This window comes from Channa argus, chromosome 13 (assembly GCF_033026475.1).
Source record: "Channa argus isolate prfri chromosome 13, Channa argus male v1.0, whole genome shotgun sequence".
In the NCBI taxonomy this organism is placed as follows: Eukaryota; Metazoa; Chordata; class Actinopteri; order Anabantiformes; family Channidae; genus Channa; species Channa argus.
The window spans coordinates 6,659,366-7,236,081 of NC_090209.1; the positions used below are offsets into that span (position 1 = coordinate 6,659,366).

Genomic DNA, 576,716 nt, shown 5'->3' on the forward strand with positions numbered 1-576,716 from the left:
GCTCAACACATGAACAGCAATGCACACATTTTAACCAGAGATAACCAGTAGTTTGAAAAGGGTGGGGTTGGGGAGCATAGATCGAGCTGGAACGACCAGTTGAAGTTGTGTATGACAACAATTATTCAAGCGCTTCAATCCTGACATCCCTCCCCAGGCATGTGAAAGCAGGAAACACGTGAAAGCCAGGTGGACTAACCACCCAGGCTTCTTCAGGAACCCTGAAGGCGTTAACGAATTCACAGAGGTTAGTAACCTCGGGCTTAACAACTGAAAAAATGTTTGGGATGACGTTTAAAGAGACCCAGATAAGTCTGATTACAATCAAATAGTAATAGGGAATAGGTTTAACCCAAAACCATGACAGGGCTACCTGCTCCGAGTATTTATCAGTATGTAAATAGTGTTCGACTGACTGGAGCAGTTTTGCATTCAGATAAAGATACTGATTACAACAGTGATGAAATTAAGAGGTTAGGAAACGGAAGCTTTCAGATAATGTTTGGTTATCACCACCATGAGGATAATCGTTACACTAGAAGTTTAAAGCATTGTGTCAGCAAGAAATGACAGACTAGTGTTCTAATTATCACGTCTGTCTAGATTAAACTGTGATTTGTATTTGTATTTCCAGATGCAGCCGGAAAGAAGAGGGGAAGTGTATCTCACATGTTTACATTTGAGGAGGGAGGGGTCACTTCATCTTTTCTACTTGCCCCGGGGTCTCCAGGGTCCTGCAGATATACAGCCCGTGACGTGTGTGAGTTTCTCAGATTACAGCCTCAGTCGTCGCTTGGCTAAACCTGTATTTTCCCTCCTTAACCACGTCCTTGCTGCCGCTTCTTTGTCCAACATATTTGTTTGCAAGTTACTCACTTATAACTCACCCTGATACGTGTTTGTCGGCAACAGTCCTCCCAGGAATTATCCAGACTGCTGGCAGCCGTCCTGAAAACGCTTTTTTAGCCCAGCCCGAGCACTGATGTCCTTCGCAAAACCTTTACATTTTATGCAGTTTTATATTCCCAGCCTTAACAAATTGACAAATCAAGATATTTTTAAGAGCAGCAAACATGCAACCGTAAATTTAAGCAGATTCAATTATCTCAAAGATGACAAAAATAACATTTACTTAATGGGCTACACATCATTGTAAGAGTGTAGATAAAGATTTTAAAATATACAGGCATAACACTCAAATACCAACTTTTCATACTTCAGCTACAGGATTTCTTACACCGTAACGCTCATAACATTATTAAGGACTTTTATTTGGACATTTTTTACAGTGTAGTGTTTCCTGTAATGACTTTATCTCCAATAAATGCCATCATTTAATAATAATGGCAGATAAACAAGTTTTAAAAACAATATGTGTTGGAATAACATCACTCCCTGCATAAACAAAGGTTGAGAATACTGATATTGTTCTAGTAAACAGAACATACAGTACTTTTGTAGCGTGTGTTCCGATCGCACATTCAGTCCGGCCTTTTGATTGGCTGCGCGGACTGCGGACCTCCCCTTTAAATGAGTAGGGCGGAGTTTCCACAGGCGTCGAATATATTAGAGGCGAGAAATGTGTTTTCATCTGTTGCTGCTAGTTCCAGCGTGCAACAGCAGGGGATTTCACACAGGTTGTTTACTGTGAAAAAAAAATGTCTTTTAAAACAGTGGGAGCAGCTCTGACACGTACACTATGGACCAGGGGAAGCAGTACTCCTCCTCTTGCTAGGCCGTCTAATGCTAACGGACTTTCTAGCACATGCAGTGGCTCAGGAGGAGAGCAGCCGCAGGGCCGCGAAAAAACAGAACAAAGTTGGGGCTCGGACAGGCCCAATGGCGACGTGCCATCGGCCAGCGAGTCTCCCCACAGATGTACGAACAGGGAGAAGAAGCGAACCAAGGAGCCCGTGGGTGCTCCTGGTGTTACTGGTGTGAGAAGACGCTCATACACGTCCACCGCAGCCCCTGAGGACCAGAGGTCCTATCTGTGGGCTCGTTACAGTGACACAAAACGGCTGGTTCACGGTAAGCAGAGGGCCCCCCTTTGTCTCCAGGTCCCCCCAATGTACGGTAGCAACCAGAGCTCCTGCTTTCAGCGAACTTAAACGTTAGCCACGTACCGAAGACATTTTGTGCATTTGAGCAGAGATTGCTGTCATCCTCTTTCCAAACAGCCATGTCGGGCGGATGCCACATTTATGCTGTTACAAGTGACGACTTGTGCAACACTTTACCAGGGTAAAGAACCGTGAGCTGGTTTAAACGAAGCCCCAAGTCAGTAACAAGTAACAGCCGACTGAACAGTCAGAAGTCAGGGTGCATTTGTCTCCCCAAATTTTCCCGACCACTGGCCAACCAACTTTAGCTAACGTCAACGGAAAGCAGCTTTTTAGGGTCGACTTTTCCACTGTAACGTTTGCAGTCCACGGTTATTTTTAGCAAACTTTGAAAAAGGTGTAGGGCGCAGCTCTAATTTAGCTTGATGTCATTGCGTTTCATGTCGTCCACGTTTGACAGAACGTCAAGGAGCGTTTGCTGTTTGGACACACAAGCTACTTGCTGTTTAAATTAGCATGACAATCACCAGTTTCCAGCAGGGTGAAGCATGGCAGGCATTGGAATGAAATCAGAAGCTTTGTGAAAAGTCTAAATCATACAATGCAGTAAAGTTAAATCAGTTTGCGTTTTTGTATTTTATTGTTTTACATATAATGTTGCAAAGTCAGTTATTGTTATACTGGCCGCATGGCCCAGCCCTACTTTTGGTGTGTTTACTATGGTGGAAGAAGCTTTGGGATCCATGCTAGTGAAGTTAACAATTGTAAAAAGTGACTAAGATGCAACCTAATGCAAACATCTTTCCCGAATAAAAGTACTTGAGCAAAATGAAGTTGAAGTATAAAAAAGTGCCTACCTACTTAGAAGCTACCTATTCTGCAGCACAGCAGCTGGCTTTATTGTTGTTATGATTATATGATTGCTAGTATTAAAAACATGTAAACTACAATTTCATTTTTTAGCTAATTGAGTAACTAATTGGACTATTTATATATTTTTTATTTTTATGCTTGGAAACATTGTGGAGTAACAGGCCCAAATGTTTACTACAAAATGTTGTGTAGTAAAAAACAAACTGCATATTAATTTAAATATTTATATAGTCTTAACACAATTTGCAAGGCTTGAACTCCTTTCTTAATTGGGTATAATTAAAGCTGGTCATGGATTCTTAGTTAGACTTGGGAGTTGGATTTAATCTTTTGAAATGTGACTCCCACGTGAAGAAGCATTCCAGCAGTAGCATGGCGGGAGGGAAAGGGGCCTCAGGGCTGATAAATGCATGTAGCCCTGTTTGAATTGACCAAGGACAGAAAGCCATGGCCCACTTTCTCCTCTAGACAGAGTCCTGTGTTCATACTGCAGTCAGGGCATTGGCAGACTGTTTGTTTAATCTGTGTCCATGTGGTAGCTGCATGATCACAGTAAATGATGTTAAACAAAACTAACTATTACAAGAAATGCTGAAAATTGCTGTAAATTAAATTCAAGTCTTCTTTTTAAAAAAAAAAAAAAAAGATTTGTACCAAATGGCCCTATTGAATTGACTTAGTCCAGTTGACATCATAGAAGCAGACATTATGCAACCTCTGGGAAGCTTGCCAGCTTCGCCCGATTAAAAACAAAGGTAAAATAAGCAGATTAAGCAGAGTTTACAATAGGGAAAGTTGAATGGCCTAAACCCGCCCTCTCTCTTAAATGTAAACAGTGCATTGTGTTTTCTTCTTTTATCTTTCTCAGCCTTTTAAGTTGGGCTGATTTATTTATTTTTTAAACTTGTCTGACTTGAATGAGGGTTTCCCATGTGTTCTTCCTGCATCAGACCTGATCCCACCAGGCGCGTGTAACCTCCTCAATGCCTCCACCATCTATGCCAACAATGAGGTCAACCTTTCTGAAGTGGACATCTATGGCTTTGACTATGACTACACACTGGCTCAGTACTCGAATGCACTCAATACACTGATCTACAACACAGCAAGAAGCTTCCTCATTGAACAATTTAAGGTATGTTTAACAGTATTGATAACAATTACATGGCCATTATCTCTGCATTTACACTCAGATGAAATCTTTCTTCTTCTTGTTTTTGTCAGTACCCTGAGGGCATCCGCAAATATGATTACATTCCCAACTTTGCTGTACGGGGACTTCACTATGACATTCAGAAGGTAAATTGTTTTTATTACACATGTCCCAATGCAGCAAGAGAAGTATTTACATTTTACTGCATGACTAATTGCAAGTAAAACAATTTTTTTTTCCCCCTACATAGGGTCTGTTGATGAAGATAGATGCCTTCCATTACATTCAACCAGGAACAGTGTATCGGTATGGTGTTAATGCTGATCTGTGCATCTAGATTGTCAAAATTTTAATAGGCAGTGTTGCTAACAGTCATAACCTTTACATTGCCAGTTTTAATCCATATGTTATGTTCATTATATTCAGTTTCTCTATCCACATCTCTGCTGCTGCATTGTCTGACAATGTTATGTGTGTCATTAAGATTTTGCGCATTCATCCATGTTTGATGTTCCCAGGGGCCTGAGCCCTGTCCCAGATGAAGAAGTCCTTCAGCTCTTTGGAGGTACCTACCATATCCCCTTGCAGCAGGACAGTGGATTCTATGGAAAGGTGAAATAGATTTTCATTATTTTTTTGTCTTTTTTTTTTTAAACAGAAGAACTGATTATATTATTGTATAATAAAATTGATACAAGTAGATAATTTATGTCCGGCTCAATTTTAGCATATGGATTTGAGTGTTTCCGCTAACTTTAAATTAAAAATTGGGTGAGGAGAGTTACCTGACATTTATTGGAGCTATTCTTCTTGGCTTGCAGGTATTTGCATCAAAAAGTGCTTCTTAAAATTGTGGGGACATCTGTTATAACTCCATCTAGGACACTTGTGCTAGGGTGTAATTCAGGACTTACTATTGCATAAATCCCAGTGGTGAAAATTGTAATCTCATTTGATCTATTGTCGTCATGAATCAGCTGAAAGGCATTGCCCTCGTCCCTAAAAAGCTGACCATCTGTCCAACACAATAATTTTTTGGGGGGTTTGTTTTTTAAATATCCATCATTTAATCTTGAATAAAAATTAGAAATCTCTATTTAATCTGCCAGTCAAAAAGTTTAAGATGACTGTTTTCCTAATTATCTAACCATCTCGTTTGGACACTTGGGTCTGTTTTTAAAAGTTCAGTTGAAGAAACTTGCACAGCTGGGGAGGGGAATGGGCTGTTAGGGGTTAAGAGTCTTGCCCAGAGGCACTTCGACAGCTGGGACCGGGGATCGAACCCCTGACCCTGTGGTCCGTGGACAACTGAGATACAGCCACAAACTGATGCAAAACTTAATACTTTACAGTAAAAGTATATATGAAATCTGGACAATGTCTGAAGAATCGGGTGCGGACATTGGCCAGAATTGTTGTTTTACACAAGTAACACATTGGAATTGTCTGAATTGGAAAAAATATCACATGGAGAAAAACTTCACTAGATATCAGTGAGAGGTTGTGCCTGGACAAAACATGCAGAAGACAGAACATGAAAGAAAAAGTGTGCTGCAGGTAACACAGGTTTTTGTTTACAGCATATCCAAGCCATGCCAGTCTAACAAAGTATGAAGAGTATGGCAGCGGCCTTGTGGAAACATCATCAGCAAACCCGTCCACACGCTTTAAGTCCCCCTGACAATTTGGGATTGAGCAGTGTGCTCAGTCTACACACAGGCTCACTCACATTACCCAGACTTTGTACTGGGGAGCTTGGAGGATAAAGTCCGGGTAATGTCAGGGCTGTCTGACTCAGACATTTGCAGACATTTACTGTGTCCTTCACAAACACAATTATTGAGCAGTGTTTGAATGTTTTTTTTTTGTTTGTTTTAACACAGGGACCAAAGGTGAAGCAGTTTATGGACATCTTCTCCATTCCTGAGATGACTCTCTTGGCTGTGGCAAATGATTTCTTCATTACCAATGACATTGAATATGATCCAGTTCACCTCTTTAAGGACGTCTCAGTAAGCATCTACCCCTCCCTGTCACAGTATTAAACATAACACAAACTGTTTTTAAGCTGTGGCCTCACCCTTTAGCTCACGCAGAGAAACACAAAGATCCAGTCGCATTTCACTGTTTTCACAGACTGTGATTCTCAGTTGGAGGCTGTAGAATCTGCTGAGCTCAGCTAAAATGTTGTCTCAGGGGAAGAGCGTAACTGCTTTTCCTCTAGCTGTAGCTGTTTCCAGTTACAGGCCACTGCAGCGTGTCAGCTACTTTATCATAAACTCGGCTCTGAAAACAAAAAGAAAAGAAACATTAAAAGTATTAGATTGAAGCAGTGTTTAAGCAGGAAGTAGTCATACTAGATCAGAAAACAATCCACAAAATAAACAGCACAGATCTGTTAACTTCAAGTCTGTTAACATTATAACACTCATTAAATCTTCAGGAAGCAATTGGCATGGTTCACCTTAAAGGCTACATGTACAAATGGATCATGCAAGACCTGGGTAAGAATTTCTCATTATTGTGCCATTTGTATTTGCACTGACATTCTCATTACACAAGATTTCCTTCCTTCTCTTCACAGATAAATTCATTCTTAGAGGCGAAGAGACCGATGCTGTGTTGCATCGATTAGTCAGCAAGGGAAAGAAACTTTTCCTCATTACCAACAGTCCCTTCAGCTTTGTGTAAGTGCAAGTCCACTCTGACTTCTAATGAGTAAGCAGTTCACTTGGAATTTGTTATACTAATGCTCTTTTTCTGCCTGCAGGGATAAAGGAATGAAACACATGGTAGGGAAGGACTGGAGAGACTTCTTTGATGTTGTCATTGTACAGGCAGACAAACCTCACTTCTTCACTGATTGTATCAAGTGAGTACATGTTTCGGAGAACATTGCAAACATCTTAACAGATTGGGAAATGTTTGTGTGAGAGCTCCAAAAACACATCAAATTTGATTTATTAACTTCTGCTTTTTTTGAGGGGGGGGGAGGAGAAGTGCTACTCTTACACTGGTGTTTTTTGACCCCTATTCTCACAGGCCTTTCAGACGCTTGGATGGCAATGGAGACCTACGTTGGGAAAAGATAAAAAGTTTGGAAAAAGGACAGATCTACAAACAGGTCAGTAAGACTACTATCTCACAACTCTGAAATTTGTTTGATCCAGATCTGTGTTTTTACATGTTGTATGTGTTGCACGTTTTTGCTTGTTGCATTCTGTTTGTCTTAATAAGCAAAAGAGGTCTGTGCTGCTCTTTTGTGTTGCAGGGAAACCTGTTTGACTTTCTCACACTGACAGGCTGGAGAGGATCTAAGGTTCTTTACTTTGGAGATCATCTTTACAGTGACTTGGCTGTAAGTGGCACAAATTTGGGAACCACTATCACTTATGAGTCTCAGCATTCAGGATCTGCATAATGACTAACTTTAAGTTTTGCTTAGAATGAATTTGTATTGTGCATTTTACATTAGTTCTGCACTGCTCACGGAATTTGTTGTAAATGGAAATGTTAAATGTATTAGAGTAATTTCCAGTCAGCAATACTGTCTAGACACACCTTCTGAAAAAGTCCTATGTGGCATTAGGGTGGGGCTGGATGGGGCCTACAAAATCCAAATGTTCAACACCAGATGGCAGTACATGGTGCAAATACTGTTGAGTGAAAGACATAGCTATATAAATGATTATATTTAACATAGTTACTGAAGTTTATAAAGTCACACAAGGTTGGGTTTGACAAAATAATATGACATTTTGCTGCAGGACCTGATGTTGCGACATGGCTGGCGCACAGCAGCTATTGTACCCGAGCTGGTGCAGGAAACCAGAGTGGTGAGCACAAGCCGTTATTCACTAAACCTCACCTGGCTACAAGCTCTAACTGGTCTGATGGAACGCCTACAGGTAAGAAGTTAATCCCAGAATTGTTCTGAGCTTTTACTCCATTTTCACTCATGGGTACACCAAGTACCAGATCTGACTAACGAAAACATGTTTTAGTCAAAACCAACTCCATTCCAAAAGTCTTATTGGTTAAAGGTGACCTCAGCAAGCAGTTACTCGTACTCGGTAAACCTCAGATTGCTCAATGAGCTGAGGGAAAACCACAATCTGCATTGTCATTCAGTTCTAGCTACATTATGTGTCATTAGGTTTTCAACTAATATGATGACATGTTGACAAATCTGGAAGACTTAAATTGTCGAGTCATGATTCTGAACAAGGCACAGAAATGGTGTTAGAAATGTTTATTACAAAAACTACAAGCTATAGGGATTTTTGTTTTGTTTTTGTCTTTTTACTGTTTGAACTCAAGATCAGTTTTCTTTACTTGTACCGAACTATATGTGCTTGTATTAAATATGTCCTCACTGTAGCTTTCCAGCTGCATCTGCATGTAATGTAGTAGATCTTGATTTGTTAACAGTGTTTATCATTTGTTTATCATTATTTATCCCAGACACATCAGGAACCAGAATGTAAACTAATTCTTCAGGAATGGCAGAAGGAAAGAGAGGAACTGAGGTGAGGGTCATTATCTTAACTATTCTGTCAGTCTTGAGCACCGCCCAGTGAACCCAACAACCCTGCGTTTATCATATGTCTGTTCAGTGCTGCATATATTAAAACACTAGCATTCAGTGCAGTACTGAGGGGCTTGTACTTCACAGAAGCATTACTTGCTTTGGACTCCATACTTGAGCATATAAAATATGAAAGTTGAATGTATAAGAAATACACTTAATTCCACCTCAAGCAGCTGCATCATTAATATCTTGATGCATCCATAAAAATCCAGACAACATTATGTTGGAATGAGAACTTCACTTTTAATTGAGTCTTCTTACATTTTTTTTTTTAATTGCTGTTGTTAATAGGCTAATTGCTCTGAAGGAATCTTCCATTTCTAATTATAAGTGCACACTTACTTGAAGTGTACATTTTACTTTAATGTTTTATTAACTTTTTTTTTTTTATCCCAGGGTGATGACAAAAAACATGTTCAACCCTCAGTTCGGCAGCATTTTCAGGACCTGTCACAACCCCACCTACTTCTCCAGGCGTCTGTGTCGATTCTCAGACATCTATATGGCCTCCCTAAGCTGTCTGTTGAACTATGACCTCACTTACATTTTCTACCCCCGTCGCACTCCTCTGCAGCATGAGGCTCCTCTGTGGATGGATCAGCTGTGCACAGGCTGCAGGAAGACGCCCTTTCTGGAAGAGATGTCTCACATACGATGAGAGCTGTGCTCTCCTCAGTGACTAATAGAATTTCATATTTTAGGCCTGGTGAAAACTTGAGAAACTGAGAACTTTTCGTTTAACAGGGTTTCGTTTTAGCCAAGAAGGTGCTACACAACTCCCTCCACAGGGCAGGTCTGTGCTCCATGCAGTGACCCACTTACCCGGTGAATTCACTAGAGGGTGCCGTAGTCTTACCGGCTGCTCAGAGACCATGCCATTCAGTGAAACATGCTGTGGTACAAGATTAATGCACTTTCTGCTTTGTGTCTGAATCAAAGTGGAATGAAAATGCTGAGCAATATTGAGCTACTTTCGCACAATTGCAACAAATAAAGAATTTTAAATCTATTTTTGTTCAAGTCTGTTCTGTCTCCTGTGACAACACAGAATGGACCGTCCAAGCGCTCCCCTTGCTTGCTGAGTCATTAAATATAAACATAATTTACATCCCTTCTGAGCATTATGCATCATAGTTCCTGTATCATGCCCACTACCCACTCTGTTACAATATAAAGGATCCTTCTCGTGCTGTAGGTATCTCATCCAGTAATGCTAGTAATAACTTAGCATTACTGAATTATCTACTATATTATTGCAATCCAGTATTGCCTTTACACAAATACATCTAGTGATTTGTGCCGGTTGAATATATTTTCACTGTCACTTTCCCATTTATTTTAATTGGTTGTTTAGTTGCTAGGCAGCGCAGCATCCATTCATCACGACCGTACTCTGCTTCACAAACTCATTCACTTCCAGCCGCCTTTCTGAAGACCGCAGCAAAGGTACTGTTCTCTGTCCGCATGATTTGCTTCATCATTTGACCGGAAAAACGCTAAACGATTGTTAACATGTAGCCGACGTGTGCAGTGGTGCAAGTTTAACACAAACACTTATTTGGTTTTGGTTAAGTTTAGTCGTACTCTCCATGTAGCGCCTTCTCCGTTTGTGTGCATATATTCATCGTTGTGTGGTAGTGATCTGTGTCGTTTATTCTAAGCATTACTTTTGCCCCACACCTGACTAGAACATCCCAAAGTTTAGTTCCTCGATATAAGATTGTTTCTAAATATGTCTTTATATGTATGTAAATATTAAATCATTACAACTATGCCAGGGGTGCTGTGTTTTTACTTTAAGTGACCTAAAAGCTAAATTCCCTTCTGGACCGCGAGTTGTCCTGTTTCAAGTCGCCATTTCCACCTCGCTTTGTAAATAATAAATATATTGGAATGCACCCTTGGGTCCCCCACACAGCGGGGCGGGGTAAGAAAATAAACTGTTGTGCTTTATTTCTGTCACGATTATTCATATCGTGATAAAAGCTATTAGTTCAGTAGTGATGAGAAAGTAAATACCATGAGTATGTTTTATTTTGAAAATTCCGATTTCTTTCACTTAAGATACAGCCCTAAAATATGAATAAACTAATAAGAAAGACAGGAAAAAATATAAAGGATTAAATGACATACCTAAAGGGGGTTAAATATCAAGAGATGTTATTTGTTATCCTCATTTCAAGATTTCAACCAGTGACATTTTATTTCATAATTTCCTTCATGACTGTTCCTGTGCCTCCAGTTTGAGATGCATTATATTTTTTCATCAACTTATAAACCCCCTAGATTTGCCTGACCTTTGATGACAGATTATTATCTCACAGTCCACAGGTGAGAGTTATTGTTTCTTTTAGTGATTAGCAGGATTCCTGTTTCCTCAAAGCAACACGCTGCGTGTGCGTAGTTTGACCCCCCAGCATGACTAATGGACTGCTCATCTGGCATGCTGCTTGCCAACTGCAGATGGCACCTAATGTTAAATTCGCTCTGAGTATGTTGTTGTTTTTGTCATGAAACAAAATCGTCACTGTATGTTTAAACTTTGTCCCTCTGTAGATTTGAGAATCCTAATAAATGATTAAGTCCCTGTACTTCCTATTTACTTTTTCCTTTCAGTGTAAACTTGTATGATTAAAAATGAAGGACAAAGTGATTCATTTAAAAGGCACTGGAGCACAATATCAGAATCACATTAGCATCAAGTGGCCTGACATTTGGTGTTTTATTTTTGCAAAATTAGCCTATATAAGAAAAAGGTTTTAGGGATTACAAGGTTTCTTTTTGAAACTCTGCCCCTACAATGCAGTGGAAACTGAGCCATATCATTTGCTGACGGTACAGGCTTTCTGTTTGGAGTTATTCAGAGAGATGATTCACTTCCTCTATTAGTGTGTTTTTTTTTTGTTCTGAGGTCATGTGAGCTGGTCTTAGTTGTGTTACAGATACAGTATCTCATGCAGTTCGATTTTAGCATTATATGAGTCTCCCTTGACACCAGCACGCTATTTTAAACTCCATCATACCCAGTAATGGTTCCAAGTGGCTGATAATCCTTGACCATAGTATTGAACTGAATCGTGATGCTGGGTACTTGGAAATGTGTTTTGCCTATTTGAAAATGCTGCAGCGTTTGTTTGTTAAAAACCTCATTTGATCTTTAGTGGTGCATCTGTATTTCTGCAGGGCTGACTGGTGTTTCAGTGCATTTCATGGCGCTGTGCCTTCCGTGAAAAAAAGTTGCACCTGAGCAGCAGAAACTGACAGGATTATTTTTTTTGTCATATCAGCTGAAATGTGTTAATGTATTTGCCAAGAAAGCTTTAAGCCTCAATGTACTAAAACCTAATTTGCAGGGCAGAATCCATTTCACATGTTTTATTAGATTTTATCATTTAGATTTGCTTACACTAATGGAGAAACCATCCCTAAAATAAAACTCTTGCATAGATTTTAGCATCTAAAGTCAGTCATATCATCCTTTCATTCAGTGGCTCCCTGCCTCCATCCTGGATTTCTCCAGCTGTACACCACTCCATTTGCAGTTTCCTTCCTTTTCCTCTTTACTGTACCTCCACTTTTCTATCCACACCTCTAAACCTCTCCATTCCTTTCTTTGTACAACCCTACCTTCCTTCATTTCTTTGCTTCCAGTTGAGTGCCTCTCTGTGTCTGTCACAGTGCTGGCAGTGGGAGGCTGTGCACTTAGAGGTTTGTGTGTGCTCTGACAGCAAGTCCCTCCACACAGCAGCCTCTTCTATTATTAAATGTAACAGGGCTTTCACTTTTACAGCGGAGCAACATTAGGATTTCTGCTCCGGGCAGGAAGATTTCCCTGTTGTGGATAACATCCCTTCCTCTGCCTTGAAAAACTGCAAAACAGCAAGAGAAAACCCCACAGATAAAACACAGACCTGTGTAGTTTTTACGGTATCATATTTTTATTCTCTGCAGAAGTATTGTCAAACTGCAGCATATTTGATAAATCATGAGATTTGTATTCCCTTTTCAAACCAATAGTGAAAAAGTACATGGACTATAGTCTTGCTGGGTTTGGAATAATAAGTTTTGGCTTTTAACATACAAAGTCAGGCAGGATGAGCAGTGGAGAGAGGCCTCTGGGCAGCGACTAATTGGCCACTGCCAATCTCCTGGAGTGGGACAGTTTGAGTAATCATTTTTCAGATCTCCCATGATGAGAGTAATTAGTCTGTATGAATAAGGCTAAGTCATCAATGGTCCAAATTGTTTTGTAGCAATTTTGTCTTCCGAGTTATATTAAATCAATGTCACACTTATAAAGATAAAGGTTTTCTTGAGTGACAGTGAATTCTGCCAATGTGAATTAATACACATTTAGTTTTTTCCCCAGCTTGACTACAGCTTGTTGACCTTGTTATTAATGCTGATTCTGCTGGTGAAGTGCTACAGTGAGCCTGTAAACAAAGCTAACAGAGAAAACAACAAGAAAACTCTTGATCCTGCTATTTTAGCAGGATGTTTCTGACTGAATCCCGGGTAGTTGCAAGTCTGACTCTTGTTATTGAAGCTGTCCTGTCGGGAATAAATGCAATCATTTAAAGCCTTTTTTCTGTTTTATTCTGTTATTCAGGTTGATAGCCGAAGGTATAGAGGACTTTTTAGTCTCATTAGTCGTGAGTCTCTATTGCATCGTTAGAAACACCAGAAAAGGCAAAGATTTTCACCCAGTCAGATTCTGAACAAGCTTCACCAGATTTCACATGGATTATTCAGAAACTGGTTTATGTGAGGTCACTAGCTGCTTGTGAGACACTCTGCTCTTTCATCGTCATACATGTAATACGCCTCCTTTGGCACTGCTAAACATGCACGTCTGTGAAGCATGCCCCTTAGGCCCTGCAGTGTACTTGTTCTTCTGCTCATTTATGCTATAGTTTGACGTCTTGTCTTGTTATTGAATCTTTTTGTAAATTGCAGCCCTGTCTGTGATGTCTGAAGTACAAGCCTGTGCTGCAATTAACGTAGTCAGTGGGCAAAGGATGAGAAGCAGCAGTAAATGAGGGCATATTGTGTCATTGTGAGGCTGTCTGACTGATGGGAACAGGAACAGATGTCATGTGATTGGACAGCAGTAATATTTCATTAGCAGCTGGATTTTGCTTGTTATTATTTTTTTAATGAAACATTTCCTCCATAAAACAATCACTGTGTTGTAACCTTTTTTGTAATATTGTAATTTTTGAGCCTTGTGCCTTGATAGGTACAACAAAACAATAATTAAATCCTCATGTTGATACTTAAAGGCCATTTTTAAAGATCGGGTGCATCATTTTGGTCCCTCTTGTATTATTTATTTGAAGACAGCATTTATGAGTATTCTCTCCTGAGGGGAGCATGTCAGCTGGATGACTGCAAAGCAGAAGTGTACTTGATGGGCTTTGAATGAGTCACCCACTCCCTTTCTCTTATCTGAGACTTTAATAATAATAAGTTGCCTTTTTGCTGTTACCCACCAGCATGTTTAGTCATAATCACCGAGTTTTATTGGACTTGGTTTGCTCTGTACCTCACATCCATGCTCTTTGATGTCATTCTTATAAATATTCAGCAAAGTGTGTGTCATCATGTGTATGTGTACTAAGTTGCATTTCAGCTCCTGTGGTGTGGATGTTTGTTTAGTTCTGTCTGGAATCAAATCTTGTATGAAAAGTTTTAAATTGGTTCATTAAGGTGATTGGAGAAATACTGGTTCTGAAAAAGAACCATCGCTGAAAAGTTGTGCCACAGCTTCTGAGCACATGAACACCAGACCAACAACAAAAAATTCTTGAAGTAAAAGGGTTTAAATTAGATGTGTCAATGTAGTTCTATTTTATGGTGTGTTTCCGTTAAACGTTAAAAGGGAAGTACATAGATAAAACTAAGAAGGACAGTTTAATATTTCATAGGCAGATCATGTACAGTACATGGGATAGAGTGAAAAGTTGGTCCCATGCTGCCTGTAGTCACTGTACAACCAGTACTGTACTGGATGTACAGTGACTTGTTCTTCATCTTTCATCTTAAAACATATAGGGAAAAAAATCAGGGATTAGAGAAAAATTTGATTTCCATTAGCACTCAGCATCCTTAACAAATGCCCCACCTTCTTCAGACAGTATGAACATTCATAAATCTTCTGAATCTGATATTATCACTTGAGCCTAAAGTTAAAATAAAAGATGAACATTATCTACATTATCTACCATGACATTTAAGATCAGATACAGGCAAATCGACCACACAATCTAGTGTATTTGTGATGATTCTTCCGCAGAAACATGGCTGTGAAACTGCCATTATGACAGAATTGGAAGGTAACTATATTAAACTGTATTGCAGATATGTATTAGCTTGGTGTGACTCTCAGTTTGCATACTGCAGGACACTAAGCACACATTTCCTGACTCATCAACACTCTTGCCCTCTATAACACCACAGTGTACTTTTTTTTTCAGTGTGCCTCATGCAGAACTTGGTCTCTATTTGTGAAGACATCTGCAGTTTTCCATACACGCAAAAAAGCAGACATGAACACAATGCCAGAGTTCAGTTAGTTGCGTTTAAGTCAGTTCATCTAAAATTGAAATGGTCTTTTAAATCAGACTTTAGATTTTTAATGCAAATGCATAAAGATGACCTGCAATCTTCCCCTCTTTTTTAAAAACTTAAACGGGTCCAACCACAATATAATCATAATTAGAAAGAACAAGATCATTTAAATGAGCATGTTTGATACATTTCTTACATGTCTTTTAAACTTAAAGTTGACCATCACCTGCTTAATTTGTTAAAAAGTAAATTACAAGGTAGTAGTTTTTCTGGAGGGCAGCAACGACGTTGGGTGGTTATCTATGCTGCTCCAAAGCTAGAAGGTCCTCGGTTTTAATCCCAGATCGGCTGTGGCCTTTCTGTGTGCAGTTTGCGTGTTCTCCCCGTGCTTGCGTGGGCTTCTTATTGGGGCTCCGGTTTCCTCCCTCAGTCCAAAGACATGCATGTTATGTTAAGTGGTGAATTACCTGTAGCTGTGAATGAGTGTGAATGGTTGTCTGTCTGTGTATGTCTCTTTGTTAGCGACCTGTCCAATGTGTACCCCCCCCTCTCCAGCTCCAGGCTCCGGCCCCCCTGCAAACCTAAACAGGATAAGCACTCTCAGATAATGCATGGACGGATGTTTTGGAGCTGACGGTGTAATACTATTGACACCAGGAGAGGGCACTGTTACTCTGTCCTCTCAATGAGGATCACTTAAAATCTAGTAGTAAATGCACACTCATGGACATATACATGGCAAAACATCTCCCTCATAACATGTAAATGGCAATTTTTTTTAAAAACAACCGCAATCACCGCAGTGGTGATTAGCTGAAATAAAAACTATTGAATTTGCTCTTCATACCATGATTCGAAAGCACAGGTTTTGAATCTTGCCCTTTAGCTTTTTGGCATTTCTCCACTGAATGAGGGATTTAAAGTTGAGTGGTGTTGGGCCAAGTATGTCTCTGCAGTGGCGAGTCATCTATTGATCACCTGGCATGAAGACAAAATCCTTCTCAGTCCCAGAGAATCATCTATCACAGATCTGTCCAGGACACAGTGGAGAAATGCATGGTACTGAGGATCCATTATAACGGAAAAAGATTTTTCTTTGCAACAAAAATCAAACAGCAACATCTCCCTATCACAGTTACCCACCATCCTGCATCAGATCATAATTGAAGAAGAAATAATACCATCATTAATTGATTTTGTAGCTAATACTTCAAGCAAGCCATCCCCATTAATAAGTTCTGGTTAACCTTTTAGATAATATAACTTATAAATCATAAATGAGATGGCTCAATCAATAAACACAAAAATGTAAATAATCTATCTTCTTTCACCCACTACAGGCTGAAGAACAATGCAGAGAAGTGGTAATTGCATTTAAAGTAAAAAGCATAAAAGGGACAGCGATGATTCGATTCAAGCACATTGCAACAACACCTCTTTTCTTCTGCTGTGTCCACTATAATATCCTGCACATCTAGTGAGAGGCTATGAAAGGCCACAGTGTGTGTGTAAGACTGTTTGTAGTGGCTCCCAGGGGCCTTAGGGCCACGTGACCTCATTGGGAGGAGGATGGTTCCACTCCTCCCAGTAAGATTGTCAACAACAACCCTAACTGTAACTTTTTTCAACTGGGTCAACAGGCCATTTTCTGGAGGGATCTTCATGTTTGTCCACATATCAAGCAGGGTATGTGAAACTGAAATAAACTCAACATAAACAGAAGAAAGGACAATAAGCGACTTATTACAAAGCTTCAATTCTCTCGAAGTGACGACAAAGTGAAGTAAAGTGAAGTGACATGAAGTACTAAAAGACCTTCCTCTGTCGAGTGCGAGTCAACGATCAGTTTGAATTCAGCCAGGAGCAACAAATGGTTTTAAATAATAATGTCTGTCATGGCTTTAGTCATGAACTTAGTGCCCAGTCAGCTGCTGAAGTTGGAAAAGTGTGATGAAAACGAAATTTTGGCAGAGATAATGCTTGGCTTATTTCCTCATACTTCAAAGCACAATTTCCCTTTGAATATTCACTTCCCTCAAATATTTGCGTGGCACCCCCTCCTCAGCAAACTCACCTTCTCCAAACATCCAAGCACATGGGTCCTCCTTGTTCGGTCAAGTAACTGGAAAATATTTACAATCTATACATTTTGTGGAATGATTAACCTTGTTGCTTATGGGGATGTTCACGAGCTCTGCTCCTACCCTTCCAAAGTTGAGGTCCTCTCATAGCCCAAATAAATACAATGGTAATACTTTTACTACTCATTTAAACTATAAATATCATAATTGTATATTGAAGGTTGGAACCAAATTAATCCTAGTGAGTTTATGAGTGAACCTCTACCAGCTGAACATGTTCTGTTTACCTCCCCTTGCAATACAGTATGTTGGCCATCTGGCTAAATACCATATTCAATAAAAAATATATTAAAAATGGAAACATGAATCTTCTCTGAGCTAACTGGCAACAGTCAGTTCACAAAGTAACATTGTTAACTCATGCAGAGGGCTGCAATGCAGTGGACATTGATTTCTTGCCCCCGACATTGGGTTTGTTACCCCGATTGTCAGTCTGTGTTAGTCTACATGAAAATTAGAATTCAATAATGTCTGTTAATTGTTGTCGTCATTCCGACAGAACTAGCTCACATTGTGCTATGAAGGAACATTTTTAGCTATTGCTTATGAATAGTCAGTCAAACACTAATCTGCTTCATCAGTACCGTGAGGGTGTGGTTTGCAAACAAGCCTCTAACTGTCATCCAGTGATCAAAACACAAACAATGGAATCTGTCTTGAGAAATAGCTCAAACTGTTCCAGGTGGAAAACAATGTGCCAGTGTAGGACCCCATCCTCTCTCATATGCATACCCTCAGTGGCCAGTTTATTAGGTACACCTGTACAACCTAATGCAGTCCAATACAGCAGCTCTGCCATGAACTGTACTTTTACAAGGTTATAATTGGCCCACCCTATTTAAAATGAATGAGGAGGCCAAAATTTTAGGACCACCTCATCTTATTATGCACTCCTGTACCACTCCACTACCCGCTCTGATCTCGAGAGTAGAATTATCACCTTTCTGACAGCTATGTTACATTAGATCATACAGGTACCTAAGGTACAGGTACCTAATAAAGTGACCAGTGAGTGTATGTTTTTCTTGTCATTAAAGGAACTATTCCAGCTATGTGACAAATTTGCTCCCTTTGATCCTTTTGACCACAAATGAAAATCTTTTGCTATGAATTATTATTATTTCTTGGATATATGTATTTGTGCTGTTTCCTTAGCTACCTTATTTTCCTTCCTCCTAAAGAGATGGCTTTGCACTTTATTAAGTGGCTTATGAATATGGAGCCCTGGTTTGAAACCAGAGAAATGTTGAGAGAATAAACCAAACCAAACTTTAAATACAGATTAAAGTGTTGCCGAAAAACAAATAACAAAAATAAAACAAACAAAAAAGCCCTATTTTTAATAAAATCTCAATTTGGTTTGTAGAAGACTTGATTTATCATTTGGCCCAGGCTCAAACACATACAACACAACAATTCGATTTCTTTAAAAAGAAAACAACTGACCTGATAAATTACGATGCACCACTCTAACAAAGGCTTTTTTGCACATTTTGCCTCTTTAATCACCATCTGCTTGACAGGCACAACACTGATTTATTTCTCAGAAGCAAATTTCCTGCTCTATGAAAGCACATCGGAGGATGAATGAATTCTGTCCACTTCTCACTCCTCATTTATCACACATACCAACTTTTCCTTCACATTGGCCAAACTACTGCTGCTCCCCTTTCACACATGCAAGTCAGAGAAGACATCCGACATCTGTTTAATAACAGCATACATCAGTATTTGTTTATGAAATAGTGGTTATTAGAATTTAAGATTATGATCATGATTAATGTGGTTGGTTTAGCCCTATATAAAAAAAGGTGGCACGAACAATGTGCTTCTCACATGGGGAGATGCAGAGGGTCTTTTCTCTACAAGCATATTGTCAACTGTGAGGTGTGTTTTGCTTTTGGCTGGGTGAGCGTTTTTTGGGTGTTGCAGTATCCGTACTTTTTGCAGCTCTGATAAAATGGACATCAGGGAGGGATCTCTATTTCTTTTGTCCTCCCAAGATTCATCCTGCCCATCCACATCGTTAAAGACAAAAGAAGAAAGCTGCTTGGAGGGCCGGGCATTGAGGTGACGTATTTATTATAGGCTTCATGTCATGGCTGCACCCATTTGAATGCCTTACACACACCACAGTTGTTTTAGCTAATTGAATTGTCAGAAAAGGAGACGGCAGTAAAGGTAGAACCAAGACTGATGCACTGAATCAATAGAGTGGCATTTGTGCCAAGGATCTGAGATTGTTAAGATTAAACGAGTAGTGAGAACTGATGACTGAGAACTGACAACTGATGACTTTAGTTAGTTGCTTAAAGTGAATAAGATACACTCATAGTATTTAACAGTCTACATCTACAACAACGAAAAAACTTTTAACGTGACAGTTTTAAATACCGTTAAAATTCTTTGTCAGTTTTCTACTTTTCCTTTTGTTAAGCTTGTCTTCTTATGTATTATACCCCATTATTATCATAATAATTTCATGAGAAGATGTAAAAAATATTTTATTCCAACTTTATGCACAACAGCGTATATAATATAAACCATAATCATCTGCTACATTGCTAGATATGTCGTTTGAAGACGCCCCACACACTAGGGTTGTATCTGGCTGTTGCATTCATCCAAGTATTTAAAATCGTAATGTGAGGGTTAGCAGGCCTATAGAGGGGAGGGGAGTGGGTGATGGAATGTGAGACACAATGACAGAATGATTTAGGTAACTTTAGATTTCTAGAAAAATGAATCATTGGTTATTTAAAAATAAATCTACCAAAAATACACTATGCTGACGAGTACTGTCATCACCACATGTAATAGTCTCTGAAATCAGGCGCCAAAGGTTTTGGTTTAACAAAACCTATATTTGACCGAGAGTGTGTCTCTTCAATGGGCCCTATATAATGTTTTTGGTAATTTTATAATGTACCTTATTATTAACATGCTCAAAGTGACAATGCTAACATGGTTGTCTTCCCTTAGCTTGTTGGCATGGTTACCTTAATTGGCTATGTATCACTTAATACAATGTTCAGCTGCAGATGAACAAATTAGAGAAATGAAAATGTTAACGTAACAATAGTTAAGTCAACCTTATGGTGAAAACAGTAGGGATAAAATCATGTAAATTGGCTTCAGCCTCTGAAGACAAAAAACAAAACAAAAAAAAAAAACATTGATCAAATCAGCACTTTAATCAATAAAGTCTCTATCAGGCTGAAATCTGTCCAGTGAGATAAACACACCAAATGGCCAGGAGACAAAGTGAGGTCCATGACCAACAAAGTCACTCAAGGACTCTGGTGAAATGTTTTTAGAAAATTGCAGGCTCGGTGGGGGTGGGGGTGGGGGGGGTGGTTTGTAATGTATAGTTTGTTACATTCATTCATTAATTAAGCGCACATCTGCTCAGTCAGTGCTTTGCAGTTAATTGGATGAAGACTTGACTTGACGCTTGGGGACCTTGCTGGGTACGATTTTTATTATTTTTTTCATATACATTTTAAGTAAATTTAACTGACTACAAACCTCAAACACAGCTGATTCTGCCCTGCCTAACAATGACCCTGAAAGCAGGACTCTACTTCATCCAATGTGAATGTCTTATCAGTTAGCTGGCTGGTATAAGAGACTGCAGTCCTTCCTTATTCAATAGTCCTTCACACCATTAATGCATTGTTGACACTGCTGCCAGTTCATCAGACTCAACAGACTGCTAGAGGAGAGACTCTGCGTCCAGACATTTACTCAGTTTAATCAATGCGGCTAATAGCACTGCAGTGTAACTCTGTGTTACATTAATCTTTCTTTTGTGTGGACGCCACAGGTGATGTGTTTTCAAAAAAAAAGAATTACGAGGGAGATGAACAGGTTAGAAACTGATTTCAAGGTCCTCACCTACACTGTGCAGGAGTGGAGTTGCTAATTCAAGGCAAGGCTGAGTGATTGGGATATCTGTGAGGGCTGATGAACTGTTGTGTGACGTCGAAAGCTTGTTTAACCAGCTGTGTTCCAGAGGTAGAACAAGTGCTGCAAGACTGGGTTTAAGACAACCATCACACTCCCCAGAACTCCTCTGTATTTGGGCTCTAGCCATTTTCTATGTTGCTTGTGTCAGTGCTGGTTTCAGGGATTACGATTGAAACACCTGCCAGTGTTGTCTCCGTGAGGCTGTCACCGCAATCCTGGTTCCCTGGGAGACTGGCATGTTCAGCAGCCCTCACTTTAGCCCCCTCCCCCTTTCCTCCCTCGTCTTCCTTCATCCTCTTGCTGATTCTTCTCCTGTTTGAGAAGGAGGTGTGTGATTTAGGAAGAGGCAGGGCACGTGAGCCAAAGCCGGTGGGAGTGGAATTTATACGGCAGGCAAAGCATACACACACACTCACACACACTCACACACACACCCACATGCTCAGTCAGCGTAAGTGACACAAGTCCTGGCTCCATTCAGCACTGAGTTGACTGACTCACTGCTGTCCATTAGCCGGCATGCCGCAGAGAAAGAGGAGTTTCACTTTTGGAGCCTATGGAGGGTAAGAATGAAATTTCATAATAAAGCACGATCTCCAGTTTACATTTAAAAGACTGTGGATCGGTTTATTTCTACCCTTTTGAGGACTGTGGAGATTCTCAGTCTGTATTCCTTTCTGCATGATTCTGCTTTTTGCACTGAAATGCCGTTAGGTCTGTCACAACAGCTTTTCTCGTAAATGTCTTTGTTGACATTTTTGTGCCGTTCTCTTGTAAATTGGACCTTTTACTGCTGTTGATGCTTCTTGATAAGGATTGAATAAAGGTTACATTGTGCACAGTACTGTTAAGATATCAGATGTAAAAGCATTAACAAGATAAGGTAACACATTTAACAGAGAGAAAAGTAACACAAGGTTCAGGTTGCAGCAAAGTAGTAATAGGCATGAAGGGCTGCTACTGAAGCTTGGACAGAGGTGATGATGTGTGATAGATGTGAAAGTTATTAGCTACTGTAAAAGAATGAATTCTATCATGCACTATAAGAAACAACCCAATTATGCCCCCGTGTTGTTTGTTTATGTCTGTGCTGCTGTACAGTATGTATACATGTGTAGTCTGTGTGTGATTCACTTTTGATGCTTTGCAGTTGTGGAGCATTTATTATTTTCCATATGAAATGGAAAAAATACTTGTATGCTGCATATTTCTGTGGCCCGCGTCAGACTCTGCAGAAACAGTAGACAGTCAGTCAACAACTTTTTCATGGTCAGAAGGTGAACAGGTGCCCCAGTGCAACAGCATGCCTGACTGACTTTATCAAGGATAAGTGTTGGAAGGGAGCCTCATGAGAGTCTGAAAATATACTGTCGGCTGTGGAGACAGTAGTCATGGCTGGACTGGGCTGTGCAGTAAACTTCACTGTATTAAGCACGGCAGCAATTGATATGAGTGTGTTGGAGCTGTGGGCCATGTCGAGCCAGAGACGCCAAAGCAAGCAATGTGGGTGGGATATCCGTGCAGGAGGAGGAGAACTTTGGTAATAATTTATTTTATGAGTCCATACTTTTCTAGTAATTCCTTAGAAAGTTTACCCGGAAATAAACACGTTATTTAGTACTAATGAATGATCGAATTGTCTTTAACTACCTGAGTTCAATGCGCTACCAGGGTGTCTGTCTGCTGTCTTAAGCGATGCAACTGCAACCTTCATCACTTTCTTCCGAATTTTTCAGATGACTGCACATTGCATTGGGCATTAGCTCTTTCTGTGTTAATGGTTAAGCTTACAGTAGCTTCTTAGCATTGCCCTTGAACACCGTTGCACTTGGCATTTCGATAGGTCAATCTGATTGTTCACATCAGCAGGTGACCTCTAATACACTCTGCCCTCCTCATCCCATTCAGAAGGCATTCACTGAAGGGTGTGCAGCCCCTCTGTTCTCTGTGGGGTTAGTCATCTTTGCCACATCATGTTCTAAACTGCAAGTTGGCCATCAAATACTAATGGAACTGCCACTGAATTGCAGTTGTTTTGTGTTAGGTTTCTTTATTGGTCCTTTCTTTCACTATTACACGCAGACAGCCTTTTACTGGCCGTGTCGGATGCTATTGAGGAAATGTTCCTTAGCTAAATTTGACCATAATATTGCAACACTGAGCCTTCCTTTCCCTTTGTCTCTGGTTTTTAGGGGAAACTTGCCTTACATGACATACTGTGGCTTCATGAAGTGTTGTATCATGAAATAAACAGAGCTATGACCTGCATCTTAGATGGACCGAATGTTCACCCAGTAACCTCAGTGACAGGACCTTCAGGCAACCAGCACAATACTGCTGCTTGTATCTCATAGAAAGTTTGAAAGAATGCTTGTCAAACCTGCTCAATACCAAGCAACTGGAAAGACCCACATTGTTTTCGTGTCTGAGTAGGACTGGATTACATGTGACGTTTGTTGGTCAGCTGTTTTGAAAATGTAATTTCCCCAAGTAAACAGAAATGGTGGTTCCCAATGCAAAACAGTGTATTTGGATCATAAAAGCAATGATTGTGTATGTTGAAGATTTTTAGTCATTTTTAAATAACACAGAATATAAACTGCTCCTTCACTTTAAAGAATGGCAGGCTGTATGTTGATCAAAACCTAATTAAAAGTACCCAGTGTTGTTGTTTTATAATGGAAGGCATTTCTCTCTTATTGATTTTTGATGATGTTGCGTCTAGTGTTTATTGTCTCGGATATTGTGCAAAAAGTCTTTTTGTTTGACAAAAGCAAATCTTTGCATGACAAAAGATGATTAGACTGCAAAGGCAGAGCCACTTGAGAACAGGAGGCCATTTGAGTACCTTTCCAGGGCCAGCAGCAAAACAAACAGGAGATGAAGGCCAATCAGAGGGCTCTTCATTGCCTACTCAGTCAGTCCACCATGCATATTTACCCTGACATTCACATTCATATTCCCAGTGCCAGTGGCAGGCAATCTATGAACAGGCAGAGGAGGCACTAGGTGAGCTGCAATTAATTATCTAATTTCCGTGGCTCTACCAATCGTTGACACATTTTATTCATATATAAAATAAACGTGTAATCCCACCTTAGCCTGCTCCAACAGGTGTGTTGCTGCACTCATGTGGGACAGTGGCACTGAGATGTTATGGTTCATAACACGGTAACTAATCAGCAAATGAGGTAGAAAATATCACCAGAAAGAGAGAAACAAATGGGTCACAATAACGTTTACTGTATTTGTTATAGAGACATCATCTGTGTCTCTAGTTGGTTGGTGTGATATTGTAATTACATTTTCAAAAACATTTCTCTACCCATATACATAATAACATAAATGATATTGAACTAATTAAATAAAACGTTACAAGGTTAAATGTCTACATAAACTAAATAGTAATCAAGACACTGACAACAACAGATCTGATTTTGTTGCTGCATATGATAGATATCGTAGGGCTTCCTAGCAGTCAGCATAGCTGTGGTACCAATGTGTGTGTGTGTGTGTGTGTGTGTGAGTGTGTTTTCAAACTGTATACACTGTACCCCACTGTACCGCAGCTAAATGAGGACATTCAGCCACTTTATGCTCATTTCTCCCTCAATGGGCTCATTCACACTCACTGGGTGTACACTCTAGATCTAGTCATGTGCAGTATTGTTTGACAGAGATACTCATTACTGCCCCGGGTGTTGTTTATCAAGAACTTGTTCAGTATTCCTCAAGGCCTTATGTGTCGGTCTGTGTTGTGAGAATATGTGTTGTTGTAGGTGTCAATGTGATTAAGACCTTATTCAGGCTCACATACTGTATTCATTCAGCAAATTGCATTTGTTATTTTATAATAAAACTGTTGGCGACAAATATTGGAGGGATCCTATTACATTTAGTCATTCATTCATGTTCCCATCAGGATGAATTGATTTACCTTGTTGATTCCTGTTCGTCACTAATCCTGGGCACTGAGGAAGGACTGAAGTCTGAAACTGAAGTTTATTGTAGGCTCTGGAAGAGCAATCATTTCTGTATAAGCTGGGTTCACTTGGAAAATGTTCTTTAAACTATTAAAGAGCTTTTTAAATAATAAAGGATAAAAAAATATTTTTGTATTATAATTTTATTCCTAATGAAAACAGTTTAAAATGCTTATACTGGCAGGGCGTGTTAAAGGGCTGCTCTAAATGTTCTTTCAGGTGCAGTCCAGGGCATTTTTAAATATTTTTGGTCGTGTCGGTGTCGGTCTCTGTGTGGATTATGCTAAATTTAGAATTTCCTTGTATTTCTGATATAGAGTTAGTCCTGCAAGAGCATGTTACGCCAGCAGATTTGTGGCTGAACAGCAAACTAGCTTTAAGCTGGATTTCTTCTTGTCATGAGCAGTGTTGCTGACTTGAAATCCACCACAGACCTTAGCTAATTGCTGAGCGAGAAGAATGTTTAAAAGTTTGTAGAAGGAGGAAATTATAAGCTTTACTTAAAGTCAGATAAACTTAAATGGACTAATTGTCAAAGGTCATGCCTGACACAATTATAGCCCCGGGTGCTTGAGAGTAGCTTTAAGTCTTTTTGTCCCTTGCTGATGTTTGTTTCCATGGCAACCAGCTTGTGGTTAGTACCTAGTGAAGGGGAAGCATGAAGAATTGTTTGGCTACCACCTGCTGAGCTGCAGGTCCTCTCTGTGCCACGTTGCATTCCTAAATGTTAAAAAAAAAGCAGGTACTACACACGCCATCTTCACTGGGAGACTTGAATGTGCAAGTGTGATTGTTGGCCCACAAAAGCATTAGCCCCGGCAAATTTGCCTGTCCAACCGTTGTTCTCTCAGAGAAGGACAGAAGATTCTTTGTTTTACTGTTACGGAGAGTTTTTCCCATTTAACTGCCGTCAGCTCTTCTGCTTCTACTCTATCAGTGTTGATTTCCTACTTGTATGCCTGTCACAGATGAGTTTAGTTTCTTTAATGGGAAAAGTGACAATTGATGGATGATGACGTGATTCTTTTCATAAACCAATCGTGTGTAATGATATTAGATATTCTGCACTTCTAAAATAATGAACACCAGCAGACAGACTTGACATGCTCGCATTTTTATAGATTTGCCTTTGCTGAGATGTGAGATTCTTGTTTTAGTATAAATAGTATATTCTATCACACTATTTTACCTTGTGGCTTTCTTTGATTTTATATTTAACCTGATTTTATTTATTTCATTATATTTATTTTCCTTTTTAATGTACAGCACTTTGTACTCTGTTTGATAAGTGCTTTATAAATAAAAGTATTATTATTAGTATTATGATGTTCAGATAAAATGTGGACTGTAAAATACGTGAGGTAGGTTATCAGCTTTTCCTGCAGCTTTTCTATTCAGTTGTCTAGCCCCCATGTATAAACACAGCTCTTCTTTAGCTTGAGCAAGGTGGCAGAGTAAAATACGTTACTGTCAGTAGCCATGTTTTAGCAGCTTAGCCCAAAGCTAATGCACCTTTCATAATCTTACCTTTTTTTTAAAAAGAAAAAGTCCCTTATGAAAGAGTATTTTTTATTGCAAATTTCCTGTTATTATTTTTGGTGTTTCATTTCGAGTTGTTATCCAATAATCTCAGCACACCCTTGTTGATTTCACTTCACGGGAATTTTATGAAACCTGAGCATGGGGCAACAGGGTTAGAAAATGTTATTCTTAATGATGCAGCACATTCAGCTTCACAAGACCATAGCCGACAGCCTCTCTCCCAAAAACCTGTCTGCACTCCACTTAAGGTTTAGTGCTGATTAGGTCTGTCCTGCACAGAAAAATCAACACTGACCATAGATTTGAGATAAAGCAACGACACCAAATCGGTCCCAGTGTCATTACATATCACTTGGCGTCCTGGGGTTGAAAATGATGAATGATCTACTTCGCTGAGGGAAATCAAGCGACGACCGACTGTAACAACAAGAGGCTGCTGATTCGTGACTCCACGGTACAGAGAACAAACAAAACCCCCTTAAGGCCTGTTTCCTGTCACTGACACACTTTTCTCAGAAGGAGGAACTCTAGGTTTTCAATTGGAAAATTTCACACAACAAAAGAAGAAGTACATTTTTTTTTTTTTTTTGCTTTTGGGCCTAACATTACTTCATGTTCAGTGAAACTTTGATGCTTTGTTTTTGGATAAATGAAAACAGAAGCATCTTCTGTAGCTGACAACTTCTGTAAATCCATCATGTTAGTAAATGTCTGTAAAGTTGATTGCCCTGAAATTATGTACAGACAATTATGACACCGAGAGGATGAATTAAATCTAGTTAATATTTAATGTTACTACTCAGTTGTAGTTTTTAGTTAAGTGGTTCACTAATTAGTAAATGTTAGCAAGACCATAAGCTGTGATTTTGAGTATTGTGGGCATGTTCGCATCTTTTTAACCTATATTCCGAAATAAGAGGAATCACCTCTCCTCCAAATGTGTTTGTCTAATCCTTTTTGGTGTTGCTGTGTCATGCAAGCTAATCATGAAAGATGAGTAAGAGGTCTGGGCTATGGCAGTGCGACAGTGAGACACAGGGTGGACGACAGCTGGGGACTCAAATGTGGCATGAAGGATGAATAGAGTCACAGCAGACAGAATCTGCAGAAAGAGGAAAATGATAGTGAAAAATCATCCTAACAGCTCAGGTCCTTTTTGTATTACGTATCTTATTTCTGCTACTTTCTGTCGGATCATCCTGAGCATTTCTAAGGGGTCACTATACAGTCTTGAGGCAGCTGCATGAGCCCTGACAGACATACTAAACATTCCCTTCCCCCTGTGTCACCACCACCCGCCATCACAAGAGACAGGCCAGCAGCCATGAGTCAGTCACTGGACAACCGTTGTCAAATACCCACTTTGTTGGCAGCATGCTGAGGTAAAGAGCTGCATCAATTGTAAAGTTGTGATTTGTCTTTATGTTTGTTATATTTTCAGACCAGTGGGGTATTTGGTTCCTTTTTGTCAGGGTGTCAGATTCTTGCCTTATAAAGTTAAACATCCTTCTCAGTGGTTTTGAGGTTAATGAGCAGAAAGTCTACTTTTCTCAGACATGTGGTCTGTATTATTTTGCACACACAGTGCCATCTATTGGCCAAAACCGAACTCTGCTTGTTCATCTGAGGATGTCTCAAAGCTGCATCTTCTGGTTATTGTTTTCCGAGATCGCCACTCAAATCTGTTTATCCAAAGTGACTTGAGGACAGATGATGCCTCAGAGTGTCGATTAAAACCAGGACAAGATTCATTTGGGTTCAGTAAACACCAGTCTGGGATCATCCTTTCATCCTTGTAAATGCTACTTCAGCAGATGGCAGGAGTTATTTCAGGCCAACGTAGGCCACTGCGTAACCCCTCCCGGTTCTGTGAACTTTTTGCAATTGGAAAGGAAAACCCACTATTCCTCTGCACTTTGAACACTAATATTAGTCTTATTAAACTTAATAGCACAAAGGCAAAGGCAAGAAAAGGAAGATTCAGTTATACAATATCAGGTGGTGATACATTCTGATTTTTAAAGTTTGATTTTTCTGAGAGTTATAAGTAGAATCAAAATCTTTTTTCTGAGAGTTTATGTTGCATCCAAGCAACAACATGATTATCAACATGGAACAAGTGCTGTAAAATGACTATATCTTATCAGTATGGTTTTTAATAGCTGTATTTCATGTGTTTTCTTTCAGAGTGGACAAGACATTTGCCAAGGCCAGAAGCAAATGGTGAGCTTTTCTTTTTTACTTTCCCCAATAAATTGAATAATTAATAATAACATCTCAAGTAGGGTTTGTAGGGTTTCATTTGTAGGAATGAATCAGTCCACTGAGTAGAAAGTAAGTAAGATGAATGAGCCAGTGAAAGGTAGAGCAGACGGGGAGCAGTGGGGAAACAGATATCCACTCCTTCCTGCCATCTCTGCAGTGCTGGCAGGGTTGAAGTACTGCTGTGTGTGGCACGTGGAGACAGGCAGGGAGCTGAGCATGCACACCTCTTGGCACTGCAGATACGCCACTTAGACTGTGAATGCTTAGGTGTGGTGGAACGAGTGTCTGGCCCTCAACCCCCTTTGTCTGACTGCAGCAGGTTAAACAGTGACTCGCCGCAGTATCATCGCTCTTTCCCACTGGAATACAGATAACAGGAGGATCCCTTTCACCAACAAGGCCTGCATTACTCAACAGTGACTGGGCTTGTTTGCAGGGACTGCAATTAGGCTGTCAGGCTACTACTGCAGCAGACTGCACGGTAGAGAAGAAGCCGAGAGACAGAAGCAAAATAAAGAGGAAGAGGAGAATCTAAGAATGGATACTAAGAAGCAAAGGAGATCAAATAAATATTGTCATGACAAAGAGGAAGAAGGATAAAGGAAGTGAGTAGATGACGTGATGTGACAGGAAGAAAAGAAGAGAATAACAAAACGTATTTAATTCATTTAGGTGAATTGTGTTAAATTATTGCCAGTGTTAATACTCAGTGGGACACATCAGTAACTTCACACAACAACACCTGTGGTGCTAGGAGAAACAACAGTGAGAGTGGCATAAAATCATTGCTGTTAGAGAAGGACGAGCAATTGCCAAAAAACGGAAAAACAAGAACAACAAGGACAACAGCTAAAGTTAAAGTCATCCTTCAGCTATTATCTGATAAATAGGATTGAAGAATAAATTAGACACAGTAGGCAACCCTGCAAAATGCCATGCTCTCCTTTTCGAATTGGAAGGCCAAAGAAATTCTGGTAAGTTTTGTTTTAACTTACTTTAAGCATTTGTTGACAACTGCATGATTCCGCCAGTGATTAGTACGTTCAATATCAACCTGCCAGCCTGCATTGGACTAAAGTTGTCCCAACATTCAAGAAATGTGTGTCCCTTTCAAAAAACAGCCATGTACTAAGGATCATCTCGTAGTTTGGATATTTTACACTGGCAATGATGTTTTCCTTGATCCCATATCTCTGATCTGTTTCATTAATTTAATATCAGGAATTACTCAGTTTTGATCTTCTAACTGGTGTAAATTAAATGTTTAACAACCATATTCCATCTGGTTATTGTGGGCCATACACAATAAACAGATGATCCTCAGGCCCTGTCTCCACTCTCTCCAGGGGAGGCATGTAAGTGATTGTAATCCTGTCTTGCTCAGCTTCCCTAGTGGGAGAAAATGGAAGAGGAGTGTTGGTGTGGATAATGGCTATACTGAACTGTTATAAGAGCCTCTGTCTTTTTCTCTGTCCTACACACATACAATCATTCATCCAGACACAAAGTGCATTCGGCCTCTCTATCCATGGAAAAAGATAGAATATTGTGGCTGGCTGTTTGCTGTATAACTTCCTTCCCATTAAAAAAAAATTGAGCTCTGATCCTACTGTCTGTACCGTATTGGAGCTTCAGCTCACTCGGCCTTCATGTGGAACAGGTCTTCAATTCAGGTGTTCACTTTTTCTAGTGAGGGGTGATTCAGGTTAGAAATTGAATAAAAACAGAAAAAACACATGATAGGATCAGTTAAGGTTTTTGCTTAGTTCTCTAACCCACCACATACGTTTTCTTTCTTGCAGCTGGATATACTTTATTTGAGCTGAACTTTAGAGTTGTGTTGCATCGTTCACTCTCACTCTGCCCTCTAGTGGTAATAAGAGAACATGCATGGTGCATTTTGGCAAAGCTTTTGTTTGTGTGGGGCAGCGTGGGGGTGGAGTGGGGTAGCACTGCTGCCTCAGGTCTCCATTCGCAGCCTTTCTATGTGGAGTTTGCATGTTCTCCCTGTGCTTGTCTCGGGTTCCTCTGTGCACTCCAGTTTCCTCCCACAGTCCAAAGACTTGCATGTTAGATTAATTGGTGACTCTAAATTGCCCATATGTTTGAATACAAGTTTGAATAGTTTTCTGTCTGTGTATATATATCCCCAATGACAGCAGGGTTAAACTCCAGCCACTCCCCCCAACCCTTAAAAGAATAAATGCTTGATATCTGATAGATGGTTCAAGTTTGTGTTTTTTTTTCTTGTATTTTAGCCATCAAATATCATTAGTTTTGCCTAACAAGTTTACAGGTTATTTTTTGTTGCTTAATGAAAAACCTTACTATTTATTTTATACTGTAGGATTTGATTCCTCGTTCTATTTTTATTATACTAATATTTATATTATCAAAATTCTAGGGCTCTGTCAACCTTTATGTCGACCTTCTGCATTTAAGCACTTGAGACATGTCACTGTAAACACTCCTCTGTTTGTGTTCACTGATTTCCCATGAGATGTCACTCTGCATCATCCTCTGCACATGCGCTCACCACTAACCGGGACTGGGTGTCGTTTTGCTTGTGCATGCTCATCTGTGTGTGTCAGGCTGAGTTGGTCTGGAAGAGCAGACATAGTTGGAGAGCAATCTGTCAAGCCAGATCAGGCTAGACTGCCTCTCTGTGACTCTCCTGCTGTCCGACCAGATATAGAACAGAACTGACATGCTCGCCCCTGGTTCTACCCATCTCAGTAATCCAAATCCTAACATGTCATCCACCATCCAGCACCGGATAAAGATGTCTTTAAACAAAAAAAACAAAAGAAAAAAAACAAAGTTCAAGTAACAGCCGGCTGTTGAAGACTGAAGGAAGACAACTTTGACAGGACATTTCCCTTTTAATTTCATCTGATTCTTTCTGCATTTCTTTGACATCTCTGAGTTGTTCCACTATTATATTAAGAGTTTACTTCTTTGCTTTCAGACTGTCTGTTGGAGTATCTTCTTCTTTGGAAGATAGGGCTTCAGGTATTGGAGTGGCACACAAGGTCTTATATTTGCAGATGTGTAAATCAGATGTGTTAAGTCTGTTTATTGACACTTGTCATGCATAGGATAGAAATGCTGCTTTCCTGCTGTACTTTCTCTCTCATGGACAAAGAAGTTGGGCAATTGAATGAAAGTTATTGTCATTAAATACTCTAGGATCTCTCCCAAAACCAATTAAAAAAAAACTATTCTATTTTCAACAAGATACATATTTTATCAATGAACAGAAAACAACAAGACACATCTGCATGGCTGTGATTTCTTGACAGTGACATGGTGAGGGCTAAGTAAGCTGGGCCTAATGGTAGAGTGAACATGCTTCATTGAAAAACATCTGCTGTACCTGGCCTTTTTAATGCATACTGAATATGACCAGCTGTCAGGGGAGGGGGCTCAGGAGAACCCAAAGAGGATCTTTTTCATGCATTACATCCAACAGATGTTTAATTTATAAATCCTAGCATGTCAAATTTGATTGTATAGTATATTTCCTATTCTTGCAATGAACACAGCAGCATAGAATAAAAACGTGCACTTGGTATGTTCATGTTTCTCGAAACTCCTAAACAAGATTTCTACATCTGTCTGGATATAATAACTTATGGTCCAGTTCCCCCGGGGAACTAACAGCCGCTCAGACGTATCTCTATTTGCATTATTTGCTTTCATTAGATTGTAGCTGTGGCTAGTTTTATTGCTAAAGGACAAAAATGTGCACGTGACTTAGTATTTCCCACACACACTTGAGTTGTCGAAGTAACAAAACTTCCTTGTTGCACACAGACACCTGAATAAAGCTGACCCGAAGATTATATAAAATATTATGTTACATATTACACCTTATTTCCAGAAAAGTTGGGATGCTGCATAAGAAAAAAAGAATGAAACTTTTGAAAAGTTTTCTTAATTGTAAATAGTACTTTTGCTGTTTGTTTTTTTGTTTATATGTGTGTTTATATCCAATCATAGTATTAACCCCTTACGACTAACTCATTACTTGTAAGATGTTCCAAGAGGTGCTTGCTTTATTATTTATTTACACACTTTTCTGGAAACAGGGTAACTACATATATTTATGTACCTGACCTCCCAGCAAGAGCAAACATTATTTCTTTCGTCATTTTGAGGGCAGTCAGAATTTTGCAACTGCCTTTGGGACCATACACATCTCCAAAAAAAATGGTTTCACACCAGAGACAATCATTCTTCCATTTGTGTTAGCTCTTCAAATCCGTCTCAGGGGTTTGATAACAATAGCTTGGAGAACAGAACAATTCCAGGATCTATTATGTGGTAATTTGTAACATGTGGCTATGGGAGAACTGATGGCGGGCAAGGCAGCAGATGCTGAAGAATTTGGAAATATTGAACAGGGACAACTGTTCCTAATATCGTTTTTCTTCAATGTCTTCACTGTAATACAAGTTGTTTGAGCAGCACAGCTGAACATTTCACACACGTTATAAGCATTGCACAGTAAGTGTGCACTTGGGGATAGTTATCAAACCTCTGGTTCAGTAGGGGGGTGTTGACAAAATAGATAGGTTCACAGGTCATATTAGTCAGAAACCATGAGGAATATCCATTGCATTTACTCTAATACAGAGTTTAATCTATAAAAAAACTAAATTACAGCCATGGATCTGGGGATATCACTTTACCACCTTAGTTTAATCTACTGGGTAGATTGGCCTGACATTTTATGAAGACAAAGGATGAATTATTCTGTCTTACTGTTTTAAATTTTTAGTAAAACACTATTAGATGGATTTCTATAAGATCCTGTACAGGTGTCAACAGTGCTCAGAGACAATGCGTGTTTGGTTACTATTATTCTTGCATCATCAGTAGATTGAGAGTTTTATTTTTGGTAAATTGTCTTTACCAGTAATTGCATAGATTGAGATTGCACCCTGATTACGTTTTATCTACTTCCCACACCAAGACCAAATGTTATATTTATTTAGTTTACTGGTATGTTTTTAACTTGCTGCAGAATTTTTGACATTTAGGTGCCGAAGCTCTACAGCTAGAATGTTGGGGGTTTGTACCCAGGCCGACCGTGTCATTTCTGTGTGGAATTTGCATGTTCTCCCTGTGCTTGCGTGGGTTTCCTCTGGGTACTCCTGTTCCCTACTACAGTCCAAACATATGCGTGTTAGGTTAATTGGTGAATCTAAAAAAAAGTACCCGGGTGTGAATGGTTATTTGTGTATGAGCCAACCGGGGTTTCCTCTGTTTTTGTTCATGTTGTGTATTGTACGGTTAGTTAGATTGAGAAGTGTATTTATAAGTGTACTGATGATGTCATCAATGACATCACATGTCTGCCTTTGAAGTATGCCTTTTAAGTTTATTTAATCATTTAAGAAAAACTATTTAAAAGTAAGGTTGGTTAGGAAGAACACACACAGCTATTGAATTTACAGATGCAGCTGTTGGAGCTAACAAGGAAGGAGCTGATGGAAAGTTAAGTGGGTAGCTGTGGAGCTACATGGTTTCTTACCTTGTTCGGTGGAATTGAGTTGTGAACTGTGGAATCACTACGAGAAATGTGCTCGTGTAATTGAATATGTGTTCAGTGTCTCTGGAGTGGATAATCTTTGGACCTGCCTCTACAGTGTGTCTGTGTTGGCCCACAGATAGACTGGCAACCCATCCAGGGTTTACCATGCCTCTCGCCCTATGGCAACTGGGATAGGCTCCAGCCCCCCTGTGACCCTACACAGAATAAGTGGTTAGAGATAATGGATGGATATATGTTTGGCATTCACATCAGCCTGTGTTTAGAATCGTGTTAGGATGCTAACATGCTAGGCTAAGATATTGAACCTGATAACCATTCTACAGGCAACCACTAGAATTAGTAATTCATGTTGAAAAAAGAGGTCATGTCATGATGAACATGCTCACACGTCATATCTGCTTTCAGGGACCCCCTAATGTAGCCCCATTACCCGGTTCAAAACAAGGCATTTTGAAAATGCTGGATGATCATCACAAACAGTCACAATCACAATCACAGTCTCAGTAGGGTTCAGGTGTGCTGCAGGGAAAGCATGGTGGGGATGTGAAGTTTCTTCAAAACTTTGGAAGCAGTCAGCACTCCTACTTTGAATTGCAAACAAAGTGTGGGCTTGATTAAACAGCCACTTTGTTTAGGAGTGACTGAGGGGCGGGTTTAACAAATTTAAAAACAGCAGGAGAGCCTTCCAATCTCCTGCATCCAACAATGACTAAACAAAAGCCATCCACAGTCTGTGAGATTTGCTGAAAATGCCCTCATTAGTAAGAAGTGACAGAAGAAAGGTGACTTTGAAAGTACACTGATTGTAGTTGCTCATATGAGGATTGACCCTACACAAAACTAACATATTTCTGTAATGATTATTTGTTTCTGGTGTGTGTAAGGGAATGCAGATAAAAGTTTGACTATTGAATGCATCTGTTGGAATGATGTGTTTATGTTCAATAATTAGCTGACATTTATGCTTCAGTGCTGGCAGTTCATCCCCCACGTCTGAGGTCAACCAACACTAATTACATCTGAGCCTGTTGTAGACACACAGTGACTATAACCGTTCATTCATATTTAAGAACAGCATAGACCTCTGTCATATTTGCTGATATATAATGTGTCAGGGATTGGAGCCCTAAATCACAGGCTTATTTTACTCAGCATAACAACAGAAGGATGAATGGGAAGGAGCCTTTTTTCATTGTATAAATTTGAATATGTCACTAAAGCTTGGTGAACAATGAACGCACTTGTTGACTCTTGATTTTTCAAATTTTAATTATTTGGGAATTTTGGGATCATGTTCTTCACCCACGGTGTGAGACTGTGTCCAGAAGGAAATTGAGTGTTAGTATCTAGGATGTCTTGGTTGAGAAATTGCTGCTAAAAAGCTGAAAGTGACAGCCAGACTGAGGATTGGAGAAGGTGAAATTTAAGGACAGCAGCAATTCTCAGAAGATATAGTGTCGGGGCATTGGGGAGTGGGGAGTGGGGGCTGTTCACAGGCTGTTTCAGCAGACTGGTGGGATGGGAATCCCTGGCAGTGGGGCTGCTGTGGAATCTGTAGATGACACTGGAACAGGAGGGATATTGTACTATCAGTTTAAAACCAACTGTCTTATTCCACACAAGTGAAAATATTTGGTTTTGCATTTTCTGGTTCTTGTGCTTTTATTTATTACACAAATATTGATCCCTCAGTGAGATCCCAATTTGATTTGACAGGAACCAGCTGTGATGGTCTGGGTTAAAACGGTACTAATCAGATTTTAAGCAAAAGACAAAGTCTCCTGCGCACAAAATGTTGACTTTTAACCCAAACCCCCCCTTGTCCTGAGCTCTTCCAAAAAACATGGCCAAAAGCAGAAGAAAAATTGTGGGATTATTGTCCCACTAGTGTAGAATGTCTCAGCAAGTTAGTTAATCTGCACATTGTCAGTTTTGTTAAATTATTCTTTTTTCTTTCATGCACATCAGCGAAAGGATTATTTATTTTGTTACAACGTGAGGCTTTTTATGATGCACAGTAGGATAGTGCAGTAATCCTTTCGTATCTCTTCTGTCCGACACACACACCCACCCACCCACACACACACATGCACATATACACTTACTTAACTGTATAGGTGCTTGTTCACTGTATTTACTGAGAAGCTGCCTCGGCAATAAACAATGTGTTGACACTGTACTGCATTAGAGTTTTTTCCAGGGATTTAGCAGGAAAGGCTTCCACTGGTGATATTAGCCGCAGGTCTGCTGGGAACCATAGATAGTTGCCTGGTGGAGGAAATGCACATGCTTAATCTGGGGATTGAAAGAGACATTACAGTAATTAAAAACCATCCCACACATACTTTGTCATCTGACACAATGGGCATTAGAAAGCTGCAATGGCTGTTCACCTTTTGGAGCTTAATGTTGCACATAATTGCTGTGTTTAAGTCCAAACTGTAGGACTTAACAGCACGGTAATATTGGGGTAACAACTAGGTAATAGCATGGTAACAGCAGGTGCAATATCATAGTAATAATGAGGTATTAGGGGGTATACTAAGGAGTAATATTTCTTTATTAATGATGTAAACAGGGTTGTGTTAAAAATAAAATATTAGAAAGTAACATCACAGAAATTACTTGGTATTACTTGGTATTAGTTGGTACAAGTAAGTATCTAGAATACCAAAAATATATGGTTAATAATGTGGAAACTAAATACCAAGAGCTACAGTAATTTCTCCTCAATTTTATGCTAATATCAGTAGTAGTAAAGATGGATGACATGACTGATCTCAAGAAGTGAAGCCATTTTAAACCAGCATGTCATAAACCCTGTCTACTCTCCTCCTATTAGATGTATCCAACGCTTATAGCAACCTAATATTCAGTCATTACGTTACTAAATATGTGAATCTATTTTATTATTAACACATTACCCTGTTACATTGTTATTACACAATTAATACCCCAATATAACCTCACTATTACCCTGCTATTGCTGAGCTATAAAGTGCTAATATCATGCCATCCTGAACACGAACATTTTTTCATATGGTTGCTACAGCAACGGCCCTAGCTGGCTCGTGAGGCACCATAGGGATCTCTGCTTTTCTTTCTCTTTCTGACCGGCAGACTTCAGTCTTTCATTAAATGGATGATGGGAGGTGAAGGGGATAAGAGTGGTTATGGTGGTGTTCAGCCAAGTACCAGATCATGTGTGTGTGCATGTGAGAGTGGAGATGGGGGAAGCACAAAATAGTGTGTGTGAGAGAGTGGGAGGAGAGAGAGAGTGAGGGAGGAGAATTAGCAGTGGAGAGGATGCTTGCTGGGACTGTGCGACAGTCTTAAGAGCTGAGAGTGAAGCCAGCAGGTGAATGACTGATGGGAAGCAGTGAGTGAGCTGACTGGAGCTGGAGAGAGAGAGAAGAGTAAACTAGGAGAGAAACGCAAAGCGAGAGAGGAGATAATTGTAAAGACAGAGAGGGAGAGGGTGTGAGGTGCTTAACTAGAGGAGATGTGTAGACAGTGAGTCATTTGCCTGAGTGTTGGTCACTGTTCACACTTCCCAGGGAGCAGCCAGCGTACAGCTACCACTGTGTGAGTAAGTTTGCCACTCTGCTCCACTCAGGACATGGGCTCATCCAGATGACATGCTGTGACTTGTTCACACAACTGATTTCTGTGCTGCATCACTAACCAGCTGGAGTCTGTTATGTAATTTGTTGTGGCTTTAGGATGAAGCTATGGCTTAGTGCTTACAAGCTGATCTGGAGGAGAGCTTATGTGGTGAAGCTGCACAGAGCAGGCAGGTGTTTGCTAATAGCAGTAGGGTTATGTGTTCTGCACCATAAGATGATGATGAGATTAAGTTTCTAATTTCCTCTTCCACCTTTACTGTGCTGCATGATGTTGTACAACTTACACTTTGGCATTGTGGGATATAATTTTATCCCACTCTAATTTTATTTTCTGTGTGTGCAGCAGACCAAGACCTACTGTAGGAAGCACAAACATCTCTGATACGTATTATTTCTACTTGTATATTTCCAAATGCAATCCATCTTTTAACTGTTGAATTTCCTTTGTGTGTCTGTGTGTGTCCTGGATCCATCTGTTGTGCATGAGTTCTAATGAAGGGTTCAGGGCAGCTGATGCCCTATCTTATCCTGCTCTCCCATGAGAGACCTGCTGGGGCTCCCTGCCTCGCCTCGTTCACTTTTATTGAACCTGCTGAGATTCAAAATAGTTCCCGTTTTTTTCTGGGTGAAGCAGGACTTTCCTTGACTAAAAATTCACCCGTTGTGTAATAGCATGTTTTCTTTCTTCTTCACCTACATTTGAGTACACTCAGTGAATGTGAGACTAGATTTCCGTCTCGGTCACTGTCCATCTTGAGCACCTGTTTGTATTTATTATCTGAACTATTGATCGTCCCAGATGGCTCTATATGTTTTTCACTTTGCATTGTTGCTGTTTTATAACCATTTCAGATCCACTAGTCAATCATATTGTGTGTTTCAAATTGTTAATGAGAGCCTGCAGTTCAAACTGTTCAGTTGTCGGTGTCAGTAGGGCACCTTACTCAGCAGGGATAGTGATCAGTTATCCTGTGGAGAATCCTGCGGAGTATAAAACATTGGCTGCAGGGTTTTAGTGTTGCCATTATCCTTTGCATGATTCTCCTGGGTTAAAGCGGGTGTTTGAATATATGTGAAACCCATCAGTGTGTCTGAACTGCACTAGAAATAAGGACTGTGGTTTAATATGGTTTAATAACTTTTGGGAGTTTTTTGTTTGAACTTACAGCATATAGCAAGAACTTATACATTTACTTATTACACATATGAGGTATAACTTGTATATTACTGCTTAAATATGATCGGTGCTCAAGTATAAGTAACAAAATGCTTTACGTTTTATAGAAAAAAAGAAATAAAAGAAGCTTGTTAAGTGATCAACATTTCCTGAGGCATTATATTTTATTGTACTCTTGCTTGATCTTAAACTGAGTGACCTTTTCTGACTGAATGTTCTCTTGCATCTGTCTGATTGTAGGAAACAAGATGGGAGTGACCCCCGAATTTCTGCAACACTAGAGCCCCAGCTGTTCCAGTCTACACAGCCATACACCACCTCACCATTCCACAGGGTAGGGGGAGAACAACAGGGGGGCTGAGTTTGCACTTTGACCTTTGACCCTTTTCCTATCTTTGTTTCTTTGGTGTCACTGTTCATTTTGGCTCTACACCTGCTTCTGCGTGGATGCATTCACTTGGTGTTCTGTCTGTATTTAATCTCTGGTGACTGCATTAGAGCCAGATTGTCTTCTTGCGGTGTTATTTTAGGTTTTATTCTTGTCTTCTTTTGTTTAACTTGTGTAATTAGAACACACAGAGCATTGCGTCTTTGCCTGAATCAATTAATAGAAATCTATTTTAAGCAGGAAATTGTCAGCTTGGTGCAGGCAATTTCACAATTGAAGCCTAACACGTCTGACTCCATCAAAGCAAACAAAACGAAGCCTGTCTGAGCAGTTGCCATTTTTACATTTAAAAGACAAACTTTGCCTCCAGGATGTGTCACAAAATTGAGAAGACAGTTTAACTTCTGTCTCAGTTAAAAAAAAAAAAAAATCCATAACTGTTTTCAATGATTGTCGGCATTTAGGAATTAGTTTAATTTGATGTATTAATCTTCCTAATAAGGTGAAGTCATAAACAGTAAGTCAGACATGAAGACAGGATTTTGGGACTTCTGTGGGTCTAAAACATTGCATATAATGTGAGCCACATACAGCCGTTATTATGCAGCATTTTTCACTTAGTGTTTTACTATTTTTCCACATATCCTGGAGGCGAAGGTACCTATTTTTAATTAGATACAGTTACATCTAATTTTAGACCTCTGAAAACAAATTGTTTCAACCCCTATTGATATGAAATTATCAATGGCAACATGTCTCATGAGAATATTAAGAGACGCCATGATAATATGATGTACTGTAGTAGAATAGGGGCTTAGTAGGGCAAGACTCGGAGGAGAGTATCACATTAATCAGAGCCCTGTAAAAACTAGGTCAATCTGCAATTAACCCCACCTGGTGTTATGGTCACTGCCTGATTTAAACTACAATGCTTAATCACTGCCATGTCATTTTAATAATACTTCTGAGATAAATAACACAAAAACACAAAGCTGTCATTTTCTTAGACACAACAACATGTATTTTAAGACAAAACAGGTCTTAGATGCGGTGTCTAAACAAGTAGGTGCAATACCAGACTTAAAGTAACAGTTTCAAAACACACACACACACAAATTCCATAGAACCATATGAATTTAAGTTGCAAGTGAGATGCTAAACACCCTCGTTTTAGAAAATAAAATAGAAAATTAGAAGCAGACAGACGATGCATAAAAGAAAAATGACGAAGAATGAGCCCCAGAATTCAATTGATTTCCTCACAGAGCTGGCCAAAGTTTTAATGAGCTCTGTCAGGATTCACATAGTTGCAGCTATTGAGTCTGGAGTACAGAGGAGGTCTTGCACATTTAATTTGCCTCTTGTCATGATGACAATCCTATTAGCTCTCATAATGAAAGGGCTCAGCTCTAACACTGAATGCTAGCCCCGTTCCCCACTGATTCCCACAGCTCCTCTTTTCTGAACGCGTCTGTTGTTCTGCTCAAATGAAATGACTTGTTCCTGTTCCAAAGTTTGTCTTCACTTTGTTTTCAAGATCCCATTGAAGACCTTTGAGCTCTTTTCTCTCACCCAACATTTTTGTATCACACAGCTGGCGATTGTACGGTGTCATTTGTCATTAACCGATATTTTAATACTGCCCATAAAGCTGTGTGCGAACGGGAGATTGCTGAGAATAGACCAGTCAGACTCCACCTCTGATTACCTGTTAGCCTTAGTCAAGACAGAGTTAGTGATAAAGACAGAAAGGGCTGATATGTCATTGGGATATCCTCCTCTACTTTCAGTCACTGGATTACTTATCTTACCTTCAAGCAATACTTTGCATGCAACCTGAGACACTTGTTCATAATCCTGTATGTTTAAAGTACACACTGGGAGATCTGACACTTGGTGACAGTCATGGTGGCAGTTAGCAGAGATGCAGCTTTGCCTTGGATGTCAGAGTGGGACACGGTCATCTTTTGATTATTTGATGAAGACACCACAAGCAGGGAGAGAGCTTAATCCAAACCTGCTGAAGTCAGTCAAGTTAAAACCCATTTTGAAGCTGCAGAACGCCAGTTTTAGGACATTTAAAAATGGCAAAAAATACTGACAACTTTTTCCACGCTCCGATGGTGACAAAGGCACACTGGAGGAAACCCAGCCATGTAAGTAGCTTTACTTTAGAAACATGCTAGAGAGGAAATTTGACAGCATTTATAGGAAAAGCATGGGCAGCTGCTGCACCAAATTAAGGTTAGAGCTGCAAATGCCAAGTCTGACAGGTGAAATTTGTTTGAATATATGTGAAATTATCGCTTTATTGAACTGATGAGCTAATGAAATGTATATTTGTAAAGGAACATTTCTAGTTCTAATGTCAGATGTTACACTGCAGTTCCTTTTATTCTAATCTCTGGTTGATGTCGAAGCCGAGCGTATTTACTTACAGGGTTTGTGGCAGGCTATTGTTTGCACATGGTGGAGGACTTTAGGACTTTAGGTGGAGGACATAAGCACACTGAAAGCCAAGACACGATTGCTCTGTACACAAACTGTTTGACTACGTCAGACTTTAATTGTCGAGCCTGCCAATCTTCACTTGACTACTACAGTGTTTTTACCGACTGTTGCAATGCAGCATTTTCTGCATTACGGTCAACTGCTGTGTGTACGTTTCGCATGTGAAAATTTGAAAGGACAGTATCACAACAGCTGTGTTTTGGCTCGGAAGCAGTAGATGGGTGTTTGACTTGGAAAAGCAGCTTGGTCACACATGACGCTGTACCAAACCAAAAGGGAGAGGTGAGATATCACATGATTCACTCAGGTCAAATGTTGGCCCTCTGCAAAGGCTGTTTTATTACCTGTATATGTCATGAATGTTCCTACTCATATGTACATTGATGACAAACATGGATAGACATAGGGAAAATGTTATATCTCTGTTAAATGAGCCATCATAGCTCCTTTGAACATTGAACACTGATCCTTATGAATGGAGGGATTTATTGCAGGGCTGCTGTGGTACTGCATTAGAATACAATGGGGTGTGTGGGACCATGGAAATGTAACACAACACAAAACACGAGGCATGTTGTCCTGTCAATAGATGACATATGTCTGACAGGGCTCCAAACAATGAGTATTGAACAAAGGTGAACCAATCGTAATCTGACTCACCCCGGTAGAAAAGCATTTACCTCTGCACACAGCACAGGGACTCAAAACATTTCATCTCATTCTCCTTTCTCCAGAACCCCGATTTATTTGAAATGATTGAAAAGATGCAGGTAAGATGACCCACTGAATTTTATTTTTTGTTTGTTTGTTGTCTCTGCTCTGAAAGCTGTGCTCACCAGTCAACTAACCACTCAGTTTCTTCCTAATTCTGCAGCTCTTTGGCCCTCACCTGAGCCACACTTTATCTTTCTGTACAGGAGATGGAGTCTGGTGGTTTCAGAAGAGCATTAAATGTGGTTGTAGCACTGCCTGGTTTCTGAAGCCTTTAGAAGGGCTTTTGTTTCAATCACGCTAAGAGTTTGATGACTGAGTTTATCAAAGCCCATAATGTTTTTGCACACCCATGTTTGCAATCAATGCATCCAGGATGGAGCAGATATTGCTTATTGTTTCCACAAATAATTACAATACAATGATTACTTTAATTACAGCAGTTTTAGTGTTTACTAGTCTCATTATCTTTCACAGCTGCCTGTGTATTTTGGTGTTACTGAGTATGTTTGTTAGCACTGGATGTGATGTTGAACTGTGTTTTATCTACAGTCAGACAATACATGGATATGATGTGTCGAGCCCTGATTTTGTATCACTGCATCTCTTTCACACATAAACACATATCCACCTCATTTCCAATGGATGTTTTAGTGGAGGATTGTCGCTTAGCTCAGAGTTTTTTAATCCCTCAGGTCTTTTAACCTCACTTCTTCTGTGTCATAATTTATTTACTTTATTTTAGTGGCTCCTGGTCCGTAGCACCTCTAAACTCTCTCCTCCCATCCTCTGTGTGTGTGTGTAATACATTACACACACACACAGAGGATTACTTTCTGTATCGTTCCATCTGTCCCTGTCTAACTTTGCTTTTTTGCCTGCTGTACATCACTTGGGAAAACTGTCTTCTTATGTAATGATGCTGATTGTCTCCTGATTACATTGCTTTGGGAAACTATAGTGTTTGAACTGGGGTATTTGTGGGGACATTGTGTATTGCAGCTGCTGAGCATGACCCTTGTGTCTCTTTCTCTCTCGGTCCCTCATCTCATGGTGTCCACTTGCAGGGCAACAGGATGAATGAGCAGAGATGCACCTTTCCTCCCCCACTCAAGGTACAACTCTCTACATAGAGACATAGAGAGTGTTATTTACATAATGTGGTCATTGGCTCACCCCATCACCATATTCTGCTCAGCCACACAGGTTCAGTACAGCACAGAATACATAATGCAGTGAAATAACGAGTTATGATTCAAATTGATATATGCTCTGATTTAACATTTTGGGCATTTCTGCCTTTATTAGTTATACTAGTAGAGAGCAGACAGAAAGTATAGGTGAGAGAAACAGAGAGTTAGGGAAGGGGGGGGGGGTAACTCCTGCAATCTTAGTATTAAAAAACAATTGTAATATTAGTAATGCAGGATTTAGAAATGTCTGCCAAATATTGGTAATGCTTTGAGATATATTTATAACTGATGTACCTGATGTATTTGCTAAAATAATTTGCATTGCATAAGAGTTACGCAATTACTCTTAAAGTGTATCCTTTGGGATTATGGAGTTGGACATTGTGGTTATTTTTTATTCTTTGATGAGGAAGCAAAACAAAGTTGTTGTTTTTTTTTTGTTTTTTTTTCCCTCCTAGACTGAAGAGGACTATATTCCATATCCAAGTGTTCATGAGGTAGGATGAAACTTATTCAACAACTTCTTTTGTTCTGTACTTGTAAACTTTACTCAATTTTGTTGTTATTTTGCATTTGGCAGGTGTTGGGCAGAAAAAGTCCCTTTCCTCTCATCCTTTTGCCACAGTTTGGGGGCTACTGGATTGAGGGGACCAACCATGAGCTCAGTGACACAGACCAGCCGCAGCCTCTTTCACCAAACACCTGCACCAAGCTGGAATGTAACACCACAGCCACACTCTACCGCAAACACTTCCTGGGAAAGGTCAGTTACTTTTCGTACCGCAGAAAAAGATCTGAAACATCATTTCTGTTGAACTTTTAAAGAGGAGATAATATCATATAAAACTCTGTCCATTACATTCAGTTCCAGTTTTGTTGAACTATAGTTGAATTAGTTGCATGGGGTGCTGTCATTAAATTCATTAAGTCCAATTCTCTCTCACTTCTCCTCATCTTAGCTACCTTTTATATCTCTACCTTTGCCATGTGCATTTTTCCTGGTTGTAGCTGAGGAGTGAAATATAATTATAGGAACATTAAATAATCATGATTATTAGCAGTAATGAAGTCACATGTGCAAAATGTTAAAAGGTCTGTTTGAATACTGCTTTAAAAGTGATATGAAGTCATACACATAAATTTCCTAATTACAGCTTCTTACTTCCTCCTCAAATGAACCACATTAATCTCAAAAACATATTTCACAATCACAATCAGTTTCCCTTCCTGCTCATTATAGTAATGAAATGAGTAAGCAATGAGAAAATCCCAGCAGAGTAAACCACCAACAGCGGCCAACCTCACTGTTTGCCACATTATACACCACTGCTAATGAAGATGCATTAGCCTTTGCCACCTGTTCTTAAACACATATAATATAAACACATTTGCTCTGACTGGTTTAGAAGTGCAGCGGAGAAAAGATAAAGGTCATAACTTTAGCACATAAATATGTTCGTGCATATGTCTATCTGTTTACTAATATCTAAATGTTGCACTTCTTGCAAATTCTTGTCCTCAGGAACACTTCAATTACTATTCAATGGACGGTGCACTTGGCCATTTGGTGTTCTCAATAAAGTATGATGTGATTGGTGATCAGGAACACCTTCGTTTAATGCTCAGGTAACATTAACATGGTGGCCATTTACCATTAACATGTTATTGTGCTTTAGTTCATTGTTGCAGAGTTTGAAGTGAGAATTCTTACATTTGAATTGTGGACATCAGCAGCTAAAGTGATGACTTATTTGTGTATTTTATTTTATTTTGGCTAAAGTGATGAATATCTAGGCTTAAACAAGAGGTCACATCTGTCACGGTCAGGAAATAGATGCAGAGTAATCAACTTTTTTGTAGCTGAAATAGTCAATAATAACTAGACAAATATTCCTCCAGCACAAATCTTATCATGAGAGTCATAAAGAGAGACTGTCATTTCAACAGCAGAGTAACAGATGGACTATTTAGGCCAGCAAGTGGGTGGAGATGGAGCGAGAAGGTAAAGAGAGGCAAGGGTGGGGAAGTTTATGATGGTCCAAACCGGATCATTACTTTCCCATCTGATAGCTTCTGAGAAATGTTGCATTATATTGGATGGCTTACAGATCACACTGATTGTTTTATTACTTCACCAGGACCAAACTGAAAACCTTCCAAGATGTTATACCCATTTCCTGTCTGACTGAGTTTCCAAATGTGGTCCAAATGTCCAAGGTAGGAAGAGATGTTCTCATCATGCAGGGACTTTCATGTTATGTCTGTGACTAAGCACATTTTACATTTCATCTCTATTTGTTTCTGTTTTTTTCACCCAAGCTTGTCTGTGAAGAAGTCAACGTGGACCGTTTTTTCCCCGTCCTTTATCCAAAAGTAAGCTCCAGTTTGGTTTGTATAATTGCACCTGCTGTTGGCGATTACAGCTGACGATTTAAAGGGCAACTTCACCGAATTTCAACTTGCTTCCAATGGTTCTAGTTGGGGGAGTACATGTATGTGATTGGTATTAAACTTTTAACAGCCTTCAATGTATTAAAATATACATCTGCTTCTTGATTAAAACCTCCTCCCCCTGACATCACCTAGAGAAATGTTTTGGTTTTGGTGGTGTCAGTACAAATGACATCATCTATACTGACAAACTTTTCAAGATGATGTCATCCAGAGGTATTTATCAGCCAGACATTGAACTGCATTTTACACAGGGAAGCCAGAGGGAGTTAGGAAGCAAGGATAAGAAGTATAGGAAGCAACGTGAAAATCGGTGAAGTCACCAATTTTAGTCTAATATTAGCTGCATGTAAACCATTATATAATGTACCTTTAAAAAAATGAACAAATGTTTTGGCCATGAACTTTTACATTTTGTCCAACACACTTTAATTTGAAAACATGTTCACTAGCAATATCGTAATTACACCAAGTCAAATATATGTCCGTTTTTATAGGGGCACCAGACTTGAAAGGCTATGAAAATGTCCTTATATGTTTTAATATTATTTTTTTTATATTGTATTATATCAACTTTAATTTGTTGTTATTTTCAGGCTTCAAGACTTATTGTCACCTTTGATGAACATGTGATAAGCAACAATTTCAAGTTCGGGGTCATCTATCATAAGTTTGGACAGGTAAGCTAAAAGACCTGGATGTAAAGTGAGGGAAATGCATGGCCTCTTTTATATTCATTGCATTCGGTTCAGGGACCATGATCATATGCTAATATTTGTAATGTCTGACATCCTCATGCTCACTGTCCTGATTCACCCCCTATCTAAATTATGCCTTTCAGTCCAGCCGAGTCACAGTGGCTGTCTCCAACCCTCCCCCTCAATTTCTGAGGCAATCGCGGCCCTCTTGTCAACTGTGTGTGCAAGGCCTTGTAAGCGCTGCTGCTAGGACAAGAAAGGCATAGTGGTTAAGTGGGCATATTGTACACAGGAAACAAAACAGAATTACTCAATGGGAAAACGATGCATTGTTGTCTCGGGCTCTGTTTCCATGTTTGTGTTGAAGCAGTTTTCTGTGTTCGCGGCACTACTCCTTTTACTGACAATAGTTAATCAACTCTAAATCCGAGCCAATCATTAGTGCACAAGCCTATCTCTAAACTATGTGTTACACCCACTGCTGTAATTGATAAAAACCACCTCTCTGTCTCAAGTGCGAGGCAGTGATGTTGAATAGTACCAAGCACACACTGGGTACAAATGCATTTGTTGACTCTAATAATCTGTTGCAGTACCTAAAATAGTCATTGTGCCATAGCTTTGGTATCCAAATCTTAACCACTGTTTTTTTTTTTACTGTGTTCTCACACATTGCCCTTAACACTTAATGCACTTGTAAGACAGACATAAGTGGCAAAATTATTTGACTCTGACATACAGTATATGGTCTCCAGGATAAACCACCCTCTGAGTTTTTTTTACTTGTGCCGCATAAATAATTTTCAATCATCCTTAAAGTATTAACGTTTGTGTGTTGTTGTTTTTTTTTTTCACTGGACACAGACGTCAGAGGAAGAGCTGTTTAACAACAATGAGGAGAGTCCTGCCTTTGTAGAATTCCTGGAGTTTCTAGGGGAGAAAATTGAGTTGCACAATTTTAAAGGGTATGAATTATACAATTTATAACAGGAGACAAATTGCAATTTGCATGTTATTATGCTAGCTACAGGAGTGATGGTAATTCCACTGCAGTGATGGTGGAGAATGACCTGTTTAATATGGCTCTGTGTGCTCACAGTTTCCGTGGAGGGTTAGATGTGACTCACGGGCAGACTGGCACAGAATCTGTATATTGCAACTACCGCAACAAAGAGGTCATGTTCCACGTGTCCACAAAGCTGCCTTATACAGAGGGGGACACCCAGCAGGTACTGTGTAATACAATACCAGGCTAACACACCTTTCATGATTCACAGCAAGCTGTCAGACAGGTTCCCATGGCACCGCATTTTGCATGTTCCCCCCTGTTATGCCAAACAACTGCGGCATATATTCAAAAACTCTAGTAGTAAACACAAATCAATTTAAATTCAAGCCTTTGTGTCTGCATGTGTGGAGAAGCAGTCTTCATAGTAAGTAAATGCTGCGATGCAAACCCTGCATTGCTCTCAAGCCTCCTCGTCTTCTCTTCTCCAAATCATTTTCACACAAACACTGATACATTAGCACAAGCTGACACCATGTGCGATCATGGTTTATACAAACGCAGACGAGTCAATGTCCGTATATTCATTTTGTGAAGCAGAGTCAGCTCAGGCGGACAAAGGAAACAGCGCACCCTGGTGGTCTTTCACAAATTCATATGCTTACATTTGTGACACTTGTGTGTATTTATCTATATGATGTAACAAATCGGGACTTTTGTACAATATGCAAAGCTATTTTATTTTATTCAACATAAACATGCTTTCAAATGATTTACAAGCTGTGTAAAACAACTGCTCACCAACACGTTTTTGCCAGCATTGTGTTGTCACTGGTGCAAAAGCATTTTTTTGAAACAGGCTATGCTTTATCAAGACTTAGTGGGTCAATCATCCAGTCATTAGTTAAGTTTTTTAAGTTATGGCTGTTGTGTTGCAGTTGCAGAGAAAGAGGCACATAGGGAACGACATTGTGGCCATTGTATTCCAAGAGGAAAACACTCCCTTTGTACCAGACATGATTGCCTCCAACTTTCTCCATGCCTACGTCGTGGTCCAAGTGGTCAACCCCTGCTCTGATAATGTTCTCTACAAGGTGACCTGTTTCCCCCATTCCTCTCCATCACTTTGCTTTTTTTGGTAAATAGTAATTAATGTAATCTTATTATTCTTAGGTGTCAGTGACAGCCAGGGACGATGTACCTTTCTTTGGCCCGGCCCTCCCCAACCCTGCTGTTTTCAAAAAAGTAAGAGAAAGAACAACTTGTGTCCTCTAGCCAGTTCAAACTCCACGTCTCGCTTAGCTTATAGTTACCACATGATGCCTTGTGTCTCTTCTCTGGTCTTTTCGCAGGGTCCTGATTTCCGTGAATTCCTTTTTACTAAGCTCATTAATGCCGAGCAAGCCTGCTACAAAGCTGATAAATTTGCCAAATTAGAGGTGAGATGTAAAAAGAAACAACATTTTTACTTTTACAGCTTTTTACTAAAAAGTCTTTGAATCATTCTACTTCATGTCTCACTTTGTATATGTGTGGATATGTTTTAAGGAACGAACGCGGTCAGCTTTATTGGAGACCCTGTATGAGGAGCTCCATGTTCACAGCCAGGCCATAATGGGCATTGGAGGAGAGGATGACAGATTGGAAAATGGGAGTGCAGGAGGAGGGGGCTTCTTTGAGTCCTTCAAGGTAACTGGAGAGGCAGCAGGATGGGCTGGGCTTTAAACTGATTGCTTAATTTCCTGCAATTTTCTGCTTCAGTGGAAAAGAAGCTAAAGTCTTTTTGCATACGAAGTATTATGTGTCTCAATTAAAGGAATGGTCAGACTCTTGGAAATTTGCTGGATGTACCTAAAGCATAATGACCTGAAACAGCTGGGCAATTTCCTATGACCTACGTATTTATTTTTTTACACTTTGGCTTTTGTATCGTTTAAACAAAAAAGAAAACTTTTCCCACTTTGAAATCCAGTGGACAGAGCTGGGCTACCTGTTTCCCCCTGTTTCCAGTCTTTATGTGAAGCTAAGCAAACCCACTACTAACTGTTGCTTCATATACTGTAGCAGACACATTTTGGAAGGACCTGTTTTTAATCTTTCAGCATGAAAGAAAATGTCTTTCCCCAAATGTTGAAATATTTGGTAAACTATCATATAAAGGTGAGTGTTACAGCATAGAAACAGTTCAGAGCTATCTGTTTGTACCAGCTGTCAGATACTGTACCTCTTTTATCTGACAGTCCTTCAGGATCGTTCTTGGCTACATGTAAACTGTAAGAACTATATCAGCCTCTCTTGACCTCAATTAATCTAAATAAAGTAAAGCTCTGCTGCTCTTTCCCCCTGTGTACACCACTCTTGGCTTCCAGCTGTTTTGTGCTGCTGTGCTCTCTGCATGTCCCAATGTTCAGTCACTGATCACTTATTAATGGGATGCTCTTATGTGCTGTCATGTGTTATGTAAAAGGGACTCGATATATCTCCTCTACCACTGGACACTTCTTCCTCTTTACTCTGTTCCATGCCTGCAAAGAGGTGCACTGGGCTTTAAACGTCTCCTGGCTGTGTTTAAACTCAGCATGGCCAGACATCTGTGAGCCACTTGGTCCTTCTTCTTCCCCTCTCTTCTCTTACTACCTACCTCGACTTAATGACTCATCTAAACCCCCCTCCGGCCACTAAAGCTTAGTAGTGTTCTCTGTTGCTTCCTTGTCTGTCAGGATTAGCATCAGGCCAGCTCTGTGCCTGTAGTGGTCAGTGTTCAGGGACAGCCCCGAGGCTTCTCTCCCTTTACTGCTGTACAGCGATGCTGGGGGGTCACGGAGGTCAGCCCCATCTGAATGAATGTCCTCCTCCTCGTCTCTCCCTGTAGCGAGTGATCCGCAGCAGGAGCCAGTCTATGGATGCCATGGGTGCTACTTTGAAGAAGCAGCACACAATCTCCACTAGCCTGAGTGGCAGCTTTAACCACAACCCTGCAGAGAGCCCCAAATTCCCAGGGATAGTAAGTACAGTCCCACAACTCCTGGTCTTGAGTGAGGCGAGCCTTGCTCCCCCAGTAGTTCTACTAGAGTTCCTTTCCCCTCTTCCCTCACTTGCCTGCTGCACTAATGTCTCACAGAGAAGGGCTGCACTCCTTAGAGTGGAGCATTTAGGCCCGGGTTTTAAACTTGGCTCTCACATTGCAATGATTGGTCATTGTCTGCTGCCCCAAGATGGAGTTACTGAACACTCACAGACTTGATTACCTTGATTACCTATAGAATATTGGGTTGGTTTTTTCCTCTGGGTTAAAGCTGCATCCCACATCTACAATTTGTATTTGTGTTCTCATTATTAAAATCCCCCCTGGCATCAGCATTTTTCATTTGTGCTCACTTAATTTTAATGAATATGGCCTGTTTATTTGTGTGTGCGTGTGTGTGTGTGTGTGTACTTGTGCATGCCAGTCTAGACTAGTTGTTTGGTGATCACAAAATGTTTTTAATTGTTATTATGGACAAATGAATAGTTCTGTCATAAGGTAAAAATATGTGCATCTCTACGTATGAAAATTAGTAGTTACAAGGTCGTCACCTGACAGTGTTACTGTTGCCTTTCTCCTAATATTATGTTAGTTTTGTCCAGTATATGCAACCAAGCGGACCCGTCAGCAACTTCATATATTCTAGATCACATTTAGAAGCCACCTTCAAGAATTATTAAGCATTATTAGTAATATTAACTACCATGTTATGCTATATTAATAAATATAACTGAAGCTTGCTTCTTGCCCATACCCCAGTCTTGTGAAACCTAATGTGTAACATGCTGTATGTCCTCCTCTGCTGTTTTTATCTCTTCTTCATCCCCTCTCTCACAGGCACATGGTTCTCATTCCTGGCTCATCATTTCTCTCTCCCATTCAGCTGCCTGCTTTGCACCCATGGAGCCAAAATGTCTCTTCTTGTACTCTCCAGTTAACAAGTGCTGTGTATTTTGTTTGAACAACATGACTTACTGCATGGAGTCTCACATATATTTACATGTATATATCTCATGTTCTCTCTTCCTCCCCTTTACCCTCTTCTCTTCTTTTGTTATCTGTCATCACCACTCTGTCTACCTCTCTATCTCTTTTCTGCTCTCTCCATATCTGCCTGTCTTTCTCCTTTCTCTTTTTCTGTCTCTCCTTTTCCTCTGTGGTTCAGTCATTGCTTGTCCCAGGCAAAAGTCCCAGTAAATATGGACGTCGAGGCAGTGCCATAGGGATAGGAACAGTAGAAGAGGTTCATGTCTTATTCTCTCTAACTATGCACTTCTCCCTTTTGCTCCTTACTTTTCTGCATGGCTCCACTGCATCATAGCCAAACCCATTCTTTACACATTTCAGCACCCTATTTGTATCTAACATACTGTAGTATGTATTGCATGTTATAGACCTGTGATAAAATATCTTTCATTAAACATATGCAAAGATGGTCTGCTGCATTTTCACACTAATACATTTGATAAATCGTGTATTAGAAGATAAGCTTTGCAAAATGAGTGGACAATAGAAGTCACAGTTGAAGGCACCATCCTTCTGTATAATTTTGAAAATTTCTTTTCCTCTTTCAACCAACCATCCTTGTTACTGCTGTGTCTATTAACCTTCTGTTTTCTGCATATTTTAACCCCAGTTTAATTCTCTATTTGATTTAAGTTGATGAATATTAATGATTTAGTGAACCCTACCCATTTACAGAGAAATTATCAAAAGGAATACTTCTCTTGCTCTTTGAAGGCACATTGAATGAAAAGCTGTTTCAAGTTCTGATTTTGAAAGCTTTAAAAGTGAGATTGAATGAACAAAGCATTCGCTGAGAAACCGTATTTAGCAGTAGGCCGTGGAGCCTTTAAATCCACCTTTCATCTCTTGCTTCAGTGTGCTCCGCTCTAGCTAAAAGGGTGGCACCGAGTCTTGACCTTAAGTCATAAAGTGCATATTTTAACACTAGACTACCAAAACCATTTTTTCAACATGATTACAACTAAATATTTGAATAGTTAAGTCTAAATTTGTTATATCAATTAGCTGTTTCTCAGAGATATTCAAGGTGAAGGTATTTTATGTCTGACACTGATTGTCACTGACTGTCCTCTGTCCCTCTGCCAGTCTTTGATCATCCCGGGGAAAAGTCCAACCAGAAAAAAGTCTGGTCCTTTCAGCTCCAGGCGAAGCAGTGCAATTGGTATTGAAAATATTCAAGAAGTCCAGGAGAAGAGGTGAGAGAAGACAATGCTTGGTATATTTATTTTGTGTGTACAAAACACCATTTGTATTTTGTATGTCTGATATTTTACATCTAAATCTTCATAACTTAGGTTCATTTACTATCTTTTCTTGATTTTAACTGATTTGTTTTATCTCTATATTTCTCATGTTGCAGTAGAGAAAGCTCTCCAAATACACAGAAGACCCCTGATAGCGGTCACGTCTCTCAAGACCCCAAATCTGACAACTCATCCAATCAGAGTTCTCCTGAGGTTCTCACGACTGCTAAGAACAGGTGTGTATGATGTGTATGATAGACAAGTTACAGCCATATCATACGGGTATCTCGATCCTGGAATACACACTACATGTTAACACACTCGTGTTTGTGGAACCGCTGGTTTATCATCAGTTGCTGCATTAAAGCTGCAGCGTTAAATGACTATGTCTCATACGTAAGATACAGTCAAATTTGGCTGTGCTGGAGTGAGTAATCCAGGGTGTAGTTCTTATCTCAGTGGCAGGGCCCCATCCATCCCTGAGGGTCATGACCTTTCCCGCTCATCCTCCAACGCTAGCAGCTTCACCAGTGTGGTGGAGGAGAACGAGACAGAGGCAACAGAGGACTATGACACAGGCCTGGTGAATGTTCTATTCCTATTTCCCTGTGAGACAACATGATCACTTTTCTTTAGGTCATCTGTTTTTCTTTTAGTCTAAACGGCTTATGTGTGGTTTTGCTGTGTCCTCCCACTTCACACTCCCTAGGAGAGTCTGTCATCTGCTGGGACACCGCACAAACGAGACTCCTTCAACTACAGCAACTGGCTGGAGGACTGTATCAACAACACCAGTCCCACCAATCGTGGTAACTCTTTAGGTGAGAGGTTAGGAGTGCTTGGAGAAGCAGGTTCATTCAGTTGTCATGAACTAACACAGTGACGAGGGTTTAAATGAAGGCAGTGAGCTTTAAAAGATTAAAGAAGATGGTAGTAGTTTGTAGTGAACATTTTATTTATATACATAGTGTATATGACTGACTTAAAACACAGGTTTACCTGTCCATCAGGGCCCGGGAAGCCTGAACGAGGAAAGGGGACAGACATCCGTATCAAATTGGAAAAACCACACAATCATCAATCCTCATCTGTGAGTCAGCTCCTTCCATGAATCTACAGAACATTAAAACATTTTGTAGTCTTCTTACACAATTTACACAGGTGTTTCCTGTTTGTGCATCTCTGTGTGCAGAACTGTTAGCTTCACCCACCAGATTGCAACCGGGATCTCCATCTTCAGGTTAGATTTTTCCCAGAATCCTTTCATAGTCTTTCAAGGACTCAAACTATGATCAGATAAACCAAAAACACTGCGTATACAGTACATTGATACCAACTATATTCATGTATTATTCAGGTGTTTTCTGTGGGGGGTGTTTTGACTAAAATGCTTGGCAATTTTTTAATCATCAATATCATATGACTTATCATATGAATGAAGTGCATCATGACACCTGAATCTGTGTCATGAGTTTTGAGAATGCTCGTCTTTCTTATTCCCAAAGCATTCCCATAAGTCACAATCCCTCTGAGAGATGAGAGAAGTGCAGGGGTTTACCATGACCAGGGATGAGAAGGAAAGCGATGAAAAGGACAAGAAAAAGCCAATGGAGCCTGTCCAGTCTGCTGCTTGGTGATGGCCAGGGTGCAGAAATGAACAAACCTAGGCGACATCAGAGAGGATGCCGCACAAAGGGGGGGTGCAGCTTTTGCTCAGTGTTTTCCTCCACTTTTGTCTTTGCCTTTTCGCACATCTATTGCCTGGTAACTATTTTTTTTTTTTTTATTCCACCCTTATTTAAAAGGCACACATGTCATCTACAAATACATTAGCGTTATTTGTAAAAGGATGTAGTTTATCTTGTTAAAGCCTAGATGTGCTGGCTACACAGGGTAAAGTTGATGCCATTGAGATATTTGTCGAGATTTGGAGAAGGACTTTTGCTGCAACACAGAGGAGATAATTGCTTAGATGAATCTGCCAAATCAACAAATGTTCTGGCTCAGTAAAATTCTTAATTTTATACATAATACCAAATATTTTAAATCAGAGATGGGTATTTTCTAACAAAACCTCCTGTATAATATGGAATTTTTCTGATGGATGCAGGTAAATTTGATTACTTTCTAGGTGAAATCCAAATCGGACCGTATCTGAATCTTCGAAGATCAGATTTGAAAATTAACAGCACAGCTCACAGTAAAGACATCAATGTACTGCAAATAAAATGAAATGGCCTTAAAGTGTAAACACTTAGTGTTTGTCCATCAGAGTCATTTTACTTCACTGCTTTGACTAACATGTTCTGGAGCCAACAATTAGACAACAGTATTAGATTTAGAATAAAATTAAAATATTCACATCACTTTTTTAAAACACTAGTTTCTTAGAAATGGTGGTCTTATGCAGGCACTGTATACTGCAGCACTGTCTGCTTTGTCTCATAATGTATCGAAAGCACTGTATCCATCAATAACTAATTTAACCAATATCTATGTTCCGAGTTGCTTTTTTTCCTTACAAATACATGTTTTTATTTATTGGTTTGATTCCTGTTGAAGTTGAAGTTTTGGTGTACCTCTGTTATATTGTACTTCTATGATGACATTTAGTATCCTGTCATTTGCTTATACTGTATGTGTTGTTTTGAATGATAAATAATATTGTTGTCATCTATAAAGCTTTATCTATTTCAACAGTCAGATCTCTTTCAGTGCAGTAAATTTGCAATGCAGTTATAAGAAAACAGTGAATACTTATATTGTCATTAAGAACATAACTACAAATACAACTACTGATTTTGTAGATACATATTTAGTTAGAGTACATAGTGTATAATGTATAGGCCATTGTTTTAAGATGGAATTGACCAACACTTCAATATTACTGCCAAGTTAGCAATTTATTGTTGTTTTTTTCTTGTATCATTAAATTTTAATATTATTTTGGAAAGGTTTTGTAGAATAAAATTATTTTAAAATCTATTCAGACTTTTCTGTAAAAGGGAAATTTCACAGTTCAGTTGCCTTATCATCACAAACTGATGGCTAATGTATAAACAATAAAGCAAATAGTTAATAACCAGCAAAATTTACAACGATGAATGTTTTGTTGTTGTTTTATTGAAAATAAATTCCCTGAGAACTTTACAGTCTGTTGTATAAATCTTGTCTTCCTCTGCATCACATCACTCAATAGACATAATCATTTATTTTTGCACAAATATAAAATAATGCCCCATAATGAAAATCCCGAGATGTCTCTGCACTGTAGCTGTTTCATTTCCCAACATCTAAATAAAAGCTAAGACAGAAAGCTCCCATGAAAGAATAATTTGATGTGGCTACCCACAAATATGTAGAACTAGAGCAATCAAAAATTGGTGGCTTCCCTCCTTTCTGCCAGTATAAACTGTGCCACAAGGACGAAATAAATGCATTTAATTTTAATGAGCCTTAGGGGGAAATGAATAAGTGAATTACAGTAGGTATCTTTTAAAATGCAAACGCAAAGGACATTCCAGGATTTAGTACAGAAAAAGAAACAGAAATTGAAACACTTTTTTTCTGGGTTCAAGAGGTTATATTTTGAAATAAGAATCTAACCCTGAAAGTAACACATCTTAAAATAAGTAGTAGTAGAACCGAAGTAAAAGAAGAACAGGTCCCTTTGAATTGTATTGGAGTAAAGGTAATGTAAAATGTAAATACTTCCGTAAAGTACAAATACCTCAAGATTAAACTTAAGTATTTGAGTAAATGTAGGCTACCTGCTTTCCACCCCTATAATAAATAGAGGATTCGTTACCCATCTCCCAGACCCACTCTATCATGTCCAAGAACAGTAAAAATGTCGGACACCTTAAGTTGCTGAAATCGATTTGTACTGAGCATGATGATCCCTGAAGAAACCCACCAGCTCTCAATTCGCTGGTTGTGGTTGATGGATCGTGAGATGTAGCATCATCCGGCAAAATCGTCATCTGGCCCTGGCGTAAGAATAGTTGAATTTGGTTCATCATGCTATTTTCTATATCTGCTCGGATTCTTACTGTGGTCCCCTTCCTCAGTTCATCCTCTGAAAGAAAGAATCCTGCAATTACCTATCTGCTCACTGTTGGTGGAGTATGCGTGAAGCCATATGATCATCCTGGAGTATCTGTCCACTGCCTCATTAACGCAAATTCCATATGGTTTTGGTTTATAATAGGAGTCAACATGCCACGTGAAGTTTGGACCAGGACTTTTTAAAATCCGACGTCTGAGAAAAATATCTCGTTATAACGAGATACTTTTCTTGTTATGAAGAGATACGGATTATGGCTTCAATTCAATTCAAACTGAAATTTTATAAAGTTATCAACAAATGTTGTTGTTGTTGTCCTTCTTCTTCTTCTTCTTCTTCTTCTTCTTCTTCTTCTTCTTCTTATTATTATTATTATTATTATTATTATTATTATTATTAGCAGTAGTAGTAGTATTATTGGTAATATATTGATATTTCTTGTCTGTACTGTTGCAGCGGAACCTTTGTTGTCTTGGCGAAACAGGAAACGTGTTGAATTCGGAGCGCACAGCTCGGAAGTGAGCTTCTGAAGTCACATTGAAGACAAAAATCCCTATTACAGTAATATCAGGTAATTCGTATTTTAAAATAGCAAATCATTTGTATACGTGATGTTAGATAGTTGGTTGCGGACGTAGTATGTTGCTTATTTTTTTATGATAGTATCGTGACTTTCGTAGCAGAGCTGAGCAATATTGCTAACGTTAGCTAATTTAGCATCAACCGGGAGCGCTAAGGTTAGAGTGTAAATGCTCAGGAGCAACGTTAGATTATGGGGGAAGTGAAGTCTGTTTTCCGTTGGTATCGGTCTCCACTTATTTTAATCTGAAATCTAATGTCTCATAATGATGTTTAACCTGACCCCATCCTTACCCTAACTCCTAAAGTGTGTCACACTCTCCACTCTGAAGCCTTATGGCTAAGGGCATTGTGATGCCCATAGTGATGGATTTTTCTAAAGTTTATAATAAAAGCAAATAACTAATTGATTGACAATAACTTATTTTAATATTTTAATAAACAAGTTAAAAAAATTATTGAAATAAATCATAACAGTAATTGATAATAAAAACAATCCTTTAATTCTATCAAGACTTTTTTTTTTTGACAATTCATGTACATTCAAGTATATAATAAGGGTAAGTTACTCGGTTTGAAATGTATTTTGTTGTGTTAGGTAAAAACTAGTTGGAAAGCTTTGTACAAGACTAACACACTACTTTGCCCTCAGAACCAGTGACCAGTGAAGCCATTCCTGATGACTTTATTTGGATGATCACTGACAATGTTTACTTCAAGGGTTGTCCCTCATCTCAGTCTATTACGTAGAGCTACGTGTAAGTCTACATCTATCTATGAGGCTGTTTAAACACCAATTTTGTTTGCAATGTTACTCATTGTAATTTAATTTCTTTTTCTTTTCTGATAAATGTATGTAGTTCAGTCCCATGGAGATTTTTTGAATAGATGTCTACAACCACTTCTTCGTGCGTCCTGCACTTTAACGAAACAGAAACCGCGAAACTATTCAACAGCAGCAGATAACACACCTCCTCCTCGATGGGTGCAGTTTGAGCCTGAATTGGACGAGGCTCTTGTGCCACGGAAACTGTCAGTAAGTCCTCTGGAGAGCTGGCTCTCCCTGCGCTACTCCCTCCCTCCCTTGCTGGAGTCCGCTCAGCCACAGGAAGACGTAGAGCTGCTCGAAGAGAAGGTGCTGCCACCTATCTCTGTCCCTGTTTTGGAGGGCGGTGAGGGTTTGGCAACACCTCTTAGTTGTAAGAATGTTCTAGAGATCCGACGTCGGAAAATAAACCGGCATAAATACAAGAAGCTGCAGAAACGGACAAAATTCTTGAAGAGAAGAGTATTGGAAGGTCGGAGGAAGAAGAAACAGGTGGGAATTTCTTCTTTTCGAAAGTAAAAAATATTATTTTGTGAAATAGAGATCCTGTCAACCAGAGTATGAGGTGAATTTGTTTGATAAGAAAATGAAAACATGAGATAAGTAGATTACTGTTACCAGGCTCTGAAGAAAATAAATGTTTATTTTATGTGTAATTAAGTGTAAAAGTCCCTTTTACCCTGTAAGCTCCAATCAAAACGCAGTTTTCCAGCAGTTTTCTAGCTCTACAGTGATTTGTGTTTCTCCTACACAGAAACGATTTGAGAGGGATCTGAAAAGAATCTGGAGACGAGCTGGACTGAAGAAGGCACCAGAGGGATGGACTACACCTAAAATCTTCATTAAACAGCACGGAAATAAAAGGGACTGAGAAACACTGACGCTTATTCGAGTTTATGTCACCTCTTTTAGACTGGACACTGCAGGGAAACACTTGACACGCTCCATTTCAAACAATCAGCCATGTTTCAGTGATGGGAGCAGTAATAGTGCAGCAGTGTTTAACAAAGTGTACATAGTCTAATAAAGACATTTCTGTGTCAAGCTCCAAGCCTGGTGTACTGTACTTCTTTGTTGGTTCTATTGTAGGCTGATTGGGTAGCCTGCATTTTCCTGTCTTTGCTGTGGGTGGAGGTGTTGTGCATTGTCGTAAGTGGAGTTACCACAGGCAACAGTAGTTTGAAGCAATCTCTCTCTCTCTCTCTCTCTCTCTCTCTCTCTCTCTCTCTCTCCCTCTCCCTCTCCCTCTCCCTCTCTCTCTCTCTCTCTCTCTCTCTCTCTCTCTATCTCTATAAAGGTGAAACGACTTATTTTGAGAACTTGAAAGCAGAAACAAGCCTAAGATCAAAAACACGAAATGCAGAAGAACCTTAATCCTTCAACTATAACAGTTTCTCACTATTGATTCTGCTATGTGGGTGTGTCTTTGTGTTTCCTTAGTGTGATTATTACATATTTATCTTGAAGAGTGCAGGAGTGTTGGATTTCATTGGCTGATGGAGGCGGAGCGTGTGCAGGCTCCAGACTGCAGAAATACAACAAAGTACAGCTGAAGTGCAGCTTGGTGAACTTGAAGTGTCTTTGTGTTTGATTTACTGATACCCACAGCTCCTCTGACAGTTTGTTTTTTACCTTCGCTAACCAAAGAACATGCATCTCGGTATGATTCATCTTCAGAGTAAGTTCTTCAATTGTTTTGCTTTTAAGAGATTGCGGGGGAAACAACTCGGGGAAACTTTATTTATGCAATAATTGGATCGAGGTTACAATGACCAATCGGGGACAAAAGCCGAAAGCTTTTTACTGCTCAGGTTGGCTTGGTTGTTCTGAAAATGTCTTTGTTTAAATTATTCCTCAGTTAATTTACTTTTCTTTGGTTTTAGTTGTGTTTCAGTTGTTAATTGGCAAAACTAAAATTACATGTCCTTTTCTGTTTGCATAGGCCTATGAGTATTTATTTGCTTATTTATTATTGACACTACAATACCTATGATGTATTTGCTAAACTAGTTGTAGTGGGATTAAGGTCTTTATTTTTTTTAAACCTAGAATGCGTCTCATTTTCTGGGTGTGTATTTAATATGTTGCCTGCACTTTTTAAAACCCACCTGCCTCCAACAATATTAATGGTTTTACTAATGTTCCTCAACACTGGCTTTTTTCCCCCTGTAAACAACCTCTTGTTAAACAATCTGAGTTCTGAAAACGAATCAGCGCAGCATTGCATACAGTTTAGAACAAGGCAGCGTGGATCCCGGGCTTTAGATATGTGGTGTTTATGTGGGATTTTTTTTATGGTTTCAGGCCAATGTGTTTCTAGTTAACTGCGGTCTGAGTAGAGGAGTCAGCACAATCCAGCAGCCAGACATTAAATGTGTCAGTATGGGAGGTGGGGGGATTACCACTTAAACCATGTTTATTATGATGGGCCCAGTCTTAATGAAGGGGCGCCAGCAACAAGGCATGGAAAAATTAGTACTGCTGTTTTGAGCGCAATAAGCTTATAAACATGTAGCTACTCATTCAGGGGACAAAATTATAAGATCACAATAAGAAGGCAATCGCTTGACTCTGCTGAACTGCTGTGTTCAACGGATCTGCTGCCGAATATTTGAGCCTCGTAATAAAGAGGTTCAGAAGAAGGTATGACAGGTATGAGGTTTGTAGGCACAAATGTCAGCTTTATCCAATACATTTTATTCAGTAAAGTCTTCAAAAAGCAAAGGGGTGTAAACACTTTATAAAAACCAATGTATGTGCAGCTCTATACTATAGTTAGTCCAGGGGTCTCTAATCTATTTAGTGGAGGTTTGGCCACTCAAGTGCATATCAAGATAAACCCGAGGGGGTTGTGAGATAATTAGTGGGGAGGGCAGGCAGGCCAAAAAAACAAAACAAATTCCTGCCACCCAGGTTCATTATTCGGACCTTGCTCAACCTTTTGCCTTTTATGTCTAATATTAGAGAAGTAAAATTGTGTAGTCAATATTAATTTGCTTAGAAATGTAGTGACCGGAGGTATAAAGTAACATAATAAGTGACAAAGCTGTGAGTAAAATTCACACACACAGCAGCAGCCATGAATCACAGAATTTACGCTGTGTAAATTCATTTTTTATGTTTGAGTCATATGAGTAAACCCTGTTTTAATTTTAAGTTCGGGTCGACAGTGTGTTAAGTGATACTCCATGCGAATCCTGGGGTAACAAATGACAGCAATGATTTGGCAGGTCATTTGGTGAATGTCTGTTATTATCACTGGTGATTCAGCAGCACGTTGTTAAGTCTTTAGTGTTACACCAGCCTTGTGAATCGCCAGCCTGTGTGTGTGTGGAGGAGAGATGAGAGAAAATTACAGGGGCTGAGATACTTTGTTTTACCTTCTCCAGAAAAGTGTATACCCTTCAATAGAAAACCCACTAAAGTTTTCCAGCATGAGGTCTCCTCTCAGAGGCCAGTGTGTTTCCTGAAATCATTTTGTTCAGCCTGAAGCATTATCATATACTGGTGCATATTATTGAAATCAGGGCATGTACTGCTGTGGCTCAAATCGCTGCATGATTGCACAGTAGCAGTGCTCCAGTGAAGTATTGTTTAGAAAAACACGGTTTTCTTTACTCACATCAAGTGACTCAACCATGTGTTGCCATGATGAGAGAAATGTACTGTATGTATAAAATATACTTGGTGCAGCTTGATCTTGGTAGGTTGATAAAGCCTTTTCTTATTTACTGTTTTAACAGTGGAGAGTGAAGTGGTCAGATCTTTAATCCAAATAAAAGTGGCAATACAACAATACTCCCTAATTATTATTTGTAATTATAGCAGTAGTATGGCCAATGTGCTGAAGGGTCATGTATTATTACTTTTATTATGCCATTAATTCATTAATGACACTGATGATTTTGCTGGTGAAGTTGGTTGAGATGCAGGTTAATATGTATACTGTTCCTTTTTCTTTTGTTTATTTATTTTTTGTCCTTTCGGCTTATCCCTTGAGTTCAGTGTCGCCACAGTGGATCATTTGTCTGCATGTTGATTTGGTACAGCTTTTATGCCGGATGCCCTTCCTGACACAGCCCTCTCCGGCACTGCATGGTTGGGGATGGGGATGGGCTGTTGGGATTTCAGTGTCTTGCCCAGAGACACTTCGACATGTGGTCAGGAAGAACGGGGCGTGAACCTCCGACCCTATGGTCGGTAGGCGGCCACTGCCCACCCCACCGTTCCTTTTTCTTTATATTTGGCAAAAAATTGTACTTGAGCAGAGTACCTGAGTAAATGTACATTCCACCGCTGCTTTTGAAATATAAATATCTTTACTGCAGTTGTCATTGATTACTTGTCACGAAGTTCAACTAAAAACCTCCTATAATTTACAGATTTAAACATTTCAACTGTAAGATTTTATATTTCTTAACTAAAGATGTAAAGACCGAAGTAACCAAGAGCCACATCCACATCACACCTTAGCTTACTACTGGTTCCTACTGCGTTTAGTTTACTGTAAAGATCTTTATGCCCTTAGGTCTTGTTATATTTTGAACTCTTAGTACCATACAAGCATGTGCATAGTTTAAGATAGCAGGGCTGCTGAAATCCCCTCTAGCAGGGGCCTGTACTGTACATGTTTGGTCAGGCCCCGGTGCTCTGGAATGGCCTGATGTAGCAAATTAAATTGGCTAGCTCAGTAACTTGTTGTAACTTGTTTTCCATCTCTTCTTGGAACACACTTTTATCCTGTTTTTCCTTTTTTTTCCTTTTTTTTATTTGGGCCTTTATCCATGTCACCTTGTTACTAGAATCATTTTTATTAGTATTTGTCATTAAATATAATGACCCTAAACTATATGGATATATGGAGGCCTTTTGTGAACCATAGCAGGTGCTTATTAATCATGGCCTTTTCAAGGCTGTATAACTATAAATTGGAATGTTTATGTTTTTTCTGATCTTCAATTTATCCAGACATTGATTGAAAAATGGCACCACACTGAAAGGTTCTGCACCTATAGCTTTACTAGGATCGTCAAAACACACAGGTGTTTGAGCATGTTCTGGGACTTTCAACACCACGGTGTGTGAGTGAAGCGAGCTTTAACAGCAGCCTGGTTTTTTATCCCTTCAGGATCATGGCCTTGCAACAACCCAGCCGCAGCAGCAGCCAGGATGAATAGAGGGTCTGTGTGTTTTGGCTGCATGTGTCTCCTCTCAGCCTTCTGTAAACATACAACGAAATAGAACTGTGGGAAAAACGCGTTAGAAGAACCAAAATCTCTGTAGGAAAACTTCTATCCCAGGAAAACACAAATAGTCAATATATGTCCAGAATATTGTTGACATCTGTTTTTTTCTACAGTCGTTTTTAAAGTCTTGTTTTTTTAACACCGGGCATTTATGTCCCTCCCACCGTAATAAATGTTTCTCTCTAACTATCCCAAAACTGTATGCAGAAATCTTTCCAATTTAGTATTCCCTCATGTTCACACCTCAACCCAGCTACCGCAACAGAAACATGTCTCATTTGGCCTGATGAATGTTAGATCAATGCCCCATGAATCCTTTGTTTTAAATTTCTGACTTTATTTGCATTTGCTTTTATCCAAAGCAGCTTGTGAACAAAGTACAAGCAAAAGATCTAAGTCAAGGAGAAACATTAAAGTCCAGTGTTCAGTGGAAAAAGTGCAAGACATGACAGACAGATAGTAATTTCTTTTAAGGAGGTTGCAAAAGAGTTGTGGGAGCACTAAGCTAAAGAGCCCTTCTTGTGATCTTTAGAGACCACCAGATGAGACCACATGATACCGTTTAGTAGTAAGGTGCTGTCGAGCTGACCACTTTTTAGGAAAGAGTCAGAGCCTTGATCCTGATGTGGGTGGCTACTGGAAGCCACAGCACAGATCTAATGAGTGGTGCAACATGTGCCTTTTTTTTTTTAACACAAATGGGGCTCATTTCATCTCTGACCGTAAGCATGTTACTTTCCATGGTCCTCATTGGCTTAGCTGCTTTTATAAACTCAGACTGCTTTAAACACCTCAGTTCCCCTAAAGGAGACTCATTTTCGGTTTCAGATGTTAATCCTGGATCAGTCATGACATTTTCTTCATGAAAAGACAATGCAGGCAGGTTAAACACAGGTGGAAACCACAAAGCGTCAGGTTTACCTCATTAACATGAAGGAGCTAATGATGTCTGTAAACGTAAAGATCAAAGAGGCCCGAAACACCAAATTTAATAATCTTACAGCCGTTAATAAAAGTAACCCAAGTCTTTTTACAGCTAATAATTCTATTCTAAATGATAAAGATCCTGCACATTCCTCAACTGTGTTTGTCAATGAAATTTGCAAAACCAGAGTTTTAATCACTCAAACCAGTTATTTGATTGAGACATATTGTTTTTCACCTGCTATGCCCAGTTTCACTCCTCTTTCATCACAGGAACTAAATGACTTATCGCGTTCCTACTCCTCTCTTGATATTCTATCACCAAGTGCATAGCACTGATAGCCCTCATGTACTTAACATCCTAAATAATGTTATTTTCTTCAGCTCTCTTCAGGGATTTTAAAGTGGTTTCAATACAAACACTTCACAAACTCATGGGTTTTGTAAGTCTGTCCCCTTTTATCTTAATAGCAGCTAGAACAAATCCTCCACGGCTTCATATCGTCATGTTTAGTTTATGTTAATACCCTTTTTTCCTGTTTAACCTGAGTTTCCAAAACAGATCTACAATTTCTGCTAAACTCTGCTGCACGGGGTGAGGACACCGAATCTTTGTTACTAGACAGTAACAAAGATTCGGTGTCCTCACATCACCCCGGTGTAGGATTTATTACACTGGCCGTCATACATTAGTTGCTGATCCCTGATAGGTCCTTCAGGCCTCTCAGGTCGACAGAACAAGGCCTCTAAATTATGGAGCAGCCGTCCTCTAGAGAGCAGATAAGCAAACACTGTTTGTTTAAATCTTTTCTTTTTTTTCTTTTAGTTTTTTTTCAAATGCCTTTTAATAATATTCCTCCCATTTTTTGTATATTTATGGATTGTATATCCATACAAATGTTTTAGAACATTATCTCACATCTGTAAAGTACAACATTGTAAACTTTTTTATTTTATTTTTTACTTTACTTACTTTTAAAAATCAATAATATAACATATAATATAACAATCTATAACAATTATTTATTTGATTCGGTGAAGCAATTAATATGTGAAAAAGGTTTGTAAGCTTTGTAATAGCACTAGACAGGATGAATTCAAAGTCCCAGTAGGCTACAACTCTTATCATTCATGCTTTTCTCTGTTTCAGTTCTTGCTGTGCTCCTCCTGCCAGGAGGTAAGATATCTTTTATTTATCTTTGCACTGCTATCATAAAGACTGAATGTATGCTTGTGTGTTTAAATTGTTTAACTTTCCTTGTTATCGTGTCATTGTGAATCATCCTTGTTATTGTTACTGTGTGAGCCAATGGCAACTAAAGACAACATCCTTGTATGCACAAACAAACTAGGCCAACAAAATCCGGTCCTGATTGTAATAAATTAATAAAAAAATAATAATCTGTTTCAAGGATTTCTGTACTGATCTTCTTAAATCATGTGTTTATATGTTGTGTTAGTATGGGGTCAGAGCAGCAGCACCAGTCTTGGTGTGGTGGTGGAGGCCAAGAACATTACCCTCCCTGCAGGATCTGAGGCTGTGTTGCCCTGCCACAGCCCCCGCATGGTGTGGACCCAAGACAGACTGAAGGATCGTCAGAGGGTGGTGCACTGGGACGTATTACACAGTAGCCCAGAGTATTCTGTAGAACGGATTTTGGACATGTCTCCCGGAGCCCGACAGAGGGTTTACAACAGCTTCAACAAGGGACGTATTTCCCTCCCAGACTCTGCCTTCAATGATGGCAACTTCTCCCTCATCATCAACAGTGAGATGTCTTTATTTTTCAGTACCATCATGAACGTGAAATTCTCTTATTGAAACTGTAATGTTTGGATATTTTTCTTTTTCAGATGTGGTCGCAACTGACAAAGGGGTTTATACTTGTAATCTGCACCATCATTACTGCAAGATTCACCAGTCCATTCAAATCCTCCTTAATGTCACAAAGTCAGGTGAGATCTCCTAATCATAGAGCCTAATGTTATTTCATGAGTCATGATCAAAGACCATACGTAGGAATGATTTTCACACTCATATGTTTCCAGCCAGGAAACAGAAACGTTACTGGGATGGAGACAAGACTATATTCATCGTCTTGTTGGGAAGCTCAGTGGTATTGCCATGTGTAAACCGTCGACCCTTGTGGAGAGAAGGTCTTCAGGAGGACCAGCAGCAGGTGGCACACTGGGACTTCCAGCCCCCTGGAGTGCGCCCTGATAGGGCTGACCGGCTGGTTGACCTGTATGCCTCTGGAGAGCGTCGCGATTATGGACCACTCTTTGCCCAGAACAAGATGAGTGTGGCTGAGGATGCTTTTACATTAGGGGACTTCTCACTGACCATTGCTGACTTGAAGCCTGTTGACAGAGGCCTTTACTCCTGCCATCTGCATCACCACTACTGCGGTCTGCATGAGAGACGTATCTTCAGGCTCACTGTTGGACCACCACTTCCACCCGCCTCCACCACAGCACCCAGGATTTTCCAGAATGACGAGCTAGAACGAAGTAAGCCACTCAAAATACTAAACAACAAGACACATACCACTAGAACTTTGATTTCCAGATGTTAGTAGTTGTAAATGTTTTTCCCCATTTGGCCATTTGGCAGTATTGAGCATTGAATAAGAGCAGTGCTCCTGAGGTTTTTTTGTTACATTTATAGGCATAGTTGGTCAGTTAAATCAGTTCTTCTTCTTGCCAATTTCGCCTCCAACCTTTGTGTTTTTCTCTGAGCTGAAGAGGGAGGGAGGAGATAGAAGGAATGTGAAAGCAAGCTAAGTAAGGAAGGAAGAATGGAGTAAAGAAATGAAGGATAAAGGCAGAAAAAAGAAAGAACAAAATACAGTTGTTGACTGTGAATTGAGAATAGCTAAATAAAAAGTGGGGCTCTTTTAAAAATGTCCATTTGCAGTTATGGCTCAGGAAGCTGTCTAGAGCAAATAGCCTTAAATTGGCAGCAAAGGAAGTGGTCTAATTTTACTTGCCGTTTTTTTTTCTTTTACAGCTTATTTGTTTACTGCTGGAGACGTTTAACTAAACCGAGCAGAGGAGTAGGCTCCAATACTTTAGCCAGTTATTTAGGGAGTGGATGGTCTTATCTTTTCTTTTTTCCCTTAATTTGACCCCGTTTTCCAAAAGTCGCAACCACAAATTTAGACTCGCCACATTATTATATTGAGGTTTGTTTATTCATCTTTTCTCCCATTTTCTGCTCTGTGTTCCTGCCAGTGTGTTTCACCCTCTGCTTAAGCCGTGTTTATCAGCACCCAAAGGAAGTCTGATACATCTGTTTAACATCTGGGGCAGCTGTGACATGAAATAGCAAAGTAAGGGGATTGCTGAAGGAATGTTTTCGGCCCAATCTTCCCTTTAAGATATGACAGCCTGTTTAATAACCCCGTAAAGTACATTGTAAAAAGTACACGTGTGGATTGATGGTCCTCTGAGTAAACCTCAGCTAGCCATTCAATCTTCCTTTATCCTCTGATGAGTTAGTGTGTTGGATTACAACCTGCTTTCTTGTTCTTACAGGGGTGCCAGCAATTTTCTTAATATACAAATGTCATGAGAACATTTTACTCTCGCTGTAATTATTTATGACAGTAATGAATATAATATTTTTCTTTCTACTCATGGAGGAAGTGTTTTGTGAGCTGTCATCAATTCAACTGAAATCTTTATTTTTGAAAATGAAGATGCTTTCCTTCAGTTATTGACTGAAAATGATGCATATCCCAGATGAGAAAAAAAAACCTCGGCTAAGCTCTGTGCACCACATTTGAAATATCCATTAACACAAAAAACGGGAATGGACACTGCTGGGACATGACTGCAGCTCTTGCTGTGACAGCCGAGCTTTACAGTAAATGTCCTTGGACATGTCTTTGCACTTTATTGCACATTAGGTACATTACATAGTGACAGGTGATAATTACCAACCATGTGGGTGGGTGATTAATCCAGTCCTTTTTCCCCTTATTGACTGGCGTGTTTGAAATCATGATCAGAGGTGATCATAATTTAAAAATCCTGATCACCGATCGTGACTTATCTGGTTTAGTGAGAGATCAAAGAATAAAGCTATATTTTTAGTTGAATGAATGAATGGCTTCAATGAGTTCAATGAACTTGTTAATTAATAAAAGAATCAACTTATTAAACATAGATCGACATATTTGAAAGAAAACTTTTATGGTGAAAGGAGTGTGTGCCTTTAATAATATTTTCTTTTTCTTTTAATATAAAAAAATGTCACTAGCCATGATAAAGTTTCAATTCAGTCTCTGCCTGCAGACACTAGGAATTTAACATAATTGAGGGAGCAGCAGTAACTTGTGCCAAATGAAGAGCTGGCCATGTAAACTGAGAAATTTAAAAGGAAAGAAAATGTGCTTTTAATGACTGTCAAGTTGAGTCAACTTGAAACTGACCTTGTTTTCTCAGGTTCAGTTAGTTCATTTGGTTTTTCATTTGCAAAACTTAAAATGAAAGTGAATTAGCTATTCAACATAAGTTCAGTGACATGTTCTGTGCTTGTCACTTTTAACTAACTGTTTAGAAAGTGTATATAAACAGTTCAGGTCACTGTGAAAGTGAGTGCTGCCTGCAGAGCAGACTTTGTTTATACTGTATTATTAGACTAGTCAGTCAGACTGTAGAGTTCATTGATGAAGGTGTGACAGATTTATTTTCCATACATTCTGCGACTAGACTTCTGTGTCTGTGCAAAAAAGTCCTAAATGGAAAACCTGTACAGACATGCAGACAAACCACATTATAGAATGTGTTGGTCTGTCCTCACACTTCTCGTCTTTTCAGGCCAGACTGTGTTTTTCTTTGGAGAAAAAAAAAATAGCTCCATGACATCAAGTCTGGAAGTCATTACTGCTGAACTGCATTTTGACATTTAAGTCTGATTCTCCCTCCTTTTGCCTTCAGACACAAATGACAAAAAGGAAAGATTGAGGGGAATAAAATTGTTTAGTTGAAGTCAAATGTATTACTATTTAAACCTTGTTTATTGCTATTGTGTTAATCCACATTATGTCACTGCTTCAACATGCCCATGAAACATATAATAATACAGTATATTCTCAATGAGTTTCACTTAATATTTACAAGATAGAATATTTATTATGGGTTTTATTATTTTGTGCCTCTAGGGACCAGTAACATGGACGCTCCACATGTGGTCAACGTCATTCTCCCAGAGCATCGATCTTACTTTGTGCAGCATTTGGGATACTTCCTGGCAACTTTGTTACTGCTGGTGTTCATTGTTGTTGCTGTGATCGTTCTGACAAGGCGACGCAAAAAAAGAGGTATTGGGTATGTGTGTGTTTGTGTGGGTTGTGTTTGTTGTATGTGCTAGATGAGTGTTCATCTGGAAAAAACAATCTTCGCTCGCTCTCTGCTTATATCTGACAGCTTGTGAAGTGTGAAAGGCATATTAATTACAGTTGCCATGTTGAGAGCAGTATGTAATGGTCATATTTAATGTTTGTTTTTATTTTCTTCCAGGGTTAAAATATGAGCTGCGTAGATCTGCTCGGTAAGACATTACTCTGTGATACATATATGTTGGATACACCACTTTGCCTTTGATTAAAGCCAGGTTCATACAGAATGTCATTGATTTTGTGCAGCAGAAACCTGATCAGTGGAGGTGAAATGTCATTAGACTGCACAGAGCTGAAGGCCTGTAACCAAGAACATCTGAATTCAGGTACATTGAGACACATCCACACACATCACCTACCTTGACAACAAAAAAAATACATGCTTTCTTAGCCTGTGTCTGCTACAATCCACAGACTACAAAAACAACCTACTGAAAGTGAAAAATATGACCACAGGCTCCAATAAGGGTGAGTCGACAGAGTGTACACAAAGAGATGCATGTCAGTAATCACCCAACAGTAATCACCTCACGAGCTGAGTTAAGAAACATTATATTATAATGACTTGTCCTGCTTTCCCACCTCACTTCAGACTCTGATGGGCGGCTGTGGAAGTGAGTGTGCTCTTTCTGAGATGCTGCTGGCCGGTCCAGAGCAAAATACCAAAGAGTGACGAAGAAAAAGAGGAAAAACGTTAGGAAATCCAGGAGAGGACAGGAGGAATGCTCCCTCTGCTGTAACTCCAGCATACTAGACTTGTTTTAAAAGGCTTCCTTTTTTATTCAAGTTTTTTTATATAACTTGCATTTTCACCAGCTTTTATATATATATATATATATATATATATATATATATATATATATATTTGACCCCTACTTTTAGTCTGCATTCAGCCATTAATTCATGTTAAATATCAGGCATTTTTATCATGCTTTAAAAAACGTTAATTAAAATGCATGCTGATCAATAAAGTGTGTTTTATGTGTACTTTGCATGCTTACAGAGCTGCCAGCTCACACTTCTCCTTGTTAGTTGATTTTCAGGCAGTTTTCCTTTTTGCAAACTTTTTTCCTTATTTTTTAATTTTTTACTTCTTTTTGCAAAATGTTTCAAAAATTTTTACTGTATGTAAATGTTGTTTGAAACCAGTGCCACACTCAAGGCCACATACGTGACAAAGTGATAATATTGTTAAGAAATTTCTCGACTTCACATATTTTAGATATACAGAATTTGAGACTTACATTTTTCTTCAAATATTTTCCCCTGAATGGAAATATCTACTGTTGCAATAAATGTGTTCTTCAAGAAGTTGAGAAGCTCAGGAAAAGCCTTTAAAAATCTTAAAAACCATCTAATTGTTTTAATGGGCTGTGCAGTGCTTGTTTGCATCAAACATGTACAATGTATCTTGGATTAGAAAACACTGAATTTTAATTCTGAATCTGCTGGTTAATGATACAGGTTCTTACAAATCTTCACAGTCCTGTGAAGTTTACTGCACAAAGAAGTGTATCTACTGTCTCACAAACTGCAGTACTAACCCATTTTCTCTCTGTGTGTCTCTTGCTCACTTGGGTAATGTTTTCTAATAAAGTAATTGTTCCATTAAAGATTAACCACCGTGACTGCAGACTCATAAGTCACGTTTTTGTCCCAGTTGTTGTTGGGGGTTCCAGTGAAAAGAACCGATGGAGAGTTTGATACAAGAACATGAACAACAATGACAAAATAAACTCAAGACTAAAACCATTCTCATGCCTGGGGGTGATCAAATAAGTCATTTCAATCTATTACTCAAAGGATACACATAGTCTGTCAGTTTTTTGTCTTTTTCTCTAAAGAATTATTGTATTTTATATAGAGAGTATGTGGGGATATAGCAGCTTATCTCACAAGGTTCAAAAATATCCATATCCCTAAATCGAGGTCAGAATGTATTTAGTTTGCCAGTTCTGTGAGCATGCAAAGAATATTTGGACTGAACTGAAATGAGTGGAATTACCAGCGCTTGACATCCACAGTTCTTATCAGCAATTGAAAAATAATATATATATGTGTGTGTGTGTGTGTGTGTGTGTGTGTTATATATCATATTATAAATAATATATTATTATTGTTTTTGCTATTGTTATTATTACTATACAATTTACTACAGAATATTCCCACTTAGCCACGCCACTTTGCCAGTGTCTTGTGTAACAGGCTTCCAGGCCCCTGCGCACAGCCCGGACACACCACTAGATGACAGCACTCTCTAACCTATAAGGTTGTGAAAAATAGCAATATATTCCCAACTCCATATCGCAAGGATGTGGACTGTCCCTTCCTGTTTTAGTGCCGAGAGAGCCACCGTACCGACTCACATTGGAGCAGGAATAGAGACACTCACAACACGACTATGTCTGGATTTTCGCTGCGTTTGTCAAAGACACGGAGCTTTGTTTTCCACCGTGGGTTATACGGGTGTGTGTATTAGGAATGCTGTTATGTTATTCCACGGGTATCTGGTAACATAGCAGGCCTGGTTATTGCGCTGCCAATCCTTGTTCCTTTCCTGTGTCAATGATTGTCCTCCCCTCACTCTCATGGCGGAGACTAAAATAATATATCACATAGACGAGGAGGAGACACCGTATCTGGTTAAACTGTCCGTTTCTCCAGAGAAAGTCACCTTAGCGGATTTTAAAAATGTCCTCAACAATCGACCGGTCAATAGCTACAAATTCTTCTTCAAATCGATGGACCAGGATTTTGGGTAAGTGGCCGCCGCCGGTGATGATTATTATTATTATTAGCCCCTGCGTCTGGCTCACTTTCTATTTATGCTGTTGTGGTGTATGTAAACAGCTTATTACAGGCCGTAGCAAACGATGCCAGCTGCAACACTGTTACGTGTGTGTGTGTGTGTGTGTGTGCGCAAACTACAGTGTCATGTCGGTTTCCCTGCTCCTGGCACCTGCTCATTATGACAGGCTCCCCTGTGCGCAGTGGTGTTTGAAGTGATACCAGATCTGTCCAGAGCCCTAATGACGCAGCCCCACATGTTTTTTTTTGTTTTTTTTTACACAGGGCCAGACCCCTGCCCCTCATATTACTGTCAGTGCATTAATCCACATTAATGTCAGTATATATACATGTCAAAGCAGTGATCAATAAGCACCCACATGTTCAGGTTCTCAGGTTTCATATTGTTTTGGTTTGGTTTCCCATGTGCCTGGTTATCACATCTTCAAATGGGCCATTTCCAAAATTTTTGATTTTACTTTCATACCCATGTTACAGCCTAGGAGGCTGTTCTTCTTTACACACACACACACACACACACACACACACACACACACACACACACACACACACACTCAAAATGGACTGCATGTCTCCAGGTGAATCGGCAGCAGCTATAAGACAGTTATTGTGACTATTAGTCGTGTAATCAAATAATCAATGTTTGCATTTACACTAGGAGGTCTGTCAAACAGCATTAAGTCATCTTGTTTTTCAAGGTTTTCATATGATTTGTGGTTTAAATACAGTGTTAAAATTCTGAATGGGCAGTTATTTGACTTGTTATAACATGAAGTAATTTGGTAGAATTATTTTACTTCAATTTATAAATTTACATTGTTGGAATTTTATTCCTCAAAGTCAGGTACTTCCCGTACAATTCCCCTAAATTTGGATATTGCAGTATAATCATTTAATGGAATCATTTCTTCCTTTTTTCAGTTTCAGAAGGTCTAGAAAGCTCTTCGGCTCTCTTAGTCGGCCACATTTGCTTACATCAGGCCTCTGATGAGGATGACATATTTGCGTCACTGCCTGTGCCTCACTCGAGTCTAAACAGTCATACATGGGCTCACCACTCATAATGTTGTGTAGGTTATGTAACAAATGCGGTTGGAGGAAATGCAGAAGCAGAACGTTTCTATAGTAGCAAGCATACATTTCCACTGCAGCCTGACCTTGTGAGGGAAACTGACTCTTCCTGGCTGCAGGCGAGGCTTCGTGCAACCACTTCGTCCCCCAGCCCCAACTTCCTGCCTCTCTCGTACTGCGGGCTTGGCTGTTCGCTGGGCCTCAGGTGATTGACAAGCAGATTATGGAAACAAACAAAGTGGTGTTTGCTCTCACCACATGGAGACGTGGCTCCATGTTGCTTAAAACACTGCTGTACCTGTAGTCGGCTGACCTGCTCCTGCATGTGCAACAAAGCAAATTAAATTCAAAAGTGGACATTGTGAAGTGACTGCTTTCACCTACGCCTCTTACACAGTTTAGAAAGGCATCTCCATGAGCATTCTCGCCTTTGAGTTAAGGTTGAATATTCAGACTCTGTTGAGTGCCGTATGGTACTGGCACGGTATGGAAGCAAAGCCAGTCAAAGCCACAGAGGATGGCAGCGCTTTGTGGTAGTAATGCTGGCTGTGCTGCATACACACAGACACTATGGCTGCTGGAGAATCAGCTAGGGAGGAATAAGACTGCTGAGCGGGGAGGGAAAACATCAAATCCCTTGCAGTTATAGACAGTGTTTGAAATGTAAATGAGTAGTCAGCACAAGGTCCTCTGTAGTAGACCCCCTGCTATGAAGGAAAAACCAGTCATTTTCTTATGGCATTGCTGAAATACATTTGTGCTCTGTATATCAGCTCTTTAAGAACAGGCCAAACAAATTTCTTAAACGGTTTAAGCCCAAATGTCTCATCCTGCTCATCATGAACCATAAGTAAACAAAAATGAGACTGGTTGTGGCATTTTCTCTTTACTGTCACCCAAACAAGAGCCAAGCAAATAACACCAAGGATGTTTCTTTGTGCACATTTCACACCTCAGTTGTTGTTTTTGTTTTTGTTTTTTTCACAGTAAAATTCATTCATTCATCAATATTCATAGGACAGGAAGCTAATTGAGACTGGGTTGTTTTGACGCAGCCCACTTGGCTTTTCGGAAACTTCAAGGTGATGATACGGCGTTTTGTCTTTGCCACTGGTGGTGTGTGGGTTTGAGACCTCACTATAATGCAAGTCACAGAGGCACTGTGGAGCTGAGGGAAGCAGCCAAGCTGAAGGTCTGTGAAAGAAGCAGTCTTGTTTGTGCCTCAAAAAAATAGGGGGCTGGGGGGGGGGGGGGGGGGGATCTTTCTTCTGCTGAGAAAGTGATGCTAAGCCCCTGTAGTTAGAGGACAAAAATCTGCAGTTTTTTGCAAAAATACACTCCTGCCTCACCAGGCTTGTTTCTGCTGCTTGAGGACTGTGACAGATTTGAAGGTTATACTGCAAGTGGGTGTCCTAGCATTAACAATACTCCTATTACGATAGTGAGTGTTCACCGTTAAACTAAAACCTCCAAGCCTCGTGTTTTCTACATGTTTAAATTTGAAATCAAGCCACTTATGGACTCTAATGGATTCGGTCTCCGATTGAAGTCTGTTTTTTCACAATATTATTTAACTGCAAATATTTTGCTTCCCTGTTTAGAGTATCTTTAGGATCAGCCCACCAAAGACCTTGGAATGCTGGCAAGTGTTGGCCGGCTTCTCCAGACCATGGTTCCTAGTTTAACCTATAACCACCAAGCCCTACCCTGTTTCTTGTGGTATAAACAAACATGTATAATCTTCCCCAGCTAGACAAATGTCCTCAGTAGTGGAATATTCAGTGATCACCAGGGTAAATCTTCTTATAGAAGACTTAAAAAGGACTTAACAGGTCTCACAGGATATGATACCAGATTCTGTACGTATGCTGTATGTGGCTCACGGCAGGTTCCCTCTCATCTTAAAATATGCAAGATGACTGGTATGTTTGAGGGGCTTGGTGGCTTGGTGGTGGTAGAGCATTGGGCTGGGATACAGAAGGGTCGATTCCCACCCCACTAGGTGACAGCCCCACCCAGCAACCACGGGCCACCTTGGTGCCTGTCTTGAACCCAGATGAAATGGGAGAGTTGCGGCAGGAAGGACATTCAGTGTAGAAACTCATTGCAAATCGACGTGTGGAACACGTTCCACTGTGGCGAATCCTGGAGGGACAATTGAATAGTTGCTCTTCTCTAAGAAGTCAGATCTGTGACAGCAGGCCACACTACACATATGCTACTCTTAACATGTGTGTCCCTGCCTACTAACAGTTCAGGGGTGGACCTAACACTAGTGAGCCTAATATCAGATGGGAATTGAAAGGAATGCAGCCCATAGATATTTTATCAAATGGTAAAGATCTCATCTGAAATGATTGGAATTGTTGCCTTCCGTTGTTTTCGGTTCTTAAAATGGACAGTGATATGTTTATTTTTCCTGCCAGTTCTTCCAGTAACTGCTGCAGCGGTGAACTGTGTGAGTGGACCAGCCAACATTATTTCTGTCCAACATCAGCATTGCTGATATTGCATTTGCTCGGGCCACTCCCACATCCTCGTAAGTCATCTTACATCTGGTCATGCAGCTTGAGAGAGAGGATGCAAACACTTCCTACCTAACAAGCAGCCGGCAGACTCAGCCCTCGCCTTCTTCCCTTTTCCTCCCCAAGGTGCAGCAGGCCACAGCAGCTGACTCTGTGGCCGCCAGCTCCAGCCGCAAGGCTACGTTATCTACGTCCACCACTCCCAGGAATACAGCTCCTACTTTGGCAGCACTCGCAAAAACACAGCTAGCTTTGCTAATCATTTTAGTAACAGGGACGTTTTGGCAAACATGAAGTGGAAAGAAAGCTGTTACAGACACCGCTGCATAAAATCTTCTTTAGCATTTTTTGTGCTCACAAAACATACACCTCTCTTGCTTGTGCTGCACTCAAAGCCAACAAGTTAGTGTGAGTCTCACCAAATACTTAGAAAATCCTCTGCATAAAAACAAACAACATACATCCGAAGAGTTGTAATAGAAGGTTATAGGTTATATATCAGAAGGGGTGTTCTAGTGAAAAGTGTTAGCCAGCTTTCCATGCTTGATCTACATGACACGAGCCTAGCAAGGGTGGGGACTGCTTGCCGTTGAATGGTGTCCCAGCAGGTCAAAGGGTAACTGGGAGGTATTTTTGTAGGGGATTTACAGCCAAACATGAACACACTGTGGCAGGCTCGAAGATGACTTTATTAATATACACTCCTGTGCCTGTTGTCACAACTATGAGGGTCTCTCTGTCTTCATTGGACGACCATCAAACATTAACACCTGCACAGATTTACTGTATACTCTATTCATTACTGTTAAATTCCCCTGCATTGCCCGGGTGAGTGGCCGTCATCTCACCGTTGTGTTTGGTGTAACTGAGTGGGCAGTTACACACGCTGATAAAGACACTGAGAGTGAAATTGCTGCTGCTCACTGAGCTTACACAACTCTTAGCACGGGTGCAAAGCTGGTTAAAAGCCATGTGGAAAATGTGACTTGCAAAGTGCGAATCTTTCTTAGTATGTGTCAACAAGGCAGGGAAGGAAAGTGTCTGCAAGCTGCACCGTTTTGTGTTGTTGAGCTGACTCTGTCCTTCTCCAGGGCCAACTAGCCTGACTTTATCTGTCTGCCTTTTCCCCAGGGTTGTCAAAGAAGAGATTTCCGATGACAACGCCAAGCTGCCCTGCTTCAACGGGAGAGTAGTGTCTTGGGTAAGTGAGATGGATGGTGCACAACGGTGTCCCTTTCTCCTGGCTGCTTGCCTGGTTGTGCAGCCTCAGCTCTACTGTAACCAAAGATATGTGGAACCGTCATGGATCATGTAAATGTAGCAATGTAACGCCTCCACAGAGTTTTTATACACTCCACCTTGAGCTCACTGTATTGTATAGATGTGGGTGATTTCATTTTGAAATCAAACTGAGCCACTTTCACAGAATGCAATCGGAGGTGGTTTAGTTTGATCCTAAAGCAAGAAATCATTCTAGTGTAACCTGTGCATGACCTGTATTGGATGGTAGGTTACTTTATTGACTTCTGGAGGTTTATGGTGTTGTGTGTAATTGTGGGAGATAAATAGCGCCGTGACGACACGTTTCCCTACGGGGACAATAAGTGCGTTAAATTGAATCAGTCTGTCATGTTAGAGGAGGATTTACATCTTAATCATTGCTCTGTCATATAGGACAGAAGTCACAGACTGAAGCACTGGCTTTGTACTAAATATGGCTTGAAGACTAAGAGCAAGGATGAATGAATTCATTTGAAACACTGCTTCATTTAATCGACTTAGTGGCCCTTTGTTCGTTTTCTTTATTACACAGTATATTATTTTATAGTTTATTGATTTCATCAGGATAATTCATTATTGCGCATGGCTCCCATCACTGGAAGGTCACAGGTCAAAATCACCCACAGGATGGGGGCTAAGAGGGACTGTTTTTCTCCATAACACATAAGCAGTGTCAGTTCTGCCTGACAGCAGGGCTTGAAGGCAGCATTTGTATTTACATGTGGTCTTAGTATCCCAGTCGGAAGGTAACCCACATGTATGCATCTTTATTCACATTAAATTTAGCAGCATTGCTTTATGAATTTCTCCAGTGGTTCCCCTATATTTACACAAAGAGATTGTTTTTTCCTGCTATCACTCTGTCACTGTTAGTAATTCACAACGATGGTAATACATATAAATTGATTAAACTGACATAAAGTATAGGCGACTGCATGCATTTTATTGTTATTTTAAACCATTGTTGTTAATGCAGATAAGATAAGATAGGATGAGTACGAATTTTACATAATGTGGAAATAAAGGACATAACAACACATTGTTCAAAAAATCTGGATTACTGAAACTTATATCTGATATCTGATTGAGGTTTAGACATTCTTAGTTATGCATATGACAAGAAATAGACTGTTGTCAGATCCTGTACAGAAGCTGGTTATTTTTATTTCCGTAATAAGAATCTTTAAAGCAGATTTCTATGTCCTGTTTAACTGCGGAATTCATGGGGCAGGTAATGTAAGATGTTTTCTCCTTCCTGCTTCTGTTCAGTCGTGGGATATGTACAAGTACCTCAAATGGGTTTTGTTAGGATTTATATTGTCATTAGCGGAACAAATAAATGAAATTAAAATCAAAGTTTGTGCATAAAGTGTCCAGCATGTAACATTGTTTAATAAGCTTTATATTAGCTATCTATAATATCTATCTTGTGGCCAAAATTTAATGTACCTTGCTATTCTGTTAGCTGACATAGTCATAAAAATCAGGCCACGGACTTACTGTGCTTGTTAAGTTAATGTTTATTTAAGCCTGGGCTAGATAAACGGAAGACATATTTGTTTGTGTAACTGATTTAACTTATGCCTTTCACATGTACACTGAATAAAGTACACAGGGAGACGACCATCCACTCAGCCATAGTGATCCACATCCCACACTACTGACTACAAGACTGTAGTTGGATCTTTTCCTTTTAATTAAGTATTTCCACTGTCAGGTAAAATCATTAAGTCACAGCAGACATATGTTACTTACATAAAATAATCAAACGAGCTCCACAGATTGTGTTGTAGGAATTTCAATTAGAGGAAAAGAGTGTGCTGGCATCAGTTCTGCAAGAAGTATCATGTGATGAAAAGTATGTGCAAAGTTGATATAAGAGTGTAAAACTAATTTTTCCTTATAATAATACTGTCAAGCGCAGAAAGAAACCATCATATAAAGCACCTTTTCCATAAATCTGAAGAACCAATGGCCACAGGGGAAAACTCCTCATTCCTAGCATGTGTCAGACCGAAAAGCATCCACGTACATTGGACACATAAGGTCGTAGGAAGTGCAAAAATACTTTGAGTCTTTGAAAAGAAGCGAAAATAAATAAACAAATGCACCATACTGGTTCCACTAGGTTCTTTTAAGGATCTAGTGACACTGCAATGGCACCTGTGCATCTCAAACCATGCATTAGAATAATCATAGCCCATCCATTTATTAGATGTTTCGTGGCTGCCTGCTTTAACTTGCATTATTCTGGCTCAGATGAAAGGAGAAAAGGCTTATGTGTGGGTCAGTGTACATCATCCTTCATACTGACGCTCAGCTAAGTAACAGCAGTGTGATCTTTTAAGTTTCTGTCGCTCGCTGTGTCTTTTGTTGTTTATGCAGAGCCAACAGTCATTTCCAAGGCCTCTTTGGAGCATCTCATTTCATAGTCATTCCTCATGAGTACTTGTACACAATATGTGTCCCGCTGTGTGATGCCAACATCACCGTGTGTTTACCTCTGCATAGTCTGCCGAGGTTGTTTTTGATCCTCTCTCTACACACTAGGGGCTATATCATATCATTCAACTAAATATTTATCATTGTTTGGCTTTCTCTCAAAGCTGAATACGTGCTTGGTAATATTTCCCTTTTCTCAAATTGTCTATTTTAGTTGGTCCTGGCAGAGAGTGCCCACTCTGATGGTGGATCTCAGTGCACAGAGAGCCATCCAGAGCTGCCCCCTCCTCTTGAGAGAACAGGGGGCATTGGAGACTCACGACCCCCCTCTTTCCAGTAAGTTGACTGATTATATCCACATATGTATGTATGTATGCTAGCAAACACACACGCAGACACACACACACACACACATACATGCATGAGTGTCGGCTGATGTAATCAAACGCAGTCCAGTGCACTGGGTAACCTTTTTATTCAAGCGTGCCATATGTGCTTATCAGAATGGTTGGTAGATCATCATCTATGCCTGTAAAGAAGGTGTAGGTGGTGTTATATTCCTGTGCATGAATATGGCACGCTGAAGCTTGAGTGTAGGAACATGGATGGGTGTATATTTCTCACTTCTGTGTACGTCCCCTCCCGCCCACTCGCCCATGAAGTAAGTTGTTAGTCGGCTCATCGATGTAAACATGATGCGTATGCCGCCAGCGCTGCTGCTTCTTGAAATAGCCTTCACGGCATAAACATCTTTGGGCAAATACTGGCACTCAGTGAGGCCCATTGTATTCAGTCACTGAGAGCATTCATCCATACTCCTTTAATAAAGGCATGTGTTGGCAAAAAAAAACATAGGTGCCTAAAAGCTTAGAAATGGAGATTTTCTCCACAGCTTAATTACAGTATCCTGAGCCCACATTTGAAACTAGCACATTAGAGAATATATCCCTGCACTTTGCTGAGGAGAAGTTAAATATAGTCAGGGAAGGACTGGGGTCTACGGGGGCAAGGGTTGTTGCCATTACAGTGCAACAGTAATATGGCTGAGGCTCTATATTGAGAGCAAGCTATCTGTCAAGGCTCAGTGTCTTTATCCAGCGTTTGACATCTCAGCTCGCTTTTGCCCTCTATGGGCTGTTCCCTGCTGTTTGGCTGTCAGCTATCCTGATGGTTTCATTGTCCCCAGCCAGCTTTCCCTGGGAGTGCCGCCACCTTGTGGACCAAACCGCATTATTACATGCCCCCTACCCTCATAACACTCTCCCTCCCCCTCCCCCTGCTTAGTTGGGTCTTGTTCCTTCTTTGAGTCAAGCAGGGCTTTCTCCCAAAGAAACAGCACGGTCAGTTCCATATAGTGAAGCTCATCTTTTTCTGAAATCAATCCAGTCTTCCACCATTTACGGTTCTCTGTAAACAGCGGGAATATTATTAACACTTCATTTCTCTTTGTGCTTTATTCATGCATTTTGTGTGTTTGTCAGCGTGAATGCCTCTGTTTGATGTGCACACAGAGTAGGTGTTTTGGGCTAAGAATGGACACAACTGATGTGCTTCTGCCTGGTAATCCGGATTAACAGACATAAAAAGCACCCATCTCTATTTCTACAAAGTGAAAAGGGGGGGGCGATTGGCAGGACAGACGAGGAGGTGGGGGGCATGGCATTTGTTCAAAGCTGCAGTCTAACGCCTTGGATACCCAGGCACAGGCAGTGACCAGTACATCAATCATCACACTGCTTTTCCGGTCAATACCAGTAGAGATGCATACAAACTATGCATTGTTAAAGACATTTGCATACATGCAGTGACCTGTGCTGGTTGAAAACCCGGCCCAGGTGCACCCATTAGCACTCTGTAGCAGAAGCATGTAAGCATGCCTCATTGAGCACTTTATCCTGCCGAGTGAACACAGCAGACGCAGCATCCTGTCTGCTCTTGTGTTTTTAATTTGCATTGATCATCCTCTCATTACCACTGAGGTGTTTGAGGACATTATTTATAAGCAGAATGAACAGCAGAATAATGTTTGGGTTTCATGCCTTTTTTGTTGTTTGTACATTGTATATGAGCACTACCATTTCGGCATGAGCGTCTTCAATGCATGAATGCAACTGCTATTATTTATGCAGGTGTAAAGGTGCATGTTACACACATGCCTAAGTGTGTGTGACATATTGACAAGGGTTGAGTAGAGTTCTCACCAGTTTTAGGTTTCCCAGATGCCCGGTGGCTGTGTGAGTCCCTTAACCATGGTGCCTGAGGCCACAGCATCTCCAACCCTCTGACAGAATAACAATCTGCCTTTCAGCCCCTCAAGAACCCCTCACCTACTCCCAGACCCCAAGTACATGAGCTTATTGCTCAGCCCACACCTGATCTGCCACTCCTTGTTTTTTTTGATGCGATCTGTCATTCTCTCCTGTCTGCCTCTCTCCCAATCATGCTCCAGGCACCATCTGGGCTTTCAATAGGTCTCATTAATGCCAGTATTGTCCAAAATGGCCCCCTCTCAGGATATCTGGTCATTAATGACACTTAGTGAAAAACACATCACATACTGCACAACAATGAAACTGCTATTTTGGCCAGGGGGAATGAATTTGAAACAGTCATGACATGAGTTGCATATTCCCCTAAGGCTGAATGGCAGGCAAATAGATATTATAACAGACAGAGGTATATTGTATCTGGGGATTATGTTCAGGAGTGTTGGTCACAGGCTGCCTAGAGAATTCATTGGAAAGACTTTCTATGAGACAGTGTATGTTTTGTGCATCAATCTGAAGTTTCCCAACGTGTGTGTGTGTGTGTGTGTGTGTGTGTGTGTGTGTGTGTGTGTGTGTGTGTGTGTGTGTGTGTTGCAGTGCCAATGCGGTGAGCAGTCGAGACGGCCTGGACACCGAGACTGGCACAGAGTCTCTCCTCAGCCACCGCAGAGAGCGAGAGAGGGAGCGTGCACGAAGGAGAGCTCGAGAAACTGAGCGTGAGTGTTATCACTGAGGAACAGATGGATCCTAAAAAATGCAATTATCTTGTCATTTCAAAGTTATTAGGTTTCAGTTCCTCTTCCTCATCAGTCCGCTGAAAAAAGTGGACAGACAGTAGACATGTATGAACAAAAGGGATCACATGGTACGTCCCCAACTTTAACTAGACCAAGAAACACACGTATACCCAAATTCTCAGAAGAGTGATGGAAACAAAGAGTGAGTTAGTTCACTGTGTCATAGTTTCTGGTATTCACTGTCTTGCCCAATAATTGCCCCTCTTGTGTTTCCTGTTATTGGCTCAGGGTTGTGGTCAGGGGCTGTTTTACACTTGAATCTTGTGTTATAAATGTACCCTGTCAGTATTCACTAATGCTTTGTAAAATATCATAAATTTGGAAGTTGTAAGTTTCAGTTTTTGTTGATTTATAAAAGCAATCGTCTGCAGCTTAACTGGTAAGGTTATTGCTAGGATATCGATTTAAAACAAATTAAAATCGAATTTCTGGCAAATTAGCAAATTCCTATTGAAATCATTTTGGTTGAAGGGGAATGTTGTTCTTGCTGCTCCCTCGCACGGACTGCTCTTCTTTACCGACTTGATGTTTTTACTGTGAGAGCTTGCCAAGCAACACTGCCAACAACAGAAAACAGGGTATACTGGTGCTGCAGGAAGAGGTGTGTTTGTTATCAGCATAATCATACCTGCAATATTTTGAGAGATCCGCTTCATTCTATTCTCGTGTTTGCTATCTGCCTATTTTGGCAAAATTAGTCATTTTTTTATGGCATAAACAAGCAGCTTCTGATGTTCACAGTCTGTTGTTGGTTTCCCTCACAGCAGAGCCAGTTGTCTGTCTGTCTGTTTCTGTCTCTCCTCCCCTTGTCCTCTCTTCACAGCAAGCCTGGCTCTTTGCATCCTGCGCTCAAGGCTCATTAACCAAATACTCATTAATTTATGTGGTGCAATTAGCAGCACAGGGCACAGCATCAGGAAGATGCTGTAAATGTCTCACATACTGGAAACAGATTAACTGTATCCTAATAAATTCATCATCACATCCATTGATTTTTGCTATTGTTACGCTCCTCTGGATCATATGATGGGGCTCTTGACACAATATATTGTTGGGGTTTACTGCATAGGATCTACTGCTGCTAACTGCCAAGTGCACATCTGCTGTTTTGTGGGTAATACGGAAATACCTTGAGCCTAATGAACTTTGCATCTGTCCTCCATTCGTTTTTGCGTATACTGTCCTCAATACAATTTCTGATGTCATTCAGGTGACACAATATACCGAGTTTCTTGCATTCAAGTACTCATTTATTTGTAACACAGACAAACACGCACACACACAAACACAGTGACAGTCTCTCTTTCTTTGCTTCCTAGCCTTACATCTCCTCGCCTGCTAGTCTGTTAGCTAATTAAGTGAAACCACTGGGGCAATTGGGTGTGTCCCTCATGGTCCACCAGTGCTTTTGTAGCTCATAAATCTAGCAAACCAGACCCAGTGAAATGTTTTTCAGTTTGGCTCTTTGTGACACTCACGTGGCCTGGATGTAAAGATGTACAGAATAAGGAGAAAGCCCCGCCTCTTCACCTCGCTGCCTGCAGCACGAGCAGCAGCAGGAATTCCCCTGTCACCTTATACACACGCTCCAAGTGATCCTATGATCCCATCTCAATTGCTTTTTTACAGTGATTGGCTAAAATGCTGAGTCCTGGTAAACAGATCCCTTCAGTGTTTTTGTCTTTGCTGAAGTATTTTAGACTGAATGGATGAAAAATGTAGCAGCTGAAAATTTTTGAAGGCGTGTACAGGTGTAGGACCTTGAGGGCAGCACGGAGTGGTGGGATACAATCTGTTTCAATGCCACCAGGTGGTCTCCATCTTAACCTATTGTAATAAAAAAAACTCTAATGTTCAGTTAAAACATGGTGGGAGAGACGATGTAATGCCTGAAAAAGAAAAAAAAAGCATTGCTGTTGTATTAAGTAGTATGCTTGTAAGCGCTGCCAGGATTTCAAAGTTGAGGTTAAAGAAGACATTACTAAGCCAGAGCACTTATGCTATATTAAAGTATTAGCACAATGCACAAAAATAGCTGGTGAACGTAAAGTGTTCTCTGTACTTAAAAGTCTCCCAAAGTCAGTGTTGTGATGTGATGCTGCTAAATGAATTCAGATTTGAAAAAAAGCCTGATGGTGTTTTCCACTGAGGTTGAGATGGAAGAGGACAGCACATAATCTTAAATCCTATATTACTGTTTGTTTTGGTGAGTTCGTTCATCTGATTGGTTCAACACAGATTACTGCAGTAGCTGTTCTATAGTTGGATGCCATGGGAGGGAAGGGAGGAGGGATAACTTGCCCCTGACTCTCACTTCAGTTTCTCTGTGCATTGGGTGAATGCAAACTGTCGACTGAGGTGAGAGGGATTTGTTGTTGTCTTAGGTACATTATTTGGTTTTTGATATTTAATTATGTTGCATGATACAGGTGATAATTTTCTGGATCATTTTCTGGTTGGTTTAATGGAGCTACTGTTTTTTCATTCCAAAGTGATTATGGGAAAATGGTTCTCAGCGATTTTATAGTCAATGGCGTTTATGTAATGTACAGCAATGGCTTTAATCTGATTTGTCATTTGCTATTTATTTATGGTTCATAGCTAATAGAAATGTGGTTTGCATGCAACCTTATGCTTTAAGATGTTATAGCTTATACCGTGATACAAATTACAGTTTAAAAGTTTCACATCTACTCAAAAAGTGAAAATGTTGTTGAGTCATAGCCCCCACCTCTTTCCTATCTTACTTCCTAACTTACTATGCTTATTCACTATTTTTTGTTACTGCTTCTGTTGTAGACAAGCTGTGAAGCCTGTCAACAGTCAGCTGGTGGTTGAGGCCGTGGGGCCGGCTCTTAGTGAGCGGCTAGCACAGACGGACAAAGATACAGATTTCAGTCTGGCCTGGTGAACCTGCACATTTGTTGTTTTTTTGTTTTCTCTGGTGTGGCAGTCATCTGAGCGTGGGAGGAAATATGTTTGAGTGAATCCTCACACTGGATGTCATGTCCCTTTGCTGATTTGTGTGCTGATTATGTGCAGTTGCTCCGCTTTCATAAGAAAAACCTTCCAGGCAGAGGAAGCAGTGAGAACTACCAAAGTGATGGAATGTTTTGCTTTCTCTTGGCGGGTACGCTGGCCGCCACACCCTCTTCACCTTAGGAGACCTTTCCAACCCATCCGCTGTTACCCTGAGACAGCACCCTCTCACTGGCAGTGTATGTACAGAGATGGCCAGGGAAGTCACACGCCTGGGAATTTTCTTTTTCTTGCCAAGCTGCGCACAGTAAAGTCACAAGTAGCCGAATTCATTGTGATATTATTTGTAATTTTTTAAAGTTACATTACATCAAATCTAAGATCAGATGGAAATCCTTCGTCTTTTTTCAATAATGTATAAATCTTTCTTAGGTGTGAGAGATGAAAGCGCCTGTTGTTTTTTACCATTGTTGCTCAGATAACTATGATCTTTTTCCAGTTGTGCTACTCTCACTGACTCTGACCTTCTTCCCTTCCTGATTGCTCCCTCTCATTCTGATCTGACCTCACGACGAGCAACGTGACCTCCCGCCTGACTCACTGCTACCCTGCTCTTTCTCTCTACAGTCCCTCGTATCAATGGTCACTCCAAATCAGAGCGCACTGCTAGGGACTCAGCCATGGGCTATGACAGCGCCTCAGTAATGAGCAGCGAGCTGGAGTCGAGCTCATTTGTTGACAGTGATGAAGATGAAGATGCAAGCAGGTAACATACTACCTCAAGTCAAAATATATTTCTGCTACATCCAGATGCTTAAATCAGTAGCTTTTATATGTCTCTAAGAAAACACGAGACACAAAAACACCCAACATGATTAGGACAACAGAATATGTAAATTTTTCTTTTTTCATGACAATAAAAAGATGCTAAACATGTTGTAGATGCAACATGCACTGGATATAAACAGAGCTGGAAACCTCAGGATTGGATTAAATACTACTATACTGTATATACATCTACACAGATATTTACATTAAAAAAGTTGTGCTTCACATATCATGTCATTTCTGCACACTCCCCACAGAAGATGTACTTAAAAAATATAATATAAATAAATCAAATATTTCATAGAAAATATATTAAGCATTTCTTACACAATGCATGTACTCAGATTTTTTTCTCTTAATCTAATATCCTGTCTCTGGGGGGCCTGGTGGCTAAGTGGTAGTGCATTGGGTTGGGATGCAGAGGGCAGCGGGTTTGAATCCCACCCTACCAGGTGTGGCCCCGCCCAGCCACCAAGGGCAACATTGATGCCGGTCATGAGCCCAGACAAAAAAGGGGAGGGTTGCAGCAGGAAGGGCATAAAAACTGGCGTAAAAACACCTGCCAAATCAACGTGCGGAACATGTTCCGCTGTGGCGACCCCTGGGGGGACAAGCCGAAAGTCGTTGATCTAATATCCTGTCTCTCTCTCCTCTGTCTTTCAGGCTCAGCAGCTCCACAGAGCAGAGCTCTTCTTCGCAACTGATGCGCAGACACAAACGGCGAAGACGGAGACACAAAGTGGCTAAGATAGACCGGGTGAGCACTTCTGAGACACATCAGAGTCTCTGCTGTAACTGATATTGACTCTAAGTGCGAGATACAGATGAGAAAGCTAATCGATATAGACTTTATGCCACTTTGACTATACATTGCTTTACTAATTGTTAAATCTTCCTGTCTTTTCAGTCTTCGTCTTTTAGCAGTATCACAGACTCCACTATGAGCCTTAACATCATCACAGTCACGCTCAACATGGGTAAATCTTATATATCAATATATCATTCATTATGTGATTATATCAAAGTCTGACACATTACTTTTAGTATAGATGTGAGAAAATAATCATTTTGGTGTTATACTCCTTTCACGTTTTCTCCCTGACAGAAAAGTACAACTTTTTGGGTATTAGTATTGTTGGCCAGAGTAATGACCGGGGAGATGGCGGCATCTACATTGGCTCTATAATGAAGGGAGGAGCTGTAGCTGCTGATGGCAGAATAGAACCTGGAGATATGCTCCTCCAGGTACGGTAGTTGATGCTAAGTCTTAACTAATTTATTTCAACCTCTTTCGATCGTGATACATTTTATGGTAAATATCAGTGACACCTCTGCTGCTTTATAATGTAAAAATACACATCACATATATAATTCGCCAGCGTTTCTATATTAGAGTCTGTGTTTTTTATTTTGTATTAATAACCACAGCAATGTATTCACTTTGGTTTCCTGCCTCTCTAAAAGTTGTTAATGCTGCCTTCCTGGCATTACCTCTTTTAATCTCTGTGCTCCAAAGTGCAATGTTCCACTCACTTTAACAATGTAACAGTACAGTTAGTTGCCCCAACGGTCACAATGTAAGTTTCTTTCTGACTGTGTGTGCTACGGAAAGCAGCTACAGATTTGCAGATCTGAAGGCCTAAAAGCACTGCAGCCATTAAAGTCTGCATAGTATGTAGAAGTGCATGAACACATTTAAGTCCACTGAATAGCTTTAAAATCATTTGTCAGTTTTGAAAACACAATGTACAAATAATGTGATGTTGTTTGTTGTAATGACTTAATCATATATTGTGTTGTCTGCCAACCAGGTGAATGATGTAAACTTTGAGAACATGAGCAATGATGACGCTGTCAGGATCCTAAGAGAGATTGTTTCCAAAACTGGGTGAGAACACAGAATTTACTGAGATCAGCTCTAATAGGAGCATTAGTGATACATCTGTGCTACACAGCACACTGAGAGTGTGTAAGGAATAGAGAAGTCGATGTCATGCAGTATTGGATTTGTATCAATTCAAAAGTCTATGTTTAGACTTTCTGTCACGATTCTCAGAAGTGTTGCTACGATAGATCAGTGCTGCTGCCCTAGTGGGTCAGTAGATGAGCACTACCCCATGTTTGGCCCATTTCCTTTGAAATATTTAAGGTTTTTAGCCAATCAAAACAAAAGGCGTGCAGGGAGCCCTTTGAAACCACAATAGCAGGCCTATGTATATATATATACCTTCAAGAGGTTTCACATTCTCTATACTACAAAACATTTAACAAGCCTGTTAATACAAATTATGTGTTTTTTCTTCTGAGATCTCTCTTTGTGACTTTGAGTAAAACAGGCTCAGTGACTTTCTGATCAGCTATTTGCTTGGTTACATCAGATTATAGAGCGATTACAGAGTGTAAAAAATAGCGCATGCTTCCCCTCTTTATGTAAGTATGAATATGCAAATACATCTTGTGTAGTAATTTTGTAACTTGTGGTAATTTGCTGTAATTTCCTCTGGAAACCACACCACATCTTTAAACAGTTGAATGAACCAGTAGAACTACAACTGGCTGTGTCAGTCAGCTATTTTAAACATCTGACAGTTGTGTAGCACAAAGTAAAGTAGTTAGTCAGGTATGTTAGAGAGTAATGTGCTCTCTCCAGTCTGTTGCATTGTTTGGCTTGATTAAACTTTCTACACATACACATATACTGGGGTGACTGTGTCGCAGGAATTTATAGCGGTCGTCCACTAATCCCACGGTTGTTGGTTCGATCCCCGGCTCCTCCGGTCGCATGTCGACGTTTCCTTGAACACGTATAGCAGCTCCCCCATCAGTTTGTGAGTGTGAATGGGTGAATGAGAAGCAGTGTAAAGCGCTTTGAGTGCCAATAGGTAGAAAAACACTATATAGCTGCAGACCATTTACCATGTAAACAGTCCGTATTTAATTGACTATGTATTTCCTTCTTCTCCAGTCCCATTAGTCTTACTGTTGCCAAATGTTGGGACCCTTCCCCACGAAGCTACTTTACCATCCCCCGTGGTAAGATGAACAATAATACTTTATTGCATTAATGTGGGTACATATCAAATGCTACAAATACCAGATTAAACCTATTACATTTGGAGCAGTGTACCTTATGCTTGTTGCAACTATTTCAAAGTTGCTTTAATGTTCATTTGTCCAGCTGAACCAGTCAGACCCATTGACCCTGCAGCTTGGATTTCACACACGACGGCGCTGACAGGACCTTACCCACACTACGGTAACAACTACAGACTATCAACTCTATCAAATTCCATGAAACATCCCTATTGTAATATTTCTAACAACCCTACAACAATTCGAAAGTTCTGCTTGTCTTGTTTCTCATGAACTCTATTTTTATTTTATTTTTCCAGAGTTTGATGACTTGCCTCTCTCTGCAAGTAAAACAGACATGGCAACCATTGTCAAGGTGATGCAGCTACCTGACTCTGGCCTAGAGATACGAGACAGGATGTGGTTGAAGATCACAATTGCCAACGCTGTCATTGGTGAGCGAAGCAGAACTGTGTGGGAACGTTTGAAGCTATAATCTAAACGTTTTTCTTGTAGGGTTTTTCTGGTAACAATTTACTGTAAAAATATGAAAGTACAGACAAACTTGAAAAACTTGTCTTCTCCTACGTATCTGAACTTTTGTAGAGGATGAGCATTTACTGTATGCCACAGTGGGTCTTTTGAGTAAACACCCACAAGAGAAAAATAGAAAGGATCACTCTTTAATTTTTGCTACAAAAGTAAAGTCTTTACTCTGAAACGTATACTACACAGTTTCCACTTACTTTATTCAGAGGACTTGCAGCATTGTGCTGCAAGTCTATATAGCTACTGTGGTCAGTGTGGTTGTTGTGCATATCACCAGTATTGGTAGTTAACACATAGAGCAGCAGCCATCATGTCTGTGTGTGTGTGTGTGTGTATGTTGCTGTGTCAGGTGCTGACGTGGTGGACTGGCTTTACTCCAGAGTAGAAGGATTCAAGGACCGGCGAGATGCAAGGAAGTATGCGAGCAGTCTGCTGAAACATGGCTACCTGAGACACACCGTCAACAAGATCACTTTCTCCGAACAGTGCTACTATACCTTTGGGGACCTCTGCCAAAGTAAACCCACTTCTTTCAGTGTGTCCATAATTCAACACGTGTATGGTTGTTTTATGAATAGAAAGATTGTGCTAAATATTTCCCTCTGTTTTCTGCCCAATAAGACATGGCATCACTCAATTTAAATGAGGGATCCAGTGGTGGAGGCTCTGAGCAGGACACTTTAGCACCGCTCCCCCCAACCAGCAACCCATGGCCTCTGGGTGGGCAGCCGTTTCCCTACCCTACCTTTCCCTCTGCACCCCCCAGCTTCCCACCAGGATATTCAGACCCATGCCACAGTTTCCACAGCGGGAGTGCAGGCAGCCAACACAGTGAGGGTGAGCAGTGAGAATGAGCAGCAAGACGAGGCTTTGAGTTTTCCATCAGACTTTAATTTCTTAATGTGATAATTTGACTCAGTAAGGCTTTATCCTTAATCTAAGTCACTATGAACACGTTTCTGTCTCATGGTAATGTTAGCTTTTCTGGCTCACTGGGCAAGGAGTTGACAGTGGATTGTATTGTATTGAATGTATGTATTCTAAAATGCGTCCTGTATTGTCAAGGTCAATCATGAGCATCTTGAGTCATACAGCGGACAGCTCTGCAGTACTGGGTGTGTACACACACTAAAAAAAACTGATCAACCATATGATTACAAATCGCCAGCTTGAAATGACACCTCTCCATCATTTCTGGAATGATTTTATGTTTTCGTTTTGAATCAAAACGTGATAGTGCTTTGTGTTGCTGCTGCATGCGTTTCAATATCTGTATTGAGGGAGAGCAGAGAAACAGGGCACATGTGTCACTGTCATATTGTAATTGAACTGTACATATGTCATAAACAAGGCCGTCCAGACACATAATGGTAAGTTTTATGTCGCCATCAATCAGTCTTTAATTTTTCATTGTTTGGAATAATTCATCCAGACATCATCATGTTTTGCTTTTAGCCACTTGTCATTCCTATAGTAGGTTTATCTGTGGAAGGACAGAGAAGATAACATCAATCAACTTAATAGTTAAGTTTTTTTGGGCAGTTCCAAAATGGTGATTGCTTGTGTGCATGCATCTAAGCATTTTCTGAGGATCAGTTTCTGCATACAGTGAAATTTTCTTTGAGTTCCATCGCATGAAAAGGAGCAGCCAACAGCCACTGGAGTAACACATGTTATGGGCCCTGATAAAGATGACTACATTAGGTAGTGTGGGCAAGGGCTGGGTTGGGAGGTGTGTGTAATTCTATTGTTCCCTCTGTTTCTGCTGGGCAACGGTAGACTGAAGGAGGAGGTAGTCCCAGGACACTGGGGGAACCGGTAAGCCTGCTAACCCCCTCTCCCTCTCCTGCTGCTCTCTATCTCACTATTCATCCTTTTTCTACCCCTCCTCTCTTTCTCTTTTGCTCCACATTCTATACCTATCATACCGTAGCTGTAAGGCCTTTTTTTTTTCCTTTGCCCATCCCATGTGTCTTCGTTCGTCCGTCCTTTTGTCTGACTCTCCTGACAGTCCATTCTCCCTCTCTGCACCTCTGGGCATGCATTCGTACTGTGCTGGGAGGTGCATGATGCAGGACGATCACTCCGAGGCTTGTGCTATCATTACCCACTGATAGAGGGCGATCATGCACCACTTTACCCAGTACTGTCAGGCTCATTGCGGAAGAGGGGGGTGGCCAGCGTGGAATGTTTGATTTTGCAGCAGTGTGGTACACCTTTATCAGTATGACATCACCAGCACTGAGACATTACACTGGCTTACTTTGAAAGCTGACAATGTGAATAAAATACCTGGCGTTATTATCCACAAAGTGCTGCGAAGTGGCAGGTTTCTGATGCAGGTGTATCATGTTCACCTTTATAATCTGTGAATGTTTCAGTGTTTGTCTGAACATCAGAGGAAGTTCATGGGATTAGCTGCTTCAGGTGGAATTGGGGGAAAAAACCTTTGAGATAATCATGTTTGCCCTTGACTCTCGCTAGATTGCATAAGGAAATATTTAGTCACACCTTAAACAAAGTGCGCTAATGCATTTAATAATATTAAAACTTCTTACTGTTTACAACAGAAGATCACTCATCTAATAACCTGAAATGGTGCCTGTGTAGAAGTATATTTGTTTAAAGTGTGACTTCTTGGCTCCTAGTTAATTTGTAGCAAATCAGCTGTGGCTGATGAGTTGGAGCTGCTGCATTTATTTACCATACTACCGTACCGACTGCCAAGCTCAACATGACTGTTTTCCCTTTCTCAACAGGAAGCCGAAGCAGTGGATCCAACCCCAGCGCAGGCAAAGGTAGACGCTCCTCCCCACAGGAGAAGGGTCAAAGGTCAACATGCAGTGAATCAGAGCCCGGCATTCGTGGAGGGAGGCGCGGTGACAGGTCTGCCAGCCAAATGAGCCATCACAGCCACGCCGTCTCCAGTCACAGTCACACTCGATCAAGTCTCGGTCACAGTCAGTCACACAGGAGCCACTCTCTCTCACAGAACTGCCACCCTGCTTTCACCTACAGTCACGCCCCGTTCACTCAGCCAGGTCCAGGCTCCTGTGCCCTGAGCGAGCGAAGCCATGCCTCCTCCTACGGCCCCCCAGGCTTACCTCCTCCCTATTGTTTGGCCCGTCTGGCCCCTAAGACGTCCGTCAGCAGCAGCACGCCCCCCGGAGCCCCTCCTGGGAGAGAGTTAGCAACTGTTCCACCTGAGCTCACCGCCAGTCGCCAGTCCTTTCAGCATGCTATGGGCAATCCCTGTGAGTTTTTTGTCGACATTATGTGACAGGACAGTGCCTTTAAATCTTTCGGAGCACAAAACAATTCTCCCCACACCCTCTCGGCCAACCCTTTCATCCCAGTCTTTTTGCCTCTGACCGTCAGAGCTTCAGAATGTAGACACTGACTGGCGCTCTACCGTCCCACCTGCTACCTGTCCGTTCCTCTCATGTCTAAGCAAAGGACTACAGGCTAACAAGAGCAGAACAGGAGGTCCTGTCACACGTACAAGCACAGGTCTTCTCTGGCTGCAACCCTCCTTTGTATTGACATGACGTGTACAGTTTGTGAAATGTGAGTGGTATTCAGTGTGGTGAGTCCTTAAAGCTGCCACAAAGACATTCTCGGGAATGTTTGCTCTACCTAGGATCATTTCTGTTCTGCAAGACCTTTAAGCTAACTGCGCCTTGATCTCAATCCCCGTGACCCAGACCAACACCTACGGCCCGCACTTAGAAACTTCTATTCTGGGCCGAGAACTGAACTGGTTCTCCCGATTCATATCTGTGCATACTAATACAATTTAGCACATTACATCAGACATCTGGCCCTATTCCTTTTATGCCGTGGCCTCGCCACTGGCTTATTTAAGCTCTTACCGGCCGGCTACTAAACACTAACCTTCATAAGTCCACGAATCGTGGATTTCTTCGACTTCCGAAGGGAGGTCCTGTAGCAGGCCAACAGTTTAACAAGACTGCACATTGCATGACTGTCTCAACTCAAATTTTATTACCGCATTTCTTTGAAAGTATTACCATTATTGGGGGGAGCGGTAACCTCTTGCCAATGTTTTAACAGAAGAATCCTTACACTGGATGATTTTTTTGTGATGTTATTTATGTGATCATGTTGCGTTGATGGTGTTGTACTTTGTCTACTACAGCTGACTAACAGACAATCAGATATCACCTTTTGTGAATCAGTGGCCTGTTTCCACTGTCCTAGCTGTGCTTTGTTGAATGTATCATTATTCCTGTCAGCGATTAAACCCTGACACTCAACACACTTTGTGTTAAACACTTTTAAGTAAAACAAATCAACTTACAAACAGGATTGCAAACAGTGGACATCTACTACATCACTGAAAGCGAACCTTTGAAGGGCTGAGGTGAGATAAACCTATTTGCTTCAGCAGTGGGGTTGTCTCCTTTGAAGTGAAGCTTCAGTAAAAGTCAGTGTGATAAAAGCCAAAGCCTCACATTGTGTGGTAGATATTTTACGATAATGTAGAAGCTGTCTCTGACATAGATGTCTTTATAATTTTCGTCAGGCACTTCTCATTTTTACAAATATAAGGTGACTTCAAGGGGAATTCTGGTTGTCAGATTCTGATCTCCTTGCAAAACAATGGCAAATCCCTGAATAAAAAGGAAAAGACAAACTCTACACACTAGTTTTATTAGCACTTTTTCATTTTGTCCCCCCTTCCTTTAGTATGAAACACTGTTTGCAATCTAAGCGTTCACTTTAATTTTGTCTTACAAAATAATAATTTGTACAGAGAAATTTGTTTTATATATACATATATATACATATATGTATATATACGAATAAAAGTATATATGGTAAATTTTTGTCTGCATTTTCCACAATAATTACCTATTTTCTTAAATAAATACTGTGTACTTTTATTTTAAGGCCACTAGGTGGAGACATTCAAACTCTAATCAACTTGTACAATTAATTATAATTCTAGATTTGATACATAAAATGTATTTCATACAATAATTGCCTGTTAATAAGGCACAAGTATTTACAAGGTCTGACAGATCCAAGCAGGCGGTCATTTCTCAAAAATGAGCAGCAGTAGGTGGTCATGTAGGTGGTCATGTATCAAAACATAGGCTGTTATAAGAATTACTGATAAGCTACCCAGCAGGTATAATGCTTATTACAAAACCAAATCTATTAACTGTACTGTATTGGCTTTGAGATCTGACAGTTACCACCCCTGAGTGGAACTTCCGTACACCCGCGCCCATACGCGTACTTTCCCAGTGGGCTGACGTGGCTTGTAAAAGGCTTCTTTGCTTACCATACCCAGACAGACCCCCTGTCTGCTTGACCCACCAACCACAGATGTCAAATCACTTTGTTTGCGTCCCTCTATGTGACGCTACACTCCCCCACAACAGAGAGCATCAAGACGTTTGTCAGGAAGGAAGTGATGTCACGCTCTAATGACACCCCCGTCTGTGGAGGCAGATTAAAAAGTACCCGAGTCAAGAAACAGAGGCACAGAGGTATATGATCACTTACACAATATTAACAATGGTATTACACGAAGTGAAAACGTACTCACGGATTTACATTGCTTTCTGTCACAACTGACATAGTTGCAGTTTGACTCTGAGGCTGATTTCAGCCTTCATGCAAATCAACACACACACACACACACTTACCAGCAGAATGAATATCACTATTTCCCAAGCAAGTATGTTAATTGAACTTTTGGGGTTTACTGTGCTTCATAGCTGAATTTTTAGGGGGAGGTTGAAGGGTAAGTGTGGGAGGTGTTTCTTAGCCAATGCTGTGTAGGCAGATGAGGTGCTGACTTATGACATCAGCCTCATGTAACATGCATTTGATCTTAAAGTAGGCGACCAAAGTGCATCAGAATGTCAAAGGCGAAATCGGACAAATGTCATTCAAGTCCTACTGTCGTAGTACATGATGAACATGATGCTGCAGAAACACCTTATACATTTTTGCGGTGTGTCTGTTTCCTTGTTAAAGCATGACATGAGTCTGAGTCAAAAGTATGTGCAAATGACTTAAATCATGTGGACTGTGAAACGCTGTCACACTGCACATGGTTGTCATAGTCCACATCGTAGTATTAGTCAGCACATTTCCTAGTGTTTTAAAGAAGTCAGAACACTTACTGTAAGGAAGCACTTCTCTTTTCAAAGGAAAAAAAAAAAAGCCATGAACTTTGGGAATACCATGAAAGATTTAACTGAACCCTAAAGGCGTTCATGCGTCGAGCTCTCTTTTGGTTTCACATCTGATTGAAAGCACATAAAGTTGTGTGCTTGATTGTATGCAAGTAGAAAAAAAAGGGAATTTTCAAAACTTTTCAGTGCCCTCCAACTAAACTCGTGACTGTTTGCATGAGTAAGTTGTGTAAGATGACTCATTGGAATTAGTAATTTGTGGAATGGCTTTGTGGATAGAGTTTATTGACACTTCCTCAATTTCATATTGTTTGGATACCACTGTGTAGCAACCTTCTAAACAGTTAAATCCAATTTAACAACAGTGAATTTCACATTATCATGGCTGGTTGATCAACACATACAAGTGCAGTAAACATTTATTTAGGAACAGCAACTGGGAAATAAGCTCTTCTTATTCAAAAGTTCAAAAACTATACTTAGTCACACATGGTCATTGAAGAAGTCATCTGTGACAGTGAGTGCATCAGCGTAAGAAGAGGTGACTACTTCTTGAAGCATAAACAAAAATGACTCGTATTCATTTTAAAATCATACATAACAGCCAGTTCATCTCAGTTGCAAACTGTGGAATACTCATCCAGGAGAAATCTGTCTGAAGATTACTCCCAAATAACAAGCTCATACAAAGGCTACTGTAAAAATAATGATACTTTTAGTGGCTAAGGTCACACATATAATGACTAATTTGCCCTGGCACAGGCGTTAATTATGGCTGGAGCTGTAAATGTAAGGTGAGAAGGTAGATAAGTACATTCCTGCAAGTTGGAACAAGTAGAGTAGTGTGTCAGCCTTCACAAATAAAACAATGTTGGCATTTAGGGCTATTACCAAACCTTTGGGAATTGCTTGATATGACACTCTAGGGGGAGAATGGCAGTGTGTCAGCGGGATTTTATGGTCCAGTTGCACAGGCTTCTTTTGAGAAGGAAAGCAAAATACGAGCCAAACTCCAGGAGACTTCCCACTTATGTGTGTGCTCATTGTTAAAAAGAAACGAAGTCAAACATTGAATGAAGAAAAGCATCATCCAAACACAAAGGATATCAGGAATTCAGGCTCTACTGGCACATTTCTGTAGAAGCACCAAAGAAAAAGGTAGGAGGTAAATAACTAGCCATAGCATAATGCTTAGGTTTTTCTTAGATTTATTATTGTTTTTTAATTTTGAATGTTATAATATTATATATTATATTAGCACAATATCTCATGTTATTTTAGTTTTGTGATGTGATCTGATGTTTACACTGTAATATGCTTAAAATGAAAGGCAGTGTTTGTCATTTAATGTTGGAGTAAAGTTTTGCAGACTATGACATGACAATTGACATGCTTGTCACTTATTTACCGGCTCATTCTCATATCTGATGTGTGTTTCCAGGACCCACCCCCTTTGAAAACTTATGAAAACCACACTCAGCTGGTTGTGGTGTGAGTTGTTCACTGAGCCTACAGCAGAGACACAGTCTCTCTGATGACAATACACCTCTGATTATTACTGCCTGAGTATTTTTCGACTAATTGTACAGATTTGGACACAGAAAGGAATTTCTCTGTGAAGACAGAAAGATACCTGGGATATTCTTGGATATTTCTTTGACTAGATTACCTCCCGTTTGTTTTTCCCTGTGGAGTCTTATCTAGTCACAAGGCTGGAGAGCTGACAGCAGTATGTCTGTGACCCTGTTTGCGACGGTTCTGTATTTGCTGATGCGCTGCTCCTTGGGCAGTATTGGACAAATCGACACAGGCTGCATGAGATGGACCATAAGTGACGGTGAAGCTTGCTGTGAAGCCTGTTATCCAGGTAAGTACTGTGATAGAAAGAGAACTATCTTTACATGTCTCACTTTGAATGAATTGATGAAATGTTCCATCAGAAGGTTCCACTGACCGGTTTATGTGTCATAGTTGAGGTTGCTGATGTTGTACACTTTGCAGTTACAGTACAATTTCACAAAGAAAAGGTGAATGCTGCTCACTTTCCAACTAAAAACAGTTGTCAGACATTCTACATTCACCCGATAGATTGTTAGCCACCCCTAGTGATAAACGAGTACACTCTGATACAGCAGCCATAAATTCTTACTTCATTTAATTGATGATATATTATTTTCAGTTCAGACATCATGATTTGGAGACTGCAGTACTGTTCCACAACATTTCAATAATATCTGAGAAGTATTATCTTCACGAAGACAGGATTTCATAGAGATATATTAGACTGCATTAGTTCTAATTAGCTGTACTTCATAAGATGCCCAGTGACTGTGCTTTACATAATGTCTAAATACGTTGTTATTCTTTGTAGTATCTAATAAGAGGAACAAGCCCACAGCGTTCTATGTGGACGTACAAAGAAAACTCTTATTCCTGTCTTTTAGCAGTTCCTTCCTAGTGGTTGAAACTAACCAAATATAGTTTCAGTGGTTTTTCAGCTAATACCACAACAAAGTAAAAAAAGGCGTGGATGAGGCAACTGATCAGTGAAATAATTTGGAGCTGCGAAATACACTCGTACATGTCATTGAAATTCCAAAACAGTCAAGTTTTAATAAGTGCAGACTGCTGGAGGTGTTTTCCCCAAACCGCTGTGTGTCGTTCAGCTGTTCGGCACTGTGACCTTTTTTACACACAGTGGCAGATCTAGAATTTTTTGCATGGGGAGGGCATTACACTGGGTTACACTTTGTGTTTAAGTGATTTATGAACATTTGTATTTTATTTTATTCTACAATTACAGCTTTAGGGACTGAACAGTTGGGGTGGGACTGGTTTAGAGGGATGAAGCAGCTGAGGGACAAAGCCTACAATAAATGTTCATTCAGTGTGATGTCAGCTGATGTGGCGGAGCTTACACTATAGCTCTTTGTATTCCTTTTGTGTGTTTGTTGAATGTGTGTTTATAGGAAACCGGCTGGTAAAGCAAAAAGGTCCAAACCCCCAAAAACTCTGCACTCCCTGTGAGAATGGGACATACACAGTGAAGGACATGAGCCCAGTGTGTGACCGGTGTACACAGTGTGTAGGTGCGTTAGAGATTCCAAACAAAGCCATGTAACCCATTATTAAAATCTTTCAAATTTCAAGAGTGCTAGAACTCACTTTACATCTCTTTTCATTTGTAGGTGCATTAAAGCAGTTGGAAGCATGTACAGCCACAAAGGACACAAAGTGTGGCTGTATAGAGGGACTTACCTGTGGTGATAACCAATGCTCCCACTGTGTTAAGACGTGTGGCAAAGGCGAAGAACCTACAGACAATCGTTAGTAAAATGACAAACAGCACATGACTTTGACACAAACCCTGTGCAGGTTACATCGTGTTGTCTAGTGTTGACTGTATTACTCTTTCTGCAGGTTCTTGCAGTCCATGTCCAGAAGGAAGCTTCAATGACCAAATCCATAAGAAGTGTAAAAAACATAGTGCCAAGTGAGATGTAGCCTGGGTTATGTTTTGTTGAACGAACAGATTTGATGAAAACCCAGGAAAAACATCATTTTAATTCTTATTGTTTTTATTTGTTCTTTAAGGTGTCCCAATCCAGATGAATATATTGTGACCGAGGGCACTGCCTTTAGTGACATAATGTGCACGGCAATTTCAGTGGAACCTACCCACAAGAAACCATCTGGTAATACAAACTTCTGTACTTCACATTCTGCTGTTATTTCTTACCTTTATTTATTTAAAAGCAGCTCTAATTTCTTGTTGTTTTGTATCAGAAGAACCTTTGAAGAGATGGTCGCTGTTCTTGACCATAATCATCATCGTGACTCTGGTGGGCTTGGTCATCATCATCATGACGACCATTGTGGCTGTAAAAACGCTCCAGACAAAAAAGAAGACAAAAAAGACCCCAAAAGTCCTAAAAACACCAATAATCAGAACCCCCACAGGTAAATATACTTCATGATGGATTCAGATGAAATCCTTCGCTAGACTATGTTTCCTGAATGTCACTATAAAGGATGTTTACTGAGCCAATCACAAATACAGTTAAAATATTTGACATGTTCACCTCATTCTGTCTTCTTTAGATGATCCAAGGACATTAATAGCAATAGAGTGCAGTTTTCATGAGGCCCAGCAAGAGCAAGGCAGCAGCACAGAATCACTGGATTCCAAGGATTCCACCATTCGGCTCATTGCATGAATGGAGAGGGATTTGGCAGGACTGCCTGATGAAATTCCAACCAAGGTTTTGTAAGAGTCAGCTACAGTAAACATGGCATTCTGAATAAGTGGGATCCTTCTTTGTAATGCTGGGTCAAACATTTGGAAGTCATCTTTGTTTGCTGTGCCAATTTGCTTAGCTCTTATTGAAAAATGTAGCTACTATGTTGTGATAACCTCTAAGGTGACCTATGAAGATTCGACACATCACTTAGACTTTCCAGCACAACTTATGACGACAGAACAAATACAGAGGAAGGAAGGTACAGAACAAATACAGAGGAAAGAAGGGGAATTCTGTGTGGGAAAAAAGTGAACTTTGAAATCCTATTCATCATGTAAATTATCTTAATAGGCAGCCTGTTTTTTCCTTTTCAGTTAGGTTTGGATGATAAAGTAGGCCTGAAAAACCCCTCTTCCCCCCCCCCCCCCCCCCCCCCCCCCCCTCCCCCCCCTCTCAAAAAAAGAGATAACTGGATTATTTACAGGACCAAGTCTGGCATCAGATAATGTTACATAGAAGAGTTTGACTGACAGTAATCCTTCCTAATCTATTTGCATAAGAAGTACAACTACTGAGTATTACTACTGTTTAAATCCATAATCCAAGTTGGTGTTCATCTTGGTGTAAATACATTTTTTTTAAAAAGCAGACAGGTTTGGCCCCCTGTCATAATGTTCAACCTAGTTACAATACTGTATGTAATGTTTACAGCTGAATCTGTAGCACTGAAGCACCTGTTAGTTTACAGCAAAAACTGTGATGAATTCAATGTTGAAATGTGATTAATGAGGGGACAGTCATGTTATTTGTCCGTAGATGGGGTTTTTGAATATGCTAAATTGTAAAAATAACAACTACTGTAAACAATGGTATCACATTGAACAAAACATAGTACAAACAACCTCTTTCACCATACTACACATTACCAGGAACTATATGGACTTTCCTAGTATTGCTTCATTGGTGTATAAAAAGTCCAGTGAAGGTGGATTCCCTTCTTGTCAACAAATATACATGCTAAAGCCATGGAGAGTACACAGTTTGCATATCTAAAAAAGTACCTTGGTTTATTTTTTCACAAGAGGTGTTTGGTTCAAGTTTTAGTCCAAACACACACTGGGGAAGAGCAGTAATATTCCTGGAGGAATATGTAACATACACAGTACTACACATACAATTTTAAGCTTAGTGCTGAGTGAATCATATGGGAAATCAAGTCAAATGTTATATGACACAAGTTAGACCTGTACTGTAGTTAATTTTTTTCAGAACAGAGTGGGCAGTAAGACCAAGTAGTATTTTTCTAAAATCTCTTCTGAACTGTAGCAGGTATACAGTTCCTCTGAAATGGAACATTTGAGAAATACACCGTGTGGGCCTACAGTAAAGCTGTTAGCCCACTTCTTTATCAGGCTATGTGAGTCACACATTGACTCAACTAGTCTGTTCAAAGACCGCAAAGTTCACACGTGCTACTCACACACACACACATGCCCCTAACATCTGCTGCACTTTAATTTACCCGTCAACTGTAATCTAATCGTTGTCCACTCCTGGTTTTTTATTTTTCTGCCTTGCATTTTTTTTAAGACTATTTATAATATGCCTGTTTTGAACAACAAATTCCACTATGCCAATTAATTTGAAAACAGATGATAAAAATGTTTTTTATTTTTTTTACTTTTTGCACATTTGTATAGAACAGATGCATTTATACTGGTCCACATAAGCGGTGATATGTCATTTGAAAAAAAAAAGTGTTTTAAATGTAATCGGAAAATAAATACATTTTTTTTTAAAACAGAATGCTTGTGTATGCTTAAACTTCAGTGACACAGAGAGTTAGTTCTGTTTCTCTGAGAAGAAAATCGAGCTCCAAATGATAGGGCTTGAATATATTTATCTATTTATATAATATCATAAAGCACTTATAGACATGGGTTTTTTTCATTGGCATTTCCATTTACTAAAGGTTAAACAAGTTCACAAGATTATCATTGCAATACTGTAAAGTTGGCTGGAGTGCTGCCAAACTGCTGTGACACACACACACACACACACACAGAAAATGAGGATGCCTTCAAATAGCTTGACCAAAAAAAGGCATTGCTCAGGCTCAGGTTAGGTTTTCACAGAAACTTCTTATTTATGTTCTTGGTAAAGTGAAACATTTGCCTTTACAGAAGTGTAGGTAAAAAGCAACAGAACTGAAGCCGTTGTCACATTATTAGGCCTTGGTTATTATCTCTCTGAATATTTTTTGAGGAAATAAAGTTTATTTATACAATTTGTAAACACAAAAAACAGAACTGGGATGCTTACAGCACATACTAGCTAAATGATAACAAAAGAAAAAAAATAATGACAAAAGTATAAAAAGTACACTTTAAATTAAACACAAATTGCTGAAGATTAACAATAAACCTCAATTCTTTGCTCTGAAGAACATAAAGGCATCCCATTTGTCAAAGGAGTCCCATGTGCTGTAAGTCGATTATTCCAGAAAATGGTTCTCCTTGTTCCACTGGACTAAAGTGCTAATATCAATAATATTTTAACCTCAACATAATAAGTTATGAGAAGTCTGTAAGTGAAAAAACATTTAGTGTTATTTTGTTTTCCAACTGGACACTGCTGGAGATTACTGTTGCTTGCAATTGTCCTTCTTCTCTTTTGGTTTTGTGCGTCCCGATTTGTCCAATTGCCGCTTTGTGGGTGGGATGAAAGTAGGCTCCTCAAGGAAGTCATCTAAGCCAGAGGGGGACATGGGAAGTGACTGACAACTTGGGCCTATGATAGAAAAAAAGGACATTAGTGTCTAGCTATAGTTTTAAACAATTTCATTTTGAGTGTCATTGTTACAGTATTTACAGTACCTGTTGGTCCAACCTGGAGAGTCTGTGTGGCTTGTCTCCTAGCCTGGAAGGTTGGGTCCAACTCCTCTGCGATGTTTCTTATTTGTGGGGCTTGTCTGTAAAGCAGCACTTGTATATTAGCATCTACACCCACTGGCTAATTCAGTAGGAACAGCTGTTCAATCTAATGCAGTCAAATACAGCAGCTCTGCCATAATTTCTGCTTTTACAAGGTTATAATTTCTTAGTTAAAATTGGAAATGTAAAAACAATTACGGTCTATAAAAAACAGGGCTGGATGGCTGGTTCTCTGGGGAGCAGTCCTCAGTGGGGGAAGGATGGCCCTCAGAGTCGAGTCTCTCTCGTTGCACCTGCAGCAGTGGGCAAACGGGTGACTGTCATAAAAAATTGGAGCTGATGGAATAAGCAATACTAACCAAGATAAGATCAAGGCCGGTGCAACAAGAGCAGTTAAATAATTCATGACAATAAAATGTATAAAAACGAACAGTTACCTGTCTCTCTCTTGCAGCTTGACTGATCATTGCTCTGTGTTCATGCCAAGATGCTGGTCCTTCTAGCTCACAAGATCTACGCTTTGACTTAATTTCCCGCTTCTGAATAAAACGTGCAATTTCCTAGCACAAAAACATAACAAGGTATTACTCCACAAGCAGATGTCAAGTGTGTGAGACATAGATGCTGATGACACATCAGTTAATTATCGTTGCACCTCATCCTGTGCCACCTGTGCTGCTCTGAAGTCTCCCTCAGGGTAAGAACTACATGACGATGGCCGGAAGTTCTGTGGGAACAAGACAGTAAATGAAACCAAAAGAAAGACAGAGAGACAGATCTTCTGTCCTTCCTCATTGGCTCCAGAATCACTGAGCGTCATGATAAACGTCTGGATTCCTTACCCCCCTAAACACTTTCTCCTCCTCCTCCTGAAGCTTGCGTGCAAGCTCTTCATCTTGAAGAACCTGTTGCAGCTCCCCCATGTCTAGGCTTGCCTCACCCAGCTCTGGTTGGAGCGATACTCCTGGGGGTGAGGTTTCACTCTGTTATTGTCATATCCAACAGTATTTTACGCTATTATTATTTAACACTACAACAACTATGCATAAGACCAAATGGATAATAAAAGCAAAAGTAGAAGGTGAAAGACAGAAAGGGTGATGACCTTTGAATAACATTGATAAGAGGATGCAGTACGTAAAAGCTTGTTGAAAGACGTCAACAGGACGTCACAGTTTTGATTCACCGACATCAATATTGAAAGGCTCATATTGCAGATGTGAAATGAAAGCACACACCCAAGACTATCTTAGACTACTGAAATTGAAGATTCTAAATAGGAAAATGCCCCATTTCAGTAAGAGATCCCAGATTCCTGATTAGACTGGGGGAAAGTGAGAGGAGAAGATGCACACACATAGGGAGCATAGCTTTGGAAGCTCTTCCTCTGCAGACTGGAGTTGGTTGCAGTTCTAGGTGTTACCTGCTGCCATGTGTCTTGACCTATCCCTGGTCGAAGCCCTGCTGCTGTTGAGGCTTTGACTAGGCCGCGGAGCTCTTCGACGGGGATGCTGTACTCTCGTTTCCACTTCCTGCTCCTCCTCTGAGCTCAACTTTTCGTCTATGGTTTTGTGCCAATGCCTGTGTTCGCTTGTTGTCCTCTTGACCCTGTAATCAGTTGCATTCCTCTGACTCACAGAGTCAGAGTATACGTAGGTCTCCCTACACCTTCTACTGCCTCGCCTTTCTCTGTGGGCAAAGTATGAGCCTCTTCTCCTAATCTCATCTCCATCATGCTCCACATCATTATGGTGCCTGTCTCGGGCTTCTCTGTGATCTCGCCCACTGTGCTCCCTGCATGACGATCTCCTCCTCTCCCTTATATCTCCATGGAAACTGTGCCTGGTTGTGGCAGCTCTCTGAAAGACTCTTTGATGTGGTTGGAAGTCGCTGCAGGAGACCTCACTCCCATGAAGCACCTGACTGTCTCTCCTTTGAGGTAGTGTTTGCAGTGGCACCCCATTGCTTCCAAACCTCACAGGCACACCCCTCTCTCTGAGAACCTGGCCTAGCATCTCCCAGACTTGGCTACTTTCATCCGGCTGCGTATTAGAGCACCTAGAATCATCCTGAAAACGGACATGTTTGTCAGGGTTGTCCTTATAGCTCAAGGTCCTTGTCAAGTCTCTGTTGCCGTTTCTACTTCTATCGTGTAACCTGACAGATTCGCTCCGACTACATCGTGTTTCTCCTACCAAGCCCAACCTACAATCTGTGTTTTGATCTGTGCTCCTGTTCCAGCACTCATACCCCTCTCTATTGTCTCTTTGCTGATCCTGATTCCTAGGCCTTCTTTTCTCTAACTGACCATTTTCATAATAGTCCTCATCTCGCTCTCCTCTTTCCTCTTCCCAACCCCTGAGTTCATCTGTGATGCTGCTGCGAGAGCTTCTGTGACTTCTCTCTTGCAGATAATGTAAAGACGCCCGCTGTTGAGAAGATGCTTTGTTAAGTCTTTCATTTATTCCCCGATAATAGACAGGAAGTTGTTCAGAGAAAACTGTGTCCGAGTTATCTGAATCCTCACTCAAAGCCTCTTGCAATTCACCTCTGATATGCACAGTGGAATCTCTGTGTCCTTGATTTGACCATGAAGTTGTGTTTCTTTGAGCTGCTAGCCGCCTGGGAGAGACAGCCCTAGACCCAGTTATGTCTGAATTGTTTTGAGAGGTATAATATTTCCACCTGGTGGTTACAGGTGAGTACTGCTCCTCTCCGTCATGAAGGCTGAGTGTGTGCTGATGTGAGGATGGCAGCGCAGGTTCGCCAGCGCTGCCTTTAGTTATGTCAAACATGTAAACACAAAAAGCAGGAAGGTTGGGTAAGGTCGGTAGCAGGTACTATGACACAAGTGCAGTTAGTGGTCAGTCAACACATAGAATTAAATATAGCCTGCATGTTACTTAAAGAGTATTTGTTACAAAATTGATATAAATGTTTGACACAGCAAAGGCATCTATGGGTTTTAATGTACACACAGCATGTCTGATGCATACAGCTGATGAAAAACATAACATATTATGAAGACGAATAACAATAGCATGTTTTGTTCATGTTTTTTTCATCTGTGGAGAATGAACTAAATAAAAAAAAAGAGGAAGCAAGGTCCTGTCAGACCTTAAGTGTTACAAATAATTGTGCATTTCTCTACTCCCATGCACAATTAAAAGAAATATGAATTTCTTTTCAGTGACTTTTAGAGTGTTGAGATTACTGACTAGTGTTCCCATGTATGCAGGGAACAAAACACTACAGCACATTAAAAATAAACTGTACCTTCACTGTGGCCCTCCTGCCCTCTGCTCCTCCTCCTGATTCTTTGGTCTTCCTCTTCTTGCATGCGCTTAGCTAATTCCTGGAAGACATAACAATAGTTATGATTTTTGATTGCATCCCAAACCATAACAAATCATTTGGCAGAAATTTCCGATAAATTAACAAAAATGGATTAGTTCCTGAAGTGAAGTGAATTACTGCCCTCTTCAGGCCCCGAGAGGACTTCATTTGAACTGCATCTCTGAACTACCTTGTATCATTTGCAATGATAAAGTAAAATCTTTCAGTCACTTCACGCAACGTATTTGTCATTACCATCATGATGTTTACAAAAAGGCAAAACAAATGCACCTTTACTGTGAACTGTAAGGTTACTACACTACTCCATACTGATATAAAACTGAGTTAATTGTGACTGTAAGAAAAAAACCTCATGCCCACTAGGCTGTTCCCAACCAGCAGATGGCAGCAAAACACACCATATAAAACGAAAGCAAAGCTGAAGTTAAACCTCTTACCTTTGTTGGCCTCAAATGTACTCAGTTTCTTTAATTTGATCGTAGTATTAATTTTCTAATAATGTAAAGTTGAGAATAGAGAATATAATCTCCCGATAGTGTGACCTACTTCTGGCATGTCTACAGAGGAGGCCACACCAAATGCAGAGCCATGTTGGGTGATTGACCTGATGCCACTGTGAGATGATGTGACATCTTAATAGTGGCTATTCAACACAAAGCTTCATGGTGGCCAAACTGACTTTGTGGAAAGTAGTTTAAAAGAATTGTAATCTTCTACAGCCTGAGCTGTAGAGAAATGCCTCCAGAAGCAACTCTACAGAACCAATTCTCTTGAAAAAACACCTTGTCACTGGGAATTGTCTGCTCATACCAAAGCTACTATAGTTTTTCTGCTATTTGAAGGAAAGCCCCCTGCCCCCACAACCACCACTGGGTTGTCTACACGTTCCCTTTCTTGGAAAAGCTAAAACTAATAACGTTCCCTAGAAGTCAGCATAATTATAAAATTGCTCTCTGTAGGCTGCAATTGTAGCACAGATCATAAGTAAAAGCAAACACAGCTCCTTTTGCTTTGCAATCAGGTGCATGTGTGTCAGCCACTTTGCCAGCATCAGCAGTGTGCCATGGCAGGTTAGGTGTAGAGTGCCACAGGGATCTGGCATTTAAAACTGCACATCCTAATGCCTTATGTTCCTTAATTAAAGACACATTAAAGACACTACAGGGGGGGAATATTAAACACCTCTGATCAGTCCACTATTAACGACAGCTGGTAGCATTAATCATTTGATTCTAATATCGAAATTCATAAAAATAATTTATATCTAGATAGCAGATCTATTCATGTCTGTTCATGTTTAACCCAGAGAAGGTAACTAAGGCTGTACAATTTAACAACAAGTGGAGACACTTCATGTTGGTTCCAACAACATTCAAACCCAACCCCTTTAATAATGAAGAATTAACCCGCAGTCTCCCTGTGCTGCGTTTCCAAACAACGAACTCTTATAAGTCTGTCTAGGGCAGCCTCCTCTAAAAAGGAAACTGCAGGGTGAAGGAAAATATTATGCTGGAGCAGCCTTGTGACGCAGCCTGCTCCACTACATCAGTTGTGGAGTTTTGTGGCTGTGCTGGCTCCCATCCCACCCCCTGCATTGCTCCTTTTTATTACGCAGCTGAACATGTCCATTGGTGGGCTGTCAAATTATTTTTATTTTTTATAAAACAACTGATGTTCAGTAATGCACATGTGTGCTGTAAAAATGCACAGCAGGAAAATAGTTTAGATGGGTTGGGCTTCTGTGTGAACACTGGAACAACCAGAGAGATGTGATTGATGGGAAACATCTGGTTGCCCATTTGTGTTTGAGTAAAAAAAAAAATCATTTTTCTAAATTCAGATATTTTTTGGAGACTTCTTGTTCCACAGTACGCTGCATATGAAAAGTAGTTACAACTTCTATTGCAGCAGTATCTTTTATAGTTTTATTAAGAAACAAATGGGAAAAAGCTCAATTAAGTGTGTACACCTCTAAGGCAAGACTGTAAATGAACTTGCAGCTCTGTGGGGATGTACACCGAGCTATTATTAACACCAGCAATGTTGAAGTTTAGCATATTTACTATGTTCAACATCCTGTTAGGCTAATAACACTGGTAATTGGGACAAAACAAATGGTACAGCTACAGCTGACATTAGTTGTGCGGATATCTGGTTGTAAACCAAAGTATTTTACAAAGTGTTTCACATGATAGTGACATTAGATTGGAAGAGAACATCTGTACCCAATTTCATGGCAATTCATCTAATAGTTATTGAGACATTTCCCTCAAAACCACAGATGACAACCTGATGATTGTGCCAGAGGAAAATTAAGCATCAACACAAGTCAGCAAAATTCCTCCTGTAGATACCGTGAAGTACAATCTTTCATGAGAATTTATATCGTAGTTGTTGAGATATTCAACTTTCAACTGCTTGCTTGAGCTAAGTGTTAAATACGATGTTAAAAAAATACTACAATGTTGCAAAAGCTATGTGGAACCACAGTAACAGCGTTGACCAGTTTAATAAAAAGAATCACTAAATAACCAAAAGGATATAAGAGTCACACTCCTGATTAAAAACTGTTCATATTTGATCAAACTACATAGTGAAAAGCTTTACATGTGTCCAGTGTGCACATACAGACAGGGAACTTGACTGCATTTTGCATGGATAGCTTGTGTGTCTGTATAACAGCTGACTGTACGCTTTCAGAAGACACAGACACGCAGAGGGGCACTTTGTTGCATTCATTATGGCCTCAGTTAGCAGAGACTGTGCAAAGCAAACCATATGATACTCCCTCACCTGTTGGCAACAGGTAGATAATTAAATGCTATACAAGCACGTCCCTAGTGCCAAATAAGTCCTTAAATCCCTGTGATGAATATGCTTTCCCTAACTGTAAGAATAAAGGTGGTGGTTTGAACCAGCTGCCATGGTTGCCCCTCTGGGTTATGTCCTGTTCCAATCTTCATTTACCAGCAGCTAATCTCTCATTTGTGCCCTACACGAACTAAGCTTCACACTTTAGTATTTACCAGTTCAGACAGTCTATCGTAGTGGGTACTAACACCAACTACTGTGTCTCAGTGGTTTGAGAAGTTTTTAACTGGTATTTGGATAGGACCTGTCAATACTGTAATCTATTGTTCCTGACATGAGTTCAAGCTGAAGAGCCAATTTGTCTGAAGAAGGAAACTGCCTTCCATTATCAAGCAAGTGTCGGGCCTACAGGGGAATAAATGTTTTATCATTTAAAGATATATTTGATCACTTTAAGTCTTACTTTAGTTTTGTCCAGGTTTTTGTTTTATCACCCTTTTGTGCCAAATTTAAACTTTGCTCATAAAATGTCTTGCACTGTTCTGGTTACTGACAGAAACTCGACACCCACAGAAAAAGATTTGTTCCTCTTTTAAGAGCAAATCCCTCTAAGAATTTCTTTCTTTGCTTTCACATGAGAGTCTTCGTATTACCTGTTACTTGTAAAGCTATTCTGATTTTCAAACTTGTTTCCATATGTCAGTCATCCTTGGGGAATATGTATATTTTCCACAATGTTTTCCATACTGATGTGGCAAGCTACAGCATAAAACAACAAATACATTTAAAATAAAGATTTGTTTTCTTCTCTCAAATAAATTCACTGGAATAATCAATGTATTGTAGTGCACGAATCATTGAATATCATATCCTGCAATGTGGCTCATTGCAAGTTTCCTCTTGTCTTAAAATATGCAAGATAATTGGTATGTTAGCTATGGTAATGGTTTAACTGTTAAATGTGACTAGCATAGATGCTAATAGCAGGAACTATACATCTATATCTATATCTCTCTCTCAGAAATAAATACAAGTTTACTACAAATTAGCTAATGAAAAATCAGACATGCTTTTGTATTATGGTTCAACAAAAGCATAAACAAAACAAACAAACAAACAAAAAAAAAACTGACTTAGGTGAAGTCAAAACTGACCTTTGCACTTTTGGACACAAATACAGTTAAAGTGCAGGAATGGAAGATGACCATATTATGATTCCAAATAAATTATGACAATGTATTTGGAAAGCATTACTACATCTTCAATGCAATGACTGAATGTGCGTTAATTAGAAACTAACACATTCAGATGTATGAGAATTAATATTCCACACATCTGAGCTCACCTCATCGTCCTGCTCCCTCTTCTGAGCCTCCTCAGCACATCTCTCCAGCTCCTCCTGAATGACACGGGCGTACTCAAAGTCCTGCTCCTCTCTACAGGAAAGTCGTGGAATGGATATATATTTACTGAAATGAATCACTAAGCATATAAAGGTACAAAGTAAATTGGCATGTGCAGGACCAACACAGTATATTCAGAGAAACACATTGAAACACAGTCTACACCGCCGGTGTGTTTGATTCCGGACAGGCATGTGCTGATGTTTAACTAGTGCTGCAGTGTAATCTGTGTTACAGAAAGTTTTGTGGGAGCAGGAGTCACTTACAGATGTCTGGAAGCCTGTCTGTGTAGGGTGCTTTGCTGGGCCAACTGCTGCTCCTCCTCATCCTGCAGCCTCTTGGCTATACGGATATCATTCTGCACTAGCTGGTTCTTTTGGATGTTGGTGGTATAGTATTGCTCGACTAAGAGGGAAAGGCAGAGAAAGAGGCAGAAGGCCAGACAGTAAGGACCACGTGTCATCTAAATTATAGTAATTTATATTTACTATATTACTTCTAGTCTAAATCTAGTCATTTGTTTTTAGCATTTACAAGTTCTGTGTTGTATCTTCAAAACATTATTTGTGCATTGCCAGACCTTAAAACACACACACCAAATTATATGTCACTTTATTTACTGCACAAAGTTGCTAAGACATACAAAAGCAATGACTATTACAGAAAAAACCCAAAACATGTTCAACTTCGACAGTATTGTCCAGTCTGATTTGGTAAGCCTGCCTTTTACAGCCAATTTGTATTTATTCATTTAACAGAATACTTAAAGGAACTGGTCAAGCTGGCCTTATTAGAAACTTGAGTAATAATTATGCCTCTGACCGAGCATCTTAATGGCAAAAAGTTTTCCTACTTTCTACAAACTCCCTGAATGTTTTTTTTTTACCAGAACATGACTCCACTGTAATAAATAAGGGTCATGTGTTTACAGCCCTCATTCTGTTTAAAAAATGCATTTCAAAGTCAACCTAAGAATTATGTGAAACTTCAGCGCTCACACTGGTCTACACTGAATTTGAAGTTATGAGTTACAGCAGCCTCAAGACAAATTTCCCCATTGTCTGTTCCCCTGAGTTACAAAGAAAAGATATGATCTACAGATATTTTACCCATGGTTACTGACATATGCTAACAATTGTTTCTCCAAATCTGAGGGGAAAAATACAGAGACCATATATTTCTCTCCACTTACCCCTCATCATCTGTTAGACCTTTTTTTGTTATACATGTAACAGTTTGCAAATAGTGTATTATATATTATGACCATTAGCCACAACCTGCTCTTTTCAGGACCTCTCAGGGGTCTGTGAGAAACTTACACCCATCTGTGGATCTCTTTCAACAACAAAGATAAAAACAAACATGATCCATGTTGGAAGACACCAGGGGGGCTGGTGGCTCAGTGGTAAAGCATTCGGTTGGGATATAGAAGGCCATGGGTTTGACTCCCACTTCACCTTGTGAAGCCCTGCCTAGCCACTAAAGGCCACCTTGGTGCCGGTCCTGAGCTCGCATTAAAAAAATAAAAACTTTTAGCGACCAAAAGTCAGATGCATAAATAGCACTTAGGTTTCTTACAAAACCAGCTTCAAAACCCTGAACTGTTCCTTTAAGTCAAAGCCCCACAACACAGAAAGTGGTGACTCAATAAGAAAGACTGGAGAGCAGTCCCTACTTTACTTACTCTCCTGCTCCTGCAGGTTGTGTGCCAACACTCCATCCTCCAGAACAGCAAAACACTGGCACACTGAAACATGGGATAGCAACATTTCAGCATCATACAGGCTACAAAGACAATAGAAGAGGAACATAAGTAATCAAAGTAAGATCATCTCTCAGCCTGGTGATTACTGAAAAACAGAAAATATTGTTTGGGAAACAATAGGATAACAGTGCAACATGTTACTATACCTGTTTAAATTACACAGACAACAGCTGTGGAAACTTTAGAAAAAGGAAATGCAATTCACTACTTTGCCATGAAGTCACGGTTAGATATATGAGAAGTCTCGCATAACTTTTCCACTTTACCAGGGTATCAGTGTCCGGAGCAACATATGAGAAGCCACAGTGATTACGGTGCTTGAAAAGCGGCTGAAGTTAGTATCAGTATCAGTAAGTGTTGTTGGCATTACTTAGATTTATACAGACAGTTTTCCTTTGCTAATGTGCTCATTATGACTACCAAATGAAGATGCAAAGTCTAGAAACTACCACCTGGAACTGTTCTTACTAGAAAGCCAGTGCAGACGGTACAAATGTATTCAGAGAGAAATGAGTAAAGCTGACATAAATCCAAAGGCTCTGACTAAGAGCTGCAGATATGTCAACACTGATACTCAATATCAAGCCAGTCTATGGCAAACTGAGTTTCTTTATCCCATGATCCCATAGTCTTCCCACCTGCTGTGAGCTGTGGTAATAAAAAACACCAGTTTCATATCATTGTTGCTCTCTGAGCTTTGTCTTGCTTTGTTATTTTAAAAATGTTCCCAAACGTGAAGTCAAATTGAGAGAGACAGAATAAGACTCTAACTGTACACTGGTAAATACCCGTCGTTTTGCAGTATTCTTATCTGTACATTGGTTTTAATAGCTTTACCATTTGTGGACCGTCATTCCCATTTGTATACATGCTATGAGTTTGAGGCAGTTTTTTTATTACCCACCACTGTTTAAAGTCAGTCAAACAAACTGAAAATGTACTCAAGAGAAAATAAACACAGACCAACAGCAGCACTGTGGCCCAGCTGTTTTTCCCACTTCCTCCAACTCTGCAGACACACAGGCCAGACAAAACGGTTTTACTCTCCTGCTGATTTTCATCAGGGAACGTAGAAAGTCTGTCTGTTCCTGCTGCAATGCTATTTTCAAATGCCGAGAGAAGGACAGAAAGCAGGGTTTGGGATTTACTGTCGCTGACTGCAGGGCCAATTAAAAACACCTGTCTTACTAGTAATCCCTGCACTGTGCTGATCAGGGAAGCCTCTGGCTACATATGTGGAAACACCGGTTACATTTAAATCCATGCACTTAAGGCTAGGGATACACAAGTATTCAGTTTATGAGCGGAACTTGCACATAAATGCCACATGTTGTCTTCATTAGCTGTTGAATTGCTTAATCTAGCTAAAGAAAACCCGGATACACTTTCTACTGCTGTATTTTTAATACCTAAAAGTTAAATGTCAAACAGAGGGCGTGTCCATTTTATCAGACCACTGCCTAGGAAAGCAGTAAATCATAGTATCATACACCCTGAACCAATACAACTGTTTGGCCATAAAGTCTGGTTTTATGATGACTACAACACTCAGTTTTTTACACTGTTGCAGAAGTGTTAACTCCGTCATATCTTTGAGACCATTGTAAGTGCATTTCAGGGCCACTTACTGTGCTTAACCAAATACAATTTGTTAATATATGATCCATTATCTGGAATCCTGTGCATGTAACCATGGATGTCACTAAAAGCAATGTGAGATGTCAAACCTAAGAAATCATTCTTAGCTTGTTTGCTTAAAGCTTTAGTGGTGCAGTTTTATCTCTATGCCAGAACAAGTACAACTCTAAAACATGGGAATGTAAGAAGAGATAACAAGCAAAGATCCTGGATATTTACTTACTCTCTGGAGAGGAAATGGATGTTGTCATGGATGATGGTAACAAATGGGAGGCCTCAGGATTCATAGTAAGTTATAAAGTGAGCTTAGTCTAAATGAAAACAGACAAAACATCAAGGATTTGATTCATCCCAGAGTTTAAGTGTATGTGTCTGTTACTGCTCACCAGTCGCACACAGCACATACCAGCCTGGCATTCCTTAGACCATATCTTGCCACTGTTTACACATTCATGCTCTAAATGCTCAACACCCTCTTCCCTTTCCTCACAGCTGCACCTTACCTGAACTACTACAGTTTACTCCAACATTTCAAAATTATGTTTCAACATTTACATAACTGCTTCTGAGTTGTTATAAGCAGTCAAACTGAGGATATCTCCTCTTTGTTTCTGTGTGTAAATAGGGAAGAGGGAAAAACAACAATGTTGTGGTAAAATTCACTTAAATTCTATTGTTAATTACTAAATATTAAAATAACAAATTCTGCTGAAAGTAATCTCTAATTATGTCTAAATCCGCTAGGCTCAACAGGAATATTTCATGAAAATCACCAAGACAGCACTAAGCCATCTACAGGGTCTGTTTACACCAGAAATGAGCCCATACGTCTACAACGAGTTAATCCATACCAAGACAGACATGCATTACCACTTACACCTGTCGTGGAGCTCAACAGACTATCCGCCAAACGGATGTCCAATCTGCCCTCATGCGTCCAGTCTGTCAGTGAGAAGGGATTAAGTCAAATGCTTGGTTTCAGTCTTACAGGACAACTGAGAGCGCAAAACATGGTTTTACTCTTAACCCCGAAGCCGAAAGAATAAAGAAGGCAAAGTCAGAGGAAAGTGACTTGTCTTGACTGCGTGTGGGTGTGTCAACATTGTGGGTTAACTTGTTTTTCCAAACTCTGAAGCTACAGCCAAATTACTTGTTAGGGGAGGGGCAAAAGGCCTGGATTATCACAACAGCTAAACAAGTTTTAAGGGACAGGTAGTGAGTCATTTAGGTTACAGTAAAAACATATGTTCAGTGCAAGTCAACTTACAGAGAGACTCCCATTTAAAGGTTCTTACTAAAGACAATGACTGGACACTGTTTCAAAAACCCAGCAGACAACAGAAATTGACTGTAAATGGTAAATGGTCTGCATTTGTATAACACTTTTCTACCTATTGGCACTCAAAGCGCTTTACATTGCTTCTTATTCACCAATTTGTACACACACACACACACACACACACGGGAGTTCAGCGTCTTTGACATGTGACTGGAGGAGCCGGGGATGGAACCAACAACTGCGAGATTGGTGGACGGCCTTCTACCTTCCTGCGTCACAGAACTGTGGCATTTGAACACCAAAGGGGTAACGCTGTCTGAGAACTAGTCCAAGGAACAAGCAGATTACTAAATATTAGGAGTCTCCTGCACCATAGCACAAGCTTTAAACATTGTGTGTAGACTGTCTCTGCAGTGAGACAGCAGAAGGGGGATATTACAAAGCAGGAAACCACGACCTCTACGATGATAAAATCTACACAATGAAAACAAGCAGATTCATTTACTACAGTTTTTATTCTTCATCTCGCCTACAAATACTCTGCATTTCTGGTAGTAAAAAAACAAGACTCAGGTGCACACGTGAATATATGCACTCCTTTTTTGTAGAAGAGTTGAAAACTCCCATCACCAGTAGAGAACCGACAACAATCATCTAAAACAAAACTTTGCAGATTATCTCAGGCATCCAGCGCGAGGGAGCAGCCGCTCAAGTGCTGACAGGGATACTTCTCTTTCATCTTTGCAGACACTTGCATAGCACCAGCGGCAAGAAGTGCATGTCAAACAGAGAAACTGGCAAAAGGAGAAAATGACAAAGAGTTCTATTTCCAGCCAAAATCCCCCACCGACCGCCCACACACTCACGCTCACTGTCTCCCTCTCTCTCTCCCCTCCTCCCTGGTCTTGTCTGTTCTCCTGCTTGGTGCTTTTTGCACACAATTTCATCCTACAGCTCTCTATGTGTTTGGTGTAAAATGCACTGGACTGAGGCAGCCAGCTCATGAACTGGACAAGGCTGTCATTGGAAACAATGAGAGGTGAGGGGGTAACGGGACTCCGTATCAGTTGGTGAGAGTGAAATTAGGAATGAAGGGGGAGGAGGGGGAATTCCTGTGGGAGCTGCATTCCCTCGGCACATCAGGCTATATCGGGAGCAGCCAGAGGAGAGGAAGGACAAAACAGGAACTGATAAGGGGGCAGTAAAAACAAAAGACATTTGACTTGGCTGAGATTCTTGGATGAGAACGAAAATAAGGAGAAGTGAGACACGGGGAAGTACAGATATTACGGAAATTGAAACACAAACCCTCACAGTGGGACATTAAGTAAACAATCCCAGTGCCACGGAGAGGGACAACTGCTCAGTTTTACGAACCCGTCAAGTGAAATTACCATAAATGATGAGCAAGATAATGTTCACAGACCAGACATTTTATTTATGCACTGAAATAGTCTCAATGAGCGGTTTATAACTTCAGTTGATGGCTTCTTGTTTGTGTTGGGTGCAGTTCAATAAAGCATGGAAATGCAAAGCTCCACACTGTGCCCTTTGTCTGTGGAAACAAGAGTAGAGGGCTGAATTATCTCCCTTGATAAAAGACAGGCAGACCTATTTCTATTCCTTTCACTAGTGTGAACATGTCAGGGACTAAATGTACTTACACGGCTTCTCACCTGTCAATGTCTTGAAAGGTAGAATTTTTGTAACTATGAGATGATATTGTACTTTTTCTAAAAACAAAACAAAAAAACAATTCCACCTTAAGTGTCACTCCAGCTCACTCCCTCTGTATTTCAACGTCTGCACCAGTTCATTCATATTGGTAGTCTAGAACTGAGGAGCCATAAATGCTCTAAAACTGCTCTGGTCAGGTTTATAAAATAAACGACTTTGATAACACATTTGAAATTCATATTCAATCAGTTTTTAATGGTACATTTCTTTGACCTAAAAGGCAGAAATTTTCTGCTTTCATATTTTAACTTTACTAGTGTTGTGATAGGGAAGTGTTAATCACAATTGAAGCGACTTTTGTCCAACACAAAACATAAAACCGAGAGCTGCCCTTAATTTTATCTGCACCCCAAACACCAGGCCTGTCTACGATTAGATCCATCTGTGCACAGACGTATGTATGAATCTGTCTGATGCACAGAGTCCAAACATACAGTATAGTGCAGCAAACAACTTCTCATCTGAGCTGATGTTACAGAAACAAATCACAGTCACACAAAGACTGAAAAAAGGCCTGTTATCTACACAAGTCTGTCTTTAGTATCTCCTGTGCTTAAGTGTTCATGAATAAAGCACTTACAGTAATCCCTACTGGCTCCATGTCTGTAGTCCAGCAGCTGACCCTGACTCCTGTAAAGGGACAAATCAAAAAACTTTTCCCCCAGCAGGACGGAGCCTGAAGCGTGGCACACGCTGCACATATTGCTTTCATAGCCTGTGTAGATGTAGGGTTGCCCTGTCTGTGTTGGAGGTCAGGGCTGACTCAGTTAAGAAGTGTGTGTCCGCTTACCTTCTTGGACACGTGGAAGGTTGGACTGGTCAATCTCCAGCTCTGCCATCACTGTCCCTGTGCTGTCACTGCCTCATGGGGATACAGAAGAACCTGGCACCAAAAATGGGAAATCAGATGGGATCTAGCACAGTAAGACGGATCGATCTCATGTGTTTATGTCACATTCACGCACCAACGTGAACTACTCTCCAACATGTCCCCTTATTGTTTGGCTAGTTACCTAAATACACCGCAGGGCTGCTGTGAACATCCACTAAAGTAAACAGTATTTATTACAGGAGGCCGCTTGTGTTCTTCGCGCAAAGGAAACCAACTACCAGCAAAACACAATCAGTCTTTAAAACCTACCTGTTCCCGGCCGCTGCCCACACTGGCTCCAGTGTTGTGTCCAAGCTGCCTATTCAACAAGTACCCAACATGACAACACGAGTGTCGGCTTTACCGTCCTCCTCTCCCTCCTCTCCCTCCTCCTTCCTCTTCCCTGCCCTGCGCCTCTGCAAATTATCACAAATGTCACGGACGTGCTTGGCCCTTTTGTAGCGTCTGTACTTTTTTTGTGAATTTTAATCGACGCCGAGCGGGTTTTTTTTCCTCTTTTTGGTTCTTCAATGAAACAAAAGCCCCGTCGACTGGTGACAGGAAGCCCAGGAGGACAAACTTAGCCCAGAGTCTACCGCCGCTCTCCGGCTGCTGCTATCACGGCTCCTGTCCGCGAGGGGGGCGGTGAACGACTGCTGCTGCCTTCAGGTGCGCGTTCAACTTCAGGATCATCTCTCCAAAGTTTAATCACGAGTTACCAAGCCCGCTAATAAAACATGTCTGCGTTTTTTACATGTAATTGTATTCGTCAAATGAAAAAGCAGTAGCTTTTTGCGTTTACCATTATTAAAAACGTTACAGTTTGTCTATGAATTAGGCAGCATAAACAAATTACTAGCCCTTCATATTGTGCAGTCCTGTGCGTTCTCATCCTTGCCTGCTTCCTGAGTTGGTATATTTCCAGCAGTTGTCGAAGGCAGCACCAGCCACAATTTGCAGGCCCTCACAGGTACTGAAAGTACAATTTCCTATCTAACAGTGTCATACCCTGCATTCTATTAATCTAATTGAAATAACTGAACAAAGATTGGAAATAGTGAAACATTAAACGTGCCTGGTAGGAGAAAACACTTTAAAAGTCTCTCTGATCAGAATCCTACCACTTAATGGGATTTAAAAAAAAAAAAAGAAGCCATTAGCTGCTGTTCCAAATTACCTGATTTTGAAAAATAGCCATTATCAAGATCCCTGCAGCACGGAGCGGGGAATTATTGATTGATAAGCATGGACAGCAACTTCCCTGCGCATATGTCAAAATAGCAATAGGTCATCAAAAGTCTAATTTCTGGGCAGGATAATACGCTGTTTTTATAACGTGTTCAAGAAATGTCATTGAGAATTTATAGTCTGTCTTTTGGTTTTGAAGGATACAGATTTTGTGACAGATGTAATTTGTACTCTGTCACTCTGAGAGTCTTTGAATATGAGATGAGGGAGGAACAAAGAAGTCTGTGTCTGAGAATGTTTCCCCTTGGGCCACACTGCAGAATCCCAGGCCAATTTCCTAAAAATATGTTTAAAAAAATTTGAACCAACAACTGTTTACTGTTAAATGTTAACTGTGATTTACTAAATGTTATGTTGCCCTCTGCTGGTTGTACTTATGTCAAAATATGGTTAACAAATCACAAAAACCTGCCAGCTCACATAGCTGGAAATGATGAGTGAGTGAAACCTCAGTTACAATTGTTCAGTGTGATCTTTGAGATGCCCGAATGTCAGGAGGCTCAGACCATCTGTATGTCACCATAGCATTGTTACAGCAATGTACAAATTCTGTAATACTATCAGGATTTGACGAGTTGCAAAAGTGGTATCTTTTAGTACACATCAAAACAATATCTTCAAACCTGTGTGTCCACTGAAGTTCAGCTGAAGCTAATATGAGGGTTTAACAATTGTAGGAAGGCAAACCTGATGGAATCAAATAGTTCAGACTGCTAAAGTCTTGCAATAGTCTTTATGAGCATTGTTTTAGGACATACCTGACAAAATGTAAGCCTTTTTGAACCTTTTAGTACATCATATTTTTCATGTTTGATATTTACACATACAGACTTTTACGAGTAATTAAATAATTATTGTTACATTCGATATTTTTCTTTTTCCTTGAGTATATTTGTGCAGTTGTTCATGTAGAGATTTTCTTTTCACAAAAGAAATGACTTGATCACAGAAGACAATGTACTGTTGTGCTTTACACCACATGTCACCTTGGTTGTTTTAGTCAAAGCAAGCACCACCGTGGCCAGATACATACAACAATAAAATGCAGCAGTGCACGGTTCACTAAAACTGATCATTTGTTCATGCTGTTAATAACTGCTCACATTTAATAGACTTTATATGAAACTACTTAATTGTTTTTATCAGAAGAATTACTATAAATCAGTGTATTAATTTATTCATTAGTTTGGGAAAAGCTTTTTTAAACGAATTTTCAGAATTGTGTTAGTACATTTTGTCGTCTATGTGGAGAATCACTCAACTTCACACGTGTCACTTTAAGTTTTCTTCAATTGTTGCAGGTGTTCTCAAACGACACTTATGCATATTATGCTGTACGTGTCCGTGTTTGTTAGAAACACACACGCCTTGAAGAAATTCTGGTTTCCTCATGAATTGGAAAGAGGATCCTATAAATAGCAGCATAAACTTCAAGTACATGGAAGACAACTATTATTTTAGAGGCTAGAATAACCCGGGACTGGCAGTGCAGCTTTGCCTAATATAAATCTTAATAGCTTTTTGTGATAAACAGCAACACCTAATGGAGTGCTCTGCCTTCTGACCATGAAATTAAATGTCAGTGCCGCTTAGTCGACCCTTATCATCATACGAGAGAGTGAGCACCGACGTCACGCTTCTCATAAACATACAAATTAAATGCAGAGGTGTAAAATGTGACTTTGTCAATAGCTGTTTGCATCAGTCCTCTGGACTCACAGCCAATAGGAGCCCATTTCTTACTCTGTCTACTGATGCTGGTTGTACTCATAAAGTTGAGTTTATTGCATGACTAAGAAGAAGCGAAAGCACCAATATAACATCGTAACAGAACAAGGCCTCTAAATAATGTGCATGAATCAACCTGATTCAATGACCCATTGAAAATTCTCTGCTGCCTGTACTTAAAATGTCAGATAGCTTATAAAGCACAAGGCCTTGAACAGTTCAGCATTTCCACTGAACCTTTGTGCAAGTCATTACGCAGTTTCACCAGAAATTCTCACTCCTTTTATGCAACTCTAATTATAGAGTTTTTCTCTGGGGTCTGAGACAAGAGGATTCAAACCAGCTTAAGGGACTGGCAGCATAAAAACCCTAGTCATTTGGCTGCCCATTTTCTCCACCTGCTCCCTATAGGATGTTGTTCAGAGTGACATCTGAAACAGCTGCGTTGATCCCATTTAAAAAGTCAGTAAAAACAGTCAATCAAGCTGAAGAGCTGGTAAAACATGACCGTACTCCTGGGGCTCAAGCCGGAGCAATTGGCTTTTTATTGAGTCTATAATTCACCTGTGACTGCCTGTTGATTTATCACAGTTAGATGGGATGAAATTGTAGAAGTTGCTGATGGCTGTTGTGGCCAGGAAAAGTGAGTGTGTCTGGCGTGTGTCATGCGGGAGGGGGGGATAGTCTACAGCTGGAAGTATATAACCCACTTGGGACCAAAAGAACACGTAAGTCTTCTTTCCACTGGAGGACCTCGGTAAGAATCAGAAGCACGTCTATCAACAACATCCTGCAATGATGAAGTGTAATCATCTCCTGCCTTGGGCCTTACTCCTCATGGTCTCTGGCCCAGTGCTGGCCCACCCCATCACAGAATCTGAGATGCCCTATCCGGGACCCGGTAAGTGCAACCTAACATCTTCATTATAGCTGTTTTTCACACTAATTAGTACCTTGATTAGCATTTTTAGTAGTAAAACTTAATTTATGAAGATTAATGGCAGGAAAGTCATGTCCCGAGGCCTCAAAGTAATTACTTTACAGTCTCTCGTTCAATCAGCATTGAACATGCTGCCAAATTTCAGGCAGAATGTTGATTGTTCTGCCAAAGCTCAGACATTTAGACCATTAATAGATTTTTCTGTCATCAAATAACACAATTATTCACTGATCAAAAAATCCAAATACCACCAGAGGTGTCAGAAGTACACAAACTCAACAGTGAAGGAGAAATAGCACTTCAGTACATAATCGAAAGTTGAAAAACAAAATTACACGTTCTCTGGGAATCAGTCTGACAGAGTGAGTGATAAATACAAAGTATTTTAAACCCTATTGACTATGGTGGTTTTAATAACATTAATGTGCAAGTCCAAATATGTGTAACATGTACCTCATAAATAGGATTACTACAGAAATGTAAAAATGTGTGTCCAAATTCAAACAGACAACGACTTCTTCTGAGAATTTGAGAATTCTGCAGAGTAAAAACTGTCAAATAAATGTAGTGCAGTAGCATGATATTGATTTCTTAATTGTATTGGAGTTGAAGTGAAAGTAATAATAATTAAAAATACTGTGGCTCACAATAAGTGGCTCACAACTGTGCTGGAGTGAATATATTTGTTACTTTCTACTACTGAAAACAACACAAATGATTACTGATTACCAACTGTGTGTCGCTGTGTGGTTGTCCTCAGTGTCTGTGGAGGACGGAGGAGTTGGCTCCTTAGATGATTTGTTGCTCTCTGAGCAAACATTCCCTCCTCAGGATGGTGCTGGTCTTAGATATTCTACTCTGATATCTGGGGATATCAACAGAGATGGTAACACAGACACACACACACACACATACACAATTTCCCTCACAACACATTAGTACCATCACATACTGAAAGATTTATACATAGCCTTTTGTCCAGGAAAAATCATTTGCATTGACTTGCTCTTATGCAACAGCAGTGCACTATAGAGTTTAAGTGATACACACACTGTAAACGTACCGGTTTACCATTAAGCTCACAATTTTGAGACATAAATGTTCGTAGGTACAGATAAAGAGAAGGAAGTGTGCAGTTGCTGACATCTACAAACACCCCTTTATTCCCCTACTCTTTTACCTACTAGTATATTACACGACTGCCTGACATGTACACAAACATGGCTGAAAGTCTGATTTATTTTCTCAAAGGTGTCAGAACAACAGGCCTTCTCCCCAGGGGGATGAAAAGAGAGGTGGGTTTTCTACAATACCTAGACCACTATAGATAAGTTAACAACTTACTGTAAGTAAGTCATCACTGTTACTTTATGCTTTTTTTCAGGTCCTACTGGAAAAACAAAGTCTCCTAAATCCATTCAGCCGCATGCTTGGTATCCGGAAAGAGTTTAAGAAGAGAACAGGGAATACCGAGTGTTTTTGGAAATATTGTGTCTAAAACTGAACTACACACAGGAGCCAGGGCTTGCACTAAAAAACATGCACTCATTCATGCAGACAATATAAGAAACATGGACCATGCATATACTGTATGTGCACATATGCCTGCACTCACACATACAGTCACATACATACAGTTAGTGCTGTCAGTATTTGTTTAGAAAATGAACAATGCCACAGGTACGATTGAGACATGTTGCTTGAGGACTTGAAGATTATTTATTTTATGTTGTGTTAAATTATATTTATCGGTAAAAGTCCTTAATCGACTAATGCATCACCAAATGTCTACAGCACTGTATGTTAATAGAAATACATAGAAATAAAAATCTTATTGTAAATACTTGGCTATTTTTTTTTTCAAATGTATTCTTAAAAGTATGAGAGGAAACAATAAGACATTGAAAACCGGGTTCTCGAGTTTTCTTAATTTTTTCCTTTTTTTATTATTTTACAGCAGAAAGAATATAAAGCATTCAGAAAACATCTTCCATATTTTAAGGGCAATTCAAAACATTTTGCATGGCTTCAGCAGCTGAAATCTCTTTTTTTTTAAACATATCCATCGAGTCAGTGACGCTTGTACATGCACAATTACAAAAATAAAACTTACAAACAAGAGAAGGGAAGAAAAAGGAGGAAAGCAAAAACACATTAGGAGAACCAAGTGGAGATGAAACTTTTAAGGGCAGGGGTTGGGAGTGGAGAAAAATTGGGGCACATAACAGGGAAAGACAGAGAGAAAGACAGCTATAGAGGAGAGGAAAATAGATCTATCACTAGTTCACATGCAAAGTGTCGAGGACCCATGACTTTCTATCAAAGCAGGGCCTTTTTTTTTCTTCTTGGTTTGGAATCGATGAAAACGTGCAGTTCGGTAAAGGGTGCCATATAATTGCTGTCCATAAACTACTGAATGCTTGTCTTGCAATACTGGCATTTGCATAAGAGTAAGTCGACTACATGTGTCCAATCATTTTACACTTCACTAGGTCTATAGGTCTCCACAAAATAGTTCTTTATTGCTTTGTGTCCACGAGTGGAATATGTTGTAAAACTGCTTTTGTTCTGTTGTCCTGATGTGCCTACCTTTCTCTGGTTTGGGTGCATAGGGAAAAAGAAGAGGAGGAAAGGCAGATTCCCAGGTCACTTCACAGAATATCTTGAAAATGATAATACTCTGTAGCAAAGAAGAGAGCCTGTCAGCTAACCTGTCATCTCGTTCATAAATGGCAGTAAAAGAAGATTTGCAGGTGCACTTTTCATATAGTTATACACTTATCTTAAATACTCTCTACACTTTTTCTCTTTCATAAATTAAAGGCCTAAAGAACTGGCCAGAATTATACTAGGATCTGACAGGCTTCTATAAAAGAATGTCAAATCATTTATCTCAATGAGCTATATTTAACAGGATTTTATTCCAGGACTCCACTGATGTGTGTAACGTTTAATGTTACGGAGAGGAAAATTGATTATATTTCATATTCTATTATATTAAAGACTTCAGTATTGCAGTGGTGGACCTGCCTGTCCTGGATACTGCTGAAAGGTTTTTCTATTCGTTTTAATCTTCTTCTGCTGTGAAACTCCCGTCCTGCTCTGTTTCCTCCTCCCCATTTTGGCACCCTGAGTAAAATACAGAAGGGAGATGATCCAGTCCCTCGGCCTGGTGGAGAGCAATGCTGCCTTCACTGCTCAGTGTACAAGTGAAACTGACACCTTGACATGTCTGCATGTGTGCTGTGCGGTGTCTTGTGCGTGTGTTTGTGTGTACCATGTAATACTTGGTATATACAGTATACTGTCACTATGGTCACCAACCTTGTCCATTTGTCCTACTTGAATTTGGGAGCACACTGATTAAATTGAAATGAATAAAAGGAAAGAAAGAACGAAAGAAACTGTCTAAAAAGTTAGAGCTTGCCCTAAAACAATCCTGTCCTCATGCACTGCCATGAAAACATCAGTGTTGATCATCAGCTCAATTTGTAGGTCTGGGCTCAAGTCACACACCTACCATCTCTGAGTTCTGTGACACATCAAACCAATGTTCCTCATTTTACAGAACAGTATGTCTTTTAAAAAGTCTATCTGACTACCGATTCTAGGAAAATAAGCATGCTTTAGGTGCAGTTCTGTCACCCAGTTAACTATTTTACCCATGCAAGCATAATAAATCCGTCTCCCTATGGCCACAATGTTGCATTGGCTATGCATTCTAACCGCAGACTAGAGGATGAATGCAAGGCAACAAAATCCAGTAGTGGCATTTTAAATGTGATCCTAACACGCTGAAAAAGAAAAAAAACAAAAACAAAAAAAACACTTAGCATGTTTACAGACTGGAGTGCTGTGCTTATAGTGGTGTGAACAGAGACAATGGTGAGTGTAAGGTGATGGTGATGGTTCATGTAGTGGATACAGCACTGAATGTAGGTGATAATGTTCTTTTTTCTCAACCTCAGGTACACTGTAGGGATGCTGACACTGGATTGGTGTGACCAAGATATTAGTAGGCACTTTCTACATAAACACTCAGGAAGTAAAGTTTACATATCATGTGACTGAAAAAACAAAAGCGAAACAAAACTGTCAGTCAAAAACCAAACAAACAAACAAACAAAACAGAGAAATACTTATTTAGCTTAATAATTATTCAACGAACATGACAGTACTTGAATAACCATAACACAAGATTTTCAGTGGCACTTGGCTGTACAGTATATTAACGTCAAGTGTTTGGTTGGACAAAAAACATTATAAAAGTGGACAAAATACACTTCCTGGTAGTTGTGTTAGGAATATGTGTTAGGAAATACGCAGCAGCCGACAGGCACCTCTAAATCAGCAGCTCACGTGTGTTCTGCTCTCACAGTCCAATCAAAACTATTGTTTTATATTAATCATAAACATCATATGCCTCATAACTATAAATTGCATCGGTGCACTACAGTCAATTACGCCTACTGACCCTGCAGGTGAATGGCAACTTTTTACGAACCTTTGACTGAAGAGTCCAGTTCGGAAATGTGTCTTCAGCTGCCTGACAGAGATACCCAGTCACATGCAGGATGCTACACATTTGTTGCCTTGTTAGACATCTTTGTTCTTTTTGCATACAAGGTCTACATACTAAGACCCTGGCAGCCTCAATGGGGGAGTTTTTTTTATTATTAAAACAAACCAACAAAAACCAACTGGGACCAGTTTAGAATGGATGACGATTGCTGCAACATTTAAGAAGGTGAATTCAATCTTGTTTCAGTTACAGTAATAAAATGGATTGCTTTCTAGGGACACTGTGGGCAAGGCTGCCATTTACAATCTTTAAGATCACACAACATACCTCATTAACCACATGACATTCTGTTTGCAATGACAACAACAACAAAAACTCATACTTTGAGTAGTCAGTGATGTTCAAATGATCGAGTTATCTATGGGAATGTTGGAGTTATGACAGACTTAAATGCTTTCTGCTTCAAATATGACTCCCTTATGCAAACTGTGTGCCTTGTTGTTCTACTTATCCTTGGCCAGGTGTGATCTTGTGTCTTCAGTGCTAGTGTGTGTTTCACTGTATGATTATCTGTTCTGCAAAAAGTAAATTAATTCTCTTCTTAAGCTAAATAGCATTCACAAACCTTGGCACCATTGGCAAAAAATTCTAGGTAGCCTAAAACAAATCAAAGAACAAAAGTTATGTAAACAGAACTGTAGTTGTTTAAGATAATTTTGCAGACTTTTCCTAACTCTAAATACAGTATTTTTTTACTTTTTCATATTGCAATAATTTCATGCTTTAGCAAAATGTTCTTCTCAAGAACAATCAAAATAAAATAAAATACTCTTAATAGTGAAATAGTTTTCATTTTACAGAGCATAGCCACTACTGCTTTTGTTGTTTTTTTCCCTTTTGACTCTGTTCATACTTTTCATGCACATAACTCATTTTTATCCCAGGTATTTACACTATATACAAACAATACAACCGCACTTCTTAGGCATTCAAACAAAACTATACAAATATTCTGTTTTTGTCTCATACCTGTTTTTGACCCATTTTTAATGAATAAAATAATATATTTCTAAAATACAATCCCGTTTGGGTAAATGTTTTTTTTTTTCCCCCTACGTACTTTCAGCCTTCTTTATATACAGAAATCGCTCAATTGTCAAAAATATGGATTTGTCAAACCCCTATTTTGGGACAAGCTTAGGGACCCCTCAAAGAATCTCTAAGACGTCAAGGCAATGTATGTGATCTTCCCCTCAAAAGCCTTCACAGGCTCTGAAGTTTAAAAACAACAGTAACAACCTGCATGATAATCATTTCAACACAAAATGGGCAAGTTCTTCTCTCTTGGTGGGTTTCAGAGGAGCAACCAACTGAACGAGGCAAACACAATCAAAACAAAACGCAACAAAACAAGGACAGCTTCATTACTGAAAAGGTATAGTAAAACTTACAAGTTGGAATAGAAGATGGACTTGTGTTCCATTTCAGTGGAAAGAGAAAGAAAATCAGAGGATAGGCTGAAAGGCTTGACCAAAAGCACACAAGCAAAGACTTATCTTCCCAAGAAGTCATGCATGTTTTTCTTGGTAGGATTCAACAACATAGAGACTGAAGATACAGATCACCACATCAGACATGATGGAACAAATACATCGGACAGTATGAAACAAATTCAAGTAATAAAGTGACAATATACACAATAAAGCATAGGGGTTTTTTTAAGAAATGGCAAAATGGAAATATTTTATCCCACATCTGCATCTGAATGGTTGAACCCCCGACTACATTCATTTGTAGCTCCACCTGTGTGGACAGACTAGTGGGGTAGAGCAAAGTGGCACATGAGGACTCCTTGAGCTAAACTGAATATTATATCATCTAAAGCAGTGGATAGAAGTGGATGTGTGGGTTGCCAATATATTTGGTTAAAAAATTATTCTTCAAATGAATTGATTGGTCACTTAAAAAATTATGAAATGCAATAAGAGCCCAGAGTGTTTCTGCATGGTCTTCCTATCCTCTGAGATCTTCTGCAGCAGCCTTAACATATGTCTCTTCGGGTCCTTTAGTGTGAGAGACGTCCTCAAACATGTCCTGCGTTCGCTTCCTTCTCGGTCTAGAATCTCTTCATATCCAAAAACACAAAGAAATCCATGAAAAAGTGCAAAAAATGCCACGAAGCCAATGTTCTGCACCCCCACCCACCCTGACCCTTTTAGTTTATAATCCCATAAAAGTTGCCACTCTCTGAACAAAATCAAGTCAGTGGAAAGAATAGATATGTGAAAAAAATGCTGTTGTACATGTAATAGTAGTTGAACCAGTAACACTGCAGTACTAGTAATAATTGCAGTGCTTGCATTGATGTTTTGTTTCCCGGTTGTCTTGAAAAATGTTTGGTTACAAACAAAAAAGCAAAGAGGAGTCAGGAGAGTGACGTCACATAGCGAGTGGACTCTTCTTGGGGGTCTCATGTTCCCTGGCCCTTTTCAATTCTTTCACCCTGGAACACAGAGAGAGACAAGCATCCATAAGTGCAACATCCCTGACTCGAGAAACAACTTTTAAGATACACACACACTGTTCATCCAGGCAATATTAATCCAGATCATCAGGAACTACTGCGGGTCTGTGAAAGAAAATGTTGGTCAGGATGAAACTAAACTATTTCACACAAAATAAACCCATAAGATGCACTTTATTTATAAGTCTCAAAACAATGTGGTAATTTTATTATATTTTCAGGTATCATATAGTACTAATTTCAAAGTGAGACTGAAGCACCTTTTTGGCTTAAAATGCAGCATGTGACACTGGAGTGATTTAACTACATAATATCTACATTTTGAAAATCTATTTAGTGAGTAATGATATAAATCATTTGACTAGATACTCAGAGTACAGCTGATATCCTCGTATAAGAGACTAAAAGAACAACAAAGTCTTTCCAAACACTTGGGTCAAGATAGAAACTCACTTTGGAGTGTAAAAAAACTGACCTGGTATAGGTTAAGAGAAGTATCTGAGCAAAACACAGACAGTCAACAGCACACTTTACCAAGTAACAGATTTTAACAAACACTATGTAATGAATGTATTCCTGTTTATTCTTATTAGAAGTAAGTTAATACTGCAACACATGTGCACGGAAGAGAGGCACACTGAGTAGATGAATGGATAGATGAATCTAACCACATGTGAGTGCTGCATCCTCTCATTTGGAGCTGGTGAAGTCCCTGGAGATATGAATCCATTAAAGCTTTCAGTTGTATTCCCAATAAGTGAAGAAGCTATTGTTTGTTTATTTGATCCGTCCTCTATGCCACAGCTTCCTGACCTTTATCATGCAGTAGACAGGTTTGCTATAAGAGGGAGTTACACCAACAATCTCACCTCCACCAAAATCATATTTAGTAGAATCCACAACTGCTAGAGAATACAAACATTTAACATGAGGGTCAACAGCCAGATTTATAGAAGTACCCAAATGCTCTAACTTCTTGCTGAACCTTTTCTGACCTTGGCGTATCTTTTTGAGCCGACGTTAATGTTTTGGCTGATGAACCTATGGGCATATTAAACACAACAGCTTGACACAGTTTTAGTAAATGGAAGTTAAATGGTTTAAGTTCCCCTCTTAGTCTGTCGAGTGGCTAGAAACAGGAAACACAGCCAGTCAGACAGACAGACATCTAGTTGAGAAACAGCAGGCCCTTAGCATGCCTAAAGGTAGAAGAGCAAGGCCCATAATTGTCACCACTTGACATGCAGCAGAATAAAACACGACTGAGAAAAAGGTCTCCTGTTCTTGCAAATTGGCTAACCGCATAACCACACAAAAATGAAATAAACAAATTAAAGACTCATGAACGAAAAGTAATTTCCAAGAAGAGAAAGACAGAGATACAGAGAGAAGTGCCTGTTAAGTGTTGCAATATTTTCATTCATAAGCATTTTGTTAGTTTGAGATAGGGCTTTCTCTAAATCTGAGCTTCAGTCCACCTGTGGCTCCAGTTGGCAGCCTTCATGCAAGCAGGCATCAAGCAACAGTGATGGAGAAGGAGGCAGGGTGGGTGGAGGGGTGGGAGAAAGACAGCCAAAGAGAAAATGAGAGTGAAAGAAGGAGGGAGAGAATGCAAAGTCCGAGACTGCAGGAGAGATAATTGTATTATTTAAGAGTAAGAGACAGGGAGGGAGATAAGAGGGAGAGAGAGGGGTACAGAATAAAAAGGGAGGAAAAGAGAGAGGGGGAGAGAGGGAGAGAGAGAGAGGGAGGGAGAGAGAGAGAGATGCACGAACTGAGTTGCTGAGGCTGCACTCACCCGCTTGAACAGTCTATGGTCCATCAAGGGGCTTGGCATAAACAGCAAAACAATACCAGACAGCTATTAGCACAGAATAGGCACTGTGAAGGAGGGGGCGAGGACAAGTGGGTACCAAATACAGTGAGGGGGAGGGGGTTGGAGCTTAGGTGTTGGGGAACAATTCTAACCACCCATTCTAACAAAAGTATATCAAAAACATTACAAACTACTTCCTATTGTGTCTTTTTGATTAGTTCAGTGGAATGTTTGTCTTTTTGATCAGGAACAAACCCTTGCAGTAAATCTAAAAGTTTCATCTAGCATATATAAAGCTGTGTGTGTGTGTGTGTACGGTGTGTGTGTGTGTGTGTGTGAGCGTGTGTGTGTGTGTGAGTCAGTGAGAGAGAAAAAGTAAGGCAGTACTGTTTAGTATGTAAATATGTTAGTGAGTCAGTGTTTGGTTTTACCTGTGGCGGCAGCGACGTAGGAACCTCATGATCTTTCTGGCAGCCTGATCCTGCCTCTTTGTGAGCATAGAGCTACCTCTATAACACACCAGACAGAAACTAATGTCACACAGTCTGTAGAACGACACACTATGAGCACTGGCAAACATACAATCGGAAGAAATGTAACAGTTCTGGTGATGTGATCTGGTGGCTTGTACTACGGAGGTTGTAGTCTTGGTCAACCCACTTCCCTAGAAACCCTCCAGATTATGTTATTTGGAGGACTTTTCAGCTAGAAACAGAGGAATTTTTAAGATAGGGAAGGCAGAGGAAAGTTAAATAACATCTATGTTTGTAGTGCCCAAACTAAAGTCATAAGATGAAAAGCATGAAAATATATATGGAAAACCAGATATAATATAGTATTTCCAAACTTAAAAAAGACTTAATAGCAAGTAGTGTGAGGAAGCGGTGTCCTCATTAGCCTACTGTCTCTAGCAGGATGTACAGTATTAGAGTATGTACCTCAGTTTGTGCTGCACCAGGGCAGCAGCTGCCCCGTGGTGATGGGGCTTCAGCCTACCAAACTCCTTGTAGCTGCGGTAGTATTGCTGGATGAGCACAGCCGCCCTCCTGCTCTGCTGGAACTTCTTCTGTTCGTGGTAGCTGCGGAATTTACTCTGGATAAGGATGGCGGCCTGCGTCATCTTCTTATAAAGTGCATACTGTCAACAAGAACAACACAAAATGTCACGCTTCCAGCATGTGCATACTGCAACATAGCTCTGGGTTTATGTTGTAGTAGTCCAATCTGAAGTTTGGAAATAAATGTAGCTGCGGGTAGTGAAAAAGTTTTACCTTCAAGGCTATCCATGTTAGCTTGCAAACAGAAGAAGGGACAGACTGTAAACAATGCATTAACATGCTGAAATGTTAACCACAGCTCTGAAGGTTCATTGCTATATTTAAGCATATTGAGAAAGTACATTGTTGTCCTGTATAGTACTGTGCAGCTTGCTCTTTTAGGACCGTACAAGATGATGGCTAATTTAAACCTGGAAGAACACTTCAATGCTTCGTGGTGCCTACCTGTTTGTATTTCTTGTAACAACGTTGAATAACAGCAGCAGCTACTTCCTGTTGCTCTCGGAGCGGTCGTCCCTGTTGGAGAGAAGAGTGGGAGAGGTCAGAGGTCACAAAACAACCCCGCATCCTGCCACAAAGGAAATTAGATTCTCTGTCAACTTTTTCTGAAGTCTCTTGGTCCACGTTAGAATCAGCAGGCACAACAGACAACTGCAAACAACAGTGATGAGTTCATCATGTGGAGTGAATTGAGGTATGAATCGGGCAGAGGAAAAGGTCTGGTGTGCAGAGAGCTAATTGAAAACAGGCAGTAGCAGGCTCCATACACCTTATTGAAAGACTGATACTAAAACAGAGACGGAGACATAGCATAAGCTTAATTATACCAAATTGGAGCAAGTATATATATATAAGGGACAGTGCATCGTTCCTCTAAGCAAGGCCATGCTTTGCTCAAGCCACCTTCCCATGCTGAAACCACAGGGACATATTTGTACTTTTCATAGTTTATGATGTCATGTGTATACGAGCAGAGTAGAGAAATGAGACAAAGTTAGAGATAGAAAGATGTGAATCATATTAACTATCAATAAAAAACAGTATATTCTCAGACAAAAGATGCTAATATACCATATCACCACCATAAACATTAATGCAAAAATCCAAACTCCATTGCTTGAAGCCAAATAAAAGTGAACCAGTTCAACTTTTTCCCAAAGATCCCACCAAAACCATTGAATTATTCAATTTCTAACAGTACAGGCCTGTCACTGCAGGCTGCAGTACACACACAGCATATAGCACCTGAGAGCCGGGCCTGTACCTTGTACTTGCGGAAGGCAGTTTGGACTAGGCGGGCTGCCTCATACAGCTCTCTCTGCTCTGGATCTGACAGAGTCAGCTGGGCCAGATCTCGCTCCACCTTGCTGTTGGAGGCATTGATAAACTCACTCCAGTCCGCTGGGGATGGAAGTGTGGACCTCTCCAGGGGCCCCTCTCTCAGTGGAGACCCCCCAGGACTGAGGCTGGGGTTGGATGACGGGATCAGGGGCTCATTATAAAGAGATCTGACAAAAGAAAATGACTCTTATGTTACGTGTAGGAATATATGTGTTGTGTAGAAATAAGTAAGTCCTATTACACCTGTCTGCTTAACTTATTCCTTGCCTGACACTGCTCTTTACCGTAAGTGTATGATGCTTGGCAGTTGTTCCACATCTCCCAGGTAGTTGGCCAGCCAGTTCATGGTGTTGCTGACCCCTGATGGGTCTAAGGGCACCGAGTCTGCGGCGTTGAAGTTCTCCCTTTTTATTCTCTCAGGCGTGGCTTCAATGATGTGCTCTGCTAGAGTCATCATATTTACCTGGTTTGGTAATACAAAAGAGATTAACTTACTCACTTATCACTTTACATTGGGAGACTGCAGTACCTTGTTTAGTAACTAATGTTTGTCTCTGTTTGAATTGTCTACTTGGTCCCACGATCGACTATTTCATTTTTGTCAGTGGAAAGAAAAAAATAACGATTAAATGTTGTTGGATGCTAAAACTTCATGTCCGGCACTTCTGTTCTGGATCTGTTGTAATTAAACTGAGATGGATAGCTTGAAGAAATCCTTGGCTATGGAAGTGGATCACAGAGTGCTAGGTTGGCCCTGTGTACACCGCCTACTCAATGCAGAGGGTGGACACTAAACTGGTGCCACAGTATGGTTATGTTCAATTTCAGTCTGCCATGCTTTTTTCATTGGTCACTCTGCAGCATTTATAGATGCTTCTTCAAAAAGTGCCATACCACATACTCCCTCTGACCATACAAATGAATTACATGCAAGTGTTATTGTACTATACATACATGTGTGGGTTATTTTTATTAACAGCACCTTTGGTGGTTCTTGTGTCACGTTATTCAAATTTCATTGTACACGGCTGCTTTGTTCTCACCTGTAGGTCATCCATCTGTGTGAGACAGTCCTGGTTCTCTAGGTCCTCCCGATATGATAGCAGCTCTGCATCTGCCATTTCTCTGTCTGCCATCATTAGCATGCCTAGCTGTTCCCGCTGACGTATCCGGTTGATCAGTTTCTCCTTCCCCAGGCTACTGCCTCCGCTGACCCCCAACGCCTTCCTTCCCAAACCACTTCCGGAGAAACTCTCTCTGGAGCTCCATCTGGTTGTCCCGGTGCTGCCTCCTGTAGCCAGACCCTTGTCTGAGTTCAGGACCTCAGAGGACAGGCTCTTGGGGCTAGAGGACAACTTGTGAAGCTGTTGTTGTTCCAGGCTCAGAGGAACAGACATGGCCTTGTCAGGCCGAGTCTGAAACAGTTCTGGGTTGGGCTTATGCTTTTTAGCCAACGGGAGGTCTCGCTGGCCTTCACTGCTGTAGTAGTTGGAGGGCTCTGACCTGGGCCTTCTCAAGTCTGCAAAGCATAATATATAAAAATTAGCTGTAATGTACAGTAGCAAGGCTTTGTTTGTCTTCCAGTCAGTGACTTTTCATCCAAGTGTAGGAGAACTCTACTGACCTGGATTGAGACCAGTAGTGCTGGATGTGGCTGTTGTGGTTCCAGGGCCTCCTTTCTTGCCACTGGGTGCTACCACACTGTCATTTGCCCAGTTGACCATCCAGCTGTCTGTGGTGGGAGCATCGGATGCTGGGGAGAAAGACATGTGTGTGGTGGGAGGCAGGGGGGCTGGTGGCTGTTGCTCTTCTCTCTGTAGTTGCTCCAGACACTCAGCCAGTTTGGTGTGGCCACGAGAGCGAGCAATTGACAGGGGTAAGCGGCCCAGAGAATCTGGGATGGCCAGGGCACGTCTGTCCCATTTATACAGGACCACTGCAGCCTCCAAGTGACCCAGTGCACACGCCCACATCTAAGAAGAAAAGCCAGCGATGGAATTGGGAAACTATAGGGTTCACTCATTACCGATCACACAAACTTGAAGTTTGCACAAAACTATTTTAAAGATCTTAACTAACTCTCTTACCAGAGGCGTGCAGGAGAAGTGATCCACATTGAGAGGGTCAACTTCTAATTCCAAATCAATACTATCAGCATGTTTAGTGCTAGAGGGAAGAAAGACAACAATTAGCATTTCCCTACTAGTCAGTGTGGTCCACACCAATGAAAAAAGTATCATCATACAGAATATTTTGTTCTCACCGCCACTTGATGAGTGTCTGAATGAGGGTGGCGTAGCCCTGGCCTGCAGCCAGGTGAAGGAGTGTCATGCCTCTAAAGGTCTTTGAGTGGATTAAATGTTTGGACTTGGCCCAGCAAGCTCTGCTCATCATCTTCTCGCAGACCACCACCACACGGCTCTCAAAGGAGCTGCTCGCTGGGGTCTGGCCAGAAACACACTCACATACCCAAAAGAGCAAGTCGTTACTGGTTGTTCTAAATTTTTCCTTAACAGCAGCAAAAAATTCAGTCAACCTCATTCAGTCAATAACAACACAGTGGTGTAGCTTTTTACCTGTGACTGGCTGTTGTTGCCTCCACCCCCCCCTCCTCCTCCTCCTCCGCCTCCTCCTCCTCCCCCACCCCCTCCCCCTCCTCCCCCTGTTCCCAACGTTCCTCCCCCAGATCCGCCACTCCCCGAACTGCTCTGCTGCTGGTGGCTGGCCATCTCTGCCATCCTCCTCTCCATCTGCTCCAAGCGCTCAAGGATAGACATTCTGAACTGGTTATCTGGGTAAACAGTGGGACACAGAAGAAGAATACGTCAGCACACAAGTACCATCCAGTGTGCAAAAAAAAAAAGTTTGTCTTTGCTATTGCCAGCACAAACAACCCTGTGTTCTGACAAGACAAATGATCACACACAATGCACCATAAGCTGCACCAAATATGTTGCTCTGAGCAGCATTAAAGCTGTTGCAGCAACTGGGGCTTCACATCATGAGGAATACAAGTTACAACTGCATAACTGCACAAATTTATTTCTGAGACTTTTCAAAGCTGATGCCAAATTACTTTCATTCTTTCAGTTGTTAATCATCATAAGTCTCCCACAAATGTGCATGAAAGAACAGCATCAATCATTAACTTCATGAAAACAACTGGCTTTACTAAAATAACATTTAAAGCCCATCAATCATCTACTAATGGCTAAACTCCTGCCACCATCTCTCCTGCACCACTCAAATGTAGCTCTAGCATTCTAATACAGGATGAATAGCTGTCCCCTGAGTAGAAGTGTGTCCACCACATCATTTGGACTCTCACTGGGAGAGTGTGCAACTAGAAGCCCTCTTCGGTATTAAATACAGTCTATTAAGGCCAAGGAGTCCCAGTCAACCCTTGATCATTGGGCATGTATCATAGGAGGAAACCCCAAAGCAAACAGTAATGAATTATCCCAACTTTTACCTATCCTTGAAAACCCAGACTTTCCATACATCAAGATGGATGAAAGTGCTTAAGTGTATACATGATGCCTAGTAGGCCACTGTTGCTTTGTACTTTGTGTCAATCAGAGTAGCCATGGGTTAGCTCTGCTCAGGTTTTCAGGTTTTCAACAAGAAAAGCAATTTTCTACATTTGAAGGATAGAACATGCTGCGTAATTCAACATTTAAGGGAGGAAAGGGCAGAGCTAAGACAAACAAACAAACAAATACACATGGAACATTTACCAAATTCCCCCAATAAACACTCACTTACACACAAACACTTGTAGGCATGAGTGTGCATGCACACGATTACACATACAAAGTCAGCTGTGTACAGACAGTGGAATGGGATGGGCACAGAGAGTCCACTGCAGCAGGGAGTAAAGAAGACTGCATTAGCATTCCCCATTTAGGCACTATGAGGCCGTTTCTGTGGCAACCTGCTGCCGAGCGGTAACTAGGCGACAGGAACATGGCTGTGTGTGTATGGTCTGCCTGCCTGCTATTGGCTTATTGATGAAGAGGAGGAGAAGGACTCTGTACACCGGCAGAAAATGGCAAGAGAAAGGCAAACAATGAAAAAAATAGGGTCTATAAATCTTCTTTGCTGTGCTTTTGCGTAATTGGCCTACTCTGTTTTTTCAATGTTGACACTGTAGATAGGGATCTAATCACTAAGTGGGGAGCCTTAACAGCATGACCTCGTGACATTTGTGCTATAGTGTATCTTGGCAGTCATGGTTCAAGGCTCAGTAGAGAGCAAATGTCACAGTCAGACCTCCTGTAAACTACCATAAATGAGGCCAAATAACTACTGTCACTGAACAGAAAAACTAGCTTGTAAATTAATGCTCTCAGTGACACATGCTACACTGTGAATAATGGACTCTGAGTAAAACATTGAGGCCTCTGCTTTTGAGCTCTGCGTATCCTGTAGAATGTAGCAGCAGATCACACTCCTCTTGAAGAGGAAAGATGCTTGGAGAAAACAAGCAATGCTTATTCCTTTGTCGGATTTATCTCCACCTGTCCACTATATGACTGGTGGAGACAGGTGAAGCTAAGAGTTGAGGCCCGGTTTTAACCTGAGTGCGCAATGAAAGAGGGGTTCAGAGGGTTGAGATAGGTCAAAGCATAACAACGTGCCTTGATATAAGGCTCCTGCTGGCATGTAAAAAGAGACATAGACATAATGATGGAGAGAGCAAGAGAGAAAACGAGAGAAGGGATAGTTAGCAGTAGCCTGACATGTCTTTGTTCAGACCCAGTGCTGCAGTGTGCTGCAGTGCAGATGATGTCATCTCCACCTGCTGCCTGCTGCTCCAAATGCGATGCACGTCCACTGCAGAGGGAGGATGGGGGTAGAGTTGAGTGGGTGGGGAAAAGGAGGAGACAGGGAAGGTGAGCAGCCAACAGAACTGTAACCACACCGTGACGACGTTAACACACTCCCACTCTCTGGTTTACTCCCTTGTGACGGTGTGTGGCAGCAGACGTGGGGACTCTCACACATTGAGGGCAAACTGTGACATGCTATTTTAAAAAAAAACAGCTGTGTGCTAAAATGAGGCAGACCACCACTCATTATATTTAGAATATTTAAATAAAAGATGATTAATCAACCAAAGTGCCAAACTAGGTTTTCTGTGAGTGAGTCCAGTTCCCCAGCTTGTGAAGATGTCATAAACCTTATGTGTCCCTTGTTTTTGCTTCTGTAATGCCCACATGGACCCATGGTAACTTTTCCAATATCAATTGGACATGACAATAGAAAAGGCAAGAAAATGCTTTTTGATGCTCCATCAATTCTCTTACATCTCTGTCTACATGAACTCGTATCTGGTGTGTTTTATTCTGTAGTGTTGAGAGTAAAAGTTTATTTAGGAAGAACACATAACAGAGTTAAGACTGGAAGTTTGAAATTCTTGTTGGTATGTTGATAAGTAATTTGCTTCCCCATAGAAGTAAGGGGAATAATAGAAACCCACCCTTCAGGTGTTTTCATGACAGTTTCATTGGCTAAAAAGGGAACGCCGTACACTGTGACAACAGGTCCTGAACTGTCACGACCGATAACCCGAATGAGCAATTTAGTCGCTTGCCATGAGACAGACTCTTATTAAAATTATTAATGTTGTCAGTGGGAGACATACTGTACCAGACACCAGCCTGTGACCTGGTCCTGTAACACAAATTAAGAAGCTCGGCTCCAAAGGTGAAGACACAACTCGACTGTGAAATTTTATCAGCCTTTGCAGGTGCACTACAGCTTAGTTTCTGCGTGGTCAAACTAGGGTATGATCTCTGCAGAGTCAGTAGTGTGTATTAGCATGTAGTGTCTGTCATGTGTCACTATGAATGAGCTATTGTTTCTTATTAGCTTCTCTCTAAGGACATGGGTGTCCTCTGAGAGAACCTAAGCACAGTGGACCTGCGAGGGTTTGTGTAGATTGGGTTTCAATCCACACACTCCTGCCCCGTGTGATATGTGTCCTCTCTGGGACATGGCAGCAGCTCCTCATGAGACAGATGGATATATGGATGGACAAGGGAAGAAAGGACAGGACTGTTTATTGACACACAGCGAAGCACAGCGGGAGTGAGAACAGACTGAAGGGAGGAATGATGAAGACAGCAGGAGAGATTGCAGGTAAACATGGGACAAGAGTGAAGTACGAAGAGAGGAGAAGAAGGGAGTAAAGAGAAAGGGCAGGAAGAAGAAGGGCAAGAGAAGACACACCGAGGCCAGCACTGAAGGGCAACTTGTCTGTCCCTACTCAGAAATGTCAAGCTGAGGACTATTATTAGAGCCCCATTATCTTGAAAACATGGGTACTTGGACACACACTCAAGCACCTTTTATTTTAACCCCAGGAACAGTAAAATGGTTCAAGGGTTTTGGGAACAATATCACTACAGCAAGCAAGTCTTGGATAAACAACATGAACTGAACGTTCCAGATGTGTCCTCTATCATCAATCATCACGCATTGTACAGAATATCTTATTATTATTCATCTCTAAATGTTTATAAGCTTATTCATATAGTCACCTGATAAAGTGCGGGAGGACATCTTTAATCCCCACTTCTGAAACTCTAGTTGTGTTCATGCCAATCAAGTTTACTGTTGGACCTCATTATCTCTCTGCAGCCCGTCAGCTTCTCACATGTAACTCCATAGAAAGACCGTAGGTAGCCTCCCTCTGGGTCTCTGTGAGATGACTGACAGGGGCTGGTATTTGTGACCATGCAGAGGAAGAGGCCAGGCCATCTGGCAGCAGCCCTCACAGCTAGAACACATGGTTTTCTGTTGATCAAAGGCTGATTTTACTGTCTTTTTATTCTTGTGATAACATATTAATAACAGAAGACTGCAATTAATTTAAGAATAGTACTGTTTATGATATAAACACCTTTCTTTTGTAGAAACTGTTGTTGTGGCATCAAATCTATACAAAGATACCATCTATTCATCTGCTGTACTGCTTATCTTGTATAATGTTGCAGTAGTTGTGTCGAGGAGCAGGGTACATTCAAGACAGGCTGTCAATCCATGGCAAGGCTGACACACAAACTGACAGATGCATTTACATTTACATTTAAGGGTCACTTAAAGATTTCAGTTTACGATATAGTTAGGACTGAATCAGAAATGAAGGTCTTTACTGTTGTTGCTTACAGCAATTTGCAATAACCAAACCCTTGACACACAAGGCAATCAGCTTTGTGAATATGAACATTTTATCAAGGCTAAAAAAAAAGGCTATGCCTGCCAGATGTCTGTGTCACTAGTATATTTCTTATGCAGTAGTACATGAAAACAAACAAACAACCAACACATCAGGAACAGGTGTGGAAATTTCAAAATTAGGAAGCCTTATATTTTGCATCCTTACTCTTTTCTGACAGAAATTATTTATTGTTCCCCATATGAAGCAGGGTAATAACTATAAATAAAGGTACTTGAAGGATGCTCTTCTGTTCTGCCACAAAGGTGAAGCTTCCCTTAGCCTACTGGCATTTTTCCAGCTTCATAGGTCAATTTGAGTACAGTCTGAACACTAAATACAGTAGCTGGACTGTATCACACTGAGGCAAATGTGCACACCACAGGGATTTACTGCCATCTGCTATAACACTAATAGATTGATACAGTATTGGCTTTTTGTCTTGTGTAGTTGAGTAGTTTGATGTTTTTTTAATCAGTGTTCAACTGATACAGTAACAAGCACAGTGCATGTCATTAGCTTTCTATTTGCATAAACAATTATATACTGTCTAACACATCAGCTGCAGGCGTAAGTGCAAATGAGAGATGAGTAAAGAAATAATTTAAATGATTAATCAAACTGATACAAAACACTGCAGGTCAAGGCACAGGATGGCTCCAAAGTTCTCCATTCATAGTAAGACAGCACAGTAAGACTAAAAGCATTGACAGTATTCTCAGACTGAAAAATGATTTCACATTTCAAAAAGATTACATTTCAGCCTTTAGACATCTGATCTTGAATGTGAGACAATGTATGCTTGGTTTTACCTATGTATATTACCTACTCTATTTCAATTTATCATCTTAAGATAGCTGAGAAGGATATAACTGCACAGCTGGACATATCTGAGCAGCAACCAAACCTGTCTTTGCTAAGCACATTAGCAGACTGACTTACAAATGTGAAGCAAAGCTTGCAACATTACATGAAGTAAGCATTTCCCCTGCATTATAGCTATTAGTATACAGTACAGTGCAATTAGCTGAGGATACATAAACATACATACATAGCATTATGTAACCTAATACAACCCACAGACTACAGCTTCAAACCTGACCAAAAACTTTACTCAACACATCCTTTTTATGAAAGTAAAATCACTTACATATTGAGTGGTAATAGATAGACAAGGTGTTATTATGTCTGCCAGCTACTGCACACTGTATCTTGGACCTAATTTGACTGTTAAGCGATGAATTATACAATTGCCATCACTGTGAGAAAAAACCTATTAACAAGCCAAAAACAGTCTGTGGGTCTTGATAAAATAAAAGCACAAACTGTAAACACGTACTATAAAAACCTTAAATCTATGTGTTGTCTCCAAATGACCATTTCTCTTTGGCCCTATCTCTTTAAACTCTCTGGGCTGATCTATCATCTCCGGGTGTACAGTAAGTATTGTAGGCCAATATGACTGCTGCTAGAACTACTATTTATAATATTGCTGTTAAATATACTGGGTTCTACTGTTGTACCTGTTCCAGTGACAACGTTTCAAAAATTACAATAACTAAAAATATGATTTTGTTTAATATTATTAGTACAGAAAATATGTTATAGTTTAAGATATTAAAGTTCACTTTTATTGTCATTCAAAACCGTTAAGCCTTTGCTAAAAGACTATAGTCAACAGACATAAATTAGTAGATGAGAAGGTGAAAAGGATTAGCAATTATAGTGCAAATCACATATGGCAGCAGGAATTATTGCACAAAAGAAGGATATGCTTTGACACTCATACAGTAACTCACAGATAAAAGACAGAGGTAGACAGTCAGACAGACTGTAGACGGTAGATGAACTTAAATATACAAATCCACACAGCCACCTATGGCCCATCTGCACATTGTTCTTAGGGGTATTTTATTTAAGGCTGTGGTAGCAAAGGGGATAAAACTATTGGTAAAGTGGATTTAAAAATATTATTATGATACTTATGTTGCTTATGCAGCAAGTATATAACAATGTTGCTAACACTGTAACTACTCAAACTAATACACAGGTTTGTGCAGGTGCAAAGTTCAAAGTTGTCATACTTCTGTCAAGTATATTAAAGTGGCCAGACAATGGTTGATTTATAGAAATTTACCAGACTTGGAAACTTTGGTCTTTTGTAAATATCTTTTGTGTTTTAGGAGGCAGCAATGTACAGTATGCATCGCTTCTTTTACTTCACACATGAGCAACAGGTATATAAATGTATATTTGCAACCATCTTACTTTAAATATTCTGGAAAGCTCCTGAACCAAAATAAAGCAAAATATGAGCATTAAATGGGGTTAAACAGTCACCATTGACAAATCATTGGTGCTGAAATGCTCAGAGGCAGTGTTAACTATGGACCGTTGCAGCAATGTGTACTTTTTATTTGGGACAATTGTGTTATTTAATTAGTTCATGCTGTTCATAGAATAGTTCTGAATGCAACGTGAACCAAAAAACAACAGCTTAAGTAGATTTCACCGAGGACATGCTGGCCCCGATAACCTGAGCAGCACTCAGGGATGCGACAGTCCTCTAATATGTAAGACTGGAGCAAATGCCGTACTTTCAACCACATGTGAAACAGAACTTGCAGCTCTGAATATAAAGACACCAACCTGACTACAAACAGTCACGATCACACAGTTAAACAGACCAAACTGTCGAGAAAGACATGTTAATCCTTTAAATGAGGGAGCTGAGTTTTCCCAAAACTACAAAGACTTGGAAAACATATGCAGGAGAGCTATAAGTTTATTTTCTGTTCAAATGTCAGGAATTAAGATCATATTTTGGTCTCTGAATGTGCCTTAAGGAGTCTAATACACTCAAGCACGAGTCAGGAGTTGGCTATTACCAACGTCAACTCTCCGGTGCTCTGCAATGAGGCAGAGTGAAACCAAAGAGAAGCATGTGGATAAAACTGAGTATTTCTTTAATACTCCACCACAGCACAAACACACAGCAACTTGGCATGCGAGGTGTTTGAAGAAACTTCAACTTCTTGTGTCATACACCAATATTCCACAGAATATTCAAGAATAAAATGTAAAAAAAACAAAACAGCTCCAACACAACACAAACACAACACAACACATCACTACAGCCATAGGTTGAACTTAACACTTCTAACCTTCTATTTTATTTTCCATTGGTAGAAAGAGAGTGAGAAAGAGTCCACCTCAAAGCCAAAAATACCCCCTCTTGTCTTTTAGGAAATGCAGGTGTCATTCATTGGCATCCTGACCCAAAGAAGTCCAACCAAAGCTGCATTTCACTTAAACTGCAGTTTTGCCCCCATAGTCTGACGGTGGGGCTACTGCATGGTCTTATACGGCGAAAAAATTACAAAAAAATTATATATATATCCTTGATGCAGAGTGCATCTCAATCTCAACGGAGCACTCGTCAACAATAGAACAAAGTGAGGGAAGAGAGCGACGTGGGGAGAGAGAGAGAGAGAGAGAGAGAGAGAGAGAGAGAGAAAGACCGCTCACTACTCTTCTTCCTCTAATAGCCCCCTCCTCCTCTTCACTTGTTTCACCTCACACACACACACACACACACACACTTTTCTGGTGTTTCTAGTAGTCGCTACTAATCCAGCCTGCAGTAAAATGACAAATACCGCTGCTAGTAGTCGTTGTGCGCACGTGCCACCGGTAAACAGACGCCCCGATTCCCGCTCGCCGCCGTAGTCGTGCTCATGAGAGCTCGCTCCTTTATTGTTATTGTTGCCTTATAACATTATTAACAACAAGCATTGCCCAAATAGATCTACTCTGCTCGACGCGTGTGTCTGTTTATGCGCCTGCAAGTGGTCTCTCCCACAGAGGGTCGGCACATCGGCCGGATTCGCCTTCTCCAGCCGAGCTCCCGTCTGAAACTAAACCTCGCTCTGTTTGCGGTAGTTTAGCATGTTTACCCAAACACGCCCACTCCTCCGCTCCTGCATTGTGTGTACACGGTCTGCCGTTTGTCACGCCGGTGTATTCGGGCTCTGCCGCTACTCTCAACACGCTCCCCTCAACACTCACAGTCTGTATTGCTGCTATGCGGGGCTGCAATTTGGCAGTGCCCAGCGAACCTCTCCGGGCTCGGGTCGCGGGATCTGAGCTCAGGGACTTATTGGGGCAGACGATGAGCTCTCTGCAGCTCCGACAGCTTCTCTGTCCTGCCCATGGCTCCGTACCTGCAGTGCTGCAGAGAAAAGCGCCCCTTCCCCCACTCTGCATTATGACAAATCAAGGCAGGCAGGCAGCTGTGCCATTAGCACATCTTACAGTAGCACAGTGAGTCTTCCATGAGAGAACAGCCTCTCAGAGCGGCGCAGAACACCGCTGCGGACTCACTGGTGCGCTTATGCAGCGAAATGTCAGCACCCCATAGTTAATCAGGAGACTGACCTCAGGGGTTAAATAGCGGAAGCACAAACACGTAGCAGGACAGAATCTTGTCACACTGGTGCTCTGGAATTGGGCTAACAAATGGCTCGTGGACATTATCGATAACCACATGTTCCAGTGATTACACCCTGTTCTACTTTTGAAAGTTAAACGATCCAGATATTACAGTGGAACTTCTCGCTTTCAAAAGCCCGGGTAGGGTTCAATGCTAAACAGATCCAAACATTTAGTTTCCCGTGAAATCAAATATTCTGTAATAAGCCTCGTGCGTTTCAAAGTGCTCCGTGCTTCAGAGTCGCTGTCCACGGTGCCGTGGTGCTGAAGCTGCTAGTCACGTTACGGTGTGCCGGATATTAGAGAGCCACTAATCTGGTGTAGTAATGTGTGTGAACACCAAACATCCACAATCCAAAGGAACAATCCTATATATATATTTCTAGTCTTTTGCAAAAGCTCGTTTTTACATTACGTGTCAAATTTGTCACTCTTACAATTGTTCAAAAGGGATTTATTACTAACAAAGGTAAATTGAGCTGAACTCTACAAGCATTTCCCATTTGAAAAGTCCGATGCACTCAGTAACCTCTGTGAATTAGCATGAAGAGGGATGGCAGAGAAAGAGTTAATGTAAGTAAGGTAATAGGGTGGGCTGTTTTCTCTGTAACAGCCAGCACCTCCTAAAATGGTTCTGTGAATGGGCCAGTGTAGGGTATGAATGGCGGAGGGATCCACTGTTACTGCCGCGTATGGGAGCCGCCAGTTCTCTATTGCTCACTCCCACTCCCTCAAGGGCCGTCTGCAATGCAGCTGTCCTGTGAGCCCGTGCTTTACCATGCCCTACTTTATCCTGTCAACACTCAAGCAGTGCAGCAATGCTTCCCCAACCACACACACACACACACACTGAGTTCCATCCTCATTACATCCTGTTAAACATGTCTACAGTAGATCTCCTGAGTCAGTGAGTCAGTCTTCCCTTGAATTTAAAGACAATGGTAACTTGCCAGCCCTGCAGAATCTATTGTAATATTTGAAGACCTACTGTAAATGCTTTTTTTCATACAACGTGGGAAGCATGGTCCAAATTTGTCATTGCACTAGCAACAATAAGGTTTTGTCACATTACACTGAAACCGTTTGAGGAAGGGCAGCATGAGCTCAATATGTGATCAATATACTATTAAGAATATTTTCGGTAGAATACCAAAGTCATTTTTGCCATTGTCTTGAAATAATAAACCAAACACAACTCTTCAGTTTTTACTGTAAGTTAATCACCCTGTCTATAGCATACAATTCCAGTAGATGTTGACTGATTGTTGAAAGATTCTCACTCACACAAATTCTATAAACACAGGCAAGTAAATGATTTGACTGTGACATTTCCCTTTAAGGATCAATGAACCAGGATTTTAGACACACAATTATAGAACAGTTTATCCTTTGGTCAGAATTCTCAACATAGAGTCTTGCAACTGTGATATATAACACACAATAACTTGAACACTCTCATGCAAATGTCAATCAAAAGTGCAGCCGAAATATTACCCTACATACAACGTGCAGTAAATTTACTCATTCCATTGCATAAATTATAACATGATGCCCCTGCATTAGTTGATACATAAGTGTATAACAATGTAAGATAGATAGAATAATTCCTAAGACTTTTCTACGGTTATGCTATCATGTGGCATCCAGAAGTCTTAATGCATATGAAAAAGTAGGAGTTCATAGTAAAGAATTTGAGTCAAAACGAACAAAGTTAATAAGGTAACAGGAGATTTGCAGAACAAATGTAGAGAAATCAAGAATTATAGCGACTGAATAATGAGCAGACAGAACCAAGATACAATAAACAACAAAAGCTTTTGCAAATCTGAGGTGAGACATACCATCTAGTGAGAGCCAGTCATGCTGAGATGATGGCAGTGAAGGAAGAGCACGGGCCTTGTACTCAAACACCACTGAGTTGGAGATGATCTGGTTACTGACAGCCACCTGTAGCGTCACCAGACCTGTGTCATGAGCTGGAGAGGAAAAGCAGATTTCAGGGCACATACAGCTTGATCCATGTCATTGTTGGCTGGTCAGAATTGTTCATGAGTACTAACAGGCTCTACTTTGTATGTTTAACTACTCTGTGTAAACAAAAAGTTCAGGACTTATGTCGCTAGATCGGAGTAAGTACAATAAATGGTCTGTAAAGCAATTAACTTCCAAAAAAGATTATTCCAAAACTCTCCAGTAAAGTTGAATACGCTAGCAGCTCCTCTGACAATTTATGATTCACATAAAAGTGTGTGTGACAGTGAAATGTCCCCTCTCTTCTTTTCGTGTGTGAGCTTTTACCAGGGCAGTAACAGCGCAGCACCCCAGGTTGAATGAGAGAGGCTGGGACTGAGATCTGGTCAAACAAGCAACTGTAGTTTGAGCTGGCCTCTTGCCAGGGCCCAGTGATCAGCACCTTAACTCCACCCTGCAAAACCGAACAAAGGTACAAAGTAAACTCAACACACCTGCCATGCCAGTTTTATGCATACATGATGACCGTGTTTGATGTTAGCCTGCCATCTAGTGTGCCAAAATAAGAATAACACGTAAGAAAAGCAAACGCTTCTATGCTGATCTCTGCTGCCATCATGTGGATGACCCTCATCATTTTGCTGTACCATTTTCTGTAGAAAACCCTAAACATTCAATTAAACCTTGCATCTAAATATTATGCTGCTCCCCGGTGGTGGGTTTAAGGTATTACTGTTGATATTATGCTGTAATATGGACAAAACTGTGGAAGTACATAATTAAGGACTGGTGAAAAAACTTGAGGTCTTTATTTTTTGTAAACTACTTCAGTAGAACTGCTTTAACAATTCTATCTACTCTTTCTTGCACTTGTATCTCATGAAATGTCAACACTTTTCTAAAATGACTTTGCTTTGATGTTTTCTCCTTGACTCCTTGATTTTTGCTGCCTTGTACCTCACTTGTAAGTAGCTTTGGATAAAAGCGTCTGCTAAATGACTAAGTGTAAATGTAAATTATGTTACATTCATATCGCTAACGTTTAACTAATGTTGTTATCCAGATTGATTTGCTAAAAGTCCCATCATGTTATCACCTGTATACATCTACTCTACTAGCTCCAAGTGACTCTGAAACATTTTTTACATTTAAAACCCTGGCTACTACATGATTTGCAGACAAGTACTCCGCTAAGTTCTCTCAAGACTAATGCTGTAATTGGTGATAATACCACTCAGCTGCAATTAGGACAGCCTCTTATCAGAATCACAACTTCAACAGCTTTTGCAATTTAAACCTGAAAAAGAATCTCCCTAGGGAACTTTTCATATTTCCATGCTCTTGTCATCCATGTCCTTAATAATTATTTACTTTATACTTACTCTTGCTAAATTACTTGCCTTGTACCTCATTGTAAGTCACTTTGGATAAAAGCGTCTGCTAAATGACTAAATGTACATGTTAATGTAATTATTGCTCATCATTATTTTGTTTGGATGGGGAAGGCAGTGGTTCAGTTGGTAGAGTGGCCACCCACTGACCAAAGGGTCAGAAGGTCGTGCCCCACTCCTCCCAACCACATGTCGAAGTGTCCCTGGGCAAGACACTGAACCCCCAACAGCCCACCCAGAGCATTTGGGAGGGTTGTGTCAGGAAGGGCATCTGGCATAAAAACTGTGCCAAATCAACAGACTAATAATCTGCTGTGAGTACCCTGAACTTACGCGATAAGCCGAAAGGACAAAAAAATAAATAAATAAATTTGGATATTATTGATATACTCCTTAGTCTTCACTGGGATTCCAGTTGAACACGCATTTAGAGTGGTAAATTGAAGTCTCAAACCCGTCTTTTGACTATAAAACCCCACTTAGACTTAAAGATTTGCTCTATATATAACAATTATTTTCTATATAACACATTTTTTGTTTGCCTTTGAAAAAAAAACTAGAGCTAATTAACTTTCCATTAATTTTAAAATATGTTAGTTTTCATACCAGAAAAAGGTCACTTTAGAATGTATTTTGTTTTTTTGCTCATTTTACTGCGCTGTAGAATTATTTAAAATCAATAAACCTTTTGATATTCACGCATCAATCTGACAAAATACAAATACATATTTTATCCAGAAATTTATACAGAACTCCATTAAAGTAAATAATCTAATAAATATCTATATAAAAAAATATATTCATGTCATTTATTTGGTACTGTGTAGGAGCCATGCTTCGTGGTTGGAATGGTACTAGCCAGGTGATGGGCAGTGCACTGTGTTTACCACACACAAAGCATGGGATGGAATATGCCTTTAATTTAAAGTGGTTTCTTCCTAGTGACACTCCTATAAGGTCCTGATTGATAAAAGTCCTGCTGAGATTCATTCATTCATTATTTCAATGACAGAAACAGACCAAAATTTGGAATGCCACATTAAAGGGTCTGTATACGTCAGTAAAAGAGAGATTTATGTATTTTAAGCAAAAACAGCGCCAAAATCGTGTTTTCATTTTGTCATTATGAGTTACTGACTATAGATTGAAAGGCCAAAAAACACAAAAGTGCAAACAGAGAAGGGCTCTGAATACAACTGAAACGCACTGTGTCAAGTTAATCTATTGAGCAGCTACTGGTGTACTTTTGACGTTTCAATAGAGATCATCAAAAGATTATCATTCACTACGAATTAGCAAATCAGTTTAAGAGGCTTAAATGCATTTTTTCATTATTTTTGGTGTGAAAACCTGCAATCGGAATCCAAACACAAGTGTGCCATTACAATAAGGGCATTATAAAATCATAAGTAAAAGAGATTACCAGAATTTTATGTACGTTCCCAAAATGGTTGCTTCTTTTCAACATGTATAGTCTAAGAAGGCTAACTGGTGTATTACCACTGCAATAACCCCAAATCACATTTGGATTCATTCATGAAGACACTTTGTTACACAAACTGCAAATTCTGAAACAATAAATAAATACATTCGTTTTACTTGGCATTTAACACCCTGCCCAGGGACTTGTTGCAAAACCAGGAACAGTTGCAAATTAGCTAAACAGCAAACACTGGCATATTTACAGAAATGTTGATTAATGTGCATTGTCCCTGTTCAAAGAAAAAAATAAACTAAAGTAAAGTAATGATGTGCAGTGTAATTTGAAGAAATGACGACTAAAGAAACCCAGACATAAAACACTACTTGTGACACACACTCACCTCAGGGTAGGACCACTCAGGAGAATAGTCAGTGACCATGAAGAGCCGCCCTGTGGCCTGAAGCATCCCCAGAGCCCCCTGGGCCACAGCTGCAGAGACCACCTCTGCAACATTCATGTAGGACAATGAGCCTGCCTCTCCTGCATTGGCCCCTGCTCCAGCCCCTCCACTAAGAGACTGGGGACTGCAACAAGGTTGAAGGCAGAGCTCTGAGGGGCTATAGCCAGAGCCCCTTGCCCCCCCATCTTCTTGTCCTTGCTGTGCGGGCCCACCAGCTGTGTTCTGATTATCAGAGCTGTGGGATGTGACTAGCTGATGAGCATAGAGGGCCCCTCCAGCTGCCATTGCGGTTCCACTGCCATCCACTGAAATGAAGTCATTAATGAGGTCAGAGAACTGGTTTCCAAAAGAGATGTCAAAGTGATCCAGACTGATCTCCATGCCTGCCCCCCCTGCTCCTCCGTTATTGGCTGCTCCACCTAGGCCTTGGTGGGCTGTAACAGCATTGTAAAGTCCCTGGACCATGCCTGTGCCTTGGAGTAGAGGCTGCAGCTGCTGTTGCTGCTGGGAATGGTTGCTGCCATCACTGTTATTATTTCCATTATGAATTGCAACACCTTCTGCTGCACCTCCAGTCCCTCCTCCAGCACCTTCGGAGGCTTGTTGTAGGTAGTGCTCTGTGGCTCCACCCTCTCCATTTCCTGCTCCACAGGTCTGAATGTGGTCCCCTGGCTTGATTAGATTGTCAGCTCCATTCTCAGTAGCTCCACCCTGACCTGAACTCCCACTGCCAGGTTGCTCCAGTCCCACCACCTCCTCATGCTCAGTGCCAATCCCAGGGAAGGTCCCTTGGTACTGCAGTAGCTGGAGAGAGGCAGCCTGGCCAGGTCCCTCTGTGGGTGAGCCCCCATTACAGTTGACCCTGTGCTGTGTCTGATGGGCCTGGTGGTGGTGGTGGAGGTGTCCGTTGCTGCCAGGAGAATCTGTTTTTACCACCTGCAGGCCTATGTAAGCTCCAGAATCATGGGAGTTGTGCTCCATCAAATGTGTTTTCTGACCCATACCTGGCCTTCCCTGCTGTGCCTGGCCAGTCTGAGAGGCATCTTGGAGGAAGAAGCTGGGTGAACGATTCTGGTGTTGCATGTGAGGACTGGACATGGCTTGACCATAGCTTACTGTGGTAGCACTGGAAGTATAGTCCTGCTTGGCATCAATCGCACTGAAATCCATTTGCTCCAGGGTTGTGCTGGGACTCAGACCCCCACCAGAAGGAAGCAGGGAGCCAGCTGGAGTCAGAGTAAGGCTACCCTGCCCTGAACCAGCACCAGATGACACAGACACCCCGCTGCCACAATTCACTACTGTCCCAACCTGGTAGCCACCCTCCTTAGCCAGCTGTTGCTCAAAGGATGTGTCTTCTGTCTTGATATTCTTTACCAAAGTTGAGCTGAAGGTGTAGCCATTGTCTGACATGGTGGGGGAGCGCTGCAGACTGCCGTTGGAGCTACTGCTGCCACCAGAGGAAGATGATGTTGAGGAAGAGTTTCCCTCTGTCTTTAGTGCACTGCCTCCATAGGTCTGTCCCTGTTTGGGGTTGTTAAGGAAGCAGTCAGGATCAAAGTTCATGTTGGTCTCTGGGATCTTGATGGTTCCAGCATCCAGACTGCTGGAGAGCACCAGTTCCTCAGACACCCCAGCTGTTGACAACATGGACAGACCATCTCCTGCAGCAGTTGACCCAGGTTCCCCTACTCCACCACTCGGGAAGGCAAATTTGTGACGGTCAGAAGTCACAGACAGCACCAAGCCCTGTGAGGTGGCATCGGCACCCATCAGGTGAGTGTTGGGACCCCCAGTAGGAGACATGCTGTATACAGGGTCTCCAGTGACCTCAGACATGAAGACACTCTGGGACAGGCCAGACATGACAGACGCCACATGGCTCATCCCTGTTACCACGGGGCTGTCAGCCATATCAGGATCACTGTTGAGGCCACTGCTGATGGAGACAGGGGAGTTCTGAGTGGTGTCAGGGACCTCAACCTGGTTGGTGGAGGACACCTCTGTGCTGTTCTGGTGCAGCAGGACTGGTTTGTGGACTTTGCCATTGCGTTTCTCCCTGGCACTGCTCCCCACACCTCCACCCCCAGATCCTTTGCCTCCACCATGGGTGCTGTGTTCGTTCTTCCCCTCTGAGACATCGTTGTTCTGTACCTCAGAGTGAGCACTGCTGTAGCCCCCAGAGCGAGGGTCAACCTTAGGGGAGATGATGCGGTGTTTGGCACTGTTGCATTTGTGGTGCACACTGCTCCCTGCACCTATGTGAGGACAAAAAGAGCAACAATGAATACATGCTATTTATTTATCTACTGTTCAAAAAGTACACAAAAATATGGATGGTGTTGTTGTTTTTGTGTTAATCAATTTGTGAAAGAAACATTTTTTTCATAGTGATAAAACCATGATAAAACCAGTTTCTAGTAATTATACAGTGAGTGAATAAGAAGATTTGTATGGCAGCATGGCAACAGCCAGACAAATACAACGGAGGGATATTATATACTATTCAACTTGTGTTCCTAATTTTGTCATGGAGGATAAGGGTCAGCATGGCCAAATTCAGCAGTCTATACCTACACAGCCTTAAATGGAGCAAGAAATTGTGTTTGCAGAGCTGAAAAGAGTACACAAACTCAATCCTCAAGTAAAAGTGCAGGCATTGGCTTAAATAAATATGCACTACAAGCACCAATTCCAATCTTTTACTTTAACTAGTAAAAATACTAGGTTATAAGAAAATAATGTATTTCAAACAGCTCTGACTATGGTAATTGTGGCAAAACATATAGCATTAATAATAAAAAACAAAGGTCAAAGATCATTGTGGTGGAGCTGATTTAAAGCCCTTTGTGTGCTGACAGGTGGTTCACCCAAAATGAACATCAGCATTTATTAATTCATAATATTTTTATTTGAAAAAACATGTCATATCAAATGCACATCTATAACAAAAACACTAGGTGACTTTAACGTTGTAGTTGATTGGTTGATTTACTGATTTACTACAATGACATCAAAGAATAGTTTGTCTATTTCAGAATGAGCCATGACCAGGGCTGCAGCTATTGATCAATTGAGTAATTGGATAACAAATACTAGTAAGGAAATAATAGAAGAAGTGAAAGAACAGAAATGATTAAATTAAACAATTAATTATTTTAGAAATATCAATATTATTGATATCAATTAAACTGCAGATAATGGTGTTACTTGGCAAAACTACACACATATGCATTCAACTTCTTTCTGTACTAAATGTTGGTTAATCCATAAGAATATATCTTTTATAAGTAGATTAAATTGCATTTTTTTGGGGGGGGGTATTGTTTTGTATTGTTAGTGAATTTTGAGGGGAGTAAAATTGGCTTAATAATGACAATAAAGTATCTTGAAATTATATTTTACTACAGTTCAAATTAATTTGACAGTTCTAGTCTACAATCTCAAATTCCATAAGGGTTGAGTATCTTACAATCAGGGGTGGGGTGGCCGGATAGAGTTTGTAATGGCCACTTGTTCACGTTGGCAGGTAAAATAAAGATCACCCAAACTATGAAGATCCTTTTTTTTCTTTATCGAATGAATATTTTTCCAGTGAAATGTTAGTCTGCCATACACCAATGATGGCACTGACCACCTGAAGCCACTCCCTATAATCATCCCTAAGAATTTAGGCTATTTGCTAGTAGTATCATAGTAGTAATAGTATAAACACTCAACATTACAGAACATCTCCAGAGGTAACAACATGGTGAAAATAAAAATATAGCAACTAAGCTGGATATATCACGAAAACTGTTGGCCTTGACGTAAAGGGTTGAGAGCCACTGCTTTAAATAACTGTTGATCAATCCACAGTTTCCGTGGAGATTCTTCAAGTCCCCCATGTTAAAGGACATTCCAAACCCTCGTATTTGCTCTAAGTATTGAGCGATGTTTGAGAGATGATTTAAAATTTTTGAGCGCGTCCTTCACGAAAGTCTTTTACCTGACTGACATACGGTTTCCTTTGTTGGAAACTTGTTGGTGACTGGATGCTGCAGATGATTGGATTATTATTAAAGTGTAGCACAGCACCAGCAAAGCACTTTATACTAAAATACACAAAAATGTAAGGAAACAGAAGCAATGTAATGTATTTAACTTGTTCTCAGATGCACCATCTGGTTAAATAAACTGATCGGTGTATATTTCAATGACAAGAACCACAAGAACCAACGACTTTTTGCAAGGGAAGATGTTTCTCCTCAAGACCTGTTATTTCGTACTATGAATAACATTATTGAGAATCTGATGTTTTTCAGCAATCAACAATTTTAGTTGTTTATCATAATTTCCATGAGGCTGAACATGTGTAAATGTAGAGCTGCAATATATTCAGATAATTTACATTTATTTTAAAGTAACTATTTGAGATAGTGATGCATTTCTGTAAATCAATAATCATATGGAATCCAGAATAATTCATTTAAAAACTGTAATAAATGAACATGCAAATAATTAATTACTGAATAAATAAATGTACTTGTGTTGTTAAGCACAGTAAACATAGAGAAGGTAGGTTTAATAAATGAGCAGATGTTCAATCTTAAAGACTGAAAAGAAAAAAAAAAGCTGAGCAGACAGTTTGAATGCTGCACCTTAATTATAATTTGGAAAGTGTGTTTTTGGACAAATACAAACTACAGGACCTCTAAAGTCCAACTGAGCTGCTGTCATTAAAAAAAAACATGCAATCCAGGTTTCACGTCTCTACGACTTTTCTCTAATATCCTTCATGCAACTTTAGTTGGACAGACTAAGACAAAAGTAAAAATAATAAGTGAGGGAGAAGTGGATGCAGTTGAGGGAACTGGCATGTACCCTTCTTCTACATTTAGCAAGCCACACAATCACTCAAACATTTAGTGCGTTGTGCAGCAGTGATAATTATCAGTTCAAGGCACAGTGAACTGCAGTTACTGTACACAGATTAAACAAAGCCATGATGATAATTCTATTTAGTAATCAAGTTTCACGAGGAATCATTTCAGGCAAAGCCCTGTAAGCAAAAAATAATAAGCCAATAACCCTGAAACTCCTTTGAGTATAACACACCGACCGAAGAACTCAACCACCTTGTCCGATCTACCAAAAATACCTACCAAACAAATCTACCATACGGTATCATTATGACCGTTTTGGTTCTTTTGCTGAATTCTCAATTTCTCATTTTCTTTAAGAACCAACTCCATCCCACCCTCTAGCCCTTACCCAGGGTGCCCGTGCAGAGGCAGTTGTGAGTCCGGGGAGGTGGCTTAGTTTGGTGGCTGTCCAGAATCTGTTGCACTAGCTGCTCCACTGAGAAGCCAGAGCTGCTGTTCCCATTGCTGCAAGTCCACTTGATGCCATGAACTGCCGGGAGAGAGGAGGAGACAGAGACGTCAGCCAGCCCAACAGACCACCAGCCACGCCAACCCCCCGCCCCACCCACTGCCCTCTCCGTCCACCTGACAGTATTCCTCATATTGCTCACTGGACATGTGTCTAAAATATCCAAATTACCATGGCACAATAGAGAAATGCATGTTTTAGGGAAAAACATTATTATTGTCATATCGATAGAATTAAGTGGCATTACCTTTTTGTGTTACACGGATCCGATTATTATTTATTGCATGCTTTCTCTTATTTCTTCCTCTTCCATATTAACTCTACACTATACGTTTCTCCTTTTCTCCTCCTGCCTTGCTTTCCAAGAACAGGAATAGTTTTTCTGTAGTCAAACCTCCTGTACCACAAGGCTCATTCTCATCTCTCATGCCTCTTTCCCTCACATGTTTCAGTGTTTATTGCTATTTTTTGGCCGCCCCTCTGTGAGTGGTGATAAAGGTGACAGCAAGCGCAGTCCTTCCACCCTCCACCTTCACCCTGACCCGTGACTCTGTTCTTACAGGGAAATCCTCTGGGGAGGAACATCACCAAGCTGCTACTGCTGCTGAATCTGTTGCTGCACCAAGGCAAAGAAAAGGGTTTCTCCTGTAAAGCTCCACTCTCTGCCTCAGTCACACCTTGCTAGCACCTCTTAATACTTTCCATTGCTCTACCTGCCATCCAGCCACTACTCCTGATGAGACAGATAGTGGTTTTAGTGGCTGTAAGGTGGTGGGAGACATCATTGAGTGCTGCGGTGCTTAGGCTCTCAACCGGGAAAAGGGTAATATTTCAGAAGGGAAGCATATTTAGACTATCAAACAAAATCATGTCAGCATTATTTCAGGTTGCCTACACTTCAGTACCACCTTTGTTTAAATATTCAACAGAGTTATATATACAGAGTTTGAGCACGTGTGAGAATTTGTTGAGTGCATGTCTGTTTGCCTATGAGACAACAGAAGATGGAAACATCACAGGTGCAATGCAGATGAAAGACAGAGCTACTGTACGCCAAGAGAAAAAAGCTTGGAAACATGATTGGATTACAGTGATAACATCTAACTTGAAAGCTTTACAGATTCACTTGCAGATTACTGGCTGGTCACCAGCAGATGTCAGCAGAGCTGCTAAGATCAAACTATATTTATAGGCTGCACAGACAACTCGCTGTGGCAGGTAATAGAAACATAATTTTGCTCTATTAGAAAGTCAGATTCATTAATCTACAGTGAATGAGTAGAAAAAAAAAAGACTGGACACCAAATGCAATGGAAACATTTCATCTAATGTCACTGTAACTACTGCAGAAATAATTGTGTCTGTCTGGGGATCCCATTAGACATTTACCTCCTGACAGCGTGTAATGCAAACAGCAGAAATTAGATGATGCTAGCATTACTAACACAGAGACGACGGGGCCATCGGCATACTTAAAACGCTGTCATGAATACCCTTCTGTGAGACAGCCAACAGCGAGGCTGCAGGACAGAAGGACATTCGTTCTGCTGCTTTGATTCAGAGAAGGTGACAGAGCAAGAGTGAGAGCCTAATGTACCAGCTTACATCCACCATGAACAGTAATGGTGTCTCTATTTGTCCAACCAGTCTTGTCTCCCTGTTGCTTGGATCTCTCATGGCAGAATTGCTACGGCCCTCTTCATCTAGACTGGTGTCCCCCACCCCCAGAGGCTGGGGGTTGTTGACATACAGTCACCACAATGTCTGCCTGTCTGGTCTTCATACTGAGAGTTATGTTCCAAAGCAGATATGACAGGGGCACTGCCAGTAGGCTTAATCCTGATGGCAGCAACAGAGGAGGCACCAAACAGCACCCCAGTCACATCATCATCTTGATGACTGCATCCTGTCATAAGCAGTATCACATGGCTGTAATGACAAACACAGTTGATCTGTAGGGCAGATGTCTCCGCACCACTGGACACTATATAGGACAGTGGAGAACAATAGTTTACAAGAGGCCCAGCCCTGTCTATCATGCCCGGGTGTGTTCTTCTCTGGTCCTGTCTATCTAGCCCAGAGACAGGCCTTCTGTCTATATGAGTGTTTGTTAAAGCTGCTCATGCGCTATCTGTCAGCAGTCCAGGGGCATAGCTTGGGAGAGCACTGCGTGTTTATAGCATTAGACCAAAAGAGTGAATCAAGCTGGCTGCCTCATCTATGCAACTCTAGCGTGACTAAGATGCACTCTCTTCCCCCTTCTATTCACCCCCTTGCTTCCAGTCTTTCTCATCAAACACCGCAGGGCGTTATGGAGGGTGAGGTCGGACAAGGCCATGTTTCACAGGGCTTATATTTGAACTCCTGTGTATGAGCATTCGTGCATGTGAAAGTTTCTGTGACTGAGAGCTGGAGAGAGAGTGTGTCTGAGTGTGTTGTTGAGGAGAGACAGAATAAGCTCAACTGATCCATGAAATCCACAGTTTTCCTTTGTTGTTTTTTTGAATCATTAGAGGTGTCAAATGGTTTGCGCACTGAAATATCGTGAGGAGAATAACAAAAAGGAACAGCGAGATGGAAGAGGGCAATTATATTGCAAAAAGATGACAATGTTCTGGAAAAAGTATTTCTTTGACATTAAATTAAGGGTCTGTGTGCTGACACAAACGAGCTTGTGAAAGGGAAACCAAAAGCATTATATGGGAAGAAAATCCTAACATACAGCCAAACTTGCCATATATAATCCAGTGTCAAGCAAACTGTGCTGCACACACTTTCAGTCAAACTACAGTGTTTGGTGGTTTTGCACAGGCCTAAAATAGGAGAAGGGAAACCTGTCCTACTGCTTTACTTATACAATAGCCAAGGAAACCAGGAAGGTTTGCTCTATACAAAAAATTATTCAAAGACCCATCTTACTGACATTTAAACTTGTGCTTTCTATGATATAGGGTAGCCCTGGATTAAATAATGCATTGATTATTTATAGGAAATCTAATTGCAAGTCCTCACCCTTCACATTGTGATGGCGTTGCGAGTGTTGCGAGCACCACTAGATGGCAATTTTGCTCCATCAGTGAGCTTTTGTTGACATTCTGACTTTTTCAAGAGAAAGAAAGAGGGATAGAAAAGAAGTGAACGATAGAAAGCAAAGACAGAAAGCAGGAGAGGGATTTTTTTTGCTCTTTATGTAGCCCCCTCATGTAGCCTGGCAGCTAGAAGGCATCTCATACTCACCCTCACCCGTCCCAACAACTCCCAAAGTTAATGACTTTACGCATTACTGCAAATGGTGCTTGGTTTTTACATTAGGCCACAGACATAATGAATACAGTAAGCTGTTGCTCATTGGCTGTCCTGAGGTAAGGCTTTATGTTAAAATCTGTCTTAAAATTGATAGCAAGCAGAGCAGTGAGGAGGATAACAATATAGCCAAGACCTCAGTCATCATGGGCCAGACGGCCTCATCAGTATGCGGCCAGCAAGCCTGTGTGCTTGTAAAGCTGCTGACACGTTCCTCTTTACCTGGTCACATCACCAATAATTGGCCAATGGAAGATCAGTCACAGCCCTGCTGGCTTCTGCCAGACACACCTGAGTCTCATTCTGGCTGGGAAAGTTATCTTTACAGCTCTCTGAAAGATTTTTGGTGCCCACAGATTTCCCATTTGGGAGTTATCATCAGACAAAAACTAACTTTTTTAAAACAATGCTTCAATCTTTGGCAGCTACAGTGACTCATGTGTATCTCGCAGAGCATGAGTACAGATTATAATAACAGGGAGGAATCTATTGAGAGGGGAAAAGGGGCAATAAGCGCCAGGGGAAGGGTGGAGGGGGATTTCTGGTGAGTCAGACATTTTTGCTTGCACGCATTAACATGAATCAATAACCAGCTTGCTGCCCTCTCCTGCCTTGCCTTACTTCACGGGCCAAAGAGGATGTGCACTCGCAGCCTGGCCAGACTGGTGCCAGAGGTCCAGGTAAAGAGCTGAGCTTTGACCCGTGACTAGCAGACGGCTCCAGGAAGAGCGTGCACTCACTGGCCGAAGATGCCCTCTGACTGAGGTGCTGGGGCAGCACCAGCTCATCATCCTCAGACAAAAACAGCAGCCACCGGAGTGTTGCAATGCATGTAAACTTGTAAAGAGTGGTAAATCCTTTTAAGTGCAAACTATTTTATTAAATGCTATAAATAAAAGTTGAGACTGAGGGTGACAAGAAGTGATGAATGCACATTTCTGAATGGAATTACAACTTATACTCACACATAGGCTTGAGCTGGCCGATAAGTTCCTCCTTTGTCCACTTGGCCCACTCCTTCTTGTCTGTATTGATGGAGCAAAGGATTGGACCGCATGGTTTCCCACAATCCTCAATGGCCGGAACATTCAAATAGTGGACGAGCACAATATCAGGGTTCTACGAAGAAAACAGAGACGAGGAATAGGGTTTTAGATGAGGTGGGACAGCAGTCTCAGACGAAGAGCATCATTTCTTGAATATGAAATACCAAAAAGTAGTGACACATATTGTAGACGCTGTACCTCAGCTGTGAAGGCTTTTATGTGGAACACGCCAGCTGGATGGTGAGAAATGTTACTGCATGGTAACCCCAACACAGACCATAGAGCCCAAGCACAGAAGAGGAAATGCAAAACCCAAAACACAACCAGGGAGCAGAACAAATCCAGGATGAGAAATCTGCAGTAATCTCCCTCATTATGTGACTATCTGCACTATATCTCCGTATCTCAAACAGTGTGGCTGCTTGAATGTGTACGATAGTGCCTGCACTCATTTATGCGACTATGTGTGATAATTACAATGTGTGTTCATGTAACACTCTTATGGCATTTTGTCAAGTCCTCCCACATGGTGAGTTGATGCCCTCAATTAACTCTGCCTGTATTTACCAAGTCAAAACTCAACAATTTGCTGCCTGCAAATTGTTACTGGGTTACCTCTGCAAATTCCCTAAATTGACAGCTTATGAATAATAGGTACAGTTTAACGGGAATTTTTGCCAGTCTGAACAACATCAATTTGCTTCTGTAACCATGAAAACCTTTGATTATCAAGTATGGCAAAGAAATGTTTCTGTTTCAGTGCTTATTACTTTCAATTTATTATGTCCAATTTGACTAAACAATACAGTACATAACAGGAAATCCGATACAATATCTCCATAGCGACACATAGAAAAAAAACCAAAGCTACACAGATTATAACTGTCAAAACATCGATGCAATCTGTAGGCAGCCATATATTTAAGCAATTATGCAGTGCAATGAAGAAATCCCGATGAGGTGTTTGAAAAAGGTTAAATCACGCACACAAAGCCACACTTACACATGTGCCTACACTCACAGCTAAACAAGACGCAAGAATCGACAAATCAACAAAGACTTCGATAGAGAAAAATGCCGTGACTACATGTGTGCGTGGCTGCACTTTGAAGCGTCATCAGTGCTAAGTGGCAAATAAATCAAGCCACTGCTACCGTAGGTCTGTGCTCCCTCTCAGTGTGTACCATTAATCTGTGAGAACACTCCGCCCTCTCCTTCTCTCCCGCTCCCCTTTCATCAGACAGGGGTGTGGTTGGGGGCACACAGATCCACAGAAACAATTATCTCTGTGAAAAAAAAGGAACAGAAAACATCCCAAACATCTCAAGAATTACCATCATCCCTGTTGTATCTTGGCAGTCACAGCTCCAGTCGTGAAACAGAAACAAGGCGTATGTACAGCAGTATCAGGAGGACTAATGACCTCCCTCCACCACTTCTACCAGCAGCTGGGACTGGCGGCAGTGTGTAATTTCACTGTTTTCCTTGTCCCCTGTCATTGGTATGGACACTAGGTTACGACTGACGCGCTACTTGGATGGAGATTGGCACAGGACTGTGTGTGATACCCCCAGATGGCATCACCAGCTGTGTCAATAGCTTAGAGATGCCCTCAATCTTTACTTGGAATGAGAGTGTAGAATGTAGATAGCTTCATTCAATTATAGGCGTACATAAATGTATGTGGATGTATTGGTACAGGCGGGAGTGATTATGCATAGACACACAGCTTAAGTGTGTGCAAAAACCCAAGCACAGACACAAAGAAAACAGACTCATTAGCATACTGTAACAGACAAATATATATTCAAATGACACACAAGAGTTGGCTATGCACAGTCATAGATGTGGACTCGCACAATCTCCTTCTTCTAACACTCACACTGCCAGCTGTTTTCACACATGCCATGTAAGTAACCGTGTGGCAGCTGTACAGCTCAGCTATGACGTCTAAAACTTTCACTCCCTTTCCATGTGTGTTTTGCCATTTAGTCTTACTTTACATCTTTAACCGTTCTATTCTAACCCAGATCCACCTCCAGAGGAAAACAACACAATGAAAATGTAAAGCGTCACATAAATCTATCAGGATGGTAATTTAATTTAATTTCCTGCTGGCTGCTTTCTTTTTCCTCAGTGTAATATCAGGAGTTGGTTCTCCAGCAGTAGATGAAAAAGGCTGAGGGGGAACTTTTTTTCCTGGATACTATTTTCCAGACAAAATGAGATCTCATTAACTTATTGATTAATTGTGTAATGTAGTCTTTTGGTTGTTTTTTCACTGGTTTCCCATGCGGGTCTCAGGGCAGCTTTCCAGCCTCACTTCCGCAGTGGAAGGGAAGACTGGGATATAGTTGCAGCAGCCTGTGGTGTGCATGTGGGCGAGGATGTGAACGTGTTTGTATTTACTCTCTCTCTCTCTCTCTTTCTTTATATATATATATATATATATATATATATATATATATATATATATTACACACAAGAATGCATCTAAAGGTTTGTATGATAGCGCATGAGCTTGAGGCTACAAATACTTAAATGCACATGTGAGTATGTTGGCTATTTCTGCTACCATGTGTGCCAACTGATAAATCATGGATGTTTCATGTATGCATAAAATGTGTCTCCAGTTAGCGTTTTGATGTTGCTGTGTTGTGTTAATGTTTACTGCACCTCCCTAGAACAGATGGATAGATGTTGAGCTAATTACTAGCAGAGTCTTGGGGAGTCAGCCATGGGGGCGGAAGGCCTGCTGAGTGGGTGGTGGAGCGCCTTCCTGCCTCTCCTTTCACGACTCTCTCTCTCGCAATCACACACACATACATCAGTGTGCAAAGACATGCATGCACATCTAAAATAACACACACATTCTCTGTCTACAGGTACCCATGAATAGCTGCTGTGCCAAAACTCAGACTCACATCCACATATACACATGCATATGCGATATGCAAGACATCGCTATCGCAACCGGGGGATAAAGGTGTTGTTGTAGCCAGGCAACAGGTTTCTCTGGCACCCACGCACTTAGAGACAGCTAGTGCTCCTACGATCTCTCAGTGACTGCCTACCTCGTCCTGAAGTTATACACCCTGTTCTACTCCAAAAGACAAAGAGAGAGAAAAATGAGAGAAAGGCTCACTAATGGAGCCAAAGACACAGACAGAGTTAGATGTCGGTGGAGACAGATTCAATGACCTTCTATATTCTGCTGAATGTGAAGCTGCAGCTTAAATATAACTAACTCGGACTTAAGTACAAAGCACATCTATTGATGAAATCTGGTATGAGTGGTCAAGTAATATGTTCGCTGTCTCGTTAAGTCTCTGTAACCTTGCACCAAATGTGCCAGTCCTTTGGAACACCTCCATGTAGCTGCTATTCTAACAGCCCACCATCGCTCATTACGACAGGGATCGACATAGAGATGCATGGGGAGAGAGAGGGACAGAGATAGAAAGAAGAATGGAAATAACAGATAACTGATAGTGTCCGGCAGGCAGCTCTGCTCCATGGTTTTGCTCTACCATAGTCGGAAACCATACACAGGGGCGATAAGAACGCCATTAACATGAAAGGATCTTAATTGAGAGGGAATGCTTCGTGGAATGTGTATCAGCCAGTGAAACCTTGTTCCTCTCAGATAAAATATCTCCCACCGATGAATGGGGGCTTCAAAGTCTGTCATACAGTAGAAAAAAAGCAGACAGGTGCTCAAGTATGGGAACCCCCCACCTCCCATCTCCCTTTTGCTCTTAGGAAGGAATAGGGAAGCAAAGGAGGAAAGGAACGAGGCAGTTCTTGGAGGAAAGAATTGAACTAGCAGGCTACAGGGATATAAATTTCAATACAAAATATCATGAAAGCAGGAGAAAGCAATTGTTTTGTCACAAACAATCAAGTCATAAATAAAGAGGGGAGGTGCATGTGCTGGTGTGTTTGTGGATGTATCTGTGCCTTTATGTATTGGCGTCTACCTACACTGAATTATAAATAGAGTGTGAATGAGTGTCTAGAGGCAGATTTCTGTATGTTGGTTGGCATATCAGTATGCATCCAGAATGAGTGCAATGAGCTGTGAGTGTGAGTGCATCTGCTATTATTACTGCATATTCATGGTGTCTGTGCGTGCACTGTTTATTAGAACTGGTGTGAATCTTTACATATGTCTGAGCAGTTTTATGTGCATATGTGTTACATGTCATGTGTTGTGGTCCACTCAATGGGTACAAGGGGTGATTAAGGCCACGCTCTCTTGGCTGTGCGGGGGCAGTTGCCCTGGCAGTGGCATGGTGATGGATGGCATGGCTTGCCAGTCATTAGGCAGCCTTCTGGCCTCTGGCACTGAGGTTGCACTCTTGAACACTGCCCTCCCCTGCCTGTCCCCAAACACCACTGCTCATTTCAAGGTCAACTGCCTCTGTGGTGCTGTAAGTTCACCTCCACGAGGCACAAGACTTCTTCCTTTTGTTTGAAACTTTTATCTCTCACTGCCAACGGGTGTGTTTTGGTATGTGGGGGTGGTTGGCTGGTGCCTTGCCTCGTGCGACACACAGAAGCACAGACACACACGTGTAGCACATGAACATGAACACAAACAAGCACACACACAGAGGTAAACAAAAACCCACACCATACCCTCCCCTAAAAAGCCAGCAAAGAGCCTGAAGCTCCTTTCTAGGTAGCAGAGCAGTCCCCTATTTGAACCTGCTTCCTCCCCTCTTTCTGCGTCCTCTGTGACAACTTCTTTGTTCAAATGTTCCCAGTTTAGAATATAGACCCCTTAATTGGGGTGTCTTGAGTCAACGCTTAACTTAACTGCTACAGTTCACCCTTTACTGCACCCAGCTCTCAAACAACTATGACACTGCCTGAGTGCCAATATACAGTACAATAATTCCCAGGGTGCATACGAATCTAGGGGCAGGATCCAGTTTACGGAGGCTGTCTAAACGTGAACTGCCTCAACTGCCTCTGTCCAAAGTCTGTGAGAGGGACGGCAAAGCAAGAGGCGCAGCAGGGGATCCTGATTTAGTGAAGATTTATACTCCACCTCTTTACCTCCACTACCTAGTGTACAGGCTGGGAGATATAAAAGGCAGGACTTGGACTTTTGAGGAACAGGAAGAGGCCAGCATGTTTGAGTGTGTTTCAGAGGAAGCCAGGGGCTGAGGCCTGTGATGTTTAATTCAGTAGCACATAATCACTCCGATGGAGTTGAGAGCGGGGCTTTAAATAACTCAGCTTAGAGGGGCAGAACTGCTTCACTCTGGGCAGGGAAATGCAAGTCTGTAAATGTGTGTGTGTGTGTGCACGTGTATGCGAACTTGTGCGTGTAATCTTGCAGATGTGAGTGCAACCCGCATTTCTACATGTCCGTGAGTGAGTATGAAAGAGCGTGCTCGTCTATTTCAGTGTGTGGCTCCTCCCTGCTTTGAAATATTTTATTTGTGCAGAGCACTACAGTAAATGGTGGAGTGTGGAGTGTTTGTTACTGTGCCAAGCGTCTGCATGCAGTAGAATAAAAGTGCAAAAGGCCAGTATTCAGAGACTGAATATAGAGGAGAACGCTGGATGCCAAGCAAAAGCGCAGTAAGTCAGGCGGTAAGCTGGCCAGTAAGGCACTGAAGCCCGTTTAACTGCCACAACTCAACTCACAGTTTACAACCTACTTATTCTTCCTAAGGCCCTTACAGAGCACACTACCCTCTCCATTAGTAGTGGTGCTCCCAAAGTGCCTAGGGGCCTCAGAGAGGCCATCAGGAGCACATCCGGCTACCATGATGGCCCTGGCTAAGCCCATGGCACTGATCCTAATTTTCAGCAGCCATTCAGGTGACACTAGTCACACAGGAATAAAAGGAGGGAAATGAAGTTACTGAGACCTCTAAGACACTGGAAGGATTTTACTGTGTGCACTCTCTACCAGGTTTTTTTCTTTTCGCCTCAGAATAACCTCTTAACCTCTGGTTTTCTCTGACTCTTTTCCACTGGCCTGCCCTCTGATTTTCATCTCTTCCTTTTAGGCTACAGTGCAATCTCTTTTCCTCTCGTGTCTGCTCTAGCTCCCTTTCATTTCAGTGCCGAGTCTGATTTGTTTTTGTGCGTCGTCTTTCTCCCCATGCCAGTCGACAAGGCATGCTATTTATGTGCCACAACCCATGTCTCTGCGTGAATCAGGACTTCACAGGAGCAGCCAGGGGAGAGAATGTGCTGGTGCATTTCAAAACAGGGAGTCACAGGGAGGAGTGATGTGTGTCCAACAGCAAGCCAGTCCAACCTGGCAACAATCTGCCTCTGCATTGGCCCGCTGAATGACAATAGATTACAATAACAGCAACTGTTGATGTTATAACAGAGAAGAAAGCAAGTCAAGCCCAAGTTCAAAGAACACATATATATAAATACGTACACACACATATATACATGCACCACACATGCATTAGGAGAATTACACTGTGGCAACTGCTATGGCCACAGGATCGCAGAGCCTGTATCCTCTCTCAAACATGGTGAGGGGCTCATTATTATTACTGGGCTTGATACTGGAGTATCCTCAGAGCTCAGCTTGGCAAGACCTCTCTCTGGAAGCACAAAAACTAGCCTTACACACACACAGACACACACACACACACACACACACACACACACACAAACACACAGACATCAACACGCACTACAAATGGGTAGTCAAATGTCTGCCCCTGGGGGAAAAAATGCTCAAATGGTTCCTTAGCAACCAATGGTGTGTATTATGTTCACATGAAAAATGAACAATAAAGACGTGTGAATGTGGCGTTGTGTGAGAGACAGAATGAAAGAATTAGGTTGAGATAGAAAAGTGCATATTAGGGAGAGATAGAGGGGTTTGTGGGGTGAAGTATGGAGTGGTCAGAGATAAGAAGTCGTGAATGGGATATGAAAAGGTAATGAAGAGTGAAAGAGAAGAGGTGCTATCGTAAGTCTGCCAAGGTAGATCGACAAACACAAGCACTGCACCAAACCCTCTACAGGGGCAGTGTAGACTGCGAGTTGAGCAGGTCTATAGACAGTTAAGGTCATGGGAATGTGTTGCTGAAGATCAGAAAGAGATCATCATGGGAATAAATCAGTATCTTACACATTGTTACAAATATGTAGCACCACTGCAGGAGAGGGGATTATGCAAGAACCAAAGCATAGGCTTCAAAAAACAGCCTAAATCGCAGTGCTGCGCATCACACTAGGTTCAAATGCAAAACACAGGGGGTTATACTATACCAAAGTCACACAATCAGGTGAGAGTAGTGGTTTGTAAAATTGCTGCAGAGCACTGTACAAAGAGGCGTAGCTAAATCTCTGGGGCTCTAAAGAGTTTTTTGATCATTTCTGAACATTGTGAACTAAAACACAGCAAGTCCCCTTTAAAAATGATTCAATAAAGAGACAGAGTTACATTTTATTTGTTTATCTGTGTGCAAGTGGGTGAAATGCAAGGAGCATGGCAGCGTGTAATAGTGTGCATGTGTGTTTTTGTAAGATAGTTTAATGTGTGATTGTGAGTGTGCATGTTTTGTACATCTGTCTGGGAAAATGTGTGTTTGAGGTAGTGAGAAGCATACTATCTCCATCCAGCAGCTGGCACAAAGAGGCTCCCCAAAACAAGTGCAGGGCTGTGACAGAGACAGAGCGACTGCAGCCTTATGGTAGTGTAATAGGAAATTAATTGAGACCATCAATATGGTATTAATCATTAAAGCACAGGTGCTGAGGTGGCACTTTGCTGACTGCTCTACTATTGGCAGCACTCACATGCACACAGTAAAGGTTTGACCTGCTGTTTCACAATAATGTAAGTTGGGAAGAAAAAAAGGGAAGTAGAGATATAGGAAAATTAGAAAAAGCAAAGTTTTGATCCTCCATTTAAACACATAGTGACAATAGGGCACTTTTTATACACAGCAGTCCAAGGTAATTCTATCTTTGCCTACAAAATGCTATGTGTTCACCTGAGCTTGCTCTGATAGCAACAAAACAGTGAGAGAGAAACAGAATGGGAGTGGGTATTCTGAAAGACGTTTCAATCAGAAAATGTCAGGTAAATTTGGGGAAATATTCATCAACTCCCTTGGAAGCCATGTTTCTTATAACACCTAATCCTCCGTGAGGCAAAGCAAAGTGAAGACTGGAGTGCCGGTGTTAATCAGCCAGAGGAGAGCCAAATTGCAGCAACTACATTAAGCCGTTAAGCACACCGCGTCTCCAAATTGTTGAAGGTGTCTCACTGAGATGAATGTTTCGACTTATGAATAATACATTACTGACATACACGCAGATGCACTTTTTATATGTGTGTGCATGTGCCTGTACATGCACACAGACGCGCAGTCAAACGCATGCAACCCGGCCAAGACAAGTGCAACAGCTGCGCAGGAAGGGGTTTGTTGTGTGTGGCACAGTTCGACAGAGCGATGTCACCAGAACTGTGTTTGGACTGAAGAGTCCAGCATCAACCCGCTTCCAAAGACATTTCACACCAGACCCTCACCGCCCTGTGTCTGTCAGTGTCTAGGTGGAGCCTGTGAAATGTTTATGATTCAGGAGCTGTAGCTAAGATGGAGATTGATCTGGATCGAAAGGCAAATAAGATTGCCAAAGCCCAGAGTCAGCTGAAAAGCAGGCAGAGGGAACAGAGGGAGCAGGAGACACGGGGGTGGGGTAAGAGGAGAAAATGTATTAACACAGGTCTGGCCCTGAGAGAGAGCAGAGTAATGAGTACTTCCTCTACACACACTGAATACTAGGCAGAGAATATGGGAACACAACATCATAGCCAGCTGATTGATGTGTGACGTATGTGTGTGTTCCTGTGTTTGATCTGATTGCTGCAAGTGCTTAAAATATCTCGTGACTACTACTACTGTCTGTGTACTGTGATGTGTTTGAAAAGTTGGGCATAATGAATGATGCCCAAAAACAGCTGGCTGAAATCCTCTGTCAAGTCCGCCTGCTTCTTGGGCACCACAATCACCCAAGAGCTCAAGTGGGAGCAGAATATCAGCTCCCTCACCAAGAAGGCTCAGCAGGCTGTACTTCTTGCGGCAGCTGAAGGAAGTTTTGCCTCCCTATGAAGATGTTGGTAAACTTCTACACTGCCATCATCAAATCCATTCTCACATCCTCCATCACAGTCTGGTTCGCTGCAGCCACAGCCAGGGACAAGGCCAAGCTGCATCTCATCATCCACTCAGCTGAGAAGGTTATTGGCTAGTGGAAGGGCAGCCAGGATTGCAGCTGTGCCCTCTCATCCTGGACACAAACTGTTTCAGACCCTCCCCTCTGGCAAGAGGGTCCAGTCCTCCAAGACCAGGACCTCATGTCACAAGAACAGTTTCTTCCCCGCTGCAGTCAGTCTGCTGCACAGCCCCCAAATCTACCCCAGATAACCCCCCTGCTCACGAACAGTCACTTGCATTTTTTCAAGTTGTACTACCTCCCATTACACACTCACTGTCTGTACATGGCTTGTTGGTTTATTTTTATTGTATTTTATTCTGTCTCTGTGTACATTCTTCATAATTGTTGTTTGTGACACGTTTGCATTCTAACTTTAGATTCTAGATTATGTATAGGCACCTGACACCAACAAATTCCTAGTACTGCCTGGCAATAAACAGTTTTCTGATTGTGAAATTGGACAGGTCTGTGTGAGGGGACAAATGACAGTGCTATATATTAACTTTTTACATGAAAACATAGCAAACTTTCTAGCCAGTTGAATTGTGCAGACTATCAATGTAGGATGTCATGGGAGAATAGGAGGTCTTGGCTCTCTTTAAAACTCATCAGCTGGTGATAATTCATCAGCTTTGATTTATGATGTCAAAGTGTGGAACAAAAGGGGAAATTATGTGAAACTGAGCACTTCTCCCTGAGGAAAGTGTGTCTATGCATTTACTTTTATACAGATTGTGTATGTGTGTATGGGACGGATGGAAAGATAGGACCCTTTGATGTTTCTCCTGACGGCCCTTGCCAGCTTACAGAAAAGGAACAGAGCAGGGGCCACAAGAGAGTTTAGGCCCAAGCCCTGGGGCCTGTTCTTTCCCTCCCTCTCCCAGCCTGTCTTTCCCTCGTTTGCTCTCATCAATATTGGGGCCTAATCACTAAAGATAGTAGTCATCTTGTTCTCTTATCTTCTCTCACACTTTTTACTTGCATGGTTTTACAACCTAGACTTCTACGATACTGTTGCCAACAAGCACAATTTATACGCTCTTGCTTTTTCTGTGTGTGTGTGTGTGTGTGTGTGTGTGTCCGCACCTTTGTTAGCCACACACATTCTGTCAGTGTTTCTATGCAGATTTGTAAAAGGAGTCAGTCTGAGTCTCTGTAAATATGTGAGCAGGGTTATATGGGGCTGTTAAAATGTGTGCATGTGTTTGTGAACAACAAGATAAGGCAATATCCATGAAACAGCAGCAACATAAACCCCAGTGAATTATGAGCCGCATGCATAAACTTGAATAATAACACATTCCCTTATTTTAGTGGCTTTATCCCAGTTATCTAATTGCCCAAGTTGTTTTTTTTTCTTTAATAAACTAATAAATGTGGCAGGGTTAAGGCCTGGAATCTTATAGGCAGCAATAAGTAGCACTGTTTTAAACCCCAAACTGCATCAGAACATCTGAATAATTTGTAAGAGAAATAATTATGGGGCAGAAGAGCAGGCATCAATCCTGGAACATAGACAGTGCCCTCGCTAGAAACTACCTCACCCATAAGCCAAGGCTCCATTAGATATTGTCTGGGGCCTACAGGCTAATTTGTTTGCATCAATAATACATTCAAAGGATTTATCTAACTTGCAAATGAGTGTTCATTTACTGGTCCAAGAGGCAGGGAGGAGAGCAGGCAGCAGGAGAAAAGGTATGAAAGGCTAAAACAGCTGCTTGCAGCTATGTGGGACACAGTTAACCATTTACCATTAAGGGAGCGGGATGGTGGTCCATTTTTAGTTTGTCAAAAGGATTCGGATACCTATGACATGCTTGGATATTATTATTATTATTAATGTAGGAAAGAGACAGGCCAAGGTGCTGGTGACTAACCATTGAAAAGGCATTAAAAATGACCAAGAGTCCCTCCCTCAAGCCACAACATATCAGCTGCTGCACTGAAACTTCTCTGATCTTATGCCAGACAAAATGACAAAGAGGAGTGCACGCGCATGTCTTTGTTAGAATACAGGGACATGGCAGCGGTGAGACATGCTAAGCAATTGAGATCTTCAGTGCACTTTGATCTACAAATCATGTTTTCTTCCACAGGTGATACCAGGATGCCCAAATACAAAATAAAATGAAATAAAACAGGGGTTGAGGAAAGGATGAGGGCTATCAGAAGTGAGCCACAGAGAGCAAGAGAGAGAGAGAGTGGATATGAAAGAGAGAGACAGAGAAAGAAACCGTAAAAGAGAAATGGAAGAGGAGGAAGGAAGCTGGCCATGAACATATGCTGCTGCTCTGTGCCAAGCCCCACTGGCTCAGGAAACCCACGCATACGCTGCACTGCTGCTGCTGTTGCCACTCTAGCACTCTCCAACGCCAACACCATGGCACTACTTAGTCAAACAAAGCTGGAGAGATGAATCTGGAAAGAGACGGGGTATCCCAAGTCTCAGCACTGCCAGGTTAGGGCTGCTTGGCTTGGATAATACAGTCCGATTACACGCCTATACACATACATATACAAAGCAGAGGCTTTCAACTGTTTGATTAGCCTCCCCCTAAATGTGTGACACACCAAATTTGCACATTTGCACGCTACTGTACATTAGGATGCATAACATTGGTATCAACTCACTTATGGGACAGAATTGAAATCTTTGGTGAGCTTTAGTGTTAGTCATTACAAACTTTGTAAAACCCCGTGATATTTGAGGGGCAAAAGGGACGTAGGGTTCTGCAAATGGATTCAATTCATATTGCTTACAATGCACTATACCTTTCAACTGAAGGTTAATGGTTGTGTGAGTGTGTGTGTGACAAGGACAAGTGCTGTGATAACTCGAACTGTGATGTTTGATGTACTGTACACCTAAAGGTATCATTAACATCGAAAGTCTAGAAAGTTCAATTCAGTTTTCATTGCTTAAACATTTTTAAGCTCCAGAGTTAAATTTCATAAAGGTCACACATCAATATTTTTATAACAGTAGGCAAGATTTTTAAGTTATATAATTTATGTGTGAAATATTTTGTGTAATGAGGTTCTTACATTATGTGAACCACTACAGTTTGGCTAGGGGGTTCCACAAAAAATGTTTCACATAATAACTGACCATGTATTTGATTTTACCCTGTTGTTAGAGGAAAAAAAGAGAAGGAGGGCAGGGAGCAGAGGGAGAGTAGTGAATGGTCTGAATGAGTTTGGAACTGTGCTGAACATGGCTTCCCACTGGGATTAAAACCAAGGGCAAAAGACAAAAAGAAAATAGAAAAAAAAAGTAGACAAACATCAACTACACAGATTCAAGGTGCTTATTAATACACATGTAGACATAAACTTATACCCTTGTAGACTCATAAATCCACACAAACCAACACATGTGTTACACCCATATAATAATGCAGACACAAAACACCCTTAGACGCCCAGATATATAATAACAAATGCTTGTATAACACAGAAATCAAATTTATAGTTCATCTTGCAATCTGAGCTTTGCAAACTCAATTCCCCTCCTGGTGTCTGGCCGCCTCATGTTCCACACCTTTTCCATGTGAACGAATGGGGTCAGTATCGTCACATAAACATCGTCCTCTGCACTCTTCCCTCTCTCCCCTTTCTCAGTGAATGGATGCTGAGCATTGGTGCATATCTACGCAGGGATGGCAAGGGCACCGAGGAGAGAAAATCAATACTATATCTCACCACTAAGCACAATCCCAACCAAAAGCAGCTGGAGTTTGCAAGTTGCTCCATAAACTGGACGGCTTCATCTGGCTAGCCGCTGTGTCGGTGGATTGCTACAGTAATGCACTACAGCACAATGGCCTAGGCCAGAGCCTGCCAGACACAAAGGTGTACACACACACACACACACACACACACACCCATGCACACACACACACAGTCACGTAAACATGTACACACAGGTATGCATACACATGGCCCTTAAAATATCTGTTCTAAAAATAACAGGCGGGAAGCAGGAAGCAGGACTGAGGCTATTATTATTGCACACACGTCCTGCCTGGTCCCACCAAGGAAAGGGAAGAGACTAATGATTTTCCTGGTGCAAGCAATTAAAAAACTATTTGTCACCTGCCAGGCTGCATATGACGTTAGGGGCCTTGGCAGGGGGACCACATATACACACTGTACACACACAAAGTGGGTTGCACCGTAGCAAGTGGTCCAGAGGCAGAAATGGCGCAGGAGAAACAGGTGAAGCTGGAGGATCACAGACGAGAGGAACAGCGAGAAAATGAGGTACGAAGGGAAGAAACGGCACTTTGAATAGAGGAACTGAGTTTGGTAAACGGCTGATTTATCCGGACAGGTTAATACCAGGCCAGACAGCGCCTTAGACAGCATACTGCCATCAGGAAGTCATGCAATATTTAGTATCCAGCCAATGAAAGTCCTTCTCCTGCTGCTGGGCTCCTGGCTAAAATAGAAATGTATATTTCCCCCTCTATTCTACCCTTCCCCATGCCCCAAGAGTACAAAAAAGAGAGAGTGCTCTCTACCACACATATCCCTGACTCTGCCTATCTCTCACTCTTGCTTGTGCTGCCTCCTCTGGAGAGCTGTCTGAAACATACAGGTTTATACACAGGTTCATTGCAACTGAATTACTGCAATCCCTGCTGGATTTGTCTAAATGGTTTAAGGAATTTTAGCACACCAAGAAAAATAAGTGAAACCACATTTCATTGAAAATCAACATTTTAATATTGTTTATTAACTCCCTATTCCTGCTTTGGTGTGATTTCTGCATTAGGAGGTAAACACTGTACACCACAGGGAGAAACAGCCTGTCCAAGTTATCTGAGAGGGTCACTGGGCAAGTCTTATTTTTGTATTTGAGCAAACCTCTGTAGGGGTAGAGGGGGAGGAAAGTGTATAATTTGCAGACTATATTAGAATTAGGGTGCCACAAAGGGCCTATCAGGCTGACTAAAACTTCGCACTATTAATAAGGAAACATCATCAAATGCTGCCACAGAGGACCAACACTAGGCTCTGGGGCAACAGGAGACAACCTATATAAACGGGAGGGGGCAGTAAATAATATTAAGACAAGCGTTATGCTTCCTTTACACTACGCAGCCCTATCCAGATCCAGATCCAGCACACACTTGGCTGCAGAAATTTACGAGGCAGCTCGTTAACGTCTGGTGATTTGCACTGCTCGTTTGCTCTCGCTCATCTCTACCAATGATATCATCTTCTACCTCTAATCTTCAAACTCTAATCCCCTATTCTCCAAGCACCTCCACCCCTCCCACCAACTGTTTCCTCCCCTTCTGCCATTCCTCCTCGTCTACCCTTCTGCATTTTGCTTCCTCTCTTCTCTGTCCTCCTCCACTCCATCTCTGTGTCTGCTCAGGTTTGCGTGGGTGAGTTTTGAGATAGGAGAGCAGACAGACATAGGAGCAGAGCCATCTCACTGAAGGGTGTGTGCATGTGTGTATTCAACATGACATCTTTCCAGATCAAAAAAGACTAAAGGCAGTCTGGTTTGACTCTGACGGCTTTATGTGCCCTTGTAGTTACTTTTCCACTGCCCCCTACTGAGAGAGACTGCGAGTCAAAAGAAAAAGAGAAAAACTGGGGAGAGGGGAGACTCAGCAATCCTGGGGAGACACAGTGGCATATTGAAAAAATGACAGGTAGGGGTGTAGGGTGGAGGGTGGGGGTCATTACAGAAGAGATGCCAGCAGTGAAAAGCAAAAACAAAACCCACATAGCAGAATATACAGATGAAAGCAATGTTCATAACAGAGATAGTAATTGATAATTAGGGATACATTGCTTTTACACATAATAACACCTTTGAGGCAATAGGAACTTCATTATTTACTTCAGGTACTAAACTGATTCAACAACACCGGCCCCATACTTTATCTTATCATTTTCTACAAACAGTCCTTTGTCTCTTCATATCTAATCCACAGAGAAATCAGCCTGTCTTAGACCAGATGCAGCTCACACCCACAGACAGATTTTTACAATGAAAATTGGCAATTAGAGAAATTGCAATGAGAGCTGTTGTTTTGTATGTTGATGAGTGGTAGCTGGTTAAAGGGGGATTCAGATCGATATCTCACTGAATGCAAAATGAATGACTCTACTTCTATATCACTAGAACATATACACTCAGTCTTGGTTACTCTTCTGACTTGGACACTTGGACGCAATTTCACCGTCTTCTCCCTTACCTATTTCCTTTCCTTCCCCGTCCTATCTTCCCCTCTATGACACGTCCAAGTGATCATGTCGGGATGTCAGCCCTCATCCACGGCTAATTGGGGCTCAGAGGAGTAATCAGGGCAGGACAAATCGGACAGCTCTGGTCATTAGCTGTGACCAGTGTTCTTTGGGAAGCTGGGAGATGTGTGCATGCTTCTGCCATCATGCCTGAGCCTGCATAGTGACATGAGCAAACCTGTGGCCTGACATGACTCGGGACATGCAGAAACTGGCACAGCACACAGACCAAGTGGGGAACCGCTGATCTCTTCTGCTTTCTAAGACACACACTCAGGCAACACAAGCCGTGCCAGTGACACTATGCACAGGGGGAGACAACACAAAGCTGCGAACGAGAAAGCTCATAAAGTACAACACAAAGGGCAATATCAAATCAGGACTATGGTGTGTGGCAATCACCTTCAGCAAGCTTACACTGTTAGAGCAGCAAAGACCCCTGACATTTGTTTCCCACTGTGATTGGTGAGACAGCTCTCTGTGCTCCTTTGGTCTGGTCAGTGGAAAGACCAAAAATATAGCATGTAAAATATTGGTGTCAATAACAATCTTGGAAATCACAAAATGTAAACACGTCGATGATCGCTCCTTTTGAAAATGGGGCGCATGACTCTGGAGCAAGATGAATGTCAATGTGCCTTACCGGCAGAGCCTTAACCTTTCGGAGTAACTGAATTATTTAAGCACCACATACCTGTTGTGGGCCTCTGTTTCTCCGTCTGGGCTGAGGCTGGTTAGAAGGCTGCATGAGTCTATGGCCACGCACGCCTTATTGGCCGCAGAGTGAAAATGGCAAGACAAATGCAGTGGGGGATTTGTGATAATTGGCCGTGCTGGTGGGCTAGGCGACGGGCCTAGAGAAAAGGTCGCAGGCACCGAGGAACAGATCAGTCTGGGAGGGGGAGAGGAAGCTATGTGTGCCGCTGGGGTTTAGCTCAACTTCTCTCACTTTCTTCATATAGGGAGAGAACACTCCAGCAGGGGCCATTAATTAAGCGCTAGAGTAACCTTCAATTAGTTTAGAGGTCAGAAGCCCCTGTGTCCCTGTTTTGGGCAGAGAGCAACTCAGAATAAACTCCATACTTTGTCTCTGTGGGGAAAACTGAGAAGAGCAGACATGCATAGAGGACTGGTAGTGGGGAGAGAAACATATTTGAATGTTTATGACTTGAGAGGATAGAGAGGGTTAATGTCAGATGCACTGTTTGTGCACACAAGAGCGAGGAGGAGAAGTGAAGGAGATGTGGGGGGCCACAGGGACATGGCTCATACCCCGACATGCTCATAAAGCAGCTGTTCTCCTCATGGCAGAGAGTGGGGGCCTGCCAGCAGCAGCATGCTGCCGAGAGCACCATGGTCTCCCGTCATAGCACAGAAACCGAACGGCAGAGGGTCTGATACACACACTCACACATGAAGACAAGCGTGCACACAAGCTGACAGATATGCGGATACACTCACACTGCACATACCGCCACTTGTTCTCCTGCCAGTCCAGTGTTGAGGGTTTGCGTTGAACAGTAATGTCAGTGGTGGAGTCATATTCATATGCTATAAATCTGATCTCATACTCTGCAGAGGTGCATTTCCATTTGATACAAACAACAGCCTGCATAGCTAAAGGCAATTATATTTCTACTGCCTCCGTTTGCCCTGAGGTTGTAGACAGCCAGTCAAACCCTCGCCAGGTTTTCCTGCCTCTCCACCCTCTCAGTGAAATCAACAGAACGGTGCCCAGGCTCATCCATGATTTATCTCAGTGAAATATTCATTATGTAGCCTTGCATAGCCTGGACGTATCTGATGTGAATCTGGACCTGACAGCTCTGCTCTGTCATCACACATCACCTGAGCCACTCTGAATCTGGCACCTGTCTCCCAGTGCTCAACACAGAAGCAACTAAACTGATCTGAATGAATAGAAGGCTCTAGTAGATATAAAGAATCCATCTGCCTGTCTTTAGCCTGCAGGCATGTCCGCTCTGGGTCTGTAGTTACTGTATCCTGCTAGCACACATACCTATGATGGAACACTACAGCCAAAGAGCTACTCAACTTTTGGATTCAATTAGTTAGAGAAAAAGAGAGAGTGCGAGAGAGAGCAAGGCCTTTGGCCTGACTGGGCCTAAGGAGCAAGGCATGATGAGTACATTATTGACCCAACACATGGTCTTCTGACAGCATTGACCAGGTTTGCTGATGTTTAAAGATTGAGCTTGTTATGGGAAGTGAACAGCATGGGATATAAAAGACACTGGTTTTTAATAAATTAACACTGCAACAAAGAGTTGAGGGACAAAAATAAGGCTCTGTTGTAGTGAACAGAAAGGTTGGAGAAGAGTAGATTTCAGAACTATGGATAGCACTGCGGAGTCCACATTGCTCGGCCTTATCTTTAATCACAGAGTTATCAGTCTGCCTGTCCAATAAAGTAACCTTTAAATTATTCCATAAATTAAAATTGCTGAAACACTGTCTAATAGTGCTGGAATGATCACAGGGACAATAGTGACAACTCATTTTCCTACATAACACTAATTCAAGTGGTTCCAAAGTCATTATACTCTGAAGGACCAATGTAATAAGAAAAATGTAACTGCAGTGAATGGTGATATTAATAATGTATTCATGTGAGACAGAGAGTAGAGAACAGTGGCCTAAGCTGAGGAAGGTAAGAGGGAGAAAGTGATAGCTGTGAAAAAACAAGGTCGTCAGCATTCCCTGCTGCCTTAGTAGTCATTTCATTATGTCATCCTTCTCTCCTCCTCTTTAAAGTCGGAAAAGCGGGAGAGGCTATTGACCCCTTTCTGTGTTCATGGCAGCCGGCAGGACAAATGAAGTTTCCCCTCAGACCCCCTCCGTATTAATATCATAATTATCCCCACCTCTGTGCCCCTGTCGGCCAGCGCAAACTTCACTGTCTGATTTGATGGAGAGGTGCAAGCGGGGAATTACATTCGATTAGCACTAAACAAGAGAAGGGGACAGGAAGCGATAGAATCAATCAGTGCCGGTCTTTTCATGTCACTGACTGTGTGTGTGTGAGTGTGTGTGATGTCAAAAGACTGTGTGGTAGAAAAATGTATACAGATATGCTTTTAAGTATCTGGTGATGCACACATTAACTGACTGGTTTAAACAGGGGATACATAGTGTTAGGATGTTTATTATGACTTGGGGACGTCATGTGTTGGTTTTTGTTGGCAGAATTGAAAACAAACTTTGACAGGGCTTTTTTTTTTTTTTTTTTAACCAAAATCTGCTCAAATGGGATTTCTTTTTGAGTGACAAACCACACAGTCTGCTCTGGGCAGCTCTTTGTCTCAGCAGCAATTTGGATTCATTGTTTGCAAGCCCAGATAACTGCTGTGGTACTTTTCTTCAGTCTCAGCAATTTGCGGGGATGGGCAAGACATTTTAAAGTGGTCTAATGCCATAGAGAGGTGGAGGTAGTGTGGTGGAGATGAGCAGATTGAGAGTGAGAGGTGAAAAGAACAAAATAAAAAGAACAGAGTGAAAGAAGACCTCACTTGCAGGTCTTCATTCCTGTCCCCCGTCTCATTACCCAGGCTTTGACTCAATAAAGAGTGGATAAAGACTGGATAAAGAGGCACACACCCACAGGCTAACCTCCCCAAAACACCTTTCACCAACCTCACTCTGTCTGTCTTTTTCTCTTCTCACTTTCTGGCTTTCTTGCACTGTTACACTCATACTCATAGTACTCATACTGCACAAAAACACACATATACACACTGCCATCTTACTCCCTATTCTGCTATTTTTTTTCTTCAAATCTTTCAATCTATTTTCTCTCCAGCTTTTCCTTCAGATTGTTTTTTTTTTAGTCAAACTTTTTAAAAGTTATGTCCATCTCACTCTCTCTCATTCACAGTCTCTACCCTCTATGTCCTCTGTGTTCCCTCCCTGTTGGTACTATGTAATAGGAGTTATTTTCATCCCTGTCTCTTCGTGACTGTGGCTGCTGGATGGCTGAATATTTACATTTTTCACTCACTGGTGACCTTTTCTTGTTGCCGCTTTGGGAGCTCCAGTCTCCTTGCTGCTCTGCTGTTGACAGACTACTGCCTGCAAATCTCATATGGACACAACACACTGTACACAGGGAGTCATGTACAGAGGGTTGAGACTGGACAAAGGAGGAAAGAGAGAGAGAGAGAGAGAGAATGAAAAAGAGAGAGAGAGTGTAGTAAGTATGTCTGGTGCTTTGTTGTTTGAATTTAAGTGGTTTTAAAAGATGAAGGCACTGGAGGTCTATCTACATCCAGAGAGATATGGCCTTAAGTGGTGTAACCTTTTACCCCTTGGTGTCAATGTGATTGTGATTTCCTTTCAGCACAGATGTCTGCACTAAACTGCCTAAACACAGATATCAACCTGGAGTCCCAGAGATGGTCAGAGAAAGACAATAGTTGTTGTAAATAAATGTTTTTGTTTGGCAGCAGAAGATGCTTTTTTGAAGGACTGGGTGTGTTAGCTGCACATTGGAGCTTTGTGAATCATGTAAGGGGATCTGCTGAGCAGTGTAACAGAAGGAGAGGTGAGAGCCACAGATTCACTAACAGAGTTGTTCGAAACTGATGTTCTGCAGTAACAGGAAAGAAAAGTTGAGTCAGTAAACTCCTCAAAGTTTGATATGTGTTTATGTGCACGTATCCTAAAACTGGCAGAGAGAAAGGGTAAAAATAGGGGATAGATTTGTCACCGTTTGTGACCAAAGCTTTCTGTGGTATTACTCTGTGCAGTATGCACATGTTCCTGAATTTCCACACGTGTCTCCATGTGTTATTGTGTCAATGTGAGCTCTGCTCTCCGTCTTTTTGGAACTGTGGTTTCTTTATGTTTGAATTTGTCTTAAAGCGTAACTCAAATATTATCTGTGAAGATTCTCAGTCATCCAGGTCACGGGTGTCCCAGGAATTGCTGTTCAATGGGAACCGGACTTGCTTTTGTTTTGAGAAAATGTTTCACCTCCCATCTGGAGAGCATCCTTCTGTGAGTCAAACTTACTGACTTGAAAAAAATTGTTTTTCTTCTTATTTGTGGTGGCCCTGAAAAGATCTCTTACATTCACACTTTCATTTTAGTAATGGGAGATAAAATCCACAGTCCTTTTGTTTTGTCCTATGCTGGAACGCATTTTGAAGTTCAGTTGAAGCTAATTTGAGCAATGCGTTATCTGAATTCAGTGTAAAATTCCCTCTTTGTGTTACTACCTCTACATACAGCCCAGCAAAAAAAAAAAAAAAAAACACAGTCTCTAGACAGACAATGAGGGGATCTTTTCTCAGTCAATATGTATTGGAGGAATAATGAGAACAGCCAGGAACTTTTTCAGTGTACATAGAGGATTGTGAGTTTTGTATTAGAATAGACTTAAGAAAAATGTGAATCCATCCTTTAAAGTATCACTTAATACCACTACACAATGAGTTAAGTAAATCAACACAAGATTTCCCTGAGAGTTTGCAAAGGGAAGCAGATTAATGATAATATGCACCCTTACCAAACCGAACATGTGCATACAGCAATATATCTTTTGTTAATTCCTGAATTAGAATAATATATTCCTTCTACTATTACTTCTTGCTTGCATTGCTTAGCCATTTTAGTAATATAGTGTTCCTCTAATCATTGGAAACATGTTTAAGTGAAAATAACCTGAATGGCTTTGTTGATTGAATGGAGAAATGAATGGAGGAGATGCTTTTGTCTGCTAGTGTTGTTATTACTGCCTGTGACAAACACACACACTGTGCCAACAGAGAGTGAGAAAAATAAATAGTTGTTTGAAAGCTTTGTTTGCTGTGGGAGCACTAATTATTTTGATTAGTATTTAAGCATTGTTGAGGCCAGTTTTTCTCTTTTGTCTGTTCCCTACTGATCTGCTCTTCTCTTTTGCTAACACACAGTGCTAAAGGTGGTTGGTTAGACTACAGATGGATTTGTCTTCTGGGTCTATTCAGCACAGTAGAGACGTTGTAAGTGAACAATTCTTGTCTTCAGAAAATACATACTTTGAGAAATTGAACTAGCGGCACAGTAGGCAAAGTGTATTCATTCCAAGGATGTTTTTTCTTCATATGTTTTATACAAGAATACGCTGCACAGATATAAAACTACACACATTGACAGATAGATAGATAGATGGAAAGACAAAAATAGCAGCAGCTCCATACACTTCTTTTCTCTGTGTGTATGCTTTACTCTCTCTTAAAATTGTGTGGCTGAGTGGTTGTACGTATCAAGCACCTTCCAACAATAATGGCTGTCATGCTAAACGAGAATGATGAGATGTATTGGGGAGGTGATCAAAGGACTACTATTTACAACCACTCTCAGCCTGCGGACTTGACGACCCACTGTAAGCACACTATACTGAACAGGGAACCTCTTCCATCATGCTTTTACTGCCCATCACTGCAGCTGTTAGACAGTGGAGATGGCAAAGCTTTTAGCAGACTGAGATACTGTCCTCGTGCTGGACGGTGTGTATGGGCAATGCCATCAGAAAAGTGAATGACTGGGAAAGATAAGGGAAATGGAGGCTGGGTAGAGAAAAGAGAAGAGAGAGAGGGAGGTGGCGGGCGGGGGGTAGGTCTGCCTGCTGGCTGTCAGAGGAAAATGCTTTGGCTAAATGGAAACTGATATGCAACTCATTCAACTCCTTGTGGATACGCTGGGAGAGTTTGAGAGTGAAATGAAAATTTGGTGAACTGAAGAGCGGGAGAAGTAGGAGTTCTTACCTGGAGCAGCCAGTAGCACCTACGGTGGAAGGTGGGGATGATGGAGGAGTGGACATAGCAGCCATACAGACACTGAAAAGAAACACAGTAGAAAAGGAGAGAGGGGGACAGAAAGAGAGGACGTTATGCTACAGTAAAGTACAGACAAAAGACTAAGTTCTCTACTGACGATGACAGCTGTGACCTCTGAACTCTACCCATTTTACTCCCACAGTTGGCTGCTGGCAGATGGTCAAGCTATTGTTCTTTGAAACAGAAACAGTGACCTGGAGGGAGAAGGTGGATGGATTTAAGCAGTTGGCATCTCAGCACTATCCCAGCATCACCTTCCTTACCTTCTTTCCTTCCCCCTCTTCCTCTTTTTTCTTGTCCTGCTTGGAGAGAACCCCTGACAGAATGATTCAGGTGCTCCTTACTCTAACCCCCCCCCCCCGCCCTCCATCAACCCACAGGCCACCCCACCACATAACTAAAGCACAGTGTTATTAATATCCTTATCGTAAACAGATAATACTGTGCCTGGGGGCTCGTTACCGTGGAGAGAGCCAGGCAGGGCTGATAACGCCTCCTGATATCTGGCAGAGGTTCTAGGAGACATTTTTCACCAGTCGGCAGTAGAGGCAAACACAGCGAAGCGGCAAGAAACAGGAGCAAGCCAGCACTTATCCACCTTCCTTCCTCTCTCCTCTCCTCAATCCTTCTCTGGGAAAGCCATGTCTCCAGTTCCAGGTGACCCAGAGGGTTGGCAAGCCTTGCTTTTGCTTGTTTACAGGAGCAACAAAATTCTCCAGCACTCTTATCCCCCATTCACCACCCCCACAACAACCCCCACCGACACACACACACACAAACACAGTGTCACCAGCTAGGAAATAGGCTGTGATGTTGTGTGGTACAACATTTGTGAAAGGGAAGGGGAAGGTAGATAGCACGTATGTATGTATCACTATATTAAGGCAGGTTTCCTGGAGCACTGTAGATGGGAATAGAAAGGTGGAGGGAAATGGGGCAGGAGTGGGTGAAGGGGATTAGAGGAAGGAGAGAGGAAGGAGAGAGGAAGGGAGAGTGGCAGGCCATGGGAAGACTGGGCTACATTGCTCGGAGGACCATGTGATAAATAGGTGCCTTGTACTGTATTGTGTGCTCATCTTGTTAAACCAAAACCTACTTAAAAAAGAGCAGGACCTGCAGAGGTATTCAGTCTGTGTAAACACTAATTTGCCAACATTAAACCGTCTTATTAATTATACAAATAGCCGCACTGCACAGCCACACAGACTGACTGGGGAGATACACATTACATAGCTTAAAAAAAAAATCTAACAAATGCAAGCATCCACACGCGGCTGTGCATGTCCAAACACATTTGCATCACGTTATACCTATGACCGATTCACAAACAAACAAATCTGCATAATCCTAAACAGTTTTTCCTGCTGTTCCCTTGTACCACTCACATCGATTGTGAAATAATTTCAGCAATACCAAACTCTGCATGTGAGAGTTAGAGACAGTGAAGGCATGCAGACTTCCTCCTGTTCTTATTTTTTGCTGTACTCTCATCCATTACAGCTGTCTGAAATAGGATGTGTGCCTCCTCCCACTCTCATAGCTCCGCCATCCATTATTCCACGCTGGCAACGGACAGGCACTTCCTTCCACTCCCACAGCGCATCGAACATCACATTACTGCAGTCACCTACAGCTTCTACAAGCTCACACACTTCTATTGCGCAGTTTTTATAGAGCATATTTATGTCATAAACTGTACACTTTTCAGAGCTTAGGCAGTTGTGATGCAATACGGTACACTCGTTTACGAGGCATTACTCTGTTTACGCATTTCACTACAGTCGTGTGCTGGAATACTTTTGTGAAAGATGCCTACGAACAGAAAGGCTAATATTCTGTGTCTTCAATGTACGATGTTGAATTTTAGCACCAACGCTGAGACACCTGTAACAATGCATTCATTTTGACTGCACACAGAAAACAGCAGACTTCTCAGTGCTGCTTATGCTGTCTTGTTAATTCTGATTACCGAGACTTTATTGATATATCTTGGGTAATACAGTTCTAGCCTAAAGCTCTTGGCCTACTGAGAACGGGTTGTGGTGGGGCTGTGTGCAGTTGGATGAGGCTACGGCATGCTTCTCGGGATTGACAGGTGGGCTGGTGCAACAGGCCTCTGTGACTAGGGTGACTGGGGAGGGAATAAATTAGCCCCCAGGCAGCTTTTCTCTCCTTCTGTTTTCTCCATTTTTCAACCACACAAAGTAGCTTAACAGACAAACAGGCAGCATTAAAGCATAACACAACTGTTGCACCTGTCAGTGCCGATACACAGTAGGCATCAGACACATTTGGGCACACACATGTGAGCTTGTGCACTGTCACAGTCCCATAACACTCACCAAGCCACTCACACACAACCGCATAGGAACTATAAAACTACGTTTACTAATAAACCTGAAATATTCCCACAAACACAAGTGTGTACTGTTACACTCATGCGCACATCCTTATGCACACGTATAAAGACAATCCCAATGAACCAAGATCGAAATTCCGACCAAGATAGTTTTGGGAGCACAAGCACACCCACATACACCAAGCTCATCATACTTGAGTGCTTATCAGTAATTCAAGACGCATATCAGTTACTGGTGTTTCTGCTGCTCTCTGCATGCTGAGCGTCTGGGTGACAAAGTGACAGCAGCAGAACCATTATTTGCTGTCTTTGGGCTGTGACAGATGACAGCACATCACAGGGCAAGCAATTAAACCATAATTATACACACATATCCTCTCATAAAAAATTGCAGTTTCCCAGTGTGTAATTTTGAATAGCTTTTACACACTGACACAAACTAAGTGAAATAAATTCATAAATGTGCGTGTGCATACACGTGTATGTGCGCACATTCGCACATACATGTAAATGTATTTTTGTGCACTCATGTGTTAGGGTGCAAACAAGACACAAACAAAAATGATACACAGTTTACAGAGGCATTCACATGCAGTGTGCCCATAATGTATTCATGTGCTGTCACTGCAGACAGCAGGGAAACAAGAGTTACAGCGACGTGTGTCCTCCAAAGTCAGACACTGATGCAGCAAATTCATTTGGTGTTGTCACTCAAGCAAGCGGCCAAGGCAATGAAATGCTGGCATGGCCCAATGAGAGGGTATTATTGCCTGGCCTGAACACACACCCCTTTGGGGTGTTAAAGCAGTCATGAGTGGAGCAGGATCACAGTTCACACAGGGCAAGCAAGCCAGACAGCCCAGTGATAAACAGTTTGGCCTAAATAAAGCCTTCAGATATACGGGCATGGCCACCACCGGTTACCCGTCCTGCCTCTTGAGGCCACCGCTGCCCCTGGCCTGCCTGTTGCCCTGGCGACACCTTAGTTACTTTCATCCATCATGGCTGACAGGTGGCAGAGACAGCAAGAGATGGGTTAGCAAAATGCAAAGTCTGTGATGGCGAGGCTGGCAAGCACACACCCACTTATACAGAGACTGAGAGAGGGGAAACTCTCTCATTAGACCATAATGATGTGTGAAGACAGTCCTAATCAGAGCGTGGCACCTTATTTATGTTGGCAATTTGCTGTTTTCCTGCCGTGATGCAAACATCTTACTGTCAGACACCGTCACACATTTGCCTGTCAGTTAGATTGTCAGTCCAACTGTAAAGACAACACAAACACACACTCGCTCGCACACAGAAAAATGCACATGTGTAGACAACATGCCTCGAATTTGTAAGGAACTGCTTCTTCCTGACTTTTAGTATTATGCTAAACAGCTTCTCATCATATCCAGTCAGCTCCTTCTGGGACAGTTTTACTATGGACTCATGTATGACGCCTGTGTCTTCTCATACTTTCTTAGCTAACATTTGTTCACACATACCACTCTGGATGTGAATAATCTACAGATGAATGTCATCATTTATCAGCTTTTGCTGTATTTTAGTGGCTACACACAGTTGTTAACATGGACATCCACCTGCTAAAGTACTTCTGGCTTACTGCTTCATTAGGGGGAATGTATCATTTTATGTGTGTGTACTTGTGCTTGTGTGCAGGTTTGCATATGTCTGTTCACATGGGTGCCTGGGGCAGGTGATTCAGCCTGGGGCGTAGCAGCATAAATAAAGCTCACGCAGCAGCCAATCAGGCAGTACTATCAAACCCCATCCGTGGAGGGAATGCAAAATCTATACTCAATACAGATTCATGGACCATGCATGATTCAAGGTTCTTGGGCCATTGACAGCATCCATAATGACTATTGATGAACCAACGATTCCTGGCTCTATACAGACGCGATTAGATGACTTACGACTGAAAAGTGACACTTCCAGTTTGGAAGATGAGCTCATTTTCAACTGATACTATAATGTTCGGGTTTTTACCCGCTGCCTTTACAGCTAGCTTTGCCTTCTACCAAACATTCTGAGGGAATCAGATTATCTGTAGTGTCTGGTAGAATGGCACTATGCCCACAATGCACACAACATACCGTATCTCTTGTGCATTTTAGATTCATAGAAATGCACAGCTTATGTACAGTATGTTACCGTGGCTGTATCTCAGACACTGCTTCCCCTATAAAACGCTCCTATAAAATTTGTTCTTCTTTAAACAAGCCACTATTAAATAGTAAAGTTGTAAAAGCATAATTCTTTAGTGCATCTGAAGACTCAAGCAATTGTTGATGAGACATAATACATAATGAATCAAAAGAGGCTTAGATTTATCTTTTCCGATCCTCTCAGTTGGACCAGCTGAAGACTCTAAATCAGTCAAAACCGAACAGGCTACAGAATGAATTGGCAGGCTGTAACCGAGCTGCAGGAAAAAATGGGGGAAACAACTAAATTCCAAAACAAAGCAAAACAAATGATGCTCTGGAAAAAATTCATGTGTTATGGAAATGACTGAGTCTAAAAATAGCGTACTCATTGTAAAAAGAGCACAAACAAATGATAAACAGGCCCTGAAGAGGAGAATTAATTAGCCACACTGGACACGTAAACATGGCTATACATCAAGTTCAAGAGGAAAACAATAACAGGGCTGAGGCACTTGGAGAGAAACCCTTGACCACTTGCCACACCAAAACCCCAGACTCCCTCTGGCATAGGATTTGATGTGAAGGAACAGCAGACAAAATTCCAGACAAACGAGAGAAAAGACATTGTAGAAAAGAAAACAGAAATGATACCATCAGGCACCGGAGTTGCAGTATATATTGGGCAGGTGGCAAAAAGAGAGTGAGATAGACCGACGGCAGAGTAAAGGCATAGGCTGGTAGATAGACAGGGCTTGTGAGGTGTACAGCTGCACTTCTGCACGTGCCAGAGGAAGCTCATGCACACCTGTCTCCCTGACTGACGACACGGTGTCGGTTAATGCTAATGCTAGCCAGCTGGGCTCATGGCCAAAGGCATTAAGTGGAATCGAATTCCACCAAACTAGCTTTAATCAGCAGGTTTTTAAGGTTAGAATTACTCTCCCTCTCCTCCAGCCCGCTGGCCAAGGTTAAAGCAGACACAGGCAGGGGCTGGGCTCGGTTATGGGATGGAAGGGTGGCATGGAGCCTACGGCGTGTCACCATACACCACAAACACACTAACAAAAAAGTCCAAGCACAGCTACCCACAATTGGTGTCTCTCAGGTCACACCTGATAACAGACATACAGCTACAGAAACATACATCAGGCCTTGTCACTGAATGTGTACAAGTCATGCAAAAAAGAAATTACATGAAAGTACAGTTTTGCCTTCAGCTTATGCTTATTCTTGACATCTCAAACTATAAAGAGCCAGCCAGCTAAAGAGTGAAAAGATGGATGCAGAACATAAATGTATGGCAAATCATGCATTCTATAATACTTCAGTTACCACAATCCTTTTGACAAATGTACTCTACATACAAAAAAAAATACATGAAATAAATAAACCTTGACCAGTTTTGTTCCTGTGCCTACATCTGTTCTGAAAGTAGTGCTTTTTGAAGGCATATTCACATAAAGTAAATGCAACAGGAATGTCTTAGCACAAAAAGAAAGGTGAAATGGCTGAATGAGTGAATATATCAGGCTGTCTTTTATGCTTCACAAAGAGACAGCAGAGGCCTTGCCTTGACCTCAGCCTACGACAGCAGTCAACACATTGATGTCTGTCAACAAAGGGAAGCTCAGTAAACCTTGCAGCTCTTCTGCTTGCTTCTCAAAAGTCAAACAACATTTCTATAGTATCCACACTATTAGGCAGGGGACAACAGAAATGGTAGCAAACCATCTTTTTCCACTTTGGATCACTTTAAATGTTATTTGTCATATCTTTCTCCTTTCCTCAACTAACAGCACATATATGAAAGTGGCCGTCTTTGGGGATGAACCACAGATTAAATTAGCTGGAGACAAGTCTTTGTTTTTGAAAGGCTAATAGGCTGTCTTGAACATTTCAGTTTGAACTGCATCTTGATAAAACAAAATTAAGAGTCTGTGTGAGGAGATCAGCAAATTATACTAATGTGAGCGATGATGGGTTACAAATAGATGTTAAGTATATGTATAAGAGGTAAAATGGCAAATGGAAACTGGTCATTATCTCAAGACACAACTTCCTTATCACCTAACCTTTGAGCTGACCTCAAGATTGCCTGTTTAGAATAGACATGTAAAAATGTCTTGCAGAAAAAGAGTAATGAGCAACTGTTTGCATTACAAGCCCGGGGCTAACAACCCCAACAGGTACTTCATTCTATTAAAAATAGAGTAATGGATCCGGCAATTAGGTTATCGGGCCAAAGTTTAAAGAGACAAGGTAAAAGGTCAGATTTTAGTGGGTGGGAAACAACTCTAAGTCCAAGAAGACAGTCCAGTACCAGGTGTCTCCACTGCACTTAGTCAAACCGAAGTGCGTAGGCTGGAAAATGGCTACAGGGATATCAACACAGAACACGGACATGTATTCATTTGTACCCTGGATGGACAAAGTGAGAAGACAGCCACAGGCACACATTAGCTTCAGCGTGTACTAGATGGGCAGTAAAAGAATCCCTGATGTTGTCCTCAAAATCTTGGCGCCTATCTGGCCCTCCAGGCATGTCCCGCATTTAAACTAAAATAATTAATTAATCACATGGTGAGACTGCCGCTGCTTAATAAACATAGATGGCATTATTTGAGTCTGTATGACCGCCCATTAACCTTCCCTTGTGTTAGCTGAGGTAAGGATAAAAGTACCACTGTGTGGAGAAGGGGAGCACGTCCTTTGCATTAATGAGCACAAGCCAACCAACCCTCTGTTTGCTCCTAAAACACACACCCACAGGAGAGACCTGCTGAAGATGACATCACAGGCTCAGCCTCCCTGCCGTGGGTTATGCCAGGCAGACATGCTGCCTAATTGCAAGAGAGAGCTCAGATTTGTAATGCTGTACAATTCTGTTAGGGCTGATTAGCAGAGGCTCACGCCTTCTCCCCCCGCCATGATCTATAGGCACTCCAAATTTCCAATATCTCCGGTGTGAGCAAGGAAGAGCTGAAAGTGACAGTAAATCATGACAAGTCCTATTGCACAGAGGGGAGGAAAAAGGATAGATGGATGGAGAGGAGCAGAGAGAAAGAGGGAGTGAGAGACAGAAAAAAATATTCAGCTTCTAAGGAAACATGAAGGGGAAGAGGAATGAAGAAAATTATTGAGGGAACAAGATGAAGGGAGAGAGACTAGTGCACATATAGAGGAGAGAGGAGCACACATCAGGGAGACATGAGAGAGTTAGGGAGGAAAGAAGAGGGGAAAGAAGAGGAGATATGATTACCAAGGAAACAGCAAGAAAAAAAATCCTGCCGGAGAGAACGAGACAGAGAGAGTGGTGCAGACAAAGAGGAGAAAGAGCATGGGGGAAGAAAGGGAGTGGGAGGACAGAGAGACACAGGGAGAGAGACAGAGAGGAGAGGAGAGGATAGAATGAATGCTAACAGGGAGCCCAAACCCAGTACTGAGGCTTTATCCTTCACAGGCGGAGGAGCAACAATCGCAAACACATTTTCTCTCGCCCTGGCCCTAAGAGAGATAAAAAAGCAATTTGTATTCTATTCCTATTCAGCGTCGCTTGGCCTGTTTCTCTGCCTGCATATTTGTAAACACAGCTTTGTCAGAGCAGCTTAATCTTCCCAACACAAACACAGACTACAGGAAGGAGGAGGGAGAAAGGGTGAGGAGAGGTGAGGAGGGGACAACAGCAATGAGGGCAGAGGAGGGTAAAGGACGAGTAAGAAAGAGAAAAGAGGGGTGAGGGCAAGAGAGGAGGCTACGCATGGGTCACACGAGAAGCTGGGGCAGGGCACCAAGGATCAGAACTTGTTTCCATCTCTTATGCCACGTGATGCCCTCATGTCAAACTCCAAAAGCCCCACTGTGTGATGTACAAACATCCAGACATACAAACCAGCGGCTGACCCATTCCCCTTTTTCCGTCATCTCTACCCACTGGCCTAAAGTCTAACAGGCTTTCTTACTGACAGAAGCAAAAGAACCAGCATCAAATCATAATGTGGCCTGAATTTGACAGGTGGGAGAGGTGGGCCCCTGTGCTTCCTTAACTGTCACAATGCTTCTGCTTAGTGCTTATGCTGCACATTTCACCTGTCCTAGAGTTTACAGACTTGCATTTTCAGATTTCAGGGAAACCAAAGTCCATGTTGTTAGCCGGCCTAATCACAAAGTCACGTGGGAAGGACAAACACATCACTGTGACCGACTATACATTAAAGCAGAGAAACTAAAAAAGAGAGAAGGAGAGGGAGGAAGAGAGGAGACTTGGAAGTGGCGATTGTCTGGGTGCACATTCGCTCACAGAGCCGTGAAATTAGGCAGAGCGACACCTGCCAATTCGCACTGCATTAAGTGCTCTAGGTTCACCCCACTCATTTGCTTTCAATTTCACTCACTATCTCTCCCTCATTCTACTTTTCCATATTCCGAGATCTCTTTATTATGGCCCACAGTGCCCAATTAAAGACTGATAGCTGCCCAATCCCTTTGCAAGACGGCAGGGGAGATGGTCCTCTACTTTAGAGGATGGCAACAACCTTCAACAGCCTCTGTGTAGTTCTTTTTCTATGCCGGCTCTCCTCAGCACTCCTTAGCACCTCAACACCCTGCTTAGCTAATTTGGATGGTCAGGCACAGCACAAGGGATTATTAGGATTGAGAACACTGACAGTAATGTAAATGATCATGGAGGAACAATAGAAACACCAACAACCTCACATAGAATGTAGGGTATGTGATTCCTGCTATTTCATGTCCCCATGCAGAGCTGCAGCTTTATCAACATACCAAATAAACTGACTGAATTTAAAATAATAAGCTTGGCCGTGGAGTTGTCTCTCTGCTAACACACTTCATTGCATCTGGGCTTATCAAGGATTATAGGTCAACAGCATCACATGGAAACAGTGTTTTCCTGAGCTGTCAGATACGATAGATAGAAACAAGACTGACCTGCTGAAGTACGCACAGTACAGACAAAATGTTGCTGGAGTGCCGAGCAAACTTTAGTGCTTGTTCGCTGCTGCCACGGCTCTATCGATTGTCAAACCAAGATATAATTTCCATTGTGAAGTTTTAATCTGTCTTTATTCCACTGCGGATGATCACATAGCCAAAAAAACGTACATTTTACCAACGCCCACAATTCTGACTGTACATTGTGAAGAGATGAGAGTCTCGCAAATAGATGCAAAACCAAACATACAAGACATGTTTGGAGAGATGGGGATTGCCACAAACAGACAGATAGACAAGTAAAGAAAGACCGAGAGAGACACAGACACACAGCAGGCAGATGGAAGAGCCTGAGAGCCCCCAGGCAGCCCTGTGATGAAGACAGTGGGGAACACAGCTGAAAGAGCCCATGTTATGTTCAGATTGTGATGAGGAGGGAGGGCGGTTATAGGGGTGTTGTAGGCAGAGAAGAAAGAGGGAATGAGAAAAAAGAGAGAAGGGAAAATATCAGCCAGTGAGCCAAAAAGAGGGAAAGGAAAGCAAATGAAAAGTGACACTTTAATTCAGAGGGCTTCTTCTGCCTGAGTTATTATGAGATGTTTGTAAGCTGGCTTGTTCATGCATCTCTCCTGGCCTCGTGCCTGGCTCCCTCTCACTGAGGAGACCTGTGGCGCTAACCTGTCTTTATCTGAGCTGCACAGCAGGGGACAGCACTCTGCCACCATCCTTTGCTTTGATCATCCCACTTCCACTATGGCAGCCTCACTGACACCCTCCCCCCATCCCTTTCATATTGCCTCCTCTACTATTACTCATCTGAAAAATGTCTCTCTGTGTCCTGTTGCTCCTTTGATATGACCAAAGTCCTCCATGCTCTCTCTACTCTTAATTAATTGCAATTACTCTAATCTGGAAGGCGAAGGTTAGCTTTGGCTTCAGAGGAACACTTCTGGACACAGCGGTGCGCTAGTGCTACATGAAAGGATAACCACTGAGAGGGGAGAGGATCTGAGAAAATATGTTAAATATTTTTAAACATAAATAGTGAACATGCGTTGAAGAAAGACAAAGGGTAGAGAAGTAAAGAAGTAGCAAAGGAGAGACAGGGTCCGCATGCATAGAAACTCAAGGAAAAGAACAATGGGAGTGGGACTGCAATGATTTGACATTCAGTCTGGGCAAAGCTTAGTGTTTGAAGATGGGAGCCTGACCAGTGTATGTTATTTCAGCTGTAGAAGAAGGAAGGCCACGAGGGCTGCTTTGCGCCGGAGCAGCAGCTAGGGAGCAGACAGATAAAGGAGACAGACAGATAAAGTAGGTAGACAAATGGACTATGTGAATTTTAGGCACACACAGACACATGGGCTAAAATGTACCTGATATAAAAGACAGGTACAACCTGGCAGCAAGGCAGGCAAGAATAGAGGAGGGGGAGGGTGCCTCAGTGCAGCAAATAGAATCGGGCAGAGATACGTGCATGGACACACGCACGCACGCACCCACACAAATACACAAATACAAGCCAGACATACGAGAAAATAGATAGATACACTACATGAATATACAAAAGGGATATGAGAAGAAATTTAACAGTAAAGCTCAGAGAGGAAAAGGACCGAGAGCACAGTCAAAGTCAGTGACTGCGTTTACATTCACTTAAGTAACCTGGTTACAGGAAATGCGTATACATGCTGCGTATACATGCAGCAGATGAGTAACTTCATTTCTCCTCTTCCTCTGACTTATTTTTGAAGCCTGCCGCACAGATTTCAACTGTATAATGACGGAAAACGCTTCTTTTTGACTTTTCTGTGTGTGTGTGTGTGTGCGTGTGTGTTCGTGTCGCAGCGGAGTGACTGCGCAGGGGGAGAGAAAGAAAAGACACATGAGGCTGATCCACAACAGTCTGAATTTTAAAAATCCACAGAGGAAAGTTATTTAGACTGCTAGAAGACATTTTGTGTAAATTCCATTTTCTGTGGGACCTTACGCACACTTTGTTTTAAAAATGAGGGGGCATCGCTCTGGTCACTCGTTGATGATCTCTACTTTCTTTTATTCATTCACTCACTCACTGTCTGCGGCCTTTAGTTACGCACATGCGCAGTTGGAGAAAGCCAATTAAAAACCTAGTCAGCCCTATACGTGGCAGAGTAATCGGCGTTCTCCCACAGAAAGCTACCTGGGGAAACTAGGTTTTACTAATCTCCTATACCGATTTTGGAACCAGCTTTCCTGTATACATGACATTCAAGAAATCAGCTAACCCGGTCTCTTAAGTCCATGTGAACGGGGTCAGTGCGAGAAATAGAGAGAGAGACAGAGACAGACACAGAGGTGGTGACGGGGGCGGGGGCAGTAAGTTAAAGTGCCGGCGTGTCTCCAGGGGTTGTAATATATAGCATCGTTTCAATCTCTCAACAGCAACTACAGCCCTCCTTTTTCACATCCGTCCACAGTCTGAGGACAGTGAGATACTTCTGTCCTTCCGAGCCAAATCGGCATTTAAGATGATATAACATGCTCATTTTTTGACATTATATTCCCAAATCTGGATGGTTATTTGTGGCTGGATGTTCTACCTGTCCCCATTCTCTCTTGAAATCTCAAGGTTACTAATGGTAAAGAATGAATATAAAATACCAACGTCAAACACGTTTCTATGTTTGTCTTGTACTGTTTCCTCTCTCCCACAGAGGTTCCAGTCCAGTGGCTGATTTATCTGCTGCATGCACCATTAATCCTGTGACCATGCATGTCTCAGCTGAATAATTGATCTCTGTGCTACTGTAACTACATCCGTCAAAACAATGACACCCCACCTCCTTCACTATCCCTATACTTTTACCTCTTTTTACTGCCACCTTCTCATACCTCCTTAATGCAATCAGCTTTTTCTCAAAGAAATTAATCTAGTGCACTCTTCTGATTCTGCTCCCTAGAATTAGGAATGGGTTTGGGTTAGTTGGAGAGCTCTTTCATCACCACAGTTAACCGCATGACCACCAGAAGGAGTTCCCCTCTTGCTGATATATATATATATATCTTGCTGGATATAAGAATCCAGAGAAGAAGCCGGCCACTTGCCCAAACACACAAAACAAAAACAGAGATGTTGTCGACAGGTTACTCTGAGAAAAGCCAACACTTTTACTCTAAAGTCCTGGCAGCCAAGTGAGTTTGGGGCTGAGAGCAGCAGTGACCTCCAAAGGTGATCAACTCTTAGCTCTCTGTCTAGACCTCGACAAACAGCTGCTCGGTCTGCAGCAGAAGGGAAACAATGACCAGTAATTTATGTCCGCACCCCTCCCTTTTTCTGCCTGTCTCTTTGACTTGTTTTTGCATACTGCATTTAAAGTAATAAGTACAGTATCTCCTTGAATGCCACAGTGCTATAAATCAGAGAAAAATAGACCTGTCATCTTAGCAAACAATGCATGGGACCAGTTATCATTAAAAACAAAACAAAACAAACAAAAAAAAAATAGTGGAGGAGGCCAGGCTGTGCAAGCGGATGGGGACGACGCCAACCTACCAATACCCTTGGCTCACGCTAAGCTTCTGGCCTGCACTGGACATGCACGAACAGGCATCAGCAAAGAGGAGGGTAAAAAACCTGCTTCAAATTTTTAGTTTAAGATGTCTAATGTTGTCTTTGTTCCCTATTTACAGATACAGGTACTTTGGAATTTTTAGTACAAACCTGAATGCAGAACTATTTACACTTATGTGTGTCAAAACGGGTATTGAAAGATTTTGCAAAAGAGCTGTTAAAGTACACAAGCTACATGACAGAACACATTTACTTTTAAAAGGCAAAAAGAACAGTGTGATTTTTTTAGAGTGCATCACAATGTGCAGAAATAAAGGAAGATGAACCGACCCCCTTGGATGTTTTCACCTTTTATTTATGTTTATAACATGACTGAATCACAGTCAATTTAATATGGCTTAAAAAAGAAACGTATTCATTGCAGTGTAGGTAAATCCATCATTAGGAAATGCAAGAAATACCACACGTGTAAGTCTGCCTAGAGTGGGCTGTTCCTAAAAACTGGAAAGAATTAACCATCTGAGTTAGTTTTAGCTCAGTGCACATAAACATTTCTAAGCCAGTAAGGCTGTTATATCAAAGATCAGTAAATTTCTGGTCCTGTATATTGTTATGATGGTCTTAGAATGACTTGATAGCTGTCAATGATAAATAGGTCTGGTCCCTGCAGCAGCGGGTGTGGATGAATGAATGACTGGTATCTACATTTTGTTTAGTCTGACTTGTAGTTTTCCAAATAAGAATTGTCTTATTTTGCCATCAGTCCTACCTGGTGCAAGTTTGACATTATATTCAAATGTGCACATTATTTTTGCTGGAAAACACTAGTGGTTGTTATTTATTGCAGTGTGCTTCTCTTCTTTGATGTGATTGCCAATCATTTGGGCACAAGCCAAAGTAGTCATGTGAATATAAACATTACTAATGACAAATTTCTTAACTTGTGATCTCAACTTTTGGCCCCACTGCACACATATTGCATACTGGGAACCTTCCAGCTGTGAGGCGTCACTGCCAACCACTCCACCACTGTGCTGCCCATATTCCTTTCATTTCTTAATAATGGATTTAACTCTAATGAAACAGATATTTAATAACTAGGAAATGTTCTCGTTTCCATCTCCTGATGTCAGCTTTTTTAAATATTTTTGTGAGAAAAAAAGCCAAATGAAATCAACCATGAGTTAATGGTTTAAAATAAAGGTTGAAACTTTTAGGAAAGGTGATTTTTTTTCTGTATCCAATGCAGGCAGGAGAACTGGATCCTACAGATCCCTGAAACACGTCGCTACCCTCTGAACTCAATGCATGTTAATAGCTTCACAAATAAAAGTTTCATTTAGATATTTATGTTGTACAATGACTTCTTATGACAAATAGCGTACAATCATTGAGTCATTCAATCATAACATGTTGAAGTGACATTACTGAGATTTAGGTCAGTGCTTGGAAAATGAGCCCTGGATTCGACAGCAGAGATGACATTGTTCAATGTCACAACAGTACCATGAAAATTTTGCGTCATTTGTTATGTAGTGTCATCAATGTTTATGACAAGCAATCCATTGTCAAGTAAGCTGTATGTCAACCTTTATTTTAGCTTCATGACACACATGAAATGTCATGGAATGTCCTCCCTATGTTCTAAGGCACCAGAGCATGTGTGATGGGTAAAAAGAAATCACAGACTTTTACCATGTTTGCAGAGCAGGGTGGACCCACTTCCTGTTGCTCATGTGCCAGTGTTTCTGTACTCCTGCGAAAGGTGGCAGCCCAGTGGCTTAAAGTAACGATTTGCATGCAAAGCTGTGTATCCTCTTTCCATGGCAGGGGCCCCTCAGGTGTAACTGAATTCCTGGTGGTTCCTGGTGGTACTAAAATTTACAGTGCTGGTGATTTGACAATCCATGATGAACACTGACTTTTTGGATGATTCCTACTCTAGTTGGTGATGCCGGTAATATAGACATTTTCCTCCTAGAGGTAGAATCTAAAGACTTGTGTTACTCTAACGACGCTATATTCTGTAAGAAATGGATATAATCCTTTAGTTCCCTGGAAACAAGGTGTATGTCTAAGTGATAGTTGATGAGAATTAAAATGGCTATGCATACGTGTATTGTGCACCTAAAAACACAGCTCCAGCAGTAGTTGTGCTGTACAGTAATAGGTTTTGGTGAAGCCTGTGAAATGCTGCGACTGCACTTTTACATCGGGTAGAACTGCAGTTATACACAGTTCGTAACGGAGAATGTTGGAGGAGATATAAAAAAAATATCTGGGCAAAGTATAGCCTCTGTCTCAAGTCTTCTTTAAGTCTAACGCAGGTTGTTATCTGTCAGGGAGAGCTTAGAGATACAGACTACAGGCACACACAGACTTAATTAAAGTCCCTTTTCCATCTGATGAACACGGCTGAGCTGTGTTGTCTGTCTCTGCCTACTGATAAATTCATTCTGCCTGCCAGTTATGAGCCAGTTGAGCTGTGTATGTCAGCCTCTGTCTGCAGCTGCCATCCTTCAGATTTGGTTGGTGACAGAGGGGTCCAGCATGACCTCTGTGGAACACATGGGGACTGACATGTTCTAAAAGCTCCTCCTACTACCAAAGTCTCTGATACTCAGAAGGCGTTAGTGTTCCTGCCCAGTCTCATCATGTGGGCGAGATGTTAGGGGGTTTCTCTGTGCTATCTTGTTGCAATGGTAGCGAGCATAATGCTTCTCAGTGGGCACCCAGCTATTTCAGCATACAGTTTGTTCCTGTTTGTGTGTCTGTCAGTGTGTGTGCATGGTCTCTTCATCACAGAATTCCTTTTATCTCAGGCTGAATTCTTTTTGCAAAATTAAAAATCAAGGGAAGGAATGGGGTGGCTTTTACGTCAACACTAAAGTACAACTCGAATGTAAGTCAATGTTTAAGTGACTGGTGTATATAATAATGTGAAAATAATAATGTGTATGGGTCTTTTCAATTGTTGCTTATTGCTGACGGTAAAATTTAATTTAATAAGGAGATATACAACCAGATGACAGTGGGGCACTGGGGAATGCTAGTGAGCATTTCCATCCCATCCACCCTGAAGATTAATAAAACACATGTGCAAAGATCTGCAGGATGACAAACAGCAGGAACCAGACAGCACAAAACAAAAGCAAAACAATCAACTTCTTGAAAAGGCTTAAATGACATTTAATATATTTACTGGCAAACATAAACATAAATTGACACCGGGAGGCTGAGGGGAGTGAATACAATATCTCTGATTGCTATTACTGGCATAAGCAATGACAGCGTGCACAAGATTGGAGTGGTATATTGAATTTCATGTTCTTTGAAATGGAGTCTGAAATGTGAGATTTGTCTTTTGCCTCTGAATGGCTCCCACCACCACCCCCCATTCTCTCTCATTTGCAGACTGGCACATTCAGTTAACTAATGTGCAGTACATGGCAATACTACACTATTACCCCATTCTCTCAACTGCCTGTCGAAAAAAGGATGGAACATCAGATGTGATTTGGAGATGCTTTCTTCTTGTTTCCGTTTCACATCAGAAACATACCTGCTGGGAAGATTTTCTCTCTATAAATTTCCCCTATCTGCTGCTGAAATGCTATTCATCTCATTATGGTTGATTGGGATGCTCATTACATTAGAGAGTGCACACAAGCATGTGTGTGTGTGTGTACATGTGTGTTTTCATGCATGTAAATAAAGACAAGAGATAATGAGCATAGAGAAAGGGAGCTAGAGAGAGTGGGAAAGAAAATGAGGGAGGGAGGAGTGTGTTAATGAGTGTGAGATGTGCTGTGGTTGCTGTGTTTGTTCTGTAATAGTGTGTTGCTGCATAGCACGGCCACCTCAGGTGGGTGATTAGCAGTAATTATATAATTACACAAAATGTGATAATAAACAGCAAAGAGGGAATCAGCTCCATCATCTACTTTGCTTCACCCCATATATACACATATACTCATTTTCTCACGTACAAACAAGTAAATATAAAAATACTGTTCTGACTATTTAACAAATACACACAGTCTATTCATGCATAGCCCTGCACCAGATCAAAGGCAGAAAAACTCATTCGTACCCAGATAATTCTGACCTGATACAAAAAGTAATGGAACACTCACACTTGTCCTCAGCTTGCACCTGTGAGTAAAAACCGATTTGCTCCCTAACACACAGTAACGGCCAATAAAACAAGTGCTGACTCGCTCCCAAGGCAGTCGAGGGGAGCGGGGGGACAAATGAACACAAACTGGGAGTAAAAAGCTGCTCCCAGGAGAATTTTGCCTTTTCTGTAGTCCTCATGCTCCTTCCTGCTTGAGTGAGAAACACTATCTGAAAGAGTCCACAATTGTCCAACGTATCTCTAGGCCCAGTGTGAAAAGAAAAAAGTGTGTAAAAAAATAAATAAAATAAAATAAAAAACGGGAGCACATGTCTGATGCGTCCCTCACCACCAAAGCAGAGCAACTGAATTTTCCATTTCATCTTAGGTTCCCAAGAACAGAAGCAAAATGCGCGTATGCATGAAGTGAATGTGGATGCTTGTAACTGTCGGCAGTGTGACCTTGAGCAAGAATACATGAGTCTACACACTGAAAGTGGCCAAAAAGAGAGTGACCCGAGACAGAACAAATGAATGAGCCATCCGGTCCATTTAAGTGCAGGAATGATTGTCATGTTGAGGTGTGCAGGTGAACAAGAACAAGCCAACGTGGCGTAAGAGTGACGAGGACAATGTCAGGATCCAAAAGAAAATAGAGGATTGTGAGCAAGAGAACAGCATGGGGTGGAAGCAGGGGATAATTACTGCTAATAAAGCCTAATGGAATTCAGGCCTCACGTCAGGTGTAAGATGATCTGATTACTGCTGGGCGGCTGGGGGAAATTGGGAACTGATCCGTTAATCCCACCATCCCCTTTTGTCTCTTATTCGGTGTGTGAATGTGCGTATCTATATGCGTGTGTGTGTTCATAGCGGCGAAGTATGCAAAGTTCGTTTAACTCAGTCTTGTAAAACTGATGCACACAGCAAGCATAATAAGAAATATTTCACATTCATAGTTTCAGTGTATATATTTCAATGCAGAACTAAAGAACTCTACTCACATTAGATTTCATATTAGATTTTGTATTATTATTAGTGTGTGCTGCTCACCTAACAGGAGTGAGTCACGGGGTGTTTCTTTGACACTCATTCGCTGTGACTTGTGGTGCCCCCTTCTCAGCGCACAGGCCATTATGCTCACTGCCATTTTTTGTTTGTGCATGTAGTGTACATCTGTGTGTGTCCATGTGCATGTTAGTTGAACTTTTCAACTGCTTCTCCCTCCCCAGGCCTCCTGCTGATGAGTGCTGACCTTGGCTGAATATCACAGACTGGTGACACAGAGGTCAATGTAAAATGCTGCCTTTCCACATTACAGTGTGGCACCGTGTGTATGTTGTATGTCCATTAGAATCTATGAATAAAAGTGAGAAAGACAATGAGAAACGAATAGGAAATACTCTTCTTCATTTTGAGAGATACTGTCCGTGGTATATTATAATTGTGCCTTATATGCATAGCACTCCTGCAGGGCCATGGAGTGACAGGAGAACAGTCTGCTTTGGCATCTCTGGATTTTGATGAGTTGGGGGATATGACTCTTTTGAGAGAGCCCATACAAATATACACATCAAGATCAGTGCGTGTATACGTATGCAGATGTGAGTGAGAGCATCTTGTTATGCGAGTGCATGCGCTCGAATCAATCTCTTCCTCATCTGCAGGAGACCATCTCCAATCTGCCTCGACTGCTGTGATGTTTCCTGCGCTCATCTGGCTTCAGCCTGCCTGCTGCAGAGAACTGTTTCAGCATAGGGAGCCAAAAAAGAAGCAGGCATCATTAGCCTGGGTGAAGATGCCTTTCTCAACCTTCTTCTATCTCTCTATAGCACCTGCTCCATCTCCAGATGAGATCAGGAAGGTGGGGCAGTGGAGGGCAAAGGAAGGGTGCAGCACAGGCACGCTCCAAGCGGAAAAGAGAGGCAGACGAGGGCATAGAAGGGAAGGGAGAAGGGAGAAGGAGGAGGGCTGTGCATGGAAGATATCAGCCCGTGCCTTAAACCTGGCTCCCAGCACTCGTTATCATGGTCGGATTTTTTGCTATGCTGTTCCACATACTCAGCTCATTGTAATGGCTGTTGGGTGTGAACATGGATGTTGCAGCTGCAAATCAAAGGGATTAGCCATTTAAAGAAGGGAAGATGTTTATTTTCAAGTGCTGGGCTTTTAGCATATTTATCAAAATGGACATCCAAGGCAAGATGAAAATAACATGAAGCTAATCCCTGAGGGGAAATTTGCTTCACAAATAAAAAAAAAAGGTGGTGTAGTCAAGATGAAAGAAACATCAACACGGCACATGTAAAGTTGTGGCTCCTTATGTGAAATGCCATCATCGGTAAATCACGACACTCTGAAAAGCATGGCAATAACAGAAGATATACAATAAGCCTTTTCCTGAATCAGATATAGTTGCCTTTAGCATTTAAAGAACCAACAGTATTTTTTAGCCCTACTATGAAGATAAATATGGCTAGTGTGCATAGGACTGGGCGATATGACCTATAAATATTATTGCACATTTTTAGAATATATTGCGATACACAATATACATCTCAATAATTAAAAATCTTTGTCTACCTGGTGGTTTTGATATAAAAATATGATAAAGTTTCTTAATCAAAACTTTTAATACTAATACATGCTGATATATCATATATCACCTGTCAGCACATAAAGTGGTTAAAATAAGTTCCATCTTTACCAACACTGATCAATTACTGTACATGTTTTGCTATAATTAGCATAATCAATATTGTTTAAAGTAATTTGATTTGTCAGTACTGAATTTGTACTTAAATACTCACATTATGCTGCATTTTGGGCTGTGTAGGTACAGACGGCTCAAAGTGGCCACGCTGACCGTTGTCTTCTATAGAGTAACATTAGTAAGACCACCAGTGTTAATGTTGTGACTGATGAGTGTATGTGTGCATTAAAACAATGTTTATATTCATTGGTGGTTTGCAACAACGTTAAATTTACCAAAACAGTACTTATTCAAACCAGCTCTTGAATGTAAAAAGACAGTTGAGTCTACAAACACTTACTATTACATTTTCAGATTATACCTTCAAAAACGTAGATCATTGTAAAATGTAGGTAATTCTTTAATGTTTCCTCTTTTTCTGCTGCTACTTTTTTCGATATAGCACCCTGACTTTCTCTCTATCGTCTTTCTTCTCCCCCTGTCATTTACTTTGAAAGATGAACCACCACCTTCGTTTAAAAAAATCTGACAGTGTATCAAACGGTAAAGTCAGTCAAACGTACAGTGTGGATACAGGTTAGGAGCTATGGCATTACTGTCAATTTTAAACTCTAAAGCAGCAGCAGCATGACAACATTTAAATCAATGCTATGTAAAATAACTTTAGACTCACATAGAGGCTTATAACTAACTACTTAAATTCTAATGTTTAATTTGACATTTTGTTCAATTAAGGTGTCATATCTTTTCTCTAGACTCTCCACTTCATGACAGCAGCCCTTTTAGCATTTACAATTTGTTTGCATGTGCTGAAGCATGCATTTGTATTAAATCTCCTGTAATGTAACAAGCGGCAGGCGGATTGATAGTGGCATTGTTTTAACACGATAGGTCCTGCAGTGGGAATGTAACGTTCCAAAAACAAGCACTCCCTGAATTTGCAGAGCAGACTGAGAGCAGGACTCTGGCAGTTCAAAAATTACATGGCATTTGTACTCGGTGTTCATGCTATAGTAATTTACAAGATCCTGCAGAGAACAAGTTACGATAAATATATTGTATCGAGTATATTGAATTATCTCCAACCCCTACTGTGCATCTATCCTGATGTTGAAGATAATATCATATATTGACCTCGTGTTGAAGGAGAGAAATTACACTGAAAATACACTACACGAATAGTGTACTTGAGAACAGCCTTTTAAACTGCTTTCTTCTTTATTTTACTCTGCTCGCAAAGAATATGTTGCCTCTTCACATGACCTATGGTATATTATAAGATGGGTAATAATATCATTTAGCAGCACAGCAGTAATGTTTACTTAAATAGGTTTTGAATTGTGTCACAGACGCTGACCTTTCTGAGAGATTTTGTAATTTCTCTCACAGCAGTCTATCCACCCAGTACCATATGAACCCCCTATACAACTCATCAGGGTCTGTTTTTCTGTGCAATGTAAGGTCTTTACAGGTTCTTACAGTGTGTAAAAATGTTTTATTGTAGGCCAATGTGAGGGCTTGCTGTGTTTTTACACAGTATCATCTCTGCTTGTTGTTTTGGGTGGGATAACATGTTGGAGGTTTATTAGACCTGGAGTCAATGCCCAGGCCAGAGAACAGCTATAAAGTGGCCCTCTATAGCTGCCCAGTAGAGGCAGTCAACTGGGCTGCTAGGCTGCTCAGGCCAGATGCCACTGGGCTGCAAGGGGCACTTCTGTCCCCTAATTCCTATTGTGACCAGGTCATCCTGGAAAGGTCTAAGAGTCATGCACACGAAGAAGATGTTTGTTTTGTTCACTGCATTTTGTGAAATCTTTAGTTAATCTTTAATTAGTATGTTAGTAGGATACCCAAATGTCAATGACTGCTTAAAACACCTACTACGGTATATAAACATATACTGTACTGTAGTTAATATATTTATGCATAGCCACAGTACCTCACGAAAGAATATAGGCTGGAACACCCTACTGCAACAGTCCCCATGTCAAGCACAGTTGGCAGCAATGGAATCCTTTCCGTTATTTATTTTGGGCTTCTTCAATTTTTAATGGGGAACCAAAGCATTGGCCAGAAGCACTTTAGAGACCCCTGCAGCAACATGAGATATGGGCCTGGCTGAAACACTCACAAAAACACAATTGTGCACACACATCACGCGGAGACCTGGGCAGTGAGGTGAAATGCTTAGGTGCTTAGGATCTGATGGACGAAGCCAGTCCCCTTCTCATCGATCTCTTCTTCAGACCATTTAGCACCTCTGCAACTCTGGGGGCTATGGCCACAGCTGTGTCTGTGTGGTCCTACAGTTCCAGCTTTACCCTGGCATGCCTGGCAAGAGGATTATGAAAGAAAAAAATATCAGTCCTCATTTGGGCAGTGTCTGAGACACGTTCAGGGAGTCGTGGCAGTGTTATGGAGCTGAGGGGAACCAGCCCCATCTTTATTGCTCTTTAATCAAAGCAGTGCAGGGTGGGTAAAGATCAATGATCTCTGAGTGTTAGCATTGACTGGGGCCTACAGCTCCCAATCAAGGGCCCCTCTCCCACCTAATGTTACATTTAATGAGCCAATTAGTCTACAGTGGCGTGGCCGGCATCTTAAACTGTTGTTTACTCTGCATTCATTATTAATATCTCATAGTTAGGTATGAATAAAATTAAAAGGAGCGACGAGACCATTAGCTCCCCATGGTGGATGCTTATTAAGATAGGATGCTTTGTTATCTGAGCAAGGAGTGGGGTGGTAATTGTTCGTGGTGGGCTGGATATGCTGGTTCAGTAGCAAGAGTGGTGTGATTTATACAACCTTGGAGATGTTGCAGCATGTGTGTATGAGAGATAGAGTGGTGTGTTTTGCTCTAATGCCTGTGAGAGATGCAGTCTGTATCCATGGGCATCAGAGGCTGCTTTGGTTCACTCATAAATACTTTTTCTCTTCTTGCCCTCCGCCCCTTACCCTCTTTTCTCACTTGTTCCCTCAATCACTTAAACACCTCTGGATGGGGATATGCAAATTAGTTTTATCTTCCCTTTCTGTCATTCCATATTTCTTTTTTATCATATTGTTTCTTTGTGTTGGGTTTTTCAGCATTTATTCTACTACTTTTTTTTGGTTTCATGCTGAATGTAGTTATCCTACAGCTAACAGTGGTCAGGGGAGTCCAAATCAAACACCTCCAACTATTATTGCTAGCACATGCACAACGCTGCATGTGATACAAGGGGGATCACAAGGGGGATCTTTTTTTTTGTTGTTGTTGTTGCTTGTTTTGCCTGTTTGGCTGGTCCTTATGACGGAGATAGAGTGAGAGTGTGTAAATGGAGGCTGGGGAAGAAAAAAATCAATAAAAAAATCAATAAAACATTAAAATCGCTTCAGTCAACAGAGCAAGACGAAGCTGCATCCAGCAGCTCTCTTGCCCAGAAAGAGTCTTTGCTGCCTCTGTTGATGGGACTGACTCCAAATATTCAAACCTCAGAGGATTTCATCTGGTGGAAAGAGACAATATTCGATAAGAACAGAAAGAAACGTATTAGAGGCAATTTTTGGAAATTACATAGAGGTTACTGGCCTGAGGCATGATACTTATGACCAATCAGTGCAACTCTTTGTAAGAATTCAGGAAATTAAATGATCTGTGAGCCAATTTTGACTGCCTTTTGGTGTCCCCAAGGTAGGTAAATTGACAGATACTGGCTTAAAGGAAAACTCATTAAAATATAACAGAAATCAGCTAAAGGCTACATCACAGAGACTAATAAATGGCACGATTTGTGTTAAAGCCTTTTTTACCCACCCTCCAAACTCTCTTGCCGTATTCATCCGTGGGCTCCAAAAAGCAACAGGGTAAGCCTTTTTCGTTCCACTGCTCCTCGCCACTGAAGCAGTGCATTATAACTCATAGCCAACATCGTGCTGGAAATCGGCAGCAATTGCTTTCAAGATCCCACTTAAAATAGTCCTGGTGACAAGCCTGCTGCTTTAAATAAGCGCTTCAGCCTGTCTGGAGAGGCTCCTTAATCCCAGTGGTGAGAGACACTCCAACAGGAAGACACTGGGGTGAAAAAACACTCCTGCACCAGAGAGACTGGAACAATTTACAGCAGGTGACTGTGGGAAGCAGGATTCACCGGCAGGGCAAGGTAGAAGGAACATACAGAGTGTGTAGAGAAGTGGAAAGGGAATATACATGGAATGGAAATGAGACCGCTTACCTACAAATACTCCAGTGCACACACTCACATCACCTAAAATAAATCCTTTAGGGGCACTTCAGCACAAAATTTACATTTTAAAAATAGAGCCGCTCAAAACAGAACAAGTCTGCAAATACCAACACATGTCCATGTTCAGGAGGCAGCCTGAAGGCCCAAAAATGTACAGTCGGCGCATTCTACATTCACTGTTTAGTTTCCGTTTCGGGACATTACTTGCAGTTGGGCTCTGTGGTAAGAGCACTCCCAGTAAAACTCAGGTAACATAATCTTAGGCCAGAGAGGAAGACAAGGGGGCTATGACGTCACTCAGCACCTCCTAGGTACGTTCATAACATCTCCATCACCACACACACACACAAACAGACACACACACAGAAGCCCTCCTCTAGGAACAGTGTGCCCAGATCACAGAGGGAATGTTTTGGCTTGACTTTTTTCCATCTCTCTCTCTGGGGTCTATGTCCCACCCTGTTATTCCTTTCACTCCCAGCCTTCATCTCCTTTCTCCCCCACTATTTTCCCTCTCTCTTTGCCACCCTATCATTTCTGTCCTCCTTCCCTTCCATCCTCACGCTCCTACCCTCACTCTCTCTATACCTGAGGCTCTTGTTCTTTTATAGCAAATTGAACCTTTCACTCTGAAAGAAATAATTACTCTCTGGAGAGAAAGGGGACTGCCGTGGAATGCTGATATGACACACAATGTCACCTTGCCACTCAGGGGCTGCCTGCACACCCAGCTCAGAGAAAGGGAGGGTAGGGGATGCAAGTGAATGGGTCAGGGAATGGGAAGAGTAAGGAGGGTTATGGAATAAAAGCAACAACACCAACAGAAAGTGAAAGCATAAGTAAAGTTGAGGGACACTGAAAGTTCGCAGTAGTAAAAGAAATCAGGAGACAGAGTAAATGAAACCACCCAGAAGTTATAGCAGGTAATGACCCACAGGAAATTAGAAAAGGAGTGACCAAAAATATAATGGGGATGAAATGAGAGGGATCGGGAGGACTGAGACGGGTATGTGAAACTGTAAAGGAAAAATGAAAGAAGAGGACAAGAGATGATTCACAGTAAAAGGAGATAAGTAAGGTTACAGGGCAAAAATAGGAGGCAGAGCAAGGCTCCGATTTGAGGCTGGAATAAGAAAGAAGGAGTGAGGGATAAAAAGAGGGACAGCCAGGGTATGACAGAAAGATCCCTTACTGGGGTCAAACCACGGATGGATCCATCTTCATTCACTGGCATTTGTGAGCTGGGGGAGCAATAGCATGAGCCGGATCACTGCCATTTCCGCTTATTACCCATCGTGCCTTTCAGCAGAGTAGCCATGCGGTCATGCTCTGGCCCCTGGAAAGCTAAACAGCTCTCTGTGGGCTGAAGGACAGAGGGGACAGTGTGAGAGGATGCAAAGAAAGAATAGGGGTGAGTACATAGGGTTTAAACCCTGTAATACTGTCAGAGGCTTTCTGACTAAACCAACACCTGGATGCAGACTTACAGTGTGGTGGGTAAGTCCAAGCTGGATCACCTGTCGCAAGTTGGTGCCATTGGTAAATTTATGGGAGCGATGATAAAAATTAAACAGATTGAATTTTAATTCCCAATTCAGCCTTATTTATATAGGGCCTATTCACAACATAGGCATCTCAAGGCACTGTACATGATACAGTTAGGACTGTAAAGATATGCAGAGGAAGCCCCACATATATCCCTTGAGCAAGCCCTAGGTAACAATGGAGAGGAAAAACTCCTAACTAAACGATAAAATGACAAACTAAAAAAGATGGGACCTTAGTTGATCTCTTGACTGATGAGAACATGCAACTACAGTGCCAAAACAATTTAGAAATTATTTAAAATTCAAAGATTAGACGTACAATTGTCCATTACACTGGAATGACACACTACTGAGAGATTTCTCTTTCAGTTCTCATTTTTGTGTCTAACATCTATAGGGGTGGATAAATAAATCCACCGTGTTTACCAGCTAGTCACTAATTTTGTCTTTTTGCTGTTCATTGCTGAAAATATACGATACAGTGGGTTTCTGCAGCTTTTTCACTGACAGCAGCTGTCTGAAATGCCAATGAGAGATGCAGGAAATGGTGACAATTCTCTGTGGATTTATTACTATGAGGGACCCCTTTCCCATTGTCACTGTTTTGATATTTGATGCATTGTTATTAATAAAATTAAATTTCCACTGTTTTGACTCTTCATGTACCCTTGAATGATTCAATGTTCGTGGAAATCACAGTATTAAATAAATTTTCTGTTACAATTTGTCCCTTGTTGGGATTTCATCATACAAAATGTTGAACCACACTTGTACAGACAGAGTTTGAATGAAATGGTATTGTAGAGATTGTTCTAGGAGAAATTTTCAGTCTAACTGTAGTTATGTGGAACACTGCAGTACTCTTATAATGTATTCCTCTGTGTCAACTGTCACATAAATGTACACGTAAATGATATCATAAGCTTTCCGTATGTAAGATTAGGCTTAAGACTTAAGTAAGTACAGCAGTAAATAGTTGCCATATCCTGTAATGAAAGATGTTTGTTTTGAAAACACTAGTACTGGCCAACAGCAACACCAAGCTGTACACAAATAATACAGTAGTTTATACTGCTATTGTATTTACTGTGAAATACCCATGAACCACGAAAAAGTTCCTTATAGCACAATAAAATAATCCTTTATATCATTGTATTTTGGAGTCAAAGTCACAGAAAATGTACAAGCTACAGTGGATGTCTTAGAAAAAAAAAGAATGAACAACAACATATCTATATGCATACTGTACCTCTAATAACAGCCCACCTCCACCACCTCTTTCCCCATAGCTTGTGAAATGAGGGCTATTTTTAATATCTGCTCGGGTGCCTTCTGAATAATAGCCAAATATTACTCAAGGTCACAACTCATTTGTCAGGCTGTGAGTTGAAGGAATGGCCCAGTGCACTAAGGCTAACATTCAGCTTTTATCCCACCGATAAAACCCACAGTGGCTTTACGAGTATAAGCAGTTAAAAATGGAAGAAAAACAGGCACTGGTAGGACAGAGGTACATACAGTATGCGGCAGAGTGGAGTGGACAGCATAGTATGGAAGAGAGTCATTTGCATGGAAAGTACAGTAGACAGAGGAACATGACTTATGCTTGGATGGAATTTGAGAAAATCCATCAGCTTATTACCTAGTGGTGTTATAACAGAATGCCAAAGGTCACAGGAAGGAGTAGCTTTGGGGATATATCATGTTGCCTCTGCCTCCATGACAGCTTTAGTCACAGTGACGTTCAGAAAGGGGCTTCTGTGATCAAACAGGAGCAGTGAGGACTTCATCCAAATGTCAAAGACACAGCACTACAAACAGCATGTGTCTCTCTGGGCAAGCATTATTTGATCCTGGGAGACAGGCTTATGACAGGCCATAACATGATAACCAGTCATACATCTAACAGGGTGAACGACAAGACAGCTTGCAAAGTCTATGCATAATACACCGAATAGCAAAACTGATACAAACAACACCGCTACCATGCCATGTCCCACGGCTATGTTATTAATCATAGGGGTTTGCAGTTTACTGTCATACAACTGTAAACTATTACTGTGCTCTGCCACTGTGTGCTTGCAGCCCCACAACCCCTGGTCTTAGGTTATTAAATCCTACAGCCCCCAGCAAGCATCTCTAGCTAAGATGCTTCCAACCCTGGCCAAAGACTTTTATCTTCCTTCCCAGCACAGGCATGGCACCTTCGTGATGCTTTCAATTTTCTGCTCTGTGCTTCTGTGTTTTATGGGCCTGTGCAAAGGTTCCAGACTGACTGGCTGGGCTGACCTGGACCCCCTGCCTGTTGGTGCATGTGCCTTGGTTGAGGTGACACCAAGGCCACTGGCCAAACAAGGGACAGGGCTGCATGGCATCATCAGCCAACCATAGAACACGCTGACACCCCATTCACAAATAGACAGGAAGGCATCATGTTTCACACATGCTGGTAGAACATAAAGCGCTCTCGCATACTAACAGTAATCATAACAGAAAACTAGGGTGATAGATGCTTAAGCTCAGAATATTATAGCTGTAGTCTTTGAGCTACTCTTTGCTTTCGTTTCCAGTTCTTTAAAAAATGTGTTTCGCTTAGGAAAAAACAGGTTAATAAACCATAACAAATAGATGGATGGAATGTGCAATCACAACTCCTGCACAGTCAGAGCACCTGGGCCCAAGGAGGAACATGGGTCTCTGCCTGTGTGAAATGCAAAATGAAGGACACTAGATAAAAGCCACATCTTTCTTTCTTATAGTCTTGTCTTCCTCCATTTGTGTATTAATTAAATTTCATCTTACAGTAGCATTAGCCCTAAATGTCTATTTACTGCATCAGTGACTTATTGGTGCATACAATAGTGGTCAGCCCATTCCGAATGGCTACTGAAGAGATCTTATTCAATAAAAACCCTGTCTGACAAATAATGCATACCATATTGTAGTAAATTATGGACAGTAGCTGCAGTTTTTATAATATACCTCAGATAAGATTTATTATATCATCTGAGCACATGCAGCCTGCAACGAAAATGTGTTAAATGTAGTTATTTTTATTGGAGGTATGGAAAAGGGATAGACTGACCAAATAAATAAGAGGCATTCCCTCCTGTGAGCATCCATCATCCAATGAACACACATTTCCCACAACCCTCTATCTCCCCTGACTGTCTGAGTTGTTTTTGCTGCCTCTTGGCACTCCATGGATCCAAATCAAATCTTTACTTGGACAGAAACTCTCAAAACATGGCTTTTTCAGGTGTAAATACGAGGTTGATTGGGAGGTAACTCGATAAGGAAGATTTAAAGCAACTGTTAGATTATGGCCTCGTGGCATGATGGCCCAGTCCCATACTGAGGGAGCAGTTGTCCTCTAGGTGTCTCTCTACCTGGTGTGTGATTTGGCTGAGGACATCTTCATGCATTTGTATCTGGTCAGAGCAGGCTAAAGGGGGCAGGGTTCAGGACTCTGTCAAATCCCTCCTCAAACCCAGGGCTTCTCACACTATTAAATCTAAATCCTATGTGGGGTGTGAAGCAAAGATGGAAGACCCTAGCTCTCCTGAAAAGGGCTAAATAGTGAGCACAGGTTTTTCCTGTGTAGGGGAATATGGTGTGATGCATTACATCTCTCTTCCCAGCACCCATAGTCTACTGCTTAGCTGATCTTTGAAAGATATTGCTTATAAAAGAAATGACTCCAGGCGACGGCCAAGTTCTGTAGTTTTATTACACCTTGGGGCTACAGCGGCCTGTCTTTGGAGAGATAAGGTTGTACCCTTTTCATTTTGTATCCTCCGGCCGATATTTTAAGCTGGCTTGTTAAGGGCAGGCGAGTTGAGCGCTGGAACAGAGTTTGATGCATGGCTTTACAACAGGAGCCGGGCCCATAACGCTCAAAGGCCGATCATTACTGACCTTAATAGCCCAGTCTGCATCTGGGCTTGATTGATCGTGCCTAGCAGGTTGTGAAATGCGCCATCTGGAAGGAAGGAAGGTGAGATGGGCAAGCGGAGACGAGGGAGCAGGCAGGCAACACCAGCCGAGCACGGAAGAAGGGAGGAGAAGAAAAAAGCGAGAGGAGAGAGGGGAGAAAAAAAAAACACAAACCTAGACGATCTGGTGATGAAATTGATGGCCATAGTGGGATGCTGTAGAAACTTAACTGCAATAAGAGGCCCACCAAGCACCATAAACACTGTCCCTGACATAAACAACAACACTTTGCCAGACTAGGTGTATACAATATTCATCGGAGGAGCTGCTGCTTGGTAACTCTTGTTAACTTGCTATGTGTGCTAGATAAAATCAGCAGTGCTTTGGTAGGAATGAAGAGGCAACAGGATGGAAGAGAAGAAGTAACTTTTTTGATTTGATCTCTTTTGATTTTTTTTTTTTTACTTGCATGTATGTGTCCTGAGGGATGTGTGAGATAGAGACAGTGTTTGTCCATTATATATAAAAGTCTGCACACCACTGTATTTTAGTGCTATAAACGATCATGAGCTGAATATCTGGCTCCATCAATGAATAAGTCATTAGGTCAGCATTTTGAATAAATCCACCTCATGACCAGCAGTGGGGGGATAATATGTTAACAATGCATTACATATTATTAGGTGTTATTTTTCATAGCAACACAGTAATACAACACATTACCTCACAAGTTTAGTTTTACTAATCACTTTATGCAGTAATGTGTTATCACATGCAGAAACTGTCATACTGTTTTAAACATAGAATTATGATAATTAAATTACTCTGGACTGAACTGAATCTCAAACATATGGTGATAGGAGTGGACCAGAAGACATCCTAAGGTATAACACTCACTGAGTCACACTCTGCAGAAACAGTAATGTCTTCCTGCATCGGGAAGATGCAAAGCAGTAAAAGCTGAAGCTAAACCTCCGTTGATGGTGTAAAAACAGTGTCTTTCAAGGAGATAAAGCAGTTGTAGGGAGCATGCAGTAGAGGACGATTGGACATTATCTACAGTGTTTCTAAAAGGATCACTAGCTAAATTAATACCACTAATAGCTCAGGTGTAGCTAATTTAAAAAAAAAAAAAAACTGGTTTACCTTCAGACTCCTTAAATGTATTGCTAGTCTATGTGAAAGCACTGAAGTGGACCGTGTAAAAAGTATGAGAAACACAGCGGTAAATCTACAAGAGCCTGTCATGTGTGAAGTGACACATGATGTCTCTGTACTCCATACAAAGTTTATGCATTGTAAGTGTATCACTCAAACCATTAAGGCGCAATGTAATTCCACCGCTATAAATATTTAAGTCGGCAGAACACCATGGAGCTGCCCTTTCGTGTCAGCTGAAGCTCCCAAGAGCCCATCCAGCTCATGTTCTCCATTACCATACTCTTCTCTCAGTCAGTCAGTAACGGTAGCTACGGCGGTGTGAACTAATGTGTATCTGGTAAAGAAAAAGGACTCTGACAGACTCCTTTTTGCAGTTCATTAGACAAATTATTTGGCTTGCTGAGTCATTTGACCCAGCCAAATCATGTGAGTTATGATAAATGCACGACACATTACACTGCACTGTGCAATATCAATATGTCCATATTTCTGCATTCAGCAGGGATATGGTACATAACATAGCTTGTAACACCGTATAACTTGGGTGTATAAAAAGTGTTTAACAGCAAATTTATGTATGCTATAATCAGCACCACAAAATGTCTTTGGGGCCAACTTTACGCAAGGGAAGATGAAACATCTGGCATCAGGTAGGTTAGAATAAGGAAGCGGGAGAGAAAAGGGTTGGGTTAGATAATATACAGTATATGCGAGTGTTGTGCATACAGTAACAGCACACGTTTGCACAGTGTATGTCTGTTTGTACACACAGGGATATGGTGCATGTGTGTTTAAGAGTTTGAGAGAGCGAGAACTTGTGTGTTCGTCTGTAGGTGTGAAAGGGGAAAGGGATGACAGAGGGCCAGGTGGAACGGAGACTTCTGTCGCTGACTCAACACCTTTCTCATTTTATTACCAAATCATCCATGACAAACAGCTCTGGTGTTTGCCAAAGGTGAGGCTGGCAGGAGAAGAGCTGGGATGAAAGCACTGGAGGTCACCTCGATGCTGAAAAGATTATTTTGATAATGTAACATGTCCGCGTCACTTCAAATGTCACCTTTACATGATGCAGTCATCCATGTGCCGTTTTTAGATATACCGGGGTGAGAACGATGGCACTTACTTCCCATAGACTCGCACCATCAGAGCACAATAGGCTGGTGATGGAGAATCATTCAAAATCAAGTCAACCATAAGGATGAAAAAGTAGTGTTAACTATGCTAACATGGAAGAGCTATGTTTAAAATCTAATTTATTCAACAATGATAACAGTACATGAGTTACTGTTTACACCAATGCAAACAATAAAACAAAACTCAAATTATAGATACATATTCCTTCTCTTGATACAACAGAAAGAGGGTTTCTGGCCCTTATTTGGGACCGGATTACATTGTTTAGAAAGCTCAGTGATGGAGAGTACGGATGGTAGGCAGGCCCTGCCATTCTTTGATGTCAATGAGAAAAGTCAAAGCCTTTTGCAGCTACGTGAGAGGGAGCAGATTAGCCTGATTGACGGCTATAAGAATCTAAGGATGGAGCTTCAAGCACAGCAAGCCAGGGCTTTAGAGTGGAATGGAGTTCATTCATGAGTTACGAGTCTGTTTCAGTGATGTAGTAAAAGACGAATAAATCCTCCCAACAGCCCGTGAAAAAAATACAACCTTAGGCTTGTGATGGAGACTCATACAAAGATAACAGACAGAGACATAGGCGACTGACACACATACAGTGTATGCCAGAAAATCTAACCACAAATCAACACCGGATGTAGTAAACAGCAAAACATACACATCAAATGTCATGCCACCTCAAACAATTTTTTTTTTTTCCACAAACTTTTTGATTTTACCAACAGTCAAGACAGCACTAAAAACAGGCAGAGACAAGCCCTGAAGACTGTCATGCTGTCCTTTGTCAAGTTTATTTTTCAAGGAAATACTCCCTACTTAAGAGGCTAAGGGAGCCCGTGTAAAGTCCTGGACAGACAAGGAGCATGCTGATATAAATACCAACACAGCTAAGAGCTCTTCTCTGCCTCACAAGGACCTAGACCTGCAAGGACAAATGATCGTGTCCCTGATGCTGTCCCCAAGTCCCTGTGCACAAAGAGGCTGGGTTAAGGTTAAGAGGACCTCAGCCCACCAACCACCGCCAAGCTGCATTTACAAAGTCAAACTTCTTTTCTCATTAGAAATAAAACAGGCATGGGTATTTAGCCCGAGAAAACGACACCGTTTATTATACAGTATCAGGTATTGTAACAACCTCGGGGTTTTGACTGAGGTAGACATCACGATTAAATTATTTGGTCCTGGTTTTGCATACACAGTGGATGGATGGAGTTGATAAAAATCTAATTAGTTTTCAGGTGTCACATACAGATGTTCCTTGACTTCCTGTTTATTATGAGACTGACTGGTGTAGAAGCCCCCAGTGGAGACCAAGTGTTAGGGATTAACATGTCATTACAGAAGGGGGAACACAGAGATTTTGACAGTTACATTCGTGAGCCGATGCCTCATCTAACACCTGCCTTACACCTCCTGTCCAGAAGCACACCTGTTCTGACACAGTGTGAGGCTCAGAGTCATTCCTGGAGCAGTGTTTACACCTGTCCTAGTCTCACAACAACACACTGACAGGGAGGGATGGGGTGGGCTGAGGATCAAGAAAATCAGAGAAAGAGGAAGCTGCAAAAATAAGAAATTGATGGAAATTTCCTATGGAGAAGCTGGGGCGGAGTAATGGCAACGCCTGAACACGCTCAGCAGCGCTGTGGTGTCGAGGTAACATTGATGCATGGTGTGACCTTACTTGTAATGCCAGCCTTAATCTACGCAAGTGGAATAAATGAAGTGGGGCCGCTGCAGACGTGTCACCCAGACTTATAAAGACAAATCCACCGCCGCTCTGAGCTGTGTACATGTATTCATAAAAGTCAGAGAGACATCTCGACAGAGTGGAGTGCCCAGCATTGTCGGCTGACTGGCGACAAACACATCTTACCTCATGGTTGTCATGGCTGCGTGGAGCTGTCCATCACTACATGAAACACACATAGAGGGCAGGGGAGATGTCAAGGTAAAAAATAGATGGCAGGAATAAAGTCTGAAAAAATGAGGAAAAGCAGAGTCTTCACCTTACTAAGACTTGGAACAGGAGAAAGGCAAAAGCTCTCAGTCGACGCATCTATGTAATTTGGCTTGTTGTAGGGCATTGAGGGATTCTCAAATTAGTGTATATACAGTAAATCTGTTTATGGCCTTTACTTAGAAAATGATCAAAAGTGAGGTGTCTTTAGTGGAGGTACTGTTCCCCGCTTATATGAAAATGATTTGTGAGGAAGGCACTTGAACGTCACACTCATTTGAGATAAAGTGCTTTATTGCAAATCCCAGTGTGCTGACACCAACACAACTTGTCATAACCACTTATTACGATTTAATGACGGATGTCCCTACAATGTTTTCAGCCAGATAGCCGACTGGCTGTCAAGTTAGCTGCAGTCAATTCATACTTGGCTGGCTTTATTGGCATACAGTTCAAGTAAAGAGCCATAATTGATCACGGTGTGTTTGGTCGATTTGTTTGAGAGCAGCGGGGGCCTGCCGGATTGACAACAGTTCTACCCTTGATAGATGCTGGGCTGACAGTGGACATATGGCTTTTGAGCACTGACACATGCAAGGTGCTTTGGGATGAGGGTATGTCTAACATGCCAACAATCCAATGTCCACTATGAGGTCTGCTCCCCCTCCCACTGTTTCCCTACCCCCTGTCCAGTCCTCGCTCTGACATAGTTGTGATTAATGCTGCTAGCCAAGATGATGATAATAATGATCATAATTAATCAAGGGTTCTTACTGCACCTAGGAGCCCACAGTGACCTGAAAAAGACACCTCCTTTCCCCTGTTCTCTTCCTCCCTCTTCTACTTCTCCCTTCTTTCTGATCTCACTGACAAGCCTGAACCCCAGCCCAGCAGAAAGAGCCATGCATTATCCTGCCATCACCACCTCTATTTATATCACACCGTCCATCACTATCACTTAATCTCCTCCACCCGCCTTTCCTCCGCCCGCCTCTCTAAAGTGGAGTTTTCTTAAAGCTGCCCCATATTTCCTAGTGGAATAATGGTCCTTATGCAAATGGCTGGGAGTCAAAGAAGCGACCTAGACAGTGAAAAACTACCATCACTTTTGACGTCCAAATCAAAAGACGACACCTCTTGTTGCCCGAGGCCTGGTAGGAGTTTCCCTGCATCCCCACTCTGTAGTATATTCCTGAAGGTTTGACATACTATGTGCTTGTGTGTGTGTGTGTGAGAGAGAGAAAGTGAGCATTTGTGGGGAGGAGAGTATGCATCGTTCACAGAGATCTAGAGTATATGCAGCGGCAGAAAGATATTTTAAATTCCTTGGCGGCTGCCTGGTATCAGTAGCCTGGAGCAATGGAAAAGTTTTTTTGTTTCACCTTCTCTTTATTTCCCCTGGTGAGGAGGATACAAAGCTCTTTTGCTCGGCTGAGTTGTACGTGCCAGGCATGTGTTCAAAACACCTCCCTCCTCCCCAAGCTACTCAAATGCACACTGCATACAGGTTCTTTTTTTATTTAATTTATTTTTTGCTTTCATTTTAATGTTTGTCCAATGGCACTAAATACCTAAAAACACATTGTAAAAGATTCAAAATATGGCATTGTGTCCAGCCTTGATTTAAAAACTCTACACACTATTATAGTATTTTACTTAGTAATGCAAAGAGGTGCTTTTTCTGACTATCTTTCTTTTTATTTCCTCCCGAATTTTCTTTGTATTATTACGTCGGACACATTGCTCATCTTAGTGTGTATTTAGGGCTTTGCTTAATCTCAGTAAAACTGCAGCAATTACTTAATCCCCCTGTACCTTGGTGCCAGGGCCAGCTGCCCACAGTGGATCCCACTATAGAAACAATTGCACATGACATCATATGAACACGACCCACACACAGCAGGAACAAAGGAAGACCTACATTTACCCCTATGCCAACCAGGTGGCCTACATTTCAGCATTACATAAGATACAAGATCTTTTCTTGTTCTTTGCTCATTCTGTGTTTCTCATGTACTTTGTATTTCAAAATGTTTTACTGGGTGCTTCTGCCAAATTGAGTTCTTAAAACAAACAGATGAAGTCACGGTACATTGCCTGTTATTATTTTCGTCATCGCTGACACTCAACCCAACCACTGAACACATATGTACTAAAAATTCACAATAGATATGACTCCATCTGAGCCAGGAGTGCACTCTGCCGATTTACAGCACTGATCCTCTCTGTATGTGCCATAATGCTTTATGATGTGATACCAATTCTATGTTGACACCATGAAATTAAACTGTTACGTCTCACCAATGGTAAAGCACAAACCATATTCTCTACACAGCTCATGAGTCAATGCCCGTGTGGAGGGTTTGGTACCAGTGTCCATAAGTGCCTATGAGAAATACAAACTGTGAACAAAGTAAAAAAACAAAGCTTCCAAGTTAGTTATATTTTGAAAAACAAACAAACAAACAAACAAACAAACAAAACAACAACAAAAAATATTGGACAGTCACTTATTTGTCAAGGCTGCAGAAAAAGTGTAGTGATGTTTTCTGTTCTTTGCTAATTTTGTGAGATCATTCAATCAACGGCTTTCGGCTTTTCCCTTCATTTTCATTTTTTTTATCTGGCCTTGGACCGGTACCAAGGTGGCCCTTGATGGCCGGGCAGGGCCACACCAGGTGGGGTGGAATTGATCCTCTGGACTTCTGTATACCAACCCGATGCTCTACCCATTGAGCCACCAGGCCACGTACCGTTAAGAGGCAAATAATCAAAGAATGATAAGAAGCAGAAAAAGGGAGAGGAAAGTGGAAAAGGTCTTTGGTGTCAGGGGAACAGGAAAACCTGTCGCTGATGGCAATGGAGAAGCCGCTTGGGCCAACGTGAGTAGCCTAGAGGGGCTGACAGCTCACCACTGCTCTGCCAAATCTGTGTCTAAGAAAGTCTACAATGAAGGCTACTTGTCATAAAAAAATACATTATGTCCCCAATGAACACAAAGATGTTGTTGATAACCTTGCACTTTTGCTGAACATCTCTCCCCAGGAAAATGAAGGCAGGAAGGAAATATTGACATAAATGTTTTCAGATTATATTCTCATGACTAAATCAATACGCGGATGGGCCACCTCTTGAGTGGAGTTAGGATGGAGTCATCGTGAAGGTCAAGCAGTTATCCCATTATACAGGCAGCTAGATGAGCGATTTGGCAGCATATCTCTACCTCCTCCTGCACAGCACGGAGTTAGCAACCTTGAGGAGTTGATTAGCGGTAGAGACTGCTCCCACGGCACAGGGGACCCCCGGTTCATAAAATCCCGGGCTTCGCAGCAGAACAAGGGAGCCTGGGAGAGGGGAACTGGAGGGAATTCAAGGCAGAAGAACTGCCTGCCTGCCTCATCTTTTAAAGGACAAATTAAAACCACAGCGGAACAAGTCATAAAACAAGAAATAATGAATTCAATTATACTTTTTAGTGTTTAGGGGCTGCTGGTAAGATGTGCTGAGTAGGCAATGTGAGGCGCGCACACAGCAGCGGGCACAGGCTGATGACTATGTTGGTGGCTCTGAGCTTTGCTGAGGGTTGCGTGTGTGCTGACTGCATGTCTGCATGCCCCTAGGAGCAGTTTAGACCTCGACAGGGCCTTCATTAACAAATGAATGACTCTTAATAGGCCTGGCAAATACACAGGATGCTTGTTGATTATAGGGAGGGTTCTTTGCAGTGAGCGCTTGTACTCCGACACAGATGCACAAAGTCTGAACACAGCAAGGTACAACTAGACTAGCAAGGAGGCATGTTTTCATGCAGGCAGTGCTGACAATAACTGTCAGGTCATCAAAATGTTGATGACATGGCATCAAACTGTTTTTATCTATATATAACAGTTTGTTTGAGTGTAGAATAAACATATAAAACCAAAACAGAGAGTAGAAAGACAAACATATGGATTTATGACTTAACATTTGCGGACCTATCAGTAAATAGGAGCCAGAACAAACAGGAACGAGGGATGCTAGGCATGGAGCACAGAAAGAAAAGCAGGAAGAGAAAGAAATTGAACGAAAAAGCACAGCCCCTAGTGCCACTCACCCATTGCCAGCCTGCCAATTAAGGCCCTGATTAAAACAGACAAAGTGTCTCCAAATGAAGAAAGAGCTGTTGGAGGTCTTAAGTGCTGAAGCCTGTCAATTACACTGCCAGAGGAAAGTGGTGAGGTAGGAGCAAAAGGGTATGGCAATGACATGCAAAGCAGGGGGCATGGATGAATATAAGATCTCTCATTGAATCTTCTATGACTCTCATCCAGAATAATGTTTAATATGTGAAGGGGAACTTTAGTTGGAGAGACTTTTGGGTTATCCCTGTGTTCCCTCACACGAGCATGTATTTCTGCATTATTTCAAAAGGAAAAAACACACAGTAAACATTTAGCATACCAATACTAGAAGGGAAAACACTGTGTCCTTTTGTACCTGTTGCTGCATCCTACCACTGTAAGTCATAGAAGCCCCACAGTGATGGGCTCGACAGCAAAGCCCTCAATCCCAGATAAACCACCCACAGTGCACATCAGCTGCTAAAATATGATGGTATTCGTGAGGTCATAAATCTTGTTTTAGCGGGATGGGAAGAGAGAAGATGCCCTGGTCTCCCCTGCATCATTACAGCTGCATCCCTGTGGCCCATTCCACCTCCATTTAAGCTAAATGTCAACTTTTCAAGTCTTTTTTTTTTCTTTTTGCTTCCTGCAGTTGCCATTTTTTTTAACACAGGGGTAGAAAAGTAAGAAAATAAGTCAACAGGAAGAAAACTACAAAGAGGTTGTTGTCAGCGGCTTTCAGGGCTGAGTGGATAGCCAAATGTTCTATATTTTACGAAGAAGAAAGAATTCAGTGGAGAGTAAACTTGGAGATAAAATGGATTCCCGATCTGTCTGACTTTCTACCCAAGAAGCCAATGATATAAGTAATGAGGGTTGCCATTTGTTGTTACAATGGCTTGTACCTGAACCAAAAGAATAATTCCACATTCATCTAGAACATTTATACCCTAATATGCGTAAATGTTATTATTATTTAGACATTAATCATCATTATGATCCCTAATGACATTCTTATAGTTTAATTAAACAGTTTATTCCCCTGTATTCTGTGTTGCGGTGAACGTACTGCAAGATGCTGTGAAAAGGCATTCGATCATCTGCGGCCAGATGGCTGTGGATTAAGAAATGGCCACTTTGCAAACTCATGTATATCAGATAAATATATGGGAGGCACCTAGACTATATTATCGTCACCATCAGACTTATTAAACATAGTGTAATAGACTGTAGAAAAGACTGATACTGTATGTCAGAATACGTCTACATTCATTTGATCCATATGTGAAGGCTGTGTGAAGTGAAACAATGTATATCAGCAACTGCCCAAAAGCCATCACTTAAAACTGAATATCTAAGCATCTGTTTAATTTATTCATAGTTTCTGCTGTTTTGTTAGTCACCTTTTAAAGCTGGTCTGCTATTTTGCTGTTGGGAGGGAAAGACCATGATGGTGATGGCTGAAAAACAACGAACAGATGAGAAATCGCCTGCATGCCTCATAAAACAGGGATCGCCATAGAACAACCATTTCCTCTCAGCACACAGTGAAAAAAAAAACACAGCTAGAGGACAGACAACAGGCTGAGGTGGACGAGCCAACGCACTGGCCATCTGATAACACTAAACCTACTGAATTCCACCACTCACCACACACTGTCTTCTTTCTTGCGCTTTTTGCACTGACTAATTTCTGTATTTCTCGTTCTTTCTAGCTTCTCCTTTTCCTTGAAGATTGAGAATGAGACATTAGGGTAAAATAATGACAAAAGCCAGAGAGAAAAGCAGAAAGAAAGAAGGAAAAAAAAAAGATGAAATAAAAGAAAAGAAAGCAGACAAGAGTGGAGGTAAAAGAGAGAGAAAAGACACTATTTTTCAGACCAAGCTGAGGCCCTAAGGGGCATACATTAAACACTGTGTGAGACAGGCTCACCCTTTACTAGTCTATTGGCTTATTCAGGGGGGAGGCAGCCACTGTTAATATTTCATAGGCAACCAACAGTATAAGGAGGTAAGCTCATTGGAGACTCTTATGCCCCTCTTGCTCAGGCAGTCAGGCTTCAAAATTGAAATGTCCTGTTGCATTAGTATTGTGTGTTTGTCTATTTGTGACAGATTAGCATACTGTATGAATATGGGACACTGCTGGCTCTGTCGTCTCTTTCTTGCGTTTTTCACAAGAAAGGCTGAGTGGTCAAACACACCCATTCAGTGGATTATTGATGGTGGCTTCTATCCATGAATGGAGCTGGTATCGATGCAAAGAGGGCATGTTTATTTCTGCCCTGTGATCTACCTACTCACCACTGAATCATATAATATCATACAGCCGTCTTAACGACCACCCTGTTAGCGTGCAACACTATCCTTCATGGAAACTTTTACAGTATCGAGTGAAGTAACAAGAGAACAAATGGGCAAACATATCAATAAACTACATATTATTTTCTTTCTCTTAAAAGCCTTGATGTTACAAATCTGACTTGGTCATTTTGCCATAAAAGTCTCTGTCCATCACACCAGAAGGAAACAACATACTCTCCTCTTTTGAGCCAATCGCAAGCCTTTATTGGGCAATTGTAAGATGCCGTGTCAGACATCCACAAATGGGTGTCATTCTTCATTGGCACATTGAAAGTGTTTGCATGCATTGAACAAAATTTTAAAAAGGCAAAAGCAAGCAGAGCCTCTATAAGCACAATAGAGACACAATGAATCCAGTACTCTGGTCTTGGCTGTAAGAGGCACTTTGCTGACTCTGTCCCCTGTGTGCCAGAGCAGGAGGACAGTCCTTTGTGTTGCAGAAGTCTTGGGCCACTGAATTCCATGTTTCAGCGATTCTTTGCTGGGGACAGATCCCGAGAGGTGCTGCGTCTCCCTGGGCTACCCCGCTGTGACTGACATCCACCTTCTGTTCTCATCTAAAGGGGCAAAAATGGGCCACTATCTGACCTATTTCAATGGCTTACTCCACTACTTAAGTCCAACTGTCCTTGAAAGTCTGGAGTGATGACCTGAGAAGTCAAGTATAGCCACAAATATGAACACAATATGGCCAGAGAATGAGCTGCAGAGTGGAAGAGAATTGTTTAGAGTTCAGCTACTGCTCGGCTTCATCATAGTGTTCTTCCACTGCTGGCACACAAAACTTTGCAGAATGAGAAAGGAAAGAAGTGCAATGACTGCTTTAAAGGCTTGCCTTAAGCAGAATGTGGGTATGGAGCAAGTTACTGGACAGGTCTGTCCCTCTGAAACCGTTACAGGCCATCTGGATGGAAATGTTTTCAAAAGCCTACCAAATTCATCAAGGGACTGTTTTATGGGGTCATAAAACAAAGTGTGATAAACATAGTGCCTTAGGTCAAAGAGTTGTTAAGTTCTGACACCTATGGTGTGGCCAGGGACTCGGGTACAGCGGCTTATGGCAAAGCAATTATTCCTTGAGAGTGATGTAAAACCCTGCATGCCAAGAGTTAGAGCAGAACACAGCAAGCAAAGGTGGGGATTAAAAGTAGCACCCAATATTGTAATCTTCCACACATCCAAACCATTTGGAATGACAGGAACGATGAGAGGGAGAAAAAAGTGATTGACTTTTATGACCTTCATGTCACCTTTATGACACACAGACATGTACATACTTATTTAGTGTAAAGCATTAGAAAATCACTAACAACCTACAGTGGTTCAGGCATGTTTTCTAAAGTTGTTTTTGAGACTGAAGTAAAGTGACCAGACTAGACTAAGCGTCACTCAGTGCCCATTTTAGATGTCCATCAGATGGATGAGCCAGACAAGATAAGGCTTAGGTGACGTGTAGTTGCAGTGGTCTGATGAAGAGGTAGAAATAGGGGGAAAGACGCAGAGCAGCAACTGAATGCAGAGACTGAAGAACACCTTGACAGGCAGATATCTGGCTATGCACGAGATCCACCTCAGGGGACGTCGGGCTAATTTCCTGCAAAAACAGCAGACTACTGAGGCAGGAGGTATAACAGAGACCAGGGAGTAGGTAAACTATTTTCAGTTCTTGGAAAAGTCTTATCAGAGTTTGTTTTCTTGGCAATGCTGACATGGGACAGGTGGACTGCAAGGGAGGTGGAAGATATGAAAGGCAGTGTGTCTGGGTTGAAACACCTGTGATGGAAACCCTTCTCTGTCTGTGGAATAGCAGTTATAGAATATGATTATTCTGCAGTTCCTCATCTGCATCTCGCTTGGGACCCCTGGCCCTCTCTGTCTGCAGCCCCAGAAACAAACATACTTAACATAAATACATTAACACTTAATTTATCTTGCACTCCCCATTTTACTCTCTCTCTCTCTCTCTCTCACACACACACAAACACACACACACACACACACAGACAGTATCCATACCGAATAGCACCAGGGAGAAGTGCGCATTGAATGGCAAATGACAAATTCTGTTCCATATTCTCTGTAAGAAAAATACGGCTCCCCATTCTCATGACACATTTGATATACAGACATTGCAAATTAGCCATGAGGCTGCAAGTGTGGAATAAATTGATATTCCAATCATCTGCATGATATAACTGCACACAGAACAACAGCAAAGTCATCTGTGTCGCCTTGATTAGTGAAATGCACAAGCAGGAGAATACAATTGTCTGCCAACACTAAAAGCATACAGTATTCTCCTAGCAAAGGCTTGAGTCTAATAGTGCAGCCTCCAATAAATTTGTACAAATATTCCAACAGAAACAGAAAGGCTGCTTCATCAGCAGGGCGTGTTTATAAACAAAGGTGGTGTCTATTAGCAGCTGACTCTGTCAAGGACATGCAAGTCAGCCCCAACAAACAGAGAGGAGAGACATAGCTGACAGTGACTGAGAGACTGAAAGAAAGTGGGAAAGTAATAATACGAAAGCAAAGAAAAAGGGGGAAAAAAGAAGTGAAACAGTAAAAACTGGGGTTGTTCTCAGAAAGGTCAGGCTGATTGTCTCTGCCCAAATATGCTGGCCTTTTCAAAATTAACTTGGCAAAGGCGATATTTTCCACAAAGCCGGCATCATGAATCAAAGAAGCGTCTATAGTTCATCCCTGAAAGCAAAGCAGCTTCCCTCCCTGTGTGCTCCACTCTCTTCACTGACACTCCACCCTCCCACATAGTGCTAACATCTTCAGTAATTATGTAATTAACACCATGGCAGGCCTAATTTCAGAGATAGTACGTTATAATTGCATTCAGTCGTTCATTAGTTAGGCCAAACATTCGATACTTGGTGCAGGTGCGGCAGGGGGCCAAGGGCTACTTGTTTTTTGGAACACAACTTCAGTGTCAATCCCTTGATTGGTTTCTGCTGCATACTGCTGACATGACAGGTTTTTGTAATTTACCAATAATTACCCTCCCTCTCTGATAAAAATAAAAAAGTCACTGGTTTCTGTTAAGATAAGCCAATCACTGGGAGTAACTCCTGCTCCTTGCCTGATGGTCCGCTTGTCTGGTGTAAATACTACCCAGTGGGCTGTGCTACACTGAAATAAATAGTACAAAAAAGATGACGTGAACACAAACGTCACAAAGGCCAGAAATGTACTAAATAACACTGAACAAATACAGTACACTAGCACATTTCACAGCAATTTCCCGTGTGATAAAGGCATGTTAGGAAAACAAGCAATACAAATCCTGTTTAACATGATGCATTACATTAGTCAAAGCGACAGGCTGTGAGCCGTGTTAATGTTTTTTCTAAGCAACACTCGGAGCCAGTAATCTACAGGAAAAGATCATGAAGTAGCGGTTTCTGGATGTATCAAACACAGCCCTTGGTTTAGACTGGCAAAAGGGGGGAAACTTCCACCAGCTTTATCTTTTAACTTATGACTGAATACAAGCAGTTAACACTGGGTGCCACATAATTAAAAGGAATTTGGTCCTGGTCCGGTATCCTATAATGAAACACTTTTCTTGTGATTAGTGCATAGATAATATTACACTATTATGATGTTACAGTCTGGTTAGGCAGACAGATAATTTGGTCCTAGTAACACCAGATATGTCCCGGTCCCTGTGATGATTTCTTCAATTAAGCCTTTCTGGCAGAGGAGGCCAAATGCTTAACTAGGCAGGATTGGAGCTGCCACTAGCTAGAGGTAGCAATGGGCTCCACCTCAACAGCTCATTCATCAGCCCCAGCGCTACCACCAGGCCACCTGTTCTGACACCATGCAGGGATGGAGTTATTTGCATTCTGCTCCGACTATCCTCTTTCCCCCTCCTCACTTTCACCCCTTCTGTTCTCTCTCTCTCTTTCTCTGCCTATAGAACTTCAAAGTTCCTCAGTGGCAGCTCTGGCAGATAATTGAATACCAGGGTTTGATTTAGTTTGAAATCAATTTGGGAAGGGGCTTTTCATTCATTATGCTGCTTGGCTTTGGTACTATGTCGAAAATCCTTCAAACTTTGGCAGGGGCTCCAACATCATCAATTTAAAGTGAAATCAAGCAGCCCTGAGTTTGACTGACAGGCAAGTAGAACATGATGGGACAGGGAGGGTCTGTTATCTAGGAAATGGGTGGACTTTTTACTGTTCTTCTTTCTGCTCCTTTTTGCTCCTCTGCTCTCCTTAGGTGTCTGTCTCCTCTGTGCTCTTTGTCACCACCAGGTGCTGCTGTGAAATAAGGAGAGAGGCGTCGGACAGGAGGCAGCCATGCACATAGCTTGACATTTTAGCCAGCTCCCTGCAGACACATATGGCAAGTGTGTGGGTGGATGAGTGTATGCCCTTATGTGTTACAATTTGTTTCTGTATCCATGCATGCATGCATGTGCATGTGTGAATTCATATATATCTGCTTCAGATTCTGATGAGTCTGTGTTTGCACATACTGTATAATTGTGGTAATCTAATTTTTCTTCCCTGCAACTGCTACAATTCCACACCTACAACTTGTCCTCTATCTTGTGTGCAGTCCTCTACCCTGTGTCATCTGCATCTCTATGACAGCGTCCACCTGTCAACAAGGCTAAGACATCGATCACAGTAAGTAAATCAATGTATTGCATTATATCATGTTCTGCACTGAAAGGTAGAATATTACACCATGCTGTATTTGGAAACAACTTGGTGCTTTTGTGAAGACATACAGAAGTGCTTTAGCACAGCACATTCAGCAAGCACTTTTCTGGGTGTAAGAGGGCTCTTTACCACACTGGAGGGTTGAATACCAGCTTTCAATAAAGAAAAAGGATAATATTGTCGAGTGAACAACTGCAAGAGTACTTTAACTGAGAGGGATGCATAAATGGACACTAGGCATCACAGCCACCATTGGGGACATCAGTGGCAGAGATCACTGCAAGTTTTCTCCACTTTAAAAGCAATTTCTTCCTTTGCAGCCAACCCCTCCTCATCCTCCAACTCCCTTATCTTCTTGTGTGCTCGACTCAATTGTCATCCAACTGACTTGAGGCTGTGTTAGATTGTTAAAGCCCCTGGATATGGTAATCTGTGGGCTGCTCTGACCTTGGGAGAGTGTGTTTGCAGGATGTCAGACCCCCTAATTCATCAGAGACAGGCCATTAACCAGCTATCCAGCCACACAAACACACAATGAAATGGGAAGGAAAGTTCTCAGGGAAACAGCAGCAGCCCCTGTTCCCGAGATATCATTAGTTACTGCCTTTCAAAACTGCTGAATTGGGACACTTAACTGACTTGCCCCATTTTTTGCACCACAAGAGCCAGGATGTTGATGAATGGTTGTGTGAAACTGACACTACCAGAAAATGGAGAGAATAGGGTTAAGGGCATATCCTCTTTGAGATTAGGGAATAATATAGGAAACGCAGATGAGCAAATTTTGCATTCTCACATTTACCTTAGTAAATGAATGGCACGCTAAATTAAACCCACAGGTTTTCAGCAGCACAGTTCTGAACCCCTCACTGAGGGATTAGCGAATGAAGGACAGGACATGTAAATCAAGCATTTTCCAACAATTTTATATGATGGTGAGAGACTGCCACGTGAGGTCAGTGGTTGTGAACAGCCTCAGAGCCTCATATATCTAGATGCCAAGTGAGATGGAATAGTAATTACTCCTGCACATCTCTGTGCAGAGACACAGCCTCTATCTTGTAAGCAGCAATGATTGACAGCCTCAATAAGAGACTCGGGCCACACCCCCTGCCCTCCGCCTACACGACCCTGCGACAACTGGTCAAACCCATCGTCTGGAGCCCCCCAGGCGGGGCATGGGTGACACCCCCCACTGATAATCTTGCCCATCACATCCATCATGCCACCCTGCTCAACCCATGAGAGGGCACAACTGAGGGAATCTAATCAGGCAGTCTAATTGAGGAGCAGGACTAGCCAATACCCAGGCTGGGAAGCTGGCTCTGCCTGGGCAGGCTCAGGGGACGTCAATAACACTCAGCGGGTGTCGATTCATCAGACCTCCTTAATGTCATTAGCCCTGAGAGTTTCGCCTCACCCCCCTCTGCTTTCTCATTCCACCTTCAATCTATCCATCTCAGTCTCCCATGCCTCAAACTTTCTCTCACTCACTTTCTGTTGTTTCTTCTCTTTCCAGTGTTTCTAAATCTATCCATCTCCCACTCTCATTACCCTTTCTCTCACTAATCTTTCCATGGACAATAATATGTTCCCCCTGCATAACAAGTTCAGGACTTGCCTAGAGAATGTCTCTAAGCCCATGTTTGGGAAATAGGCATGTTTACATTCCCACCTTCTCCTTTTCAGAGTCAACCACCCAACTCTGTTCAGTTCTTCTCCTATCCCTACCTATTCCCCAGGCCACCTCTCCTCTGCTCCAGTATGTTCTTCCTCTTTCTCTCCAACAACATGTGTCGCATATTCCAGCTGTTTATTAAACAATGCCAGAGCTTCCTAGAAGAAGGTGAGGCAGTCAATTACTTCACAAATACCTGGTTAATTATCCAAAGGAGGAGAGAGAAGCACAGTGGCAGTGGGATGGAGAGGACCTTGGCAGAGGTGGATTGGCTGTGTTGGCAATGTTTGGGGCCCAGAATGGCAAACGATTGAGACCTTGAAGTGACAGTGCCAGAGAGAGTGAAGCTATAAAGGACGACGTGCCCCCTCACCTGCCAAAAAACATATGCTCACACACGCATGCACAGCCACAAAGACAGCTTTGAACACGCAGCTTCTGCCCGATACCTAATGCCTGTGTGTGTGTGTGTCTTTTCGGAGTGCTCAAGCCTGCTGTTTTTGTTTTGCACAATAAGTATAGAGTGTTTCTGTGTGTTCCACTCTGCAGGTAGTCTCCTCTCTCATGACAATTAGGTGTCTTACCTAAGAAGAAACAAAGAAAGGAGGAAAGGAGTCGGGAGATGGTAGTAGAACGTTGCAGGAGAAAGAAAGAAAGAAAGGAAACAACAGGAAATGTAAGAATGAAAAAAGAAAAATTCTGAAACAGAGTCTTCATACTCATTCTGATTAAATTAGCAGAAGTGCATGTTTACTTTCATGATCCTTTTCTAGTGCATATAAAAACAGGCATATTTGGTAAAATGTACATTGCCTTCCTCTCAAACCCCACTCACTACCACTAACAACCATTGCTGCTCTGCAATCATCCATGTGGACTGTTTTACACACTGACAAGGAAGCTCATGTCAAGCGGGCCTGACAAGCATGTCTTGGGGTAAATTGAACCACACAGTGGCTATTCTGAAACAAAAAGTGTCAGATAGAAGAAGAAGGCTTGGCGTATTGCCTGCCACAGGAGCTTTATGCACTCAGACTGAAAATATTTTCGCTGGCAGGGTGAATAGTAAATTGCTTAGTGTCAGCTCATCACTTAAGGAGGATTGTTGGTGGGTATAATACTTCCCAGCACATGGTCTCTTCAAATAGTCTCCAGCCAGCCAACCCCTCTTAACTCTATCCAAACATACTGACGTGATGCTGTAGCTAGAGTCCTGTCTGTGGACAATGAGCTTTCAGTTATGGCTCCCCAAACTCGTCACTTTGGCTTATATTGGTCTCTGTGTTGAAGATTAATTTATAAATCCCTCATCAAGAGCGAGGTTGACTGACCAGCCAAAGTAAATATGAGCACATTTTTACTAAGGCACAGCTTGAAGACAATTCATGGCGCAAAATAACTGGCTTTGCAGCAGATAATGTGGTTAGCATTCTGTGATGCTGGGAAAAAACACAAGCCCTTTTTTGAAATTTTGTTTGTTCTAAGCAGAGTTGGTCTGTCGACCTGTCTGCTTGTTCGCACCAAAAGAGCAGAATTAGATGGTCATATGACTATTCTGTTTTAGTGAAGATGGGCACTATGGAATTACCTCACAGCTCTGTATCTCAAATCTGTGGGATTAAGCTCCATTAAACATGGAGCGCCGCCGAGTTTTATCTCAGGATTTCACTCAGAGACAGAGCAGGGCACATGAGGAGGAGGGAGTGGGGAAGGAGAAATAGCGATGAAACGTCCTTCACCTTTATCGACCAAATTATATAAAAAAGGAGGGATGAGAAAAATTGCTTGCCTGTTCCACAATACAATGATGGAGGAGAGAGCTTAGCCATCTTAAACTTATGTGTGTAGCATTTTTAAACATCAAGGCAGCCACTGCAACTGGCACACACACGCACACAGGTTAACACATACATACACAGGTTGTCCTAAATTTGCACATGCACAAGCACACTCTGTGGCTTTAAGGATAAAGCAGGATGAATGGATAATTTATTGTTTTTCCTTTTGACTGATAAAACTGTACCATTTTCACTTGAACAAAATATTTTTAAATACATTTAAAGAGTTTCCCAGATTAAGTGAATGCCCTCCCTTTGCTAAAGTGTTTACACTCCTCACAGTTTTAAAAGGGTGACCATGCATAGCCTGGGCAGGGTTTCATTGAAATAATCAATAATTCCTACTCACACATTAGCACACTGTCCGTGTCTACCTATGTTTTCACCAGGAAAATTAGCCAGTGCTTGGCTCAATGCATTAATTCTACAGCCTGAAAGAGATAAAAAAGTAAGCATGATGGGAGTCAGGGTGGTCCAGTGATGTACACCTCCTGTGCCCTCCCTTCATCCTTTTCTCTCTCTCTCTCCCTCCTCTGGGCTGTTATTGATCTGATCTCCTCCGCTCCCAACTGGAGCCATGATTCATGTTGTTCTGACTGGCCCTCACTCACCACACACAGACACAGTTCAGTCATGCCCTCCCCTATCTATCTGTCCATCTGTCTCTGCCTGCTCTCCCTCTCTCTGCCCTCTGGCAAGTCAACCTGCTGTCCACACTGGGACACCATGGCATGGTTTGCTTCTATATTATTAATATTACTATGGTTATTTGTATTATAATGATTGCTGTTTGAAAATCTAGTACTTCATTAGGGATCGTTCTATGAATTGTCTTTCATATTTTAAAAACGAACATTCAAAGTTGTTTTAGCAACTTTACATATAAGGCGTGAAAATTACTAGAGAACTAGTGATATACTCAGCTCAGTGTATAATTTAAGTTATAAAATACAGTTCAAAGACTGCGTGTAGTTTACTCGTCATCATCTGTTTGCATGTCTCTGCTATTTTTACATTGTCACTTCCAATGCAGAATGCTCAATTTCTGAGAAAAAAGACAGCTAGAAACAGAGAGAGAAGGAAAAGACACACACACACATACACACACACACACACACGGAGGCCTTGCAGCAGCAGAAACACATAAAAGCCCAGCTTCAGCCAAGGCCCCTGCTCCAATGTGTAGAAATTAATTGAGTGAAAAAAATCTGCTGTTTAAGGTTGAAGTGGGTTATGGGAGGCAGTGTAACAATTGTTTTCTGTTTGCCAGGGGCTATATATCGTTCATTCCGGCTTTCTCTCTCCTCTCCGCTCAACACTCGCCTCTCCCTCCCTCCCCATCCACACTCCTTCTTTACCATCCATCCACTTCTAAGCCTCTCTTGCTCCCTCCTCTCTTCTTCATGAGTTTTTTATTTTCCACAGTCTACAGGCTTTTTGATTCATTTTCATCTCTCTCATTTTCATCTATCACATATGAGACCTTTTTGCTTCCTTTAAAAATTATTTTCTAGCAATAACAGGTTCAATTTATGAAATGATGTTTTACCTCTAAATGTTTACCTGTATGTCTTCTATTTAAATTCACTTACATATGTGGCAAATGTCATTTCTTTCCCTGAGATTCCTTCAGTTAAACTAAACATATCTTTATGTGTCAGAGCATGTCTGATAGTGCATCTGCAATATTTGGTGATAGTGACACTAAAAGCAGACCAGTGTTGACACACAGTGCAGAACATGCTTAGTACCCTCCTGGGCTTAAATACATGACTCATTTTCGCTTCACATTTAATCATCCACAGATGTCCACAGATAATAGTGCCTTTAATTCCAACAAATATATGCATTGGAAATCAACTGATAGCAAAGAAAAAAAGGAGAAAGATGTCATGTGGTGCACAGGACACAGAGTCGAGCATCTATTAAAATTGCTGTGAAAAGAACAAGGTTAATGCTGATGTATCCATCAGGAATGGAATAAGAGACTGGCAGAGTCCAACACAAGCACAAGAAGACAAGGAAAAAATAGGAATAGCGAAGCATAAAAGGCAGGAAACACAATTATAATGAACAAAACTTACACGACCACTAATGAAGAGACATTTATCTGCATTGATATTTCCTCTGTTGCCCAAAGCAGAAGGGTTAAACCTGTTTCCTGTGTTAAACTCCTCTTTAGCACCCTTTCATGTAAAATATCAAACCTTTCAATATCATTCTGAGGGAAGCACAGTTGCTCACCCTGTATAATTCTATACAAACACTTAGCCATTCTCTTTGAACTTTGCAGCTCCACTCATTATAACTCCTTTGAAGAGTGAGTGTTGGGGCACTGGTACATTTTGATTTTGCAGTTATTAAATGTAACACAGCAGTAAATTACATCTAAACCTCTGTGTTGCTGGTTAATAATACATAGACCATGTGCAATAACTAGCAAAATAAATAGCCAAGCAAAAAGAAAGATAGAGGTATCCAATGAGCAACACGCTAGAGAATAACAAATTCATCTCAGTACAAACGTCAATGCACAAATATTTTTGCAGATGAGGCAAAAACGATCCCGTGGAATTGCGGGGCCAGCTGTACTACTGCAATTCCGAGTATAGAGAAGATAATGTCACTGGGTGGTTCCTTCTCAAAGCCCTTGCCGCTCAGTATCCTAAACACTGGTGCTGCGGAAATTAAAAGAATCAAGTGAGATCATTCTGCCGAAGCCTTACAGCATCCAAAAAAAAAATAAATAAATAAAAAGAAACTTCTGCTGTCAACACAGGGGTCTGCCATCACTCGGACTGGCCTCATATTAACAGAGATCATGGAAGTAAGTGGATTTTTTTAAAGGAAAGAAGGAGATGAAAGTAAGAAACAGAAAAAAGAAAAAAGGGAACAAGATAAAAACAGATGGGGAGAAGTCACAGATTCAGAAAAAGAAATACCCTAAGGGATATCTAAGACATTTCAATTAATTCATATAACACATATTACAGGTTTTTTGGGAATAGAAAAACCACACTTTGATTCTGCTCAATACTGAGACCTTAAAGCCAACCCTTTGGTCCTGGCCTGTAGACAGAAATGCCCCAGAAATGTGTGCACCAGCCAATAGCTGGCAGTAGATCATTAAACAGAGATTTTGCAAGAGACTTGACATAAGGGAGGTGAGAGTAAAAGTAATGCTGAAACTACTTGCTTTCCTTTGAACTCCTGTGAATCAACTGAATTCAGCAATGGTTTGAGGTCAGGACCAGACTGGGCCTTTCAGTGGATAACACTGCACACTGTATCGCTTGGTGTTTTCTGAGCAGCATAAATCTCAGAAGAGTTTTCTGGCCTGGATCTAAGAAATGGTGGAAGGCATTAACATAAAACCCAGGCCGTGTGTTGCCCAGGGATCTGTGTTTCGCTCACGAGACCAAACAAAGGGAGAACTCGCACACTAAGAGCAAACACAGAGCCATGCAAAGACTACTCACTGCCTGCAGCGCTTTGTTTTCTTTACCCTTTATACAAACCATGTTGCCCCTAGTTTGCATATCTGGTGTAGGTTCTGATGTACTACTTACAAAGGGGTAACATATATAAATCACTGGAAAGATTTGGTGCTTTGCTGCACCAATATCATTGGGGATAACAAGAGGGAAGTAGAAACTATCCCTGCTTAGCTCAGAAGATTTTTGGGACAAATGTCTTGTAAGGAACAAAATGAAGTTGCTCCACTCCTCATTTTACTGTATTTTTTTTTTTACTAAAAAGGGTAAAAAAAAGAAGGCATGTGTACCTTCTACACAGTCCTCCATTTTTTACTGGACCCAGGGTAAGAGTTGTGAGCTACAGTGGGATTCTTTGATAAGGCCTAGTCTGTACAGTAAATGGAAGTATAGGTCCTCAAGGTTAGCAACAAATTAAAATATTTCTCGGTACATACATTTTCCAGAAGGCATTTCCTCCTCCCCTTCATTATAAAGAACAGGACCCCTGTAAGGATGCCTCAGTGTGACAGGACTGCAAGATGTGGCAACAAGTGGCAAATTAAATTACAAAAGCAGTCAATAATGCACAGCTTTTTGACAGGACTCTTACACATTAACTTCCAACAGCAACCTTTCCAAAATTAGCCCCTAAAATCTGGCTGCTGGATTGAAATGGTGATAGCGGGGTCAGCATAAAAGGCTGACTGAGGGCTTAACTGCTGCTGAGTGATTTGGCAATTGTAAGATGTCAGAGAGGAAAACTAATTACTGTGAGCTTAAAGGAAAATAGTGGGTAAAGCAGACGCTCCCAAAGCTGGGGGTAAGGCGGTCATGGGGGAAGGTTTTGTTTCAGTAGCTAATAGCAACATAACAACCCCTATTAAGCCATTATGCTTGGGAGAGGACCACTGCTTCAATCTACTCTGCTGAGTTTTACATACTATATATGCTTGTATATACAGTTCGTATCACATAACATAGATATCATACACGATGAAATGTAAGAATAAATGCTACAATTTCTACTAAAGGTCTAAAGAAATAATGTAAGCATGAAGGTTTTTATCGTGGGCAAAGTGTATGGTTTTTAAAACAACTGACTCTATGTGAGGGCACAAGTTTATGGTATGAGTAACCATTCTTTAAAATTCTGTAATACACAGAGATTGGACTTAACACTTCTACAATCAGGTAATTCATAAAGGAAGTTCTAGCTGTGTGAGCTCCAAGGCAAAGAAAAAAATATTGAATAACAGAGCAGGCTCCAGGAGTAGAGAGAAGACAATGGAAACTGAAATCGATTTACTGTCTTTATAGAGCAGCCAACTGACTGTTGTCTAACAGCAGCCTATGAGTTTGAATAAAAATGAGTAGCTGGAAAAACTTTTTTTGCTTTGGGCATTGCCTGTATCAGTAATCTGATCTTAATTTCACAGTTGACTTGAAGCAGGGGCAAAAGAGAAAGCATGCATGGTGTCACCTCCTCATATAGAGGTTTGTTAGAGGTTTGTTTAGTGCCCTCTTACATCTGGCCTTGCAATCTGGTGGTATCAGCTACTAGACCTGTAAATCAGTTATATAACCCCTATTAAAAACGCAAACAGCGACACAAACTAACTCCACTTCATCGATATGCAGCGAGTTTTATCATAACTTACCAATTCTATCCACAAAGGTGGCTAGGAAATTGTGTAAAGGTTTCCTATAGGAGAATCTCCATGAGACAAAAAAAATGAAAAGGCATCACGTGACCACAGATATAAATTTGTCTGGATGGAAAAAACACTTGATGTTTGATTCACTGCAAAAATAATTCCTAGACCATGTGTGGGAAGACGATCTAAATGTTGAAGGTCATGCGATATTGAAAGCTAACAAGTGTAGCATCTAGCGTGCATCTACCAGCATCCACTCCATTACAGCATTAGCAACTAATGTTTTGACATTTGTCTTCATTATTATCAATGAACAGAGGCGATTGAGCCACCAGCATGCTCCATTACCTTCCTTCATTGCACAGTTGCACAGTTGAAATCACACATTAGGGTGGATCCGACATGAAATGACGAGTTACAGGGGCTAAGGACGCATCAGATGATTATTTAGGTGGTGGAGGGGGAGCGCTTTGGATGAAGGGGATGGTGGGGTGGAACTGAGGCAGGAATGGGTGTTTGAGATTTGGTACAGAACTGTATTGGCATTAAAGTCTGGGGAGTGTGGGCAGGGCAGCAAAGCACAGCACACCTTGAGAAGAGAAGCTCATTTCAATCGGTATAATTAGCCTGTGGTAATGAAATAAGTCAGAGGCACTGCCACCTTTACTTAAGAAAAAATCGATCCACATTTGAGGGAGTTTCTTAAAGCTTAGGAACAATGGGGAGATAGGATAGAGGGGTAGGGGAGTGGGTGAGATGGGAGTTGAGCCCACATTAACAACTAATCTGTTAAGAAGAGGTGGTATCATTGAGGTATAAGCTTGACAAGAAGCAGTGCAAAGATGAGATGTTGATCAAAGCAGATGTGTTTGAGGTCTCTGCTATTTCCCAGAAAGAAGCCAGGGGATGCTAGAGTTATGCACACTATGAGAGCTAACGCCTGAATTAAGATGACATCACTCTGTGGGAGAAAAAAGCCAATCAAAACCTGGTGTAACCGAGGATCCTGAATGATAGACGGCCATTCGACAGCCTCATTAGATTGGTCACAAGGATCCCCATAGAAGTTTGGTCATGACTGTGAAGCGGATGAAAAACTTCAGTGTGGTAAGAGGAAGGCATAGTGAGATAATCACTGATGGACATCTCTCCTCAGGTGCCCCAAATGCATGCTGGTTGCTGGGGGTGCTGCTTGCTCATTTATCCAGCCGTCTGGCCAACTCACCTGGAGTGATGGGGGAGACGTCAGGAAGGCAGGCTGCTATTTCACGGCCTGTTAAGCGCTAATGCCGCAACATGCCCTGCGCTCCAATTTTAGGGAACAGGGAGCTTTACAGCCCAACTCAAGGTTCTGTCCATCTGGAGTGTGGACTTGGAGGGTAGTGGAGGGAGGAAGAGTGGGGGGAGAGAAGGGGCAGTAAGGAGAAAGTGAGGAGGGAGTAGAATAGGACAATGAAAGATCTAGCGAAACAATTAAAAGATGGAGAAATGGAAGGAGAAAAAAGACACACAACTAGCGCAAAAAGGTAGAGAAACAATAGAGCCTCGGTTTACACGGGCTGCTGAGCCAGCACTGTGGAACAGACAGGACAGCAGCAGCATGCACTGACATCTACTCCTGCCATGCTAGGCTGCCTCTCACAGGCCCCAGAAGGCCCCTCACTCCTGGACTCACAGCCTCTCCCTTGCCGGAGCCACTGAACATCACAAGCCTGAACCATTCACAACACTTGTCACTCTGTGCACTAAACCTGGCCCATGTAATAACTACACAACCTCTATTAAGCACTGGATGGCTGGGGAATCAGAGCAGTTACAGCAGAGCATGAGTGATGCAATGAATCTTCTGTAAAACAAGTGAGGTTATGCCTAATTCATGTCAACTCTTTGTGTTCTGCCCTGTGAAGGTATAAAATGAATTATATATTTAAATGGATCATTCTTTTTTTTCTTTTGAGTACAGCAGTAAGCAGAAATGATAGCTCTTTTCCTGCCCCGGGTCCTCACGGTTTCAATGAACAGAGGGCAAAGGCCAATTTATCTGTGTGTGCACAGTAAGCATAAGCGTGCATGATGGGTCGGGGATCGCATCATGAGCTGGTTACACGATTAATGGATCACATCTCTCTGGCCAACATAAGGTGTGAGGTGCTTAAAAAAACATGGCACAACTCTTCCAAGGCATTAAGATGTGTGTGTGTAAACTAACACACTGAAAAACACAACGTGGTCCAGAGCGTAAGTCTGCACAGGTGATATGTACATGATATACGGTATTTATATAAAGTGTGTGAAATAGAAGTTATGGTTGAGATTCTATGACCTCCCAAGTGGATTTGCAGTTATACATCAGTTTCTCCCTGTGTTCTCCGTTTCCATTAAAATCACCTTCACACCTCGCACCGGCCCGGTTGTTCACACAGTAATTAGATTCGGTAAATTAGACTGTTTACAACATCCAGGATCTCACAGACAAACTCACACGATGGAGACACTATGTTCCAAAATACTGCCAGCAGCTCAGTGACCAGCCATCACATTTTTATGCGTGTCTGTGGCTTAAGATGATTGTGCTTTAGCTCGCCCATACTGCACACTGTTTAATAATTCAGAATTACTGATAGCCATGTGACAGAGTACTGATTCAACAAAAAACATTAGTGTTCTTATCAAGTGAAGAAAACCTGTGTTGTTCCCGTTTCAGTCTGTCTAAACTTCAACCAGCCACCACCACCACCATGGTGCAGCAGTGCACGATTTGAAGTGCATCACTTGTCATCCCTTTCATCAGTCATGTCATGGCATGGGAAGCCACAGAGCATTTTAGTACTATATGCAGCATCTGAATCGGGAGTGAAGTCTTGAATTAAACAATCTTTTCAGATGTGTTTCTTTGCACATGATTCATTATCTGAGGAGCCAATCTCCTTATGTAGGACTAGTTAGGAAATGACTTTTTTTTATTATCTTTTTTATAAAGCTGGGACAGTTGGTCACAGAGGTGTGGATATTTTTATACCACAACAGCACAGTATGTTTCTCCTCGCACACTGTGACAGCTACAAGACCCCAGCAGAAAATGTACTATTACTGGACAAGAGAGTTACCAAAGATACAGTGGCTGGAACGTGCCAATTGAGGGAATGACTCTAAAGAAAAACTGCTGCTTTTCTGGAGCACTGACATGCACTGAGGCTGGAAAATAGGACAGTGTCAAACAGTACAGTGTTCTGTTAGGGGAAAGTGCCTCCACGTGCACTGATGTTGGTCTTGATTATACGTATGACAGATAAAGCAGAAATAAAAAGAAATGGGAACATTTAGAACTGACTTCATGCCTACTTTGTTAAAGAAGAGACAGCTAATGTACTGCATTGTACTATAGCATGCGCTAAAGTACTAGGTTTTTCTTTCATGGAGCTATACTGTTGCAGGACAGAACCAGAAGGCCAATCACAATACCATCTTTGTTTATTACTAGGATGAACATCCACAACAGTATGGGTAGAGCTGCAGCTTGTCAAACAGATGGACACCTAACACTGCTTGGTCTTTCAACCTAGAAGACCAGTAGCTGAATTCACTTCCAAATGCGAATGAAACTTGAAACAAAAAACTAATACTCAATACAAATACTATAATATACTATGTTTGAGATTTTGCCTGAGGTTTGAGTTTTTTTCTTTTTTAGTATTACATGCTTTCTTTCTTCACAAATGTTTCTGAATATACTATATTGTAATATGTTCTGTTCTGATTTTCAGTGCAAAATCTAACCTTTGGAAGTGCATGGGTGTATTGACTGATTTAACAGCAAAAAAGAAAATGGAGAAATAAACATTTTCAGTGTGATTCTGTGAGATACTGATCTTGTGTGTTGTGTTTGGTCAATGTATTCATGTACTTTACTCCAACAAGATCTCTAAAAGAAATCTAACCAAGACTACATCATTATAAAAGTAGAAATATTTGACTGAGAGCAGCAATATGATTCAAATAGCATTGCATAAACTATATGTAAGTTGGAAACTGTTTGTTTTTTTAAAGTATAGTTTATAAAGTGTTTCATCGTGCAAATGACCTGAGGCCTTTTGCTACCAGTGTTTGTTGTTGTGTTATTTGTTTTTGAATCATTTTTTACAAAAAAAGCACTTCGAATTGATGCGTAAGCAATATAACAAAACTGTAATGTCTTTCTGTATTGCTGCCGGTTCTTCCCTTTTTTGTAAGAAGCCAGACACCAAAGAGAAGAATTACTTCTGATTAAATAATTCACAGCCTGCACTTTAAGCATTACTGTACATAATCTGTATTGAAATGTTAATATAAATGTTTTAATGCAAGTAGGCTGAACAGACTTTCAGTGTAGCCAAAACTGCCTGAAACTTAAAAAATACTGTCCCAACGAATGGATGCACAGAGTCCCAACAGGTTATCAGACCACTGCAGGCCAGAGATGACACCGAGCTGGCGACGGTAAGGAAGAGGCCATTTTCTTGGAGTGACAAATATCTGGAGGAGTACAAACAGAGAGCAGAGCCCCTGTTGGGAAAATGCCTGAGCTTTGTCTTTGTCACACTGTGTGACACAGACTCACAGCACCACTCCCTGAGGTGTGTGGTTATGTGTACATGTGATTCGATTGTGTGCATTAGCTTTTGTGTTTATACACACGCACACGCACACACACTCACACAGAGATGGGACACCAAACTCTCCCACTCTGACTTTTTTACCCCTTTTATATTTCAGCTACTGTGCTTCTGCCATCAGTGCTTTTTGCTAAACAAAGAATGAGACCAAGACCACAGCACTACTGAAAGCAAAGGAAATGAAGGAGTCTGCAGCTGAGACCAGACTGGTCACATATATGGGACTGCTGATAAATCAGCCAGGATGCCAATACTGCATTGCCACCAGCTCAGGTCGAGCAAGATTGAGCCAGGGAGAGCGCCAAAGACAGATACAACTGGGCCTTTTATGGCAGCGGCTGCTATGGGGAGTGACTTGGTGGAAGGTGGAGGGATCGCTCGTTTCACAGTACTGCTTTGAGCTAGCAAGATTAATGTAGGCTCTCTGGAGCAAAGGCAACATCCAGAGCCTTAATAAGGTACAAACAATCGGTTCCACTCCACTAGCTTCCCAGGGAAAACTATTGTTGTGCCGCATTGTTTCTTATTGAGGCTCTTTAGAGACACAGGCCAACTGCAGCATGTGACTGTCTCCATTACCGGCAGGGGAGAACCACTGGTAGCCCTGTGTTTGTCTGTGTCAGGGTGAAGGTTGCCTCTCACACACCTGATACCCACCAACCACCGTACCCTAAATCCAAACTCTTGTCAGCCCACTCACCTCAACTCCCTGCACTTTCAGCTTCATGTGATCCTCCCGTGTGGTCTTCCCATCTTTCCTCTTCTTCCAGCAGTAGCCGTCCTTTCTGTACTTCACCTTCTTCCTGTTGTACAATATCATCGACCCATTCTGTGGCCTGGATCCGTGGAGACAGGACAGAGAGAGGGAGAGCAAGAGAGAGAAAGATAAGATGAGATGAGGAGAATTTTTAGGCAAAGCTAAAGCACAGCTCAGGGACTCATTTTAGAGATGTACAAAGAGGCCCGACACGAGTCTGCGCCAGGCAGAAAATGCACAAGTGACTTAGATGACAAGACTTCTTTATGGTATTTTTCGGCATTGGTATGCACAGTTTGACAATGAACAAAGCACCCTTCAGCATACATTTCTCCGAATGAGAAGTGTGTGTGTGCTCCCAGCAGTTAAACTGACACTCCTTTTCACGGAGTAAATTACATGAAGGCCAGTGTAGCATGGGTGCTTGTGTGTATCTGTGTGTGTGTCTGTGTGTGTGGAGTTTCTTCCTTATCTTTCATTCATCCAACTTAAATAAGTTGCGGTGTTGGAAGTCCCTAAGGAGGGAAGAGAAGATCCCCCCTCACACTTCATTTATAATTCATCACCAGTTCCCCAATTCACCAGTTTACCACTTCCCTCCATTAGACCACAGCCTGTAGGCTCTTAATGATATAATGTAACTATTTGATAATAATCTGTCTTTCCACTTCGATTTGTTACAGAGGCCTTCGGTGCCCAGCGATGAACATTAACAGAACGTGCTGCATAAAACATTTATGAATTACTTAACAATTAGAGAGCACTTGATCATGTCTGTTGTGTATTTGTATTTGTGTGTAGTACTTTGTGACTATATATCATCAGTATAAATCCATATATGTGTCATTGCTACCCATAAGTTTCCTATCCACTCCTGCATTTCTTTAACACACACACACACAACACATTATGCACAGCTGCTATGATTTGGAGCTCTCCCAAATGAGAACAGGTTTTCCTCAGTGTTTGGTGCCTCACAGTGAATGAGTGGGAAATCCGCCTGCTCAAGTTGCTGAGGAGGCAGTGTAACTGTTGAAGGGGGCTTAACCAGTGAGCTGGCAAGCCTTGTTAGCCTTGTGCTCACTGCTTACATGCATAGGCACAACACGCACACACATATACGCGCACACACCTAGAAGACTATCAAAGCAGGAAAAACTCTTATTAAAGCAAACAAAAGCTGGGTGGATTTGGGTCTTGTGTTACAATATTCAAAGTGAGTAAACCTAACGCTTGTTTTACATAGTTCTGTTGTTTATTGTAACTTTATTATGAAGGTTTATTTATAACGCTGCTGCATGCATCATTTTGCAGGGCTGCCTTTGGGGGCCAGGGTGCGTGTTTATCTTAGTATCATTCATCAATCATTTTCTCAGCCAGAATCTCAGGGGCCAGTGTAGAGAGAGGAGAGGGTGGAGGTGGGGTCCCTGCAGTCCCCCCTCTGTGGCCCCTGACAGCACCTTCTAATGAAAGACGCCACTCACACACTGATGTGCTCTCTCATTGCTCATCTCCCTTCTTCCCTTTCCTCCTCCCTTCCTCTCTTTTCTTGCCATCAGTCAAATCAAGTTGTGCACCAGGGAATGCCTTTGTCTCCTCTCTAGATTCAGCTCCTCTTCTGCCTTCTCGTTCCCTCTTGTTTCATCTGTCTCTAGATCCCTCACCTCCACTTTCCCACACCTCCCACGTTGCTGCCATCTTCTCCTCACTCACTCACTACACTCTCTTGTTTCCCACTCAGCATACTTTGCAGAAAGCAACTGTTAAACAGACATTTTTATTGGTCAGATTGAGAAGTGGAACTGCTTAACGGCTGTATGGAATAAACACAAAGTAGAAATTGTTTTCTACTTTACAATAATGGTAATGTCACCAATCGTGGAAGTATGACCTGAAGTGGCACCCATGAACTGAGAAGTTTGCAGACTGTTACAATCTCAACTTTTACTTCTACACATTTGCACCCAAAATGTCACTTGAAGGACACTGATTTGACATGCCTACATCAGCAACTTGTATCAATCAAACAGCGGAATGTCGGTCTCTGAGTGTGATCCTATTATTTGTTTCAATATCATTCTGGGTTTTGTCCTTCAAAAGGCACAAGGATTGTGCGCTTCTTAAAATGTAGCCCTGCGTGAGACAAAAAGATGGGCGCGGATGAGATAAGGCAGAAAATCAAATGACACAGGGCTATCTGATCTCCTCCAGAGCACTGGAAATTGGGGTGAGGCTTCGGTGTCAGAGGCTCCACGCCGTATTTATCGGCTCGGCGCAAAAAACGTATTCGCTCAGCTATTTTTGAGGCACTGTTAGGTAGATGCTATTTTCAATTCAAGGCACTTTGGACCCAGAGGAGGGAGCCTAGGCACCTATTTTGGAGTAGGTTTGAGGCCGAGGCCGAAAATGCATGCAACATAATGTTTCTTCTTTCCCTCCTGCTCCCTCTCTTGTTTCCACTCATCTCTTACCGCTGTATACTTAGGCGGTTCAATTAATCTTATCAAAATTATACATATTTATACATGAGGGGAAAAAGCTAACTGCTCTGTTATCAAAGAAGCGTGACAGGAGGTGCACTGTCTCAGATGCCTAAATGTGGCAGATTAATATGGAAATACAGGCCTCTGACAAAGTGCACACAAACTCCACAGCTGCCTCTCTTCTGTTTGGAGTTTGCAGCGATAATAAGCTTTACCCTCAGGGTGGTGTTAGGCCTTGTCCAGTCCTTTAGGAATTGTTCATTTACCTAGGTAATGGCATTTGCTCAATCAGATTTGTTCATTTGGAAAAGTCAGGGGAGGGTGGGGTTTATGAGGCTGGTGACATGTTTTGCATGAGTAACAAAGCAAAAGCAGGGGGAGCCTTAGCCCACTCACAGGATCAGTGTCACCGTCCAAAGACCTGTTACCACTAACAGAGGAAGGAGGGAGAAGCTACAACAGACAACCAGAGAGAAACAAATCAGTGTGAGTTTCAGGAAATGGTCTGACCTCACCTAAATGCGGTTGTCTCACGGCTAAAACGTTGCGGGTTCGCGTCCCTGCCTGATCGTGGCCTCATTGGGTGAAGTTTGCATGTTCTCCCTGTGCTTGCATGGGTTTCCTCAGGAACTCTGGTTTCCTCCCACATTAAAAAAGCAATGCATGTTAGGTTAACTGGTGACTCTAAGTGTGCGTCTGATTGTCTGTCTGTGTATGTCTCTCTGTGTTGGCTCTGAGATAGACCTGCGACCTGTCCAGGATGTACCCCACCTCTCCCCCTGTGAAAGCTGTCCCGCCATGACCGTGAGCACAATTAGCGGTCAGAGAAAATAACCAAACTTTATATTTATGTATAACCCAAATAGGCTTAGTGTGTAAGTGCCTACAATTTGTGGTGAATATCAGCATTACATTGAACTACAAAAAAGTCACATATTACATTACATTACATTAAATAATCTATTATAATATAACTATAATGTATTATCGGACTAAAAGCTACTCAACTGTATAAAGTGTACTTAAAATATGAAATATTTTGTCTTAGTGAACTGGTGTATTAACCAATTTGCTCCATTCCCCATGATGCACTGGGTTTGATTAATATCATACATGTTGTTTTTCTCCCCAGAAAGCCCCACTGGTGGTGTAGCCAGAAGGAGAGAGGAGAAGAAATCAGAGGAGAGGAGAGGAGGGCCGGGGGGCTTTGAAGATCGGAGGGTGAGCTGGTTGGGGCCTGAAGTGGCTCAGGAGGAAGGCGCCACCTGCTGTTCTCAATTACCCATCAGAGCCTTCAGCCATCAGACCCCTCCCCTCACTGTGTCAACAAACAAACTCACACCAACAACTCATCCAACCACACACCTATAGTTGTGTCACAAACCCCCAGCCAATTAGGTATAAATAGGACAAATATGCCCCTGAGCACAAATGTACACACACCTGCCAAGTATTTGATGACCCCGCTGCTCCACGTAAGGATAACATTAATTGCAAGAAGTGTGACAGAACAACAATAACACACCGATGCTGGTCATTACTAGTTCTTTCATGCATGGAACACACACACACACACACACACACACACACATCTGAGGCTGTCACCACAAAGCAGGAGTGTTTTCACATGTAATGTAATTATACATCAAGCAATGGTGCTCTATTAGAAGGCACATCATCTCTGAGCTTGGTGTGTGAGCATAAAGGCGCCGGCTCTGCCTTAGGAGCTTCTATCTGGACGCATCACATGCAATTGATGACTCGCAGATAAGTCACTTCTTTCAGCCCTGCCAAAGAATGCATCAGGAAGTGGAGCGTTCGCTAAAAGTACTTTAAATGTAAATCTGCCACGGTTTCAGGATTGAGATTCATCGTATGCACTGCTCTAAACCCCTCCAACGCCCCCACTAGTGTTTGTATGTCAAGACGCCGCAGGTCGCCTGCCTCTTTGACTGCTAATAAGGCTTCAGCAGGTCGCTGCGATGCCCACAGCTCCTACTACTTTAGTCTGGAATACCCTTTGCCCTTGACCAGGAATGCTTAATTATATGTGCTAATCAAGGGGGTAAGGGGTATTGTGGTGGGTCAGTCAGCTGGAAGTTATGCAACACCGGGAAGTTCAGCCACATTACTCCTTGTCTTTCATCTCTCCATTGGCTCCCTGTTCATCTTAGGTTATATTTTAAGATTGTACTGATTACTTATACAGCACTGCATGGTTTAGTGCCATCCTGTATTTCTCCTTATAATTCCATATGTGCCATTACGAAACTTAAGATCATCAGACAGTGGATTGTTGTCTGTTCCAAGTTCCCGGTTAAAAACCAAGGTGGATAGAGCATTTTCCATCATGGCTCCAAACTGTGGAATGTCCTGCCTTTCCTGAGATGTGAGATCCTTGTTTTAGTATAAATAGTATATTCTATCTATATTTCTATCTATATTTTACTTAGTGCTTTTCTTTGATTTTATATTTAATCTGATTTTATGTATGTATTTGTTTATTTATTTATATTTATTTTCCTTTTTAATGTACTGCACTTTGTACTTTGTTTGATCAGCTATTATAAAGCGATTATTATTATTATTTTAAATCCTCTTGCATCATCTGTCTGTCTCCCTAACATCTTAATCTTTTTTTTTTCCCCTCAAGTCATGTTAAGCTTTAAACAGTAGTAAAGATAATTAAGAAAAAAAAGCAATTGACAGGAATTTGATTGAGGTGAAACATGTTAGGTTTGCCAGACTGTACAGATGGAGCACAATGTTTGTTTACCCAGTGTGTTCAACTAAATAGCTGGGCCCCTGGAGTTGTAATTCAGCATAGCAAGACAGATCATGTGCCTCCCTTCTTTTTCTCTATCTATACTACAGGAGAATGCCACAGAACTCAGGCCCCAGCCCACTGCCTTTCAGCACAAAACAGATGTTCCCCCTGCACTTATCTCAATGAAAAAATCACAGACAATTTACAAAGAATATAAATTACGGTTGCAGCTACACATCAGTGTCTCTGTCCCTATAAGACCTTGTAAAGAGGATAAGGGTGAATTGGTGTGGGAGGGTGAGTGGATTGTTTGCGGACAACATAAGGTGGATGGAAGCAGTAGGGGAGGAGGGTGGTGTTGCTCTTATCTGGTCCACAGCAGCCCGGCAGAATGAGAGGGAGGCTGGTGACTGGCAGTGATGCTGCGCTGATAATGTTAAGCCGGTTTCATGCACATTTCAGGGAGGCTGCCATCACTACTTAGACTTAAAGCTCTCAGCTCCTGCCAGTGGATGAGGTTGGGACATTATTTACAAACAGCCATATCATACACTGGTTTCACTGTTCCATTCTCTGTGTCAACACACACACACACACACACACACACGCACACACACACACACACACACACACACACACACACACACACACAGCAGTAAGGGCTAATGTGCAGCTTTGATGTACAGCTTAGGTGACACAGAATTTGAATTTGAGTGCTTGTAAGGTTTTGGCTGTCAAGACATTTCCTATTCATTTGAAATACACACTGTCCTTCTATGGGAGTGCGCATAAAATACATTTAACTCAGTTGAAATGCTGATGACTTTCAACTTCTTCCTCAAAAGGCTTCATATTTGTGCTGAATGCTTTTTTTTCCTATATATATATATATATAAATATATTCTTACTTACAAATACAAATACAGATACATGATTCACACCTCAAATCCTCTCCGCTAATCTTCACAAATCATCCATGTTGTGTCCCAGTGCGTTTAAATAAAGGTAGCATCAGAATGAAGCTTCGTGATAGTTTGGCACCTGCTGACAACGACAAGCTGTGTGCATCGTGCATGTGTAGACTTAAGTCCTGAAGCGCTGCCTTATTATGACACTTTGTAAAGAATATGCTTTTGTACTTTCAATAATGCATGAGCCACAGGCAAATGCATGCAGCCTTATTTTATGTCATGGGGTACAATTGCTGTTATAGCAGCTGAAATTCTCCCATGGTAAGAAAATACTAATGCAATTAAATGTAAGTGGAACTATACAGCAAGAAAAGGTCAGTGACAACAACCTTACTTTTTTTAAATGGGAAGCAAGGGAAGACCAAGTTAATGATATGTATATTCAAGAGCCCAACTCAAAGCAGAAGACCAAAAATATTTATTTCCCTTTGCTGTCGGTTTTTACTAATGCTACATGGACCCAAGTTACTGACAGTCCGTAAGATAAGGGTGGAATAGCCAGTACTGGAAATAAGATTGTTTGAAGGAAGATAAATAAAGCACAGAGGATTGGAACCTAGATTATACATCTTATATGAATTTTAATCTTTATATGAATGTGTACATTATTGTTCCTTTAAGGTAAAAAATATATTTTTTTTTAAGTTCAAAGCTGTCCTACATGAGGTAGAAATGAGAAAAAGAGTTTAAACTTCTTTTTTTCTCCAGGGAGAGGACAGAGACAGGTCAGGGCAAGGATGTGTTCTTCCCCCCTTCGTGCCTCATGCCAGACCGAGCTTATGGATCACCTGAACATGGCCTTCCTTGTCCCTCCTCCAGAGCAGTGCCACAACAGTGCCACTAACCTTCCACTATTGATCCCCAAATGACAGAGCACAGCTAAGGCCAGCTATTAAACAACTTATGATTAATTCACAAATCCTGCCTCATCCACAAAAAAGTAAGAGAACAAAGCACAGACAGTTGGAACAACTGAATAGAGAAATGTCTAAAGAGCTATTGAGGTCAAACAAAAGTCCACCTTTTGAAGTGTGGCAGAACTACTGTACAGAGATCGAAGTGCTACTTTACAAGCTGACCAAGCTATAAAGCACATCTCAGAGTACTCTCAAAACGTGTCAGCACAGTGATGAAGAGGGTTGGGGTTGAATAGAATTAAAAGAAGTGATAAAAATAAAAGGTAAGGAAATAGAGAGAGACAGACAGGGAAACAGAGATTTAAAAAAAAAGAAGTCATTCTTTCTCTCCTTTCTCCCATTCTTTGTCCTATTTTAGTCATGAGGACAGACCAGTGTGTGTGAGAGGTTGAAATTGAGCTGTAACTCTATCTGTTTGCTGGAGCGAATCAGAAAGTCTATCTCACCTTTCACCTGGGAATCACAGCTTTCTCTGTGCCCTGTCTGGTCACCATACCAACCACCAGCAGGCATCATGGGATTAATTGGAGCCCAGGGCTCAGCAGCAGCTCAAGCAGAGATAGAAAGTGAAGGGGAGGACAAACATCAGCCATGGTCAAGTGATGGTGGCCATGCAGATCGAATTGAATTTCAGGCATTTCTTGCATTGCGGCGCTGATACGGTCTTAAGGTAACAGTAAACATACTGGAGACCAAGCCACCTCCACAGTAATGCTTGGATTGGATTCCAAGATGAAGTTCAGTGTATAGCACTGGCTTTCTTCTCTGATCCCTGTGTGTGGTGTGGGGATTTTACACAAACACTGACACACTGTGATTCGCCTCCACAAACACAACCTGTGCCAGAATGTTATGAGTATACAGAAGATCAACAGAGGGGAACCTACTGTTTCGTGCGTGGACTTGATGTGAGATAAAAGGGTAAATGACAGGTGTGAATGAGTAAATACAGAGCTGTACAAAAGCCGTGAAAAAACAAAACAAAGGAACAAAACAGACATGAATTTAAATGCTAATATTAGATGATTAAGAACTACTGTTGATTAAAGAACATAGGAGCATAAAACGTCCACAAGAAACAAATAACATACTGTATTGTAATGAGACGTGTAATGAATGTGTGCAACTCCATCCACGTGGAGAGCGTTTAGGCGCAGTGAGTCTACTGTACTTTGGTAAAGATAGACAAACATGATGGTTTGCTCGTTAACAATTAAAAGTTGGCTGTGCTGTTTGCGAAGATGCTGTGGATGCAGATGGTTAATATGTTGAAAATTGACCAGAAATCAGTTCCAGTTACTATGGCAATGGATGCTTAATACACGGATAATCCTCATTAAAAACTGCTGTCAATGAAGCTTAGCTGATTTTGTATATCACAGTATGTGAGTGCAGAATATGGCTTGAATAGTTTGCATCAGGTCTATAAGTCAAAATAAATGTCAAATTTATGATATTAATCGGTTGTGTTTGTTATGTTATAATGTTATTAAAATGAATGGTATGCTGATACCATGATGGTGGCAAACAGAAAAAAGCATATGGGGAGATCAGCTAACAGGAGGGATGAGACAGAGATGATGTGTGTAGAGCATGATGTTATGAGTGACAGCATTAGTCAAGTTGTCCCACGGCCCTTGACACACTCTCATACTCTATTTCTCTTGGTATTTTTGTATATAATGAACTTTAACCTTGGCCCCTGGCCCATGTCTGGGATCACCCTACTCTGTCTCTGATGCATCAGCTAGGGCCAGGACCTCACACACATATACAAACACACAGTGCACAACAGGTGAATCATAGGATAAGTCAACTGCGCTTCTCCTTGTTATACACCAACACTGAGGGGCTTTACCCGTACAATGAAGATGATAGACTGTGTGTGTGCATCCCACTATGTTTATCTACCCTCGTCCAGCTACAGACTCCCAAAGCCCTCTGCATGTGCATACACACACACACACATCTAAATACACTCATAAAGTAGTCAGCAAGGCACACCTCTAATCACGGCCACCTCTGCCTTCTCATTTTCCAAGTTCAGTGGCCCATGGAGCTCCCACACACTAAATCACATCAACACTCTCTCCTCCATAAATGATCCACACACAAATATTCTGTCTCTCTTTTCTTCCTTTCCCCCCTTCTTTTTTTCACAAACACATACTCCTGCACAAGGCAAACTCAAGCAAGGCTGGTGTGACAGTAGGCATGGCGTAATAAAACCCACACAACTTGGAGTAGACTAAACACAGATGCAGGGAGCATCAAGCCATACCTTCCAGAGGCGGAAGAGGTGTAACCCTCCTATTCCAAAACCATAAAACGTTTATCCTCAGTCTGGTACAGAGCATGACTTTTACACACTTCCTGCAGCAGCATTTCCAAACGCAAGTCTGTCACACCAGCCTAGCTGATTGACTATTTCCCCCATATTTGACACACCAGTGGGTCTGCTCATCAGTCACCTCAGCAAGCAGGCAGTGAGAACCGGGGGGAGTCAAGGCAACAGCCACAGCATGGCAAAGAGTTTGCCTCTAACTCTATACTGCATATAGGGCCCAGCAAAGGAAAATCTGCTTTAGAATAAATTCTATTTTATTCATCAATGTCGTGCATACTTGAGTGCTTTAGAATTCATTTGTTTTCATATTTCTTTAAAATGTCAAATTCAATGGATTCAATGGATTCTTTGAACACGTGAAGTGGAAGGGGAAACAAGGCTGAGGCACTGCTGTCATCCCAGGACCATGTTGGGAATGTGAAGAATGTTATAAAAGCCTAAACATGGTAAACATTCCTATTGTATATCTGATGTTGGAGTCTGGTCCTCATACTCCTGCATCTTTGCATGTGACAGCCTTTAGGATTTAGCAAGTGTTGATCTTAGCTGGAACCCAGGATGTGAAGTGCAGTTACTATAGGGAAATATCTATGTGCATTAGTGAATGTATTTCTCTGGAAACTTAGTTAGAACTGATAAAAAGCATGAGTGTGAGAGAAAGTGGCATTTATACTTTTAGAGAAACTTATGATCCCCCACCCACTCACCCCCAAACACAAAAACATGGAATGCTGCTCCTGTTAGAGTCCCACTGTCCTGCCATACAAACGTTTTGGAGGGCACTGGGACATGGATCTGGTCAGCGTTGGCATATTGATGAACTACTTCTGGAAGCAATCATGCAAATTGACATTATCCCTTGACATTTGGCCACACACTCCACGTATTATCAGTGTAGGATGTCTTGTCTGTGTTGAGTTTTTAAGTGTGCCTGTATGCTTTTGTGTGTGTGTGTGTGTGTGTGTGTTTGCGTGTCAGTGTGTGTGTGTGCGTTTGTGTGTGTGTGTTTGTGTGTCAGTTCATATGTATGCATGTGTGTGTGAGTGTGTGCATGTGGAATTAAGTACCTTTCCCTGACATTTAGCCTTTCTGTCCACAAGAAGCATCGTCCAAATGCCAATCCTGAATCCTGCAAGACATTACTTGTGTGTGTGTGTTTGTTTGTGTATATCTATCTACTGTATATGTGTCGGTTTTTGTCCAACCGTTTCAGAATTGGAATACACAGTTATTAAGGGGGGAGGCCTGTCACTCATATGTCTCCAGAGGGTGAGGAGACTAGACACCATACAGGAAAGAAGGAGACGGAAAGGCAGACAGAGGGGAGAAACTGAGAGATGCACAACTAATGAAGGAAAGGAAGGGAGTGGTTAAAGTGTCAAGGCACCCATTGTATTTCTGGGTAGGAGCAGTAAAGACGAGCCAGTAGCCTTTGCAACTTTAAGATTGCCATTAAACTCTCGCCTTACCCATGTTTATGGTTGGCTTTGTGTGTCAGAGGAGAAGGGGATCGTAAAGTGAGGCTTTGTCTGTCTGCCATCGATTTATTCCCTTCGTTAGGGTGATGACACTGCCTGCTTATGATGTCCTAGCACAGAGTGTAATTACAGTGCACTTCTGTCTTTATTGATGTCACTTTGTTAGTTTAATTACGCTATATTGGGTTTTGGAGTCACGGCAAGAGCAAAGCTATGATGTAGGGCAAAAATCATCAATGGAACATCCTCTTTTGAAGATGTCGGGGGCAGAGAGTTGGGAGATAATTATTTCATAGACAGGCATCTAAAATAGACCCTTTGCATTTCAACATCTACAAAGGCAAAGAGAAGGTAATCTGAAATTTAATGACTATTCCATCTGTGTTATGACTAAAGTCAGAGAGAGGAGGTAGTGAATGTGACGAGGGCCTTAATGGAAATGAAACACCTGGGTTCAACCTTGAGAGCGACTGTTTACACGCCCAGTCCCCAGGTGCTAGAGTTGACTGGGTCAAACTGCATGAGAACCATTGGTGTGTGTATGTGTGTGTGTGTGTGAGAGAGAGAAAAAGTGCATCAGTATATGAACAAAACTGTGTGTGTATATGCAGTGTATTTATGATGGCATAAGACCCAGGGGAAGGCAGTGCCATTTGAAGGTGACCCTTGAGTGGAATAGGAGGAGGGAGAGGCCACCTGCTTGCTGGAGGTGGCGAAATGAGGGTGACAGCCATCCACCTGTCTGAGAACACTCTCATTCCAGACCCCATCTGCCCACCCCTTTGGGATATCTGCTCCCCAAGGCACCCTGTGACCGTCGCTGTCGTCCACTTGACCTGGCCTGGTGTCCACTGTTCCTATAGCCTGCTGAAACAGCCACAGCCCACCTCTGACCAGAGGCCATTCTGGGGCACTATAACAGAGTACAATAGCGGGGGCTCTGCGGCAGATGTTTGCACTTTTAAAAGTGATACAGGCCCCCAGGACTCATATGTCAAACTGTTCTATACTGTAAGTCTCTGGCTTTGCTAAGTCATCATAGATAGCCAAGAGAGAATGCCTTTTCCTGCTCCCTTTTTTCTCATCTCCAATGTTCTTCAAACTGAAAACTCATCATGGTGTTCTCTAGCACAGATAATCACTGGCCAACAACAGAACAATCTGGCAACTCAAACAATGGTCATATATAGTACACTTTCTTTTTGTCACTTCTTTCCTTCTCTCTCTCTTTCTCTCTCTCTCTCTCTCTCTCCCCCCTTCTGTGCATGCAGCTGTCTGTGTTTCTTGCCATTGCAGTGTGGAGAACACACAGAATTACACTCTCTTGCCAACCAATTCACCCTGTGGTTAGATCTCTTTTTTTGAGCCTGTCTATCTGACTGAGAGACTTCTCTGTTTCCCATGGCTGCTGACCTGTGGCCTAGACCTAGGGCTGTGTTTGTTCTTTCTCTATAGGCTTCAACCACATAACTGAGTAGGGTCTGTGTGGAAAAGACCCACCAGACTTCTGACATGTCTTCTGATCTCCCACAGGCCTCCAGGGTTGACAGGCATACTGTACTCTACCCCTCTGCAGAGGAAATCTTGCTTTGCTTCAGAAGGGTGGCAAAATAAATTGACACTGAGAAAGAGGCAGAGAGTGTGATGAAGGGATGGATGGAAAGAGCAAAAAGAAGGGCATTTGAGTGGAGAGGGCACTGTAGAAACAATGAACATTTAGATAAAAAAAGATTCAGGTCTTTGCTCTTGTCTCAAAGAAAAATACTGACTTGCCAGAAATTGTGTTCCCACAGTAAGGCCAATCTAATGTAGGGAAGCTTGCAAAGTATTGTAATTAAGGCAAGTTGGGGCTGAGAGTAGCATCTAGGAGCTAGATTCCTGTCTTCTAAGGCTATAAGAGCACTCGTGTTCTGCACGATTGCCTGTTGATTCACAGTGTATTGGTGTTACCCGACTGCCTCCCTGGAATAAGACACAAAGATATCTCTACTTATTCATGGCGGACGACACAAGGAGAAGCTGATTAACTGCTCTGCTGCTCCTGCAGGTGAGAGTGTGGGGGTCCCTTCTAGCAAAGCATTTCTCAGTTGTAAGGAGTTGAGAAAAACATGACAGAGCTTCACAAGATACAGCCAAGATGCTAAGATCAGCCAGAAAACATGTCTTGAAAAAAGAATGGAAGATGAGATTAGGTGAGATGCAACATAAGTGGGAAAACAAATGGAAGAAAGAACAGTGTTGCTGTAATAAGTACAAGAAAAGGTCACATCTGGTAGAATAAATTAACTCGAGTATTTACATTTTGTGAGCTGGCAGTTAGGCAAAGGAGGGTGAGGGTAGTAATGAATAAAGCACTTGAGAAAGTGTAGAGACCAACAGAGAGCACAAGTTACCACTGCTCTGGGCTGTGATTTGATGCATAAAGTGTAAATGCACCAGTGGTACCTGCTTCTAGCTATAAAACATGCGTAATACAGGCCTCAATATTGATAGTTACACAAAGTTAAGCTACCACACATGCACACGCAGAAATTAGACATGCACACTGAACACAGTCTTCATACAAGACCACATCTGCAGGTTATAGCAACCCATTCATGTGGAGCAATTTAAAGTTCAACTAACTGGGATTAAATTTCTTGGGATTTCTACATCTACCGTTGTTATCTGCACTCTTCCACTCTGTGCAACACCAGACTGGGAAACTGAGTCTTTACCCTTCGAGGTGTTATTACATGCACAGAAAAACCCTTACGATATCAAAGATGATTTTTGTTTTTGTTGACAGGAGTGAACATTCTGATCAAGGTTCATTAGGAAAACTGAGGCAGCAGCATATACTGTGTTGTTTCTATTACCATACATCTGCAGATCTACACTTATGATTAAAAAAAGATAAACAAACTACTCATAAATCTTCGCTTATCAGAAGCTAAACTGTCTCCCACAACAATAGAATTAGTGTGTGCTTTGGCCAAAGGCAAGAGACAGTAATAGATAGTAATAGGGTTTACTACAGGAAGGCAGGCAGGCACAGACAGGGAAAGACACACTGATAGACACAGATAGAAAAAAAACTGAGAGAAATGGGGGGAATGTGTAAATAAAGAGCAGTGGGAGATAAAGAAAAATGGTTAGAGGAGAAAAATTAAGCCTGAGCGAGAGAAAAGGAAGGTATTGAGGGGCTGGAAGGAGGAGGACAACCACAGCGAGAGGGAAGGTTGGTCTCATTACTATTAGACCTTCTCTCTCCCTCCAGGCTCAGGTGACCCCAGCTCTCCAGCCCTCTGCCTTACACACCACTAATCATTTGGTTTTAATCACCAGGATATTCTCCCCCTTTGCACCTTCCCCACCTCTCTGCCCCTCTCTTCGTGCCCTACTGTGCGCCCTAGCCTTTGCCAAGGTCCAGCTAATTTTATTCTAATTGGCTGTAGCCTGGGCTAGGACCGATCTGCTTCATTGTCCTCATGCAGTCGTCCATCCCGTCTCTGTACTATTCCCATACTTTCTGGTCCTTGCCTGTCTCCCTTTGTCTAGCTACCTTCACATCATGACGCCTTTGCTTGTTTCTTAATCACTTCACTGCCTACCCTCTCCTCCCTATCTCTCGTTTACCTCTTATTCTTCCTTTTCCCCATATTCCATCTGCCTTTCATGCCATTCATTGACATCACAGTTGTGCGAGGGTTTTTCTAATTTCTGTTCTCCCTCTCCTGTTGACCTTACATTCCACCAGACAAAACAAAATGCCTTGATGTTGTCTGCCAACAAAAAGCTTCGCGGGACTGCCTTGATCCACACACAATGGCATGAAAAAGAAATAGTGAGCTGTTCAATTAGGTAAACCTTATGCCTGAAGTCTGACGTTCTCCGCTTTTTATATAGAAACGAGAAGACACAGACTGTGCGTCAAGTGACAGTGAAAAAAATTGTGCGCTTTATGAAGAACAAAGGGTGATAGGATGCCTACTGGCCAAAAAGCACAGAGAATCAGAACAAAACAGACAGTCCAGGGAGCTACCTGTCTTTCTCATAGGCTAGTGGGAGAATGCAGACATTGCTAAATTACAGCAAAAAACATAACCTTGCTACAACTGGAAGTGTCCTATTTTACTTCACGTCAAGCGCATGAACATGCAATAGCTTACCACAATTGACAGATTTTTGTACATAGATGACTGAGGGTTGATCTTAGTCATGTTCTTTTAGCTAAATGAGCTATAGGACTACAAGGACAGTGGACAGTCATGAAGTCAAAATCCTCTAAAAAATAAAGCCTTTTTAGGCTTTAGGCTAGAGAAGCCACATATTCATTCAGCAGCGACCTATTTGGCTTATTGATAAAGAGTGGAACTGCCAAGCCAAACCTTGTCATCATTGTTTTACCTTACACTGCTAGTGAAAAAGGAGAAAGGCAGATGGAAATCCTGCACTACAATTACGAGCTACAAATCCACTACTTTTCTTTTCTCCTCCAGATCAACAGCTCCAATAAATTTTCATTACACCTGTGTGAACGCTTCAAATAGAGCCACAGAAGCAGAAACTAATTACTTTCTAATTTATTGACTAATGGCCACAGCCCTGGGAGACAGCTGCAATTGTTCTAACAGTCCTGCTGCTCTGACTGCACTCAGGTCCACTTTAGATTCATAACCAAAATTATTTATCATTACAAGCACATTAAATTGAACCGTATAGACCATAACAGTGGTAATTTATATCATTTTGTTGTTAGGGATGCTTTTCCCTCCTCTGTTCTGAAAGCATGCAATCTTTGCAATGGAATTTGTCTCCAGTCAGTTGTTGTATGTGGCAGGTTTACTTTGTTCTTCAAAGGACTCTTTGTTTTGTGCCTCATTCACCATTTGCTGGAGCTTAAAGTAAAAAGGAAACAGAAAGGAATGTGTGGTCTCCTTTGAATTCAGAAAAGCCTGAGCAGCAGTTTATGTGCCACAAATAACAAACATGACGGCCAAGTCAGAAAACTGGTGTTGCTTGCATGTTATCTCTACAGGGCATTATTAAAACATCAATATGAATACACATGACTTGGGGTACATTTTCTGTCATGACTTAGGGTCCAGCATCACATTGATAACGTGAATAACTCTGTGCTCATATTGTATTAATTTTCAGCAACTGCCTTTGCCCCATAATGCATCTCTTTCTTGATGGGAACAGTGCCTTCCAGGATGTCAATGTTCCTATAAACGAGACACAAATGGCCACCCAGTGATTTGAACAGCATGATAACAACATTAGCCATGTGTCAAGGCTTTCTTAATCACTACAGAGGATGCCATTTGCGCATTGATGGGATATTGTGAAGCAAGGTATGAGATGGCATTTTCTAGTCATGTCATTAAGATACAAGACCCATATGATGAGGCAAATTGATTGCCTAAGCAGTGATTAGTGTTGACCTTGCCCTCTGTGAGGCAAGACATCTGAAACAAAGCCAGCAAAAGCATGTAAACAGAGACACTATCCACTTTATGCCGTACATAAAAAAATAGGTGTACTGCAAAAACTGCAGTCTTTATATACATTTTAATTTGAAGTCACCATGGAGAAGTTTAAGCAGCAAACAAATTAAGACTTATATAGAGTCATCATAGCGCATCCAGACAACATAGTAGAATGACCCTATGTTTTTTTTGTTTGTTTGTTTTGGACTTTTTAGTAGATTTTAGTAGATTGACCATCAGAACTATGGGAGGAATTCCTCCCACAACAACTAAAAGTGCTATTGCAGCCCTACGGGAGAGTCTGAACAGTAACAGATTGTCTCTATGGGAGACAGCCTCAATTCAACCCTCCTTTTGCATGGACATATCCATGATTACTCTAATCTTAAAAAAGCCACATCATTATTTTGCACAGATAGTTAAATTATTCTACCTATTTATTACCTACCTAATTATTCTATTCTATCTGTAATTTGCAAAAACAATGTATTAAACATCATGAGCACTTTTGTCCATTCACTATCCACTTTTGTTACAACCTGAGAGGAAAAAAACAAAATCCAAACATATATCCTGGTTGTGAATCTTCATTAATGGCTTCTGTAATTCCAAAAAGTGGGCAAGATGTAGAGGAAGCTCACCGTTGAGACAGATAAATGTAATATCTAAAGTTTGTACCTCAATGAGATATGGTGCTAGATCACACACACAGATATAGACAAATATAAATTGAAAAGCAGATATGGGCAAATGAATGCCACTCTCTAGCCTCCCTTTCTCATACTCTCGCTCCCTCTGTGTCCTCCTCTTCAGGCATTCAAGCTTTCACTGGCTGATCAATAGAATCCAGCAGGCCACAAATACGGAGAAAAGGGTGTGTGAAGTAAAGGGGGAAGGGGTGGGAAGGGGGTCCCCTGGAAGAGACAATAAGGCCATCAAAAATAAAGCAGACTGAGGACACACAAACAGAGCCCCACACAAACACACATAATGCATCCTATATTCTCCAGCCAAACAGTGATGTCAGTCTCCTGTCTAAGACACAGCCCACCTAATGGAGTATAGCAAAGGCACGATGTATGTGTTTGTGTGTGCGTGTCTGTGTAAGTACATAAAATAATGTTGGACTGAGAGAGTATACCCGCTAAAGCAGAGGCAAGGGAAGGACACACCACTACAGTGGAATGCACACAATGTCAAGCACGATAGCCATTAAATCAACAGCAATCTCTCTGCTCTGCCGATTGATACACAGAGTGCCCACACATGCATGTACTCTACGTGTACATACCGAAAACTGACAGATACCACTATCCAATACAATTCAGTAGTATTAGGTTACCGTAAAGGTGCGCAAAAAAATGTGTGAGAAAATTAATGACATTCCAACAGTACATCCTCTCCAAATCTGAACAAAATGTGTCAGCAGTGGGAGTATAAAATCTCTGAATGAGAGGTTTTTTTGGCATAGGAGATATAGAGAGAAATCAATTTCAGGGCCAGGTATGGTGCCAAGGACGTCCAGAAGGGCATAGCTCTGTTGATCTGTTCATATCAATTTGCTTCCTCCTGCAGACGGAGAATGCCACAGTGTGCAGCACTGCATCTTTAAGGAATATCACCATGATAACGGTGCCATAAAACACATCATTTTACAGTCAAAGCATCTCTGTCTCAAATGCACTTGGAGCGGAAGCCATTTTCAAGCAACATAAAGTTTAACATGGCGCTACATCTGCCGAGCCACTAGCTTCTACACTACACGGGACCGGTCGATTTAATTAGGGGACATGGGATAGCTTTGCAAAGCACTGCAATGAGCCCCACCCTCTCAATCCTGACCCGATCCCTCCTCAACCTGTGGTAATCTTTGGAAGAGCAAAGTGCATAAGTATTACAGAATGCAGTTTGAGAACAGCTGAAGTTTGTAAAACCATTAAATATTTTAATATGTCAGTTCTTAAAAGGATGTGATCACACATGAGCAGCTAGTTTATAACAGCCTTCGAATTCCTATTTCCAAATAATACCAGAAAGTATTGAAAGTAGAAGAAAGTATTGATGCCATTTTTCCCTATATGATTATGTGAAAATGTTAAACATCATGAATATTTTAGATGTGGATAGAGTATGCTCATGGCCCCTAATGATGTTGTTATATATTATAACAGAATATTGCTGGTAGATGCAAAACGTATTAATATTGGGTTTTTTGTGACCATCCAACTATTTTGTCTATGTGGAACACAGCATTTAATCCATCTTAAATACCTATTTATTTACATGAACATGTATTAAAAATAAACCCATAGAAAGGCTGTAGCAATTTTACGGAAAAGCCTAGAAAACAGCTGGAAAATAAAGCATAAATCTGGACGAGCCGCTCTGACAGTCATCAGTTGACTGAAAAGTGCTTTTCCCCAGCTGAGATAACTTTTTGAACAATAATGTCTCCCTTGAAAACTCATAAAGAAAATCTCTTTTTAAACGTTCCACCGATTCCTAATGGAGCCTCCCTCCACTGAGCATTTAAACCACCTGAGTGAAAAGCAACCAGATCACTAATGCACCCTAATTCAGATAGTATAGATTACAGATTGTCAAGGGAAAAGGTTGAATTTTGCTTTAACCATCTGAAAGTGAAAGTGGTAATTGATCAATGGTGATGGAAGGATGAGAATTATGAGGGACCAAGGAACTATTTCCAGTTATCATGCAAACCTGGAATCATGGTAGACCCTTATTAGGAGCCAAATGGTCTATGTACAGCTTAAAAAGAAAACCTGTCACACTAATTAAATACTAGTTTATGACCCCAAATATTTTGAAAACCACTGATTCTTGTCAAATCGCAAGAAATGAGACACATCCTTAATTGCCAGAAAAAGAGTAAATGTTGCCAAACTTGATACCAAACAGTTTAGACCACGGCCTACTTCAAGTTCTCTAATGGCAATGCAGAGCTGGTGTGTTGGGGTTGTGTGTGAGCGGAGCCTGGCCAGATGGAAACACAAAAAGGCAAAAGTTTAATTTAAAATGTTGAGGGAATCAATTTGTTTTCCTCAATTACTTTGTTAATTGTTAAAGCATTTACTTAGAAGAATCCTGTGTCACATTTTCTGCTGTGATAATGGAGCCACCGAGAGAAGAGGGCAGTTGGTTGGGTTGAGTGCCTTTTAAATAGCTCACCCTTTGGTACTAAATACAACACTCAGTATGCCTGCTCACCCGTTCCCTGAGTCTCTTTTGCGCGTTGTGTTGGTAATGAGGCCCTCCTGTAATGCTGCACTCCACTTCTCTGTTGGTACAGAAAAGCGCACCCCCGCCACGTCCTGACATTCTGACAGATAGGAGCTGCGGAAAGCATATGGCCAACGTGGCAATGCCTCAGACGCCCTCCAAACTGTCATAGGGCTCAGGCATAATGAGCAGTAGAGAGATGAGCACAAGTTCTACACATCGGAGACATTAGTCATCACATTTTTCCTCATCTGGCACAGATCAGCTAGAAGAAAGAAAAAACCCTCTTACCTTAGAGTCAAGAGATCCCATGAATTTGTGACTTTACAGAAGAAAGCCATGTAGTTTAGCATGGCAGAACCAGACAGGAAGTCTCTGACAGAGTGCATGTTTAGGATAACTGACAGAAATTGGATTTATGCAACATTGTGAGGACTTGCAGATGCACCTAACAATTAAAATTTGTTGGTTGACTGGTTGTGCTCGATTTTGCATGCATCACAGCATAGACTCAGAAGGCAGACCGGGTAAAAAAACAGAGAGGGATGTCAATGACTAAAGCAGCAGTGAGTGATAGTGTGTAGCGCCAGGAAGTGATCGCACTCCCTGTCAACTGTCCGCTAACTGTCGTTATTGTAAAGAAGCTTAAATCCACAGCAGCTAGACATGATTTTAGATAAAGCGCCCATCCAGTCCTGCCCTCAACATGGCCCTCCTCTGGCCCAGACTCCTCTGCCAGTCTCATTCCCCTTCTCCTTCTAGCCTGTTTTCCCTGACCGTCTAGACACCTCTCAGCACGTGATCCCGCACTCCAGCCAACCCAGGCTCTTCTCAGCTCTTCTTCTTTCCCTTCACTTAACACTGCGTCAAAACATTGGCTGACTGGAGGTCTATAAAGGGAGAGCGGAATTGATAGAACAATGCCAGGCAGTTCCCTCTCTTGCAATACTCTTTAATTCGTTCAGTGGAAGGCTTGGAAAATGAGGCTCCGCGTTACGTTTAAATCCTGCAAGAGCAACTGAAATGATCACAAGATTTTTCTAAATCTTATCAGTCTCAGTGGTTGATTGTAATATGGCAGCCTGCACCCATCATTCTGTGATGTGGACACACCTCAGAAAACAAAAATTAATTGAAAGTAATTGGGCCACTTTTTGCAAGCAGAGAGGCCAATGAAGGACAACAAAAAGAAAGCAAAGAGGCAATTACAGAGTGGATGGCGTCAGGTACAGAGTGATCATCGGGTGGCAGTGAAGCCACTTGAGTGTTCCGTAGCCAAGATAGTCAGGTAAAAATACTTGTGCATGTGAGAGGAGCCATAGGGTGTAGGTCTAAATTGCCTGAGACCCTTCAACTAGCCTGCATACCATTGTTGCCCAACAGGTGGCAGTAGACACTATATTTCGTCCTTCCAACCCTAATGAAAAGCCCTCTAACCCTGAACTGCTACAGTAGAAGGCAGGGGTTACAATGAATCAACGTCACTTTCGCAAGCACAAAGCTACAGCCTCACACCCATGACTGATCTCTATTAAATTACATGAATTAAATCAGAGATCCTTAATTAGGCCCCAATAAAAGCATCATGTGGTTTCTGAAACCTCTGAGCATGCCATGATTAGATAAAAATGTGAAAACATACTAAATGAAATTGGTTTACCGCGGCGTGTGCACCCCATGACTCTTGAGTGGAGCGGCAAAGCAGGGGGAAATAAAGTGAGGAGAAATAAGCAAGAGAGAAAAAGAGAGAGAGACGAGAGACACAGATGCAGGAGCGAGGGGAGTCTCAGGGAAAGTCACACCTCTTTGCCTCAGAAAAGCTCCTAAATTCCATGTGTGACCTAAGGGAGAGAGCTCCAAAGAGTAGGCCTAGGATGCCATGATACAGAATTTGACTGTTGCACACAGTGAACTAACACAGTCTGCCAGAAACCACACTGACGAGTGCTACAGGCATAACGCAAGACTCCTGAAGACAGTCTACTCCTTGCATGCATACATGCATACAGAACACAAACCTGCATACACCTACAGTACACACACATTCGAGCACACACACCTGGGACACATCACTTTAAAAAGTGAAGCAGGATGCATTCTGCTCCTCTGGACCCTGCGTCAGGATGGCCAAAAGCTTTTAAGTGCTTTAAACCCATAATAACACTAATGCTTAGTCTTCCCCTGTGAGCTCTGTGTCAGTAAGAAAATGAAATGCAATTGAAATAGATGCAAAGATAGAAGATTTTCCAACATTTTGGGAGGGTTGCTTGGGATTTGACGCCTAAAAAAGCATTAAGACAGGAACAGAGTAAACAGGCTCCCAGGATGTGTTACGTGGCGATGAGGAAAGTTAGAGAGGGGCAATGCACAAAACTGCGAACACACACAGAAGTGCAACACACACTGGGCTCCTTATTTTGCCCTCTTATCTTCTCACACATTAGCTTGTTATGTTGTTCGGGATGTTTCTATTTTTGAGAACATGGGGATTGAAATAATTGCAGATCCACTGCCACAATGCTTAGCAGGGAATACTAAGCACGCAAACAAAAAACAGCCCCCAACCACCTTCCCACTCGCCACTAATCCTCTCATGCCCTAATTGTGGGTGCAGTCACCCCAGAATCACTTCTTCTGGGAAAAGCGAGAGAGGAAGAGAGCAAAGGCTCTTGCTGAAAACAGACCACCCTGTCTTCTCTTCGATATGATTCTGTTTGCCAGAAGACACCAGAACGGTAGGTGGTACTCTCTCTCCATTGCGTTTCACTTTTATCTTACTTCCCCTTTGCCTCTCTATCTTCCTGTCATTTCGAGCTTTTTTTCTCTCCCTTTACTCTTTCTACTGTAAATTGCCTAAGGTGATCATGGATTGCAGTGGTGGGGAGTGGGGAAGGCAAATCCCTGTCTTTGTTTCCATAAAATAGGTTTAATTTGCTATTACCTAACACATTTGGGAAACGCTGTGATCTTGTTAACATGGGTTGGGAGACAAATGTGGAGTCCAGTGTGGTGGTCTCCATCGAAGAGAAATAGGACAGGTTGCTTGGTGCCTCTTAGTGGGCTACTCTCCTTGGTGGTTTAGCTTTTAGGCTGCGTGCAGTCATGCCAGGTCTGCATATCAGCTAGCAATGCAAGACATCAAACAAATTCACTGGAGACACATTAAAACAGGCCATTAAATTCTTTGGCAATTGAGTTCTTTTAATCATGGAGGCCAACAGTCAACTGAGCGGAGTCCCACACCACAAGCCTCAGAAAAAGATGTGAGAAAAGAGCCAGCAATTGGTGAGTGGCTGTGTTTTGTCTGAACAGTGTTGCTACTGTCAGGAAGGCTGCATTGGAGTGGAGCCATGCCAACCTTTACAGCAGCCCTCTATTTTCCTGTCTGGTTTTCTGTCTTTCTCTCTCTGTCTCTCACTCTCTCCCTCTCTCTCTCTTTCTGTCAATGTGTCTATATGTCTGTCTGATACTGGCACAGGACCAAGGCACGCATTAGGTGCTGGTGCTGCACATTTTGATGCTTGGCTGTCAGTGTATCATTGTCTGGTGACATAAAACGCAGTAAAGCACTGAGCAGTGATGAAGTGGAGAGGTTTTAAACCTGCGCTCACTGGCACAATTCTTGCCTTTCAACCAATGTCATTTGGAGAGTGTCATCATCCTACTATGAAAGTAGCCCCCGACACCTACCACCCACCCCCCTCACACCCAAAACACTGAGGAGAAGAAAAAAGAACGCTTCCTCCTTGGCAGTACTCGCTCCATTATTCTGCTGGAGGCTTGATTAGACAGAGGGAAAATTTACGAGCCACTTCATTGCCAATTCAACGTGCACATCACCTGTAAATAATTGATACTCTTCATGTCCATTGTGACATAATCATATCGCTATCATGTCAATGTCCCCAGCAGTGCTTTTCTTTGGGTCAGGAGCTTGACCATTATAAATCTTGGCTGACCTGTCTCCACACCTCTCCTGAGCACCACCTTCTAGCAAAAAAATTAAAATAAACTAAATAAAAAAAGACCACACTAACATCTAAAAATACAGTAAACAAATACATGGCATCTTAGCAAGGCGGCAGTGGTTTGCTGGTGGAGGCCACACATTTTCCACTGGTGTGTTAATTATTTTTGCTTATGAAGTGGATGAGAAAGATTCATCATCCACTCGTTCGTTTAGCCAAGATTTCACTTGTAGTAGCAGTTACTATGAAGCGAGAGAGACAAGAAAATCCTTTGCTTTTAATTAAAGGCAACTGTACCATCATGGGGAGTGTTGTTTTTAACAGTACTGGTGTTTTTAAATACTCTATGTTGAATTGATATATGTTTGTTTTCTAACTTATAGTAATTTTAAAGCCTAATGAACTTTCATCCTCATCTAGTATTCAATGGTTCTCACCTGTCTTTCTGCACATCCCTCCGCATGCACACAACTAAAAAGATTTGAATAATTTATCAATTGACTTCTATTTGAATGTATTAATTTATTAATGCCAAATTAATACACGACTATCCTCCACATTCCACCCACTCTATCCAATCCTATCTTTAATGAAGCAGTTTAAGTAGTAAAGGTCTTGCCACGAGTGAAGGACTAACTGAGGGAGTGAGCTGAGGTGGGAGTGGCTGGGGTATCTATCTAATACAACTCTACAGTAATAAAGATGTCTTATGAACTACCTAACTATCTTGCAGACTAAGACAGGTGAAAAATACCCGAGGGGTTTCATGCAAACTGATCCACTGCTCATTGGGGAGTAGCTTAATGCATGCAAAAGCAAATGAATAAGGCAAGAAAAACATAAAAGGAAGGGATGTAAAACATCATAACACATAAGAGGGGGAAGTGGGTTTAGTAAATAGCAGATCTGGAGCTGGCCAACATAGCCTAAAAATGTTTCAACAACTTCAACATTCTAAACGACTCAGAATTTTAATACATTGTCTTCTGTCTACATGTCCTTAAAAAAGGAGAAAAGACATTTACTTATTGCTGTTCCCCAAGTAATTGTAAGTCCATATATGCAATATCAACAACAGAAAAATGGCATTTGTAAGGCTGTTTATATGTTTTGTGATTGACATTCAAAAACAAAGGTTTAAATTAATTTGATATATCACACAGCCCTTAGAAGGACTATGAATGTGAATACTTTCTACGATAGTGTGTGTGATCTACATTACAGGTCTTAGGGCAAAACTAATATTGTAAGCTACTACTTGATCTCTAAATGATAAAGAGGTAGATTTTAATTTTGCCATTAGCAGTTTTATACATATTGAATAGTACCACGTGGCAACTCATGATCCACTGTACTTCCTGTACTTTGAAGCTCGGCTGGGGTGAAGAAATGGGACAGAATATGTGCCAGTGTGTGCGTGTGTGTACATTTGTGTCTATGTGCACAGCCATGTCGTGTCTGTTCTTTGCTGGTGATTCACTCAGCTCTCTGGAAGCCATCCAAGACCTATTTTCTCCTTCTCTTTACATAACTGCAAACGGTATCACTGAAGCTGTGTGTCCTGTCCTTTCTCTTCCAACTCCTCCCCCTCTTGTTCCTCTGCCACTTCCTGTTCCTACTTTCTCCACCCCCCCACCCCCCCCACACCTCCACCTTCCTGTGTGAGTGGGAGCTTTTAAGTCCTGTTTCATTCCCTGGTGCTACTGTAACCCTGGGATCGTGACGAGACCAGTCAAGAGTACCCATTCTCCGACCACACCCAAAGCCCAGAGTGGTTGACCAGATTCCAGGGTGTGGCATGTTTTTGACTGAAATACCCCCTAGTGCTTTCTAAAAGCCCAGGATCTGGGATCTGCTACACCATATGCCTACAGGACAGCACCCAACTGAGCACCAGGGCATGACAAGCTGAAAATAGGGATTCGCTGCAACAATCTTCACCGTACTGGCCAACATACGGCCACTCAGAACCAACAGAGCAGAGTGACGAGGTGGAAGGGAAAGGTACAAAAGGGGGTGGAGAACAGAGGGGGGTTGAAAATAGAAAATCAAGGAGAGGAGCTGAACAGAGTTTGTGGGGAGAAATAAGGGTGAGGAATGAGGCAGCCTGTGTGTAGAGAGTCAGTGTGTGTGTGTGTGTGTAGGAGATGTGTAGGCAGGGTTTAATGTCTGGTCTGCTCAGTGACTCAGGTGTGAATAATACGTTGGGTCTACGTTTTGTGGGTGTGAATACAGCCAGGAGAGAGAGCGAGCATTGTGAAGTACTGGGACGGTGCAGGGCTGGTCGTCTCTGTGTCCGCTGTACGTGAATAAGCGTGTGTTCCGCTGTGTCTATAGGCCGCTTCATGACAGCCAGCCTGCATGCTGCTCAATGGTGCAGAAGTGCTAATTGAATTAAGTCTTTATTATGAGGCTGCAGAGGCAGCACTTCTCCCCATCTCGGACTGCTTGGCTGACACTTTCTCCTTGAACACCTGCTTGACATCAACTTCCTCCTCTATTTATTTATCCTCTCTCTCCTGTGGCCAGCCACTGGCTGCACTTCTTCCTCCCCTTCACCTCCTCCATATTAGCATACCAAGAGAGGTTAGGTCTGCTTTTTTCCATGCTGCTTTTTTGCTGCTAAATGATCCCCAGGACGAACAACCTTAGCATCACAGAATAAAGTTTTTTAACCTACTGCTATTATTAAAAGATACCCAGCCACACAGGCAGAGCATGTCCTACACACACAACAATGCCCATTACAATACAAAAAAATGACACACAACGAAAAGTACTAATTCCTAGAATTGCTACTGCCCTTCCTGGAAGTCAGCAGTAGTCCTAGGGAGTGTAGAGGGAATAAAAGCGATAAAGCTAGATGATGTTCTATGTTCTATTGAATAGTCTCCAGTGGGCAAGCTGGCCAGGGTAATGTACAGCAGCTGGGATGAGAACTAACATATATCTAGTCTCCTGTCCATTTCCACTAGCCTCAGGCTCAGGCTGCTTTCCTGGGCTCGGCTTGGGCATTACTTTAGAGGACAGACAAACACAAGAGACACTATTTAGCTGGCTAAGAGTCTGAGGTCCAGGCATTTGGCCTAGCACTAGCTGTAATCTATTGACCGTTTGCATTCTCCCTCCCATTCCCTCCCATGCCCAAAAATCACAGAACTTTTCTCTATCACTTGAATCCATGGCTCACCTCCCTCCATCTCTATCTGCTGTTTACCCACTCTATATTTTTCTTTTTTTCTCTCCCTCGCCCTATGTCAGCTCAATCCCCCTCTATTCCATCTTTCCCCTGCTCTTTCGTCTGTTTGTGTAAATCCTCTCCCCCCTCGCTCCTTCTCCTCCTCACCTCATCCATCATTATTTCTCCCATCTCCACCTCGTCCGTTTGCTTCTCTTATCGACATGTTTCCATTTTCTAAACTGCTCTCGCTCCATCATATTCACTCTTCTTTGGATGGTCGTTTTTCATTATCTCTCTTTCTTTCACTCTTAGCTCGTGCTCTCCGGGTTCACCTCACTCCTGTCCTCTCTGTTTTCCCCGGTGGGCTTTATTTCACCCAACTCTGAAAGCCCCAGGTGGGCATAGCTGTCCTTGTCAGGGTTGTTGACTGGGTGGAAGCAGTGCAGGACAGGGTCCTCCGGGGCCTGACAGAATTGGGCATCCAGGGAGCCGGGGGAGAAGTGTCACTATGCAACAAACTAGTTTTACTCATGATGAGTTGGAATAAAAACAACCCACGAGAAGGACAAGCACAGGAAAGACTTGATGGAGATCACACTAGTTCACCCACCAGTCACATTTACTTGGCATGTTTTTTTTTTTTTAATAAGTCTGGTTTGATTTACTATCATATTACATAAGCTCTTTGTCTCAATGTGATCTTATCTAATAGCTCTTTGTATTTTACGCCTTTCTTCCTGTATGAGCTTTTCTTCATCTTCCCCACTCTCTCTCTTTCCCCATGTCTCTTTTTCTCCCCTGCTGCTCCTGTCCTTTTCCACTCTCCTCTGAAACTCCGCCAGCCAACGAGTGCCACAAAGCATTAGTACCAAACACTATCAGACGCCCTTCTCAGGCACATCCTACACAACAGCCCCCACCCTACTTAGAAACGTACACACACACACACAGAAAGCCCAGAGCTCACTCACACTATGTGCTAGACTAGGTGACAGAAACAGAGTTTACACATAGGCCTAAGGAGGTCTTTTTCACAGTGGCAGATTCACCCAGATACGAGCTCGCTTTAAACAATATACACACATAAGCACTGTATATTTAATGCAAAACACATCCCCAGAGTTTCACTGGTAATTACACACACACACCATCTCAATAAATACATAAATGCCTGCATATGTTCATCCACAGTGCAATTTTCCAATGCGTAATCATCCGGCTGTGGAGAGCATCAAGTCCACAGGCGTAAAGCATGATGTCCACAGACATACTGAGTACATATGCAAGAGTACATTTACGTACAGTATTCGTAGAATATCCCCCAATGTTTCTCCCTTAACCACACACACCCACACCTACACCCACACACAGATCTGCACACATTCTCAGTCTCCATACACAGTAGCAAACATCATAGACAATAGCAAACAAACAGTCATTAGTAGATTTCAGGCTGCCTCTCAGTTCTGCTCTCGCTGTTGTTGGTATGCCAGTGCCTCTGGGGTGGCGCCGCTGCTGTAGGTTTTAATAAAAGCATTGTCTTTGGAAGCTGTCTAAAGGGAGTCAGTTTCATTTTGTAAAGCTGCTGCTGTTGCTGTGGATGTGGATGTGGGAGGAGAGAGGGCTATTGCGCTGGGACATGGGGGCGGCAAGGTTCAGTGTCATTGAGGGGCCCTCCAAGGACTGGTGCTTATTGTTTGATCGTTTTATAATACAATATGCGTGTGTGTGTGTCTGTGGTCATGTAAGCTTGTGTAAATCTGTATCTTCTGAACTTGTGCAGAATGTAACACAGCCCACTGGCTTTTTTCCCCAACAGCTGTAAAAAGTCTACTGTATGTTTGTATTTGTTTTATTTTATGCTAGACAGGTCATTACACAAGTAAACACACATAAGCATACAGCACAATCTGGATGACAGGCGTAGGAGCACTCTCTCTGTTGTCTTTGGAGATGGATTGCTGTTAACCAGTCCTATAAAACAAACAGTGGGGAAAAGAAACACTAATGTGCAACTGCTTCACTCATGAAACCATGTGCCATTTAGGGGATGCTCAGGATAACGAGCTATCTCTATACGACACACAGGTGTCCATTAGCTCTTTGGGTTCACCAGGCTGTGACACCCTCTAGTCAATAGTTTCTCCATCTGTCAGCAAACAAACACCTCTGAAAAAACCCCTCAAGGAGACATCTGTGCCATTTATGATGGACAATGAAAGCCTGCACTCAACAGGAGCACAATGTAACACCCATGATGAGGTCAAATCTGATTTTATTGTCTAGGTTTGTAAGCGCATCATTGCTGTGCCTTCCTTCTGCTTTCCCTCTCATCCCTCAGGCACCTTCAGAAATCATCAGCTGAAGCAACACAGGCACATCCTTAAAAAGGCAAAAGGAAAGAAAGACTTTGGCTATCTAGAAGGATCTAGGAGAGGAAAATCCTAAGTGTCCCTTTAAGTCTGTTCCCTCCTGTGGAATGAAGGTGTGGTGTAACAGCCATCTTAAATCACAGCCTAGCTCCGGCCTTCATTAAAGCCATAATGCCAGGCTCTCCTTTTAATGGAAACAGAAGCCAGCGAGGCTGTGGGTGTAAATTAAAGTGTAAGGCCCGAGTAGGGAAAGATTTCCCCAGCTCTGACAGGTGCGGCCTGAATTAGCTGTAGTGCTGTTCAAGCAGTCAGTGGGAGAACACTGCTATTGATTTTAAGCACTGTTGCACTTCCTATCTGAAAGGGAATGTGTATTACTAGAGCTAGGCACATCAATCACTCAGCATTCTACCACTCTCCCCTGGCACGCTTCAGATTTTGAAATGATAAACAAACGAACACACCCAAACAAAAGACAGCATTGGCCGTTCTGTTATTGAACAAGGCCGACAGATGTGCATGAGCATTAACCTAGTAAAAGACATTTGTGTGTGCATATAATTGATCCACTACATCTCATCTTCCTTGTGTTGACATGCTGCTATTCATAATCAGGGCATGTCTTCCGTGTCACCTTGGTCAAACAGCTGGCATCAGCTCCTTGAGCTTTGACTGCAGCCCACTCCCATGTTTATGACCTGCATCTGTCCAAATTGTTACACGCATACAATGTCGGCGTGCAGTGCGGCGCCTCTCTGTGCATAACCTCGCTGCCTATGTCTGCCTCCCATCTTGCCCTGCTGACCCTGGCTACAGGCACTGGCAGCGGGGAGAATTAGCCTACTTAGCCTTTTTTCCACAGGGGTCAACCCACACACAGAATGCAGACAACACAGAGCTTCACACACAGATTCACATACAGATGTACGATGAGGAATGATAAGGCAGCACTTCACCACAGGTCTACCAAGTTTGACCTTTCCCCTATGACCTTGAGCAGAAAGCTTCTCATTCAGAGGCCAGCCATCAATCAGGTCACATCAATCACACATATATGCTGCACCCTTTCACTTCCTCCGACCTTTTCTGGCCCAAACATCCATCACTACACTACCCTTTCGCTGACATGTGGAAAAACACAAACATTTCACATCTTCTCATGAACACACAAATGCAGTAAACACACACTCTGTGTCCTGAAATGATAGCTCCTCTACAACGTGGAATGTTTTGTTGTGTAGCCAGGGCATCTGTAGATGTACAATAGGGGCTGCTACCTAGAGACATGTGTGCTGAGATATCTCTGCATGGGGCTGAAACCTCTGAGCACACTGGCAGCCGAAACTGCTGCATAACAGACAGCCAGTACTGACAGGCCGTGGCCATGAGCATCCTGACAAACGTTTGGCTAGAAAAGTGCTGGATCAAAAATGTTCTATGCTGGATGATGCTAGTGCTCTGATTTGTGATTCTCGGACACCCTTCAGCATCTTTTCTTATTACACTACAGCAACATAACAGCATTGGCATGTTCAAAAGAGTAACCAGAGGGCAATACCAACTATGCAGGCCACATTTCATTATTAAAATATGCCTAAAATTGGTTTAATTTTTGGTAAGTCGGAGAGTAGAAGCTTAAAGAGGGGAGGCACTCGATAAAAAAAACAGGTGAGCTCAGTGCTCTTTTGGCCCTATGCTCTATAATTACATCAATGAACCTATTCTAATTGGCAGTGTCTTTATGCAGAACTATTATCAATGTCCCTCCGAGGCAGTGGAAGAGAGGAGGGGTGGGAAGAGAGGGGAGTGAGGAATGGGTTCTATATCAGTGAGCCCAGGGTCCATTTGCACATGGATGAGAACCGCTATTAATGCCAACATAGCAATTCCAGCTCATAGCAAAAAACGAAAAGAAAGGTTTAACATATTGAGCAGATTGCAAATGCATGAACACATAAACCTAAGTAAAGGAGACACTGTGAACAGGCTGTGTTTACTGTTACAGAGATAGTGAGCGGTCTGACACAGACAATGAAAGTTCAACGGGGACCAAAGGTGTCAATCCAAAACTGCCTAATTTGAAGAGATTAACTGGAGCTACTGTCAAAAGTAGAAGAATGCTATCACAAAGGCATATGCATTATTAATTATGATCCAAAATAGGTTATGTAATTACATCACAGGCATGATCCTGCAAAATACATTTGTTCACTGAGATTAAATATAATATGGTAAAATTTGCTGAAAGGTCAAAGAGAACATGTTCTTAATTTGAACATTGTCCCTATATGTGCCTGCATACATAAACAAAATAAATTATTGCTGCCACAACTATTCTATTCTATTTCAAATCACAGTAGCTGTTGGCATTTTGTTCCATGTGGGAGTAATGGTTGACCCAGACAAACACCCCCAGCTTAAACAATCTTATTAGTTGAGTTAATGTGGAGACAGATAGGAACACATTAACATAGCATTCTAAGCAGACACTGTACCAGTGCAAATCCGTATGTTAGCTGACTTGCTCACAGGCAATTATTAGTCAATATTAATAAACTATTATTTATAAACTTTTCAGAACAGCCATCAGCAGCTTGTAATTTTAAACATCTTAAACTAAAGTTAAAGGAGGTTGCAGACTGTGTATAAGGGAAATCTTAGAGAAAAAATGTGGAACTACAAATGGAAATTTTGACTCTCTGGATGCAATAATTTTAGGGCTATGAATCTTAACGTATGTTTTTAAAAGAGGCCAGGAGTGTAATTGTCTTACCTTGTTTTAGGGGATGTCGTTAGCCATTCTTCATGCTTTTCAAATGTTATCAAGTACGCTGCAATCTCCTGTGAAAAAGAGAAGAGAGGAAAGAGGAAGGGAGTGAGGCTTAGATGTGTCATCTTTAATCACTCTTCTCTTGTGTTTGTAATACATTGGTGAGTCTGCTTCATTGATATTCAGACAGTCCGACCGGTAGCACAAACACTGGAAAGATGGAAACAGGGGTAGCGCAAGGAAACTCAGGCAGGTAAATGGAGACTGGCAAAAGTAAAGTGAAAGACAAAAGTGAAATGCAGCTAGGGTCAGATCATCTTCTGAGACCATCTTTGTAACGAAAGCTTTGATCAAGTTCTCCTCTGAGGACATCAAGGTGTAAAAGATTGACGTCTCTGTGCTTGAGAGTGAGCGGCTTTTAACATTTTTGGTCCAATCCTTCCCTAAATCCCTTTGATCTGCCCTTGACACTCCTCTGTGGATCAATCCAATCTTTACCTTTGAATAATAATTACACGCCAGTCTCACAATACTTACATGCATGTATATAGCTACATACTTCAGAAAAAAGCTGTAGATCCATTTTAGTCAGATTTTGTACAAAGAGATGCTGCAGACTCTGTGGTGAAAAAAATCCAAACTGCCACTGGCATAAATAGAGAAACTTTTTCATGTTTCCCTTGCTCACCCTGCCTACTGCACAGTCTGAGTGTAGTGGGAACACGCTAGACCATACCCGGCCATTTTCTTAGCAAACTAATGGGCAGAAATAAAAGCACTTTGGGTGCTGGTAGACAACCTAATGATTACTGGCGACAGCCAGCAATTCACTCTTCAGCAAGAACATTTGTCAGCTTCTCAGACTGTTGGAGAGAGAGCTAGACGCAAGGACAGACCCACTGCCATCTCCTGTCTATTCAGTTTCAAAGGATGTGCATCTCTCCTCATGTTGGAGTGTCAACAAACCTTAAAGTGTGCATGTATATAGTGTTCAAATGTTGTCTTGTTTGGTCTGTGAGGCTGAAGTTTGAAAAAAAAAAAAAGAAAGGTCTTCACCAAGGATTTAAGCTGTTACTTTGCCTGTTTACATGAAGCAATAAAGCCTCCAAAACACCACCTTCCTTCTCTATAGCATCAATTGGAAAAATAAAAGATGTATGTGGCACCACAAAGAGATAATATAAATGAGCTTTTTTTCCACACCATTTTACCATTCGCTCACACACACACCCCCACTCATACACGCACAATTTAAAATATGCACCACTGAAAGAAGGCTCCAATGTGTCACAAGTGACCTGGCAAAGAGACACATCACAGTGGCGATAGCACATAGGGATGCTGCAGGGCGCTGCAGTGTGAGGGGTTCCCAGGCTGGCAGGGGTCCCACTACAGAGAGGGTGGTATGACTGGCACTCTTGCCTCCAGGTGCAGGCTGAGAGATAATGCTGCGTTGATTAACTTCCTGTTCTCCTGCCATAACGACCGGAGGCAGTGAAGCCATGACAAGATGGAGTCTTGAATTAAGAAAAAGATAGGAAGGGGATGATGCTGTCAAGAGGAGCTCTCGGCTGCACTTCTCCTTTTATAACTTCTGCAATACGACAGGAAAAAAAAAAAACAATAAAGCAGCAAAAAGTACAACAGCAGCCAAAGTCTGCAAACTTTTTAAAGGAATGAGCAAAAACTGCCAGATTTTAAACTGGTGTAATGTTTAAGTGTCTATAATTTCACAGGCAAATAGAAAATATTTTACTACTGGTGACACAAAAAAGTTACGTATCTGTATACATACGTAAATTAATCAGAATAACATAGCAGTGATTACATTAATCCCAGCTATGCTGTGCCCATTTTGGGAAGGATAAAAAGCAACAGGAAGATCCTTCAGTGACTTCTGCACTTCCATCACTCTTGTCTTTAAAATCCAGCCACAGCCCCAGTGGCAGTGCATAGAATGAGTGCCTGCATGGTGTTGTATTAAAAAATAAAAAATAAAAGTAAGCCTCTACCTCTGGCTCTTTATGCCCCCCCCCCCCCCCCCCCCTCTCCGAACAGATGCCAGGGATTATTCCAAACCCCGGACCAACCATAAAGGTGCAATAATCTTATGGTGAGGAAACAAACAAAAACAGACGTGCAGCCATTAAACAGCTGCAAAGAGACAAAGTTTGCATGGGCGGCATAATGAGAGGCTAGCATGCGTTCAGGTTGAGCAACCACGCTTGCGGGTTAGTGCAAGAGTGGCGGAGGGGGAAGCAGGCAAGCACTGTGCTGAACACTGATGGTGCATCAAAGTCAAACCAGCAGCTGTCAATGGGCTCTGGACTCTATCTGTTGACCTGACTGCCTCTGGCCTGCTCGCGATCACGAGGGAAATATTCAGACGAGGCTTTCTGTACACACAGCTCCTGCCTCACTTTCCCTCTTAGGTTAGAATGCTGCTCATACACGGCTGTTTGTACTTCCTTCCTTTTCCCTCAGCCTCCCCACTGACAAGATCCTTGTTGGGGTTTTATCTCCAGGTGCGGTTGAGATACACTATACTGTATGAGTGAGGGCTATATTCAGCACAGCTTAAATTGAGGCAAACTCCCCTCCAAGCCTGATCTAAATAAATAACAATCAGTGTGAGCTACTGCAGCAGTGAACCAGAGAGTGACTCCTCTAATTGACACGGTGGTTGCAGAAAAGGGGGCCTTTCATTTTCCAGGGGAAAGAACAACCAGGAGCTGTTTGTTGTAACCCAGCCATCTCATTTGTTTCTTTTGTCTCTGTAAGAGGTGCAACACAATGTTAGCAGAGGGGGCTGCCCCAGAACATGACGGAGAAGTCTAGCAGATTCGGGGCTGATGGAGATGGAGAACGGTGAGTGTTTGTGTGTGTGACTCTGTCTACCACGTCACAATCAGAGGGCTTGATTACTGGTTACCTGTCTGGCCCAGGCACGCTATACGCTCTTCAGGAGGTTTCACTCTCTAGGAATCCCTTTTTGTTGGCTCCACACACCTTTCTCCTATGTAATCTCTCACTCACATTCTCTTTCTTCCCCTTTCCATACCCACTGAGGTGAAAAGGAAAGCCACCATAAGAAAATTTTCATTTTGAGATGACTGGCTTTTACTGTCTCGCCTTTCAAATGATATTTTCACTCAGGAGGTACAACATTTCCCCCAGAGAGAATCAGCTTTTGAAATGTCTACCTATTTGAAACTGGCGATGACACTAACATATTCATCCCTTTTCACTTCTTTGCACCAGAGAAGGGCGATGTGGAAAGCAGTAAACCCTCCGAATATAAACACTATTTGACTCATTCCACATTTTGATTGTCTAAAAATGTAATTGTGATCAACTGTTCCTAGGTTTGGTCAGATGTATTTCACTTTGCCCTTTATTATTGCACACAAGTCAGTCATACTGCACATAACAACAGTGTTTGATTAAGATTTTCCATGAGTTGAGGCCAGACTTTTTTTTCTGTACCTTCTGCTTTTCTCTCTCTCTCTCTCTCTCTCTCTCTCTCTCTCATACACACACTACAATCTTTGATTTATGGGAGAAAAGCGAGGTGTTGAGAGGACTAACGCTCTAGCATTTGGATGACAGACCTGATGACTTAAAACAAGTGTCGCTGTTCCATTAGAAGGAGAGATAGGAGTCTTCTGGCATTATCTCAGGACACATCAGACACCTGTCTCTAAACACCATCCATAATGCCTCTCCTTTCCCTGTGCATCCATGGTGCATTTGAGCCGACACAATGAGAGGTGGGCATGATACAGAGCTTGGAGGACAAAACTCTGAAACACATAGCAGCCTGGACCACCTCACATTAAGATACCCAAAGTTACATCACTGTCTGAAAATTTTATTTCGCTTTTAAAGCCCACAATTTACTAGACATATTATGTAAAAACATAGAGTAATGACTCATTCTTTGAGAGCTCAGCCACTTAAAACCAGTCTTCATCACCCCAAAAAAGGATTTAACAATTACAGCATATGTTTGTCCATTACAGTATTATTCCAGTTGTACTGGTCTGCCCTGACACTAATGAAATGCCACTTAATGAATAGCTGTATTAGAAAAACTAACTTTAGCAACAGTATTGATTGCAGTAAAAGCTTAAGCTAATGAAATGAATATGAGAGAGCAGGATGATGTGAAAGAATAGATGGAGCAAATGGTTAGAGAAAATGGTTAGAGAGCCGAGCACAGCGCCTCCAGCCTGCCTCATGGTGAAGTCCGGGGAACGCATCCTCAAAGCTTTGACCTTGCCCTGCACTTGAAAGCAAGAAGTGGATGAGAGGGGGCCATGGGAGGGATACAGTGAAAGGAGTCCTCTCTGATGACCTGGGTTTTGCTGTGGAGCGCCAGGTCATCTGATATTTCCTCCAGGGCAGCCGAGGAAACCAACCTGCCCAGGGCCAAGCACAAATGGACTGGAGGGGGCTTAGAAGGGGTGCAGGGTTTTTTGCTGAAGTTCTAGGCTATCAAAAGATTACACCAGAAAAAAATTTAAATGCAATTAGCCGCAGAAGAGATACGAGATGGGCACTGGAGAAAGAGATTCAAAAAAAAAAAAAAAAGGAGTAGGAAAGCTACAGAAAAGGATAAGAATAATCAAAAAGGAGAGTTGAGGAACAATGTTTAAAGTTTTTCCTCCCGTGACAGTGATAAATGCATTTAAAACAGGGGAAGCGTGAAGGTACGGTGATTAAAAAAAGTGCACTCCGGTTCGATTCTGCGAGCAAAAGGGCCTTTGCTGAATCATTTTGGGTTTTTTGTTTGTACTTCATGAATTCTTAATGCACTAGCAATAACGTATCAAACACTGTATCTATGTAATCTCATATGGCCATATTACTCTTTTAAGCTGGGGAAAGTAGCGAGGTGGAGTGAATCTATTTTAGCAAGCTGTAACCTCCAGCTAGCCTTTAAGATTGTTTGAGTACAGCTCATAACAGGGTGTAGTGGATCTGCTATCAAGATGAATGTTCAGGACAGACAAAGCGAGAGTAGTGAAGTGAGTGGGGTGAGAGAGAAACAGAGACACGGAAGGAGAGTGAGGGAGTTGAGAAAGTCAAAGTAAGCAACAATATAGAGTTTGATCCCAGAAACTGACTCAAAAGGTGAGTCCCTGTGCTGGGTCATAAAGATGCCCTCTGCAGCAACTGCTCATTAAGAACGGCATGGGGCTTCCCAGGGATGCCCATGGAGAAAGCAAGGGGTTAAAGCCACACTGTGCCTACTCTGTGACACCCCTGTCGAGAAGCAACAGAGTTGTTATGCTCTTGCTTAAATTCAACCACAAACCACCCTGTGCTTTGACAAATGATGTGCTAGGTTGGGCCATGTGCGTCGTAATTGCCGAGCCAAATTTCACATAGGAAAGGTGTGGTAGTTCACAGAAAAAGCATGTTCCTGCTTTACACTCAGTATAATTGTCCTGGACACATGTACACTGTCACCACAAAAGCCCTAACATATGTTTAAAACACACCTCGGGCAATTTTGTTCTGTTTCTCCATCTACTGTAACTCGTCAGCTGCTGCAGTCCAGCTCTTTCTTGGCATACAGGAGATGGGAAGAGTGGGACAAACCGTCCACTGCCCTACATTATACATAGTTCTGGGATCAATTTGGCATTGATCCTGGATAGCTTAGATGTTTTCCAGTAGTTGATCAATGCCTCTCTTCACATTTCTGCTTGGCATGCTGGTCATAAGACTGTTCTGAAAAAGGAGGCATTCTCCTGGGGAGCCTCCTTTTGCTCCTCAACGCTGCACGCCTCCTATAATCAATGTAGCCTACAGCAGCTGCTCTGCCAGCACTCTTTCAGTTTACTATATCACTTCTACACACTATGTACTGAACATTCGCAGAGAAGCTTCCTTGTTCTACTTGCTATTTCATTAGCCTAATTTATTACTCATTTATTATTGCAACAGTATGAAAAAATATTGGTGTGCATTCAACAGGGCTCTCGAGCATGTCTATGCTTACACACACACATACACACACGACCAAAGACACCTGCTTATACGGAGAGGTGACAAAGGTGAAACATGAACCATTTATATATTCTAAACTAATACAGAGGTTTCCATGAATGCCACGAGTGATCACTGAGTGGTATGGGGTATAAAAATTCATATGCTCATATGCGGCTGCTTTTACGGTCACGTGGCACCACACATATGGTTCAGGTTTTAGCTCATCTCCATAACTAGATCATCACTGCAATGAGCCGGTGGCTTGTGGAGATCAACATCATACTAAGACACTTCATTTTGGCTTTATAAAGCATTTGTTGCCCACAGAACAACTGGTCAGCAACCAAATAACCAGCTTGTAAAGTAGGTCTAGCCTTTGCGGGACAGTAGGTCACTTTGATAAGAAAAGAAAAAGAAATATGTTTTAATTATTATTCCTGAACTGCAACATTGTTTCACAAGACATCTGCAAATAGAATATATTAAGATGTAACTTATAACATAATCACAAAAGATTTGTAAGAAGCGCTCTACCCTTCCAGTTTTTATTCCCACTGCTCTGCTGGGACAGCTAGGGCCCCGCTAATGGGTCTAATGAGGACTTAATGACAGATTGAAGTGAGAAATAATTTGTGGTTATAAATAGTGCGGATTTTTTTTATTATTATTATATATTTATTAGTTAAAAAGAGCATTAATGCAATAAAATGTCCACATGTAATATGTAAGTTCTCATGATCACTGGTTTATCTATTGTACTATTGTGCCCTCATATAAATCGTGTGTAGGGGATTGACAACTTTGTCTCCCTCTCTGCCTTCTCTGCCACAGAACAAGAAGCTGCAGCCATACCCTGACAGACAGAAAGCGAGAGACCAGGACCAAGAGGAAGCTGGCATGAGACGGGATTGTTTTGGCTTCAGTGCCATGGCTGCTGTCTTGGATGTTCATTCAGAGGATGTAATTATTTGGCCCTGAAGGACCACAATGGTCAGTCACCACATCCCTAACTGAAACAACTCAGGATGCTCACATGCTTGTAAAGGCATTTGTGTGACCGTATCTTTGCATTGTAGATTCTATGTTTCCACCCATCTATGTGTCATTACATGGCAGACAGGCAGCAGCAGACAGAAAAGATGAGAGACAGAAAAAAGGAGAGAGATTAGTGTACAACTGAGCATGAGATAAACTAGGACCACTCGCAAAAATTTTATATGTGGGATTGGATTTACAGCATGTGGTGTTTGGGACACTGAATGAGAATTGAACGTAAAGTTGACTGAGATGAAATACATCCATCTTTGTCAGCCATAATTAGGCAGCATTGTGACCCTGTGTTTGTTGCTATCAATGTGTGTGTGTCTGCTGATGTAAAGCCCATATGGGACCTCCTACTGCTGTACCCTTGAGAGATGTGTCTTGTGTAATGATTCTATTACACCTCTCTATTCTTCTATCTCTCGCTCCCTCCCACCCCTCCTTTCCCTCAGGCTCTAACTTCTGGCAAGACTTTAAGATGTGTTGGAGGCTTAACAGAAAGATAAAGCACTACCTAAGTAAACAGCGAAAATAATGTGTATGTGCATGCAAATGCATTGTGGTGCTCTAAGGGGCACGGCGGGAAATGGCCAGGTTCACTTCTTGGGGCCCCGTGGCTGTCTGACCTCTGGCGTTTGCGCTGCATGTTCACTTCATCATCTATGCAGCAGGATGTCTGTTCCCCCCGCTGACAACCCAACCAAGGAGAACGGAGAGTGGCGGAGCCTCCATGATGCTGACCTTACCCTAGCCCCACTGCAGAGATACCAGGCTGTTGCCCCACTCTGCTGCTGAACTTTTCTCCCCCTAAAATACAACGTCTGTCCACCCAAAAAAAAAAAAAAGAGAGAGAGGAAGGGGCCTTCAAACTTTGTAAGGGATATGTTTTTCTCTGTGTATCCTGTCTCTCTAATTCTTTACTGCATGTTCTGTATTTGACAGATGCTCTTGCTTTGGTAGACAGCAGATACTCCATGTGCCATGTCACATACAGCTAACATCTGCCAAGTCAGTTTGACTCCTGATGTAATTTCAAAATGTGTTATTTGACTACAGACACAAATGTTACATTTTTTGCTTTCTTATGCTTTGAGTTAGAAATATATTGCAGTGAAAATCCACTAAGTTGGCATTAAATGTCATCTAAATACAAATGAGGTGTGACTTCTCTCTATATAGGATATAAAATCAAAGCACTATATCCACAAATATCACCCAAATTTGCCCAAAAGCTAAGAAGCGATGGTATCATGCATAAATGAAGTCACGGTAGAATCTAGAAGGTCACCATTCACTTTATATCAATCAATAATGTCACCTCTCATTCTGAGGCTCCTACAGGACCTATCCAGAGAGGGAAAATGAGAAGGGAAAAAAAATTGCCCCATCTTTCTTGAAAGGCACAAATGAGCAGGGTTCTGTCTCATGTGAGCCTGAAAGCCTATTTATTTCAGGCTCCAGAATCAATTAATGCCCGCATTATCCTCTGAATTCCACTATTCAGTGCAGCCAAATTACTGGGGCACCCTTGCATGAAACCAATTTCTAACTTTCAATGCAAGACATACCACAGACCTACCTACAGGTCTCCCTTCAAAATATTAGTTTCGAGCATGGTGCCATGCACGTAGGAGCATGTGGTGCCTATATGTGCATGTTCGTATATGCATTTTCCTAAGTGACATGCTGTACTGAGAATATGCTGGGTTATGTAAAATTTATGGTGTCTGGTTCTTCCTGTCCCCAATTTGCAAGCAGAGTAAAAGAGCTTCTAAATGCAAACAAATATAAAAAGTGACAGGAGAACAACCTGATTAAAGCCTGCTCACCATGTTAAAGGTTAAGTGGCGAATGGCAGCAAGGTGGATAAGGTGGAAAAAGAAAGAACAGCAAAAAAACAAATTGAAAAAGAGGCAGATTGTGTTTGTACTCTAACCAACTACAGTATAGTGTACATGTGCGGGAAACACAATGAAATGTGAGCCCACACTCTCCATCCACAGAGAGGGAAACACTCCGCTCTAGAGATAGAAAGAAAAGACACAGAGACATGACAAGTCTGAAATTTCACCAAAGGGATGGCTGGACCTCCAGCTCAGCCCAATTAGCTAGCAGAAACTCCTTATACACAGTCTGTACAACGTGCACACACACACACACACACGGACACACACACACTTTTAATTCTTACATGAACAATTTACATTCCTGCCACCCGCTTTCCGGTTCTTATCATCTCTGTACGCCTGTCAGCACACGTGTCCAGGAAAAACACACACGGGCAAACAAACTTTTCATGTAGACACACATACAGTGTTAATCCTCATAACAACTGCATTTTTTATCCGCCAATTCTTGTACCATCTCACTGACTGACGTGATTGTTCTGAAGTGGGTTTGAGTGCACATGTGTGCGTGTGAGTGTGTGTTCAGAGCGTCACCTGGCTGTGGTCGGTATTGTATGGCCTATCAGACAAGCCGTTCAGGGTTATCTCTTTCTCCCTTCTGTTTCTCTTGTGTTCATGTTACATTAGGGGAAAATTTGTGACTGCAAAGGTCACAGATGCCTGAAGTTAGACCAGCTTGCTGGCATGTGTGTTTTGTCAGCAGACCCTACCATCAGACATCTATGTAACTCTAACCGCACAACAGTTATTTGCATGCTCAAGGTCATTTTCCTCAAATGGGAGCTACCAAATCCTGAAGTGCTTCTGTACAGCTGTATAGGTTTCATTTGCACTTTTTACCCTACTGAGCTAAGTTTTCCTCAACTTTTCTGCCTCTATCTGCATACTCCCATCTGCCTTGTGTGCATTATCAGTCTCACATCTCTCTTCTCTAAAAGTTTGGCCCATTGAGAGGGGAAGCACAGGCTGCTCTTTGTAAAAACTGCTCTCTGCAGACGGTGGGGAATCGATCAGCCAGACGCACCAATGGCCTATTCCTTTGTGAACCCAGTCTGGCTGTGTGCAGCTCTCCACTGTTTATCTCCCTCACGTCGCTCTGTGGCTACATGCTCTTAATTAAACATGCCATGCGGCTATTAATTGTCAACCAGATTCAATTTGTTCGCTGGGCACACTGTGAATGGACCTCTCCTTGCAGAACAAAGGTGTCCGAACAGGCATGTCAGAGTTGAACAAAAGACCCCAGGCATCACTTCTATCTCTCACAGCCTGAGCTGCTACAGCTTGCAGAAAGCCATTGAATGAGGTGTTATCCCGGCAGGTTTCCAGGGAGGTGCTCAAGAGATGTTGAGAGAAAAGCTTCTTGTGAATTGTCACACAATCTTTTCTTAACCCAGTGACATTTGGGCAGAAACAAAGCACTCCATCAGAATTTTGCTGCTACACTGATGTAAGCTGTCATAATGATTTTACCTGCACAAATACACATTCGGTAAAATACTCCAAATCGACCTCATTTTTAAATCTTGTTAGGTTGTTTTTAAGAACTCTTTTGACAAATTGTGGAAACAAATAAATAAATAACCCAATGACTGCTGAGATGAATCTGGGAGTAAGCAGCTGCCAAGGCATAATATAATTCATGACCATGCATCAATGTTACTGGAGACTGCTCTAGCTCCCAGCCAGAACCCACGGAGCCTGGTGCCAACATATCCATCCCCCTGCAATTCTCTCATCTGTCCCACCTCTCAGTCACTTTGGCCATCACCTCAATCAATGCTCCTTCCTAAAAACCTAAAGCTCCGGCCCCTTACTGGTGCCAAGGAGGACTGGCTGGTGCTATTGTGTGGTGACCTAAAGCCCTCTACAATACAATGAGCCCCCTCAGTGCCACATAAGTCACACACAGGACAGATGCCAAGCCGAGAGTTGTCACACTCTCACATTAGGCTGTTTCACATATGAACTCCTGATAATGTCAGGATTCAGCCCCGAACATTGTTGGGAGTTGCATTTCACACACGTATCACACACGGAGGGAAACGCACGAGTGAGATAAAGGAAACTCTCCTTCAATGTGCGGTCAGTGCACAAAAGGCAAGACATGATAGAAAATTTAAGCTGTAACGAAAACTTTTACATTTACATTTAGTCATTTAGCAGACGCTTTTATCCCAAGCGACTTACAAGTGAGGTACAAGGCAAGCAAAAGCGTTTTTTACAGCACATCGGCGCCGTGCATCTGAAAAAAAGGTTCTATCACCAGACCACAATGGCAGTCAACTGAAACTACAGCCCATTCACTTTAAGTTAAATTAATTAATTAAATTCCCAATTCGGGACAGAGCACGGTGCTGCATGCACAAATTCAGGCACATGATACTACATTGTACTAGGGGGGCTCGAAATATAAAGTCCAGAAAATATAGGGAATGTTACTCCGACATTGGAATTCTCACTATGTCCAGGATTCGTATGTGAAACAGGCTTCAACAAAAAGAAAAACTGCCAATGCTGTGATTCCAGTTGAAAAGCCTAGAACTTACTCAACTAATACAATATTAATTAAAAATTACAAGTATATCATAAATAAAAAGCAGTACTGTAGTGCATGCTATTGTGCAGAGAGCCTTGTTCAAACACTGTGTTGTGGAATTTCTAATGAGAGTGAGGCAAAATAGGTGTTGTAGCACTGTTGAGAGTGGAGATCTTTTCCCAAGTGGGTTTCTGTGGCTGCCTTTTCAGCAATCCCAATATTTTGCTGCTGGTGAACTCACTGAGCAGTTGAGGAATTACTTATTTAAAAGATAAGGTTTCCTCTGTTGTCAGCAAAAAATGCCTCTTGTCTATAACAGGAGAAAACCAATGCAGTGTGAAATCAAAGGTCAGCCAAAGACAAATAGCACTAACAGGCGAGAGCAGGGGTGACAAACGCTCCCTCTATGTGCTCACCAAATTAATTAAGAGTGGAGATTCAACATGGCATCTCCACCACAAAGGAGAACAAGCTGCTTTGTTGTTGTTTCAGCAAGACTTAAAAATGGCACAAAAACTGCCTTTCTCTATTGTAATCAATATATGTTTACCTGTGTCTCTCAAATGACTCTTTCAATGAATGTTGCGCTGAGAAGTCACTGATCTCGATCTAGCCCCTGAGATGCCTCTGTTAAACTTGCTTCAGCCTCAAAACTCCAGGATCCTTGGGGCCCTGCATTAAACACCTTACCCCAGGCAGCCTGCTAATCCACAGCATTTGCAGGTGTCTCTGTCTGGCTGAGACTGCAAGATAAGCCCAAGCCTGAAGGAGAAAGCAGCAAGCAATAGACACAAAGTGCACATTTGTGTGTGTCTTTGATTCCAGTCCACTGTTAGTCACCTAGTTGGGGAGATGGGCTGAAAACAGCATGCCGGAGACCAAGCCTCGATAATGAAACCTCATCTGGGAACAGCTAGGAAGAAACATCTGCAACGGCTGCACTGCTGAAACGACATGACGATCATTTCCACGACTTACGTTACAGTAAGCTGCTGCTCAATGTTCTTTTACAGATCAGTGTATTGGAAATGTTAATACAGACTTGAGCTGGGACCACAAAGTTGTATTTGTGTCTTAGATAAGCATGAGAAGCCAGCATGCTGCCCTCAGGCACGGATCGCAGTGCACTCACCTAGCATTGATCTCAGTCACCATGTTCAGTCAACCAATACAGAAGCAGAAATTTAAATAAGTTGGAGATTAATTAGTCCAAAAGGTATTGATGCCATTTTAAATGTTGTATGGGATCACAGTGCTCAATTCATTCCACCAACATTTAAGTTGTAGTACAATGATCTCAAAACTCAAACTGAATACAGTCAAGGGCTTGAGACAGAAGGATGCATTTTATTTCATGAAATGTTCAACCCTCTTATTTGAGGGGGATTAATTCCACGAGAAAACAGTTGACTGGAAACTGAAAGCTTGTGCAACATAAAAGTTTGGGTAATTGGACAGTTGGTAATCTCCACATAAAATCCGAAGAATATATTGTATTTTAAAATGTTTCATTTATATATACATTGACAATTACGGGTCTAAGCCCGTGATGAGGAATATCTGCTGGAGAGAGCACAGCACCAAGTCAGAATGTACTAATCACAAGTAAGGTCGTGTTTAACTGTAGCTTTTGACCTTTTATTGCTCATTTATTGTTCATTAAGTGTGTGTGTGTCTGTGTGTGCAGGTTTCTGTGTGTGTCTTTTATGCGTTCTCTCTCCCCAGCGGGGGGCAGCACTACTCTGGCCTCAGCGCCTCCACCCACTCATCCATCCCACGTCTTGTCTAATTAAACATCGTTAACATTCATCCCAAGGTCTTATGCAGATGAGCATAGGGGGAATGTGGTGCACTGCGCATTAAGAAAACAACTTGGGGGGTGGCAGGGTGGTGAGCACAGGGATGAGATTGGGTTGAATCCGAATTGAGACGTGCATGGATATCTCCGATTTGACCTCATTCATCAATTAATTGCCACAATTAGTAGCAGGTGATGTGGAACCAAAGCTGAAAACGCTGCACTGTGCTGTCTCCACCCCCAGTTTGTTGACTGTGTGCATGAGGGCATATGTGTATGAAAGACAGGCACCTATAAAGAACTAAGCTAGGAAGCTTTGAATATGTCTGTGTGTGTGTGTGTACCTACTGTATGACCAGAAAGGCAGACAAATAGCCAAACTGACAGGCATCCAGCCAAGAACTGCCACTGGTGTCTCCTCAACAGAGCTGTGATCACAGCTCCGTCCTGTCATGTGGCTGTCACTCTGTCACACACACACCAAAAGCATGCTACAGCCGCACCAACGCCTGAGACTGTATGGTCCTATCTTAAAAGACACTATTCCTTTGAGCTTGGAGGGCACTCGAGGTGTAATTTGAACAGCATTTACCATTTTGCACATAACCAAGGCCCCAAATCGGCACCAGGGACAATATCACACCGGTAGAGAAATATTTTAATGGTGAATATATGACACATCATCAAAATGCCTAGAAGTAATAGAGGTTATGAGTGCATCAACGACCCTGTGTGAGGAGCCCTTGTTAGTTTCTTCTTTCAGATGGCTATTTTTAACAAATTCTAAATGTGCCTGCAAACATTTCATCTAAGTGAATGCAACATAAAAGCCATAAACCTGACATTAACTCTATATCTACTTCACAAAAATCTCAACAGGGATATTCTATGTGTGTGCCGGTGCATTTATCAGAGAAAACACAGTATTTAATCCAGGAGACTAAAACGGGATTAAGAGGCTGTGGTAACTGTTTTGGTTGAAGAAGTGCATCCCTGGCCAGTGAAGCGGGTGTGGCAGCAAGACTGTGAGTTATGTGTGTCGCACACTGACTCATATTTTTAAGGCCAAGCTGACGGTTGGCTATGCACGGCAGCACAGCACAGCACTTCCTAAGATCCTGTGTGTAACTGTCTGTGGAACAAGACCCCAAGAGAGAAGCCTGTTTAAACTCACTCACCTTCACCGCCAGCCAAAGTTCCAACTCTGTGCACGGTATGCATCCCACATGCACATGACTAAACATGCCAAAAAAAAAAAAAGAAAAAAAAACCCAACATGAACAACAACAAAATACTAATACACACACCTCACGCAAACTGTGTGCAAACATGGATCAGCACACCACACGTGGGCCTATGCAAAAATAAATGTTCCATCCTCAAAGGACTTCTGTCAAGTAGGCATGCATGAAAAAGCACAAAAAGCACTTTGCCCCATATACATATCTGATGCACAACAGCCAAGGTCAGTCTAAATCCTCTCCCTATTGGTAGCCACTTGAATCACCTTCAAGGATCAACAACTTTCATGGTGCTTTGTGTGTCTTTTTCATAAACATGCTATCCTTCTTGAGTTCTGGTCTCTATATCTGACTGATAAAGTCTTTGTAGGCTAGTCTTTAACAGTGCCATAGCAAAATCTAGAAGCAGGGGGTGCTGAGTAGACAGTCAAATCCTGGCAGTGAGGGTGAACAGGCGGGCTCAGGAAACGATGATGAAGTGCAGCATTAGTGTGGTGATTAACTCCTCCTGCTTTTCCTCCTCTCATTCAGTCCCATTTTCTCCCACTGTGGGAAGGAAGGGGAGCCTCTGATCAGTGCGTGTAAGATTCCCTAGACACAGCGTCCATCTGTGTGGGTGAGGTGGAAAGACAGCAGGCCTTCTTTACCAACTTGGTCACGAGATGTTTCCTCAGTGTCTCTCTCCATTACAAATGTTTCCTCTTAGGCTCTCCAGTCATCACTGAAATATTTATAAGACGTGTGCTCCATTTTGCAATGACATGATGTTACCATACTTTGGAGGATAAGCAGTAGTGGACCGAAAGCAGTGCACCTGATATTACCAGAGAACCACGATGCGCAATTAGTTGACGGTATACATTACTTTATTGTGATCGTCCTATTATGGCCGCATTCTGAAGGGCGCTGTATTTTATTTGCTCTGCTGTGGGAGCATCTTAGTGGGCACTCTGATGCATTTGCTCCTCTTTGGGGCAGCAGAGGGGTGATCACTCCTCCTGCTACCCCCTAAGTCTGACTGTGAGTATGAGTGTGTAAAAACAACATCTACATGCCATACAAATGCAAAGAAATACATTTTACATGGAACTGAAGACAATCTTGCCATCTGTAAAATAAAACATACAATACACATCATCTCTATTACCTTTATGGTCTCCATTGTACAAACGGTGAAATGTTGTGATGCATTGTGGAGAAAGGCAAAATCTGTAAAGAGTAGAGTATACTTATAACACAAGGTAGAACCCCCCCTGAAGAAATGTTTTCACTCTTCACAGTGCCATGTCAGCAAGCGTTACTGAAAAACAATTAGCCACCTGACAAACTCACCTGTCTCTGGGAGTCTGCATTACTAGATTTCATATGTGTTTTTAAAAGTAAATCTTTTATACTAACTCTGAAGTGATGTTGTTTTTAAGATCAAGCTTCTTCGCTGAGGCACACACAATATTAGAGAGGGATACTCCCGTCCAGCTACTATAATCCTTTCCTAGCATGCGATCAAAGGGCCAGGTGGCTGTTGCAAATGAACTGCACTCAATGGTGCAGTAATAGTTTTACCTCTTTGCCAGAGAGGTTATTCTGTGATCACATAGCCCCCACTCATATCAGATTGCATCACCAACCACGGCGCAGGGAAGTCCTTTTCTCTCACAGGTGCACATGAAAAAAAAGCTCAGACAAAGCTAGCCAGATAAAAACACAGACTGAGTCAGACTCCGGTTATGACTCCTGCAGATGACATTAACAGGGGCTTGTAATATTCTGCTGTATGAGCCAATTTCTCTTCCATTAACCATTATATTATACATAACTCATTGTTAATAAACTAGGCATTACTTTGCACAGACCCTGATGCTTCAATTCAAATATTCATTGGAACACAAAATTTACATTACTGACTATACATTTTTGTGGCAAACGCAGGCTTCTCGCGTACCTGAAACACACACACACACACACGCGACACACCTCAGGCATGGCCTTCTTGACACTGAAATAGGGGTAGTTCTGCCTGGAACACTGGTTCGTTGGGTATACCATGTGTAATTTTACAGGGATGTGATTATGGGTATGATTTTCTCACATAGTACCATACACTCACATAACTCGTGCTAACACTAACAGGAAGCCACTCCATCAGAGGACGTGTTGGAATACCATGAGTGGATTATGGTTAGCGGATTCAAGCGCCATATTGAATGGAATAATGTTAACATTACAATTAATTTAAGCACAGATATGGTCTTGCTACTGACGGTTTCAAAAACTGGATTAGAGTTACTGTATAATGTCTTAATTGAAGGACATTACTTAACTCAAACTTCTTTGTACTTTGAAGGATAATAATAATGCACCTTAAGCAAATATAAGCATTAAATTTGTAAAATATAATGAGAGAATTGCAACTGATCAACATATGGTGGATAACTCAAGTTTTTTCCGTACTTGTGCAATAGAACATCTGACTCTGCATACTTTGTTCTCCGTTACCTTGAAATTTCATGTACTGCTGAAAATTAAATGAGCCACAACCTATATACTGTAAAGGCTCAGACATGCATAAAAAAGAAAAGATCATGTCATCCGGTAAAAAAAAAGTCAAAATCTTCAAAAATACCCTGATAAAAAACGTTTGGTCGTGCTGTCCAGTGATAATTTATGGTAACGATGTGTGACCTGAGATTACCCACCATGTCCCTCACTTTTTCTAAAACAATAAATGACATGATTTAAAAGTCCATTTATTTACTGCATGTCTGGTAGGATAAAATGTGTGCGCTCTAAAATTGTATGCATTGTGCTATTATAGGCATACAGGGTCACTGCACCACATGCTAAACTAGCATCGCTGCCAAAAAACAGTGCTAGGAGACTAAATGCAGACACTGCCAGCTTTGAAAGCTATGCATTTAGATTTGATTGCTACACATGCATCATTTTATGTGCATGGAGGTGATTTGGCTTTGAAAAGATAGAGGCTGGTCAAAAGACAAGAACTTATTTAACATCTACAAATTAACAATCACAAGGAATACATGCATTAAAAAAAATATGAAAAGGTTGAGCAGTCAGCTGTCAATGAGAGGTCTAACAGAATGGAAGACTTATTCTCATCATTGAGCACATACATGTTATATTGAATGACAATTAAAGAACAACAACAGGCAGCGAGCCAACAAACACTGTCACCAATAACAGTGTATTAGATGACTATTTAAGACGTTGAGAGATTCGAACAAATTGAAATACTTTATATCAAAGATACAGACTGAATGTTCAAAAACAATTCTGCCTGAGTTCTATAATTCATTAGAGCAAAATGTCACATACATTGCAGAAGGTTTAACATTTTGCCAATTGCTTATCATTATTGACAAAATGCAGAAGAATTCAAGATATTATGTTTTTGTCTGTATCGCACAGCCCTGTACGGAACATAAAAACCAGAGGCTTGTCAGATATTCCTATCATTTGCAGAATGAGAATACTGCCTCATAGACTGCACACAATGTGCACTTCTTGTTGACTATTTTATAATATTCTGATGCAATTCACTAACAGAAAAAAAAAACACCTCTCACTCTGTCATCAAAACAGATTTCGAGTTCTTGTTGTTTCAAGACTTTCATTGTTTTCTGCAAAGAGGAAGAGAAGCAGTCCGTCACTCACAGTGGCAGTCAACCTTAATTACAACAGTTACAATGTTTTGAAGGCTTTGTAGACTTTCACCTGTTATAACCATCAGTATTAAGTGTCTTTCAGTAAAGGTGATTCTCACAGCGGGTTGTCTATCTCTTCTTGCCTCTACTTCTCTCCTGTGCCCTTATAAATTCTCGACAATTACATGCCAAGCCTTCCTTTTTTTTTTTTTTCAAAGAGTGAAAAGCTGTCTTCTCTCCTCTCTCTCAGTCTGGCATCGCTTATCTATTATTCAGTTTTTAATTTGGCTATTTGAGGTTGTTCCCTCATTTGGCGACAAGTAAACCTCTTCTAAACAGGCACCTTATCCATTACACTAAGTCTAGCACACAGCAGACAGCATTCTGGAATTGACCATTAGAGAGGTTATTGATATAACCACCATTCCCTCTCATCATTATCCCTCTAATTTATCCGTAATTGTATAGCAGCTACTCTCACCTTGGATGCAAAGAGAAAGCATCTTCACTTTCTGAAACATTTCCATGTTTGGGTAGTTTACACAAAAATCTTTCCATCAAATTATGGAAGGGCAGCATTCAGTCTAGTGAAAGCTAAGTCTCCATTGTGGCCATTTTGTTCAAGAGCTTTTGTGTTTTTGACAAAGGTCTCCAAATTGCAGTCGGCTTACCTAGGGTACCACCGTACTTCTGGTCATCGTTACAGAGCGATAGCCCACTCTAACCAATCTTCAGACTCCTATAATCATATGCAATTGTGGTAAAGTAAAAAGAAAGATTTGGCTCTTTACTGGGATCTATGGCTCATTGTATCTTATGTGTCACACGAGCCATGGATCAATATCACTCAATAGTCTATTGATAGCAAGCCCTGGCTCTGTTCAGACTATAGCACCAGACTTTCCACTAGACCAGGCCATAAAAAGAAGAGGGTGCAATAGAAACCAATCCTCGCTTTTCTGTTAACACTGAAAGCCTCTTAATCATCTCAGTTTCCCATTGACTCACCCCTCTGTGCTTCCCTCCTCCTCATCGAAGGCCCATCTTAGCGGGAGATATTTAAGTGACCCCCCCCCAAATCACCACAGAGAAGATGACTCTGTCTATTGAGTAGTTTGGTACTAAGGTAAAAAAGGTTTTCTAAAGTTGCACTGCATATTTCCAATCCGAATTAAAGTTCTGATTGCCAAAAGCACAAAACATCCCATGTGCACTTAGCAGAGGAGTGTTTTGCAGCAGCATCATAACTATTTAACTTAGATGTTGAGGTTTTTGTATAACACTGACCCTTCTCCACATTTAGCTCTGATGATATTAAGGTGCCCTGTAACAGTGATTGCTGATAGGCACGACAAGTACAAGAGCATCTTCATCTTAAGTGTAAGTGATCTGCCTAATAGACCATAGTATGTAGTTATCTGATAGAGACAGTCACCAAATCTGACTCCAGTCACTCAGTCATGCAGACAATCAAAGGACACCTGAGTAATATAAAACAAATATTGATATTGATCTGCAGTCTTTAATTTCCTCCTACCTCTAATAATGTTGAAAACCAAATAGAGCCTTGGGTCTTCCACTATTTACCATCTTGCACAGATTACTGCATCGATTCTGGTCAAATAAGATCTATTGATGAATTCCTTTGTGTTTGTTTAAGCCTGTTATTTTGTCGAATGCCCTTATTAAATACTGCATTCAGTTTAAAGAACCATCTAGTCACAACCCTCAACCTCCTCCTTTTGATTTTATGCCTGTTATATTGCTGTATATGCTGCTTGATGGAAGGAGCGTGAGAGGAGAAGGAGGAAGACAGACATTCAACAGGATAATCTGATATTCTGCTTTCTCATTCTTCTTCCCTGTTTTTTTTTTCACCATCTTGGACTCAGCCAATAAGGGATGTAACTAGGAAGGGGAGGTGGTCAGCATCACATGATCTCCCATTGGTAGTCCAGCACCGCCCCCCTTTTGCGGGATGGGGGCTGTCACATTCGTCTTTGTCATGGAGCGGCGTGCCACCCATTCATCAGGCCTTCCAGCGATGGCATCCCTTTCCTCTGTGTGCCAGGAGACTGGGCACACCCGGGCCTGACTGCATCCCAGATACACACAATGAGCAACACACAGAGACTCTGATGTATTCATTTATTAGGCCTTTCATTACCCAAGGGGCCAATGGTGAATCACAAGCACTGAATGCCACAGCAATGCACAGCTATGCTGTTGCCCTCTAGGCCTTCGGCTGTCACGGTCAGGCTTTTAGAGGACAAAATAATCCTCTGGACAGTGTCTTATTAGAGACAGGAAACCAAGTTGATTATGATATACTAAAAACAATCTGTGATTGAAGATAAATGTTTTTTTATTTCTCTAAATCTACACTGCACAGGATCTTAAAGAATAAGAACCTACCCGATTCTACTTACATTTTACTGAACTACATGCTAGGCAAATGAATGCGCTTTTTAAAAAAAAATAAAGCTGCCTAGTATACACAATTCCCGTGGTTTTATCAACCTTGTTTTAAGGAACCAACTCAGAATTTGTTGTTAAAGGCGTGACAGCCAGCAGATTCCAAAGCTATTCGGGAGAAACCTACCACTGGGTGTGAGTGAGGATAGAGTTCAATACTGCCTGCAAAACTTAGTATTATTGATTACCCAGGATGGTGAATTCAATATAGTCTAAAGAAGTTAGAATTGTGGATCTACAAGGCAAGCAATTCAATAGTGTTCATCCCATGCAGTGGTGAGTATCTGGGCACTGTCTGATTCAATCGTAGAAGCCGTGGAGAAGGCTATCAGGGATGGAAGAGCCAACAAATACAATACGCTCCAGCTTCAGAGAGGATCTTTGGAGTCAACAAATTTAATAGAGCCACTTTATCCCCTCATATGTTCATGCAACTAGATTTAGTGTGTGGAGGTTTCCCCTGTGAAGCTCCTAGGAACTAGAGAGTTTATCCTAAATAAACTGTCGCCTTTATTGCATCTTTCCTTAAGTGCAAGCCAAGCCCTGGTTTAATTATGACAAATCCACCACTTGTTTACCATGTTTGCCAGTAATGAAGGATACTTCAAAGCAACTTTTGTCAACAGCAATGGCAGAGGGGAGTCATCTGTGCCTTTCTGTAAAATATTCAAGATTTCCTGTGGTTGTAAACCCTGAACTGCTTATCCCTGATTCTACTCACAGGGAGAACAGGCAGATGGGCACCACTGTCAGAACAATAAAGAGGTTTGCATCCGAGGAGGGAGATGCTCATTTGAGAACCACAGCTGAAATTCAAAATCATCTAATCCTGTGAGACCATGTACGACACAGGCACAGGCACAATAGCAACAAGACTCCCATCTCACCCTGGACATTTACAATCAAGGCCAAATTAAGTGTGGCATAAATTAGCCACAGATAACATAAACTGGCACACAGGGGATGGAGGAGGGATATGATGTACACCACTCAAGAGGATACGATACATTTCTTTTCAATTACGAGTTTGAACAACGTCAAAGCCCAGCCTTAATATTGGCCATAATAAAAGAACTCATTTGAATATCTCCTCCATTCTCTCAAGATATTAGGATGAGGAATCACATGTTAAAAATGAGTAGAATGAAGGAAACCAGATAAGGCCTTCTAATTGGCGCCATGTTTGTTTCCTAATATGTGACTCGCAACACTAAAATTATGTAGTTTGAAAACAAAAAAGGAAACTGGGAAGGCATTAAAGTCTCTGCTAGGAGGAGGCAGAGGCGTGCTAGGAATGCTCAAATACAAATTTAGCTGCGAGGAACTCTTAGTAACACAGGCACTGCTTGTAATCCCAACACTATGCTGCACTGTCAAGCAGCTAATAAAAATAGGTTGGTGGCAGATCAAGTCTGTGATTCAAATACACTGAAAGCCTTTCTTAACCGAACTGCAGAAATCCCATTCTGGCTCATTTTCAGACTATTTATTCTCTTCTTTTTTACTCCCCCATCCTGCCTTCTCATTGTTCTCTAGGTCTCTCGCTCCTCTCTCGCTCCTGCTCCCTATCTCCCCTCTCACAGTATCATTGCTAAATCTATTTGGAGCTGCCGCTGGGAGCAATTGAGCAGAAATGGGTTTGTGCACATCTTGAAAACTGTGTCTGTCATAAAAACACAAAGGTTCAGCACAAAGAACTGGTTAAATATCCATGTGTCTGACCACTGTTAGCCTGCAGGTGTCCTCAGCTATGGCAACTGTTGACTTAGCACAACATCAGAACTACACACTCACTGTACTGCAGCTGTGCTTTAGCAACATGTGTTTCGCAATAATCAATTGTCTCTCTATCTGGAATTGCTCTGTGTGGTACGCAGGCTATTACACAATTTGACCATACTGGAAGTGAACTAGGATGACCACCGTGTACAAATGTCCTGCTATCACAATGACAATGCCTCACAAGCAACAAAACTACAGCTTTGCCTACAGAAACATCACACTCTCTGCCACTGGCGAATCAGGTTTAGGGGTATGACATCATGTGACAGCGCTGCCTCCAGTTGAGTGAGATAATATGACTTCAGCTTAAAGCCCCCTGAACCTCAAAGAGCACGTTCATCTCCATGACTCTGAATTCATTACCCATCAAAGATAAGTCTCCTTTTTACACACTGAGCTCTATTTGTCAGTGTCACCACACAAAGGAAAGGGGCAACTTATTCATGCCAAACATGCCTCCAGTTTCAAATTTTGGTCGCCCCTTTGAGCACTGTTTTTAATTAAAAGAGGTTCCCTTTCTTTTCTTTTTTTTTTTTGAGCAGGGTGTCTCTTTGATACCACTTTCCTCAGCTTGAAATAGTGTCGATAACATATCTTTCAATTACAGTTTTATTGTGACTACCACCCAGTTGCCATTCAACCCTTTTCTCCTCCTCAAGCTACTGCGTACCTGCAAAGAGACACTGACACATGGGTGTGCATTGAAACAGCTCTGATTTTCACCCATCACACTCTGGCAGGAGCAAGGGACCAGTGGCTTTTATCTGCAAGCTGAGGGAACACGCACCGCCTGGAGAGAATCTGTGGGGTGGCGGCGGAAGAGGGAGGGGGCTGTTGATGACTGGAACAAGGCGCAATGTGAGGGAAGGGAGCTGACCCAACTCCCTTCATCCCATACCTCAGCTGCGTCCCTCTTCACATTGACAGGTGGGTAGATTGAGGGCTAAGATTAGCAGCCACTTTCTCACAGAAGGCCAGGGAGATACAGTATTGAGAATGAATGGTCACGTCATGTTGTCAATGTTGTAACCTTGGCAACAGACAGAGTATTATTTTAGTCCTCCCACTGGCCACCAAAATGGTTGCCAAGATGAACTGAATCTTTTCTGCTTATGGTTAGTGGTGCTTAAACAAAAATACAGTTGCAGCCTAACCTCACGTGTTTAACTGGATAGTCCATCCCAGCAATTGAACTTCTAGAAAAAAAAAGGGTGAAAACCCCCCAAAACAGTAAACACAAGCAAACACAAAGCTTAAAATAACAAAATTAAAAGTACATCTTGGGCAATGGCTGTCAATATGTTAAATGATTAGAATGTGTTAATCACTTTAATCATTCTGCTTTCCTGTTTACTGACATAACCAGAAACAGTGCTCAATAAATCAGGAAAACATGCTGGGACGGACAAGCGTTTGATGCCATTTCACCCCAGGGTAACTTTTTCTATGGGTAATTATTCAAATAAACTGCCGCACTTTTGATATCAAACTATTGTACCTTGCTTTTAAAATATCGACTCACCTCACACTAGAACACAAGCCTGAACAACCTAAACATGTGGAGTAGTGCTCGATCTGCCCATCTAGGGTAAACTGGCATAATGAGTTTGTGGTGTATAAAATAATTCCTAATTTGCTTTTTCCCTCTGATTATTTTGCAATCAGAGTGAAGTCAAAGAGCTGTATTAAAATCTAATCTTCAAACACCAACCTTGCTTCTACTGATCAGCCATGGGCTATTCATCACTGCCATTACCTCACCACATATTTTTATCCTCCTCCTTCTCCACTGCTGCTGGCAAGCTCTCCTCCCTCTCTTTCTCCATCTCACTGACCTCACCTCTCTCCCTCCACCCTGACTCCCTTTTTTGATTTACAGCCTCCTGTGCAGCCAATTCCTCGTCCTTTTCCTCACACCTTTCCACAATTCATTCATTATTTCCTTCCAACTAGTTCCTTTTTTGGGGGGCCTGTCTTTTTCCATCTCCATCTGAGAATGCACTCATCCTGCTCTGGTATTTTTTTGTTAACTTTTTACTATTATGTTTCAGTTTAATGCATACGGGACAGAAAATTGTTAATATTGTTACAGTGGCCTTGAGGCCTTTTGTTTACAATCTTTGGGAAGCTATTGTCCTACACTGTGCGCCATAAACCCATCATAAAAATAATGGATATGAATCAATTCCAGTTAAGCCAATTTAAAAATTTAAGTTTTATTAATTTCAAGTTCGTAAGTAAGAGTTTACTGATCTGAATAAATGTTTTAAAGTAACAAAATCTTCAGACTTCCCAGCATACAGTGTTGGAGTGTACAAAGTCTTATGCTCTTTTTTATATATATTACATATAATTTTATATTATATTATATTATTATATTACATTGTTTCTTTCAATAGTTATAAAAAACAACCATGATAAAGGTTGAATTCAGTCCCTACTAGCAGACACTTTACAGAATTTACTGAAGACACAGAGCCACCCAAGATGTTGTCTTTGTACAGATTTTCGTACTGTACAAAAACACTTCAGCAGCTGCAGCAGATGTTATTCATGTTAACATGAAAGAAACAAAGTATATGTTTTGAATGACTATGCAACAGAACATGTGACTAATCAGAGTCACGTTTTTCCTCACCTTTTTCTTTCTCTTCTATCTTAAGCTAAATGATTTTTTTCCCTCAATTTCTGTTAACAGAGCTCATTTTACACATATCAGAACGTATAGACTGATGATGAACTACTACTAAACCTCAGTTAAGTCACATTTTCAAGTTGAACAAACTTGAAATGATTTACAGTGTAGACATGCTTCAGCAGGAACTGTGTTTGGAGTAAAAGGGTTCACATGAAATGGATTCTCACTAGATTGGTTTAGATTGGTTTAGGCTGAACAAACTACATCTTCAACAAAGGTTTAAAGTTGAATTAGCACCTTTCCAAAACAACTTAAGCAAAAACGTGACATCCTAAACTGCATATAGATAAGATGTATTGCAATGTATTAGACCACATTACTTTTAGCTACCCTGATTAACGGCCAACTGAGAGTGCATCTACCATATAAAGACTATTCAAAACAAGTCTGCAAGCCCACAAAGAGCAGCCAGAACCGTTAACCCAGCTATAACAGAAATCATTAGAAAGAGTCTTTTCCTTTTTCTAAACAATGAGGCAGAACAGTTTCCAGCAGACACTAGCACCAAAATCACAAACAGTCAAAATTAACAGTCTGTTTAGGGTTATCAGTCGCAAAAAGTATGAAATTATGTTGTGGAAACTTTTCAGCGTGTTGTAATTTTATTTTCCATTACGATACACATCCAGACAACTTTAGGCTACAGCTGTTACATGTTGTTCGTGAACATATTCCTACTGGCTGCTATTTACAAGAAATGCACAGTTGTACACAGGGGCAGTTTTATTTCTCTTGTCTTGGTGACACCTCCCTTTTCTTTCTCTCTTGTGCATTGTTCTTTTAATTTTGCAAAGTCCTTGTGCACACCCCCAGCAGGGGTTCCCACTTTTCGCCTGTTTGAAAAAGTAAAAATAGCACCACTTCAGGGCAGTTGAGCCGCAAGTGTTTTTCCTTTTCTTTCTGTCTGCAACTGGAAATGCTCAGAGACAGGCTGACTGCTGAATCTGGAGGATTACAGAGACGGCTCTTTGATCAGAGCTGGGTGAGCTCTGGGATCTCTCTCTCTCTCTCTCTCCTTCCCCCTAGCCCTCTCTCTTACCTACTGTTTTACTCTCTCTTCCCCTATTTACCTTCATCTTGCTCTCTTTTAATCAATCCTATCCTTCCTTCTTTTTCTTTCTTTCTTGTGAGCTACCCACACTTTGGGTTTGCCTGCTGGTACCTCAGGGCTCCCAGACAGGAGGTGGCAGTGTAACACAGTTGAGACAAATGTGTGCATTGAGGATGGCATGATTAGAGAGCAAGCACTGGTGAGATGGAAGCAGGGGATCAGGACAGCACATGAACTGCATGCTTCTGTACAGATGACATGGGGAATAAGTAATCCCTGGCCCCTTCTGGTCTGACTCAGCAGTCATTTCTCTGTCTCCCCCTCTGGAGATAAGTCTAATGGAATTGCAGCATTAAAAGTGCCGCATCGCCACAGTTGAGTAAAACTCACAATATGCCTCTTTCTGTTATAAAACAGATTTGTTTGCCTTTTTTTTTTTTTTTTGCCTATCGAGGGGCATGAGTTGTAGGCAACTGCCCTCCTTTACATAAAATTTAGCAGTTTACTAGAGGGGGTTTGGAGCACAGCGGAAGTGACTGCTGGAAGGTGGGTGCAGGCATTCCTTTATCAAACCAGTTTTTGATTTGTCTAGTGGATAAGGTGTGGGGATTACTATCCAATGCTATGTAATGGCATAGAGCTGAGGAGCTATAAGCAGTTACACAGACAGCAGCACATCTGTGTGCCACTGAAATATTCAGCACTAAGACAGCTCTCCAGAGGAGAGCGAGCTACAACTCCTCTACACCCACTCCACCAACGTTAATGATTTATCAATAACGCTACCCTCCTGCAGTCTGCCTGGGATGCTGGGCGCACCTCATTAAAAACACCTGCCTGACATGGGGAGGAACCCGACATCAAAAATAGATCTATCCAAAATATGAGAGTGGGTGGGGGTGGGCTGGGCTTACCCAAGCAGCATTTTTACTGCCGGAGATAGAGAGGTTTATCTGCCCCCTAGCACCTAGCCACCCAGTACTCTATTCCAACCACAAACACAGCCTAAAGTAATGTAGGAGTTGCAGCTGCAGTACACAGTATAATGCCAGTGCTTCCGCCAGTACAGTACACTCCATAGAGTTCTTTGAGGCTGCTTTAAGCATGCTGACTCAGAAACGGCCAGAGAGATGGTGGGCCTTGGTAAGGTACTAACGGCCTCTCAGGTTCTGATGACAAACACCCCCAGTCCAGTCTTCCTCTGGAAAAGTTGTGTTTTAACTTAAAAAACCTTGTTTGTACAAACTGTGGCTATGTTTGCCTACAAAAACATTTATTTCGGTTTCATTCGCAGAGAATGTGTAATTACTTGCTCAAGTGGCCCATGGCACAGTGATTACACCAATATCCCAGGTAATGGTCCAAAACAAGTTTCACATTTTTGTTGCAAAGCTAAGCTGCAACAATATGGTAAAAGTACAACTTACATCTGGCAGGAGCAACCGTCTGCATAAGGGGGCGGGTTTAGAGTAGAAAGGTGTTGAAGGGAGGTGATGGAAATGTGGAGGTAGTAGGTTTACTGTGACTGTTAATGTTTAAACTGTAAAAAGTAGTGGTTCGATTCGTAGGGAGAACAAAGGGAGAGGCAGGCACAAAAAGTTCATAACCATAGAGGAAGCCTATTAACCTTGGTTGGTACTTTAAATGTCATTATTTTTAGCTGACACAACAAAAAGGCCTGCGAGAGCTGTTCTCTTAGCGATGCGCCATGTAAATCACTTTTGCAAAAAGGAAATTACTTCCCGGGGCCCAGTGTTATTAATCTAAATTCTCTGGTTAGTCAAATTTTTGCACATAATAAATATGGAGCAGCTCGTGATGCTTATCTGCTGTGACATCCCATTCTCGCCAAAACATTTTTTTTTCTCATTTTCTCTTTATTCATGTCTCAATGGCGTTCTTGAAAGAGACAGCTCTACTAAACAGCACTAACACTAAAGGAGTAAGATGGGGGTGGGGGTGGCTTGTAGCAAAGGAGGGGGCAAGGCTGGGAAGACAAACTCTCTCTTTTACTCATACCCATCTTCCCATCTTCTCCTTATATGATGCCTGTCTAGGTCAGCGTCTCTCTCTTGCATGTCTTCATCTATTCTCTGTCTCGGACTGTCTGACTTGGTGACACACTCAGACACACATGCGCACACACGCACACACGCAGACACACAAACAAACCTTTGAGCTCCTCTACCCTCTAGCTGGCATCTGCAGATCTGGGTGCCAATAAAAAGTGGACCAGATAACTCACTATGCTGTCATATTAGAATAGGCAGCCTTGACAGAGAGATCATTTGCATGCACCACATCACCAAATACCAAGTTGTCTGCCGTTTTGCAGAGAGGCCATACCGTCAGACTGAAAACAGTGAGACACAGAGGAGGCAGAGAAAACGGAGAAAAGGTGAGAGAAAGAGAGAGGGAAGCACAGCAAGACGCAGAAAGTATCATATACATGGACAGAGCATACACAGGTACAGAACACTGCTGTTATTATGCTAGAAAATTAAAGTAGACACCTCTTGAGATGATGTTTCAGTGCACGGGAAAGCTATTGTTGATCTACAGTATGGTGATTGGTGTGAATGTGGCTGGGATTCGAGTTGTGGGTCTGTCTTGATGATGTGTATGTGTGTGTGAGTGTTTGTGTCTGAGTGTGTGAGTGCGCGCACATTTGAATCCTGATTATGCAGGTATAATTGTGGGGGGGTGGGGAAAGCAGAGCCTCAAGGTCAGGGTGGCGTAGCTCATCAGCTCTAGCCTCTATCACTTTAATTAACTCCTCCGAGGGGCTTAGGAAAGGGCCCTTGTTAAAAATTCACCACAATGGAGTCGACAACCATTGTAAAAAAGGCAAAGGCAACATGCAGGTTGCTAAAAATAACTCTTCTAAGCACATGACTTCTAAGACAGGTCATTATGTAATTTCACTTGCTAGAAAACAAGACCAAGTTCACTCCATGTTAACTTTTTTTGTTACTTCGGCCCCATCTACTTGTAAAAACGTAAATGGGGCAGAAGTGCTCTCTGACTCTAAATTGTGCTAGATTTCCGTAGGTCTATATAAAAGAAGTTAAGGACAGACTTGTGCTACATTCACGAGATTCCCCTGAGATGCAGTAGTGGACACAAGCTACAGTATTGTAAGGCATCCAATGTGGCACTTTCAGAAACCCGTAGTGTGACATAAAATGTAATGCTAGCTCAGCATAGCTGCCTCAGAGGGGCCTTATCCTGTGGAGGGAAGGACAGGGCATAGTCGCTGTTTGCCCAAAACACATACAGGTAAGGAGGGAAAGAGGGATTGTGTAATATGAAAGGCACACAGCACAGAGTAGTACAGATGTTTTTCAGATCCCTATACTATAACATCAGTTATGGGGTTAAGAGGTCTCCACTGGTATTTATCAAGTGATATTTGTGATCTGTTATCATAGCATTGTAACACAAGCAGCAATACTGTTTTTTCCTGCAAATACGAATTGTATATCTGTGCCCTTCTCTCTAGCTTGAAAGAAAGCTGTGTTGGAAAGAGGAAATGTCACATATTTTCTTGCACTAATCACAGTTTTACAATATCTGAATCACAAACTGATGATTTACATATGTTGCTAGGCAAAGTGCAATTAATAAAATCTGAGAATCCACACCTCCAAAATTAGCTAAAGCCAACTAGTTGAGGTTTTTGTCTTAAGCTATTAATAATCTATAATAAAGCTTTTTTTGTTTTTAACTATGACTTCCTCAGGTTCTTTAATGGAGACTTTACTGCATTTGCATAATATGCTTTTGCTGCAAGCTGGTATAATGCCTACAGTATTATAGAGAAATCTGTTTACACTGCACTGCTATTTGCTATATGTGATTATGATTAGGAGCAAACATAAACAGTTAAATTTTTGTGAGTGTACACAAAGATAAAAAAATATATATTTTCCATCACAAGCCACTGAAGTCGCCATCACCATAATCTAAAATAAGGCAATCTAATAGATAGCAGCATAGATGTAAGGTAACAACCACAACTGTGGGTTTATGAGGCCATTATGGGGCACTTTCCACAACGAGACGTGTTACTGAGGGTGGTAGAGGACAGATCTGTATCACATTGTTTGCGGATCAATTTGAGAACTTTAATTAGCCAGGGGGTCAGGCCAGCCAGTGCAGCAGGCCCAGGTAAAGCTCATCAGCGAGGGGGCTTACAGGTGCCTTCGGCCCTAATCTCTCCGCCCATCTCCCTGAAATTAAACCGGTAAATGGGAAATTGATTTCTAGCCCCCCTGTCCATGGCAATATCTCCTTTTGTCTTAAGGACATTAGGTAGGCTTGCACTTGCCTAAGCTGTTCTTTAAAATGTTCATTATTGGTATGGAAAGCTGGACTGGCAGGCAGCCAGAACAACCATGAGGAGGATTAGGAGGAGAAGAAATCTCTGAACTGCTGGCTTTTAGTGGCTACAGGTCATTTGTGCAACATTCTTCAAAACAAGCTGAGTGGAAAGAACAACTTTGATCCTCTACTCTAACTCCAACCTGAGCTATTGCTGATATGCCACCTGATGCGAGATTGAGGAGAACCGACCTCTCTGACAGAGCTGGGCTCAAATGTTCAAAAAGAACCTTTCAATATCATCCAGTGTATCGGATAAATCAAACATAGCCCGAGAAAAAAGTCAGCTTGCCAACGTGGAGGAACACAAACTCTCTAATACCAACGCACGGAAAGCGCAGAATGACAAGGAAATACAAGAATGAGTCAGCAGAAGCTTCAAACCGACAGGACGGTGAAGCTGTGGCTACTGATATCACATAGGATCAAAAGGAGTCTAATTCATTTCCCTCCCTGCATGTCACTTTCCTCAGATCGCAGTTTCTGTTGTGAGATGTTGATGTTTTCCACTTTATGGCAGGATGCTATTTGTCATTCTAATGAACTTCTCTGTGGGAAAAAAAGATCCCAGGGAACATTTCTCAAGATGTCAGGGAGCATGGAATGTAAAGTGTGCAACACAGTTAATTCAAGTGGGCCTGCCCTGCAGGCAAGAGGCCTGCCTGTGCATCAGTTCCTAACAGGGACAATGCATGCTACATTAAGGCAAGTCCAGAATACTGTGTTGGAGAGCCTGTCCTCTTCATTTGGGGAAATCTAACAGACAGCACTGGCCCTTATCATTAACCAGCCTTGGTTTATCTAGGGAACATAGCAAACAAGTTATGGCAAGGTATGTAATGTACCTTTATATATTATGCATCACAAGGCAGTACTATTGTCCTGCTGTCCCATTGTTGAAAGACCAAAGACAACCAAAGTGCCCACAGCTAATGCTGCTGTGAGAGCAGTGCAGTCTGTGTTGTGCACCGCAGAGGAGAAGAAGGAGCTAACTGGTCTGTTGTGTGCACGTGATATTCTGCTGGTATGCCAGCGCTCTTTTCTCATTTGTTAGGCAGCCATGTGTGAAAATGTTAATGAAGGCCCATATAATCTAGGAAATTCTCACCATTAGAATTTCCTTCACGTAGTCAGGCTTTCTGCTTACACACTGACTATTGTGTGCGTCAATCCTTCCACTGTCGTACTAATAATAGACCTAATTGCCTCCGTCAGCCCACTAGCTTTCTCTGCCCCTCTATGCATCTCAAAAAGGACTAGAGGACTGTCTTATGACAAGCCCATGGCACAGAACAAGGACTAAATCAGGCTATATATAAAAACGGGACAAAACCAAGTGGAACTCTGCGTGGTGTCCGTCATCCACCTAGGCTCCATCATCTTATCCCATGAAATATTAAGCATCCAGATGCCAAAATATTTGCCATGGCTCAGCCAGGCTGTGCTAAGCTTTCCCCCCCTCTATCTCATCCATTATAAATACGATGGAATAAAACTGGGTTTCATGACATGATGTCTCTCCTGACCTCTAAGACCTACGCTATTTGCAAAGGTTGTTTTGCTGGGGAGAAGTCTTTGTGAGCACTAAATAATATCTTGCTTAACAATATCTGGCTATTATTTTACTTGACCCCATCCTTGTACAGATAATGTGAAAATATGTAGATCCCTTTTGAATTTTCTGCATGAATTAGCATTCAGTGAATTTTAGTGCCTTTCCCCCCTCTTTCCCCCGCTCAGAGAGTCAGAATTGTGTAATTACTCTAAAAGGAGAGGGAAAGGTGAAGGTTTGGCAGTCTTAATCTCTCAGAGTAGAGCCTCTTTAAGGGAGTGGTGACTGCGGGGCCAAAACATCTAAACCTGCAGGGAACAGCCAACACATCAGAGCACGTTGGTCCTGCACTACAGCACGGCAGCCACATTACACAAACAAAAAAAAGAAAAGAAAAAAAAAAAAAGAAATAATGCATCCACTTTTTCCAAAGCCAGGGTTGGAGCAGAAAAGCAAGACCTGGCACTTACTGTTGAGCCCAGCTGCAGAAGATTATCATTTAAAAGATTTCCCAAACTCTAAAAGTCTAGGGGGACAGGTGCGTATTAAAAGCCTCCCTCGGGACAAAAGATGAGAAAGCAAAGCTGTACAAAAGTGAAGAAAACAGGATTTGCTCCTACTTATATATAAGACCTCAATTCATTAGTGAGCAGAAAAGTTGATAGAGCAATTTAAAATGTATATAACTAAAATGTCTAAATTACAATAAATACCCATTGTTGTTTTGTATGTGTAAGAGACGTGTTTATTTTCTGTGTACTAGGAGAAGAGAATCTTTGAACATAAAGGTCAGCTAAGGATCAAATGATGAGATTTGCCTGATTTAAACCGATTTATTCGTTTTAGAGTTCTGTGAAAAGAAAAAAATCCCTAAAATTATCTTATTTTTTGTATATTTTATCTGAGTTTATTCAAGGCTTGCTCAAATTCTATCCATTGCATACAGTAATCTTCTTTTTTTATAGCCTCTGTCTTTTCTTTTAAATTCAGTTGGCCCTAGGATACACTGCAGAATATATGGAAAGTTTTCATCTTATGGATGCAAATTAGCAATGTGACACTTCTAGACTATAGAAGTTGTTCATCATGAACACTTTCTTAATAGTTATGATTTAAACACAACCAATCAATTAAGATAAAAAGGTTAAATTTTGGGGGGTAGTTTTTTGTACCTTCACATAAATTCTTCCTAATTTCTGTCTCTGTCTCCTAATTTCTTTCTACACTAAAATTTTACAACTTCTTGTTCTGTCATTTTACAAAGTATAACTGTATATTGGAATGTATCATGGCTAAAAAACAACAAACAGCATTTTTCCACAATAACATATGCACAGCGAAGCTGCAGGTTTGTCAGGAACAGGGCAAAGACTGCATTGGGAAAGACTAGTAACACTAATGCTCTGTGTAAATTACTCTATACCTCTGCATCATTTTTAAAGTAACACTACCAAATTTAGGTCTTTTTGCAATTTCCGGATGCTAACTAAATGTGTACTTTTGTAATATTGTACTAATTCTGTGCAGTGTTTGAAGGTTATAATGCTTTCATTAGCGCATTAGCATTCAAGGGACATTAGCAAAACTCTGGTGTATTTGGTGTTGTTAGATTACGTCTAAAGCTAAGACTTGCTTGATGTGTGACACATGTGTGAGCATTTAGCTAACAAAAGCAACTGAGGAGTGGACATTTGCAATTAACAGCCTGGACCCTGTGAGCAGTAGAAGCCTCCGGCCTGCTACAGCTACAGTCCGACCTGCAAAACTCAGAGTCCACCACAGTCTCCACCTCCTTTCCTCCACCGTTCTCTGTGTATGCTGTGCTCCATGGAGCGGTGAGTACAAACTATGTCCGTTTGTATTATTTTTGTAGCTTGGAGCAGATGAAGCAGCTTTTAGCTCCAAGGTTATGACTCAGGCCTGTATGTCATACTAATTTATATTTCAGCTGAAGTTAAACCGTTCAGTATCACACTGTTGCTGATATTAGTTCACACGACAGTAACTCCACAGCTTCTGCACTGCACGTTAAAGATCAGCTTGATACTCTTTCATATATTTAAAACAAAGACCTTTTATAACATAATCTCAGAGTGAAGACTGCAGAGATGAGAGAAGACATTTTTAGATCAAATTTACTTATGAAAGAAACAATCTAAATCCAACTCTAAAATGTAACCAGCTATACAATAAGTGACAGGTATTTTAAAATTTGAGACAAACAGTTAAACATGCTCATTTTCGTAGTCAAAATCTCTTTACTGTGATTTTTTGAGGGGAAAAAGTCAGAATTTATTCACGCAAATATTCAGTTTATTCAACTGCAGAACTACTCCCTTGTATTACAAGGGCATGGCAGAACTTTGTTTTGTTTTTTCAGCTTATCCCGTGAGTTCAGGGTCACCACACTCCTGAAAACAGTTCTGAATATGTATTGTAAAAGCTGCTGATGCAAAAAGCAAGAATGGCCAATTAAACAATTTTACACATCATATTGTTTTGTGAACTATTGACAGCTGTTTACTGGCAACTTTAGTTGTAATGTTAATTGAATACAAGATAAAGTTGTAAACTAGATTACAATTAAATATTGTTTTTCTGTCACAAAACAATACATTGCTGTAAGCTCCTAACAAGTTTACCAATACAAGCACACACACAGACACATTTTCACACACACACACTTTTCTATACCCTCTAGGCTCATTTTGGATTTTTGGAAAGAAGACTCCCATTGCAGCCACAGATAGAAGAGCAGGTGTGCAAACCCCAGGGTCTGGAAGCCTTCCGAATAAGACACATAGGACCATAAACACACTGACCTCGCTGGCAAACATGATTTACATTCACACACACACAGAACCGCCTGTTTTCCAGAGCCATCCCCCCCCTGCTGTGTCACCGAGGCTAGTTTGTAATGGCTCAACATTATCTGGGTCCAGCTGTTTAGTGACGAAGTTGTAGACTTCAGTTATCAAATTACACTAAGCAATGTGTACGTATAATGTGTCCTGATTTGTGTTTGCATACTGGCACATATTTAATGTTATTATCACTACAACCCTAAGAACTATGTTTACTGTTTCAGTTTTTGTGTCCAAACATAATCCTGCCTTCTAAAAAATAAATGCTAAAGTTGAGTACTTGCTGTGTTAATATAGCATTTACTGTTTTACTCATACTCAGCTGGGTTCATCCTTTACAGAACACATTCCAACCTCCTAAAAATATTAACTACCACCGACATAATTCTGCTGTTTTGCGCTGCCGACGTATACTCATAACTATTTAACTATAAAACATTTCCAACCTTTTAAACAGATGGTTAAACAGATGATTAAACAGTATTGACACGGAAAAATCCAAAACGAGCTGAGCCCTAAATGTGAAAGGAGAATAGAGGCACAACAATGTAAAAGACTAGTGAACTTTGACCTCATTTTTTCAGGTTGGCTGTTAACCCCAACCTTATCAAAGGCGTTTGTCTTATAAAATCAGGAGACTTGTTGCACATCTCCAAAAGCACATCTCCTCTTTTGTCTGTGCTTGAGTGACACTGGTTTTTGAAAAGTTAATTGCTTCTTGTAGTAATAAAAGGCCAGACCCAAAGCTGTGATTGACATAAATAGAGGTGCACTACCTCCACACTGAGGTTTTCCACTATGTCCATCCTTGCTGCCAGGTCAGTTTCAGACAATTGTGATTTATTATTAATGACATCCAGGGCACTTCCTGTGACATTCTTTTTATTGGGTCTTGTGCCTTCATGTGGTGTATCTAAGAGAGAAGCTTGTCCGCCCATGGTCAGCTTTATGGGCTTAGTGAGAATAAATTATCAAATGCCACAGCCACAGCCAACAACGACTTATTTGATGCTAAAGAGCAAATGATTCATTCTACAATTGTGCATGAGAATTTACTTTAAAGCAACAACGATACAGACAGCTGTGCAATAAATCTTTTGTATATCCATGCTGCTATTACTCTCTGCCTGCATTGTAGGGGACGTCACACCTAGTCAGCGATAAAGTAGACATACCCATTTGCTAATGTAACCTTTGTTAGAAACAAAGCATGATTGAGCAAATGAAAGTTTAATACATAAGAACAAAAAGGCAAAATAAGACTGGCTTAGGAAACTTCATCACCGGTCGAGCTCACTTGCTGATGCTTGATTTGTATTCATTCCTCAGTCGACAAATTCTCCTCTAGCGGCTTTGGGGTTGGGAGATTTTGAAAGTTTAGGAAAAGGCATGTGCATGGGAAGTGTACGAGAGAGAAGCTGAACCTCTAATGGCTCAGCAGGTTTTTTTGTAGGCACCCTTGGAAGCTTGTGCCAGGCCTGAAGGTCAGCGTGCCTCCTCATCAGTCCTTTTGTGTGGGGCTCACAGTGCACAAAGCAGCTGGGGGCTGGAGACCTGGTGTGTGTGGCGCCCCTTCATTGACCACCACTCCCTGCCTAATTACCTCCCTGCCCTGGCCCGGTGTTCATCCAGCCCTCTCCAGTAAGTAAGTCTGGGCTGCTGAGATGGCTGTGAGCCTAGCCTCATTAGATCCTACAAAGCCACTCTGACTGAAGCAACATGCACCCATTACTAGACACCATCATACACTAATAGGTGAGGAGGAAGGCCCAGGCAGACAATAAAATGCATAAGGAAATGCATCACAGAAGCACACATCTTAATGTTCACCCAAGACATATTACTCAACTGAAATTGTACTTATGGTGAATCTACCCAGGTGTCACTGTAGTATTTCATCCACGCTACATCTTGATGGTTAGTCCTCTAATGGGTCCACTAACCACCTACGATCATATGCGCACCATCGCTATGCCTGCTGCCATAACTGGGTATGATTCCCACCCATGTCAGCAGAGTTTCCCTGACATCGACCTCCCTGCTGCGACTGAGATGGAAAAAGTTACTTTACTTGGGGTCTTATTTGTTTGCCTGTTTGTTTCTCTCTGTTCACTTTTATCTTTATCTTTTATGACTTCCCCCTCTCCCTTGCAAACTCCTCAGAGAGATAGGTATGGCAAGGGGTGGAGGTGGAAATGGCTGGTGAGGGAGTGGTGCAAGAAAAAGAGAGGGGGGGGGGGGCGGGGGGGCTCTTTTGAAAGAGAACTAGGAGAATCAAAAATGGCCAGTGTTGTGAAGGAGGTGAGAGGACAGAAGAGTGGGGGCATAGAAGTTAAGGAAATGAAAAGGAAAGAGAGAGCGAGAAGGAAATTCTCCAGGAGTTTCTTTGTGTATAAAGGAGGGAAATTAAGACTAACAGCGTAAAGTACTGTGTGCCAACATGCTCAAACTGCTATGCTGTCAGTGCAGGTAGAGGCCACAGGGAGGTGCTGTGACAGAGGGGGCTTTGACAATAAAGATCCTCTCACCAGCAGCACTGCTTATTAAGCAGTGTGCACTCCAGAGCACAAGCTGTTTTCTCACAGAGGAAGAACTATAGCGACACAAGTAGGTCCTATAAAAACTTTTTGCTGGCGTAAAAAGAATGGATGGCAGTAGAAGTTTCAAACAGGCCTTGTTTTACTACCTTTTTTTGATATTCCTACGGTACCTCAGGCTGGCTGTTAGCATCTAACTATCCTCATGCAGATTTGTAATTAAGATTCCCCTTCTCTCATCAAGCTCCTTTGTATTTCCATTCACAGGTTTTCGATGGTCTCTTGTTTGCCAATCCTCTAGACTGCGATTGTAATAATTACACTGCACAAATGGAATCAAAAGGAGTGAGTCAAGTGAGAAGAAAAAGAGCAGGACTACACTGCACAAATTTTTTTTGATGTAAACTAAATGAGGAAATATCTACTCTTCACATTTGCAAGTTCATCTTCTTTTCCCTTGTCAGGCACTGATGAATGTCATTTATTTATTTGCTGGTTAATTTATTTAGCTGCTATACTCTGGGGCATCCACGTGTTATAATAAAGAATGAGGTGATTTGTTTTCTCTCTCTCTCTCTCTTTTTCATCAGTATGCTGCATATGCTGTCCCTGATGGTTTGGTCCAAACGGCAACTGTAGAATGGGAGTCGGTATATTAATGAAGATGTTGACAAAGTAAGGCATCGCAAATACTGTCATGTCCCGCTGGTCTGCATCACGACCTATCCCAAATCCACTTTGGAACTGGGGTCATCCTTTCCTAAGGACAGCTCAAAGTGCTTACAGGGGACAGTCACTGTCAAACGAAGTCAGTTCCCTAGTCAAGTCCTTGACTCTGACCTTCAACCAGAGATGGCACACTTTAGAGTAGTTGCCATGGGCTTTGCTTGTCAGGCTTGGCCTATAAAACGAGTTGGTAAAACTACCCCTTAACATGCCCTATGGGCTGTTCTGCCCGCCTGCTACACTGAGATCAGCCCCCTAAACAGCCCCTGCGAGTGTCTCTAGAGAAAAATGATATTCCTCAGATCTCAGCTGTGTAGTAAAAAGTTCTCTTCTTCCAAAATAACAAAAGTGAATCACAGTATTCTTAGCCATTTCTAAATCCTTTGCTCTCCTCTTTCCACTTTTCCTTCGTCTCTCTGGATCCCTCTGTCTATTATTTATACCTTCCTCATATGTCTTTTTTGACTGTGAACCCTTGCACTGTTTGGTGCCTTGTATTTTTCTTTTTCTCTCACCTGCTTTTTCTTTCAAGGCCTTTTCAGAGATCCCCCATGCACAAACCCACTGGTCCACTCATGAGAACAGAAATTGTTTGTGAACATGGATAAAAATCTTGTATGTACGCACAACTGTTATGTGTCATACAAGTTGCCTTTTCACTTCAAAAGTGCAGGCAATAGACTGAGAAATGGGGTGAACTTGTAGGGGCAAAGAAAATGATCCCCATCAAACAACCCCCCTTACACTTGATTGCAATCTGTCCTCCAACTACACTTTTTAATTAACCTGTGAAATGACAGCAAGTCATAACACAGTGCCTTTACAAATAATGTGTTCAACCTTTTTAATGTTGTAAAAAAGGGAAAAAAAATCTGTTTTCTTTCATCCTCCAACCCAGAATGCCTGTTATGTTTTTCTCTCCCCTGAGGAGGAGTTAACAACCTTGAAGCTTTGTTAACATCAATGGTACGTGGAATTTGAAAAAGTAGATTATCAAACAGATATTTCCTATAAAAGCAAACATCTGCTATGATAAGTTATCATCATCTTTATCTTTTGATCAATCCATACAGCAGTTTTCTTCTTTGTGACTACACCCATTTTCCGATTATCTTGATAAACAGTGATGTTTACCACATTCTGGCAATTGTTTTGATGTTATTCATGATTTTCAGCACTTTAAATTACATGACAAAGGGAAGAAGTGTTAACAATCTTGTGTTATTGGTAATATTAGTTGAGAGTTTTGGAAAGCTAAATTAGACAGGAATAAAACCAGATGCCTTTGTGCTAGAGAAGCCTTAGCAGATGCCAATCAAGGAACCTGAAAGGCAGCCCTGAGTCCTGGGAGGGTTTTAATGGAGTTCAATGTGAAGGCAAGGACGCTCTCCTCAGACGACAAAAAAACAATAATGCACGGAGCAGTGTGCTAAAATAAAACACAATCAACTCAAACAACACCGCTGTGCTGGGAGACACAACCCCCCACCCCACCCCCCGCCAAATCCACAGTCTTCCCGTCCTTCTGCATCTTGCACAGAGAGCTGGCCCTCCTGCCTCCCATTGCCGCCCTGACTCTCTCCCCATTCACATCCAGCCTCACTTCCTCCCATCATAAATCAGGATAAATCCACAAACCACTGTCTGGCATGCTCCATCTGTCTCTCTCACTCATGTACTGCTAGAGAAAACCTCTCTGCATCCCTGCCTGCCAGCAGGCTGTCCTCCTGGCTCACTTAAAAAAAAAAAAAGAATGAAACAAAAAGAAAAAGTATGCAGACTGTTCACAGGGTAGACAGGATGGCATTACATCACTAATGTTTCTTTATCTCACTAAAAGAAACTTTTGAATACCAAACCCTAATTTAGATTTACTCACCCATGATGCAATGTGATGGGTAGACAATAAGAAGGAACTCATATAAAAAACTTATTTCTGGTGTGAAGATTTTATAGTTTAAATAAACTTCATGGGTCATTTATTCAAGATCAATCCACTGTTACACTTAGAGATGTTTCTCAAACTGTCTCCTGCTTCAATGTGTAATGAAACAAAAACCCACTTTAAAAAAATGATGGTGTCAGCAATAAAGGTAAAAATGGCAATTAAAACACTGACAATTTGTTTATCCCACCATTGTTATGCTTTTTGCCTGATTCTGATACTACATGCGTTTAATAATAGGACAGGCTACATTGTTCCATTACTGGCAAAATGTCACTGTCAATATTTTCAAGTGAGAGTGTGGCCATAAAATAAAGCCTTAGATTTTACAGACAGAGTGTCAGATGAGCAGCAGGGAACTGCAGACTGGTCGAGTCACTACAACTGATCCATCAACAGGCAACACCGAAGAAGGGCAACACACATGCAAACATGCATATACACAAACACACAAAACCAGGAGTCCAGACTGGGCTCATTACATCCCACCCACCCCTTCCCACCACTACCATCAGGGTCCTGACCACACAGTGGGTCGACTCCCAGCCACGGGGAGCCATGTGTTAGCATTCAACAGAGTGAGAAACAACAACACCAGTGGGCTCATATCATCATCCACATCACAGCTCCCTGGGCCTGACATCTCCTCGCGGTGCTATTGTTTCGCCTGAGTGCTGCTATCTTGCCCTTTTCTCTTCACTACAGTGCTCGGGAAAAGGCTGCACAGTTGGGGTGTTGGGGGCTTGTGTGGACAGCAGGGGACCCCCATCCACAGACAGGCACTCAGTGGCAAACATCAAATATGATCGGTCAAGGGAGGAAAAGGGGAGTTTGACAGGAAAATTATGTGACCATTCTGCCTGCCTAAAGCACTGTTTCATCTGTTTATATAACAAACTATATTAAAGTGGGAAAAACATTGTGTTTACCTGTTGATGACAGTGACAATCCAGAAGAATGCATGGTCATAAAAAAAAAAAAAGGAAAAATCATTAGTGATGCACGTGTGCCCTGCATGCATGAGATTATATAAAATGAAATTGACTAAAACTGACTATTTCTTAAAAATAAATATTTAACCTATGAAACACCATTCTTGAAGGTCTAAAAGTTTTTTTATAATAGCTTTATCCTTGGCGCATATGGACCTCCTCTAGGGTTGTAATTCTACATTAGATGGTCTTACATTGTTAAAATTTAAATTTATTATAATTAAATAACTTCTGCCTTGACCTTGGTTTTGTCAGTCCAAGGAAACTGTCAAATCCATACTGCCTGAGCTGGTTCAGGTCAGCCAATTTAGTTCATGAGACTACTGACACATATATATATATATATATATATATATATATATATATATATATATATATATATATATATATATATATATATATATATATATATATATATATATGTGTGTGTGTGTGTGTGTGTGTGTGTGTGTATATATATGTATGTATGTATGTATATGTATGTATGTATGTATATATATATGTGTGTGTGTGTGTTTATCCACTGTATGGGGCTTTATATATAGTCCCATACAGTGGATAAACATTTTTTTCACGCTAAAAAGGGAAAAAGTGCAAGGTCATAACATAAAATAAAAATGCACCTGTGCCCACATTCCCAAAACTTGCATTTACTGTATTAATGATGAGCCTGGTAAATGTGTAGCTATAAAGAGTATACTTTACTAAGTGTCCTCCCAGAGACAGGGAGACCTAAGTCTAAAAGCTTGTGGATGACAGCTGAAGGAAGACTGTGGTCTCTGGCTAACACTGATCATTCAGGTCTAATCTGATTTCAATAATCATTAGGAAAACCACTGATGTGGTGGCTGTCCCACCGAAATGACTTTCGTGAATGACAGGGAAAAAAAAACAAATCAAAAAGAAAAAAGAAAAAAAAACACTGCTCCTATAATATATGTTATGGCACCTTTTGATTTTTTTTTATTTTATGCTCCCCCCGTGTATACCGCTCATCCCTACATGAGACCCGACAGCAGAGAATTTTACATTCTGTGTGAAATGGGCCTGCATACGGAACGCCACCTGTCATCAACACAAACAGCCTGCTATCTACAAAAACAAACTAAAAATTGTGTCACACCATTAATGTAGGCTATTGATGCAAAACCCCACCATGATCATGTTTGTGCTTTTCTGTAACATTGCTTTCTTTGCTTTCTCCTTTTTCTTATTTGCTTGAGATGATAAGAATTTATATCTTCTTTACAAATAACTCAAAGATTGATACAAAGAGGCATTTGGTGTCCTGGTTTGCAAAAGACAGGAGACCCATTGGATTTCATGAATAAATGAATTAAAATTAATCTAATCATACTTCAGGAATCACTCTCCCCCCACAAACACACAAATGCAATCACACACACACTGACACGCAATCATCACTAGACTGCAAAGGAACCTGTTAATAGTTCCACTTGCAAACAAACACATATAATCTTGGAGTACAGGAGGGGGTTTACTATGGCAACAGCACGTAACACCTACAGCAATATGTCTCCTTGTGCATGTTTCTTCAATAAGATTCATGGCTCATCAATGAAAGCAATTCTTTGTCTCTAATTTGGCACAGTGTGAATGATTGTTTGCATAATCCAAGGGATGCCGAAATACCATATTTAGACTAAACAGATTTTTGTGAGAAGGCTGGAAAATATCTGACCGATACATGACTGCCAAGCACTGTCCAAACATGGTTCAGTGTCACCTTTTATTTGTAGTTTCACAGTATTGTGGTCCTAAAAAAATATGTATTTTTTGGCATGAACAGTGTCAGACTTTAGACTTACCTCTAACATGATAGCAATATCCAGAACCAGGTTCGGATACATCATCCCATTCAATTTGGTTTCTTTATTTTTATTGAAGACATTAAAACTTATGGAATTATGAAGTAAGCAAAAACCGTGTAAAAGTAGCAGCCTTAGCAGCAACTATTTACAATAGCTTAAGTAATAGTTCCCTGGAATGATTTTTAAATTAATAATGACTCTTGTCACACTGTAACTGGTGAAATTTTTGGCCTTCTTGTTTAGTGTCTGTTAGACAATCAGTTGTGTTATTTCAAGCTAGTGTTGCAATACAGCAAACCGCCCTATTCAACTACCTTAGTAATTCATTGTTATGTTGAGATGCACTCAATTAGGTAAAGAAAAAAGCCAGTCCATCATTAATTTAAAGCCACTTTCACACTGGAATTTCCATTCTCCTGACTTTGTCTAGAGGTGGTGTGTGTGAGAACGCAAATGCCCAAGTGAGACGCTCCAACCAGACTTTTTCCTTCAAGCCCGAGCTCGTGCGTGCAGCCCGCTGATCTGTGCTGAATTGTCGAGAGGACTAAAAGGGAGTGAATGGGTGTTTTGACAACATTTCTATGACTTGACTGCCATTGTAGTCAAGTGATAGAAGCTTTTTTTTGTTCCTGATGCATGGCTCCGATGTTCTGTAAATAAAATACTGTTAACCAGAGCATAAGTTTTCTTTCATGTTGTGCCTCCTTTGCACGCTCACTTTAATACAAACCTTATCCGGAATTTATCCTTCTAGCCTCACAGTGCAATATCCTTATTATGTGTGCAAGCTTGTTCATGTATCACGCTCCTCTGTCCCAAAACTTTGGGAGGATTTAAAGCAAGTCAATGGGGGTGTTAATGACATTTCTATTGCTCAACTGCCACTATAATTGAGTGATAGAACCTTTTTTGTTACATGCACAACATGCTGCAAACAAAACACTGTTTCCCACACCCCAAGTTTGTCTATCATGTTGTGTCTCCTGTCCACTCTGATCACGCACAGAAATCGAGTGGACTTTCGCACGTGAGGAAACATCTCAGTAGGGCTGCTGTGTCTTACATGCATGAAATCCCACTCTGGACATAGCCAGACATTCATATGTGAAACAGACTTACTGTATGTAAAACAGGCTCAAAACATGAAGGTCAGTCAATCCTTTCAAAAACACTGAAAGTTTTCTTAATTGCAGTTAAAAAAAAATCTTATGATGAAAACACCTCTCGTGAGGATTGCTCAAGGAAGCTAAGACCAAGCTTTACCTCAAATGCAGAGGATAAGTTCATTAAGTTACCAGCCTCAGAAACCGCCAATTAACAGCACCTGACCCTAGAGTTCACACCAGTGCTTCCCAGAGTTCAAGTAGCAGACACATCTCAATATTAGATGTTCAGAGAAGACTGAATGAATCTGACTTTTGTGGTTGAATTTCTGGAAACTCTAAGCGAGATCAATAAGAGGAGAACTGCTAGGACCAAGAAACATGAGGAATGAACATTTCACAAGTGGAAATGTGTACAAATTTGAGATTTCAGATTTTAGCAACTAAAGTACATCTTTGTGAGCGCTGCTCTGATTGTGAATATGTAGTATGTGCATGTGTGGTTCCTAACATAAAGCAAAACACGGAGGAATGATTGTGATGGAAAATTGCAGACATTATCAACTATTAATGTTTTTGTACTGATTTGCTGCATATGAAAAACGTTTTCCTGCGACATATATACAATGTGACCCTTAGAAAACCTTTAACCTTTTGACTTAAGCATCAGCAACACCTCTGTGCGCAGACGATAAGGTTGAAGTTTCTGTTCTCACTTACTTTGTGGTTAAGCCTATATCTGGAATAAAAAGGTGTTAAACATCACATCTACCTCATTTAGCTATGCGACATGACAGAAATGAAATAAAGTTCAACCAATGACATTAAAGGTTGAGGCATAGTAAACATCTATGGTATAAATAGAAGTTTTTGTTACACATTAAGTTCAGCTTACTGAGCTTCCAAGCCAGCTGTTGCTTTTCTCTGTGTTGTGTATTGCTCCTTGCTTGCAAGAAATAAAATACACAAATACTTTTGGATCTATCCAGCCTCGTTATTGATTTCATCCAAGGTGTCCGTGACCAGAGAGGTTGTCCGTTTTGACACGACAATGATGCAGTGGGGTGGCTTTTCTGGTGACACTGTGAAAGATTCATTTAGAATTTCTGACCACAGAGCTCAAGAAAAACAGCCAACAATTTTTCAGCATACAACAGGTCCAACACCATCTTCAAGGATCATAAACACAGAGACACATAATCCCTATATGTTAGTTTATAGTTTTGAAGTCTGCAGTGTTAATGTACAATGTAGCAGCAGAATTGTATGCTAATAATTGATTATCTCCCTCATATAATGTTTCACTTTTGGCTTGAATAATTGATATTTGAAGAAACAATATGTACATGATGTGTTCTTCATGAATGAGGCCCAAACCAAGCAACTCATTGCCACCATTAACGCTAAAGGTTGGCACAGAGATGCATTCAAAACATACTAACATTTGTATACTTATTCCTTCTTGACACCACTACAGAAGCAAGCTGTTTCAGAATGAGTCTGGAGACCACAACATGCTCTAATTGATGTGACCTTTAATTGCTCATTCAGTGCAGAGGAAAGAAGAGGAAGACATCGAGCCAGTTCACCGTGGCTCGGGCTAAAGAGGCGCTGTGTAGAATGGCCTACACTCCCAGGCCCCGTGGACATAACTAGACCTGAATAACAAACACTTACACAAGTGCTCTACTCTCCTGAACCGAATCCTGAAAAACATCCAGGACACTAGCTCATTGCTCTTTTAGTTGGACCCTCCATCAGAGTGGATTTGTTCCGAAGTTGAGAATATAATTAGAGGCTGGACAATTATGGCCAACGTAAATGAAAATTTGGTTAGTTGTAACTAGACTCTGTGTATGCAGTTCATTGGAATTATTTAGGACGGTTTGCTCATTTGTTTTATCACAAGTGTAGTAAAACAGAAAAGTCTGGGACGTGAACTACATGATAAAATGTTTTTTTCACATGAAGCACATTCAAACTCAATTATTTATTATAATAATTGGCGAAATACAACATGCCACATAAACCTACTCTAGGTAAAGACACAACCCAGAATTCTCTGCAGGCACAACAGATGTACAAACCCAAAACAATACATTTGCATTGTGCTCCTTAACATCTACATAAAAGCTTATCTGCATTTTGCACAACATTAGTCCACAGGGAGCAGAGAGCTGTGGACATATACATTGTACTGAGAGCGTAAGAGAAATAACTGGACCTCTGCATGAGATTGCACATGGTTAATTAATTACACTGAAGTCCACAAGACTCTGCTCTGAGTGAGCACTCAGCTTCAGGTTAGCCGTGGGTTCAAGTTGTCCGCCAGGGCCACGGCAGCAGTGTGTTCCACCACTATGTATTCAGACCAGCAAACCGCTGGTCACCAGATGATCCCCTAGTGGGCTCACTGTTGGCCTTTTGCAGACCTCTATCATCTCCACCTGCAGTCAGCCTACACCCCAGAGAGCTCCCACTAGAACAGCTATGAATGCAGGTGCTGGAAGGCTTGACGAGGGGCTCATTAGCTTTCCTGAGGCTCACCAGCTAGTGATTGCAAAGGCCTAAGCTGCCTTGCCTAGAGGGAGGGGACAGGTCCTGATTGAGAGCATGCTTTATTACAGGGGCTTTGGAGGGGGCTTGAGGATTAACACATAAGTCTTCCACCTTCATGGGTGCAAAGAGAACTTGCAGTGTGCTGTGCAGCTGAAGGGAGAGTGCAGTGCAGGGAGTGAAACAGCTTTTCTCACTTTGCATTGATAGACTGACCAGAGGCTTAACACGCATGTCCTAGAGGTCTGGATGGATTTGTGTTACTTACAGCATTCAACCTAAAATCTCTAAAGGGCACAAAGTAGTTTTTTAAATGTTATTTCAAGTTAATTACTTTTAATAACTTTGGCTCTCCTGTGTGAACCTGTGTGAGCGTGTTTATGTGCATCTAACATTTTCAGACATCTCTATGTGAAAAACCTCACAGTGGCCTGTAATTGTTTCAGCTTTGTTATTCACAGCAGGGCAGACCTGGTCAAAAGAGTAGCGGCATGTGCCCTTTCCTTTCACAGGTTCCTTTCATATGGGCAGACCTTAAGCCAAGCTGCCCTTCAAAGGGATGCCTGAGCAGGAGCTACAGGTGAGTGACATTGCCCCAGCTTTATATTATGCCGCATAAAACATTGTATTTAGATGTAAAAAATGTTTTTAGCAAATCCAAGGAATGTATGCATCATAGCTTATGAAGTATTTTAACATTTTATTATTTTAAAATAGAAGCTTTATTTAACTAAAAAATACAAAATCAGTCAATTGCATGCCTCCAAATTCAGTACACATAGATGTAGTTGTAATCCAACTTTCAGACTGTTTTCAAGCCTATTGTTTATTCAACAGAGGCTTGCACCTCTCTATATATCATCACAACCACTTGCCTCCGATGATTAAGCGATAAGAAAGAAAGTCAAACAACAGTGGAACAAACAACTTTTCTCCGCTGAGCCTTTTGCATAATTATGATGCCTGAAGGCCAACTTATTCACTGAAATCTGCTCTCTGTAGGGGGAGGGAAACTTAAAATAGCATCCTCTGATTGTCACACAATTGGCTTAGACTGCACTGTGCAGCTGTGCTCTGAGCTTGTCTGTCTGTCATTTAACTGATTGCTGCATGCCTGCCAACCTATCAGGTGCATCATCTCTGGAATGTGGACGGCTAAGCACACCACAAAATGTATCCCTAATTCCTTTCAAAAACATAGGGCCAAAAATAGTGTGTGTATATGTTGTTTATGTAAACAACATATACACACACTATTACTACAGAATTGTGTATATGTATTTATTGTGTTGCCGCATTAAACAGTTTTTAAAATTGTATTCTGTTTTTGATTACCATAATACCACAGTGGCAGAGTTCAAAGCTTGGATTGTTCAGCTGCAGATATGAACACAGACAACCCCACTACATACCTCCATATAAGAAGGAAGGGGAAAAATGCCCAAGGTGAGAGGCAGCAGAACAAAACTGAAAATTCCAGAGCACTGTGATAAAGTGTGATTAAACATTCATCCACCTCTGATGGCTATAATAATTTGCCTATATCTTCATGATTTTTTTTTTCCAGAGCTCAGAAGAACTGGAGCTAAAAATGTAATATGATGCTAGCTCTGTCCATATAAGTTAGTAAGGATGGACAGTTGTCATGCTTTGTCATCAGTTGTCAGGGTCACTAACTTTACTTCCCTCTTAAGTCTTTTATTTTACAGTCACTTCCTGTTCCTGGTCCATTCACGTTCACTCTGATTCACTAATCACAGTTAATCAGTTTTACCTGCTCTCACTCTGTTTATATACCTCCTCAGTTCCCTTACCAAGGTGCCAGATTATCTGCATTTCACCACGACTTTCCTTCTTCACTGAGTTCATTCTATCTAGGGTTCAAACCAGGCTACGTTTTATGACTTGACTCTGCCTGCCACCCTGGTTTGTGAGTAATCGCTATCTATCCGACCATACGAATAACATTAAGGGTTACGAGTACTCCTACCTGTTCATGAAGAGTTAAGTTCATTATGGACCATGCTATTGTGACTACTATACATGCTATTATTAACTTCTTAAACTGAGTAGTTGTGTCTGGTGCTTTATTGGGCCAAACTTGAAACCAATCTTTTATTTATTTATTTATTTTTGTCCTTTCGGCTTATCCCGTGAGTTTAGGGTCGCCACAGCGGATCATTTTCCACATGTTGATTTGGCACAGTTTTACGCCAAATGCCCTTCCTGACAAACCGGGCTTGGACCGGCACTGCACTGGGGATCTGTTAGGGGTTCAATGTAATGTAAATGTAAATGTGCTGCACTTATATAGCGCTTTTCTACCTATTGGCACTCAAAGCGCTTTACACTGCTTCTTATTCACCCATTCACACTCACAGTCACACACACACTCATACACCGATGGGGGCGCTGCTATGCAGCTGGCCAACTCTCACCGGGAGCAACTAAGTTGGGGTTCAGTGTCTTGCTCAAGGACACTTCGAGGAGTCAGGGATTGAACCAACAACTGTGAGATTGGTGGACAACCGCTCTACCTTCCTGCGCCACAGTCTTGCCAAGAGAAAGCCGGGGACCAGGGATCGAACCACCAACTGAGCTACAAACGCCTCTTACATCATAGCATCTATAATGAATATAACCAAAATAACCAATATATAACCAATATAACCAAAATTTATTATCAATATATGTTTTTTTTCTCCATCATCTATTTAAATTTTGGCAGTTTTTGATTAGCATATTGTAAAAACTGTCCCATAGCAATTTCAGGTAGCAATACAAAATATAGTCTGGAGAAAAAAGTATTAATAACACCAATAGGACTAAATAGCCAAATATATTCAGTAAGTTCAGAAACAAATCCACTTCGTGTCAAATGTCATTTTTTTAAACAGTGACACAGTGTGGCGACATAGCAGTATCTCTAAATATTAATTAGCCTTGTCTGTGTATCTTAATACTGCCATGCCTGAAGTGAGGGTGATAAAAATAGCTTGTGGTTTATCTTCCTTCTCTTCCATTGAAAAGAGGGTACAGATAAAACGGGTATCATGAGGTTCATGCATGGTGAATCATGTCCGCAGTATTTTCACTCTCTTCCGCAGTCAATAGGCCTGTAACATGAGCACAGCACTGGGCTGTCCCTAGGCAGGCTGACTGAGCCCGCTAATGAAAACAGAAGAAGAGAGAAAAAGAAACAGAGTCATCTCTCTGAGCAAACACAGGAGAAATACCTTCAAGGTCACTTTCAGAGGGAAAAAAAAAACGGAGGAGGATCGGAGTGTGAGGGAGAGACAGAGTGAAGTGCTGAAGTGACAGGTCAGGTGATGATGAGGAATTTGGCCTCAAAGAGAAAATAAAATCAGCAAGCTTTTCTTCCATACTGTTTTGGGCCAGTGCTGCATAAGACTGGGGCCAACAAAACAGAATTACCATATAATAGTTTCTAAATAATTCTTTATTTTCACAGTTCACTTATCTTTTAAGTGCAGAGGATTACATGAGCTTTACAACAATAAAAGTGCACAACAAGAGATAAAAAAGGCAGGCACTGTACCCTACTGGGCAAACACACAATTGGGCTTTGTTTCATTTTTATGGCCATTTTAAAATTACTTTATCAATAACAAATCAGACATTTTTTGATAGCTCAGCACTCAAAGTAATAGGCAACAGAGCGACCCATGGAGCATGCTAAAAGTGTTGAAGTAAAATGGGTTGTGGCTGCACAGCCGTGTAACAGGAAAAGAAATAGAGGATGAGGCCTGTCATAGGCACATCACAACCAGACTGTTCCAGAGAAGCCCAAGTGTGGACATACACTCAGGCGTGACGTTACAGCAAACCTATTATCTACTATTCTGTCACTTTGGCTTTTCCACTACAAACTTGGGAACTTGGGACCAGATTCAATTTCAGCACCGGAGATGTCTGCTTCTCTGACCATCACAGAAGCACTCGCTCTCCAACTCATCGGGGCCGGGTGGGTGTGTCCCCTCAGGGAGAATATGGTGCTTCACCTAACCTTAAAAAACACTTGGCACAAGATGACCCCCCCCCCCCACAAACACACACACACACACACACACACACACACACACACACACAATCCCACTATTAAAGACATCATTGCTCTAATCAAAAACTGACCTGCAAAAAGAAATACTGCTGGTGATGGGGATGCGTACTCACTCTACTCTCGGGGATTTATAGTGTGGGATATGGGTATGAGATTTTTTTGTTGTGAAGTGCATTTAAGAAAACAATCCAGTCTTTGTACGCTTATCATTAAAATTCCATCAGAGATATGGCATGGGAAAGGAAGCAGAAGAGACGCCCCAGATCTAAAGACAGGAGTCTTTACATCACAGGCAAGAATGATGCTAGCTCAAGCCCCTGCTTTTGATCTTAATGTTTACCTGGATGAGACCTGCTTGGAAAACACACCAAAAGATGGACCTGTCAGCTGCAGAGAGCAAACTTTCTTATGACGGCTGGCTGTCTGACTGACTGTGTCTACCCAAGCCTTAGTACCTGCCAGCAATCTCTAAACAGGCCACAATATGCCACTCAGAGAATCACAAAAAGGCTATTATAGAAAGAACCTTGCAGTTTCTCAGACAGTGAAATACTTTAAACACATGCCCCCAAAACACAAGCAATTACAGTATAAACACCCTTGATTGATCGTGCCATTGGATGCAAGGGTCAATAGGAGCTGGGATGGCAATCTCCAGTCAGTCCATGACAGTTAAAAGACACAAGCCTTTCAGTCTCTGTCTCAGCAGTCTTTTGTTTCCAAGTGTTGTTGTTTCCCACTTCTTTTGTTTGGAAAGCTCAACTTTTCACTTGATCAGGCTTTTGTCAAGAGGGGCCTCTGTGTTCAGTATAAAACCCACAGAGGAGAATTAAGGAAAGGATGTTACTCAGATCAAACCAGAGGACTCCTGGGCCTTTTACTCTCTTCAATCAATAGGCAAGATAACACCAGCTAGAATCAAGAGGCAAATGAGGACATATAAATAAGAACAGGCATTACGACTCTGGCAGAACCTGTGCACTCTACATATATACTGTGGTGCTAAACAGTTAAAAAAAAAACATGTTATTTTGTTGGGAATATATATATATATATATATATATATTATCATAATACTGGGTTGTGTACTGTGTGCAGAAACAGATCAAGACTTACAGTACTATGTTTGCATTCCTAGTACACAGCCAAGCTTTATTTAAAGTAGATGCTACACTTTTAGCTCAACTTGCATCTGTGTCAAAACATGGGTGACTTTAGTTTTAAAGGCACCCTCTCTGGGTAATCCAGGTGTCCTTCTAGACTATACACAGTCATACCCTGACTCAATAAAAGTCTGTTTTGAGGATTCTCAGATGGTGTGGCCAATTAGTGTGAAATTTGGTGACAGAACTATGGAGGAGCTGGGACAGTCCTTGTGTAATTATTGATCTAAGTTTACTTGCCTGCTTGGTTACATGTGGGGAGGAAAGGACACAGTACAGGGTTGTTCTCACACAGAGCCTAATTAATAGTGACATAATCTGATGCTATAGCTTAAAGTTGTTGAGGATTTCTAATCTCCCTGCTGGTGTGTGGACTCACAGTGCTGCTCGTTGCACTGTAATTGCAAAGCTTTGGCTTGGTGTCACAATTAGAGTGGAAACCAGCCTTATTATATCCATTGTTATAATCTCTGCCAGACCCTATTTACCCCTGCTCTAGTTTGGATTCTTTTCTTCTGACACTGTGCCAGTCTGTATAGAATACAGGCACTAATCCATGTGACTACAGGATTTTTATAGGGGCTGATGTAGGCCTGGTTATTGGCATAGTCTGAATTTCTGCAGGACAGGTGCAACAATTATAGTGACAATACAATAAATATGGAGTGGGCTATCTTGTAAAAGACAAATTGTGGTTAAACATCAGTGTCATGCATCATTATGCAGCATGTAGCAGTTTAACTATAGTAAACATTGTAAACATCGTCGCAATTTTTTGTTATTTTTATGATAGTTTGTAAAACCATCATTTCGGCCTGATTCTGGTTCATACATTCAAATGATATAATTGACAGCCCACTCCTTTATTTAATTATTTTGTGGCCCAGAGGACACAGGTGGATTTGCAGAGCAAAGTCATTGGTAGAACAGCTTGAAAGAACCTCTTCTAGTGTCTTATTAGACCCCGTGGGTCAGACAAAGAGACACTGTGGGAAAAGCATACAATGCATGCTGAAATAGCATCTGACTTCAGTTCACGATTCAGCACCACATCTCTAAAGAAATGCTAACCAGCATCTTTCCTTTTTCAACCTCTCTCTGGGATTACTTCTAACCAGTCACTCTCTGAAGGCTCCTCTACAGCGCTTCAGCCAGAAAGACACATAATATTTATCAGAAGAACAAAGGAGCTGCACTGAAAAAGGGGAGAGACAATTTAAGTGGTGTCTTTGATAAAGCAGTGTTTTTGAAGCACAGCCCGTTTAGCTTCAACAGGACAAGAGGAAGTAGGGATGGGAAAGTGTGTCTTGCGACAGGGCTCCGCATCAATACACACCACAGATACCTGGATGCCTCCCAAACAGAGGAAAGACTCCAAAACCGCCCCACCTCCCTTAAGACTTGCGCTCTTTGATCTTCTCCCTCTTGAATGTAAAGATGTTATTGCCTGCACACAGAGAGTTCAAGCACCCCACAACCTCCACCACACTCACCCACCTCAATATACACACTGTGTGCTTTCCCTGTCTTCGAAAACTTTGGAAAGAGGGCAGAGGAACTTTTTCCTCAGCACCAGATAGTCATCTTTACTTATGCTGTAAGACAGAAGGTGGCTGTGTTGTTGTGAGCTGGTGAATTAGTAGGTCAGCGGTTTGATAGCACCATTCACAGGCCAAATGATCACTTTTCTGCCATTTACCTTAACCTATTCCTCTTCATTGATTTACGTTCTGTCTTGGTCTATCAAAAAGGAGGCAACACAGTTTGTTTTTAACACAATTCTTTGGCCTCAGCCAATTAACAGGACTAATATCAGTTGAGGGCAAAATGACCACCAGGACACAAGTAAAATCCAGCAAGAGTTTGCACTGACTGATTCAACCTCTCCTCTCTCCACTGTTGCCACATGTATTTTAAAATTCTCCTCCAGATTTTGCTACACTTATTTCACAAAAAACGTAAAGCTGCAAAACGGTTTAAGTACTATCATTCAGATTTCGCTGAAGTTGGGGGCTAAGAAGTATCTACATTCGGTGTATTCATATCATCTGTGAGTTAAACTGTGTTTGATGTCTTCTGAACTCTTTTTGGCAAACAGATATTCTATTTTAACTAAATCTCTATGGCGTTACTTTTTTGGGATAAACAAAACAGAAGCACAAATGCTGATGTGATGCATAACTGTCTGATAAGATAGCTAATGTATAACTGCTCTGCAATTTGTTTAGAGCAGTTTAAACAGCTTACTGGGTGTTTTCTGTTACAACTTTAATCATTAGGACAATAAAAGCCTTGAGATTTTCCATTGCAGTAAAGTCGATGATGCTGCACTTTCACAAATTTCAAAAATCTTTGGGATGCTGATAATAAAACATATCCAGATGTAATATATTTTAACTCCACTGTTTATTCTTTTTCTCATTCTGTGCTCTTTCACTGGGTCTTTGAGGTTGAGTCTTTTTTTTAAAGAAGTGTGGGAGCTATTTGAATTAAAACATGAAAAAAAAGAAACAAAACAAACATGAAAGTCTGAAATGCCTGTTGTCTTTATTTACTGCAACGTGCAATTAATTTTGAATTTGTTTTAAATGTTCAGGTTTCATTGTTTTCACTCATTACATTATAGGACTTGCTTAAATGCCCAGGGACATGTCTACATTATGCGTTCCCACAGCTAAATACTATCTGTTTTGTTGAATACTTGTTGATAGCTATAGTAGTTCCCAGCTTTTACTTTTATACAAACTGCTACCTCTGGACACTGTGATGGATGTTCCTTCTTTCAGATTTGCAAGTAGTTTCATAAAGGCTTGTCTTTCATGGATAGTTTGGTGCTATTAAATGTTCAGCAGCAGATAAGACAGTCATTGGCAGTGCTGTGTCATCTAACTACCAATAAAAAAGTAGACACAGTGGAGTGGTTTCACCCGTCTCAGCCAACTGAAGGTGGGCGACAGTTAGGGCTCTCCCGTCCCGTGAGAACAGAAACTGTTAACACAGCAATGGCTCCAGCACTGCTGAGTGGTACTAACGGGAGGAGGGGCTGTGTAGTGAGAAGACTCACCTCTCTCTACCCTCCAGTTTCCCTCATCGAGCAAAAAAGCTTTCTCTTGTCTCTTGGTCTGATGTAATGTGCATCAGGATCTCTGGAATTCAATTACTGTTCCCTTTTAGGCACTCCTGTAATCTTCCTGTTCCAGTCATATGCTCTGGGTGCCAGCCAGTGTCAAACACTTTTCCCAAAATTATTTCTTTTATGACCAGCCAGTGAGAGCACAAAGTGCATGCAGTTAGAGAATAGATCTGATTCTATTCACTACGACCATTTTATTTCTCCCTCAATATGTTATATTTGGGGGAATGTCGCTATAAACTGTGCGAGTATAACACCGAACTCTCTAATGAGTGTTCAATTAAACAGAGAGTACCCACAAGGCAAACTGGGCCCAATAAAGCCAAGTGAATGCTTTCAATTGACACAGTATCTTTGTCCCACTATCTTTGACTCAACCATCCCTGTTTCGAACAAAGGCTTCAGTATTAGAAAAAATATCCCTCCATCCTTTTCTGGGATCCCTGGGATGGCAATACTGTTTCCAGGAGGAAAATGAAAGTAGTGCTTGTTTGTTCAAACATCTAATGGAAATGTTTAACGTTATGGGAAATATATTTGTTTAATAGCCAAGATGAGCTCATTCGCAGAACATAAAAACAGCTAACTGCCACTGGAAGCTAGACAAAGGACAAAGGACAAACAATGCAAAACAAAACACAACCAATTATGTATTTCATGGGAAAGTTTGGGAAAAATCTTAAAGGGTGAATTATCACTTCATAAAAATTAGCAAAAATTGATTGGGAGCAAGAGGAATCGTCTGTAGACACTGTCATCACCTCTAACAAACATGTGGTTGTGTTTAATTATCAAGTGTTTACTCTCCTGCCTTGCGTGTCAATCTCATGGGCCCCCAAAAATCGGACACACACTGTGGCCCTGCGCTATTAACTAGAGTCAACAGAGCAATGATCTGTGCCTGGTGTTCCTGTCTTGTGATAGGTGAGGATCTACACCCCTGCCCCACCACTCCACCTGCCTCTCCTGTCTGCTGGAGTTAATTTATCTGGGTGATAAGCAGGTGGACGAGGGGAGGAGAGGCCCTCAGACTGAGCTGCACTGTCAGGGTTGGCAGACTGAGTGACAATGCTAATAGCCCCGTCCCATTAACCTCACCACACTCTTCACCTTTATCTACCACACAAAACACTGTTTGTTTGCTTGTTGGATGATAATATTTACCTCGTGATTTGGCAGCCCCAGACATGACAAATATATTTGTGCATTTTGAGTAGGCACGGCAATTCAGGCAATTCAAGACGGGCGCTACCGAAAGGAGACAGCTGCACTCTAAAGCTCCAGACTGTGATAAGGGCTAATGTTCTTAGCCTAATCTGTAACTTTAAAATGAAACAATATTCTTGTTTCTCTTTTCTTACTTTTAACTGAACAATGTCCTTGCTCTCCTTATTCTACCAAGCTCTTGGCTCACTACTATACAATACAGTTCAGCTTCATAAAACACAATTTATCTGCACCTTGCATTAGTGCATTTAGGCAGTTTATTCCTGTCTTGGGGCCACTGCCCTATTATAAAGAAGTTTGGTGTTTGTATATGGACGAGTCCTGTGGTGAGCTCAGTGCTCCGGTGCCAGGCACAAGACTGAGAGATATTGCTTTAATTGGAGAGTTACTGATCCTGCAAGGCATTTGGGTGCCAGACGTTAGCATCAATGCTTCGCGCTGTATTCTGCTGTGCAATCACAAAAATGATATTGGGGGACAGCAGGTGATCCATAAAAGCTGTGTTTTAAAGCCTTGTTAATTATTCCTTCAGAAGTCTAATGAACAATGGGGATAAAACCTTGTGCAGGGCAAATCTATTTGTGGGAGAGGAGGAGCCAGCTCTCTTTCTACTTCAGAGCCTTTACCACATCTCTCAACTGCTAACATGAGTCTATCATTATTAAGCTAACACACACACACACACACACACACACACACACACACACACACACACAGTTTTGCGCTTTGATCATGCCCCCAAGAAATATATCTGGTACAATATTTAATAGTTATGTATACTTACCGGGGTGGAAATATGATGTTTGGATGGAAATGTGCACTCAAAATGGTCTCGTCCATGCATAATGAAGCAGATGCCGAAGATTATATGGTTTGGCACAGAATCTGAATATGCATAGATTATCTCCTATTTGATTTAGCAGCTGGTGTCTGGGTGTGGATGTGTACAGTACATCACTGGTGAATACTGGAACGTGTGCATTCTTGAATTTACCTTCACAGTAGTCTATCATATTTCCCTGTGAGGAGCAGACATCATATTCGGTCTTTGGCTGGAGAGGTCTTAATACATGGCAAGCCTGCCAGCTCTTTTGCTCCGTAACAGATATGAGAAGAAGGAGATTAGCTTGGCTATCCATCCATGACCTTGATATTGCGATGGAGACGAATAACAGCTTTCTTCTTCCACCTGCCCAACGGCTGCAGAGCTGTTTAAGCGGGAGTCCAGGCAGCCATGATCATTTCGAACATCTTCTAGTAAGGTTCAATTCGTCAGCCATTGTAGTCAGTATCCTAAGTCAATTAATGATGTCACTTTCTGGCAGAATAAAACAAATGCTCAAAGTGTACTGGAGCCTCCAGAGAGATGATTATGGAGAGCTGAGGAGGTTAGGATGTCTTTAAAATATTATGCTTTAGAAGTCTTTTTTTATCAAAACTTGATTCGCACATAACTAAACTGCCTTTAAAGGCTTCACATAGTAGAAGTACAGTAAAAAAAAAAGGTGCTACTGTTTACGAAAAAGGTCTCACTATTTACCTTATCTGTCACAAGCAAACTGTTAATTCCTTGCTAACAATGTCATACGATTACTAGAGTATGCATTAAAGAAAGCACATTATCTGAACTTGAAAACAGACCTTAAAGCAACTGTTTGAAATAATGAGCTGGGCAGAACTGATCTGCACTAACAAAGAGATTAAAAATGCAATATGGAGCTCAAGCACCCTGCAACTGCTGACTGAACTAAAAGATCCTGGTTAAGTTGCTGCTTTCCTAAGCAGGCACAAACTTTATCTTTTCTTCTTCAACGACACCCAAACTAAGATACCTTAATTTTATGTTCCTGCAATATATTCTAATCAGTAAAGTAACAGTACACTTTTTATTTAGAATTAGCACAATTTCCTCTATCCCTAATTCCTAAAAATACAATGGCTGCTAATAATACATAGCAAAGTAAAAAAAAAAAAAGTATAATCTCATCCTTTCTGTGTTTTCTCAAGTAAATAACAAGGATTTGTTCTGCCATTGGAAGTCTAATATATTATCATCCATGCGCTGCAAAATCGAGAACAGTTTAATATCTATTTACTTAGCTTTCGGACCCAGCACATTTTGTGGCCTGGTGTTAGATTAGTTCCACATAATAATGATGTCTTTAAAATAGTGTCGCTACATGTCATGGTGCTATGTGTCATTTTAGTACTCACTGGTTATTCAGTCTGGATTGCGTGTCTGCTTGCTCATTACTGAGTCTCACTAAAAGCACCTGCACTTGTCCACTGTGTGATATCATGTCATGCAGGAAATGCTGAGAGGGGCATACCTTTCTTTCACTAGAATGTACAAGAGGGTATTAGTAGAGAGTAGAGGACATAATGAGTAAAAAATGTCTCTCTTACACTGGGCCAAGAAACTGAGGAATATTTATGCTACACTAAATCTCAAATGTATTTGTTAGATGCCAACAGGGATATATCGGGACATATGTGTTTGTTACTATGTTGTGGCTAAATGGTAAATCGTAGCTTATATAGTGCTTTTATTCAAAGTGCTTTTCAATGTTGCTTCTCATTCACCCATAGCCGGGACAAGGGATCGAACCACCGACCCTGCGGCCCATGGGCAACTGCCTTAAGACTGAGCTACAGTCGCCCCAAATACTTGATGGATCACTGCTTATGGCTTTTCATGGAACAACGTTGGAATCGAACTCACAAATCTCATAAACCAGCTCGCCGCCCCGGTATAGTTAGTTAACAGCCGTTGCTGTAAAATATAGGAAATGTCATGAATTCGGAAGAATTTGTTTTATTTATTAGTGCGATAAAAGAAGTAAAACGTAAAATAACCAGAAAAGGTTGTAATGATTTCTCAAATAAACAAACGCATGTAACACAAAGCATGTCAATGTGTTTGAGTTTATCATCAGAATTTTGTTATATTTTTTTGTTAAATGGGTTAATTTCACTCCGAACAACTGAGATTCAATAAAGATGGTAATAACTGAGCATTTAGGTTTGGTTAAAACACATTCAGCCAGGGAGTTGTTTTAAGTTCAAATTGAAAGAAGCATTCTAGATACAAATAAAGCCTTTCACACAAGTATATTAGGCAATTTAGAATAGTTAGAGAGAAGACTGTAGTGTGTCCCTTCAAAGACCTGCTTATTTAAGTCACTGCATTTGGTTAATAAAGCTGAAAATGCCCTTTGACCATTAAGTGAACTGATGTTATTTTCAGAGAAAGATTGGTGATTCATACAGCATGCAGGATTAAATGCCCTAGAGGCAATAAAAAAAAAAATAAAAAAAAAAAGAATTATAGGAAGAGAAGGGAAAATGATGAGTGAGAGAAAAATAATGGCAAAATAGGGAGAGTTAGTGTTGGAGAAGAAACAGAGAAGAGGTAAAGATGGAAAATAGAATGTGATGAAGGTGGTGGTATGCCAGAGCCATCCACTGATCCATGTCGCAACAGATGCAGCAAATCTCGAGCTTAGAGCATAAATACATAATAAACAAAAATTAATGGAGGCAAGCACCATGCATGTGTTTCATCGGTCTGTGAGTTGCCACTACAGTGACTAGAGCAGGGCAGAGGCATCCATATGGATGCTGCTTAGAGAACAGACTTGTTAACATATCTCCTTCACTGCTCCTAGCAAAGCGTTACAGAGATTGAATACATATCAGCCACGTTTAATAAGAGCAATACAAGTCTATGTGGGAAGGATTAAAAAAATATGATACAGCAAAAAAAATTTCTGCCAAACATGATGTTCATGCCAAAGTGGATCAATATCTCTGGGCAACTGTTACTATGTGGTGCAAAGCACTTAGAGTATTATAATGTGCTGTACAGGCTATATATAGTAAGTATGCAATACCTTGCAATGTAATAGTGCTACACAGTAGAGGGGGGAATACTTCAACATACTGTGCAACACAAACGCCCTGATAATTTGACAATCTAGTAGATGTCAAAAGGTTTGTATTATCCAGTAACAACTGATCGCAGCTACTCCTGCAAGTGTTCGGAGCAGAGTGGTTGAGCAGCAGTGAGCAGAAGTCAGAGCTTGCATCTGAATTCTACAGCTTGCAATTAGAAAAACTATTTTTTCCCAAATAGAGCAGCAGAAAACAAGAAGAAGTCAAGAATGATGAATTAGTCTAATGATTTCAGAGTAATATCACTCAGAGACAGAGCTGGAGGAAATTGCTGTTCCCAAGAGAAGGGCCTAAAATTACCCCTTAAGATATGGGTGAACTTTTGCCATTGCATTCTCTGTTGCCATCATTATTCGGTGAACGATCTTGTTCAATTGGTTTCTCACTGCCTACTACAGCCATCATGGCAACATTCTCTCTCTCACCTTCCCTCTATTTTGCCCTCACCTTTTCGTGTGATCTCGTGCTATAACGAGCACACAAAGCCCAGTGGGATGCTAATGCTCAATGCCACCTCCACCCCCCTATCTCCCTCTCTTTCCCCTCTGTTTGTCACATATAACTGCCCCATCTGAGTCAAGTCTAAGGCGTGAAGGAGGAGGTATGTGTGGTATAGGCAGTCTCAGATGGCTGGCTTCTGTAGTGGAAAAAAAAAAGGGCATAGGCAAACATGACAGAAAACACACATACACACACACATACAAACACGATACTATGAGGCCTTAGGGGCGAAGGGCACAGAAGTCAACCTGGCAGTTCAGCGGTGAACGCTAATTAGTGCACAGCTCTGACCTTGACAAGCCATCCTTTCTCCTCTGTCAAGAGGCGATTGTTGGCACAATGGAACACAGACTGAAAGAAAAGCCTCGGCTGAATGAGATCTATTGATGGCAGGGGGAGCAGTGAAGAGGCAAGGAGACAGGAATAAAAACATTGCCACAACGCTTGACATACTCCCTCATCAACTTGCTGTGACTTTGGCTTGTTGCACCCTCATTTGAATGCATTACACAACTTCAGAATACAAAACACAAACCTCAATAAATAAGGCCTGTGTGTTTCAGTTTGTGTCAGACTACACTGATCTGGGCCTTTCAGACCACTCTGCATGATTAACAGAAGTAGCAACATTTTGTTTGAATAAATTAGAAACTCCATTGGCTATTCACTTTTCAAGGGTAGAGATGGAGATCCACAACCGATATGTCTTTGTTTGCAGAGTCTCCAAAGGCCCCCGGTAATTGAATTTGCACAAAAATTCCATGTTTACACCACAACAAAAGAAATTTGATAAAGCACAGGGAAGCAGCAGAAATGAAATGTGACTGTTTCAAAAATAACTTAATGCAAAGCCCTCCAGAGTTAATATATTAGAAACTGTCTTTCACTCCTGATGCACAGTCAGCAATAGAGGAACTGAAGGAGTGTTATGAGGCTTTTGTCTCTTACTTTTAATTCGGTTCAGAAAATATCTAGGATACTGTTTTTTAAATTTATTGTCTCTCTCTTAACAGCTACCAGTGTATCATTTGACTTTTACCCTTTTAAACAGAAATACCAAACCCAAGGCCCTCAAAGAAAATAAAAGAAAGCAGCCAATACAGGACAGAGCTGACAGAAACAAACATTTACTCTGCTGAAAAGTCAAATATAGAGAGTCTGTAGCATGAACTGGTTTACCATAATTAGACCGTGCTCACTTTGTGAAGCCCTCTGCAATGTTTTTTATTTAATATACCTTATATTCAATAAAATATTGCACGGTGCTTCACAACTTTTGGGATTTGCATCTTTGGAAAGTTATCAGGGCAGCAACAGATTTCTCCTCCGTCTGAAGTAAATTATAGGTGAGGTGGTATTGTAAAATCATGCCAGATTTTCTGTATAAGGGCAACAATTTATTCATGAAACATATATTATTTGTAGTAAAAAAAAAAAAAAGCACATATTGTCTAAAATAGTGACTATGTAAAATGTAGTATACATTTATAAAACTATGTATAAATGCCTCTTGTGTCCCTGGTAGTACAGTATTCCTAAATAATAGTATACACAAGAGTGGCTTCAATTAAACTGTTTTCCTGGATACATTCTTGCATTTATGACTTTTTCATAAGGGTTTCATGTATAATGGAAGCCAGAGGGAATGGGGTAGAATGTAAATTAAGAGTAAAACTTGTTAGGAGGCCAGTTTGACTGTTTACATGCTCGACTTGTCCTGGGTCGACCCTAGTTAACAATTCATGGTGGAAGTTTTTCTATCTTACAGGCAGTACTCTGCACAAAATGCATCTGGAGCCAATAGGTGTTCGGCCTGTCTTGGTGCACTCACTCAACCCCCTTTTAAGCTGTCTATTCTTGTTGTCCTGCCTTCTACTGGAGACCTGTAGGTCAAGGTACCAATGCCTCACATGTAGAACAGTGAAGTTTCAGGCCAAAGCTCCCCTCTAAGCATCAAAGCAAGTCAAGTGGCTCAACAAGGAAGCATCATTGGCATTTACAAAAGGATAAATGTGTATCCAGTCTGAAGGAAGCCAATTTAAAGCAGCAGCTGAATATACCAAACACATGTGATTAAGTGGCCATTAATGCAATGAGTTTCGCAAGCACAAAACATCATGAGCATAATTCCTGTATGATTTATCAGTTTGCAACAAGAGAAAAAAAACTATTATCACAGATAATCTGTGTCCCCGGCAGCTAATGGTGGCCTGTGTTGAATACATAAGAATGTTGTGTTTGAAGTGTGTTTTGTGTGTAGGTAGCCATAAGGGAACTGAATCGTGACTGCGTGCTCAGCAGAGAACATCAGAACTGAAAGGGACATCAGAGAGTGACGACAACAGATTATCGTGAGGATGAGGCATGTGTGAGTGGAGGTAGTGGAGTCACTCTACAGTCACGGGGTTAATGACTACCAGGATGCGAGAAGCCATCTCACTCTCCCGCTGCCTATCAATAGCATGGAATTTCCCAAGCAGCAGAGCAGAGTCTGGGAAGGAAGGATGTTCAGTCCGATGGATAATGGGTATAAACACAAGAATAAAATTTATCGTGCATATTAAACCACAAGGCTGGCTTCAGAATATACAGAGTGCATAAAAGGATGCACAGGACGTGGTGGGAAAACAAAAAGAGGGGTAGAAATCATAAAGAAAGTCCAGGCCTTCCCCCACTTGGGAGATAAAAATGACTGATATCTGCTCGACTTCAAGCCAAATCTCTTTAATGCCAAGAGGAGCTAAGGATAGGAGCTAAGAGGAAGGAAAGGAAATTGAGCACAAGGTAGAACAACTCTTTCTCTTTCAACCAAGTTTATCTCAGTTGAATTGCAGACACTGCACTCTCTTCATCACTTTACCCTGTCTAGCCTCCCTGTCTTCTCCTATATCTCTGACTAACACGCTCATGTTTGAGGTGACAGACAAACACCAACATCAGATCCCTGGGTAGATGTGCTTCCCAGTGCTTCGCACAGAGAACGGATTGTTCAAATGCTGAATAATTACCATGATAATCATTTCCATCCCACGAGGGTCTGAAAATGCATACCTGACATCTGACATTTGGTACCCATGGCTCCTCTCTCAATCTGCATAATAACATTGCTACCTAATTTCTATGCATATGTTTGGGGGGGGGGGGTGCAAAAGGTTGAATTTTTTGTATTGTGGCATGGGATTGGTAGGAATAAGATACAACAATGCAGTGTATGCAAGTCAGAGCTGAAATGACAGTAACGTAAAGTAAATTATTCCATTAGTTGACTGACAGTAAATTAACAGTTTGAAGATATCACCTTGGACTCTGGGTAACTGTGATACTGTAAGTATCTTTTTGACATTTTACTGACTAATCAATTCACCAATTAACATAACATGCATGTCTTTGGACAGTGGGAGGAAACTGGAGTTCCCAGAGGAAACCCACACAGAAAGGCCACGGTCATAGCTAGAAGGTTGCGGGCGTGAACCCGCAACTTTCGAGCTGTGTAAATGTGGAAACCTGTTCAATTCAAACAAAGTCAAGTTTTAGGTATATGGCCCAAAATTGGAACACATTTTTAATACGGTTGATTATTTTCAGGCAATTATTAAGTTGTACAAATACATATAATTCAGTGCAATCCATAAGGGGGGACAATCACAGGGTTCATAACAGAACACATTTGAATTAAAATGACTATAGTGTGAGAATGTTTGAGAGTGTTTACCGTACATCTATTTTGGCTGAACAGTTTTGGCCTCAGAAACTATGCTTCACCTAGTTACCCAATTAAAGGGGGTAAATCTATCAACAGCTCTATCCTCTCTAGCATCTTTAGCTCCAGGCTGTTATTGCTGCAGGCCGTGGCACTTACTGTTTATATACAGACTAATCTTAGACCAGTCGCACCAGTTAAGCACCAGTTGTGGAGTTTAACTGACGAGCTTGAGGAGGCGTTTCATTGCTATGCAGACATTAGAAGAGAGGGGCGAGCACGCAGCTCTGAGGTCCTCCTGTGCTGATGGTCACAGGGGTAGTGTGTAAGAGGTTGGGAAAGCTGAAACAACTTGGAATGAAGGAGCTTCAGCACAATCATGTTAAATGTCATTAAAGTAAAGTCAACAAACAGGATCCTGGCATTGGTTCCTTGCTTGTCCAGAGGCTGGAGGATGTAGTGCAGCTCAATATGCAAATTGCATAAAGTTCAGTCTCCAGCTCTCCAGTTCTTTGTTTCTTAGTAACTGGAACTATGATTATAAAAAAGAGACAGCAAATCTTGCAGAGCAGCTGTGATTGGTTGAATATCTCTTTGTGTACAGGGGCTTATTGCTCTGCACAGTACTACCTTTGAGTTTTCTATTATAATATGTGATTTTATTCACACCTCTCCAGACTGAAGATGAGCCACTAAACATCTAAGTGTGCCCCTCCTTAGCTGCTTTCATTCATTGAAAAACCAAGGCTTGTCATTATTTGAACTGGGGGCTGGTGAGAACACAGTTGTCCTTACAGAAACTGATACAGGATGACGTAGAGTCTGTGTACCCATCCAGGTCTGTGGAGGTCGCGCAAAACGTCCAAGTCAGTGCAGTTCAGGCAAGACTGTACATTCATCCAATCCATCGTTTCACTGTTCTCACCTCAGGCTTGGTGCATTTAAGATTCTGCCTATAGAGATTAAGTGAATTAAACAGTGATCAGAGAGACACAGAGTAGCACAGAGGTTAGAGCAACATGCATCTTTAATGGTTGTGTAGCACTGGTATAGCGGTGTAGTGTACTCTGCTCTCTGGTAGGGCAGGTAACATGCTGTCTGTATTTGGGTAGCTCACAGCTGAAGTCTGTCGTTAGAGTCCCCAAAAACAATAACCATGGATTTTGGAGTTTCTTTTCCTCTGCGATGATTTGTTCAGTGTGTAGTGTTTACGCTTCACGCACACATCTGTGGAGTAACACACACTCCCATGACAATAAATGAGCCGAATTGTCTCAGGAATCGAAACAGCTTATGAAGAAATATTCTAAGTCACGAAAGTAGAATTAGTACAGAACCATGACATCTTTGCACCATCCATCACTGATATAGAAACATATTCTTCCTCTTTTCGTGTTCCTGGCTGTCTCTGTGTCATATTCCCCCATGTAGAGCCAGAGTCATCCAGCTGCAGCACACTGTCCAGGGAAGACTCGCAGAGCCAGATCTCAGTGAAACAGAGGGCAGCAGTTAAAGAAAAGTCTATTCTAGATTTGCAAAGCAGTCCTAGTTCGACCATTCTGTTATCGAGGAAATGCAGATTTGCCAGAATTATGCTTGAGAGAGGAATGCATAATCCCTGAGCCCGCCAGTACTTTACCTAGGTCCTCTTGTGTTTCCAGCCAGGGTCACCAAGTTGCAGCATCCCCACTGACAAGAATCTCCAGAATATTCAGAAAATGGGTTAGGTTATGAAAAATCAAGTTTTGCATGAGGGGGAATAGAAAAAGCACTTTTTTTTCCTATTGGAATTGCTATGGTACACTAGGAATAATCAAACACACCTCTTGAACTATTTTAACTATATTAAGTGCATTGAGCATTATATCACTTAGAACTATGTGGCAATGACAAGTTTCCATACAAATGAGCAAAAATGTTTGACAACTTTTACTGCAATATTTGGATTTAATTCACATTTCTGGCATTTCCACTCAGTTTTTGTGCAAATTGAAAATCTATATGAAAGCACTTTGATGTAAACACAGTTAATGAAATGCTAAATGATTAAAAATGATCCATGCTAACACCACTGACACATGTGGTTTAGAAGGTATACTACTGTTTTTTTATGCAAGAGTTTATATAAAGTAAAAACAGTCAAAGTCAAACAGTTTTAGTTCAAAGAATCGCACTTCCTGTGTCGAGGTTTTTATCAACTTCATCCTAAAATTACTAAGGCCATGTCAGTTCCAGCACTGTATGTGTGCATCAAGAGCAGTTTGTGATCATTGTTCAGGTAGGCACTGAAATATTTATTGAAAATAAATAAAAACTTGTCCAGATTTTAAATGTTAAATGTTTATCTCTGGGTTTCATATTTTGAACATCTTTGGTGCACGTACTGGTAATGTTTGATCTCTTCACCAAGACAGCTCAGAATAGCATTTATCAGCAGTGCATATGCTACTGCAAGTCTTTAATAAGCTTTGTTTTTTATTTTCACACATTCAAAATATTTACAAAACACATTAAGAGATAAATTGGAAATGGTGTGAAGTGATCATGCAGAGCACATGACAGCCTGACTGTTACAGTATTTTTAGGTTCCATGTCGGCTTTGATATCTGAGGGTTTAACATTTCATATAATCTTTGATTTTCAACACACATTAACCACAGTTTTTGGTAGGGATCCCTTATATTTAATTACTGAGCAGTTCTGACAAAACTAGACTTGTTCTATTGTCAATAACAGCCACTATTTATGGCTTGGCATCTCTGACAAGCAGAAACAAGACATAAAAACTGGCGATTTTCTCTCGTATTCATTCCTGCAGTAAAGATGTTTGGAGATGCTATGAACTTGTTTTCATTGCTCATTAATTTGTTTTCTCCGTGGCAGCAAAAAAAAGGTACATCGGCCCAGAAACTCCTGCAGGTTAAAATGGGCTAACGAAACACTTTTTGAGAAGACTCACTATAACCATAAGTAAAACACTTACTAGCTTTTCAGCATCTAGTCTACAAACAACACATAATGTCACACTCTCTGCACTCAAAAAGTGTATTGTAAACACACAATTGTCTTGCTTTGAATATATAAAGACTCCACATCTTCATACTCAGTTTCCCAAAAATTATAGCCTTTTAGACATCTCTACTATCCTCAGCACAACACATAGCCCACTCACATATTCACAGCTCTGCATAGCAGCTTGGATTCAGCGTGTGCTCCAATTCCTCTCACTCTGAATGACGCTGTGATGGGACAGTGGTCGAGCCTCTCATATTTCCTCAAAAGCACAGTCACTGATACAAAGCTTGACTGGCAGCCAGATCCATCTCTGTAGCTTTCTGTTGCCTCCACCTGAGAGAAAAGCCCTTAAACTGTGATGGCCACTCATTCCCCTGAAAGCTATTGTGGGCTTTATGACAGAGTGGCTCAAGAAAAGTGTCGCCCCTCAGAGTATCATCAGATGTGGTCTGCCATGAGGTGCCTGTTTCATGTAGTTACACACCACAGACCCAACAATGCAGGTCCTGCCTATGTCTCTCTCCCCCCTTTGTTTGTCATAATGGGGCTGAGTGGAATTATAAATGAATTTAAAAAATGAATTAAAACCTTTTTGTTTTGCAATCCTTTTTTTCTGCCCTCGCGCTTTTGAACAACCTGAGGGGGATTTTAACATGCTATTACCCTTTGACACAGTGCTGGTATTGGAAGTGGGAGAGTTGTGAGGTATTTAGCCAGGGCTCCAGACAGTGAAATGGAATGCAGGAAAAGACCCGCGCTCTCCTGTGCGAAGAGATGAAGAGGGAGCCTGGGGGAAGCTGGGGTGGAAGGCCCCAGCCTGGGCCCTGTCCACTGCAACCTGCCAGACACAGCCTGAATCCCATTTATTTCTGGTGACCTTAAATAAAATGCTGGCTACCCCTGTGGGCCCCATGTGAGGCCAAAACCAAATGGGCTGTGTTCTCCACTCTTTCTACCCCACTGCTAGAGAAAATGAGCTTTATCTGTGGGGGAACTCTGGGCCATGTGACTAAGTGCCCCCTTCCCTGCATGAGTTTCCCCACAAACTCCATTCGGCAGTTAATCTGCAAAGCTGTCGCCTTTTAATTACTGGCTTTTGAAGTGCTCCAATGTGGAAACCATTTGATTCATGCAATGTTTAAGCATATATATTACTAGGGCCGTAAGACTGCTTGCAGTTTGAGACATAAACTTTCTTACAGTCAGAGTGTACACATACACTCATCAAAAACATACTCCCCAAGGTGACCCAAGAGCTGTCTGACAAATGTGTCCTATAATTACTGCAAAGGAACCGATAAAACATATGGAATCCCAGTTGATTAAGTTAGGTTGTCAAAGCACTGGGTGGTGACAAGTTTCAGACAGGTGAATAATTGTTAGATGAGGCTCAGTGGGTTTTTTTTTTTTTCTGTCAAGGATTCACAGCCAATAAAACAATTCACCATAGATTGCTAATAAGTACCCTGATATTCAAAACCAGTTAAAACTGGTATCTGGAGTTACTTACTGTAATAAATCACTTAACTCAAGATAGAGTCAGTGGACTGAAAGCAATGATTTCACACCAGGTTTGTATTTTCATGCATCGAAATTAGGCATAAGCTCTGATGTATCACACTTTGCTAGCTGCTACATTGAAATGAAGCACATTTCCGTAACATCTTTACAGCACCATATTTCCTATTTTCTATTAAGTAACTTTTTGCTTGAAAGGTTCAAAATATTTGAAATTTCCACCAAAAGCTAAGAAATGTGCTTATCCATCAAGGGCACCTCTTTGTCGCATTAACCCAGGCAGAGTGCTGGTGGTTTTCAAGTGGCCACTACACATCCATGCAGAGCCAAAGTCTGCATGAGCAACTCTAATTAATGTGGAGTTAATCACAAATAGCTGGATAGGGCCACAATTGAGGCATATGTTAAGAATGAATTACTAATTAGAGCAGCAAACAGTGAGTCCCAGACTGCTTGGGAAGTCTCGGCACGTTACTAATATATGAAAAGGTATAAACAAACAGCGATCTGGTTGTTTAGCTCCTCCATCCCACTTACAAGGATCCAATTATGGCAGATCCCTGGAGCCGCCAATACAATCAGGCAAGAGTGAGTCTGCGTTATGATTAACTGTGAAGGCCACATACTCTCTGTGGCTGCTCCAGTCAGCCAGTAGGATTCCTTTGACAGGGGCGGTTTTGTGGCTCAGTGAGCCCCAGGGCTCTACTCCCAAAACAGGTGATTGGAGAGCCCAACACAACAGAACACAACAACAAAACACAGCCCAAACCTCAGATACTGCGTTCAGACCGTGCAATAATATGTTGAAGCCAATTCACTGGATGGCTTCCTTTTATAGGGCACTCCATAGGGTACGGTATAACACACAATTAACAGTGGAATTCCTTGAACATTGCTCATGGCACTGATGTGAATGGGGAACATACCTTTTTCTCTCCCCACGCCTTAGAACTCAGAGCTATAGCGGAGGTCATCACATATAACTGACAACGGAGCTTTTTTTTTCTCTCACACCAGTAAGACAAAACATTACTGTAGCTAACAATTAACACATTTTAAAATGCTGCTAATCTTTATTGAAAGCACCCAGTCTGATCAGCTGGTAGGTATAGAGACTTGAAGCCTCCACCTGTTAACAGCAAAAGCACAGGTAGTTTCTGTAGCTGCTGCATAGAATAGTTCTATATCAAACCTTTCGCCAGTGGAGCTTGCATCCATACAGCCAACTTTGCTATTCACAATCCTTTCAGCAGGAATATCAGTGTGCAGCCGAGAGGTAAGCTGGGCAATGGATGAAATGTGCTTTTTTACCATTTATCATTCAGTGCTGGAGGTCGTGTACAGTTAGCCATCTGGATCCTGGGGAACTGTAAAACATTCTCCCCGATACTAGACTGCAAGGAACAGTTGAGAAAGAGATGGAAGCAAATATGTCATGTGCCTGTGCAGACGCAGCTTTACCAGATATGTATTAACAAAATAACCCAGCCTTAGTCAAGAATGTAACAGGTGTCAATGCAGCATGTGTTGAAAATATCATCAATGGATTCCTTTCATAATAACTTATGAAACATCTTCTCACAGGTAGTATGAGGTACGACAACAAAGGGGATCAGTCAGATCATCCAGAGTCATCTGGTGCTAACAAGAAAGACACCAACGGGCACACCACTGGAGGTGAACAGCGTGATATAATCAGTCTTGCATGCAAAGGGAAGTACAGTACACACACACACACACACACACACACACACACACACTAACAGGGCAGTCTGCAAGATACAACAACACAGTTTACCATCCATGCTTTTGTTTCAGTTACTCAGCGCCAAAAGGCATAGTGTTAAACCCCCCCAGATCCACTTCAATTAAAGATGCTGATTGGTGCCAGTTCTTAATCCGGCAGGAAGCTACTCAACCTTCAGTTCAGTCAGTCTTTCTGCTCCCTGATCTAATATGAATATTCCTCCTGCCCCGCTTCTTGTTTATTTTCAATTGTAATGTTTCTAATAAAAGTGGGTTTACTGTATTCTGTATGCAGTATGTGTGTGTATTTGTGCGTACTTTCCATTAATAGAGCAGCACTCACCAGCCAAGTCTGTGCTCCCCTCCCCACTGATTAATATGCAGGTTTATGATGGAGCAGCAGAGACAAGGGGGAGGTCGAGACTGGAGATTTGTCTGTGGTTTAATTAGTGCTTTCCTGGCAAATTCGCCATTCATAATTATGGCCAGGGTTCTTTCTGACCTTTCTGGTATTTTCTGCATGTTTGACTTTTATCTGATCATGTTTTATTCAGGATCATTGTTGTGTACATTCTGTTCAGCTACAGTCTCTGCTGTTGTACAAAAGACACTTTACAGGATGGCCAAACAACACTTTTATCCTTTGTCATTTTCCTTTGATTCCTTTTCTCTCCCCGGTGTCTGAAATTACAAGGTTCCACCATGACGCGATGGGGCCAACATGGCATGAGCTGAGAAGCTTGTCCAGAAGGCAGGCATCCATATTTATGAACATGTCATTCTGTTTGCTTTTATAAAATTCAATTTTGCACAGATAAAGCAAAATGCATTCTAACAACATGTGAATAGCTTGTCTGTGTTCCTATCAGACACTATATGTGAAGAAAAGAAACTGCATTTTTTAATCCCAGGCATCCCTTTTGATGTCAGGGAGGAGATGAGGCAGTCACAAAAATGTATATTTCAGCTGGAAAAGGATAGTAAAATGTTGAAATAAAAAAGAGTTTGGAGCGTGCATATCAGTATTCTTAATAACATAAAACATAATAGCATAAAACTAGCTTACTAGAAGATTAACTATGTCAAAGTAGGACCTGTAATTCTTTGGCACATAAGTTGCATGTCTTTTTTTCACCATAATTAAATTGCCTAGTCAAGAAAAAAGACGAGATTGCTTGTCTTGCTATGTACTTCATAAACTCTATTGCGCTGCGGTTACTCACAAATGTAGCCTGCACAATCTATACACAGGGTCAAGAGTCATAAGAGCACTCTCTACAGAACGCATGCACGTAGGCACATGCACATAAACACAAAACCACAAATACAAGAGCGGCGGCAGCTCCAAGGGGATTTGAGCTGCCAGGGCCCCTGTGGGGAAGCGATGGCTTCCTGTTTGCAAGCCTTTCTTTAGTGAAAATGCTTAAAACGGGCCAAACGAGAGCAGTGCTTATCCAGCAAAATTGCTGCTAGATGGAGCAGAAAGTGCACAAATTTTCTCTGACACCCCAGTAATGAGGTTTTATATTGACCCAGGCACAGTGAGTGGAAGGGCTCGCTGCTCCTCTTCTCCTAAACTTAGTCAGCTCTCCTCACCCTCTATTTGGGGCCCCGACTAGAAAACAACAGTATGGACTCAGACAGGTAGCAGAGCAAAAACACACACAGCTAAACGAGGAGCACTCATCAAGTATTCATAAGCCTCCATTATACTGCTGGTTTTTCCCTAAACTGTGAGAAATTAAATTATTTTCTTTTGGCACAGGAGAGATATAGAGTCATTTTTTTTCCTACAAAATGGGGAGGGTTTTTTTTTTTATGTTTTATTTCAAACATAGGCAAAGACAGAGGAGGTGCACACAGAGACCTGCCTAGTATCACATACAACCTGCTATAAAAGCTGTGCTTTCCCTCTTTTACTTTGTCCATATTTCACTTAGTATGGATTTAAATGATTCAAATTCAATAATAATGCATTTTATTTAATAAAGGCAGGGATGGTATGCGATACCAACAGCATGTGATTCCCACTATTATGCACAGGTCAAAAATCTGCTTTACTCTATTAGTTTAGGGCTAAGGTATGTGTCAATTAATTGATTAGTTGACTGAGGGGGCCTGGTGGCTCAATAGGTAGAGCATCAGGTTGGGATGCAGAAGGCCGCAGGATCGAATCCCACCCCACCAGGTGTGGCCCCGGCCAACCATCAAGTGTCACCTTGGTGCCAGTCCCCAGCCCGTATAAAAACTTGTTTTGCTGTGGTGATTGCTAAAGGGACAAGCCGAAACCCATTGATCCTTTTTGATTAGTTGACTGAATTAATTGTCAGTTATATTGATAACTGTTAACTAATTTGCATAATGAAGTAATGCTTGCTGCATGTAATTTCTCTGATGTGTAATTGTAAACTGAATATCTTTTATCTCTGGACTGCTGGACAGACACCAAAAGATGTTGCCTCGGGCTCTGAAAAAGAATGGAAGGTATTTTACAGAACTTACAGCCGACTGTGAAAGAATGGAACAGTAAAAATATTTAGCTTAAGTAAGTACTGTATTTTACTGAACCATTTGTATACATTATAATGTTCTAAAATACCATGAGCTCATTTGACAAAGCAGGAATGATGGTGTAAATAGATACAAAAAATGACATTGTCTGTCCTTGAAAGCATGTTGGCATTCTGCTATTTTCACTTGTATGCACGTCCAGAGAAAGACTGTTTCTTCTCAGACGGCAGCCTGGACGCTCCTCCCTGCCTATTAAACTGTCTGCTGATTTTAATGGAGGTGAGGGGAGCTGACGTGATTGGCCATTACTGAAGCCTGCACCATCTCCACCTGCTGAAAATATATTCCCTGCAACCTCCTAATATGTATTGTATTAATGTTCTTCTCTGCCTAATCTTCTGTACAGTTTGTATTGCACCAACACTGTTCACATTCCTCTGACATAAAAGCTGCAAAAATGTTTAGGCCACAACCACACGGGCAAGATATAGTAAGTGTATATTTTCCTAAATTAAGACTTAACTTTTTCTTCAAATGATTTAAAAGGAAACACAGTGAAAGCACGTTTTACATCTTTCCCCGATCCAAAAGGATTTCACTGGTCACTGAAGAACACACATTTATACTAAAAAAGGCTGCGTAAATGAACTGAATATAATTGCTGGATTGAATACAAAACTATACAAACATAAGTTGAGATGCTTTGATAAAAGTGTATGCTTTTCGTTTGATCACATACTCCCTAAAGACATCTTCCGCCCAGAATCCTAAGCGCCTGAGGCAGTAGCCCATGATGCACATCTCTGTATCCCAGAGCTGGAGCAGGTAAAGGTCAGGACTGGATGTTTGCAAAAATCAGGGAGCTGCTGATCTCTGATCAGCTATTGTATTCATACAGTGGCATATAGTATGTACACCATCTAGCAGAGTAGCCTAACACTGACATTCACAGCAGAGAGAAAGAAATAGTAAAAACAACATCTTGAGCAACATCTATCTATCTGTGGTGCCTGGGATTAAAGTGAAACTGAATACTGGTGTCTTGTAAGCAAAGGCACAGAAAAACATTGGCCTGGCACTCTCCTTAGCTCTACTAGTGTATTTTTATGTGTCCATCAGGATAGCATGCACCAAGCTATTTTAAGCAAATGCACCACCAGTGAGTTTCAGCAAAAGTCTCTCTGGTGAATTAAAAATGCATGCTTGGATGGAAATAATGTTGGTATACATCATAATTATTCATTATTACCTATCATTATTACCTGAAAAGAAAAGTCTTTTTATTCAAGCGGGAAGAATTCCTGTTCTGTGGCATTTCAATGATTTAGTTACAGTGGTATCTGCCTTGTGAACATCTTACTATTACATTTTAGCCCATTTAGCCCTATTTTCTGTATAAGCTGTCGGAGGTGCCAAGATTCAGTCTGTGCTTTCTGACAAACATAAGCCTCAAAGGCCACTCACAATGCATTAAGAATGTTTACTTTCTGACACACATCAAAATGTGACCTTTAAATGATTCTTGTTATCAGGGAAGCTGAACAAGAAAATCAATAGGATGCAGCTGGAGAGGATGGATTAATGCAGGGCAAATTGATCATTTCAATTCATTTTCATCTCGATTTGATGTGCCAGCCATACACACCTAATCTGTCCACAAACGGCTTTTAACACTTCGCAGGAGAATCCTTTAAGATGAAAAATACAACAAACTGAACAAGCTTCTCAGTTACAAAAATGGTAGGGTGGGAGCATGAGCCTTAACTGACAGTTAACCTTAATAATAAAGAGCCTGTTTTTTCCTTTTCCTTTCATCACTTCTCAGTGCTTTTTATAGCGTGCCTGAGTGCTGATGCCTTTATTCACCACAGGGAATACACAATGGCAAAGCTCATTGCCTATTTCACACAGTTTATGGGTCCATCAAACTGCAAAAACAAATACATTAATCATCAGAACACATTGATAGATCATTAATTATTGTACCTCACTGTTGATGTCACACGTTGTTGAATCCTTTCATGGATAATCAGAGCACTTTGGCAGAACTTTATAAAACAAACTGTTCATTTACAAAGCCATGTCTGGATGCGCAGGCACTGAGTCAAAGATAAAAAACCAATATTTCCTTTTAAAGAATCACTCAGTAAACATTAAAAGGAATATCTTCCATGGAAGAATTGCACAATTTTCTTATGCTGCTTCCTGTACACAGCTGAGATTGGTAGCGTATTACCACTGAAATGCCAGAGCTCGACAGATAACTGCGATAACAAAGATAGCAAATCTGGGAAATGAAAAATGGCACTTCTCTTCTACAAGGAGATACATCAGTGTTTATTAAATCAATGCCAGACAGAGGAATCTGAAGGTAAAATAATGAACCACTTATAAATGATCTTTGCTTCGCTGGGCCTTACCTGATCAGGGTGCTCAGGGACCACCAATGCGAGGCATATTAGGAGAGGTCTATTAATCCTAGTGCTTCTCATAGCTGACTATAAAATGTGTGTGAGTCCTCTGTGACTTCCTAGGCACATCCTTTTTAATTTTTTCAATGTAAAAAAAAATGTCAGCCACACAGCTATCATTGATTGGGTGTGAAAGTTTGGGTTCTCTGTGTATTCCTGCTGCAACAGCGTGGATATTTCATTACAGTGCTCTGGGACACACATTACACAGCTCTGCTACCTTTCGTACAGCATCCATGGCAACTGGGGAGGCCACTCTCTCTGCAGAAATGCGCTTTTAATTGAGTGACATCTAATCGGGCGATAAAATACGGCAGTAGATTTAACAAAAAACCCACAGCACGCCGCTGAGTTGTGGTGTTGACCGACCTATAGTATATCAGTCTGGTTTTAATAAGCTAAATTACAGGGTTAGATGTATTCTTCACAAGCTCCTTGGGCGAATGTGTGATTGGGTATGATGAGCCCTTCTTCAGACTACACCAGCTTGGGGAGGAGGCATGTCTTTGATGTGTTGAAAATTAGTGGAGCTGAGAGGTCTCACAAGCTACGCCTTAACACATATTAAACAGGCTGTAAAGGATGACTTTTAACCATCATCTTTTTTTTTTTCCTTCCTTTGCCTTCGCTTGTTGCGTAGTCCGGCAGGCTTTTTCTTCCTTAAATACGGCCTGTGGTTTTAACTGAAATTGCATTTCCTCTTTATTATGGATGTTGTACGGGTGCACAGGGGGACACATCAACTCCCCTCAACCTAAAATCATATGTACTGACAGCACGCTGAAGTGCTGTACATAGATAGAGGGGGTAAAGGCATACTCTTAGTAAATCTTCTGCCTGCCTTTGGGGAATCATTGGAATTCATGGTCTTTTCTCAGTATGCTAACAATAATCTTCTGCTCGCTCTGTCTCGCACATCAGCAGGCATAGCAAACACTTGTCTCCACTAAGTCTAAGGCAGCATCAACCTCTCCTCAACATGCAAATGTCAGGGCCACATCGCTCTTTGTGTTACAACTATGTGCTCAACTCTTTTCAGACACAACCCTTTATACAGCTGAATCATGACATGCAGAGCTGACGTGTAGCAAGCTTGACATATGTTTGCATTCTCATAGAGGACTTTACTTTGAAGCACCTTTGATCTGCAGACAACTGCCGAATGGATGTTTGGCCCTTTCGCTCACATTAGAACAATTTCCTAAGACACATTTTACGGCTTCCTAAATGTCTGCACTAAACAAATTTCTCTGCTCCAGGAGCAACTCTGCACTTACTAAGGAGAAAGTACAATATCTTGTTGTTACGCAAGGTATAACAAATGTTTCTGCTGTAAAATCTGCAGGATAAATAAAATGCAACCCAAGTGGAATTTGTGTTAAGGTATTCCACTATAAGCAGAGCTGCACAGAGTGCTCTAATTGGAAGCATCTTAGATAGATGCTACCAAAGATGTAGTATCTGCCTTTAGGTCACACTTTACTAACAACTAAAATATTTTCATATGCATTTGATACTTATTACAGCTTATTACAGTGAAAAACATTCTACTTTATATCAGCTGGTGGTTTTTCTAGCTCATCTGTAGTTTAAATAATAAAATAGGAATTACTTTGTTAGGTGGGAGGGATGGTTGTCATACGTTTATTTTAAAATCTTCTATTTTTCTTATGTTTGTATTATCAGTGTGTATCTTCGGTCTTAACTTTACCTTTAATGTGCCGAAAGGCAAATTTCTCTGAAGTGGCCATTAGATCGAAAGATGGTTCAGAATATAATAAATTTGCAGTGCACTACTAAAAGCAATGCTGAATATGAGTACCACTGAAGACAAATAAAGATATTACCATAAGCTTAGTTCCATAAAGTGCTGATATTTTTACTACTTTTTATCATACTTTTTATCACGTTTTGTTTAACACTTTGCCATATTTCAAATGTTCCTTGGTTGAAACATATGAGGCAAGTGTTCAATTATCCTGTATCTTCACATTTCTTCATTAACGCTAGGACAATAATCTGGTGACTAGTTAGTGATTGCAATCACATTTTGAAATGTTTCTATGGTGCGGCGTGTCTTATCAATCTCATGGTATTATAGAACCATTTCATCTGCCTCACCTCCAGCGTGAAGCTTTGATGGTGTCAAGTGGGAGACGACAACCAATTAAAAGAAAATCAGTCAAACAACTGGGGGTCAGATCTCAAGATGCTCCCAATCACTCATAATTTCCTGTTGTTATGGTGCATTTCCACTGCTCCTGATTAGAGTCTGATATGTTATTGTGAACAATGGTCAGAGCATTTGTGTATGTGACTGTATTTAATGAAAGAAAATCAAAAAATAGATGTCCATATTGCGTCACGAAAATTTTCTACTTATTCATTTTGTGTTAGGATAAGGCAGGTGGCCCTCAGATCTTGACCACGTTACCGGGGTGAGAAAACTTGCAGCACCTTTAATCACACCATGGCATGTACAGGGAGTTTGCTATCCGTTTGGTTTTAGGAATGCAAAGTCTGAGAGATGATAGGAATGCCGCGAGTAGGGTCTGGAAGGACAAGGCAGCACTCCTGATAGTGTTTCTCTGCACGTCCTCCTCTGTTAGTCATTACTGTGTGCAGACGAGGGGTGATGTTTACTCTGCTGAGACAAGCAAGTCTACTGCTCTGGGTTGCAACCTTGTGACTTTCTTCTCCCTCCTGCTGCCAGCTCTCCTAAAGTCTAGCCCTCACCCTGGCACTCCATGGGCTCATTGGCCTATTGCTGCTGCTGAACACCTACTGTCTACCAGAACCAGGTTTTTGGAATATCTCAGGCAAAAAAGGATGATGCATGTCTGTGGGTACTGACTGTCTGGTGGATGTTCAGTTGATATTTGAAGAAGTAATAGCACAATACACACAAGGGATGTGATACTGCAATTCATTGCTGTGCAATATTTCCTCCCTCTGTCTTTGGTTTCCCTGTGTTGTCACTTTCAAACATTACCTCCTCCCACACACATATGACAAAAACAAAAAGGAAGAGAGATGGTGACAGAGACTTCCCGCAGCACACATTGTATGAGAGTTGTAATCCTTGGTAATTGATAGGGAGAGAAAATAAAAAAAAAAAAAATATGTTTGGATGGTTTATCATATAAAGCAGATGAATAGACATGAGATGATATGAAAAGGAAATCAAAGATGTCAGAAAACAATTGACATTTGATTTGTGTTAAGCTAACAGCTCGAGGACAGTGCAAGTAAGAAAAGCCCAAAGGTAAATAGAAAAGGTGAAGTGTGAAATAAATAAAGAGACAAAAAAAATAAATAGAATGCCACAGCTATAATGTTACTAATCAAAACAATTATAACTGTCAACAAAAATAATATCAATGATTATGATACATAATGACAAAAGGTTAAAATCAATTATAATGCACCAAATAAAAAATGAAATGATTACCAAGCTTATGCAGGAGGTCAGGGGTCAGAGGTCAAGTTCAATATTAACACGGAAACCATTATGGCGTCTGCATGGATGTCTCTGGAAGAAATAAACAAGGAGTCGATGTAAGTACATTTCACTGTAAGTACTGTTTAAATCCTAGATCTACTTGACAATATGTAGCACTCAAATATTAATGTGACACTATGCTGTAGTAAGCATTGATTCACAGCAGTGCACAAACCAGAGAAGCTCAGTTTCCTTAAGTGGTGGTGGGCTATTTCAGGATTTAGTGAATCACAAACGCACTTATTCCAGCCCTTTGAAACAACAGAAGGCATCTTTTTTATCATCCCATAACAGTGTTGGGACCATAAATTAAGTGTTCTCTAAGTGTTGCTCATTTCATAACCTCTCAGCAAAATTAGTTAGACTAAGAAAGACAAAGACATGTAATGCCAAAACATCTTTCATGCTTTATGTTTCATGCTTTCATACCTGCCTCTATCCCTGCACTTACACACAAAGCAAATTCTGAGCTTACATACAGTGTAGATACTTGTAAAAGAAGGAATGTGTACGATTTGTTCTTGCCCCCCACCCCCCCAAAACAATTCTATAGTAGCCTAGAAAACAGTCTGTGAAGCTCCAGCACACTGAAGACAACAAAGGCATTATTCTTTGCCAAATAAAGAAAAACTACCCAAAAGACTGTGCAGTCGAAGCAGAAAGTATTCATCTATTTAAATCTGCACATTTTGTTTTGCATAAAATGCCTTACATTTATTTATTTGATACTGCAAAGTGGATAAGAAATACACCAAATAAAAAATATTATTCAAATATGCTGCTCAAAAGCTGTTCAACATATTGAACCTGAAGAAAATGTTCAGTGTATAAAAGTCTTTCTGTACTTTTCCTCATCATATGATCTTTTTGCTGACAGTTACTGCACTCCATCTCCATGTTAAGATTCTCTTTTTCACTACAGGATACACATAAAATCCAGGTCCTAGGATTTTGAAAAGGATACACCAACAATCAGACATAAGTTTGAAACCACCGAATGATTTTATGACCACCAGAGTGAAATACTTCCATGCAAAAGATGTAAAATAAATTGCAAACTTTACAGTGGAGTCAGAAAGAAAAAACACTAAAACACTGTCTCATCTCCAGCGTTATAGGGTGAAGGTTCATTTTTTTTGGAACTGACAATTAAACCTAAAGATCCACTAAGGAGCATTTGAGGTCATCTGATGTCATAATTATCAACAAAAAGACACAATGTAAATGATTTGACAAAGAAAAAACATGCTGCCAGAACTTTGATCCAGCCTGAGCATGAAATCCAAACAACATTAGGTGTAAAATAACAGTACATATTAGCCCCTAAGGCAACACATTAATACCACTACAAGAAAGAAGGAGCCTTCCAAAACAATCCTGGATTTTATTAGGGTCTAGCACCTCAAGTAGTTCACACACAAAATTCCAAATAAATTATTGTACTTTGAGATTCTTCTGTAGTGCGGTGAAACACAGAATACCCCAAGGGTTGGAAAGACACTTTGGAAGCTTCTGCATCTGTGTGTGATTAGTTCCACTATCTAAGATAAAGCATGCAGAGCAAATGTAACCTCATCATAATCTATGTGTCACGAATGCAGGGGAGCACTAAACCACATAAAAACAACAACAACAACAACAACAACAACAACAACAACAACAACAGCAACAGCAACAGCAACAGCAACAGCAACAGCAGCAACAACAGCTGTACGATATAGCCTACCACTGTCGAGCATAAACCATAGTCCTGCCAATGTTCTCCACTCATCATTAATTATCTGATCATTGTGGAACAGAAAACAGCACAGGTTAGAGCAGACTGGAAATCTCACGGGTATTAGCTGCTAATTGCTATCAACCAAACAAGCAGCACTTTCTAGAGAAAACAATCTATATTAATTCTTCCTATTATCCTCTGCATAATGCACACTGGAATTTCTGGCATGCACAAGATAAATGCTTATACTATAATTACAACTAATTGTGCAAATAATTGCAAAGTTCTTGTGGCACCTATACCCCATAATAAAACAAAAGTAATATATGTGTCTTGTGGCTGTGAAATTGAAACAGTCCTCTTTCTCTAGTCTCTGTGTTCATCATATAGCATTTGTATCTGCTCTGTGTAAAAGCCAGATTTTGAAGGGGAACAAAAACGGAGGGAGGATGATGACAGGGATTCATGGATTCTCTGGATTCAGACACGGTGCATATGGTCTCTTCCAACAAAACATTTGAAAAGCTTCAAAGCCCAAATCTTTATGCTTTGGAATACATCTTTTGATGATATTCCAGTCTCAACAAAACAAAAAAAAAAAAAACCAAACCAAAAAAAACACATCACCTGTAAATCAAGATAGCCATTGCAGAGTTTAACTTTTTTTTTTAGCCTAATCCTTTTCATTTCAGGTCAGTAAAATATTTGTGATTTCTAAATGCTCTGACGGTCGAAGCAAACTTCAAAGATTCTTTGTGCCTCTCCAGCAGAGGGAAGGAGAGGAAAAGAGACGGGGCAGTGGGAGCTCTGGCAATCCCCTATTTATTACAGATGAACCAGTCCTAAACTTACAGTACACTTCACTGGGATATGCTGATTCCAAATTAATTGCAAGTCATCAAAACATCACCAACGCAATATTTTGGATGTCCAAATTAAAATATCCGATTTCAATACCAATAAGATGGGAAAAAACACATAGACCCTATCCGGGCCCACAGCATGCATGTACTGTAAGACCCAGTCCAATACAGCAAAAAAACATATGTAGCATTTTGCATAGATAGTTGCAGTTGATGATCAATAAAAAAAACTAAAATCATCACAGTTCTGGAACTAAACCACAACATACAGTGTGTAAAAGTCCAGTAATGTTTCTCCAAACTGAACAAATTGACTTATGCTTATAACCTAAAGCACCTTGTTTGAACTGATTTGTGATTAAATAGTTTCCAATATTAAGAGTAAATGTTGAGTCAAACTGTGTGATCTGTTGCATCAAACACCATATGGTTTCACTTCTGTCATGTTATCTGTGTCTTGGTATTATATTGAGTAAAAAAAACAAACACCATATACAACAAAAGGTTTATCTACTTACTTACTCATAAGATGTGGTTTATATGTTCTTCAGTGTTTGTGTGCATAAATGTTTCCCCTTTCATTTCTTTGTCAGATACTTATTTGGACCTAAGTTTAACAGAAGGCCAAAAGCTGCTGCATTACTTTGTCGCTTTCCTAATCAAGCACGAGATAAGTTGCTTGGTTCCTATGGCCATTTAAGTTTGAGGTCTCTTGTGCTTGGCTTGCTTTACTCCAAACTATGCTCAAGTAAAATTCTGATTATAATTAGACTGTTGTTGGGGGATTGGTTGTTGAGCTAAGGTATTGCTGCACAAAACCTGTAATTAGAAATGCCTTTTCCCTCTTTTTATAAATATAATCTGGCTATTTTTAATGCAACAAATTAATATATTAGATCACTGTTACAGAGTAAAGCTAACAAACTGAAATGATATTTCTATATATTTATCTGCACATGCTCTCCCACTTGAGACTAAACAAATCATAACAACACCCAAATTTACTCCCTACACAAAAGTTTTTGCTTTTCTTGTTTTTCTTTTGTTCTTAAAAATGTTGATTGCAAATCAACAAACTGAAACAAACATCTAACAGCTAATATTGTGGTGCATATTTATAATCTAATTACCTTTGAGATCATAAACACGTTGACTCATTTTGTGTTTTGTTCTATATATGGTGTGCTGGTTTGGTGATCCTTATATGGTAGAGTGATTTGTAAAATTGTACTCTCAATCCAAAATAATAATTGCTCTCTTAGCATATGAACTGCACCATCAGCAGCAGTGTAATAAAATGAATGTACATAGAGAATCCTTCTCCTGTACTGACAGACAAATAACCGAGGGAGACATTACAGTACAGACTGCACAGTGTTCTCACAGTATGTCCTCAGCTCGGTGTTTTCAGTCACTGTACATGGCCAACAAATAATCTCTGTTGTTCTTACAAGTCAGTTTTTGAATGGACTTAACAAGCAATATAAAATGTGTTCATTAGTCTGCTTTGGGGATGCTGCTAGGCAGCAGTTAGCTTCAGCCACAGCCAGGCTAGCTGTTTCCTCCCATTTCTGGTTGTTATACTTAGTGTATAAGAAGGGTATTGATTTTCTAATCTTACACAGGCAAGAAAGCACATAAGCACATTACTCATTATTTGTGATATTAATAAAACAATACATCAAATATCAATATTCACCAAGTCTTTCCTCTGATTCAGCCTGTTTATTCCAGCCCAACAGCAGAAACGCATGCTGTTTTCTTTTCTGCTTAAATTCTGGAAAAAGAAGAAAATCTCAATATATTAAAATTGAAGCAATATAATATAATACTTAAAAAGATATTGATTTGTGAAGCTGTCTAATTTGATCGGTTTATGTACCACTGTTATCTATTATCGCTCTGCCGAGGTTTCCATGGTTGATTTTAGGAGGAAGACTGCCAAAACGCAGTTAGTTTAAACAATAGAAACACAGACAGACAATTATCCAACCCTGAGGGAGTCACAGACTAAAGAGCTGGTCAATATTTCTGTGCAACATATGCATCAAAATGGCTTGGTCAGCTCCAGCATCTTGCTGCTCACTCTGTTCTCTCGCTCTAAGTGCCTCTTCTCCTATCTACAGTATGTCCAAGGGGAATACAATTGCCACGTCACTGAGGTGTGAATGTGTTGATGAATTTACCCTTTACATTTGACACCTGATATGTAAAAGCACTGGTTATGTTAAGAAGCAACGGGCAGTGCTTTGACAATGTCAATATTTCTCTCCAACATGCAGAGTAGGCACGTAGACTAATGACAGACTGAGGATATCAGCAAATGAGTGCACAACAGGAGCAGAGTACTGGAGGGAATTAATAGCTCCAGCAACAAATGACCTGACAGGACAAGTGCAAACACACAGACAGACAAAGAGGCTTCAAAACATACACACACACTTACAGACATTTACACAAAGGCATCGCTACACATCCACATATACACCTTGTCATACACAAAAAACACAGGGTAATGGTTCTGTCTAACAGAGGACGTTAAGACATACATGGCATAAATGGTGCATGTCACTAGTGGTACCATGAAAGAGAAAGAAAGTAACCTCTGCAAGTGCCCATTTTGCTGTGTTTCAAAGGCTCCACCGTTAAAAGTATCTTGTTGTGATACAGAACCCAAACCCCACTGTGACGTTAACCCATGAGGCTTACTTCCTTTAATGCATTTGTAGTCAGGTAAACAGATTTTTGTTTCTTCAGTTTTGCAATGGAAAAATCCCTTACTTATGGCTCATTTGATGCCCCCCGACAACCTCTACCCCTCAGTTCTCATACTCCCACGCTCCCGTCCTCCAGCATAAGGCTTATCGTGAAAGCACAACAAGGATATATTGTCAAGAATTCTTTTAGGTGGTCCTGATTGAAGAGGCTGACTTTTATTCTCTCAAGTACACCCTTCCTTTTTTCCCCCTCTGCCATGGTACACAAGGGGACCATTGTGGTGGCTGTGGACTTTCCATCCATTCATCATTCTTCTCACCTATGAAGCAAAAAACACACATCAACTACAGCTGCCCTTCCTCTTCCCTAAATCACACTTTGTTCTGTTGTAAAGAAAACTGCCCCAACTTTGGAGATCAACACCCACCGGGCCAAAGGAGAAGGATACAGAAGGACAGCTTCACTGTTTTCCACAGCACAGTTCGAAGTGACATATGGAAGAAAAGCTAATAGAATGTGATCTTTTTAACATATACATGCTTTTATCAAATACAATGATTTTAATAGCATTCATACATTTCGTGTTCATTTGTGGACTAAATAAAAAGGTGCATTTCAGATGAGATTCTGATTATTTGAGGTACTTTTACTACATTACATTTTAATGACCTGTGTTTGACATGTTTTTCCTGACATTTGTTTCTAACTGTTGAGTTGAGGTCTTGTTCATAAATGAAGCAATTCCCTCAGGCCAGGAGGTTAATGACAAAGTTTGATGTAGATATTATCATAAATGAGCCTATTCAAACAGCTCACAGCTGGTTAAATTTTTTTTACATTCTTTATAGGTTTTTACAAGGTTTTAGCTTTAGGTTCATACTACAAAGGGTGGTAAGGTGATATTAGGAACCATTAAAATAAATGTAGGCTATTACAGTGAAAATCACAGGTCATTCTCTCCACACAACATCTGAATAGAGACCAAAAAAATGTATATTACTGTGCACTGAACAGTTTACACATCAATGCATTTCTTTAAATGGTCTGTTAATGGTAGCTGTCAACTAAAGAGAATCAACCCGATGAAAATACCAGTGATAAGCCAAAGTCATCACCAATCCGACGGGTTGGTTAGATCTCAGTTACTAACATAGGAAGTTACAAGTACACTGTCAGTCAGGCTCTCGTTTACCAGCTGTGAGTAATTTGGGGACAGAGGAGAATGAGGAAAACTGGGGGTACAGAAACGTTTGGGAAATGGAAAAAGGAAAACCTTTGGCATTGGGATATTTTTAGGTGTATCTTCAGCTGTTTACCATTTAATTTTTGAATATTACAAAATGTAACATTTGTCCTGCTACCAACACTTGGTTAAATTCTAATAAATCAAAAAACCTTTAAAGAGCATAGCAAAGCACAAGGACATTTTAATTTTATCGGAATACTTATACATCAGTACAAGGCCATTTTGGATTTAGCTGGAAACCTTGTTCTAATAGATGGAGCATGACTGGTTTGCATACAGTATGTTGGAGAGTTAATTGTAGTGGGATTATTTGTCATTTATTCATTACGCAAGCAATTTCTCTCGCATTATTCATCTTCCAACAGGATCCATGGCATGTTTTAATCATACTGAATGCAGATTGACAGTGCTGTGTCACCACTACTTTTAACTGAAAAACCAGCATAAAGCCAACCCATCAATGTTCAGTCTTGCAAATGTTAAAACTTAAACAGATTAAAAAACCATCCATGTGAGAATATCACTGGCATTTTAATGGAAAGATAATGTTTACATGTATTTTCTTTTTCTTTTTCGTAAGGGATTGTGAAAATACCAACAAGACAGGCAGTGTAGCTTCCAAGGCATGTTTTACGGCTGTATATGTAGCTGGAAAATGTTCATGCAACACGGTAGAGAGCTCTATCTATTTAATCTCTAATTCCCTTATCTCTAACGAGAAGCAGAAGGGTAAGATCAGAAAGCAGAGAGAAGATATCCTCTTCTGAACACAGACCTATGCCATGGCACTTCTCTTGCCCAGTACTGAAGCTGTCACTATTGGTGTCTGGGGCCATGAGGCAGGCAATTTTAGCAGTGTGTTGTGAATCGATACCCAATCACATCACGTTCACAGGCAGCACATCAACCTGAAGAGGCCGTAGCACAATTTACAGCATATTGTTTTTGGCCCTGGGAGCAAACAGACGCTGGGAGCAATAGAAGCATCGTGGCAGAGCAAGACAAGGCCTTGTCACAGACATAACGGCCTTATCTCTGGTCACAGAAGTGCTCATATTAAACACTAGAGCCAAGGAGGGCTGAGAAACACACAGAGTGCATAATGCAACTGCTGCTTAATTTCAACAGTGGAATCCAATTCGGTGGCTTGCATTACATCAATGTAGGAATTCCCGTCTTACAAAAACCATTTGAAGTATATTTGTCTACCAGTAGACCTATGTCACATATAAATTATAAAGTTTGTTGTTTTTGTTTTGCCTATACATTTGAGGAAATAAATATGTCACAAATAATGATAAAGGGAAAATTCACGATCGCCTTTATGTAGGAAGAATTTATTGCAGGACTGTTAGCTGCCGTGAATAATTTGTACAGGTACAAGTTTATCAAGTCATGTCCAAATATAATAACAGGAAAGAGTGTGTGCCTGTGATGCAAGACATCAGCACAGCTGGGATTGAAAGAATCAAAGTCCAGGTGGTGCGACAGACTCATCATTCAGAATAAAAAACCTAATTTTTGTTTTCCCGCAACTTGCATCTTGTCATGCCAACAAGTAGTTTGCATACACACCTGCAATTATTACTTTCACCCAGCAGGGTAGCCACAGTGGATCACACTGCCATGCTGTGAGCACAGTGTGCTGCGTGGATTACAGTAGAGGACCACGCAGTATTTTCTAGGTAAACAAAAACTAATTGTGTTATACCTAAGAGTCTACGTGTTATATGTACAAAAATGTAGACATTATGTGCTACATGTACTGTTTTGTGTGGCAGCACCATGTCATCTTTAAACCTAAACAGAAAATTGGCAAATGTATTAGTCTAAAAGCATTGTAGCAAGCAATTGTACAATTACAATTAACACAAAAAAGTCAATAGGGGTAATTAGTTACGTGACAACACTCAGAAAGGACAACACTTCACATGTCTGCACAAAGAGCAGTAATAATTTTGCAGACAAAGGAAACTAATGTGGTAAATGTCTTGCATAACATTTTGTGGTCAATAACCACAATATAAGGTGAGTTTATAATATAATATAAGGTGTCACATTACACTGAGCAGCCGTTGAAGGGACTTTTATCAGTGTAGGTACTTGAGTGGAGGTGGTCCACTGTTCTTTAGTGTTCAATCATTAATCCGATGGCCAGCACAACAGGAAACAGAGTCATTATATGTAAAAATGAAAGACGTATCACTGCCATTTGATTGATGTGGCTATTCTCCAGGGAGAATAAGCCACTACTTCACTTTCAACAACTGCAGCTGACACAATGCGCTGTACCTGAGATGGTTGTTATGGCTACGTAATTCTCTGAAAATGATGCTTTCACTCACTGCGAAATCAACTGAAGCAAGTCAAGGGCAAAACTGCTAAAGCGTTTACTAGCTCAGCTCAGACAAATGAGCTAAATGTGTTCTCTGACTTCTGCGGGCGTGATCGTGTTGCAGTATTAAATCTGAGTTGTTGTTTTTTTTAATTGATCGGGTCTCAGCAATTGCACCAAACTCTAAAACCTATATCCTAGTTAATTTATGCTGTGCGATCACATGTGACCCTCTAATCCAGGTCTCTGTCACCTACTTTGTATGTTATCGTGCAACTTCCGGGTTGCATTGCAGACGTAACCCCATTCAATATCCTTGTGATCTTTTGAACATAGTTAACAAATAATTCCAGCCTAGGAATGCAGCCCATATCAACAGTATGGCGAGTTCTATAGTGTTGTACCTACTTAAGAAGAAGCGTATGGTAGGTTTTTGGAAAACTACTGTATTTAATATCATTTTTAGGCTATATTTCATTTTATAGAACACCCTTTCCCATGAACTCTAGATGTTTGCAGGCTAAACACCCAGGCACCAGCAGAAGAGGAAAGCCCAAGTCTGGTTACTGATAAGTAAGTTACTGATAAGTTAAGTTTTGAAATAATGATTGAATTGATAGGATAGCCGGTACATGACTGATGAATTTGGCTTTCACTGCCCACCATCATATAGCTATGCGCCAGTAGGCACCTGCTCCACATGCTAGAAGGTTTGGTAGGTCACAATCATTTAATATTATGCTCCCCAATGTTGTTTAGTTGCAACACAAAGTAATAATACAAAAAAAAAGGTTTAAGTTTGGTTCAGGTACAAGACGAAAATGTCAGGGTTAGGCAAAGAAAACTTGACAGAAAACAAAACTGACTGATGTAACAATACTAACAAACAATCTAAAACATGACACACGACACGTATGAGTCCTCAGTCCAAAAACCTTATCACATTGCATTTCAAGTGAATACGTGTGATGTGTTTAATTTGCTTTGAAAATATTAGCTTTTTATATGAATTCACATTTTTTTCATGTGTAAAGACCCTTTGCTTTAATATCTAAATGGCAAATGCAAGAAAAACTAAAAGTCTGTATTAGTGACAAAATCCCTTCTTACTAAAACAAAGTTTGCAATAAAGCAAAACTAACAAATAAGTGATTCAGGATACAATGAATAACCACAAGAAAAATACTTTACACTACTACTCTTACGATTATATGATTATATAATATAATATGATTGTTACTTTTTCTGGACACTGCCCAAAACGTATTGCAATCACATGTAAATTGATAACATGTTCATTTTGCCTCTTTACTTGACTGCCATTCCAAAAAAGTCAACCAGCTAATCTTAGGAAGATGTGTGTGCATGTTAGTTCTGGAATGTACAGATCAGGGGCTGAATTCTGACATTTCCATTTACAGATAGCAACAGCTAATACCTTTACACTGATTATAAGCTGTCATTTCTCTGTTTGAATTGTAATCAATATACTATGTACATTTGTAAACAGTGTACATGATGGGCATAGACAAGCCGCTTTTGGATTTAGAAAAAAAAGCCTCCCCCACCACCTTCACCCTTTTATCATCACTTCACAGAACATACCTGATGATCTACACAAAGATCAGTGTTCATATAAGACATATAAACATACATTTTTAACACAACCTTATACAGAGCATAATAATCAGTAGTACATTCCCTGCCAACCAGTCCTCATCCTTATTCCTGGAGGATTATTGCAAGGGGAGCTGGTGGTAATAAAGCAGGATCGATATGCAGACCTGGTACAAACAGAGCAAGTACAACAGCATGACACAAAGGCAAAGACAAGATAGGAAAGAAGAGTGAAGAAAAGGTACCTGAGCTTATCCAGTATCCACAGCGTGTTAATATTAGCAGAGAGAGTGAGGTTTCATGGAAGCGTGAAATGTACAGTACATACAATACACTGCGGGTTAAAGTGCAGTATAGATGCTATACCATTCATAGAGTAGCATGTTCGCACAATGTCTGCACCAGCTGATTTAGTGGCACAAAGATTAATTTTCAAGGAAGCTATAAATGTATGTGGCTTTATACTGTATGTTACAAGGCATTATAAATACAGCAATAATATTTTTACTGTTGAGGTACTGTGTATACTTTTTCATATCAATACACAGCGAAAACTGTTGGGTAGTTCATAGGTGCAAAGATTTTTTGACTGCAATAGCTGTACTATTTCTTGGGACACTGTCTTTAAACTTTTTTGACAGGTAAACCTGAGAAGGCATCAAAGATTTTCTCTCTTTGGCATATCTCAAAATTGCCACAGAGAATTGAGTGACAACTTTATTTCTCATCTGTTACATAAATCAAGGAAATGCTGTGAAAGTCAGCTCTACAAACTAAGAAATTCCCTGTGCTTTTTAAGCTGCAAAGGATTTCTTTAACAAAGTTTCACACAGGAGCGAGAGAAAAGGTAATTTCTTTGACAGGCAGACATTATGTGATAGAGGAGACTTTTCACTGCATTAAAGTATGGGGCCTCCAAACAACAAAAGTGATAGTAGCTGTTTAAAAGGGCAATTTTCCAGCCCACATTGTCATTTTCACACTCTTAACTCCAAAAAGCAGACATGCACTCCGGCATCAAAGGCCATTGATTTCTTAATCAAGAGCAAATGATGATTAAGGCATATCTCTCCCCTTATCTTTCCGTTTAAAATCCTCCTCTCTGGATTCAATTTGACTTTGGCTGTTCAGCTTCTGAGGGAAATCAGGACAGTCAAAGACAAAGACACCTTGTAGAAAACAACGGGCAGTGTCATGAATGATTAAGGACTGGTAAAAAAGACAATGATCTCCCATCCTCTCTCACTGGGACAGGAAAGGCTTGAAATGTTATGATGCCTTTTTTATTACACACGGAAGCCAGTAATGTTGACTGATAAACTTCTCATTTGACAAATACTAAACTGAAAGTTTGTTGCAACTGATACGCTAACGTAGTAATAGTGGTACAACTATTCCTCACTTATGACTGAAGCACCTCCACAAAAATATTAAAACATGGAGTTACTTCACCCACTAGTGTTGTACAGTATGCACTCCCACCTCAATACTCTTTTAAATTCCCAAGCTGGGTTGCTATAAACAATGTTAAAAGGGTTGGGCAATGAAACCCCCATCTCTTTTACCTTGATAACATTAAGAAGCAATACCGCAAAGAAGCTGACTAACCCTGAGGGTGCAAATGCTCATTTCTTAGCCAACTTCAATTATCCTAACTTTCTCCCCAGGTCGGCCTTCCTATGTATATGTTTAGCCTATGTGATACTTCCGCCTGAAGATGAGGGATTAACTTCCACTCTTCTCTCTAAGCTTGGTTTGGACTTTAGGTTTAACCTAAAGGACCAGCCTGGAGCTCAGCTTAACAATGACGTCCAAACCCATCATCACTCTTGCAGTGTCTCTTTCACTAACCCCGTCTTTTCTTAGACCATAAATATTTTGTTATGAGGAAAAAGAATCAAAGATAGATGGACATCATCAGCTCCTGACCTTCAGGCAAAGCCAATTTAACATACAGTGCGATGTGTTGCATTGTCACAAGTACTGTATAATCTGGTGATGAAAAATACAGACTATAGGCAGATAGGTACATGGTATAAAGCATGCAGATCCCATAACTTTTATGAATAAGCGTCATTGTGTTACATTTATTTACGCTAATTATTCTATGCTTAATGTGTAATGCTCTCACAATCATAAGAATTAAGGACACTAATTTTCGAATTTGTCATTTGCAGCTAACAACTTTATCAAAGCCAAATAGGACTGCATTATTGTAACTGGAGGGTCATTTGTGTTACAGTAGATTTGACTTCTCAGATTCAAGCAATTTCCTACTGGCACAGTTCCCTCAAGCCTAAAACTCTGTGATGTCAATATACCTGAAATGATTGTGAGCAGGGCATTGTGACAGAGATGAGAGAATTGTGGAAAATCTTTTGTTGCACAGCAAGAACTGAGTCGTGAGTGAAAAAACAGCAAAGCGCTGTTGGGTGCACAAAGTCCTGTGCAGACAGATGGAAGAACAGAGAGAACTAGTTTTGTTCACTACATATTTTCCTCTCTTATGGACGCCAGCATATGCTCAATGGGGTTGTCTCTCAACAGATCATAGACATGGGATTTCACTAAGATTTTGTTTGCAATATCTGAATACTGAGAACGGTTACAGTAAAACAAAGCCGGCACATTGATGTGTTATGAAAGTCTAGCAGTCATTGAACTACACAGCTCACTCCCTTTAAAAGTATTCTATGGCCTATCAACCATCAGACAACAAATGAATGACTTTTTACATTTTGTTAAACAAGTCAAGCTTAATGAAATGATTCTCAGTAGTAGTTAAGCTGCTTATTTGGTTTTTAGTTGGAAACAGGCAGACCTATGTAGCATTGTCATTTCCATCATCAGATTGCTGAACTATTATCCCCCATGATTACCTCTACCTGTCCTTATCGGCTGAACACCATGTACCTATGTAACCTGCTTCTCGCTGTGGCTAGATTTGTGTTTTTTTATGGAGAGGTTTCTATAGATTTTAACCTTAATCCTATCAGCTAATGTGAAGGCACTGATCCGCGCCTGTCTTGAAGGTTATCTGTGCATGTTTCACACCCACAAGCATTCATTATGTACATAGCTGCTCCCCTGAGGCACCAGCCACCACAGGAGGTGTAGATGGGAAATCTACCTCCCAATCTTCCGGCGACACTTCCATATCTATACTGCATGGCTCACTGACTTCGGAGGATGCAGTGTCAGGATTATCATCCATTCTCTGGAAACATCATCATCATCAGCACTGGCAGCTGTGGGCATGGCATCGGCGGGTGTGTTTGCCTTTTAAATTAGGGGTTCTCCCAACACTGGAGCAGCGAGGGGGGGATTAGAATGAAAAACAAATCAGAAAGTAGCAATGCTAACAATAACAACACTCGTTATGTGCAGTGTGAAGGATAGTAACCTATACCAATGAAACTGACCTACCAGAAAAACAACTTGTTTCACCAAATCACAGAAAACATGTTTTTACATTCAAGTGGCAAAGTCTTCTAGTGTCGAAAAGCATAATACATTTTGTCCATTAAGAACAAGAGTAAGAGCAAGAGTAAATAACCACACAGAGAAAGGATGTGGAAAAATAGGCCAACAACACGTCTGAATTTAGCATGAAAGATTCTCATCTGTTTTCAGTTACCATAATTAACCTCTGGTTTCCGTTTACTCGCCTCCCCAGCCTTATTCGAGTGGCATTACTGTACCGATGATGACAAAGGTCCACATTTTACCATTAAGACCATGATCTTTTCCTAAATCTCTAAAAGTGCCTACTGTAAATATGACCAAATGTCAACCATAGCAATGTTAGGTCATAAAACAGATGTATGTTTCTGACAGTGATGAATTTTGTCATTCAGTTTGAATGTTGTATACATTGCCTTCAAACTATAATTTAACAAAATTTGTGGCTATCTAAAATGACTTAAATGACATCATGGCAGTGGCAGTGTTGGACGCCATATATGGCTATAATGTTTGTTTGGTTAATGTCTAAATCAGTCATCTAATGTCACAAAGTGATGTGGAATAAGATCAATGTAACATCGATTAGACGCAGCAATTTCACAGCCTTATCACATAACCCCTTGGATAATGAATTCTAATGATACTTTTTATCTGCAATACAATCATTATAAACACCAGTGCACAAACCCACTCATATGAATGCTTTATTGGGCATAACACTGACCTTTCCAGACCCCCTAGCTCTCTGAAGGCGCGTGTGAAAAAACACACCCTGAACACACCATCTCTTTAGTGAGCAGAGCTGATTTGATATAAGCATGACAGGGGTATTTTTAGAGCAGTATAGAGCCTTGCTCTCCCCTCCTTTCTACACTGTGAGCCCTTTCCAGCCCAGACACTATTGGCAGCCCTGCTCACTCACTGGAAAAGCCATCATGTCAGCACACTGGCAGCAGATAGCATGTTGTGCTAACAGGTTTGGAGGTCCACTGGAAGGATGTACTTCATTATGCAGTAACAATATACATCAGTTCTTTGATGTCTTATTGCACACCACTAGGATGATCTGTATTAAAATGTCACTGTTTTGTTTTTTTTAATCTACGCAGACATTAGCTTTTGCCACTGATATCCTAAGCTTCTGCCACTGATATCTTAAGCTTCCATCAGCATACTGGTGATTATTGGCTTATACATGGTGATGCAATTTTGAGAAACCCTGAAGAAGCAGTGCAGAAAGTATTACATTTATGCAGATTTTGTTTGGAACTCTCTTCAATTTAAAGTGACAAAATTTCAGATATTTCTGTGAAGGACTTCTGATGTGAAATGTCCAAACATTTAAAATGAAGCTGGAATTAATTTAGTTCTGTGCGTTATTAATTACAGTATGCAGGGCATGATTCAAATGCATCACAATAATTAGATGTTTGATTCAGATTTTATTTAAAACATACTAAATATTAAAAAAAAACTTTTAGCAATATAATTTAATTTTCAAAGACATGAGGAGGTTACCCCAATATTCTCTGACATCCTGGCTGGCCTGAATAAAAGCTTTTAAGCCTTGGCATTATCTCACAGAACAGACATGTGTTGTTTATTGTGCCTCTCTAAAGAAAAAGGTATCTAAATATATGACTTCATGTTTTGTTTTGGTTTTTTAACTTTGTGTTTAGTAATTTAGTAACAGTAAATTGAAGAAGAATTTTTCGGAGCTAATTAAAGGCTATTACAGCAACACAGATAATTAGTACTGCAGCTTATTTAGTCACATCCATAGAAATACAGTATGTTTAAAAAGCCAAGGTAAAGGAAAAAGCCAGGAAACTGATCTTAACACCCGTTGGCCATTACCATGAGCACATCATCAATATGCAGCAAAATAAATCAAATAAATAAGTTCCAACAGCCCCCAGCAGATGTTTACACAAACAATATGTACAAATACATGTATTTCCCAGTGCCCCCACTGCTCCAACAGAATTATCCATTAGTTTTCCAGGTGTTCCTTTATAGTACAGCAATACACCGCTTTGAACAGCCTATTAGAAAAAATCTCTCTTTCATCTTAGGGGATATGATTTAGTTCAAATAAGATTTAGGATCAAGCTTCAGCCAGAGCCTGAGCATGTCCCATTCTCTTGTTTAATATTCATGCTGAGCGTGGTAATCTGGTGTTGCTTTACTAAAAGTCATCAGCATCATCAATTTCTTATTAATACTGAGTGCAAAATTCCAAAAGGGGGGGCTGAGCCTGAGCAATCTTAATGTGTTGGAAAAAGAAGCAAGATAAAAAAAAAAAAGAAGAAGAAGAAGCAAGATAAGATTCAGGGAGAAAATGTGAATTAAAATTTGCAGTTGTCATTTAATATACAACAAAGAATGCAAAGTTTTGATTTATTATTGTCTTTGTTATAGACCGATCTAATGATATTTCACAAATCCATCTGAGAGAGCTTTGACAAATGAATGACTCTAGGACTAACCTTTAACTATTTCTCATACCAACAAAACAAGTTCAGCAATTCTAAAAACTGTCAAGCAGTAAAAGAGAATATAATGTTGTTGTTTTTTTATTATTCAATTACTCCGACTTGAGAACTAAAGCAAGCTTTTGGGTGTTATAACTGCCATGGACTCTTTGAAAAAAATCTATATTTTGCTCTTGTAAATGAAAGCAATTTTCCTCTGCTGACAAGAGTGGTTTAAGCTCTTGTGTTGAGTCAAGAGGCAATGAGTAGAGGTCGTGTGGTAATACCACAGTAAAGAACTGAGCAGGACAAACATAAATGTACAGTTTAGAAAATCAGTCTAATATAGGACAAACTGCTATCTTGGAGGGTTTCCTTATCTTCAAGCAGGATGGGTTATATTGTGTCTGTCCAAGAGGAGGAAGTTTGGGTCTGAGATAAGAAAGGCCAATCAGATGCCAGGAGATTAAATGTTTGATTCTGGGTACAAGATGGTTGAGGTTTTTCCAGGTAGGAACTGCATAGCTGTAACTTCTGTAAAGCAGAGTTAAAAAACAAACTTGTGACTGACCTTGCAGCCCAATAAAACAGCTGCACATGCTGTTGTCGTGTTTTCTGTGTAATAACAAGAGATATGAAAAAGACAGTTTCTCTACTTGATAGAGTTAACAAAGTTCTTCTCTATTCTCCCCTTTGTGAGGAGCACATCAGTCTAATTTGGTGGTCCAAACTTGGTCTGGGCACCACTGACTACATTGTAAGCTCAAAAGCTAAATTATTTAGCCAGCAAGTCCAGTTGATAAATGTTGGCAATGCAGGTCAATACATTACAGGGATGTGTATACTAACCCTTTGGTAGGATTTATTGTGCATTGGGGGAGATAAAGGCCATTGATTGTCTCCAACAAGGTCACAAAAAGATCCCTTCATCCACTGAAAGGGGTCTCTCTCTCTCTCTCTCTCTCTGTCTTTGTGGCAACAACTTTAGACCACTATTTGGTGACACAACTAAATAAGGTTAATTAAATCTGTGGGAAGAAACTATGAACTGTATTAGTTCCACCAAGGAGACAGAGAAATAATGGACTGTATTTATATGAAGGGATATCTAACTTTTACATTATTCATGGAGGAGTGGAAAATGTGATGGCATTGCAAATATAATATTGACCTATCCCAAACACTACATGAATGGCAACAGAGGTACAGCCTAACACACACACACACACACACACACACACACAAACACGCACCCACACACACAAACCCGCGCGCACACACACACCATGCAAAGTCTTACGGGAACACCTCTCTTCCTCTTATGATCAATTCACATACTATACATGATACTTGGAAATTCAATACAGTAGATGGCCATTCTGAAGGTCACAAGAGTGACTGGAGACTGAAAGAAACAAAGTCATGTCCAAAGAAAACACACTTTATCATCAGACATCACAGCTTTACAATAAGATTGTTTGCAGTCAAGAAATACTTAGGAGAGATATTTCTCTCTTTATTTGCATTACTGTGGGGGTGGACAAGAATAAATGGAAATTAAACAACGCTTGAACGGATTAATGGTTTATCAACCTGCATTTAATGAAGATGTGTATGCAGCTGACTCAATAGTAAAGCACAGTCATCTCTCAAAGATAGCAAAAAATCAGCAGAGTAGACCAAACTCTAGATCAGATTTGTGTTTAAAGATTTTTTTCTACGTACCTTGTAATGGAGTAGGAAAATTATCACAGGCAAATTAACATAAACATCAATCACTTCTCAGTCAGACAGTTGAAGAAACTGTTCTCCAATTTAAAGAGGAGCAATTTGTTGTTAAGAACGAATGTGCATCAATCTAGACAAGCTTTTTTCCTACAACTTTTCTACACTTGTCTTTGGTTAACTTTTCTTCAAAATAGTTAACAAACACAACACAATACAGTATAATCCAAATATTCACATGAGACAGCACACATATTGTATATCTTAGTCTACTTTGCCCCTGTAAATTTGCACACTGTGCACACATCAATGGTTACACATAACATAACCCAAGAGCCACCACATGTAATGTAGAGAGGGCTTGTCCTATTGTCCCAGCAAATAAGTCAAGGAAAAAAATCAAAAAGCATCGAGTCCAAGGGAGACTTCTTAGTATTTTCATTGTTAGATACCATCAAAGCACTATAACTCTTTTCCACTTATATTATATAAACATGACTTTGAAAAATACACTGCAGTGGAACAACAGTAGAGCCACTGTGGGTCCATGTTGCCTCATCAACAGAGATTTCAAAAGGCAGTGCAGAATTTCAATAGTGCTTCAAGGTTCTGGTAAAGGACAGGCTAGGGGAGGAGAAGGGAGGCGAGGAGAGAAGAGCAGGTTATTATGGAGTCTCAAAAAACACAGTGTTGACACCTCAACCTTTTAGGCTCAAGCTGGAGAGCAAACACTGCTATCTTTCACCAAAAATCCAACCACAATCATGTTAAACAACAAACCACTACATCACATAAAGCTACAATTATCCACAAACTGTCTACAAAGCTAGGGGCAGTAAATTATATTTTGTCTAAGACAAGCATACACCATTTAGAGCAAAAAAAAGAAAAAAAAAAGAAAGATGGTCCCCGGTCAGAGAAGGCACTGAAAGCCACAGCTGTGCTGTGTCGGATACACTGGCACATCTATACACATTTATAATTTATAGGCATTTAAAGATGTTTCACGTTCAGTGCTTGACCAAGTTCTAAAATATGGAGGATTAACAGAGCTTCTTATCATGTGCTTCATATGATGTATAACACAGGAAATATTTAAACCAAAACCTCATATCATTGTGTATTTTTTACTTTCATATCAATTGAAAGACTTATGTGACTTTTAACAGCGTTTCTGATTTTCAACTATTTTACTCTTAACGTAGCTACAGAAGCAGCAGAAACCATCTAATGCAAAGTGTACTATTTGCTACACTTTGTAGTTTCTGCCACTGAATAACATACAATTAGTTTCCACGCAATAACTAAACATAAACTTCACCTTTAATAGACATTTTTCAAAAAAGCTGCACAGATCCGGCACAGAAGATATAAAATGCATTCGTACAGAATCTAATCAAAGGGCAAAGCTAAGTAATGAAATAAAAACAAATCTCTGCTGTCACTCATCATTTCAGTGTCCACTCTCTTTAAAAGTTTAGTATATTTCATTCTACAAAACATCAAAACTGTCAACTTTTATCAGATGTAATTTCTCTGCAGATTTTGAGAGACTTCTGCAGAGAATCTTTGGGCACCTAATGCAAACTAGAGGAAGAGCAGAAGGTGGATTCTGTCATTGCTGTTTTACAAAGGACTTCAAAGATCAAAGGAGATGAAAACCAACAGTATAGATGGCCTATCACTTTAAAGAAGCATTAGAAAACAAACCTACTGAGATTTACCTTATTCTACAGCTTTACCCTTGCTAAAAAGGCCTTTCATGAAATGTTCGATCTTGAATTTGGGACCTCTGGGATGGACCATTGTGTCACTGTACGCTTTATTTTTAAAATTCAGCCCGTTTTATTGATGTGTAAACATCTCGAGAATAAAAGGGACTTCACATACTACACTGCCCAGATGAACGATGAGCTCAAGGACATTTAACCAAAAGGTCATTTGAATCCTGCTAGACCAGGATCTTATGAGCTCCCTGAATTAGCAGCTCAAAAAAAACAATGAACTTTATGTTCACTGAAATACACAAGTATAACCCAAAATGTCAGGGTGACCTACAATATGCCTGAGTAATGTTACAAATTAAGATACAACCATATTAGATTTCAACCATACTAGACAGAAACTTTTTAAGTAACCCTTAAATATATAAAATAATTATTTGAGGTTCAGATGTTTATGCATAAGAAATACAACCTTAAAGTGTTTAGGATGTTTCTTTTGTATTTAAAATTTACTACATGAAGTATATTATCAGGATAGGGTCCGCGGACCACAGGGTCAGTTGTACGATCCCCGGTCACAGCTATATGTCAAAGTGTCTGTGGGAAAGACACTGAACCCCCAAAAGCCCTTTCCCATCCCCAGCTGTGCAGTGCCGGCTCAAGCCCGATAGAAATTGGGGAGGGTTGCGTCAGGAAGGGCATCCGGCGTAAAAACTGTGCCAAATCAACATGCGGACAATGATCCGCTGTGGCGACCCTGAACTCATGGGATAAGCTGAAAGCGTATTATTTTTTAAAGTATATTAATAGGATGTATTGGCAGAAAATCTTAAAACTATTGGTAGCTACTCAGCTTTGTGAATACAGGTGTGTCAACCTTCCAAATGCTCAGATTCCTTGTCTGCAAATTCTATACATGCTTAAAACATGTAGTAAGATAGCTTAAAAAAAGAAAGAAAAAAAAGATTGACCATGTTAAACACAAACTGGGTAGAACTGCAACCATCAGCTAACAGCCTCTTGGGTTTAGCAAAAAGAACGGATTATTAAATTGATTAAAGTTGGCTTAATGTAAGAAAATGCTTGCATTTTAAGGCTGTTGTTATAAACAAGGTCAATGATAGCCCCAATTCTAGTTCCCTGCCTTTGACAATGAGAGAGGGTTTAATCAGATGAAGGCCTAATGCAGCAGGGCAATAGAGGCACTGCCATGCCTGGAGCTGTCCATCAGATAGAAAAGGGCATGATGGGCTGGGATCCAAACAGGCCCACAGAGAATCCCAGCCTGCTGTTGTTGCTGGCTCCTCATTCTCAAGGACCTTTAGAGATCAAAGACCAACACACAACAAGAGAGACAGAAGAGAGACAGCGATAGGGAGAGATGGACCAAAGAAGTGAGTAGGTTGAGCAGGAAGGATGCCATGAATCAGAAGAACCCATGTGGCCTTTCACTGATTACCCAAGTGCCATGCCTCCTACTGAGTCCAAAGAACAGTCAAAGGGATTTCCTGGTGAACATCTGTGAAACAATCCTTCTAAGTCAGGACAGCCTCCCCCATCCGGTGCCAGATGAAGATTCTTCCGACCTCAACTCAATCCTAACATGATATATTTTGTAGTGTTGAAATGATGTGCTCCTTTGATAATCTAAAAAATATCCTCTATCCTCTAGGGAATAGTTGAAGTAGTCTCTCTCCCTTCTTTCACTCCCTCAACAAAAATAAACAGTTACATATTGTTCTTCTGCTGGCCAATACTGTTGTTTAACCTTGGTGAAATACAAAATGGGAGAAGCAGCAGAGCTGAAGAAATACTGAGCTACATGAACCATTAGGGAAAAAAAGAATATCCAAAAAGAGAAACCAAAAATGGAAAGCACACTGTACACTGAACTTACTGTGTACTTATTAATAACAACGGTGTACCTCCACAGTACCTATGGATACATATTTGTTGTTACTTGATAACAATAAGCAAACTTTGGGGAATAACTGGGCAACAAGATGACAATAGGTAAAATCCCTATGGTGTAGGTATTTTGTAGTAAGGAGCTCCACTTTAAACCTATCACACCTGTCGCAACTTTTATTTTATATTTTTTATTTTTTTGTCCTTTCGGCTTATCCCGTGAGTTCTGGGTCACCACAGCGGATCATTCTCCGCATGTTGATTTGACACTCTTTTTATGCCGGATGCCCTTCCTGACACAATCCTCCCCAGTTTCTACCGGCACTGCACAGCTGGTGATGGGAAGGTTGCCCGGAGACACTTTGACATATAGCCTGGGATCGAACCACTGACCCTGTGGTCCGTGGACGACTGCCTTACCAACTTAGTCTCAACTTAGTAACTTATTTAAATTGGTGTTCCATGCTTTGGGGCAATAAAAAAAAAGCATAATTGCTATTTATTTTGTCAAAAACTAATATATCTAAACCCCTTTGTTCCCTGTATTAACACCGTAAGTACAACAAATGAGTGCTTTAATTTAAAGTGGAGTCTCTTACCCTCCTATTGGAGATTTACACATGGAGTTCAACATAACTACAATAACTAGAAAATACAGCCACTGTTTCTGCATATGCACATGAGTAAGAACAGTATTCTATCTATCTATCTATCGATCTATCTATCCAACTAAAATAGTGTTTGTTCAGACTGGGATGTGCTCCATTAGATCTCTAAAGATGTGGTGTACTTAAAATGTACTACAAGGTATGGAAAAATTCTATGGATCCGAAACCATAAATTATATCAATCAAAAACTTTAGTACTAAAATAAATACAACAAATAGTGATCTTTGGTGAAATAAAAACTATCAGGGGTGTTTATTCAAAGCTTAAAATATACAGGTTTAACAACATGTTTACTACAGTGATGGGTAACAAGCAAACTACAGATTTATAATAAAGATTGATCTGCTAATTCTATAATTAAAATGCAGCCATGAGTTAGAGATAGAAAGCTGATGCTTGAAGATTTTTTCAGATTTGACTATAGAAAACTACTTATGGATTGAATACAACATAAGTACCCATTGAAAGACTATACTATGTAATATTGAAATGTAAGGCAATATTTCATATTGAATATGAAATATTGAAGCCGATGTCAACTAAAAACCAAGTGCTAATTGTGACAATGTTAACGATAAAGCTGAATTTGCAACTAAAATGCAGTTTGTAATGTCTCCAAAATGTGAAGAGGTCACCTAGCTGCAGACAAAGCTCACAGAGTGCTGGATGGGAGTTAGCATTTTTAGACTGTGTGTGAGGCTTACTGCCTGACCCTAACCATGTCCATCTCAAGGTCTATCTTCTGCCACAATTCACAATTCTGGCTAATAACTACAACTCCCTACCACTACATTTGTCTGCAACCAGATACTCTTACAAATTTCAAGTCTTTTGCAGAAAAGCAGTTTGGTCCTGCAAATTCGACATTTGCATACACAATACAGGGAAAAAATACCAAGACAGATGGCAGAAGAGACAAGACAAGGTCATCTATTATTTTAAAATAATATATAGAAATGTAGAGTATGTGTCTCTTAGGATGAATTCCAGTGAGTAGACATTTAGTCAGTCTGAAGAAGTAGTAGATCAGTAGATGACTCAGAAGTAACTATATTACATTAACCCGCTTGTATGTTTCTATCCCCAACACATACGCATTGTCACTACACCGTGATTCACTTGTTCAACTGCCTAATAGTCTTTTTGTCAGAGTGAAAAACGTTATTCCCTGCAAAGACTACATTGACTGAAGTCCACAGCACAACATCACACTATTTTTCTCTCTTCTCACTTTGTTTTCTAACATATCAGCCTGAAAAAAAAGATTGTACAGGCGGCAGTCCCAAAGCATTAAGCACACTCACTGAACTATACAGCAATGGTCATGAACAACACATTATCTGAAGCAATATGCATAATTTGGAATAGAGTAATTTTATAGTTTGCCAGTTGCAGCAATGTCCTTCTTGCAAGCTGCAATCTCCTGACACACTTCTGACAGGATGTTAACTTTTTTGTATTCCACAGGGCACAAATGACAAGAGTAAAGCTGGCATTATTTTGTTTGCAATCTCTTTCAATTAATCTTTTTTTGGTCTATTGTCAGTTGGCACTTCTCTGGCACTAAATTTCCCTTTTATTATATGTTTTCTCTAATGTACCTCCTCTGTAAACTGCACAAGTTCCTATTTGCTTTTTCTTCTTTCCATTTAGACCAATTTGCTATAATTTCTTCTCTACTAAAATGATTAAAGGTCATTTGTTGTAAATTTTAGATCGGTTCCTTGCTGCAGGAAATATACTTCTTCTTTTATACAACTTTGGCTTTTTTCCAAACACCTTTTGACACATTTGATGGATTTATTTAAAGAATGAACAAACTTCTACTAAATGAATAGCTCTTCTAAATAAAAGGACAAATTACTTTCCCAGTTTGAGAAGGGTTATAGATACATGTACGGTATTTAATGTATGAATCCATCTCACACACACACACACACACACACACACACACACACACACACACACACACACACACAGACAAACCCATGTTTTCGACTGCACAGGGTGAAAAGCTTAGAAATGTTTACTAGCCACAGCTTCACCAGTTGAAAAAATAGTTGATAAATATTGGATACCTAAAAGTTCCAAGAGGCAATTTTGATTACAGACAGGATTGTATCAGTGAATATGATAATACTCCTGCCATTCAATCTCTCTCATGGCTGGCAGAACAGAGGTATTCACTCATATGAACATCTACTGTATATGGAACAATATAACACTTTATTGAAGCATAGAGGCGCGCATCAAACGCAGAACTCATTTTCCTTTATCTAGTAAATAAAGTTAAACTCCATTACAAAATGGTTTCGCACAGAAAAATCCTGACCCAGCAATTCAGGGAGAAAGGTAGAAATCTTTCTGTCTATACCTGAATAGCTTTGCAGCTCAGTGAACACATGAGGCAAAGGAGAAATAGACAGAAGATAAAAGTAAAGGAGGGAAACCAGAGAAAAAAGAGAGCTAGAAAGAAATCAAAGACACAAGCTGGGTTCAATTTAGAGGTTTCCCTCAGGAGGTGGAGTGACCTGTATCTACTACAATAGGGGTCAGGCAATTTTGAATGGATACCCCTGCCTTCAGTGGATACTGGGGACCCCTGCCTTGCTGTGCACATCCAGAGGAAGAAGCAAAGGGTCCCTTTGGCATGCAGGACTTCCTGAATGACCTGATTGGTGGGTTTCTATTACAAATGCCTCACTTCACAGTAGTCTCACAATTGACACTTCACAGTAAGCTACATCACTAGCAATCAGTAAAGCTATCAAGCTCACAGGAAGTTACAATGAAGTCAGCCATCCAAAGAAACTCAACCAATTCCGTATCTTCCTGTCCTCTACTTTCACAAGCTAAATGTGATGAAAGAAGCACCATGACATATACTTAGTAAACTGTAATTGAGTGGAAACTACATTGGTTGAAAGTAAATGACCAACACAGACGCTACAGATAGACATAAATTAGTCTGGGTGTTTCCATTAAAACACTGTGAAAAGAAGTAGGGAAAAGATGTCATACTGCAACACTGTGGCTGAATTACTGTGCTCTCTGTGCAGCCGAAATAAACTGTGCAGGCATTTCACCATCTAAACCTCAACTGAGTAATTCAATGAGCAGATATAAATAAATTCTGAATTTTGGTTAAAAGGATGCACTGTGCTTACTCTATTCAGTGCGGACTTATCCGTACCTGTTACTGGAGAAACATTGCATAAATCTAACCCAGAAATAAAGAGAAAAGCAATAACAACGAAACAGAAACAAACAGATAGATGGACAAACATGACCTTCCACTGATTGTCCCAGAGAAGCTAATGAACATTTCCGTAAACATTTGCAATTGGTGGGAGTCATTTTAATTACTCTCTACAGAGAAAGCCATGCATGGCAAGGAGCTCAAATGAAGATAAATATTTAATCAAGCATGACCTTGTGTTCGATTAGACAAATTCTCCCAGCACTTGCTCATAAAAACATCTCTGACAGTTGAGGTTTGGCAGCGTAATGACAGACGTGTATCAGAAGTAGTGAATAAGAGTTGAATAGTACTTGGGTAATTTGACGAGGGCAGCCAGATCTCTCTAATACGAGTCATACTAATCCATAGGAGAACGCTTTTATCCAGACAGTGTTTTAATGAGGTCAGAAGATTCCAAAGGGGATGCTACTGCTTTTGCACCAGGAGCTCCAAGTCAAAGTCTTAGTCCTGCACTACATTCCACACAAAATCTAATTTGGTGTGTGTGCATGTGTGTGTGTGTGTGTGTGTGTGTGCACGTGTGTGTGTCTAATAACATACACAAGAAAAGTAAGAGGTTGCACAAGGATTCCAGCAGTATTTTGTAGTAGAGGTGTCTTGGCACAACGGAAGTAAAAGAGTGCCTCTGCTAATGCCTAGATTATATTTTGATTTAATTTTATATTAGGCTGTTAAGCTACAGGGAAAGTGAGCAGCAAAGGCCATGTATTTAGTGAGTTAGGTAATTGTTTAAACTGTCACCTAGTTACCACAGCCAGGCGAGTTGCTTTAGGTTCTGTCTTACTCAGTTGAGCACTGTACATTTTAATAATAAGAATGGTACATCTCCACTAGTGAGTTTTTATTACCAATCAGGAATGACCCCCAAGTTATAGTACATATGAGATGTGGCATGAAGCAGGTTAACAAAAATACTGTTTTAGCTGGAGATAAGGTGCGAATGATTCCAGAGCATAGCAACCAATTATACCTGTCATTAGAGCACCTATCTTATAGTCCCACCGTCAGGCTCTCAGCTTTATCCAATATTGCCTTTAATTTCATTTGTTGTGGTTTTTGATCGCCCTGCCTGTTACACCCGCTGCCCGGTGAGTCCACTAAGTGTTTCTGCTGGTGGTCCTGCTCTGTCTTGAGCGGTGGCATATTGCATGTAGGCACCATGCTGTGCTGCTGCTGGCAGTCACACAAGGCAGAGAGGATTATTCCTAACGACATAGGCAATAAACGGGTAGCAGGCCGATGGAGGCCTGAGCTGATGCTCTCTTGTCTGCTTTGGTTCAGCACCAGTTCAGTCTCCTCTTAGCTAAGTGGGAGCTCACAGTACTCAGAGCGTTGTGCCGTTCTTTAAAGTCATAGGGTGTCACACCAGCTTAGGCCCAGTGTCCTCCCTCAACCAAGGCTTCATGCTGTGTTCTTTGCCCTTTCTTTTTAACATTGAGACGCCACTCCAACATTGAATTCCCTTTGTTAATGTCTTATAAGTATAAAATAACAATAGAGCCATTTGTTACAAGCCAGCGTGGTTCATATCTACGAGGAGGTAAACACTGTCTCAATCATGCATACTGTAACAGAGGGGATATTGCTCAAGACTTGAGTGTCTTGAATGTTGTCCTTCAAACTCTGTGCCCACAAGAGCTTTTAAAGAGGCACATAACATGACGCGAATAACAGAATAACAGAAAAGTTCAGCCTAAATGAAATCAGGTCCTTTAACTGGCTAGTAGTTCCCTAATAGACGGTGCACTTGCTTTGAATCATATAATAATACACAGTCTCGAAACTGAACCAAAAAGCCGTCCATATTGAAAATAGCACTGTTAAAATTGCAATTGTCAAGCACATCGTAAGTCCTGCAACCTTCATACCAGTGTGACCAAACATCAGGCTGGCTGTGTTTGATCTTGAAAGGGATATAAGCTTAAATCCCCTCTTGTGGGAGATGTCCTTCTTTTAAAAGATTCCAGTCTCAACCAAAATGTCTAGCAAAATAGAGGTCATTGTGTCAGAGCACCAAGCAGACAACAGAGGCTGGCTGCAAACTAGAAAGGAATTCTGTGAGAATTTGTTCCTATATGTCTCACTTAAAAGACACAGGGACATCGATGGCTGGAAGAGTAGTTACACAAACAAGTTAAATGTACTGTAGACATCCTGGCAGTGTTTTTATTTTCCCGTGTAAACTTACTCATTGTAGAAAAGAGTAGCATCTTCTCTCATTTTAACATATGACAGATCACAAAAAATGTCACCGATTGTTTCTATAAAAATGTCCTTTCAATCATGACCTACTTCTGTGTTTCTTTCAGTATTGCTTTGTTTTTTGTCTGCTACAGTTACTAAGTAATTTCTCAAGCATTGCCAGGTACTTACTCTCTCACTGATAATTTGAAGGCTGATAGCATATCTGTACCTTGCACGCTACTCCTGATTCAATGATGGGAGTACCATCGAACCTTCTAAACGCCCATCCTTCCTTCGAATTTTGATTCGATTGGTTTATCTAATTTTCCAGTAAATGCTTGGAATGTATTCCTGCACACCTCCTTCGCATGAAACTACACCAGGGAATCATGAGAATGAAATAGAAATGAATAGCTCTGCATTAGCTTCTCTTCAGCTCACAAGCAACACTACAGCCCCACTCGCTCACTCTCCTTCTAGATTAAAGTTTTAAAGCAGTAGCAAGTTGAATCCTCAATCATTTTCACCAAAACAAAATAAAAGAAAAAGTGTGCAACAATATTATCCCAGATTTGAACAAGTTGCGAGTAGTATATACAACTGTAAAAAGTGTCAGAGGGGAGAACCAAAACACAAAAGAGTTCATAAATATTCCTTCCCCATTGTCAATGTGATCATTTAATTAGAATTATTATTTTACTAGAAAGCAAAAGTCAAAATAGCTCATATGAAATAGGTCATGTTATTAAACATCATTAACTGTCTATGAAAAATTGTTCAGTTTGTCATATGTAAAAGAGGGAACAATAACCAATCCTCTCATTGTATTTACCTGGACAGAGGCTCGGAAATGACATACAGAATGAAGTGATAAAAAGAGGATAGAAGATAAATTAGTCAAATGTTTCTTTTCAATTCATTATAAAACAAATAATAAATGAATCACTACATAACACAACATACTGCACACAGTTAAAAGAACTTGAGGACGTCCAATATGTCTGCCAGAGAGTGCCAGAAAGAGTTATACATAAGTTGTACCTGAATGCACCACTTCTAGAACACAGTTTTTAAACACGTAAGCAGCAACTGCCTTGGTGCAAAATTGCTACAAAAGAAAAATATCCATGGCATATTATGTCCCACAATTAATTCTCTTTTGCTCAAATGAACATTAGCAGCTCTAACCTAACAAACTACTGAGATTACTTAAATGGAAAAAGTGGGAAATTAGTGCATTAAGCATGCTGAGCTAGTGCCAGAAATATGCACAGAATTGATGAGGTGTCACTTTCACTAAGAGTCACACAATTGCACCGACAAGAGCCTCTCTGATCCTTCCCTTCCTGCCTGTCTGTCTGCCACCAATGAGGCACAAACACTCCGATTTACATGGTCTGCAAAAAAAAGGAATGTCCTTGATTTTAGGAAAGGTTGCCACGCTCTCTTCAACCCTATAATAAACATTATTCCTGCCACAGCACCACTACAACTGTATTTTTTTCTCTTTCTTTTTTTCCAATATCTTACCGTGCTGCTAAACATTCATAGAATATACTGTTACCTCAAAACATACAGTGCAAAACATATAATGCTGCTTTTTCTGTAAAATTATTATTTAATTATTATTATTATTTAATTTGTTAATAAATGACAAGACATGCTAACAACTGTAACCGATAGCATTTATCCCCAGCAAATGCTAAGACTTATAGTTTGAGATCAATTTCAAAGCCATGTTAATTAATTTATACTGCTAGCAGCACAATACAGGTCATACAGGGCAAACAAGTTACAACCGCCAATTAGAAACACACAAGCATTATACATTATTTTTATAACTAGGGCAGGGCAAGATATGATACATGGAAGTTTAGATGGAGACAGAAAGCGATGTACAGTATGATAGACTATGAATATTTCCTGCTGTACCTTTATTGCCACCATAGTTTTGTCTACATCCATATTTTTATCACAGATTAATGAATCCTTTAATCTATTTTTTAAAAACACATCAACTATACAAAGGCATTGTAAAATAATACTTAACTGCATGTCAATGACAGATTGTCTTTGTGAATATCCTGTTCCTTAGAAACGAGCCTGTCTGGTGCCTTATCATCTGGTTGTTTTTCAGTCAATTAACTTTCATCACTGCAGATGACTATATTGATATGGTCACAATTTGTTAATCAAAAGCATGGATGGTTGATTTTTGCATATTTGTTATGGAGTGTATTTAGACCTAATTACTAGCAGTTATACTGTGAAAAGAAGAAGAACCAGTTTTTCATCTATCCAAAGTGGAAATAAAAATGATAAATACTTTAACCAGCTTTTTTTTTTTTTTTAATGGGCAGGTTAGCAAATGAGCTCCTGTTTAGGGAAATACAGTATAACGTGCATATGCTGGTGCATGCAATTAAATAATCCATAAGCAAAATATGTACTAAGGGCATCATAAAGATTGTTTAACTTAGGTAACTTTTTTCAAAAATATTGCATTATTATGATTTTGTTATATATCTGATGCTTTTGCTGACATGTGTGATCACCACTCATTTTAACCTACCTGTGGTAACATCCTCAGTTTTTTTTATTTAGAAAATATGACAAAATAGCACATGAACTAATACATGTCTGTCACATTTGTAATAGATTAAGATTTAAGCAGCAGTGACTAATGCAGCAGCTAACTTTTCCAGGAGGCTCCAGAAGGGTACATTCCTACTTTAACGTCAATTAACACACATTTGCCTCTAAGTAAATTACGAGCCTTGAGTGCTTATTAAAAATAATTTTAACTATCTGCCTTACAGGAGAGAAACAGTTACACGTAAAACCACAGCAGAAAGCATCTGAGACATCATACAAAAGAAAAGGATTCAGAGCTTGATTGTCAAGAGAGAAAATATATAGAGTGGTGCGTTATGATCCATGTGATGCAAATATGAAATGTGAGACATCTTGAGCATACATAGTGTCAATGTTAAATACTGTTTACGTTTCCATCAAGGACCCCTTATAATCCTTTCTAAATACAGCAGGAATTGAGTTCGTGAATAAGACTGGATGTGCAATTGACATAACCCTTCAACTGAGAGCTGTTTTGTAGTCAGTTCATTCATCTGACCACAGAGTTACACCAATCAACTTACAACCAATCAATGGTAATCATTTCACTTAAAGTATTTCAAATGTGCATTTCTACTATAGATGCAATAAATGATAAACTTTGCAAAATTAATCTGAAGGAGAAACACAGCCTAATTAGCTAAATCAAATAACACTTAAATGTATTTAATGTGGCAAGTATTAAACACGTAGCCCATGTGACTGATTAAGAGAAACCTCATGAAAAGGTGTCGTGTTCTTTTGAAGAAAGTTCACATGACTTACTGATCTGTTCAAAAAGGCCAAGAGGAAAAAAGCATGTCTTGCGGACGGTACCTTTTGGAAGAGACAGACTGAGCAGAGAGTGGTTTGAAAAGGAGTGGTGGCCTTACCTCATTAGTGTTCCACCGGTGTCTCTCCTTTGGCAACGAGGTGCATTTTGGTAGACATTCAAGCAGCTTCTTGGGCAGGTATATTTTCAAATGTCCATGTTCATCTGTAAGGGGAGCAAGACAAAACAGAATATTTAGCACAGACTTCACACCCTACTGACTTGCTAGTCTCCCTCTTTATCAGTCTTTTTGCAACAAAACGTTGACTGCAAAATGACTATCCCCAACTGAATTAGGAAATTAATTTAAGAATAGAGTATTGCATACATTTTGTTTTGTGCTTGGTGAAATTATTTCACTGTGAAATGCATTCTATCAAGGGAGTTCACTGTCAAACTTGTAAAGGCCGTGTCTATTCATTATTTAGACACAATAAACACCCTTGAGTGATTTTATAGTGTATGGGGATTTAGTGTGGGAATATGTGTGCTGCAAGCTAGAATATGGTACATTATTCAGGGAAATAATTACAATTTCCAGGCACAACGCTTACATCATAATATATGTTGTCTAATCTATAATTTACATTTTACAATCAGTTCACAACCATTATAAAACAGTAAGGTTTAAAGATGTCTTCATGCATGGATGGATTCAAATGTTCATTTCATTCCATTGCTTTCATGCTCAAATATGCAGATTCCTAAAGTGTGTACAAATTGCATTTGTTTAAAGAGAAAAAAAAACATTTTGGATTTATAATATCCTATTATGGTCTTACAGTGGTTTTTCATCAATACATGAAATATAGGCTTATGAGGCAATCATTTTTATAATTTACATATAAAATAAGGCTCTTTTATTTAACAATGAGAATAAATGAAGAAAACCCGTTACTGTCAATCACTGTAAAATAGTAGAGGGAGGGCATTACAATCAAACTACAGATCCCAGGTGAATCAAAACCTAAGGCTAAAATCTAGCCAGTGTGAAAATATATTAGCATTTGAAAACAGCAAGCCAACGTAATGACCTTATCTTGTCTCCGTAGCTGATTGTAAGCTTCTCAATATTTATATTCCAGATATCGAGTACATTCGTAAGGTGAATGATGATAATTGTAGTTAATATGGGTAATGTTTCAACATGTGCAAAATAGTCTTATTCTTTTTTAATGTGTTTGGATGGAATGTACAGCAAATTAATTCACTAAGGGGAATATAAAATACTGCAGTTATCTCTAATACGATTTACCTTGAAAGTAAACTACTATAAAACCAATACCACAGAATGAGCAACAGCATTTATATAACTTTAGGAGGGTATATAGGTAAGTAAAGGGAGAAAAAGAAAAACCAAAATATGAATGCTGACTATAAATCCCAGGGGTAGCTGGCATCAGCGGCTGACTATAGAAAAAAAAAAAAAAGTCCAACCAAAGCAAAATAAGACTTTCAATACAATACAAATAATCAAGTATTGCACTTGATTATGAGAATATAACAAGAGTATATGTACCTTGCTGTACATCACAGCAAAAGCAAAGTGCTACTATTGGGACAACTGGTCCATAGAGATGGTGCTGGCTCAAAGCTTTCAAGCATAATTAGTAAGGTAGAACATCACTGCTCTAAAAGCAATGCAGGTGGAGATCCGTACTATTTGCCATTTCCATCTGTACCAATAATTCGACATGTAGACTCTGTTTTATATGAGTCGCACAGGTACTTGTAATCATTTGCAATGCCCAATTAAGAATCACATACAGCATCTGCTCCATGGTACCACGAGAGTAGTTTCACTGTCAGAACTGGAAAACACGATGCAACTGAAAGATTAGAGAGGTACCAGCGAAATAAGAAAATTGTTCTTTCATGTAGACATGTTTTGTTATAACACAGCAGCAGCCTAAGAGAAACACAAAGCTGCCGTATTGCTTCAGTGCAGAGTCACATATGTTTTTATCATTTAGTAAAAGGGTCAGGAAGAGCAAAGGCTTTCAATAATGAAGCTTACTCACAAACCGAATAATCACACTAGACCCACACTCACATGGGTTAATACAATGTCTCGGGCATCTCCCTTTCTACAACATGTGCTCTGTAGATTTGCTCTTTGTAACTGACAGCAGTTGCAGCAGATACATATGGCAAGTCTGTCTCTGCACAGATTACTCAGGATTCAGTGCTGCCCTCTGGCACACACTCCTATGACACCATCAACAGCAGACAGAGCTGGATAGGAATATGTCTCCAGTACGCAGAGGATTTTCTCACCAAGAAAGTCAGAATAGAAATCCACCGTAGGAGGATATGTCTGCTCAATCTGCCAGCAAGCTAAAATACAAGGCATCAAAACATACAGCACAGAGGATGTTGACAAATGCAATAAAATGGTTGTCTCTCACTTGGTTTTAATCATTTCACAGCCTTATAATTACACTGGTCATTGCACAGCATGTTTTTGTGCAAAGTATTGTTGGCTCAACATCTCTTTCTGCCACAGAGCCCTGAATTATGCTAAACGCATCTCAGTTCAGTATGCTGGGCACATAAGAAGGTGACACAAAGGTAACACTGCAACATTACTGCATTTTACTTTGAAATGCCAGACTTGTATTCGTCAGCTAACAACCCTCTAAGCATCAGAACAGCCTATGTAAACCCTACAGGACTAACAAGGTGGAAACTGGGCTTCTCCTAATCCTCCAAGCATTACATTGACACTTCTTAAATCAGGCTGCAGCTGCGACTTGGGAATGATCAGTTACTATTGTGAGTACGCAAAAGACTCAATCCTGTGTATATTTAGACAATATATTTGCTGCTTATTAATTATCTCTAAATTTTCTCTACCGAACACATTTTGGATAATTTTTGGTTCTATGTAAAAATATATTGTTCTCCATAGTAATGTCTATTTTGTTTGGGTTTTTTTTCTCTGCTTTTATTCACTTTTTTTACATAGTAGAACTTTAACTAAAGAAATATTTTTCCCTTTCCACTAGCTGATAAGCTAAGGTTAGCAAGGCAAATGAAATAGATGAGACCCCCCCACCCCGCCCCACCCAATTTAAACCTGTGTTGCTCTAATAGCAAAAAAATCAGATAACTATCATTAATACTGCCACCCATGTCAAGAAATTTGCTTATATTTGTTTAATTATGGTAAATTAATACCATTAAATTGCAGACACTACATTAACTGAAGACTTTATTTTTTCCCTGAGCTTAAAATTTGCATATTTTTTAATCTACCCAAGGTATGGATGTTAGTTCACCTTACATTGTGACTTTCACAGTAAGTGTTAAGCCACACTCTCATGTTCAGACCTCACTAACTCGAAGAGAGGGGATTGGTTTTAGCTGCTAACGCTACAACACTCATCGACATTGAAAGTTTTTGAAATACCTCAAAAGCCTCTGTAAGCTGTGTGCTACACTGCTGCTACTCCAACTGCTGACCATGTCCGACAATCCTGCAAGACTACAATAAATAACTTCCCATTAATATTAGAACACCGACATCCACCTGCCCCTTTCACCTCAGGCAGCTTTCTGTCATGCCATGTGACTTCAATCTAACTGAGCATGTGTTTCACTGGCTCAAGACCAGACTAAGGGCAAAAAGCTCCCAGAAAAAGCAAGAAAGAATATAGGTGCAGTACAGGCCTGTAGAATAGCCAGTTATGAGTGCACGTCTACGAAGCATGTGTTTCATAGAGTTACTGACTGCAAAAGAACTGCAACTGAGTGACAGGCTATGTCTACTGATTTCAAATTATTAAGAAACATAGATTTTAACATACAAATCCAGCTAATCTAAAATTCTAGGCTCTGTTAAAACAAACCGTTTTAGCGTTATTATCACACGATGTGCAATATCAAGCAAAGCAAAGTAAACATATCTTGATAAAGTTTTTGTTCTTATACAAAAGAAAACACACGGTTCTCATCTTCTGTGACTAATCTTAAAGAGAAGTCTGTCTGATAAAATTTACTCAGATTTATTCCTATTGACAATAATAATAAAAGGATCAGCGACCAGCTTTCCCTTATCCTAGGCTTTAGCCTTTAGCAGCTGAACACAGCATAGGTCAGTTCCTTCTCAATGACAAACATCACCTCAGTCATTCTAGATCTATTATTTCCCACAAAATAGAGCTAATCAAGTCATCTGGTAAAAATCCCTGTTTTCCTCATATTTTGTTACCAGGGATATCGTCCAAAAGCTTTGTAAATAGGGAGAGGTGCTGCCGAAGCCTTGTCTCACCCCGACTCACTGAACAGCGCTGGCAGCATTGCAGAGATATTTGCTTATCAAAGACTGATGCTTGCCCTTCTAACTAATCAGACAATTTCAATTATTTCTGCTTGACTAGTACATTTTGGAGGATTCTCATTGATTGTAATTTATGTTAAGACTAGCTAGACTGCTGCACAGAGAAGGCAGCAGAGCACACCAGAGTGTAGCAGAGCATGGAGAGGGAGGGCTGAGCAGAGCACACTGATTTCATTTGGAGTCGAACAAATCCTTAATGTTCCTTTATTACTGGTTTATAAGTACGTTTTTGAGCACGCTTGTTTATTGGCACTTCCTAACAAATACTACCTGCAGTGCAGGGGAGAGTACAGCGGAGCAGAGTAGGGTCAGTAGAGGAGGGCTGTGTGATCTTTGCTCAACCTGCTATCTATCAAATTGGAATGACTAAACTACTTCTTAGTTAAACAAAACAAAAGGCAGGTAACCACCACAGCAGGTTGAGTGCATGTCTCACAAGATGGCATCTCTGTCCACCCGCAGTTAACACAGCATGACATACATTTAAATTGCCTGTTGCAGCTTTAACTGGATATAGCTCAACGCCTGAAAGGAACTGTACCTCTATGCATTTCCTGTGTATGCCCCTGTAAGTTTTAATCTTTTATTTGGAGTCTAAACTGCAGGCTTGATGGCTGCTTGTGCATTAGCCATGAAAGGGATACGCTGAAAACTACTATTTGGTTGTAAAACACCAAAGTGCAAGTAAGGCTGATACAAAAGCTTGTTACATGAGAGGATGTGCTGAGCTGAGCTGGCAGACTGAAGCCAATTACATTCTAGGTCTTGATGAGCAAGCTCACATACAAAAGTCTAAACAAGGAGAAAATCTTTTTTTCAACACAGAGGCTACAGGTTTGAAGCTTTCATGTTTCCATTTGTGTTCTAAACAGTGGCAGCCAGTGCAAGCCCCTTCATATTTCACATCACCTTCTGCCCAATAGCTATAAAGATATATTTCTGTGAGCTGATGTTTGGATTATCACTGATCCTGGCTACTAAGCAAACACATGGGCCAAATTTAAGGGTATCTGTCATGCTAGCTTGGTCCAGCCCCACCCTAGAGACGAGAGCGAGGGTCATGAGACTGGAAAGGCTGACAAAAACAAATCTTTAATCAATATCTGAGCCCTGAACGCAAAACCCTGTCTCTTCCGTCTCTGTCTCACAGCACTCTGGGAGTGACAGTTTTTCTTTTTAATCTGTGCCCACATTGTGGAGAAATTGCAAGCTAATATTTTTGCTATAGATCATTCAATAAATTGCTGCTGGCGGTGCATATCCAAAGTAACAGTTTGAATGCAAACATTTTCCACAACAGTTCAGGAGCTAATATGGCTTAAGGATATGAAAAGCAGTTTAACGGGGTCTGTTCTTTTGCAGCTTTACCTGAAACACATGGGAGGTCAATCACAAAACAACGACCAGGGGATACATTTGGCTTTCATCTCTGTCCAGTAAGAAGTGCTGTGGAACTGAATTAGGCATATGGCCATGTCTGTTATCATTAGGTCGGACAACAGCCATCTACTGGGCCAGAGCGAAAATGCTTCTAAGAGGTTTGCTCCAGAATTACTAAACTCAGGCATATTTTGTCAACCGAAATAACAGAAATGTCAAGCTACTACAAACAAAATCGGAATTTATCATCTGCTGTACATAAACTGTAGCCACGCAACAAGTTATCAATAATAGCGAGAATAACAAAAACACATTCAATATTTACAGAGAAGCTATTGCTTTGATGTAGCCCCACATCCAAATACTATCCTATAAATGATCCATATTCAAAGATTCTAAAAGAATGATATGTTTTGCACATTTTATAATTTGCTGTGTATAACTTAACTGAGGGGAACTTATTTTTCATCTCTCATTTCTTTAACCTTCACTCCTTATATATAGATAAAATATCCAACATTGTATCACATGTTGATGCAAACTCATCCATTTTACCCTCTACAGCTAAAACTGGTGTTTGATCCAAAAGCAGCAAACAACAGGAACAACAGATATTTTGTCACAGTGAGAGGACTGGAAACAGTACATCACTTATTATTAAACCTGTATTTGCATCACTAGCAGGGTATTTAAAAGAAAGTTTAAAAAAAGATATAGATATAGCATCATCTTTCAGGGTGAACACTAAACATGCATGCACCAAAAAAGAAGAAAACACATAGGTCTATTTAAAGAGACAGGAGGGAAGGAAATATATAAATGTTATTAATTCACGGCATGCACATAAAACATCCACAACATCCACAAGGATGTATTTAAAAATATAGTCTGTGAAGGGCAGAGACATGATGACAAATATGACAGGTATCTAAATTCAAAGAATATACAATTGGAGTGTGTGGGATATGTCATGCAGGTAAGTATAATGACCACCAATATAGGAGGCAAGATGTCAAACAGTCCAATAACAGAGTAGACTTAAAGCTCAGACCAAAGGCAAAGGTGCAGTGACAGGTTACATAGTGAAAGCTGTTACAGGATGCTGGCAGAGGAAAAAAAAAATCTAGACAACGAAGAGAATGTGGTCAAATGTAAAGCAGAGAGACAAAGCCCTCAAATGATGACATGCTGTCAATTAGAGGTGATCAATCTGGCTGTGAGGCATGAAAGAAGCAGGAAGAAAGGTAAGGAAGGGGGGTAACCTGTAGGAGGCTTCCGCAAAGGCATTCACAGTAATGGGACGTGGCCCAGGTAACCTTCAAATTAGGACACTATTCTTTGACTGGCTAAACCTTAAAACTCCATGACTTCCAGAATCATCCAACATTTTTAAAATAAGCATTAACCATTAAAAAACTTTACCTAAGAATAACATTCCATCTTATCACATTTGTATTTTACATGATAAGTCAAAATCTCTAATTTCTAGTGTCTTAAAATGTCACCAAATTTCACGAAATATAATTTCATTTGCAGATGCCTTGAATATCTATATTACTGATATTATACTGTATCTGTGAGGACAAGGGGCACTTAGCCACTAGCGAACAGAACACTTGATGAGGCTAAAGTCTATAGCCTGCTACTTGTGGAAGATCCTGAGCGGAGCTTTACTACAACACGGTGTCATATTTTCCTGGCAGTAATAACATTGATTGGACTATAGTACAAGGGCCGGTCTACTCACAGAACTGATGGCCCTTGATAGAGACATGGAGAGGAGTGTGTAGACCTAAAATAGTCATGTGTTAGTGTCCGACTGGGAAACCAATTATCTTTATTTATTTTTTGGCCTATAGCCTGTTCAATAAGAGTCTTACATACAGTAAAATAACTAACCGCCCACAAGCAAAAAGTCTTTTTGGTATGTTACAGCCAAACTACAACAAAGAAAGCAATACATTGATTTTAGTGATAGCATCTAGGATGCACGTTTGACCTGCAACACAAACAACAGCTGTTTTTCTTCCTCACAGTGGTCGTGATAGCGATAGTGAGTGATTTGAATTACAGTAAATCTCACTGGACGTCATTGTTCGTGCACATGTGCTGCAAGCAAGCAAAAGGCAACATGTGCAGGGCGCATTGTTTAAACTCCCCGTACGCTACACGGCTGTACGCTGGACACACTATGGCTCTGCGTAGTTGTAATAGCATAGTGCAATATAGCATATAGCATAATAAGGAAAGACCGTCAAAAAGTCAAACAGCCGAAAAAAAGCTCAAGCCTATTACTGGAAGTTCAACAAACATGCACACATGGTTAACTGCCTGCAACAAACTGAAAATGACTCTTTATGTGTTCTCAGCCCTCACCAAGCTCAGCCATCCATAAAAATCCCATCTCAAGGAGAGCAGAGGTGAGGTCTCTCTCTCACACTCCCTCTCTTGCTCCGGTTCTCTTTCCCTTCCTCCCTCTTGCTTACACATACACACAAACAAAGCCTCTTTTTTCTGTATCATAACTACTCCCACAATTACTCAGACGATTACTCAAATCAATGGTTTACCTGCCTGTCTGAGCTGCTGTATTCTGTTACAGAGTGTCCTGGTGAGGCAGAAAAACCTCCAGGCTGAACGCATTAAACAGGGTGTTTGACATGGGTACAGGATACTGTAATACCACGCAATAGCATAAGGGAAAATAGCAAATCTAGCAAAATGTACTGTCAGTCACAGCTGTCACACATGAGGAGGTAACCGAAAGGTCTATCAACAATGTCCCTGTTACAGTCTGCATCCTTGTTTCATAAATCCGCACATGCTGTCCCTCTCTATTAAATCACTGAAAATATTCTGCTTCCAAAAATATTTCGTGCAACAGAGCTTTCCCAGTGACAGATACCAAGTGAGGGGTATAACAAGGGGTTTGGGGTGATTTTAGACTCTATTTACAAATGACAATACATGAGCACAGTTAATTACTCAGTCTCTAGTCTAGATCAACAGAGTCTTCCAGCAGTGAAACTGGTGGACTCATTAACAGTGAAGGGGCTTCTTTCTGCTGAGAAACAATCTGCTTTCCAGAGGATATTTAAGACAGAGGCTACAATTCTGACACGCTCTCTAAAGAGAAATGAAGGGAAAATCAAGCACAAATAAAACCAGACTTTGGCCTACATTTCTGACTGATTTGTTTGGTTGTGACAAAAAATAGCAGTTGTGCACAGAATTGCAAGTGCACTGTGACGCGGCTCCCATAGAAGCTGGTTTTTACAAGTCATAAAAAAACTCAGCTATGATGTTGTGTTGCCTTTGTTCTGTGTCCCGAGTCTACATATCCCATAGAGCAAAACTGTAATGAGAGGGAGGCAAAAGCTAAGATTAATTCATTTGAAGGAAAATAGTAACATCAGATGCTATTTCTTTTCAGCCATGTATAAATATTTTGGTCATGTACAATTTTCGTTTGATTTTGTGTGCTGAGTATATATCGTAAACTTGGGCAGATTTTTTTTTGCCCCTTATCAAACACAGTTTTAGGGGAAGCAGGGAAAAGGCGAGTACGGGCCGTAATTGATGGCTCAAAGTGTAAGCTTTCCCTCTGAGGGTCTGCTTAGTTCCTGATCCCCTGGCCTCAACCTGAAACAATCACTCTTAGTTAACGACAACACTTCAACTATTGACAGCATGATCTCGTAAAGCAGACACTTCAATCAACAGAGCAGCCAGAGGGGTGTTGTGTTGCAGGAGAATAAAAAAAGGAGGGGCATGGGGACGGATGAAATCAAGAAGTAAATACATGAATTAATGAATGAATAATAAATTGGCCAGCAGTATTAATAACTGACTCTTACTGTTCATCTCTGTGTCATCACTGATACTCTTAGGTGGACCATGGCCAGCATAACACACTGCTGATCTGTACATTCGATCCGGATTACGAACTTTCTTCAGTCCTTCAGGAGGCAAAGAGAAAAGTAGAGAAAATCGAGGAACAGAAGCATTCTCCCAGCTTGTAGTAACTAAGAAAACTCCCCATGCAAGCAATATCAACAGGAGGTAGACAGTTTATTAAAATACATTTATAACATATAGGAGCTGTTGGGCAGACAGATTAACATTATCAAATCACATTGAATTTGTCTGTTGCCTATTTTAATCTTTGAAATTCTCTATTAACTAAATGATTTTGCCCCTAGAAGAAAAACGGCCAGTAATAAGGGTCAGTGTAGCATTGGCCCAGTTTGATACGGGTCAATAACAACATTGCATCAGTGGTAAACTGGATGAATCAATACAATCAATCAGTGGAGGTGGTGCAAAGCAGTCAGTAAAGGTCTATTACAGGCGGGCATTAGGAATGATACGTCTCAGCAACCACAGACCAGGCCTGGGTCCTATCCATCCACACCTCACTGATTCAATTAAAAGGCTGAAAAAAGATGTAGTGCCTGATTCAACACAAAACTCGGAGAGCAAGCTGTCCGACATCACCGGGAGGTTAAATTCATCCTTCTTTACAAAACAGCGGAGAAATATTTGTACCACTGCTGCACAAGCACTTTTGTAAGTTAATGGCTGACTGCATGCTTACTTGATGTTTTCCTGCAGCCTCACCCTGAACTTTGAGTGAAATGGTAACATCATGATATGTTTTAACTGCACCGACTTGAAAATAACAGGGAAATGTTACTTCCTCCACAGCTAAGACTATTGGCTTTATTTACTACTTTTTACAAAGTAACTTTTGTTGATGGTCTCTCTTGTCACTAACATTCAAACTGCATTACCCATAGACTTGTGGATTTTATGAAAAACACCTGTGTGAGTTTTATGCACTGTATTAGGAAAGTTGCATCTATCTGAATCTAAATTTCAGATTTGTGTTGTCTACAAAAAATAAATTGTATTAAAATAACATCAAGATTTACCTTTAACTCAGTTTGCTACACTTTTATGTCTCAGTTTCAGAAAAGTTCTACTACTGCAGCTTGTGTTTACAAAAACGCTTGTTTCATTTCTCATATTTGGCTCTTGGACTGCAATATTTGTTTGAGCCTCTACTCTGGCACAGATTCAAAAGACCATTGCTGTAGTTTTATCCAGAGCAGTCTCAGTGTAAGACACATCAAGCCCCTCTTTTCAATGCCCTCCAGGCCTTGTACTTAAAGTAACAGACCCACACTGCTTTTTATGTGTGTGAAGAAAAAAAAAATACCCCCAAGAGCCCTGACAATCAGTTAGGCTGGAGAGAAATACCCCAGGATGTAAACATTACAGCACTGAGTGAGACTGGGTCATGGCCTCTGGGTTTAACACAAAATGTAACCCTCAATTGTTATGGCCCATCATACGACCTGACAAACAACTAAGAGAGATCAGCACTGCCTGCATACCACAAGGACAAAAGGTTAAGGAAACGTTGTTCAGCTCTGTTCATGGCTAAATCTGACATTCAGGAACACGTCATGTAAAAACTTTAACACTGACGTAGTACATTGGAAAACCATGTTCTGCATCAATGGACAGCCAAATCTAAGAAAAGCTGGATGGAGGAAGGGTGAAGACTCAGCATGACAGCTCTATGTTTAAGCTAAGTTAATCCCATTTACATGAAGATATGAAGCACTCTCACTCTATGCTGTCCTTCATCCTCCTCCGCCTTTTTCCACTGACCGGCCTCACAGGAACACTGAAAATAACTTAACCTGCTCAGCAATGGGACTTTCAAGTCAGGGTTTTCAGTGAGAGCTCGCAGTGTTGAAGAGCCATCAAGATGAATAACTCAGGCATATTTGTTAAGTTCAGCTACGTAGATGAATACATTATGGCTACACCACAGTGAAGTCATTACTATCATAAAACCAGATGTCTTCATTTTTAGTCATAGACAGATTCTTCACACAGTATATTACCTGTGCTTCTGTAGCTCAATAGCACCCCCTGGTGGGACTTGCTTTACTGGTTGGCACACTGACATCCAAACAACTGAAATCCCAAAGCTTTATCTTTCCCCTCACATGGACAGAGGTAATTTGTTTACAGTCTTTTGAAACATTAATTCTATAAGTAATTCTACATCAAAAAGAATTTGTGTTTGAGGTTATGAACTGCAGACTGTGACAAAAGGCTGTTCATTTTAAAACCTGCAACAAAACACTAGGAAGAGCTTAGAAACATCTGGACCTGACAATTTATGTAAAAAAATATATTTCTCCCTCCCTCTCTCTTTAAAATTATGCAGCCAATTCTAACGTCTATGTGACCCTTTTGCTACACTAAGAGGGTCAAGATCAATCATGAAATATTAAAAATACCACAAGTTAAACAATGCAAGAGTAGGGTCCCATTGCTGTAATGGCTTATCAATCAACTCCATTCTGCAAATCAAAGTTAAAGTCACATCTAAGAATATAACAGGCTAAGTGAGAAGATTTACATAAGCCTGAACAAGAAAAAAAGAATTAAACATGCACATGAGGTTAAAAAGTTCAAGTATTCTCTGTGAGAGCCCATCAAATAAAAATGTAAGTGTCCCTATTTTTATCGTAAGAATTTCATCCTTGTCACACATGAAATACAGACTTCAAGCATAACTTACTTACAGTCTTGTTAAAAATGTCTTAACGGAAGAAAGCTGCCATCAAGTTAGAAAAACTAGAAGTCTTTCATATAGGCGTTGTTTAATTACTCACCCAAAATTTCCATTGGGTCTATCTGAATGAGAACTCGAATGAGATCTCGTGCAGATATACTTTGCAGCAGCCTAAATTACTCCATGAAAAAAGAAAATGAGTCTAATGCATTACATTTTCAGATGACAACCCGTAAAATAAATGCTTTTGGAGGTTTTCAAAGTCATCATTTCGTCCTGTGTGTAAAGTAGTGTAATGGGGAGGCTGCTGAAAAACCTACTCTCCATCCTCCTCCCTGTTTCCTCTGGTGTGATGGCATTTCATTTCAAGTGCGATAGGGCTTTGCAAGCGGAGCGGGCATTACAAGGTTTTCATGCCCGAGTCACAAGCAAAATACAGGCCAAGACTAATAATTCCTAATAATTGGCATTTCGAAAGAACGGCATTCGCTCATTAAAAAACATTACTTCGGACACGTAAACACTATTTGCTGAATGGCCAAGAAAATTCTCGCGCTTCAAAGAGCAACTGTACGACCCTCTCCAATACGGAAAAATTGAAGAGAAAAAAAAAACTACACTTGTACATACAAGTGCAAAAGACGCGGCAGAATTATTAGATATTGTCGTCAAATAGCGGATACAGAAGCGAACTGTATTGGCTGATAAACTAACGGTGAGACAAGCGAGTCGCTTCCTAAAGCTGGGTAATAAGAGAAGAAGTTAGTCGATGCCAATGACATGCTGTCATTAACTTAGCCTTGTTGTGAACAACTTGAATTCCTCGCATTTTGACAAGGATACGGAGCAAAATAAAAGCCCAAACGCGGCACTTTCACCACGCTGACTATCTGTCCCCGTGGCTTGTTTTAAATGTGGGCTACGACGGGAATAGTAGCTGGCTAGAATGCAAGCTAATATTAGCTGGCTAGGTGATGTCTCCACGTTTTAGCTCCTCTACATTCGGAAGAAAACGGCGGAGCTGAAAATTTCTCCACACGCGTGTCTCACCTCCGCACGCACTTGGAACTGTTCGAAACATCACACAGCGGTCACACCAGTAAATTAATCCCATTATATTTCTCTTACCTTCCGGCTTGTTTTCGGCAGCCATTTCCCCTTCACGCGCAACATCCTCCTCCTTCTCACGACCGTGGGTACCACGCGCGTGCACGGCGAGGACAGCACGAGGAGGGAGCGGAGGAGCAGGCGGCGAGTCGGTCCGGCGGAGGAGAACTCACCATTGGCTGTGAGACGGTGACTGGCGGAGAAGCTCTAGGATGAAAAACGCATCTCCCCTCACCTTGGTACTGACACCTTGTTTTGTTTTTGTTTGTGTTTTTGTTTTGTTTTTTACATTGAATGGAAAACAGCTGAGAAAGGTCGCGTTTTTACATTGAAACCAAATAACTTAATGTTGAGCAGGTGACATACATATTGTATTCTTAAGTTAAAAAGAGAAAAATTAAAAATTATTGTTTTGAGTGGCAAAACTAGTGTTAAACCGCCGTTTCGTGCGTTCATATTAGGTCAGATAACTAATGGTTCCCATAACCTTCATTACTATTTAAACACCCACAGAAATAGATAATCAAAGACGATAATGAAGGTCTGACTTGTTTCATCCATATGATAGTTTCCTTTTCACATAATCATTCAGTCTTATCACTGGTTTCCAAGCTATATACATAAAGAACAAAACATCTGAGGCATATGGAACAGTAGTTGTTCTCTTACCAGTGAGCTGCAAATGTCAGTGTTCATTTGAATGTTTGTATACTAGTTTATTCCCTTGTAGTTTATTGTCTCACTGATGTCTGGTACCACAGTAGGTTACTAAGGCCTGCAGAGATCTCCAAGAAATGTGAATCCTTAATCTTATGTGACCACATGGGCAGGTAGTGATGTCCACCGAAACCGATTTGATCCACAGATCTGGAGAGCATATATCCTTTGATAAAGTTACTTTAATAATCTACTATGGCATCAAGGTTTCAGCTTGTTATTATGGCGCAGTTACACGATAGCTTTGGGCAATCTAATCACAGATCATTGTGCTTAATAGACTTTGCTTTTGCAAGTCTACCACAGCACTTGAGGATAGCTTTGGTTCTGTATTAACATGCTGGTGGCCGTGCGTGCTGAAATCCAGGGCGTTTGAGGTGGTGGTGCTGAAAGGACAGCTCCTCTGCTGCCTGTGCTCCTTGTACAGTCAACCGCTTGTTGTTATTGCAAAGAAAGTAATAACGCACTAATGAAAGACCTAATGTAGTGAAGTGATTTTCTCAACCCTCCCCTAAATTGCTCCTAGGTGGATATAATGCAGACATTATCCCTTTGGAATTAGGCATGTAAGCAATATTCATTTTCCTACAAAATAAGGTATATTATATTCAAATGGGGTTTTTTTTCTTTTGAAAAAAATGAAAAGTTAAGGAGCCTACATATATCCCAATTAATAAATCATATTCGATACACATTTAAGTAATTATACTATTTAAGTAATTTTAAACATGATTTATGAATTATTGAATAGCAGCAGTGAAAATGTAACCCTGTATTTTACTTTGCAAGCACATCACACATCATTAGAGTATCTATGTCTCACTATTAGTTAGAATTCCAACATTACCTATGAGTGTAAATCCTTAAAATAAAATGCACATGCAGTGTGAACAAGTCCGTGGCCTAAAGGATTATGCAGGACATGTCAGGTAGAAGTCATGTTCTTATGGGTTGTAAAGGTACCAAGAGGACAGCAATAAAGGAGGAATGTATAAGACCCAGAATTCAGAAGTGTAAAAACTATTTTGGGAAATACCACTTTCAGTACTGAATTGAATTTCAGTATTTAGAACAAACAAGACAATCACACTATGAAGCATAGGAGGCTGTGTCGCTCCTATTAAGTTGTTAGAAGAAGAAGAAGAAATGTAGGGAGAAGAAGTTAAAGAAAAAGAACAAGAACAAGAACAAGAAGAAGAAGCACAACAACAATAACAATAATCCTTTATATCATATCATATCATATCTTCCTTTAATATAGTTGCAGTGCCGTCGTTCATCCCAAACACAAGGGGGCAACAGAGAAGTCTCTTGGTGACGTAAATGACACGAGGAAGCAATGACCGGGTGTAAACATGGCGTCTGCCTTGGATGATGATGAGATCGCCAATGATGATTATTATTCCCTGCTAAATGTCAGGAGAGAGGTATAGTATGGAGCTGTAACCCGAATAGGTGGCTGTGCAAGTGCATGTATTAATTATTCTGTCAATAATCTCTGGATGTTATTCACTGGTTAAGCGTATAATCTGATTTAACTTTAGCTATGCAGCTAGCTTGTGACCGTCGACATTGATTTCTTTGCTATGACTCTGTGCTGGATACTTTACTAGACACACAACAGGTTATGGCGTTCTGACCTTTCAATCAGAAAGAGTCACTTATCAAAGTAAGGTGGACAAGCTTGTGCTAAACTCAAGATACCATGAACAAACTGTTTTTTTTTGCAGTTACTAAATTGCCTTCTGTACTGTGGATAGTGCTAAATACAGCAGCTAACAGCTGCACATGTACTTCATCATGCTCTTTATCATGTCACACTACTGTTTATCACATTAAACGATAAACATGTAATGTCCTGCCAGGGGTTCAGATGCTTTCGGTCATGATAATCTTATATTTATAGCACATTAGGTTTAAATACAAATACATTTTAGTAGGCAAAATCAATGTGTAGCATAACTGAATGGGTGAATGAGAAGCAGTGTAAAGCACTTTGGGTAACAATAGGTAGAAAAGCGCTATAAAGGTGCAGACCATTTACCACAGGATTATGTAGTGCAACAGGGTGAATAACGTTTAACTAACGCTAGTTATACTTTTAATATTTATATGACTATTAATCAAGAATAAATTTGATCATATCTAATTCACCCCACTGAATGCTATTATTCATTGGGAAGAAACTAATGCAACCTATGCAGCAAACTGTAACAATAAAACTTCCTTCAAATGTTAAATTGAATTAAAATATAAGAAAGACTGCTTGGAAGGAGGAATCTGCAAATTGGGCTTACAGATATTATGCGGTCAGTAAGGAAACTGAGACGACTTGAACATCACTGATAGTGTGCATAATGGGTAGACTTCAAACTGTGCATCCAGGAATAGCTCAGAACTTGATGTTAGCTGCAGGACTGAAATTTCCAGAATTCAGGATAAAAAGAGTCAGCTCTGACTACAGAAATGATTTTAAAGGTGTAATCTGCCAAAGGAGCCGTTACTATACAATCTGACTTAGTAGGCTGGCCAAACTTTGTTTTTCACAAAGCATACATAACTCTTACATATGAGGTTTGAAATGATATTTATCCCACTATAGTATATTTTACAGCACAGTTATCAAATCTTAAATTTTCATTCAAAAATACCCTTTATAGTATTATAATATGTTCCTCTTTTACTTTTGTGCTTTAGGCTACACAGGACGAGCTTAAGGCAGCATACAGGCGACTATGCATGCTGTATCATCCAGACAAACACCGGGACCCTGAACTCAAGCAACAAGCAGAACAGCTTTTTAACCTTGTACATGAAGCATACGAAGGTTAGAAAAGCACTGGTCAAATCATGCAATTGTCAGTCTTTGAATCTACACACAAAAATGCAGTAATGATCTTCATAGTAGTATTTAGAAAGATTTGTTAATAATATTGGGGATTATTCATCTCTTTCTAGTACTTAGTGACCCACAAGCACGAGCAATCTATGACATCTATGGCAAGCGAGGACTCGATGTTGAGGGGTGGGAGGTAAGTCTGTGGACCACTACGTGTTGTTAGCAACAACAACCACTGTTAAAATTGACAGTTTATTAAGAAATGTACAGTTGCTTTGGAAGGTATTCAGATTACTTCGGTATTTAGACATTTCACGTTATCGTAACTTTAATCTTAAATGGAATAAATGCATTTTCTGCCCAGCAACCAACACACAATAACCCACAGAGTCAAGATGAAAACTGTGTTGTTGTTTTTTTTTGTAATGTTTGCAAATTTATCAAAAAGTTTAAAAAAATTATAATTTCCAAAAAGTAGTCAGAGCCTTAATTTAGTACTTACAGCCTTGAGTCCTCAGACAAGATGGGAATTGTCTGTGAACTGTCTTTTTCAGATCTCTCCACAGATGTTCTGTGGGGTTAAAGAACAAGCTTTGGTTGGGTAACTGGGACAGTGAGAGACTTTCCCTTAGGTCACACCAATGTTGTCTTGGCTGTTTGTTTTGGATCATTTTCCTGCTCATGAGCTTTCACCCCAGGCTCAGATTTCATGTACTTTACAAGTAGGATTTCTTCACAGTCCTCTCTGTGGCTTTATCCTTCCTTCTATTCCCCTGATAGGAAGCTTGCATACATTTCTAAAAATATGTTTTCAGTATGTCGTTATGGGTTATTGAGTGTAGGTCGATGTTCAAAAATACAAATTTTTCCATTTAAAATTAAATGTACAATAAAGGAAAATAAATCCTGTAAGGTCAAGTTCCTGATTCAGGTTCAGTTGAGTTCTAAATTACACAACCACAATTCATGCATTTTAAAAATACTGTATATATACATTTGTTATAAATGTCATGTCAATTGTTGTCAGTTTGCACTAACAATTTCTAACATCAGTGCGTGCACATAAACACACACACAGCAAGATCCAAACCAGTGTGACCTTTAATAAAAGGCTATCAAATTAAATCTTAGAGAACTGTTTTTCAATTAGCTGTATTTTATAAACATTACTAAATGTTTCCATAGAGGGCTGTTTTTTGCTGAACCATGTTCATAACAAATTAGCTTGTAATGTATTATTGAGTTTGCACCTGACATTATCTTTTTAGGAATTCCAATAGTATACTCCCTTCCTTTATGCTCTGCTCTGAATAGTTCTCACTTGGCATCATTTATGTTTGCTGTATGCTCTACAGTGCAAAACATAGCATTTTGTGTGAATGCACTTGTAAATCTTTTTACTTCAGGTGGTGGAAAGGAAAAGAACCCCTGCAGAAATTCGAGAAGAGTATGAGCGTCTTCAGAGAGAGCGCGAGGAGAGAAGGCTTCAGCAAAGGACCAACCCAAAGGTATATTCAGCAGAAGATAACCAGCCATTAAGTTTGTCTCTCTTTTTTTTTAATACTGCACAGCAATTAACACAGCCATTATTTTTGGAACTTGTCTACTCCAGGGAACGATTAGTGTGGGAATTGATGCCACAGACCTTTTCGACCGATATGAGGAGGACTATGAAGATATGGTTGGAGGGGGTGTCCCTCATGTGGAAATCAGCAAGATGCACATATCACAATCCATAGAGGTGACAGGGTGCTCAGAATTCTTTAAAAATTAAAAATGCTGTGTTTTGGATTAAACAATCAGAAGCCTCAGTCGAGTCTCTTATTGATGTATGGAAATTGATGTGTTGTGCTGCAGGCTCCTCTCACCACAAGAGACACAGCCATTTTGTCTGGCTCGTTGTCAACTCACAATGGAAATGGGGGTGGAACCATTAACTTGGCCTTGAGAAGAGTCACCTCAGCTAAGGGATGGGGAGAGGTATGCTGCAATTTCAATGGGCACCACACACATTTATTTTCCCTCTCTGTCTCTGTGTGGTACAGCATGCACTGCACTCATGTACAACATGAGTAAAATATGATCAATTATCTTTTTGTACACAGGTGGAGTTAGGTGCTGGAGATACCCACGGACCTCTCCTTGGAATGAAGATATTCCGTAACCTGACGCCTCGATTGTATGTGTAGAAAGGGAGGAGAAAATATATACGTAATAATATATAAATCTATTGTTTCACTCCAAAATGAACAATGAAGTGTTTTTTGCCCTTCTTTTGTGTCAGCTTTGTGACTGCTCAGTGTGGTCTCCAGTTTTCATCTCGAGGCGTACGACCTGGGATTACCACAGTGCTGGCCCGTCACCTGGATAAGAACACCATGGGCTATCTGCAGTGGCGATGGGGAATCCAGTCTTCAATGAACACCAGCATAGTCAGAGACACCAAGAGCAGCCATTTCACCTTCGCAATGCAGGTTAGCAGCCAGCAGTTATATTTTACTTTAATGTTAGCCAAGACAGCATTAAATCAGTTGTTGCTTGTCAGTGTTGTTGCCAAAATGATCATTTAGGTTTTGTCTTTGCAGCTTGGCATTCCTCACACTTTTATGATGATGAGCTACCAGTACAAGTTCCAGGATGAAGACCAGACAAAGATTAAGGGCTCAGTAAAGTATGTTGTCGAAGGGCAATATGTGTTATTTGGAGAGAGTAATCATGTTAAGATCCCTTCTGCAGCTCCTAATGAGATTTTTGTGTGAATCTGTTTGCACAGCGACTCAAATTTCAGTCAATTTATTTAAGTGAGCATTATTAGTCATTTTTATGTAAGAACTGACAGCTCAAATTCAAGAAAACTAGGGAGATAGTAACTGCATCTGTCTGTTACAGATCAGGTTTCTTTGGGACTGTGGTAGAGTACGGTGCAGAGAGGAAGATCAGTCGACACAGTGTCCTAGGGGCTACCGTAAGTGTGGGAGTGCCCCAAGGAGTCTCCCTCAAGATCAAGTAAGTAGGGGTTCAATTTCTTGTTTTGATGTAGGTTTCCTCACTGTGCTGTTATCATCGTGGCCACAGGAGTCAAGACATAACATCATCAGCCGGTTGAAGAACGTCTACAGATTGTGTCTGTGCTAGTGGTGTTTATTTGAGATGCTAGTTTGTCCTGAGATCTGATTCTTAATGTAGAGTATATTTCCATGTAGAGTATATTCATCATATTTATACATTCATAGGCAGACAGCAGCAACAATGTGTAACTCAATAAACTGTCAGCATACAACTCGCTGTCCTGTCTGACAGTATGGTTGTGTGTTAATTAGAGAAAGTAAAGTGGTTAGAATTGCTTACTGTATGTTTTGTTTGTTTTGTTTTTTTGGCTAAGCGGTTGTATAAATTTGATGTATTGACAGTAAAGAGATGAAGATTAAAAAAAGAGACCCTACCTGGAGAAATTATACCACAATACCAAGCAATGGTGGAAAACTAATAATGATAAATAGTTTCCCACTGGCTTAGTACAAGATGTGCTAATTCACAAGTCTGCAAACTGCTGATGTACAGAAGTACTCTCAAAAGTAAGGCAGCACTGAGCTAATACTGCAGCAGCACTGACCTACCATGGCAACACTTTCCATCATCAACTCAACAGAAAGCCAAGGGAAATTTCAGATGGTGCACATAACCCCGAACAGTTAACAAAGGATGACATCAACTTTACTTTCTCTTGGGGCGAAGAGAATCCTAAACTCTTCTCATGTTTGAATGTGTGATCTTTATTATTATGCCTGTGTCAGACAGAAGTCCCTGCAAAGAATGGATGGAGTGACCACTTTTTGCAGCCCGTCAGTGGTCATTTAGAATTAAATGAAAACACCTCTCTATCTGCAGGTTAAACAGAGCCAGCCAGACTTATTTTTTCCCCATTCACCTGACTGACCAACTCCTACCTAGTGCGATGTTTTATGCCACAGTTGGACCGCTGGTTTTCTACCTCGCCATCCAGCAGCTTATTATCCGACCCTACATGCAAGCTCAGAAAGAACAGTAAGAACCCTTTGCTTTAAGTTGGTCGACTCATGCAAAAACAAATTATTGGAAGCAGCACCACAAACATTATTATGGTCAGATTTTATGAGCTCACTTTATTTCTAACTCAACAGAGACTTGGAGAAGCAGCGGGAGAGCTCGGCCTCTAATATAGCCAGGAAGAAACAGGAGGCAGAGGCTGCTGTGAGTACTTTATAGGTTTACATGCAGCTGTTGTGGTTCATTGTTAAGAGATGTCAAGAAATATTACACAACAGTCAGACGAAGGGGCTGAGATGGGATTAAATAAGATTAAAAATTCTTGGTAAAATTCAATAGTATAATCCGTATGATGTGAAATCTCTTTGTGTGTTTCTTCTCCTCCTCCTGTTTGACTTTTTACATCTCTAAAGGTCTTGCTTATGCAGGAGTCTGTGCGCAGGATTATTGAAGCTGAGGAATCAAGAATGGGTAAGATCAGTAATATTTATGAGATAAGCTTATCTTGGAAATAATGTTTTCTTAAGCAGGCTTTTAAATGGTTGGATTTTCTTAGATTATTTTGTACATCTTAGGTGAAATATGATAAATATGATATTAGGTGAAATAGGAAAGCTTTGCCTGATTAAATATGAATTACATCTAAGTGCCAATTCTGAGATACAGTGTCAGTATCTGAGTATATAAACCCATCATTCTCTGTTGTTTAACTTTTCACTATCTACCCATGTCACACATTAAACTGTAGCAGAAAAAAGCTGTTTCACTGAATTTCAGTAAACGATTTAGTGATGTTTTGGGGCAGTTCACTAAAGTCTAAAAAGGACTGTGTGCTTGAGGAAAGATAGGCTAGTGTGTGGGCCCTTGTGGTCAATAATAGGAGTGTGTTTTAAGCAGAGACATGGGTGCTTGGTTAAAATTGTTAATAAATGGAGTTCTGTGGATTTTTTTATTGTCCCTCCCGCTTCTGTTTAGACTGGTGATAATTGGGGCTTTTTAGTTTTGATAGGTTCACTTTTTCACCTGTGGGGCTAAGCAAATGGTAATTGGCTTATGACACCTGTCACTGTGGAGATTTGCTTTGATTTTAGTATCATCATATGTCCCATAGACTTTGCTCTTATAAAGTATCAGTTAATAGACACAGCTGCTCTTCCTAATTCAGTGCACGACATGCCATGAAATGGCTACAGTTTTGTTCAAGGGGCTCGTAATTAAAATGGTGTTATGTCCTTCAAAGTACATGTCAAAAGTTACTCTGCTTCTGTTATTAATTGTAAGGCTACAGTTGTAAGAAGGCAGCATTAACTATTCTACATTAAAAGGGCTGATTTGTGTTGGGCTTCCAGTATCAGTTCATCCCAAAATGTGTTTATATTGTCTGTCATCCCTGAACTTTTAAGGGTCTACACTGTAGTAATAGAAAATAGTGATCATTGTGAACTACATTAAAGTAAACGAAATTACTAAATTATACTAAAATACCGTTGATTAACATTATCCTTGATGCTTCTTCCTTAATCAGGTCTCATCATTCTCAATGCTTGGTATGGGAAGTTTGTTACAGACAACAGTAGAAAACACGAGAGGGCAAAGGTCATTGATGTGACTGTGCCACTGCAGTGTCTGGTGAAAGACTCTAAACTCATTCTTACAGAGACCACAAAGGCAAGTACATCAGTTTATCCAGAACATGTACATTTTTCAACTGTAATGGTATTGTATCTATTCATAAAGCATTTGCTGGTATAAAACACATGCTTATCCTGATCAGCCATAATAATATAACCACTTTATACTGAGTAGGTCTCCCCTTTCCATGATGCCTCTGAAAGTGTTTTTTGGTATCTGACACTAAAATGTCAGCAGCAGATAATTTTTAGCCCATTAAGTTGTGAGATGGAGCCTCCATGGATCTGGCTCTCACAGTGCATCCTGGTCTCATCACTCTCCCAGAATAACAATGTATGTGTGCCTGACCACATGACTTAAATTGTGATTCATCAGACCAGGCCACCTTCTTCCATTGGCTCAGTTCTTATGCTCACTTGCTCACCGTAGACGCTTTTACCTTTGGATGCGTGTCCATATGGGAACCAAGACCGCTCGTCTGCCGGTCAGCCGCAAATGCAACAAACTGTGCTGCGCTGTGTGTTCTGACAGCTTCTATCAGAACCAACTTTAACTTTTTCAGCAGTTTCAGCTACAATAGCTCTTCTACTGGATCGAACTACATAAGCCAGCCTTTGGTCCTCACATGCATCAGTGAGCCTTGGCTGCTCATAACCTCGTTGAGGGTTCACTAGTTTTCCCTTCTTGGAGTGTTTTTGCTAGGTCCTGACCCCTGCAGAACTACAACATCCTGTAAGAGCTGCAGTTTTGAGTTGCACCGACCCAGCCCTCTAATAATACAATTTGGCCCTTGTTAAAGTTGCTAAATCCTCAAACTTGCCCATGTTTTCTGTTACCAACTATCAACTTAAGGGACGGAATGTTCTCTGGCTGACTAATGTTTCCCACCCACTTCCAGATGCCATTGTAAAGATGTAATGAATGTAATTCATGTCACTTGTCAAGGCTGATCGAGACACTGTATGTAGTAGTATGTATTACATGTATTATGGTGTCACAAAATGATGTCTTCAACATACTTTATGATGACTCACTCTGTTTCTGGTGCATGACTTGCGTTGTCTTTCCAGTCAGGACTCCCTGGCTTCTATGACCCCTGTGTGGGGGAGGAAAAGAGCCTGAAGGTGCTGTATCAGTTCCGCGGAGTCATGCATCAAGTCCTGTCAGGAGACACGGAGCCACTCAGGATACCCAAGCAATGTAAGTTCCTTGGTCTATCATACGGAACAATAACTCCTTATACCGGGATGTGTTGTGTTTTTGCCCCAGTATCTGTAATGTTTGACTTTTTCATGGCAGGTTAATGATTTGTTAGATGCTATACGATTGGTCCCGCCCCTGTGATAATTGAGGTTACATGTCCACATCCTATATTTTATCTTCACTTTGAGAGCATCTGCTACTGATCTATGTTACCTGACACCTACATAGGCTTTTCAGCAGCATGACGCCTGACTTCTTTGTTTTCCTTCCTTTTGTACAGCTCACAGGATTGATGCAGACACATAGGAGCTCTGCCGCTGACCAAAAAGACACATCTTTCAGCTGTTAGACAGGAGATGGCTAAACCTGTTTTAGACATGACATGGATATAAGTCCTTGTTACTCAGAAATTGTGCATTTAACTTTTGTCTTTATATTCATTTAAACTTGCAGAGCAGAGTAAAACCATCAGACTGGATTGATTTTAATTCAGTATTCATGGACAGGGTTGTGGCCTGCTTGAAATTCTAAAGTGACGCCAAAATCAATGGCTACCATCTTAGTTTCCAGGTCTCCCAGACTCCTTGGTGTCCATTATTTTTGCTATGGGTTGTAATTTATGATCACGTTCCATGTACTGTATTGTATACAAACTGCAGTGCCTGTGTGATTAAAGACATCAATGCACCTCTGTTTATTTGCCACATTATTAAAAAAATCACTCTCTCACGCTGTTTAACATCTTTGCACTTTTAACCACTTTTTTTTGTTGTTGTTGTTGTTTTATAACTCTAAGAGAATATTTATAACATACCTAAATCTTCTCAGACCTTCACTTGTTTGTCAGTTTGCCATGAATAGAAAGGAGTGGATTAACAGGAGGCACCACTAGGCCAGAGCTTTTTTTCTTTAATGCAGCTCTGCCTTTACAATAATAATAAAAAGAATAACATTGATAATCTGAAGACAATTTTATCAGTTTATAATCAAGAATGATACACTGGTCTGTACTCTGTTGCAACTTTTGTTCAATCATTGAAAAGTATTTTGCAGTTTGATTAAGGTTTTGCAGGGACAAATGAAAAGATTTGACATTGAAACCAATCAAACCACATCGTTTTAAACATTTAAAGGTCTTTATATGATGAATAGGAATGGAATCCTTTGAAGGTTAGATATGTTAACTACTTTGGTGATTGTAGTTTATAATTTATAAATGATTATAGTAATAAATTAGGTTTCAACCTAGGACCTTTTGCTGTCTGAAGTACAGTAAATATATATACACACAGATGAGTGACAGTAAAACATAATTGCGTCCTAAACAACAGCTTCTCTTTCGCAGTGATTCTGGAGTGATGGAACACCGTTCTTCCAAGATACAACCCCATTTGCTGTTATGATGGTGATGAATATAACACTTTAGCCCAGAGTCTCCTTTAAGTGTTCAGCTGGCCATTCACGAACCCCTAACTATTAATTGGGGAATTGTCATCTTGCAAGAGACCTGTCAACAGGTTAGTAATACTCCATCACGGGAAGAAGGTGATCACTGATAAGTGAGTCTTCATTCTAAGGGGACAAGTGGACCCTAACCATGGAAGCAAATCATCTAATTACACACACACACGCACCGATGGGGTCAACACTGGCCGGAAGCAACTAAGTTGGGGTTCAGTGTCTTGCTTAAGGACACGTCGACATGTGAACGGAGGAGACAGGGATCGAACCAACAACTGCGGGATGGGTGAACGCTCTACCTCCTGCGCATGTACAGGAAACGGTAATAAAAATGGAAACAAGATAAAACTCGTATAAGTATATATGTCTAAATATATTATCTTGTGAAATATCATATTGCGTTGTTATATATAATGAGCCTGTAATGCGTCGACTTTAGAAATGAACCGCACGGCTTCTTTGTAAATAAAGAAAAGGGAAGAAAGGAAAAATAAAAACCCGAAACGACCAAATCGAAACAACTTTGGTTGTTTCCGCGTTGACGGTGTCCCACGTAGTGCGCGACATGACCCAGTGACATTGAAGACGTTTTGAATGGAGACGAAAGAGGTGAATCCAGCAGAGGAGACGTGGACTCGTAAAACGGCTCCGTCAACGTCACTGTCCGGGGTAGGAGTCAGAGCGTTGTGGATTCAGTGTAGCTCTCACTCTCTCTTCCTTAGCCCGTTCAGTTCAATGTGAAATCTGTGGACACGGTGCACATACAGACACGTTGTTGCCATTGTATTTTCACTAAAACAAACTAATACAGACTAAGCCAAACAGTTACTGCCTCACGTGCCTTTTTTATTGTTGTCAGTTTCTTCAGTAGGACGTCAGTCATGGCTCCATAATAAGTGCTGGGAAACTGAACTGCTTATGTAGAGTTTAAGCCAACCTGTGTCTTTGTTTGCTCTTGTCATTTACAGCCAGATATCATTGTGGAGGTGGTGGAGGAGATCTTCCTGAATGTTCCTCCCGATCAGGTGGTGTGTGTTTGTCGGTTGGTGTGCTGGCAGTGGAAAGAAGTGGCCGACAGCGAAGCTTTGTGGAGGCAAAGGTGCAGAAGAGAAGGATATTGCCTCCGTGACCCTTCCCGAACACCCAGAGACTGGAGGCTGTTTTACTTCTCCTGCAAGAATCGCAGAAATCTTCTCAAGAATCCAAGAGGGGAAGGTAAAATGCCACAAAACCAACTTCTTTCCACATTTGGTGGTGATATAGACATTATCGGGGGCGACTGTGGCGCAGGAAGGTAGAGGGGTTGTCCACCAATCTCACAGTTGTTGGTTCAATCTCCGGCTCCTCCGGTGACATGTCGAAGTTTCCTTGAGCAAGACACTGAACCCCAACTTAGTTGCTCCCGGTGAGTGTTGGCCAGCTGCATAGCAGCTCCCCCATCGGTGTATGACTGTGTGTGTGTGTGATTGTGAGTGTGAAAGGGTAAATAGGAAGCAGTGTAAAGTGCTTTGAGTGCCAATAGGTAGAAAAGTGCTATATAAGTGCAGACCATTACCATTTACCTTTATTTAGAGTGATACAATTAATTCAATTGAACAAAGTCATCTCAAGGCACTTTACACAATAAAGTCAGTACAATACAGGTATGTAGATAAAACCCTACAAATCCCCCCTGGTGCAAAAGCGAGGTAACAGTGGGGAGGGAAAACTCTCTTTAACTCTTTAAAGCTCCAGCAGATCCAGGCTCAGGACGGGCAGCCGTCTGTCTTGACTAGTTGGGTGAGTGAAAAGTGGAGAGTGCAACGAAAAGAGTAACAAGAAGCAACATTCTAAGTTAGAAAGCAGCATGACTGTAACTAACTAAAAACTTCCATCAAAACTAAGAGTTTTAACCCTGGTCCTAAAAATAGAGAGCCTCCCAAAACTGAACTGGGAGCTGGTTGCAGAGGAGAGGGGTTTGATATCTAAAGGCTCTGCCTCCTATTCTACCTTTGGAATCTCTGATAAACCACAAGTAGGCCTGTGTTCTGGGAATACACACCCCTCTTCTTTGTTTTCATAGATGACCTGAATGGTTGGGAGATTTTGGAGAATGGTGGCAATGAATGGGCAGTTCATGGTCTTAGAAGGCCGCATCCAGATGAGACAGTCCAGAAAAACTTTGTGACATCTTACGGGTTAGTATTCATTAACAAAGGTCCAAAAAATTTGTTTTTTTAATAACAGTAAAATTAACTGTATATATTACTATAGCTAATCATGCTCTTTTTGTGCAGAATGTGCAGGAAGGTGCAGCTGATTGATCTGAAGAAAGAGGGTTACAGCCCATCATTTATGGATGACCTCCAGCCACACATCAGAATATCTGATTGGTGAGAAGAATACAAACAAAGTACTCTTAGTTATTCATAATAATAAACTGATAATTAGACTTACCCCTGAAGTGACACGCCGAAAGCCGTTGATCTTTGATCAGTGCAAAACTTAGCATCCCCTCAGGCATTCTCAAGGAGTTTGCTGTACGTCGCCACTTGGAAGTGAAGTAATGCCAGAGGGTAGAATATTATGTTTTTATGGAAGCGAGCCACCAGATTTTTGTTGAGGTGGAGGCAACATGAAATAAGAGTAAACATCTACAAACTAACACATAACAAGCAGGTATAATCAACTGATTTTGTGTGTTTGTGTTTGTGTGTTACACTACTGTAGGTATTCACCGAGATCAGATTGTGGCTGTCAATATGAAATCTGTGTAGAGCTCCTGAATGAAAGGATGAATACTGTCCAGAAATTTGCTCCTGACATTGTTTACTTTGAGCAGTGGAATAATGAAAGTTGGCAACAGGTATGTAAAGATTATGGTATAATTGTTGATGCAGGGACGTTCAGAGGATGCTCAAAGACAACTCTAGTGTAAGTCATGTTTTGTTTTGTTTTTTTGTTTTTCAGATGAGCCATGTTTTTCAGAACTATGGACCAGGAGTAAGATACATTCGATTTACCCATGGAGGCAAAGACACACAGTTCTGGGCAGGATGGTATGGCATTCGCCTCACTGACAGCTGTGTTGAGATCTGTCCAGCAGCCTGCACATAACTGGCAGTTTTCGCTTTTGTGTGAAATTCATTTCTTTTAAAATGGCAAAAAGAGTAAAACACATTCAGTTATTATTTTACTGTAACTCTTGTAAACTCGACCATTTTTGTTACTTCTGATGATGAAGATTAGTATTGTCTTAATGTGGATTATTGTCATGTTATGGTTAAAGTTAAGTTTGCATCAACCTGCACTTTTAATGTAACGTTAAGCAGTCAAGTCCAATGTAAGATGTACATGTATTAAAAGCAATGCCATTATATGTATTTTTTCATAAGTATTTTTATGACTAAAAACACTTTGTAATGCTGTTCAACTGAACTCTCCCTGCCTTCAGTCTCAGCTGACAAGAACCGTACCTCTGGTTATTGGCATGTAGCTCCATGTGTTTAAGAAGAGAAAAAGTCAAGTTTTGCGTGGATAATAATATTGTTATTGAAGGTAATACTCTCTCACAGAGTAGAAATATAAAGCAGGACCTCAATTTTTGTGAATGTTTTGGGTGGATAGAAGGAGCCGAGGCCAAGCAGGAGATTCTGTGTCATGAATTGGCTTCTGCTCCGGTAATGCTAGAAGTAGACAGGAGTTGTCCAAGACTTTGGTGTGAATGGGGTTAAATGGAGAATGGCAGCACTACTGGAAGCATGAAAGGAAGGAAGCAACGAAGAGAGGGGCAGAAAAAAAAAGATGTCATAGTAGCTAGGTTAATAATTGAAAACAGTCTACACATTACATCACATAGGGAAGCATCCACATGGGAGGTATTATAGTATTCAAGCAGTAGAAACAGTGGAGCATGTGATAATGAAGTGCAGCAAGTACACAGCAAATACGGAACAAATGTTAAATGATCGGAAACCAAGAAGGAGGAGGAACACATTTAAAGAGTTTATTGGATTGTGGAGGAACGGAAACAGGAATGGTTTTGAATTCCCTTCAAATTATTGAAATGCACAAGAAAGTAGGAAGATGGCGGTAATGCACCTTATAGCACGGAGAACGCCAAAAAAATCATCAAGAGAAGAACCTCGGGCGTCTCCTTTAACATGTTGATCATGACGTATGTGCAGCGTTAAAATCGAAAGTGATTCCGTTATTTCTAAAATGTGTCAGATAAGTAGGTTGGAACTGAATAGTCATTTATTCAATCTAGAGTCAGAGGTAAATTTAGTCGAATCTGCTTTTACGTCGAGTGTCTAACGTCTTTCGCACTTAATTCAATTCCTTGTTTTGTGTTGTCGGACGTAGACAGTTGCAGTACGTTTTATACTGTAGCTTTAGCTTTATAAGTCAATCCACGAAGAACCCGTCGACGGGGGGTTGGCGAAGACCTCTGGCTGCATTGCTCACAAGTGGCCTGGGTTGTTTCCAGGCATGAAGAGAAAAGCTATGGGTACAACTCAGAGTTCTTCGTCAAAACGGGCGACGTCTTCCGGTTCAGCCGCGTTGACTGTAAGTAGCTTCGCTGCGGGACTTCAGCCCCAGATAAATGCTCAGAGAGCTGCACAGGTCTGCACCTAGTAGAAGGGTTTAGTGTCGGTGGTCACCGTTAGTGTCCGTAAGTGATACAGCCGATCGGTGGTGAGCATGTCGACACAGCAAAATGCTCCTTCAACAAGGCTGGAATTTGAATTACAGTGTTAAGATTATCGTCAGTGCGTTAAAATACACCAAAAACACCATGGTAGTGTTTATTTGGTAATTTAGCTTTAAGACATGCTCATTTACAAACATGCTTTTTGGGTTAACTGCACGAGACGTTCAATACAAATATGATCAATAAAAATCAATAAGGCGAAAGAAGCAACAATATGTTCATGGGTAAAAGTTTATGGCCTCTTTCCAGATATGTAACCTGCACCTGTCAAGACGGACAGTTACCACACTTACTACAGTGAAGGTCCAAAGTATATTTAAAAGGTCACCAGACAGTGAATAAATATTGTACTCAGTCTTCATAAGTTTTATCAGTTTGTTCAGAGACATTTAAAATGCTTATCCTCCATTTACATGAAATAGATAAATATTCTAATGAAAGGCAGTTAGTTTGCTGCTGTATATAAATTATCTGATTTATATGAAACTATGCAAATGTACAAATATATAGTAATTCATTGTTGCTCTGTTAGGGGTTCACATCTGTGCAGATGTTATTTTAAGAATCTTCACTTGTCACTTATCAAAAGTTTGTGTTATCTGATACAGATTTAAGATTTTAATCAATAATATTTATTTCAAATGCTATAGAGCTAAATTGTTAGCACTACTACACAGTATGTGAGCTATCTGTGTCCTTTTTGGTCTCTATCAGTTATTCAGTATTCCTGTGGAGATCCTGGAGGAAGTCTTCCTGAACCTTCCTCCCAATCAGGTGGTGCATGTTTGTCGGTTGGTTTGCCGTCAGTGGAAAGAAGTGGCTGACAGTGAAGCTTTGTGGAGGGAAAGGTGCAGAAGAGAAGGATATCACCTCCGTGTGCCTTCCAGAATACCCAGAGACTGGAGGCTGTTTTACTTCTTGTGCAAGAAGAGAAGAAATCTTATCCAGAATCCAAGAGCAGAACGTAAGAAACCTGAAAGCTAACTTTCTTCAACATTTGGTGGTCCTGCTGAACAAGTTTGGAATAATATGTAATCTACTTTTTTGTAGAAGAATTCAACGGTTGGGAGATAATAGCTAATGGTGGTGATAAATGGGTAGTAGAAGGCATTTTTGAACCACATCCAAACGAGAAAGTCCGGAAAAACTTTGTGACCTCTTATCAGTGAGTATTGACCAAGAGAGATGTAGAAAACATACAGCAGTAAATGCTACATTCATATAATGCAGTGTCTAAAGCTTATTTTTTTCACAGCCTGTGCAAGAAATCCCAGTTGATTGATCTGGAGAAGGAGGGTTACAACCCATCATTTATGGATCAATTCCAACCAGACATCAAAATATCTGATTGGTGAGAACGTTAAAAACTGATCAATGACAACATTGTTGTTTTGACTTGTTGGGTAACAAGTGTCTCCCGAATTGCAGTTCTCTTGCATATTTCATCAGGCTTTCTCTGTATTTTGCTGCACTTAGGGAGACCACATTCCACATTCCTCTGATTTCTCAATGATGGTTTTAACTGGCCACATTTCTTCTTTCTCTCCCCGGACTTTTGCTATCTCTTTTTGCAGTGTTGTTTGAGTGTTGTTTTTCTTGATGATGTTGATTTTGGCCACGGTACTAGAAAGTAGACTTTTGAGATACAGGTGTATTTATACTACTGTACAGTGATATGAAATACATCCACTACACAAGTGATCACTTCATCACTAATTAACTAATTGTTTGACTTACTAAACCAATTGGCTGAACCAGTGATTATTTAGAGGAGTCATGTTAAATGTAGTGAATACTTTTGTCAGTCACTTAAATTCCTGTTTATAATTTTCTTAATTCACATTAAATGAGAAGGTAAAGCATTACAAGGTCGATGAATAATATTTATAGGCTCAGTAACAACTGATCTCCGATCTTCATGTACATGTTTGTGTGTCCTTGTTATATTAGGTATGCTCCACGATATGACTGTAGCTGTGAATATGAGATCTGTGTAGAGTTGCTGAATCAAGCAAAGAGGAAAATCCAGACTTTTGCTCCGGAAACTGTTTACATTGAGCAGTGGAACAATAAGCAGTGGAGGCAGGTAAATACAAAGGTGTTGATTAATACACAGTTCAGAGGAGGTAGACAGCTGAAGGATGACTCTTGACTCACTAATAATTTACTTTTTAGATGACCCATGTTTTCCAGAAGTATGGAAAAGGGGCACGATACATTCGATTTACCCATGGAGGCAAAGACTCAAAGTTCTGGGCAGGATGGTATGGAATTCGCCTCACTGAGAGCTGTGTTGAGATCTGTCCAGAAGTGGATACATAGCTCTTAAGGATTCATCTAACATCTGCTTTCTTTCATTGCTTAAAATTGCTCAAAGTTGCCTTATGTCAAATTATCTCTAGTTCCATCTCATTTAGAATAGTAATTTGTGTGTATCATATCCCTGTCTGTAAAAATTGTCCAGCTATGTCATAAATTCTGTAAGATATGTCCTAAATTACATTTCTGTGTGATACTACAATGCAGGCAAAGTCAAGAATACTGATAATACTGTATTCATTTAGCTTATTTTCAGTGAAAACACATCACACCATTAAAATTCAATAAAAACATAGTTCAATAAACAAATTTTAAATTTTCTGGTAAATTAGATTTTAGTGTCATTTCATTTTCTCTAAATCTCCTTATCAGTAATGTATATGCATGTTAATGAGTTACTCTGACCATATTTACAAATTAGTTCAAGCCCATTTTCCAAACACAAAAGACAAGGATCAAAAACTATACCTTTTTATAACGACGGTCTACCTTTGATTTGTGGAGTTTATATTTGATTCTGGAGTTGGTCGACATTTGTTTCAGTTATGTGAGGACGTCCTCTTAACCTCAGTTTGAGGTGCTTTGTTTGTTTTGCACATTAAAAACTGTAGCCACATATATGCACATCATACTGTATTCAATAACACACTTGATTATTAATGTGTGAAAAGGAAAGTGAGGGAATATCTGGCTGCACCACACAACCCGTCTGGGTACGACAAAGGAGGAAAAGTTTGAAAAGGAAAGCACCACCCATGGTCTCTGCCCAGCTGTATCTGTGCTTCACAGGATTTCTGCAAATGATACAAGAGCTAGCAGCAGTGGTCATATAACTTTGGTCCTCTAGTAAGAAATGCTCTAATTAATGATGTCTGGTCGATTTGCAAATGCTTGTGTGCCTATTTTATATTAGGTATGCTCCATAACGGGACTGTGGCAGTCAGTATGCATTGGGTTGCTGAATCAAGTAATGAGACCAGTCCAGACTTTTACTCCCGACATAATGCTCCACACATTTTCAAGAACTGTAGACCAGGAATGATATGCATTCAATTTACTCACGGTAAAGCACGGTATGGAATTTGACTCAAACACAGCTCTATTGGGATCTGTCCAGCAGTGGATACATGACTCTGTCTTTAATGTCTGCTTCCTGCCTTCACTGGAAATTGCTAAACATTGTATTTTTGTACATAATCTGCAGTCTTTTAATATATTAAAGAAATGTTTCTTACAGTAAAAATCAGTGGTGGACTCAAACTTTTTGAGGGGCAGGAGTAAAAAAAAAATAAAGTTAAAAGCCATCTGTTAATAGCAGAGAACAACAATGCATGACTGGGTGAGGGGCTGCATCACTTCACTGTGTATCATATCAATTCTGTAAGATATGACATAAATTACATTGCTGTGTGATACTACAATGCAGGCAAAGTCAAGAATACTGATAATACTGTATTCATTTAGCTTGTTTGCAGTGAAAATACACTTGATTTACCCATGGAGGCAAAGAAAAAAAGTTACTGGGCAGGATGGTATGGAATTCGTTTAACCGACAGCTGTGTTGAGATCTGTCCAGCAGCCTGCGTATAATGATGGTTACTTATTGTAACTCCAGATTCTATGACTATGTTGCGCAGCCCTCAGGCTGTAGCATAATGAACCAATACCTGCGCGCTTGCGCCAACTGAAGCAGTATAGTCCATGCCCACCGGTGAGTGGGCCAAAAAGTTGGTACTTTATCGCTCTCATGGTGCCCTCAGTTACGTCCGCAATCATACCATAAGAGAGCGGCGACTGTAGGACTTCTTCCCTCCGACTGACCATTTTCACAGCTGTTAACTCACCAGCAGGCAGTGGGAGCGCATAAGGAGGGGTGAGGGTGCCCAGCACTCAGTGAGCCCACTGAGGGCCTGGGGACTGAGATAGAGAGACAAGACATACTAACCGACACCAGAGTGTGCACTCTGGGGTGCGTAAAGCACAGAACTGGAGAGTGAGGGGCGTGAAATGTCTTGAAGATAAAACCGGACGAAAGAGCAGGTGGAGGACCATGATGCTGCCAGGCAGATGTCTTCCACCGACACCCCTCTGAGCAGTGCCACAGAGGAAGCTATTCCCCTAGTGGAACGTGCACGGATGCCCTCTGGTGGCTGGGCCCCAGAGGACTCATATGCTTGAAAAATGGCTTCACACAGCCATTGGGACAGGCGCTGAGCAGAAAGAGGAAGCCCGGCAGAGCCTTCCCTGTAGTGCACGAAAAGGCGCTCGGAACGGCGTATAGACATGCATTCCACATAGTAGGACAAAGCACACACTGGGCACAGCAGATGAGAGGAGGCATGTGTGAGGAGGTGTGTAGAAACCTTCCAAGGTTATGACTCTTGACCTAAAAGAACTAGTAATGCACTTGGGCATGAAAGCAGGATTAGGTCGGGCAACAGCCAGGCTGAGATCCTCACGAATTGAAAGACACTCCAGGGAGACTGAAAGGGCAGAGAGATCACTCACTCTCTTCATGGAGGTGAGAACCAAGTGCTGTCTTCCATGACAGGAGCATGAGGGGAACCTGGTCCAGTGGCTCAAACAGGGAAGCCGCCAAGGCACAGAGGACCAGAGAAAGATCCCAAGGAGGGGCCAGTGGGTGCAAAAGAGGCTGCTGCCGCCTCTCACCCCTTAAGAAACATTTCAGCAGGGGGTGACTGAAAACAGACCTGTCTGCGAATCCCTCATGACATGAGGAGATCACAGCAGCATAGGTCTTCACAGTGCTGAGGGATAAGCCTCTGTCCAAGAGGGTCTGAAGAAAAGACAGAACCCGAGGAAGAGGACAGGAAGAGGCAGACATGCCCCTCTCAGAGCACCAGCGCTGAAAAGATGGCCACTTTGCTACATAGGAGGAAGTGGTGGATGCCGCCCTCGCACCCTGAATGGTGGCCACCACGCGGGGGAAAAACCCCTGGTCGGCTAGGCGCTCCCTCTCAGGGGCCAGACCCACAGGCTCTGGAGCAGAACGGGGGGGCTTTGGATCATCCCGTTGGCCTGAGACAATGCGTCTGCATGCCATGGGAGCTCCCAGGGCAGGCCTGCCAGCATCTGGCAGAGTGGCGGGAACCATGGTGCCCCCACTCACCTTGGGGCCACAAGGATGACGGTGACATACTCCTCTCTCACGCAGTCCAACTATGGGGAATCAGAGGGACAGGCAGAAAAGCATAGAGAAGCCACCTGGGCCAAGGGAAAAAGGAGAATGCATTAACCCCGAGGGGGGGGAAATCTTGAGCTCAGAGGGAGAACCAAAGGGGGCACTGGGCATTGCCTTTGGCTGCAAAAAGGTCCACCTGCTCCAAACCTCCTGGACCAGCTCTGTGTGCAGCACCCATTCCCCGGGGCGGGGCCGAGACATACTGTCCACGTCTGTGTTCCGAACGCTGGGGATGTCTCCTGGCGATGCTGAGGAGCCGTAATGATCTGACTGAGTGAGCTGTGACAATGCGACGGGGAGTTAAATGGTGCAGCATGGCGAGCAGCGCCTCTCTCCTCTCCTGGGAGAGGTGTGCCCGCATAATTGGCACATCCAGCTCCACAGAAGATAATCGACTGAGCCAGGAGCGGTGAGCTTTTCTGCCAATTTATCGTGAATCCCAGACACGATAAATGAGTCACCAAATCAACCATCTGCAGGAGAGCTTGCTCCCGGGACAGAGCGAGGAGAAGGAGATTGTCTAAATAGAACAGCACTCTCATGCCGGCAGCATGCAGTGGAGCGAGTGCTGTCCCGAGACATTTGGAGAATGTACGTGGGGTGAGATAATAGCCGAACGGTAGGCATTTGTATTGGTACTGTACGCCCAGAAAGGTGGCGACGCGGCATCCTCCAGCGCAGAAAGATCCGGCTCCTGTAGATGTTGCTCAGTAAGCAGGCCGGCAGGAGGCTCAATGTCAAGGACATCGCTCATAACCCAATACTGCTCCAGGGTTTCAGAGAAAAAAATCAGCCCGGGAGCGTAGGGTGTCCTCAGGCAGAAGCCTGCAGAACATGCAGGAAGCCTGCTTGGTAAGAGCCAGGCCCACGTGTTCAACCCCCAAGCAGCCAAGGAAGCGGGGGTGAAGGTCACCGGGTTCGCTGTAGCCAACGTGACAAGAGCCGCAGATCCTGACGCCGCCTTTCTTGGCTTTGCTCCCACCGTCATCATCACCGCCAGAGGTGCTGCCGCTGCATCAATTTTCTTTAAAGGACATATTTGTTCTTTAGTTAGGAATTGCTCTTAGCTGGCACAACGCTGAAGGAAAAAGAGGGAAGAAGTGCTACAGTCGCCGCTCTCTTATGGTGTGATTGCGGACATAACTGAGCGCACCATGAGAGCGATAAAGTAGCAACTTTTTGGCCCACTGACCGGTGGGCGTAGACTATACTGCTTCAGTTGGCGCGAGCGTGCAGGGTTGGTTCATTATGCTACAGCCAGAGGGCTGTGCAACCTAGGAAATAGAACTGGCAGTTTCCGCTTTTGTCTGAAATTCCTTTCTTTTAAAATGGCAAAAAGAGTAAAACACATTCAGTTAGCACAAATGTCATCAGAAATGAATTATTTTTGAATTAATTTATCGAATGGAATGCAAACATTTAGACTTGTGCAATTTTAATTATTCGACTAACTCTTTTAAACTCAACCATTTCTGTTACTTCTGATGGTGAAAATTAGTATTATCTTAATGTGCATTATTTTCATGTTATGGTTAAAGTTAAGTTGGCATCAACCTGTAATATGTACATGTATTAAAAGCAATGCCATTATATTCTACCAGTTGTGCTTTGATGGCCTTCTTTTATATTAAGTATCTTTATAACTTCTAAAAACACTTTGTAATGCTGTTCAACTGAACTCTCCCTGCCTTCAGTCTCAGCTGACAAGAACCGTACCTCTGGTTATTGGCATGTAGCTCCATGTAAGAAGAGAAAAAGTCAAGTTTTGCGTGGATAATAATATTGTTATTGAAGGTACCTTTGGTAGAATTACTTTAGATCTGAAATTACAGATTATAAAAGAAAGACATAAGAATACAGATGTGAAAAGATTTGTAGAAACTTAAAAAACAGGTGGCGGTTGTTAATACTCTCTCACAGAGTTGAAATATAAAGCAGGACCTCAATTTTTGTGAATGTTTTGGGTGGATAGAAGGAACCGAGGCCAAGCAGGAGATTCTGTGCCATGAATTGGCTTCTGCTAGAAGTAGACAGGAGTTGTCCAAGACTTTGGTGTGAATGGGGTTAAATGGAGAATGGCAGCACTACTGGAAGCATGAAAGGAAGGAAGCAACGAAGAGAGGGGCAGAAAAAAAAAGATGTCATAGTAGCTAGGTTAATAATTGAAAACAGTCTACACATTACATCACATAAGGAAGCATCCACATGGGAGGTATTATAGTATTCAAGCAGTAGAAACAGTGGAGCATGTGATAATGAAGTGCAGCAAGTACACAGCAAATACGGAACAAATGTTAAATGATCGGAAACCAAGAAGGAGGAGGAACACATTTAAAGAGTTTATTGGATTGTGGAGGAACGGAAACAGGAATGGTTTTGAATTCCCTTCAAAGTATTGAAATGCACAAGAAAGTAGGAAGATGGCGGTAATGCACCTTATAGCACGGAGAACGCCAAAAAAATCTTCAAGAGAAGAACCTCGGGCGTCTCCTTTAACATGTTGATCATGACGTATGTGCAGCGTTAAAATCCAAAGTGACTCAGTTATTTCTAAAATGTGTCAGATAAGTAGGTTGGAACTGAATAGTCATTTATTCAATTTAGAGTCAAAATTTAGTCGAATATGCTTTTACATCGAGTGTCTAACGTCTTTCGCACTTAATCCACTTGTTTTGTGTTGTCGGACGTAGACAGTCGCAGTACGTTTTATACTGTAGCTTTAGCTTTATAAGTCAATCACGAAGAACCCGTCGACGGGGGGTTGGCGAAGACCTCTGGCTGCATTGCTCACAAGTGGCCTGGGTTGTTTCCAGGCATGAAGAGAAAAGCTATGGGTACAACTCAGAGTTCTTCGTCAAAACGGGAGACGTCTTCCGGTTCAGCCGCGTTGACTGTAAGTAGCTTCGCTGCGGGACTTCAGCCCCAGATAAATGCTCCCAGTCCCAGAGAAATGCTCAGAGAGCTGCACAGGTCTGCACCTAGTAGAAGGGTTTAGTGTCGGTGGTCACCGTTAGTGTCCGTGAGTAAGTGATACAGCCGATCGGTGGTGAGCATGTCGACACAGCGAAATGCTCCTTCAACAAGGCTGGAATTTGAATTACAGTGTTAAGATTATCGTCAGTGCGTTAAAATACACCAAAAACACCACGTCGTCTCGATAGATCTTAAAACATGTTGAATTTAAATTTAGATTTCCACCTTGTGACAGGAAACAAATGTGGCACAGGGGGATTTCCGATGAAGTGGGACAGAAACCAGCTCATATCAACAAGCTAGTGACTTAAAGAACCATGGTAGTGTTTATTTGGTAATTTAGCTTTAAGACATGCTCATTTACAAACATGCTTTTTGGGTTAACTGCACGAGACGTTCAATACAAATATGATCAATAAAAAATCAATAAGGCGAAAGAAGCAACAATATGTTCATGGGTAAAGGTTTATGGCCTCTTTCCAGATATGTAACCTGCACCTGTCAAGACGGACAGTTGCCACACTTTATACAGTGAAGGTCCAAAGTATATTTAAAAGGTCACCAGACAGTGAATAAATATTGTACTCAGTCTTCATAAGTTTTATCAGTTTGTTCAGAGACATTTAAAATGCTTATCCTCCATTTACATGAAATAGATAAATATTCTAATGAAAGGCAGTTAGTTTGCTGCTGTATATAAATTATCTGATTTATATGAAACTATGCAAATGTATAAATATATAGTAATTCATTGTTGCTCTGTTAGGGGTTCACATCTGTGCAGATGTTATTTTAAGAATCTTCACTTGTCACTTATCAAAAGTTTGTGTTATCTGATACAGATTTAAGATTTTAATCAATAATATTTATTTCAAATGCTATAGAGCTAAATTGTTAGCACTACTACACAGTATGTGAGCTATCTGTGTCCTTTTTGGTCTCTATCAGTTATTCAGTATTCCTGTGGAGATCCTGGAGGAAGTCTTCCTGAACCTTCCTCCCAATCAGGTGGTGCATGTTTGTCGGTTGGTTTGCCGTCAGTGGAAAGAAGTGGCTGACAGTGAAGCTTTGTGGAGGGAAAGGTGCAGAAGAGAAGGATATCACCTCCGTGTGCCTTCCAGAATACCCAGAGACTGGAGGCTGTTTTACTTCTTGTGCAAGAAGAGAAGAAATCTTATCCAGAATCCAAGAGCAGAACGTAAGAAACCTGAAAGCTAACTTTCTTCAACATTTGGTGGTCCTGCTGAACAAGTTTGGAATAATATGTAATCTACTTTTTTGTAGAAGAATTCAACGGTTGGGAGATAATAGCTAATGGTGGTGATAAATGGGTAGTAGAAGGCATTTTTGAACCACATCCAAACGAGAAAGTCCGGAAAAACTTTGTGACCTCTTATCAGTGAGTATTGACCAAGAGAGATGTAGAAAACATACAGCAGTAAATGCTACATTCATATAATGCAGTGTCTAAAGCTTATTTTTTTCACAGCCTGTGCAAGAAATCCCAGTTGATTGATCTGGAGAAGGAGGGTTACAACCCATCATTTATGGATCAATTCCAACCAGACATCAAAATATCTGATTGGTGAGAACGTTAAAAACTGATCAATGACAACATTGTTGTTTTGACTTGTTGGGTAACAAGTGTCTCCCGAATTGCAGTTCTCTTGCATATTTCATCAGGCTTTCTCTGTATTTTGCTGCACTTAGGGAGACCACATTCCACATTCCTCTGATTTCTCAATGATGGTTTTAACTGGCCACATTTCTTCTTTCTCTCCCCGGACTTTTGCTATCTCTTTTTGCAGTGTTGTTTGAGTGTTGTTTTTCTTGATGATGTTGATTTTGGCCACGGTACTAGAAAGTAGACTTTTGAGATACAGGTGTATTTATACTACTGTACAGTGATATGAAATACATCCACTACACAAGTGATCACTTCATCACTAATTAACTAATTGTTTGACTTACTAAACCAATTGGCTGAACCAGTGATTATTTAGAGGAGTCATGTTAAATGTAGTGAATACTTTTGTCAGTCACTTAAATTCCTGTTTATAATTTTCTTAATTCACATTAAATGAGAAGGTAAAGCATTACAAGGTCGATGAATAATATTTATAGGCTCAGTAACAACTGATCTCCGATCTTCATGTACATGTTTGTGTGTCCTTGTTATATTAGGTATGCTCCACGATATGACTGTAGCTGTGAATATGAGATCTGTGTAGAGTTGCTGAATCAAGCAAAGAGGAAAATCCAGACTTTTGCTCCGGAAACTGTTTACATTGAGCAGTGGAACAATAAGCAGTGGAGGCAGGTAAATACAAAGGTGTTGATTAATACACAGTTCAGAGGAGGTAGACAGCTGAAGGATGACTCTTGACTCACTAATAATTTACTTTTTAGATGACCCATGTTTTCCAGAAGTATGGAAAAGGGGCACGATACATTCGATTTACCCATGGAGGCAAAGACTCAAAGTTCTGGGCAGGATGGTATGGAATTCGCCTCACTGAGAGCTGTGTTGAGATCTGTCCAGAAGTGGATACATAGCTCTTAAGGATTCATCTAACATCTGCTTTCTTTCATTGCTTAAAATTGCTCAAAGTTGCCTTACGTCAAATTATCTCTAGTTCCATCTCATTTAGAATAGTAATTTGTGTGTATCATATCCCTGTCTGTAAAAATTGTCCAGCTATGTCATAAATTCTGTAAGATATGTCCTAAATTACATTTCTGTGTGATACTACAATGCAGGCAAAGTCAAGAATACTGATAATACTGTATTCATTTAGCTTATTTTCAGTGAAAACACATCACACCATTAAAATTCAATAAAAACATAGTTCAATAAACAAATTTTAAATTTTCTGGTAAATTAGATTTTAGTGTCATTTCATTTTCTCTAAATCTCCTTATCAGTAATGTATATGCATGTTAATGAGTTACTCTGACCATATTTACAAATTAGTTCAAGCCCATTTTCCAAACACAAAAGACAAGGATCAAAAACTATACCTTTTTATAACGACGGTCTACCTTTGATTTGTGGAGTTTATATTTGATTCTGGAGTTGGTCGACATTTGTTTCAGTTATGTGAGGACGTCCTCTTAACCTCAGTTTGAGGTGCTTTGTTTGTTTTGCACATTAAAAACTGTAGCCACATATATGCACATCATACTGTATTCAATAACACACTTGATTATTAATGTGTGAAAAGGAAAGTGAGGGAATATCTGGCTGCACCACACAACCCGTCTGGGTACGACAAAGGAGGAAAAGTTTGAAAAGGAAAGCACCACCCATGGTCTCTGCCCAGCTGTATCTGTGCTTCACGGGATTTCTGCAAATGATACAAGAGCTAGCAGCAGTGGTCATATAACTTTGGTCCTCTAGTAAGAAATGCTCTAATTAATGATGTCTGGTCGATTTGCAAATGCTTGTGTGCCTATTTTATATTAGGTATGCTCCATAACGGGACTGTGGCAGTCAGTATGCATTGGGTTGCTGAATCAAGTAATGAGACCAGTCCAGACTTTTACTCCCGACATAATGCTCCACACATTTTCAAGAACTGTAGACCAGGAATGATATGCATTCAATTTACTCACGGTAAAGCACGGTATGGAATTTGACTCAAACACAGCTCTATTGGGATCTGTCCAGCAGTGGATACATGACTCTGTCTTTAATGTCTGCTTCCTGCCTTCACTGGAAATTGCTAAACATTGTATTTTTGTACATAATCTGCAGTCTTTTAATATATTAAAGAAATGTTTCTTACAGTAAAAATCAGTGGTGGACTCAAACTTTTTGAGGGGCAGGAGTAAAAAAAAAATAAAGTTAAAAGCCATCTGTTAATAGCAGAGAACAACAATGCATGACTGGGTGAGGGGCTGCATCACTTCACTGTGTATCATATCAATTCTGTAAGATATGACATAAATTACATTGCTGTGTGATACTACAATGCAGGCAAAGTCAAGAATACTGATAATACTGTATTCATTTAGCTTGTTTGCAGTGAAAATACACTTGATTTACCCATGGAGGCAAAGAAAAAAAGTTACTGGGCAGGATGGTATGGAATTCGTTTAACCGACAGCTGTGTTGAGATCTGTCCAGCAGCCTGCGTATAATGATGGTTACTTATTGTAACTCCAGATTCTATGACTATGTTGCGCAGCCCTCAGGCTGTAGCATAATGAACCAATACCTGCGCGCTTGCGCCAACTGAAGCAGTATAGTCCATGCCCACCGGTGAGTGGGCCAAAAAGTTGGTACTTTATCGCTCTCATGGTGCCCTCAGTTACGTCCGCAATCATACCATAAGAGAGCGGCGACTGTAGGACTTCTTCCCTCCGACTGACCATTTTCACAGCTGTTAACTCACCAGCAGGCAGTGGGAGCGCATAAGGAGGGGTGAGGGTGCCCAGCACTCAGTGAGCCCACTGAGGGCCTGGGGACTGAGATAGAGAGACAAGACATACTAACCGACACCAGAGTGTGCACTCTGGGGTGCGTAAAGCACAGAACTGGAGAGTGAGGGGCGTGAAATGTCTTGAAGATAAAACCGGACGAAAGAGCAGGTGGAGGACCATGATGCTGCCAGGCAGATGTCTTCCACCGACACCCCTCTGAGCAGTGCCACAGAGGAAGCTATTCCCCTAGTGGAACGTGCACGGATGCCCTCTGGTGGCTGGGCCCCAGAGGACTCATATGCTTGAAAAATGGCTTCACACAGCCATTGGGACAGGCGCTGAGCAGAAAGAGGAAGCCCGGCAGAGCCTTCCCTGTAGTGCACGAAAAGGCGCTCGGAACGGCGTATAGACATGCATTCCACATAGTAGGACAAAGCACACACTGGGCACAGCAGATGAGAGGAGGCATGTGTGAGGAGGTGTGTAGAAACCTTCCAAGGTTATGACTCTTGACCTAAAAGAACTAGTAATGCACTTGGGCATGAAAGCAGGATTAGGTCGGGCAACAGCCAGGCTGAGATCCTCACGAATTGAAAGACACTCCAGGGAGACTGAAAGGGCAGAGAGATCACTCACTCTCTTCATGGAGGTGAGAACCAAGTGCTGTCTTCCATGACAGGAGCATGAGGGGAACCTGGTCCAGTGGCTCAAACGGGGAAGCCGCCAAGGCACAGAGGACCAGAGAAAGATCCCAAGGAGGGGCCAGTGGGTGCAAAAGAGGCTGCTGCCGCCTCACACCCCTTAAGAAACATTTCAGCAGGGGGTGACTGAAAACAGACCTGTCTGCGAATCCCTCATGACATGAGGAGATCACAGCAGCATAGGTCTTCACAGTGCTGAGGGATAAGCCTCTGTCCAAGAGGGTCTGAAGAAAAGACAGAACCCGAGGAAGAGGACAGGAAGAGGCAGACATGCCCCTCTCAGAGCACCAGCGCTGAAAAGATGGCCACTTTGCTACATAGGAGGAAGTGGTGGATGCCGCCCTCGCACCCTGAATGGTGGCCACCACGCGGGGGAAAAACCCCTGGTCGGCTAGGCGCTCCCTCTCAGGGGCCAGACCCACAGGCTCTGGAGCAGAACGGGGGGGCTTTGGATCATCCCGTTGGCCTGAGACAATGCGTCTGCATGCCATGGGAGCTCCCAGGGCAGGCCTGCCAGCATCTGGCAGAGTGGCGGGAACCATGGTGCCCCCACTCACCTTGGGGCCACAAGGATGACGGTGACATACTCCTCTCTCACGCAGTCCAACTATGGGGAATCAGAGGGACAGGCAGAAAAGCATAGAGAAGCCACCTGGGCCAAGGGAAAAAGGAGAATGCATTAACCCCGAGGGGGGGGAAATCTTGAGCTCAGAGGGAGAACCAAAGGGGGCACTGGGCATTGCCTTTGGCTGCAAAAAGGTCCACCTGCTCCAAACCTCCTGGACCAGCTCTGTGTGCAGCACCCATTCCCCGGGGCGGGGCCGAGACATACTGTCCACGTCTGTGTTCCGAACGCTGGGGATGTCTCCTGGCGATGCTGAGGAGCCGTAATGATCTGACTGAGTGAGCTGTGACAATGCGACGGGGAGTTAAATGGTGCAGCATGGCGAGCAGCGCCTCTCTCCTCTCCTGGGAGAGGTGTGCCCGCATAATTGGCACATCCAGCTCCACAGAAGATAATCGACTGAGCCAGGAGCGGTGAGCTTTTCTGCCAATTTATCGTGAATCCCAGACACGATAAATGAGTCACCAAATCAACCATCTGCAGGAGAGCTTGCTCCCGGGACAGAGCGAGGAGAAGGAGATTGTCTAAATAGAACAGCACTCTCATGCCGGCAGCATGCAGTGGAGCGAGTGCTGTCCCGAGACATTTGGAGAATGTACGTGGGGTGAGATAATAGCCGAACGGTAGGCATTTGTATTGGTACTGTACGCCCAGAAAGGTGGCGACGCGGCATCCTCCAGCGCAGAAAGATCCGGCTCCTGTAGATGTTGCTCAGTAAGCAGGCCGGCAGGAGGCTCAATGTCAAGGACATCGCTCATAACCCAATACTGCTCCAGGGTTTCAGAGAAAAAAATCAGCCCGGGAGCGTAGGGTGTCCTCAGGCAGAAGCCTGCAGAACATGCAGGAAGCCTGCTTGGTAAGAGCCAGGCCCACGTGTTCAACCCCCAAGCAGCCAAGGAAGCGGGGGTGAAGGTCACCGGGTTCGCTGTAGCCAACGTGACAAGAGCCGCAGATCCTGACGCCGCCTTTCTTGGCTTTGCTCCCACCGTCATCATCACCGCCAGAGGTGCTGCCGCTGCATCGATTTTCTTTAAAGGACATATTTGTTCTTTAGTTAGGAATTGCTCTTAGCTGGCACAACGCTGAAGGAAAAAGAGGGAAGAAGTGCTACAGTCGCCGCTCTCTTATGGTGTGATTGCGGACATAACTGAGCGCACCATGAGAGCGATAAAGTAGCAACTTTTTGGCCCACTGACCGGTGGGCGTAGACTATACTGCTTCAGTTGGCGCGAGCGTGCAGGGTTGGTTCATTATGCTACAGCCAGAGGGCTGTGCAACCTAGGAAATAGAACTGGCAGTTTCCGCTTTTGTCTGAAATTCCTTTCTTTTAAAATGGCAAAAAGAGTAAAACACATTCAGTTAGCACAAATGTCATCAGAAATGAATTATTTTTGAATTAATTTATCGAATGGAATGCAAACATTTAGACTTGTGCAATTTTAATTATTCGACTAACTCTTTTAAACTCAACCATTTCTGTTACTTCTGATGGTGAAAATTAGTATTATCTTAATGTGCATTATTTTCATGTTATGGTTAAAGTTAAGTTGGCATCAACCTGTAATATGTACATGTATTAAAAGCAATGCCATTATATTCTACCAGTTGTGCTTTGATGGCCTTCTTTTATATTAAGTATCTTTATAACTTCTAAAAACACTTTGTAATGCTGTTCAACTGAACTCTCCCTGCCTTCAGTCTCAGCTGACAAGAACCGTACCTCTGGTTATTGGCATGTAGCTCCATGTAAGAAGAGAAAAAGTCAAGTTTTGCGTGGATAATAATATTGTTATTGAAGGTACCTTTGGTAGAATTACTTTAGATCTGAAATTACAGATTATAAAAGAAAGACATAAGAATACAGATGTGAAAAGATTTGTAGAAACTTAAAAAACAGGTGGCGGTTGTTAATACTCTCTGACAGAGTTGAAATATAAAGCAGGACCTCAATTTTTGTGAATGTTTTGGGTGGATAGAAGGAACCGAGGCCAAGCAGGAGATTCTGTGCCATGAATTGGCTTCTGCTAGAAGTAGACAGGAGTTTTCCAAGACTTTGGTGTGAATGGGGTTAAATGGAGAATGGCAGCACTACTGGAAGCATGAAAGGAAGGAAGCAACGAAGAGAGGGGCAGAAAAAAAAAGATGTCATAGTAGCTAGGTTAATAATTGAAAACAGTCTACACATTACATCACATAAGGAAGCATCCACATGGGAGGTATTATAGTATTCAAGCAGTAGAAACAGTGGAGCATGTGATAATGAAGTGCAGCAAGTACACAGCAAATACGGAACAAATGTTAAATGATCGGAAACCAAGAAGGAGGAGGAACACATTTAAAGAGTTTATTGGATTGTGGAGGAACGGAAACAGGAATGGTTTTGAATTCCCTTCAAAGTATTGAAATGCACAAGAAAGTAGGAAGATGGCGGTAATGCACCTTATAGCACGGAGAACGCCAAAAAAATCTTCAAGAGAAGAACCTCGGGCGTCTCCTTTAACATGTTGATCATGACGTATGTGCAGCGTTAAAATCCAAAGTGACTCAGTTATTTCTAAAATGTGTCAGATAAGTAGGTTGGAACTGAATAGTCATTTATTCAATCTAGAGTCAGAGGTAAATTTAGTCGAATCTGCTTTTACGTCGAGTGTCTAACGTCTTTCGCACTTAATTCAATTCCTTGTTTTGTGTTGTCGGACGTAGACAGTTGCAGTACGTTTTATACTGTAGCTTTAGCTTTATAAGTCAATCCACGAAGAACCCGTCGACGGGGGGTTGGCGAAGACCTCTGGCTGCATTGCTCACAAGTGGCCTGGGTTGTTTCCAGGCATGAAGAGAAAAGCTATGGGTACAACTCAGAGTTCTTCGTCAAAACGGGCGACGTCTTCCGGTTCAGCCGCGTTGACTGTAAGTAGCTTCGCTGCGGGACTTCAGCCCCAGATAAATGCTCCCAGTCCCAGATAAATGCTCAGAGAGCTGCACAGGTCTGCACCTAGTAGAAGGGTTTAGTGTCGGTGGTCACCGTTAGTGTCCGTGAGTAAGTGATACAGCCGATCGGTGGTGAGCATGTCGACACAGCGAAATGCTCCTTCAACAAGGCTGGAATTTGAATTACAGTGTTAAGATTATCGTCAGTGCGTTAAAATACACCAAAAACACCACGTCGTCTCGATAGATCTTAAAACATGTTGAATTTAAATTTAGATTTCCACCTTGTGACAGGAAACAAATGTGGCACAGGGGGATTTCCGATGAAGTGGGACAGAAACCAGCTCATATCAACAAGCTAGTGACTTAAAGAACCATGGTAGTGTTTATTTGGTAATTTAGCTTTAAGACATGCTCATTTACAAACATGCTTTTTGGGTTAACTGCACGAGACGTTCAATACAAATATGATCAATAAAAAATCAATAAGGCGAAAGAAGCAACAATATGTTCATGGGTAAAGGTTTATGGCCTCTTTCCAGATATGTAACCTGCACCTGTCAAGACGGACAGTTGCCACACTTTATACAGTGAAGGTCCAAAGTATATTTAAAAGGTCACCAGACAGTGAATAAATATTGTACTCAGTCTTCATAAGTTTTATCAGTTTGTTCAGAGACATTTAAAATGCTTATCCTCCATTTACATGAAATAGATAAATATTCTAATGAAAGGCAGTTAGTTTGCTGCTGTATATAAATTATCTGATTTATATGAAACTATGCAAATGTATAAATATATAGTAATTCATTGTTGCTCTGTTAGGGGTTCACATCTGTGCAGATGTTATTTTAAGAATCTTCACTTGTCACTTATCAAAAGTTTGTGTTATCTGATACAGATTTAAGATTTTAATCAATAATATTTATTTCAAATGCTATAGAGCTAAATTGTTAGCACTACTACACAGTATGTGAGCTATCTGTGTCCTTTTTGGTCTCTATCAGTTATTCAGTATTCCTGTGGAGATCCTGGAGGAAGTCTTCCTGAACCTTCCTCCCAATCAGGTGGTGCATGTTTGTCGGTTGGTTTGCCATGAGTGGAAAGAAGTGGCTGACAGTGAAGCTTTGTGGAGGGAAAGGTGCAGAAGAGAAGGATATCACCTCCGTGTGCCTTCCAAAATACCCAGAGACTGGAGGCTGTTTTACTTCTTGTGCAAGAAGAGAAGAAATCTTATCCAGAATCCAAGAGCAGAACGTAAGAAACCTGAAAGCTAACTTTCTTCAACATTTGGTGGTCCTGCTGAACAAGTTTGGAATAATATGTAATCTACTTTTTTGTAGAAGAATTCAACGGTTGGGAGATAATAGCTAATGGTGGTGATAAATGGGTAGTAGAAGGCATTTTTGAACCACATCCAAACGAGAAAGTCCAGAAAAACTTTGTGACCTCTTATCAGTGAGTATTGACCAAGAGAGATGTAGAAAACATACAGCAGTAAATGCTACATTCATATAATGCAGTGTCTAAAGCTTATTTTTTTCACAGCCTGTGCAAGAAATCCCAGTTGATTGATCTGGAGAAGGAGGGTTACAACCCATCATTTATGGATCAATTCCAACCAGACATCAAAATATCTGATTGGTGAGAACGTTAAAAACTGATCAATGACAACATTGTTGTTTTGACTTGTTGGGTAACAAGTGTCTCCCGAATTGCAGTTCTCTTGCATATTTCATCAGGCTTTCTCTGTATTTTTCTGCACTTAGGGAGACCACATTCCACATTCCTCTGATTTCTCAATGATGGTTTTAACTGGACAGATTTCTTCTTTCTCTCCCCGGACTTTTGCTATCTCTTTTTGCAGTGTTGTTTGAGTGTTGTTTTTCTTGATGATGTCGATTTTGGCCACGGTACCGATTCGCTAGAAAGTAGACTTTTGAGATACAGGTGTATTTATACTACTGTACAGTGACATGAAATACATCCACTACACAAGTGATCACTTGATCACTAATTAACTAATTGTTTGACTTCCTAAACCAATTGGCTGAACCAGTGATTATTTAGACGAGTCATGTTAAATGTAGTTTATACTTTTGTCAGTCACTTAAATTCCTGATAGGCTCAGTAACAGCTGATCTCCGATCTTCATGTACATGTTTGTGTGTCCTTGTTATATTAGGTATGCTCCACGATATGACTGTAGCTGTAAATATGAGATCTGTGTAGAGTTGCTGAATCAAGCAAAGGGGACAATCCAGACTTTTGCTCCGGAAACTGTTTACATTGAGCAGTGGAACGATAACCAGTGGAGGCAGGTAAATACAAAGGTGTTGATTAATATAGCACAGTTCAGAGGAGGTAGACAGCTGAAGGATGACTCTTGACTCACTAATAATTTATTTTTTAGATGACCCATGTTTTCCAGAAGTATGGAAAAGGAGCGCGATACATTCGATTTACCCATGGAGGCAAAGACACAAAGTACTGGGCAGGATGGTATGGAATTCGCCTCACTGACAGCTGTGTTGAGATCTGTCCAGAAGTGGATACATAGCTCTTAAGGATTCATCTAACATCTGCTTCCTTTCATTGCTTAAAATTGCTCAAAGTTGCCTTACGGCAAGTTATCTCTAGTTCCATCTCATTTAGAATAATTATTTGTGTGTATCATATCCCTGTCTGTAAAAATTGTCCAGCTATGTCATAAATTCTGTAACATATGTCATAAATTACATTTCTGTGTGATACTACAATGCAGGCAAAGTCAAGACACCATTACACCATTAAAATTCAACAAAAACATGCCAGTTAATATGAGTTACTCTGACCATATTTACAAATTATTTCAAGCCCCTTTTTTTTGTTTCATCTGATTGGTGAGAAAGTTAAAAAACTACTCAATGACAACATTGTTGTTTTGACTTGTTGGGTAACAAGTGTCTCCCGAATTGCAGTTCTCTTGCATATTTCATCAGGCTTGACAAAAGACAAGGATCAAAAACTATAAATTTTTATAACGACGGTCTACCTTTGATTTGTGGAGTTTATATTTGCCTTATGGAGTTGGTCGACATTTGTTTCAGTTATGTGAGGACGTCCTCTTAACCTCAGTTTGAGGTGCTTTGTTTGTTTTGCACATTAAAAACTGTAGCCACATATATGCACATCATACTGTATTCAATAACACACTTGATTATTAATGTGTGAAAAGGAAAGTGAGGGAATATCTGGCTGCACCGCACAACCCGTCTAGGTACGACAAACGAGGAAAATTTTGAAAAGGAAAGCACCACCCATGGTCTCTGCCCAGCTGTATCTGTGCTTCACAGGATTCCTGCAAATGATACAAGAGCTAGCAGCATGGGTCATATAACTTTGGTCCTCTAGTAAGAAATGCTGTAATTAATGATGTCTGGTTGATTTGCAAATGCTTGTGTGCCTGTTTTATATTAGGTATGCTCCATAACGGGACTGTGGCAGTCAGTATGCATTGGGTTGCTGAATCAAGTAATGAGACCAGTCCAGACTTTTACTCCCGACATAATGCTCCACACATTTTCAAGAACTGTAGACCAGGAATGAGATACATTCAATTTACCCACAGCAAAGCACGGTATGGAATTTGACTTAAACACAGCTCTATTGGGATCTGTCCAGCAGTGGATACATGACTGTCTTTAAAGTCTGCTTCCTGCCTTCACTGGAAATTGCTAAACATTGTATTTTTGTACATAATCTACAGTCTTTTAATATATTAAAGAAATGTTTCTTACAGTAAAAATCAGTGGTGGACTCAAACTTTTTCTGTTAATAGCAGAGAACAACAATGCATGACTGGGTGAGGGGCTGCATCACTTCACTGTGTTTGCTCTATTGCAGGGGGATCTTAAAAGGCACTCTATTGCATTTGCTCCACTGTGGGGGAAAGGCACCGGGGACTTTATAGTGTTTACTCTACTGTGGGGTTATCTTAGAGGTCACGTAATCGCATTTGTAACACTTTGGGGACAACTTAAGCCCCGTTGCCACGAAAGGGACTTCCCCAGGGCTAGGAACCTTCAGTGCAACTTAGTTCCTCTACCTACCTGTTTGTTAAACTTTATTTAGACAGAAGAACTCTCACTGGAATCATGATCTGTTTTCCAGGAGAATGCTGTATACAAAACATATGCACATATATAAACTCTTAAAAACAATATAAAAATATATGAACAAAATCCAGAATACAGTTGGATTATCAAGAGTATTAATTTCAGACATCCCTTAAAGAGTGAGACAACAACATAAAACTGTAAGGATGAATAAGTGATTTCAAGCCCAGTATATATTGCAATTAATGTCAATAATGGGAAGCATGTTTCTGCCTTCCAGTGTTTGTGTGTGAAAACTTTAACGTAAGGTTCTACAATGAAAAAAAAACTGTAAAGTGGAGTATTGATTATAGTCATTATGGCAAAACATCTATATTAGATATATCAGTATTTAATAGATCATAACATTTTTATATTAATCACCTTTTTAATATCCAGTCATTGTGTCACCTATGCAGAATGTATGAATATGTGTAGTAAACACCATGTGAGACAACTTAATATATGAAGTTAAGTTTATTCATAATACTGTTTTTATTGTGATGCTTTCTCACAATCAAAATACATTACAACTTTGATGTCAAATTCAATAAAAATCATAATCCAAGAAACTAGTTGCCATTTCCCTGGTTACTTTGATTTCAGTGTCATCTCAGTTTTTCTAAATCTCATTATCAGTAATGCACACATCTGTCAATAAGTTATGAGTTATTCTCACTATATGTACAAGGAAAATGAAGTCCATTGTCTAAACACAATGAGAGACAGATGGAAATAGCAGTTCAGTCGTTCAAAAACCTTCACAGGATCTCAAACTATGTATAGCATTTTGTAAGAATGGCCACCTGTTATCTGACTTGGATATGTTGAACAAACAAAATAGCTTATTAGCTTGGGATTCTTAACTGAAATGCTTTGCCAAACCGTCACTTACAAATTCTGATCAAAAAAAAAAAAAAAAAAAAAAAAAAAAAAAAAGACCTGGAAACTGTTGAGCTTTAACTCCTTGTATGTAGTTAAACTGACAGAGACACTGTATTTCCCAGTTGTCTGTCAGTCCTTCTGTTTCGCCAGGTGTTATTAGGTTCTCTTTTGAAAAACTAGAATTATGAGCAAAGCTAAGAATTGTCATATTGCATTAAATATTTCTTAAATCCACAAAGAGACTATGTTGCCATTAAGTAACATGTAGTGTCTTCTACATAGCCCTCTAGTGATGGAAGAACTAAAGGTAGGTATGTGTCATGGTTGAACATATAAGGTATACATAAAATTAATGACTTGAAAAACAAAACACATGCGTGAAACACATTAGGAATGAGTATCTCACTAACACATTATTATCAGCTTGTCTGAGTTTTACAGAGCAGTCAATAACAGTCAGACCTGGTGAAATACCATTTACTGGCCACTTCTTTGGAATGAGTGGATGATCACCTAAAATGTTATTTAATAAAGTTGCCCACAGTCACTTGATATGTTTTAAGTATACAGAGTTCCCATCTAAGAATGTTTTAGTGGCACCAAACCACATCAAACTCAATTTGAAAACCAAGTTTAAAACACTGAATGTATCTATTTAGGTTAAATCGGTCACAGGGCAAATATTTTGTGCCATCTCAAATCATTTTGCATTTCGTGCTTTTGGAGCAAACCTCTTCAGTAGTGTTAACCTAGTTTTGGAAGGTGGTGGGGAGAAGGCTGCGATGAATCTTAGAGCAGAACACATTTACGTCTTTTCTTAGGTTCAGGAGGCTCCAGGGCAGCAAGAATTGCCTCATCAAACACATTCTTTAATCCTTTCTGTGGAAACAAATAAATATTTAACAAGGAGCTATGTTTCAAATATAAATGATCATCTTCATGGAGCTAAATGCAAAAGAAGGCTGAGTAGAAACTCAGGAGGGCAATGAAATGTTTCCTTTATTTAGAGAACATTGTTAATATCTCATGATCAAGGTCATTAAAGACCAAAGCCCATGGAAAATTTTGCTGCAGTAGAAAAAAAGTTACTGTCTAAGACAGGATGTAGATTAAATACTTTGTTGTCTACACCTGATGCTGAAGAGCATAATACTGACATTATGACAGAATGTTAATAAAAAAAAAAAAAAAAGAAAAGAAAAAAGAGTAATGTCTGGTTAAACAGACATGCAAGTAAGGTGCTGACAAGTCGAACTAAACATTGGCACTGATGTTAGGCAGCATGAAAAATTATGATTAGGCCAAGCTGGAAAAAACGTAACACATGAACAGATGGAAAGTTGACGGGCACAAAGTTGTAAAGTTTACATGAGCTTTGTGGGCATTTTAGTGACAGACATCTGTTTACAATGAATAAGCAGCAGAGAATCAAGAGGCAACGCAAGATGCAAGAAGACATCAGAACAAACAGCATTTTCTCTTTCTCTGAGTTTCAGGAGGCTCTAAAGCAGCTAGGATAGCCTCATCAAATACGTTCTTCAGTCCCCGCTACAGAAAGAGAAGAAGAAGGAAGAAAGACAGGCACACGGCTAAGAGTTAGATGAGTTTTTAACCAAATGTTGTTAGAGACAACAAAAAGCATTTTCATATAGTTAGTCGTCATTTAACCACATGGTTGCTGCATCAGCTTTGATTGTGTTTTAATAGAAATTCTTACCTGTGTTAAGGCTGAGCATTCAACGTATTTGACTGCCTTTAGGTCACGTGCCAGCTTTTCTGCTGTTTCAGGGGTAATTGGTTTCTGTTTGTTCTTGGCTAACTTTTCCACTGTCGAGGGATCATCGCGCAGATCGATCTGAGTGCCTACCAACAGGAACGGGGTCTTGGGACAGTGGTGAGTTATTTCAGGAACCCACTAGAGACAGAAACAAAACCAATGTTATTAATTCAATGCTAATGACAGAATTAAACTTTTGTACAATAAATAAATGAATAAATAAACAAAAAGACAAAATAACTCGTAGATAATCAAGGAGGTGATGTTAGTAGAAATGCTGTAAGGATGAATACAGTTTAACAGGTTTTGTTCACTGTATATTTATTTTGGTTATTTGTTATTTTCATGTATTTACAGATTGATAAAGAACTTAGACTAACTTTACAGTAAACCTATAAGGAGTTTAATTTTGCAGCTAGACTTCTTAAATTATGGGTCTTTCAGTAGATTATAGATTTTATATATTGCTATTTGTCAGGGGGTTCCTAATATTCCCCCGTCTCAGGACTACAACCCTCATTTGATTCAAATCTAATCTACTCTTAGTTCCTTGCTTTAATTTTGTGTCAGATATGTCATTATAAACAAACTATTTGAACTATCTACACATATAGTTATAAGAAAATGTTTGGGCACCCCTTCAACCCTTTTTATTGGAAAGTTGCGTACACAGCGTCTTTAGGATATAAAGTACATCTAGCAAATGTTACAGAATATAGTTATTTCTCATGTCGTAAACTGATCCAAAACTAAAACATATAAACATTATTATGGCATGTGCAAAACTTCAGGCACCCTAGAGTCAGTACTTACAAATACACCCTTTGGCAGATATCACAGTTTGTATTTGTTTATAGGCAACTGAAAGTCTCTCAGTTGTCCTATATGGGATTTCCAGCCATTCTTCCTTGCAAATGGCCTCTGGGCCTTACACAGATCTCATTTTAAGATTTTTTAAATTATGTTTACTACAGGGGACCATGAGGGCCTTCCGTAATTTTCAGCTTGTGGCTAATGAGGCAGATGGATTTTGAGGTATGATTAGGGTTATTATCCTGTTTGACAAGTCATCCGCTTTTCAACTTCAGCTTTTCACAGCGTGACATTTACTTCCAAAATTTGCTGGTATTTAGTTGAATACATTCTTCTGTACGAAATAGCAGTATTTTCTGTGTCACTGGTTGAGATACAACCCTGAATCCTGATAGATCAACCCCCACGTTTAACAGCTGGCAAGGCTGTCTGCTGCTCCTTTTTCCTCTAAAAACATACCTTTGCTCAGTGTAGTCAAAGATTTCTACATACATTTTAGGGTGAGGTTTTGTAGTAAACACTATTCTGTGAAGGTACTTTTTGTACAAGCATCGCTGTACAGTGGAGTACCATGTAACCATCACATCTGAAACATCTGTCTGGAGATTTCCTGAGGTCAAGTGGGGGTTTCTAGTTGCCTTTAAGAACAGTTTACAACCAAGTCGTCTCTGAATGCCACAAATAACCTAAACTGCCATCTCTTCCATCTTGCAGTGTGGAAACTGATAATGTATTGACATGAACTGCTGCATTAATATTTTTCATTTTTAGTCTTACGCAGTAGATTTTCCTTGGGCCTGAAAATTCAAACTATTTAAAAGGCTTTGGTTTAAAAGTGGGTTAGAGTTATAGCATAAAAACGGACTAAGAATTCATAAAGCAACATTATATTAACAGCGCTTTTATAGTGTGTGTGTGTATGATTGTCTCACAGCAGAGTGACAGCGCAGGGGGAGAGAAAGGGAAAAACAATCAAAAGAGGGGGGAACATGCATCTGATCCAAAACTGAAATTGCCTGAATTTCAAAAATCTGCAGGGGAAAGACTTATTTGAGGCACCTTAGGCGGGCGTCGTTTTAAAAATGAGGCAGCATCCCCCCACTTACTTTCATTAATTCTGTCACTCAGCAGCATAACCTGTCTGAAGCCATTTGCTAGGCAAATGTGCAGTTGGAGAAAGCTAGTTAGAAACCTTGTTATGCGTAAACATGGCAAAGAAATCTGCATTCTCCACCTAAAATTTAACTTGGGAAACCAGTTTTCTAAATCCCCCTGCTCTGATCTCTGAAACCAGCTTTTACTAGTTACATGACACTTAAAGAACGCATTCAATGACTTTGAACTTGCTTCTTTTATTTCTAGTCAGGGTAGTACATTTACATAAATACAATAAACCTACCTCTGATTTCCCTATATCAAACTATCTGTACTTTGAGGTTAAAAAATGCACACAGGTGACATCACTTGGAGGAACCTTCAGTTCAGATTATGTCATCTTGTTCACACTATGGAGTTTGAAATCATGGTCAACTTGTTTTTCCAGAGCTCCCCCAGATGACATCATCTAAACTCCTAATGATAAAAAAACTCCAAGTGATGTCTTGTGGAGGAGTTTTCCAGCGTAAATTAAAGCCATAGAAAGCATGTTGCAAAGTGGTGAATTCGCCCTTTCCAGAGACAGCTGACTGCAAACTGCTTACTTAAGACCACATAAAAGCAATCAATGAAACAAAGGGTACGGTAAAATGTTAAGTAGTGTACTGAAGGCAGAATAGTTTCAAGTAAAGATTTTTTACTTACCTTTTCTTTAACATTCTCAAATGAGGAGGGTGAAACAACTGAGAAACAGACTAAAAAGACGTCAGTCTGTGGGTAGCTTAGTGGTCGTAACCGGTCATAATCTTCCTGACCTATGGAGAAACCACATTACCAATGAATTTGTGATACACTAAAACTGTACTTCTTACTATTTAGACTGGAATAACTTCAAAGAGGGACAAATCATGTTACCTGCTGTATCAAATAGGCCAAGGGTGTAGGGTTCACCTCCAATCATTACAGTTACTGCATAGTTGTCAAACACCTGTGATTAAAAAATTTAATGTCAATAAGCATAATTTCTTGGACTGGTGACCTAAGTCTATGTATCTGCCTGTGGAAATACGAAATGTACTTACTGTTGGTACGTATTCAGAGGGAAATTTGTTGGTGGTGTATGAAATCAACAGGCAGGTTTTTCCAACCGCTCCATCACCCACCACCACACATTTGATAGTCTGCATCTCTGGGCTTTATGATTGAGCAGGTAAAAACGTTAGCTGGAGAGAGAGAGGTGATACTCACTGTTAACATCCCATAGCGTTATCAAATAGCTAAACATTAGTAGTGAAACAATCTTGGTTATTTAAAGGTTCAGCTCCGCGGCTTGGATGAAGCAATCACATGTAAAGTTAATGCTATGTTTTTATTTCTAACACAAACATTAATTCGTTTCCCTTATTGTCAAGTGTCACACCCCATCCCCAAAACTGACTGGCTCACGTTAGCTAATGTTAATGTTACTCAACTGCTAACGCCTTACAAATATCTTTCTAAAACTAGCATTGTGAAGAAAGCCGTGGCCATCACCGAATGGGACACGAACGAAACTGAAATTTTGTGTATCGGCTATCAAATTAAGCTAACGCCACGCTAACAAAGCTAGCTTGGTAAGCTAGCTAAGCCACCGGCCGGCTAACATTAGCTTATAAGCCATCGTTGTGCCTGAGTTCCGGTTACCAAGAAAAACATGGAACAAATGCTAGTACTTGTATTTGTCAACTAACTAAGAAAGAAAGAAATGGGATAAAACGTTTCAATCACGTACCGATGTCTCTCCGTGTCTCTAATAGTTGAAGTTAGCTTTCTGTCGCCGGGCGTTGACACCAGCGAGCACCAACTTGCTACAATCAAGTCAGAGAGAAGCTAAACGTCCAAGTCCGGAGTTGTACCACGACCATCAAGCCGGACAGAATAACATCGGACAGATCTTCCAGATTAAAAATTTAGCATGAATTGCAATAATTTAACGCCGAATATTATATAAGATACCTGCTAATATGGATATAAAAAGTGAAGGATACATCTCAATGTGTTAATTCTGAGTCTTTTGTCCACATATGGAGTTTATACGGGCTTTAGTTTACTCACATGCGTTTTCACTTGTTTCCATTCCACGCCTTTATTTTGAAACGGGACTTCCGCTCAGTATGAATCTGTCTGAGAAACGTTGTTGCGGCGGAACTGGTGACATCACCTCCTCATACCACGAACCCCCTCTAGATACAGAGCTTAGCCTCACACATTAGAGGCTTGTAGGCTTAGTACGTTATTGATAAGGTAAGAAAAAGGAACATAGCCTATATGAAATAAAAAAAAGGGAAATGGAGCAACATGCCCCATTTATTGAGCTGTGGCTGTGTCAATCTACACCATAAGTGACCAGTAAAAAGGGGATTTTGCAATTACACACTGCAGTGTTATATGATATATGTTTTTGCATACAGCTATTCATCACCTATGCAAATGTGTAAATAATGCTGCTGCTGCTTTGTTTTTAGGTTCCATGTGTTGTATGATATTTGGCTTATACATTTGAACAGAATGAGTCCTCATTAATGTTGAAATTTCTGTTTTCCCTGACATAACAAGTAACAACGTATGCTGAGGAAAAAAAGCCTTCACGTACTTTCTAATATAGGAGGGTGACAGAATGCAATTAAACAACCTATAATGCAATTCAGTACAGCACTGATACAGACTAAATGTTTCTGTAGCTCACTGATGTACATCAACTGAACATTTGATGACTCATGAAAATACGATTAAATGCAGGGTTATTGCACTAAATTCCACAGGTATGTCAATTAAACTGGTAATGTATGCTGTTCTGTGAGTGTTTTTGCATCTCTGAAAGCAAAGATGAGCAAACAAAATTGTCAAACATCTTGCAGCTACAATCAGCCGTGTAATGAAATCTACTTGACAAGGATCACAAATCATCACCGCCTCCCTTAGAGAAAACAATATGTAACATTTTCTGTGTAATATGAACATAATTTACCCTTGATTGTAACCAAAAGTCACCATAAATTTACATGAATCTGGAAACAAACCATCTCAGCTGTAGGTATCTCTTCTTCAACGAATTTAATAAAAACCAATAAAAACCAAGCCCCCCTTCTCCAGAGGTACTAAGCTGAGTGGATGGTCAAAAGTTAGGTCCAAAGTTGTCTTAGTCCGTGAAATTCAAATTAATTAGGTCTTAATCATTAAATGCCAAGAAAAAAAAAGGCTAAAAGCCATGTTTTACTTATTTTATTTACATTCGAATTCAGACCCTGTCACCAGTATCCTTTGGAGGAGTGATTTTGTGACCTCATTATAATCATGTGCATTAGTTAAACTTAGACTTTTATACATAGATGATTGAAATGTTATGGTGAAATCGTTGATGCTGTGATATTTTCTCTGCAGTTCTTTTTCTCCACACAGTGATACTAGTTGATGCCATACAACTCAACATTAAAAGAAATAATATCCATCGCAGAATCGCCCACCAGCTAGTGAAACCAAAGAAAGAATTGGGATCAGAAGCAGTTACTTGTGGCAGATAAGTGTCTATGTGCACATTTTTAAAAATTATATTTACTGTTTCTGTTAATGTTTAATCAGTCTGTATCTCACCTGGATTCATAATTTCCCAGTGATGAGTTGGTTGGTGTGATTTGTTTTAACACTGTGGGAGAAAAAAAATGACTGATAACTCATCAATCCTGCCTTCTAGAAATTATATTTATATCACAATTACATTTTATATTTCTTGTCATGATATGGGGCTAATAATCCAAAAGTTAGATTAAGAGTTCTACTTAACAGTGAATAACATGATCATTTAGTTTGCAACAGAAGTAATTTATTAAGAACACAACACTGACATGCTTCTCAGGCAATTAACGTGATATTTGTCACATTAATCTTAGCATAACTGTAGTAGTATTGTTAGAAGTTTTTCTGGCTTAGTATTAAATAAGTACTGGCAGAGCATTAATAACAAGAAGCAGCAGTAGCATCATATTACAGGTGAGCTGAGCTAACTCAGCTGGATCATACCTTTGAGGCTGACTCCAGTGTAGACGTTCCTTCCAGATTTGGCGATGACACACCAGTACATATCCTCATCACTTTTACTGAGCGAATTCATAGTCACAGTGAAGACTCCTGCCTCCTTATCATCAGCAATAGTGGTTGTGTTACTGGGCCGATTCTTGGGTGTTTTCACCACTATGACACACAGGTCATATACTGCTCCTTTGCACCAGTACTTTGTGTGCTGACTTAACTGAGGGTCGTACTGACAAGAGATTGTCACAGATCCTCCATAGGATCCAGTTACCATCTCTGGAGCTGACAGCTGGACTGAATATACTGTATCCTTCATGCAACAAAAAAGACTGAAAACCAGGACTGGAAAATACAAAAAGATTTTACATGATGTCAGTTAGTCATTCTTTCCAAGTTACTTTTCAATTACAGATCTATAGATCTCAAAAAAATTACCATTTGAGAGCACAGTAAATACCTCGGTGATCCTCATGATGGGAATGAATGTAACAGCACGAAGCAGGAACACAGCGCAACTAGACACTTCTTCTTTTTATTTTTGGTTTTTTTCCTGTTTGATGAAATTTGGCAATCACATGGGAAATAAGGGTGTCTTTTTTTATTTTTTTGAACAGGCTATAATATTTTGATATTCCTCAAAAATGTTGTATCTGTGTCTCTCACTCTTACTCCTCAGTGTGAACTACGAAAGAGTGAGACCTGCCATTTTCTTTAACAGCAGGTGGCACTAAAGACCAATCTGTCAATACTCTATATATACTCTATAAGGCAGTAGCCCCTTATCTGTGGAGTTTGCAAGCTCTCCCTTCAAATATGTATACATCAGGCTAACTATTAACTGTCCCTAGGTGTGGATGTGCACCCAAATGCTTGCCTATTTCCGTGTGTGAACCCTGTTATTGACAGGCTACCAGTAACACACTGTACCCCACCTTTAACCAACGCCAGCTGGGATCGGCCCCAATCTGCTTTGATCCACAAACATAAGTAGGTATTGCTTATGGCATATAAAAAATCTATAAAAGGGTCTTTTAATTTGATTGATTAAACATATTTTGATTAAAACAGCCAAATTGAAACTAGCCATTTGTGTAGATATACATGTACTGTACATGCAAATGCAGTGAAAGCAGTAATAAAAACAAGTCGATAACATAATGTGTGTGTAATCTGGGTTGACATTGTTTGCCTTTAGACTGACATTTTTACATTTGATTACACTGAACCTAAGTAAACTTGAAATATGTTAACTTCACTCAAATTTATACATAGTTTTCAGAGCTTTGGAGGAAACTTGATTGATGCCATGAGAAATGAAGTCAACCCACAGAAGTAAAAAACAGAACTTCGGTGATGACACATGCAGTGATGGTGAAGAAGCAGAACAAATGTTGCAAAAGCTGGAGGCATAAACTAACTTTCTTAAACCTTAGTTTACGTATAACTATGGATGTTGCATAAGATAGTTTGATCTAACTGTAACATTCTAAATGTCATCTGCTGCTATGAATAGTACAGAATAGCTTCTACCGCTTAATATAAGACCCATTTTAGGTTTGTGAATATTTAAAGTACTGTTAAATGAAGTCACAGTGTTAGCATTCTTTTTCTTTTATTTCAAGAGATGTTATATGAAAGCACATATATAATTTGTGACATGATCAGATTAACATTGGATTTGTACCTTGGGGCCGGCAAATGAACTGTCGTGAGAGATGAACTGACCTTCTTACAAACTTTCAGATTTACGTGAATAATTGGTGAACGGAATCATCCCACAGTTACTTTGACTTTTTTTTTTTTACTTTTGAGACACATCGTGATAAGTAGATTGAGCTGTTTTGAAAAAAAAAAACAAATGTCATAACCTCTGTTGCTACGTTTTGGCTGAGCCAAGGTTTTCCACTGACAGCAGCATATCTTTCTTGAAATATTACATAAACTGTTAAAGATAAGAAAGGCTGCTTTATAATGGAAGCTAAACGATTAGATAAGCTCTCTATGTATCCAGAAAATGCTTTTGATTTTAATTCAAAATACATGGCCCACTTAATACATGACCTATCACAATCAACTTTTCAGTTGTCAAACATATTTATCATCATATATGTGCAGTCTAAATATTGTTTGAAAGGCAATTTTGCCCATTGACATATTTATATATCTTATGTCACTGCTCAATAAAACAATACATTTACTGATGAATTGACATATAGATTTCATGCACTTTATTCAAATCACAAACATACAGTAGATCTACGTATTTGTCTGTCCTCTTGTTGTGCTTGTTATGTGTTTCTATACATAGAAATTGCAATTATTGAATAACATTTAAGCCCTTAAACTCTGTTCTTATGTTATATGAGCTCTTAAATAAGTTTCGTAACAATTTTATGGGGTTTTGCGTAATCGGGACAATGTGCAAACAATTTGGGATGAATTAGTTTCAATGTTTCTTTTGGGTTTTGCTGCAGAACTTCCAATTCTATTTGCCCTGGATAAATGAGTCCTTCACACAAGGAGAAAGTTTGCCTGTGGAGAATATGCCTCAAATCATGATAAGTAATCACATATTACTCCTTAAGCAGGCACATTTGATAATGTTCTCTGAAACAATCTTTTACAAATAAACACCTTTTTTGGCAGACGTCCCATTTCTGTTGGGTTTGACCAAATTGGATGTGTATAAAAGCATGTGTGCCTGTTAGCAGACGTCCTTGTACGAGGCAATCATGGGCAAAGTACTGTTTGTGACAGGTAAGTCGATGCTCCTGTAGGTTTAAATCTGTCTCTGTTATGCACAGTAGATGCTCCTGTTTATTGGTATATCCACGATTTAGATGATATTGCCTCATTTTTAGAGTCCAATGTTGAGAGTTTTTCTAATAACATTTCTCCTGTTCAAAGATAACTATGTGTCTTCTAACTTTATAGCTCTGGCCCTGCTGCTGCATGCGCAGCTTGGTAAGCAATACATAAACACAAAAAAGATACAGTTTGCATGTTGATTTCATTTTATGGTCACAAGTAGCTTTGCATCCATATCCATAAATAATTACTTTTGTTCTTGTATATCATAGGCTCATCCTTCATACTGTCATGCTACTTTACAAACTGGGCACAGTACAGACCACCTCCCACCATCTACATGCCTAATGACATTGACCCATGCCTGTGTACCCATCTTCTGTATGCCTTTGCCACCATTAAGAACAACCAGCTGGCCACCTATGAGTGGAATGATGTGGAGCTTTACAGTCAATTCAATGGCCTGAAGAACAAGTGAGTCACTATAATTATTTTATTGTTTCTGTTGTTAGAAGAAAAAAAGAAGAAACAATCTCTATAGAGGACAGTCAGGAAAATCTTTAGATGTAACTCCAGTGTCTGAATTCTTGGCAGGAATGGCAACCTGAAGACTCTTTTGTCTGTTGGAGGATGGAACTTTGGCTCTACGGGGTGAGATAGTCCACAGATATTTGCTGCTGAGGCCCAGTGGAGAATAGTGGAGAATTTATACTTTAACCATTTTCTGTTTCCACGTTAGTTTCTCACAAATGGTCTCCAGTCCTGCCAACCGTCAGACCTTCATCAACTCAGTCATTTCATTCCTGAGACAGTATGAGTTTGATGGACTAGACATTGACTGGGAGTATCCAGCCAACAGAGGAGGCTCTCCTGATGATAAGCAGTACTACTCTGTTTTTCTGGAGGTGTGTTCAGCTTCTAGCAGAACTTTTTTTTCCTTATAAGTTTAAAATTATTTCTTGTTTGATACTAATTAACAAGTGTGACTGATCAAACATGTCTCAGTTTTTCGAGACTGTGTGAAGAAAAGACAGTAAATGTTTTACATTTGTTGACATTCAACAGGAAATGAGAGCCGCCTTTGAGAATGAGGCCAAGCAGAGCAACAAGGCTCGTCTTCTGATGTCTGCTGCTGTGTCGGCTGGAAAGGGCACCATTGATTCTGCTTATCAGATTCCCCAACTTGGCCAGTAAGTATTTGAAACAATATTTGTGGTGCGTTGAGTCTATTCATGGCTACATAATGGACCACAGCTGAATGGAACGACTCGAAATGTCACCCTTTTCCATAAAACGATTGATCTAGAGCTCACGCAGTAACCTCTTCCCTTCTTGTTTGCCACATCCAGGGCTCTGGATATGATCAATGTTATGACCTACGATTTCCATGGCTCCTGGGACCCCATGACTGGTGAGTGTAGCCCTCTGTTTGGAGGCCCTCAGGACCAGGGTACCTTCACCTACTTCAATGTGGTGAGTGACATCCTCAGTATAAGAAATGTGTTTGTCCATAATGGGCTTGTGGATAGGTGACACCTGCAGTTCCACAGCCTCACAGAATTTCTATTCAATTTTCTTTATACCAGGACTATGCCATGAACTACTGGAAGAGCCAGGGAGCCCCAGCTGAGAAGCTGATTGTTGGCTTCCCCACATATGGAAACACATTCACTCTTACCAACCCTGCTGACCATGGTCTTGGAGCACCGATCTCTGGTGCTGGAACTCCAGGAAAGTACACACAAGAGGCTGGAGAACTTGCTTACTTTGAGGTATGCTTTCTCCTTCATGTAGGTAAAGTCATTTGAAAGTTGATGGTGAATACGTTTGACTTAATATTTGTCCCTATGCTTAATAACATTGTTGGCTGTTTATAAAAGTTTACCAACTCTAGATAAAGACGTTCTTAGGTTGTCATTTAAGTGTTGCCTTGTGAAATTACAGATCTGTGGCTTTTTGAAAGATGGAGCAACTGAGGTTTGGAACCAGGTACAAGATGTGCCATATGCTTACAAGGGAAACCAGTGGGTGGGCTATGACAACATCAGAAGCTTCCAGATCAAGGTAACAGACATGAACCAAAAATCTGTTTTACCATTAGACAGTGCAATCTGTTTAGCTGCAGTGAAATTCCTGGGAGCTAAGATGTTTTTCACTTTCAATAATCTGTCACAACGGCTATTAATTACTATAAAAAAAGATGCATTTACTACCATATTTAATTGATTGTTGTGGTTTTTGACCTCCCTTGTCAAACATACCCCGTTTTCACTATCTTTAGGCTAATTGGCTGACAAACAGTAACTTTGGAGGTGCCATGGTGTGGACCATTGATATGGATGACTACCTGGGCACTTTCTGTAACCAGGGAAAATACCCACTGATTAACGTTCTCAAAAAAGGCCTTAATTTGGACCAAGCACGTAAGATCTTTACAAGACACACGGCTGATAATCAATGTAAAATCTATGTAGTATTTAGATTAAAGAATCAAATAATCCATGTATAATGTTTTTCAGCCTGTGCCCCTCCTGCCACTCCCCTTCCTCCAATTGCTGGGATGAGTACAACAAGCAGCAGTGCCTCTGGAGGAAGCTCCAGCGGAGGCTCCAGTGGAGGCAGTTCCTCTGGTGGGGGTTCAGGCACCAGCGGCATGAACAGCGGATTCTGCACCGGGAAGGCCAATGGCATGTACCCCAACCCGACAAACAAGAACCAGTTCTACAACTGCAGCGGGGGAAAAACCTACTTTGAGAGTTGTGCTGCTGGTCTGGTGTTTGACAGCTCCTGTTCTTGTTGCAACTGGAGCTAAAGCTGAAGTTACAGATTGACTGATTAACTGTTCAAAGGCTGGTTGACTGTGTTTTACATTTGTTCTAACTCAGAAGCTCACAGAAGCTGTCTTTTACTTCTCAAGACAAGGATGTTAATGTAAAACCCAAGGTTGTTGTCTTGAATAGTTAATTCTGAAAGCTACAAAAATAAAGAAATGAATTGACGGTTTGACTGTGTCCATGTCTGTACATCAATCAAAACTACACTATGTTTACTGTATTTATACAACTGTTTATTACACATACAGTATTCAGCATGTGTTTGTTCAATTTACATATGCAAAAACACATAAGAAATCCCACCAAAATTACAATAACCATGGAAAAACAAAATTATCTACAATAAACTACTATATATATAGTGGCAAACCACTAATGTTGCATTTTGGTGCAATATAAAACTGTATTTTGTAAATAAATGTATATCAGAAAACTGTATGTTGATGACAGATTCTCGTAGTGGTTCTCCAAAGGTAGTCAGTAAAAATATAGCTGCTGCCCTCCTCAGCTTCCCTCCTCCTCCTCTGTTTTCTTTTCTGTATTAGCAGATCCATTCAGCTCTGTTGCTGGTTCCTCCACCATGGCGGATTTTCTGGATTCTCCTGTTGGGATTCAGGGGGAGTTGGGGGTCATGAGTATTAAATGAAGGAAAACATCTATAGCAGCCGTGTTTGAGAATGCTGGGTTCTATGTACCTGTGAGGTAATTTCTGTGCATTCGTTGGATCAACAGGAGACCAATAAAGAGGATAAAACCCATGCAGGCAATTGTCACTCCACACAGCAGGAAACTGTAGCTGCCTTCAGTCTGGATAATCTGGGTGAGACAGCAACAATGAACACTGAATCTGAATCTCTGCGGAGCTTGTTTCAAGTCGATTTTACTTCCTCTGCACACTCTCTAATTGTATAACAAAGAGGATACTTATCAGACTTACTGAGCCAACCAGAACCTGCATTACCATCTCTCCCATTCCTGCACTTGTCACCAGGACTGTAGTTGCACATCCTGCAAAAAGAAATGGATCGTTTATTTCCTTTTCTTCCTTTGATTGGCTTTAATATGGCATTGTTATTGTGTTATAAAAACTTTATTATACCCCGGTATTCAAGGACATCTTCAGTATAGGCAAGCATACAGGGGAAGATGCTGCTGAGGAACAGCCCACACAAACAAGTCCCAACAAACAAAATAATGCTGCTAGTGTAGAAAATGAGCAGCATCGAGACTGTAACAATTGCACCTGCCTGTAAAAGGAGAGAAAGCAGTGCTGCAAATCACCAAATGTTTGAGCTTTAGGTTTCTTTGTGTTTTTTCATCTCTAATGTGATGGCACGCTAAACTTTTTACTGGGTTTACCATATTAAACAGCAGTAGTCCTACAGGCTGGAAATGGTAAGAGAGAGGTATGGACAACAGACGTCCAGCAGTGATGGCTGCCCAAAAGATACTGGCCAGGTAACCTGCTGTCTTATGAGGCAATGACATAGGTGGTGTCACAGCATATGTGTACACAAAGCCAGCATATGTACCCTGAAACAGAAAGGTAGCTTTTTCATTTGGTTCTGCTTTGTGTTTTAAAGCTAAGCAGATTGGTATGCACTCATAAAATGTTATGTGGAATAAACTATGTGAGATTTACGTAATTCTTTTTATCTGCACTCACCACAATACCATCCGTCATAAAGAGCACCATCCCACCGAGGACATGAATTATAAAGAAGGATACAGGAAGATCATGCAGGTTATCATTTTGACAGCAGCTAAAGATATCCCCATGACCTGCAACAGAGTACGTAGTCACAAATGACAGATTGTAGTATGCAAAATGTCATTTATTTATTTTTTTCATCTAAAAAGACACAAATGGAACAAAAGCATGGATTATTCATTTTAAAATATGAGCCTGTGTAAAAATCACTTCCTTCACATTTTTACCTCCAGCTTCATGCTTCCTCTGCTCCATGACTGGGCCCTTGGCCCCCTGCTGGCTTTCCATTGCTAGTTCATCTTTGTCCAGAAGACGAGGAGTGCTGCTGGGGCAGAAAGGGATTAGATGCTCACGGTACATCAGGAACAGGACTGCAATGGGAACAGGCAGCTGAAAGTACAAAAATACCATTCCGCTTTTAAAGTTTTGTCATTTCAACCACTAAATGAAAACACAGGATTTAGGCTGTATAAAAAAAATTAACTTCTCTTATCATTCTGCATCTGCTCAGTGTCTTACATTAATAACCGCCATGATCCAGAAAGCATAGTGCACTATGGACTCATCCTCCTCGCCCCCATGGGGCAGGTGGCTTTGAGTTATGTTGTGCTCTGCTATCAGACTGTTTCTCAGCATGTTCCTGAAATGATGCACGATCTCAGTCCCATTCCCTGTGTGATTCCCACAGCCTGTCTCTGAGAGAAAGGGATCTGCAATCAGTGGGCTCACCAGGGCTCCAAACCCGATGAAGAAATGAAGAGCCTGCAAAATGTAGACAAAGATAAAGGCTGGAGACATGACTTTGTGTAGTTTTTCAAAATATATTATAGCATTAGTATTAAAAACCTATTGAGGATTCTCCGTACAAAATCCTACTTAATGCAGTATGCACTGCCTTATGTACTTGACAGAAAAGTTTACATTTTCTTTCTTATGGCTGTAGCAGCTATCAGGTCTTTCTACAGATACCAGACCTGTATTACATAACTTTTTTTACCTGTAAAAAAACGGCCGAATCCTTCTGATAGATGGTCACCAGCTGAATGTTGGCAATGGTGTCAATAATTCCCATTGCCAAACCAGACACAGCCATGCTAATGGCCAGCAGGAGAACATTATTGCACAGAGGAATGATGGCAAATATCACTGAGATGGTGAGGGCAGACATAAACAAGGCAGATAGAGCACTGCACAATCTTTAAGAAAAAAACAAAACAAATATAGTTATAATGGCCGGCAATCACTTTCAAAATGTCCGATTTTGCACACCAAACAACTGCACAGTTGAACAGAGTAATAACATTCTAGTTGTGAGGTCATCATACTTACGTTCGCTTGAAAACACCACCAACAGAACTGCCAATCAACAAGCAGAACTGCTGGGCAAAGAATACCCAGGTAATCTGACTAAGAGTAGACTGTGTTTGACATTGCAAGTCCAAAACTGTAGGTCCAAGAAAAGCGATGCAGAGTCCAAAGCTGAAGAAAACACTCCAGTAGGTCAGCGTGTGATGGGCATTCTTCTTGAACAGAGTTACAATGCGCTCATCCACAAACATCTTGTGCACAGTGAACATCTGTTTTACCTGAGTAAAACTGATGACTTTCCACGGTTACCAATCTCACAATGTCACAGCAATCCTGGGAGGTCTTGTGGATGCTTGTTGTAGTCTAATGAGTTTTTTGATCTCTTTTAAAGCATTTAGATCCCTCCTCTTGACATTGCTTAACTGAAAAAGGACGTCCTGCTGAGTTAATGGATGAAGTGAGGCATCTTCCCAAAGTAATATGCCTATTTGGATTGTGTCAATGATTAACAATGAAAAATCTGTGCTGAAATGCAAAATTGCTACTAGCAATTGTGCATGTATAAACGTCTTGGTAAGCAAGGTTAATTCATTTATTTTTACTAAGTAAAATTTAGAGGCCACATGTCAACAGCACTAGGAACCAGGTTGCAAAAAACTACAAAAAAATTATGGAACAATGTTTAATGGACCGCTGAGACCAAGATTAACCTCCACTGAAGTGATGGAAAAGCCAAAATGTGGAGGAAGACAGGATGTGCTTATGAACCAAACCATACAGGCTAATAAGTGGTGGAGGTAGTGTCATGTCTTGGGCTGCATGGCTGCTTCTGGAACAGACTAAAAAAAACGATATTTACTGATGATATAAATCATGGTGGTAGTAGCACAACAAATTTAGAGGCATATAGAAACATCATGCTTGCAAAAATATAGAGAAATGCATAAAACATAATTGGTTGGAGATTCATCATCATGCAGCAAGACAGTGATCCAAAACACACAGGCAAATCACCAATAGACATCATCAGAGGGAAAAAGAGGGAAAAAGGTTTTAGACTGGCAAATTCAATAATCAGAAAGCAGCAGTCCAAAAAAATTTAAATAAACCAAACAAAGAAATAGATACTGTTGATGTCAGAGTAATATAGTATTTATGAAAGTTCAAATATTATATTTTGTCCAACTTGAAACATTTCGAATGGCCAGCATGTGAGGAGGTTTCAATCAAATTAAAGCCAATTACTTAAAAAAAAAATGAACGGTATTACTTGATCCTCAATGGCATAAATAAAAGAAATTCATATAATTGATTGCACATGAGTAACCGTGTACTGGTGGCTGTGGCCAAATATTGGTATCCAGCAAATTCAACTAATACTGACTTAAATACTGACTTATTAGTGTAATTATAGTTGTACTTAACTTGCATATTGTGAAAGAGTCTGGCAGAGTAAAAAAAAAGTAAAAAGTAAAAAGTAAAGTAAGTAAAAAGTACACATACAGTACAGTTGTATATATTGAATTACTTTATACTCAATGGATTATCTAGAATTATTAGAAGCTGGCTAGAAGCTGGTCTTTAACACAAAAATAGGACACATATTGATTATATAATAATCTTGCTCCTTTGCTGTACATCTCTGTCCCAACTTTAAAATAAACTATATTTGCAACTGTTTCACAAAATACCACATTTTTCTGCCAAAGTATCTTCCTACTAGTCATGATATGCCAGAACATTACAGCTTAAACAGATCAAACTGATTTCAAAAAATGTAAGTTATGTACTGAGAAACTGAGAGCTGAGTGTTTATACAAAAGACACTCATTAACATTCACTTCCTTTTGTGGAGATACAGCCCCACAGGATGCCTTGTTCAAGTAATTGTCAACTACCATAATCTTACAGGTTTGTAGAAGGGTGTTAAAAATCAACAGAAACTTCTGGTTACAAAAGTAGGACATCCGCTTTAAAAATAGTATTTACAGGTAAAATAAATGTGACTAAGTGTACAACTACTCCACATAGTTTGGTTTAATATCATTTCAGACATGGCCACTGTTTTATTCAATACAATAAAGCAGCTTTGCAACTCTACAAACTAAACTCTACTTAGAATTATAATTTTTGTCTGTTTGTATTTTTAATCAGAAAAGCTGCCTTTTTAAAGTCCTTAAAATCCAAAGTTTTCTTAAATACTAAAATGTAAAAAATAAAATGTAAAATATGTATATGTGAAAAGAATGCCAATTACAAAGTGCTGGAAACAGGATGTCTCTGACTTTACTTATGAATTTTCGTTCTGCATTGCATTCTGGACCTGGCAAATTCTGAAGCGCATTGCTCTGCACACAGAAGGGGAATAGAAAACAGACTAAGAAACAAAGTTTTGAGCAGAAGGGGACTTCATGTTATATACATTTTCTAAACTGTTTCAACACTAGATGGTGTAACAGTGCTGTAGTCCACAGTTCAAGGTAAACGTAATCCGGTTTTTCTCTATTTTTTTTCTCTTGAAAGTGTGTAATTTTGTAGTAGAATCCATTTTTTACAAAGGAACGTTGAGAGAGAATGACAAAAGAAACACATGATAAACTATTAACTGCAATACAAATTGATGGATATTTCACAAACATGCTAATTGTGTCTCTCAGAAGCAATCACAGAAAAGTGTCTTTTCTCGAACACATGGTTTTCCGCCTGGCTTCCCTCCACACATACGCACACAAAATAAAAAAACAAAACAAAAAGGCACAACAGGGTTTAAAGTGGACAAAAACACTCTCGCTTTGCTCCTCTTTGTCTCATCTCCATAGGCTGACATTTAGCCAACTCTCAATCAGAGGCCTGAGACAGTGCCAGGACAGTGTGACAGGAATCATAATCTGATTGTTCTATTTTTTCCCTCACCGCTTTTTCCCCAGTGCTGCTATACTCTGTTTCTTTAGGATCCTGTGAGCTTGCCGAGAAAAACAAATGTTGCCACAAAAAGAGTAAAAGACATGCGATTTTAATACCGTCAAAAGCCAGATTTATTAGGTAATAAGTCTATGTGTATATTTAATCATACCTGAGTGATAGAAAATATCATGTAATAAACATGTGTCTTTTAGAAGGAGGAAGCCTCAAAATGTTTGTGCATTATGACATCAACTCAGGAAGGCATACATGATTGAGTGCATTAACATAAGTAAGGGGATTAGCTTAGTAGACATGACACAGGCTCCTTTTCAAGTGAAAAGAAATGTATCTGTCACTTATCAACATTTCTCCAGTCAGTCCCCGTAGCCCTGGATGGAAATGTCCTGCAGTGCACCCCCTGCACATCTCCTCAGGCCCAAAATAGAGTCAGGGACATGTGGTATGCAAACAGACATGTGTGCAAGGCAAAGCAGTGCTATCCTTTGCCCTGCTGGTCAAGTAGTTGAGACACAAATCGCTTGTGAAGCACTTGTTAGTACAGAACTTGTTAAAAATTTTATAATTAAGTCTAATTATTTGAAGGAACTTTGGGTTTCAAATAAAAAAAAGTCATAGGATAAATCTTATGATATGATGTATGAATCTTAAAGAAACGCTCTTCTATTATTGTAACATGTCCATAATTGGTTTCCTTTGAGGTTTGCAGTGTATGAACATTGTACTGCAAAGCCTTTCCCTCAACCAGGCCAGGCTTTATATACACGGATACATGTTTAAGTTGAGTGGAGCACTGATGCTTATCCAAAGACTTCATCCAGGATGTCCCTGCCAGGCGAGGCAGCCAATCACATCTGGAACCTTCTGAATAGAATAACTTTTGTAAGCCTATCCCTTTGTAATGCAGATGAAATGAGCACTGCTGTATCTGTTGATCCCTGTTGTATTGACTAATCATCCTACGCTGATGCTCGATGCCTGGCCTCCCATGTCAGTGCTTTGTCTTTTATCATTATGACTTGTGACCTCATTTCCACATTCACTAAACTATATTAAAACATTTGGTACAGCAGCATTTTACACCAAATTATACTCAGATTAGCTTCATTAAGAAGTTGGTTATCAGATATATTCTTGATTATTAATTATGTCAGAAAATAATATAAAGCTAGAATTTCTGCTCCATGGTTGTACAACAAGTCAAGTCACCAACAAGTCAATTTGCATTTTATGTGCATGTCTGTTCAAACTCATATCCTAATCAGTTCATTAATGAATCCAAATGGATGTTTGTGCCAGATGAATAAAAAAGGAAAAAAAAAAAAGAAAAAAGAGAAGAAACAAATATTGTGTTGAGGAGAATGACAATGAGACGATGGGAGAATACAATGACCTTGACCTCTGACAACCAAAATCAAATCAGTTCATCCTCCGATTGGAAGTTTGTGCTAGTTTTTAAGAAATTCCCTCAAAGAATTCCGGTGATATAACATTCATGCAGTATAGACAAAATATAGTGAATGTGGGCATGGCTGTTGCTGAAGCAGAGGCAACATCATTGCTGACATGCACATATTGCTTACTCTGAACAACAGTAAAATGAAATACAAAATCATTTCCTTTTTGTCAGTTGACTAGTTTTTCGTAGCTCTAGCTTGTAGTGAATCGCCCTTACATCACTTTGTAAAAACACAAATCAGAACAACTTCAGTGTCCTATTCATTTGCCAGTTCATTCTCTGCTGATGTTTTGCAGTGGAGAAAGAGGAAATGATCCTCTGTATTCTCAAATCCTCCCGGAGATGATTCATTTGTTGTTGGAAACCTTGAGGAATAGAAAGCTGCTCCACTACAGAGTGGTGTCTGCTGCATTTTGCAGCACAACCTTTGCAATTGATACTGTATGACCCACTGTCGGAGTCAACTGTATTTCAAACAATTACATTTGTATGATTTTTAATGGAGGTCTTTCCTTGTGATTGTGCTGTAATTCTAGCAATCATTGTAATTAAATGGGAACAGTTGAATGAAGGGTAAAATTAAAAGTAGCATAACAAAGAATTAGTTTTATAGTGAGTGTGTAGTGTACTTTTTTCCTGAAATGGCTGTAACAGTGTGCTGTAGACTACAAAAGGCTTACACTGAGCCAACATGGGGCTAGAAATCAAGCATTGTGCTCATTTTCATGGATGAAATGCTTTGTCAGTCTATCAGCACAGATAATTTGAATGCTCTGATAGAGTGCGTGACCTCAGTCGATCTAATGAAAGGCAAGCGATAAATTGAAGACGCCACAAGAATAACAGATTTCTGCATTGAGGATTGAACCAACTTTGCTCCTCTGAAGATTTTTCTGTCAGAGCCAGAGGGGAAAGCAACTCATGCGTGCAGCCGTCTAGTAGTATATGTTTGTACACACATCCGGACACAGAGAACACAACAGTGATTTATTCTCTTCTATCACAGAATGTCTCTTGCTTTTCCCTTCTCCTCCTCCTCCTTGTCCTCCTCTCCCCCACCTCTCCTGACACAGTTGTAGAGAGCAGAGCAATGATGCGTGTCTTAGTGAAACCTGGTGAATAGTAATGAACCAAGCCTGTGTGTCTATTTGAGGGAAAGCAAGAGGAAGACAGAGAGAGGGTATGGGTGTGTGTGTGTGGGGAAGATTGAGGGAGGGAGGGGGGGGGGGGGGTAGACTGAGTGAAAACAGGGCTTCTCTTGCGGCACTGATGCAGCACAAGCAGTAGTGAGAGGCTCACTGGTGACTGATAAGAGATGCAGTTGCATTAATTCTTTGTCCCCTTTACATGATCACCTTAGCACACAGCTCATTTGCCACTGTGACCAGACCAGTGTGACGTCACTCATTAAAACCTTCAAGAAACTGTGTCTTTTCTCTGGGTGTTTCTTCTGCTTCATTATACAGTACTTCATTCTTGCTTTCTAACCCCCACCAACACCACCACCACCACCCACTCACCCAGACAGGGGGAGGAGGGTATATTAGCAGAGGAAACGGATGGAAGGGTGAGAAAACTGTGAGTGAATGTGGCTCAGAGAGGGGCAACAGCACCTGCTGTCTTCATCCCAGATTCACCAGGCAAAACAGCATTCTTCCACTGTGGACTGTTAGCAGGACAAAGAAGGGAGAAGACAGGCTAAAAACACAGACAAACAGACTCTAAAAATAGCAGGATTTGCGGATCAGTGCTGTCTTGAAGTCCCCGCTCATGTGGTGGTTCATGTGGACCTGGGGTTGCTGTTTCAAACCTTACGCCCTGACTAACTATCAGTGCTACAGGCGCAGCATGATAAAAAGTTTGTGTTACAGTTGGAAGAAAACATGAGCATCCACCCAAATGAAAATGATCAAAATGTGAGATTCCGTATAACCGAAGGATAAGTAACTGGAATTTCCAGCAACTGGCTGCAAAGATCAGCTAGAATGCCAGGACTGAAAGCAAAGGAACAAACACAATAGACAGCCCCCCTACCTCAGCCAGTCTTTTATCCATTTCCATCCAGGACCCATGGGCACTCTGCCAACTTGGAATCTTAAGAACTCATTCAAAGAAAGTCAGAGAAAGGGACTTGTTTAAAATCAGGAGCCATTCTCTCACAGTCTCTTGTTTTTCCTTACATTTCCCATGTGAAGAGGGATTTCTGGTTGCTGTTTTCTCTGACATTGCATCTGAGGAGGGCAGAACTGGGGTGGCGGTGGTGGTGGGGGGGGTCTAGAATTGCCATTCATGTAACGTTTCAACAAATTCTTGGTTTGAGAGTACTGGCAGCAAGGGATCGCCCTTCTGAGACCCTTTTCTTTCTCTCAAGCTTTCTCACTCTCTCTCTCTTTCCCGGTTTTCATTCTGCTTTTACACCCTCTGTCTCCCCCAGTTTTGCTTCTGCTTACATAGTAACTCCTCCCTCCCACTACCCATTGTCTCTCCATACAGTATTAGGCTAGGGGGATGCCATACTCGTTCCAGCGAGGGACACAGGAGAGAGGGCAGGAGGTAAGAGCTGGATTTGAAAAATAAGAATGCATCAGGAAACAAACGCATGCCATTGTTGCTCTCAATAACTGTTAACTGTGCTAAATAAAATAGCAGTTTGCGTTTAACAAGACTTGAGAGTGACGCTAAGAAGCTGCTTCAGTGATGATCTAAAGCTTTTATATGTTGTATGCAGTGCTTCACTATGTTTTGGTTCTCTAAGCTGCTAGCTGAAGCTGTTTAAGAGTGTTTTAATAGAGGAAAAGGAAGCACTGCAAGGTAAAAGAAATCATCGGCCACCAGTGTATCTTATTTAGGTTCAAACTAGTGCTTAAATGGTAAATTGTGAGATAACAGTCATTTGCAAAATGTATATAACTTGGATGTACAAATTTACGGAGAACAGTTCCACACATCTCATAGTCCTCTATCAAAAGGGGAGTAGAATGCTTTCAAATACATATTGAGCATATCTAAAGCCATTAAAAACATCTGGCCACTGATGATTGCCTCGATTTGCTCCCAGCAGAGGGGGACGATGTACTATGTTTTGGGATTAAAGATAATCCTCCCTGTGGCTGAGATTCACCTTCTTGTCTGGACAGAGTCTGACACAGGAGCTTTACTAATTTATGATGAGACATGCATAATCACAGGCTCCCTGGAGCTCATTGGCAGTGGTCTTTATTCAAACCTGGAAAAAGGCAGATTGAATAAACCATTTCCCTCAATCAGTAGGTTATTTTCTCTCTCTCTCTCTCTCTCTCTCTCTCTCTCTCTCTCTCTCTCTCTCTCTCTCTCTCTCTCTGTCAGAGGTCATGGGAAAATCCAGCATATGTATGGGCTGTGACATATTACCTTTAAAGTGTGTAAAGAATTGGAGATTGGGTTAGGTCGCAATTTCAAAATCAAACCAAAACTCTCCAGATTTAATGTGCAGTTATTAGAAGTTATTAGAAATAGCATGAAACAAAGGGCTTTTGCTTCCTTGCACTGCAAGAATCACTTGAAACAGGTGCATAAGAAGATGACTAAAATTGGTTTTCTCAGTACTGGACAGTTGCAGCCTAGTACAGGAAGCTTTGTGTGCTTGTTCAGGGGAAAAAAAAGAGGCTCTCTCAATGGGGCTTTTGTTGTTTGAGTTGGAGACAGCAAAAGCACAAGAGACGCTGACTGAAAAATACCTGGCCTCTCTGTGCCTCAAATACCTCAGTGTTGCACTTGATACAATGTCAACAAATGCCTCCTCTGTCCTCCATAGTAGCCCGTTTCCTCTCTGTCCACAAGATTTTTTTCATGTCTTTATAAAGGCCACGGATTTCTGAGCAGACAGCTGGGTGAGCAGATTTGGCCTGCTTAGATCTAGTTATGCATAACTCCAAAAGTTGAAAAGGGTCCAAAGCACCACAACAAAGTTTAGTGGTTAAAACTGTGACAAACGGTTTGGTGTTTCAGTTCGGTTCTTTTCGGTGCATAGAAACTAAATTAGAGCATGAATGAACAATTCCGACCACTATCACCTTGTTTCACCAAAATGGCTCTGATTTGCATGGAAATCTGCAAAATTTTATGATTATTAATAAAACCTGTTAAGTTTTCTGTGCCCAGTAGTAGAATGTAAAATGTTGAGGTTTTGATCTCCTTTGTGCTTGAGGTAGTCACGCACTGTGTTGCTACAGAATATAGAAATAGTTTATGTAACCTTGTTTTGAATTCTGAAAATCCTTTTTAACACTGCACCATTTCCCTGTAGACACTGATTTAAAACTACAAAGATTATTCGATAAATCCACTAAGGTGTTGCATGGCTTGCAGGATGTTGCTGTAAGATCAAAGCATCTGGTAGGGGTCAATTTATTTGAGTCTGTGGTGTGAATAAATACAATTTATACTGTCTAGGGTCTCACAACACAGTTTCATTTTCTCCCCTAGGCCTCAGATGAATACTTTTAGTATCTCTGGTTAATTATTCATGTGGTTTTAAGTTTTAAATCCTGAATGCTTACTGCAACATGCCCCTATTTTCTCCTGTTTTTCAAGCAAGTCTCAAGATTCCACAAACTGCACTGTTTGTGATGTTGTCTTTGTAATGTTGTCTTCCAAATCAAACCACAGTGGTGTCTTATGGCTTTCTATTCCTATGTGAGTTCTTTCTAACATTTCATGTAGGGTTTAAAGCCATTGGATTCACTGTGGACCGTCGACCCACAAACTCTTTATTATGCTTTTCTGTAATTCTATCCCCCCTAAACCAAATACATTAACAGCGGATTCATAATAAAATATAATTTTGGATTACTGACTTCAGGTTCAGCATCTGTGGCATTCAGCCTTTCTATTTTTAGCATCTACAATTTTATGTAATCATATCAACAAAGTCTGAAGCCTAAAAAATGTACATCATACATCATGCATGTAGTGCTTTGCCCCAAGTTGTGAGGCAAATACACAATCTTTTATTTGGAGCTTACAGGTATTTTCCTGGAGAGGTTTTGAGAAAATATATAGTTTTCCCTTAAAGTAGAATATTAGCAGATGGTTAAGGAAATATCGTATTCTGCTGATGACTCCTGAAAGGTCCTATGAAGATACGTTGGGAGGTTGTGGCAGAGCAGCTGTTCACAAACCGCTGGGGATCGAACCATCGTCAGTAGTTTGCTTCCTCATGACCACATGTTAAGTGTCCTTGGACAAGACACGGAATGTAGCAGCTGTCCACAACAATTCTCTAAAGGATCAATGTAGCATATAGATAAAAAAAGGCTCACCCCATTTTTTCAGTAAATGACATTTGTCTAGTTAAAATACATGCAGTATAATATCATCACAGCTCTAAAAATCCTAAATCTATCACATTGTATTGTTACTAATTCTGGGAAAAAATGTGATCGCATTAATTGTGTTATTGCAGTTATACAATGCCTGGGTATGATTATTAACCCTGGACACAATAGCAATGTTCTGTAGACATAAGGAGATATTTGCAATGATATGATTATGATATGGACCAAATGCACATTAAATTATGACACGGACCAAAGGCATAAAGAAGATAAACTTGCTTATCTTATTCCCTATTACCCTTTTAGCATTTCAATAGGTGGAAGACAAATGTGACAAGAAAAACGATCATTTTACAGTAATGCCCTCATAAAAAAACCATGAGGTATTAAGAACATGCCACATCTATTTGATCTAAAATATTATATTGACAAGTAGTTTTCTGACCACAATAGCTCTTTAGCTTAGTTCTCTATGTAAAGCAAATACGTCAAGTCTCAATCAAGCAATAATCTACCTTAAAGCTTACATTTATTCTGTCTGTTTTTGCTCTGCTACAATTAAAACACCCAAGGTTAAAAACAAAAAACACAGTAGTAACGAAGCATTTAGTATTGCCTTCATTTAAACAGCAACATACTAAATGTTAAAGTTTAGTAGGCAGAATCAAGCATCCGGTTCCTTAACCCTGCTGCTTTAAATCATTAATACTGTCAAACAAAAATAAACCTCGTATGTAGAAGTGGCCCATCGCAGTTCAGTAGTAAAATGTGTAAAAAATAAAAAAAAAATCAAATAGCAATTTATCTAACAACTGACCATGTCTGTATGTTCACAGCTGATACTTTCCAATCAGGCAAATTTAATCCTCTAGAAAGTCCCCAAAAAAACAAATATTTTTCTCAGATCCTAATGTGTTGATCCAGTCAAAAAAATGCTATGGTTCACAAACATAAACAGCACAGCATGCAGTCAAATCTGTTAGACTCAAATTCAATTCATCATTCAATGTGATGTAAACACTAGCTGCCTTGAAATTTCATATTTGCATTCACAGAGCAGCAAGTTAGTCAAGCTGCAAAGAGAGAAGCTCTTTGCAGCAAAGGCAAGCAGAATGACTATCAATTGTTCAGGGGACCCATTTTGAACTTTTGATGATATTTTGAGCAAAAACTTGTATTCAAATATTCGTAATACCATTTTAGGAAACATCTTATGCTATTTCATGGTTCTTTTATGGCCACAATAAGAGAAACCTTTTCTGTGACCTGTTTCCCAAAGCAGGATATCTGATCACTTGTCCCTGCTTTTCACAACAAGGATTTGCATCATACATCATGTTGTGGAACAATAATAAAATAATAAGGTAGTACAGCTGCATGCTGCAGTTTATAAAATGTCCTCATTGGTAGATTTAAACGACTACATTACAATCACGTGAACTAGTTTTTTGGTTTGTTTTTAAATCTTCTAATAGGTGCTACAAAAGGAACTACTTACCACTGCTTCTATACTGTATGCTGCAAGAAGTGGATGTTTCATCTCAGTACTAATGCAGCACCAATGTGCAACAGAGTCCCAGCAACACCTGTGGTGACCAAAGCCTGGCTCAAACCTGCAGGTCAGAGGCATATAGTCAACTGGCCGTGGTATGCTCATCAAAATTAGCACTTTGATCTTAAATAACTGATTCTTTTGGACACACGGGGGGTGGTGGAAAATAAGCTGTAAGCAGCATTGATGTTGATATAACACCTCTTGCAGTAATATGGCGAACACAACCAGCAGTTACAAACAACATTAACTTTCATTTAGAGTCATTTCTTCTGTTCACTTGGCAAATGTAAGTCCAACATAAACTGCATTGTGGCCCTGTTTCTCCACAGTGCTCTCTACCATCTTCTGAATACAGCTGATTTAGAATGTGTTCAGATCCTTTCACTTTTGGTACACTTAACTGTGTTGTATATTTCATTTAAAAATCCCAAAATGACATTTCTTGTTTATTCAGAGCCTTTGCTGCAGTAAATTGTGGTCAGGTGCATTCATTTGGCTTTAATTATCTTCAAGATGAGTCTAGAAGTTGACTGGAGAGTCCAGCTGTGGCAAAGTAATTTAATAGGAAATTCTGCATAATCGTCATGTCATTGGCCTTGGCAGAATTTTTTATAAAAAAAAAAAACGTTAACTAAAAGCGTGCAAGATATTAGGGATTTTAACATGTTTTAAAGGAACTATCTGGCTTATTAGCTGTTCAGTTTTGCATAATGTTCACTAACTAGTCATTAGCTGGGTCTGTATGCTGTTTATGGCTGAGCAGGTATTGGATGGTTGGTTTGTTTTCAGATGTGGTTGGAATTGATGCTGTGTCTAGCATCAGAGTAGCAAGAGTGAACAAAATAGAAGAACCATGCAACAAAATAATGAGATATAACTCACAATAATGCTTAGTGCACTTACATTTAGTCATTTTGCAGATACTTTTAACCTAAAGGGCAACTTCACCAATTTTCCACTTGTTCCCCATGGCTTAAGTTTAGGGTGGAAATATACATTTATGCTTTTAAACTTTCTGACTTCCCTATATTTAAATATTTCTTCTGGCTGAACAATGCCTCCAGATGACATCACCTGAAGGAACCTTCAGTTCAGATTATGCCATCTCATTGCTCATGCTATTACGGTTGTGATCATGGTCAACCTGCTTTTCCAGAGCTTCCCCAGATGATATTATCTGAACTCCTAATGATGTAAAACTTCTCAGGGGATGTTGTTTTGAGGCATTTTTTAGCCAGAAGAAGAAAAATATTTTAAAATACGGAAGTCAGAGCAAAGTTGAAAAGTATTATTGTATATTTTCACCCTAAACAAAAACAAAGCAAGCAAAAAATCCACCTCAGGGAGAGGACAATGAAAGCAAAGTGCCAAGACATTTTGTAGTTTCGAGATGAGTTGGAATGTGAGATGGAAGTGACGGAGAGGAAAAGAGAAGGGGACCTTATTTAAATGTGTAAGTTGTACAAACGTTGTCTTGAGCAGTTTTTTGAATGTTCGGAGTGAGGTCGCTGATCATGCAGAGTTTGGTAGCTACCTTTGAAACTACCTTTCAAATGGTAAGTTTCCAAAAGGCATCTTTTACTGAAGACTTTTGACCTGATGTTGCTATTACATGGGTTTGCTACATCTATCTCTACGGCCTTCTTCTTTTTGTCCACCACTACTTTGTATCCCGCTATTATAGGCTGTTTTGACTCCGATGGAATTTTTGCAAAGCCTCCACCTGGGGTCTTGTCTGGTATAGCAGGCTCCAGCCTCTACTGATATTTTACTTGGAGCCAGTTTCTGTGCTGCCAGGATTAGTTCTTGTGTACTGTACTTTAGTCCAGCTTTGTTCAGCCATTGGTAGAGTATTTCATTATCGGCCACTACTTCTATCTGCCAGTAGTACATACTAAACAGGGGTTTGTTGTTCCACTAAGCGTTCCTGCTCTTCCTTCTTTTGCTCCTCTGGTTTTCTGCTGCCTTAGGTATTCACTAACCATGTCATTACCCGGGGCCATCTTCCAAATGTTTTCATGTATCTTTGTCGTTTCCTCCTGGATAGCGCCTCCGATGCTCACAAATCCACCGCCTCCTTCCTTCCACTTGCTGGATGCTGGATTTGGGGTAAAACCCACCGTGTATTGTAAGAAGCTTCCTTCTCTTGAAGTCAGTGGCCTCTAGCTACTCTTTTAGTCAGTGGGTATCTGATGACTGGCAGGGCATAGCCCAGAATTTGTTCTTACCATTCACCTGACTTCTCAGGACCTACACTACACCTGTAGGTCTTGCGCAGCTGCTTCTCTTGCTGCCTCATCATAGTTCTCATTTACCTGCTGAGTCCCAAGGTATCTGTAGCTGTCCTCAACATCTGTTACTTTAATTTCTGGTAGAACAATCCCCTCATTACCGTTCCGCTCCTTGTTACCATCCTACCACACTTTTCAAGCCCAAATGACATTCCAGTGTTCCATTCCAATGTCCTGGCTGTTTGCCATTTTTGAGGTAGGCGTAAGGCTTTTCCAGAGCCAACTTTACGGAACTGAAGCCCATTGTAAACCCAGAGTTCAGCCAATCTAATTATTTAATTGAACTGAATTGAATATTGAAAATTAAATTACTCCTCTTAATATAAAGGCAGCCCTTTTCGCTTTGTGAATAAAAGTGCTTAAATAAGGTTTCATTCACTTTGCAAGAACTACATTCAGTTTGTATAATATATAATATATTATGTTATTATTATATTATTTGTATATATAATTTATATACACATTCACTGTATAACCCCCAAATCAAAATATATAAAAAGCTAACCAAATCCAAGTTTTATTTAATTTTAAGTTTATTATTATTCAGCCTAACGTCTAAAAAGTAAATCTAAAAAGTCTAAACACTGTTAGCTTGTTTAGTGTAGCATAAGTAGCTAATGGCTACTAGCTGCCAATCAAGTCATCAGCTGCAGCTGTTTGTGCGAACTGCGCACAGGCACACTGAGCAGCTCCGCCGGCTTCATTTGCCTTCGCAAACGTTTTGCAACATCAGTTAAAAAAATAAAAAAAGTGAAACACGGTGGTTTAACTAGTTTTTGTTTTTAGGGTCCGCGTGACATGCCGCATTTTGTGGAGGATCCCCTTTATCTTTCTAAGTCTAGGCTAAAGTCAGACTTGGTTGCCCACGATGTCGCACTGCCACCTGCCAGGAGCAATAAGGAGGTTTATGTGAAGCTGCATAAGAAACACATTGATCAGAAAACGGATGCGGATTTTTCTAGTGACGAGGAGGATCGAGTACAAGATGTGGCAGTGAGTTTATCAACCTTTTGGCGTTTTGCACTGCAGTCTTTTTACGGTAAACTATTAAGTGGTAGTTTGGTTTGGGGAAAAGTTGGAGTCGAGTTAAGGAACATGAAACAGGGGGAAACAGAATCCCTTTCCCAAACAGTCTAGACCAATTCTTGGAGTTATCTTAATACTACTAAACACCTTTTATTTCGATAGGTGGTTACAGTTTCAGATTGTTATAGTATCACCGTGTTGTTCAGTAAGGTAAACCACAGAATGACAGAAAGTTGAGGGGGGAAAAACTGTTGTTACCTTTTGGCATTGTTGGAAGAAGGAGCAGTGGCAATATCTCTCTGAAAGCCTCTATTAAAATGTACTGCATTGAAGATACACTTAGTTTTACTGTCTTATTTTATTTTACTTTGTAATATATAGCCTAATGTTAACAGCACTTCCTTCAAGGACTTAAACAACTTAATATAATAATTATTTACCGTTGTGAATAACACTAATAGGTTTGACCTGGTTTAAACAGATGCTGCAAAGGTCATCAGCTGAAGAGTAGGGTATCTGGGTCACTGCTTCCAAACAGTCCTCTCAGCTTGCTGTATAGCACACTTGAGGCCCCTGACCACCAAGCTGTCAGCTGTAGACTTGGTATAGATTTACACAAGACGTTTCTGTAGTTGGCAACTGCTGTTACACTAGCGTGAATGTACTTCCAACACCTGTCTCACTCATTTGGGCCATGTGTGGCAGGAAGAGCGCTATCAGCTGAAAGTCTACACGTTGTTTCTGTGCTCAGATGGTGGTTAGTCTGTGTGCGTGCAGGTTTTATTGGGAAATCGACCGCAATTTTATGTGAAGTATTGTGAGGAATGAAACTGATGTTGAAAACAGTCTGGTGTAATCACACCATCCGCAGTAGTTAGTTAGTGAGAGTCTTGCTCAAGGGCACCACGGTGATGATGACGGAGGGGAAAGCACTGCTTTTCACATACCAATAGCCACTAAGAAAACAAACAGTCCCAATATGCTGATTAGTCTCTACCACAAACATGTCTCTTGCTTTTTATTTTTTGGTTTTGTGGATGTGGCATTACAGTTGGTAAATGTTAAAGCAGATTTACACTAACATCATGTAAATGTTGGACACCTTTTGTAAACCTTAATAGGTTGTTATCCATCCAGCTTCTAGAAACTGCTGCCATTTACAGTAATCTTACAGCAGACAGTGTCTTGACTAGCAGTCAATAAATTCAGCAAATTTCATCTTGTGGTGACAAGGAGGAGGATCCAGAGCTGCCTGACCCAAGAAATTTGACAGATGATGGCCTCAAGGCTGCACTGCTCAAACACGGAGTTAAAGCTGGACCTGTAGTCGGTGAGGTTGCTCTCTACTCTATGGTGAAATTGGTTTTCCTTGAAGAACTGCGATTTCTGTCATAATGTTTGTATTTTGTTGAATGTTCACCCTCTTTTTTTCCCCCGGACTTAAAAAAACAACAACAAATTGCTATATTAGTTTTTGTCTATTCTAGCCTCCACCAGGGCCTTGTATGAGAGGAAGCTGAGCCAGCTGCTTCAGTCTGATGGACACGACCGGCCTAATGGAGCAGAGAAAGCTGTACTGTACTCTGACAGTGAAGGAGAGGAGGAAGACGGGCAAGAGGATGATGCAGACTCGGGTACGACTTGAAGTGCTTTCAGTTTTTTTCTTATCTTTATGTTTTTTCTGGTGGGTATCACACAACCATGTATTTTGTGACAGATTCTGAAGCAAAAGAAGAAACGATGGAAGAACAGCCTCAGCAAGCGAGCAGCCAGGTGAGAAATTTGATATCTTAAATAATATTGTGTTTCAGTCTAAATGATTAATATCTTGTAAACTTCTGAAATCATCTTACAGCACAGTTCCTGAATGCATTTTTGATCTTTGATTCGTTTTTTTGCCCTTAACAAAAGCTTCCCTACAGCGCCACTTAGTGGTTACAGATTGTAACTGTCAATCAATCTTTAAACGCCCTTTGGAATGAGCTTTTGCATTTTGTGCGCACTGTGTTTCTTTCCTTACTGTTCTAGGTAGACTTGAATTTTCAGAATGGCGACCTTCATTACCCACAGTGCTTTTTACCATCATCAAGACTGGTAAATAAATAAGATATTAACGCACGTTTCTGTCATACAGATCTCAGAGAAAAGCGGTGTGTTTTCTCATGTCTTTGATTGGACTGGACTTTTCCAGCGTGTGTGTGCTTCTAGAAACAGGGAACCTGACGGGAATTCAGGGAATGCATTGAAATCATCCGAGCGAAGTCAGCCTCGCTGCTCACAGATTCCTGTAGGCATTAGTAAAGCATCGTCTGTGGGTCAGTGCTCAAGATTAGCATCTGGGGTAGGCTGGTCTTATTTCACTTCACTTGTGGATTGTAATTTCAGTCTATTGTCTAATTACCTTCTCCTGCCGCAAATGGGATATTCAGGTTATTTTTTAAGTGACGAACTTTAGTATCTCACTGGTGTATAATTGACTTACTAATGCGTGTTTCTGTTGCTTTTAACACGAATGTAACCAAACCTTCCAGGTTCCATCTGGATCACAATCAGTAAAGGCCAATGATTGCTCATCATTTTCTTCTCAGACATTCAGCATCACTCAAATGGTTGAAGAGGAAAGTTAATCCTGCTGAACGTTTTGAAACCCACATTACACATCTTTAAACATTCCGTCGTCATTTCATATTCATTTTGGCTCAATAATGTCTCACACCGAAATAATACACAATCTCACTCCAAACAACAGATGGAGAGCCGGAGGTCACCCTCTATCACCACCAACGCTGAGAGAGACTTGAATGGGGGCAATGTGAAGGAACGTTGCTCATGGTCTGACTGGGTCAGTAGTGCTCACGTTGTTCAGTCACACCTAAAGCTCAAACAGTGTTGGTGGTTAAAGTGCTGGAGCTGTTTACTGAAGGCTAAATGGAATTCACACTGCAGAAATCTGTTTCCTAATGTTTTGCATTTTCCTCCCTCAGCCAGACATACATGTTGTGGATACCTACACCCTAAAGAACCAATCCTTGTACTACACACCAAAGGCTTCCCCTCATAAATTGAGAAAAAAGGCACCTAAATCTTCTTGCCAGCTTTTATTTCTGTTCTCCTCCTGTATCACTTGACAGGGTTGTGTGCATTGTCTGCAAAAATACACTTTGTTTGGTGTAACTCCCTTTATTTGTCAGTATTACTATGTGTTACCTAAAATGGAAAATCATACCAAAAACCTAAACAGTTGCTTTAAAATAATACTTTTCTACTATGTGTCATATCGCTCTTCTGATTCTCTTAATGTTTTAACCTGTTTATTTGTTTCTGACATGCTGGTTTTCTCACTCCATGGGGCTCTGCTGTCTGGGAAATGTTTTTTCTTTTCCTTGGTTGCTTTGTGAGTAATTTGCGTGTTCTTCTCTGGCTTTCCCAGGAGCTTGTAAAAGACACTCTCAAGGACCTGTTTCCAGACACTCAGACCACTTCCACAGGGATCTAGTAAGTGCTAAGTTCACAGCTTTTAAAGTTGCTGTTGAACAAGCTCACTGCAGTACAGGGGGTGGAGTTGGTGGTGGGTGGAATATGGACATGTGTAATAGTATAGTGTATATACAGTCACATGGTATGTTTTGTGATTTGGGCTATGAATATATGTTTATACTTTTGTATTTCAGTGCCACTCGCCGGAGACCCATCAAGGGTGCTGCAGGAAGACCTGTCCAATACGTGTACCCAGACAGTCCTGCTAGTCCCTCGACCCTGGAGAGACGAGAGGTGGAGCGCCGCCTTGTGCCCATCCATATACAGATTTTAGTCTTCATCATTCTGACATGCCTCCTGTACCTCATTTATGTCTGCGTTGAGGACAACTCATTGAGCCCATTTGTAGCCTTACTGCAAAGTCTGAGCCAGGGGTCTGAAGATGAACACGGACTTTTGCTTCAGGACAAGACACAGGACACGCCAGCACTTTCTGCACAGCAGTAAAGGAGTTTCTTTTAAATCCTCTACATTGACGTCCAGTGCAGATATGATGTTTTTTGATTATGCAAATCAGGTAGCACTTAAATTAATTTAAACACTTGATGTCTTGGTTGACTGTGTGTATGTGTGCGTGTATCGTGTATATTTTATATGTTTGCATTACCAAAATTGCTTTTCTCTATCACTTTAAATGCAGAGATTCAGTTAAGATTTTAAAGGATTGAAAGACTCTTGAAATATATAATAAATACTTTACATAATTTGCTCTAGGAAGTAAAATTAATGTGATTGGTACATTCAACAAACTGTCCGTCTGTTTGTATAATGCTTTTTCTTTTTTAATATTTCAACCATATTTCAATAAAGGATGTTTTGCTCCACGTGTTTTTTTTTTTTTGGCAAACGTATAATACAAATACAAGAGTTAGATCCCATTTAGGTTATTTAAATCCACTTCTGCTATATTTCATAAGCATGTTTCACAATGGTGTAGTTAATGAATGACTAAGCAGGGAGAGCGGATTGTGAAAGGACACTGATAACACGTGTGATGAGACGCTGCCGGCAGGCGGCTCCAGTGTTACATCGTGATCTACTGAATTCAGCACATTCACACGGAACGAGTTCCGCTATCACAACAAAACAATGACAGACTCTGGGCCTAAATTAAGATTATTCAGGTGGATGAAGATTGTTATCAGTAGCGTCGTTGTTACAGTCTTACTGCTGTTTACTGCAGCATGTATCAGGACTCTTTCACTGGACGTAAATGTCGGACTTAAACTTGCTCACTGGGAAAAGACCAATAACATATCGCTTGTCATAGACCACCGTCAGCGAGAGGAGCTTCTAGCGAATTTTAAAGGTAACCTGGGTTCATTTTTAGACAACTAGCTGTTAACGTTCTTATATTATACAATTGGGTGGACAGCAGGTATTTAACGCTAATCGTTAGGTGAAACCAATGAAGAGAAACTTCCAGTAACAGACAGCGTATCTCTGTCTGTTCATCCAGAGGCGATCCGGATTCCCACAGTGTCCTTCTCTGAGACCGAGAGCAACACCACCGCTCTGCTTGAGTTTGGCCGTCTCCTCCGGAAAGGTAAAGTGGCCACTAAAAGATGTGGAGGGACTGATTATTCATAGAAAAGCTAACGCTAACTGCGAAGCTAGCGTTAGCTGCGTCTGTTTACAGTTTGCAGGGCTCCACGCACTCGCAAACAGGACGTAACGTTACCTGTTGAATCTAACTTTGACTTAAATGCAGTGAAGTGGCCTCTGAAGGACCCTATGAAGTCCCCTCTGAAGGACCCTTAGATCAGGACAAACGCAATAAACTGCCCCTTAGTGATCCGTGCTGAGATCTATTGTATTGTATTGTTTTGAGGCCAACTTTGTCGCTGCCGTTGTTGTGTATGTTGTGTTTTTTCTTCTCTAAGGAAATTCTAAACATCAAGATACATTTTTTCAAATAACAGACTGCTCATCAGCCGTCAAGTTACCAAATATATATCTAAATGCATGTCAAATGATAGGGCTATTAAAAAGCTTTAAACAGTGTGACAGTGTTTGTGTAAAACCATCCACACATTTATAAAATCTAGACTTTTCAATAAAATCACTGGAGTCAACAGTGTATAATACTCTTTTTAGAATAGTAAAACGAACACCTTCCATTCATTTCCCTTTCACTCTTGCAGTCTTCATCTTCATTTGTTTTGGGTCATAGTCTACCTCCAAAATCTGTGCACATCTTGCTTAGAAGTTCAGAAAACCTTCTGTTGTGGGGATGTGGCATTTTTATATTTTGAATCAAGGCAGATAATATTATCTGTAATTTAAGTACATTAGAAACCAGCTATATTATAGTATATATATTTTGTATTTTTACTTTGTAATAAAATAATTTTTTATCAGATTATGCCAATTAATTTATGGAATACTAAGATACTCAAATAACTTATGGCTGCAGCCATACGATAAGATTTTACCAATAGTTATTTGATAAATGAATTATTTAGGTTGTTTATAAATGTAAGTCAATTTACAAAGAGAAATATCAAAAAAAAAAAAAATCTAATAATTTTTCTTTTCCAGATTTTAGCACTCCACTAAAGCCTGTGCATTGTATTTCATTGATCATAATGTGGACGACAAGTGACTCTTTAAGTTTGTTCTGTTCTCTGGTACCAGCCTTCCCAACAGTTTTCTCTTCAAGTTTGGTTCAACATCAATATGTGGCCAACTATAGCCACCTGTTTTGGGTGCAAGGATCACAACCCAGGCTAGTGCCGTACCTGCTGCTGGCCCACATCGATGTGGTACCTGCCTCAGAGTCAGACGGTTGGGATGCCCCACCATTTTCTGCCAAGGAAATAGATGGCTTCATCTATGGCAGAGGAACCATTGACAACAAGAGCCCTGTAATGGTGAGAGAACGTGATCTTTTGGATACACACGCTGATAAATAGAATTGAGTTACATATTTATTTATTTTTTTGAGATTATACTGATATACTGTATTACTTCCAGAGCATCCTTCAGGCGCTGGAGTACTTGCTGAAAAAAGGCTATGCCCCACGCAGAGGATTTTACATCGGCCTCGGCCATGATGAAGAAGTACTTCAACCATTCACTAAAAAAATTACTTTAGCAATGAATGACTATTTTAAAGGAGTGCTTAAATATATATTTTTTTAAGATCCATGGTTACAAGGGGGCAGTGAACATAGCACATATACTGAAGAAGCGTGGTGATCAGCTGTCATTTGTACTGGACGAGGGCCTGGCTATACTTGACGGTGTCATCAGTGGTCTTGAGGGACCTGCTGCTCTGTAAGACTCTGTCATCAGCATCATCTTTACTCAGCGACTTTTTTATTGGTATAAAGTAAACGATTTGGCCAAGCCTATCATAACAACAGAACTTATAACAAATATTGCATGTCTTTATTAACGTTTGTAAAGAAATATGTCATTGACCACATGTTTTGCAGAATTGGGTTAAGTGAAAAGGGTTCTGCCACTATTAAGCTAAGTGTGACTATGGCCCCCGGTCATTCATCAATGCCTCCCCGTGAGACAAGTATTGGGGTCTTGGCCGCAGCGGTCAAAAGGTGAGAGGAACGTATGATTTATTCATTTTAGTTCCTATAGCTATGCTGTACTACATGTTCAACTGTGTAGGGCAAAAAACAAAATGTAAGGTTTTGACTGTGCACTGGAATTTCCTCAGACTAGAGGACAACCCTATGCCAAGGTTATTCGGTCATGGGCCTGAACGTGGAATCTTCGAACACCTGGCCCATAAGGTAAGGGGAGCCAGCTGCTTTGTGCAAGTACTATGTTCAAAAAGTATGTTTTACTGTACCTCTGGTTGTTTTGGTTATCTATTCTTTGACTTCAGTTCAGGCTCCCCTTGAAGTTTATAATGTCAAATTTGTGGCTCTTCTCCCCACTTCTGGGCAGGTAATTACATCTCTAATTTTATTTTGTATGTTTTCTTCTGACTGTGTGCTTTCAAGTAAATGTCATCACTGTCCCATGTGTCGCAGGATGCTGGAAAGACAACCAGAGACTAATGCTTTTGTAAGGACAACCACAGCTGTCACCATATTTAATGCAGGTGTTAAGGTAACTCACAGAAAATTAGATTGCATGCAGTTCGGCTTGACTTAAAAAATATATATTTTAAGTTCTTTCCTACTTTGTAGGTGAATGTCATTCCTTCCCTAGCAGAAGCTTATGTAAATCTACGAATCCACCCAGCACAGTCATTACAAGAGGTAGAGTCAGACATGTAATTTGTCTTTTTGAAAATCCCGGATTTCTCATTTTGAATATCTAAGTTCAGTAAGGCATGCTCTCCTCCATCTAGGTCGTGGATCTTGTGCATTCTACAGTGGGTGACCAGCGAGTGAAGATTGAACTCCTTGATGGATTTGACCCTCTGCCTGTCAGCTCTGCTGATGAAAAGTCCTTTGGCTTTCAGATCATTAAGAAAACTGTCCTGGACATGTTTCCTACAGTCACGGTGGCACCAGGTAGAGTCCAAATATAGATGAAATGGCCTAAATGTCACATTACTTAGGTCAAAACATTCCCAAAGCATGTTGATCTAATATTTTAATGTGCAGGTATCTGTATTGGGAACACAGACAGTCGTCACTTCAAAGACCTGGCCAGTGACATTTATCGCTTTGCTCCTGTCTGGTTTAAACCAGGTGATGCTCAGAGGTAAGAGTGTAGTAGAACTCTGCTATATATTACAATGAGTAAGTTGTTGTATCAAGTCACTTTAAAGGATAATTTTAAGCATTTTCATTTAGAGGATTAAATCAGCAATGAATTTCTTATAGTGATGTTTAGTCACTAATAGTCTGCAGCCTGGAACAGCTTACTCCTATGAACCCTAGACCCCCCTTGTTGTCCAAAAACAATACAAAATGTCACTGGGTGACCTTTTTCTTTTCATCCCAAATTGTGTGAACATATTTTAATCAAATGTTGATATTAGCATAACATTGCACAGCAGTGAAACAGTCAACTGCACATGCACGAGATCCCCAGCCAACCCATGGTGAGTCACATCAGCATGGACAGTATTTTGTTAAAAAAAAATAATAAAAAGTTGTTTACACCTCTTGGCATTAAGAAATATGTTGCCCAGTGGAGCAGTGTTGGTGAGCAGTGATGTAGAAAAGGTCTATGGCATAAATAAACATGTTAAACCAGGCTGGAGGTTGAAATTCATTGTTGGTTTTAGCACCTGGTGACTGTGGACAAGTTTAGAAAATAACAAAAACTATAAACTGCTTGCTGAGTAAACTGAAAAGCAAGTTCTTAAAGAGATTTCTACTGTGGTCACATGTTTACAGCACTACATTGTGCTGTAATGGTGTGATCTAGTTGGGCTGTTCAGATTTAAAGTCCCTGTTGAGCAAATATAGAAAGAGGAGCCTCACATACTGAACCAGCCTGTTGCCAAAAACTTTAATCTTTGCCAAGAAAAGGTCATTAAAGTGCAATCACAGTAAGAGGGAATCAATGAAAGAAAAGGATTTTTTTTCTAGACAGCATAAAAGAAAAGGTTTTGTTTTGGTTCTTTCTTTTTAGATTCCATGGCATCAATGAAAGAATTTCCAAAAGGAACTATGAGGAGCTTGTAGCATTTTACTTCAGTCTGATTCAGAACTGTGACATTCAGAAGCTTCCTGAGCCTCACAGCTCTGTCCATGATCTCTAATGAATGAGAAGCACCGGCCTGTGTTATTTGGTAGCACGAATAATTTGAAGAGGTTAATAATTTTGTAAGAGGATTCATGATAAACTGCTGTGACATCTACTTCAAATTATTCTAGTATGATTTTAGAAATTTACTAACTTACATATTTCTTGGCTGCTAATAATATTTTATTTGTGAAAATAATTGTTTTGCAGACATGTTAAAAAGATTCCACATTTTGGGAAAATTCTGAATTGTGATATTTAAAATGGACTTTTCTTGTTAAAACAAGCACAGTAGTTTAGGTAAACAGTGCAATAGTACCACTGCTTTGTTAAAGGAAGCATGATTGGTAACCGTGATTTGAATTGCCCTTAATATTTTTTTTGAAATATTTCCCTTGAGATATTGTTTTACAGTCAAACCGGATGGTGAAATATTAGGCTTGGTGTTATGTGATATACAGTATTTTCGAAAAATTAATTTTCAACAGTGATGACATTTGTGACTTAACTCAGAACTTGTGTTGTAATAAAAAACAATTAAACATTTTCAGACTTATGTCATATAAAATTTATCACACTCTCACAATTAACATAAGAGCTTGACCATAAAGTAAAACAAAATACATGTTTCTCCTTTATTGAGGAAGAAGTCATGGTGCAACATGACAGATAATATTTTACCTTCTTTTTTTTGGATAGGTAGGTGTATATATTGACTTTATAGAAAAAATGTAATTATTATTGATTGATCATCATTTACAGCCAGTCACAGCATTTCCCGGTATCTCCGTTGACTAGACCACAAGGGGGCACTTGTGTTATACTAGTTGACCTGAGACAAGTTGGCACTGCCAGCTCACAGCTTCTTTGTGAAGTTTGCATGTTCTGCCTGTGCTTGCATGGGTTTCTTCAGGGTACTCTGGTTTCCTCCCACGGTCCAAAGACATGCATGTTATGATAATTGGTGACTCTAAACTGCCTGTAGGTGTGAATGTGTTAAAATCAGCACAATAATTGTTATGCTGAATTTCTGTACAACCCATTGTTTAGTAAAGAACTATTAAGACATTGTTTTTTTTTAGAAATGTGACCTCAGTGACAGAACCAGACAAGTTAATGTGGGCTGGCACACATTTTTGGCAGGGTAGAATGGAATTGCCATATCTGGGTTTTGGTCATGTATTGATGATTAAATCACACTCATGGTACCGGGAATAGACAACTTAAACATGCTATTTTACTGTGTATTTCTACAAGGGAATTGGTATGAACAGAGAATTAAACATGGGGGTTAAGCAGGAGCTGCAGCAGGATCTCCCTGTCTATTTTCTCACCTTTTGTCAGTCCACTTTTAAAAATTCGGTTTTAACTTGCCCCCTTGACATCACTCATCGCTGTGGGATGTTGCAAAGTCTGCCAGATGAAAATTAAATTCTTACATTGTAGTAGCTTAAATTGGGTAACCTCACTTATCAGTAAATCTAGGTTTATCATGTATTTCTATAACCTTTTATTCTCGCCGTTTGGTTAATCAGATCTGGCAAAAATAAAATGATTGTAAGAGTAAAGGTTTTATTTTCTTTTTTATATTAATCTGAATTACTTGTGCTTCATCAACACTACTGAGGTGACCTTGAACAACACCTGAACATCATTCTCCTCCTGTCCATGACGATAATATCAATGGTAGAAATAACTTAAAGAGAAGTCTTCCTAATAAATATAGAAATGTTGTTTGTGAATTAGATTAACAGTTACCACAGTGAATGAGCTGGTGGATTTGAAAAGAATTCAAATGAATGCCTGGGGGGTTAAATAGGTTCTGTTGTTAGTGTTATGCAGTACCAAGACTGTGCTGGTGTTGTGATTTGATTTTAAAACATTTTATTTACGTTAGCAAAGTTTTAACATTCCTAAAGTAGCTACAAGTAGTCTTAAATCCTAATAACTAAGGTGGGGTGCCATGAAATCTGGTTCAGACATCCATATTCCCCCAGGTTTTGTTCTGATGATCCTGTGATCCAGTGACTTGCAATGTGAACACTATCATACATAGTCTGATTAACAATACAACCATCAAATGTAAAAAATATAGAAAAGGGCAAAGGATATGGTGAAGCTCCCACCTATCACTCTACCCACAGTGTCTAAATGTTTGGATGAACTGAAGCCACAGAAGTAGAACTCGTTTGGCAAACATTACCAGTCATATGAGCCAAGTGCAGCATTGTAAATTCGCACGTCATTGTTACAGTCCAGTGCTCTCAGTAAAGCTTTTGCTTGGATCACTCTTTGTTTGTTTGTTTGTTTGTTTGAATCTCAGATCAGACAGTACCAGGCCTGATTGGTTTCTGTATACGTAATCAATTAAGGATTAATTAATTGTTTTTTAAGTGAAACAAAACTGCTAGAAGCTTGATGAGTAACATAACTGTTAAAAAGGCCCAGGTCCAACCCCTCCATACAATATGTGGTGTTTAGTGAGCAGGTTCAATACTTTGATGACTTGTGAAATGTAATTTAATGAAGTGAAGGAAAAAAAAGGTTTAGACTGTCTCTCTACTGCTCTGTTCAGTTCAGACAGTTCAGTGGGTGTAGCAGTGAAATAGAGTGGGGTCAGCCAGTGCAGTATTAGAATTTCCAAATGCTGTTTAATTGTTTTTTGACAACAGGAAAAACTTGAGCTTATTTTAGGCCCTTTTGACTGTTTTGGATTCATATTCTGTCCAATACTATGCTACCAAGCTGTTGAGACTTCTGTTTTTTAACTGGTTCTTTAACTCTTTTACAAGGGTTACGGTATGTCACTGTGTGTCAGAGCACTACTCTATGAAACATTAAACTAAATATAAAATACAACAAAATGACACGGACAAACAACACAGTTGTTCATATATTTGTTTTTAAATACAGTAATTTCACTTTGCCAGCTGTAAATCCTGAGTAGCCACTGTTGAACTATATATCTGTACCTTTCCTGTGTCTGTGAAAGGTTTTGTACTTAACATTTTTAACTACCGGGACAAATTCAATTCACTAACCAAATACTTGTTACATGTTTTCCGAGTCAACCTTTCATCTGAACGCTAAACATTGACATATCAAAAAATACAAAGATGTCCCTTTCAAAACTGTGTTTACTGATGATCTTGATCTATAGTAATAAAATATTCAAGTTACAACCATGAATTTCAAGTCTTAAATGCTCATTGTACTCACTCTGATCAGCTTTAGTGCCCAGTTACCAACACATTTCCAGTAAAGATAAAGCTAACTAGAGTTCCATGTTTCAATAAAAATAAGGTTGTGTTAGGTAAGTTAAGACTTCCGCAAAGGATCAGCACATGTATCTTTGCTCATCGCTCCTCACATATAGCTCTTGATCTTGAAGAGACATGAAACACCACAATTTAAACAAATATTTACTGATAATTTGTGTTCTGGCAGTGACAAGCTCCAAGTAATTGTCACGTTATCGTATGGAATGAAATGAGTACATAGGTGTGTTCTTGAATTGTTAAAGTGCACATTTTCAAACCTTAAAAATGTAAATTGTGGCTGGCTACGCAGAAAAACGGTAATGCCCAAGAGTCTTGGAAAAAACTGACACACACCACCATAGCAGCCCTTACTACTGCTATTTTTAATCACAGCTAAAACCCATAGTGACAACGTCATTAACTACAAAAGTGGTCATCAACTTCGGTTCACGAGTGCCCTATACTGTTTATTTTCCAGCCATCCCTGCCCAACCTACTGCTTACAGCTTCTGATTGACTGAACAAACCTGATCCAGGTAATACGCACTAGGCTGGGCAGAGATTGCTGGAAAACCAGTAGGACTTGATTAGAATATTAGAAAAATTATAAACTTCACCTGATGATGGCACTAGATAAAAAGTCACTGGATCACAGGATCTTCAGTACAAAAAATGAAGGGAATATGGATGCCTCAACCAGATTTCATGGCACCCCACCTTAGTTATTAGGATTTAAGACTACTTTTAGCTACTTTAGGAATGTTAAAACTTTGCTAAAGTACATAAAATGTTAAAAAATTGCTTTTTTTGTGAGCGTTTTTTTTCTGGATGCCATCAATAGAGGTTCACTGGATAGAAAAATCCATCTGTCTAATTTGTTCAGCCACTGAAACACCAGTTTCTACAGATAATTCTTGCAGCAAGTCTGAGGCACTTTTGGTAAAGTTATGTAATAATTATTTTTGTACAGTGGCCACTGCACTTTTGTCTAAATGCAATAGATTAATCTAGTTATCTAGTTAAAAAAATGTTATAGCCTAAAGCCCACTAAGGCAAATGGGTATTTGACTGAATATGAACAAATTGTTTTACTATTCTCATACTTTATGTGTGTAATGACTGTATTTGTGTAACTTGTTCTCAGGTCTATTTTGTAAAAGAGAAATTGGCAGGTAGATTTAAACCAGGCAGGCATCGCTAACCACTTCATCACTGTGCTATAATGAGAATCATTCAACTTTTATTTCTTTCCTTCTTTTTTTGGCTACATCATTAGCGACCCTGAACTCACGGGATGAGCTGAAAGGACAAAAAAATAAATAAAGATAAAAAACCTAGAGGCCCAGAAGACCTCTCTTAATCCAAAGGTGTCCAGGCTACTATGACTCCTGCTACCTGCAGTGTTGCAGTAGATTTATTGGGATCTTTGATATAAGTGGGTGTGCAGAATGTTGAACAAACGTACATTGCTCTTTGTCCTATGGTGTCCTTCGGTCCTTCAATCCAGTTCAGCCCATGAAATCTATAATCTCAGTTCTTTGACAGCAAAACCTGTGAAATGTTTTCTGTTTTGCAATGTGAACACTATCATACATAGTGTGATTAACAATACAAGCATCAAATGTTAAGAATATAGAAAGGGCAAAAGATATGGTGAAGCTACCACCTATCACTCTACCCACAGTGTCTAAATCTTTGAAAGAACTGAAGCCACAGAAGTAGAACTCGTTTGGCAAACATTACCAGTCAAATGAGCCAAGTGCAGCATTCACACGTCTTTGTTACAGTCCAGTGCTCTCAGTAAAGCTTTTGCTTGGATCACTCTTTGTTTGTTTGTTTGAATCTCAGATCAGACAGTACCAGGCCTGATTGGTTTCTGTATACGTAATCCATTAAGGATTCATTAATTGTTTTTTAAGTGAAACAAAACTGCTATAAGCCTGATGATTAACATAACTGTTAAAAAGGCCCAGGTGCAACCCCTCCATACAATATGTGGTGTTTAGTGAGCAGGTTCAATACTTTGATGACTTGTGAAATGTAATTTAATGAAGTGAAGGAAAAAAAAGGTTTAGACTGTCTCTCTACTGCTCTGTTCAGTTCAGACAGTTCAGTGGGTGTAGCAGTGAAATAGGGTGGGGTCAGTCAGTGCAGTATTAGAATTTCCAAATGCTGTCTAATTGTTTTTTGACAACAGGAAAAACTTGAGCTTATTTTAGGCCCTTTTGACAGTTTTGGATTCATATTCTGTCCCATACTATGCTACCAAACTGTTGAGACTTCTGTTTTTTAACAGGTTCTTTAACTCTTTTACAAGGGTTACGGTATGTCACTGTGTGTCAGAGCACTACTCTATGAAACATTAAACTAAATATAAAATACAACAAAATGACACGGACAAGCAACACAGTTGTTCATATATTTGTTTTTAAATACAGTAATTTCACTTTGCCAGCTGTAAATCCTGAGTAGCCAGTGTTGAACTATATACACTATATTGCCAAAAGTATTCGCTCACCTGCCTTTAGACCCATATGAACTTTAGTGACGTCCCATTCTTAATCCATAGGGTTTGATATGACGTCGGCCCACCCTTTGCAGCTATAACAGCTTCAACTCTTCTGGGAAGGCTTTCCAAGAGGTTTAGGAGTGTGTTTATGAAATACATAATACACTGTGCTCGCAGTCTTTGCTCTAATTCATCCCAAAGGTTTTCTATCGGGTTGAGGTCAGGACTCTGTCCAGGCCAGTCAAGTTCTTCCACACCAAACTCACTCATCCATGTCTTAATGGACTTTGCTTTGTGCACCTGAATTCATTTATTTGGATGGGTGAGCGAATACTTTTGGCAATATAGTGTATCTGTACCTTTCCTGTGTCTGTGAAAGGTTACCGATTGCACTTAACATTTTTTAAGAACTACTGGGACAAATTCAGCTCAATAACCCAATACTTGTTAAATGTTTTTCCGAGTCAACCTTTGGTCTGAACGCTAAACATCGACATAGCAAAAAATGTAAACATGTCCCTTTCAAAACTGTGTTTACTGATGATCCTGATGTATAGTATTAAAATATTCAAGTTACAACCATGAATTTCAAGTCTTATATGCTCATTTTACTCTCTGCTTTACTTACATCTGGATTAATCACTCATCAGAGGGCCCTACTTTTCATTGGCAGTTGCTAAGAGACGTCCTGAAATGAACAAATATGTGTAACATGATGTCACGGTGTGATGTATAGGATTGTTACATTGTTCGAATTGTAACACAGTAAATGCACAAAACAAGGCTGGAACTCGTGGAAATAACCAACAGCAGCCTCATCATGTGGAGCATGTGTAATTATATAGTGGTTGAAAGTAAACCAACAAGGACACACCTTCAGCCTCACTAACAAAGAAGGTGATTATTGGCATAATTAACAACCTCTTCATCACATAACACACAGCCCAAAACGAAGCTGTAAAAATCCACGTAAACGGCACACACACCCATCTGTGTAAGAAACATACCTGCCACCTTGTGATTAATACTCTGAAATGACAAACTGAACCGAACAATACTATGACACAGCAATGGCTGAAATAAAATGCAAGTACTGTCTTCCTAAATGGATGAGTACTGTACTGCTGATTTACCTGAGTGAGCTAAAGTCATCAGCTTACTGATTACTCTGTAGCTTGTGTTTACAGTGGCTCACAAAGCAATGGCATGAAGCAAAGAGGGACTTTTTTTGTGTACTTTCAACAGCAATGAAAATTAAATTGCTGTACATGAGACAAATAATTACAAATAGGTATAAAAGAAACATAAAAGATATATGTTGGTTTATACAAATATATTTGTGGCAAAACTATGTGAAGCTCTAACATTATTATTGTTTAATTTGAAGGTAATGATAATCAGGTGTCAATCTGGGAGGCCCAGAGAAAACCTTTAGAGCAAAGCGTGACAAGGATCCCCAGGGAAACAAAAGGCCTCTTATGCAATGGCTAATATCACTGCTCATTCATGGGTCCACTATCCGGAGAACACTACACATAAACAATGTGCATGAGTTGCAAGTAGGAAGCCAGTACTCTTCAAAAAGAACACTGCTTCCCACATACATTTTGCTTCTGTAAAATGAAACCTTTTCAAGTCACAATTGCAGGATAGGTCAAAAACCCATCCACACAAACTTTGTGCCTTTTTCTTTTTACACAGAGATCCCCACAAGTCATTTTCTGCAATTCCATGAGAAGCCTCAAGTAAGAGTGATGGACCAAGACCATCTAAGTCTCATGTATCTCATGGATGTAACAAGCGTTTTATCATTTGCTTCATGACATCTAGACTGTTTAGAACAATTTATCCAAGGAATTTAAAGCATGTACTGGAAAAAACCCAAAACAGTATATCATAAGTTTATTATTATCTGTGTATTAATGCAAAAGCAACTGTAACTGTTGTAGGTGGTGGAAGGGGAGCTCTTTTTAGCAATTTTGTGTATCATTGCAAATCAGCTGATTGTCTTCATTAATTTGGTTTGCATAAATTTCAAAAATAATAAGAAATATTGTCACTGGTGCTCTAAGTAATTATCAAAATAGTTGACAATGAATTTATTTATTTATTGTAGATGTGTGACAGCCACACTGATCATGTCTACACCTCTTTGTCTCTCTCTTTCTCTGTTATACACACACACACACACACACACACACACACATAATTATGTTTATTGAAACACTACTGTATAATTTCTAGGACCTAACCCTAAAATCTATTCTTAACCGTAAAGTGGCCCCTTGAAGTTGTGAAGACCGTCCAAAATGTGTTCACTTTCCAAAAATGTCCTCACTCTGCCTGGAAAATACTTTTTTGGTCAGTAAGTAGCAGGTGCAAAAACACACACGTGTTTTTAGCCCCACAACTGAGAAAGTTCCATTCAAATGTAGTAACCTTGAAGCATTTTTTTTTTGGCTACCTGGATATCTGTTGATAAAGACAACCCCACATGGGGTATCCAAAGTAATTTCATGCTGCTGAACTTAATTTCTGTTTCGGGGAACGGAGCTAAACCTGCCTCTGTCCTTTAAAATATTTGCCAACAATCATGGAACAAAAAAACATGTGTTCAATTTAATTTATTATTCATTGTTATTGATTTATTTAATAATATCTACATATTAGTGTTTATAAGTATTAGGCTTAAAATATATCTCAGCATGGGTCATCATGTAAATCCAATCGATAACACAGTGGCTAAATATAAAGGCACAAGAACGCCGCTATATATAGTAACCTTAAAAATAACGAAGGCATGTAAGATGAAAAAAAAAAAGACCATTTAAGTGAAACTGTATAGTTATAGCTACAATTAACACACAACAGGACAACAATTGTCAGTTCAAATACAAGTAGTTTATACTACATCTTGATAAATTAAATAATAAATAATAATGTGTACTGACATGAAAAGGAAAACATTTCTCAAACATTTAACAAAAATGTTGATTGACTGATTTAACAATTTTAATGCTGGCATAAATGTTTGGATTAGTGAGTCCACAAAACAGCATATAAGAACATTATTCACCTGTTTTCATAGATAACAAAGTTAAAAAAGGAAAGAAATATTAACACTTAGACTTAGCCAGTGAAATTATACTAGTACCAGTCCCAAGCTTGGTAGAAATTGGAGATGGTTGCATCAGAAAGGGCATCTGGTGTAAAAAAAATGTGCCAAATCAACATGCGATCCAATGATCTGTTGCTGTGGCATCCCTGAACTTATGGTATAAGCCAAAAGAGAAAGAAAAGTGACATTATACATATGCAGTTGTTAATGGCCAGTCACAGCAATTGCAAGTGTCTTTATAAACTAAACCTGATTGGCATATTTGAGGGTATGTAATCTGGTTGGAACATCTATAATACGTAGTTGGATCATTGGGGTTGCTATAATCCCCATTACTTTTTCCTTTACAAAACGTTAGAGAAATTCCACTAGTTGTACTTGGAATTGCGGTTGTATTAGCTGTGGTTGAAGCTGTGGGAGTCGTAGTTGTAGTAGTAGGAGTCGTAGTTGTGGTAGTAGTGGGAGCCGGGGTTGTGGTAGTTGCAGTTGTAGTACTGGTGGTGGTGGTTGGGGTTGTAGTAGTGGGAGCTGTAGTTGTAGTAGTAGGAGTTGTAGTTGTGGTAGTAGTGGTAGCTGGGGTTGTGGTAGTTGCAGTTGTAGTACTGGGGGTGGTGGTTGGGGTTGTAGTAGTAGGAGTTGTAGTTGTGGTAGTAGTGGTAGCTGGGGTTGTGGTAGTTGCAGTTGTAGTACTGGTAGTGGTGGTTGGTGTTGTAGTTGTGGGAGTTGTAGTTTTGGTAGTAGTGGTAGCTGGGGTTGTGGTAGTTGCAGTTGTAGTGCTGGTGGTGGTGGTTGGAGTTGTAGTAGTGGGAGTTGTAGTTGTGGTAGTAGTGGTAGCTGGGGTTGTGGTAGTTGCAGTTGAAGTACTGAGGGTGGTGGTTGGGGTTGTAGTAGTAGGAGTTGTAGTTGTGGTAGTAGTGGTAGCTGGGGTTGTGGTAGTTGCAGTTGTAGTACTGGGGGTGGTGGTTGGGGTTGTAGTAGTGGGAGTTGTAGTTGTGGTTGTGGGAATTGTGGTTGTTGTAGTGGGGGTTGTTGTTTTGATAGCAAAAGTGGTTGTAGCAGCTGTAGGGGTTGTAGTTTTAGTAGTGGGAGCTACAGTTGTGGTAGTAGGAGTTGTAGTTGGAGCTGTGGTAGTTGCTGGAGCTGCGGTTGTAGCTGTGGTAGAGGGACTTGAGGCGGTAACAGTGGTAGCTGGAGTGGTAGTTGCTGGAGCTGCGGTTTTAGCTGTGGTAGAGGGACTTGAGGTGGTAACAGTTGGAGCTGGAGTGGTAGTTGCTGGAGCTGTGGTAGAGGGTCTTGAGGTGGTAACAGTTGGAGCTGGAGTGGTAGTTGCTGGAGCTGTGGTAGAGGGACTTGAGGTGGTAACAGTGGTAGCTGGAGTGGTAGTTGCTGGAGCTGTGGTTGTAGCTGTGGTAGAGGGACCTGAGGGGGTAGCAGTTGGAGCTGGAGTGGTAGTTGCTGGAGCTGCGGTTGTAGCTGTGGTAGAGTGACCTGAGGGGGTAGCAGTTGGAGCTGGAGTGGTAGTTGCTGGAGCTGTGGTTGTAGCTGTGGTAGAGGGACCTGAGGGGGTAGCAGTTGGAGCTGGAGTGGTAGTTGCTGGAGCTGTGGTAGAGGGTCTTGAGGTGGTAACAGTTGGAGCTGGAGTGGTAGTTGCTGGAGCTGTGGTAGAGGGTCTTGAGGTGGTAACAGTTGGAGTTGGAGTGGTAGTTGCTGGAGCTGTGGTAGAGGGACTTGAGGTGGTAACAGTGTTAGCTGGAGTGGTAGTTGCTGGAGCTGCGGTTGTAGCTGTGGTAGAGGGACCTGAGGGGGTAGCAGTTGGAGCTGGAGTGGTAGGTACTGGAGCTGCGGTTGTAGCTGTGGTGGAGGGACCTGAGGGGGTAGCAGTTGGAGCTGGAGTGGTAGTTGCTGGAGCTGCGGTTGTAGCTGTGGTAGAGGGACCTGAGGGGGTAGCAGTGGCAGCTGGAGTGGTAGTTCCTGGAGCTGCGGTTGTAGCTGTGGTGGAGGGACCTGAGGGGGTAGCAGTTGGAGCTGGAGTGGTAGTTGCTGGAGCTGCGGTTGTAGCTGTGGTAGAGGGACCTGAGGGGGTAGCAGTTGGAGCTGGAGTGGTAGTTGCTGGAGCTGCGGTTGTAGCTGTGGTGGAGGGACCTGAGGGGGTAGCAGTTGGAGCTGGAGTGGTAGTTGCTGGAGCTGTGGTAGAGGGTCTTGAGGTGGTAACAGTTGGAGCTGGAGTGGTAGTTGCTGGAGCTGTGGTAGAGGGACTTGAGGTGGTAACAGTGGTAGCTGGAGTGGTAGTTGCTGGAGCTGTGGTTGTAGCTGTGGTAGAGGGACCTGAGGGGGTAGCAGTTGGAGCTGGAGTGGTAGTTGCTGGAGCTGTGGTTGTAGCTGTGGTAGAGGGACCTGAGGGGGTAGCAGTTGGAGCTGGAGTGGTAGTTGCTGGAGCTGTGGTAGAGGGTCTTGAGGTGGTAACAGTTGGAGCTGGAGTGGTAGTTGCTGGAGCTGTGGTAGAGGGTCTTGAGGTGGTAACAGTTGGAGCTGGAGTGGTAGTTGCTGGAGCTGTGGTTGTAGCTGTGGTGGAGGGACCTGAGGGGGTAGCAGTTGGAGCTGGAGTGGTAGTTGCTGGAGCTGCGGTTGTAGCTGTGGTAGAGGGACCTGAGGGGGTAGCAGTGGCAGCTGGAGTGGTAGTTCCTGGAGCTGCGGTTGTAGCTGTGGTGGAGGGAGCTGAGGGGGTAGCAGTTGGAGTTGGAGTGGTAGTTGCTGGAGCTGTGGTTGTAGCTGTGGTAGAGGGACCTGAGGGGGTAGCAGTTGGAGCTGGAGTGGTAGTTGCTGGAGCTGCGGTTGTAGCTGTGGTAGAGGGACCTGAGGGGGTAGCAGTTGGAGCTGGAGTGGTAGTTGCTGGAGCTGTGGTAGAGGGTCTTGAGGTGGTAACAGTTGGAGCTGGAGTGGTAGTTGCTGGAGCTGTGGTTGTAGCTGTGGTAGAGGGACTTGAGGTGGTAACAGTGGTAGCTGGAGTGGTAGTTGCTGGAGCTGCGGTTGTAGCTGTGGTAGAGGGACCTGAGGGGGTAGCAGTTGGAGCTGGAGTGGTAGTTGCTGGAGCTGTGGTAGAGGGTCTTGAGGTGGTAACAGTTGGAGCTGGAGTGGTAGTTGCTGGAGCTGTGGTTGTAGCTGTGGTAGAGGGACCTGAGGGGGTAGCAGTGGCAGCTGGAGTGGTAGTTCCTGGAGCTGCGGTTGTAGCTGTGGTGGAGGGAGCTGAGGGGGTAGCAGTTGGAGTTGGAGTGGTAGTTGCTGGAGCTGTGGTTGTAGCTGTGGTAGAGGGACCTGAGGGGGTAGCAGTTGGAGCTGGAGTGGTAGTTGCTGGAGCTGCGGTTGTAGCTGTGGTAGAGGGACCTGAGGGGGTAGCAGTTGGAGCTGGAGTGGTAGTTGCTGGAGCTGTGGTAGAGGGTCTTGAGGTGGTAACAGTTGGAGCTGGAGTGGTAGTTGCTGGAGCTGTGGTTGTAGCTGTGGTAGAGGGACTTGAGGTGGTAACAGTGGTAGCTGGAGTGGTAGTTGCTGGAGCTGCGGTTGTAGCTGTGGTGGAGGGACCTGAGGGGGTAACAGTGGGAGCTGGAGTGGTAGTTGCTGGAGCTGCGGTTTTAGCTGTGGTAGATGGACTTGGGGTGGCAACAGTGGTAGCTGGAGTGGTAGTTGCTGGAACTGCGGTTTTAGTTGTGGTAGATGTACCTGAGGGGGTAACAGTGGGAGCTGGAGTGGTAGTTGCTGGAGCTGCGGTTGTAGCTGTGGTAGAGGGACCTGAGAGGGTAACAGTGGGAGGTGCCGTAGTTGAAGGTGCTGATGAGGCAGCAGAAGTTGGATTAGTGACCGAAGTTGTGGTGACAGAAGATGGTGAAGAGGTTGTAGTGGTTATTGGGTTATTGGTATTAGGAGTTGTAGGTATAGTAATAGGAGTTGTAGTACTAATAGTATTGGTGGGAGTGATGCTTGTAGCAATTGAAGGAGTTGTGATTGTGGTTATGGTAGTTGTGGTAAAGGGTGCTGAATTTGAAATAGTGGGAGTGGTAGTTGCTGAAGTTGTGTTTGCAGTAGTTGTGATGGTAACACCTGGAAAACCTGAAAAATAATTTAAATTTTTTAAAACAAATAATTGTTCCTGTAATCTATTTGATCATCACTATTTAGATTTCTAAACATAAAGGGTTCACAGTTTTCATCTTCATTATGCATAAAAAGAAGTAAATATTTTACTCTGATGGCATTTAGCCAATTAAACAATACATCAAATGTGTACTTTGGTTACCTGGAACTAGGAGATCATGCAGGTGGCTGATGAACGAGTTGTTTCCTTTATTACAGAATGTTCCTCTGAAATCATCCAGATCCACAGACCAGACGAAGGCTCCCCCAAAATTACTTGTTTGCAGGTAACTGACCTGAGAGGAGCAAGAAATAAACACATCTACATAGTGGCAAAATATCTTTTTGAACAGATTTGTTCGCAAACAATCATGGAATTATTAGATCATTACCTTAGTATCAAGGCTGTTTAGGTTATCAAATCCAACCCATTGATTTTCTGTGACGGTATAAGGAACTTTCTGATCAGGTATCAATTTGATTGAAGCCCCTTCAGTATAGAGGCAAGTCTGAAATGTCACATTCAGAGCCATTTGTCAGATCAAATTCACCAAACAATTTGTATGAGTAGACTTGTGATATAAAATACATCTTCATACCTCATAATATGCCCAGAATCCTTCTCTACCAGTGTAGCAGCCTTCTTCACCAGGACCACTGGCTGGAGCTCCAACACCAGTGGCTGCAGATGAGAGGGTGAAAGCCCACCCATATGCTGCTAGGCCCAAGTTTAGCTTTTGTGCAGGTGCTCCCTGATTCTGCCAGTACTGCATGGCATAGTCCTAAAGTGTGTGGGAAACAACAGACAGTTAGGATCAGGGTACATCGTGACCAGGCAGTTAAATATGAGCTGATGAATCCGGGCACTTGCAGTGTTTGAGTAGATTTTGTCTCCTGTGTCTTGTGATCCCTGGTATAAGGGGCTGTGATGTCCTGTGACACTTTCCCAGGGGCCATGGAAGTCAAATGTCAGCACATTAATGAAATCCAAGTATCTGAGAAAACACAGAGATTTTGTTAATCACAATATGGTTACATCCATTTGTGGTGGTTTAATGTCAACAGTTACATCAAATAATTATTATTACGTGGCAATCTGTGCGACTTCATAACCAGCATCAATGATTTTTTTCTCCGCAGAGACACTTGCAGTGACCAGTAATCTATCCTTTTTAGTTTGTGTTGCTTCATTCACAAATGCTTGATTGAGCTCCTGTACAAAACAGTCAAGAGTGAAATGTTATATTGTCATATGTGACATTTTCAGTATATTCGCATTTCTGACGGTGCCATTAGAGAAATTTAGTATCTGACCTTGCACAGTGATGTAAATCTCTGCTTGTCCTCTGGTTGGCTTCCTGCACTTCCAGGAAACCTCCAGTCCAGGTTGATCCCATCAAACTCATAGGTTCTTAGTAGTTTGATTGTAGACTGGGTGAACATTGTTATGTTTTCTTGTGATGACGCCATCACACTGAATCTGTTGAAAATTTGAAGAAGACAGTGCCATACACTTAAATATACATTTTAGTTGCTGACATACTAGGGTACAATAATATATTGACGTATATTTGCATGCATCATCCATTGCATGCAAAAAATAAAAAAGGAAAATGCTGTACGAATGGACAAAGCTTCAAAATCATGAAGATAGCAGGATGTGTGGCTTAAACTATGGCACAAAAAGGCTTTAAATGTAAATGTGTGTAACTCACTTCTGTTTGTTAAATGTCATGCCACCAACTGCCAGCAGTGTTTTGAGCTGTGGATTTCTGTGGAGGGAATAAAGTTGGGTAAATACTTTACACAAGTGGAAATTCAACATAATTTTCACTAAACATAATGTATTAGATAAGGTCTGACCTTGCTTTGAGTCCATTGAAGGACTTATAGCTTTGCAGGTCAGCTGTGTTAGTAGGGACCAGCTCATTCACATCGTTAATGCTGGAAAATGCAAAGATCAGGTGGGTGCACTGGTTCGGATCGATATTTGTAATTAGAAACTTTCCGTCTTCTGCCCTATTTTGTGCCAAGTTGTTATAGTAGCACACCAGGTTAAGGGATGAGGCTGAAACATGGAAAAAATATTTCGTTGGTTCAATTTGTTTTTTTAGATATTAAATTCCTTGTTTCTGCCAGTTATAATTAATAATGCATGTGTGAAAGCCTTACCCAAGCTGGCGATGATCAAACAGAGACCTTCAAAGTGAAAGAATTAGTCAGCATTAGGATTAACAGAATCTTTAAAGTTCAGTCTACCCAAATAAAAAATCAAATAAAAATATTTTGGAGGTTATTTTCATCACATCTGGATGGTGAACCATAACCCCTTTAAGTAAAGGCTACATGGCAAAAGTGTGAAAATGTGTGTAAACAAATTAGCCTCTAAGGAAGCATGAGTGTCTTACCTGCAGTCACAATTAGCCTGCACATGTTGTTACTATGGGGTAAACATAAATAGAAGATATAGAACATTTTATTTAATATATAGTAGAAACATGATTTTGACATGAGAATTTAGAAAACTCCACAGCTTTCATTAATTTCAGCACATTAACTAAGCTATGGTAGTTATGCTAGTTCTTGCCTGTTGTTCATGTTTAAACCTCTTTTTCTAAAAAAAAAACTTTTTAATAAATATTAAACTTTGATATGTAACTTTGGTTACATTCGTAGGAATATCTTCCAAAATGTTTCAGAATGTGAAGGGCTACTACTAGTGACTTAATACCAGAAGTCAACAACAAAAAACACTATGTCCGTTTATTGTTCTTGGAATGCAGGTCAATTTCATGTTCTGTATAAATGTACTGGATGCTCACAGTTGACACTAGCTGCTGGATCTAACTCAAAAAGGACAGCAAAATCATTTTGATGCCAGTTTTTTTTTTTTTTTTTTGCAGTTCAGATGTAGGCCATAACCAATGGTGTTTTCATAGGTATTATTATAGATAATTACTCGGGTTGTGCTTGCTGCAGCATCAATTAAAAGAAGAATGAATGTTCCGTCACAGGAATTCAACCTTTATAGTCTGAGGTACAATGGTGATGTCCTTCATATATGTATTGTAACACTACTGTTTTTATTGGATGGGTGGTTAGTGCTGCCGACTCACAGCTAGAAAGTTTGGGGTTCACATCCAGGCCAACTGCAGCCTTCGTACAGCTCAAAGACATGCAATTTTGGTTAGTTGCTGACTCTAAATTGCCTGTAGGTGTGAATGTGAGTCTGAATGGTTGTCTGCCTGTGTATATCCCACTGTGTTGGCCCTGAGCGTAGAGACCTGTCCAGTGTTCACCCAATGACAGCTGGGTTAAGCTCCAGCCCCACCGTGACCCTACACAGGATAAGTGGTTGCAGATAATGGATGGATGGATATTTTCACTTACCTTTATGTGGTTAATAGCATAAAAAGCAGTTATCAAACTGCACCTGAAAATATTTCAGAAGAAACAATCTGACTTTATTAAAAGACATAATGAAAACTTTCAAAGGAATTGATGTGATTTTAAAAAATGAAACTACGTCATAATTTAGAGAAAAATGTAACATTACAACTATTAAGTGCCAAAAGTACAGGGAGTGGAAAATTAATTACTGATGTATAAATGTTGGTATGAACTAGAGGACATGAAGAAGAACTAGTTTGGCAAACACGTATGCCAGCTTTTGCATTGTAAATTAATGTCAGTTTTGGTTACAGCTCTGTACTATCACTATGTGAATATGAGATTTTACATTTCATGTTGTGTGTTTTAATGCCTGAAGGTCTGATCATACAGCACCAGGTCTAAACTGAAGTAGACAGGTGATTTACTCTATACTTATGATCGATCAATTTGTTAATTTGACAAAATACTTAAAGCTTGGCTTTAAACTGGATGAAACAATCAGCTGTTATCACATACAAAATAGGATCCCAACATGTAAAAAACACATATCATTGCAAACTTACAAGAAAACCAAGTACATATGGTGAATAAGCAGACTAATGTAATTAGAAATAACCTAAAAACAATTTCTGTGAAAAACAAATCAATGACAATGCAGTTAAATTAACAAAGATACTCACAAAGATGAAGGTGATGGAAGGTGATGGATTTACGGTGTCTGTACTCTGACTGATGATAACTGGCAGACGTTGAGCTGTTAAATTGACAGTTGATAGGGCGGAACTCTATAATTCAATTGGGTGTGGATACTTAATTGAGCATTGGAATGTCCAAGCAGGGAGAAACAGGGAGGTTCCTGTACTTCATACCGGTCCTTTTAGACCTGGAATTCATATTGTATTCATTTAATTGAGTTAAATCTGAGGTAGGCCTGATTTACTGCTGCAAACAACACCAGGGAATAACTTTTTCTTTCTAAACCATTTAAGCAATATTTGAGTATTTTAAAGACGAAGATTAACTAAATAGAAACTTATTTTTCTATAAACACGTCTGTAAAACATTTTGAAACTTTACTTTCTGGCTTAACCTGAATTATGTAGAAGGGTTATATTATAAGGTCCACTTGTATGAGCCACATTAATAAAAAGATACACAGAGAAACACCAAATCTCAAGATATAGTAAGCTGTTACCAGTTGCTTAGAGCTTTCCAAAATAATGCATATGATATGACGCAGTACAGTACAGTACGTCACATGACACTAATTGTTCAAGACAATGAATGCAGAAAAGGCTGGAGTCGGTGAAAATAGGCACCAGCAGTATGTAATTACACAGTTGGTATAAATACACCAGCAAGAACACACTGTCACAAAAGGTTATTCAATGACGAAGAAGGCAATTACTGACAAAACATGACACAAGGCTTGTCCTACATACTAAGAAACAACCATGCATAAAGCCCACACCTAGTTCTCATAGACACTCCTACCCACTGTACCTTCTTGTAAATATTATTCTCATGGACAAATATTACAGAACAGTATTGCAAATATACAATCTAATGAAATGCAGTTATTGTGTCCCTGTTTAAAACTGTTTTTGTTCTGCTTTAATTGAGTGGGCAGTTAGCTCTAGCTCTCGCTCTACTTTCCATATTCAACAAGTTATAAAGACTGTAATAAGCTGTTAATGCAGAGTTCTAGCCTGTTAATCAGTCTTACTGATGTCTTCCAGTACTCACTTAAAACCACAGAGAGCGACATGCAGTTCAAATTAGGATTTATGTACTGATTGACCTACATGAACTCCCACCCCGGACTCCAGGAAATGACCTGAAGCAGCTGATTCTCCCACACTTCCCCTCAGCTCGTTTGAAGCTCTAACTAAGCATTTATCAGCTTTTTACCCAGATCTGCGGCGTTTCAAGGCAAGGCCCCTGGAGCCCTATACGCTTGACAGCAGTGGTGATCATTCTGGGTTAGCATTTTGGCCTTTTTATTACTACAGGCTGAAGATTGTGGCAGGGAAAAAGTTTGAAGTTCAGTGTCTGCATTTACATGCTCTTTAACACATATGCTGTACATTTGCGTTCAGGAATCAGCTAATATTTTTTTAATTGACAACATAAATGTAAACATTTTATATATTCCAGTTAATACTACTTAAAATGTCAACTTTTTATTGTCAGAGCAAAATAGTTGCATTGACTTAAAGTCTTTTGGTGATTTAAAAAAAGAATTTACTCAACATGTTAAATAACAAAACTAGCACATAGTGGTTTTATTGTCATGGTTTCACAATAATAAGAATCAACATGAAGATTAATGTTGATTTCTAGGAAAGATGACAATCGGCCATTATTGCTGTTATATCTTGCGATAATTATCTTATCTCAGGAAAACAAAGTTTGTTTTCTCATGATAACAAGATAATGTTTCTCGTTATCTCGAGACAACAACCTCGTGTTCTTGAGAAAATGAGAAAATTCAACAGCATCCAAATGTCATCCAAACATCTAACACCTCATTCTTCGAAGTTTGTTCAGTAACACATAATTTTGCAATAGTTCAACAATGAATATAGGCTACTTCATGTTCAACATGACATGTGTTTACATTTTACTATAGTGATTAAACTTATTAGACTACTTTGATAAACGGCACTTGACTGAATCCTTACAAAATGTTTCCAAACCACTACAAAAAAATTAAATAAAAAAAAAAACCACACACCTCAACAAATATTACAAAGGAGCGGGTTACTGAGGCTTGTTTATCCCATTCCTTTAGACCCCTCATTCTTCATAGTCTGTCACTAATTCATGTTTTATTCTGAAAATGCTTTGCAGCAGTTTTTATGGTGTGATTTTACAGCATGAGAAAATAGAAGACTAATAAAGCATTAGATTAATAATAAACAATACTTATTTGTGGATTCAGAGAGTTACTTTCTCAGCTCTCACAGTTAGGGAACCTTTAAAATATATGCTGCCTCAAGAAAAAAAATTCTGATGAACAAATTTGATTTTGTTTGACTTGATGTAAAATTTTTAAGACTTTTTAACATTGTATAGGATTAATTCATCTATAATATCAACAGATCATGTTAAAGTAACTACTAATATACCCTACACATGAAAGTGCAATAAACAAATACACAACAGGTAAAAACAATGAGAGTTTTGTCATAAGTGACTTTGGTCTTAGTGATTTTTCTAATGGAGAATAGTTCAAGTTTGAATACAGTAACTGTCTTGTTCTTCAAACATGTTAGGCAAAAGTACCTTTGTCCCTGTGCCCTTCATCTAAATTCAAACATTTCTTTCAGTTGTGTTTCCTCTATGGCCCTTTAGGCAGCTTGTTACCTGAACACATTGCTTTGAAGAGTTGTATATTGGATTCACACATTGAACACAGTTGAACCCTTTGACTTCTATAAAGAACTCAAAACTGAACAAACAACACTGAACAAAATGGAAAAATTTTGTTAGCTTTTAATGTATGAATTTAATATTAATGAATCATTTGTTATTTTATAATTTTGTGCTAAACATTATAGTTTAGTAATATTGTATTAAGTACTATTCATTAGACTCACAATACTGCAAGCCGGATCTGGATAAGCAGAAGAGAGTAGAGGAATAGATATAATGCAATATGATATATAAAAACGTACAGAGTGCAACGGCTGCATCATCTTGTGAAACAAATCTAGTGATTCACCTACTAAATATTAAAGAGTCAGAGTACACCCATAATAAAGGTTCCAGAAGAATTCCATCAATGACATACAATATATGCAACAGCAATATAATTACGTGAGGCATATCTGGTTAAATAATGACCGACAAATAGCATCCACACATACACCCAAATTCTCCAGATACAACTTTAATGAAATTACAGCAAAAAAAGAATCATTTCTAAATACACAGGATAAGTTATTTGTGTTACCTAATGATTCAATGGATAAGTTAATAATTAACTGATTGCATTTGAATAGTGCTGATGGGATTAAATGTTTTTTATGTTTGAATTAGAGACCCTAAATAACCCAGCACAACCCTTGTTAATTATTGTTTACAATTATGAGAAATTCATGATCCCCCCTGTTGGAGACAAGACTAAATATTACTACTTGCAGACAGTGAATTAATGAAATAATGAGAAAATGTTTAGGGCCAGTTACAGCATTTGCAGCTGTCCATGAAGATCAGATTTTGAGGGCAGTATTGGATGTAGGTAATACCACCAACACAGCTGTAAAAAGAACCTGAGTTATTTGGGTTGGCATGAATGCCATCTGACCGTCCCTTACAGTAGCTGGTTGTAGTAGGGTTTGTAGATTTGGATGTGGTTTTCGTCTTTGGAGTAGAAAGTCTTATAGTTGTAGTAGCTTGGGCTCTAGTTGTCAGGGTGGTTTTAGGAGTGGGTGTTGTTGTTTTGGTCGTTCCAGTGGTTGTAGTAGTGAGGTCTGTGGGCCAGTCACAGCAATTGCAACTGTCTTTGTAGACCAAACCTGATTGGCATATTTGAGGGTAGGCAATCTGGTTGGAACATCTATAATACATAGTTGGATCATTGGGGTTGCTATAATCCCCATCACTTTTTCCTATACAAAACGTTAGAGAAACTCTACCAGGTGTAGTGGCTGGAGGCAGAGTTGTATCAATGTGTGTTGTTGTTTTGGTAGCTGCAGTGGTTGTAGTAGTGGATGTTATAGATGTGGTAGGTGGAGTTGGTGTTGTAGTAGTGAGGTCTGAGTTGGTGGGCCAGTCACAGCAATTGCAACTGTCTTTGTAGACCAAACCTGATTGGCATATTTGAGGGTAGGTAATCTTGTTGGAACATCTATAATACATAGTTGGATCATTGGGGTTGCTATAATCCCCATCACTTTTTCCTTTACAAAACGTTAGAGAAATTCCACCAGTTGTAGGTAGAGTCGTTGTAGCTGTGGTTGAAATTGTTGGAGTTGTAGTTGTAGTAGTGGGAGCTGTAATTGTAGTAGTAGGTGTTGTGGTCGTTGTAGCAGTTGGGGTTGTGGTAGTGAGGTCTGAGTTGGTGGGCCAGTCACAGCAATTGCAACTGTCTTTGTAGACCAAACCTGATTGGCATATTTGAGGGTAGGTAATCTGGTTGGAACATCTATAATACATAGTTGGATCATTGGGGTTGCTATAATCCCCATCACTTTTTCCTTTACAAAACGTTAGAGAAATTCCACCAGTTGTAGGTAGAGTTGTTGTAGCTGTGGTTGAAATTGTGGGAGTTGTAGTTGTAGTAGTGGGAGCTGTAATTGTAGTAGTAGGTGTTGTGGTCATCGTAGCAGTTGGGGTTGTGGTAGCTGTTGTGGTAGCGGCTGTATCTGTAGGAGTGGGATTGGAGTTAAAATTATTGTGCTAATCGCTTTTTAACCTCGCTTGATGATCACTTTCTATACAAATAACTAATCATGACTGCCTGGATTTCTGAATAAAGTAAGCACATGTTTGATATCTGAAAGAAAGCAGTCAAGCTAATAACAAGAGAATATGCTACTCCAAATGATATTCAATAAATCTTTTGTAAAAGTATTACACTTTGTATGTTTTGTTTACCTGGAAACAGGAGATTATGCAAGTAGCTAATGAAGGGGTTCTTGCCCTGTTTACAGAAATTTCCTGTAAAATCATCCAAGTCCATAGACCAAACACAGGCTCCACCAAAATGATTTGTTTTGAGGTATGTGACCTGAGAAAAAGGAATAGAGGAAGAAACACATCTACTTTACCTAGTGGGAAAACATCTATTTGGGCAGTATTGTTCACAACCAATTATTATGATTTACAAATTTACTACTGAATTATAAGATCATTACTTTAGTATAAAGGCTGTTTAGGTTATCAAATCCAACCCATTGATTTTCTGTGACAGCATAAGGAACTTTCTGATCAGGTATCTGATGGATTGGACTCCCTTCAGTATAGAGGCAAGTCTGAAATGAAGGAAATGTATCACACCAAAGACAGGAAATTCTGTTTGTATTTTCAGGATTTTGACATAAATCTATTAAAAGCTTGCAGTTTTACCTCATAATAAGACCAAATTCCTGTTATTGTGGTGTAGCGGCCTTCTTTACCAGGACCACTGGCTGGTGCTCCAACATCACTGGATGGAGAGGAGAGACTAAAAACCCACCCATATGCTGCTAGGCCCAAGTTTAGCTTTTCTGGAGGTGCTCCCTGATCCCGCCAGTACTGCATGGCATAGTCCTAAAGTGTGTGGGAAACAGCAAACAGTTAGGATCAGGGTACATCGTGATCAGGCAGTTAAGTATGAGCAGATAAATCCTGTCACTTGCAGTGTTTGAGTAGATTTTGCCTCCTGTGTCATGTGATCCCTGGTATAAAGGGCTGTGATGTGCTGTGACACTTTCCCAGGAGTCATGAAAGTCAAATGTCAGCACATTAATGAAATCCAGGTACCTGATAAAATACAGACAAGATCAAGTTAATCACAATATCATATTTGCCAAACAGCTAATTAGGAGTTACACAATTATTATTACGTGGCAATCTGTGCGACTTCATAACCAGCATCAATGATTTTTTTCTCCGCAGAGACACTTGCAGTGACCAGTAATCTATCCTTTTTAGTTTGTGTTGCCTCATTCACAAAGGCTTGATTGAGCTCCTGTACAACACAGTCAAGAGTGAAATGTTATATTGTCATATGTGACATTTTCAGTATATTTGCATTTCTGAGGGTGCCATTAGAGAAATTTAGTATCTGACCTTGCACAGTGATGTAAATCTCTGCTTGTCATCTGATTGGCTTCCTACACTTCCAGGAAACCTCCAGTCCAAGTTGATCCCATCAAACTCATAGTTTCTTAGTAGTTTGATTGTAGACTCAATGAACTTTGACCTGTTCGTCGGCGTGGACACCATCACACTGAATCTGGTGAAAAATTGAACAAAACAGTCGTGTGAAGTTTCCCTAAGATAACTTGCTGTTCTTGATATATTTAGTAGGTTACAATAAACCTTATACAAGTTTTAATTATATAGGTTTAATTTCCATTTCATTTAACTGAACACTGGTTTTAATTTATTTGTATGTTATATATATATATATATATATATATATATATATATATATATATATATATATATATATATATATATATATATATATATATATATATATATTTATTTGAAATATAAATTAATATATATATATATATATATATATATATATATATATATATATATATATATATATATTTTAATTTATATTTCAAATAAAGCAAAAACATTTTTAAATTAAATTTAACATTATTTATTAGGTTAGATACGAAAAGAAAGCCTTAAATGCTTTGAGAGTGGACCAGTTGGTGAATGTACAAAGACACTCACGGTCCACTACCACAACCATCATATACTTAAAATCACAACAGCCAACACAATATACTATTATTACTTAATTTAAAAATTTACATAAGTGCCTTTATGAATTTTTCAAGCCCTATTAGAATAGCATGTGCCTTCCCCCTGAATCACAATTCAACAGTTTTGTGACCTAGTTTTCAAAACTTGCAAGGATCTAAATGAGTACCCAGAGGAGCCCATACATTGCTATGCAAAAATCCAACAACGACAGATGACGTCCCTGAGTCAGCAATGATGAGCCCTTACAAACCAAGTGTGACATTTGGCCAAAATACCCACTGAGGTATATACACAACTGAACCTAAAAAACATTATCCTAACCTTGCATTAAACAAAATAAAGACAATATCAATGTCTGAAGCCTCAAAAAGTGGCATGTACAGCTTAGCTTCCTCTTTACAGGCTAAAATATTTTAATGTGCTGTAGTCAAGACCCAGGTAACACAGACAAGACAAACAACACCCAAAAAAGCTAATTAACCCAAAACAGGATTGTTAGAAAACATAATTCTAACAATACTTCTGCCATAGTGCACAGAGAAGCCAAACACAGACAAGTGCAGCGAAATGATGCCAATGGTCAACAGTGGAAGCCCAATGTCCTTACTGGTTCTTCCAGTCATTATATTCCCTCTCTTCTTCATAGTTTCTTTCAGTTTCTCTCAGCACCAAATAGACCTTTGCTTATACACCAATGACTACTTTGCTTATTGACTTAAGCATGTCTTTGCACTTTGCACAAAAAAGCCTCATATTTTCATATTGTATGTAACTTACATTTGTGTGTTAAAGCTCTCGCCACCAACTGCCAACAGGGTTTTAAGCTGTGGATTTCTGTGAAAGCATAAACATTTTGGAACTATTATTAAAAAAAACGAATTTTTTTTTCCAATTTCCAAAATATCTCTAGGTTGAAAGAACTTACCTGGTTTTGAGTCCATTAAAGGTCTCAAAGCGTTTAAAGTCAGTAGAGCAGAATGGGACCAGCTCATTCGCGTTGTTGATTTCAGCATTTGTGAAGATCACATGGGTGCACAAGTTTACATCAATATCTGAAATCTTTAACTGTCCTTCATTCGCTCTCAGTTCAGCCCACCGGTTATAGTAGCACACCAGCCTGGAAGAAGAGGCTGAGACATGCAAAAGATGCTTTTCAGTGAATTTTCTTCATTTTACAATAACTGATGACTTGAGGAAATTAAGCCAGTGATTATGATAAAATATTGCATGTTATAAACTTACCCAAGCTGGCGATGACCAAACAGACACCTTCAAAGAGACAGAGTCTGTTAGTATTAGGTTGAAAACAACTGTAAGTGGCTCAGTTATGACAAAATTAAATGAAATAATAAGAAAATGCTGGGAGTGAAATTGAATTTTGTGGAACATATTAAAACTTCAGAACAGAACAAACATGTTTAGTAACATGTTTGTGGAGTACTGGTGTCTTCAGATAAGTGATTGCTTATTCAGAGGTTGTTGAACACTAAAACATTGCGATTTTGTTCAAAGTTATAAGCAACACAAACACATTTCTACCCATCTTCATTGTATTTCTGTGGGCACAGAAATCTCTGAGATCAAAACCTGGATAACAAAATCTGAAACTTATCCAAATGGTTTTATTCCACTGGAAGTAAAAACATGTTTAGGGGTTATGGATAAACCAACCCCTTAATAATGCATTTACTTGATCCATAGATCTTACCTGCAGTCAGAATCAGCCTACACATGTTGGTGCTGTGAGAATAAACACAAATAATAGAAAACATATAAAATAATCAAGTCAGAAAATGATCACTAAAAGGGCAACTGTAATCAAGACTAATCAATAATCTATTGTGCTGGTCCACAAAACTGCTTCAAGTCTGATAATGATCACAGCATACTCACAATAGGTAAAACACTCATAATATCTGATATCATAATATCTGATATCATAATATCAGATGTAAAAGATGAGACAACAAGGAAAAACAGAGACAGTGGGTACAGCAATTTCCAAATTATCTTTGAATATAATATAAAACAGAGCAAAAAACTACTTACAAAGATCAAGGTTGAGGAAGGATGTACTATCTCTCTATGGTGATTAATGGATCACTGATGGGTGTCTAGTTGTTAAATAGGTTAGATCTCTGAAAGGGTGTGGCAAAAATAGGGCAGAGCTAATTTTGAAATATCCAAAGCAATTTGTTAGGCACTCATCCTAGGCCCTTTCTTTGTCTTTAAAACTGTATGATACCACAACATTAAAATGTGTCTCTTCAAGTTTTTTTTTTAAGATATGTTATTAGATCAGTATCCATCCACATATTTTGCACGTATTCAGTTTGAAAATACCACAGTGTAAACCCCAGAAAAAAAATGTAATCAGGTAGGGTGGAAAAGTAAAATAAGACAAATGCAATTTGGTACTTTAATTACGATATACGTGACACATGAAAATGTGACTTGAGAAATTTAGATGTACCCGGTTTACTGTTTCTGTTACTCTATTTTGATGTAGGGACTGCAACGGAAAAGCAATATTCTTTAAGTTCTTTCCAGCACTGTTGCAGAAATTTCAGTGACAGCTTAGCTTTCTTTGTAATTTCATAAAGAAAAGCTCTAAATTTGACGGGTCACAGTATAATGGTCCTTTGTATTTTGTTATTATGAAAGCATTGCACTGTACTAAATCCTGACGTGTGTTGTCTCAATTATGCCTCAGAGGGTGTAGCTGCACAATCTCCCATATCATTGCTTTAATCTAGTCGGAAAACCGGTAGGAACTGTTTGCACTTCAAGGCTTAATTTACTTATATTGTGTCCCGAAAGTGGGGCTCTTCAAAGTATGTGACTTATAATTGAAATTTACACTGAAGACAATAAAAATACTGTAGCAGCAGATCAAAACAGACCCATGTGGACAATTCTAAAAGTTTTTATGGTTTGATGTTTAACTGCTGCTCTTTTAATTAGGTAATTTGAACTTTTACCACTGTGTAATGGCATCAGTCACCTCAATAAGCCAGTCCTTACTATTTACAGTAAAAACTAGAGATTATTTTGTAGATTTTCCAGAAAATGTATAAAGATTTGTGCTACAGTACATTTGGATGGAAACCTACGCTCTATGACCTGATTCAAATGACTTGAAATGACTTGATTTGAAACAAAAAATCTGTACAGTAGTTTTTGTAGTATTGACAATATATGACAGTGGTAAACAACACACCAATCTACCTCCCAGAATTAAGCAACATAATTATTTAAGGCAAGTCCAGTTACACAGTGAACAATATGCCAAGCAAAAAACACTCCAACATAAAATGCTATCTTGAATGACAAAGGAAGCTATTATTGGTGTAATACAGTATTCTTTGTATTACGTCAGTATGCAGTGCACCTGAGATCAGCACACCCAGGTCCCTGCCTTTACCTGTCACACAGTTTGCATCCTGCCCAGGCTTGATTCTTGTCTCTACAAGCTGTGGGCCCACAGGGTGGTTGCTCCATGTTACTTCTTTAAGCAGTGCCCAAGTGGACCCCATGAGTAAACACCCAGGCCCTATAGTTTCCATATTTTGGGCTAAGAAAACACAATCCTTAATGTTTAGTGCTTTGTTTGGCCCCTCCCTGAGGCAGTATTAGGGGCCATTGCCCATTGGGACAAACCTCCCAGAATTATCAGGGCACACAAATCCCTCCATCATGAAAGGGTGACGCAGCTTTGCCTAACTACAACCTAACAGAGCCACTGGCTCCTTTTAAACTCTCAGGGGAAGATTTAAAGTTTTTTGTTTCTCTTTAGTTTCCAGAAAAATGTGCTGCCAATAACACGATGCAATTTAACTTCATATACAAAAAGAGCTTCATAGACTGTGGCTTGACAGAACAGACAATTCCAAATAAACAATGTCCAGAAAAAAATATTCAGTGTTTAGGGAGTTTCAGTATAGCAGAGTATGTGTCACAGTATCAGCCGTTTCAAACCATGGTGTTTGCTTATTAGCCACACTTAAACCAGCTGGATCAAGCTGAAGCTTGAAGAGGTTAGTTTTTAGCTGCTAGTTTTTAGCAAAACAAAGCAAAAGATATGCAGGTAACCACCATAGCAGGTAAACAGACCGCATAAAACACGAGATGGTGCCTGGATCTCAATGGTTAATGCGTTGTGGTGTAACTTCATATTGTCTATACAAAGACAGCTTCATAGACTGTGGCTTGACAGAACAGACAATTCCAAATATATAATTCACAGAAAAAAGACATTTTAGTGTTTTGGGAGTTTAAGATTTCAATTTGGGACATAAAACTGTCTTTAAACTGCTTTTATATTTATTTGCATTTTTATTTTTCCCACAAAATGATAACATATAGCAAAAAGCCTTCAATTACTATTTATTTGCTTTAGCAAAAATTGAAACATTTCTTATTCATCCATAATGTAGCAGTAGATTTGTTTCACTTTGCATTTCCAAGTAAACAACATTAGATTGCTTCACATATCTGAAACACGAGGAGATAATCTCAGAAGGGCAGAAGTGTCATTATTTGACATTTCTGTGGCAAGCTGCCACGTACTGTAAGACAATAAGCAGGAACACCTATCAGCACATACAATTTTATAATTATATGTACAGTGCACACACAGATTATTAGGTCCATTTAATGCAGTGTAATAAAACTGCAAGAAAAGAAATCCTTACTCTATGAAAAAAGTCTTCAAGAAAAAAGGACTATATTTTTTATTAAAAGATTTATGATCCTTTATGTAACGACACCAATCAAACTGTTTTACTACCAGATATTTGATTCACAACAGAAGTAATGTTCCAACACCAACATACTGACCAACATCTCCATCTACTTATACTGATATTGGGGTCTAAAACCAAACTTTCCCTTTTATACAAGAACATATGATATGTGATATATTTTTATTGCTGAAAAGATTAAACAAAAATAAATCTAGTTGTGTTGTTGGGGATGTCTTAATGACATGCTGCATGAGACCAATCCGATCATTGCTGGCACACAATTCTAGAAACTAAAGTCAAGCACAAATCTTTAAATCTTCCCCTAAGAATTTATAGTGAGCCAGTGGCTCTGTTACGCTGTAGTTAGGCAAAGCTGTGCCACTCTTACACGATGGAGGATTTTTGTGCCCTGCTAACTCTGAAAGTTTTGTTGCCATGTGGGTCTGTTAGGCTGTAGTTAGGGAAAGCTAAGCCACCGCAACATGTTCTCAACCCACAGCATCAGACATTGAAGCTTCCTAATGTGTCCAATTGGGAAAACCCTAATGCGTTACTATTGGTCTTTCCAGGAGCGCCACTATTTGACTTTGTCACTGTAATAATACAAATAATTACAAAACTGTATTTGCCAATAGGTGTTCCTCATGCTTATTGAAACACAGACGTCAAATAATGACACTTCTTCTGGATCCAGTTGGTCAGAATGTGGCTAATATGCAAACACCATGATTTGAAATGGCTGATACTGTGACACATACTCTGCTACTAACCACCTAAGTCCCTTCAAATACACAGTTTCTACTGATGATGGGATTCGGCTCCAACTTACCACTTTCTCCGTTCCTGCTTCATGGAAAGGTTGCCGGCTGACTATCATTTCTCTTTTTCTGTAATGTAATGTGTTATTCTGAAAAGTAAAACTAATGTGTAACACATTACTTCTTACAATATTGCTAAAAAAAAAAATCTCTGTTACCTAAAATTTAACTTAGGTTCTGTGACCTGATTCAGAATACCTACAAAATTTGAAACCAAAAATATGTATAGTAGTTTTTTTGTAGTATTGACAACACACGACAGTGGTAAACAACACACCATTATTTATTGTATTTTTTATTTTAATATTATACATTTGTAATATTATTACATAATAATAATTTCCATTCTTCTGTGGCGACAAGCCGAAGGCCGTTGATCTTTGATGATGTTCATGATGTGGTTTGTCCACTGTCTGCTTTTGGCCTCTGTGTCTGACTGAGGGCAGGAATCTTTCCCACACAGAATGGACAGCGAGCAGAAGAAGAATTGAGACAGTCCCGTTGACAACATTTATGCTTGTACTGTATGTGGGAAGACATTGAACTTACAGATAAATAGGATCACCTTTATGCCATAATCTGATCACAACATCTGTAATGCTGGGCCTGTATGGTAACTGACAATGATCACATGTTGGAAGTCTATATTTGGAATGCCAAAGTGGAAAGTACACTTTACCTAATGTAGGAAGAAGAGTACAAATATCGTAGGATTTTGCTAGTCAGACTTGCCTGGAAACACTGTGAAACATTGTGTCAGTCAGCAATAAGAATCTTCACACCACAAGTTCATTGAGAGCAGTAGAAGATATCCCCAAATCTGCCTGACCCTGCAGACTTGGCCAAATGCACTTTTTAGGCAGCTGAGAATCTGTCAGAATTCCTACTCAGAGTCCTTTGCATTGTCAAGCTCAGCACAGGTGAGGCAACAAGTTAAGTTAGTTTTGTTATGGTGATAGCTCTAGTATTTACACTGTAAATCTAATTTAGCACACCTGATTATCCAGTAGCTATGTACTTGCTTTGGGAGGGCTATAGGGAACACAAGAGCAAGGGTGCAGCACCGGTAATACGAGGAAAAAACTCATAAGTAGTAATTAAAGTTTCAATGTTGGTAGGTGTTCCTTTGGTCATGCCTCTTTTGAGCTGTAGATAAAGGCTATCATTTTTCTAATTAACTTGCCTTCATCATAACTTCCCCACCTTGTCACATGACACACTGTTGCACCTATTTTGCATGTGAACGTGACAAAATGACCAAATGAATGACAGATTGTACCCTCATATTTCAGGCAATTGGCAGGAAAGTTATTTTTCTACATTCAGGACATTCTTTCTTTTGATTGGAGTTGACAATGGCAGTTACACTATATCTTGTTTTTTATAGACAGTAAGAACCAGCCGATGGTTTCACCAAAATGTTCAAGCCTTGTTTTAAAAGTCATTACAAACTACTATTCCTCTATTATCTTCTGCTTATTCAGCGCTTGCAGTATTGTGAGTCTAATGAATAGTACTTAATACAATATTACTGAACTATAATGTTTAGAACAAAATGATTAATTAATATTAAATTGATACATGAAAAGCTACCAAAAATGTTATTTATGGAAGCCAAAGGGTTCAACTGTGTTCAATGTGTGAATCCAATAGGCTCCTCTTCAAAGCAATGTGTTCAGGTAACAAGCTGCCCAACGGGCAATTCAGGAAACACAGTTGAAAGAAATGTTTGAATTCAGATGAAGGCCACAGGGACAAATGTACTTTTGTCTAACATGTTTGAAAATTTTCAAAATTGTGATATATTGCAATACAATATATAAAAACATACAGAGTGCAACAGCTGCATCATCTTGTGAAACAAATCTAGTGATTCACCCACTAAATATGAAAGAGTCAGAGTACACCCATAATAAAGGTTCCAGAAGAATTCCATCAATGACATACAATATATGCAACAGCAATATAATTACGTGGGGCATATCTGGTTAAATAATGACCGACAAATAGCATCCACACATACACCCAAATTCTCCAGATACAACTTTAATGAAATTACAGCAAAAAAAAAAATCATTTCTAAATACACAGGATAAGTTATTTGTGTTACCTAATGATTCAATGGATAAGTAAGTAATTAACTGAATGCATTTGAATAGTGCTGATGGGAGTAAATGTTTTTTATGTTTGAATTAGAGACCCTAAATAACCCAGCACAACCCTTGTTAATTATTGTTTACAATTATGAGAAATTCATGATCCCCCCTGTTGCAGACAAGACTAAGTATTACTACTTGCAGACAGTGAATTAATGAAATAATGAGAAAATATTTAGGGCCAGTCACAGCAATTGCAGCTGTCTTTGTAGACCAAACCTGATTGGCATATTTGAGGGTAGGTAATCTGGTTGGAACATCTATAATACATAGTTGGATCATTGGGGTTGCTATAATCCCCATCACTTTTTCCTTTACAAAACGTTAGAGAAATTCCACCAGTTGTAGGTAGAGTCGTTGTAGCTGTGGTTGAAATTGTGGGAGTTGTAGTTGTAGTAGTGGGAGCTGTAATTGTAGTAGTAGGTGTTGTGGTCGTTGTAGCAGTTGGGGTTGTGGTAGTGAGGTCTGAGTTGGTGGGCCAGTCACAGCAATTGCAGCTGTATGTGTAGACCAAACCTGATTGGCATATTTGAGGGTAGGTAATCTGGTTGGAACATCTATAATACATAGTTGGATCAATGGGGTTGCTATAATCCCCATCACTTTTTCCTTTACAAAACGTTAGAGAAACTCTACCAAGTGTAGTGGCTTGAGGCAGAGTTGTATCAGTGTGTGTTGTTGTGTTGGTAGCTGCAGTGGTTGTAGGAGCGGCTGTAGTCGTTTTGGTCGTTCCAGTGGTTGTAGTAGTGGATGTTAAAGATGTGGTAAGGGGAGTCGGTGTTGTAGCGAGTTCTGAGACTGTGGGCCAGTTACAGCATTTGCAGCTGTCCATGAAGATCAGATTTTGAGGGCAGTATTGGATGTAGGTAATGCCACCAACACAGCTGTAAAAAGAACCTGAGTTATTTGGGTTGGCATGAATGCCATCTGACCGTCCCTTACAGTAGCTGGTTGTAGTAGGGTTTGTAGATTTGGATGTGGTTGTCGTCTTTGGAGTAGAAAGTCTTATAGTTGTAGTAGCTTGGGCTCTAGTTGTCAGGGTGGTTTTAGGAGTGGGTGTTGTTGTTTTGGTCGTTCCAGTGGTTGTAGTAGTGAGGTCTGTGGGCCAGTCACAGCAATTGCAACTGTCTTTGTAGACCAATCCTGATTGGCATATTTGAGGGTAGGCAATCTGGTTGGAACATCTATAATACATAGTTGGATCATTGGGGTTGCTATAATCCCCATCACTTTTTCCTTTACAAAACGTTAGAGAAATTCCACCAGTTGTAGGTAGAGTCGTTGTAGCTGTGGTTGAAATTGTTGGAGTTGTAGTTGTAGTAGTGGGAGCTGTAATTGTAGTAGTAGGTGTTGTGGTCGTTGTAGCAGTTGGGGTTGTGGTAGTGAGGTCTGAGTTGGTGGGCCAGTCACAGCAATTGCAACTGTCTTTGTAGACCAAACCTGATTGGCATATTTGAGGGTAGGTAATCTGGTTGGAACATCTATAATACATAGTTGGATCATTGGGGTTGCTATAATCCCCATCACTTTTTCCTTTACAAAACGTTAGAGAAATTCCACCAGTTGTAGGTAGAGTTGTTGTAGCTGTGGTTGAAATTGTGGGAGTTGTAGTTGTAGTAGTGGGAGCTGTAATTGTAGTAGTAGGTGTTGTGGTCATCGTAGCAGTTGGGGTTGTGGTAGCTGTTGTGGTAGCGGCTGTATCTGTAGGAGTGGGATTGGAGTTAAAATTATTGTGCTAATCGCTTTTTAACCTCGCTTGATGATCACTTTCTATACAAATAACTAATCATGACTGCCTAGATTTCTGAATAAAGTAAGCACATGTTTGATATCTGAAAGAAAGCAGTCAAGCTAATAACAAGAGAATATGCTACTCCAAATGATATTCAATAAATCTTTTGTAAAAGTATTACACTTTGTATGTTTTGTTTACCTGGAAACAGGAGATTATGCAAGTAGCTAATGAAGGGGTTCTTGCCCTGTTTACAGAAATTTCCTGTAAAATCATCCAAGTCCATAGACCAAACACAGGCTCCACCAAAATGATTTGTTTTGAGGTATGTGACCTGAGAAAAAGGAATAGAGGAAGAAACACATCTACTTTACCTAGTGGGAAAACATCTATTTGGGCAGTATTGTTCACAACCAATTATTATGATTTACAAATTTACTACTGAATTATAAGATCATTACTTTAGTATAAAGGCTGTTTAGGTTATCAAATCCAACCCATTGATTTTCTGTGACAGCATAAGGAACTTTCTGATCAGGTATCTGATGGATTGGACTCCCTTCAGTATAGAGGCAAGTCTGAAATGAAGGAAATGTATCACACCAAAGACAGGAAATTCTGTTTGTATTTTCAGGATTTTGACATAAATCTATTAAAAGCTTGCAGTTTTACCTCATAATAAGACCAAATTCCTGTTATTGTGGTGTAGCGGCCTTCTTTACCAGGACCACTGGCTGGTGCTCCAACATCACTGGATGGAGAGGAGAGACTAAAAACCCACCCATATGCTGCTAGGCCCAAGTTTAGCTTTTCTGGAGGTGCTCCCTGATCCCGCCAGTACTGCATGGCATAGTCCTAAAGTGTGTGGGAAACAGCAAACAGTTAGGATCAGGGTACATCGTGATCAGGCAGTTAAGTATGAGCAGATAAATCTTGGCACTTGCAGTGTTTGAGTAGATTTTGCCTCCTGTGTCATGTGATCCCTGGTATAAAGGGCTGTGATGTGCTGTGACACTTTCCCAGGAGTCATGAAAGTCAAATGTCAGCACATTAATGAAATCCAGGTACCTGATAAAATACAGACAAGATCAAGTTAATCACAATATCATATTTGCCAAACAGCTAATTAGGAGTTACACAATTATTATTACGTGGCAATCTGTGCGACTTCATAACCAGCATCAATGATTTTTTTCTCCGCAGAGACACTTGCAGTGACCAGTAATCTATCCTTTTTAGTTTGTGTTGCCTCATTCACAAAGGCTTGATTGAGCTCCTGTACAACACAGTCAAGAGTGAAATGTTATATTGTCATATGTGACATTTTCAGTATATTTGCATTTCTGAGGGTGCCATTAGAGAAATTTAGTATCTGACCTTGCACAGTGATGTAAATCTCTGCTTGTCCTCTGGTTGGCTTCCTGCACTTCCAGGAAACCTCCAGTCCAAGTTGATCCCATCAAACCCATAGGTTCTTAGTAGTTTGATTGTAGACTTAATGAACTTTGACCTGTTCGCCGGTGTGGACACCATCACAGTGAATCTGGTGAAAAATTGAACAAAACAGTCCTGTGAAGTTTCCCTAAGATAACTTGCTGTTCTTGATATATTTAGTAGGTTACAATAAACCTTATACAAGTTTTAATTATATAGGTTTAATTACCATTTCATTTAACTGAACACTGGTTTGTTTTTATATTTTTATTTATAACGTATTGGATTTTGTTGCTTTTATTTTATTGTTGGTCAGTTGGTACATTATAACAAGTTGTCGGGAAGTCCCCAGACAAGACACGGAACCCTCAAAAGCCCATCCACAGCCACGCATTGCCAGTCCCAAGGGCTGGTTAAAATTGGGTAAGGTTGCATCGGAGGGGCATCCGCCGTAAAAACTGTGCCAAATCAACATGCAGAATAATTATTCTGCTGTGGCGACCCTGAACTTATTGGATGGGCCGAAAGGGGAAAAAACTATATATATATATATATATATATATATATATATATATATATATATATATATATATATATATATATATAAAATTTCTCTCTCTCTCTCTCTCTCTCTCTCTATATATATATATATATATATATATACATATATACATGTATTTATTATATTTTAACTTCTATTTTAAATAAAGCAAAAGCCTTTTTAAATTAAATTTAACACTCACGGACCACAACCACCATATACTTAAAATCACAACAGCCAACACAATATTTAACTCCAAAATGCAGATAATGCAGCTTGCAGATGATAGTCCTATTTTCTCAGTTAGATGGTAAAGCAGGTGGTAGAGAGGATTGCAGGTCAAAGCAGAAAGCAATGTGGCTAATTGACTTCTCAGTCTCAGTCATTTCTCGATCCCCATGGGGAAACTGTTGCACATAGAGGATGGTGCTGCTATGGGGTTTTCAGTGTCTTGTCCAAGGTACCCAGAATTACAACACCAACCCTGATCATAAACAACTGCCTTACCATCTGAGCTACAGCTGGCTCTAGTGTACTCCCTTATCTCTATCATCATCTATGTTCATGATTAGAAGGTAAAAAATTGTTTTATTTAATTTAAAATTTTACATAAGTGCCTTTATGACTTTTTCAAGCCCTATTTGAATAGCATGTGCCTTCCCCCTGTATCACAATTCAACAGTTTTGTGACCTAGTTTTCAAAACTTACAAGGATCTAAACATCCTGAGTCAGCAATGATGAGCCCTTGCAAACCAAGTGTGACATTTGGCCAAAATACCCACTGAGGCATATACACAACTGAACCTAAAAAACATTATCCTAACCTTGCATTAAACAAAATAAAGACAATATCAATGTCTGAAGCCTCAAAAAGTGGAATGTACAGCTTAGCTTCCTCTTTACAGGCTAAAATATTTTAATGTGCTGTAGTCAAGACCCAGGTAACACAGACAAGACAAACAACACCCAAAAAAGCTAATTAACCCAAAACAGGATTGTTAGAAAACATAATTCTAACAATACTTCTGCCATAGTGCACAGAGAAGCCAAACACAGACAAGTGCAGCGAAATGATGCCAATGGTCAACAGTGGAAGCCCAATGTCCTTACTGGTTCTTCCAGTCATTATATTCCCTCTCTTCTTCATAGTTTCTTTCAGTTTCTCTCAGCACCAAATAGACCTTTGCTTATACACCAATGACTACTTTGCTTATTGACTTAAGCATGTCTTTGCACTTTGCACAAAAAAGCCTCATATTTTCATATTGTATGTAACTTACATTTGTGTGTTAAAGCTCTCGCCACCAACTGCCAACAGGGTTTTAAGCTGTGGATTTCTGTGAAAGCATAAACATTTTGGAACTATTATTAAAAAAAACGAATTTTTTTTTTCCAATTTCCAAAATATCTCTAGGTTGAAAGAACTTACCTGGTTTTGAGTCCATTAAAGGTCTCAAACCGTTTAAAGTCAGTAGAGCAGAATGGGACCAGCTCATTCGCGTTGTTGATTTCAGCATTTGTGAAGATCACATGGGTGCACAAGTTTACATCAATATCTGAAATCTTTAACTGTCCTTCATTCGCTCTCAGTTCAGCCCACCGGTTATAGTAGCACACCAGCCTGGAAGAAGAGGCTGAGACATGCAAAAGATGCTTTTCAGTGAATTTACTTCATTTTACAATAACTGATAACTTGAGGAAATGAGGCTGGTGATTATGATAAAATATTGCATGTTATAAACTTACCCAAGCTGGCGATGACCAAACAGACACCTTCAAAGAGACAGAGTCTGTTAGTATTAAGTTGAAAACAAATCTTAGTTGATCAGTTTTGACAAACTACAAAACTAATTGAAATAATAAAAAAATGCTGGGAGTGAAATTGAATTTTGTGGAACATATTAAAACTTCAGAACAGAACAAACATGTTTAGTAACATGTTTGTGGAGTACTGGTGTCTTCAGATAAGTGATTGCTTATTCAGAGGTTGTTGAACGCAAAAAAGTTGCGATTTTGTTCAAAGTTATAAGCAACACAAACACATTTCTACCCATCTTCATTGTATTTCTGTGGGCACAGAAGTCTCTGAGAGCAAAACCTGGATAACAAAATCTGAAACTTATCCAAATGGTTTTATTCCACTGGAAGTAAAAACATGTTTAGGGGTTATGGATAAACCAACCCCTTAATAATGCATTTACTTGATCCATAGATCTTACCTGCAGTCAGAATCAGCCTACACATGTTGGTACTGTGAGAATAAACACAAATAATAGAAAACATATAAAATAATCAAGTCAGACAATGATCACTAAAAGGGCAACTGTAATCAAGACTAATCAATAATCTATTGTGCTGGTCCACAAAACTGCTTCAAGTCTGATAATGATCACAGCATACTCACAATAGGTAAAACACTCATAATATCTGATATCATAATATCTGATATCATAATATCAGATGTAAAAGATGAGACAACAAGGAAAAACAGAGACAGCGGGTACAGCAATTTACAATTTATCAATGAATATATTATAAAACAGAGCAAAAAACTACTTACAAAGATCAAGGTTGAGGAAGGATGTACTGTCTCTCTATGGTGATTAATGGATCACTGATGGGTGTCTAGTTGTTAAATAGGTTAGATCTCTGAAAGGGTGTGGCAAAAATAGGGCAGAGCTAATTTTGAAAAATCCAAAGCAGTTTATTAGTAACTCATCCTAGGCCCTTTCTTTGTCTTTAAAACTGTATGATACCACAACATTAAAATGTGTCTCTTCAAGTTTTGTTTATGATATGTTATTAGATCAGTATCCATCCACATATTTTGCACATTTTCAGTTTGAAAATACCACAGTGTAAACCCCAGAAAAAAAATGTAATCGGGTAGGGTGGAAAAGTAAAATAAGACAAATGCAATTTGGTACTTTAATTACGACATACGTGAAACATAAAAATGTGACTTGAGAAATTGAGGAGATGGTCAATGGTCTGTTTTCCTTTGCTACCACATCTATAACATCCACTACTACAACCACTGCAGCTACCAAAACAACAACACACATTGATACAACTCTGCCTCCAGCCACTACACCTGGTAGAGTTTCTCTAACGTTTTGTAAAGGAAAAAGTGATGGGGATTATAGCAACCCCAATGATCCAACTATGTATTATAGATGTTCCAACCAGATTGCCTACCCTCAAATATGCCAATCAGGTTTGGTCTACAAAGACAGTTGCAATTGCTGTGACTGGCCCACCAACTCAGACCTCACTACCACAACCCCAACTGCCACAACGACCACAACACCTACTACTACAATTACAGCTCCCACTACTACAACTACAACTCCAACAATTTCAACCACAGCTACAACGACTCTACCTACAACTGGTGGAATTTCTCTAACGTTTTGTAAAGGAAAAAGTGATGGGGATTATAGCAACCCCAATGATCCAACTATGTATTATAGATGTTCCAACCAGATTGCCTACCCTCAAATATGCCAATCAGGATTGGTCTACAAAGACAGTTGCAATTGCTGTGACTGGCCCACAGACCTCACTACTACAATCACTGGAACGACCAAAACAACAACACCCACTCTTAAAACCACCCTGACAACTAGAGCCCAAGCTACTACAACTATAAGACTTTCTACTCCAAAGACGACAACCACATCCAAATCTACAAACCCTACTACAACCAGCTACTGTAAGGGACGGTCAGATGGCATTCATGCCAACCCAAATAACTCAGGTTCTTTTTACAGCTGTGTTGGTGGCATTACCTACATCCAATACTGCCCTCAAAATCTGATCTTCATGGACAGCTGCAAATGCTGTAACTGGCCCACAGTCTCAGAACTCGCTACAAAACCGACTCCCCTTACCACATCTTTAACATCCACTACTACAACCACTGGAACGACCAAAACGATATATATATATGTTGAAGCATGCTGTTTACTTGGAAATGTAAAGTGCAACAAATGTATTGCTACGTTATGGATGAATAAGAAATTTTTCTATTTTTGCTAAAGCAAAAACCGGTTAAATAGTAATTGAAGGCTTTTTGTTATATGCTATGATTTTGTGGCAAAAATATACATGCAATTACATATAAAAGCAGTTTTAAAACAGTTTTATGTCCCAAATTAAAATCTTAAACTCCCTAAACACTGAAATCTCTTTTTTCTGCGCAATTTATATTTGGAATTGAATTTGGAATTGTCTGTTCTGTCAACCCACACTCTAAGAAGCTTTCTTTGGATAGAAAATATGAAGTTACACAGTTTTTACTGATGATGGGATTCAGCTCCAACTTACTAATTTGCCCCTTCCTGGTTTATGGAAAGGTTGCTGGCTTTCTATCATTTCTATATTTCATGTTGTTTACTTGGAAATGTAAAGTGAAACAATTAGGGAACACTAGAGCAGGGGTGCAGCACCGTTAATATGAGGAAAAAACTCATAAGTAGTAATTAAAGTTGTAATGTTGGTAGATGTTCCTTTGGCCATGCCTCTTTTGAGCTGTAGTTAAATGCTATTATTTTTCTAATTAAAATGCCTTCATCATAATTTTCCCACCTTGTCACCTATGATGTGCCACATGACACACTGTTGCACCTATTTTGCATGTTAACGTGACAAAATGACCAAATGAATGACAGATTGTACCCTCATATTTCAGGCAATTGGCAGGAAAGTTCTTTTTCTACAAGGACATTCTTTGTTTTGATTGGAGTTGACCAAGTCAGTTACACTATATCTTGTTTTTAATAGACAGTAAGAACCAGCCGATGGTTTCACTAAAATGTTCAAGCCTTGTTTTAAAAGTCATTACAAACTACTAATATCTGTGGAGAAAACTTGAGTAGCAGATAGACCATAAGTTCTGGCCTACACACCACAATAATTGATTGTATAGGAAATGATAATATAATTTCAAAGAAAAACTTGCTATTTTCAAAGACAGACACCCAGATCAGTGACACTTGTCTTGTCAAAAATGACAGTATCTGGTCTTAGACACCTCAAGTGTAATCACTAAAGAAACTTCAACATCCAGGATGTCTTTTACGGTTTATTATCTTGCAAGAGAGAAGTACGTCGACAGAGTTTCATGCCTCCATCCTATGCAGTTCTAAACTTCCTACATCACATATTTGTCTTATAACCTTCCGTTGCTGAGCAGAACATTCTACACCCTCAGGCTACTGCCACCAGCCCTTTTCTCCTTTTATGGAAACCTTTTCAGCACTTTGATAAGCAGCTGTGAGCATAGAGTTACTCTGGGTCACTACAGTGTGGGATGGTCTGTTGTTTGACAATAACTGACCTTTGAGCAGCTCTGCAAACACTTCAAGACAAAACATGTATATGAGACAAAGTTTGAACAACATTTAAACATCCTTCAAAAGTACTGAGTAAAAGTTGCCATTATAACTACGTAAAATGCAGTCATTTAATCATACTTGATTTTCCATCACACACTTTAAGCTGTACAGGTTACAATGTCAAACTTGTATCTGTTGTGCAGAACAATAAAAAGCAACAACCTTTTTACTGATTACAACGCACTCTGGAAATGATAATATAATTAAAAAAAAAAAAAATCTTGCCATTTCCAAAGACAGACACCCATGGGTGATCAGTGACACTTTAAGATGCTTTTTTCATTGTATACAGTGTTGTACGTACAGGTTACAATGTCAAACTCTGCTGTGCAGTACAAAATCAGTAATATGTTTGACCTGCTTTAGGTTGTGACTCAGTGGAAAAACCCAGAAGCATAATCCTAAACAGAAAATACATTTGTCCAAATAATTAATTCTTTAAAAAGTCAGGAATGATTTTCCTCACTGTTAGTCTGATTTTGTGGAATGTATAATGTGTGTGTAAGGGTTTAGGGCCAATCACAGCATTTGCAGCTGTCTTTAAACACCAAATTATCTGGACAGTTTAGGATCCAGGTGATGCCATTAGCACAGCTATAAAATGAACCTGGGGCATCAGCTTTCCTATAAAACCCAGCCAGCTTTGTAGCACAGAAAGTCACAGAAATCGTCTGAGGTTGGTCATCATCTATAGAGAGAGTGACTGCATTGTGAAGATGGGGCAAATCTAAAGAAATGATAGTAGAGGTCATTTTTAGTATAATCAAAGCACAAATGCTTGGTGAATATGCAGCTAAAGAGTTTAGATCTTGTTGACTTACCTAAAGCCAAAAGAGAGCGAAGATAGTTGATGAGAGTATAGTTTCCCTGTCCACAATACTCTCCAGCAAAGTCATCTAGATCCAGAGCCCAGACAAAGGCTCCTCCAAATCTGTTGTCTTTTAGGTAACGAACCTGAATAAATAATGATAGCAACCCTTCAGCACCTATGTCTGGATTTATACACCAATTTTATTTAGGTGTTCAACAACATTTTTTTGCTAAAAGCTAGCAGCTAAAAACTAACCTCTTCAAGCATCAGCTTGATCCAGTTGGTCAGAATGTGGCTAATATGCAAACACCATGATTTGAAACTGCTGATACTGTGACACATACTCTGCTACTAACCACCTAAGTCCCTTCAAATACACAGTTATACTGATGATGGGATTCAGCTCCAACTTACCAATTTGCCCCTTCCTGCTTCATGGAAAGGTTGCTGGCTGTCTATCATTTCTCTATTTCTCTTTTTGTTATGTAATGTGTTATCCTGAAAAGTAAAACTAATGTGTAACACATTACTTCTTACAATATTGCTGAAAAACAAAAATCTTTGTTACCTAAAATTTAACTTAGGTTCTATGACCTGATTCAAAATACCTACAAACTGTTAAATTTGAAACCAAAACTCTGTAGAGTAGTTGTTTTGATGTATTGAGGACAAAACCTGAAAATATCTGCAAAATGTATTTGCTGATAGGTGTCTCTAATGCTTATTGTCTTATGTGACAGCTTGACACAGAAATGTCAAATCATGACACTTCTGCACCTCAGAGATTAGCTCCTCATGTTTCAGATATATTCGAAGCATGTTGTTTACTTGGAAATGTAAAGTGAAACAATTAGGGAACACTAGAGCAGGGGTGCAGCACCGTTAATATGAGGAAAAAACTCATAAGTAGTAATTAAAGTTGTAATGTTGGTAGATGTTCCTTTGGCCATGCCTCTTTTGAGCTGTAGTTAAATGCTATTATTTTTCTAATTAAAATGCCTTCATCATAATTTTCCCACCTTGTCACCTATGATGTGCCACATGACACACTGTTGCACCTATTTTGCATGTTAACGTGACAAAATGACCAAATGAATGACAGATTGTACCCTCATATTTCAGGCAATTGGCAGGAAAGTTCTTTTTCTACAAGGACATTCTTTGTTTTGATTGGAGTTGACCAAGTCAGTTACACTATATCTTGTTTTTAATAGACAGTAAGAACCAGCCGATGGTTTCACTAAAATGTTCAAGCCTTGTTTTAAAAGTCATTACAAACTACTAATATCTGTGGAGAAAACTTGAGTAGCAGATAGACCATAAGTTCTGGCCTACACACCACAATAATTGATTGTATAGGAAATGATAATATAATTTCAAAGAAAAACTTGCTATTTTCAAAGACAGACACCCAGATCAGTGACACTTGTCTTGTCAAAAATGACAGTATCTGGTCTTAGACACCTCAAGTGTAATCACTAAAGAAACTTCAACATCCAGGATGTCTTTTACGGTTTATTATCTTGCAAGAGAGAAGTACGTCGACAGAGTTTCATGCCTCCATCCTATGCAGTTCTAAACTTCCTACATCACATATTTGTCTTATAACCTTCCGTTGCTGAGCAGAACATTCTACACCCTCAGGCTACTGCCACCAGCCCTTTTCTCCTTTTATGGAAACCTTTTCAGCACTTTGATAAGCAGCTGTGAGCATAGAGTTACTCTGGGTCACTACAGTGTGGGATGGTCTGTTGTTTGACAATAACTGACCTTTGAGCAGCTCTGCAAACACTTCAAGACAAAACATGTATATGAGACAAAGTTTGAACAACATTTAAACATCCTTCAAAAGTACTGAGTAAAAGTTGCCATTATAACTACGTAAAATGCAGTCATTTAATCATACTTGATTTTCCATCACACACTTTAAGCTGTACAGGTTACAATGTCAAACTTGTATCTGTTGTGCAGAACAATAAAAAGCAACAACCTTTTTACTGATTACAACGCACTCTGGAAATGATAATATAATTAAAAAAAAAAAAAATCTTGCCATTTCCAAAGACAGACACCCATGGGTGATCAGTGACACTTTAAGATGCTTTTTTCATTGTATACAGTGTTGTACGTACAGGTTACAATGTCAAACTCTGCTGTGCAGTACAAAATCAGTAATATGTTTGACCTGCTTTAGGTTGTGACTCAGTGGAAAAACCCAGAAGCATAATCCTAAACAGAAAATACATTTGTCCAAATAATTAATTCTTTAAAAAGTCAGGAATGATTTTCCTCACTGTTAGTCTGATTTTGTGGAATGTATAATGTGTGTGTAAGGGTTTAGGGCCAATCACAGCATTTGCAGCTGTCTTTAAACACCAAATTATCTGGACAGTTTAGGATCCAGGTGATGCCATTAGCACAGCTATAAAATGAACCTGGGGCATCAGCTTTCCTATAAAACCCAGCCAGCTTTGTAGCACAGAAAGTCACAGAAATCGTCTGAGGTTGGTCATCATCTATAGAGAGAGTGACTGCATTGTGAAGATGGGGCAAATCTAAAGAAATGATAGTAGAGGTCATTTTTAGTATAATCAAAGCACAAATGCTTGGTGAATATGCAGCTAAAGAGTTTAGATCTTGTTGACTTACCTAAAGCCAAAAGAGAGCGAAGATAGTTGATGAGAGTATAGTTTCCCTGTCCACAATACTCTCCAGCAAAGTCATCTAGATCCAGAGCCCAGACAAAGGCTCCTCCAAATCTGTTGTCTTTTAGGTAACGAACCTGAATAAATAATGATAGCAACCCTTCAGCACCTATGTCTGGATTTATACACCAATTTTATTTAGGTGTTCAACAACATTTTTTTGCTAAAAGCTAGCAGCTAAAAACTAACCTCTTCAAGCATCAGCTTGATCCAGTTGGTCAGAATGTGGCTAATATGCAAACACCATGATTTGAAACTGCTGATACTGTGACACATACTCTGCTACTAACCACCTAAGTCCCTTCAAATACACAGTTATACTGATGATGGGATTCAGCTCCAACTTACCAATTTGCCCTTTCCTGCTTCATGGAAAGGTTGCTGGCTGTCTATCATTTCTCTATTTCTCTTTTTGTTATGTAATGTGTTATCCTGAAAAGTAAAACTAATGTGTAACACATTACTTCTTACAATATTGCTGAAAAACAAAAATCTTTGTTACCTAAAATTTAACTTAGGTTCTATGACCTGATTCAAAATACCTACAAACTGTTAAATTTGAAACCAAAACTCTGTAGAGTAGTTGTTTTGAAGTATTGAGGACAAAACCTGAAAATATCTGCAAAATGTATTTGCTGATAGGTGTCTCTAATGCTTATTGTCTTATGTGACAGCTTGACACAGAAATGTCAAATCATGACACTTCTGCACCTCAGAGATTAGCTCCTCATGTTTCAGATATATTCGAAGCATGTTGTTTACTTGGAAATGTAAAGTGAAACAAATAGGGAACACTAGAGCAGGGGTGCAGCACCGTTAATATGAGGAAAAAACTCATAAGTAGTAATTAAAGTTGTAATGTTGGTAGATGCTCCTTTGGCCATGCCTCTTTTGAGCTGTAGTTAAATGCTATCATTTTTCTAATTAAAATGCCTTCATCATAATTTTCCCACCTTGTCACCTATGATGTGCCACATGACACACTGTTGCATCTATTTTGCATGTGAACGTGACAAAATGACCAAATGAATGACAGATTGTACCCTCATATTTCAGGCAATTGGCAGTAAAGAAAAAGTTCTTTTTCTACAAGGACATTCTTTCTTTTGATTGGAGTTGACCAAGGCAGTTACACTATATCTTGTTTTTAATAGACAGTAAGAACCAGCCGATGGTTTCACCAAAATGTTCAAGCCTTGTTTTAAAAGTCATTACAAACTGCTAATATCTGTGGAGAAAGCTTGAGTAGCAGATAGACCAGAAGTTCTGGCCTACACACCACAATAATTGATTGTATAGGAGCTTGATGTCACAGTCTTACGATAACCAATGCTTAGGCATGTTAAACAGTTTTGACAGCAGTAAACGCACTTTGACATTTGAACTTTTGCGATTTTACTGATGAGTAAATAAGGACAATGAATATATCAGAATCATGTTTTATGTGTAAATTTCAGTTACCATAGATATATGTATTAATTCTGTATTGCAACTCCATTACTAGCCTTAGTCTTGTTGTTTAAAAACTATATTATGCATAGGAACATGTTTGTATTTTATACACGCAGACATTTTGAAATCTTTGAAATAAAAAAAAATGGGTTCCCAAAAATCAACGTATAAGTAAACCCCACATCCCAGATAAAATGTTAGTACTACAATGTTTAACTTATAGGAATAATCAGTCCCTCCTTCTTCATTTAAGGTGGAATCCAATAATAAGGTGCAATACCACCATCTGCTGTTTTATGCTGGAGTGGTGCCTGGGTTTTTTTTCCCCCTTAAATAAAACCAATCCCATATGAATTCTACCTGTACCTACCCCTTACTCTAAAATGGCATGTAGAGTAGACCCTTTACCTTAAACCTAACATAATATTAATTCAAATTCAGGTACGTAAGAAAATGTTCTTTTCTTATGTAAGATAACAAAAATGGCTAAGGAGTGGACAAAAAAGGTTATAGTAAAATAATAAGAAAATCAGTGCAGAGGTTTGCAAACCCCTTAATAAGTGAATTAAAAATAAACTTCAAATTTGTCTTCATTCATTTATAATGAAAAAATACTTGTACTAAGTGAATGACCATTAAATTTTATGTGGTTGAAGAAAAGGCTTTTACTGTTTTTGTCATTTCAAATTAAGGGGGATGCAAACTATTGCACCCAACTGTATGCTAACGTATGCCAATGACTGAACATGAACAAAAGAAGGAATAAGATGTTCCTGTACAGTGTAACTGCAGTTCTGAGGTGCAGTTGTTGAGGAAGCTAAGGTCAATTATCAGATCATAGACAAGACGTTCTGGTGTCCAGAGCCTAATTAGATCTGATGAGGGCACAATGACCACTGTGATGACCATTGACCATTGTCTGATTCCAACAAATATGGAGGGCTTCACAACCAAATCTGAGGTGCAACAACAGACATGACTGTAATATAATTCTGACCCTGCAGGGCAGAAAACAGAATTCCTCATTCTGGTTCACACTGAATGGCCCATCTGTTCTTTAGCGAGTGAGACAGTACAGTAGCTACCTTTGTATTGTGTCACTTTTAGAAACAGTCATGGTGTCTGTTCAAAAAAAAAAAAAAAATCATAACTGTAAAATCATGTCAGCATTGTAATTTGGAATAACAGAAAAGGTAAACAAATAAAACATGTAAATACAAACTAATAAAGAGGAAGGGTAGAGAAACGGGCTTCTGAGTAATTGTTTAAAAAAAATAAGCAGAGAAAGGAGAAACTGGTTAGCATTTATAAGAGCTCAGAATGAACATGATATCCGTCAAATTATCCGTACTGTAGAAATAATAATGATAATGATAATGAGTTTTTTGGCTCATGACACAAGTATATTTTGGCACATTCCTTTTTCTAACTAAAAGTCACATTTATAGTTAAACCTACAGTAGGACCAACTGACTCTGGAGAGTCATACTGCTGGCTGCTGCTTTATTTTCCTACTTTGTTTTTTTTAGTAATTTATAGCTCAGAGGCCAATGCTTTTGTATGTAGTGCATAGACAGTCTTAAAGCTACAGTATACCCATCATCCATCACCTCAGAAAAAGCCCATTAAAATGAAGAAAACATACAGTAAGAATACACAAAGGGAGGAGCTGCAGTATGGCTGTGTATTAGTATATTCTAGCACCACGTAAATTAGAAGAAGAATTCATTATAATTTGTACTTGGCTAGGAAAAAAGCAACAACCTTTCTACTGATTACAACGCACTCTGGAAATGATAATATAATTTAAAAAAAAAATCTTGCCATTTTCAAAGACAGACACCCAGATCATTGACACTTTAAGCTGTTTTTTTCATTGTATACAGTGTTGTATGTACAGGTTACAATGTCAAACTTGTATCTGCTGTGCAGTGCAAAATCATTAGTATGTTTACCCTGTTTTAGGTTGTGACTCAGTGGAAAAACCCAGAAGCCAAAACCTAAACAGGAAATACATTCGTCCATTCATTCATTCATTAAAAAGTCAGGAATGATTTTTTCTCACTGTTAGTCTGATTTTGTGGAATGTTTAATGCAGGGGTCACCAACCTTTTTGCTACTTCTTGGGTACTGATAAATGTGAAGGGCTACCAGTTTAGGACGCACTTTTGAAATACCAACTTTGCTCAATTTACCGTAATTACATGTTATTATCAATAATTAATTAAATTAAGGATATTCATCTATGTGAAAACACGGATCATGTTAACTATTTCTCGCAATAACTATCAAATGTGATTTAAAAAACAATATCAAAAAAAACGTTAGATGCAGCTCATTGGTAAGTGGCGCTATGGTGAGCTATTTTTAGAACAGGCCCGTGGGCTACTCATGTGATCCTTGCGGGCTACCCACGGGTAGTTGGTGACCCCTGGTATAATGTGTGTGTGAGGGTTTAGGGCCAATCACAGCATTTGCAGCTGTCTTTAAACACTAAATTATCTGGACAGTTTAGGATCCAGGTGATGCCATTAGCACAGCTATAAAATGAACCTCGGGCATCAGGTTTCCTATAAACCCCACCCAGCTTTCCAGCACAGAAATTTTTATCAGCTATTTTGGATGAAGCAGTGGTTGCAGGACCTGGCGAAAGTGTCGTCTGAGGTTGGTCACCATCTATAGAGAGAGTGTCTGCAGTGGGAAGATGGGGCAACGCTAAAGAAATAATAGTAGAGGTCATTTTTAGTATAATCAAAGCACAAATGCTTGGTGAATATGCAGCTAAAGAGTTTATATCCTGTTGACTTACCTGAAGCCAAAAGAGAGCGAAGATAGTTGATGAGAGTATAGTTTCCCTGTCCACAATACTCTCCAGTAAAGTCATCTAGATCCAGAGCCCAGACAAAGGCTCCTCCAAATCTGTTGTCTTTTAGGTAACGAACCTGAATAAATAACGATAGCAACCCTTTAGCACCTATGTTTGGATTTAAACACCAATTTTATTTGGGTGTTCAACAACATTTCCACAGAAGCATGTGTCTACCTTTGTCTCAAAACTGTCTTTGTTGTCATATCCAACCCACTCGTTTTGTTTGGTGGCATAGGGAACTTTCTGGTCCCCAATCATGTGAACACTGGCTCCTTGAAGAAAAGTGCAAATCTGTAAAGAGGGTAGAATTTTTTTTATTTAACTGATGCATTCAAATACATTTTGAAGATTATCAGTAACATACAGTGTAGAGTTTAATAAAAAGTTTCACCTCATAATACGACCAGAAACCGGCCTCTCCTGTAAAAGGACCTGCAGTAGCAGGGCCACTGACTGGTGCTCCAACATCACTGGACTGAGTTGACAGTTTAAAAGTTCGCCCATATGTAGCAAAGCCCATATTTAGCTTTTCTACCGGTGTTCCCTTGTCTCGCCAGTATCTCATGGCAAAGTCCTGAAGCATAAAGAAAAAAGAGATGAAGTTGATGCTGAACAATGATCTCAGAAAATGCTAATTACTGCACAATTCCAAGCAGTGTGATCATGTGCATATAGAAAGCTGAGCCCAATGAAATAAAAAGATGGCTGCAATAATCTCAGGTTTCATTAAGAATGATTCACTTAACAGAGCATCACTCAATAGAAATCGTTTCCTTATTGCTCCTCACATATCAGTTCATACTATTGCTCACCTATCCAGAGGAGCTGAAGCTTAACTGAGTATCTGAATCACATACTTGAACAATGTTATGATTACTTCAAGTCAGTCTTCACTTTGCATTTATAGATACACTAAATTCTGAAATTGAAAGTGTGTAACAACAGGTGCACGATAAGACACTCATTGACAAAAATGAAAAAATTGTGATTAAAGGAGAATGAAATGTAGGTTTACACTGATGATGCAGTTAAAATATGAATCCTGTACTCACAGTATTGAAGTAAACGTTGTCTCCTGTGTCATGGGATCCTTTGTATAAGGGGCTGTGATGTCCTGTCACTGTCTCCCATGTACCATGAAAGTCATACGTCATCACATTAATGAAATCCAGGTACCTGATAAAATGCAGGTGCAACCAAATTTGCTAAAATAACATGGCAGCCATTTATGGGGAAAACGTGATAACATTTAAGTGTACTTTGCAATCTCTGCAATTTCATAACCAGCATCAATGGTTCCTTTCCCAGCTCCAACAGCAGCAGAGAGAATCAATCTTGGCTTGCCGGTTTGCGTTCCCTCAGCCTCGTAGGCCTCTAGGAGTTCCTGTATACAGCCAGAAATGAAGAAAAAGTCACTTCATGTTCACTATCAGCTTAACATCAGCACAGTAATTCTGGGTCTGACCTTGCATAACACAGTGAATCTCTGCTTATCCTCCTGAGGACTCCCTCTAGCAGCAGGGTATTCCCAGTCCAGGTCTAATCCATCAAACCCATATTTTCTCAGTAGATTGATAGAAGATTGGATAAATGTATTCCTATTGGCTTGTGTTGACACCATTGTGGTGAATCTGAGTAGCATGTTGGGGAAAGAAATTTGCTAAAATGAAGACATATGTATACATTTACACGAAGCTTTATTAATTGTTTGACAAATATCTCACTTCTGTGTTCCAAATGTCCAGCCTCCGACTGCCAACAGGGTTTTGAGATTTGGATTCCTGTGGACACATGCAAAATTACCTGGCAGCAGGGATTGTCACAGTCCTGTCCCTGTTTTTAAGTTATCTAGCTTTATTTCCTGTTTTGGCTTTTATTTTATTGATCCTCCTGTGTCTTTCCCTGTGAGTCTGTTTGCTGTCTTTACTTTCCTTGTTTTGTCCTCATTTGTTTCCCCTGTCCTTTTTTACCCTGCTCTCCCCACTGTTCTCTGCCGGTTTGTAGCATGTGTAAGTGTGTGTAGATAGTCTGTTTGCATTCTGCACAAGTTTGTTTGCTGCCTGATCCTCGTGTGGACTCTGTCAAAGTTTTTTGGTCTATGGTTTGGTAACCCCTTGTTTAAGTGGCTTTGTTATTCCTAGTTATGTGGTTTGGTTGTTTCTTGTTATAGTGGTTTGGTTCTCCTTTGTTAGGTTTGCATTAGTTTATCCTCTGTCTGGTTGCGTTACCCTGCTTCGTGTATTAGTTACCCCTGTTAATTTCCCATTGCCTCTAGTTTAGTTTGTTTATATTTTATTCCTATCTGTGTATCCCTGTTTAGTTCATTGGTCTCTGTTATTTTGCCCTCTTCTTACGTGTGCGTGTTAGAACTAGTTACGGTCTTGTCTGGTCCCTGGGTGTTCCTTACATTGTGTCTGTCGTGTATGAGAGCACCCCATTTGTTTGTTTAGCTGTCCTGTCTGTAGTTCACCCTATTCATGTATAGTCTGTCATTTAGTTACCTTTAGTTCTGTAAAGTTTATTACCCTCCTGTTGAAGTGATTTTCACTTGTGTTAAACCCTCCTGTTTCCTTATTAATAAATACCCTTTTCTTTATAACTCCTTTAGCCGTCTCCTTACTTGGGTCCTTGTAAATTACTTATACAAACCGTAACATTGATTGTTTTTTTGTTTTTTTAGCATTTTACATCGTAATTAGACTTGTCAGACACTTTTAGACTGACCTCTGCTTGAGTCCATTAAAGGCATTGTAGAGTTGCTCATCATTCCATTCTATGGTAACCAACTCATTTGCTTCATTCATACCAGAAAAGGCATAGATCAAGTGGGTGCACAGGTTTGGGTCAATATTTAAAGGTAAGAACCTCCCATTGCCAGGTCTGTATTGGGACCAGTTAGTGTAATAACACACTAGTCTAGAAGACGAGACTAAAAATGAAAGATCTTTACTTTTTGGACACATTATTCAACAGTAATAAACATCCAGATACCAGTTGCTACTAAGGGTTTGTATTATTAATAGTTGATACTATAAGTTTTGAACTCACCCAAACTGCCAAGGGAAAGGCAGAGACCTTTAAAGTTGCATATTATATCAGTCAGTAAATATTTCATCAACATAAATTCCAGGAAAACAATATCTTTTCCCTGGGCCTTACCTGCAATTAGAAATAGCCTGCTCATGACGGTTGTGCTTGGATGAGCCCTTGCAAAGTCAGTAATAGAGTACCAAATATCTTTGTTTTGCTAAATATATATATAGATAGATCATGTAATAATTAACCAGAAATTAACTATTAACCAAAGTCTAGGACATGTACCAGTTGCTTCACCCAGGTGAAATGACACAAACTGATAAAAAAACAAACATACAGTATGACTCCACAAAGAAAAGCATGTTTTGGAACACAAATTATTGACAGAGATGTGTTGTTCTTCTGCAATGTGGTGCAAAAATCATACATTTACATTTACAGAGCAGAATGTAACAATTGTCCTGTCATTGGTGCTTTGAAATGTCTTCAGTTCATAACTAAAAACTGTTTGTGTCAGTGCCAAAATCTAACACATGGTAGTCACAGCCAGTTTCTCACCAAGATAATGAAACAGCTTCAAATGTACATTTCAACGTGGAAGCACTGATAAAAGGAGTTGCAAGCTATTGCACCCAACTGTATGCTGACTTATGTCAATCACTGAACATGAACAAAAGAAGGACTTAGATGTTCCTGTACAGTGTAACTGCAGTTCTGAGGTGCAGTTGTTGAGGAAGCTAAGGTCAATTATCAGATCATAGACAAGACGTTCTGGTGTCCAGAGCCTAATTAGATCTGATGAGGGCACAATGACCACTGTGATGACCATTGACCATTGTCTGATTCCAACAAATATGGAGGGCTTCACAACCAAATCTGAGGTGCAACAACAGACATGACTGTAATATAATTCTGACCCTGCAGGGCAGAAAACAGAATTCCTCATTCTGGTTCACACTGAATGGCCCATCTGTTCTTTAGCGAGTGAGACAGTACAGTAGCTACCTTTGTATTGTGTCACTTTTAGAAAACGTCATGGTGTCTGTTCCAAAAAAAAAGATCATAACTGTAAAATCATGTCAGCATTGTAATTTGGAATAACAGAAAAGGTAAACAAATAAAACATGTAAATAAAAACTAATAAAGAGGAAGGGTAGAGAAACGGGCTTCTGAGTAATTGTTTAAAAAAAATAAGCAGAGAAAGGAGAAACTGGTTAGCATTTATAAGAGCTCAGAATGAACATGATATCCGTCAAATTATCCGTACTGTAGAAATAATAATGATAATGATAATGAGTTTTTTGGCTCATGACACAAGTATATTTTGGCACATTCCTTTTTCTAACTAAAAGTCACATTTATAGTTAAACCTACAGTAGGACCAACTGACTCTGGAGAGTCATACTGCTGGCTGCTGCTTTATTTTCCTACTTTGTTTTTTTTAGTAATTTATAGCTCAGAGGCCAATGCTTTTGTACGTAGTGCATAGACAGTCTTAAAGCTACAGTATACCCATCATCCATCACCTCAGAAAAAGCCCATTAAAATGAAGAAAACATACAGTAAGAACACACAAAGGGAGGAGCTGCAGTATGGCTGTGTATTAGTATATTCTAGCACCACGTAAATTATTCATTATTCAGAAGAATTCATTATAATTTGTACTTGGCTAGGAAAAAAGCAACAACCTTTCTACTGATTACAACGCACTCTGGAAATGATAATATAATTTCAAAGAAAAAAATCTTTCCATTTTCAAAGACAGACACCCAGATCAGTGACACTTTAAGCTGTTTTTTTCATTGTATAGAGTGTTGTACATAGAGTTTACAATGTCAAACTTGTATCTGCTGTGCAGTACAAAATCATTAGTATGTGTACACTGTTTTAGGTTGTGACTCAGTAGAAAAACCCAGAAGCCAAAACCTAAACAGGAAATACATTTGTCCATTCATTCATTCATTAAAAAGTCAGGAATGATTTTCCTCACTGTTAGTCTGATTTTGTGGAATGTATAATGTGTGTTTAAGGGTTTAGGGCCAATCACAGCATTTGCAGCTGTCTTTAAACACTAAATTATCTGGACAGTTTAGGATCCAGGTGATGCCATTACCACAGCTATAAAATGAACCTGGGGCATCGGCTTTCCTATAAACCCCACCCAACTTTGTAGCACAGAAATTTTTATCGGCTATTTTGGATGAAGCAGTGGTTGCAGGACCTGGAGAAAGTGTCGTCTAAGGTTGGTCACCATCTATAGAGAGAGTGTCTGCATTGTGAAGATGGGGCAAATCTAAAGAAATAATAGTAGAGGTCATTTTCAGTATAATCAAAGCACAAATGCTTTGTGAATATGCAGCTAAAGAGTTTATATCCTGTTGACTTACCTGAAGCCAAAAGAGAGCGAAGATAGTTGATGAGAGTATAGTTTCCCTGTCCACAATACTCTCCAGTAAAGTCATCTAGATCCAGAGCCCAGACAAAGGCTCCTCCAAATCTGTTGTCTTTTAGGTAACGAACCTGAATAAATAATGATAGCAACCCTTCAGCACCTATGTCTGGATTTATACACCAATTTTATTTGGGTGTTCAACAACATTTCCACAGAAGCATGTGTCTACCTTTGTCTCAAAACTGTCTTTGTTGTCATATCCAACCCACTCGTTTTGTTTGGTGGCATAGGGAACTTTCTGGTCCCCAATCATGTGAACACTGGCTCCTTGAAGAAAAGTGCAAATCTGTAAAGAGGGCAGAATTTTTTTTTTATTCAACTGATGAATTCAAATTTATTTTGATGATTATCAGTAACATACAGTGTAGAGTTTAATAAAAAGTTTCACCTCATAATACGACCAGAAACCGGCCTCTCCTGTAAAAGGACCTGCAGTAGCAGGGCCACTGACTGGTGCTCCAACATCACTGGACTGAGTTGACAGGTTATAAGTTCGCCCATATGTAGCAAAGCCCATATTTAGCTTTTCTACCGGTGTTCCCTTGTCTCGCCAGTATCTCATGGCAAAGTCCTGAAGCGTAAAGAAAAAAGAGATGAAGTTGATGCGGAACAATGATCTCAGAAAATGCTAATTACTGCACAATTCCAACCAGTGTGATCATGTGCATATAGAAAGCTGAGCCCAATGAAATAAAAAGATGGCTGCAATAATCTCAGGTTTCATTAAGAATGATTTACTTAACAGAGCATCACTCAATAGAAATCGTTTCCTTATTGCTCCTCACATATCAGTTCATACTATTGCTCACCTATCCAGAGGAGCTGAAGCTTAACTGAGTATCTGAATCACATACTTGAGCAATGTTATGATTACTTCAAGTCAGTCTTCACTTTGCATTTATAGATACACTAAATTCTGAAATTGAAAGTGTGTAACAACAGGTGCACGATAAGACACTCATTAACAAAAATGAAAAAATTGTGATTAAAGGAGAATGAAGTGTAGGTTTACACTGATGATGCAGTTAAAAAATGAATCCTGTACTCACAGTATTGAAGTAAACGTTGTCTCCTGTGTCATGGGATCCTTTGTATAAGGGGCTGTGATGTCTTGTCACTGTCTCCGATGTAACATGTAAGTCATACGTCATCACATTAATGAAATCCAGGTACCTAAAATAATGCAGGTGAGATCAAAGTCGCTAAAATAACATGGCAGCCATTTATGGGGAAAACGTGATAACATTTAAGTGTACTTTGCAATCTCTGCAATTTCATAACCAGCATCAATGATTTCTTTCCCAGCTCCAACAGCAGCAGAGAGAATCAATCTTGGCTTGCCGGTTTGCGTTCCCTCAGCCTCGTAGGCCTCTAGGAGTTCCTGTATACAGCCAGAAATGAAGAAAAAGTCACTTCATGTTCACTATCAGCTTAACATCAGCACAGTAATTCTGGGTCTGACCTTGCATAACACAGTGAATCTCTGCTTATCCTCCTGAGGACTCCCTCTAGCAGCAGGGTATTCCCAGTCCAGGTCTAATCCATCAAACCCATATTTTCTCAGTAGATTGATAGAAGATTGGATAAATGTATTCCTATTGGCTTGTGTTGACACCATTGTGGTGAATCTGAGTAGCATGTTTGGGAAACAAATTTGATAACATGAAGACATATGTATACATTTACAGGAAGCTTTATTAATTGTTTGACAAGTATCTCACTTCTGTGTTCCAAATGTCCAGCCTCCGACTGCCAACAGGGTTTTGAGATTTGGATTCCTGTGGACACATGCAAAATTACCTGGCAGCAGTGATTGTTGTTAATTAGACTTGTCAGACACTTTTAGACTGACCTCTGCTTGAGTCCATTAAAGGCATTGTAGAGTTGCTCATCATTCTGTTCTATGGTAACCAACTCATTTGCTTCATTCATACCAGAAAAGGCATAGATCAAGTGGGTGCACAGGTTTGGATCAATATTTAAAGGTAAGAACTTCCCATTGCCTGGTCTGTATTGGGACCAGTTGGTGTAATAACACACCAGTCTAGAAGACGAGACTAAAAATGAAAGATCTTTACTTTTTGGACACATTATTCAACAGTAATAAACATCCAGATACCAGTTGCTACTAAGGGTTTGTATTATTAATAGTTGATACTGTAAGTTTTGAACTCACCCAAACTGCCAAGGGAAAGGCAGAGACCTTTAAAGTTGCATATTATATTAGTCAGTAAATATTTCATCAACATAAATTCCAGGAAAGCAATATCTTTTCACTGGGCCTTACCTGCAATTAGAAATAGCCTGCTCATGACGGTTGTGCTTGGATGAGCTCTTGCTAAGTCAGTAATAGAGTACCAAATATCTTTGTTTTGCTAAGTATATATAGATAGATCATGGTAATAATTAACCAGAAAATTAACTATTAACCAAAGTCTAGGACATGTACCAGTTGCTTCACCCAGGTGAAATGACTCCAACTGATAAAAAAAACAAAAAAAAAATACAGTATGACTTCAGAAAGAAAAGCATGTTTTGGAACACAAATTATTGACAGAGATGTGTTGTTCTTCTGCAATGTGGTGCAAAAATCATACATTTACATTTACAGAGCAGAATGTCACAATCGTCCTGTCATTGGTGCTTTGAAATGTCTTCAGTTCATAACTAAAAACTGTTTGTGTCAGTGCCAAAATCTAACACATGGTAGTCACAGCCAGTTTCTCACCAAGATAATGAAACAGCTTCAAATGTACATTTCAAAATGTATCAGTATTACAACAAAAAATACGATGTCACTATTACATAGTTTGCACTCAACAGGTTAATGATCAGGGATGAACTGTAAAATAAGTAATATAACCAGATTTGAATGAACATGGGTCACTGCTAAGTAAATGGAAACAGTTTCTGACAAGATTGTTTGTTTATTCTACTATATCTGTATTGTTTTTGAAAAAATACTATTCACTCGTATAAACCCAGTTTGTAAAAATGTTCACATTATTTTAGTATCAACCCCCCCAAAATACCATATATATTACTGTAGTGTAAGCACTAATTTGTTGTTGTTTGATGTGATCATGACTGGCTTCTTAATCATACTGTTTATACAAGTGGAGGAAATACATTTTTCTCTAGCAGACTTTAAACGAAACAACCAAGTGTCCCAGTGGATCTAAAATAGTTAATAAAATTATGTCAGTTAATTGTTTATTTGCAAGACTTTGAAAGAAGTAGTAATATCAAAGTGCATATGTCAAATGCTGCACATGATTCATGTATGTTTTTGTCTTATTGTTTTAGGGAATCATGCTGCATCATGTAAAAGGATGGAATTTACTGCATATATTTTTCGTTGAGAAGGAAAAAATAAAGAGAGAATTATCAAAAGAGGGGCTTATTTAAACCCAGTTGCAGCATTTGCATCTGTCACTAAAAACAAGATTAACTGGGCATCTCTGGAGTTGTGTGTGTCCGTGGAAGCACTGATAAAAGGAGTTGCTATCTTTGTCATTTTTGTAGAGTCCGTCAGCTTTCCCAGCACAGAAACCGCTTCCAGGAACAACAGATGTGGCGGAAGCACTGGCAGCAGTTGTAGCACTGGCAGCAGTAGCAGCACTGGCGGTGTTGGCTGGGTCTGTGTGGTTTGTAGTTATCTCTGGTTGATGTGTGGTTACAGGAGGAGGGGGCAGAATATCTAGCGAGATAAAGTACATTTAAATTTAGAGAGTAGACTGTAAATAGAAGAATTTACTTTTTAGGTAGAAGTGATAAAGCATTGACATGCTGTGCAGTGTTGGGGTCTAATTTCTGTTTACCTGAATTCAGAAGAGAGCGCAAATAACTAATAAGGGGATACGTCCCCTGTCCACAGAACTGTCCAGCAAAGTCATCCAGATCTAGAGACCAGACAAAGGCTCCTCCAAACTTTTTATCTTTCACATACTGTGCCTGTGGGGAAACAAAATGCTGCACTTTAAAATACAGGTTTTGTGGTTTGAGTAAAAATATCTAGTAATAAGTTGTTTTATACAACATACAACAACAAGTTATTCCAAAAATCTAAATTGGGTTCAAAGCCGTTATGTTCAGAGCTGTGTGGCTGGTTGCTGCTCAGTGTTCATGTCCAGTAAAACCAGGTGGTAGTAAAGTTTTGTGATTCCCTCATTCTCTCTTCATTTTGCAGACAAAAGTGGTGAACACAGTTCTCCCACAGTTCTTCTACAGTTTTAATTCATTCATTTGATACTCTGGACTTATCTTGGGATTTCTTGGTAGATCCAGACCTCAAAAGCAGTCTTTGTTTTATGAGTGGTTTGGACTTTAAACACCCTGGGTTATAGTTTTAATCTGCTGTATAACATACCTAACATGTAATAGAGATTCTATTCTAACAAAAATTTGTTCCTCCTCTGAAAGAAAGAAAGAAGTGCCACCTTGTGTTCAGTTTGTGGTACTGTAAACTGTAGGAGGTGAGTTTGCAGCTTCACTGTGAAGAGATGAACACAGAGAGCTAAGTTTATATATTTTTTACTGTATTACCTTAATTTCAAAGCTCTGTCTGTTATCAAATCCAACCCACTCATTGCCTTTAATGCCATAGGGCACCATTTGCTCATCAATCCAATAGATGCTCCCTCCTTGGAGGAAAGTGCAAATCTGTGTAAACAAGAGAAAATTATATTGAAACATCCTCAAAATTATATGTGGCATCTTTGTTATTTTTTCACTGATTAAGTTTTGTTCTACTGTTGATCCTTTACTTACTTCATAGTAGGACCAAAATCCAGCTTCACGGGTGTAGGGTCCAGCAGAGGCCGGTCCGCTGGCTGGTGATCCAATGCCGCTAACTGCTGATATTGTGCGAAATGTGCGTCCATATGTTGAAAATCCACTAATGAGCTTTTCTGGTGGAGCTCCATTGTCTCTCCAATACCTCATAGCAAAGTCCTGTCAAAAGGAATACAATTATTAAAAAAAAAACAAAAAAACAAAACAAAATCCTTTGCTATCCAGGATAATGAGGGAAAGTTGTTGAGGATTTTACTCACCACATTGTAGTAGATGTTGTCACCATGATCGAAGGAGCTCCTGTACAAAGGACTGTTATGACCTGTGAATGGGTCCCATGCTCCATGAAAGTCATAGGTCATAATATTGATAAAATCTAGAAACCTGTCAGATGCACAAAACACAAGGATCATGTGATACATCAAGAAGGACAAGTTAGGATGTACAATAATTGCTCTATTCACATGAGCTAACTTGGATACTTCAGCTACTTCATAACCATTGTCAATGTTTCCCTTCCCAGCAGCCACTGCAGCTGTGAGCAACAATCGTGTTTGATTGGTCTCAGCAGCTTCTCTTTCAAAGGCAGCAAGTAGTTCCTAAGTGTAAGTGTGAAATCATTCAGTCACACTGTTATATCACAAATCTGGAAGCCATGTTGATGAGGTATCCTGTAAGATTTTGTCAATCCTGCAGACCAAGCACGGTTTTCATTTCCAAACTGACCTTGCACAGCACTGTAAACCTCTGCTTGTCCTCTGGGGGGCTTCCCCGTGCTCCAGGATACTCCCAGTCCAGGTCCAGCCCATCAAAGCCGTGCAATCGTAAGAAACTGATGGAGGACTCTATGAACCTCTGGCGGTTGCTCGGAGATGAAGCCATGATAGTAAATCTATAAAGACATAAAGCAAACTATAGATATGCTGTTTATGGGATTTGTATTATATATTGTTACCCAACAGCTGCTTGATTCCTTGTTGTTGCAGACTCACTGTGCTGTTCCGAAGTTCCAACCCCCAACAGCCAAGAGAGTCTTCAGGTGTGGGTTTCTGAGAAAATGTGCAAAAACATGGAGATTTACAGTACGATTAAGATAAGGAAAAACATAAATCCTTTACTTATGTAAAGATAAAACACACACAAAAACAATCTGGTTCCCCCTGAAAAGGTCTGATATCAAATGAACCATAAACATAACCATATAGATATTGTAGTTAATATAGTTAACAACTAAATCTCTATTGGTCCCTTGTTTTCACTAATGTATAGGTTGGTCAAGAAGATATTTACAACTGATGCTCAGATAAATTCCTACCCAGGCTCATTTTTAAAGTTTACATGTAAAATGTTTTTTTTGTAGCTATAAACTTCACTTGTGAGTCGCTTTGGAAAAAAGCGTCTGCTAAATTAAGAAATGTAAATGTAAAAAAATTTGGAGTGAAACATTATGAATTAGTCTTTTTGTCACATGCATATATTTTAATCTGTGCAGCTAAATGCAGGAGTAGCATGAACTAGACCAGAGGATTTGCTCGTCTGCCTGCCACAAAGGTAAAAACCTGGTAAAAAGGCTGTTTTTCACAAGTAACAGAAGGTTGATATTTTGGAGAAACAGCTGCTTTTGGGAGAAAACAAACTAAAACAGTGGACATGGCAGGAATAACTCACCGATTCTTGAGTTCATTGAAGGATTTGTAGAGAACATCATCATTCCACTCATAGGGTGTCAGCTCATTGGAAGGGCTGATTATTGAGAAGGCATAGATTAGGTGTGTGCAGAGGTTGGGGTCCACATTGGCAGGCAGATATTTGCCAACACCTGGTCTGTACTGGGACCAGTTGGTGAAGTAGCAAACCAGTTTGGCTGACGACACTTTTGGAAAGAATAGAAGAAATTCGACTTACATTTCTGTTCAGGGTTTGGCAACTGTCAAGGATACGAAAATAAGTTAAATATTGAATTCCTACCCACGTGAAGACACATCAAAAGGGAAAGTCCTGAAAACAAAGCCATTTTTTAGAACGTTTTTGCGAATGTTTATGGTCTCTGATTTATATATAACTGAAAGTATATAACTTACCGGCCAAGATAGTTAGCTGAGCCATGCTGTGTCAGCTAAGCCTTTTCCTCGGAGTGTTCGGCAAAGACAAAAGCTGTTGTGCTTTTCTAAAATGAAATCAATAAAACCTACCTTTAAAATGTAAGCTACTAAACCTTAACTTACCTATACAACTTACACTGGATGGATGTGCCTCTGTTCTAGCGGGGAGTGCTGTTTTATACATGTGATAAGACTGGGACAAAGGCTGAAATTCCGCTGAGGTGTAATGAACGCATCAGTGTATGATAATTGGTGCTGTGAAACTGGTCACACTACACTATGTGGAGCTGATTGGTGATCATATCTGTTTTTATTGCCAAATAAATCAGAACACATGAGTTTATGTAAACTTGCCACTGTGCACTTGCCTAAATCAGGAGAGCTGAAAACTTTTTTTTTTTTCATTTGTTGAATCACTGTTGACCTTACAAGGAGCAGATTGTGGTTAAAACAGTTGAGGTTGTATAAGTTATAAAACATTTACAGTGGAGTAAACTACTTTACGTACACATTTCCTTTTTAGGATACAGTATATGATCATGTCCTTACACTGTCATCAGTGCATATACATATAGTCCTCATACTATGTAGGTGTGGTTGCCTCTTATCCACCAGGGACCCACTTTTACAGCTGTGATAAGACAGGGCCCAAGGCAGAAATTCTATAGAGGTATAATGAATGCTTCAAGTGTACAGTATGTACAGATATACAGTATGTACTGTACTCTTTTATTGTTTCAGTCAACTCATTTCATCTTCCCAGAGGTACTGTAGTTGATATATTATTATACTGTATGTAACAACATGCACTGTGTATGCATACTTCACGTGTACCAGAGCAGCAGGACGACAACTAACTTTATAAACAACAACTTGCTTTATAAAATATATAGCATTACAAATGTCCATCATGGCCTTCATATTTATAGCTTTATCTGACAATAAAAGAGCAAAAGATTACGTTTCAGTAGCTGGAACCTTCAAACGTGTAAAACTTTATTTAAAAATTCAGTTAATTTTTCTTACTCCTAAATATATTTTACATTGTCTCAGCCCAACCATTCATTTTCAGTTTCTCAAGCATCACAGCCCTGTACAAGACCTTAATCAGCTGAATCGATGTTGAAACACTTAGTACAAAGCTGCTGGATATGAGTACATATTTCTGCCGAACCTTCTGAAAAGCAGCTACAACATTATTATTCTTGTGGTTTTATTATGGTACTTGTTGCATTTGGAAACACTTAGACAGTTTTTGTAGACCTTCTGAAGACTTTGAATTAAAAAGTAACTCTGAAAAGACTAATTTGCTTAAGTTTCACTTTGCAATTATGTCCAGTAATCAGCTCATTATAGTGTTAGATTTGATATCAGACACAATGGTGCCTTATCTAATGTCTGATAAGGTGTTGATAGATAAGATGTCCTTTCTCATTGAGCTGTATGATCCCTGATAATGTAACTCTGAGTTGCTAGGTTTGGCACAGATACACCGGGTTTTTATAGTCTGAAAATGTATTTTAGTTTTTCCTTGTTTCTGCTTGAAAGACCAGATGATGCAAAATCAGTTAAAGGAATAGAATCAAGTTCCTGTTGAGAGTTTTGTTAGTGAAGCATAAAGATTGAAAACGAAGAGATCAGCTTATCTGGTCCTGTCCTAAGTTAGAAAATCTGCACATCAGCATCTCATAAATCTCATTACCATCTTTTGTTTGCTTAAATATAGGATGGATGTATGGATTTAATGGTATCAATTGTCTCACGTATGTCTTAGTAGGAAAATAAACAAACGTGTTTCCAGAAGCCAGGCCCTTAACCCTGACTGCTTCAAGTGGGAAGCTTCTAATTGTAAGTGTGTACCTGTGTAAATATGATCAAGCAGGAAAAAAAGACGAAACCTCTGAGCGAATTACCCCTGAACAAACAAAGGTTACTAATCAGACATTGTAGAAATAAATATTTCTTCTTTATTTACATTATAGCGTAATTGTAGTAATACACTTTTGATGTTATGAGTCAAATAAAAGAAAACTGGTAGATAAGGGTTAATAATCTCTGTCACCTTTGTGAGTTAAATTTGATATTTTACAGCTGGTTTGTGGCTCCTCACTGATTCCCCCAAATGGTTTCACCCATCACCTCCCATCACACCACAATTTGGAAACTGCTGATTAGGATGACTCATCATTCACTGTAGATATTTTATTATCCTGCACCCATCACCAAAAACACTTTTATACAGTAATTAAAGCTACACGTTGGCCCCTTAACTCTATTGTATGAAACCATTGTGGGGCAATATGAAGTCTTAAATTCACCTGACGGTGACACATATTTCTGTCCGCCGACATGCAAAAGTTACACAGATCTTAGTATTTAAATTAGCAGAATAAAAGAAAGAAAGCTGTAATAATGGTAGTTAGGCTGGTCCTCGCTACTGCTTTTATCAACATGATAAACTGATTCACTTCTGTCTCTTCTGATGAGCAGCTAGTGTCTGAACACGGGGTATATTTATTTACAAAACCAATGGAAAACCATCATCAGATGATGAAGTATCACTCTCAAAACATTGTCCAAACTATTCCACAATGTTCTTCTTAAAATGTATGAAAGCTGTGTTTGTCTGCAGGGATTCAGAGGTTAAAAGAGCACCACAGTCTCAAGCTGTTCCTCTCTTCAGACAAACCATAAGCACCACAAACTCCACCAAGTTCTTAACTCAGAAGGGAGGATACAGATACAAAAATGTCAGGTGTTTTATGCCAGGGAGTAGATGGTGTTCATCGGAGAGTGGAGCTCCAGACCTCCGCTAAAGTCCAGCTCCCTGACATCTCTCCTGGTTCCTGTGTACTGGCCAATGAATGAGCCGTCTTCATTGAATGATATCTCTCCTCCTTCTCCATAGTCCACCAGACTGTCATCACTTTCTGATCGCTTCATCATTGCCTCCATAGATGGCTGGGCTCTTTGAACCCCCCTTTCCTCATCCCTACGGAATAAAAAACAAAAGTTATATTTTGGCAGCACAAACAGGATAGACTCAATGCTCCTGTACATTCAAAATGTAGGTGGACATACCATCGGGGATACGGTAGAGTTGATACACGCGCTATCCTAAAATACGAGGAGGAGGAAATATGTGTAACACATTTATTATCACATCGATCGTCTACTCACAATATCATTATTACAGTACCAGTGTGTCGAATATAGTGTCTATAGCATTAACATGAGTCATTTACATTAAAAATATTAATAACAAACCAGGTAGCATTTAAATGTAAATGTCAAAATTGTCAATATTTTGTCGTTTCATACCTTTCAAGAGACCTTGAGTGACTCAGTGTGAAAAGAATAGGGATGTGGGTTTGGTTGAATAAAGGTTTAGATGGAGAAGGTAATGGAAATAGGAAAAAAAAAAACACAAAATATTGTAAGTATCATTAAGGCCAAAATTACTGTTACCAGATTTGATTTGTACCTGTGCAACACCTTACTAAGATTTGATCAACATTAACGGTAACCTGTGGAGTGTGCGATATTTTTTACACTGCAACATCATTTTGTTGCTATTGTTATGATATAAACATGTCTGCATCACGTCATCAGTGTTTCACTGATCAAGAGTTGATGGTGGCAATGCACAAAGACAGACAACCAACCAACAACAAAGTACTAAAACTGTATAAAAGTTATACTAAATGTTTACATTCCTTTGTTAAGAAGCCCCACAGTGTTACTTTAGTTCACCAAATTGAATACTAATGCACAGCTCCAAACGCCTGTAAATACATCTCTACTGTACTGTGTTATGAGAAATAAAGACTTATTCAGTGTCAATTAGTCGTCTCACACCATTTTATCATAATGAGTACATTATTAACACACTGGAAGTAAGAATAATTATTTATGAGTTTGTTTAAGTTTCTTTTGCTTGGTTTTCCACATGCTGTTTGATGTATGCTTACCGATAATCAAATGATCCCTCCTGATCTTTGTCATCCACCAGCTCCAATGAAATGTCCTTTTTTTCACGTACTGAAATGAAAACAAACTGCTTTGTTCGAAGAGAAATGCTGTGATGTTATGATAAAGAGAATATGTGAGCTGGAAAAATGTTCAGTTATTTTCATCACTGATTAATCTGTTGCTTGTTTACATTTATTTATTTAGTAGCTTGGCCACAACAAGGACTTCAGAATATAGAAACATGTCATTGAGTGAAGACGTGTGTCTGGTTCATTGTTTTTAATCACTTTTGAAAAACAATGAATCACATATGAACAAGCTATTATTCCTTTTTGGTTTCAACATCTACATGGGCAACGAAAATATAATTAGTTTATAAAATGACCAAAGTTATACTTAAATAGACAAATCCAATGCAGATCCAGTCAGGATTCACCACTGTACCTGGGTATTTACCCCCTCGGCTCCTCTTGATGAAGCAGACTATAAGAAGGATGAGCACAATGAGAGCTACAGCACACATTATCCCGATGAACCAGCCCTGGGTGGTGATGTCGACTTGGTCCTGAGCGTATACTGTATAGGGACAAAGGTCGAAGGCAGCCTTATGCAAACACACACTTTATCAAAATCAATGGCCACTCAGAACTTAAGGTTTATGAGACCACAAAATGGGCGGTTGCATGGATTTATTGGTGAATTACTTTCAGTGGTGTAGTGGGGTGACTCGTCCGTGTGCCATTCCCCTATCCCGGCCCGGGTCCGTGCTGCCACGGAGAATCTATAACGAGTGTAGCGGTCATATCGCCGGACTGAAAAACTTGTTACATTTGGTGGGAACTCCTCGACTTGCAGCTCCTCTCCTCTGGTGGCATTCACTGTGGTGAGAACGAGGATTTTAACGAGCTGGGAGAACTCTGTGCACACAAGTGAGCAATTAAGTACTTTGCCTGCTGCCCACAAGTACATTAGGCTTTGAAGGTGCAGTCTATAAAAACACAGAAATCTCTATAGGTATTTGAAAATATTTCTGGTGCTGCGCTGATGTAATGTACCTGTCTGGTACTTTAGGGAATAGCCTGTAATTATTCCATTGGGCTCAGCTGGCAGGTCCCAGTCGACGTAAATGCTGTCCAGATGCCTCTGTTGGATCCTGAAGAATCTGGGAGCAGATGGAACTAGAGACAAAAGCATAACATGTGGTTTGCTTGTGCTTGGTGACGAGCCCCTTCATTAAATGCTAAATTAGGGACTTTTCTTACCCCCTTCAGGTGTTGAGAAGTGTATATTATTACTGGGTGGCCCTTCATATCGATTGTTTGCCACCACAATGTACATCTTGTAGTTGCTATAGGGGATGAGCTCAGTGAGAACTCCAGATGGCTCCAGACTATTGACTGGAAACGCTTTAAACTTTGTTCCTCTATTGACCCTCATCCATCTCAGCTGGCTGCTGTCTCTCCAGTAGTAGACCTGAAACATGCCAAAAAAACCAAACAAATGGCCAACAGTACATGTTTCTGTGTTTTGGTCAAAGACCTCCTGAAACACCACAAGCTGTAGCAGTCAACTGAAAGGAAGCTCAAACTCCTGAGCCAATTCTCCCATCACCAACTGAACATTACACATTGCTTTTGAGAAGCAGAAAATATTGAAGTATAACACTGCTGGACATGGGAAAATGTTTTCTAAATCACAAGTAAATCATCAAAAAGTAAAAAATCTGGACAGTATTGATTGTCAAGATTGTCCTGGTTTCCTAATATCAGACCTCGGTGATCTGGGCGTTGTCTGAGCCAGAATGACTTTTAATACTCTCATATCTGAGGTAGGCACGGTTAGTGTAATAGGGTCTTGCCTAAGGAGCCTTGTGGGAGGTGTCCTTCACAAGGCTTTGTTTCCTATGCAGCTGTCTACCTGGTATGCAGTGACCCCTAATCTGGTAACACTTTAAAATAAAATACCTCTATGTTTACAATAATGCTGCTTTAAACCAGGATATTGAACAATTATTTGTACTTTCCTCTCTTTTGCATCAAGTGGATTTTTATTTTAATCATTTTATTCAGTTCAGTCATCCTGTATAAAACACAAATTTACACGTTATTCAAAATCTATTATCCCAAGCAGAATTCACACATGTATTCACCTTGTATTCTTTCAGTTCTCCCATGATAGAGCTGCGTGCTACTGGATCCCAGTGCACAGTGACATGAGTGCTCTCGATGTTGGACACTCTCAGGTTTAGCGGTGCAGTTAAGGGGCCTTTAGGAAAACAGAGATACACAGGGAATGAGAAGAAAGTTATCATCAGTATGTAACAAATACAAACAGGTGTTTTAACCATCTGAACAATGTGAAATCATTCATGATTCCCTGTGGACTACATTTCACATTACAGCAGATTTTGCAGTGCAGTGGACTAGAGGGTTATTTTGTCTTTACGGTGTAGTTTTTGGCCAGGATACCAATTCACCACTAACTGGACCTTCACATACAGGTGTATTTAGACGACAATCCGTTACACACATTCACTGCACTCAGTTGGTCTTCATTGAACTAATTTGGTGACTTTCAGCTTCGGGGACAAACAGAACTGTTTGCTCAATAAATATAAAATAGACATTCTCATGTGCAACATGTGCTCAAGTTGCATTCTCCCTGATAAATAAATTATAAATGAACTAATTTCTGATGGAGAAACATTTGTAATGGTTTTTACTAGTTTTTCTATTTTAAAATAGGGGCTTACTAACTTTTGCACATGACTGTAGAAAGTATCCTAGTTTTCCTCACATCTATTATTGTTTATGTCATGATTTAGGTACTCACGGTCTTCCCCAGAGTAACCGATGACAATAGGAGACTCTGGGCCCAGCCCAAAGTCATTGACAGCTTGGACTTTGATCTCGTAAGGAGTAAAAGTGTCTGCATCATAGATGTAATATTTCTGCCATTTAGTAGTAGCATTTTTCCACTCCTCTCGAGAATCTCTCCTTCTCCACCACACCAGATACTTCAGGTGGGGCCCGTTCCACTCTCTGTAGGACAAAGGCTAAAGGCACGGGAGATAATGACCAGTGTTGTTTTTTGTTATTAGAAAAGAAAATCTTTAAAAGATTGTCATGATAAATATTGAAGCTTTGAGTTTTGGAGTTGTTTAGACTCTATTACCTCCCAGCTGATCTGCATGTTATTCCTCCATGTGCCGACACCCTTTAAGTTCTTGGGAACAACATCTGGGGCTGTGTAGGAAATGCAGCACCAATGCAATAAATGTTAGCTCTAAATGTAGAGTTCAACAATTTGGGAAATTTACCTATTTGAAAATGATCTATCATGAGCAGTAGATCAGATAAATAATAAATAAATAATAAATACCTTAGTGTACAAATTTAAGACAGGCAAACAGTTTTTGACTATTACCTAATGTAACTGAAACTTGGTGTGAAATAAAACTATTATATTGTCTAAAATTTCAAACAGTTCCTTGAAACTGTTCTATGTTGTACATATGGCGGTTTGTGAGTGTCTGACTAAGCATATTGATTTTAGGAGCATCAAACCCACGTGCACCACTAGTCTGGAAACGCATAGATGGACGACTGGGTCGGCTTAATCCGATTTCATTTATAGCAGTGACCCTAAACTCGTAGTAGGTAAATGGTGAAAGATGCAGGATGACAGAGTTGAGATTCCCTGGGTATGTTGACAGGTTTTTCCACTTCCCTGGCAACCAGTCATCATCATCATACTGCACTAAGTACTCTGTAACAAAGTAAGAAATTGATTTTTAAAGTGCTTGTTCCTTCTGCTTGTAAAACACAAATTGTACCATAGGCAAATTCACAAAATGTTGTGTGAATTTATGTAGCTTCATGGCTCCTACCTGTAATAGGGCTGTGGTTGCTGTCTCCAGGAATCCAAGTTAGTCTTACAGTACGTTCATATGGATCTGACAGCTCCAAGTTAGTGGGAGGATCTGGTCGGTCTACACATACAAAAAGACATTTTAAAAGCCTAACATGCCATATGAAGGACAAAAAATAATTTATTTTAAACACGTCATACCCATCACCATTAGGTGTGCTGAGGCAGATTTCTGTTCCAGTTCACTCTTGATGATACAGGTATAATTACCCTCATCGCCTCTGATTACATTAGTGATGATCAGATTTGATTCATCCAGGGAGAGTCTGTGGAAGTCAAGAACACAGTTTACAGAGAACAGAGAGCAGAACACAGAGTACACATTTGTTTAAAAATTCCTACCTCCATCCAAGAGGGACAAGCTTTTTGTCTTTCATCCAGGTAGTTGTGACAGGAGTAGTTACATCGGCTTGGACTCCACACTCAAAGCGCACGTCAGTGCCACGGATAACTTTCCTACTCTGTGGCCTTGTGACAATTAATGTGGGCTCTGGGAATGAAAGACAAAAGGATGTCACCCAATAATGCTAACTAAGGTTTTCGGTATGAAACAAACCTTCAAACAAGGTGACCCTCACCTTTGACCTCTATTCGCACTTGATTTTCATCCCTTCCTGCTACATTGCTCACTACACACAGGTAAGTTCCCTGGTCCTCTACTTGTATACGTTTGATCTCCAGAGTACCGTTATTGTGGGTCTTAAAACGATTGCCTTCAAGATTCCCCTGTCCGTATTTGGACCTGTTTGGCCATACCCATTAACAAGTTTACACACACACACACACACACACACACACACACACACACACACACACACACACACATATTAAGAGACACTGTCTGTATTCAATCTTTGCATTAAGCGTTATAAACAGCTTCTTCTCACCATCGCAAATCAGGTACCGGAGAACCAAAGTAGTGGCAGTCTAAGAAGACACGACTGCCCTCTATCACCTTGACCAGTTCATTCCTGGGCCCATGAATACGTGGCACTGCATCTAGAGAAAAAAGATAAAAACACATCAGTGAATTATCATTAATAACTCTTTAATTTATGTTATCGACATTCCCTTTCCCTCTTAAAGCATAACTTTGGTCACTTTGTATTTCAAATTAATTGTCCACAATTACCATACAGACACTAAAACCACCATTGGATCTTCGTGTCCTCTCACATTTGCCAGTTGTCAGCCTGCAGCTTGAATTCAAAACCAAACATTGACAGTATCTAAAGTTGTATAATTTACTATTCAAATATCTATAGTTTAAAGTAGTTATTTGACACGTAATTTTGAGGTAACAGGTATTTTGACAGTCTACTTGCTTCATGCTACATGCAGATTGCTTGATTGCTGAAAGCATTAGGCTATTATTGATGTACTGTAATTATGACTAGGAAAGTACAACCAATTGTAATAGGAAACTGGTGGAGGAAATGTATAGTTTATCTTAAACTAGTATACATTTTTGAATTGCTAACCCCTCTGAGTAATCGCCCACATCTCAGGTTAAGTCATGACAGAATAAAACAATGCTTTAAACCAGCGGTTCCCAACCCTGGTCCTCACGGACTCCTGCCCCACTTGTTTGTCAATTGTCACCACCAAACTAGCACCCTACTCACTGCTTATTACTTGGAATAGGTTTGTGGATCAGAAGCTGAAGGAAACTATCTTAGATTAAGGTGAGGTGTGGGAAGACAAAGCAAAGTGGTATCTTCCAACTTCTGACTTGACTGAACACACCTGATCTAGGCAGTAGTGAGTAAGGGGCTTGTTGGTCACTGTTTTATATGATAAATGTCACAAATAACAAAGCAGTAACTTACGTAGAACATTGACAAACGCATTGGCCAATATGTACCCATACTCATTTGAAGCATTGCACTGGTAGACAGCAGTGTTTGCAGTAGTCACACTGTGGAAACTCAGTGTGTCTCCTGACACCTGTCTGTTAGGCTCTGGTGTAGCGCCTGAAAAAAAAAAAAAAGCAACATCAATATGATTTAAATGTATTTGTATTGAGTGGGGGTCATCTCCGAAAACTTACTATCAATAGGTTCCCCATTGATGAACCAGCTGACTGTGGGACGAGGAGCCCCGTCCGAACGACATACCAAACGTCCATTTTCCTCTGGAGCTAAAACTAAATTAGTGGGCTTCTCCAACCAGAATGGAGCCGCTGTGAAATATGAGAAAGTTTCTTTTTAAAAAAAATTATTGTGCAGTAAAAACATAGAATGCTGGATGTGTTATAAGTTGTGTCTCACCCTTTACCACGACAGTTATTGTGTGCTGAATGTAGCTTATCTTATTGGTAGCAGTACACACATATTCACCAGCATCCTCAAAAGACGCCTTTGGGATTTGAATCATCTTGTTAAAGTTCTTTACTTTCATACGTGGCTTCACCACCAGGTTCTCGCCATCCTTGGTCCAGGTAATTTGAGGAGTTGGCCTTGATTATGATAAACAAGCCTTTACACAGGACGACTTTTGTGAAATCAAATTGAAAATCACATTCACGGAAAATATAAAGACATACACATACAAAAAGAAAGGTCTACATTTATAATTGTGATCTCAAATTGACACTCACAGTCCTGCAGCAATGCACTCCAGGAGTAGTTCTTCCCCTAGCAGGACCAGTACGGAGCTGGAAGAGCCTGTGGGAGACAGCCAGGTGGGGGCAGCCTCTGCCACTGTTCGAGCTACAGGAAACAAACCAGAATACACCAGGCACACATGAATTAAACTGTATTTGGTAATTTGCTGTTTTTGTGGGCTTGTCCGTGTTTATTTATCTATAGGGGCGTGCAGGTTACGAAATAATACAACTGGTAAAATTATGTTTTGAAAAAGTTATAATGAAAGAAAAGAAATAAAATCAGAAACTTTGATCATAAAGTCATACTCACTTGTAAGCACCTTGACAACCACGGGCATCTTCTGCTGGATGACGTTCTTGTAGGGGAAGCGGGCATTACAGCAGTAATCAGTTGCAGAGTCATTGAACAGGACATTAGAGAAGTACAGATCTCCACTGATTCCCATGGAAACCCTGCGGTCCTGCCGCACAGGCTGTGTGGTGGGGAAAGCTGTCTGGATGGGCCATCTGAAGGGTCTGGCATATGAGCCTGCCATGAAACATGATGTTGAAAGTAAATTCTGTTCACAGGTTGTTTTAGCAGCTAAAATTTTTGAAACCGTGTTAAACCACTAGATAAATAATCCAAATATCCCTGCAACTGAGATGTAACTCCACAGGGACACTCACAGCTGGACATCCAATAGGTTTCAGGCTTAGGTGGGCCAGGTGGAGGGTCACAGGACAGGACCAAAGGCAAGCCAATGCTGACCACCACAGGCTCCAGAGGTTCCTTTGGCCACATTGGAGCTCCTACAGAACCACAGAGTAATGTATTCACTGAGCAACTTGTATTATTAAATAATTAAAAGATAATAATGTGATAATAATGACACTATATTGATAAGATGTACAGATTAACAAGCAAAGAACAGGAGAACAAACATCACCAGATTGTATTTTTTTTAAATATCATAAATAATGCTATTTATGGAACCTTCTATAGACAGACAATAATAAAAAGTATGTGGGAGCTGAAGAAAGTGTTCTGTTTTGTTCCATTTGGTTCTTGTTGCAGTTTTAGTTAATCAAACAATCCCTGCTACTGGGTTCAGTCCAAAATACTGCTGCTAGAAATTCAGCAGAAAATGAGCTTTAACTGTGCAGATGAGTGCAGATTAAGTGGCTCTTAACAAATTTCTCAGCACTGTTTGAGTAACAAAGCCAATGTTTGGCAGTGGGTTACATGGGAACACACACACACACACACACACACACACACACACACACACACACACACACACACACACACACACACACAGTACTTTAACTTACTGTACAGTCGTAGTCTGATCTTGTGAGAGTATGCAGACCCATACTCATTGGAGGCAATGCACTGATACTCTGCTTCATACTGTTCTGGATTGTTTCTGGCGTATATGTCCAGCGTGCCTGAACGCCTGCGCATCGACGTCTGAGGGTCACGTGCAACGTTGAAATACTTCCCATTTCGCCTCCAAGAGAAACTTCACGATTGAGCAAAAAGTGTGAAGATAGAGACAGTTAAGTAGTGGTTTGCACATAAAGATGTCAGCTTTAGTGTAACTGTTCAGTGGGTGACACAAGCTCTTACATAGGATGAGGGTTTCCTTTGGCTTCACACTCTATGACCATAGTGTCTTTTGAGTCAACAATATGCTCCTTCATTGACTGTTTTATGATGGTTGGGGGTTGTCTGACTGCAGAGAGAGCAGTATATCATCCCATTAGCTATGAAATGTATGCGACCAGACAATACACAAATTAGAACCAGTTAACCGGTTAAGTAAGTGACTCACTTTCTAATGGGATATCCATACTCCAAACACTCTGCCATACAAGCAGCAGCAGCACTGGTTTGACCAGTGTCTTCATCTTTACACTTCATTTAATCCACAGATACTTTTGGTCACCAATATTCCTGTGGGAAAATTAAATGAGAGAAAATACATTTATGAGTATTCATTTTAAGCAGTTTGAATCAGTTCTCAGCCAAATGACATATCATAAATATTATCTAGTATGGTATAAAACAATACTTAAAATGTCTGAAAACCAACCTTAAGTACAGTACTTAATACAGGTTTAACACTTATAATAAACAGAACAGAATCATCATTCCCACACAGTAAGAACAAACAATTAGACAGCTGTGAAAATGCTCCCCCCCAAGTGTGATGGGAATAAACTGTACATAAATAAAGACTTGTGAGTACAAAGCTTCCCTATTATACTGTTGCTGTAAATAAATAATGAATGAACTATAGGTCATGTTTATCAAAAAGTTATCAGTAATTACCTTTCACAAATCAGGAGTCTCTCCTCCCCATCTCAGTGGCTTCCCCAGTCTATTAATTATTCCAGTGAAATTATTGTTTTTAATGCTGTATTCCAATTCATGCCTATGTTCTTCAAATATCAGGTCAAGGACCCTTCAGGAGTTGATACACTTCAGTGATAGAGTTTGTTTCTGTTGCTGCCACTTACATCCTGCCCACCCATCTCATGAATAATTAATGAGCACCATACACAACCTACGCCTCACCCAGCACATTTCACTGGTCTGACCAAGCATAATCCTGAGCAATCTTTATTGAACACAGTCACAAAGTTTGTCACATCAAACACAATCCAATCAAAAACAAAAGCAGGGAAATTATATAAATGTTTTGATTGATAACAGTAACAGCTGAGGGAAGAATAAAGGGAAGAAACCAAGAAACACGGGACTTATGTTTCTTAAACCTGATTATTGTTTTTAATTGCTGAATAATTTGTGTTGACCCATTCCAGTCCTACCGAAATTGGTGGGTTTGGCCAGATGAAAGCACAAACAATTCAAATTCTGTACAATTTGCATTCCTGTTGGTTTTGATGACATCAAAATGTGGGCTTTATTGTTTACTGGAGTTTACAGTCTATCAAAGCAATGTTTGTTTCTCTCATATGAATTTTACATGTGATAAATTTCGAGTCACATGGCTCCAGCACAAAAGCATAATTATCCCACATTCAGAAAAAAGCAATATAGTACGCTGAAAAGGTACTCCACAAACACACTCTGTAATTTTCATTTCTGAATTTTTTTTATACTATTCACAGGCCTCAGAGGAGGAGGAGGTCATAGCCATTTAACTGAGAAAATCCTACGGGGGGAAGGAGCAGGTTTTTTTCTAGAAACAGTGCCAAGGATCCAGGAGAAGCTGTATTTGTGTTAGACAAAAGCCGTCTCAGGGCTGCCGACAGAGTCCTGACCTGTGTGGGCTTCCAGGCATCCACATAGTCCTGAATGTACAGGCCAGCACTGACTGACTAATTAATAGCTTGGTGGTGGGTGTTAAGGGTAGAAAAAGGTGGCATGGCTGATCATTACTGAACTGATTTCATTCATTATTTGCAGCAGTTATGTGAAAAGCAGTTATGATGTAACTCAATGAGACTCTCAAGTCACTGTCGATGATGCTCTGTGTCGTCTTGGTCCCATCTTTGTGCAAATGCACAACCAGACTTGCTTCACACTGAAAACTAAAGCCTGGGTGGGGGGGTTGGGGGGGCGTCCTGCCTCTGAGAATGGGCTTTTCTCAGCGTATACTGGAATGAAGCAGTCCTGGCAGTGAGTACTGATCAGTGCCATGCACCAGATTGCACAGTGAAGAGGCAGAGAGGCGAACAGAGCTGGTTCAGTGACGACAAGAAGGTCTCTGAGCTCGCGGGTTATCTCTTGGCACGTGTGCCCAGGGTTTGGGTAAGAGCAGATGGCACGTGGGAGGGGGCGTTCAAATAGACAAGCTGCCCGTTTAGAATCAGGGTCCCTGTCATTTGCAATTTGACATCACAGCACTAAGGGGGATGAAAAGAGAGTGCTGGACAGGCAAGTCCCATTGAGCAGGACACTGTGTCAATAAAGTCATGCACCCATGTGCAATCAAAATATTGCTGCATTTTAGACACAAACAATTTCATTCTCTACTGTACTTTATGATAGAATTTGCAAAATCTAGGAATCAAGCTACCACGAGCCTCCAAATCAATTTACCCAGGGCATTAAATACCAATGCTGTGTCAAGACCTGGGCCTCCCATAGACATGAGCATTAAACCCTTTAATCTCAGCCTGTGAAACACAGGGTTTGGAGGGCGAGCAGCTCTACATTAACATATGTTCTTGAGCATATCTACTACAAATATTTTTAAAAAGTATCATAGCGTAACTTTAACTTCAGCAGTGCTTAGTGATATATGTTAAAATCAGTCTAACCAGGGGTGAGGTAGTAGTAATGTGCAAGTAAGGTCGTGTAATGTCAACTTTTTATTCCATTACTCTTATACAACTTAGACTAGACCAACACAATTTGGATATTTTACTGTCTTATCTGCAAGATTATTACCCAGATCTTTAAAACAGGTCAATACATAATAGTAAGCATTTGAGGAAAAATCCATGGAGATACATCTCAGCAGAATGTCCGCATCTGAACTGAATTTGATGGAAGCCGTGTTGGATATGTAATTAAAATATGCAGTCTAGCAACAAATATTAATTTCACTAAAGAGGAGAAAAAAAGGGTTTATTATTTGGGGTACATGGATGTCTACACAAAATGTCACGAAAGCCAAAAAAACTTGAGATGCTATAGTCTGAACCAAAGTTGTGAACCACCAGACTGACTGACATCACTATTTCTTTTGTGGCTAAAAATACAAAGACCCATTTATAAGTACTATAAATGCACATTATTATGTTAACCTTTTTTACTTCAGCTGCAGGTGTGACAGTTGAACAATACTCTCATTGTTGTAGACCCCTCCCATTTCCCAAGTCTAAGTGCGACATTATTCAAACCTGGACTTCCATTGATGACTACAAGAATTACCGTGCTCCTTTACAGTGCGACAAAACTATACAAAAAATGTTTTAATGCTGTGGTGGAATCATGGAAACTATATATCATCTGTTATTAGACATCCGAACACTAAGTACAGCACAACTTGCTGCATATGGGGCTGTGTGGCCTCAAAAAAAGTCCACCACAACATTGGAAACACCAGTTTGTCATTGTTATAACCGATCAACTAAAATTCAAAAAGATCCTACCTTTAATTGTTTTCTCTGCTCCTTGATTTGGAGAAAATATTCCTATGTCCCTCCTATCAGGCTAGATCCACAGCAGCTTTTTCACACTAAGATTAACTACTTGACCAGCTGTATCTGGTTATAGTAGTATTAATTACTCAATCATCTAATGCAGGTGACAGAAGAAAATAACAGAGGCACGCGTGGCCCATCAGCGGCTGCTCCGAGCCTGGGTCACATGGCTGGCATAAAGGCCCCAGATCCTATTAGAATAAATCTATTGTGAAAACAACACATAAATATAACATCATCACCACTGTGACAGGAGAGCACCCTAGTTATTGGATTAGGTTTCGGTGTCATCCAGCGTCAGTGTAGCAACAATCAAAAACTGTACAGCAGCCATAGAAGATCAATTTTTGTATTTTGTCAGGAAAGCTGTTGGGTTTTCAGAGTGTTAGATGGGGCTGGGTTACTGACCTTGTGTGTTCACCCTGGCTGGCACGATCGCACACTCAGTCACACAAAGCGTTTCTGTCTGGAACAAAGTCAGTCTGTTGTGGAAGGCAGGGTGCAGCTTCCAGACACATGTGGATGTGTGTAGGGCGAGGGGGTGAGGGGGTGTGGGGGGGGGGGAGATTTAACCCATCACATTCACAAGTGATCAAGTGACTGCTTGGCTTTTCCCTCAGTGATAAACTCTTACGTCATTTGCCAACACCAGGGGGAATTTTTGAATGAGTTGAAGAAAAGTGGAGACATTTTATAAATGAAGCAGTCTTCATAAATACAAACTTATTCAAGCAAATAGACATAAAAGACCTGATTGGCTGTTATAAAAAACATAAAGCATAAAAATACTGTTTATAACCAAATTGTAAATCAGTTATTGAATTATGTCCGTTACACAAAGGTTTTTTTAAATAAGGTGCATGAATGTGCGTGTTTCATGTTTCTTGAATGTGTGTTTTTGGTCTGAGCTTCTAGGAAGAAGAAGTCATCAAACTAAATGCTGTATGCACTTAAAAGACATGTATACATGTGTGCATGGGATACGATGTTGTAGATCTTGTCCTAACTACTCATATCGATCTTTGTTTTATCCCCAAGACTCTCTTAGTCACCCAGTCCTTAAATTCTGCTCACAGAATTTAAAGACCATTTTCTGCTTTCTCTCCAAGTGGGTCCAACTCATCTGAGGCCCATGGCTGGCTCTCCTCCTGCAGCATCAGAGACATTAGCACGGTTAAAGAGGAGGAAGATGTAAACTGACCCAATACCAAGGGTCTGAACAAACTGGCAGGGCTGAATATGCCCTAACAGACGACTCTCAAGGACAACCAAAGCACGAGGGTTGTTGAGGATAACTCCTGCATCAAGTGAGAAACATTTAAAATACATTTATTTCACTAGTGAACTGGACAAAGATTCAGTTCATTTCTAACCTGTCCTGAATTGTACAAATGAGATAAAAAAGACTCGATTTTACACTGTAATGCATAGATATGCATAATACAACTCATCGGCTAATAAAAGTAGCGTTATGGATTAGAGTTGTTAAAGCTTTCATTTATTTGGAGGAGCTACAGAATAGGGTTTACAGTTTCTTTCTGTAATTTCAGGGTAAAGTGGTCAGGCTTCTATAAACATAGATCCATCTCTCATCCACCACCCTAATAATTTGTGTACAGTCCTTTACTGTAAATATATCAGACTTTTATTCCATGTATTTCATTTGCAGACAAACAAAACTAAACATTATTACATTTTGTCATTGTCTTTGTGTCTTTATTTACTAAAATCAATTTAATTCCTCATTTGAAAAGCTTCAATGCAGACGCAAATGTAGTTGCCTACATGGTGAATTCCACTTGCAAGGGAAACTCCTGGAAGTGTCCTGGAGCAGCAAACGATGCTCCTGTCACATCTGGTAACCTGAACTGCCGGCATAGCAGCTGAGAGAATCTGCTTTGTGGTTGTAGCTAGCGAGGAGGAAGGGCTTTGGATTTGTACCCACCGCTCTAATTGCTGACATCTGATACAGAATTACATATTAATACCAGTATCAGATATTACCAACACCATGACCCTGCAAACTTAATTTAGTGCTTTAATTGCTTTAATTTTACCACAGTGCACTTTGCTGTTATTTATGAGTAATGCTGTAATATTGTTTCCGAGGTCTCAGTGTCATAGTAGGAATAACTTCAGCCCTGCTTCATGGTCCCAATGCTTCACAGCCAAATCAGCAACTACATGTCAGCAAGTGTCTCCTCTTGAGAAAACTGGGCCAAACCCAGCATGATAATAATACATAACACATGCAGGGGGTGGAAAAGTGAGACACAGAATTATAGATTCAGACTGGGAAGCATCGAGATGTTGTTGAGAATACATTATATGGTTATATTTAGCTGTTGTTTGTCACCTGCACTCAACAGATGGAGTCAACAACCGGTGAAACTTTCTGCTTTTCTCCTCCTCCACTTACTTTAACACCTAGAGAGGCACCACATCTCTGGAAAAGGCAATATACTGACAAAACCATGCAGATATATTTTCATTACTCTATGTCATCATCATGGGCATGGTTACATTTAATTGTATTAATAAATTGCTTAAGTCACTTTTTAGGTCGACATGATCAAATTATTTTTCCTTCTATCCTATAAAGTAAAGCATCTGCTTTAAAAAAGCTATGACATTTTTTGAAATAGAAATTTTTAAATGGAATGAAAACTTTACTTCTCAAAGCACAAACCAAAGACTTTCAGTGATTTCACTGGCAAACGTTTGTTGATCAGTTTATCATATTCACTTTAAACATATGGGGGTATCATGGTGTTTGCAAGTAAAGACACACATCATAAGAAAATTGTAAATCAGAATTTTGGTCTTTTACAATTGACAGTTAATATTGTGAAAAAATTCCGGGACTCTGGGAAAAGCCAACGATGGACACATTTGTTGAATGTGTGTGACCTTTGAGCCCTCAGAAGCCACTGCATGGTCCTTCTTTTCTCAATTGGACTGAAGCTATTTGAGCTTGTGAGATAGATTGAAAAGTATTTTTTTGTATTTGCCATTTTTTTGCACAGGAAGTGAAGGGAGTAATTGATTTATTCTTGCAAAGTGATGATAATTTACCTCCCAGCTGCTGAAGATGCTTTTGCCTGTTGCCACTGTTGCCTGTTCTGAACCTAATTGTACTTGAGACTTTTCAACTTCCTTTTAGTTTATAATGCAGGTGTTTTGCATTTTTCTATTTTTGGCTGGAAGACATGGTTTCTAAATGCTCCTGCCCTTGAGCTTATTGCAACCCCTGTGAGAAAACGGAGTTTATGTGATTAGCAACTATAGCTCTCATCGAATCTTGTTGGAAAAGAGCTGATGTTAAACAGTTGCAGTCCAGGATTTTTCTAGGCTGAAGGACTTGTTTCTGAGCTCTCGTGTTGGTTCTTTTTTCTATTCCTATGGCCTTGAGAATCTCTTTGTTCTCTGATGTATTCTGCTCTCTGACTGCTTGACTTTAGCTGCACCTCCGTGATGGACCGAGATATTCTTGAGTTGTGACACAGGTACAGTATTTCCACAAAGAACACATGACACTCTTTCTCTATCAATTAAAGAAAAACTTCAAAGAAAAACTATTCTGAGCCTTTTCAAATATGCCAGAGGGACCTCTAAATACTCTTTGAATGTAGAGGAAGCCTGTGTCTCTGCCTGTAGAGGATCAATCAAAGCGATGCTTTAGCCAGACAAGGATACTTTCTGAGAAACATCATTAGGTACAGTACTTTGCTTTGCAGTGGGATCTAGAGAAAACAACAAACAAACATACAAACAAACATACAAACAAACAAACAAAGATACAAAATGCATGCTGATCCATGCAGACAGTTCCATAAACAAACAAAATCAGTAGAGTTTGTGCTTTTACTGTGAGCTGTTAGACTGGGTATAAACACTGTGTGACAGCCTCACATTAACCCCATACCTCAGTAAATAAACCAGTTTACATGACCTGTACAATGGGGTCAAAAAAAGGAATTACACCCATTGAAAGTTAACACCTTTTATTTTTTACAACACTGAATCATAGACAATTTAAGTCTTAATTTTTATACATTATTAGCTACTTCTTTTCACACACACACACACACACACACACACACACATATATATATATATATATATATATATATATATATATATATATATATATATATATATATATAGAGAGAGAGAGAGAGAGAGAGAGAGAGAGAGAGAGAGAGAGAGACGTGTGAGAAAAACAGCTTTGCTGGCATATCATTATCAATTATAAGTGTGTATTATTACTTTTTGGGGTTCATAAAATTAAATTATGTTTGTGAATATGGATCCTACACACAAGACCTGTTTCTGTAGTTTTTATAGAGACAAACAGCATAAGTGTCCAATGGTTAACCATGTTTATTTTCCACTTACAGTAAGTACAGCAGGAGAAGTTCATGAACTAAAGCACAGTGGCTGCTCACACTACTCCTACCTTGACAGAAAATGGCTGATAAAAGCATCCACTGAGGGTTTACCTGAATAAAATCAGCTCATCTGTTTTCACATTTCCACTTCAAACAGTTCTGCCTTCTGAAGTCTGACTAACTGTTAGAAGCACTATTTCTCCTATGCTGTGACAGTTCAGTGCTTCAGTCGTGTATAACTTTAATCCTATTGGCTGAGCTGGGCTCAGGAAGTAGACAAGTTCAACCAGTCAGACCACACAGGAAGTTGGGTGAAGCCTTGTTCTCTTGGTGAAGTGATGTTACCTGCTTTACAGTACAATGAATAAACAAATACACCAGGTGTATAGTGGGAAAAAACTTTATTAATATACATTTCAGAATATTTTTTTACAGAGTTGTAAATCTGCGGTATTTCTTTTTGAAATAAATGAAAATATGCATAATTTCATACACATTTTTCACATCTTTCTATCGAGTAGTAACTAAACAGCACCCTGTAAATATTAAATATGAAATCATTAATTATAAATAATATTTACTGTAATTTTTCCAGGTCCATCCTAAACATGGAATTATTTTCTTGTCTTGCATATTGTCTCGCATAAAATGAATTTTAGTAATTTATACTGCTGCTGTGGACTTGAGAAACACACTGGAAACAGAATGAATGTCCCTGCTGTAAAGTATATCACAGACTATGGACGTGTTCCTCTAATCGCCATGACCTTTGACACTGCAATGTGCTGTTGATGTAACATGCTCACAACAAAAAGAAGCTTGTGATATTTTAAAATCCTGAGCATATTCATCTGTCCTCCCAATAAAAGGACAATACTTTCAGATAGAACTCATAAGAAATATATCTTCTCAAGAAATATATCACGAAACTACAATCAGTTTGGGTTTTTTGTGTTTCCTTTGAGCATGCAACCACTAAATGTTGATTTCACACAGTTGAACAAAATCTTATCACCTACTTAACTTATCATTTCCGGCTATATTTGATAGTCTGATAATGAAGACCCAATATTAATTAATCAATCAATCAAGCAGTCATTTAACAAAACTCCTACAGACCAATTTCATGCTCACTGGTGATATGATGTTAGCCTTACAATGACATCTAGTGGCAGATTCCTGTCAGTTTGGTCTATGTAGGTGCTTGAAAAATTTAATTCGATCTGAGATACTGACAGAAAACTGAATGTATTTCACTTCAGTGATTTTCAGTTTTATCCCTGCATATTTGTCCTGGTATGAGTGTGTCATTTATCTTTGTCTTTGTTGTGGAGATTGCAGCCTTCCTTTTTAAGTGCTTCTGCTTTTACCCTGCAAACATATATACACATATCTAATAGCCACATTTCAATTTTAGTGTCTTTTAATAGATGTGGAAAATAACTGCAGAATTAAGTCTGACTAAAAAATGCTACAAGCAAAGACTTCTGCATAAGTGACAGCTCCACATCATAAATATTTTATCAGGCAGCACATTATTTCCCTTCAGCAAAGAACAATTTTTCAGTTATGGTGAAAAACTGTAATTATGCAGTATTTATCTAGTTCTTCTTTAGAATCTATTATTTTAATATACGTACTGTATTTTCTGGCAAAGATGGCTTCAGGCTTGTCCCTGAATGCTCCCACAGGAAGCCACACCATGAAGTGAACCCACCTTTATAAACAACCCTTCTATGATCTTATGCAGTTCTGCTTAGAAATAGTGTGGCAAGTATTTGAGCCACTAGAGAGGTCAACTTAAAGTTGGCTTACAGGACGAGTAAAAGTGTTTCCCCAACTCGGCAACACTATTGATTAATTCCTAACTAAAGGTCAATTAATTATCACTCAGTGATTTATTGGCCATCAATAATGTCATTAATAGAACTAATACACCCTTTAAACAGAAAGAGTTGCATTTGACGAATTAAATGAAATTAACATTACACCTGTAGCTAAAAGTCCCCCCCCCAAAAAAAACAAACAAAAAAAAAACAATAAAATTACAATAATGCTTTCCAGCTTTATTTCTGACTAATATTTTGCGGACAGATGTGACTCTGGGTTTTATCAGATCATTTACTTAAGCAAAAGTACCAAAGAATAGTAGAGAAAAAATATACTCAAAGTACTAAAAGTAGCAATACTATTTAGGCATAATGGGCCTGTGGCAACACATTTATTACTGTGGTATTTTTTTAACTAATGGCACTTACTGTAGCACACATAATATGTGCTAATGCAGACTAACAGAATATAAAGCAGCAGCAAATAGCTTCGACACCAGCAGAGATAAAGTTGTTAGTCTGTGTCTGCTGCTAAAAACAAATGTTTTTTCTTAAATATTCTCAATTTGTAAAACAGCTGAAAGTACAATGGTTCCACTAAATTGGTGAAGTACATAGGTACAGATACAGTTAACCTGCTCAATAACCAAAACTAACACGTTACAAGCCAACACTCATGTGGTAAACACAAACAGAGGTCGCACACAGAGGTCAGACACAAACATTTACCTGAAACCGCCCTGCATTACAGCAGATGTTACTCTTACATTTGGCTCTACTGAGAGAAGAATTAATGTCTGCAATCAAACTGAATATCTATAAATTACTAACAGCAGCTGACAGAGAGCCTGAGTGAATAGGGTGTGAAAATTTGTGCAGACGTACAAGCCCACCTTTTTTGTTGTTTCAAAGATGTGCTTTATTATCTTACCATTTTTGGGGGGAAAAAAAGGATTTTTGCATATTACAAGTTAAGTTTATTGTCTGCTGTAATGAAAAAAGTACTCAATCCTTTTTTTTAATTAAAGATGTTGATTGTATCGTCCTGCATAAAGCGTTGATAATGCGTAGTGTTTAGTATCACCTGTGTGGCTGTAGACAATAATTAACCTTAGATAATAAAAAGCTAAAGTATAAATTTTGAAGATGTATCTGCTGAGTAACAAATACCATTTCATCAAAGGCAGCTTTGTGACACTTTGGCCCATACCAACATTATTATGTGATGTCAGAAATTAATGTAAGGATACAGATTAGAATGATTTAAATTATTCATAAATCTGCAGATTATTCACTCAATTCATCAGTTGTTTCATTTGTTAAATATCCAGACATATCTGTGCATTTTCTGTGTTTTTTTCAATATTAATATATGACATGTATTTATCGTCTTCTTGTTGTTTTGAACACTCAAATGTACTATACCAGATGTAAGGTGCTAGCTTTTTATACGAAGTTCAAAGTGAATTTATTTCTGATTTAGTTATTCTTTTTTAGAGACCACAAAATTAGACATTTAGTATTATACTTATTTCCTGGTATAAAATTGGACATGTGCATATGCTGTACTGCCTGGACAAAGGTAGGGAGGAACTGTCATTCTGTCCCCTTTGTCCCATAAATGTGAGGCTCAGCTTCTGCAAAGCCCAATACTTCAATCAGCTGCTGCTTTGTGATTCTATGAACACAGTGGTGTTAAGAACTACAATGACTTTACTAAGAACTATGGGTAACGTCTTGGCAGAATACAGCAAAGGGAAATATTTATTTTAATTGCAGAAACGTCTATGTTACAGTATCCCTTTAAACCACAGAATGTCCATAATATAATGTAGGTATTTAAAGGAGTTTACTATCCTTTATCCTTTAAGGCATTTGATAAGAACCTGTTTACAGTGTAGTATAAATTCTTGTAATGCTGAGGTAACTTTAAAAATCCAGCTGTACACGAAGTCTCGAACAGGCACAGAATAATTATTTTAATTTACATTACAGGGCTTTTCTTTTTCAAAGGCTCAATGTCCTACTTACAAGAATTAGCAAATCAGTTTGAAATATTTATAGTATTATAAATGTGACTTTTATGATGTGATTTTGGCAGTAACAAAGTGCTGTACCTCAATCAGAGCTTTTATAAAAAACTAAATCTACTGCACATATACCCACAAGACACATTTACTATATATCAGAAGAACTCCATAAAAACTACAGACTAGCTCATGCCCAGGGGCCCCAAGTGCCCCAAGTTTACCCCTTATTATATCATCATGACTACTCGCCATCCTTCATTTTGTAGCGTTGGCCTTGTTACAGCGACTTTGTGTGAAAATGTAGTTTCGCACTGTGGTTGTGGTAATGACTGAATCACTGCAACTAACAGTAGAAACACATATTTTCTAATAGCACTGAAGAAGAAATTTGGTGGTTTAGACACATGAATGCAGATCGACTATCAGTATTGGTCCTGTTTTAATCGGTAAACAGTTGAATAACTTTTGAGCACCTCAGCAGGAGCAGAGCACTTTTAAACCAACATAATAATAGGTTGTAATTAAATGAAACCGACTGTGTTTGGTGTCTGCTGTTGAATTCAAAGAAACTCCTCGATAAACATGTCAGGGTCGTGAGTTTTTTTTTTTTGTGTGTGTGTGCGGTCATTTGTATTTATCATGCAAGCACACGTGATGAGATCAAAGGCCTCTCAGCAGGGTCTTTCAGGGGGAGCCAGCCACAGCCTGGCACAGCAACCCAGGTCATAGTCTGGGTAACACGGTTTCACCAGTTGTGTAGAGGTGAGCTCTTGTGTTATGTAAACCGTATGTATTACAGTAGGCTTATTGTGTGGTTATTACCATTGCTTTCAAAATGTGCAGCTCTTTATATTCTGTGCACCTCTTTTTTACCGCTCAGCCAGTGAAAGGAAAATGCCTCCTGCAGCAACAACCAATCTAGGCTACACCCCACCAGATGGAGGATGGGGCTGGGCAGTCGTCTTTGGGGCTTTCATCTCTATAGGATTCTCCTATGCCTTTCCCAAGTCCCTCACCATCTACTTTAAGGAAATTCAGGAGTATTTTTCAATATCCTACAGTGAGATTGCCTGGGTGTCCTCAGTCATGCTTGCTTCTATGTATGCAGGAGGTCAGTTTTTACAAATGCATTTACAAAAGCTTTTAAAAATGCACATTTGCAAATCCCATTAACAGTGTGACCGAGAAAAGTAATACGGTATTTTAGTTCCTTCATTTAGCCACAAAAACAACCAAACCCACAAAAATACTAATTTACTGCAAACTAGCATGCAGGGGGGAAAAATACAGAGTATCTTATTTCTTCTGCGTGCAGTATGTTTTGATCTACCCAAAACAGATGTAGCTTCAGTGCTGTAAAGAAGTAAACGAGTTATTTCTCTTTTCCTGTGCAGGACCTGTGAGCAGTTTACTTGTTAACCGTTACGGCAGCCGACCTGTGGTTTTAGTTGGCGGACTCATGGTTAGTGCTGCCATGGTGCTCGCTTCTTTTGGCACAACTATCATGCATCTGTATCTTTGCATCGGAGTACTTGGAGGTACATAGTATTTTTTTGCTTTCATAAACATATCCAGTAAAACCCCTCTGAAATGTGTTCACTTCTTCAAATTTTGTTGTAGTGTTTGCTTTATGTGCCTATTTGCTGACACAGGAGGACGAGTGTCCCTGTGTAGGGTTAATGTGCAAAGGTGTGCAAATATTTGTTTAAATTGCAATGTCATATGAGTGCCATGTGAAAATGATGCCATTAAGCAGGCATTGTGAATGTCACATTTAATCAGATACATTTAAAAAACAAAACACCCATGCATGCATGTAAAATGTTTGTATGAAACTCAGACTTTAAACTTTAACCGTAGCTGTTCCCCCCACTGTGACTCAGACTCACAAAGCTTTGGCCGGATTGCAGCGATATTCCCTTTAAAGGTTTTTGAGCATGTTGCTCTTCTAACCAATAGGAGAAAGTCAAACCTCGTGCGTCATATAGTGATGCAAAAGACGTAAATGAGACACCACTGGATTTGACACGGTGTCAGTATTTAAGTTTCAATCATCATCCAGCTAGATGTCTAAAAGTTTCATATTGTATAGTATTGTTTATGGAATTGTCCACAATGTCCATACAGATGCAAAACCAACCCAGAATCTTCTCTCCTCACATTTGCTTAGTTGCCAGCCTGTGTTAGCTTGTTTGTCTGTGCCATAGACTTCTGTTGTTGTCTATCATCCATCCACCATCTCTACCCACTTATCCGGTTCAGGGTCATTGAGGGGCAGAACCTAGAGTACACCCTGGAGAGGTCACTAGTCTGTCTCAGGGCTAAAACAGAGAGACATACACAGACAGACAGCCATTCACACACACATTCACGCCCACGGTGACCAGTTAACCTAACTTGAATGTCTTTGGAGTGTGGGAGGAAATCCATGCAAGCACTCCACACAGAAAAGCCTCAGATGTCAAGTGGATTTGAACCAGGGACCTTCTGTGTGGCTGTGAGACAATTGACAATTGACAATTATTGTCCAAAAACAATTATAAACACATCAGCCAGACACACCACTTTACTGGATGACATATTTCTTTCTTTCAAAAACGTTGATCTCTGTATTTGTAACTGTTGTAAATGTTGCCACTCGTGTTCCAAATTGTAGTGTTCCACATCCTGTTACTAACCATCAACATTTCAGCAGATTTCACAAACAGTATTTTATTACAAATGATATTGAATAATAGAAAATCGAATGTATGACACTGAATGTTATTTGAACATTTAATGTTTTTTTTTTATATACAGTATGTTATCAACAATTAATGTCTTGTAGATAATATTTTTTTCCACCAACAGGTTTAGGCCTCGCCTTTAACTTGCAGCCAGCTCTGACAATCATAGGAACCTATTTTCAGGTTAAAAGGCCGCTGGCAAACGGGCTGGCTATGACAGGAAGTCCAGTTGTTCTCTTCACTCTGGCTCCTCTTAATCAGTTTCTGTTTGATTCTTTTGGCTGGAGGGGGAGCTTTCTTGTCCTGGGATCCATTGTTTTGAACTGCTGTGTGGCTGGTGCTCTAATGAGACCAGTCAGGAAAAGAGTCCAACTCAAACCAAACGCTGAACCACAAGAGATTATTGGGGCTGCTGAGGAAACTGCTACTGCAGACAGCAGGGTACAGTCGACAAATCTTCAAACGGACAAGAGAAAAAATGAAAGTCGGGGCCAGTTGCACAAATACATAGACGTGTCACTCTTCAGACATCGTGGCTTTCTTATTTATCTAGTTGGAAACGTGGTCATGTTTTTGGGCTTTTTCGCACCTGTGGTTTTTCTTGCTCCATATGCTAAACACCAAGGATTTGATGAATATTCTGCAGCTTTCTTGCTGTCTATTTTTGCTCTTGTGGACATGTTTATCAGACCTACAACTGGCCTCATTGGCAACACCAAGTGGATTCGGCCACGGATCCAGTATTTCTTCAGTTTTGCTGTTACATACAACGGAGTATGTCATCTTCTGTGCCCACTGGCACATGGATATGTGGGTCTGGTGGTTTATGCTGTCTTCTTTGGTTTGGCTTTTGGCATGGTTTCCGCACTGCTCTTTGAAGTTCTGATGGACCTCGTTGGAGCTCATCGCTTCTCCAGTGCAGTTGGACTTGTCACCATTATTGAGTGTGGACCTGTGCTGCTTGGACCACCACTTTCAGGTTTGTAAGGTCACAGCTGCATGGAGAACTTTAAACACATTAGAACAGAATTTGAGGAATATTTAAAGAAGTGACTAAAAAGTGTGTGCATTTTATCTTCCAGGAGCCTTGGTTGATATTTTTGGAGAATACAAATACATGTACTATGCGTGTGGAGTGTTTATGCTGGTGCCTGGCATATTTTTCTTTATCATGCATTACTACAACTACAAAAAGCTGGACGCGGAGCAGAGGCACAGTTTGGCTTTGGAGATGAAGACTTCTGATGATGCAGAACAACTTAAAACGAGTCGCGATGATGAAACACTCTGATGCTATGATTTTTTTTAGTGGGGCAGAAAGATGACACTGCACAGATTCTACAGCAGGACATATACAAAATACTATACCTTGCCATTATTAATAAAAAAATATTTTGTACTTTGAGGAAGATTATTGGACTCTTTGGTCCTTTGCTGCATATCTATAGATTAGGACTGGATATTTTATTGGTTATTTTATTTCTTTTATTGTTATTAGATTTTGTAACAGCTGCATTTCCAATTGTGTTTTTTTTTTTCATATATCATCCAGATATGCTCTTGTTCCCTCCATAATGTCTGTATAACTAAATGATTCCCACTCATCTTCAGTGCCCAAATAAAAGGTTATTTTCCTGAGGGGCTGATATAAAATAATGACTTAATGAACCCATGCCACTACTATAACATCCCTACCACCAGATGGCACTGGTCACTGTCATGTGAGAACTGAAGGTGGGAAACATTTCCCTCTTGTTAAACTGCAATTAAACAAAATGAGTCTTCATTCGTGGCTTTGTTCTTTACAGTATTGCATCCAAATGTGTCCTACAGGAGGCCTGATATTTTGAAGGGGATGCCAGGGGCATAGCAAATAAAAATGAGAAAATGAAATGGCTGTATAACTTTTAGTAAAAAATAAAATTCATTGTTCAAGTTGTAGTCCACAATAAAATATTCAGTGTCATGATGACCTGTAAAAGATGTTTCACTGCAGCACTACTTTAATATAGTCATAAAAGTTCTGTGTAAAATGTATGAAGGTTTTAGAATTGAACTTTAATAAAAAAAAAAAAAAGATGTGGAGGCCTATGTGCATTTAAAAATAGGATTACATTTGCATGTATGGTTGCAGGACTGAAGACTTAGCCTCACTGGCACAAAAAATAGTTTGCACTTTTGCCACAGCTACAGGCCAGGTCTCCAAACATGTCAATATGTTGACACTTTTTATTGGTTGTGCATTGAATTTGGCACCATATATTTAGTTTATGTGTACTGTGATTGAGTTAAAATAATTAAGATTCACATTCTGAACTTGTCTGTTTTGCACTCTACAAGGAATATACCTGACAGCACATTACGTTTTGATCTCATGCCAGGTCATATCATCCCACCACAGGACAAATTTTCTTTTTCAACCCACTGCATGATTACAGCCCTTAAGCCCTGAGCATCTTCAATGCAAGATACATTGGGTGAGCCATTCAGGGGAGGAACAAGGCCATTACTATAGATGTATGCTTAAATGATCCTTCCTTATCATGTCCCTGCAAGGTGCATATTGACTCTCTTTTTCAGATAGATGAAAATTGCTTATGCAAGTGAATCAATATGTTTATTTAAAACCTTAGATAACATTATCTGAAAATCAGATAGACAGTTTAAGTTCAGTGGGTGGGTGGTCGCTTCTTTGGATCCCGGTATGTATAGCCCCAACGCAATGCTAAATTAACTTTTCACAGTGCTAACTTTTCTCTGTTATTGCGCTAAAACCAACATATGATTTAAAACCCAACAATAGATGCATCAAGTTCTAGTTTTACCCTAAAAACACCGCATTTTAAAATTGGTATGTAAATATGTATATCATTTCCACACATTGTGCTGCAGTGGAGAAGGTAGATGCTTAACGGAAGCTAAAAATACCAATACCACAAATAATCAAAAGCAGAGAAATGAGCTCTGGAAGGTGAGAAAAAAAAAGAAATCCTCTGAAATTCAGAGTCGTACAAATAAAAAAGATGAAAAAAGGAATACTTTCAGGTAAAGTACATATACCTCAAATTTGCCCTTATGTAAGTGTACATAGTTAACAAAGCTTGACCTAAAATGAAAGCAGTTTTTCGTCTAAGTAAATTACCCAAAAGTGCCCATTTCTGCTGGGCTGAGAGAAGCATAAATATTAGTATCAATGAATTATCAATATGATTATGTAGATATGTGACAAATATTTCAGTGGATAGATGGGTCAATGAGTAGGCACAAAGTGAGAAAGTGAAGACCTCCAATTAGTGCCAGTTCCCATAAGCTTTGTATCATCTTCCCACTGAACAGCTTGAATATAATTACTGTGATGAACGGTGACTGATGGCAGTAAATCTGACTTTAATTGGGACAGAGAAGATTGAATCCAGGCCGTTCAGCGTCCAATCCCTGTAATGACTGCTACCGTGCTGAGAGATGATGTTTTAACCACGCTGCTGGTTTGAGCAGTTGCATCCCAAGTTCTGTTTGTACCACACTGCTGGGCTGTGATACTGTCTATTTAATCCAACGTGTTTGTTAAAAATCTCTACTAATCTTCTTTATCCACTGCAGCATAACTAATCTGTTTTCACAATGTTTACACTCGAAGGGAGGGCAACGTCATGTGAATACCACAAACTTAAGAGTTTATTCATCAGCCCTGTGGACGGGGCTATTACTGACACATCACTGGTCTAAAATAAACACGGATGGCCAGGTCAGCTAGCACACATACACAAGGCGTGTTGACATGTTCTTGCAGGAGGAACAATTGCCATGACCGTCTATCCAAGTCACACTTTCCAGACACTTGCGACACCATGTCCTGCACCGTCTCTTAAGTGACTCTCAACCCTGATGAAACACAAGATTTAAAGAGATCAGGTGTTGGCACAGAGTACCTTACTCTCAAAATCAATAATCTTTCCAAACAGGTTCCATAACAGAAATCCTGCTCGCCTAAATATTGAGAAAAACTCAGATCCTTTGTATTGCACAGATATTCACAGGCGGATAATGCCGGTTGTTCCCACGTCTAAAACATCCCCTCAATATGAACAGAAGAGAAAGTTTAAATTTTGTTTCGCAGCCTCCAAAAATCCACAGAACACAGCCTGAATGATTTGAAATCTGTTCAACAATGCACTCACATGTTCAGGAGCAAACATACAGTAACCAGTGTATCACAGTCAAGGAAACTAGAAAAAATGTGAGATAGTGTTACTTCAGCCAAGTATTTTTAGAGCCATTTTACACTTCTAGTCCTCTACATAAAGTGTTGTAAAAAGTAGATCACATCAAGTAAAAGTACCATTACCACATTGTAAAATACTCCTGTAATAATCCTGTAACAAAGTTAAAATACTCATTATGCAGAACAGCTCAATCAATCAATCATTGAATTATTGAATTATTATTTGATTATGATTACTAATGCATGACTTCATCTTTTTAATGCAGCTGATTTTTTAATAATATTAATACTATAGATATTGCATAGTAGCTTATGAATTTCACATTTAGCATCAAAAAAGTGTGATGATTATGTAACGTTTGCCTACGTGATCAAAATCCGAAATGTTACCAGCACCTATACATAGTAGTTCTCAAATAAATGTGGTGGAATGATGTATGATTGTAACAGTTGCCTAATAAATCTCTGAAATGTGTCAAAATATGAAGTAGAAAATAGAAATATATAAGTAGAAATACCTCAAAAAAGAACTTCAGTACAGTACGTTGAACCACTGTCTACATTTCAGTTCAATAAAATTTCAATAAATTGTTAAAAATACAAAGATATGATTAACCACAGTTGAACCAAATGTTGTTATGTTAACTATATTTTGCTTAATTCATCAATTCAAGATGCCAGAACATGTCCAAGGTGTCACTCAACCAATTAACTTATTAGTTTGCTGATTATTAGTTTGTGAAAGTGAACAAAAACAGCAATGCTGCAGGTCAGACTAATAAGACTGAGTTGAAACTCAGTTGAAAGGTTCATAGTGGACTCATCTCTAGGACTCTGTCTACGTTGTCAGAGGTCCTTCACCATTATTCTAAAAATATGGAGCTGCATGAAGTAAAGCATCTTTACACTCAGGCTGTGAGACTGTAAAAAGCAAGCAAGCATCATACGGTCTAAGTAAATCTCAACAATGTAGAAATGAGGACCATCTTCCTGAATCCTTCACAATCTTTCTCATGCCAAGGCAGTTCAGTATTACAGACACTCAATCAGGCAAGCTGTGCTGTTGCAGCTGCTGGCCATCAGGCTTCCTTGTGGAATACAAATGCGACAAAACCAAGCTCTTATGAAGATGGACATTTTTTAAAACTCAGACAAAAGAGGAACTTAAACTCCTAAACTACTCAATCATGACTAATGCTTGTAAAAGAAATTGAGTCGCAAAGCAGAAGGACTTAATGAGATTATGCTACCCATAATTAACAATCAGTGAAACACATTTCCCAATACTGAGAACAGAGCAGCTTTTTGTCTGCTGCCGAGCTAAAGAATGTGTGAATTATCATCCAAACGCACATTTACGCCACTTTTCAGAGTTGACAATGCAGAGCCCCTGACCAATATTCTTAATCTGCCACTCAAAATACATTTAGCCTTTGTGAGAATACTAAATGTGCGGTGTTGTGGAGACTCTCTGCTGCCTATTAGAACCATTGTTCCTCTTTATCTGGTGAACACAGGCAACCAGTAAAGCTTGCATGTCTGGCGACGGGGCTGCTGTTGTGTGAGAATTATGAGAAGAATGCAAGGATTGGCCTGTGGATTATAATCTATCCTCTGAATATCACACTGAATTACACTGCTATGTAAACACTTTTGATTGAAGAGCTAAAGAGTAAAAGGGATGACAAACTACCCACAAGCCCTGCAGCATCCTTACATCTTGCTCACATGCACTCAGATGTAATCTGTGGTATGTGGATGATGAAAAGGAAGTGGATGGTGTTAGCAGTCTATCAGAGCAGCACCCTTAAGTGACCGACTTGACCTGAGAGATAGCATTGTGAAATTTCATTTAATTCCTCAGTTTGATTTAGAAAATTGTACTGAATATTAGATAGTCCCCAATCCCCCATCTGCAGACGCCTGAGATAGGCATTGCAGCATCACGTCCTCAGGGACTAACACCCAGGCCTGGGCTGAGACTGAGAGCATCACAGAGAGACTGGGCATGGAAAAGGGAGAGGAGCAGAAATAATTATAAGAGCAACTGAGGCGTATCGGCTTGTCCTTGCCTCAAAATGAGAAGCAGGATGAAACATGATGGCACAAATCAACTGCAAACTCGTATGCAGTACCTGATTCATTCATAACATCTATGTTATGGCACATCGGAAAACTTGTAATACTAGGATTCTCTTACCAATTGTGTCATCTGCATGTTTGTGGCCAGGACCTAGAATAATTAAGTGTATCATTACCCTGGACTAAAATTGTAAAGACAGTAGTGCTCTCAGGGACTATGGGAGGGGGCATTAATGACGAACTGATTTTGATATCTAGAGTGCTCTATGTCATAGTACAGATGCCTGTGTGCGCAGAGAAGATATTTGAGTACACTGGGCTCTTGTAATCGTGAATAAGTGCCACAGTGGCTGAAGTGAATCAATGTCCTCAGAGATTCTTTGTGTTTCAAGGGCAGTCTCTCCTGAGTCTCAGGCTGACATGATGAGGTTGTTGACTGTCACAGCTGCCTCGCTAAGCTCGCCAAAGGTGTGTGATTAAATTCCCATTCTTTTCCTAAAGAGAAGTGGGGCCATTTAGAAACCCATAAACCATATGGACAAGTAAATAAAACGTCTTTTAAACTAGAACCTATGGGTTCTTTTAGAAAGAAATGATAATAGAAACCCAATGCCTTTGTGTGTAGCCCACAGTATGAACACAATGGGTTTTTATCTTTTAGATTTCATGCACTTGAACAACAGTCTTAAAGTGGTCAAAGTTGTTTTAAAGGTGTCAATAGTTATACAAGAGGAAAGAAAGTGGTTCAAAAACTAATTTTCCTTTTTAGGTTGGAAGGAAGTTGTTTTCTTTTTTTTTTTTTGGCAAGGATAAGCAAAATAAATTCATTAAAATAAGATACCTGTAAATCGAGAAAGCTGGTGGTATCTAGTATTGTATTACTGTCAACAGGCTTACTATAATACAAGACTACAACCAACAAATTATGTATCCTACTAACATAACTAATATAGCTTCCAGAGATCAATAACAATAACACTGTCATGTCACCATTATCATTCAAACTGCTTAAGGAATGTTCGGATCACATTTAAACACATGGAACTATTGTACATACAATCAGCTACTTGTGACCTCAATTTAATGACATCTCCAGGAGATGTCTCACACCAATGGGCTCGGACCTGAGTGCCACAAGGGAGAATGGGAAAGTTACAGAGACTTGAGGAAAGGGCAATTTATTGTTGGGATTTTTTTGCAACAAATTCTTTACCAATGGGAAATAAGGGCAGAAATACACCAAGCCATCATCAAATAACTACTAGCATTGAAGGCTGACTGTTGTTTGACCTCAGGTTGCCTTCATCTGAGACATAAGGGGCATTTAAACACATCGCGAAGACTACAGCCATTAGCCACCTAGCAGGTACATTCTCCACATGCATCAGAGGAATTAACTCTCTTTACAAGCAGGTGGCCATTGTTGGTAGTCATCATCAAGCAGAAGATAGAACTGTAGATATTTGAACCATAAACAATGTAATGTTTTACAGAGCTTCACTTTTCTAGATGTCCATGTCAAAGTATAAAATGAACAATGAGGCAAGTCTGAGCATTAATTCCTTAAGCTGAACAGCCAATCGGAGTCGTCTGTCTTAAGGCCGGCACACACTTAATGACTGTAAGGCTGATTATGAATGTGATTGTGTTATGACGACAGGTCGGACCTAGTGCTGACACTTCGCAGAGAAAATTATTACATGTGTGCAGTCGCTGCCAGTTGTTCTCACAAATTGTTTTTAAACATTATTAATATTTACGATTGGTATTAGTCGTAAAACTTTAAAAATTATTTTACCTTCGTTCCCCCACGTGGGTGATATAACAAGTGTCCTCACTTTTAAGCAAAGGATCTCATCACTTGTTTGTCTTTTGTTCCTTTAGCGAAAAGTGTTACGCTAAAAAGTACCACCAGATTTGTTTTGGTATCGGATCCCAGGAGTTTGATGCTCCAGAACTTCCAGTCCTTCCCAGCCAGTCATGAGCTGCTCACGATTTAGCTCATGAAGTGTGTCCTCTTCCCATAATGTAAAAGTAAAAAAAGACGTCTTTTATGTATCAACTGTCTCATCTTTGAAAGTCTTGCTTAGTCTCTTCCTGTGTCCTCAGCTTTACCAAAAGTGTAAAAACAATCTAAGAATGACAAATGCTTATCAATGGCCCAACATTGGGCTGATTGTCAGCTTGATGTGTGAAAGGTAAATTAAAGGTAAAGTACTTTATTTGTCATTATGCATAAAAGCTGTACAACAAAATTCTGTCAGATGATCAGATGGAGGGTTAGTCCTGAGATGCTGTGACTGCAGCCACTATGGGCCAACCTGACATGGTCCCTTACATATGTTTTATTAGTGGTAGGGGAAACCGGAGCACCCGGAGGAAACCTAGGCAAACATGCAAACTCCACACAGAAAAGGCCCTGTCCAGTCTATAGGATTGAACCTGGGACCTTTTTGCTTCGAGGCAAAGAGTGCTACCCACTCTTCCACCGTGCTGCCCCAAGACTTTGTGGTTTGATGCCCCTACTGGCAGGACAACATAAAGTTAGGGACTGCAAAACATTCATTTTTGAAATAAACTATTGTTTCACCAGTTCTGTTTGTTTTGGTTAAGTTTAGGCACAAAAAAGACTTAGATAGAGTTAGAGAAAGGCAACACTAACAAAGCTTTGAACAGGTGACTATCATGCCAACTCATGGTTGTTAGACAACTTGAGAGTTTTATTTTTTATTTTTTTGCAGTACTTGTCACAATTACTCACGTTAGTAGTTTTCTTGGGAGCCCAGTCTAATACACTGACAATAAGTACAGAGTACAACAAACCTTGGAGTCTAATAAAAATCAATTTCTAAATAAATTTTACCTCTAATATTTATTTATACAGTATACTTCTGCTAAAACCGAAATGAAAAGCTTAACAAAGGCAGCTGGAAAAGATTGAATTAAAGCAGTCAAACAATTGGGATTCTTCAAAATAAAGCAGAGTCAAAACAAGATATGAAACACAAGATACTATGCTTGATCAAGGCTTTGTCTTTTTTCTGCCTTCTTAGGAAAAAACATTATATCAGACTGGAACTCGCTGATAATTCTTTTATTTGTGTATTTATTTTCACTTTTTATTGAAGGCAGTGTTTAAGCAACATGTTTCTATTCAGTTTAAAACTGCGAGAATTCTTTTGGTTTGGCAGTAAAAGCAGCACAGCATGTGCTCATGTCCGTTCTCACACTTTTGCCTTTTGTTGTACTCTTCACTCTACTGACTGTGAATAACAAATAAAAAACTATAACGACAAAAATAACTCATTTAAAAACTGAGTTTCAGTGCTGAATTCCAGGAGATCTGACAGACTCCAATAACCAAACTTTTACCAATTCTACCACAGTAAAAATATGGTAAAACGCAATTTTTAAAATGGAAGCAGCACTATACGATTAAATAGAAGAACTGATCAATCAAAGTCATTTGAAATGTTTTTATACAGTGACATCCAGTGAATATTGCTGCTTTACATACTGATAGATATTACCTTTGCACATAATTAACAGTTTAAAATTTCCTTCTTGGTAATTAAAGGCTAACCTTGTGATCACAGTTTAGTTGTCATGTTATTCTGATTCTGGCAGAGCCTTCAACTGACGTCAAAGGTCAAAATATTACATTTTGTTTGGTTGTAGCTTGGGGTTAAGTGTCACTACTGATTGTTTTCTTGACACTGGGTCTTCTTTTGCACTATAACTCGACCAGATATCCATTTGTTCGAGCTGTATGTCTTCAGCTGTAGCTTAACGGCAGCCACAATCTGTATTTCTAAACAGTTCTATCATAAGTAATGACTTGTAATTGCTGGTTTACTCTCCTAACTTCATTAGCGCCATCCATAATATCACATTAACGTTACTGAACCAGATGCATCACTTCAACAGTTCCATAGCCATTTCTGCTCCTGTCAGCCAAAGCAAATCAATAATCAACCTTATAATGCTTACACATTACATTACCAAATCTTTGTGGATTCTTCATTATGTGTGTGTATAGCTCAACTGAAACTCCACCTAACACAACAAGTTACAGTATTTTACTTATTTTGTGTCGTGTAGAAAATTATACTAAAATTAGTTTGGACATCTTCAGTCATTTGAGATTTTAGCAAGCAGTTGCAGTGTAATCTATCTTTTTAATGGAGAGGAGTATGCATCATCACCTGAAGGAGCTAATGCAACAGAATGACAAACAACATAACTCACAAACTGACTCCTGTGCAGCCAATCAGCATTAATACATTGTAATGTATTCATAAGGTTGTTCGGTGGTGATGGATTGGCTGCAGCTTCAGAAAGTTGGAAGTTAATGAACAAATTTGTTAAGTCTTTATCTTCCTGCACTGTTGCAGCTTAGACGCATCAACACGTGTACAGCTTCAAATATGTTACGTATTTATTTTTAAATAAAAAAGAAATGTAAAAATGTACGTAGTACGTATGGTGTACACAAAAGGCTCTAAAGGTTCATACTTACAATATGGAAAAAAATTAATGCCATCAAGTCATAATATTCACAAGTATGAGACAATGTGTTGAATGCTGACAGTTTAAAATTAAAAACATGCTTGTTTTCCAGTTGACTTCTACAAATAATCAAAATGTCCACAAAGGACCAAAATTAACCTCATGGTTGCAGAGTGAAGAGCATGATTACAAGCTCAGGCAGCATTGCACAATAGAATGTTTCAGAAAAGCAGCCCTCTCAGCTGTCTAAATAGGATGATTGCTGTTGGACTGAAGGGTCCTTCAGTGAGCCGAGCTTTGGAGGAAAGAGGTACTGGTGCACATGTGCCAAAGCTGCCAAATAAAACACGAGCGATATACTTGGTTAGTCCTGATCCTTGTGAGTATCTGATTGTACTAACATATACGTACATCTAGGGTTTTGTGCATCCATATGTCCGACGACAGCTGCATTACAAGCAATTTGATAAGAGAGAATGAAAGATGCCTGAGCCTGAATGCTCTTTTTTTTTCTTTGAACAGCAGCAGCGTTCAGGGCCAGGTGAAGGACAGAGTCAAAGGAGGACATCCTTTGTTGCAAGATGCTATTATTTTTA

At 40.3% G+C, this 576,716-nt stretch overlaps 28 protein-coding genes and 1 long non-coding RNA gene across 87 annotated transcripts; 16 read left to right on the forward strand and 13 right to left on the reverse strand.

Annotated features, from left to right (window-relative positions):
- Positions 1-1,580: 1,580 nt before the first annotated feature.
- On the forward strand, positions 1,581-9,689 carry nt5dc2 (5'-nucleotidase domain containing 2). Its single transcript, XM_067526519.1, has 14 exons — positions 1,581-2,031; positions 3,887-4,071; positions 4,161-4,235; positions 4,340-4,395; positions 4,608-4,701; positions 5,973-6,101; positions 6,533-6,593; positions 6,674-6,776; positions 6,860-6,961; positions 7,132-7,213; positions 7,361-7,447; positions 7,857-7,997; positions 8,554-8,618; positions 9,077-9,689. The coding sequence occupies exons 1-14, from the start codon at positions 1,659-1,661 to the stop codon at positions 9,336-9,338; spliced, it is 1,815 nt and encodes a 604-aa protein (XP_067382620.1). The 5' UTR covers positions 1,581-1,658; the 3' UTR covers positions 9,339-9,689.
- A 151-nt stretch (positions 9,690-9,840) lies between these two features.
- LOC137139366 (rap1 GTPase-activating protein 1-like) lies at positions 9,841-56,916 on the forward strand. 22 transcript variants are annotated; one of them, XM_067526506.1, is made up of 26 exons: positions 9,841-10,126; positions 29,073-29,108; positions 39,754-39,847; positions 43,147-43,182; positions 44,191-44,238; positions 44,775-44,813; positions 44,897-45,079; positions 45,839-45,942; positions 46,455-46,533; positions 46,636-46,689; positions 47,364-47,447; positions 48,330-48,430; positions 48,565-48,694; positions 49,410-49,565; positions 49,645-49,716; positions 49,824-49,910; positions 50,020-50,160; positions 51,344-51,475; positions 52,662-52,739; positions 53,609-53,718; positions 53,883-54,002; positions 54,214-54,349; positions 54,476-54,587; positions 54,777-54,856; positions 54,959-55,006; positions 55,272-56,916. In XM_067526506.1, the coding sequence occupies exons 4-25, from the start codon at positions 43,165-43,167 to the stop codon at positions 54,965-54,967; spliced, it is 2,073 nt and encodes a 690-aa protein (XP_067382607.1). In that variant the 5' UTR covers positions 9,841-10,126; positions 29,073-29,108; positions 39,754-39,847; positions 43,147-43,164; the 3' UTR covers positions 54,968-55,006; positions 55,272-56,916. The 22 variants fall into 22 exon arrangements, with proteins under 22 accessions (XP_067382607.1, XP_067382604.1, XP_067382598.1 ...); XM_067526497.1 differs by lacking the exon at positions 9,841-10,126 and adding an exon at positions 21,723-21,923 and having other exon boundaries at positions 54,232-54,349; XM_067526496.1 differs by lacking the exon at positions 9,841-10,126 and adding an exon at positions 21,724-21,923 and having other exon boundaries at positions 54,226-54,349.
- A 1,393-nt stretch (positions 56,917-58,309) lies between these two features.
- aurkaip1 (aurora kinase A interacting protein 1) lies at positions 58,310-60,288 on the forward strand. The gene is made up of 4 exons (XM_067528034.1): positions 58,310-58,403; positions 59,064-59,169; positions 59,272-59,729; positions 59,992-60,288. The coding sequence occupies exons 2-4, from the start codon at positions 59,118-59,120 to the stop codon at positions 60,106-60,108; spliced, it is 627 nt and encodes a 208-aa protein (XP_067384135.1). The 5' UTR covers positions 58,310-58,403; positions 59,064-59,117; the 3' UTR covers positions 60,109-60,288.
- A 298-nt stretch (positions 60,289-60,586) lies between these two features.
- On the forward strand, positions 60,587-72,564 carry LOC137140022 (matrix remodeling-associated protein 8-like). 2 transcript variants are annotated; one of them, XM_067528033.1, is made up of 10 exons: positions 60,587-60,915; positions 66,558-66,584; positions 66,868-67,176; positions 67,262-67,363; positions 67,457-67,918; positions 70,576-70,734; positions 70,934-70,964; positions 71,062-71,138; positions 71,227-71,280; positions 71,405-72,564. In XM_067528033.1, the coding sequence occupies exons 1-10, from the start codon at positions 60,888-60,890 to the stop codon at positions 71,428-71,430; spliced, it is 1,275 nt and encodes a 424-aa protein (XP_067384134.1). In that variant the 5' UTR covers positions 60,587-60,887; the 3' UTR covers positions 71,431-72,564. The 2 variants fall into 2 exon arrangements, with proteins under 2 accessions (XP_067384134.1, XP_067384133.1); XM_067528032.1 differs by having other exon boundaries at positions 60,588-60,915; positions 71,059-71,138.
- Positions 72,565-73,130: 566 nt separating this feature from the next.
- On the forward strand, positions 73,131-95,708 carry LOC137139203 (segment polarity protein dishevelled homolog DVL-1-like). Its single transcript, XM_067526138.1, has 15 exons — positions 73,131-73,570; positions 78,348-78,417; positions 81,154-81,275; positions 83,804-83,922; positions 87,610-87,748; positions 88,474-88,567; positions 88,718-88,787; positions 88,916-89,055; positions 89,622-89,698; positions 90,776-90,843; positions 90,989-91,066; positions 91,203-91,337; positions 91,781-91,948; positions 92,053-92,268; positions 94,191-95,708. Exons 1-15 carry the CDS (start codon positions 73,401-73,403, stop codon positions 94,709-94,711), a joined length of 2,187 nt encoding a protein of 728 aa, XP_067382239.1. The 5' UTR covers positions 73,131-73,400; the 3' UTR covers positions 94,712-95,708.
- Positions 95,709-98,815: 3,107 nt separating this feature from the next.
- tnfrsf9a (tumor necrosis factor receptor superfamily, member 9a) lies at positions 98,816-102,841 on the forward strand. 2 transcript variants are annotated; one of them, XM_067526140.1, is made up of 7 exons: positions 98,816-99,471; positions 100,574-100,693; positions 100,793-100,930; positions 101,025-101,097; positions 101,199-101,299; positions 101,394-101,564; positions 101,706-102,841. In XM_067526140.1, exons 1-7 carry the CDS (start codon positions 99,336-99,338, stop codon positions 101,819-101,821), a joined length of 855 nt encoding a protein of 284 aa, XP_067382241.1. In that variant the 5' UTR covers positions 98,816-99,335; the 3' UTR covers positions 101,822-102,841. The 2 variants fall into 2 exon arrangements, with proteins under 2 accessions (XP_067382241.1, XP_067382240.1); XM_067526139.1 differs by having other exon boundaries at positions 98,835-99,471; positions 101,391-101,564.
- Positions 102,842-103,966: 1,125 nt separating this feature from the next.
- Positions 103,967-120,266, reverse strand: ccdc187 (coiled-coil domain containing 187). Of its 4 annotated transcripts, none has more exons than XM_067526135.1 (13): positions 119,910-120,266; positions 119,559-119,651; positions 114,034-114,096; positions 112,616-112,754; positions 112,292-112,382; positions 108,055-108,133; positions 106,202-107,554; positions 105,621-105,742; positions 105,434-105,505; positions 105,216-105,338; positions 104,977-105,071; positions 104,722-104,816; positions 103,967-104,635 (listed from the first exon to the last, which is right to left on the reverse strand). In XM_067526135.1, the coding sequence occupies exons 2-13, from the start codon at positions 119,605-119,607 to the stop codon at positions 104,487-104,489; spliced, it is 2,430 nt and encodes an 809-aa protein (XP_067382236.1). In that variant the 5' UTR covers positions 119,608-119,651; positions 119,910-120,266; the 3' UTR covers positions 103,967-104,486. The 4 variants fall into 4 exon arrangements, with proteins under 4 accessions (XP_067382236.1, XP_067382235.1, XP_067382237.1 ...); XM_067526134.1 differs by lacking the exons at positions 119,559-119,651; positions 119,910-120,266 and adding exons at positions 115,976-116,063; positions 116,630-116,801; XM_067526136.1 differs by lacking the exon at positions 114,034-114,096.
- A 1,734-nt stretch (positions 120,267-122,000) lies between these two features.
- LOC137139479 (urotensin-2-like) lies at positions 122,001-125,359 on the forward strand. The gene is made up of 4 exons (XM_067526784.1): positions 122,001-123,516; positions 124,316-124,441; positions 124,807-124,850; positions 124,940-125,359. The coding sequence occupies exons 1-4, from the start codon at positions 123,411-123,413 to the stop codon at positions 125,051-125,053; spliced, it is 390 nt and encodes a 129-aa protein (XP_067382885.1). The 5' UTR covers positions 122,001-123,410; the 3' UTR covers positions 125,054-125,359.
- Positions 125,360-129,481: 4,122 nt separating this feature from the next.
- Positions 129,482-399,008, reverse strand: camta1a (calmodulin binding transcription activator 1a). Of its 13 annotated transcripts, none has more exons than XM_067526769.1 (24): positions 398,834-399,007; positions 394,965-395,066; positions 385,447-385,550; positions 274,825-274,892; positions 242,797-242,932; positions 183,750-183,821; positions 161,416-161,569; positions 157,028-157,168; positions 151,715-154,032; positions 148,828-148,954; positions 148,371-148,505; positions 137,393-137,607; positions 137,080-137,276; positions 136,904-136,982; positions 136,441-136,789; positions 135,860-136,335; positions 135,101-135,279; positions 134,740-134,983; positions 133,920-133,991; positions 133,689-133,709; positions 133,356-133,555; positions 132,849-132,926; positions 132,400-132,412; positions 129,482-130,580 (listed from the first exon to the last, which is right to left on the reverse strand). In XM_067526769.1, the coding sequence occupies exons 1-24, from the start codon at positions 398,856-398,858 to the stop codon at positions 130,548-130,550; spliced, it is 5,538 nt and encodes a 1,845-aa protein (XP_067382870.1). In that variant the 5' UTR covers positions 398,859-399,007; the 3' UTR covers positions 129,482-130,547. The 13 variants fall into 13 exon arrangements, with proteins under 13 accessions (XP_067382870.1, XP_067382867.1, XP_067382871.1 ...); XM_067526766.1 differs by having other exon boundaries at positions 132,400-132,430; positions 398,834-399,006; XM_067526770.1 differs by lacking the exon at positions 133,689-133,709 and having other exon boundaries at positions 132,400-132,430; positions 398,834-399,008.
- A 1,790-nt stretch (positions 399,009-400,798) lies between these two features.
- dnajc11a (DnaJ (Hsp40) homolog, subfamily C, member 11a) lies at positions 400,799-409,922 on the forward strand. Of its 2 annotated transcripts, none has more exons than XM_067526781.1 (16): positions 400,799-400,956; positions 402,227-402,356; positions 402,488-402,561; positions 403,775-403,876; positions 403,981-404,109; positions 404,226-404,348; positions 404,474-404,547; positions 404,653-404,842; positions 404,954-405,039; positions 405,258-405,374; positions 406,257-406,412; positions 406,529-406,598; positions 406,808-406,865; positions 407,920-408,066; positions 409,101-409,226; positions 409,510-409,922. In XM_067526781.1, the coding sequence occupies exons 1-16, from the start codon at positions 400,885-400,887 to the stop codon at positions 409,533-409,535; spliced, it is 1,680 nt and encodes a 559-aa protein (XP_067382882.1). In that variant the 5' UTR covers positions 400,799-400,884; the 3' UTR covers positions 409,536-409,922. The 2 variants fall into 2 exon arrangements, with proteins under 2 accessions (XP_067382882.1, XP_067382883.1); XM_067526782.1 differs by lacking the exon at positions 409,510-409,922 and adding an exon at positions 409,326-409,483.
- Positions 409,923-411,073: 1,151 nt separating this feature from the next.
- Positions 411,074-414,046, forward strand: LOC137139478 (F-box only protein 6-like). The gene is made up of 6 exons (XM_067526783.1): positions 411,074-411,359; positions 411,659-411,905; positions 412,753-412,867; positions 412,967-413,062; positions 413,400-413,535; positions 413,640-414,046. The coding sequence occupies exons 1-6, from the start codon at positions 411,285-411,287 to the stop codon at positions 413,784-413,786; spliced, it is 816 nt and encodes a 271-aa protein (XP_067382884.1). The 5' UTR covers positions 411,074-411,284; the 3' UTR covers positions 413,787-414,046.
- Positions 414,047-414,810: 764 nt separating this feature from the next.
- Positions 414,811-418,971, forward strand: LOC137140080 (F-box only protein 6-like). The gene is made up of 6 exons (XM_067528172.1): positions 414,811-415,238; positions 416,098-416,347; positions 416,434-416,548; positions 416,639-416,734; positions 417,334-417,469; positions 417,559-418,971. The coding sequence occupies exons 1-6, from the start codon at positions 415,161-415,163 to the stop codon at positions 417,703-417,705; spliced, it is 822 nt and encodes a 273-aa protein (XP_067384273.1). The 5' UTR covers positions 414,811-415,160; the 3' UTR covers positions 417,706-418,971.
- Positions 418,972-423,194: 4,223 nt separating this feature from the next.
- LOC137139098 (F-box only protein 6-like) lies at positions 423,195-427,699 on the forward strand. 2 transcript variants are annotated; one of them, XM_067525855.1, is made up of 6 exons: positions 423,195-423,797; positions 424,826-425,075; positions 425,162-425,276; positions 425,367-425,462; positions 426,062-426,197; positions 426,287-427,699. In XM_067525855.1, the coding sequence occupies exons 1-6, from the start codon at positions 423,720-423,722 to the stop codon at positions 426,431-426,433; spliced, it is 822 nt and encodes a 273-aa protein (XP_067381956.1). In that variant the 5' UTR covers positions 423,195-423,719; the 3' UTR covers positions 426,434-427,699. The 2 variants fall into 2 exon arrangements, with proteins under 2 accessions (XP_067381956.1, XP_067381957.1); XM_067525856.1 differs by lacking the exon at positions 423,195-423,797 and adding an exon at positions 424,179-424,197.
- Positions 427,700-431,913: 4,214 nt separating this feature from the next.
- On the forward strand, positions 431,914-435,379 carry LOC137139110 (F-box only protein 6-like). Of its 2 annotated transcripts, none has more exons than XM_067525884.1 (6): positions 431,914-432,535; positions 433,564-433,813; positions 433,900-434,014; positions 434,105-434,200; positions 434,742-434,877; positions 434,970-435,379. In XM_067525884.1, the coding sequence occupies exons 1-6, from the start codon at positions 432,458-432,460 to the stop codon at positions 435,114-435,116; spliced, it is 822 nt and encodes a 273-aa protein (XP_067381985.1). In that variant the 5' UTR covers positions 431,914-432,457; the 3' UTR covers positions 435,117-435,379. The 2 variants fall into 2 exon arrangements, with proteins under 2 accessions (XP_067381985.1, XP_067381986.1); XM_067525885.1 differs by lacking the exon at positions 431,914-432,535 and adding an exon at positions 432,570-432,935.
- Positions 435,380-437,150: 1,771 nt separating this feature from the next.
- Positions 437,151-443,176, reverse strand: LOC137139111 (cell division control protein 42 homolog). Of its 3 annotated transcripts, none has more exons than XM_067525887.1 (6): positions 443,034-443,176; positions 442,345-442,485; positions 442,178-442,250; positions 441,968-442,077; positions 439,295-439,492; positions 437,151-439,125 (listed from the first exon to the last, which is right to left on the reverse strand). In XM_067525887.1, the coding sequence occupies exons 2-6, from the start codon at positions 442,447-442,449 to the stop codon at positions 439,036-439,038; spliced, it is 576 nt and encodes a 191-aa protein (XP_067381988.1). In that variant the 5' UTR covers positions 442,450-442,485; positions 443,034-443,176; the 3' UTR covers positions 437,151-439,035. The 3 variants fall into 3 exon arrangements, with proteins under 3 accessions (XP_067381988.1, XP_067381987.1, XP_067381989.1); XM_067525886.1 differs by having other exon boundaries at positions 437,151-438,456; positions 443,034-443,172; XM_067525888.1 differs by having other exon boundaries at positions 437,151-438,456; positions 442,345-442,456; positions 443,034-443,157.
- Positions 443,177-443,329: 153 nt separating this feature from the next.
- Positions 443,330-445,858, reverse strand: LOC137139112 (CMRF35-like molecule 3). Its single transcript, XM_067525889.1, has 4 exons — positions 445,766-445,858; positions 445,319-445,672; positions 444,893-444,944; positions 443,330-444,768 (listed from the first exon to the last, which is right to left on the reverse strand). Exons 1-4 carry the CDS (start codon positions 445,800-445,802, stop codon positions 444,621-444,623), a joined length of 591 nt encoding a protein of 196 aa, XP_067381990.1. The 5' UTR covers positions 445,803-445,858; the 3' UTR covers positions 443,330-444,620.
- A 2,118-nt stretch (positions 445,859-447,976) lies between these two features.
- On the forward strand, positions 447,977-451,141 carry LOC137139106 (acidic mammalian chitinase-like). Its single transcript, XM_067525873.1, has 11 exons — positions 447,977-448,087; positions 448,265-448,294; positions 448,411-448,612; positions 448,733-448,789; positions 448,878-449,043; positions 449,204-449,328; positions 449,488-449,611; positions 449,725-449,910; positions 450,083-450,202; positions 450,420-450,561; positions 450,658-451,141. The coding sequence occupies exons 1-11, from the start codon at positions 448,063-448,065 to the stop codon at positions 450,948-450,950; spliced, it is 1,470 nt and encodes a 489-aa protein (XP_067381974.1). The 5' UTR covers positions 447,977-448,062; the 3' UTR covers positions 450,951-451,141.
- Positions 451,142-451,257: 116 nt separating this feature from the next.
- mfsd4ab (major facilitator superfamily domain containing 4Ab) lies at positions 451,258-455,036 on the reverse strand. The gene is made up of 10 exons (XM_067525866.1): positions 454,013-455,036; positions 453,681-453,879; positions 453,203-453,445; positions 452,911-453,073; positions 452,639-452,754; positions 452,332-452,505; positions 452,072-452,219; positions 451,910-451,980; positions 451,668-451,788; positions 451,258-451,574 (listed from the first exon to the last, which is right to left on the reverse strand). The coding sequence occupies exons 1-10, from the start codon at positions 454,258-454,260 to the stop codon at positions 451,477-451,479; spliced, it is 1,581 nt and encodes a 526-aa protein (XP_067381967.1). The 5' UTR covers positions 454,261-455,036; the 3' UTR covers positions 451,258-451,476.
- Positions 455,037-460,621: 5,585 nt separating this feature from the next.
- lemd1 (LEM domain containing 1) lies at positions 460,622-472,920 on the forward strand. 7 transcript variants are annotated; one of them, XM_067525878.1, is made up of 11 exons: positions 460,622-460,925; positions 469,793-469,889; positions 470,047-470,193; positions 470,277-470,332; positions 470,588-470,653; positions 470,751-470,900; positions 471,091-471,175; positions 471,307-471,401; positions 471,544-471,633; positions 471,990-472,054; positions 472,231-472,920. In XM_067525878.1, the coding sequence occupies exons 1-11, from the start codon at positions 460,881-460,883 to the stop codon at positions 472,541-472,543; spliced, it is 1,209 nt and encodes a 402-aa protein (XP_067381979.1). In that variant the 5' UTR covers positions 460,622-460,880; the 3' UTR covers positions 472,544-472,920. The 7 variants fall into 7 exon arrangements, with proteins under 7 accessions (XP_067381979.1, XP_067381976.1, XP_067381978.1 ...); XM_067525875.1 differs by lacking the exon at positions 460,622-460,925 and adding an exon at positions 465,313-468,526; XM_067525877.1 differs by lacking the exons at positions 460,622-460,925; positions 471,544-471,633 and adding an exon at positions 465,313-468,526.
- A 189-nt stretch (positions 472,921-473,109) lies between these two features.
- On the forward strand, positions 473,110-491,135 carry pm20d1.2 (peptidase M20 domain containing 1, tandem duplicate 2). Of its 3 annotated transcripts, none has more exons than XM_067525869.1 (13): positions 473,110-473,405; positions 473,556-473,642; positions 474,734-474,969; positions 475,073-475,159; positions 475,242-475,375; positions 475,537-475,656; positions 475,776-475,851; positions 475,947-476,008; positions 476,095-476,173; positions 476,254-476,325; positions 476,418-476,583; positions 476,677-476,776; positions 491,001-491,135. In XM_067525869.1, the coding sequence occupies exons 1-13, from the start codon at positions 473,186-473,188 to the stop codon at positions 491,011-491,013; spliced, it is 1,452 nt and encodes a 483-aa protein (XP_067381970.1). In that variant the 5' UTR covers positions 473,110-473,185; the 3' UTR covers positions 491,014-491,135. The 3 variants fall into 3 exon arrangements, with proteins under 3 accessions (XP_067381970.1, XP_067381969.1, XP_067381968.1); XM_067525868.1 differs by lacking the exon at positions 491,001-491,135 and adding an exon at positions 485,240-485,518; XM_067525867.1 differs by lacking the exon at positions 491,001-491,135 and adding an exon at positions 477,656-478,315 and having other exon boundaries at positions 473,111-473,405.
- LOC137139099 (mucin-2-like) lies at positions 486,148-497,910 on the reverse strand. Its single transcript, XM_067525857.1, has 13 exons — positions 494,855-497,910; positions 494,172-494,214; positions 493,190-493,221; positions 492,954-492,980; positions 492,645-492,849; positions 492,497-492,553; positions 492,096-492,261; positions 491,870-491,994; positions 491,653-491,776; positions 491,381-491,563; positions 491,174-491,290; positions 490,945-491,077; positions 486,148-490,757 (listed from the first exon to the last, which is right to left on the reverse strand). Exons 3-13 carry the CDS (start codon positions 493,212-493,214, stop codon positions 486,844-486,846), a joined length of 5,076 nt encoding a protein of 1,691 aa, XP_067381958.1. The 5' UTR covers positions 493,215-493,221; positions 494,172-494,214; positions 494,855-497,910; the 3' UTR covers positions 486,148-486,843.
- A 143-nt stretch (positions 497,911-498,053) lies between these two features.
- LOC137139102 (acidic mammalian chitinase-like) lies at positions 498,054-503,752 on the reverse strand. Its single transcript, XM_067525865.1, has 12 exons — positions 503,661-503,752; positions 503,320-503,351; positions 502,854-502,880; positions 502,537-502,741; positions 502,389-502,445; positions 500,955-501,120; positions 500,729-500,853; positions 500,522-500,645; positions 500,250-500,432; positions 500,039-500,155; positions 499,779-499,911; positions 498,054-499,546 (listed from the first exon to the last, which is right to left on the reverse strand). Exons 2-12 carry the CDS (start codon positions 503,342-503,344, stop codon positions 498,354-498,356), a joined length of 2,355 nt encoding a protein of 784 aa, XP_067381966.1. The 5' UTR covers positions 503,345-503,351; positions 503,661-503,752; the 3' UTR covers positions 498,054-498,353.
- Positions 503,753-508,772: 5,020 nt separating this feature from the next.
- On the reverse strand, positions 508,773-516,314 carry LOC137139101 (acidic mammalian chitinase-like). 2 transcript variants are annotated; one of them, XM_067525864.1, is made up of 12 exons: positions 515,599-516,314; positions 515,258-515,289; positions 514,785-514,811; positions 514,468-514,672; positions 514,319-514,375; positions 512,440-512,605; positions 512,214-512,338; positions 512,007-512,130; positions 511,735-511,917; positions 511,524-511,640; positions 511,264-511,396; positions 508,773-511,031 (listed from the first exon to the last, which is right to left on the reverse strand). In XM_067525864.1, the coding sequence occupies exons 2-12, from the start codon at positions 515,280-515,282 to the stop codon at positions 509,506-509,508; spliced, it is 2,688 nt and encodes an 895-aa protein (XP_067381965.1). In that variant the 5' UTR covers positions 515,283-515,289; positions 515,599-516,314; the 3' UTR covers positions 508,773-509,505. The 2 variants fall into 2 exon arrangements, with proteins under 2 accessions (XP_067381965.1, XP_067381964.1); XM_067525863.1 differs by lacking the exon at positions 515,599-516,314 and having other exon boundaries at positions 515,258-515,305.
- Positions 516,315-518,111: 1,797 nt separating this feature from the next.
- On the reverse strand, positions 518,112-521,583 carry LOC137139114 (uncharacterized). The gene is made up of 2 exons (XR_010916272.1): positions 519,259-521,583; positions 518,112-519,164 (listed from the first exon to the last, which is right to left on the reverse strand). It is a non-coding gene; the product is annotated as an uncharacterized lncRNA (long non-coding RNA).
- Positions 521,584-524,697: 3,114 nt separating this feature from the next.
- LOC137139105 (acidic mammalian chitinase-like) lies at positions 524,698-529,546 on the reverse strand. 2 transcript variants are annotated; one of them, XM_067525872.1, is made up of 11 exons: positions 529,434-529,546; positions 529,323-529,349; positions 528,999-529,203; positions 527,999-528,055; positions 527,740-527,905; positions 527,534-527,658; positions 527,327-527,450; positions 526,666-526,848; positions 526,449-526,565; positions 526,215-526,347; positions 524,698-526,120 (listed from the first exon to the last, which is right to left on the reverse strand). In XM_067525872.1, exons 1-11 carry the CDS (start codon positions 529,456-529,458, stop codon positions 525,861-525,863), a joined length of 1,422 nt encoding a protein of 473 aa, XP_067381973.1. In that variant the 5' UTR covers positions 529,459-529,546; the 3' UTR covers positions 524,698-525,860. The 2 variants fall into 2 exon arrangements, with proteins under 2 accessions (XP_067381973.1, XP_067381971.1); XM_067525870.1 differs by having other exon boundaries at positions 529,323-529,458.
- Positions 529,547-529,651: 105 nt separating this feature from the next.
- Positions 529,652-534,217, reverse strand: LOC137139109 (acidic mammalian chitinase-like). Its single transcript, XM_067525883.1, has 11 exons — positions 534,050-534,217; positions 533,939-533,965; positions 533,615-533,819; positions 533,484-533,540; positions 533,225-533,390; positions 533,019-533,143; positions 532,812-532,935; positions 532,151-532,333; positions 531,932-532,048; positions 531,698-531,830; positions 529,652-531,603 (listed from the first exon to the last, which is right to left on the reverse strand). Exons 1-11 carry the CDS (start codon positions 534,072-534,074, stop codon positions 531,548-531,550), a joined length of 1,218 nt encoding a protein of 405 aa, XP_067381984.1. The 5' UTR covers positions 534,075-534,217; the 3' UTR covers positions 529,652-531,547.
- Positions 534,218-534,273: 56 nt separating this feature from the next.
- Positions 534,274-539,093, reverse strand: LOC137139107 (acidic mammalian chitinase-like). The gene is made up of 11 exons (XM_067525874.1): positions 538,638-539,093; positions 538,525-538,554; positions 538,225-538,429; positions 537,549-537,605; positions 537,283-537,448; positions 537,031-537,155; positions 536,817-536,940; positions 536,533-536,715; positions 536,308-536,424; positions 535,584-535,716; positions 534,274-535,462 (listed from the first exon to the last, which is right to left on the reverse strand). Exons 1-11 carry the CDS (start codon positions 538,660-538,662, stop codon positions 535,167-535,169), a joined length of 1,461 nt encoding a protein of 486 aa, XP_067381975.1. The 5' UTR covers positions 538,663-539,093; the 3' UTR covers positions 534,274-535,166.
- Positions 539,094-540,626: 1,533 nt separating this feature from the next.
- nfascb (neurofascin homolog (chicken) b) lies at positions 540,627-554,841 on the reverse strand. Of its 6 annotated transcripts, none has more exons than XM_067525860.1 (27): positions 554,740-554,841; positions 550,986-551,107; positions 550,781-550,886; positions 550,483-550,673; positions 549,838-549,960; positions 549,479-549,697; positions 549,160-549,271; positions 548,831-549,018; positions 548,611-548,742; positions 548,390-548,533; positions 547,448-547,559; positions 547,139-547,302; positions 546,903-547,050; positions 546,702-546,826; positions 546,520-546,621; positions 546,201-546,398; positions 545,805-545,875; positions 545,463-545,685; positions 544,780-544,895; positions 543,893-544,103; positions 543,686-543,808; positions 543,335-543,508; positions 543,075-543,206; positions 542,630-542,699; positions 541,980-541,991; positions 541,740-541,775; positions 540,627-541,650 (listed from the first exon to the last, which is right to left on the reverse strand). In XM_067525860.1, exons 2-27 carry the CDS (start codon positions 551,059-551,061, stop codon positions 541,419-541,421), a joined length of 3,540 nt encoding a protein of 1,179 aa, XP_067381961.1. In that variant the 5' UTR covers positions 551,062-551,107; positions 554,740-554,841; the 3' UTR covers positions 540,627-541,418. The 6 variants fall into 6 exon arrangements, 4 of the variants coding, with proteins under 4 accessions (XP_067381961.1, XP_067381959.1, XP_067381960.1 ...); XM_067525858.1 differs by lacking the exon at positions 554,740-554,841 and adding an exon at positions 554,281-554,718; XM_067525859.1 differs by lacking the exon at positions 554,740-554,841 and adding an exon at positions 551,486-554,206.
- An 8,437-nt stretch (positions 554,842-563,278) lies between these two features.
- LOC137140247 (monocarboxylate transporter 2-like) lies at positions 563,279-567,093 on the forward strand. The gene is made up of 5 exons (XM_067528483.1): positions 563,279-563,343; positions 563,462-563,692; positions 563,976-564,119; positions 565,432-566,286; positions 566,390-567,093. The coding sequence occupies exons 2-5, from the start codon at positions 563,476-563,478 to the stop codon at positions 566,596-566,598; spliced, it is 1,425 nt and encodes a 474-aa protein (XP_067384584.1). The 5' UTR covers positions 563,279-563,343; positions 563,462-563,475; the 3' UTR covers positions 566,599-567,093.
- The last annotated feature ends 9,623 nt before the right edge of the window (positions 567,094-576,716 follow it).

Bases quoted from the DNA above. Each gene is read 5' to 3' on its own strand.
- LOC137140022 (XM_067528032.1), top strand. From the start codon at position 60,888: ATGCATCTCGGTATGATTCATCTTCAGA. The intron at 67,364-67,456 runs GTGAGATCTCCT...ATATGTTTCCAG, and splicing joins CCTTAATGTCACAAAGTCAG to CCAGGAAACAGAAACGTTAC. The intron at 71,281-71,404 runs GTGAGTCGACAG...ACCTCACTTCAG, and splicing joins GACCACAGGCTCCAATAAGG to ACTCTGATGGGCGGCTGTGG.
- nfascb (XM_067525860.1), bottom strand. From the start codon at position 551,061: ATGAAGACACTGGTCAAACCAGTGCTGCTGCTGCTTGTATGGCAGAGT. The intron at 548,743-548,830 runs GTGAGACACAAC...CATATTTCACAG, and splicing joins AATAACTGTCGTGGTAAAGG to CGGCTCCATTCTGGTTGGAG. The intron at 544,104-544,779 runs GTGAATACATGT...GGCATGTTTCAG, and splicing joins GAGAACTGAAAGAATACAAG to GTCTACTACTGGAGAGACAG.
- ccdc187 (XM_067526134.1), bottom strand. From the start codon at position 116,039: ATGAATCCTGAGGCCTCCCATTTGTTACCATCATCCATGACAACATCC. The intron at 114,097-115,975 runs GTAAGTAAATAT...CCCATGTTTCAG, and splicing joins ATCCATTTCCTCTCCAGAGA to TGTGCCAGTGTTTTGCTGTT. The intron at 105,072-105,215 runs GTAACTGTTCGT...CCACTGCTGCAG, and splicing joins AAGCTGCAAGAGAGAGACAG to GTGCAACGAGAGAGACTCGA.
- mfsd4ab (XM_067525866.1), bottom strand. From the start codon at position 454,260: ATGTTCACTGTGCACAAGATGTTTGTGGATGAGCGCATTGTAACTCTG. The intron at 451,789-451,909 runs GTAAGTCTGATA...TGTCTCACCCAG, and splicing joins TGCAGGTTCTGGTTGGCTCA to ATTATCCAGACTGAAGGCAG. The intron at 451,575-451,667 runs GTACATAGAACC...GAATCCCAACAG, and splicing joins GCACAGAAATTACCTCACAG to GAGAATCCAGAAAATCCGCC.
- pm20d1.2 (XM_067525867.1), top strand. From the start codon at position 473,186: ATGACAGACTCTGGGCCTAAATTAAGATTATTCAGGTGGATGAAGATT. The intron at 475,376-475,536 runs GTAAGACTCTGT...CATGTTTTGCAG, and splicing joins CTTGAGGGACCTGCTGCTCT to AATTGGGTTAAGTGAAAAGG. The intron at 476,584-476,676 runs GTAGAGTCCAAA...TTTAATGTGCAG, and splicing joins TACAGTCACGGTGGCACCAG to GTATCTGTATTGGGAACACA.
- LOC137140080 (XM_067528172.1), top strand. From the start codon at position 415,161: ATGAAGAGAAAAGCTATGGGTACAACTCAGAGTTCTTCGTCAAAACGG. The intron at 416,549-416,638 runs GTGAGTATTGAC...TTTTTTTCACAG, and splicing joins AACTTTGTGACCTCTTATCA to CCTGTGCAAGAAATCCCAGT. The intron at 417,470-417,558 runs GTAAATACAAAG...TTTACTTTTTAG, and splicing joins ACAATAAGCAGTGGAGGCAG to ATGACCCATGTTTTCCAGAA.
- aurkaip1 (XM_067528034.1), top strand. From the start codon at position 59,118: ATGTTTACTTCAAGGGTTGTCCCTCATCTCAGTCTATTACGTAGAGCT. The intron at 59,170-59,271 runs GTAAGTCTACAT...AAATGTATGTAG, and splicing joins TCTATTACGTAGAGCTACGT to TTCAGTCCCATGGAGATTTT. The intron at 59,730-59,991 runs GTGGGAATTTCT...TCTCCTACACAG, and splicing joins GTCGGAGGAAGAAGAAACAG to AAACGATTTGAGAGGGATCT.
- LOC137139109 (XM_067525883.1), bottom strand. From the start codon at position 534,074: ATGAGCAGGCTATTTCTAATTGCAG. The intron at 533,966-534,049 runs GTAAGGCCCAGT...GCAACTTTAAAG, and splicing joins CAGGCTATTTCTAATTGCAG to GTCTCTGCCTTTCCCTTGGC. The intron at 533,391-533,483 runs GTGAGATACTTG...CATGCTACTCAG, and splicing joins TGGACATTTGGAACACAGAA to ATTCACCACAATGGTGTCAA.
- LOC137139099 (XM_067525857.1), bottom strand. From the start codon at position 493,214: ATGTGCAGGCTAATTGTGACTGCAG. The intron at 492,554-492,644 runs GTCAGACCTTAT...TTCCCTCCACAG, and splicing joins TTCAATGGACTCAAAGCAAG to AAATCCACAGCTCAAAACAC. The intron at 491,995-492,095 runs GTCAGATACTAA...TGTTTTGTACAG, and splicing joins GATTTACATCACTGTGCAAG to GAGCTCAATCAAGCATTTGT.
- LOC137139110 (XM_067525884.1), top strand. From the start codon at position 432,458: ATGAAGAGAAAAGCTATGGGTACAACTCAGAGTTCTTCGTCAAAACGG. The intron at 432,536-433,563 runs GTAAGTAGCTTC...GGTCTCTATCAG, and splicing joins CCGGTTCAGCCGCGTTGACT to TTATTCAGTATTCCTGTGGA. The intron at 434,878-434,969 runs GTAAATACAAAG...TTTATTTTTTAG, and splicing joins ACGATAACCAGTGGAGGCAG to ATGACCCATGTTTTCCAGAA.
- LOC137139098 (XM_067525855.1), top strand. From the start codon at position 423,720: ATGAAGAGAAAAGCTATGGGTACAACTCAGAGTTCTTCGTCAAAACGG. The intron at 423,798-424,825 runs GTAAGTAGCTTC...GGTCTCTATCAG, and splicing joins CCGGTTCAGCCGCGTTGACT to TTATTCAGTATTCCTGTGGA. The intron at 425,076-425,161 runs GTAAGAAACCTG...ACTTTTTTGTAG, and splicing joins CCAGAATCCAAGAGCAGAAC to AAGAATTCAACGGTTGGGAG.
- LOC137139478 (XM_067526783.1), top strand. From the start codon at position 411,285: ATGGAGACGAAAGAGGTGAATCCAGCAGAGGAGACGTGGACTCGTAAA. The intron at 411,360-411,658 runs GTAGGAGTCAGA...TGTCATTTACAG, and splicing joins CGTCAACGTCACTGTCCGGG to CCAGATATCATTGTGGAGGT. The intron at 413,536-413,639 runs GTATGTAAAGAT...TTTGTTTTTCAG, and splicing joins ATAATGAAAGTTGGCAACAG to ATGAGCCATGTTTTTCAGAA.
- LOC137140247 (XM_067528483.1), top strand. From the start codon at position 563,476: ATGCCTCCTGCAGCAACAACCAATCTAGGCTACACCCCACCAGATGGA. The intron at 563,693-563,975 runs GTCAGTTTTTAC...TTTCCTGTGCAG, and splicing joins TGCTTCTATGTATGCAGGAG to GACCTGTGAGCAGTTTACTT. The intron at 564,120-565,431 runs GTACATAGTATT...TTCCACCAACAG, and splicing joins TTGCATCGGAGTACTTGGAG to GTTTAGGCCTCGCCTTTAAC.
- lemd1 (XM_067525875.1), top strand. From the start codon at position 468,332: ATGCCGCATTTTGTGGAGGATCCCCTTTATCTTTCTAAGTCTAGGCTA. The intron at 468,527-469,792 runs GTGAGTTTATCA...TGTGGTGACAAG, and splicing joins ATCGAGTACAAGATGTGGCA to GAGGAGGATCCAGAGCTGCC. The intron at 471,402-471,543 runs GTCAGTAGTGCT...TTCCTCCCTCAG, and splicing joins GTTGCTCATGGTCTGACTGG to CCAGACATACATGTTGTGGA.
- camta1a (XM_067526766.1), bottom strand. From the start codon at position 398,858: ATGGCTGCCGAAAACAAGCCGGAAG. The intron at 274,893-385,446 runs GTAAGGCCACCA...TCTTTTTCACAG, and splicing joins ACCGGTGGAACACTAATGAG to GAGATTGCAGCGTACTTGAT. The intron at 161,570-183,749 runs GTAAGAACTCCT...TTTTCTTCGTAG, and splicing joins GGTGCTACTGGCTGCTCCAG to AACCCTGATATTGTGCTCGT.
- LOC137139105 (XM_067525870.1), bottom strand. From the start codon at position 529,458: ATGAGCAGGCTATTTCTAATTGCAGGTAAGGCCCAGGGAAAAGATATT. The intron at 528,056-528,998 runs GTCAGTCTAAAA...ATGTGTCCACAG, and splicing joins TTTAATGGACTCAAGCAGAG to GAATCCAAATCTCAAAACCC. The intron at 527,906-527,998 runs GTGAGATATTTG...CATGCTACTCAG, and splicing joins TGGACATTTGGAACACAGAA to ATTCACCACAATGGTGTCAA.
- tnfrsf9a (XM_067526139.1), top strand. From the start codon at position 99,336: ATGTCTGTGACCCTGTTTGCGACGGTTCTGTATTTGCTGATGCGCTGC. The intron at 101,098-101,198 runs GTGAGATGTAGC...TTGTTCTTTAAG, and splicing joins TGTAAAAAACATAGTGCCAA to GTGTCCCAATCCAGATGAAT. The intron at 101,565-101,705 runs GTAAATATACTT...TGTCTTCTTTAG, and splicing joins AATAATCAGAACCCCCACAG to ATGATCCAAGGACATTAATA.
- LOC137139101 (XM_067525864.1), bottom strand. From the start codon at position 515,282: ATGTGTAGGCTGATTCTGACTGCAG. The intron at 511,918-512,006 runs GCAAGTGCCAAG...CACACACTTTAG, and splicing joins GCAAAATCTACTCAAACACT to GACTATGCCATGCAGTACTG. The intron at 511,641-511,734 runs GTAAAACTGCAA...CCTTCATTTCAG, and splicing joins GAATTTGGTCTTATTATGAG to ACTTGCCTCTATACTGAAGG.
- LOC137139479 (XM_067526784.1), top strand. From the start codon at position 123,411: ATGATGAAGTGTAATCATCTCCTGCCTTGGGCCTTACTCCTCATGGTC. The intron at 123,517-124,315 runs GTAAGTGCAACC...GGTTGTCCTCAG, and splicing joins GATGCCCTATCCGGGACCCG to TGTCTGTGGAGGACGGAGGA. The intron at 124,442-124,806 runs GTAACACAGACA...ATTTTCTCAAAG, and splicing joins TGGGGATATCAACAGAGATG to GTGTCAGAACAACAGGCCTT.
- LOC137139111 (XM_067525887.1), bottom strand. From the start codon at position 442,449: ATGCAGACTATCAAATGTGTGGTGGTGGGTGATGGAGCGGTTGGAAAA. The intron at 442,251-442,344 runs GTAAGTACATTT...TTTTAATCACAG, and splicing joins CCTCTGAATACGTACCAACA to GTGTTTGACAACTATGCAGT. The intron at 442,078-442,177 runs GTAACATGATTT...GTTTCTCCATAG, and splicing joins TGGCCTATTTGATACAGCAG to GTCAGGAAGATTATGACCGG.
- LOC137139102 (XM_067525865.1), bottom strand. From the start codon at position 503,344: ATGTGTAGGCTGATTCTGACTGCAG. The intron at 500,646-500,728 runs GTAATAATAATT...GTATTTTATCAG, and splicing joins GAAGTCGCACAGATTGCCAC to GTACCTGGATTTCATTAATG. The intron at 500,156-500,249 runs GTAAAACTGCAA...CCTTCATTTCAG, and splicing joins GAATTTGGTCTTATTATGAG to ACTTGCCTCTATACTGAAGG.
- LOC137139203 (XM_067526138.1), top strand. From the start codon at position 73,401: ATGGCGGAGACTAAAATAATATATCACATAGACGAGGAGGAGACACCG. The intron at 83,923-87,609 runs GTGAGTGTTATC...TTCTCTCTACAG, and splicing joins GAGAGCTCGAGAAACTGAGC to TCCCTCGTATCAATGGTCAC. The intron at 91,338-91,780 runs GTGAGCGAAGCA...TTGCTGTGTCAG, and splicing joins AATTGCCAACGCTGTCATTG to GTGCTGACGTGGTGGACTGG.
- LOC137139107 (XM_067525874.1), bottom strand. From the start codon at position 538,662: ATGGCTCAGCTAACTATCTTGGCCG. The intron at 538,430-538,524 runs GTAGGAATTCAA...TCTTTCCAAAAG, and splicing joins TTTGATGTGTCTTCACGTGG to TGTCGTCAGCCAAACTGGTT. The intron at 536,425-536,532 runs GTAAGTAAAGGA...TTGTTTACACAG, and splicing joins GATTTTGGTCCTACTATGAA to ATTTGCACTTTCCTCCAAGG.
- LOC137139112 (XM_067525889.1), bottom strand. From the start codon at position 445,802: ATGAGGATCACCGAGGTATTTACTGTGCTCTCAAATG. The intron at 444,945-445,318 runs GTATGATCCAGC...TTTCTCCCACAG, and splicing joins CACTGGAGTCAGCCTCAAAG to TGTTAAAACAAATCACACCA. The intron at 444,769-444,892 runs GTGAGATACAGA...TGGTTTCACTAG, and splicing joins CTGGGAAATTATGAATCCAG to CTGGTGGGCGATTCTGCGAT.
- LOC137139106 (XM_067525873.1), top strand. From the start codon at position 448,063: ATGGGCAAAGTACTGTTTGTGACAG. The intron at 448,613-448,732 runs GTGAGTCACTAT...AATTCTTGGCAG, and splicing joins TTCAATGGCCTGAAGAACAA to GAATGGCAACCTGAAGACTC. The intron at 450,203-450,419 runs GTAACAGACATG...CACTATCTTTAG, and splicing joins TCAGAAGCTTCCAGATCAAG to GCTAATTGGCTGACAAACAG.
- LOC137139366 (XM_067526495.1), top strand. From the start codon at position 21,880: ATGCCGCAGAGAAAGAGGAGTTTCACTTTTGGAGCCTATGGAGG. The intron at 45,943-46,454 runs GTAACATTAACA...TTACTTCACCAG, and splicing joins CACCTTCGTTTAATGCTCAG to GACCAAACTGAAAACCTTCC. The intron at 53,719-53,882 runs GTGAGAGAAGAC...CTCATGTTGCAG, and splicing joins CAAGAAGTCCAGGAGAAGAG to TAGAGAAAGCTCTCCAAATA.
- dnajc11a (XM_067526781.1), top strand. From the start codon at position 400,885: ATGGCGTCTGCCTTGGATGATGATGAGATCGCCAATGATGATTATTAT. The intron at 404,110-404,225 runs GTGACAGGGTGC...GTTGTGCTGCAG, and splicing joins ACATATCACAATCCATAGAG to GCTCCTCTCACCACAAGAGA. The intron at 404,843-404,953 runs GTTAGCAGCCAG...TTGTCTTTGCAG, and splicing joins ATTTCACCTTCGCAATGCAG to CTTGGCATTCCTCACACTTT.
- nt5dc2 (XM_067526519.1), top strand. From the start codon at position 1,659: ATGTCTTTTAAAACAGTGGGAGCAGCTCTGACACGTACACTATGGACC. The intron at 6,594-6,673 runs GTAAGAATTTCT...TTCTCTTCACAG, and splicing joins ATGGATCATGCAAGACCTGG to ATAAATTCATTCTTAGAGGC. The intron at 8,619-9,076 runs GTGAGGGTCATT...TTTTTATCCCAG, and splicing joins AAGGAAAGAGAGGAACTGAG to GGTGATGACAAAAAACATGT.